The sequence below is a fragment of the Maniola jurtina genome, chromosome 15 (assembly GCF_905333055.1).
Source record: "Maniola jurtina chromosome 15, ilManJurt1.1, whole genome shotgun sequence".
Taxonomy (NCBI): domain Eukaryota; kingdom Metazoa; phylum Arthropoda; class Insecta; order Lepidoptera; family Nymphalidae; genus Maniola; species Maniola jurtina.
Window position 1 is genome coordinate 13,371,233 of NC_060043.1, and position 576,716 is coordinate 13,947,948.

Genomic DNA, 576,716 nt, shown 5'->3' on the forward strand with positions numbered 1-576,716 from the left:
TGCGTAGACAGGTGCATTGGGGTCAATGCCGCGTCGCAGGCGAGCCATTGACATCGAGTTTTGTACGCTGTACATTGCGGGTTTGAAAAATAATAAATCACTAAAACTATAAGGCAAATTGGTTATTGGTATTGAATTGTTTTGGGCAGATGATAATAATAGTAGTTTTTGCTAGCGTTCTGATTATACCCTGTATATTCTGGTTTATTATATATTCTTGCTTATTATATGGTCTTGGTTATATGCAGGATTTGCTGTTCTAGTTTCTCAGTAGTATGGAATCTCCTTACGTTCCTAGATGTATCGCCAAAGTATTAGGTAACAGTTGTGATACCAAAGTATTGTATATTTGTAATTTGTATTTATGTGTACTTATTTAAGCAAGTGTGAATATGCAAGAGCCGTTTTCTTTAGGCTCTCTACATCATACCAATCTTAAATTGAATGAAATGTATGGAATGGCTATTTTGAAGAAAAATCTATGAAGTTGTCAAAATGACACTGGACGCGGAGTTGTAAGTAAAACAAAAAATTGCAAAAGAAAAATAAAATCGACTTCAATAACCACAACCACTAAAAAGTAAAACAAAAACAAGGTTTCAGACGAATTGAGAACCTCCTCCTTTTTTGAAGTGAAGTCGGTTAATGAGTTGCAGCCCGCAGGATTTTTTGTTCGGAATAACCCGTCTAGTGCGTAAGTACTACTTGGAGGTCGTTGTATTAAAAAACTGATCAAGTGCGAGTCGGAATCGCAAACGAAGGGTTCCGTACCATCGTAAAAAAAAAAAGACTTTTTTGTGATGTAACCAAAAAATAACATTTGTCCGATAGGTTTTGATTAACTTAACGGGTCTTGACAGACACGACAGACAAACAAGCGTTCAACTAAGTGATCGTATTTTGTCTGGAAATACGGAACCCCAAAAAGACGCGCTGCGCCTTAGTTCCGCTTAAAGGCCGGCGCACATATGGGGGAGCGCAGCGCAGAGCATTTTTCACAGTCAAAGTATTATCGACATTGTCCTCATTGAAATAATATCTAAAATCAATTCTGCATCCGTGCGGATACTCGCGCAGTCCCGCGCCTACTCGCGCATTCTCTGGTAGAAATTCGCGTAATGTGTCACGCGATTAGAATACTTCGCGGGCATGCTCTGCTCTGCGCTCCGCCATATGTGCGCCGGCCCTTACTCTGTAAGTGAGCATAATCCATATGACTTGAGACTGCATGTTATAGAAGAAGTGCTTAAATTATGAAAGTATATTTAGGTACTTATTTAATAAAAGAAAGAATGTATTTAAATCACTTGCAACATATTAATATAGTTATCTCATAGTATGTTTTCTGCCGACCGGTGTGTATTAACCATTATAAAGATCACGGGTAATCTTGCAGATAAGGTACAAGGAAAAATAATTATTTTACCTCTATAAAACATACATACCTTTAAAAAATGACATTTTTTGTTTAACTTTAAGCTAAGTGTTACTAGTGATATTTGTAGATGTAATGCTACAAGAAATAGCAAAAGTTATTGTCCAATAAAAACCTTCCAAAAATTGACTTCCTATAAGAGTTTATACAGTTCTGCCAGTTTCATTGCAAGGGCACGTGTCATTTGATACAATTAATAAAATAAATCTTATATTTCACACTTTTTTAGGGTTCCGTGCCTAAAAAGGAAAAAAGTAGCCCTTTTAGGATCACTTCGTTGTTCGTCTGTCTGTCTCAAGACCTTAATTCTTAGGAATGCGTGGAGGTAAAAAATGAGTTCTCTCGTGCCATTTAAAATTTATTTGTCAAATATCATATCGAAAAATACGATTTTAGTCCTGATTTTCAAGGTAACCCGTACTTTTGAAATGACAGTTGAGCCAAAGAGTTGAGCAGTTGGAAATAATTTAAGCAATAAAATAATTAAATACGTATTCTTCCAAGGCGCGAGCGGAACCCTCGGTGCGCGAGTCTGACTCACACTTGGCCGGTTTTTTATTTATTAGGTATGATTGACGTATGTTTTATTAAATATGTAAGTACGTATTATATTTCACACTTTTTATTATATTTTGGCGTAAGTGAGGTTTTTAAAAATGTGTACGTATTGTTTAGGCTAGGCTGTGAGATTTTTTGTGTGTATTTTATGATTATGTTAGAAATCGTGCTTATAAAGTGCGTAATAAAAAATATACGAATAATACAATTAGGTATAAGTGTCCTTCAAGTTCTTTTTACTTCGTCACTCCCATAATAAAACGGCCGTTCCCATAACAGGTAAAATGTACTGTAACTACGCATACACATCGCTACTAAAGACAATGAAGTAAACTAAAGTACCTACCTAATAATGGCGTAAGATGTGTTTTAAATTTTCACAAAATTTGAAGGTAAATATATCCAAATATTCAGCCGTTAGATTGAAATTAATAGAAGTTTAATCTGCATTCGAAAAAAAAAAAACATAAAATTGTGTGGATATTACCTTTTGAATTTACTTTGCACAACTCAGCATGAAAATCTTATAATTAAATACAGTAATAATTAAGTACAGTGTATAATATCTTGAATTTTGTCAATCTATGGTTGATTTTTTTTTTACATAGATACGAGTCATTGTTACACAAAAATCCTTGCTAGTAAAGTGGACTAAAAAACTGCAAAAACGCACTGGTGCGATAAATTTAACTTTAAAGCCACGTTTACTGTCTTTGTAAGTGCATTTTTCGAAAGCCTGTACTAAAAGCCTGTACTAATAAGCCTCGATAGCTCAACGGTTGAGGAGAGGACTGAATTCCGAAAGGTCGCTGGTTCAAACCCCACCCGTTGCACTATTGTTGTACCCACTCCTGGCACAAGCTTTACGCTTAATTGGAGGGGAAAGATTAGTCATGATTAGCAATGGCTAATATTCTTTTTTTTTTAATCTATTTTTCCTTGACTTAAAAGGTAGAAAAGTAGCTTCTCGCAAAAACGCGTACGCGATGCAATTGCACAGTTTACGACATTTAGGGAACTTTTAACAAAACGTCGAGCCTTCGACGTCCCTGGTAGGCGTCAATTGACGCTACATTGAGGCTACATTTGACGCTAGGTTGCCTTTGAATCGCATATTTTTCTTTGATTTCACGTCACCCACAGCCTATAATTTGACATATCGTCGATTGAGGATCAAACCGAGAGTTCTTTTTTTCTTTGCTTAGAGTTCTCAGTGAAATTGATGTATTATACAATTTTTTAAGAAGAATGCGATGTACTATGTACTTATTTTTCAACAGTATCTATTTATAATTAGTAAATAGAATTAAGTACACAATTCATTGAAAGCACGTATTATAATAATGTTATTGGTATAATAAAATAAAATGCTTTTAAATGTATTTCGCATTATTATTTTGATTCTCCTGTAGGTATAAAACTTCAATAGGACGAGTTAAGTAGTATGAGAACACGTGATACGTAAATATTTACAGTTTTGCGTTTTTCGGTAAAGGAAAATGTCATCAGAAAATTCACTTCCCTTAACAGAGCTCTCTCCGTCACTTACTCCATACAATCGTAGTTCCCATTTCATTTGAATATAAAGCAACCAAAGTCCATGAAATTTTGCAGACATAGTCTAGAAACTAATATCTGTGTCTGTGGTGTTTTAGATTTTTCAAAAAATATGTAGTTTTAAAATTACAGGGGCTCAAAGATTTGTATTTTTCTTTAAAAAAAGGCCCAACTTTGTGCTCGTTTTTCTAGACAACGAAGCAATTTAATGAAATTTGGAAAAACCACAGACCTAGAAAATTTAATGAATATTATGTAGTAAAAAAATTATCGTTATATATTTTATATTGTTATAATTATGTGGGAACTACGAAAACCAGAAATTACACCCAGAAATCTTGAAAATTTCGTGCTGTCTCGATTTGTGCAAGCGGGGTGGTGAAGTGCGGGGGACGACACGTGAAACTGACAGAAACTGACAGTCTAAACACACGGGCCACATTTAGACTGCACCCAACTCCAAACTTGTCGATAGGTCTAACTAAATACACTGGTACATTTCAACTTGCGTTAGACGTATGCGTTACCTACCGTTATGCGTAGACGTTGCCTGTAGATAAAAATATGTCTCATGTTTGCTGGCAATAGCGCATGCATCAAACCCTGCAAGTTGCAACTCTCTTCCAACCTATTCCTCACGCAATACGCACAGCTTTAATATTATAATTTTTGACAATGTATACTATATGTAATGCCATATCACAGGTCACTCTCTGATTTATTGCTAACAATTTACTTCCAAATGCAAAGAAATCTAAGTGTGTTGAATTCACACTGCCCAATACCAGGACCTTAAATGACATAAATTCATTGATAAATAATCATATGTTGAAAATAAAGGAGAACCCCGTGTTTCTCGGTATAATGTTAGATGCAAAGCTTCTATGGAACACCATCTATCAACACTTGATGGTAAACTCAGCTCTGCTGCTTACACTGTTAGAAAAATTCGACAGGTACTGACGTGGAAACTGCAAAAATTGTATATTTTGCTTATTTTCACTGTATTATGTCTTACGGACTCTTGCTATGAGATAAAGCGGTAGATATTGAGAAAAAAATGTATTACAGAAAAGGACAGGACGTGCAATTTATAATTTAAAACCGCGCGCTGCCATACAATAAAAATATAAGGAAATAAGTACCTTATCTATTATCTTATAGTAGCTTCTAAATATATTTACAACTAGCTAATGCCCACAGCTTCGCTCGCGTGGATTTAGGTTTTTAAAAATCCCGATCCTTTCATTTCCCAGAACAAAAGTTGCCTCTCCGTAATAGCCCGTCCCCGGGATGCAACTTGTTTCTGTATCACGTAAGAATATTTAAACGGATGATCCTTTTCAAATCCCGAGGGATCACCAGGATTTAGGAATGCAATTTCTTACAGCATCAGGGTTGAGGTCAACGACAAAGTGTTTACTTGGTATAGATACCTTCAATATCAATTAATAATTGACACTTTTTAAATCCCATTAGCTTTAGTAGTCAGGTCCCCTGCAACATCAGGGTTGAGGAGTTGGAATCCAAATTTTTTATTGAACAATGTCGCAAACTTTCTTTATCGATTAAAAAAACTAGCCAAAATTACGCAGTTAGGTTACCTGCCAAATTTCATGGTTTTGAGTCAACGGGAAGTACCCTAGAGGTTTTCTTGACACACACGACAGACAGAGAGATAGACAACAAAGTGATCCTATAAGAGTTCCGTTTTTCATTTTGAGGTACGAAACCCTAGAAAACGTAGGATCGGCATTCCGAACCAGTGGTAAATTTTTCTGACCATCCAAAAACACTTTGAAGTTTACCTAAAAGTTTACAGGAATAAAAATTTATCATTGTATTCCATTCCATTTCATTCTATTCCATTCTGTTCAAAGATAAATAGATAGTAAAAATATTTGTCACCGAAACAATAATTTACGATACATCGACCAATATCAATTTTACTGATGACAATCTGACTATTACCAAAGTGAACGACTACTATAATATCTATTATATACGACTAACATAATATGTATTATAAATTGTGTGCCGTTTGCATTCTCACTAGGTTCTCATTAAGTTTGTTTTATTTGGTTAAACTTTCTGGCATTTATATTGTTATGACGTTTAATTGGCAAACAGTGTGTTTATTGGCTGAAACTCAAAAATTCAGCCAATCACAACAAAGAAAATATTGTAATAATTATTGATGCAGCTTTCTGTAATTGAAAACAAAATATTTGACATTAACTTGAATGTGACAGTGTTTTCCGAATAGGGTTGCCAGAGGCCCCGTATTTTACTGGTTACCCCGTATTTCAGGATACAGAAACCTGTAATTATGAAAATAAAATACGGGGCTAAGAAAACTAAATATTTTTAGGGTTCCGTAACTCAAAAGCAAAAAAGAACTCTTATAGGATCACTTCGTTGTCTGTCAGTCTATCAGTCTTTCCGTCTGTCCGTCTGTCCATCTGTCCTTCTATCCGTCTGTCATGTGTTCATGAACAAATATTAGTATTTTCAATTTTCAAAGTAAGATAACTACATATATCAAGTGGGTTATCATATGAAAGGGCTTTACCTGTTCATTCTAAAACAGATTTTTATTTATTTTTATGCATATTTTTTTAATAACAGTTTTTGATTTCTCGAGTAAAATGTCGGAAAAAATACCCGAATACGGAACCCTCGGTGCGTGGGTCTGACTCGCACTTGGCCGGTTTTTTACAAATTCAGCAGGAGCTGGCTGGCGAAATCAAACACTGACGTTATGTCCAGTAGAAAGAATATTTTCCTTTTGCGGCAATGCGTAGCCGAAACCCACTCGATATTGATCATGGTCGTAGCCAAGGCGGCGGGGCTTGGTTTGAGGATGTAAGCCTTTTTTTATACAAGTTAGCCCGTGACTTTAATCTTTTCTAGTGGTAAGTGATGATGCAGTCTAATTTCTTGGCCGTTAGGGCCATACTAACCATATAACTAGCCATGACCGAAGCCTCCCACCAGACCAGAAATTTCGAAATGGCGACTGCGCCTGGGAAGCCGTCAAAAACCAAAGCCTAAAATAATACTTACACTATTTCTTGCATTTGCTTACCAATTTTTTTTTGGAAATATATCAAACATTTCGCGCTCACTTCACTCGCGCTTTGAATTTCTATTACTTGGTGTAAACCCCGCAATTTCGTTTGCATGAATTTAGATTTTTAAAAATTCCGTGGGGGATTTTCCGGGCTAAAAAGCCGCCTAAAAAAAATGTCTGGGATGCAAGTTACCTCTGAATAGTAAGTACCAAAATTTTGGTAAAGAAGATGGGCCGTGAAAGGTTAACAAATAGATAGGCAAATAGATATACTGTCGTATTCGTAATATTAGTATGGATAGGAAGCTTTAAAAATAAAATCTTGCTATGGCTACACTCGTTTCCCTTTCATTTTAATTTTTTCTGTATTGAACCAAAAACACTTACGCTCACTGCGCTCGCGCTTTTTTATTGTTGTATTTTATCTCACTGTCAAATTGAAAGGCGAAATTCCACTAACCAGGTAATTAACCCATAAAGTTGAGCGAATGTTTTTTTCCTCATGACAGGATTCAGTTCCGGCCCCAATAAAACCTCTCCCGCAATCGATTCCTGGCTACGGCCATAGTATTGATACTGTGAAGGTGGAATTACAAATTAAATGTAATTTTAAGTTGAAATGAGAAGATTGTATGCATGAAATGTATAACATTTTGCTTTACAACACTAAGAGTTTTTAAAAGCTATTTAAATAAATAAATCTTTTATTTAAAACCACATTGCAAACACAGTTCACCAATCAAGATACGGCAACATACAGAGAAAAAATACAAAACTTATAAATAAACTGAAATATCTAAATAGGCTTTCCATGCATTTCAGAGAGAAACACCGCCTATATATATATATTCTTCAAATACTTCAAAATTTCAAATTTCTTCAAATCTAAACCCCGTATTTTTGATGGTGGTCGCCTGTAAATCAAAAAGAGCCAGGTGGCAACCCTACTTCGACCTAGACAGAATGAAAAATTGTTTTCATTACTCGGTATGCCTACTGCCATAGTGTGACAGAAAGTGTGACGGTAGTTGTGACCTCTGATTGGCCGACTCTCTTTCACTATTTGCTAAAATTGATGATTGCAACAACAATTTTTTCTTTTTTGTAATCGAAAACAGAACACGGACGTCAAACAGGTTGACTAATTGCAATCATTTCTGACCGGCTAACATTGTTCCGCTAGTGGCTCAAACTCACTGTCGCAGCAAGAACATGGTAAATTCAGCCAATCACAGCAATTTGAAATTTGGTTATCACAAATGTACCGATCTAGGAACCGAGAATGCACGAACCAGGGCAGATAGAGATAAGAACAATAATATCATACGTAGGAAATCGACGGGGGATCGTTGGCAAGGATAGCCTTAAGACTGTATGACGCCGGAACATGCGGCAATGCGACATGCTAGATCAGAACATTGGCAGTTATTTTATGCCGAGACAATATCGTATCTCTTGCTACATTTGAATCATTGAACCATGCAGCCCATGCCACAATGTCGCACTATATTGCTCTGGCATAAATGAACCTTTAGCACACTGATGCGTACTCTAATTACCATGTACTGCACTCCGCGTGCGATTGCGTTGTGTACTAAAGGCTAAAATTATCAAGAATACATTTTTAACTCACTTAAGATGTACGGATGTAGATACAAATTAGTTCGCTCGCCCCAAATATAATCTACATGGTTGAACTTGTCCAAAGGCATCACCAAATCACTCACAATATTAGTCAGTCTCCCTCTCAATATTTCTACATCTTTTAATGTCGATAGTCTGTCATTTTTCGCCGATATTAAAGCTATACGCATTTTCACTTTTCCCAAGTCATAAAGAGGAGGTTTTGTAGAGTTGTAAAGTAAGAAATTTTTTGAAAATCCGTAATCATATTTTGCGAATTTTCTTCTGTTATAAACTTGTGCAAGATGCAGTAAATTCTTCAAAGAACTGCTTGAAGGGAAGTGGGAGATCAGTATGGGTAGAAAATCTGGTCCCAGTTCCTCTCTATTGAATCCAGTTAAAGGAAAAAGTAGTGTCTCAACACATATGATGTAGCCGTAAACTGGATTTGCACAGATTTTTTCTAGCAACTGCTTGATTAAACCGGGTCCGAATACTTTGTCGACGTAGTTCTGCTTTCTTAACTCTTTAAAAAATGGTGCTAAATCCAAAATATTCTTCACGGGGGATGGAACGTTATGTAAATAGCATATAGGTGATAATGCTATAAGTAAATTAAGTTTTTCGTTGTACTCTGGTACCGTGGATCCTAGAACGTAGAAGATTGTGTTTCCCAAGGAATGGCCGATTGCATTGAGCTTTTTTGCTCCAGTTTCCTTCAGTACTTTGTCAATTACAGCTCTCAAATCGTAGATGGCTAGTTCGTGGAATGTAAAGTTCCAGAATTTTCTTGAATTTGGGCTTATGTGGATATGTTTTCTGGAATATGTATTCCCTCGACAGTTGCCTATCCAAACGTCATAGCCAGAGTTTGCGAGGGTTATAGGCAAAGATGTGTTGCCCCTAAGTATCCAAGAGTCAGCTGTGCTAAACAGTCCATGCATTAGTAAAACTGGAAGCTTGCTTTTACCAGGCAAACGATAAAGCGTAAGTATGTATCCATCTTCTGTGGTGACATCGTATTTTTCTGCTGGATGCCCGTATTTAGATGACAGATCCGTAAAAAATAATTTCGCGTCTTCTAAAAGAGTTAAAGTCTGAATAATTTGACTTAATATGATGATAGCAATACTGGAATAATTGAATAACATTTTATAAATAAAAACACAGCTAATTTTCGTTTAAAATTGCGACCTTTGCATTGAGCATGGCGAATATTTTTACATTTTTTATCACTACCGGTTACGGTTGACTTTATTCAACTGACTTGCGTATAAAGATCTGCTAGTAACTAAATAAAATGATATGAGTCTGAAAGGGCCAAAACACACAACCAATCTGTTCCAATCAATCAATCAGCCTATATGAGTCCACTGGATATAGGACATAGGCCTTCCCGAGGACAAAAACAAAATACACTTCTGAATGTAAGTAACATCATCAGCATCATCAGCCTGTGGAGGTCCACTGTTGGACATAACCCTTCCCTTAAGAGCGCCACCACACCCGGTCCTTAGCCTTCCCGCCAGCCGCTTTATATCGTCAGTCCATCGTGCTAGAGGGCGTTCCACACTACGCTTGCTTATACAGAGTCTCCACTCAAGGACTTTCCGGCTCCAACGGCCATCGCCTCTACGACAGGTATGGCCTGTCCACTGCCACTTCAGCTTGCTAATAGTTTGGGCTATGTCAGTGACCTTGGTTCTCCTGCGGATCTCCTCATTTCGGATCTCATCCCTCAGGGAGACCCCTAACATAGCCCTTTCCATAGCTCGCTGAGCGACTTTGAATTTGTGGACAAGACATACACACATCTTTGAGAACACTATGAAAAACTGTCAGGTAAGGATATGCAGTATCATAATATGTGTGTTTTCGCCCTTAATTTGCGGAAATATAGGTATCTGATTATAGGGAGGTAATATATAAAATGCCTAAGTATTTATTTATGTACACAGTCGACACAGAGCAAGGGAATAAATAGACAGTCCTTGAAATTAACCAGTTATTGCAACATGCAGGAACCTATACTAATGTTATTAAGTATAATTCATTCATGAGGTGGAAATATTTACTTTATCTAGTTATTAGGGTTCCGTACCTGAAAAGGATACTAATGTTATTAAGTATAATTCATTCATGAGGTGGAAATATTTACTTTATCTAGTTATTAGGGTTCCGTACCTGAAAAGGAAAAAAGTTACTCTTATAGGATCACTTCGTTGTCTGTCTGTGTCTGTCTGTCAAGAAACCTATAGGGTACTTCCTGTTGACCTAGAATCATGAAATTTGGCAGGCAGGGTACCTAGATCTTATAGCACAAGTACAGGAAGAAATCTGAAAACCGCGAATTTATGGTTACACCATTAAAAAAAATTAAAACGTGTTTCAATTTTCAAAGTAAGAAAAAACCACATCTAGGTACTACCTATTCCAACTATCTAGATTTATTGTTTTATTCGTAAACGATTTTTTTAATGTGGAAAATTACAAAAAGTAAATGTTTCGTTTTGTAGCATGTCGTATTGTCGCATGTTGTTGCTCTGGCGTGAAGTATCGCTGCCAATAATAGCGCGCGTCCGTCCGCTATGCTTGTTGCCTGCGCGCCATGATACGAATAATTGATTGATTGATACGAAAAATTGATTTGCGAATAGTGATTCGCGCGAACAAATTGCAGTGTTTATTTATTGCTTAACTGTTTAAGCTTCTATAACTGCATCTGAACGTGAATTTTGTAGTTCCGTACCTCAAAAGGAAAAACGGAACCCTTATAGGATCATTTTGCTGTCTGTCCGACTGTCGTGTCTGTCAAAAAAACCTATAGGATACTTCCCGGTGATCGGGAATCATGAAATTTGGCAGTTAGGTGGCTCTTTATAGCTCAGGTAAAGGAATGAATCCGAAAGCAGAGAATTTGTGGTTACAACACAAAAAAAAATTAAAATGTGTTCACGAAAAAATTAATTTACTACATCACATATAAATGGCGCAGTTGTCATTAACTTGCCGTGTTGCATATAAAAATATTAAAATATCTTGTACGATGGTACGGAACTATAGATATGTACGTGTAACGCACTGAGCACTAAGTAACCTTATGACTGGCGGGTAGGTAGGTACGTCAAGGTACGTGCGACAACTACAGTGAAACACTTATTAAGGTAAATCACGTTTATTCAACACACAACAATATTTCTAATTACACTTAATACTTTACTAATTCACTACACTTAATTTCACTTAAGAGTCCACTGTTCAGTTCTCAGCACTTTTCACTGTTAAGAGTATACACACACACACTGTCCCGTCGCCGAAAACGTCCGCTTATATAGTATTCCGAGGCTCCGTCTGTCCTTTGCTTTCGTATAAGCCTATCTCTTTCTCCGACTTTTCTGGACACCTCGAGTGGGTCATAAAAACCCGCAGACAATAGATGTTTACGTTTCTGGAGTGATTTCGACTCTGGCCTATTGTTCTTTTCGGCGTAAACAGACAGTCCTTTGTTTTGACGCACTTATTTTGAACGTGTATTTTCTCGAAGTAAATTAATAGAGAATCATCGCGAACAATCTCCCCGCGGTGCCAAAGCACCTTCTCACGTTTAAAGCGATGATTCTGTAGGAACCACCACGATGACTCGACGGCTAGGACGTCTTGGCATTCCTCCGGTAGTTTGCGCGTCTGTAATTCGCGTTCTTCCTTGTTTCTATTATTGTTCGTCCTTTCTTCCTCTGGGTTTGAGTTTGGTTTCCATTTCTCTTCCTTCTGCTTGGCGGCGTTGACGGTATTATTCTTCCTTTGTCTTGTCGCCTTCTTTCTTTCTTTTCTAGATTTTCATTTGCTTTTTTAAATCTTCTCACAGGCCATTCATCTTCGTTTTTGCGCAAGAAAGAAGGGCCTTGGAACCATCTTGCTGCTTGGTTGAAGTCATTTGGCGTCCCTCTCGTCGCATCGTCGGCTGGATTTTCTTTAGTAGGCACCCACCGCCATTCTCCAACGTTTGTCAATTCCTCGATTTCAGCCAGCCGGTGAGCTACGAAGGTTTTAAATTTTTGAGGATCAGATTTAATCCATTGCAACACTGTACTTGAGTCGGTCCAATATGCTTTCTTTAGCACACGTAGATCCATTTCGCGTTCTATTGTCGCTGCTAACCTTGTCCCTAGTAAGGCGGCCTGCAGTTCTAGCCTTGGAATCGAAATGGGTTTCGTCGGTGCGACCCTTGCTTTCCCTGCAATTAGCGTAACGTGTATCTTCCCATCAGATCCTATAGTCCGCCAATACACGGCTGCGGCATAAGCTTCTTCGCTTGCGTCTGTAAAGGTATGTAATTCTCCTTCTTGTGAGTACGGTGAGATACATCTTGCGATTTTTAATTCTCTTAGAGTGGATACTTCTTCCAAATACTTCAACCATAACTTCACTTGATCTTCGTGAATTTTTTCATCCCAGTCAATTTTCGTTCTCCAAATATCTTGAATTAATTTCTTCCCCTGAATTAATACAGGTGTCGCAAATCCCAAAGGGTCAAATGTTGACATGACAACGCTCATTACTTCTCGTTTGGTGGGAATTTTCCTCCCATTCATGAGTTCTTCCGAGGTATTTCGTAAACCAACATTAAAAGCCAATGCATCTTCTTTTACCAACCATCTTAAACCAAGAGTTTTTTCTTCTTTCGTGAGTTCTAAAGAATCATTCTGTATGTTTTCTCTGAATTCCTCAATTACTCTCGCATCGTTGCTAGCCCAGCCTTTCAAGTGAAAACTTGCCTTTTCATGAATTTCTTTCACTTTTGCTGCCGTTTGCTTTGCTTCTTCAGTGGTCCTGAAACTTTGCAGGTAATCGTCCATATAATGGTTCTTTTCAATTGCTTTCACTGCTTCAGGGAAAGATTTTCCGTATTCCTTAGCGTTTTTATTCATGACGTATATGGCGGTCGCTGGAGATGATGCAGCTCCAAAGATTACCGAAGTCATCCGATATTCTTCAGGTTTCTTTTTTCTATCTTCTCCACGCCATAAGAATCTAAGGCTGTCTCTATCCGCTTCTCTTATCTTTATCCTGAGAAACATTTCTTGAACATCGGCCACCACTGCTACTGGACCCTCTCTGAATCGTAACAATACTCCAAACAGAGATTGAAGTAAATCCGGTCCTGCTAGTAGCGCATCATTAAGGCTTTTACCTTCAAATTTTGCCGCCGCATCGAACACTATTCTTGGCTTCTTCTTGATTGGATGAACGACTGCAAAATGAGGAAGATAAAAGGTTCTTCCGCTAGTGGTATTTTCTGGGGCCTTTTCTGCGTAACCCTTTTCCAACAACTTCTCTATTTGCGTTGTATAAGATTCTTTTAATGCATCATCTCGGCCTAGTTTCTTTTCAATATTCATAAGTCGTCGAAGAGCTTGATGGTAATTGTTCGGTAGAGTTTCATCTTCTTTTTTCCATAAGAGTCCTGTTTCGTATTGATCACTTGGTAGTTTCTTCGTGGTACTCTCTAGAACTTCTAAGGCTCTTCGGTCACTGTCATTACTCGGCAAATTAGGTTGTGTTCCCAAAGACTCCAGTTTGAAGTGTTCTCTGACGATTTCTTCTATGTCATCTTCCTTAGTTCGGCAATGGTTAACGAAGTTAACTACGGCATTAGCACTTGTATCAAATCCATGCAGAACCCATCCTAGTCTTGTAAGTGATGCCACTGGTTTGGTGGCCTTTCCTTTTAATAGTTTCCTTGTGACAATCAATTCCCAATAGTCCTGTCCTATAAGAAGCTGAGGCTTTTCACCGGTGTAAACGAGTTCTTTTCTGATTTTTACTAAATGAGGACAATTGTTTATTACGTCTGTATCAACTTCTTGTTCTGACAACTTCAAATCGTCCATTGTCCTGGCTTCCATTGTCATTATTTCTCTACTGTTGACGCCTTTTATTTTCAATTTGACCTTCAAAGAGTTATTCTTCTTCAATTCTTTTCCACCAACCGTTTCTATTGTCAATGGTTCTCTCTTTCCTTCAACTCCAATCTTCTCTGCAATCGAGGAATCTACCAGTGTAATTGTAGATCCTTCATCTAACAATGCTAATACTCGGACTTTTCCTTTTGGGCCATATAGGTTCACTGGCACCATCTTCAGATACACCTTTCCTTTAGTCACTGTGGTATTGATGGATACAATTTTCTCTTCTGGTTCATTATCAGAATAGTAATCATCTTCATCGTGATATGTTTCATCTTCGTAGTCGACATTGTTGCACGACTCGTTCTTCTGCTGGACTGCAGCTGGTGCGGGTCTTTCAGAATGAAGAGCTACATGGTGGTATCTCCTGCATCTCCTACAGGGTGGAGCCTTGCAGTCCAGTCTCTGGTGTCTGTAACGAAGGCACTTGAAACATATCTTAGCTTTCTTCGCAATTTCCCATCGTTCATCTACGCTTGCTTCTCTGAATTTCTTGCATTCTAATAGGCCATGATTCTCATCACATAAGTTACATGCACTCTTAACTGTGCGAATGGCTATTTCTTGACTCGTCGACGGTGATTCTTGTTTTCTCTCTTCTGGCTCTAACATAGCGTGAACTGTCCTTCCCATGTTTGCATATTGCGGCTTTATGGTGTCAATAATTTCAGGTGGAGCGAAAACTCCATAGTTCTGTACTTCTTCGGTAAGGAATAAATCAATTATTTCTAGGTCGGCTATTTCTGTATCTCTGTATCGGCTATAAAAGGCAACGTATCTATCGAACATGTTCACTGACATTTTTTCCCTTATGCACTTGGAAGTTTCTGGTGAGTGAAGATACTGTGGTTTCTTCAAGGTTTTGATGACAGAAATAGAGGCCTTTACCTGGCTGGCCAATAATTTCGCTCGAGCCAGCTTTTCAAGAGCTTTAGCGGATTCATACTCCCTCTGCGCTAACTCCTTTTCAATTTCCGACCTCTTTTTCCTCGGCAACGAGTGCGCGTTATCCGCACGCGTAGACTTATAAGGGTTCAAAGAAGTCCTTCGTACGTCCAACGCTTGTTGACGTGATTCCTTAATTTTGTCTTTTATACTGAATGATCCAGAAGGCTCAACATTCGGTGAAACGTCGATAGTACCAGAAGTGAATACCGGAATGCCCCCCTCTGTGGGGGCAGGGTCTGTATTCCCCCTGATTACGTCCCCGACCTGTTGCACCGGGGACCCCACTGCTCTGACGTTCACACAGGGCGGAGGCGTCCTTAGCGTAGATTGACTGGTAGTGGACGTGTCTGTAGACTCGACTGGTATACTTACAGTCACATCTCTCGCCATGGTTTCCGCCATAATCCTTGAGCGTGATTCTGATCTTGTCGTCGGCATCCTCACCTGATTTACCTACTACAGTAACCCGATCCGGCTCTTCGAAGGACCAATTGTAACGCACTGAGCACTAAGTAACCTTATGACTGGCGGGTAGGTAGGTACGTCAAGGTACGTGCGACAACTACAGTGAAACACTTATTAAGGTAAATCACGTTTATTCAACACACAACAATATTTCTAATTACACTTAATACTTTACTAATTCACTACACTTAATTTCACTTAAGAGTCCACTGTTCAGTTCTCAGCACTTTTCACTGTTAAGAGTATACACACACACACTGTCCCGTCGCCGAAAACGTCCGCTTATATAGTATTCCGAGGCTCCGTCTGTCCTTTGCTTTCGTATAAGCCTATCTCTTTCTCCGACTTTTCTGGACACCTCGAGTGGGTCATAAAAACCCGCAGACAATAGATGTTTACGTTTCTGGAGTGATTTCGACTCTGGCCTATTGTTCTTTTCGGCGTAAACAGACAGTCCTTTGTTTTGACGCACTTATTTTGAACGTGTATTTTCTCGAAGTAAATTAATAGAGAATCATCGCGAACAGTACGGAACCCTTCGTATTCGAGTCCGACTCGCTCTTGACCAGTTTTTAGGGTTCCGTACCTCAAAAGGAAAAATGGAACCCATATAGGATCACTTTGTTGTCTGTCTGTCTGTCTGTCCGTCCGTCGGTCTGTCCGTCCGTCCGCCCATCCGTTCGTCCGTCCGTCGTCTCTGTCAAGAAACCTATAGGGTACTTCCCGTTGACCTAGAATCATGAAATTTGGCAGGTAGGTAGGTGGGTTTTTATTCCAATAAGTTTGCAGTCGAAATGCAGTATGGAGTCTATGGATCCGTAGATGTAGCAAGATAAATTATAATTTTTATTAGTTAGCCGTTAGGAGCTTGGAACAAGAGGAACCTAGGAATAGAGTTCTTTATCGTTGTCATTTACCAGGGAGATAGCAAAATGGTCTTAGGAAAATTTGTGAGCGAATAAAAAGGAATATTTCGTATTATAGACTACAAGTAGGTATATACCTATAACAGGTAAGTAGGTAGGTATAGTAACAGGTAAGTATCTTAAATTATTTATTAATCGTCACTTATAATAACAATATTACATTAAAGCTAGGACTCACTATATTGTTCCAATATTTTAAAAATAAAGGGGTATAAATAAACGTCCATATGCGCTCCCCAAATATCGTCCAAGTGATTGAACTCCTCGCGCGGAGACACCTCGTAGCTCACCACATTCGGCAGCTTCCTCCTCAAAGTTTCAACGTCCTCTACCTCAGATAATTTGTCATTTCTTCCCACAGTAATAGCAACGGGCATAGTCACCTTCTTCAAATCATATTCAGGTGGTACAGAAGAATTATACACTCTTCTATTCCTCAGGAATCCATAATCATACTGAGCGAATACTTTTCTATTATGCAATTGTGCCAAATGGAGGACATTCTTCAAGGAACAACTCGAAGGAAAATGAGGATACGCAATTCTTGCAAATTCTGGGGAGATCTCTTCGGGATCACGCCCGATAAATGTGAATAAAACTTCTTCGACACATAGCTTGTATCCTACAACTGGTAAAGTACAAAATTGCTCCACGATACTCCTTGTTGGTTCGTCAAACAATTCGTGCACGTTTAACTTGTTCAAAATTTCTCCTAATACGGGAACGAATTTTGCAATCGTGCTTGAAAGTGGTTGAATATGGTTCAAGTAGCAAATAGGTGCTAGTGCAATGAAGACGTTTATTCTCGCATTGTACTCCGGCCTGATGGAACCTAGGACGTAGAATAAAGTGGTGCCGAGGGAATGGCCTATCGTATTGAGCTGTTTTACACCAGTTTTTTGGATAACTGTATCAATGGTTGCTGATAAGTCGTAAACTCCCATTTCGTGGAAGGAAAAGTTCCAAAAAGCTGGGTCGTGGTCAGGATCGAGGTAGACATGACGTCTAGAATATCTGTTCCCTCGGCTATTGCCTACCCAAACGTCGTATCCAGAATTTGCTAAAACTATCGGTAGGGAGATATTCCCTCTAAGCATCCATATATCCGAGGTCCCGAACACTCCATGCATGAGCAATACTGGAACCTCTTTACTGCCTGGTAGATGGTACAAGGCGAGTATATAACCATCTTCAGTAATAACTTCATATTTCTGGGCAGGGTGTCCGTATTTGACGGCCAATTCTTCAAAATACAATTGGGCATCTTCGGACTCAATTTCTGGTGAAGAAGTTGATACTACCTGACTGAAAATCACTGCACAAGCACTTAGTAAATTAATAAACTTCATTTTTTGAGGAAAAAAATTTCGAGCACAAGTGTTATTTTCCTGAAAATCACTACAACTAACCAATAAATAGATTTTAACGATAGTTCGAATCCATGTGCGAAGGTTTTTGCGTTTAAACTTTAACCACAATAAAACTGACATTCAGGATGTTCCGCACACTATTTTTAAGATGGTAAGATCTTCGGAGATACGCTTTACACAGTTTCTTGTGTAACAAAACTCTGAACTAAAATATTTTGATCAAGTCTCTAGAGAAAACTTTTTTAATGTCAACATTGGATTTAGCAACCACTTATAACTCTCTAAGACAAAATAAGGGTTCTAAACGCGCCCTGGCCTGAGAAGGAGCGTACAACAAACTCAGCCAGTAAATTCAATCTACAGATAAGTAGTACCTTATTTGGGCGGTTCTTATAATGGATAACTTATTTTATGGAACCCTAAAAATCTTTGAAGGGAACATCTTGTATTTAGGTGATAAACTGCTAATTTGATTAATTAGGTAGGTACCTACGCTAATATTATATAAGAGAAGTTTTCCTAGCGCGCTCACCAGCGCTTCATACAAACGTCGTTTGGTTCTCATTTGAACCAACGTAACTGAATAAAATTTTGTAGACACATCCTAGAAATATAGTCCTTAATCTAAGCTAAAAACTGCATCATTCGTCAAATTCTTGAAAAGCCGGGAACGCATATATGCGGTTGCTCTGGCGCCGCAGATGTCCATGGGTGGCGCTAATCACTTAACATCAGGTGATCCACCTACTCGTTTATTATTTATTTTAAATTTTTTTTAAACTAGGAAATATCTAAACGCTTAGACTTTACCTAGGTGCCAATTTCAAAATAGGCATTTCTGGATTGTGATGTTCTTTTAGAAAAATAATAAGTTGCTAATTTTTACTGTCCACACACAGCCTATGCTAATCAACCTTGGTGCAATGCTGTGTTGAATTTGATACTATTGAGTATCGATTACAGTGGCGCAGCGATCTGAGCACCTATACTCGCCTTAATCTCGAAGTATAATAGGTTCGTTTTTCGCGTGGATCAATTTCATTTTTTCTAGCGCAGTTGCTGTCGTTCTTCATCATCATCGTCATCGCCAACCTATAGACGGATAAAGTTAGGTTATTTGTCCGCCTCAGAGCCACTCTGCTGGCGAGAGCTATGTTTGGAGTCCTCTACGTGATCAAATCCGAAATGAGGAGATCCTACCTAAGTATATTGAATTAACATGAAGGCTACATTTTATCCCGGAAAATTCAAAAGTTCCCGCAGAAATAACTATAGCCGAATCCCACGTGGATAAACTAAATGTACCTTCTTAGGAAGCTACAATAATAACGAAGATGTACGAATATGCTAGGTACTTTTGATACCGCAAAATCAAATTATTCTCGCGAGATTTCAAAAAAATCTGTAATCGCTTGGTGACGTATGTTGCGGTTACCGGTAGGTTTGTAACTGGTAACTAGTCACCATATATTATATTATATTGAGTATTCAGATTTATATCCAGGTAGTTTAGGTGCAAAAAATAAAAAAAATAACTCTAATTAAAGTATTATTTATTTTTAAATTATTCATTTTAATCACAGTTCGTCAATACTTACAACTAATAAATTTAATTTAATTTCATCTTTACATTAACAGTTTTTTCATTAAATATAGGATGATATCATAAAGCCCGACGCAAACGGGCTACTCACATACACGTGGCTGGAGGCGACTAGTGTGGTTAGCAAGCGATTTTTTAACTCACCAATTCTGGTAGAATTCGAACGTCAAAAAACCTCAGGGTTAAATTGACCATAAAGATTAATAATTTAAAGTCAAAAATTCAGTACCTCTGATTTCAATTTCACAAGCTTTCTGCTCAGAGCTTTATCACAACACTGTTATGGTCCATTTTACTATGATGCTTAAGTGTTTCAGCGCTCGAATTCTATCAACATTGGTCCTTACCTAGGGGTCACTGCTTTGCAAAATTAGATTGATTTGACCGACGTTAACCGCGCACTCCCAGTTTTTTATTAAATAATAATGCCGGCTATTGTCGTGCGCATCATGCAATAATAACATTCAGAAAAGCATAAAAAAATTACAGAGTTACGTTTCAGAACAGTCGGATAGGATCTGTTTCAATATTCAGGCGCATTTTTGTGGACGAATTTAATAATGGAATATTATATATCTATATTTTTACAACATAGTGGTTTCTGTATATTTAGTAGTCAGGTCCTGTGCCAACTAGCACAAGGTCTTGGTGAAACCCTCTTGTTTCATATTATAGATACTTACTTAAATTATTATTCTAATGGACGGACGCTTAGATTTTTTTTTGAAATTGTAATCGCATACATCCTATATTTGTTTGTCAGACAAATCACAAAATTCAGCATAAAGCAGTCGACATCTTATAAAATCTATCTCAAATAAAAGTCAGTTGTCTGCGTGAACTCTAAGTATAAGAAAAAAGTAGCGTCAATAAATGTTTTAAGTTAAAATATACAAAATGAACCTATAAATATTATGAAATAATATACCTACTTACATATAAATTAAATAATGTCTTAAATTATTAATTACCTTCTAATGTATCTACTTTTGCTAGTTTTTCTCACTCTGTAACCTATACCTACTGGTCGCTGATAAAGTCACATATAAGTAAATATTTATTTATTTTTGTATACTTATATCTAGCTATATAGTTAATTTAAATTTTTTCAATCAACAGTTATTAAGGTATTTTGGTTATATGTAAATCAAAATCATATTTATAGACTACCTGCGTCTTTTCTATTAAAATTTTATTTTTTTATTACCTACTAGAAAAGAGCCTGTGAGGTCCGGACTCCAGACCTTCTTTATTTTACAGTAGTGTATGTGTTAGCATTCAAGTTGTATTTTCTTTGACGAAAGATTTTACACACCTTTTGTCTTGATTCCTAACTTAAGTCTGAACTAAGTCAAAGTGGGCTCTGTAGATTTCAGCCTAGTCTGTACTAGCGATGGACAATTCATTCAAATAACAAATGCACAATCGAAAAACAATCGGTTATTTTCGATGGCTCGACTTTTTCCTAGCGCGCGGGCCTGGAACGAATGTATCGAAAATAGAATACGATTGCGCAATTGATTGACTGAATTGATTTATTCGTTCCAGACTGTGCACCCCGCATTATGAATCGAACAATTGAACAATCGATTGTTTTTGTCGAAACGAGTAAATCGACAGTCGATTGTTCAATTATTCGGTTCATTCGATTGTTTTATTCGCAACAATCGCCCATCGCTAGTCCGTACACGTCCTAAAACGATCGGCTCGATGCCTTCAGTTCCGCGTATTACAGTTGACATTTTCAGCCTCAGAGCTGAGTGAATTGCTTTTCGTTCTCGATCTTCCCGTTGGCCTTCATCGCGAGGTTGGCTTCGTTGCGCCGCAGAGAACTGTTCCAGATGCCGTACGTGAAGTATATCGTGTAACCTGGTGAAAGAAAACATACATTTTTTTTAAAAAGAATATTATCCATGCTAATTATGACTAATACTCCCCTTTCCCCTTCAATTAGGTAAGCGTAAAGATTGTGCCAGGAGTGGGCACGACAATAGTGCAACGGGTGGGGTTTGAACCGCCGACCTTTTGGAATTCAGTCCGCTCCTCAATCGTTGAGCTATCGAGGCTCTAAAGGCTACATTACATACAGCGTGGTTGATAAATCATAATGTAATATGACAAATGAGTTACAGTACTACTACTTTTATAACACTGGAATTTATAGTCAAGATAGAGGCCGGGCATGAATCATGCCCCTGTCATGGACGGGAACATGTTCTAACCTAATCTAACCTAGATTTTGGCAAATAAAGTATTGATATATGTATTAATAGTGCGCAATTGAAGGACTTAGTTCCATGCATCGCCTTGAATGCAACGTCTTGAACACGTGTTTGGAAGAATAGTTTGCGTTGCAAACCCGTGGGCGATTGGAGGACGCGTGCCTTAAATTGAACACGGGTTTGGAAAAGGAGTTAGCAAAACAAACCCGGGCGTGTTTTAAGGCCGTTTTACATTTTTGTGTACAGAAGGAGGCAGCTTCTTCTGTACACAAAAATGTAAATACGCTACCGGGATGTTACGCTTACGAACATTATCTGATCAGGTTAAAGAGCCTGTGGTCGGACGAGTATCAAGGAGGCGGTGCTCAGATGCACTCACCAATAGCGAGCCACAAGATGAACCGTATCCAAGTCTGTTGGTCGAGCTGCACCATGAGGTACACGTTCATACACACGCTGAGGTAAGGAACCAGCGGGACCAGGGGCACCTGCGGAACACAGTGATAATTAATATTAGTACCATTAGAATACAATAGAACGGAAAAATTAAATTCAACTTCAACTGCCGGTGTGCGGTGTGCCTAAGGAGATACTGACCTTGAAGCTAAGGTTGGCGACGCTCGCTCGGGGCTGGCGGTACAGCACCAGCAGGAGGACCAGCAGTATGCCGCCCAGCACGCCCACGCCCACGCCCAGCGATGAGTTATCCGCGTCCCACCGCAGCAATGCGCACGTTATTAGCGCCGCTACGACTAGAAATATATAAAATACTTAATGACCGTGATTTCGTCCAAGTGGATTGAGGTTTTCTAAAAATCCTTATGCCTAAAGTACTTACCTAAAGGTATAAATTAGCCTTCATGTGCGAAATTATTTTCCCGGGATAACTTAGTAATTAGGACGTCCGCCTCCATTTCGGGAGGTTGGGAGTTCGATTCCGAGCATGCACCTCTAACTTATCGGAGTTGTGTGCGTTTTAAGAAATTAAATATCACTGGCTTTAACGATGAAATACATGCAGGCTTGTCACCGCTCATTTCAAAGGTGGCGATGAGTTGCAATCAAATATCACTTGCTTGGTGAAGGAAAACATTGTGAGGAAACCTGCATTATACCTGAGATTTTCCATATTCTTCTCAAAGGTGTTTCAAATTTACCAATCCACACTTGGCCAGCGTGCTGGACTAGGGGCTTAGGCCTTAGCTTAAGCCCCTCTCAGTCTGAGAGGAGACTCGTAATGGGCTGGTGATGGGAATAAAGGAAACAAATATAACTTACAGAATATGCATATGGTGCATTTGGCGATGGTGGAGGACAGCGTTGTGGGGTGCTTGAGACCCAGCAGGTTGAAGGTCTGCCTCGCCACGCTGTAGGGGGTCTCCGGGACCGCCTTGCTGTTTAGCATCACTTGACTCTCTTCCTCATACCTGAGGGAAATCAGCAAAACAGATGAACTTAGGTACACATAGATAGATAAATAGATAAATAGAAAACTATATTGCACACAAAACAATAAAAAATACAAAGAAACTATTGTTAGAAAGGAACGTCTTCTCTATTCCCTTCATTGTCCCTCTCTCGTCGGCTCGCCGTGTTTCGATAATAATCGGTTAGGACTTAGGTAAGATCAGTGAAATACAGATACTCCATAGTAAACTTTTAGTAGTCTAATCTCTTTACATTAGGCCTCTACTAACACAATTAGGTACTTAGTTACTACTGCTCATTATTATAATTATTATTCGACATTCGTCTTCCGACAAAACCCTTGTTAAATTCGACTCGCTCCCTTTTATTCCCGTTCCCGTCTGACGTCACGCTCTATCCGTCAGTCGTTTTTTGACACCCCGATGACATGCATTTCAGGGTTGCTAACAGTCGGCCTCCTGCTGGTCTCCAGGGATGTCCTCATTCCTGGGCTCGGCCTTCCAGCTGAGGGTAATGGACCCCATACCCGCAAAATCACAAGCAAAATAAAGTCATAATCCTAAATTATGGATACTATGATTATCATAATAACTTCTCTAACAGATCAAGGCCAAGCTGTGTTATTAGACTATTTTAATTATAACTATAATTGACTTATAAAATAATTATTCCGATTAGACTAACAATATTGACATCAAATAATAATATATACTGTATATAGGATTAAAGTTGATTAAAGTAGGTACATATTAAACATAATTTTGAAGTTATTAATGTTGAATGAATTGTAATAATAATAATTAGAATATTATTATTTATAATGGTATAACAAGATTGTATTCATGACTATGTTATTGTATTATTGCATACCGAAAGGTAGAATTTGGAGCACCTAACAATAATAGTTTTAAGATCTGTAAACTAACCCGAATTCGCAATAAAGATTATTGAATTGAAAATTGAATTGAATTAGTACTATCCACACAACAAATGACCGTGAAATTTATACAATAATAATTGAGCGATTGAGATCAACATGCTCAAACTTATTTACATAAAAGCTTGATATCATAATCGTATTTACATACTCCACTTTTGTTTTTGATTAATAAGTATTATCTAATTAAATTATTATTATTATATTATATAATTATTAAATTCTAATCATTGTTTAAACCTGAGTAATATGCGGTCGCACTATTAAATTATTCCTAATGTATGCGAAGGAGAGAGCTGGTTTTCCTTAATACAGATTGTCAAAATCTAGCAAGGGCAACCACTTTTGATTTTGAATGTTCAAAAAGTACTGAATGTCATTTTACATTAAATTAACTAATTATAAGAATTGTCAGGTATAATCAACCACAACCTAAACTCTTTGTCTATACGACTAAGTATATAATAAGTCCTCTAATAGATCAGAGTTGTGCTATGCAGTTGCGTTGTGTTATGCACAAAACCAAATGGCAATGAGACCTACACAACATCAGTAACAATGATTTGAAATTGAGATCAACATAGTTAAGTCTAATTCATATGAATATGAAATAAGTTACATTGTGAAGTTATGATCAGCGCCTAAATAATATTAGTCATTCCAAATTCCACACAAAAAAAAACAAAGAGAATAGCAGAAAGGGAAAATTAACTTTTAAACATTTTAAAACAACAACTCAGTTTGATTGGTACATACTCTACGAATTTATATACTATGCTCAAGGTTGGCGTCCAAAGTCACGAGGTTTAACAGATTTGAGTAAAAGTACGTTTATCTATCCTATCCTTAATACACTAGTTAGAAAAGGGATGCTAATCTTATTTCTTGGTTGGTTATCATTAAAATTAACAGGTAAATCAGAATGATCCTCAGGACATTAATGATACCTATCTTCATTATATGTTTACTTATTTGTTTTAACTTTAATATCTGATCTGATTAGTTTTATTTTTTGTTAAAATCTAGATCAATTTGTATCCAAATGTATCTAATAATAAATTAATGCATGTCATATAAACTGCATACAAATCTACATAAAATCATTTATGAAATAATGATTATATCACTTCATTTATAATTAACATTCAAAATATTTGCACGCCGCTACGGTTATACTTATACGCTGCGGTACATAGTTCAAACACATTAGTATTTGAACTATGTAATAATTACCAACATCTTGTAACACACAATATGCAAATAAAAGGATTATTATTATTATTATTATTACTATGTTGCCGAAATTCAAATAAGCTTAGTTAGAATTTAACTGATATTAAGTACTGAACTCAAAACGAGTCACAATAAAATCAATGACGCTGATAATCCTATCGCTTGAAAGACACTGATCTAATTGTTAATACTACTACACACAATCGGATTACTAAGATCAACAAGGTTTTGATAATGTTATCTTTTGAAATAATAGAAGTGACTCTAATATTATTAATAAAACTGTACACATCATTCTAAATCACAATAGTCTTAGGAAAGACATTATGTAACAATATAGTTATAACTTATAACCATTATAAAGGCGCGCTTTCATGGGCAATTCTCAAAACTGTTGTTCAGCAAGACATTTGGGTCAATGTGGCATGAGGAATTTCATTTGCCCGTGTAAGCGTATCTTTAGTGATAGTACACATAAAGATATTACTATTTTGTCAGGCATCCGACCCGAAGATCCGACATCGATTTATCGTACGATATGTACCATACAATTAAGCCAAAATAGCAACGCAATGCATTAATGTCTACGCTTTTGTAGGTAATTATTTTTTTATTTTTTATTTTTGCGCGTGGGACGAATGATGCCAAAGCCTAGTTCATCACTCCTTCCTCATCTTGGTATAGATCGTCGCAAAGCGATAAGGCTGCCAATTGCACTTGAACATGATGAGTAAGGACAAACAGCGCCCAATGCTGTTCCAAGTTGGCGCCTCCAATCCAGTGCCGTGCCACGCCGTGGGTTGCCGCCTCGTTCTCGTGGGACTCGTGTCAATATGAGGACAAATTAGTGGCACAGATGTAGGAAATTATTTAGTAAATACATTAAGTATACCCTGATATGCTTTAATGACGGGTAAGCGTTACTTGATAGTATTATGTCACATCATTATTTAAACTCTGATATAAAGCCGCAGTACAGAGAGCCATAGAGAAGAAAATTTAAACTCTATTCTTCATTCCCAACATAGTATCTACATGTCACAGAGGGTTGACTAGGGAAATGTACCTACCCTCTAATAACGGTAGGCACTCATTTACTATTTTAGATATTCAGTCAGAATGAAAAGCTTAAGTTTGTCTACAATGCAATAATATGGCTCACCCACACCCTCGAGTGGGAGCCGGGAGAAATCTCTGTTTAGAGATAAGCATTTCCAAAGTTACTTAATTTATTATTACTTTGTAACTACAATAAATTTTGGTACCTACATGAAAAATAAAAATATAATAACATAAAATAATATTCTGCTTTGCGTTTAAAATAATAATATTCATTTTTCCTTATGTCAGTATGTATGTATGTATACATAACATATTTTTTTTATTATTTTTTTATTAGGTCTTGTGCTGACATTGAATCAGTACGGTCCGGCAAAACAAGAACATGTATATTACTCGAAAGCGATATTATTATCATTCATAATCAAAATATCTATTAAATCTCTTTTTTTTCTTTAAAGGATACATCAACTTCGACCACTATACTCGTATGCCAACTTCAGCCTTTTTGTCCATGACGTTCAACCAATCGTCGCTATTCTTCAAGAAGTCCGAATTATTGTTCAGACATCATAGGTTGTCACCGCCATGGCACCGAAATTGTCCAGTAAGGTTTTACCAGACTATTATTGTTCGTCATTTTCCAGCCGCTCTGTCAGCCGTTTTCCAGTTCGTTTGCTGGTTCCAATCATATTCTAGATTCCTCATTCTTAGGTTTTTATTTTAATCACCGCGCTGCCCTCGTTTGTCACACTTGGGACAAAGTCAAAAATTTACACTTGCCGTATGTCACACTTGGGACATAATCAAAATTTCCATCTGCCGTATGTCACACTTGGGACATAATCAAAATTTCCATCCGCCGCATGTCACACTTGGGACATACTCAAAATTACCATCTGCCGTATGTCACACTAGGGACACAGGTCAAAATCCTACCGCGTCACACCTGGGACATTTAAAATAAACTATCTTTGACACACTTGGGACAAAGTATATTCAATCAAATATTCTTAGCAACCACTGCTTGTCACACTTGGGACAAGTCCATACATAAGCCAGTACTCTTCTCTCTCAGTTGTCAGTTGTCACACCTGGGACATTATTTGTTTGAATTTATATTATTCTTTGCACGACATCTACTAGGCACCTCATCATTACATCGCTAATCTTGTCACAACTGCTACTTCTGTTTCGTCACTACTTCTACCACTGCAACTGGTATAATCTTTCACAGTTGAAAGATAAATCTAACGTGACCCCGTGTTTACACCAATCAGCAAGATATGATAATATAATATCTTTTCGGAACAACTATGAAGAACAGCTCACGAAACTTCCATAGCCGTAACTTGGCCTCAATGCAGACTTTCTACTTTTTATCAAGTGTTCTATTCAGTTGCTTCGGTTTGTTTAAAGAGTCTAAAAATAATAATTGCATGAATTATACCATACACATAAACCATAAACATTATACCATAACAATATTAAAATGTTATAACATTTTCCCAAAATTCGCTTTACACACCCGCCGGAAGCGATCACATGAAATAGATAAAGGTGTCAACGATTATGCCATAATGTATCCCATTGATCAAGTAGTACTCACTTCAGTCTCCTATTTATTATGCTTAAGCCTTTTATTCCAGTAGGTATTCCAGCAATAAAACTACGAATAATAAATAGTTGTAATAAGTCAACATTTATTTTTCATTATGATCTGCCAGGAACTAAGTTTATACCTTAATGCTTATCCTGGCTTTAAACCCTATGCACGCCACTGCATACGTTTATACAAAACTTGCTACGTGTTTGCTCTCTTGTACTTTATTTGATTAATGAACTGAAGAACCTAGTTATCAAGCCCTTTTATCGTCACTAGCCTTAATACTCAACTATTTGTGGAGTACCTACAGCAATAATCATCTTTAGTGCACGGTGTCATGTCTGATAATTTTTAAAAATTTATTGAGCAACTTGTTCCAACTTTTGACATAACAAAAAGGAACACACCCTTCTTGTAAAACCTCTTTCCCAGGGTCGATCATTAGTATATGTATTTACCCTCTACATAACAATATCGTATGCTTGATAAGGTAAACTGCTTCTAGCGGGTAAATTAATTAAAGATCTTCAATATGTAACAGTTAAACAATTTAAATAAATGAAATGAAATTAGCTAGTCAACGACAGGGCAGTACAGGGAGAGAATATGTCTCCTTATTGCTTACATGGTGGATCTCGCAGGTTTAATATTTCCACTTGTTATTCATACTCTATATGCTGATAATAATTTTATCAGTTGTCATTCCAGATCTAAACCTAAGTCAGATATCGATTTATTCGTTTATTACTTATATCCGAGGACAGGGATATAATAAAATTAAGTTTGAGTGTCTATTCTGAAAATTATGATTTCCCGGAAATCTCTATTCTAGAGCAACCTCGTGTGTTGATAAGCAATATAAGAAAATAATAAAATACAACATCGCAGACCCAGTAATACAATTGGCACAGTTACTTTATTTTAAGAAAAGATATCTTCGTCTTTTTTTTTTTTGTTAGATATTGCTTAGTCCTGCATCCCTTAGCCCTTTGACAGCCAAGGGACCCATTTTCCCCTCCTTTATTTGTGTATAAACATATATTTTTGTAAATTCAGGAAACCCAAAAAAAAGGTGCACGGCGTCCCTCGTAGTAGGGACGTAGGGTTCATGTACTATCAACCGTGTGGAATCGCACGTTGTCTAGACTGTTTTATTTGTAAACTTTGATTCTCTATTCTCTATGAACTATTCTCATGAGCAATCACACGATACTAAAGAGAACACCACTACCATCTCCTTTTCCTTCTTGTTTTTTTTTAATCCGTTTATTAGAGCCTTTTGCTCAAACATATCAGACTGAGACATAATCAATAGGATATTTGATCAGTTACTAGATATCACTTGTATAAAATGTAATAATTTGTAATAATGCTCACATTTTATATCCCAATTACATGATAAAAGCAAGATAAGAACTACAGAACCCAAAGAACCCATACTCTGCAGAAGCTTAACAAGTGAAACTTCTGTTTTAAGCAAACTATCAAAATTGAAGATTGATATTATTAAATAATTTTATACCTAAATTACACAGAGGTTTGATTAGGTATTATTATATTTTCGCACAAACTCTGACTACTGCCTTTTATGCTGTAATAATCATTTAAATGATTGTAATAATTTGCTCTATTATTTCTTAAAGTTATTTATTCTATAAGTTGTGTAACTTTCAACCATTTTCATTGTATGTAATAAGTACCTATGTATTGGGTAAATATATAGTATGGTTATTTTCTCAGACATTCAATAGATCACATAGATGATTCCTTATGTAGATAAAGTTCTCTCTAATTTTCAGCTCAGCTAACTTTTACTTAAGTAGGTATAGAAAACAGTATCAACTATTAAATTTATATTGGTACCAGTAATAGCTACAGTAAATATTATGATGTACATACTTGGCAGTTCAGTGAGTATGTTTTACAAAGCCTAAAGACTGTGATTTTTATTTTATATATTATTTATTTATTTTTCCTCTAAATTCTAATAATCACAAATGTACATAATCTAATAAATAAATCTAGTAAAATGTAATAATTAGTGGAAGGGGGTTTCAGTTACTTAGACTTCATTGTGATTTGATAGTAATAATTCAGAGTTTAAAAGAACACTCTTGGACCCAAAATGTGATATTCAACACCTACATTCTTTTTACAATTTATTTATTATATTCTTGCAGCCAACATCCTCACTGTCTAAATAAGGTAAAACATTTGTGAGTGCCACCATTGCCTGATAAACAAATATCTAATTCAATTCTATTTGATATTTTGAGTTGATGTAATCAGTTTTTGTTTTAGTTCAATATAGGTAATCATGATTCAACTCCTTTACTTTCATAATGCACCTCAAAGCTTGGTCGTAGCAATTTTAATTTATAATCTACCCAAAGATAACTTACAAGATAAAATACAAGAATCTACATACCTATGTGCTTCTGCGAACATGTGTGTTTTATGTCTTTCTGTTCCTGGTTTGTACATACCTAGTCAGATATGAAACCTGTAATGTTTTCATCCCCTATACCTACTAGGTATTCAAAGCAAATTAATAATTCTAGTTTGGTAGGTACTTCCAGATTCAGAACGGGTTCAATGTTGCGCCAGCATAATCTTGATTTGCCTAGTGAACCTAGAGTGGACCAGTTGATCTGCCCCAGGTGAAATTTTTAAAACCTCTCCTTTGTGTCCAGTATCAATCCAGTAGAGAACTCATCAAATATCTGTAAGGCCATGTCTGCCACGGGCTCGAACCCAAAATTTGATGTGAGGTGGTGGGTAATGATACACACCCACACATATCTCATCACATGAAGTTTCTACAATCTCTTCTTTATACTGAAAGCTTGAAACTGAAACATTATTGTGTGTACTGTGTAGATATGTAATCAATAACCATACATATTTTGAGGTATATTTACCTCCAAATATTGGAATTATTTAATTCAAAGTTAGAAACCTTGATTACATCTACTAGATAAAATAAATTTGTATCAATTAACCTTAAAAAAAAAAGAAATTGTCACATTCAAATGTAATACTGAATGATTAAGTATGAATATTCTATTGTATTTTATAGATAGCATAGAGGACCATATCCCAACTCTTCCTACTCTAAGATGGAACCTGTGCTCAGCCATTAGCCTTGACAGGTTGATAATGCTGATTGAATTTCCCAAAGATACATCATACTCTAGACAAGCCAAGCTCATACATTCTGTATTTTCGCAAAAATTACGTTAACTAACATTTGAAGAAAGTAGGAAGTTTATAAGTATGTTATTATATAAAACAACCATAGCAAGACTGTATATTCTTGTACTTTATAGATACTCATGCAGTGCCTGTGCAGGACTACATCTTAGCAATCTGCCAGCCCTCTATATGTCACTAGTATTTCCATCTTAGCTGTATGTTACAATGTGACTGCCATCGATACATCCTTAGAAGTTGCATAAAATTCGAAAGCTCGGTACAGCTTAAACAATTGTTATAATTTTACTAACACCCTAATCTCTACTTAAACTATGTTTCAATCAAGGGTTCCACCACTTGTAGTCAATGCACACTTTTAGACACACAAATAGACTTTATGTCTTTTATTTCTATTTCTGCACTATTTTTCTCAAATTAAGAGTAGAATAACTAGTAAATCTTACTGAAATAACTGACAATATGTCTACACAATACTCACACATAGAAATTACAACTTACTTTGCCCATATTTCTCCTATTCGAAATGAAAAGTTTGTGTAGGTAGGTACTGGACAACATTTGTGACTGTCTGTAGGAAGTTAGGAACTAATCTCCACTCTGTACCTTCCTTCACTGATGAGTAGGTACATTTACAGCTTCAATATCTCAGTGCTATCAACTACAAACTAGGTATAGTAACTATTATGTAGTTGTATTCGCAGGCAAAGCTAGTGGCTAGTCAATAAATGGAAATAGGTAGCTTTTGCCACACATTTGGTGTAACTATAGATACCGACCTTGGTACAATCCAACCAACTAATTTAAAACATTACATACCAGCTGTGGGCTGAGGGTTTTCCTTCATCTCTTATCCCACTTCTGATGTTAGAAAGGAACGTCTTCTCTATTCCCTTCATTGTCCCTCTCTCGTCGGCTCGCCGTGTTTCGATAATAATCGGTTAGGACTTAGGTAAGATCAGTGAAATACAGATACTCCATAGTAAACTTTTAGTAGTCTAATCTCTTTACATTAGGCCTCTACTAACACAATTAGGTACTTAGTTACTACTGCTCATTATTATAATTATTATTCGACATTCGTCTTCCGACAAAACCCTTGTTAAATTCGACTCGCTCCCTTTTATTCCCGTTCCCGTCTGACGTCACGCTCTATCCGTCAGTCGTTTTTTGACACCCCGATGACATGCATTTCAGGGTTGCTAACACTATAAACTAAAATTAATTGTAGGCAGAGCCGGTTTTATTGCTTTTTTTACTCAAGTACAAGTTAGCCCTTAAGTGCAATCTCACCTGGTGGTAAGTGATGATGCAGTTTAAGATGGAAGCGGGTTAACCTATAGCAGTTTGGTTTCTACATGGCATCGTACCGGAACGCTTAATCGCTTGGTGGCACGGCTTTGCCGGTAGGGTGGTAATTAGCCACGACTGAAGCCTCCGACCAGACCAGGCAAGAAATTTAGAAATAATAGAATCCCATATCCCAGCCGGGATTAAATGGAAACCCCTCACTAATAATATGTGTGTAAAATACTTATTATTATTTTACCTCAATATAAGCACGCTTGTCGCTACAATGGTGTAAGCCAGGAGCGTTCCTATGGACATCATGTCGATCAGCTGGTTCAGGTTGAAGATGGCTGCCATTACCGCTGGAATAAAACACATTTCACTTCATTTGGTGAAAGGGGTTTGGAGGATACGGGAGCTTTTGCGAATGGCGAAAGGCCAGTGGACCCAAAGAAACTTCTTTGCGACAAGACCAACGAGTTTTGGGCAGCCAAAAGCCCGAAGGTGGGATAATAAAAGTTAAAACTCACCGAAGAAAAATTAAAAAAAAAACCTCCACCTCCTGGTGGAAGTTTTCTGCCTAGTTTTGATGGCTGCTGGAGAGCAAAACAAGAGTTCTTTTAAGTCCATGTCATACAACACTGGACATAATGAATATGAGCCGAGAAGATCTTTACTCACCAGAAAGACATCCGTTCACAACGGTGGCCAGCAGTATAGTCTTCGTTCTGAAACCGATGGCTTCCAGAAAGCGGAAAGCGCACCATCTGCAGCCTTCATGTACAGTACCTACCACTAGCAGAGCAACATGCAAGAATGAATTGAATGAATGAATGAATCTACTTAACCTAGAACAGCTTGTTAACCTTAGCCAAGAGTAGAGCCTTTGTCTTGCATTAATGTCTGCAGGTAGCGAAATAGTATTCCATCTGAACATATTGCATACAGCACTAGGCGGAAGAAACATGTGAGGAGATCTCTACTCACCAGAGAGGAGCCCACTAATGACTGTAGCCAGGAGTGGAGTCTTCGTCTTGATGTTGATGGCCGCTAGAGAACGGAACAGCACACCATCTGAGCCCATGGCATACAGCACCCTGGGTAGAGGGAACATGGCACCAAGCAGGCTGGTGCAGAGCGCGAATATTGCTCCAACAGTCACTATCCACTTGATTACCGGCATGCCTGATTGCTCGAACACGTGAGGAAACGGTGCATCTGCGTCCTGAAATAAACCAGCTGTCTCGAGTCATCTCAGATATCTTTTTTGGATGGGTAAGGAACAGATCAAATCCCAATTTCTGCGATGGAGACAATATAGGAAGATAATAGAGGAGTTAGATAAAAGTGATGACATTATGAACACCACAGAAAAATGATTTTCAGGGGGACCCCGAAAACAGTTGAAGAAAATTAGCTGGACGAAAAATAAAAAAAATTAACACCTTAAAATAAGGACATATAATTATGTTGCAGAGGAAAATTGTAGAGGAGAATAAAATATACAGTGTTGTAATTTATGCCTAAGTAGGTAAGTAGTGCCAAAAATAAAATATAGGTTAGGTATGTCTCACAAAGTGGACTACACATTTTCGGAGGTACACATTCAAACCCACTCAGATTTGAATTGTCAAACCAAATCTAGTAAGTTATAATAATCTGGTAAGTAATATTCTGATACCTACGTATTTCCAGTTTGCACGTGGATCGTTCATCATTACTACTTACTTGTAAATTTTTATTGATTCAAGTGTTCATTATATAATTTTCCGTGTAAATTAAATTCTTTAGGTACTGAATTATAATATTGTCAAATTAATATTTCTATTATTACGTCATCAGTTATGTAGTGCGCAAATATAAAATTTAAAAATGTTTTTAAAATGCCATAATAGACTAGTTCTCGAATTTACGAATCTTTATTGTAAATATGCAAAAATATGGCGCTCGCTGCGTTCGCACTTTTCTATTGCATAAGTTGATACCTGGAAGTTCGTTCGCATTGATTTGGATTTTTAAAATCCAAATCAATGCGAACGAACTTCGCTTCGGTAATCGGGTAAAAAGAATACAAACCTGCAAATAATAAGGCCACATCATCGTCAAGACAGTCGCGATGGTAAAGTACGACACGAATATGACGACCAGCGACATAACGATTGACAATGGTATATCCCTCTTTGGATTCTTGGCCTCCTCTCCAGTAGTGGCCACGCAGTCGAAGCCCACGAAGCCGAAGAAGCATTTAGCAGCCCCTGCCATGACGCCAGCCACCCCCCACGGCATGAAACCTCCTTCGCCAGCTTTGGAACGGTATTCTTCTGGTATGTCTTCAACTTTGATCCTCCAATTTGCGGGATCACCTGCAATAGTACATAATGGTTATAAGTATTATGTACTCAGTCTCTGAAAACACTTAGTCAAGCAACTCCTGTCAAAAACGGAGGAAGTTCTTAATCCCTTTCTATAATAATATCTCAGTATAATAACGGTGGTGGCATCGAAGTAAATTAATTTTATCAGTACCTACCTTTAGAGTTAAAGCTGCTGTACTTATTTCAAACAAAAACGTATAACATGAAGCTGCCTAACACGACATGACTGTGGATTTTTTTGAATTTTAATGTTGTAATTTGTAATGGAAAAAAATTAACTCTAAGCAGATGAGTCAGCTCAACGATTCACTTATACCTACTTATCTTTTTTGAATCAAGTGGATTGCTATAAGTTGTCGAAGGTTAGAGGCATTTGCTTCTTTTTTTGAATACAGTAGGTAAAAAAGATTTGTTCTAACTGACTGACTGATCTATCAACGCACAGCATTAATGACAAGGGGGTTAGAAACTTGGTATTTTGACAATATGACGTAGGCTGTCACTAAGAAATCCGAAATCCTACCCTAAGGGGGTTAAATTGGGGATGAATGTGCGTTATTCATTAAGTTATATCACTGATAATTAGTATTTCGACTTTTGGTTAAAAATGAAGAAATACGTTTTGCGGGATTTTGAAAATCTCAGAGAATTTGGTAGTGAATATTACAAACTATTTAAAGCTGTAATAATAGTTCATCCAGAACTTACTTTTGATAGCACCCGCAACGACAACTATAATCACCGTGGCCATATTGAGAGCAGTAAAAACATTGTTCAGTTTCGTTGACTCGCTCACACCGATGCCAAGTAGAACTGCAAAGAGAGGGAGAGGATTAATGAAGATCAAACAAAGGTGTCCCAAGAGTAGTATTATGACTTATGAGGCGTCTCTCATGAGGCCCTTTGTACTGTAGGTACAAAATGCATCTAGATACTTATTAACAGCTTAAACTACATTGGGTCTAGAAACTTAAGATTTAGTATAAATGAGTACCTAAATTTCCGTTAAAACGTAGAATCCCACTAAGAAATAATTTATTTATGGAAATTCCACCCTTAAGACCTTAATTTGAAAAATACAAAATCTTGTACTTACTCGCTATAAGTAGCACTAGACCAAATGCGAAGAAATCCGGGTAATCAGCCATAAAAGGTATCTTTATTGGCGCAATATCGGCCATAGTTTTGGCCATGGTGTTATTGCACAGGCTGTCTATGTAGTTGGCCATGCCCTTGGCCACGCTGGCAGTGCCAATGACGTATTCGAGGATGAGGTTCCAACCGATGGTGAAGGCTATGAACTCTCCGACGCTGACGTAGCTGTAGACATATGCGGAACCCGCTTTAGGGACTCGGGATGCGAACTCTGCGTAGCATAGCCCTGAAAAAAGTAAGTTTTTCACTTAGAATTTAATTTATAGACTAGCGCTTGGCTGCAATCAGACCTGCTGGCAAGAGATGATGCAGCCTAAGATGGAGTGTGCTTACCTATAAGATGCCTATTTACTCATGGCTTAAAGGTATTTATATGTGTGGAGTGGGAAACTGATGCCGGAATGGCGTTCCATATTATAGTTAGAAACGAGGAAGTAAATCGCTTCGTGCCGTGTTGAAGAGTGACATTTAAAAAAAAATTAAGTGAAAATCAAAGAGTTCCCACGGGATTTTTAAACCCTAAACCCTCTCAGACAAAGTCCCGCATCATCCGTACTAATATTATAAACGCGAAAATGTATCTGTCTGTCTGTCTATCTGCTAGCTTTTCACGACCCAACAGTTTAACCGTTTTTGAGGTACAGAGCTCACATCCCGGGGAAGGACATAGGCTACTATTTATCCCGGAAAATCAAAGAGTTCGCACGGGATTTAAAAAAACCTAAATCCACGCAGACGGAGTCGCGAGCATCATCTAGTTAGTCCAGTATAATAATGGCATTTTCTATAATAGATTACACAATATAGCAATATTAAGTAGGTATTCAACAGGCAGAACAAGTGTATTAACCTAAGTGGTTTGTCAATGACCAACTGGCACACTTTATGAGGTAAAATATTAGTATGATCTTAGCAAACTACCTACCTGTACACAGACACTCATCCGTTTAAATTGTGTTATTTTCGAAAGAAATCCTTTCATATGATATCCCACTTGGTGTATTAATCTTACTTTGAAATTTGAAAACTGTTTATTTATGATCACATTTTAATTTTATTGAGGTAAATATGTGTCACCCTGAGAAATTCGTTTTCACATAAGTTAAAATATAATTTAATTTAAGTTTAACTAAAAACCTTAAAAATATAATATAATGCATAATATAATACATAATATAATATAATACATTTTAATTAAATAAAGAGGCAAATGTGAGCGCGGATGTTACTACCTAGCTAAATTTAATATTTTTTTACTTATTTCACACAGGTTTATTAAAAATATCTATTTGTACCTATTTGGTTGCCTTCACTAATAATAGATACATATTTTTAGTGCTTAATACGAGTATTTATTCGTCCAAGTGCCTGTACATTCTAAAACAGATTTTTATTTATTTTTATACATAATAGTTTTTAATTTATCGTTCAAAATGTCGGAAAAAATACCCGAGTAAAGAACCCTCGGTTCACAAGTCTGACTCACACTTGGCCGGTTTTGTTTGCCAACTCCTTAACTTATTTCTTACCAGCAAACGCCGAAGCAATAGCAGCAACTAGAAAGCTGAGGGTCACGGCGGGTCCAGCCACGTCCTTCGCGACCGCTCCAGCGAGCACGTAGACCCCAAGCCCGAGGGTGCTTCCGACCCCCAGAGCTGTGAGGTCCAGGAGACCCAGACATCGTGCGAGCTGGGTGGAGTTGTCGCCGTCATCTAGTTGCTTACAACGGCGCAGGACGTTGAAGATCCTGATACAGCTCATCTTGAAAAAAAAAAAATATTTATTATTAACTAGGTGATGCACGTAACTTCGTCCGCGTGGATTTGGGTTTTTGAAAAATCCCATCGGGACTCTTTAATTTTCCGGGATAAAAGTTGCCTATGCCAATTTCAAGGACGCAAGCTACCTTTGTACCCGTACAAATTAGTTAACCGGATGGGAACTGGATGGATGAGGGGATGCTCATTTTTTCAAGTTAGGTGCAAATGAATTTTTTTCTTATTACTACTTAGATAAGGATGGTACTACCTATAGCTTAATTAATACCTAGTACTTAAAAATATTCAATTATTTTTCTAGCGTCAATCGTAGTTATTAAGTATTGGTACGAAACAAAGGATCGTAAACTGGGAATTACCGCTCTATTGATGATAACTATTGATAACACTACGTTTAGCTATACGGCAATTTCGTGCAGCCTATTTTAATTTCAAAAATATGACATTAACTCATTAGATAACACTAGTTGACCCGCCCCGGCTTCGCGCGCGGAAAATAAGGGCATGAAATATGTGTTATACTTACCTAATAGAATCTACCTAGGTAGGTACTTATAAACATTCCACGTGAAATGTTCTAAATACAACGAAACCCGTATTTAGTTGCACTGACAAATGGTACGGAACCCTAATAAAAAGGTAAGTATTTACAACTTGACATTAGAGTGTTAGGTAGGTATTACCTACCCCTGATTAGGGAAATGTCTGTTATCTTTGGGTATGACATAATCTATGTGAAGGGCAGTAGGGCCACCAGTGTGAAACCAGGTGCATGAGCTAGTTTCTCCTAACAGCCTTAAACCAGTCATGGTTATCAACTCAATGATGATCATTAGTATGCAACATTGGAACAAGCTACTGTCACTCATGTAGGGTTACCACACGGCTGGAGTTTTCTAAATATGTCAGGACTATATTTTTGATTCCTCAACTGTACTTCAAACTGTTTTTAGAAGTTCCTATAGGAGACCTAGATGCCCAGCTGTGGACATCTGTCGGTTGATAATGATGGTGATGATGATATTTTTTGTTATTTATATTAAAAGTCAAAAGAGTTTGTTTTGGTGACGTCGTGCTGGAACGAATAAGTTGATTAATCCAAGTCGGTATCTGGATGGGTGACTAATTTTAGAGCATGTGCCTTTGAGTTCAGTCTAGTTATTATCATTTATCATCTTTAATTTTAGTACTTCAGTAATGCTGGAAAGCAGCAAGCTGAGATCTATGGAGATCATTTTGACTTTGTTCAGACTTAAGACACTGTTAAACCGAGACAGCATTATACCGCTGGCATAAATCTGTCTCATTTCAATTGAAACTTAAGTCTAAGCACAGGTTAAATCAGATAGATACACAAGTAGATTTCAACCTAAAAGAGGTTCTTGATAAATGATGATTAATTGATGTCATCATAAGTGGGATAAAAATCTGTTGTCAGGAATGGTCAAGCTATTTGTATCTAGTTAATGGTTACCCTACACTCAGCTGTCTCTTAAGGTTAACAGTGAAGTAAGCGTTACTAGAGTTAGCTAGCGTTACGGTCAAGGTTGTGTGACGTCAGTCGTCACGACTCACGACTCTTTTGTGACTATCACGGTCACGCTTGACTACTATCTCATCTGCCTCAGTCATTTTTAGGGTTCCGTACCTCAAAAGGAAAAACGGAACCCTTAAGGATCAGTTTGTTGTCTGTCTGTTTGCCCGTCTGTCGTGTTTGTCAAGAAAGACTGAAGGCACTTTCCGTTGACCCAGAAAAATGAAATTCGGCAGGTATGTAGATCTTATATAGCACAAATAAAGAAAAAAAAACGGAAAACTGCGAATTTGTGGTTACAATACAAAACAAAAAAAATTAAAATACGGGTTTTATTTATCTTTCTTTCCTTAAAACACACTGAAGTTGCCCACGCACTTGAACTGAACTGCAGCTGAACCGCGCCGCGCGGCAGTGACGTACGCGCGTCGCGGCTGGAGAGAATATCGTGCGGGGCGCTGACGCGACGCGCAGTTCCGCTGCAGTTCAGTTCGAGTGCGTGGGCACCTTGAGTGTGATTATAGCAAATCGCACCTAAATGGGACTCCTTCACGGCAAGCCTTCCGAAGGTTTCGCACGTTCGAAAGGCTGCCTGCCTACTACATTCTGGTTACCCTACACTCAGCTGACTCTTGTTACGGTCAAGGTAGCGGTAGTTACCTCCAAAATCACAAATCCCTTTGTAATCACCATTGTCACGTTTGACTACGATATTTGCCTCAGTCATTTGTATTACAAGCGGCACTCACAGTCCACACCAGTGACCATACCTTGTGAAGGTCCTGTCTGCCGGTTACCCTACACTCAGCTGACTTTTGTTGCGGTCAAGGCAGTGTGACGTCACCAAAGTCATGACTCGCTTTGTCCACCACCGTCATGCTTGACTACGTTCCCATCTGCCTCAGTCATTTGTAATACTTATATTCTGTTACAATCTGCATGTCCATACAAGACCATAAATTATGCCCCTGAGTGGATATCGGTTTTTTATTTCCTTGAGAACTTTCTAATTTTCCAGGTTAAAAAGTAGCCTATGTCAGTCAGTGGGATGCAAGCTATCTGTGTGCCAAATTTCGTCAAAATAGGTTAAATGGATAGGCCTTTGAATACCACAGGAACAAGAAGTGGTAGCCTATATCTCCGAAAGTTATTTTTGTCAAAATCGGTTAAGTATACGGATGGGCCGTGAAAAACTAGCAAACAGACAGATAGACACACTTTCGCATTTATAATAATCCGTGGTTTGACAGTTTTGTAGTCAAATCAGTATCTTTTTATCAAACGTCAAGCTGATGAGGGTAGGTACAAGAGTACCTAATCCATGGGTGGGATTTCAACGTAATTTGTAGATATTTCAGTCGACTCTTAAACCGCTGAGGTGTCTATATTAAAACCGGTTTGTTTGTGCACAGTAAAAATATCAGTTTCAATAAACAATGAGTTGAGAATGTCATTAATTGTTTAAACAAACATTGAAGCAGAACAATACGCGAATAATATACCTAATCCGTCATACATAATCCGATTGAGATAACTACACTACTAGCTACTAGTACACTACTACTAACTCAAACAACCGTGTTCATAGTTCATACCTACTTCATACCCAGTACAATTATTCCTTCTAAGGTACAACGCTTACCGACGGAGCCTTCTTTATTCACTTTGACATAGTGTTGAAATTGATGCTCTTGTTGCCGTTATGCCAAATTAAATAAATCTGCGTTTGAATTGTTATAAAACCGGCCAAGTGCGAGTCGGACTCACACACACACACACGAAGGTTTCCGTACCATCACACTAATATTATAAAGGCGAAAGTTTGTATGTGTGTGTGTGTGTGTGTGTGTGTGTGTATGTTTGTTACTCCTTCACGCAAAAACTACTAGACGGATTTGGCTGAAATTGAGAATGGAGTTAGATAATATCCTGGATTAGCACATAGGCTACTTTTTATCCCGGAAAATCGAAGAGTTCCCGCGGGATTTCAAAAAACCTAAATCCACGCGGGCGAAGTCGCGGGCATCGGCTAGTTTTACAATATTTTGTGTAGGTTACTTTAGTTTACATGGCAGCCATTTTGAAATTTTCATTGAGTAAGTTATAGGTATTTGTTGTAGCGGCATTAGAAAAACATATTCCTACACTCAGCTCTCTACATACTACGGTTCACGAGATGCAGCCCACTGACAGATAGACAGGTGGACGGATGAGCAGAGGCTTAGTAATTCGGGTACAGAACCCTAAAAATGCTTAATTTTTTTAATGCTAATCGCACATACCTATTATTTATAATAAGGTAGTTGAATACTTGAACAACTGAATGGTATTCAAGATATACCTATATTAGATACTTATTAAGAGGGGTCTCTCCGTCACTTGTTCCATACAACATAGTTCCAATTTCTTTGAATATTAAGCAACCAAATTCCATGAAATTTTGCAGATATATTCTAGAAATTAATATCTATCCCTGTGGTGTTTTAGATTTTTCTAAAAATATGTAGTTTTAAAATTACAGGGGCTCAAAGATTGTATGCAAAGTTTTAACTTTGAAACCGAATATTTTAACAGAAATCTGGAAAACCGCAGGCATTAATATTAGTTTCTTGAATACGTCTGCAGAATTTATGGACTTTGGTTGCTTAATATTCAAATGAAATTGGAACTACGGTTGTATGGTGTAAGTGACGGAGAGAGCCCTGAGTCATCGAACTTATGTCGAGAATCGTGTCGAATTTATTCATACTCATATAATAATACATAATTATAATATTTAGGTATGTGTACACGCTAATCAAGCGTGACAACCACCTTTAAATATCTACCTGCTTGATCATTGGGTTAAGTTTTACTCAACGGTAGGATCGTAGCCAGGTATTTGGGGGTACAAACAAGGGCCACAGAGTGACTCTTTGGGAATTCATAATTTTTTCGCCCCATTGAGTCACACTGTTAGTTGCAACGTATTTATCCACGTTCAGAAAGCAAAATCTACTGAAATCAATATGCAAAAACTAAATTATAATTTTGGGATCCATATAAGACACATAGAAGATAAAATTGATTAGTTATTACTCACAGTCAAAAACTCCAGCCACAATATTAAACAATAATAATTAAGTATAAAAGAGAAAAACAAAACAATATACTTAATTAAAAATTAAAAATCACGTCGTGACAAATAACCAAACAGTGACAAGAAACTAAACAGTGACAAAGGTAAACGGAAAGTGACTTGGCAGAGCATCTGTTTGATCTGATTATGTGTTATACACCCGCAATAAGCTCGACAAACATAGACATTATCATGTCGGCAAAGCCTGTGCTAAAGCTATGGATACATGAGATGCCTACCACAGACGGACGGACATACAGACAGACGACAAAGTGATCCTATAAGGGTTCCGTTTTTCCTTTTGAGATACGAAACCCTAAAAATACACAAAAATACAAAGGCCAAAAGATACTTCGATCCGGAAGCAAAAGTAGATTATAATAAAATCTGTGGCCGGGAAGAAACTCGCCAGTCACTTTTTAGGGTTCCGTAGTCCGTACCCCACAGAGAAAAACGGAGCCTTATTAAAAAAAGAAATTAGTAAAATGAAACAAAGATGAATAGCCTAAAATTCGAAAATTTCGCGGGGAAAGTAATTTTATATGCTTTTCATTAATTATTATCTACGCATGAAATGATTAATTAATTTTATTATTAAGAATGACAAGTATCACTGCCATAAAAGATTTCTGGCTGGTGTGATAGCTAGATAACCGGCGACATACATGGCTCTATCCAGAAAGATTTACTCTATAAAACATCGGAGTTTGTTATCGAATCATAATTACATAGGTATTTGTAACATAGACTAGGTTGCATTATTCAATCAAAGCCAAATTAAGAAAAAGTACAAAAAACTGGTCACAGAGTATAGTTTATGTAACAGTTATTACAACTAATATTATTAATTAAGATATTACATCAGACTTTCTAACTAATTGACGTAAAACAAATACATCACGTTTTGTTTGACACACAAAATGGAAATTAGTCCATGCGCCAAAAAAACAACATACAGTTCAAAACTAAAACCTGACTTGATATTACGCTATCACACTATCACACTAATATTATAAAGCCGAAAGTTTGTATGTGTATGTGTGTGTGTGTGTGTGTGTGTGTGTGTGTGTGTGTGTGTATGTTTGTTACTCCTTCACGCAAAAAGTACTGAACGGATTTGGTTGAAATTCAGAATGGAGATAGATAATATCCTGGATTAGCACATAGGCTACTTTTTATCCCGGAAAATCAAAGAGTTCCCACGGGATTTCGAAAAAACTAAATCCACGCAGACGAAGTCGCGGGCGTCAGCTAGTAATATAGTAAAATTGTTTTTCTGTCACTGGTATTTTACATTGTTCTATATTATTTATCTTTATGAACTCAGAATTTCTCCTCTAACATTCCATTCGATTAAGAACGAAAAAGTTTTCAGACATCTCCACTTTTTTGGGTGCAACGTCCGTCATATCGATTTTGTTCGTATAAAATGTAGCCTGTATCGCCCGAACTATAATAACTAATCGATTGACACTTCATTCATCAAAATTGGCTCAGAAGTTAAGGCGTTACGATGGAACACATTATTGAATACTTTGCACATACTCGTACATACATAAATTGCTTGATGCCCTTCTTTTTGGCTTTGTCATAATCTGGTAAAAAAGTATAAAATGAGCACAAGGCTTAACTTTCGCTCATAAAAAATATACTTTGTCTCACAATCGTCTCATTTCATTATTGTATTTATTTGCATTCCGCATGCTATCTTGTGAAAGGAGAAAATTTATAAGCAAATAAAATTTTTCAGAACATGCTGTGAGAACATGGAAATAGAAATCTTCACCATTAATCCTTTAAATAGTTAAATTGTAAGTCAGTTTTTACGTTCATAACGCATTAACCCACTAATCACACTAACTTCATCATTTCAAGCCGTCACCGGCCCACTACTGAAAATGGGTCTCCTCATGTAAATAATATACATGTACCATATTCGAGCAAAATAAATGATTATGATTATGAGAAACTAGGGGATGCCCGCGGCTTCGCCCGCGTGGATTTCAATTTTTTTTAATCCCGTAGGAACTCTTTGATTTTCCGGGATAAAAAGTAGCCTATGTCCTTCCCCGGGATGTATCCCAAGTCTGTACCAAATTTCATTAAAATCGGTTCAGTGGTTGGGCCGTGAAAACGTAGCAGACAGACAGACAGACACACTTTCGCATTTCTAATATTAGTAAGTATGGATGTTTAGAGTGAGAAATGTTTAGAACACCACACTGGCCAAGTGCAAACCTTGTGCTATAAGACCTACCTATCTGCCTTTCATGACTCTAGGTCAACGGGAAGTACCCTATAGGGTTTTTTGGCAGACACAACAAACGGACAGACAGACAACAAAGTGAACCTATAGGGCCTCCGTTTTTCCTTTTAAGATAGGGAACCCTAAAAATGACTTCTCACGCGCCATTTTAACTTTCTGTGTCAAATATCGTGTCAAAAATCATTTTAGTCCTTATTTTAAAGGTGGATTGAACTTTAACATGACAGTTGGCCCATAGTTTTTTTTTTAAAGAATATTAGCCATGCTAATCATGACTAATACTCCCCTTTCCCCTCCAATTAAGCGTAAAGCTTGTGCTAGGAGTGGGTACGACAATAATACAACGGGTGGGGTTTGAACCGCCGACCTTTCAAAATTCAGTCCGCTCCTCAACCGTTGAGCTATCGAGGCTCTATTTTGTACGGAGTATACCTATTTATAGAAGGCTGTAGATGAATAAACACAGACTATGATTATTGTGTTTGCAAGGCTGTAATGAAAGGCTCTTCGGGTAGATACCTACTTGATAGTGGCAATGACCGAATTTGACATTCAATGTTTCCTGCTCAACAGTTATCTCTAGAACTTGCTCGCCATTCGTTCACTCGGCTCTACTTGATATAATCGATTGCCCAAAATAAGGAGTGTAATGTTTTCAAGGTTCATGTATGTGTGTATGTGAGTTTCTTCATACCACCGTAACTTCGCATCACCGGTCAACTATCACAAAAAAATTAAAAGTGTTTTTTCTTTTACGATGATACGGAACCTTTCGCGAGCAAGTTCGACTCGCACTTGACTGGGTTTTTGGAAAACCCGTTAAAATACTTTGATTTTCCTGGATGACTATGTCCGTCTCCGGAATGCAAGCTGTCTCTGACAAAATCAAAAGGATGGAGCGTCAAAAAGTAACAGACTGACAGACACACTTTCACATATAAAATAACTAGACTTACGCCCGCGACTTCGAAACTTCTGTTTTATCCCCGGGGTTAAATTAGGAAACATTTCTTATTGGATGTCTATACGTCATAACTCATAATACTTAGCTATCTGCATTCTGCATGCCAAATAGCGCGATCCCTCCAGTGAATTGAGCTGTGCGTCAATAGATCAGTCAGTCAGTCAGTCAGTCACCTTTTCCTTTTATTCTCGTTATTTATTTCTTTTCCTTTTATATATTAGTATGTAAGTAGTCCACCTACTCACCGGACCTTCGGTAAATTCAAATTGCAAGTAGGTAGATAATAAAATGCAGTGGCAGCATGCTATTATGTAGGTAAACGCTGATGCAGCATTAATACTTAACACAATCGAAGCGACGAACGTTCTAATTTACTAGAATCATCATCATGATCAACTCCTCGCCGGCTTTACTGGGTAGAGGTCTCCTCTCAAAATGAGCACAATTTGGCCATAGCCCACCACGCTGCGCTGCCCAAGTAATAAGTATTTTATTTTTGCTGCACAGCTAATCAAAAATTCTACCTCAAGGGGGTTTACAAAAATCCATCATGGGGAAAAATTCGATGAACTCCCAACGAGTCACACTGTGACACGAGTCACACTGTGACACGAGTCACACTGTGACAGGTGAAAATTGGTATTTCGGGCAAAAATTTGGGAATTCCACCCCTCACCAATGTTTTTAAATTCCACTCGAGCAAAACCGGGTGGATCAACTATTAAAGCTATCACGGAGGTCACCTTAGTAAAATAAAATAACACAAGGTAAAAAGAAATAAAAAGAGTAAAAAACAGAGTTATAATTCATTGAAACTCATAAATAAAAAGCTTAAAAGGAAAAAAATGTTGGTTAATCTTTACAAGAACAACCATTATAAGGTCAAAGTGATAAAGATGGCAATAAATGTTATTTTTGGTGAAGGACCGGATCTGCTCAACACTGAAACACCCAAGATGGCGATGGCATTGCCACATTCGCGAAATCGATTATTTTTTATTACATAATATTGATGTAAACAAACCAAAAGGAATATCTTTATGATATAAAGTAAGAAGTGCTCATGGCAGAGGCGAATATAGTGGAGTGGAGTCGAGTTGAATCGAGTCTTTGTCGAATACCCTGACAGTGACAAGAAAACTAAAAAATTGTACTTATTTGAAAAACGCACAGCAAGCAGCAGGCAGCTAAATTTTTAACGGATTGATATAATTATAAGAAATCTAACGATACCCAATACATCTAAATCTGTTCAGACATAATTAAAAGTTATAGTGGAATAAAAAATACATAAAATACATAGGTACTTGAACCCTGAAAACAATGCACTCCTATTATTGGCCAACAAAAAAAGGCGCTGCGACTCCGCTCCACTCCACTCTGCAGGTGTGCGTTCCACCTTAGGACCACTGATTTAACGTCTTAGGTATTAAGATTTTCTCCGACAGAACATGTTTATTGCACAGGCCGAACAAATTTTAAAGTAAGTATAAATCATTGCCTTTGGATCGATTATATACTTACATCCATTCAGACTTTCACTTCAGAGTTCAGACACGTCTAGAATATCTGCGAATAGCTACTGTTATTCCGGTCTTGGGCCTTTTGATTTTTACTTCTATTTTGGGAACCAGTTAAATTTCGTATCTTAGAAGCAGGCATTATTTTGCGGACGTCCATAAAAAAACCATAAGCATCATCATGATTAACCTATCACCAGCTCACTACTGAGCACATCTCATCTCAAAATGAGAAGGAGTTTTGGCCATAGTCTATCACGCTGGCCAAGTTCGCAAACTTGACACACCAGAACATTAGCGAACTCTCAGGCATGCAGGTTTCCGTTCCGTTCACATAGTTTTCCTACACCGGTTATGCAAGTGATATTTAATGAGATACCTAATATAATTTGATCCTCTAAAATACTAATTGGTAATAAATGAGTACTTTTAGGGTCCTGTACTTCAAAAGGAAGAACGGAACCCTGATCACTTTGTTGTCTGTCCGTCCGTCTGTCCGTCTGTTGTGTATGTCAAGAAAACCTATAGGGTACTTCCCGTTGACCTAGAATCATGAAATTTGGTTATCTAAGTTAAATTAAAACTAAAAACAATATTAAGTTAAATCTAAAATCTCATCGAGATCATCGCAGTGAGGCATTGTACCCAAGATGCTGGCAGCGTTACCCCTTTGGATGGCCAAACTATAATTTTTTGCCCAAGGTAGCTTTTGGGTCCACGATTAACTCCATTTTGGAAATTTCCTCAAAAAGTAATTTCTTCTCAATGAATTCGGATTGATATCCTCCACTTTCCAGGTTTTCTCATAGGTAATCGTAGGTCACTAACGTTAGATATACTTTATTAGTCATGTGTAAGACGATATCGGTGTTATCATGGTAATTGTCAGTCTGTTAGTCTGTTGAGGATGTTATGGTCAGATGGGATTGCAGATGGGAAGTGGGACAATTTCCTCTCGACAGGAATAGCTCGGCGGGCGTTGGCCAGAGGGAAGCGTATTTTCCTATTAACACCTAGGTAGGTACTGTCAAGACAATACCTAGTTCAAAAACTAAAATACCAACACACGCTTCTTATTCTTTAGGGTTCCGTAATAGAAGTGTGCCAACAGGACCTACAAGGTTTTTACTTTTACTATTCAAAAGACTGACGATATGGACGCGACCAAAAGTCATCGCTGATTTTTGGAACTTCGTGATTCTCCCATTTCCTTATGTCACGCTCAAATTGTCAGATTATTGAATTGTACACTTTTCTGCATGTAATTAACTTACCTTGCCTCTAACGCTCTCGAGTAAGCCCCAAAATTCCTGCTTGGGCTCCCCTGGTATATTCTAAGTATAATTGTCAAATGCGAGAATTATATCGCTTATAGAATTATTTCAAGAGTCTCAATAATTGAATAATGATCATTAAGTTTCAATGCTTACATGATACCTACACGTGGTATTTAATGTTGGCAGCAATTAACAACTAGTTAACTAGATTATATTAAGAATCTAGTTAGAATACTTTAATAGACAGTATGCCACATATTAAATTCATCGTATGGAACCCTCTCCACGCGAGATCAACTCGTACATGTCCGGTTTTTTCTCTAGCCAATTGAACCTTATATTTTTAATTGAACACGTGAAGTTACATGAGATAAATTGTTTAAATAGTATACGTTTCATAAAACTGGTTCACCTTCCCTTCCTAGGTACCTAGGTACTTAGTTGCTATCGCGATACAATTTATGTACGAATACCTACACCTATATAGTTTACAAGGTTTGTTTATATGTCACAAGAAATAGGCAAGTAAATAATATCAATATGTACTACTAATTCATACGCATTTTTCCCAACGTAGGTTAGCTATTTTCTGGACATTGCACTATCGCAGGCTGTTAGTAGCTTTTTTCTACTAGTTCTTTCAGTTTATCTAGTCTTCATAAATCTGTTCATGAAAAAAATAATTGCTAAATCTAGATATTTAGACGCAGTTCTAGACTTTAGTCCATGCCTACTACACGAAACAATAGACAATAATATTTTCTGTGATTGTAAAATTGACGAAAAATTCCCACGAATCTAAGATCCGTTCACTGTAATGTATAAACAAATGATGTCTGTTAAAAATAAATTACAAAAGTAATCAAGTAGGTACCTACTGGCCAGTTTCCACTAAAAAAATATGGCGGTTTTAAACACACAAAATGTCTTAACTGCTTTACCTACACTTGACTTTACCACAGTTTAATTTTTTATTTAAGTATACTACAAGGCTCTTGATTGCGTTCTCACTTGGTGGTAAGTGATGATGCAGACTAAGATGGAAGCGGGTTAACCTGGAAGAGATGTGGCAGTTTTACCCATAGTTTCTACATAGTACAGGACGGGTGGTAACTAGCCACAGTAGAAGCTTCGCAAAGACCAGATCATAGAAAGTTTTTTTTTATTTTTTTTTATTAAATACCTAATGTTTTTATGTAGGTCACAACAACAAAGTGAACTGTAAGCATATACAATTAGTAAGATAACTTAGTTTTTATTAATACAATTTTGAGTGTTGCAAGATCAAGGACTGGCTATCCTAGCTAGATTTTTTATATCTGTGTTAAGGATAGCCAGCCAAAGAAAGTTTAGAAATTAAAAACTCCCCAATTGCTCAAGAATTGAATTGGGGAGCTCCCACCTTGCTCGCCTTTCCGCGCCAGCGAGTTTCTAGTAATATGTAAACTCTCAGGTTTAAAACGGTCAGTCATGACTCATATCCTAAACGAGCAAAATATATCCTGAGACCAAGTTTACTGGCAGATAGAAAGTTGTTATGCTAAGCAGTCCTAGGAAAAGTAACACACTTTATTTGCTAATGTTTGATTTCCTTGCGCTAATTATTGCTGTTGGTATTTTGTTTTATTGAAAAGGTATACAAAATAGCCAACAGGTTGCAACTATGAAGTCTTAATATGCTATAAAGTCGCATATAGGTTCATACTATAAAGTATACATAATTTATACTGCCAGTTCCTAGTATACAAAATTTTTATACCTGTAGTATATTTAATATACTACAGGTCGCTACCTACTTGTAAAAAAGTATTATTTCCTATACGGTGGTACGGAACCCTGTGTGCGACTCCGGCTCGCACTTGCCTATCTAGCTATTAAAAACTTTAATAGATAGATAGGCAACGTTATGCAGTGGTACCTATTTACTTCTAGTTATAAATTACTTAACTATGTTGCGACATTTTTGTTATCCAAGGCGAGCAAGTTTAATAAGCAAAATAATGCACTTGATATCTGTATTAATATTATAAGGAGGTAAAGATTTCTAAGTTTCTTTGTAGGAAGTTTAATCTCTGGGCCTACTGAATCGATTTTGTAAATTCTTTTACCGGTAGAAATCTACATTAATTCCCGAGTGACATGGGCTATATTTAATTTTCAAAAATATTAGAGATCCCTGCTTTTTTAATAAGCTCCCCGTGCGGAGCCGGGGCGGGTCACTAGTTAAATAAGTTCGTTTTTGTCGCTTTTAAAAATATAATTATTTTTATGGGAAGGTGTCTAAGGTTAACCCCTTCTTAGAGATAAAGTTATAATCTGTTTAAGACCTACAGATACTGTTGGTCTAGCTAGCATAAAAACTTGACAGCTACAGTGTGGCAATCACCTTTGATTTGTACACTCTTTCACTTTTGGTTAGACTAGAATGCATAGGTAGTTTCAGCTTTCCCTGCCAAATTCAGGAAAAAACTCGCGCTCAATTCGCTAGCGGAATTCAGCGTCCGGTTACCTACTAGTTTCCTGGTCGCTTTATGCTTTATGTGACAATTACATGATGTACCCGACTTCGTCTGCGTGGATTTAGGTTTTTAAAAATCACGTGGGAACTCTTTCATTTTTCGGGACAAAAAGTAGCCAATTTCCGTCCCCGGGATGTAAGCAACTCTGAATCAGTTAAACTGTTGGGCCGTAAAATGCTAGCAGACAGACAGACACACTTTCGCATTTATAATATTAGTTTGGAAATACAAAAGAAAGCGGGAACTTCATTCAGTGATACCGCCTCGTGCTTCTGACATTATTCGAATCTTAGTCCTTGGGTTAAAACATGATTTTCACGATTTTTTAAAACACAAACATACATACACGAAATCTCACTACACAGCAGTATTGTAAAAGTGCACGAGTCACAAACAACCGGTTCGAGAAATCTTGTTTTGAAAACATCCTGTAATGAACAAAAACCGTTTTTTACTACATCTCGCTGAAGCGGTAGTTTTTAATGCCCAGTTTCCTTATTTGGGTAATTTTCAGGGTTCCGTAACCGAAGAGTGCTAACGGCACTCTATTACTAAGCCTCCGTCAATCCTTCCGTCCGTCTGTCTGCCAGCGGGCTGTACCTATCTCATGAACCATAATAAGTAGAGAGCTGAAATTCTCACAGAATGTGTATACTTATACATACATACACATTCTGTAATCAACTTTCGAGATACATCCCTCTGACAGACAGACGAACGGACAGCGGAGTTTAGTAATAGATGGTAATATTGGCACCTTTGGGGTATGGAGCCCTAAAAAGAAAGATAGGTAATTTCCAGAATATTCGAACATTTCTTAGAAGATTGGTAATAGATGGTAATATCGGCACCTTTGGGGTATGGGACCCTAAAGAGAATGATAGGTAATTTCCAGAATATTCGAACATTTCTTAGAAGATTGATTACGTTGATTCAAGAAACGATAGATAGATAGTTTGTCTTAAATCAATGTTGTTATCTTGATTGTTGTGGATTTGTTCAGGACAGTTTTTAGTCCCTGAAAGATAAAACAACAGGCTCTCGAGTCTTGACCGGCTATCATGTAGCTACAAAGTTGTGTTTATCTAACTATTCAATACCTAACTACCTGCTGTGTGTTAAATAGGTACATGCAATTTACGAGTAAGTAGGTATATCTATATAATGTTTATTACCCACTCTTATCAAACCTGACTACTACCTAAATGCTACAGTCATTAAAGCATTTCAAAGGGTTAAGTTCATATTAAACGACTAACTTGTTATACTTAGCTCCTTAGGTACCGAACTACTTAGGGCTCCATCTATCTACTAAATACTTGTATTTAATTTATTATTACTAGGTAGGTACTTAATTACTAATTACTATTACCTAGTAATTAATAATTCCTAGGTAAGGTAGGTAAGGTACATAAATATTTTATAACAATTAAATAGATATTTACATACTATTATCCAAAAATTCACAATTTTCATTTCTGAAGAAAAACAGACTTATCTATACAAAAGGATACCTATAAAAAAATCGTTCAGAATTTGAATTCCGTAACATTTTTCAAAAGTCCACTACGTAATTATTTATCTACGTAACTACTACGATGACGAAAATTAAAAAAAAAAAAAAATACCTACCTATATCTAAACAGGACCTAAGAAGCTTTCTACTGAATCCAGCGTTCTCATTTTTGCTCAAAGGATCAGCTTAGCTGTCCAGCACGGAAATGCAGCCAGTGTTCTTGGCATCATTCCACGCGGGCATGTTTTGTAAGTAATTTGATTAGGCTATATTCCGAATATGAAAATAAATTTAGAGCCTCGATAGCTCAACGGTTGAGGAGCGGACTGAATTCCGAAAGGTCGGTGGTTCAAGCCCCACCCGTTGCACTATTTGTCGTACCTACCCATTCCTGTAGTCATGATTAGTATGGCTAATATTCTAAAAAAAAAAAACATGTTATTGTGCCTTTTGGGGTGGAATAGGTTCGTGGGGCGAGGATGCTAGATCCTTTTTAAAGACCTGTCATCCTGTCCCACGGAGTCCAGGTTGACCGGAGGACTGGGAGTTAGTTTGGCATTAGTCTGGCCATTCCACAATAACGCAGCCAACGTTCTGGGCACCTTGCCTCATTAAAGTGGTTTAGATGATATCTTTGATAGTAAGTAGGTTTAAGTAATTTTCAATTCAAATTGATCTGAAATAAAAAACTTAAAGAATTCATAAAACTTACTTTTCTTTTCGGTAAAAATCCACACACAATTTTAATCCACAAACACACAAATTCCTTTGTCAAACTTAAACTTAAATAAAAAATGGAAATTCGATTTTCAAATCGGTTACACGCGTGCGGCCATCTTTGTCTTGATCGAACCGCGACCGGCGCGCGCGCATGCAAGTAAGTTACTAACAGGTAGGTATAGGTACTACGAAACCAATTTTCTGTACCAACCTGCCAAAGACTGAATTTTGGTTTTTCATTACCTACTGGATGTGCTTGCGACTTCGTCCGTGTGGTTTAAGGTTTTCTTTGAAAATGCTGTGGAAACTCTTTGATTTTCCGGGATAAAAAGTAGGCTATAATCATATCCGGGATGCGAGTTATTCAGTATCAAACAGATAATGCCCGCGACTTCATTGACGTGGATATAGATTTTAAATCCCGTGAGAACTATTTGATTTTCCGGGACAAAAAGTAGCTTACGTCCGTCCCAGGGATGTAAGCTAACTCTATATACATAAATTAAAGTAATATTCAAACACCAGTTACAGGTTAAATGTATAAGACGTCTCATCAGACATTATTTCAACATATTGTACCTACATTTTATTGAATAAATCATTATTTCATTCATTCATATAGTCTTTAACTTTATCATTTAGTCCAAATCAGTTGAACGGTTGGGCCGTGAAAAGCTAGCAAACAGACAGACACACTTCTAGATTTGTAAGAAGTACTATTACTAGTAGGTAAGTACATCGATGTACTGAATCTTATCGATTGATGTTGAAACTTGAAGGCTAGAAAGGTTGATTGGCGTAGCTAGATAATAAACTGCATTGAAAATTGTTTGACGGATTTATTTACGATTTTTTTTATTTCCTATCCTTTCCCTATACCGGAGCCTTAAAAATCTTTGAATGCAATTTTTCAGTACGCCCGCCCGTTTCAGATCATAAATATCTACATCTAGTAGATATCCAGATTATTATACTAACAGGTAGGTACCTACTTGGAAGGTAGTTACTATCAAGTATTTCGTGGTGCAAATTAAAGGTTACCTACATAAAGTACCTAGTGAATCTAGGCATCGATCACTGAAAAAAAATATCCAATATAAGTGCATAAGGAAAACGGAAAACCCATTTCGAAATGAGAAGTACGTAGGTAGGTACCTAACTTTACCAAAAACAAAATATAAAAGCAGGTTATTTCCAGTCTAGGTTATTCCCAATAAGAGAACGTAGTAATAATATCCTTTCCACCGACAGATATTATAGTTCACAAGTATGTGCGCAAACAAATTACAAAGGTACACTATCACTTCAATGATCAATCTCATATTCTAATGGGACGGAAATCCGACACGACCGGAGAGAGATTAGGCGCAGGACCGACGGCTTTACGTGCTCTCAGAGGTATGGGGGTGAAACGCCGTCAACTTCGGGCTAGTACTGAGAATTTTTTAACAGACAAACCCACTACCTATTGTTGAGTTACTTTGCCGCTGGGTGTGCGGAGGTGTTCCAGGGCGCTGGAAATGATACTAATAGATGATATGATTTTTGGCCCGCCCGGGAATCTAACCTAGAACCTCGTCATCCATAGACCACTTGACCAACGACGAAGTACAGTGACTAGCTGATCAGAACTGGCTTCACGCGAGTGGGATTTTGAATATTGACGAAGGCTATCGTTGTCAACGATCCCCCGTCGATTTCCTACGTATGATATTATTGTTCTTATCTCTATCTGCCCTGGTTCGTGCATTCTCGGTTCCTAGATCGGTACATTTGTGATAACCAAATTTCAAATTGCTGTGATTGGCTGAATTTACCATGTTCTTGCTGCGACAGTGAGTTTGAGCCACTAGCGGAACAATGTTAGCCGGTCAGAAATGATTGCAATTAGTCAACCTGTTTGACGTCCGTGTTCTGTTTTCGATTACAAAAAAGAAAAAATTGTTGTTGCAATCATCAATTTTAGCAAATAGTGAAAGAGAGTCGGCCAATCAGAGGTCACAACTACCGTCACACTTTCTGTCACACTATGGCAGTAGGCATACCGAGTAATGAAAACAATTTTTCATTCTGTCTAGGTCGAAGTAGGGTTGCCACCTGGCTCTTTTTGATTTACAGGCTACCACCATCAAAAATACGGGGTTTAGATTTGAAGAAATTTGAAAATTTGAAGTATTTGAAGAAATAGGCGGTGGTTCTCTCTGAAATGCATGGAAAGCCTATTCAGATATTTCAGTTTATTTGTAAGTTTTGTATTTTTTCTCTGTATGTTGCCGTGTCTTGATTGGTGAACTGTGTTTGCAATGTGGTTTTAAATAAAAGATTTATTTATTTAAATAGCTTTTAAAAACTCTTAGTGTTGTAAAGCAAAATGTTATACATTTCATGCATACAATATTTTCATTTCAACTTAAAATTACATTTAATTTGTAATTCCACCTTCACAGTATCAATACTATGGCCGTAGCCAGGAATCGATTGCGGGAGAGGTTTTATTAGGGCCAGAACTGAATCCTGTCATGAGGAAAAAAACATTCGCTCAACTTTATGGGCTAATTACCTGGTTAGTGGAATTTCGCCTTTCAATTTGACAGTGAGATAAAATACAACAATAAAAAAGCGCGAGCGCAGTGATCGTAAGTGTTTTTGGTTCAATACAGAAAAAATTAAAGTGAAAGGGAAAAGAGTGTAGCCATAGCAAGATTTTATTTTTAAAGCTTCCTATCCATACTAATATTACGAATACGACAGTATATCTATTTGCCTATCTATTTGTTACCCTTTCACGGCCCATCTTCTTTACCAAAATTTTGGTACTTACTATTCAGAGGTAACTTGCATCCCAGACATTTTTTTTAGGCAGCTTTTTAGCCCGGAAAATCCCCCACGGAATTTTTAAAAATCTAAATTCATGCAAACGAAATTGCGGGGTTTACACCAAGTAATAGAAATTCAAAGCGCGAGTGAAGTGAGCGCGAAATGTTTGATATATTTCCAAAAAAAAATTGGTAAGCAAATGCAAGAAATAATGTAAGTATTATTTTAGGCTTAGGTTTTTGACGGCTTCTCAGGCGCAGTCGCCATTTCAAAATTTCTGGTCTGGTGGGAGGCTTCGGTCATGGCTAGTTATATGGTTAGTATGGCCCTAACGGCCAAGAAGACTGCATCATCACTTACCACTAGAAAAGATTAAAGTCACGGGCTAACTTGTATAAAAAAAGGCTTACATCCTCAAACCAAGCCCCGCCGCCTTGGCTACGACCATGATCAATATCGAGTGGGTTTCGGCTACGCATTGCCGCAAAAGGAAAATATTCTTTCTACTGGACATAACGTCAGTGTTTTATTTCGCCAGCCAGCTCCTGCTGAATTTGTAAAAAACCGGCCAAGTGCGAGTCAGACCCACGCACCGAGGGTTCCGTATTCGGGTATTTTTTCCGACATTTTACTCGAGAAATCAAAAACTGTTATGCATTAAAAAAATATGCATAAAAATAAATAAAAATCTGTTTTAGAATGAACAGGTAAAGCCCTTTCATATGATAACCCACTTGATATATGTAGTTATCTTACTTTGAAAATTGAAAATACTAATATTTGTTCATGAACACATGACAGACGGATAGAAGGATAGATGGACAGACGGACAGACGGAAAGACTGACAGAATGACAGACAACGAAGTGATCCTATAAGAGTTCTTTTTTGCTTTTGAGTTACGGAACCCTAAAAATATTTAGTTTTATTTGCCCCGTATTTTATTTTCATAATTACAGGTTTCTGTATCCTGAAATACGGGGTAACCAGTAAAATACGGGGCCTCTGGCAACCCTATTCGGAAAACACTGTCACATTCAAGTTAATGTCAAATATTTTGTTTTCAATTACAGAAAGCTGCATCAATCATTATTACAATATTTTCTTTGTTGTGATTGGCTGAATTTTTGAGTTTCAGCCAATAAACAGACTGTTTGCCAATTAAACGTCATAACAATATAAATGCCAGAAAGTTTAACCAAATAAAACAAACTTAATGAGAACCTAGTGAGAATGCAAACGGCACACAATTTATAATACATATTATGTTAGTCGTATATAATAGATATTATAGTAGTCGTTCACTTTGGTAATAGTCAGATTGTCATCAGTAAAATTGATATTGGTTGATGTATCGTAAATTATTGTTTCGGTGACAAATATTTTTAATATCTATTTATCTTTGAACAGAATGGAATAGAATGAAATGGAATGGAATACAATGATAAATTTTTATTCCTGTAAACTTTTAGGTAAACTTCAAAGTGTTTTTGGATGGTCAGAAAAATTTACCACTGGTTCGGAATGCCGTTCCTACGTTTTCTAGGGTTTCGTACCTCAAAATGAAAAACGGAACTCTTATAGGATCACTTTGCTGTCTATCTCTCTGTCTGTCGTGTGTGTCAAGAAAACCTCTAGGGTACTTCCCGTTGACTCAAAACCATGAAATTTGGCAGGTAACCTAACTGCGTAATTTTGGGTAGTTTTTTTAATCGATAAAGAAAGTTTGCGACATTGTTCAATAAAAAATTTGGATTCCAACTCCTCAATCCTGATGTTGCAGGGGACCTGACTACTAAAGCTAATGGGATTTAAAAAGTGTCGATTATTAATTGATATTGAAGGTATCTATACCAAGTAAACACTTTGTCGTTGACCTCAACCCTGACGCTGTAAGAAATTGCATTCCTAAATCCTGGTGATCCCTCGGGATTTGAAAAGGATCATCCGTTTAAATATTCTTACGTGATACAGAAACAAGTTGCATCCCGGGGACGGGCTATTACGGAGAGACAACTTTTGTTCTGGGAAATGAAAGGATCGGGATTTTTAAAAACCTAAATCCACGCGAGCGAAGTTGCGGGCATTAACTAGTTGTAAATATATTTAGAAGCTACTATAAGATAATAGATAAGGTACTTATTTCCTTATATTTTTATTGTATGGCAGCGCGCGGTTTCAAAATTATAAATTGCACGTCTTGTCCTTTTCTGTAATACATTTTTTTCTCAATATCTACCGCTTTATCTCATAGCAAGAGTCCGTAAGACATAATACTGTGAAAATAGGCAAAATATACAATTTTTGCAGTTTCCACGTCAGTACCTGTCGAATTTTTCTAACAGTGTAAGCAGCAGAGCTGAGTTTACCATCTAGTGTTGATATGTGGGTGTTCCATAGAAGCTTTGCATCTAACATTATACCGAGAAACACGGGGTTCTCCTTTATTTTCAACATATGATTATTTATCAATGAATTTATGTCATTTAAGGTCCTGGTATTGGGCAGTGTGAATTCAACACACTTAGATTTCTTTGCATTTGGAAGTAAATTGTTAGCAATAAATCAGAGAGTGACCTGTGATATGGCATTACATATAGTATACATTGTCAAAAATTATAATATTAAAGCTGTGCGTATTGCGTGAGGAATAGGTTGCAAGAGAGTTGCAACTTGCAGGGTTTGATGCATGCGCTATTGCCAGCAAACATGAGACATATTTTTATCTACAGGCAACGTCTGAGTAGGTAACGCATACGTCTAACGCAAGTTGAAATGTACCAGTGTATTTAGTTAGACCTATCGACAAGTTTGGAGTTGGGTGCAGTCTAAATGTGGTCCGTGTGTTTAGACTGTCAGTTTCTGTCAGTTTCACGTGTCGTCCCCCGCACTTCACCACCCCGCTTGCACAAATCGAGACAGCACGAAATTTTCAAGATTTCTGGGTGTAATTTCTGGTTTTCGTAGTTCCCACATAATTATAACAATATAAAATATATAACGATAATTTTTTTACTACATAATATTCATTAAATTTTCTAGGTCTGTGGTTTTTCCAAATTTCATTAAATTGCTTCGTTGTCTAGAAAAACGAGCACAAAGTTGGGCCTTTTTTTAAAGAAAAATACAAATCTTTGAGCCCCTGTAATTTTAAAACTACATATTTTTAGAAAAATCTAAAACACCACAGACACAGATATTAGTTTCTAGACTATGTCTGCAAAATTTCATGGACTTTGGTTGCTTAATATTCAAATGAAATGGGAACTACGATTGTATGGAGTAAGTGACGGAGAGAGCCCTGAAGGATTTTCCAAAAATCTTAAATCTACGGAATACCTATACGTATCAGTGATCTATTATCTGCATCTGCATAAGATATAAAATTCAAACCCCTGACTGACTGACTTACATACGGGTATCAACGCACAGCCTAAACCGCTGGCCCGAGAGACATGGGAGGGTGCATTCTTTGAAAAGCGTTGGTATCCACTAAGAAAAGATTTTACGAAATTCCACCTCTAAAGTGAGTTAAATGGGGGTTTGAAATTTATGTAGCTCATGCGGACGAAGTCGGGAGCATAAGCTACTGTAATAAAAGATCTCTGTATACTGAAACGAAGTTGTAGTTATTTAATAATAATCTCATACATAGACAGTCGATATTCTTTATAAACAATGTTTCTATTCTATTATGTTCTCATTGCGTCACCATTCGCTATAGAATGTAACCAGAGTTAGCAACTATAAGTACTAATAGCTATTATAATATTAAAGTAATTACCTGATAGGTACTTACTTCCGACATTTGGAGGTCGTCTTCATGGTTGGTTAAGCCTTGAACAAACAGAAAATGTGCTGTGGCAGCGACTCCCAGAAAATCAAAAACCGGCCAAGTGCGAGTCAGACTTGTGCACTGAGGGTCCCGTACTCGGGTATTTTTTTAAATTAAAAAAAACTATCGGTGGAAGCTTACATTTTTTTTTAGTTTTATCATTCTCTTATTATACAACGCCGCAACAACATTAATTACAAGGAACGAAAAGACATTCTTAATCTTTCGGTCGAACGCACTATTGAGCTGTCCTGTGTTGAGCTGGAGCGATATATTATAGTTTGCGCATACCGACCTCCTTCAGGTGACTTTTCTCTGTTTGAGGACGTCATGGAGGAGGCACTGAGGCGGATATGTAGGTCATCAAAAAAATTATTGATTTGTGGAGACTTTAATATTGATATTTTACTTCACACCTCCTTTACAGATAGATTACTTAACTTATTTAAAAGTTTTAATTTAGAAAACATTTTTGTTGAGCCCACACGTGTAACTGCAACTTCAGCTACTTGTATTGATAACATTTTTGGTGATTGTAAAATTATTAAAAAATCCATTATCACCAATCTTAGATCCGACCACTGTGGACAAATGATATCTGTTCCCAGCTGTCAACTAAATACAATAAAAGTAGTAAAGTATAGGCCAGTCACTACTAAAAAAGTAAAGCAATTCAAACATAATATTTTATTCACCTTACCTTCACTTGACCTTACACAGGGTGGTCCGGATGAACTGTATAATGCTTTTTTTAACTTAATAAATTCCCAATTTAATTCTATTTTTAAAATCATAGAAAAAAGATTGTTTAAAAATCTTAAATTTAGTGAGTGGGCTACTGTTGGCATTTATAAAAGTAGGAATAAGCTGTTTGACTTGTATGCAGAAAAGCAATATAATTTTACTCCAGCCTTTGTTCAATATGTAAGAAATTATTCAAAATTATTTAGAAATGTTTGCATACAAGCTAAGTCAATTCACATAAAACGAAAAATTATTAATTCAGATAATAAAATAAAAGCAGCTTGGGAAATCATCACAGATGAAACTGGGAAACATAAAATGGAAAATAATAATAAATTGGAACTTAAAATTAACAATCACATTACTGACTCTGACATAGAAATTGCAAAGACATTTGAGGACTTTTTCCGAAACATCCCAGTTACCACTACTAGTTCCCTTAACTCGTCGCCAACAGAAGCCTATAATCTTCTTAGGGGCAATGTTTCTGAGTGCAGTGTACTATTTAAGTTTGAACAAATTACCCCACATGATATTATTAAGGTATTCAAATCTTTACAGTACAAAAAAACAGGAGACTTATGGGGGATATCAGTAAAAGTAATCAGCAATATTATTGATATTGTTGCTCCATATCTTGCTCTAATTTTTAATAAGTCCGTAGAGTCAGGATCCTTTCCAGATCTTATGAAATACAGTAAATTGATTCCTCTTTTCAAATCGGGCAGTAAAAGTGACCCAAATAATTACAGGCCAATTTCGATTTTGCCGACTTTTAGCAAGATATTTGAAAAAATTATGCTCAACCAACTGCTCTTGCACTTTAACTTGAATAAATTACTTCACTCGGAGCAGTATGGTTTTACTAAAGGACGATCAACAATCGATGCGGGCGCAATGCTTTTAAAGCATATATTCGATGCGTGGGAGAACTCACAGAATGCCGTTGGAATTTTCTGTGATTTGTCTAAAGCATTCGACTGCGTTGAGCACGAGACTCTCTTAGCTAAATTGAGCTATTATGGAGTCAAAGACACTGCGCTTAGTCTTATTGCGTCTTATCTCAGTGATCGTATACAAACAGTATGTGTAAATGATGTGAAGTCATCCGGATCAGCCTCATTAATGGGTGTTCCTCAAGGCTCTATCCTAGGTCCCTTCATGTTCTTGGTATATATAAACGATCTACCATATTTTGTCCAAAATACTTGCGATATTGTACTATTTGCTGATGATACGTCTTTGATTTTTAAATTAGATAGAAATGAGAATAATTATGACGATGTAAATAGAGCCATATCGCAGGTCACTCACTGGTTTACTGTTAACAATTTGCTTTTAAATGCAAAGAAAACCAAGTGTGTCGAATTCGCACTGCCCAATACCAAGACGACAAATAACATAAAATTAATGATAAATAATGATATGTTGAAAGTAGAGGAGACCACCGTGTTCCTGGGGATAACTTTAGATGCAAAGCTTCAATGGAACGCCCATATATCAACACTTGCTGGCAAACTCAGCTCTGCTGCTTACGCTGTTAGAAAGATTCGACAGATAACTGACGTGGAAACTGCAAAAATTGTATATTTTGCCTATTTTCACAGTATTATGTCTTACGGAATCTTGCTATGGGGTAAAGCGGCAGATATTGGAAAAATTTTCGTTTTACAAAAAAGGGCAATACGCGCAATTTATAATTTAAAACCGCGCGATTCCCTACGAGAGAAATTTAAGGAAATAGGTATTCTTACAGTAGCTTCTCAATACATTTACAATAATATAATTTTTGTACGACAAAACATCCTCAGCTACAAAAAAATCGGTGATTTCCATGACAGGCCAACTAGAAATCGTAATAAGCTCGCAACTCCTACGCTCCGCCTCAGAAAAGTGGGAAAGTCATTTGTGGGAATGAGTGTAATATTTTATAATAAAATTCCACAGTCAATATTAGACTTGCCTTTACCAAAGTTTAAAAAATCCATTAAAAGTATGCTCCTGGCAAAAGCATATTACACAATCGAAGATTATGTAAATGATAAAAAAGCATGGATTTGACTCGCTCCAGCAATGCGCGGGTCTGCAATTGCTTGTATAGTATAGAATATTATTGTAAATTGCACAATTGAAAAGAGCAACCGCCGAGTTTCTTGCTGGTTCTTCTCGGTAGGAACGGCATTCCGAACCAGTGGTAAATTATTTGACGATTCAAAAGCACTTGTAAAAGTTTATTTGAATAAAAATCTATTCTATTCTATTCTATTCTATACACATTTTACCACATTGGTACCACTTACCAGAAACCAGAAACTTAGTAACCGATAAAAAATTATCGCAGCAATAGCTGTAAATGATGGACAGCGATATCTTGATTTATTTTATTTTTATTTGATTTACTGTATGATGTATTTTGTAAGCTTTTGTAAACTTGATGTGATTTAGTAAACTAATTATTTGGTTGTGAACACTAATTTTTAGTTTTTGTGACAACCACAAGTTCACGGTTTTCGAATTTTTTTCTTTAGGTACTTGTTCTATAAGATATTGCTACCTGCTAAACTGCTAAACATGATTCTAGGTCAGCGTCCAAAGGGAAGTACCCTTTATGTTTATATTCCTCCAAAAAACGTTTCAATTCTAAGCAAGCGCTTAGAACCTAAACCAAACTAACCAAAACCTCGCCAAAAACGCCTGTCAAATTTTAATAATAAATTTTCTTGCTCCTAAAATTGCTTTTATTCCGTTACAACTTACAAGTAAGCCCTTGACTGCCGATCTCACCTTGTGGTAAGTGATGGAAGGAGTATGACAGTTTTATAAAATCCATACCTACCCTTTTTTTTCGGTTTCTACGCGGCATCGTACTGGAACGCTAAATCGCTTAGCGGCACGGCTTTGTTGTTTAGGTGGTAACAAGTCACAGCTGAAGCCTTAACTGCTGTTACCTGCCTGAATTCCTCCTAAACTAATGTCCGTCGCGTACGTCGGTTGTGCATAGACACTAATGCATGTTGGGAATCCTTAAGACCGATGTCAGCGTGCGGGGATAAGAGATTTCAAATCGTCACAGGTATTATAATAAATAGTACCTACCTACCTACCTAGGTAGGTATAATCCCTGGCATCACCTCTAGCTTTTCGGAGCTAGTGTCCGTTTTAAGCAATAAATATCACTTGCTTTAGCGGTGAAGGAAAATATCGTAAAGAAACCTGCATGTCTGCAAAATTCCTAATTTTCTCAAAGGTAGGTAAGTATATGAAATCTGCTAATCTGTACTGTCAGACTTTAACCTAAACCCTTCACATTCTGACAGGAAGCCCGTGGTCAGTAGTGGGCCGGTAATGGGTTGAGATTGGAATATTCAAAGACTTTATTCAAATAAACTTTTACAAGATGGTGATAATGATTCGTGTCCAAAGAAACTTTGTTTTTAAATAAAACAGTAGTAAAAATACACGTGGACACCTATCTTTAATAGATCGGGCCCTAAGCCAGGTAGTGCTTAGGTATAATACCTAAATACTAATTATTCTCGTTACTAATAGATATTAAAGCTATGATAAACGCAAAACACACACTTAGGGCCGCTTCACATTGTAACAACTCCTTATAAGACATCATTTTGGATTCGTTTGACTTGTTTTTGTGAGTTCTTTAACAACATAATTATGTAAAGATGAGAGTAAACGCGGTTTTCAAAAACAGATTCGAAATTAAATTCATTTCATATAGCTGACAATTATTATATTAGGTAGGTACCTATAGTGGCTCTTATGGTACGTCTGGGACTCTATCACTCTACCACCGTTTCCGAAAGCAGAATCTACTGAGAAAAGCCAGCTAGAAACTCGGCACACTACAAACGAACTACTCTTTTCAAATCGTAAAAAGTTGCAATAATTATTATCAATGTAACAATTTATAAAACTATCTTTTAAATATTTTGTTTTACTTTGTAGCGTTACCAGTTTTTTAAAACTAACATTTATTAAAATGGCAAAGAAGAGGTGTCTGGTAATAAGTTGTCATGCTGTGAACGAGCCCTAAGTAATCGAGTATCTTTCATATCTGATAACAGCATTCCACGCTTGTACATAGTCGCGTCGAGACAATCTTGAGTTTGTTAGTTTAGTCATACAAATATCTCCAAAAGTGCATGGATCCTGCGCTAAAAAGCGTCAAAAGTGCATGAATCCAGTGCTTAAATCTGATAACAAGTGTTAATTTGAATGAATCGGAGTATAAAACGTTAAAATTGTAAATGATTTTATGAATCGGTGGGTTAAAAGCGATTGTGTGTGAAAATGAATTTTTATCGTGGAAAAGACTTAGGAAACTTCACTTAGGTAATGACTAATGAGTAATCTACTTTATTAACTGACTGAAGTAGGCGTTATGATTAGGTAAAGTCCAAAACCGAGACTCAATTGTACCGATTCGGCTTTGGACTAAGTAATCCAGTATTATGTATATCTAGACTATATGGATAAAAATGGATTTTTGTATTTTGTGTGCTGCCTGCTACATTTCATGGTTCTTGGGTTTAGGTCTACGGGAAGTATCCTATAGGTTCTGATCACCTTGACTGGTCTTGACAGACACAATACACAGACAGACAGCTAAGCAGTCACACAAACAACAAAGTGATCTTCGGACCCAAAAAATGGAATCTCGCGTGCATATGTACCTACCTAATAATTATTTTACTTTCCCGCGCGTAGAGTTCACACGCAAATTTTTCATTAAAAATCCAAATTCTAATACATAATTATTACTATATGATCCTGCCATAGATGTAGGAATCCAGGTTTTGATTATCTGTATTAAGGACTGTTGAACTTCCAAATTGAGTTTCGGTTTTGGACTAAGAATTTAGGAACTCCGCGAATGGACCCTTAGGTCCAGACATCCCCGGGCTGAGTCCGTTTGGTTTTGGACTAAGCGGTCTCTATATTTCCTGAGCACGCACGATGTATGATTCGGTTTTGGCCCATATACCTAACGCTTAGATAAAACTTGTCAAGTAAGTATATAAACCTAGATTGTTATCAACAAGACAACAGACCCTGGTCAAATACCGAGTAAACGTTAAGCCGAAGACACACAAAATTGTATAAACATCGCCTGAATGTAGGCATGTAGTAGGTATCTCATGAAACAACTAAAATGATCTTCCGATTACAGTTTTTTTATCTTATCACGGGTGCGCTTATCAGTTAGTTTCTCGGTTACTACCAAAGTGATACGTGCTGGGATCGGGATATCGAGTAAAATAATTAAGGAACAATGGCCGACATGAGGTTGGTATGATAGTGAATCTAGTGATAAAATATGACAATAGTGTTTCATAGAAAACGTAAACGACTGCCCACTTCAAAGTTTAGAACATCGGCGCAAAGTCTATTCTTGCCTGTCGGTATTCTACAGGAAATATTTAACAAAAGTGTGCCCAAAAACTGTTTGACCTGGTTCCTCCTTTAGCCTTCTACCATCGTACTGCAAGGCACCCGTCAAGGTATACTTCCGTACGTGGTTGAAATTCCTCAGACAAGTATACGAAGCGATTTGCTTCCTCGTTTCTAGTACGAAACGTTAAGATATGGAATGCCCGTCCAGCATCAGTTTTCCCTTTAGTACTATTAATATGGGAACCTTTAAGTCAAGAGTGAATAGGCATCTCCAAAGCAAGCGCGCTCTATCTTAGGCTGTATCATAACTTGCCAGCAGGTCTCATTCCAGCCTAGCGCTAATCTATAAATTAAAAAAAGGAGTAATGTTTTCAGGGTTCATGTAGTATGTAGGTATGCGAGTTTCTTTGTGCCAAAATATTTTTTTATTCAAATAAATCTGCCTCTTAGTTGAAGCCCTTCCTACTGAAGAAGAACTAGCAAGAAACTCGACGGTTGCTCTTTCAAAAGCTTTTATTTAAGTACAATATTATATTAAACCATGTACCTGGACAGGTACCTACATAATTGCAGTTCCACGCATTGCTGGAGCGAAACGAATCCATGTTCTTTTATAATTAAGTAACATAATCTTCGATTGTATACCTACTACTTAAATGCTTTATTTTATTTTTATTGAATCCATACTAAGTAATTATAATAGTGGCAGATTTATAAACTTTATGCTATTTATCTACCTAACTGTACGTGTATCTTACGTATATTCTAACCTTCCACATTTGTCGATATAATTTTGTATATCGAATAGAAAACTTCTCAGTATAAAATTAATGCAGGTTTCGTCATGATAATTTCCTTATTTAATTGCTTAAAACACACATACTTATTCAGAACATCACTTCCGAGCCCACTCTTGGGGGAGCCCACTCTTGGGGGAGCCCACTCTTGGGGGAGCCCACTCTTGGGGGAGCCCACTCTTCGGGAGCTCACTTTTGCCGCACTTGGTCCGTGCTCGAAATCGTATGCCGGACCTCTTGAGTATGTCGAAGTCTTTAACCACTAGGCTATTAACGTTTAGTTGTCTTGTTACTGTGAAGTACAAACTTTTCCTTACAGCTTTTTCAGAAAGTTATCTTTAATCTTTATAGCCTTTATCAAATCTCAGAAGATTGTCAACTTTGGCATTTGCCTCCGTCTAGTAAATATGGAGAGGAATTTTTATTTCGTCCTTATCTCTTATTGATTTGCCGGTAATTCTCGCGTTTATATAGGCTTGTAAATAACTAAGTTATCAGATCAAGCGATTTGAAATTACACTAGATGAAGTGGCTGCAGAGGTCAGTTTCAATACTTGCAATCTGGGTTTGTTATCCAGTTTATCTCAACGATGTTAGTTTTATCAGTTGGTTAAAATTTAAAAAAATAAGTGTTATTGATGGTACGGAACCTTACGGAACCCTTGGTGTGCGAGATCGACTCACACTTGACCGATTTTATTATTTATAATGTTTTCATCCGCTAGGCGGTGCTAGCAGTCCAGATGCAGAATCCGGGGCCGCCAGGTGGGGGACGCTGACTGGGGAGCCATGGGTGGCACGTGGCGCTCGCTGTGCCAGGTGCTGCAGCGGAGGCGCGTGTACCAGCCTGAACAGCTGGACCAGGGGAACTTGAGGAGGTATGTCAATCCAAGATGGTAAAGCTTGTTCTTCTTTCTGGGTTTCTCTTTTCCACGTTGACTCCGTTGTATGTGAGAAACCAAGTGCAGCACCCTACTGGATCGTCCCAGCCAGCCAGGACTTCGGGAAGTGTTGCTGGGGAGCCAATGTAGGCTTCTCGTATGGTATGATTTATAAATTGTTTCTGGTTTGGTCTGGGAGGCTTCGGCCGTGGCTCTTTATCACCCTACTGGCAAGCCGTGCCGCAAAGCGATTTAGCGTTCCAGCACGATGCCGCAAAGAAACCGACCCTTCCAAGTTAGCCTGCTTCTATCTGCATCATTACTTACCACCAGGCGAAATCACAGTCAAGGGCTAACTCGTATTTGAATAAAAAAAGCTTAATTAAAAGTTTATCCAATGTTTTTCAGATGTCTGTCAATATGGGACCTCACCGCACTGGGCGTGGGCAGCTCGCTGGGCGTGGGCGTGTACGTGCTGATCGGCTCCGTGGCGCTGCACCTCGCCGGACCCTCGATAGTGCTGTCGTTCCTCATTGCAGCTGTGGCAGCCATATTTGCAGGTGAATTTTTCATTCCAGGTAAGCTTGGTGGAAGAAACAGGGTGTCGTGGATGAGCTGGGAGGTAAGTTTGTGTGAGGTAAATGCTGGAGGAGAAAAGGAAATGGACGATAATCCAGAAATATATGCGAGCTATAATTAAAAGGAAGGACAAGGAGGAAAAAGAAGGAAGATGTGTCAGACCGCGCGGTAGTAATGTTAAGCCAGCAAGGCGGGAACATTATTGCTTGGAGGAGGATTTTTAGCCAGGAGAATTTTCTCCTCGTCCACGAAAACAGTCAGCTTGGCGGGGCTAAAGTAGCCGTATCGGCACAAAAAATAACTGTAGGCAAGTAATTTTGTATGGAACACCGCTTCCAGCGTATTTGTAACTGCTATATCCATTTCAGTATAAAAGACTGTATCCATAACACCTGTAGATAAATAATAAAACACATAATTATCAGATATCGGCTACCGTGGTACTGTGACATAATTACAAAACAATTTTATCTTTACACATATCGAACATTTCTGCATGTTTATGCTTCCTAAGATTAATATCGACCCAAGATGGGACGTTCTTTCTGTGGACCACTCTAGTGTACACTAGAGTGGTCCATTTTACAGTAGCATGTGAAAAATGCAATTTTTGAAAGCAAAATCTCACAAAGACTATGAAAGTGTTTTCTGTTTCTGTGATTGTACTGTGTATTCTCCAACATCCGGGTACATTTTTCTTGCCTAAAAATCTTTCATTTTTCCAGGCATGTGCTACGCGGAGTTCGGGTCGCGCGTGCCGAAGGCTGGGTCTGCGTACGTCTACACGTACGTGACCGTGGGCGAGTTCGTGGCCTTCGTCATCGGCTGGAACATGATCCTTGAGGCGGTATTTGGTAAACCTTCGTTATAACCTCTGCTTCCCTATAGTTCGGGTCACGTGTGCCGAAGGCTGGATCTGCATACGTCTACACGTACGTGACCGTGGGCGAGTTCGTGGCCTTCGTCATTGGTTGAGACATGATCCTTGAAGCGGTATTTGGTAAATCTTCTGTTATAACAGCTTTTTACCTATAGCTCAGGTCGTTCGTTGATAATACATATACTAACAGTAGTACTCTATCCCACATATTTTGTTTCTCAGCAAATCAGTTACGTCTGATGGTCCTCTGAGATTTTGTTCTATTCATATTTATCAATCTACGGAATAGTTTTAAGACTACCCGAGCAAAGCCGGAGCAAGTCAACTAAAGTTACCTATTATACTAGTTTTATCTTTCAGGTACGGCCAGCGTGGCCCGCGGTCTCAGCATGTACGTGGACTCCATGACGAACAGCTCCATGTCGTCATGGTTCACGTCGGTCGCGCCCATCGCCTCCGCGCACTTCTCCCCGCACTTCGACTTCTTCTCCTTCTTCGTTGTCATGTTCATAGGGGGTATGTAAGTTATGCTTGTTTTATTACCTACCTTTTTACATGACTACCCAAAAATGGAATGTAATATTTTCAGGGTGTGAGTTTCTTTATTACATGATGATTCTTTATAAATGCTTGAACAGATTTGGATGTATGAATTAACATAACAGTTGTGACATAATCCCGAGTGACACTGACTATAAATATTTTTGAAAAGAATTCAATATTCCACTCTCTACATTCCTCCAGCTCTGCGTGGGAAAGCTGTGCATTTCTTTTGTAGCACTTATACTGTCATCCGCATAGCAATGGATTTTGTTGTCATGTAACATGTTGTCATTGATATATAGAATGAACAGTGTGGGTGATAATAATGAGCTCTGTGGAACGCCAGTATTGATGGGCTTGAGTTCCGTGCAAAAACTGTCGACAGTGACTTTGATGCTACGACCATCAAGAAAGCTGGCAACCCAATTACACACCACTGGTAGTCCATAGGATGGTAGCCATGCCAAACCCTATCAAAGGCTTTTGCAATATCAAGACTGTCGTTTAATTAACACCTGACCTGACGCAGGCAAACCGTAATCGGGTTTTGTGAAAACTTTTTAGATTATGTACTTACCTACTTGTTATGTATTGTAACGTAAATAGGAACTTTGTTTGTAACGTTGTTCACTTGTCCAGTGCTGCTAGCGTGCGGAGTGCGCGAGTCGTCAATGGTGAACAACGTGTTCACCGGCGTCAACCTACTGGTCATCGCGTTCGTCATCCTCGCGGGCGCGTTCAAAGGTGCGTCATCATCAACAATCCATCGCCGGCTCAATACTGAGCACGGGTCTCCTCTTAGAATGAGAAGGGTTTGACCATACTACGGTGGTAAGGTGCAGATTGGCTTCACACAGAGAGAAGAGTATGGAGAATTCTCAGGCATGCAGGTTCACTCACGATGTTTTCCTTTGTCATTAAAGCCAGTGACATTTACCTATTCAATTGCTTAAAACTATGTTCCATGCTTAAAATGCACGTAGCTCCGAAAAGTTAGAGATGCGTGCCAGGGATCGAACTCCCAACGTATTTGTAGGTAGGTACTTTAAAATAAACACAATCAAAAAATTACCTATAAATTATTATACCTACTCTTTCTAAAAACCTGTTTATGATGTCAGTTCATACGACAATTTTTTTAACAACCTACCCGCAGTTTTTATTGTCAACGACTTGATATTTTTACTAATTCTTGCGGTTCTTTGTCTGTGAAACTAACGATCTGTTTGAGCAAAATTAAAATCATTTAAAATTGCAATCAATACTTTTAATTACTAATACCGTCATCCACACAAAATCAAAACCATCATCTTCAAACAGTTAAAGGTACTTAATTAGGTAATTTAAAAAATGAAAAAATATTTATTTAATTATTTTAACCAATTTTTTTTATCCCTTTCAGCTGATCTCAGCAACTGGAGTATACCAGAGGCAGACGTTCCTGAAAACCGTGGAAAGGGAGGTTTCTTTCCTTACGGCATCTGGGGAATGCTGAAGGGGGCTGCGGTCTGCTTCTATGGATTTGTGGGCTTCGACAGCATCAGTTCTACAGGCGAAGAGGTAAGCTGTACCAGAGGTTGATGTGTCAGAGAGATACGAGAAAAAATGAAAGGTTCTACCCTTACTGTGTCTAGGGCATTCCGAAGAGCGTTGCGATCTGCTTTTACGGGTTTGAGGGGTTCAACAGCATTAGTTCTACTGGCGAAGGGCTTTGTGACCAAGAGGACCAGATGTGCCAGTGAAGAAATGATAGGAATGTTCTTCCTTTACGACATTGTGGTGGATGCTTAGGTCTACTTCCACGCGTTTGTTGGCTTCGATAGCACTAGTTTTACTGGTAAAGAGGTATGTTAGCAGAGACAAGAGTGCCAGAGAATAGAGGAGTGGAAAGTTTTTTTCTTTACTGAATATGGGGTATGCTGAAGGGCGCCACGATCTGTTCCTAGTGGTTTTTAGACTTAAACAGCAGCAGTTTTATTGACGGTATGTTATCAGTAGCATAAACGCCAGAGTGAGAGAGGAGTGGGATACTCTTCCTTTACGACATAATATGGTGGCTGGGATACTGAATGGCTTCGACAGCATCAGATTTGCTGGCAGGCTTAGCAATTAAAACTTAATAAAATTAACTATGACCATTTCTCGAAATTTAAGAAATTGTCTAATCTGATCTGGATGAAATTATCCATCTCCAAATAAGTAAATAGTTTATTGATTCCTTTGACAATTTTGCTTAGTGTTTCCATCGAGACAATTTTTTCGTGCTGAATTCAAAGCAACAGTTTGATAATGGTTACATTTTTTCATACTTAATTTCAAAGCAGCTGTTTCGGGATGGTTTCAGGTGCACGATCCACGGCGAGCCATACCGATTTCTATAATGGGCACGCAAGTTATAGTGTTTGTGACCTACGCTGGCGTGGCTACCGTCGTCACTATGATGATGCCGTACTACCTGCAGGTAAAACACTCGCTACTTTAATCATCGCTTCATTTGCTATAATCCGCTAAACCAGAAAAATCTGTATGGTGCAACATGCAGGTAAAGGAAAACGTGCGTCGAGAGGTTTCGGGATTTGTGTGGTACTGCGTGGTGGTGCTGCGTATTGCTTGCTTGTTGTATAAGGGTTCCATTTTACCTTTTGAGGTACGGAACCCTAAGGCGGTTGTTACAACTTCCAGGAGAACGTAGCGTCAGTGGCGACGGCGTTCAGTTTCGTGGGCTGGGAGTGGGCGCGCTGGCTGGTCACCGTGGGCGCCATCCTGGGCATCACTGCCAGGTAACTCTTGGTAACATTAAATGACAAAGATGTATATGTCGCAGCGAAATGGCATAAGCCGGGAGTTAGCTAGCTCCCTTAGTGATATGACTAACGCCCGGGAGATGTTAAAACGACTGCGGCCGGGCACATGAATATTTATATTCTAATCTAACCTTATTTTAACCTTATTTTAGACTTTGGTACTCAGATTTCGTTCTGAACCACATTCGATGTAATCGTAAAAGCCCAGAGGAAGAAGAAGGGCGCCATAAACTAAAGTTTGGTTAGGTTAGGTTTTTTTTTCGGAAGGTTCCTCCGATGGAGACTTTGTGGAACTTATAGGGTTCTCCTGGAATTTAATTTAAGACAAAATGGTCAAAACATAGGTCGACCATTTCACTGGTGTAAGTTACTCGTAGAATATATATTATTAGAATAGGCATCCGGTCTTTATGGCCGACCTATATGCTTTGTTCGTTTTATTGCAGACTGTGCAAGTCTTTGATCCAACTTGCTGGTGATTAGCGACGTCAAGTTGTCGATTGATACTTGTTTCGCAGTATTAGATTAGGTTAGAACATAATCATTCACTCCCGGCTTGTGACATTTCTATCTTGTTTCACTGTTCCAGTTTGTACGGTGGTTTGTTTCCGCTGACTCGTCTCCTGTACTCGATGGCATCTGACGGTCTTCTGCTCCACTGGCTCGCAAGGGTTACCGTCAAACGCAAGTCGCCTACCATCGCAACCATCCTGTCAGCTATTGTTATAGGTATTGTAAAAAAATATTTATATAGTGGGAGGCTTCGGCCGTGGCTAGTTACCGCCCTGCCGGCAAAGCCGTGCCGCCGAGCGATTTGACGTTCCGGTACGATACCGCGTAGAAACCGATCAGGATAGGTATGGATTTAATAAAACTGCCAAATCCCTGCCAAGTCAGCCCGCCTTCATCTTAGACTGCATCATCACTTATCAGTAGGTGAGATCGCTGCTAAGCGGAATTTACATTGCGAAATTAGTGGCACGAAATTAGTTTCACGACATTAATTTAATTTCAATTGCACGTGTAAGCGACAAAATAAGACGTTTACACGTGCAATTGCTGATGAAATTAATGACGTGCCACTAATTCCATACCTAATGTAAAAAATAAAAAGCGATGAAAGTGATGATGATGAAAATGTTTTTATAGCTGAATATTAAAATTTTCAGGTCTCCTGGCAGCCATCTTGGAGCTAAATGAGTTGGTACTCATGATGTGTGTCGGGACTTTGGTGTCTTACACCATTGTTGCATCCTGCGTCCTAATTCTAAGGTTATTTTATTTATTTATTATTTACATTTAAAATATACAGAGACTTTTTATTACAGTCAGCGCCACAAAAACCACAGTTGGTTTTACCGGGCACTGAGTTTATTAATTATAGCTATACAATAAAAATAAAATTATAGAAACCAGCATAATGACAAATTGGTAATGTAGGTAATGGATCAAACGTTTTAACAATATACCTACTTCATAAGTTTTAAAACCACTCATAATGTAGGATTACCTACTAAAAATATAGTACATACTAAATTTGACTGCCCCATTGGTCTAGTGGTTAGCATGTTCGACTGCGGATGATGAGGCCCTGAGTTCGATTCCTGGGTTGGGCCAAAAATATTCATTGGATTTTTGTGTTAAAAAATTCCCAGTGGGAACCAGGAGTTGGGAAATTGGAAATTTCACCCACGTGTCGGTCTCTCCTCACTTCTCACTCTTTCCGGTCGTGTCGGATTTCCGTCCCATTGAGTGTAAGTGAGGGAATAGAAAGTGCACCTGTGTTATCTAAACTCCATCATGTGTTTTCAGGTATCGCTCGGAGGCGCCCCCTCCCGGTATATCGCTCGCGAAGCAAATCTTCGGCCTCGGCGAGCGATCGGCGAATAGGAACACTTCTTGCATTATCAATATCTCGCTTGTAATATTCGGTAAGTTGATATATTCCTTATGCTGAAGATGATTGGTAGATTTATTCAATATCGTAAATTTACCGTCACCAGTGTTGCTGAGAAAAAAAGGTCTTGACAGACTACTTCAGAGTGAATGGTTCCGTACCACAATCGTACCTACAAAAAATAACAATTTTTATTTTATTTTTGCGATATCAACAAAACAGTTTTCGGATAGTGGATTGCTATAAGACCTGATTAAGATTAAGCCAAACATGATTCTAGGTCAACGGGAAGTAGCCTTCTTGACGACAGAGAGACAACAAAGTGATCCAGTAAGGGTTTCTTTTTCTTTTTGAGATACGGAACCGTAAAAAGACTGCGTTTCTGCACTCTTCTCTTTTTCACCTCAATATTATTGTCTCCCCAGTATGCACATGCTTCACGGCGGGAATAGTGACCCACCACGCCATGGAGCCTGTGGTGTACGTGTCAGTTCTCCACGCGGTGGCCCTCGGCCTGCTGGCCGTCATGACGCTGCAGCCTCAAGTGAAGGAGGAGTTGAGTTTCAAGGTACAGTCAAAGGCATAAATCGTTTAGCACCTTACTGATCATATTCGCGTGGCACGGTTATGCACATGCGTTAGTGTGTGGCGTGTTTATAGAAAAGTCAAGTGCGTCAGGTTTTTGATGCAATAGTTTTGCGGAATTGCTACTCGAATTTTGAGACCGATCGTACAGGACTTCCACTCTATTGCTTCCATGATACTTCCAAACATACAACGTTCACACATACATAAGTTTATACAATGGGGATGATGCCTAGGTCAAAAATAAATTATTTCTTAGTAATTATTAAATAAAGAGTCTTCCAAAATTCATAAAATCCACATTCGCTGCTAGTTTTAAGATTGCTAAATTTCTTAGTTCCGTTTTTCAGCGGCCATGTCACGTATTAAAAAAAAATAACCGTAAGATTTTTTTTCAGACTCCCCTGGTTCCAATCATCCCATGCCTGAGTATATACGTCAATATTAATTTGATGGTCCTCATCAAATTGGAGACTTGGATACGAGTTTTCATATGGATTGCTATTGGTAAGAATTTATTAATTTTAGAAACACTTCTGATAAAGTTCATAAACTCTAGTTTGAATTTTATTATATTTCTTTTGCAGGTATACCAGTGTACATAGTCTGTGTATGCTGCTACAAACAGAGAAACGAAGAAAATTTGGAAGATAGCATAAATGCTTCGAAAGCAATTGTCAATGGAAAGGTGCCAGTACAAATATATGTTGTATCGCCGACCCCTCCTGGTACTATCAAGCGTAATACTCAAGGGGACCCAGCATTACAAGATCATAAGATATTAGAACTTCATTCACAAGAAGATATAATAAAAGAACAACCAATCGTAGTCGAGCAGAAAATAGTGCAACACGCGTACATAGAGGACAACGAAGAAAAAGAAGCCAAAATCATAGATCTACTTGATCAAGTGTTACAAGCTGAAGAAGATTCGTACGGAGAAATTATTAGTTTAAAAGAACAAAAGGAAGACGAAACCGAAGAACAAGAAAACGATACTCACAGAAAATCTTTAAGTGAATTATCTGACGCTGGATCGGAAGCATCTATGGGTATTCAAGTATTATCTAAGTATGATGTTATAGTTCAAGTACATAGAGAAGATTTACCGAAACTGAACGAGGAAGAGGAGAAAATCGATAAAGAAGAAGCCGAATTTAAAGAAGGCAACGTTAATATGGACGAGGAAGTAACTGCGTTTAATGACAGCGATTCACGAACGGATGAGTCTGGTTACTCAGACACTATAGACAAAACAGCACTCAATGAGTCTATGGAAGATTTTAAGGAGGATGCAGATATTCCAAACATACCGACACCTCCACCTTTAGATGAAAGTTACTTTGCGAGTCCTGGTTTCAAAAAATCCTACACAATGTCAGCAATTCCATTAAAAAACAAAATTATTGAACCAGAAAAAGGGAACAAGAGAGAAAGCGTTATGTCGAACAATTCTTACGATGACGGTCCAATGGTGTTTGGGAGTGATAAGCAAATGAATTTCATGTCGAAATTAGAAAACTTATTTCAAACTAAAATGGCAGGCAACGACGAAGAACCTATAAAAAGATCAAATTCAGTTGGCAATGTAGTGGAAAATACAGACGATGATAAAATCCCAGAACGACCTGCGATATGGCTAGATTTAAAAAAAGAAATCATGCTAGGCGTAGCTGCGCATAATCTGCGCCATGTACATATGGAAGACAATAATAATAAGGCGCCTATAGATGATACAGACGAAGAAGAACCAAGTTTAAGTAGGGAAGATTTGAAATCGAAATTAGAGTCAATTTTCTCTACAGGGGGTCCAAAACCAATGAAAGCTAGATTAATGAAATCAAACCCACCTACGCCCGAGGAAGCTTACCAAACCGATACTTCTAGTACTGAGAGTATTGCTAAACTTCCAAAAATGGAGAAAAATGATACATTGAAAAGACAAAAAACGAAATTTGGGGAAGTTTTGAATTCATTCCGCTTGACTTTAAACAAAGATGATGAAGTGTGATTATTACAGATTAGGGTATAGTTTGTGTCAAATAATATAATGTGGGTAAAGACTTGTGTAATGGTAGGCGCTGTGTTTTAAAACTTGAAAGCATGTTTTGTGCTCATATAAATAATTATTTACTACTTTGTTCAGACTCGTGAAGATGGGAGGTAAAGGTTTTAGAATCGTTACCAGTTGAATGAACCTAGTCTTATGTTGTAAGTGCCTTATTTAAAGAAAATATTGTTTTGTTGTATGTTTTATACTTTTAGAGTGGATTTTTCGATCGCTGGATAAACTTTAACTCATGTATTATTTTTACGTGTTGACAGATTTCCTATACAATAACTGTCAATTCCCTAGATAAAAGTTATTTGACAATTGAAAAATCGGCCCTTAGTAAACATAATAAAAATCATTAGATTAGCGATTAATAATATACAGATGTGTCATTAAAATGCCTAAAGGCGGAGCGGTGGCAACAAAAAAACATGAGAACTCCTGAAAGCCTAATTTTTTTGAAAAGGTAGTGACGAAGAAGAAAAGCTGTGAGTGAGTGATTCACAATCAAAGCCCTTCATGTCGGCGTTTGTTTCACTTTCTTAGCTTACGACCTGATCAAAATTCAGCTCCTTTGAGTAGCGATAACTCTTATTTCTGTTTCACTTAGATTTTTTCACTATCATCATGATTCATGATGATAATGAAAAAATCAGATTTTCAAAAAATTTCAGCCTTTCTGGAATTCTCAAATTTTTTCGACTGCCGCTTGGACTGCTTTATCATTCCTCTGAAAGACTGAAGTCACATGCCCAAATATGAGATGCATTTTAAACAAATAACCATAGCATCTTGCTAGATATACTATCACTATGTGTAATTTATGTCTTGTGTTAAAATAAAACTATGTTTGAAACAATTGAGAATTTTATTGAAATTAATTCAAGAATACTGTAAGTCCACAAAAAAGTTAAAATAAGCTCTACAAAAATTAACAAGTCTCGTTCTTGTACATTTGTTTCACAATGTGCTGCAGCTCCATTTCTTTGGCACACTTCAAAAGTAGTTCGTCTATTATTTTCTCCGATACACTGCAAACAAAATTATTGTATCAATCAAATGTTTTTTAACATCTTTGAGTTTTTTCCTTTTGGAACGTGTCACTCCGTAAGGCATCTATATTCATTAATTTACCTACTTTCGTAAGATATTATACAACTGAAACAGAGCCAGGTTGGGATAGGGCGCCGTTATAGCCTCCAATCTGACGAAGCATGGGAAATCGTCTAAAAACCTCCCATCTCTCCGCCTAGTTACAGACTCATTCCACCAAAAAGTGGTGTACGTCCTCAGGTAAATATTTATGTTCTACCCACTTATTGTGGTCGACATCCAATCCACTCAAACGAAGCGTTTTCGCTCAACGTTGCTGATACAAGCCACTAAGGTGTGGAATGCTTCCAGCGCAAGAATGAATAGGCATCTTCTAGGCAAGCGCGCTTCAACCTAGACTTCATCATTGCTTCTGCCACAATCACACCTGATGGAAAGTGATAATGTGGCCTAAGATGGTATACGTTGACCTAGAAGATGCCTATTCAATCCTGTTTTAAATTATAGGTATGATTGGCAAGCAAGCTGATGGAGGAAGAAAAAAGGGTTGCCAACTGTGAATGGATGCTGATGAATGGATTCCAGGGTTGTCGCTCACCTGCCAATCGTCTCCCAGGGTTTGCCAATAGCGCTATTGGCATACATCGGGCTGGTTAGCATGTGCTGAACAAATTTGGTCCGGTACTGGAACAGAGCGTCTGTTACTTGTTCCGGAATGTTGAAGTTCATGCGGTACTTCTCAGCGTCCTTTACTGCCATCTTTTGCTTCGGGAATAGGGTTTTTGGCGTCTTCTTTTGGATGGTTTCTTCCAATATCTGGGTAATAAAGAAATATTTAGTTGATAGAGTCAGGTGGTACGGCCCCATATTCAATAGAAGATTTTGCTCTATTTAGAAACATCCGTTTTTGAAATTTCCCATGTTTTTTGGCGATAACTTGTCAAAAATTACTTTTAGCAGTTATTTGCTTTTTAGAAAAAGGTCCGCAGACGTATTTACTTACCAAAAGACAGTTTATGATGCTTTGTGAAAATATTAAGAATTTTTAATTTTACAAAGACTGCTCGGAATATCTCGAACAGATCAAAGATTTATCAAGTTAACCTTTAAGAAAAAATCAACAGTATTTTACCCGCAATAACTGAGGAGTGCTGGGTTGTCTGGGGCTGCCTCCGTTAACGCACAGCAGTTGAGCATTCTTAGCTCCAACCACACGCTCGTTTCTAAGCCTGCATTTGGATAAAAAGTTAAGTTAAAACAAAATCTTAATAGGTCTCCACACTGTTTCCAGCAAATTCGAAAGTGGATACAACGTTGAACATTACTTTGCTTTGTATGAAACTTACAAATTATAATGATATCTACTTCTAGTGCTTAAGAGTTAGGGCTCCTATTCCTATAAAATACCGGTGTCCACACTTTTTTAAATTGTTTGTGTGTTTTTAGAAGCATTTAAAAATCACTTGTTTTATGGGTGAAAGGAAACATCGCGAGTAAACTTGCATACGTGAGAGTTCTCAATAATGTTCGCTAAGGTGTGTGAAGTCGGCTAATTCGCAGTTGACTAGCATGGTGCGAAGAGACCCGTACTCTGTAGTGGGCCGACGCTGGCCTGGGATGATGATGATAATGATACGAAGCTTGCCCGTGTCGAAAGGTACGAATATGCGACAAACACGTCAATTAGTTAATTTAAATAACAAAGGCTCTCTAAAGAATAGTAGAAGATAATTCAATTCTATCATAATTAGTTAATTATTCAATCAACAAATTAAAAATATATATATTGTCATGGTCACTAGGGAGACGGGACATGGGAAGGACAAACTCAGAAGGGCGTGCAGTCTAGACCGGGACGTCGAAAGACATGAAAAACACATTTGTCATGGGGGTGGCGGAGCGACATTTTATGATAAAAACTTGCCAATAAAATATTACACCCTAGGGAAAATGTCGACGGTTCTATGTCGAAACTGTATTTAAATAAATTGACAGAATTTAAACCATTGCTATCTCTTTCTACTAACTACAATTTTAAGGGCATGTTATACTTGTGTAAGCGACATGGAGAGAGCTATGCACATAGTTTGAAGAACCGTTAGACAATGAGGTCCCAAGTAAGGGGTCCGAATGGCACCGGAAAACCCATCGTCGTTAGGATTCCCTCCTGCTGTCAGTAAACGACGACGAAGCCAAGAAGATAGTTATTTATATGAATATAGTTATTTATTTATAGTTATTTATATATAGAACTCTGCATACATAGGTACCTACTGAAAATAAAATAAATCGGTCAAGTGCGAATTGGGGTCGTACTGAAAAGTTCCGTCAAACTTTAATAAAATTAAAATATTTAATTTAATTTATTTATTAAATAATAAATTAATTTAATTTTATTTTATTAAAATATCATGGTGGCCACTTAGAAATTTTTATTATTTGTTGTTATAGCGGTAATGAAAAACACATTCTGTGAAAATTTTAGCTCTCTACCTGTCATGAGATACAGTTCGCTGACAGACTGACGGACTGACGGCTTAGTAATAGAGTTCTGTTGGCATCCTTCGGGTACGGAATCCTAACAAGTAAATCTAGGTACGTAATAAGCAATAGGAAACGCTGATTTGTGCAATGTGTTTTAGATTGAGGCGACCTCGCGTCGCGTTGATGTCATGTGCAAACGTTCAGCTGAAGCGACGGCTTTATTGCACTCATCCCAAACGAGATTACTGTTTGATAACGCGGAAAAAACCTAAAGATCGAACGTTTTCTGAGAACGGTACTACTCGTAAAAAGTGTGATTGCTGTGAAAATTCTGCAAGGGTCTGCGTCCGTCTGGCCTGGTCTGGATTTGCTTCCTCTTTCCTTATTCGAACCGCTAGGATATGGAACGCCCTTCCGGCGTCAGTTTTCCCTTCTACCTATAGTATGGGTACCTTCAAGTCAAGAGTGAATAGGCAACTTCTAGGCAAGCGCGCTCCATCTTAGGCTGCATCATCACTTGCTAGCAGGTCTGATTGCAGCCAAGCGCTAGTCTATATAATTAAAAAAAAAAAAAAACACATCAAGTTTACCGTCAAGTTTGCAGGGGACTTGAAGCGCCGTCCAGTAAACTTGTCGGTGTATGGCTACCAGTGTGCATAATACGTCGACTTTTCATGTGTATAGCCATATTCTACACCGTCAAAACTAGACTTTATTCGTTTGATTGAGATTCAAGAAAAGATGATTGGACCGTAGAGCATGACCTCATAGTCATCAAAAAGCCTTAAACCATCCATTAAACATTTATCACGTACAAACAATACCATTAAATCACCCCCTAAAACCTCCCTAGCAAGCATTTATAGATTCCAGACGCGCTATCCACCCTGGCGTCCTCGACCTTGGCGCGCTAACACGAAACACGAACACGGATATACATGCAGATAAACAGTGAGGGATGGTACGCGGTAGCACCATTGGGGTAACCGTATATTTTTTTGTTTTGTATTCTAGTTGGTTTTTGCTTGTAGTTTGTTTGCGCACCCATCCGTTTTGTCTTTTCCTTTCACCAAAGATTGGCTGGGAGAGATGGCCATAAGAGATTGCCTAGTTTTATTTGTGTGCAATAAGATTTAAAACAATCAACAAACATAATACGTAGGTTCGTATAGGCCGATAGGTAACAGACCGATCGTCCAGAGCCCCCGACAGGGCGGCAGGCGGCGATCTTACCCCATATCGCCTGCGTCTCGTCCTTCGCCTTCATCTACTGTGCCCTCTGCTAGTAAAAGGGACAAGCGGAGAAACCTCCCCCTTTGCCAGGTCATTAGCCATCGCCAACAATAGATTCCTGAAGAGAAATTGTTAGCCATGTTACCGGGGTGCACCGGCCCGAATACCGCTCTTCCCCTCGGATGACTCCAAAAGGAATCAGCAGCACCCAGGTACACTGGGAGGTTACCTGGCTGGCACCCCAGTCCAGGTAGCCTGTGATTATCTTTCCTTCAAAACAAATAGAGTCAGATAGTACCAAAAAACTCCGTTTATTATTGTAGCAGAACTTGATAACAATTCTAGGAATCCGCGTCAGTCCCTTTATCTGTATTATTTGGAAAATATCGCGACGTGGAAAAACACTTGAGAGTTATCTATTAATTGTTCTACTCATCGGACATGACCTGATAAAATATGATAGGGCAGTTTAACCACTGAACGTAGGGATTCACTCGCAGAAGAAAGAAAACCGGTCAACCGATCTCCTCAGTAGAATTGTCTTGGCATAATCATAGTGGCACAATTTTTAAGTCGGAGTCGGATTCTCACTCGAGAGGTTCCGTATCTTTTAATTTTAACGCCTTTTAATTTTATTTAAATAGCGGCCATTTTGAAATTTGTTTTATTTGTTGTAATAGCGGCAATAGAAATACACATTCTGTGAAAATTTCAATTCTCTACCTATTACGGTTCACGAGATAAGTACAACCCGCTGACAGACGGACGGACGAACAGCGGAGGTTAAGTAATAGGGTTCCGTTGACACCCTTTGGGTACGGAACCCTAAATAGCAGTGATAAGGTCTAGGTTGCCTATTCGCTCTTGCCTTGAAGGTATTCAGGTTGTACGGAGTTTCTAGTTACAGTGTTCTTAGCACTGCGCACCGCCCTAAAGTCCAGTGATAAATTATAATAATCAATAAATTATTTGTTATTTATCAATCACGTTATCACTTTGGATTGCCAAACACAAATATTTGGAAATGCCTGAGTATAAATATACAAGTTACTAGCTTATGCCCGCCACTTCATCGACGTGGACTAAAAAAATTTCAACCCCCTATTTTATCCCCTTAGGGGTTGAATTATCAAAAATCCTTTCTTAGAGAAGGTCTACGTCAAATTTCTCCGCCAAATTTTCGATCTGTCTAGTAGTTTGAGCTAGGCATTGATAGATCAGCAAGTCAGTCAGTCGGTCACCAGTTCTTTTTATACATTCTTTTTGGCTTCCTGATTCATGCCACGTAGATATTATAATGTACAAGTACCTTCAAGGCAAGAGTGAGAAGGCCTTTATAATGGAGAGGTCTCTGAAAAACTGTTCGACCTCATTCCCCCCTCCTTTTTCTACAACCGCACCGCACGCCACCGCAACCAATTTCACCCTCACTACCTGGGTGCCTGGTGCATTTCGTTTGCTCACAATTTTTTATTTAAAAAAAGAACTAGACCTCATCATTGCATTACATAAAAGGCCTACTCTATCAAGGCCGACGAATCTAATAAAATATTTTTGTGAATCAAAGTAAAAAAAGTATGACGTCATGATATTATTAATCGCAGAACCACGTGGGTCGAATATGAATGTAACCAGCCGTTCGTTTTGACCAGCGCGAGACCATATTTGACCATACCCCCGTACCAGACACCATCGGGTAATTAGTCAGCGAAATACGCCGTTATGGTGTTAATCATGTGGGTGTGATGTTCCTACTTAATTAATGGGATGAGAACAATTTTGGTGTTTGACAAATTATTTAGAACTTATTCGACATCCCTAGAACAGTAGAAGAACCAGAGTAACCGACACAACTCAACGGGTTGCAAAGCTGAAGTGGCAATGGGCAAGGCATATAGTTCGAAAAACCAAGAGACGTTAGGAACTGGTTTCTGGTTTAAGACTTTTATTAGTTCCATAAAGGAATTTCCACTTAAATGAAACTTACAGGCTATGTTACAGAGTTCAAAATTACATTTTAGAGCGCACAATAATTATAGATATGTTAGTAGACAATTAAGATATGTTATTTCGATTTTTAACTTCTAATACATACATAATATTATAATATTACACTAGTGGGTAGATTTATACTTTAATTCTTAAAGTACCATCGCAACAAAAAACATACGAACGCGCGAGGTCCAATAGTCAGCGCGAGCCACGGCTGAGCTGACTGAGCTGACTCACTATATAGATTACATAGATTCATAAACGAACTAGATGTGACATGAAAAAACATTATTTATATTTGACAAGTTATTACTTATTTTTGTTACGTTATTTTTATAGTTTAAGGCTTATTCATAAAATGGGTTTTTAGTAGTTTTTTAAAAGTGTGTATACTTTTGCACTCTTTAATATTTTTGGGAAGTTTATTATACAATTGAGCACTTTCAAATGTAATATTTCGTTTACCATAGTTAGTTCGTGGTGCGCGTAAGATTATGTTGTTGGCACTTCTTAGTCGTTGTAATTGAGGATATTTATTTTTAATTGTAAAGGTTATGTTTGAGTGTATTTCTTTTGTTAATAATTTTCGGATTAGGATGCAAGTGTAATATTTGTAGGTATTACTTATGTTCATTAATTTAGTTTCTTTATATACTTTTTCTGTTGAGGTTAAAAAATCATAGTTAAATAATACTTTAATCAATTTATTTTGTGCCGTTTGTAGTACTTTAAGATTAGTATTAGCTGCTGATCCCCAAACTTGGATTAGGTAGTCTAAGTGTGGCTTTATAAGTGAGTTGTAGATTAAATAACGAACTTTATGGGGTAAGCAACGTACAATACTGCGAATGGCTCCAGTAAGAGATACTAATTTTGTTTTAATATTTTTAATATGTGGTTTCCATGTAAGCTTATTATCTAAAGTTAATCCCAAATATTTTTCACAATCTGATCTACTAATAGTAATATTATTTATTTTAAGTGGTTCAAAGTCGTTAATTTTTTTGTTTTTAGCTGCAAATATTACATAGTGAGTTTTTTTTACATTAAGGGTAAGCAAATTACATTGAAACCAGATATTAAGTATGTTAAGGTCATTTTGGGCATCCTTAATTATGTCTTCTATTTTATTTCCATAATAAAACAAGGTGGTATCATCGGCGACCCAAGGTACCCAAGGAACCCAAGGTAAATTAGGGGTAAAGAGCTTTGCTTCAAAACCCACCCTGAAACATTGTCGCCCTGGTATATAGTATATCTCTTCACAGCTCGTTGGGTATACTTATCGAGCCTTTGAAAATCAGCAACAAAACTCACCCTGAGATATTGTCGCCCCCGCATAGCTGTCGCACCAGTCTAGTCACTTCACAACGCGTTGGGTCTATGTCTCCAGCCTATGAAAATTAGAAACAAAAATATTGAAAGGAACCATAGACGAAATACTCGTAGATTACAAGTAAAATTAAATTAAAAATTTTAAAACCCCTGATACAAAACCTCTAATAACTTTCGAGCGGCTGAACCGATTTCCTTGGATTATAGCTAAGAACACTCTCGATCAAGCCACCTTTCAAACAAAAAAAACTAAATTAAAATCGGTTCATTTGTTTAGAAGCTACGGTGCCACATACATATACACAGATACATACGCCAAACTTATAACACCCCTCTTTTTGGGTCGGGGGTTAAAAAGTAGCATCAAAGAGAAAACATAAGTAGTGCAGTTAGCGATTAGTACTAGCCGTGGTACTAGGTAATAAATTAAATACTTAATTATTAACAATGCAAAAGTGTGTTTGTTTGTTGGTTTATTGCTTTGTTCTTCAATCACGTCACAACGGAGCTACTTTTTGTCTTTGAAAATCAAAGAATTCCACCGCGAATTTGAAAAATCTAAATCACACCGAAGAAATTTCAGGTATCATACCTATTTGAAGAAATACATACATACATATCCGAAGACGGACATAGGCTACTTTTTATTCCGGAAAATTGAAGAGTTCCCTTGTTATTGTTTATAAAACCTAAATCCACGCGAACGAAGTCGCGGGCATCAGCTAGTACTTTATAAAGGGCTCGGGAATCCTAAATAAGTTCGAAGGACAGAAGTTTTATCCAATCCGTGCAATTCCTTATAAATGCACCGGTTACGTCATGCAAGATAAGAAGTTTAATTTAATACATTTTCGCCCTAACAGTGGTGGCCTTACTGATTCTATCGATTGATTTTATCGACAACTTATTGATCATCTCTTTCTTTTTACTAATATACCCTATGCCTGTATAGCTCTACGTAGTGAATAGTGATGTACGTATATTTATTATTGAGCGAATCTATCGCAAAATGTATCGATGAAAGTTTTCAGTGCCATTTATCCATCTTATTGTGGGTACGTACAGGTTATGCGGGTATCAGATTATGGGCACCCTATAGGTAACACACATAATATATTTGAAGTGTTCCTCTTATCAACAATTTGCTGGCAATGATATAGATAAAGTTACAAGTAGGTATATTATTATCTCTAAGATGACGTCATGATTGAATTTGGAATCGGTTAGTAATCTGATAAATACTAAAATAAAGTTTGTAAGAATAGGTATAAAATCGCATGATGGTCATCAATAAAATATGTACATCAAGTAAGCTAAACAACAAAACCATTAACATTAAGTGTCTATTCAGACGGACCACACCAAGGCGGATAAGTCGCTAGGAGTCGGAACTGACTGAAATTGCGATGCCACATTCATAAATTACTAAGAATGATTCGATGGTCGCAGATATTTTATTAATGTGGTCTTGGGTGTATGGACCATAGCAGACATGTTGTTTTTAGGATCAGCGATCAGTGATTTTGCGTTTGCATCGATGCTGCATCGCGTTTTGACTTTTGGCGTATTCAATCACTGTATTTAAAACGCGCAATGTAACGATTATTTCTATGCTGCATGCGTTTTGATGACTTTCTGCGTTCTAACGCGGCCAATTTCTTGCCGCTGTGGTCTGACTACCGTTGTGGCATATCTTACAGGACCCTAAGTTGCGCGACTGATGACATAGCATAGCGAATTTAATAAGGCAGCAAATTCGCTAGTTCCAGATGTAGGAATAATACTGAAACTCTTAGATTCAGTTAATGCAGATCATTAATTCAATTATCCAATTTACTATAAATGCATGGGTTACATCATACAAGATAATCGACTTGTAACTTTTATCCTTGGCTAGTGATGTTCTTTCTTTAGCGAGAATTTTAAATAAGTATTAGGTACTAGATGATGTCCATGACTTTATCCGTAGTAAAACTATTTCCAATTAATAACATTCCAAGTATTCTGATTACTATCTGCAAGATAAAGAGCGTTCACGTAGTAATCGATCACGTTAGCCTTGTTATGGTACGGCTCCAATATCGGAATTCGGCAAATGATTTGTGTTATTACGAACTGTGTGGCCGACGGCAATCATATCGTTCCACACATTTGCTCTAATCCGAATGGATGACGTTAATATACATAGGTTTTCAATTCCGCGGGAACTCATTGTATTTTCGGGATATATCTAATACACCACAGGTAGTACTGTTCGCTGTCAAAGAATTTCGTGTCTGCCAGTCCGTTGATTTACCAAACTTATTTAAAATTTAGCCAAACACAAAACATCCACCGTATCACGAACAGTTTGGCCAGTTAATTTGCCGAATGCCAAACTACTGTCAAACTAGCTGATGCCCACGATTTCATTCGTATATATAGAGGTACCTAGGTATTTTAAAAATTTTGGCAACTCTTTGATTTTCCGGGATAAAAGTAGCCTATCCATGTGTTAATCCAGGGTATAACACACACACACGCACACCTACACACACGCAAACTTTCGCCTTTACAATATTAGTATGATGTGATATTTTGTCTGAACTCGCATCACTCCATGTAAGCCGGGATTCCATGTAAGCTTATGTAACCAATTAATTATTATTGTTGATCAATAAGTATTCATTCATTCATTCATTTGCCGAATTCCGATATTGGAGCCGTACCATTACTGGAACTAGCTTTATCGATACAATTGACTGCTCAGCACAGATAACATCACTAAAAGCGCGCGCTCGGACCACCAGTCCACTTCGTGGTTACATTGTGAGTGTTCGTGTGTTACGTCGAATTAGTAAACTAAATACGACATTATGGTGAGTGTCTACACTGCTATTGAACTTAAACCAGCTTTTTTGTTAAATAAAACAAATTAAACTTATTTTCCAAGTAAAATAAATTATTTTTTTATAAAAATACGTTGGATTTAATTTAAGATTTTATCGGGTTGGAATTGTTGTGATTTTAAAAAGCCGGCTTAGATTAGGAACTTCTACCTACAATCTACATACTTCATACATAGTACTATTATTTTTATTATATTAATACTAGCTTTTCCCCACTATTTCTGCGTGATGTAATTTATAGCTTTTAGCACTCGGGCGATAATGCTCTATCTATCAGTGAAAGAATTTTTAAAATATCGGGAAGGTAAAATATTTTTTATCCAGTCCATCGGATTATTAACTCTGGAACCTACATCCAAACTTACAAACTCTACCTCTTCATAATATAAGTGTAGATAGGTAGGTAGTGAAAATAATTTCGAAAATGAATGAATTTACGTTGGTTATTTAAAGATTAGCTGAATAGTTGGCATCGTTTAGGAGAATTTTTCGTTATTTTATTTTTCGTTTGTATTTACACCACTGAATACAAACAAATAGACCAACATTCGACGTGTGACCCATGCAAGTATACCTATAAGCACTAGGCTTGTAGGTATTTTTTTTAATTAGTAAGGAGCTAAGGACCAAGACAAATTAGTCAATTCTTCAATCCATACACACTCCATACTAATATTATTTAAAATGTAGTGTGTCTATCTGTCTGTTATCCTTAAACGGTTGAACCGCTGAATCTATCTTATTAACAAACAAAGACAGCTAACAGCATCTCGAAGAATCAAAAAGTTTTGAGATAACACAAATAAATCTATGCGGACGAAGTCACGGCTATCAGCTAGTCAATTATTTATTAAATGATATTAGCAATGCTTATCATGACTAATACCTATTCTCTTACACCTCCAACTAAGAAGCTTGTGCTGGAAGTAGGTTTTATTCAGATACAAGTTAACCCTTGTCTGCAATCTCAACTCGTGGTAAGTGATGATGCAGTTCAAGATGGAAGCGGGCTAACCTGGAAGGGGTATGGCATTTTTCATTAAACCCATACTCCTTTGGTTTCTACACGGCATCGTACCTACCTACCGGAATGCTAAAGCGCTTGGCGGCCGGCTTTGCCGGTAGGGTGGTACCTTAGCCGCGGTCGAAGCCTTCCATCAGACCAGACCAGTTTAGAAATTACAATAAAATTCCAAACCCCTGCCGGGAATCGAACCCGGTACCTCCCACTAATAAGACCACATCGCTTACCACTGCACCAGGGAGACCGTCAAAATCGACTGGTGAGGTTTGAACCGCGGACCTTTCGGATTTGAGTCCGCTCCTTTAAGCGTTGAGCTATTGAGGTCCCATATAATCATTAGGTATTTCTATTACTGTTTTCTAACATCTTAATTATGAGATGATTAACAACATTCAACACGGTAGATTTATTTACATGATGAAATCATATCAATTAAAACATGAGAAATGTCGCAAATTGGCCGACGCGATAGCGCGCGGCAAGGAAACACAAACAATAATAATATAATGCCTATTTATAGAGCTTTGTTTACGAGCCCCGACAGAAGCGTCCGAGTCCTTGCTAACTACAAATAGAAATCCGTGAATTTTACACTGAAATCTACGAGTTTATAACTTTACTCTATCATCATTATTTAGATGACGTCCCTGACACAGTGGAAAACGGTGTAGTTTTAATACCGGGACTCGGGAGGTCCCGGGTTTGATTCTCGGCAGGGATTTGGAATTCTATAATTTCTAAATCTCTGGTCTAGTCTGTTGGGAGGCTTCGGCCATGGCTAGTGACCACCCTACTGGAAAAACCGTGCCGCCAAGCGATTAAGTGTTATCCGGTACGATACCGTGTAGAAACCAAAGGAGTATGGGTTTCATGAAAACTGCCATATTATGGTTAGCTTATAGCTCGCTTTCATCTTAGACTGTATCATCACTTACCATCAGGTGAGATTCATCATCGTACCGGATCACTAAATCGCTTGGCGACACGGCTTTGCCAGTAAAGATTAGGGTGAACTAGCCACGGGTGAAGCCTCCCACCATACCAGACCAGATATTCAGAAATTATAAAATTTCAAACCCCTCCCGGGAATCGAAACCGGGACCTTCCACTAATAAGACCACAAGACCACAGTGCTTACCGCTTTGTTGTCAATACGGATTTCACTTGACGTTTTTATGATCTAAATTAATTTGTGGAAAGATATAACTGAACCAAACAAATATAGGATGTTATATAGGTACCCAGGCTATCCGGAATGATTCAACCGTTATTTCAGTACCTAGTGTTAGTAACTACACAGAACTAGCTAGTGTCTAACGCGGGAATTATCTGAAAATACTAAATTATTTACATCCTCACATCCATCTCGTCTTTTATTAGCTGTTCTGAAGATGTTGGCCTCTTGTTCTGAATGCGCGTATTCTAGTTTTATACAGCTGCTCGATTGCGGGAAAACTGAATCAATCATTATTACAATCGCAATCGTTGTGACTGGCTGAATTTATGGTATTCTTGTTGCAACAATACATTGTAACCAATAGTGAGCGAGCGTCAACCAATCAGAGATGATTGCGGTCGTGACATTGTAGCTGTCATTCAACTGCAATCGAGCCGCAGTTTAACCACAGTATGCCATGATAGAGATTTCTAGGAGTAGGTAATATTTGTTGAATTGTTAGGTATAGTGGCAACCTAGAATTTGTACTGTATAGTGCGTAAAAACCGGCCAAGTGCGGGTCAGACTAGCGCACCGAGGGTTCCATAATGTAGTCGTACTTTTTCGACATTTTGCACAATAAATCAAAAACTATGATGATATGATTTTAATTCAACGGTTACCCTACCCTATAGGTATACCCTATAGGTTTTTTCGTCAGACACGACAGACGGACAGATTCGCACCTGGCCGGTTTTTGTGTTTTATATATATTAGGAGGATAGGATATCGGCAAAAAAAATTGTAGCTTACCAAATAGCTACTTTTAAACAAGAGTTGTTAAGAGAAGTAAATTCTATAAGTAATCACTGCGATTGTTATTTTACTATTTTTACCATACGGGTCGTCAAAAACTTGTGGATTCATTGACTTTTCACTAATACTTGGCTGGGTGCCAGAAAGTATTTTTTACATCATATTTCATGTTTCTGTCTGGTCATGGCCACATCAGAAATATAAGGGACGATCGGAAAAAATTGTTCTTAATATTATTTCAGAATTTTGTAACTAATAGTAGGATTTATGTGTTTGAACTTTGAAACGTATATATTTTAAAGTTATAAATCTTGTTCATCAATCATAAATATATACTAAGACTAGCTTATGCTCGCGACTTCGTCCGCCCCCTTTACCCCCTTAGGGGTTGAATTTTCAAAAATCCTTTCTTGTCTGATGTCTACGTCATAATAGTTATCTGCATGCCTAATTTCAACCCGATCCGTCCAGTAGTTTGAGCTGTGTGTTGACAGATAAGTCAGTCAATCAGTCAGTCAGTCAGCTTTTCCTTTTATATACTTACTTTCTTACTTACAATAGGTTCTTCAAAGTAAATCATTATAATCTCAACCCATCGCCGGTCAACTACTGAGAAAGCTTTAGGCCATAGGCCAACACGTTGGCCAAGTTGGCTCACACACCTTTGAGAACATTGCGGAGCACGGTTCAGGCATGCAGGTTGCCTCACGCTGTTGTCAAAGTATCTAGATACTCAGATATTTTTCACCGCGCTCTAAAGAACGAAATCTTTTGCAGCCGAGTGGAGAGTCCACCCACAGGCAAAACAAGATAAATCTATTATAGTTAATGTACGAGCATAAAAAATCTATTTCTACGCGTGGCGGACACCGACTGGATTACAATTATAAATATCCACACACCTCACCATTTCACACGGTCCGCGGGATCTCTTATTGTTGGGCATGCGTAAGCTGACCATTTATTTTTTGACTCAAAACGGGACGTCGGTTTATTTACATCAATAATTTGGGAAAAAGAAAACTTTAGATGTCGCTATAATTAAGCTTAAAAGTTTCCTTTACGAACACCGGCCTAGGCTCTCGGTGAAGAATTTTAATAACTTTTAAATTTTAATTTATTTACCAAAAAGAAAATAGGTAGGTGGTACCTATTTTCGTACCTTATCAAAATTTAAAAAGTTGGGAGAACGGGTCAATTTTGCGTCGCAAGGTTTTTTCCGGGGACACCGGGACGGAGAACAGAAAAAAGGGACGGAGAACAGGAAAAAGGGACGGAGAACAGAAAAAAGGGACGGTCCCGTTCGAAACGGGACGTATGGTCACGTTAGGCATGCGGGACAGGTGCCTGCCAAAATAGCTGGCATGCATGCTGGAATGGTGACTAACTAGATTGGTAACGAGTGCGCTGAAAATGTTTGAAGTCCCGGTAGAATTCGCACGGCAGCCGAATTCCTAGTGAAAAATTGTACCTATTCTATGTATTCACATAAGATAAATATGGATTGCTGAAATTGTTGGGATTGAGTCGCACTGCTGAAGGTACCAGGTTAGGTAAACCCCAGAAGGATGAGTTCCAAAGTCGGCTTAGCTAAAACCCAGTAAATTGTCAGCAAAAATAATTAATAGGTAGGTATATCATGGAATTTCAGGATAAATGTTTAGATTAAGGTACCTAGCTGATTCCGACGCAAAGCCAAAGACCAAAACGATTATCACTTACATCCAAAACGTTCTATGTAATGTTAGAAGAATGGCTAGAAGAATACATGCCAGATGCCTGTGGCTAGAAGAATACATGCCAGCAAAATCTAAATTGTAATACGTCCAACATATACCTATCTGTCTTGTTTTTGACAAAATATCCATTGAAAAGGGTATTTACGTACATCGTAAAACTGTGGTATTACTATTGTCAAAGTTAATTATAATAATGGCGTCACAGCGTAATTAGCAAGCGATGACACTAGACAGCGCAAATCCCAAAAATGTTTGGAAAGTGTGCAAAAAACGCAGATTCATTATATGCTAATTTACCCCAACGCCTAAACTATTAATACTATAGTAGTATAGAAGTTCTGATCACAATGCTTCCCACGCGAAGAGTATTTCCGTAAGGGCATTGGAGGTCTCGTACTAGATTAGAGTGGAGTAAAATCCAAGAATCATGATTATTACGGCTGACGAAATATTTAGGTTGAAGCCATCACACATTGTACGATTGATATAAATCAAACAGTAAAAATAAGCGTTTTTATGTCACTCTGCTTGTTTCACTAAAAAAATTTTTCGCAGGAGAATATTTTGGTGACCGAATTTTTAACGCCGCTTTCTCCGTCAGTCACTCCATACAAACGTAGTTTTGTTTACATTTGAATATTTAACCAATCAAACTCTACTGAAGATTCAAAAGGCAACTACATTAATATTTTTAGTGGAGTTAGATCCAAGAATGATGATTATTACAACTGCCGAGATATTTAGATTGAAGCCATCACACATTGTACAATTGATATAAATCAAACAGTAAAAATAAGCGACTATATGCCACTCTGCTTGTTTCACTGAAAATTTTTCGCAGGAGAATATTTTGCTGACCGAATTTTTAACGCCGCTTTCTGTGTCAGTCGCTCCCTACAAAAGTACCTATTTATTTATTTATTTAGAATTCTTTATTTCACACACAAACATTTACAGAACAAACAGAATAAATTATAAGTACATGAGAGTGCAAAGGCGGCATTAAATATTATAAATTATTTTGCTTTCTTCTTTCTTTCTTCTATTTTACAATGGTACGGAACCCTTCCTGCGTGAGTCCGACTCGCACTTGGCCAGTTGTTACAGATCAATCTTCAGACTCAAAATCCAGACCAGTGTTTAATTATTTTTAAACTAGCGACCCGCCCCGGCTTCGCACGGGTGGACATTTATTTTTTCTATTTTCCGGGATAAAATATAGCCTATACGGATTCGGAAGAATCCCTCTAAGTAATGGTAAAAGAAATTTTGAAATCGGTCCAGTAGTTTTTGAGCCTATTCAATACAAACATACAAAAATACAAAGGTTTCCTCTTTATAATATTAGTATAGATTACGACTCGTTTCAACATATCAAAACACAGGTGTAAATTAAAAATTTATAACACCTCCGAAAAGTGAAGGTTACAGTAACTAGAAAAGAGCTGATAACTTTCAAACAGCTGAACCGATTTTCTTGGATTATAGCTAAGAACACTCTCGTTCAAGCCACCTTTCAAACAAAAAAAAAACTAAATTAAAATCGGTTTATTAGTTTAGGAGCTACCATGCCACAAACAGATACACAGATACACACGTCAAACTTATAACACCCCTCTTTTTGGGTCGGGGGTTAATAAACAGTAGGTAGATAAGTACCTACCAATGCTGTACATGTCATGTTTTTCACTCAGTATTTTTAATTAACCATTACAATAGAAATTGCCTTATCACACGAAGATCTTACAGTTTATAAGGATAATATGCGCAATAGTAGTACCTACGTTGTTTTACATACAAACCAACACACAACTAATGAAGACATTAATAGTACCTATTTATTCAAGACATTGTCTCGCAAACAAATAAATGACCATAAAGTGGTTTTTGAATTGACATAAGGACAATAACATAGCTACTGCAATGGGTAGACATAGACACTGCTAATATATTATGCTACCTAATGTCATGTAATTTCCATGCAAAGATATATATGAGTAAGGAACGTTTTATACATACAACTTGTTGGGAGAAAATATAATAGGTAACCACCAATTTTTTTTATATCTTTATGTCACTGGTCAAGTGCGAGTCGAACTCGCACGCGCGAAGGGTTCCGCATCATCATACATCATTATCATCTTTATGTGATTTAGTAAATGATTTTTTCGTGAACACATTTTTTTTTAATGTAAATGGATGTAACCACAAATTCTCGGTTTTCGGATTTTTTCGTTTACTTACTTGTGCTAATAAGACCTACCTAATTGCCAAATTTCAAGATTCTAGGTCAACTGGAAGTACCCTATAGGTTTTCTTGACAGACAGACAGACAACGAATTGATCCTATTATATTAGAGTTTCGTTTTTCCTACTGAAGTATGGAACCCAAAAAAAAATTAAAACCATCGGACCGGATGTATGCCATAAAAATATAGATATGTAACTTGAAAGATAAATGATAATCCTTTTACAGTGTTCTTTATTTCGAAACACAAAACGAAATCGGTTTACATGTACACCTACTGCCGATAACTTTCAATAATCCAAATGACTCATTTTCAGGAAAATATCATAAAAAAATATACTTAGCTAGTAGGTATGTAGATACGTGACTGAAAATCAAGGAAAATTAAATAATTGATTCGATCAGCATTATTCATAACATTTTGTAAAATACACTTGCTTAGACTTAAAAGACGGCTATTAAAAGGATTTCAATTTTAGAAATAGACGCTGACGTATCTAGTTATTTTTTTATAAAATTTAATTGCTTCGGACTAGTTTTCCTTAATAAAACTTTTGCAATCTTGTGAGTCCTAAACTACAGAAACAAAATGTAGGTACAGAATTGCCAACTTTAAATTGCTTGTGCAGTAGTAGAGTCTATTACTTAGAGCTATTATATCGATACCATAGATAAGTAGGTACCTACCAGTGGCGGGTCTGAACTTTGAATCCAGGGTAGGCATTTTATCATCATCATGATCAACCCATCGCTGGCTCACTACAGAGCACGGGTCTCCTCTCAGAGTGAGAAGGGTCTTGGCCATAGTCTACCACGCTGGCCAAGTGAGGATTGATAAACTTCACACACCTTTGAAAATATTATGGAGAACTCTCAGGCGTGCAGGTTTCCACACAATGTTTTCCTTCACCGTTAAAGCAGATGTTTAATTACTTTAAACACACATAAATCCGAAAAATTAGATGTGCGTGTCCGGGATCGAACCCCCGACCTGCGATTAGTACCTCCAGGTAGGCTTTAGGTAGAAACTTATTTACTGGAGTCATATTCCTCATCGCTGGAGGTCGTGACTCCTTTTCTTTAATCACATAATGGTAAAATAATCTTGGAATAATAATACGGTGGGTTCCTCATCATCTACTAGCAGGCCAATGAAAAATAGCAATTACAAATTTAAGCAGTGCTCTTATGCTTCTATGAGCTGCACGCCAATGGTACCACCTAAGTACATATATTCACCCGGGACTTGCCAATGGTTGCTTGACATGGAAGCTATTGACATAGTATTGAGTTAGCGATAGATACATACTCATATGTGCATACGATGACCTACTTTGATGTCTTTAATTGCTTTATAATTACTGACAATTGGGTACACGCCTCTTGACTGGTTAACGAAGATGACAGATGTTAATTTAGTTTTGCACTAAATGTACGTAGTATCTTTAGTTTTCAGTATCAGGTCACTTCGAGTTGACATGATGGGGGTGACCTCAGGGACATAGTGTGACATCAAAGAAAGCGCTATTAATTATGGAGGCACGCGTCGACCGTGACACTGACGGTTTTGGAGACGACTGCTAAGGGACAATATGCGATGTTTCGAGTTGGCATGATGGGCGTGACCTCAGGGACATAGCGTGACATCCAAGAAAGCGCTATTAACAGTGAAGTCACTAACGGTTTCGGAGACGACTGCTAAGAGACAATGGCCTTAACACTGCCATATCTTTGCCATTGACAGTTGTTCCAATAGATTGAGTGAAAATTTCAAATATCCACAGTCGCTAAATCTATAAATCGCTTTGGCTATAATGTACTGTCATCGTGTATTAGGTCTACTAAGATACACAATAGGCCTGTTGATGGTCTAAGACCCAAGTTCAAATGATAGCCCGTGACCTCAGGGACCTCAAAGAAAGCTCTAATAATTATGCAGTCACGCGTCGACCGTGACCCTGTCCGGTTTTGGACACGACTGCTAAGGGACAATATGCGATGTTTCGAGTTGGCATGATGGGCGTGACCTCAGGGACATAGCGTGACATCAAAGAAAGCGCTATTAACACATTCGTGGACAGTACTGCCTGTGGGCGTCAATCGCGTCAAAAGTAATACGACAGTACGCCTGTTGACGTCGAAATTTTTACTCACATAAAAACAGTACGCTTGTAGACGTATTATTTTAGAGGCTTTCACAGGGAAGGGCAACATGTACTGTCACCGCAGACATTCTTTGGACTTTGTACTGTCACCACACAATATTTAAAAAAATGTTCAAAGAAGGTACCTACACACACACATTCCCATTTTTTTGGTTCCCTTCTTACACACACTACGCCCATAGCCGCCGTGTTTTCATACAAACTGTCCAGTACTGCGCAGTTGCGGGGCGCCGACAGGTCGCTATGTGTTTTCGCGCGCAATCATTATTGCAAAAGTAAGTATTGCTTGATTTCACCGTAATTTTGTTATTTTATAAATACTAAATACTATTATTAGTGTAGTTACATATCTAAATTATTTATTTATGAGGCTAAAGTATGTTTATAACGTGTTTTAGTTGAGCTAAACTCGAAACAAATAATTTTCAGATGGCATTTCGCGATTCATACGAAAAAGAGCAAAAGCGGCTCCAGGATCTATTTGATGCAGTGTCTTCTCCTGAATCATGTGAAGACCCCTTTGCTGATGATGGAGGCTTTGGATCTGACGTAGACTATGAACCATCGGGTGAAGGATGTTCGAGTTCCGAGGACGAAGCTCAGGCTTCACAAATTAGACAAGTAAGACGTAACAGAGCAAGAGTGTCCTCTGGTGACTCTAATTCCACCTCCTCTAGTGATACAGATGACTCTGAAGAACGTAACCAAAGGGATATAGTAACTTCTGACATCCGCGTAAGTCATGAACATACTCAACTATTACCATCTGATGTGCATGTAAATGAGAGTACTAATTTACCAAACCCTGATACTGCTACTTATAGTCAAAGGTCCTCCGATATAACTGAACCTCTTACAGAAGAATCGTGGTCTTCCACTATTGCTGATATACCAGATTTCAATTTTGATAGCTCTCAGTGTGGTATTACCGTAAATATTGATGGCATTAGCCAAGTTCTTGATTTTTTTCACCTTGTTTTTCCATCAAGCTATATAGAATACCTGGTAAACTGTACTAACAATTATGGAAAAACTTTATGCAACAGTAATAGGCCTCATACTAGACACAGCCGCAAAATTACGTATCGTGAAGTTACACCTGAAGAAATGTTGAAATTTCTCGGACTTACACTCCTCAAAGGTCTCATAAAATGTCCTAAACAACGACACGTATTTTCATTATCTGATCCACTTTATTATCATCCCATATTTAGCTTCGTGATGTCAGGACGGAGATATGAGCAAATTTTACGCTGTATTTACGTATCAGAATTGGATGCAAAGGGCGAAAATAAAATTGTAAAATTTATTGATATGATGACACTAAACTTTCGACAAGTATATAATGCTGATAAAGAACTTTCATTGGATGAATCGCTCCTTTTGTTTCGGGGTCGCTTGCACTTTCGTCAATATATCAAGTCTAAAAAAGCCCGCTATGGCATCAAGTTTTACGAACTGACCACTCACGATGGCTATGTGCTAAATATAAAAATGTACTCTGGTAAAGAAGCAATAGAAGAAAACACGAGTGAAACTGAATCTAAGACTGAAAAACTAGTTTTGAGATTAATGCGCCCCTATTTGCTACGTGGTCATCATATTTTTATGGATAATTTCTATAATTCAGTAAATTTATCAAGGAAATTACTCGATCTGAAAACCCATTCCACTGGAACCTTGCGTACAAATCGGAAAGGAAATCCTGCATATATTGTAAAGAAAAAGCTAAAGAAAGGTGAGCATGTATGGGCCAGGAAGGATAAAATTTACGTTTCAAATTGGAAAGATAAACGTCCAGTAGTGATGATTACCACGGCCCAACACCCTTTGATTGTTGAAGTAAGAAATAGATTTGGCAAGACAAGACCAAAACCTGCAGAAGTGGAGCTTTATAATAGAAATATGTCAGGTATAGACAGGTCCGATCAAATGATCTCATATTATTCGTGCCCTCGAAAAACCATCAGATGGTATAAAAAGGTATTCTTCCATATCCTGGATATTGCGGTGTGGAATGCTTACTTTCTTTTCAAAAAATATAGAAAAAACAATGCCCCCACATACAATTATATAAACTACCGAGAAGAATTGATTAAAGTGATGATTGGGATCAGTGGAAGAAATATTAAGCCAAAAGACATGATCAGTCAAAGGAGTATACATGATAACAGACGATTTCGCCCAAGTACGAGTACATTATCTACTCCGTCAGCCAATATTCCTGTTGCTGAAAATGTTACAACTGGCCATTGGCCTGAACAAATGTTATCTCGGCCTGGTACCTCGAAAAAGTTTGCCTTCCTTAAATGCAAAGTTTGCTCAAAAAATAACATTAGAAAGGAAACGAGCTATCGTTGTAAGGGATGTCCAGATAAGCCCCCACTGTGTCCATCATGTTTTGAGGCTTACCATGGTCATAATTAATATTGTACCCAATTAAAATATAAAGTTGATTATGATAAATGTAAATTTATCAGACTGATTATTAATTTTCTAATTACAATAATTATAAGACTGATTGTTATATTTTAATTGAGTTGATTTTTGAGAAGATTTAATTTAGTTTATAAATATCGTTTGTTTTTGTAATCAATACAGAAAAATAAATGTAACTGTGATTTTTCTTTGTATTTTTGAATAAAAATACCTGAAATTTACCGACAAACATTTTGTTTTATTAAATTACCTTCACACAAACATAGACGTCGAAAGGCGTATGTGTCACTATGCTTATTGTCCACGGCATAAAATATGACACTACGGATATTGGCGTTTACGCCTCAAGACGTACTGCCAACTATATACTGTATAAATATTAACTATGTGACAGTACGCCTTATGACGTTTACGTCTATATCCGTACTGTCATATCGTATGATAAAAAAAAGTTCAGTTATGACACTACGCCTATGGGCAATGTATGAAAAATAGTACTGTCTTAGTACCCACATCTTAAAGGAAAGTACTGTCCATGAACGTGTTAACTATGGAGGCACGCGTCGACCGTGACACTGACGGTTTTGGAGATGACTGCTAAGGGACAATGGGCTTAACGCTACGCATACAAATATCTTTAATCGATGACATAAATTATAACGCTATTTTTATAGTTTTGTTTGTCATGCTTAGTGACCTAATAATTCTATTTATAGCTATGGGTTTTGACTTTTGTTAGTGTTTCGTCATCATTATGATCAACCTATCTAGTCTAATGAGAGGCTCATAGCTGTTACTTACCACCCTACCGGAAAAGTTTCCACCAAGCGATTTAGGGTTCCCTTGCAATACCGCGTCGATCGAAATATTATTATTGTATGATGCCCGCAGCTTCGCCAGCGTGGATTGGTCAGATCCCCTGCAGCATCAGGATTGAGGAGTTGGAATCCTTTATGAAACAATGTCGCAAAGTTCCTCTATCGATTAAAAAAGAAATGACGCAAATCGGTTCAGAAATCACGGAGATTTCGGTGTACATAGGTAGAAAAACACAACTCCCTTCTTGAAAGTCGGTTAAAAAAGTAGCCTATGTTACACCCTGGTCAATCCTCTACTTGTATGTGAAAATCCCGCTAAAATCGGTTCAGCCGTTCCGAAGATTAGCTTTTTCAAACATACAGACAGACAGACAGACAGACAGACAAAAATTTTAAAAACGTGTGATTCAGTCATGGTATCGTATCATCAATTCATCACCAACCACCAAGTGAGATGGCAGTCAAGGGCTATAGCAGAATAAAAAATAATAATAATGGTTTTCTTTTGTTTCAGTCCACAAAAGATGGAGGACCGGTCATCTGCAACAGCTGCAATGCAGCAATCAGCGGCAGAGTAAGTTTATAAGATCACACATCGATGATCACTGCTTTACGGGATTAGGTTCCAAAATATTGTAAGCTCACTGAAGTCCGCGACTTCGTCCGCGTGGATTTAGTTCTTTTAAATCCCGTGGAAATTTCCGGGGCGGGATAATAAGTAGTCTATGAAACTCTCCAGGTCTTTAACACCAATGCAAAAAATCACACCGATCCGTTGCTCCGTTGCAGCGTGATTGAAGTACAAACCACTAAATACACGATATACACTTTTACATAATATTAGTACCTACTAAGTGATGTGATATTGATACAATAGGTAAACAATGCAACAAAGTCCCATAATCTGACCGTTCCGGTTGTCGCGTCATTGTAATCTCTGATAAGTGATAGCCGATACATCTATCACGGATTGATTAATCGCAATTTGTCAGCTTGCTTGCGACTTCTATTACGTAGGCACTTGATTTAGTCAACCTACAGATCACCTTCAGATAAAGTTGCATTGAATTGAGCTCTTGTGTACCACAAACACCTCTTACAAAGTCGGGTAAAAGTAGGCATTTTTAGGGTTCCGTACCTCAAAAGGAAATAATGTGAATATAGAAATAATTTTGGGAAAATAAACAAGTGAACGAAGTAGCGAGGAGCAACTAAAACCACCAGGTGTTCCGTCTACAAAATAAAAAATTTTCAAAAGAAAAATAAAACCGACTTCAAAAATTATTTTGTACTTTTTAGTGTTTGTGGTTTTTGAAGTCGGTTTTATTTTTCTTTTGAAAATTTTTTATTTCACACTTTTTAGTGGCCCCACTGTACTATAATATGCTATGCCCAGTTAAAACCCTACTGTTTACTATAAGCTATTACACTGATCGCGAGCAATTTGCTCTTATCCATTGAGGAGTTCTGTTCTCCATCTCCGAAGATATTCATCAGATCTTCACCAAATTTATATGGGACTCCTGCACAGTATACCCTTTCAAACAAAAAAAAAATTTCCAAATCGGTCCAGGGGTCTTTGAGTAATCGGGGAACATACATAAAAAAAAAAAAAAAAAGATTCCGACGAATTGAGAACCTCCTCCTTTTTTGGAAGTCGGTTAATAAACACTAAGATATAAAATTTGTAAAAAAAAAAACAACAAACCAATTACGTTGTCACACTCACTCCGTTATGGTCTAATGGACTGTATGTTATTATACGGGACATACCGAAGAGTTAACCCCCGTTTCGAGGGGAGGCGCTATACGCAATGCTTCCTAGGCGAATTAATGACCAATTGGTCTACAAAATCCATACTAACACTATAAGTGCAAAAGTATGTCCGTTTGTAATTCTGTATATGTATTATGTTTTCATGTCCCATTCGTTTAACCGATTTTGATATTTGGCACGGAGATAGTTTATTACAGCCCAAGTAAGTACTAAAAATTTTGCCAAATAATTAAAGAGTTCCCACGGGTAACTCGTTTGATGGGGTACCTAGGGAGGGAATCTTCCAACGCTGCGCTTTCTGGTCCGAAGTCGCGATTCTAGCACTATGAAACGGTTTTGCGAACTACGTGTGTTGCCCATTGCCACTTTAGCTTCTCAACCGTTGATCTATGTCGATTACTCTCGTTCCCCTACGGATCTGCTCATTTCTGATTTAAACACGTACGGGTATCAGTCTTAATAAAATCTTAATAAGTTTCTAGCCTACTCTAGGTAGAGACGTGAACTCTAAGGCTGATATCTATAGAGCGCACTTTGATTTTGCTCAGACTTCAATTTCAGTGAAAACAAGACAGATTTATCTAAACGATTTAACAGAGCTCTCTCCGTCACTTACTCCATACAATCGTAGTTCCCATTTCATTTGAATATTAAGCAACCAAAGTCCATGAAATTTTGCAGACATAGTCTAGAAACTAATATCTGTGTCTGTGGTGTTTTAGATTTTTCTAAAAATATGTAGTTTTAAAATTACAGGGGCTCAAAGATTTGTATTTTTCTTTAAAAAAAGGCCCAACTTTGTGCTCGTTTTTCTAGACAACGAAGCAATTTAATGAAATTTGGAAAAACCACAGACCTAGAAAATTTAATGAATATTATGTAGTAAAAAAATTATCGTTATATATTTTATATTGTTATAATTATGTGGGAACTACGAAAACCAGAAATTACACCCAGAAATCTTGAAAATTTCGTGCTGTCTCGATTTGTGCAAGCGGGGTGGTGAAGTGCGGGGGACGACACGTGAAACTGACAGAAACGGACAGTCTAAACACACGGGCCACATTTAGACTGCACCCGACTCCAAACTTGTCGATAGGTCTAACTAAATACATTTCAACTTGCGTTAGACGTATGCGTTACCTACTCAGACGTTGCCTGTAGATAAAAATATGTCTCATGTTTGCTGGCAATAGCGTATGCATCAAACCCTGCAAGTTGCAACTCTCTTGCAACCTATTCCTCACGCAATACGCACAGCTTTAATATTATAATTTTTGACAATGTATACTATGTGTTATGCCATATCACAGGTCACTCTCTGATTTATTGCTAACAATTTACTTCCAAATGCAAAGAAATCTAAGTGTGTTGAATTCACACTGCCCAATACCAGGACCTTAAATGACATAAATTCATTGATAAATAATCATATGTTGAAAATAAAGGAGAACCCCGTGTTTCTCGGTATAATGTTAGATGCAAAGCTTCTATGGAACACCCACATATCAACACTTGATGGTAAACTCAGCTCTGCTGCTTACACTGTTAGAAAAATTCGACAGGTACTGACGTGGAAACTGCAAAAATTGTATATTTTGCTTATTTTCACTGTATTATGTCTTACGGACTCTTGCTATGAGATAAAGCGGTAGATATTGAGAAAAAAATGTATTACAGAAAAGGACAGGACGTGCAATTTATAATTTAAAACCGCGCGCTGCCATACAATAAAAATATAAGGAAATAAGTACCTTATCTATTATCTTATAGTAGCTTCTAAATATATTTACAACTAGCTAATGCCCGCAGCTTCGCTCGCGTGGATTTAGGTTTTTAAAAATCCCGATCCTTTCATTTCCCAGAACAAAAGTTGCCTCTCCGTAATAGCCCGTCCCCGGGATGCAACTTGTTTCTGTATCACGTAAGAATATTTAAACGGATTATCCTTTTCAAATCCCGAGGGATCACCAGGATTTAGGAATGCAATTTCTTACAGCATCAGGGTTGAGGTCAACGACAAAGTGTTTACTTGGTATAGATACCTTCAATATCAATTAATAATCGACACTTTTTAAATCCCATTAGCTTTAGTAGTCAGGTCCCCTGCAACATCAGGATTGAGGAGTTGGAATTCAAATTTTTTATTGAACAATGTCGCAAACTTTCTTTATCGATTAAAAAAACTACCCAAAATTACGCAGTTAGGTTACCTGCCAAATTTCATGGTTTTGAGTCAACGGGAAGTACCCTAGAGGTTTTCTTGACACACACGACAGACAGAGAGATAGACAACAAAGTGATCCTATAAGAGTTCCGTTTTTCATTTTGAGGTACGAAACCCTAGAAAACGTAGGAACGGCATTCCGAACCAGTGGTAAATTTTTCTGACCATCCAAAAACACTTTGAAGTTTACCTAAGAGTTTACAGGAATAAAAATTTATCATTGTATTCCATTCCATTTCATTCTATTCCATTCTGTTCAAAGATAAATAGATAATAAAAATATTTGTCACCGAAACAATAATTTACGATACATCGACCAATATCAATTTTACTGATGACAATCTGACTATTACCAAAGTGAACGACTACTATAATATCTATTATATACGACTAACATAATATGTATTATAAATTGTGTGCCGTTTGCATTCTCACTAGGTTCTCATTAAGTTTGTTTTATTTGGTTAAACTTTCTGGCATTTATATTGTTATGACGTTTAATTGGCAAACAGTCTGTTTATTGGCTGAAACTCAAAAATTCAGCCAATCACAACAAAGAAAATATTGTAATAATGATTGATGCAGCTTTCTGTAATTGAAAACAAAATATTTGACATTAACTTGAATGTGACAGTGTTTTCCGAATAGGGTTGCCAGAGGCCCCGTATTTTACTGGTTACCCCGTATGTCAGGATAGAGAAACCGGTAATTATGAAAATAAAATACGGGGCAAATAAAACTAAATATTTTTAGGGTTCCGTAACTCAAAAGCAAAAAGAACTCTTATAGGATCACTTCGTTGTCTATCAGTCTGTCTGTCTTTCCGTCTGTCCGTCTGTCCATCTGTCCTTCTATCCGTCTGTCATGTGTTCATGAACAAATATTAGTATTTTCAATTTTCAAAGTAAGATAACTACATATATCAAGTGGGTTATCATATGAAAGGGCTTTACCTGTTCATTCTAAAACAGATTTTTATTTATTTTTATGCATATTTTTTTTAATGCATAACAGTTTTTGATTTCTCGTGTAAAATGTCGAAAAAAATACCCGAATCGGAACCCTCGGTGCGTGAGTCTGACTCGCACTTGGCTGGCGAAACCGAACACTGACGTTATGTCCAGTAGAAAGAATATTTTCCTTTTGCGGCAATGCGTAGCCGAAACCCACTCGATATTGATCATGGTCGTAGCCAAGGCGGCGGGGCTTGGTTTGAGGATGTTAGCCTTTTTTTATACAAGTTAGCCCGTGACTTTAATCTTTTCTAGTGGTAAGTGATGATGCAGTCTAATTTCTTGGCCGTTAGGGCCATACTAACCATATAACTAGCCATGACCGAAGCCTCCCACCAGACCAGAAATTTAGAAATGGCGACTGCGCCTGGGAAGCCGTCAAAAACCTAAGCCTAAAATAATACTTACACTATTTCTTGCATTTGCTTACCAATTTTTTTTTTGGAAATATATCAAACATTTCGCGCTCACTTCACTCGCGCTTTGAATTTGTATTACTTGGTGTAAGCCCCGCAATTTCGTTTGCATGAATTTAGAGTTTTAAAAATTCCGTGGGGGATTTTCCGGGCTAAAAAGTTTATGTCTGGGATGCAAGTTACCTCTGAATAGTAAGTACCAAAATTGTGGTAAAGAAGATGGGCCGTGAAAGGGTAACAAATAGATAGGCAAATAGACATACTGTCGTATTTGTAATATTAGTATGGATAGGGAGCTTTAAAAATAAAATCTTGCTATGGCTAAACTCGTTTCCCTTTCACTTTAATTCTTTCTGTAATTGAACCAAAAACACTTACGCTCACTGCACTCGCGCTTTTTTATTGTTGTATTTTATCTCACTGTCAAATTGAAAGGCGAAATTCCACTAACCAGGTAATTAGCCCATAAAGTTGAGCGAATGTTATTTTCCTCATGACAGGATTCAGTTCCGGCCCTGATAAAACCTCTCCCGAAATCGATTCCTGGCTACGGCCATAGTATTGATACTGTGAAGGTGGAATTACAAGTTAAATGTAAATTTAAGTTAAAATGCAAAGATTGTATGCATGAAATGTATAACATTTTGCTTTACAAAACTAGAGTTTTTAAAAGCTATTTAAATAAATAAATCTTTTATTTAAAATCACATTGCAAACACAGTTCACCAATCAAGACACGGCAACATACAGAGAAAAAATACAAAACTTACAAATAAACTGAAATATCTAAATAGGCTTTCCATGCATTTCAGAGAGAACCACCGCCTATTTCTTCAAATACTTCAAATTTTTAAATTTCTTCAAATCTAAACCCCGTATTTTTGATGGTGGTAGCCTGTAAATCAAAAAGAGGCAGGTGGCAACCCTACTTGCCACATGACATTACAGAATGAAAAATTGTTTTCATTACTCGGTAAGCCTACTGCCATAGTTTCACAGAAAGTGTGACGGTAGTTGTGACCTCTGATTGGTCGACTCTCTTTCACTATTTGCTAAAATTGATGATTGCAACAACAATTTTTTCTTTTTTGTAATCAAAAACAGAACACGGACGTCATACAGGTTGACTAATTGCAATCATTTCTGACCGGCTAACATTGTTCCGCTAGTGGCTCAAACTCACTGTCGCAGCAAGAACATGGTAAATTCAGCCAATCACAGCAATTAGAATTGGTTATCACAAATGCACCGATCTAGGAACCGAGAATACACGAACCAGGGCAGATAGAGATGAGAACAATAATATCATACGTAGGAAATCGACGGGGGATCGTTGACAATGATCCTCTTAACGTTGTCTTGTTTGAACAGTAGGTACCTTTAAGTCTGAGCAAAGTGTGAGTTTGCTCTATAGATCACAGCCTCAGTCCACTCCTAGGCGTGTTACTCGATTGTTCATACATATTAATAGCAAAACTGCACCATATTTGGTGCACAGTGCTAATCCAATCTGGCGCTAAGCGAGACCAAAGTCGTTTGTGTCAGTAAAGCTTACTAATTAAGTTGAAATGGAAAGACCGGCTGAAATATGGGCGTTTGGAATTCGTTTAGACAAATCAGATGGTAAATAGGACATTTCAAAGAGACAACACGATTATAGGTTATGTTTTTTGATTTGCAAGATACCGAAACATAAGTAATTTTATACCAAAGTTTTTTTACAATTCCAGTAAAATAGGAACAACGATACGTCGTTACATAAAACACCCAAAAATTATCAAACGACCCTAAATTACGTTCACAATATAGAAGAAAGTTTTAGATTAGGTATATAGAACAAATGCCACGGACATAGGGGACGACGTGAGATAGATATACTTAGCCCAGAACTCAGAATAGATGTCATATTCCCCCCTGTGGGGGCAAAAGAAAGTCTTGGCAGATTTCACGAGGATGTTGACGATAACTTGAAACTAGGTCAAGGGCTCAGAACTGCTCAGAATGGCGATGGTAGATTACCTCCATACCCATGCGCTCCATCTTAGGCTGCAGCATCACTTGCCAGCAGGTCTGATTCCAGCCAAGTTCTAGTCTATAAAGACAGAACACATATTAATCAAGTTGTTGTCTGTCCACAGATAGTAACAGCGTTGAACAAGAAGTGGCACCCCGAGCACTTCACGTGCAGCACGTGCCGGAAGCCGATCGACGGAGCCAAGTTCCACCAGCACGACGGCGGAGTCCACTGCGTGCCGTGCTACACGCAGCACCACAGCCCGCGCTGCCACGGCTGCGGCGACCCCATCACTGACGTGAGTAATCTCTACTACGGAACCCTAAGTTCCGTACCTCAAAAGGAAAAACCCTTACAGGATCACTTTGTTGTATGTCTGTCCGTCTGTCGTGTCTGTCACGAAAACCTATAGAGTACTTCCGGTCGACCTAGAATCATGAACTTTGGCAGGTAGGTAGGTCTTATAGCATAAGTAAAGAAAAAAATCCGAAAACCGTGAATTTGTGGTTACATCACATTAAAAAAAAATTAAATGAGTTTCAATTTTCGAAGTAAAATAACTATACCAAGTGGGGTATCATATGGAAGGGCAATGTACATTTAAAACAGTTTTGTATTCATTTGTATGCATAATAGTTTTTTATTAGTGAAGTTGATAGTGAAATCGCATCTGGTTCCCGTCCTGAGATCTGATCTTTGATGCTGTGCATTCCTATGTGGCCTTTGGGCATGTAGGCATAGTGATTAAACATCTCAACAAAGTAACTCAATCAGGTGCTTCAAATCAACAATAATAGTCACTCTACAGGATGCAACCAGAACGCTAGCAAAAACATAGCGTACTACCTAAACACAATGCCAATGACCTTAATAAATAAATTACCTTATCTTGTAGTTTTAGTGATGTAGTATTTTTCAAACCCGCAATGCAAACCCGCGTGCAAAACTCGGGTGAATGCCCCACCTACGGCGCAGCATTGACCCCGAGCGGCCTATTTACGCAACGTTCGTTGACCTCTAGCGTCAGTCAGATGTTTTATTTGCAATATATTGTGAACTTTTAAAAAATACGGGATTTTTAAACTTATTTTTTCACGTTTTTTTGGTGGTATCTTATTACTATCACCTGTCTTCGTTTTTACTAGCGTTCTGGTTACACGCTGTATATGGCACACCTCTTCCAGCGTACTTGTATATGTCCATTTCAGTGCAGTTCGTAGATAAATACGTAGGTAGGTATACTTCAAATGTTATTGCGTTTGCGACTCTCATCACGTAAACAGCATTACCTTGCCTCATTTCACTGAATGCACTCCATGGATGCAGAATGCAAAATGAGTGGGATATTTCCTCGACTTCCATATTTGAACCAAACAATAGTTGTTTGTGTTTAACCATAAAATGGGTACTTATCAGTTAGTTAACAACTATTGTATGCGTATTTACACCTATGTTATACCTAATGTTCAAAACAACAAGCTAAATCTAGCTTACATGGGGTTGTTCATGTAAATTTCTGAAAGGCCGGCAACGCATTGGCGGTCACCGGCCGGTGGTAATCACTTAACATTAGGTGACCGGCCTGCTCGTGTGCTCGCTATTTTTTTTAATATGAAAGACATACCTAATAATATTATATTCCCTTTAGGTCAAGTCTTAAAGCCTTATTGTTCTCCAAAAGTAGTAGTGTTTACGCTTCCTATTTGTCTAACATCGAGTTTTGTGAAGTACAGTTACAAGAAAAAATCCTAAAAAAAATCTTCACCATTATCATCATCATGATCAACACATACCCGGCTCACTACTGAGCACAGGTCTCCTCCCAAAATGAAAACGGGTTAGACCGTACTCCACCATACTGGCCCAGTGCAGATTGGCAGACTTACATGAGTATAGCCGTTACATTCTATACTAAAGGCTCGACGACACTGGGCTAATTTACGAGCTGCTAGTCGGCGAGTTTAAAAGCTAGCGAGTGAGCGAGTAAGCGAGTGTCGATGACACACAAAACATTCCACTCGCTCAGTAGCCAACTAGCTAGCGTGTTGGAACTTTAGCTTTAACTGCCAAAACGCAGATGCTCGCAACTACATAGTTTACTAGCAGTGATGATGACACGTGGCTAGTTAACTAGCTTACAGGCCAACACGCCAGCGAATGGCGAGTAAATTAGCCCGGCTTTCTATTTTTCAAGCAGCGTTTTTACAATCTGATAATCAAAAGCAGATTGTGAAAAAGCTCGATGACACGTGGCGAGTTTACAAGTTACAAGGCAGCGAGTTCGCTAGCAGCTTGTAAACTCGCCCCGTGTCATCGAGGCTTTAGAATGATATTCAAATTCAAATTCAAAATTCAAATTCGAATTTTGAAAATTAGAATGATATAGCTTTAGTCAGTCGGTTAGTTTATCCTTTTATATGTACACTACAGACTTGTTTTGAACAACACCTGCGCCAACAAAATACGAATTTGTGACTAATTGGACAATTTTCGTGGAAAATGATGCGAAAATCATTGTCATTAGATGACGCCACGATGACCAAATATAGCGGGGTCCTATTCCACGGTAAACTGTCTTACCTCCTCCCACGCGCGTTTGTCAAAATTGCTTAATAAGACAACTTGTTAATGGCAACTCATGTTGTTTTTTTGCTGACTTGTAATGATGGGTAATTAATTAATTTGGACAGTTGAATAGACTTGAGTATTGTTTTACGTTTTTTTTTAATTTTTTGCTGGGCTACTTCGTATGCGGAGATGAGTTATTGTATGGCCTAGCAGTGTACCATTCTATTCTAATCAATCCATACTAATATTATTAATGCGAAAGTGTGTGTCTATCTGTATGTTTCGTGAAAGGCTCGCACCCCAGAGCCCTAGGGAGTCTAGGGACATAGGCTACCTTTTATGCCATAAAATCAGAGTTCCTACGGGGTTTATAAAAACCTAAACTCTCGTGGACGAAGTCGCGGGCATCATTTAGTCTAATAATATAAAAATGCGAAAGTAAGTCTGTCTGCTGGCAACCTTTTCACAGCTAAAGGTAGGTACAGAGATAACTTGCTTCCTGGGTAGACAAAGACAACTTTAAATTTTGATAAATCAAAAAGTTCTCAAGGGATTTCTGAAAAACTGTACCTATGCTATCTTTTTACCGAATATCGTCAAAATCGGTTAAACGGATGGGCTACAAAAGTGTGACAAACAGACACTTTCGCATTTATAACTATGGAGTATGGATTATATTATTAATTTGTTTTTAAATTAAAACGTTTTTTTTTCGTAATGATAAACATTTTTTAAAATAACAATTCATTATAAACGTTACACATCCATTAAGCAATTACAAGTAAACATAAAAAGTGTTAATTATGTATGTTTTATACGTATCTACTTGACCTTGCATCCTCGGTGAGACTTTGAGACTCGAGATAATATGATATGTACATACAGACGTACCAATTTGTCGACTGGAGTCTGGACGCGACAAACATGGGACCAACCAACAACGTCAGTGAATATATGTCACTTCCAGTCATCCTGTATATCATGGTTGGGCCAATCAATTAAAATAAACACGCAGTAATTTAAAAAATATAGCTATTGGGGATGATGTAAGAATTTAAGGGATACCCCACACATCCAAATCTGTTCAGAAGTTATGGTAGAACAAGTAAAGTTACACACTTTCATACATCATCCCTGAAAAAAATTAGATACATTTCTTTTTTGGGCAGGCGTGTAAAAAAAAGGGGCGGCGGAAAGTGGCTAGGACTATATAGATGAAGGCGTCTGAAAAACGCGTGTAATTGCAGTCACTAGGCAAGGCTTATGTCCAACAGTGGACCTCCATAGGGGCATATAACATTAATGAATGTTGGTGGAACATTTATCGGCGTCAGAAGTCAACTTGTGGGCAGGTTGGAACGTGTTGGCAGCCGACAAGTTGGACCGTGTATAGATACCTACAGCGGGGAGGAACAATCGTATGCGTGAGTCAGATGAGTCAGATAACCGCAGCGTGAGGTGTCAACTAATGAATGGCACACATAAAAACTTCATGTATATCGATTTATGTTTCCGATCGATTAGTTTTTGTTTGTATGATGTAATCAACACATTATTATTAAAAAGGCTTCCTAGACTGCGATCAACATATTTTTTTATTGGTTGAAGTTACGATAGCTATATTTTCCACTTAAGGATAAATATATCTTCAAAGCAAGAGTGAACAAGTTCCTTTAAAGCACGCGGTTCCACCTTAGGCTGAAACATTTTTAGGGGTCCATACCCAAAGGATTCCAACGGCATGGAGAAGCTAGCATCCTGGGGAGACCATAGTTTAAGTTTTTTCACGGAAAAAAAACTAAATCCACGCGGATGAAGTCGCGAACATCAGCTAGTACCTATTATGATAAATCTTAAAGCGTGTCTGTCTGTGTTCTAGCCTTTCCCGACCCTTTTAACCGATTTTGACGAAGTTTGGTACAGAGATAAGTAGCTTGCATCCCACTCGAAAAACATAGCTTGAAGACTCTACAGGTCTTTAGCCTATATCCATGCAAAAACTAACGTCGATCCGTACTCCGTTGTTGCGCATTTTCGCATAATTAATATGTATAATACTAGATGATATTCGCGACTTCGTCCGCGTAGATTTAGTTTTTTAAAAATCCCATGGGAGCTCTTTTATTTTCCGGAATAAAAAGTTGTCTATGTAAATTTCCGGGATGCAAGCTAACTAAACGAAATTTCATCAAAATCGGTTAAACTGTTGGGCCGTGAAAGGCTAGTAGACAGACAAACACACTTTCGCATTTATAATATTAGTACAGATATGGGTAGTTGCCGCTGCGCGTTGTCTGACCAGGGTATATGAACATGCGTATAAAACTGAAGGCGTAGCACATACTTTCGTCGGCGAATAAGGCGCGTTCGGGCCTTGAGTCAAATCTTTACGCACTGCAGAGTGAATCATTTGCACCCACGATACGGTACGACGATTGATATATTGGTGTTCCTTTTATCTACTGACAACTATGTCGTCTACGTAGGTATAAGCAGGTTATTACTCAAAATAGTGAGCAAATGAGCAGGCGGGTCACCTAATGTTAAGTGATCACCGCCGCCCATGAACATTTACAGCATCAGAGGAACCACCAAAACATTGCCGGCTTTTCAAGAGTTTGTTGATCCGCCCCTTGAATAACTGTTAAAACTAGTGGGAACACCGCCGAACTATCTACTACATTCCGCTATAGAAATAGAGAAAGATTTTTTTATCACACTAATATTATAAAGACGAAAGTTTGTGTGTATCTTTGTTACTCTTTCACGCAAAAACTACTGAACGGATTTGGCTTAAATTCAGAATGGGGATAGATTATACCCTGGATTAACACATAGGCTACTTTTTATCCCGGAAAATCAAAGAGTTCCTACGGGATTTTGAAAAACCTAAATCCACGCGGACGAAGTCGCGAGCGTCAGCTAGGTTCGAAATAAAGTTTTACAAGTGCTTTTGAACCGTCAAAAGTAACTACAGCAAGTAGGGTGTATTTCTATATATACTGTGTTACAAATCGACTTGCCCGTATCTATATAGGCACCTACCTACAGGCTATAGGAATACTGAGCTGATTTTTCACAAACAGGCGTGATGTCATTGCGGAGACAATGGCGCTATTTGTGGAACGAATGCTCTTAGCATTAACGACACTGAGCCGAGGATCCACCTCCACCGGGACTGGAATTCAATTAAAATTCAACGAATAAAAACTTTTAAAAAACCGCACAAAAAGTTTTAATGCTGGTGATCTGGGAATCACACATAATTTTGTTAGGCATTTGTAGAAAGTAAATTAAAATAAGCAAATTATTTATTACTGGCACACAGTTTCTAAAAAAACACGTTGTACCTATGTTGGTATTAGCTTATTCCCTGATGTGGTATTTGGATTTGTAAAGAGGTACATTTCTATTTCTCTCAGAAAAAAATGTATGGTGAACCTCACATGGCACACCCTAGGGAGGAACAACCATGATTGTAACCATATTATAACTATCCTAGGGGCTAGGATAGCGTAAAGTATATTCATTTTGGTTTCGCATTTCAGAAATCCATATAAACCCAACTATATAAATCTACCTATCTTCCAATTGAAAGTTCTGCTATTTGCTACCAATAATCTTTTTTCCCCCATAGTAAACAATCAATTCTAGTGTAATAATAATAAAAATAATAATTACTAGCTGACGCCCGCGACTTCATCCGCGTGGATTTAGGTTTATCGAAATCCCGTGGGAACTCTTTGATTTTCCGGGATAAAAGTAACCTATGTGCTAATCCAGGATATTATCTTTCGCCATTTTGTATTTCAGCCAAATCCGTCAAATGGTTTTTGCGTGAAGGAGTAACAAACATACACCACATACACATAAACTTTCACCTTTATAATATTACTAAAGTGTGATAATCACGGCCTAGATGTAGTGATGCTAACGTTATCGACTGATTAAAATGATAATATTTTTTTTATTTTTATTTATTGCAGCGCGTGATCCAAGCTCTGGGCGCGTCGTGGCACGCGCACCACTTCGTGTGTGGTGGATGCAGGAAGGAGCTCGGCGGAGGTGGTTTTATGGAACAGGTAACTAAGATTTCATAACATTTTTTAGGGTTCCGTACCTCAAAAGGAAAAACAGAGCCCTTAGACAGACAGAGAGACAGACAACAAAGTGATCCTATAAGGGTTCCGTTTTTCCTTTTGAGGTACGGAACCCTAAAAAATATTAAAATGTGTTCATAAGCAAATAATTAGTATTTTCCATTGTCAAAGTAAGATAACTGTACCCTACCAAGTGGGTCATCACATGAAAGGGCTTTACCTATCTATACTAATATTATAAAGAGGAAACCTTTGTATTTTTGTATGTTTGTATTGAATAGTCTCAAAAACTACTGTACCGATTTCAAAATTTCTTTTACCATTACTTAAAGGGATTCTTCCGAATCCGTATAGGCTATATTTTATCCCGGAAAATAGAAAAAATAAATGTCCACCCGTGCGAAGCCGGGGCGGGTCGCTAGTACATTATAAAACAGATTTTTATGCATTACTATTTTTGATTTATCGCGTAAAATGTCGGAAAAATATACGAGTACCTACGGAACCCACGGTGCGCGTGTCTGACTCGCACTTGGCCGTTTTTTTCACATGTCAACTTTTTTAATAATTCTTTATCAATAATTTCAGGCCGGTCGCCCGTACTGTTCGTCGTGCTACGCGGACAAGTTCGCCTCGCGCTGTGCCGGCTGCGGCACTCCCATCGTAGACAAAGCCATTATCGCGCTCGATGCCAAGTGGCACCGCGAATGCTTCACTTGCACTGTAAGTACCGCAAGCACATCATTTCAACCCATCACCGGCCCGCCCGCTCCTGGGTATGGGGCAGCTACTACTAGATCAGAATGTATAAGAAGAATTTAGCTTGTGATCTAAAGTCTTGTGTGTGGCGGAAGAGGAGGGAGGTTATAAAGTTGTGATTTTAATCGCAATCGACCAGCAGGGGGTGAGATGACAGAAGTAGATGAAGAAGTGTGACGATCGCAATTATTTCTGATTCTCTGAATTGACCATCCGAGCACAACGCTGATAATAACACAGACACCGCTCCCGTACAATACGATTCAATGAGGCAAAAATAGTTTAGTATATTAAGAGGAATGTGCAACATCCAAATAAACTCAAGAGAGTTTCAGGATGCGAAGTAATAAATGTAAAACTAGTTTTTGTAAAATAAAATACATACTCGTACCTAGTTCTATTAGAACGATGTCTAATCTAAATTAATATAAATAATTATAAATGCACTTTATTGTGAAAACTTTACTGTATTGTAATTATACATTTTACATAATTTTAACCTTAGTCTATATGCCTGAGGTTAAAATTATGTAAAATATATAACTGTTTGTTTTCCAAATAAAAATAAAAATAAATTAGCTACTATACTGTCCCAAGACTGTCAAACGCCAATTCTGTGCCTCTACGGGCCACCTAACTGTAAATGTATCTAGTTCACCCTGCCTTGGCAGCCTCGGCTTGCCACGGAATCATCCCCAAGAATGACTCCCCAATTATAACCCCAGGCTGATTCTCGGGAGTCCAGAAAAAAAGATATTTATTAACAGTTACAAGAAATTAACTATCATTTTCCATTCCAGAAATGCAGAAAACCAGTCACGGATTCCACATTCTCGGTGTTGGATAACAAACCGCTGTGCGGAAAATGCGCATAAACACACACACACACTCACACAAACACACTTTACTATATAGTGTACTATTTATTATCACACACACAAATGGACCCATCGACAGAATCCAAAGTGCACTTATTACACTGCCCGTTTCGAATGTGAATTCAATTACAGTACTACCACTTTAATAAGTTACGCCGATGTACCTGCGCAGAAACCTTGGTGAAATGAATTTCGAACTGTTCTTTAGCATAGTTTTAGGCCGTTTTGTTTAGAAATGGATCGTCTTCCTTGGAAATGAGTTCAAATTTGTTTTCAGAGGGCCAAAAACATGCAGATTAAAGAAAAAAGTATGATTATACCATTATGAATATACCGAAAATAAACGACGGATGACGTGCGCTTGACATTATCAAGCCTCACTTCTATGCCACAGTAAATAAAGCTTAATTAGAGTTGTTATCAAGAAAGATGCTGCGCCTCGGTTCTGCTGGTGTGCTTTGCGTCTTACACTGGCATTTATAGTCAAGATAGGGGTTTCTTTAGGGGACCATTCAGACGTCATGCATTAAGGTTGAATATGGCACATCTCATCTGAATGGTCCCCTTAAAAAGCACCTATCTTGACTACTAGAGAGTCTGTATAGGCAAGCGTAATATATTAGTAGCGTACTTTGATATTTTGATATCAGTGCTAAAAGAGCACTTTTACTGACAAATGTATTGAAAACAATATTTTAAGGATATTTAAAACTATTTAAAATGAAGCTTGGCTTAAATTGTATACACAAAGACATTTTCGTTGTAAATAATTTTAGTTGTTAATGATAATTAATTATTATTACTAAGTTATTTATAGGCTTGGGCTTAAAACTTGGTAAAAGCATTATTATGTTACAAAGTTACAAAAGTTTATACGCTTTCGGCGACCTTTTTTTTTCAATAAATCACTTGTTTTTTTAATCATGGCCTTGTTATTTAGCAATAGTCGATCCATATTAATATTACAACTGCGAAAGTGTATCTGTCTGTCTCGGCCCAACAGTTTAACCGATTTTGATAAAAGGCACAGAGTTAGCTTACAATTTACATCCATAACTTCTTTTTATCCCGGAAGAGAAAAGAGTCCCCACAGGATTTTTATAATAACTTAAATCCACGTCGACGAAATGGCGTACTTAATGTTTATAAATGCGAAAATGTGTCTGTATGTTGCCTTTTCACGTTTCATCTGCTTAACCGATTTCGAGAGAGAGAGGGATGCAAGAGTTTTTAACTTTAGAAGATAGAAAGTGAGGCGTTTGTTTATCTTTAGAACTGAATGTGCGAGCTGAAATGCACTTTATTGCGTCGTAACAAGAGTTGCTTTTAAAGGTATTTTCGAATTGAGCCTACTGTACTTGTAACATACTATTCCGGTATTCGGTGGTATAAGCGGCTAATAAATTATGGAATTCACATACCCTATTCCTCTCTCTTTCACTCCTTCTAGCTTCTTCATTCCGTCTCAAATTATCTTCAGTTCTCTGCGGACTGTTCACCGGACATTTGTCTCCTCCTCTCACTTGTATTTTGATATCTTCCATCTCATTTCTATTTGGCACAAGAACTTTACAGTTGACGTTATCTAAAAAAAAAAGAAAACCCGGCTGCTAAAGTGTATCTGCCTGTCTATTACTTACCTTTGGCACAAAGGAGCTTGCGTCCCTAGGTTTCTTTTCATTTCGGAAAATTTAAAGGGTTCTACGGGATTTATAAACGGATTCAAAGTCGCGGACATTATATATCCAAATATTATACTTACCCTGCACATTTCTTGGCGTTTCGAACTTTTCAGTAACCCTCGAGTTATTCTGTTTCTTGCTTGGGCTATCAGCAATAGTCTTGCTCCTTGCTGTTATGTTATTAGTCTTGTTTCTCGGAGTGGGGATGGGTGTTTTAGAAGATTCCTTGTTTCTTGCAGTTCGCGGTGTAGTTTCCTTGCTTTTGTGTTGTGGGGCTGTGTTCTTCCTTTTTGGGCTTCGGGTTAAGCTCGGTTCGCGGCTTATGTGGCTTGAAGCGCACTGTAAGTAAATATAATGAATTAATAAATTATGTTTGGAATTAGCTGAAGTGGTAATGAGCAAACCTGTGTCTGTGAAACGATTTCCTCTACATACAAAATTATGGCAGATTTGTGTGTAGAAGGAAAGAAAGAAGGAAGAAAACCTGAGTGTGGAAATGCTTAGTCCAGTTGCAATTCATCCGTTCAAGGGTAGGATTAAGCAAGGATAACGATCTTTAGCAGTAAATGAATAGCTGTAGGGAGAGAGAGTTAAATGCGGCCTTATAACTACGAGTGATTTCTTTTAGGGAAAGTAATTATATTTTGTATGAAAAAAGAAGATATAAACGTGAATACTAACTGGAGCGACGTTTTCAACGAGTGTGTGTACGTCTTGCTCTTTAGGCACGACGCGTCGCGGATGCGTGCGCTGTGGGGCGCGCATTAGCGGACGGCGACTCCTGCGCAAGTACAATCCATATCTATATTGCCCTTCTGACAACATCAAACCAATCGCAGATAGCTGCTGGATGGTGACATAAGATCGTAGTTTGTGGAAGTCCCTACAAGAAAGATATGTCCAGCAGTGGACAACTGTCGGTTGATAATGATGATGATGGTTCTTCTGAATGAATTTCAGCATTTACAGCTACGGCAGTCAATTAGTGTGCAACTGGGTGTTGGGTGTGCAAACACAGGCGCACTCTATTCCCAACTTTTATAGTCTGGTGGGGCCGGTAATCCGACACGACCAGAGAGAGATCAAGCGCAAGATCAATGGTCTTACGTGGTCTCCGAGGCACGTAACATCGTAAACATGCCAATTTCGGGTTGCTGCTGTTTTTAAGTTTAGCCTAGCCCTTGGCAGCAATCAGACCTGCTGGCGAGTGATGATGCAGCCCAAGATGGAGCGCGCTTGCCTAGAAGATGCTTATTCACTGTTGAGTTGAACATACCTATACTAAAAGTGGATAGGAAAACTGATGCCTCCAAAAAATCCATCCCAAAACTCATCCAAAATCAGAAATTTTTCACGGCCCATTCGCTCAAACAATTTCGAAGCGAAAAATGAAAAAAGCTATAATCATCAATAAAATAAAAAATAAATAAATAAAAATAAATAAATGTTCGTCTTCAGATGAACATGACTATTTTATTCCAGAAAATCCAAGTTCCTACGGGATTTTAATACCTACCCCATAATCCATGCGCATGAAGTCCAGGGCATAATCTAGTTCAAAATATATTTAAGTACCTCGGCGACTTTTTTGGACTTTTCATTTTGTCTTCTTTGTGACCTTGTTTGCCAGTTCCTCCGCGAATATTTGCGCGCATTTTGGATGTGCCGCTAAAAATTTAAAATTGAATGTGATAAGTCACAAGTCTTAATTTTAAAAAAATATCCAAAACGACTAGATACCTACCCAGCCAAAAACAAATCTTTTTCCTAAATTGAAAATGGCGCCATAGTGCCGCCATATTGTTTTTTTTTTTTTCATAAAATTTATAGCCAGTGTCATTAGAGATGATGTAAGATTTTCTCACAATGTTTATCTTTACCGTTAAAGCATGTAATATTTAATTGCTTTTACTAGTTTATTATATCGCAGCTTTTTTAAGGGAAGTTAACAAATTATGGTTACCTGCTAGACTGATTGTCCTTAGAGCTGGTGGATCTGGCATTCACGCCGAGAGAATACATCGAAAGCCGCGCCCCCGTGTCGGCAACTGCACATGTATAATACGACACGTCACAACACCACGCAACATCGCACTACATACGACAACACAACACACACAACACTCGACAAAACCAACGCATGCAGATAGCTATTATGATGTAAACATCCGCCAAGAAAGGATTTTTGAAAATTCAACCACTAAGGGGGCAAAATAGGGATATGAAATTTGAGTATTTGTTCGAGCGAAGTCGTGGGCATAAGCTAGTTAAATATATTTTGAAAATTTTAATCAAAAAAGAGTTTTTTTAATCGAAAAACAGATTTTTTTAAATTTTTTGTCTGTCTGTCTATGCACCCTTCACTCCCGGGCGAAGCCAGTAGGGCAGTTTAATTAGTTTTTTACTGGTTCTAAATAAAAACTTACTACATGTAGTTCCAGATTTAGACCAAGTTCCAATAGATCTTTTACGTCCTTTCAGTTTGCTGGACCTCCTCGAACAAGGTATGCTCTGTTGAAATTTTCCAAAATAGGATTTTACACCATATTTTTAAAAATACAATGTGAAAGAGTTTGTACACTCATCTACCTATGTTTAATAGGTGGGTGATTTAAAAGAAATATTGTTTCCTACCGTGTTTTCAGTGCTGTGCAAATAGTCCGACATCTTTAGAACGTATTTATTGGCGGTCTCTTCTAATTTCTCGCACGTTGATTGGACGCTCTAAAACAGTTCAAAAAACAATTTTTAAACGTACCTAATATACGCAACAGATCGACATGGCAATCGGGGTGGGGACACCCCAATTGCCATGTCGACCTGCCTGCCTTACTAAAAGTGTTTGCAGTCAGTGTATTCATATTAAAAAAACATGTAATATAACGATCCAAAACTTACAGAGTTCGTTGTAACAAGAGTTGCTGTTTATTTGAAGACCAGTTACCACCCTACTGGCAAAGCCGTGCCGCCAAGCGATATAGCGTTCCGGTACGACGCCGTGTAGAAACCAAAGAGGTATGGGTTTAATAAAATCTGCCATACCCCTTCCAAGTCAGCCCGCTTCCATCTTAGGCTGCATCATCACTTACCATCAGATGAGATTGCAGTCAAGGGCTAACTTGTATCTGAATTAAAAAAAGCCCTTTGCACAATGAGCCTTCAGTATCATCATCATCATTGTCAACAGATAAACGTCCACTGCTGGACATATGTCTCTTGTAGAGACGTCCACACGCCACAGACTTGTACCGCCGCCATCCAGCCCCTTAAATTATTATCTAAGAAAAACGTATTCATCGTGATCGTAATATTACTTCAAATATGGAGAGGTCTTACATCATCAAAGAGGTCCTGCGCCGCGGCGAGTGTGTGTGGGCGCGCGTCGCCACACACGCGCGTCGCCTCGCCTACCAGACCCACAACAAGGCGCAGCATATCACCACTTTCCTTTATGCACGCCGTTTGAGCCAGCGATTTATGGAATATCTATAAAAAATATGCCATTCAGGCGCTTCTTCTGAGGTCTTTTGACTTCTAGGTTAGCCCGCTTCCATCTTAGACTGCATAATCACTTACCAGGTGGGATTGCAATCAAGGGCTAACTTGTATCTGTATTCAAAAAATGACTTTAATGCTCCAAGTATTAGAGGTTTATTACTATTTAGTTATACCTATTGATAATTTATGATGGTTAACAAACTCAAAACTAACAGTGGCCGTGGATTTACCGAATTTTGCAAGACTTGTAAATTTGCTACCTGCCAAATTTTCATGATTCTAGGTCTATGAGAAGTACTCTATAGGTTTTGATTCCCCCGGATTGACTGTGTGTCGTGTCTGTCAATTTCAAGGGTTCCTTTTTTTCCTTTTGAGACACGGAACCTTAAAAACAAACAAATCAACAAACGAACCCAATTTCTCATTTATAATATGGGTAGTGATAAGACAGATTAACATAAAAAGAACTGTTAGTTTAATAAAGCACACAACACACCTGTAGAGCGTGCAGCAGGTTCTGGTGGAGCGAGCTAATGCGCACGAGTTGCGCTTGGAAGTGCGTGCGTTGCGCGAACGGCAGCGCATTGCTCGAGTTGCGCTCTATGTCCGCCATCTGCGTACAATACGATCAGTTAGAGGAATTGAATGAATCTTTACTTTTATATACCATGGATTAACACATAGGCTCCTTTTTATCCCGGAAAATCAAAGAGTTCCTATATCCAGGCGAACCAAGTCGCGGGCATCAGCTAGTATAAAATGTCGTTAAACTACAAAATAAGCTTAAAACCATTAGCTTGGGTAATGGGTATATCAGCCGGGTCCATGTTTACTTACTTGCCGCTGTAGCTGGTACATGTGCACTCGGTTGAATCTCGCGCAGAATTCCACGGAGCGCTTCATCAGCTTGGGTATATCCGCCGGGTCCATGTTTATTATATCTTGCCTTTCTAGGAAACCACTGGAAAAAGCCAATATGGTGCTTTTTAGGGTACCATATCTCCAGAAACAAGAGACTCTTATAGAATCACTTCTTTATGTGCCTGTCTGTCGTGTCTGTCAAGACGATACCGCCGCTGATACCGACGATATACCCGCTGACAGATAGATGGACAGACGGATGAACAGCGAAGGCTTAGTATTAGGGTAAGAGGTCCCATGGAGAGAAGTTAGGATAGGGCTCTTACTGATACGTATTCCTATACAAATGACAAAGAAAAAAAACTCAGAGGGTGTTAATTACTGTTGCCCTAGTTTCGTTTGTGATTGGTTGTTGGGCCAAATGGGATTACGTAACAGACAGAGCCCTATACTAACTTCATATAGTTATGACTGTTAAGGAATTGTGAGTAGTATGCACTCACATCATATTAAGCAGTTCCTCGTTGATCTTCATCCGAAGCTCTTTAACTTTGGCGCAGTAGATGCTGCCTTCAATCATGTTCGTCACATTCTCGCCTGATGATTTACCTACCAAGTAAGGAAATACTAAGTTTTACCAAAATAGAATACATACAGTCAAAGTATGTCAGTCTGTGTGTCTATAACCTTTTGGCATCTTTTCACTGCTGGGTACGGAGCCCTAAAAATGTACTAGGTACTAAAAAATTGCGCGCCATTGCATGGCAGATTGTAATTGGACTTTTATACTTTTAAGACCCATTGTACATACAATTTTGCAATTAATAAAATATAATCTAACCTAATGCAAGTATTTTATTACTCACTGGATGCTTTATCAGGGCTCTCATTTTCTGGAGTCTGTGGTCTGTTTTCAGATTTCTCTCGGACAGTGCAGGGCGGACTAGTGATGGAGTCATTCAGGCCTTCTTCATCTGGACCTGCAGGATTAACTCTAATTAAATAGTTGGTATAGGCCTGGTCGGGTTTTATTTATTCCTAAAGAAATATGACCAAGTTTTTTTACGGTTCTGTACTTCAAAACGAAAAAAAAAATCAAAAAAAAAAAAATGGACTTATGTATTACTGAATCATATATTATGCATACTAATGTTGTTCTATATTAAGATTTATTTGAGTTACCTGAGTTATCATCGTCTTTGTCATCGTCAAATATAGTGCACATGTTGCATTCTTGTCTGTCCGTCTGCTCGGAAAGTGTGAGCACATGCTGGTTGTCCAGCTCCTCCACCATGCTGGTGGTGGTGTGGATGTGGGGTTCAGTGTGCTCTTCAATCTAATCCAAATGAAAAAATAATGGGTGTATTTTTTTTTTGGTGTGGTTGAAGTAAAACTACTGTCATGGCAGATATGATTAAATTCATACTAATATTGTAAATGTGAATTCTGTCTCTCTCAACTGTTTTTCAACTTTTCACAAACCGTTTGATTAACCAATTTTGATGTTGGTACAGACAGACACACTTCCGCATTTTTAATATAACTAAATGATGCTTATAACTTCAGTGGAATGTTTACATTATTAAGTACATGAAGATGCCTGCAACTTCATTTCCATGGAGATAGTTTTTTTAAGCATTTTCTGGGATAAAAAGTAGCCTACATCTGTCCCCAGATGTAAGTTGACTCTGTTTGTGATTGGTGCATATAGGAAACTTTTCATCTGTTTGTAAATCAAATAAAAAATTCCAAGAAATTAAAAAAATCAGAGAACAGCACAAGCATCAGCCAGTTCAACTAATAAGTCTTACTATTTCATCTTCATTCTTTTCATCTCTCATTTTCTGCAGCTCTAAATCAAGAAGTTCTTTGATACACTCCTGTGGCAGCTCATTCAAAAACTGGTAGGGATCCTCTGAAAAATACAATTTTTTAATTAAAAACCCAGACTGGGTTCTATACAATAATTATGTAAGTCTGTACATACAATTTCGAGAGATTTATAATGTTATATTAAGATCATATATACTTCTTATAGTTTTTTTAATATATGTATCAAAATTCAACTTAATCGGTGCAGTAGATTTGGAGCCAACTCGCTCTGACAGACAAACAAACACATGAGTGATCCTATAAGGGTTCCGTTTTTCATTTGGGTGTATGGCACCCAAAAAATAATTAATACCTTCTTCTACTAAGATACTTGTTCCTAGGGGATTTCGGGTTTTCCAGGATATTATGTACCCAATGCCAATTTCCAGGCTATATCTGTGCCTTTCATTAAGATGTTGAGCAATGAAAGGGTAACAGACAGATTTACTTTCGCATTTATTATATTAGTATTGATTTTTTCATCTATATGGCTAGCAATTTTACTGTGATTACCAGTCTGCGATCATTTCTCAACCAACCTTTGCTGATATTGTGGACAATGTCCTGCTCGTTCACAAACTCCTCCCATATCTTTTGCTCTTGCTGCTTCAACCGTTCCCTCCGTGCCGTCCTCCATGTACGTTCCAAGGCATCACTTTCCACATACTGTAAAAGAATTTTTCCGCTGCTGCAAAACTGCACGAATTCGCGGTTTTCAGATTTATTCCTGTACCTACTTGAGCTATAAGACCTACCTACCTGCCAAGTTTTATGATTCTAGGTCAACGGGAAGTACCCTATAGGTTTCTTCACAGACAGACAGACAACAAATTGATCCTATAAGGGTTCCGGTTTTCCTTTTGAGGTACGGAACCCTAAAAAATATAAAGTAAAATATACAGAAAGGAGAATACAGAAGATTACATACTTTCAAATCCTCGACTTTAGTTTCTGGCATAAAAGAAAATCCTCTCACACACGTCTCCATAGTTATTTGGTCACAATAGTAACTTAAAACTTACGTGAAAATTATATATTTTTTCGTAAAACTGAAAATATTATCGACAAAGCTTTTCCAATCATTTCCAATCAAAACAAAATTTAAAATTGACAGCCGGAAGTGCTACCACGTTCGGATACTTATAGCATATTAAAACGTGTTAACGTAAAGCGTACTTTAGATTTTTAGCAAAATAAATAGATTTAACAAAACAACGAAATAACGCAATAGTTTGACGGTGCCAAAACAAGATTTATGCTGATGTAAATAAAGGTTTCCGCAATTTCTTTGAACTAATACTAAGAAGAACTATGAAATCATGTTCCAAAGTTAAACAGTAGGTACATCTATCCGAACGCACTAACATTTCCGCTGGTTGCTACGCAACGGCACAGTAAATTATCAACAAAAACTTTGTAAACATTTCAAAGTTTTTCTGAATACACAATTCTATGACGAAAGTTTGTACAAAAATAATTAGAATTAAATTGAATACATATCTACCTATGTATTTATAGTGTTGTTTTGTGATTTCCCATAACTAGTAAATTATAGCCCATTCGATTAAAATGGTTGCACTCTAAATCTAATTATTAGGTTTTGTTGTGTGCATGTAGATTGTGGGCGGTTTACATTACGCACAGCTGGGTATTCATTATGCTGTACAGTACGAAAGCGGCATTCGGCATGGGTGCGCCGTCCTTGCCAACCTTTAAACCGGTTTCTCGACACTTTCCTCAATGGAGTCGCACAGCTATTTTAACAATCACGAGTGACGCCGAAGGAAATGAGGTGGACTATTCATTATAAAAAAATAATTTAGTTTTATCGCTTCATTTTTTTATTTCTTACTTACTTACCAACTTACATGTATTTTATGACATCTTATGCATGATCGTAATTTCGTATTTTACAATTGCCGAACCGTTTCTGATGCGGTTTGTGGTTCAGATTTCATCCACAAAATTGCTTAGGTACCTAAGTATAACTGATATTTTAAAATGGTCGATGGCTGGTTAAGTAATACCTAGGTATCTTTCATAACATGGGCTTAGGAAACCAGATCTTTAGCACCAAGGCCTGGTGAAAGGCTTTGGACTGGCTTAGACTGACTAGTAGGAACGTAATCAAGCGCAAACCTATCGAATTAAGACCACCCAGACAAAGACAGCTGACAATTTACTACTAGACACGTTTGGTAGCGTACCAGGAAAATGTACCTACTTCCAAATAAGTACTCGTTATTATGTTAAGCTGCTTAATGGCAATAAAGCAAGGCTATGTCCTTTGATATAGGTCTATGGATATAGGTACTAATGTGACAACCTAGGTTACTGGTTAAAGGTCTGGGAACAGGTTATAATACCTACTCACATAATAAAACTTATTCGCCTTAGTTATTCACTGAGAATTCATGCGTCGTAGATTGACGATGTACCATTGGAGTTGGACATACTCGTACCTACTTCTTCTCCATACAAATATTTTAACGTCGATTATTCTGATATGCCGCTATGGGAGAATAGCTACCTAACAAGTTTTCAGGAGGAAAGAAAAACCCTAAGAAACCCTAGAAAAGCCCTATTTCTATCATGAAATCGAAATATGTGAGGAAAAAGTACGGTTCCGCACACCCTAAAATTAAAAAGATTGGGAAAAGAAGGGGGAGGCCTTTGTCCAGCTGTGGGATTCTACATAAAAATAAAATAAACTTACCATATCAAACAAAACTATCCACAGGCTTAATAATAAATAGATATTATAGTATGTAACACATAAGGCTTCGTAGTCAAGTGCTGCCTAAAGTTACGAAAGTTGAAACTGGACATACTTTTTCAGCTTTAATAAGTAGCGTTCAATATAAACGTTTCGTTAAAATTGTAAAAATATCACACAGTTACCATACTGTACAATGCAAATCAGCTAATCTCATCGATTTTCATATTTTTTCCACGTGCGAGTAAATAGTCGAAACATGGAAACTCAATTTTCCAAACAACAGCTCCTAATATAGATTTATCGTTGCCATTAACGAAATTACACTGTAAATAGGAACTGCAATTAAAACTATGGCAGTCTGTTGTTCTAGTCCGATTTAGATGTTATCGTTTTCGTGCTATTTACCTACTTAGGTACATATAAGTACCTACATGTTTTATTTAGACGATTGTTCAGTTACCTACCGTGAGTTTGTACTGACGAAACATTTACATAAAAACACTTTGAAAACTATTTTTTAGGGTTCCGTATCCATATAGGATCACTTTGTTGTCTGTCTATCTGTCTGTCTGTCTGTTCGTCCGTCCGTTTCGTGGTCCGCAATAATTCCACCAATGTCATTTCAGAGGAGAAAACAACGCGGTGGTTGTTCGGTGGTTTGTTGAAGAGGAAGTTTTTTGCCTTCAAATATTATGTCAAAGAATAATTTACCCAATTTTCTGCAGTGCGAACGTAAATTCAACTAAACGAGTTATACCTAAGCTCCGTCACCTTCCTATAAAACATTCACAGGTTAAATGTTTTTTGTCTAACTAGGTATAGGTACTTAACTTTAAAATTATGTAACTAGGTACCTGATAATTTTCCAAAACTAATCGCCGGCAATTATCTTCTTGTCAACATTTCACTTTTCGTTCGATTGTTTCGGCCATCATTGTTTCACACCAAATAAAAAGACAACGACCTATGAGAAATGAACTTTAAATGGGTTCAATTACTCTCGGTTGAGTTAGTTTGGGAAATTGTATTTTCTTATGTCTTGGTCTGTTCAATTCAGGAGGCTTCGGTAAAGGTTACAGACAATCTCTACCTAGGATTGGACTTCTGGCTTCATATTCCGAAAAACCCCATGTAATTTCCCTTTTAGATTGTGTAAGTTAGGTATATAGGTAGATACTTACTCACTTAGTTATTACTGAGTGAGTGAGGGACTGACGCTCATAATGTAAAGAGAACCCTCAAATAAAGACAGATTAAAAAGATTTACCTGTTACGGCAGGTTACAACGTTTAAGTGGATACAAAGACCAAAATGAATCTTTAAAATGGTTCTCCCGAATATGTTTGCCAGTATTCCAGACAGACAGGGTTAATGTAAACAAGGACACTGACAATAGCGAAGATCTGGGTTGAAGGACCAGATTTGAAATTCAAAGGACTCTTTTATATTACCTATGCATAATTAAATGGAAAGTCGGGGTGCAAAATGTTAAACAGGTTTTATATCACAATATTTCGTAAAAGCTTTCAAATGTAACGATGAATCACCTCACACATTGAAATAATATTTTCATTAGGTAAGAAGATAGGTACCTACCACTACGTATATTATAGTTGCATTAACTAATGGATTACAAAATTATAGCGCTTCCATTTGTTTGCTTTGTTCACAATTAAATAAGTAAAGATAGGCAAATAAATTATAGAAAGCTAAGAGATTTGTATAGGTAATTTCAATGGTAATTTCATTGATTGCGTATTTACCTACCTACTTATTAAATTTTTCAAAGGCCCCATCAACTTTTTAAATAAAATTACCTTCATTCTTATTCCTTTCAAACAATGAGTAGAAAGAATACAACATATCACCTATATCATAGATTTTATAATAAAAATATTTGTTAAAAATTCGAGCCTATATAGAGTTCAGAAGTAGGATATTACAGCGAGCTATATCGAGCAACAACAGGCTCTTAAATCAAACAAGCACCATCGAGATGCGACAGTGGAAACGAAGGTGTAATCCCTCGATGACATGCTGTAGCCTGTAGTGTGGCACATCAATGCGTTGGCACGGCGCCACAGTCGGACGGAATCCCGTGAGTCAGCGATACGCGAGTGGAGAGGTGCGCGAGCCGCGATCGATACTGCACACCCCCCTCGCGGCTGCCCTGCACCTGTCGCGGCCGTCGTACGGGCAAAAACCACCCAAAAATGAACTAAAACCACCCAAAAACGAGTGCTTTCCTCAGTCAATTCCCCACTAACACTAGTCCAAGGTCACCGGTCGTAGACCTCAGAGTCCTCAAAGTCCTCAAAGAAACTATCAATTGTATCGCAACTACCTCAAAACACGGCTCCGAGTATTAACAGTGTTTATTTGTGTGGATTTTATTTTTAATTATTACGCGTAGTGGGCAAGGTCGTCGTTTATTTTGCCGTGCACAAATGTCGGATCTTTTCCATTGCAAGCGCGCGCGTGCCCCGAGGTAGAGTGGAACAAAGGTCAGAGCCTGTCAGCGAAACCTCTGTGACAGAGCAGCCATGGCTTCCAAGGTGCTGGTACCCAGTGCGCCGTTCGCTAAACTGCAGGTGAATATTTTGTATCTCTAACCTACCTACTCGTATATGAGAGCAATAACATCAGACTTATCATTTACGTCCCAAGTTTTTAATCACATGTTTTGTCTATTTGTTTTAAAATGTGTACCTATCTAATAAGAGCTTAGGAATACTCAAATATGTATAATATTTAAGAAAACAATTTTTTTTATCATGTTAAACAGTTAAAGTGCCTTTGTTAAGTCAATAAACTCTCAAGTCAAGACTTCACCATGTAGGCAGCTATTCAGCATTTGCATATTTAGTCCGAACTCAGAATGTTATGGTATCCAACGCAATTGTTGAAACGTAAATAAATACATAGCAAGAATGATAACAGATGGAGCACAAAGAACTTGAGAGGTCAATGACTTTATGGGAAATCTATAGTTAGTTGGGTTTCCCATTGTTTTTGATAAATACGCAGAATGAAAACAAAGAAAGAATTGGCAAACTGTATTATGACTGCGAACTTTATAGAAGAAATAACTGCATACTTCGCCTCTATATAAATTATAGGCATTCCGTCGCGTCTGCCTGTTTTAATATCAATAAGTGCTTAACAGATTTAACTAGAGTTTTTATCAATAGATAGACTGTCCTTTAGAAAAGATTTCTGCTGAGTCAGCTGAGGAATTATTAATGTACAACATGCTGAAAAATAGATCATCAATCAATAAGACTGTTTACGTCCACTGCTGGGCATAGGCCTATCTAATTGCGTGCCACTCCATACTGCCCTCTACCTTCCCCATTCCATCAACTTCCCGCTGAAAAACGAAAAATTTCCGCAAAAACCTCGTAGATAGGTTACTGAATAATAACTCAAAATTTAAAACTTCCGACACAAAAACTTCTATAAGAAAACTAGAAAAGAGCTGATAACTTTCAAACTGCTGAACCGATTTTCTTCGATTATAGCTAATAAGAACACTCTCGATCAAGCCACCTTACAAACAAACAAAAAAACTAAATTAAAATCGGTTCATACGTTTAGGAGCTACGATGCCACTGACAGATACACACAAACACACGTCAAACTTTTAACACCCCTCTTTTTGGGTCGGGGGTTAAAAATAGGAGTAGTAGAGTGCAGTAGCTGAAGTGGTTTAGGTTTCAAGCATACACTTCAGTAGCAAAGAACAAAGACTGAAAAGTGAGTCAGAGTTAGCTATGCAATTAGCTTAGCTAACAGTTTAATTCAAGTTGACTAGAAACTGCACACACTGATGCTAGTTCAAATATATCGCGTTACGTCTGTTTTACTTTATGTATGTTCTTAGTTAACTGATCTCATTAATTTTAAACTGCTCTTACTTTTAATTAACGAAAGCGTGTTTTACTATCATTAAATTTTTAAAGACGATCTCTTGTTAATGTTGATTTTGCAATGTTGATAATGAAACCTACTTTTTCTCGTATTATAATCACTTTTTAACCTCCGACCCAAAAAGAGGGGTGTAATAAGTTTGACGTGTGTATCTGTGTATCTGTCTGTGGCATCGGAGCTCCTAGAAACTTGAACTTTTTTGTTTGAAAGGTGGCTTGATCGAGAGTGTTCTTAGCAAGAAAATCGGTTTAGCCGTTTGAAAGTTATCAGCTCTTTTCTAGTTACTGTAACTTCACTCGTCGGCGGTGTTATAAATTTTTAATTTGCACTTGTATCCATTGTTGTAGGTTTGCATGAAAAATTGCAAGCAGTTAAATAAAAGGTTTATCTAAATCGTAAATTATTTTCATGCAACTTTTTTTTAAATTAAGACATATTATTCAAAGTTTTGTTTCGTAATTATCATCTTTATTTACAACATCTATTCCGCAAACTAGGATATAAAATTGTATTAACAATTACATTCATTAAAGAGTGTGCAATTTCAGGTGAAGAAATCACCGCCGGAGTCGAGTGGGCCGGGTTTCATAATCGGTGGTGACGCGGTGGCTAGGGTGGCACACTTGGAACACAGCGTGAGGTTCCTGCAAGAGCAACATCGACTGATGCTGAGTGGGCTTCATGCTGAGATTGAGGCCCTGAGAGAGAGAAATAGAGGTAAGCGAGGGATTGGCGTATTGGGAAGAAATAGAACCTTATTGGTAAGGAGGCGGTGGTTGGAGTGGCACACTTGGAACACAGCGTGAGGTTCCTGCAAGAGCAACATCGACTGATGCTAAGCGGGCTTCATGCTGAGGCTCTGAGAGAGAAATAGAGGTAAGCGAGTGATTGGCGTGTTGGGAAGAAATAGAACCTTATTGGTAAAGAGGCGGTGGTTGGAGTGGCACACTTGGAACACAGCGTGAGGTTCCTGCAAGAGCAACATCGACTGATGCTGAGCGGGCTTCATGCTGAGATTGAGGCTCTGAGAGAGAGAAATAGAAGTAAGCGAGTGATTGGCGTGTTGGGAAGAAATAGAACCTTATTGGTAAAGAGGCGGTGGTTGGAGTGGCACACTTGGAACACAGCGTGAGGTTCCTGCAAGAGCAACATCGACTGATGCTAAGCGGGCTTCATGCTGAGGCTCTGAGAGAGAAATAGAGGTAAGCGAGTGATTGGCGTGTTGGGAAGAAATAGAACCTTATTGGTAAAGAGGCGGTGGTTGGAGTGGCACACTTGGAACACAGCGTGAGGTTCCTGCAAGAGCAACATCGACTGATGCTAAGCGGGCTTCATGCTGAGGCTCTGAGAGAGAAATAGAGGTAAGCGAGTGATTGGCGTGTTGGGAAGAAATAGAACCTTATTGGTAAAGAGGCGGTGGTTGGAGTGGCACACTTGGAACACAGCGTGAGGTTCCTGCAAGAGCAACATCGACTGATGCTAAGCGGGCTTCATGCTGAGGCTCTGAGAGAGAAATAGAGGTAAGCGAGTGATTGGCGTATTGGGAAGAAATAGAACCTTATTGGTAAGGAGGCGGTGGTTGGAGTGGCACACTTGGAACACAGCGTGAGGTTCCTGCAAGAGCAACATCGGCTGATGCTGAGCGGGCTTCATGCTGAGATTGAGGCTCTGAGAGAGAGAAATAGAGGTAAGCGAGTGATTGGCGTATTGGGAAGAAAAACATTATTGGTAAAGAGGCGGTGGTTGGAGTGACACACTTGGAACACAGCGAAAGATTCCTTGTAAGAGCAATATTGGCTGAAATTGAGATAGAGAAATAGAAGAATAGGACATGTTGGTAAGGAATTTCCATTAGATTGAAGTAGAGTGATGTTGGTTACCTTATTGCTGGTAACGAGGCTCTTTGAAAGAAAAATGGAGTGTGGTTCTTGATATTAATGAAGATGAGAGGAGAAATAGGGCGATTTTACTATTGTCAATGAAGTTTCCGTACGATACATTTTAAATGTTCGTAAACTACTCTCCATACTAGTAAACCTTGTCATTTCCAAGGCCTAGGTATAATAGTATCATAAACAAGTAAAGAACCACTTTCGAGGTAACTGATACTAACATAAAAACTTGATAATCTATATTCTGGTTAGAATTATCACGATTTTAATCAAAACTAATATACCTAATATTTCTAAGGTCTAAGATCAACACGTTCGAGCGAAAAAGCGAAAAAACTAAGGATTACTTTAACGATGATTTATAATTTTGTTTCCAGACTTACAATTCCAGTTGATATTCAACAAAGAGTCATCTGTGAAGGCGGCTCCACCGGCGACGGATGACACAGTTGAGAGCAATGAGGTAATACACCATCTTGATATTATTGAACTTGACTCACTGATGTAAAATGAAAAGATCGACCAGTGCAATGTGATGGTTGATTGTGGTGATTTTTACCCGACTACAGCAAAACCAAAAGGAAAGGTTATAATTTTAGCAGTTCATGTATGTAGGTTTGTATTTATGTGTGTTCCACCGTAGCGCCTTAACTACTGAGCCGATTTTGATAATGAGGCGTCTATCGATTCGTTATTATGGTCCGGGTGACATAGGCTATATTTTATACGAAAATTATCGACCTGACGGATGTTAGTTACATACAAAAAAGTGGGAGATCCTCAAAAAATTTTTTTTGCTATTGTATCGAGTTGAATATCAAATGAAAGTGGAAAATTTTTTGAGTTCATATTAATATAGTATAATGTTAAAATATACCCAGCGACAAAAACTATTTTTAACCCCCGACCCAAAAAGAGGGATGTTATAAGTTTGACGTGTGTATCTGTGTAATTGTCTGTGGCATCGTATCTCCTAAACGAATGAACCGATTTTAATTTAGTTTTTTTTTGTTTGAAAGGTAGCTTGATCGAAAGTGTTTTTAGCTATAATCGAAGAAAATCGGTTCAGCCGTTTGAAAGTTATCAGCTCTTTTCTAGTTACTGTAACCTTCACCTGTCGGGGGTGTTATAAATTTTTAATTTACACTTGTATATACTATTTCTTTCTCTATCTATCGGCAGTTCGCGGGTAGTAGTCTGGTTTTATTATTGTTTAACTTCATCTTGTTAGTTTTAGCTGCAATCATTCCATTGTTTGAGCTATTGAGTGGTAACTCAAAGATACTTAGTTGATTTCATTTTATGCCTTTATGCACGGTAATATTACTTTATGCCTCTGTACAAATACGAAGAACCATACCCTAAAAAGTTTACTAGTATATAATAATATAGGCTTAAGTATCTTTACCATGCCATTCACCGACATGGCTACACGTTTATAAACAAAATTGAAGTATAACCGAGTAGGCAAACAAAGCATCAAGTGATAATACGTGTAACATACATGGCATGGAAAATAAATAAGTTGGTATTTAAACAACTAACAAGACCAAACGATGGGAATGAATCATAACAAATGCACCCGCATTAGAAACCTAGGTCACCAACTTTCCACTTATGTTGTTTTCTACTTGCCTTGACAAATTACATTATGTACCTAACACATTGTTACCAATAATTTAAGGCCGATTCATACCAATTGCGTACACGTGACACGTGCGTAGTGACGCGCGTATACCCCTAACACACCGGGTTACATACAGTTCCATACATTATAATGCAATGTTACGCGCTACGTCTACGCTTACGCAGCCTGTGTGAACGAGCTATTAATATGCCATCAATATGTTTTTATGTACGATTTTATCAATGCTAATACTATATACAATCCAATATTGTTACCTAGTTACCACTGGGATACCATCGAGGTTTTGTGCTATTAGGTATTATAGTCTCGTAATACGTCAACTCAGTACAATAGGGAACTTATATAAGTAACTAAGTACGAAGTTGGTGTTATTTTCAACTTAGTACCTAGTTAGTTACCCATTGTTCAATACAAAAGAAAAGTAATCATTTCAGAAGACGTGCTTCTGTATTATCTTATATTTCTAGCGTTTCAAAATTGCTTTGAATTTAATTTTCTCCGATAACTACCACAAAGTTATAATATAACATAACATTATTATAGTATAACATAACATTAGCGAATCAAAGGAAATATTACGTAGGTAGGTAGTAAAACAAACTCGTATTCCTTGTTTTCATTTTATTTTTCAAAAAGTTGCACCTTCATTTCGGGAGTGAATAGTACTTCGTTGTTCGATATTTTAAAAATTCGCGCGTAAAATAACGTCATTTAACAGTTATAGGTAAGTAAGTAATTCATGTGTTTGTCTAGCATGAAACAATTTTTAACCCCCGACCCAAAAAGAGGGATGTTATAAGTTTGACGTGTGTATCTGTGTATCTGTCTGTGGCATCGTAGCTCCTAAACTAATGAAGCGATTTAGTTTTTTTCGTTTGAAATGTGGCTTGATCGAGAGTTTTCTTGGTATTTCGTCACATCTTGATTTTAATATGCAGCGTAATGGCAGTGCATCGAACTTTGAAATTGTTTATTTACCTATTACTTAATTATTTCAAAAATTACCAATCGTAATTTTCAAGTGGTACAGTACTTAGGTAATTTATAAGTAGTACATTTTAATTTTTAACAGATTGATGAAATTGACTTTCCTATTCAACTATTCTATTTGTATCACTGAACTCTACCAATACACGCTGGACCTGCGTTTGCCGACCTGTTTTTGAAACAAACTTGATTCTCGCCATTTTGGTGCTGATAGCATTGAGCGTAGGTACTTGAAACTAAACACAATAAACGTTCTCAGTATAGTTATTTTTTAATCGATTTATATTAGCTTCACTTATTATAACTTTAAACATTTACTTATTTGACATAGATTTATATTAATGACTAGGACACTTTGATAATGTAATTCTTAGAATAATGAACTGGTGTACCTACCCAATTGTAACATGGTACTGTCATGGGTCGCGTGGTCATTTCAATCTCAATTTATATTCTTATTTTTTGTGGGTTATTTATTGTATTTAATTATAGTTTAACTATATATTTTGCACGCCATACATAAATGGCAAAATGTGAAGGACTAAGGACCTGTCAATATACCATCATTGTTACTCACATTTCGCAAAATAAAGAAATCATTTCATTTCATTTAAATTTTATTGACCATTTGACACGGAGTGCTAATTTTAATTCCCGATACGCTTGGTGGGGCGCTTCGAATTGGCAAAAAAAATAACTGTCATTGTGTATGGCACACCTCTTCCAGCGTAGTGATATTCAGTGATATTCAGCTAGATTTCTGTTTATAGGAGAAGTTACGCAAAGAAGTCGAGCGCTTAGAGAAGGAGGCGGCGGCGGCGCGCGGCGAGGCGCGGGCGGCCGAGGCGCGCGCGCTGCAGCTGCAGAGGCTGCTCGATGCGCAGGCAGAGTGAGTAGCGTACAGCTAGTTGAATAAAAACCGGCAAGTGCGAGTCAGACTCGCGCGCCGAGGGTTCCGTACTCGGGTAATTTTCCGACATTTTGCACGATAAATCAAAAACTATTATGCATAGTAAAAATCTGTTTTAGAATGTAAGTAGGTACAGGTAAAGCCCTTTCATACGATACCCCACTTGGTAGAGTTATCTTACTTTGAAAATAAGTACAAATTGATGTAATTACAAACTCACGGTTTTCGGATTTTTTCCTTTACTTGTGCTATAAGACCTACCTATCTGCCAAATTTCATGATTCTAGGTCAACGGGAAGTACCCTATAGATTTTCTTGACAGACACGACGGACGGACAGACGGACTGACGGACAGATAGACAGACAACAAAGTGATCCTATAAGGATTCCGTTTTTCCTTTTGAAGTACGGAAAGGGTTCCGTACTTAGGGAAAAATTCCGTTTTTAGGGAAAAATGTTTATATACTTAATTATTATATACCTACCTTAGTAATAATGCCTAGGTAGGTGCCTACTGCCTGCCATTGGCCTTCAAAGTCAATCACGAATTACTTGTTTCCATAGTTAACAATCAAATTAACGCAACAGTTTGGAATTGCGTGTGTGCTATCTAATTATTTACCTACCAACCCCAACAGTATTAAGAAAGTGAAAACCTTGAAGAGCTAATATTTTCTTTTACATAATTCATTTTCATTAACTAACATCCATCCGCTTTACTCAGTAGTGATGGAAGCGAAAACACATAAATTAATAACGCTCAAAATAACGGTTTGATAAATAACGTTTAGTATTTACTTATAACGTTATTTAAGTTTAACGTTACGTTTCTGCCGTGTAAAGAAAACTTCGCGCTAACAAGGTATTATTTATTTAGTGGCATTAATAAATAATGCCAACAAGGCATCTAGTGTCCACAGTACCTAGTGCCCGCAATGATAAGTTCCCGGGTTTGAAGCCCGAGTTTGATCAAAACAGGTCTAGGGGTTTTCTGTCGATACATTCTTAGTTGTAGCTGTCTGTAGTTAGGATGTTGGCGGTATTAAAAAAACTAATTTTTTTATTATTTTTTATTAATTTAATTGTAATCAACAGCGTTCACAAAATTTATTATTAGGTACTAGCCGATGCCCGCGACTTCGCCCGCGTGGATTTAAGTTTTTTGAAATCCCGTGGGAACTCTTTGATTTTCCGGGATAAAAAGTAGCCTATGTGCTAATCCAGGATATTATCTATCTTCGTTCCTTTCAGCCAAATCCGTCCAGTAGTTTTTGCGTGAAGGAGTAACAAACATACACACACACACACACACACACACACATACAAACTTTCGCCTTTATAATATTAGTGTGAAGTGTGATTAGTGTGATTATAATCTTAACCTAGGTTTTACATAAGGCCACAAGAGATTACCTACTTAAAATTATAATGAAAAATATTTAAACAGAATATAGACTAGAAAATAATTATGTACAATAAAATACAATAATTACAACAGTGTGTATGTGTGTGGATGTTAGCTATTATTTTGCGATGATGGTTAATAATTTCCTTTTTTAATTTATTGTTTGATTATGTGCTGTGTAGGAAGCTGCGCGAGCTGGAGCTGCGCGGGCCCGCGGAGGGCGGCGGCGCGGGCGGCGGGGGCGGTGGGGCGGGCGGCGGCGAGGACGGCAGCCCGGAGAGCCGCGCGGAGCTGCGGCTGCGGCTGGCGGAGGCGGAGCGGCTGGTGCGGCGCCTGCGCGCGGACGCGGAGCGCCAGCGACGTGAGGTACTCGGGGGCGCGGGCGTCACCAACCTACTGTTCGACGGCGCGGCCGCACGCCACGCGCACGTACGTGCCTCCACCTCCCGACCTCCCGACCTGACCGACCGGCAACCGACCGCCACCGCTGACCGCTGCTATACGCTCTGGACTGGACTTTACAACTACACCTAAATACTAAACAAGTATAACGCCAAACACGCAAAATGACATTTTTTTTTAAATTCATACAAGTTAGACCACAGTTTGACTGCAAGCTCATCTGGTAGTAAATGATGATGCAGTCCAAGGTGGAAGCAGGCTAACCTGGAGTATGGCAGTTTTTATTAAACCCATACCCCTTTGATTTCTACACGGCATCGTACTGGAACGCAAAATCGCTTGGCGGCACGGCTTCGCTGGTAGGGTGGTAACTAGCCACGCCTAAAACCTCCCACCAGACTAGACTAGAAATTTAGAAATTATAAAATTCCAAACTCCTGCTGGGAATCGAACCCGGGCGGGACCTCCCATTAATGAGACTATAGTGCTTACCACTGCGCCAGGGAGGTAATTCAGAAATATTATTCTTGAATTTTGGGTTTTTAAATTTTGAGGCTCTAGCATTTTAGCATTTTTGCGTATGGGTAGCATTACACGAATTTGGCATATCGCATAGGTAGTCCTTTGACATTTTGCGTTTTTGGCGTATTGCGTGAAAAGTTTGCAAACGCATGTTTTTTATTTCGGTTTTTTAATTTTTTAAGTAGGTAAATAATTTTTCGAATCATTCAAAATTTCCAGTCCATCCCATTTCATTAGGATATTTATCACTTAAAAATTAAAATGATTTGCTAAAATTGAAGATGTACTTCAATGAAAACTATTCTAGAATTCCACAAAGCCAGTTCAGCGTGTATAACAGAAGTCAGCACCGCAACATAACCCCGGCTGTGCGCAGTGCGCTCAGCAGGTACCGAAATACATAATATAACGATCACAAAATTATCAAACCTAAAAATATATGACTGAGACAAGATAAAATATTATTTTCACTTTGATATATCTAATATATTATAATCACTTTGATATAATATCTAAAGGAAAAGAATAGAATATGGAAATATATCGAATATTATTCAATATTATCTATTCATTAGAGCGTACCTGTGCGCAGTCTGACAAAGAAGCCGCAGTGATCTGCCGGCGCGGACGGACTATCGTTTCGTTCGATGAGATCTATTTAATATATCAGATAATTTCAGTGCCTCCAGTAAAAAAGGGAATGTTTCAGAAGCGTCAAAAACCCCTTTTTAAGAATTTCTACAATTTCGCATTTGAAACATACTTCTTCTGCGAATCATATTTTTTTTCACACAAGTTACTGTGAAATACTATAAATTATTAAAAAGTTATGTTTTTGCTATCCTGAATGTGTCGAATTTGAGTTGTTCCCTTTTTACTGGAGACACTAATTTAGAAGTTGCGTTGTCGCGAAGTGTGCGGGTTGCCTAAATTTTTAGTTTTGTTTCCTACCGTCCTGTTTCTAAAAAACGGTTACCAGTAAAAAACTGTTTTAAGTTATCGACAAAAAACGTGCGAATTTTCAAAAATTTATATTACTAAAAAATAGTGCTTTGCAGGACCAAGATTTTTAGTTAGTTTTCAGTAGCATTTTTTTTTTTTGAAAAATCAGTTTTTGAAAATTCGGTTCTTTTCAGCGATGACTCAAAATCTACATTTTGCAGTAACCGTTTTTTTTAGAAATAGAAGGTAGTTTTTCCAACTCTGTTCCGTTTCCGCGCCGTCGTACTTGCTTCCTAGCTTTACTTCTTCGCATGGTTTTGTTGGTTTTTCATGAGATTACCTAACTTTAAACTAGTGCATAGTAATCTGGTCGAATATCACTAACCTACCTACTTAGTTGCCTATTTTATCAATTAACAAATTAATTTTAAAATCATAATGAACCGTAGAGTCCCTGTAACGTAGATTAATCCTTTTATATTTTCACCAAACAAAAAGTTACAATTTAGATACGTATTTAAAAATGTATTTATTGGCTTATCTACCTATTTATAAGTAGAAGCTATAAAATTTGGATGGAACCCATTTGTTATTTCAAAATAAGTAAGTAATAGAAATGCAAGACTTTTTGTAAGATAATAATTGAGAATTCATTCATTATGTGATGCATTCATTGTGTGATTATGAGATCCGATTTCATAGCGTCTCAAATTCGTCACGTCAAAAACAGAATCGCATAATATGGGTAGTGATGTAACGATACTAATATCGCGATAAATACCGGTGACTTCCTTAACTATGTATCAATATTTCAATTCAGTCACATGGATTGTGGTACGTAGTAACGTATCGATGACATACATTATGGATTTAGGAGTACCTATATTTTTTGCTACAATCTTAATAATTATGCTTAAGTATTATTGTATAAGTGACTGCATAGGCTGAAGTTCAGCTAAACAGTTGCAGTGCATGAAGAACTCGCTGCACGCGTCGCTGCGCGCGAGCGGGCTGGACTACGGCTACCAGAACCACTACCACTTCCCGCCCGTGCACACCGCGGACTTCTGGCGCGAACCACTTAGAGAGTAAGCTTTTCATTATCATCATCATTATCAACGGATAGACGTCCACTGGATATTGGTCTTTTATAGGGGTTTTCTTGTGCCGCCGCCAGCTCCCTGCGATTGCTTGTTGTCGTCTGTCCACAGTCCAACTAGTGGTGGGATCTTCCAATAATGCGCTTTCGTAGCTCGTGATTTATTACAAGGTCATCAATTATGGTGAAAGATGGAACGCATTGACCTAAAATATGTCTACTCGGTTTGTGTTTCGGTTAAAGATGCCTGTTTGATTAGATTCAATCAAACACTGAGTTTTAAAAGCTGTTCCTAAAAATATACTTACAGTGTAAACTCTTTTTAAATTGAAAGAGTCGGGTATTTTATTGCATTTTAAAGAGTAACAATTTAAACCAAACGAACCCTAACGATTTCGACATTTTGAGGAGTTTTTCGTTAAATAAGTAGGAGTTCGCAATATAGAGTTTACACTGTATTTTGTTACAAACTGCGAGTATGATATGGTAGTAAGTGTGATATGGTTTTTCCTCAGAGAATACAGTATGGGATCACGAAATCGAAACAACAGAAGACCACTTACACTGCCAGAGCTTACAGCTGTCGGACAACCGCTTCGCTCTACCGTGTATGCTAATAGTAAGCATTATTTTTAAACGCTTTGAAAATAACGATTTATCATTAAACGTTTGTATAGCATATTAGTATAATAAATGCTTTATTGAAAACATTTATTTTAAAACGGTAAAAAAGTAACGATACGATACTAACGAGACTCGAATATTTTTAATGTTAATTTACTTACCGTTATTTTTCCAAAAATTATAACTGATATTGTTTTGAGAAGCTCACATTTCTGGGGACGAAATTTCTTTTTGGTTTATTAAATTCTAACTTATTTGATACTATATTGTTATAGATCATACGCGGGCACGAGGATACGGTTACGATAAAAATAAAAAGAGTCAATCCACAAATGGTGAAACAACTAGTGGAAAAAGTCCAGAAGAACCATCAGGTAAAATAACTTTTAATCAACAATTATTGTATTGAGATACGATTCTATTACTTTGTTGTCTGCACAGCTTTTAATAATATTATGTATTTAAAGCGAAATAAATCGTTATTTTTGACACGCTATTTTTTTCTGCACGTTTCAAAATTGAGAAAGAAGTTTCTTTTGTTATTTTTTGTTGAATTTCAGAAGATCCGCGATTAAAACCGCTATGCCTTGATAACGATAGGTTATCGAAACCGGTTACCCCTGGAAAATCGAACGAGAGTCCCTTTTCCACGTATCCCGAGTTGAAAATAGTGGTTACTAAAATTATACCCCACGGAAACGGTGAGGACAATGTGATTATTTTGCTAAAAATGAAACGTGGAACTCACCATACTAACATTGATACTACTAATAAAAATAACTTATTGTAATATTTTAACTGGAGAAATAACTACCTAATAATCTACCTACCGTTTTTTTTTTTTTTTTTTATTATTATTCAATTATAATCAACAGCGTTATACAACATAATTATTATAATAAATCTAAGTTAAACTTAAGGCCACATGAGATTACCTACTTAAAATTAATTGACAAGTATTTTAACAGAGTATACAATAATATAAAGAAAAACAATAAAAATAAAGAGATGTACAAAAATTAAAACTGTGTGTGTGTGTGTGTGTGCGTGTGTGTGTGTGTGTGCGTGTGTGTGGTGTATATGATTGTGCATGAATGTGTGCATGTTTAGATGTTAACTATATTTTTTTTTATCCTAATAATAATTTTTTGGACAATTTAACGTTACTTAAACAAATACACTTATTGTTATTTATACACACTAAGTACCTAGCGAAATTATACCTATCTAATATGCTTTTGATTGCATGCCGTAACTTGATTTGACTATGCATTATATTTTGAGAAATACTTTTGAAATGAAATCAAAAACTTACTAAAGAAATCTATGTTATATATCAGCTCTCGGCATAACAATAAACTTATTCGTAAAACGATAGTTTTACTAAGCGCAAGCGTAGTTAATGCGATTTTTTTACAACATATAGCCTATTCAAATGCTTACAGGCACCGACTATGGCATGACACATACTGCTAGCTTTACTCACAAAAATATAATAATGTACGTAAAATACGAGTGTAAAATTATGAGTGAAGTTTGTAAGAAGCACAAAAGCTGTTGGCGCCTATTAACGGAATAATTATATTAATGATATATTTTGGTTGGATAAAAGTTCTTCTCGAATCTCGAATTTGAAGAATAATATAATTTATGCTCAATATGAGTGTCTGTCTTGTTTATTTGCAGTGAGTTCGCCGGGTGGCGACGCGAGAGCGCGGGCGCGGCGCTCGCAGCGCAAGCACAGCGACCACGCATAACTACACCGTGGACTACGATACTCTCACAAATATAGCCTTACTCACCTAATATTACTAATACCATACCAGTTACAGCTACAACGTATTACTGTTATAATAAACTCTTTTATAAGTAGGTAGTACATCACTAACCGGCGTGACTTTGACTATTGTTTTAACTTTCATAAAATGACTACACTGGTATTATTCCAGTACCTTATACTGCAACTTCTAACTGTTTACAATAAACTCCTTTATAAGTAGTTAAATCATCACTAGCCGGCGTGACTTTGACTATTGTTTTATCTTTCATAAATGATTATACCAGTATTTTCCCACTTATACCGGTATTATACCGGTTTTACCGTTACTTGACCAATATGTCGATTGGTATAATATACAGGTATACCGATAATATTATCGGTGGGAAATAGAACACGTGAACTGAATTAGAACTAGATTTTCAACAATTACCTCATGTCGTAAAAAATTAACGATAAAGTAGAACTGAGAAACTTGACTGTAGACGATTAAAGTTAAATGAATTTTACTTACTTATTTAATTTTTAAATATATCCATTTAAAATCATCGTTTTTTAAGACATTTTATCTTCAGAACTATTTCACATAATTCCATTAAATTAGGTAGATATATTTCAGACCGATTTAAATAAACCCCTATCATTTTTTTGAAAATATTTTAAGTGCCTAGATTGCAACGTATATCTGCCACCAAAGTTACATCAGTGTCGCTGATGTAACTTTGGTGGCAGATTGGGAAACTAATGTGACAGTTAAGAAATATTCAAAATGGCGGATAATAATTCGTATGAAATAGTAAACGCAGAAGCAATATTATCGTGTAAGCGTTACTAAAACATACTTAGACTATTCAACGTTTAATTCAACACAGTATACTAACAGATTTTAACAAACGCGTCACGGAAGTTGGCATAAACGTGTCATTTGTAAGGCTGAATTACGCGTAAATATGGAACGTAATTAATATGAAATGGTTTAAACCGCTGGATCTGAAAACTAGATTTTGCATGTAGGTTTTCCCTGTAAAGAAGACCCCATTAAAAAAGGATTTTCAGAATTCCCAACCGAGCGTAGCCAAGGCGGTTCAACTAATTTAGCCATACAAATTGTCATATTTATGCCAATTTAAGTCATGCATTAAGTTAGCTAGAAAAATCTTACGAAATTCTGCGTGCATAGAAAAAATGTTTGCGGATTTTTTCTTGACCATCGCGTTTACGCAGGACTACCATACCTAATTTGCTACGTGGATATCTATGCGCGCGGAATTCCGCTATGAAAACTTATTCTCAAACCCGTCGGTGAGGCAAATATAAAATCTTCATTATTCATTGAAATATTTAATTAATAATAATAACAAAAACTAATTGCCTATTATTGGTTAAATAGTTACATACTTGAATTATCATTAGAATTTATTATATAACGATTGATACAAAAACTTGAATTTATTGTAAGAAAAGATATAAAAATGTGCTCAAGTTGTAGAACTTGATATGAGTTAGTGATGTTTCATTCCAAAACGTTTATTTTTAAAGTTAACTGCCAATTGTTTCGACTAACGTTCACACTGAAGTCGGATAACAGTACAACACTAGGCGAAACCGGTTTTATTAAGGTATATTCACGGTATATCGGTATATTTACTCGTGCCTTAAAAAATGACGGCGTTTATCATTCTCTCTCATTTACACATTTACGCACTAATATCTGCGCGAATGAGAAACAATGATTAGATTAATTTCACTATTGGCACGAGTTGTCTATGGCTAAGCTACAGACTAAAGCTAAAGTGTAGAGAAAATTAACCAGCCAAAACCGCATCTCATCCGGTGAAGCCGATTTAAAAGGAATCTTATTACCCTATCGACTTTTGAAATACAAAAGCAGCTGGCTGCACTAGCTTCTTGAAGACACTAGTGAAGCCAACTATAAAACGTGAAAATGCCTTCCTAATATTTTTATTAGCGACCCACAAAGTCTTTTTCCTTTGTTCTAAGAGCTAAGTTTTAAATAATTAATATTTCACATTCCGAATTTTCTTATTTTTAGTTATAACTGATTAAAAAATCAATAGCAGCATTTACTTAATAGGTATCCGTCTTCAATGTGAACGAGTCCTTAGTCACTCTACATTTGTGAGAGCGTTTGTAAACCTTATGCTAAAACTGTAGCCTTATCCAATATTATCTAATTATTGAAATATATTATGAATAATTATTGATATAATAATATATTTATTGCAAATAGACTTGCTTGTTTTATTGCTTAAATAAGATAATTTTGACCTTATTAAATCCTATACTGGCCTCCTATAATAGTCCTATAGATATATAGTATAGAATATAATATATTATATCCTATACTATATATCTTGGAATCTTGGGAAATCCATTAGTAACTACTTACTGTACTATTAAAATACATAATAAGAAAAAAATAATAAGATTTATTAACATTAACTTAACAACTTCACAATTAGACCATCATCATTACAATACTTATGGAGGTTACCTAGCAACCAAAACAAAGAATTATTTATTACAGAATTATTTCGACTTAGTACACTTTTGAATCCATCACAAACATTATTATTGAGACAATAATTCAAAGTTAACCCATACATTTTATCACTGTTAGCTAGTACTCTAACTATATACAATAACTTGTAATGTACTTTTGTCTGTCTGTTATATTCTTCTATGGCGCTAGGGAGGTCTTTTAGAAGTTTTTCTAGTAGTTGTTCACTCATGTTTTCGGTGAAATGATCATGACAAGATAGTATGAAGAGCAAATGCAATAGATTTGTTGTGAGTTCCAGTTTTGGTAACATTTGAAGGATTTTTTGAAGATGTTCTGGTCTGAAACAAAATTTGTTTTACATTATAAAAATAACTAGGTACACCACTTTGTCAGCTTAGGATTAGTTATCCATACTTAATATTATTATAAATGCGAAAGTGTGTCCGTCTGTCTGTCTGCTAGCTTTTCACAGCCAACAGTTTAACCGATTTTGATGAGATTTGGTATAGAGGTAGCTTACATCCCGCAAACTGACATATAGACAACTTTTTAGCCCAGAAAATCAGTTCCCAATTTTAAGGATTTAAAAAAAATCTAAATCCACGCGGACGAAGTCGCGGGCATCATCTAGTCTATAATATATACCTGGATTGCTTACTTTTAACACCTTCTTTGGTAGGGTTGGATTCCCGGCATTCGTTTAAAAAAAAATCTGAATTTCTGGTCTGGTGGGAGGTTATGGCTGTGACTAGTTACCACCCTACCGGCAAAGCTGTGCCGTCAAACGATTTAGCGTTTCGGTACGATGACGTGTAGAAACCAATAAGTTATGGATTTAATAAAAACTGCCATATCCCTTCTAGGTTAATCTGCTTCCACTTTAGATTGCATCATCACTTACCACCTGGTGAGATTGCAGCCAAGGGTAACTTGTATATCTGAATAAAAAAAAAATACTTACTTTAGTTGATCCTTCATCTGTGATGTAAAGTGTAGCAATGCATACAAAGCTGCATCTTGCAGGTCTTCATTGGTGTGGACGTCACTCAGTTTGGACAACGCACCTTGAGCTGCGAGGATGCTGCACACTTTGTTGCCCGAACCTGCCAAGTTACCCAGTGTCCATGCACATGTTACCTGAAATTTAAAATTAATAACTTATTGCCAAATTAAAACCATAACTATCATAGCTAATATTATTGAAAGTATTTGTTGGTTGGTCTTCACAACAGAGCAAATGGATTGATGTTATTTATAAATTTCTGGTCTGGGCTGGTAGAAGGCTTCGGCCGTGGCTAGTTACCACCCTCCCGGCAAGTCCCTGCCACCAAGCGATTTAGCGTTTTGCCATGCGCGTACGATGCCATGTAGAAACCCTTGGGTATAATAAAAACTGCCCTCCCCTTTCCAGGTTAGCCCGCTTCCATCTTAGACTGCATCATCACTTACCACCAAGTGAGATTGCAGTCAAGGGCTAACTTGTATATATATCTGAAAAAAAAGTGACATAGGCAATTTTCCTACCCAGAAAATCAAATAGTTTCCACAGGATTTTTGAAAACCTAAATCAGCCAGTATAGTAAAATTGTCAGACTGAAAATATAATTCTCTTGAAGTACCTAGTGATCTAGTTATTTTTATAATATCTACAAGCTATACTTACTGCCAAGTCAACAGTTAGGTTGTCTAAAGCAGCCACCAAGTATGAACCAGCCGCCTTGGCAACCGTGGAACAAGCTTTGACATCTCCTAATGCCAAGTTACAGCAACACCCAGCCGCCAAGCACTGTTTGTCTACATTTAAACCTGGAAATGGGTTGATAAAAAATATCAATATTAAAAAACTGGCCAAGTGCATTTTGGATTGCACACAAAATTTTTTACCATCATACAAAAAATAACTCTTTAATTTTTTTGTCACAAATTCAGTTTTCTGATTTTCGCTTTACTTGTGCTATAAAACATTGCTACCTGGAAAACATGATTCTTAGTCAACGGGAATCACCCTACAGGTATTGATTCTCTTGACCAGTCTTGATGACACAACAGACAGACAACTTATATATTATCATAGATAAATAATATAGTTATCCTAATAAGGATTCCTTTTTTCTCTAGAGATTCATAAAACACGAGAACATAAAAATGAGCAAATTATATTACCTGTCAATTCCCTAACCAGGCCTCTCAAAGCACCGTGTTCATTCAGGAACACTTCGATATGTTTGGTGTCACTCATTAGACCATTCTTCAAAGTTCTCAGATCTGTTACTGTGATGGCAGATTTTGTTTTTAGTTTACTGGCTATACTGGCTATATCTTCTGATGTTATACTGAAAGTCAATCAATAATTCATCACTGCTGACAAGACTGCGCTCAAATACCAACCACATTCTGAACATGTTTGGCAGTATGATGGACTCACCAATGCTTGAACACACTGTTCAATTGTAAATGTCAAATTTTTGAACTGTCTTTCAAAAAGTTACTAACATTGGCTTTAAGAATTTAAGTTGTATTTCTGGTAATAATAAACTGAGCTCTAGTTGCTCCTGATAAAGATTATTTATTTTATTATTGAATGTGGTTACGTATCCTTAATAGTTCAACATTTTATCTGATAAAGTGAGCAATATTATCACCATGATCAACCCATCTCTAACACACTATAATTGATCATGGCTCTCCCTTGGCTCTCCTCTGTTAATAAGGCCTCATTCGCAAGAGAGCTTTTTTAACATCCGTTAAAAAAGCGTTTCAAATAGAACATTTAAGTATGTGTTCACATGTCAACGCTTTTTTAACGCGCACTTTGTATGTTCAGCGCAACGCCGGGTTTTAACGCAACGCTTTTTTAACGCTCGTGCGAATAGAGTTTGGCTATACACTGGCCTAATGAGGGTTGGCAGACTCACACATCTTTGAGAAACTTTTTATGCTGTAATAGCTAAGGCCGGCGAAGTCTTCTGGCGAAAACTTGACCATTCGTTTCTTGTCGGCTCTTCTCAATAGACTCTGCATCCCAAACTATTAAAGAGTCTTGTGACCTATGATAGGTAGAGTAAGCCTAAATTAAATTGAGTTTGAGTTATACCTACCTTGTTTCTTTTAGAGAACGTCTCGAATCACTTTCCTCATCCCTGTGCATGCGTCGGCTAAGTTTTATTAGATTACGAGTGCTCTCTCTTATAAAACTCACTGGCTCCACTTCCATTTTAATTTTACCTGCAATATTTTAAGATTGCTAACAAAAATAAATGATTTCATTATTATTTAATTTCATGTTTTGAGGTTATTTTCTTTGTTTTCAAAACAAAACTGACATATTACGAAGTTTTTTTTTTCCTTCTGGCTTTACACAGATCAGCTATTATGAAGTTTGACGTTTCAAAAAATAGTGATGTGAATGCAAAATTTACTCGACTAGAATATTATAAAAATTAGATTTCACAAAATATTACTGTAGTAAAAATAATTAGTTTGCCACGAAATAAAATAATCATAATAAGAAGAATAATAATTATTTTATTAATAATATTATAAGATGCTGTTTATCATTTCATGAGAAAAATAAGTGTGACAGTGACTAACTACTAACGAGTAATCAGGAGTAATTGATTCATTACTATTGGGGAATAAATACTTCTATTCATTTTTAAGGGGAAATCCAATTTAGAGACGAGTCAGGTTGATCGTATTGGATTGTAGTGTCCGATCTTGATAATTAACACGGAACGCCAGAAGGGTGTGAGACTTAAGATGGATCACTGCAATAACATTGATCTCGGTCTATCGGCCTCTTTCACGGGGCTGCCTCCCTGTCATTAATTGAGTAATCGTTGCTTGTTAACCGTGTTAAGGAGAGTACACACTGTCATTCACTTTATAGCTTTTGTTTAGAAATTAATGTTTGTTGGACTTTATACAATAGTATCCAATGAATCAATTGCTCGTTAGTAGTCTGTCACACATATTTTTCTCATGAATTTTTATTTTATTTTTCTTATTTTATAAAGTAAATAAGTATGTTTGTAAATCTTCAAAGTTAGATAACTAAACCATGTGGGGTATCATATGAAAGGACTTTACCTGGACATTCTAAAACAGATATTTATTTGTTTTTATGCGTAATGGTTTTTGATTTATCGTGCAAAATGTCTAAAAAACGCTCGAGTATGGAACCCTCGGTGCAGGAGTCTGACTCGCACGTGGCTGGCTTATTAACTAGAAGATGCCCGCGACTTCGTCCGCATAGAAGTATGTTTTGGAGATCCCGTGGGAACTGTTTGGTTTTCCGGGATAAAAAGTTGTCTACGTCAACAATATGAACGCGGATGGGTATTTAGAAATCCCGTGGGAACTCTTTGATTTTCCGGGATAAAAGTAGCCTATGTCCATCCCCGGGATATAAGCCTGTACCAAACGTCAGAATCGGTTAAACTGTTGGGCCGTGAAAAGATACCAGACAGACAGACAGAGAGACAGACAGACAGACACACTTTCGCATTTATAATATTAGTATGGATGATAATAATAATAATTGTAAGTTTCCTGTAAGAATTGATGTTTGATTGCATTATGTTTTTATAATTAATATTCAAATCGAGCCGATAAATCCATTCTATAAATTATCTTACCTACGTGTGATTCATGTTGGTCTTTTTTCTACTTAAATAAAAAATATAGGTATGTACCTACTAACTTTAAAGCGGTCCACAATAATTGGTAGTGTAAACTAGGCCTTTACCAACAAATTAAGAGGTAAATGGGTTGCTCCCCCAAATTCATTAATCAAGTTAGTGAGCTCTGCTTTGGTATCTGTATAACTTACTTATCTCGTAATGTTTTATTTTTTGCGACGAATTTAACAACTTGTAACTCTAAATTTGTAAGATGGGTTGATAATGATGGTTGAATTTAGCCCCGAAGTGAGTGTTTTGCTACACTTCAAGGCTAAATTCAACCATCATTATCAACCCATCGCTGACTCACAACTGAAAAATAGTCTTAGAATGAAAAGGCTTTAGCCATAGTCTACCACGTTGCCAGAGTACGGATTGGTAGACTTTATGGACAACTCTCAGGTATGCAGCAGGTTTCCTCACAATGTTTTAAAATGTATATTATGATGTATTAATTATACTTAATTTACTTAAGCATTGCTTATTGCACATAACTCCGAAAAGTTGCGTGTCCAAGATCGAACCTCTAACTTCTCGAATTGAAGGCCGACGTCTTAATCACTAGGCTACCACCACTATTCAGTTCATACTAAAAACTGCAAAACCAGTAGGATTCGAATCTGCATCTCTCCGGTGTCTCCTTGTCCTGGTGCCTTGACCGATAGGCAATGGTCTTTAAGTTTACCTACCGATCGATGATATTATAAAATTCTAATTTTTACGTGTTTTGTTTGTATCAGGCTTTATAATGTCGTCCTATGACAGGCTTTTGCACTGCAGCTTGGTGATATTAATAAGAGGTACCTATTAATTATTTAAAGAAAATCATGTTTACTTTCTTTCCTCTTTTTAATCCTTGATCTGTTTTAAAAAGGTTAAACTTACTCAGATATGTGTGTTAAAATTTGACGATATCTACTGGATAATTTAATGAAAGAGAATGCAACATCAAACCCGTTTATTCACATACATTACTCACTTACATATATTACCATGATATTATATTATTAACTGGTAAATATACAAGGCGTGCAAAAGACGAGAGAAAACCAGGATAGATTCTTAGCCTAGATTATAATATTTACAATGTAGTATAACATTTATGAGAAAGTTCTACCCTATCCATTACGCAACGTTATAAAAGATTTTAGTTATATATTTTAGTAGATCGTTCATCATACTATTATTGATAATAATTTAGTTTTATATTTACAAAATCAAACATTTTATAATCATCAGGCCAAATTTTCATCAACTGAAAATAATATTTTTAGATGGAAATAAAAAGAAATTTAACACAAAAAAATTCAAAATAAGTAAAGCACAACATTCTGTAAATTGGCAGCGTAAAATAAGTGTAGGTTTTGCAGAATCTTTGCAATGGAATAAGACTTAAGGATCTGTTGTGGTACCTATGCTAGAATTGTGAGTATTGTGACTTAGTAAGATAAAAATATTTTAATATTATTTACTTGCAAATTTCTGGTTAAAATTAGCCTATCATAATAGTCAATAAATAAATAGTTCACATTAAGAAATTTTTAGTGTAGATAGGTACTGTGCTTATTTAAAATTGTTATTGTATGTAAAAATACTTAAAAATCTTACTGATTACTGTTACCTATTAGAAAATATCTGGTCCGAAATAACAGTTATAAAATATTGAAATATTTTTGTGTTTATTATAGAATGTAATAACGTTGAATAGTTTTTGAACATATACTTTTTTAAGTCAAGTAATAATATTGAGTCTTAAAAGGCTATAGCGTATGTGTTAGGTCATAGGTGTAATGTAAAGTGAATAATTATAACGAGTATCACATTGATTTGAGTAATTTTCAATCTATGTATTTAAATTTGTGATAGTATTATTATGATAGAGAGTTACACTATAAAAAAAAATTAATTCTTATAGGTACCAAACACCTACTAACTATATTTGAACTAGCTTAAACTGTAAGAAATAACAAAAACTTGGTGATAGTGCATAGGCGCGATCACCAAATGTCCGACTCAGATGTCATGTAAATCGAAAATAAATATGATAACCAATGATACCACACAGAAAATTTGAGGAAGAACTAAAATAACAAGTAACTTGGAAGAAAATAGATTTGATATGTTTTATGTAACAACGTTTATTTATAATGATAAATATTTTATATCCTTATTCTATTCTAAAGCGCATATCAATTTTATCCATTTAATAATTTTACTTATTAGAATGTGAGAGAAGGAAATAATATCACATACATGTTCTTCACCGTAGTTCCTCTCGCCCTGGCTCAAATGCTGCGCCTTGTATATTATTTATTTTTTATTATTTACTAAATATTATACAATATGATGAATTATACATTATACATATAATATAAACATTCGATACTCACGTTATATACAATGTCACTATGTGTCTTTTGCTTTATATGTACAATTATATCCTTAATTATGTACAAAAGACCTTACCTTAATACTAAATTATATGTCTGATACTCACAAAATTCGTTAAAACCTTATTTTTAGTTCGTCATATTCGCATTCGTTGGCGTAAGACTGAAAATATTGATTTTATATAAATAGGTAATATATTTTATTATTACGAGATCCGTCAGTGATCATTGATCAGCTTCATTTAGGCTCCATAGATATGTTGTTAGTATAAAAACTAAAACAAATACTAAATTACTTAGTTACCTACTTATATGACTTGGTAACTATAAAAAAATAGTGCATCACGGTACATGCGTATGACTTAAGCAGTCCAATGCTGCATGGCGTGAGCTAGCGACTGAGCGAAGCGAGCGCGCTTTACGCCGTGAAATAACAAACTTATGCTGAGATCTATTGAGTGTATTTTGACTTTGCTCAGACTTAAGGCAGAGTTAGAACGAGACGGATTTATATAAGGGATATACACTTGCCTCGTTTCAGCTTTAAGTAAAGCCTGCATAAAGTTAAAATATGCTCTAAAGATATCTCAAAACACGAGTATAATAGTAAATATATATTATTTTATAACTCGTGTCCTCGCAGCACTTTTTCGTGACTTAAGTAGTCCATTTTCACGGTGTAAAGGTGGATAATTATTAAGTCACGAATGAAAATAACGAGATCACACAGTGCTAAAAATATGATATGACTAGAACAGAAAATGTAAACATAACATTTTTATGTACTTTAAAATAGTGATATGATAGGTAATTTCAAAATATTTTCTATGACCAGAATCATAGCATAGTAGCGCCCGATGATTGAATTTTTAATTAAGGTCCAAACACATTACTGAGTTGTAGTGTCTCGCAGTGAAAGAAGGCAATTATAAATTTTATATAACGACATGATTACTGATGTGTTATTCTCGATCGAATTTTGGCCACGGTTGCTGGTCAACGGAGAGAGACTAGCCAACTACGTACTTATATTTTATAGTGCACAAGGTGTGCACAAACAAAGTTGCGCTCTATTCTCTCACTCTCATAGTCCGATGGGACGGCAATCCGGCACGACCGGAAAGAGGTCAGACACAGAACCAATGGTTTCACGTACCTATGATTCAAGGCACGGAGGTGTAACACGCAACTTATGAACTCGGACTCAAAAGAGTTCAATACCTAAATAATATTATACTTACCTACCATAATTTTTTTTCCGGACTACTATCGAGAATTTCTTAACGGAATAACTTTTTTCGACTTGATCCGGGATTCGAACCCAGGAACTCGTGATTCGCAATCCGAATAAGCTAGCCATTAGAACCGGGATACTTGCAACACTATAGTTACAACACACTACAACAAAGTAATGTATTTGCACCTTTAGTCAAAACGTGTTTAGTTGCATTAGAAAGTTTTAAAAACTGGAACTTTCAAATTGCCTTTTCAGACTACAATGGGCTTTCGTTCCTTTAGTTTGCAAGAGCAGCTTTTCTTTTTAAAGCAATTATTGTTTCTAGTGACGACCACGTCGGTTAGCGACTTGGAGGCCTCTCGTTGCTATAAGCCCTCCCGCTTCTCGTTCATTGGACGCGTCCTCTTGTCCTCGCGATTTATCTTCACGCTGTTGCACTTTGCACCTTGAAATAATAAGAAAAAGCTTTAAAAAACTATGCTTTGCCAAAATCAACAACACATCCGATTATTCTATCGATATAAATATAAATCGATAATTTCCTAAGTTCCAAAATTAATACTATCGATAGTATTGGCACAAATTACGCCATTGATATTCGATAATACTATTGATTACGAGTAAGGTTAATTTGGTATGAAGTCTATCAATTAGTCGATAGTCGATTTTTCATAGTAATATTTTGTCCTAAGTCGATTTTTCTACAACACTAGTGTGCCGTAATCGCAATGCAAATTGCATTGCCCGCTGATTCGTTCGTTACTCCTAGGTTACTCCTTACTATTTGTGGCTTACTCGGTATCTAACACTGAATGATAGTTCAGAATATGAGCCATTGAAGGTACTGCACATCCCTGCTGTGCCTACACATGGGATTCAAATCTTTTTTTCCCTCTCTAGACGTCTCAATTTTATTTCTACCTACCCACTAACATCTACTATACCTACCTACCTACCTTACCTACCTACTATAAGATAAATACTATTCTATTCAATTGTCAAAGCGGTCAATGAATATGCACTATGGTCCGAATGAATAATTAAGGGGGACAATTATTGCATAATAGGATACCTTCACTATCCTTTTTTTCGTTTTTATCTTTAACTTTTTCGATGTTATCCTTTTTCTCATCCTTTTTGTTATCTCCGTCTTTCGCTAGGACGGTTTGACCGTTCGTGAGTCGGTTGAACTCCGCTGGGTCAGTTTGAGTTTCTTTATCGGCACACGGTGGTTCTGGAAACAGGTTCATGAAATTAGTTTAATATTTCTTCTGTCAGACGGAGGGACGAAAGTAATTTAATCGAATTTAAGTTCTCTTTTAGAAATCGAGCCCTGAAAACCATCGTAAAAAGGGTTGAAGGGCATTGAAGGGACAATTATTTATTAGTAATGTTATGTAGGTATAGTTCGCCGAAGTTTGAAGTGGCAGTGGGCAGGCCATGCCTGTCGTAAATTTGGTGGTCATTGGAGCCGGAAAGTCTTTTAGTGGAGACCGCAAGCATAGTGTGGACGCCCTCCAGCACGATGGACCGACGATATAAAGCGGCTGGCGGGAAGTGGCTGGATGAGGAAAGCTGAGGAGCTGTGGTGGCAGTCTTTAGCGAAAGCCTATGTCCACAGGCTGATAATGATGATGATGAATGCTATGCATCAACAACTTACTCTTGTTGGTAGCAGGGGGCGGCAGTGCGAGGGAGGCGGGCGGTTTCCGGCTGTAGCGCACGGGCATGATGCTCTGTCGCACGTTACGCTCCGGCCGGATCAGGATTATGTACAGCTGACAACAACAACACGTATTTAAAAAATCGACTGCTTTTTCAAAAAAAAGAAAAAAAAAACGTTTAAAAATGGCACCATACAGCAGCTATATTGAATTTTTAAAAACAAAATATTCAATATAGCTTTTCAAAGAATTCTTACGATACTCCAGACGTCCAAGTCAGGGGGGGGGGGGGGAGGGTAGTCGTTACTATGGGGGGGTGTATGATGCTACCTCAACTACTAGAGGGTTGGGATATTTAATGGCTCTCTCAAAATAGCTTTTGGAAAGCTGTTTGAATTAGTAAGCTATAGTTGGGAGTTGGAGGTCTCTATAGAGGTCCACATTGTGGACGTACCACGGGGAGCCCGTGGCAATGCGCATTAAATTGTCATGCAAGTGCAAAGCGTAAGTACCTTAGGTGAGAAGAGGCAGACAAGTGTAACGCTGGCGCTGAGCGAGATGGTGACGGCCATGCTGGTGATGCGCAGCGGCACGTGGCTCGCCGTGCCGAAGTACAGCGGCACGAAGGCGAGCCAGATCACGCACGTCGTGTACATTGTGAAACCTGCACAGAGGATGACAGTTTTTTATATCTAGAACTCCTTCCAAAGTCTTGAAGATTCTACATTTTTATTTTTTACTACATGATGTCCGCGACTTCATCCGCGTAGTTTTAAGATTTTTAAAAATCTCGTGGGAACTTTAATTTTCCGGGATAAAAAGTTGCCTATGTCAATACTGGACGCAAGCTACCTCTGAACCAAATTTTATATAAATCGGTTAAACGGATGGACTATTACAATCCCGTGGGAACTCTTTCATTTTCCGGGGTAAAAAGTTACCGCCCTACCGGCAAAGCCGTGCGCCAAGCGATTTGGCGTTCCGGTATGATGCCGCGTAGAAACCAAAGGAGTATGGGTTTAATGGAAACTGCCATACCCCTTCCAGGTTAACTCGCTTCCATCTTAGACTGCATCATCACTTACCACCAGGTTAGATTGTAGTCAAAGGCTAACTTGTATCTGAATAGAATAAAAATGATTGTATAATAGTTCATCCACCTGTGTATCTACCAATACTGCGCTTTTACCGTCGTGAGCTCACCATTCCAGTACCCAATGCTTATTAGTTCTTCGAGCCTTCTTTTAAAGATTACGTTGAGCCATATCTTTGAATTCATCACCATCATCATCTGCATCATAAAACTGCATCCATTGTCCGACATGGGTCTCTTGTAGGCACTTCCACACGCCTCGGTCTTAAGTGACCTGAATCCAGCGACTGCCTGCCACTCGTTTGATGTCGCCTGACCACCAAGTCCTTCCAAGGTCTTCCTCAAATCTTTGAAATAGCTCTGTCAAATTCCAGCTCTACAATTTTCAAAGTCCAAGTTAGGTTCTTTCTCCCTGGAATAAGCCTGGGATCCCAGACGAGCTAAAGAAGTGTCTCTCATAGAATAGGTATATCTAAGGTTCCCCCCATCAATCTTTGCTGAGGCCATAAAAACTTCCAATTGTTTTTGCATAATGTTGTACCCATTAATTCAGGAACCAGCGTCCATTTCTGACAAACTTAGGCGATTAAAAATTTAGCATAAATTTGGAGAACGCTCCAGAAAGTTTACGAGCGAAAGCCTATATTACAATACAATGACTCCCGAGGCGTTCATTTTGGACAAGTTTGTTTTGATATATTAGAGAACTTGTGAGGAATGGCACATCGATGTGATAAGACAATATTAATGATATAACGTTGTTACCTTTAGGTAAAAGCTGTCATAGGCATTTCAGGGGGCTTTGAGTTATGTGCAATTAAATTTTACTTGAGGGCCAAGTGGTCTAGTTGTGACAACGCATATTATCACTCGATAACGTTGACCCAAGTCGGGAACTGGACCGACTTCAGAGGTCCGAATTTGGCCTTTTCGTTTCTTCCGTTCTTCGGAAGCCGTAGGTCCAGGTTATTATCGCTAACATTTGATTGACTGTAAATTAACCTAAGAGTCGAAATCTCGTTCTCTTAGCCGAGTTGTATGCATGTATCACAAGATAACTCCTGCCATTATAGAATTAATGGAAAGGGTCACGGCTCTCAGTAATGTGGAATACGACTAAAGAGAGAGAAAAATATTACTTGCTTTTAATGGCAAGAAAACCGGCATACCAAAGAGTTCTCCACAATGTTCTCAAAAGTGGATGATGTCTGCTATTTCGCAACTGGCCAAGGTGAAGGATTATAGGCTAAATCGAAAAGGAAAAGTCCTTTTCATTCTGAAAGAACATCCGTGCTCAGTAGGGGGACGCCGATAGATTGAGATGATGTATATGTGCTAGGTCTAGCACTTGCAAGTAGATAATATCCCACCAAAAACATTTCATGTAAAAAGGTAGCCAAGACTCACAAGTTCATAATGTTTTCACTGTTAAAAAGTTATGAGATCTCTAGTAGAGCCAAGCCCCTAGCTGAGCTTAGATTTGTGCTGGCCATGGGAGCTATCCCAAGTCCAAAGTAATATAGCTCTTAAATGTTCTTGACTGTATCAAATTTATAACAATAAATAACAAATCACTCTACTTACAAGCTCTGATTCTACAAACCCTATATCTTGGTAAAAAAAGTACGGCTTGGCCGTTTACAGTTCGTGGATTTTTTATCTGAAATGACATCTAAGCCCGGAATAGCTTCTGCGACCATCACAAAGTACAATACAAATTAGTAATTGTCGAACAAACTATTCCTTAAGGCCTTAAAATATGTTATGTCATGTAATAGTTTTACGAACATTAAATTTCATTTCTTTTTGGCAGGTGCCCTAGATTTTTTTGGATCTATTTTTTTGTAGGTACATCATTTTCATGGCCCACTCTCTATCGTTACCTCTTTTTTTAAAAGCTTTTATTCAACTTGGAATGTACTCGTATGTAAATATGTTTCTTCGGGTGGAATCTTGCGACTCAATTTTGAAGCAGATATACCAAATTTCAGTCGTTTAGGACTTCAGGAAACACAGATACTTGGTACGTTTGATAAATCTGCCACGGACATCATATCCTGAAAACTTTAGAATTCGAGCAACAGATTTTACAGATATGCATCTCATATACGAGGGGATGAAGGGGGACCCGATTTCTTAATTTATCTGTTGTTCATAATTGTTGAAATTCCTACTTAATGTCAAATTTCAGTCTTCTAGAACTTCAGAAAGTACCCTAGAATTTGTGACTAGAGGTTTTGAATGTCGATAAATCTGAAACTATAAAAGCTAGACAATTGATACTCAGTGCGTTTGATGAATCTGCCAAGGACATCATATCCTGAAAATATCAGCATTCTAGCGATAGAATTTACAGATTTGCTTCCCCCATACAGAGGCGTAGAGGGGTGAAATTTCCAATTTCTTAATTTTCCTGTAGTTTGTATGCAATTTCTAGTCTACATACCAAATTTCAGTCTTCTAGGACTTCGGGAAATACCCTAGAATTAGAGACTAGAAGTTTTGACTGTCAATAAATCTGAAACTATAAAAGCTAGACAATTGATACTCAATGCGTTTAATAAATCTGCCAAGGACATCTTATCCTGAAAATATCAGCATTCTAGCGACAGAATTTACAGATTTGCTTTTCTCATAAGAGGCGTAGAGGGGGGAAATTTCCAAAGTATTAATTTTCCTGTAGTTTGTATGCAATTTGTAGTCTACATACCAAATTTCAGTCTTCTAGGACTTCGGGAAGTGCCCTAGAATTACAGACTAGAAGTTTGACTGTCAATAAATCTGAAACTATAAAAGCTAGACAATTGATACTCAGTGCGTTTAATAAGTCTGCCAAGGACATCTTATCCTGAAAATATCAGCATTCTAGCAACAGAATTTACAGATTTGCTTTTCTCATAAGAGGCGTAGAGGGGGGGGAATTTCCAAAGTCTTAATTTTCCTGTAGTTTGTATGCAATTTCTAGTCTACATACCAAATTTCAGTCTTCTAGATCTTCGGGAAGTGCCCTAGAATTACAGACTAGAAGTTTGACTGTCAATAAATCTGAAACTATAAAAGCTAGACAATTGATACTCAGTGCGTTTAATAAGTCTGCCAAGGACATCTTATCCTGAAAATATCAGCATTCTAGCGACAGAATTTACAGATTTACTTTTCTCATAAGAGGCGTAGAGGGGGGGAATTTCCGAAGTCTTAATTTTCCTGTAGTTTGTATGCAATTTCTAGTCTACATACCAAATTTCAGTCTTCTAGAACTTCGGGAAGTACCTTAGAGGTTTTGATGATCATCAGTGAGGGACGAAATCGGCGTATTTTAGGTATCAATAAATCTGTAACCATAAAAGCTAGATATTTGATATTTGGTATATTTGGTAAATTTGCTGAGGACACCTTATACTGAAAATTTCAGCTTTCTAGCGTCATCCAGACCGAAGTTATGACGGGTCGAAAATACGGCGAAACACTTCGAGAAAAAGGTACGTAGCGCCCCGGCCGCCGTGTTTGGCTCGTCTTGGCGGGGGCACTGCCGTGCCCCCTGATAGGTAATATTCGTTAGAAATTCTACAAATAACTTGAGCAAAGCTGAAAACTTGTAATAAGATAGTTTTAAAATATAATCGAAAAATGGCCAGATAAAGTACCCGGATAACTTTTATTAAAAGTTGAAATGAGACAACGCAAAAAATTCCAGCGCAGTTGCAAAGTAAGTTGGAATCGAGTTGGATTTATTGGAAGCGTCATATTTTTCCATCGTTTTCAATTCATCTGCAGACCCAATTAACGTTCCATTATTACTGTAGGTTTTCATTTAAATCAGAAGATATTTTTTTGAACTCTAGCTTTTATATTTTAAGTTTTTTCCTACTTATTCTTTTATTTAGAAACCTATATGTCTGAGAGTTCCCCATGATGCTCTCAAAGATGCTCTGAAGACCCATCATGCTCAAATATAGCGGGTCGGAGATGGGTTGGGATAGTTGTAGAAATTACGAAATCCCAAAATGTCTCTGTTTAGAATCGAATCCTGGAGCTTCCATTCCTCAAACCGTACCTCAAACATGTACAATGTACCTATATCCTAAAACAAATTTTCATTTATTTTTAATAAATTAAATATAATATATATAATATAATTTGCATAATAGTTTTTGATTTATCGTGCAAAATGTCGAAAAAATACCCGTGTACGGAACCTTCGGTGCGCGAGTCTGACTCGCACTTAGCCGGTTTTTTAATAAAATCTGAGCGCTCATCACCTTGCCAGGGAGGTTGTCGAAAATAATATTGACTGTTTCGCCCATTTAGTTTAATTAAACTACTTAGTATTCCAATACGTTTGCTCCACCTTGTTAAAGGTAGTAGTGGTGTTCAACTGAATAATTGGAATGTTCCAACTACAAGTATGCTGTTGATTACTGCCACGTACATAATAACGTAAGGTATTCGAACATGATCTAGGTAAGTAAGTTGATAGTTTACAGTGGAATGTGAACAATGGAATATAGCACAATGTAAGTAGGCGATTATTCGAAACTGGAGTTTGTAATGAGTCGATATGCACGGACTTTGGGTTGTTATCACACTATGTGTGTGTGTGTGTGTGTATGTTTGTTACTCCTTCACGCAAAAACTACTGGACGGATTTGGCTGAAATTTGGAATGGAGATAGATACTATCCTGGATTAGCACATAGGCTACTTTTTATCCCGGAAAATCAAAGAGTTCCCACGGGATTTTGAAAAACCTAAATCCACGCGGGCGAAGTCGCGGGCATCGGCTAGTGTTTACTAAGTACGGGTAGAAAATGAATGCTCAATCATCATCATTATTATCAACCGATAGACGTCCACGGCTGGACATAGGTGTCTAGGGCCACACGGCACCTGACTCCGGCGGCTTCCTGCGACTCGTTTAATTTCGTCTGTCTACCTAGTGGGGGTCTTTACGGTTTACTTTGCGAGGTCGCCATTCAAGCACCTTTGGACTTCAACGTCTATAGTTTTTCGAACTAGGTGCCCTGCCCATTGCCACTTCAGCTTCACAGCCCGTGTGCTCAATACCTGTTTTGTACCTGTGTACACCTCAAAATTAGTACAGAGAATAACACAGAAGTACGAAGCAAAAATAATATAATATAGGCAGGCAGGTACAATTTGGGGGCCTTATCGGTACTTACGAGTATAGCGATCTCTTCCAGGCAACCAAAGTGGTGCTAAGTGACTAAGTACTTAGCAACTCAAAATGTTGATAATTCAAAATCATCGTATTTATCATGGTAAGTAACATCTATTTACATTATATTATGTCGTTCAATCACACAAATATTATAAAGGAGAAAGTTTGTATGTGTGTGTGTGTGTGTGTGTGTATGTTTGTAACTCCTTCACGCAAAAACTACTGGACGGATTGGGCTGTTTAGAATGGAGATAGATTATACCCTGGATTAGCACATAGGCTACTTTTTATCCCAGAAAATCAAAGAGTTCCCACGAGAGTTTTAAAAAAACCTACATCCACGCGAACGAAGTCGCGGGCATTAGCTAGTCAGGAAATAAGCCTAAAATCTTCAGTAAGTACCAAACAAATATTTACCTCGAAAGGCTTACAAAATGAGCATTTGCAAAATAGACATTTTCAGTCATTTCTGATTTCCTGGCCTCTAATGGCCCGATCAAAGGCTACCTTTGTGCACCACAGGTCCCTAAGGTCAACAAATCCTGTTTCCAAAGCATATTGATTATCGTCAAACACAATGCATCGCTGGACCCGTAATATACTGTTCTATACAATGGCTCGCAGACAATAGCCTCCTGGAGTGTACTGTGGATATTGATCATCGTTACTATCCTATGCATGAAATACTGGTAAGAGGTAATGAATATTGGTAAGAGGTTTGGCGTATTCCATACAATACAATTTGATGACCTGCCTTCTTCAACGATTCTTTTAACTGGTGATTGTGAGCTCAGAATCTCCGGTTGTGTTTTCTACTTTATTTTTGTTTTAACCGGATTTCGACCAGAACAATATCTGACAGCAATTCGATAGGACCGGAGAGAGCAGCAAAGCATTGTAGCCAATAATGAGCGAGCGTCAACCAATCAGAGGTGATTGCGGTCGTGATATTGTAGCTGTATTTCTACCGAAGTCCATCTGCTGATATCTAGAGTAGTTAATCCCACTTTGGTAGATCTTAGCATCAGATGATTTCATTCCATTGGCTCTCGAAGAACTGTTTGCAATATCTATATTTTTTTAGGCGAGGTCCAGGACCTGTTTTTCCGCAGCAGAATATGCTAGCCATTAAAAAAAAATTCATACTTAATTCAAAATATTTTTATTCAATTAGACTTTTACAAGTTCTTTTGGATCGTCAAAAGCATCGACAACTGGTTCGGAATGCCTTTCCTATCGAAAAGAATCAGCAAGAAACTCGGCGGTTGCTCTTTTCAAAGATTTAGAAAGAAAGATTTGATATACAATATTATGCCATGTATAAAAGCAATTGAAGTCCCGAGCATTGCTGGAGCGAATTGCAGGTCAAATCCATGCTCTTTTATCATTTACATAATCTTCGATTGTATTAAGCTTTTCTCAGGAGCATATTTTTTTTGAACTTGTGTAAAGATAAGTCCAAATTAGAGTCCAGATCGAAGAGGTAGTCAACGAAGATGGAGAAAATTTGACACATCTGTATGCTTGCTCTCATTGAAGACTTCAATTATTTTCCTGGTGTGTACACCGTAGGTAGAATCTACTTTTCGGCATAGATTTTAGTCTAATCTAGACTTTTTGACTCTCAAATTTGCGCTTGCTACGTCTTACCGATATTTTTCTGCGTACAATGCGCCCATTTATCTGCTGATTGGGGTGGCCAGGAAGTTACATAAGCTGTAGTGTTCATTTTTCACGGGCGGACAGCGTCTAGGACAGAAAAAACTTTACCTATATGCTACAAGCTTGTCAGCTTACCTATATGCTTGCTCTCGTTGAAGGCCTCAGGTATCTTCCTGGTGAGGATGGCATAGACCGTGCACACCACGATGAGCACGATGGGGTAGAAGAACGCGATCATGTACGACGCGTCCACGTAAGAGTCGCACACCAACATGTTATCTTCACGCGTGGGGTGGTGGAACATCGCCCGGGCAGGCGCCACGATCATCCACACCACCACTATTAGCACCTGAGGACAATCATATATCAATCATTATTAGAACTAGGTCTTGTTTGCTAAATACATCCGCATACTGAGTACGGGACCATCAGAACGACAAAAATTGGACCCTCGGAATTGAAACTCCCCCCTTTTTTCATGACCAACCCATTACCGGCCCACTACTGAGCACGGGTCTCTTCTCGGAGTGACAATGGTTTAGGCAATAGTCTGCCACGCAGGCCCAATGCGGATTGGCAGACTTCACACACCTTTAAGTACATGGAGAATTCTCAGGCATGCTGGTTTCCTCACCATGTTTTCAGCACTAAAGCAAGTGCTATTTAATTGCTTAAAATGCACGTAATTGAATAGTTAGAGGTGCGTGCCCGGGATCGAACCCCCGTCTTCCGATTGGTAGCCGGACGTTCTAACCAATAAGCAGCTTTTTTATGCTTAGCTTCTAACATGAAATGAATTGATGAATGAATTACATGAAATAATTGAAGAAGTTAGCTGCCGACTTTATCTAGGTTTTCCAAGACCTAAAGCACTTACCATTTATTTTATTAGCATTATCATAAATAACTTTGAAATCTTCCTGTCCCACGCGTCTAACTTTAAAATCCTTCGCGAAGTTTCCATATTTTCACAACTTCTATGTAAGTATATTTTACTTTTCATGCATGGTTATTTCACATTTTCCAAGAAAATTTCATTATGTCTTGTTTAAATTTTAATATAAAACATCGCTGGAAATGGTTGAATGAGGTTAGTTGCGATACTGGGGGCAAAACGAGTCAACTTTGCGACTCGGAGGAAACTTTCGTTTGTTATAAAATTTTGAAGTTCGTTTTCGTGACTTTTTGGAGTATGAAAGAACTTCAAGTAACCTACTCTACTCTTATTCTCAGACATTGCACTCAGTCTTATTATCCATACTTCCATACTATATATCATTATAAACTAGCTGGAGCCCGCGACTTCGTCCCCGTGGATTGTTTTTAAAAATCTCGTGGGAACTCTTTGATTTTCCGGGATAAAAAGGAGCCTATGTTACTCTCCAGTTCTTTAACCATACCCGCGCAAAAATCACTTCGAACCCATGCTCTGTTCCAATGTGATTGAAGGACAAACCAACAAACCAATAAATCAACAAACATACATATCCTTTCGCATTTATAATATGGGTTGTGTTGTGAAAGTGTGTCTGTCTGTCTGCTTGCTTTTCACAGCCTATCCGTATAACCGATTTAGACGGAAAGTACAGAGATACTTCGTAACCCGGGAAAGGACATAAAAGCATACTTTTGATCCCGCGAAATCAATGAGTTGCCACGGGATTTTTAAAAACCCATCCATTCAATTAATTTATACTTTTTATCTATCTAGGATCACCGCTTTATTTAATATTGCTTTAATTGCTTAAATAGCTCCGTTAAAGATAATTTTAAGAGCCATGGTACATACAAATTTGCAATTAATAAATAATCTAGTAAATTAAAAAAAAGGAAGTAGAGCGTGACCGATATCGAACCCCAGACCCCCGAATAAGGAGGTCAAAGTCTTAAACATTAGGCTATCCCATTTATCATTGACTAGAGGATGCCCGCGGCGTCGCCCGCGTGGATTTCAGCTTTTTTTAAATCCCGTAGGAACTTTTTGATTTTTCGGGATAAAAAGTAGCCTATGTCCTTCCCCGGGATGTATCCCAAGTCTGTACTAAATTTCATTAAAATCGGTTCACCGGTTGGGCCGTGAAAACGTAGCAGACAGACAGACAGACATACTTTCGCATTTATAATATTAAGTATGGATTAATGGTTTTCAATATAAAACACACCTAAGCGAAATGCCTCGTATTCAATCATCCCCTTTAATCTAATATAATATTTTAATCGGGATAAAAAAGCGTAGGTGTTGGAGGAGATTCATTATTATTAATGACGTGAAGGTTACATTTCATTAATATCTGGAGCGACCATGCGGAAAGATTAATGGCGTTCCGAAAACCTACTCATAAGTATGATGTGATAGGGGTTTGTCAGCTTGTACCTACGCCTATCATCTCCTATATTAGCTCGAAAGTTGTGATTATCACTGCGAAATATAATAAACTAGTGATGCTGCCCGTGACTTCGTCCGCGTGGATATGATATGTTTAAAAATCCCTCGAGGACCGTGGTTTTTTACGGGATAAAAAGTTGCCTATGTGTTAGTCCAAGATTATTGTAGTGTCTTTAATAATATAGTCAATTTTCATTCCTTTTAGCAAATCTGCCCAGTATTTTTGCGTGAAAGAGCAACAAACAGGCTGACTAGACACCGTAATAGGCTTGCGACTCCTACGCTCCGCCTCAGGAAGGTCCAAAAGTCATTTGTGGGAATAGGTATAATCTTTTATAATAAAATTCCTCAGCCAATTTTGGACTTGCCTTTACACAGGTTCAAAAAATCTATTAAAAATATGCTCCTGAGAAAAGCATATTATACTATCGAAGATTATGTAAATGATAAAAAAGCGTGGATTTGACCTGCAATTCGCTCCAGCAATGAGCAGGACTTCAATTGCTTTTATACATGGCATAATATTGTATATCAAATCTTTGAAAAGAGCAACCGCCGAGTTTCTTGCTGGTTCTTCTCGGTAGGAAAGGCATTCCGAACCAGTGGTAGATGCTTTTGACGATTCAAAAGAACTTGTAAAAGTCTAATTGAATAAAAATATTTTGAATTTGAATTTGAATTTGAAAACAAACATACATACAGACACATAAAAAAATTCACGAGATTTTTTTAGTCCACGCGGACGAAGACGCGGGAATTTTCTGAAATCCCCACGAAAGAAAAGCCGCAGGTGGTCACTAATTTAAATACTGACTGACGTACTGGCTGGATCTGTCAATACACAGCTACGTATCGGGCTGAAATTTGTTTTCCACGCGGACGAAGTCGCGGGAATAAGCTAGTAACACAACAAAGTGAAACCAACATCACGTAAAACATCAGAGTTACAAAGGTTCAAAAGAAAAGTATAAAGAAAGACAGAAATTTAATCTCCCCGCGACTGTCGTGCGAGCAGCGGGGATGCATAAAACATACCCTTCACTACAACTGGTCACTGAGGACTACTATTCAATTTATATGTTTCTTCCCTTACAATTTTGTTAAGGAAAAATTTTCACGACATTCCTAGCTCCTACGTTAATAACTGAATAAAAAATCTCGAAGTAAAAATTTTCATAAATATTTCCCTAAAAATATTTAAATAGAAAATTTCTGACTATTATTATTATCTTTGCTGTTTACTATATTTTTAACCCCCCACCCAAAAAGAGGGGTGTTATAGGTTTGAGGTGTGTATCTGTGTATCTGTCTGTGGCATCGCAGCTCCTAAACTAATGAACCGATTTTAATTCAAGTAGTTTTTTTTTTGTTTGAAAGGTGGTTTGATCGAAAATGTTCTTAGCTATAATCCAAGAAAATCGGTTGAGCCGTTTGAAAGTTATCAGCTCTTTTCTAGTTACTGTAACCTTCACTTGTCGGGGCTATTAAATTTTTAATTTACACTTGTTGCTGTTTAGATATATTCCTTTGTCATTCATGTAATTAATACAATTATTGTAAACCTATTGCACACCATTACAATAGCACACAATGTGACCTAAAACTTTTGTACCACCTAATAAATTGTGAAACGTGTATTTGCAATGAATAAATTATAACTATAATTACTATTAACTTACTATTAACAAAAAATAACTATTAAAAATTAAAAAGTGTTATTTCTTGTACAGAACCCTTCGTGTGCGAGTCCGACTCGCACTTGGCCGGTTTTTTTCCAGATTTACTGTGATTGATGGGGTTTGGTGTATGTTCTTAGTAACGGTAAAAAAAAGCTTTCTTTAAAGCTTAATAATTTACAGCCTTACCTTACGTAATTTGCAAAATAATATTATGTAGTAAGTTAGTAAGAATCATGATCAACCCATTTCCGCCCCACTACAGCTGAGTACGGGTCTCCTCCGAGAATGAGAAGGGTTTAGGCCATAGTCTGCCACGCTGGCCCAATGCGGATTGGCAGACTTCACACACCTTTGAGAACATGGAGAACTCTCAGGCATGCAGGTTTCCTCACGATATTTTCCTTCACCGTTAAAGCAAAATTGCTTAAAACCCACATAACTGAAAAGTTAGTGGTGCGTGCCCGGAATCGAACCCCCGACCTTCGATAAGAAGGCGGACGTTCTAACCACTAGGCTATCACAGCTTGTTGTAAGTTAGTAAGAATACCACCAATAAAAATACAGTGAAAAATAAACAGAAAACTCACCCTGCGGCGACACTGTTATATTTTACGTGCGATTGAAGATTCCGCTCAGAACATGTTTTATGCATTCCCAACTCTTTGCCTTACAATTTGCGACCTCGAGCGCTTTGCAAAGTGCAACCCCTAAGGGCCAGAGCATAATATTACGGTTACTGTTAAAGTTTGATCACCAAAATAAAAGCAAAAAGAGTTGCAGTCAGTCAAATTTTGGATCAGAATTTTCTTTCATATGATACCCCACTTGGTATAGTTATCTCACTTTGAAAATCAGAAATACTAATTATTTGTTCATGAACACATTTTAATTTTTTTAAATCATGAAACCACAAATTCCCGGTTTTCAGATTTTTCCCTTTACTTGTGCTATAACACCTACCTTACCTGCCAAATTTCTATTCTAGGGCAACAGGAAGTACCATATAGGTTTTCTTGACAAACACGACAGACGGACAGACAGACAACAAAGTGATCCGTTATAAAGGTTCTGTTTTTCCTTTTGAGGTACGAAAAAGATTAATGGAAAGAGGACATGCCATACAACAATGAGAAATACCATACAGAGGGACTGAGGACTTATTAAAGTAAACCTTAGTATCTACAGAGACTTCCTTCAGTTTAACTTGTAAGTTGTTAACACAATAGACCGTTAACACACCGTGGTAACATTAAGCTGATTAAGTTACAAGTGTTAAGTGTACATCCGATTTACGAGTTCGTCGTAAACTTAACACTTAACAACTTAACGACCGCACTGTCGTTATAACTGGAGATTAGATGGCTTAAGTTAACTTTGCCTTTGAGATCAGAATAGGAATAGTAATTATATAGATCCCATGGAAACTGTTCGATCTTCCGGGATAAAAAGTTGCCTATTTCGATTACAGGGACGCAAGCTACTTCGGTACCAAATTTCATACAAATCGGTTAAGTGGATGGGTCTTTAGGAATCCCGCGGGAACTCTTTGATTTTCCGGGACAAAAAGTAGCCTATGTCCGTCCCCGGGATATAAGCTAACCCTCTACCAAATTTCGTCAGAATCGGTTACACTGTTGGGCCGTGAAAAGGTAGCAGACAGACAGACAGATAGACAGACACACTTTCGCATTTATAATATTAAGTATGGATTAAGTTTAACTCTATATTTCGATAGCACTATGAATATTACTTCTAAGGGCAAATCGTTATGCCCCGGAAAAACAACCACTAAAATTTCAGCGTGTATGCGTGTGTGTGTGTGTGCGTGCGTGTATTAATGCACTGTCGTAACTAGGCCACATTCCCTCAATTATTTATTTTCCTCACGAATCCTCATTGGTACATATAGCCTGTAATGGACATTTAATTAGCCCATGAGTGCAGCGATTCCAAGCCGTTGCATTAACTGCATTATTGTTTGTCGAACCGTAAGCCAGGGATTAAATTAAACTCAATATTGATACAGCAATAATTATTTACTTTTCGCAATTAAATATCACTGTGCAAATTAATCTGGATACAGCGTCTTTTATTTGAACAATTTAAGTGGGTATTTAAATCCACTTAACCTTAATGTAACCACCTTGTTCAAAGGCGTAGATTACATAAAAAATATAAATTAAGTTTTTTGAAAATGTTTTTAACATTTAATGAGAGAATTAATAAAATTTCAAGTGGTGCATCGACGTGCCGCAAAGCAATTTAGCATTTCGGTATAATGCCACGTAAAAGCCTAATAGAGTTATGGCCATCATTATTATGCCACAAAGTAGTTACAGGGACGCAAGCTACTTCGGTACCAAACATACAAATCGGTAAGTGGATGGGTCTTTAGGAATCCCGCGGGAACTCTTTGATTTTCCGGGATAAAAACTAGCGTATGTTCGTCCCCGGGATATAAGCTAACACTGCACCCAATTTCGTCAGAATCTGTTATGTTACACTGTTTGCCCGTGAAAAGGTAGCAGACAGACAGACAGACAGACGGACAGACAGACAGATACACTTTCGCATTTATAATATTATAAGTATATAAGTATGGATGGCGAACCAAAGAGTGAACTAACCTGTATAGATACCAGAGCGGAGCAGATCGCAAGCTGAGAGCTGGGCGAGATGAGGATGGGTCGCTTGGCGGAGTGCTTGCTCGCATTGAAGATGCGAGAGATCCTGTTGGTTTTCGTCAAGAGAGCTGCGTAGACCACCGTAAAGCAAAATCCGGTGCCGAACCTGCCGAAAGAAATTAGGTAAAAGTATCCATACAATCCATTTTTCCATCATCATTATCCTACAGTAGGCAAACTCCAAAGGCAAACAAGTTTTAGCAGAAACGAGTAAGTGATTAGAACTTTACCAAGGTTATCAATAAATTGATCAAGTTTATAGCGCAAGCCATTAGCAAGCTGGAGTGGCAGTGACCAGATGTTTCGTAGAACAGCCTTTGAAGGTCCCAAAGCACTTAGGACTTGGAGAGTCTTAAGGCGGAGACCAGTAGATACGAGTAAGTATAATGGTGAACGCACTCTGTTCTGGTAAGATGAACCGATGCCACAGAGGCTGGATGAGAAATGCTGAGGACGTTCATTAGAAACGGTAACATCCAAAAGACTGATAATGATGAAAGATAACCCCAGTTTTACGCTACTAAAAGTCAAAAAGTAAAAGGAGAAGAATATACCTTTGTATAGAACACAAGATATCAGTCGGCCTGAACACCAGTGCGAAGGTAACGAGGTAGCACATTAGGATGCCAGCAAGCAGGACGTAGGATAGCTCCCTCCCACTCGCACGTACTACCGGCGTCGAGCTGTGGCGGACCCATACTCCGCAGACAAACCTATACAAACAAATACAATATCAGGTTTAATATACCCATCATCATCATTATCAACCGACAGATTTCCATTGCTGGACATAGGTCTCTTGTGAGGAGTTTCACATGGCATGGTCTTGCGCCGGCGCCATTCAGTATACCACTCTGTGACTCGTTTGATGTCGTCTGATACTCTATCAGTTTTTCGTGGACTTTTTTTAACTGAGTGCCAACAGTAATAATATTGAATCTGAATTTCAGGTTCTGTATACTTTTGAATGAATGGTGGATGAGGAAGGTGGAGGACCGTGTTTGGTGTAGCGCTCTTGGAAAGGCCTATGTTCAGCAGTGGACGCATAAAGGAATGGAATGGAAAATATTTTTCAAACTTAAACCGATGTATTATGAAATACAAGCTGGTTTTACTTGCTTTTACTTTAGGCTTGCTTTAAAATTAAAGCAACGATAGCGTAGAGTGCTTAATGGGTTTTAATTTTAAACGAGCGTTTCATATCGATAACCCTGCTTTATTTTATAAATCGGTTTAAACCAGGGCACGGAGCCAGGGCCCCTGCTTATTTTATAAATCGGCTTAATTCCAGGCACGGAGCCAGCGGTCGCAGGTAATTAAATGTTGTGCTCAAGCAAGCAATTAATATCGTAAAAGTGAGTCATCGAGACGCTATGTTGAGTGACATTGGGGCAAAAATGTCCCGGTATAACAGTATTATGGGGTTATTCAAGGAGCGGACTAACAAATTTTCTGAAACACCGGCACCACTTCGGCGGTACCTCTGGTGCTGCAAAAGTTCATGCTCAATGTTCAATGAAAAGTGCCCACGGACAAACTTGACACGCTGTCTCTAGTTACTATTAAGAAGAGAAGATAACTTAGCCATACTTACGCGGTAATCAATATGCCAACAGAAGAGAAGGACATAGCACCGATCGCCCACGCCGAGTCGGGCCTCAGATAGGCCTCCGGGATGGGTCTGCAGCGAGTCTTGGTGACGTCTGGCAAAGTGCCCCACGGACAAACTTGACACGCTGTCTCTAGTTCTGGAGAGCGAATCTGTTGGCAAGAGAATAATTAAAATAAAATATAAATAATTAAAATAATAATTTATTACTGTTCTATGATATCTACTATGCACAAAATTCTATAAATACAAATAATACTGTTTAATAAATTATGTTCTTGTCATTAAGTCAACTTATCAGAGGACAAAGTTGCAGCCATTTGTTAGTAGATTAAATTTTAGGGGTTTGAGGTTCAGTAATCTAATAGTACCTATTGCATCGAGTATAACACAACGCAAACCAATCCCGGGAAATCAAATAAACCTCAGTTAATTATGATTAAGGGCGAGTTAGGGTCGATTTATCTTGCCCTTCGGCCACATCCGTTTCCCAACTCCTACACCCACAAGTTCCTATTTGATAAGTTTTGCGTACGTTTGTTAACAATAAATAACAGTAGTCTTAGCATAGGGTTTTACATCTCACCAGCTTTGACAGAAATCGAACGTTGAAATACTTTAGCGTAAAAGTAAAGTGGATCTTAACTTCTTCTACTTCGTTGTAATACTCGTAGTTTATCCAGAACGGTCTTGGTCATCACAAAGCGACGTCTTTGAAGGCAGATGTTACTGACCTTATGATCATCCACCATTTCTTCATGCTGCCTGACACTTTGATACACTCGTATAAGGGACCCATAGTAGGCTTAATTTGGTTGTTTTATCGCATAGGTGACCTTCCTCGCTTTCAGATGCATGTAAAACAAGGCGCTCGAAGGAAACGAAAATTTCGTTGACGTTGAGTTTCGAATCTCGAATTCTTTAAACCTTGGTGAAATGTAAAACTCTTACTAACCATAATGTAAAATGTATTTAGTTTATTATTTATGATGATTATTTAGCTAGCTTAGTTCACACATGCGTCTCCAATCTCGTCTTACAACCGCGCAGAGAGATTCTTCGAGATACGTCGATGCAGCGGGCATGTCATATACCTAACTGCTAACGTAACATTGAACAATGTACGAGTATATAGGCAGTGACGGATTAAGACTACTTGGTGCCCTAAGCAATCCATGCCTACGGGCCCCCATATCCGTATGTCAACTAGAATCGGTCTTTAAACCTTTACCGCCTAAAAACATTAGTTTTTTGTAAAATAAGATGATGAGATGTAACGTACTTTAGAAGTGGAGTAGTTAGGTGCGACAACAATAAAAACCAAAGCATAATTTATTTATTGAAATGCGCCTTGCGGCTTTCGGGGGCATTCGAATTGTCGAATGCACAAGCGGGCAGCGAGTGGGCAAGCGGGAGTGGGGTTATGACTCTAGATCGGACTCTATGTCAACTAAAAACGCGCGAATTTTCAAATTAGTCCTAGAAACTCTTTTTGGTGTGGTTCTTGGTGACGTGAGTGAGACGTGATGCCCTAAGGGCGGATTTTTTTTGTGCTTCTTCTGGTGCCCTCTCAGACGTGATGCCCTAGGCAATTGCTTAATTTGATTAAGGGTTAATCCGTCACTGTATATAGGTCACCTCATACTGCGTGCAGTTGAAGCAGTGCCAGCAGCAGCTCTCCCCCTCCACGTACTGCTTGGCCTGACCCAGCTCGCACTCCGCGCTGCAAACAGATTCCGGTGGACGCCGCTCTCCCCACTTGAATTGTATGGCTGTCAGGCAAAGAGAACGTTATTAGGCTAACAGATGAGACAATTTGATTGGTGACAGGAGCTTCTAGATCCCAGCATGGCAGTTCGGTGAAAAACAGGAGGGCACCTGCATGCCTGATAGTTCTCCATAATGTTCTCAAAGGTGTATGAAGTATATCAATTCGTACTTGGCCAGCGTGGTGGGCTATGGCCAGATCCTTTTGCTTCTGATAGAAGGATCTCCTCTCAGAAGGATAAGGGTCAGTATTGGTCATACTGGTGATGGATTAATCATCATCATTAGGTAACCATTAACTGATAAACGTCGGACTAGATGTCTTGTAGGGACTTTCACACGCCACGGTCTTGCACCCCATGAATCCTCATTGGATGTCGTCAGATGACCGTGTGGGGCAATCTAGGTAAGCGATGGGTTGGTGATGATGGAATAAAAAATAATTAGATTTTTACTTCCTAAAATAAAATTACTCCACGCCACACAATCATCTCAAATGATCAAAACATCCGCGAGAAATTTAAATGAGGCATTAAAATTCGGGGGACGGTTAGGGCAACTTAATTCCGCAATTAGGCGGTCAAATAGGATCCGCTGATCAGACGACATGCAAATCATGTTCTCGCCCCAGGCACCCTGTTTATTTTTGGAATTTAATTTGACGAGCTTAGTTAGCGATATTTTTGTAAATTAAGGAAAATTCTTAATGATACGGTTTATATTATTGGAAAGGTTCTCTCTCTGTAAACATCGAGGTTTTTTTAATTCAGATGTAAATTAGCCCTTGACTACAATCTCACTTGCTGGTAAGTGATGATGCAGACTAAGATGGAAGCGGGCTAACCAGGAAGGGGTGTGGCAGTTTATATTAAACCCATACTCCTTTGGTTTCTATGGCATCGTAGTGAAACACTAAGTCACTTCACGGCACGGCTTTGCTGGTAGGGCGGTAACTAGCCACAGACAAAACCTCCCACCAGACCAGACCAGAAATTTGAAATTATAAAATTATAAATCGAACCCAGGACCACTAGTAAGACCATAGTGCTTGCCACTGTGCCAGGGAGGTAATCTAGCTCCCCGAAAATATTTAGTGCGAAGACTTAAAAGGATTAAGCTTTTTGAGCTAGTGTAGTATATACGTTAAGCTTAAAGACTGAAAACGCTCACTGAGCGAAAAAACAGCTCACAACGCGTTGTGGTCACTGTAAAATATTCACATCCCGAAATTCGTGTTATAGCTCTTATGAAAGCTTACGACACATTGTGGCAATTATAAAGCGAATATCGTCTGACATAGTAAGAATTCTCGAATCTGGGGATCTGAAAATCCTTATCCTTGTAAATAAATAATTCACCGGTAGCTCTATATAACTTTAGGTTAGAGACAGATCAGAAAATTAATCTGATCTTTCAACTAAGAGCATAAGTCCTCTTGGGGATTGCTTTAGATGTAAGATATTCTACTGCACTGGCGTCACATAAGCTAGACGATAACTGAATACTCCTGAATTATAAATCCTGAATTCCTGAATTATAAATTAGAGTCGCATTTTCACAATAATTTCAAATGTATTATGGAGCAATTTGTATTATCAGTTTAAAAACCGGCCAAGTCTGGCTTCGGTACTCGGGTATTTTTTCCAACATTTTGCACGATAAATCAAAAACTATTATGAATAAAAATAAATAAACATCTGTTTTAGAATGTACAAGTAAAATCCTTGGTACCCCACTTGGTATAGTTATCTTACTTTGAAAATTGAAACATATTTTAATTTTTTTTAAATGATATGACCACAAATTCGCGGTTTTCAGATTTATTCCTGTTGTGCTATAAGACTTACCTACCTGCCAAGTTTCATGATTCTAGGTCAACGGGAAGTACCCTATAGATTTCTTGCCATACACGACGGACGGACGGACAGACAGACAGACAGACAACAAAGTGATCCTATAAGGGTTCCGTTTTTCCTTTTGAGGTACGGAACCCTAAAAATAATAATATGTATATGGATTTGATGAACTCTCATCATTATCATCATCTTCAATTTATCGCTGGCTTACTACTGAGCACGGATTTCTTCTTAAATGAGAAAGAGACAGACATAGCCATAGTCCACCACGCTGGCCAAGTGAGGATGGGCAGACTTCCGCACACCTTTGAAAAAATTGTGGAGAATTCTCGTGCGGGTTCCCTCACGATGTTTTCTTTCACCGCTAAAGTGATACTTTACTGCTTAAAACGCCAAACTGGAATCCGGACTAGGAGATCAGCTCTTAACATTAGGATATCGCAGCTTCTATAACCTCTATGATAACCTCTGCATCATATTATATTATCTTAAGGGACTTAGAATTGTTCTTTTTCATTTTCAGGACGTCAAAATACCAGGCAAAATTGATAAACAAACGTAGCATAGTAAGTAGATCCCAATTCAAAATCAAATACAAGCTAGGAAAGAGCTGAAGAAGAATTCAGAGGCTTACCATCCAACTGAAGTTGCAGTTCAGTATCCAGGTACTGCCCAACCTTCACCCAGTGGTAGACTCCTCGGGACACCTGCTTGAAGTGGAGTATGTTGTAGCGCGCTGGACCGTCGCCAACGGCGTCGAAGCGGAACTCGTCGCCGCTTAGACCTGGATCACGAGATTATATTTTTAAACTACAGTAAAATTAAACACAATGTACATTACTATGCAAACTTTCACCGAATATTGGTTTGAACGAGATCTAGTAAGTAGTTTTTTTAATAAAACTTAATAAAAAAAATACACTATTATTAAAACATCGATCAAAGTTACAACGAACTATAAGAGCTTTTATACTTGCTGCTACGGAACCCTTCATGGGCGAGTCCGACTCGCACTTGGCCGCTTTTTTACTATGCTTATCATTAAATTACACTCCTCAGTGAAACTAAAATATCTTTTGCACTTTAAGCCAACTACTTGTTCACATAAAATGATTTTGCGCTAAACTTTAAAACTTTATTAAGTGTAAGGATGACTCCACTCAAGGTTTGCAAAATTACTGAGCTTTAGAGTTTAAGTGCACCAACTAACTACAAACTTGTACAGTTATTGCAAGAAGGAATCAGTGCAGGTTTTAAAGTTAACTCGTTCAAGTGCTCTTTCTTTTCCTTTTACTCTTTAATTTTTGTTCGGAGAGAACGGAAACTTTACCGAAAAACATTTTCTTATTGCTCAGAATGTAGTTTAGCCAAGCCAAAAGTAAAACGTTCAGTTCTAAGTACTACGGTATTGCTAAATAGACGAAACTTGCAGAGACGAAAGTTAGGCATGATTGGCAAATACCCAAAGAGAATCTTGGCCTCATACCATGTCCAGCTTGCATCAAGAACTTTTTGAAAAAATAAAGTTAATTTGACTACAAAAAGTAGAATATGTCGGTCCCTGGGATGCACCCTCTGTACCAAATTTCGTTAAAATCGTGGCCGTAGATAGATAGACATACTTCCACATTTAGGAATATGTAATACCCCGCCATCGCACGGGTAGCTTATTACAATTTTCGAAGGGATTCTTAATTTTTGGAAAAATATACCACTCAGAATAATGTAGGTTTCTACTGATGAAAGAATTTTTAAAATCGGGTCAGTAGTTCCAGAGATTACCTGCCCCCAACAAACAAACTTGCAAACTTTATCTCTTTGTAATATTTGTATTAGATTAATATGCTAAGAGCTATTTGAACTAATATGCTAGATTATTTGCTAAAAGAAAACCTTGAGATTCTCTTTAAACGTAGATGATCTAGATTCTAGACCGTGTGTTGTGGGATCAGTTTTCGTAAAAATAAGGGCGCCACTGAGTTCTAAGTTCACTTTTATTAGATGTAAGTAGTTTATTTACGTCACAGTCAAATCCTTTCATGTTTGTAGAGATCAGCAGTTGCATAAACAGAACTAAGACCATACGACAATTCACGTCTTACACTTCAGTCCAACTGTGGTAAATCCCATGTGGGATGCCGAAAGCGAGTCACCGATTGTATCAACGAACTTTGTATGGACGTATTTGCATTAGCGAGGGTAGTTCCGAATTCCCCATGGAGCACCTATCGCTGAAGTTCCGCAGAACATACTTTGGATCGGGCTTTGCTAACAGAAATATCCCTTGCGAGTTATAAGGTCACTCCACTTATCAATAAAGTCCCCTGACTCCGCATACCTACTCTATGCATGACTCTGTGGAAACTTGAGGAGTTCAGTAAGTAGTCCAGTAAGTCCAATTATCGGTAAAGTTGACTTTGCGCAAGTACGGCAACAGATCAGCGCTGCTGGCGGGCCGCATCGCCTCGAAGAGCCTGCCCCTGTGCATATCCTGGGAATCCTTGCGAATGAATCGATGTTAGCGAGATGTTTAACATTGGTCCACTTACCGGTAAAGTTGACTTTGCGCAAGTACGAACAGATCAGCGACGCTACTGGCGGGCCGCATCGCCTCGTAGAGCCTGCCCCTGTGCATACCCTGGGAAACCTTGCGAATGAATTGATGTTGGGCTTAGCAAGTTACTTAACATTGGTCCACTTACCGGTAAAGTTGACTATGCGCAAGTACGAACAGATCAGCGACGCTACTGGCGGGCCGCATCGCCTCGTAGAGCCTGCCCCTGTGCATACCCTGGGGAACCTTGTGAATGAATTGTTGTTGGGCTTAGCAAGTTACTTAACATTGGTCCACTTACCGGTAAAGTTGACTATGCGCAAGTACGAACAGATCAGCGCCGCTGCTGGCGGGCCACATCGCCTCGTAGAGCCTGCCCCTGTGCATATCCTGGGAAACCTTGCGAATGAATCGATGTTAGCGAGTTATTTAACATTGGTCCACTTACCGCTAAAGTTGACTTTGCGCAAGTACGAACAGATCAGCGACGCTGCTGGCGGGCCGCATCGCCTCGTAGAGCCGGCCCCTGTGCATGCCCTGGGAAACCTTACGAATGAATTGATTTTATGCTTAGCAAGTTACTTAACATTGGTCCACTTACCGGTAAAGTTGACTTTGCGTAAATACCGCAATAGATCAGCGCCGCTGGTGGATCGCATCGCCTCGTAGAGCCTGCCCCTGTGCATGCCCCCGGGGAACCTTGCGAGTAAACTGAGGGTAGATTTAACAAGTTACTTAGCAGTTAGTCCACTTACCGGTAAAGTTGACTTTGCGTAAATACCGCAATAGATCAGCGCCGCTGGTGGATCGCATCGCCTCGTAGAGCCTGCCCCTGTGCATGCCCCTGGGGAACCTTGCGAGTAAACTGAGGGTAGATTTAACAAGTTACTTAGCAGTTAGTCCACTTACCGGTAAAGTTGACTTTGCGTAAATACCGCAATAGATCAGCGCCGCTGGTGGATCGCATCGCCTCGTAGAGCCTGCCCCTGTGCATGCCCCTGGGGAACCTTGCGAGTAAACTGAGGGTAGATTTAACAAGTTACTTAGCAGTTAGTCCACTTACCGTTAAAGTTGACTTTGCGTAAATACCGCAATAGATCAGCGCCGCTGGTGGATCGCATCGCCTCGTAGAGCCTGCCCCTGTGCATGCCCCTGGGGAACCTTGCGAGTAAACTGAGGGTAGATTTAACAAGTTACTTAGCAGTTAGTCCACTTACCGGTAAAGTTGACTTTGCGTAAATACCGCAATAGATCAGCGCCGCTGGTGGATCGCATCGCCTCGTAGAGCCTGCCCCTGTGCATGCCCCTGGGGAACCTTGCGAGTAAACTGAGGGTAGATTTAACAAGTTACTTAGCAGTTAGTCCACTTACCGGTAAAGTTGACTTTGCGTAAATACCGCAATAGATCAGCGCCGCTGGTGGATCGCATCGCCTCGTAGAGCCTGCCCCTGTGCATGCCCCTGGGGAACCTTGCGAGTAAACTGAGGGTAGATTTAACAAGTTACTTAGCAGTTAGTCCACTTACCGGTAAAGTTGACTTTGCGTAAATACCGCAATAGATCAGCGCCGCTGGTGGATCGCATCGCCTCGTAGAGCCTGCCCCTGTGCATGCCCCTGGGGAACCTTGCGAGTAAACTGAGGGTAGATTTAACAAGTTACTTAGCAGTTAGTCCACTTACCGGTAAAGTTGACTTTGCGTAAATACCGCAATAGATCAGCGCCGCTGGTGGATCGCATCGCCTCGTAGAGCCTGCCCCTGTGCATGCCCCTGGGGAACCTTGCGAGTAAACTGAGGGTAGATTTAACAAGTTACTTAGCAGTTAGTCCACTTACCGGTAAAGTTAACTTTGCGTAAGTACCGCAACAGATCAGCGCCGCTGGTGGATCGCATCGCCTCGTAGAGCCTGCCCCTGTGCATGCCCCTGGGGAACCTTGCGAGTAAACTGAGGGTAGATTTAACAAGTTACTTAGCAGTTAGTCCACTTACCGGTAAAGTTAACTTTGCGTAAGTACCACAACAGATCAGCGCCGCTGGTGGATCGCATCGCCTCGTAGAGCCTGCCCCTGTGCATGCCCTTGGGGAACCTTGCGAGTAAACTGAGGGTAGATTTAACAAGTTACTTAGCAGTTAGTCCACTTACCGGTAAAGTTAACTTTGCGTAAGTACCGCAACAGATCAGCGCCGCTGGTGGATCGCATCGCCTCGTAGAGCCTGCCCCTGTGCATGCCCCTGGGGAACCTTGCGAGTAAACTGAGGGTAGATTTAACAAGTTACTTAGCAGTTAGTCCACTTACCGGTAAAGTTAACTTTGCGTAAGTACCGCAACAGATCAGCGCCGCTGGTGGATCGCATCGCCTCGTAGAGCCTGCCCCTGTGCATGCCCCTGGGGGACCTTGCGAGTAAACTGAGGGCAGATTTAACAAGTTACTTAGCAGTTAGTCCACTTACCGGTAAAGTTAACTTTGCGTAAGTACCGCAACAGATCAGCGCCGCTGGTGGATCGCATCGCCTCGTAGAGCCTGCCCCTGTGCATGCCCCTGGGGAACCTTGCGAGTAAACTGAGGGTAGATTTAACAAGTTACTTAGCAGTTAGTCCACTTACCGGTAAAGTTAACTTTGCGTAAGTACCGCAACAGATCAGCGCCGCTGGTGGGTCGCATCGCCTCGTAGAGCCTGCCCCTGTGCATGCCCCTGGGGAACCTTGCGAGTAAACTGAGGGTAGATTTAACAAGTTACTTAGCAGTTAGTCCACTTACCGGTAAAGTTGACTTTGCGTAAGTACCGCAATAGATCAGCGCCGCTGGCGGGCCGCATCGCCTCGTAGAGCCTGCCCCTGTGCATGCCCCTGGGGGACCTTGCGAGTAAACTGAGGGCAGATTTAACAAGTTACTTAGCAGTTAGTCCACTTACCGGTAAAGTTAACTTTGCGTAAGTACCGCAACAGATCAGCGCCGCTGGTGGATCGCATCGCCTCGTAGAGCCTGCCCCTGTGCATGCCCCTGGGGAACCTTGCGAGTAAACTGAGGGTAGATTTAACAAGTTACTTAGCAGTTAGTCCACTTACCGGTAAAGTTAACTTTGCGTAAGTACCGCAACAGATCAGCGCCGCTGGTGGATCGCATCGCCTCGTAGAGCCTGCCCCTGTGCATGCCCCTGGGGAACCTTGCGAGTAAACTGAGGGTAGATTTAACAAGTTACTTAGCAGTTAGTCCACTTACCGGTAAAGTTGACTTTGCGTAAGTACCGCAATAGATCAGCGCCGCTGGCGGGCCGCATCGCCTCGTAGAGCCTGCCCCTGTGCATGCCCCTGGGGGACCTTGCGAGTAAACTGAGGGCAGATTTAACAAGTTACTTAGCAGTTAGTCCACTTACCGGTAAAGTTAACTTTGCGTAAGTACCGCAACAGATCAGCGCCGCTGGCGGGCCGCATCGCCTCGCAAAGCCCTCCCCTTCCTCCGCACACCTCCCTGTGCATGTCTCTGGGGACAACAAGAGTGAGTATGACTAATAATAAACAAATGTTGCACATTTCTAGGAGTTCGTACCCGAAGCGTGCCGATGAGACCCTATTACTTGGCTGTCCGGCAATGGAGAAACCGTCAATGCGTTGTCAGCCTATGAATTTGTTGATCCGCCCCTTGAATACCCCTATATTGAAATCTAGTGGGAACACCGCCAAAGGGAGTTGGTTCCACAGTTTACATGTGCGTTGAAAAAAGATCTGGCATAACGAGCGCCGCATGCCTAAAAGTTCTCCATAATGCTCTCAAAGTAAGTCTGGCGATCCGCATTTGGATAACGTGGGGACTATATCCAAACCCTTCTCATACTGAGAGGAGATCCGTGCTCAGTAGTGAGCCAGCGACGAGCCGATGATGATGATGATGCTATAAACACTAGACGTATGTAAATCGTGTCTACCCTTCGTCTATACGCATCTTGATTAAACCCCTTAATCTGCACATTGTATGCTTGAGGGAATCAATTTGGATAATAAATTGAGTACATAGTACATACCAATTCAATTCTATCATATAGGATAGGATATTATACAGGGTGTACCGTGTAATAAGAACGCTAGCAAAAACGAAGACAGGTGATAGTACTGATGATTACTGATAATAATATACGATAACAAAAGTACGATTTTTTTTTTAATCCTGTATTTTTTAAAAGTTCACAATATACTGCAAATAAAACATCTGACTGACGCTAGAGGTCACCAAATGTTTCATAAATAGGTCACTCGAAGTCAATACCCCGTCTTAGATGGGGCATTGACTAGTCCCCTAGTTTTTTACCCTAGTAAGGACCCTAGTTTTAAAAGCAATACCTACATTGCGCGTTTTAAAAATACCAAATAATGAAGCAAATGATTATTGGCATTGGATTGTGTTAATGTAGTATAATAATAGCGTTAAGTTTTTGCTAACTTTCTAGTTACACTCTGTATAGGATAGGAAGTTTTATTATTCTACCTTAGATTGTCATTTATTTTAAGGGTTGGACATAATATACGATTCGTGGCTGTGGCGGAAACGATTTCAGTGGGGCTTCGGGAGCTTTGTTATACCTAAGTACCTACAATAATTCATACAATTTCTATCACACTTTCTGTGTATCGGACAAGTGCGAATCAGACTCGCGCACCGAAGGTTCCGTACTACGGTCGTATTTTTCGACATTTTGCACGATAAAAAATATTGTGCATAAAAATAAATAAAAACCTGTTTTTAAAAGGTACACGTAAAGCCCTTTCATAACGATATCCCACTTGGTATAGTAATCTTACTTTGAAACTTTAAAATACTAATTACATTTGTTCATTAACACATTCTTTTTAGTGTGATATAACCATAAATTTACGGTTTTCGGATTTTTCCCTTTACGTGTCCAATAAGGCCTACCTACCTGCCAAATTTGATGATTCTAGGTCAATGTGAAGTATCCTATAGGTTTCTTGACAGACAGACATGAGACAACACAATGCGTTCCTTTTTCCTTTTGAGGTACGGAACCCTAAAAATAAACCCTTAACTACTGCTAAAGAGTGCATAGAGGGTATAGAGCCTTATAACTAGTTCCATACAACAGTCACTTTGAAAGAAACTGAAAAAAGTCTAGTTGCAATACAGAAGTAGGGCAGCTTTTCAGTGTGAATGGCTACACTGAAGCACATGCTACTACCGCACCGCATTGTGGCCCCAATTCAAGACTCTCTACGGAAAATTGAATGTAAACACTAAATACCTGGAAGCTTTTTGATTTTTACCAGATAAAGGTTAAAATTAAAAACTTGAATCATAAAATTTGGTCTGGTAGATCACATAGCACAAGTAAAGGAAAAAATCCGAAAACCGTGAATTTGTGGTTACATCACAAAAAAATATTAAAATGTCTTCATGAACAAATAATTAGTATTTTCAGACGACAGACGGACAGATGGACAGACGGACAGACAGACAGATAACAAAGTGATCCTGTAAGAGTTCCGTTTTTTCTTTTGAGGCACAGAACGCTTATTGTTACCCGGAAAACAAGAGATCGTGCCCGTGCGAAGCCAGGGTGGGGTGCTTGTTTTGAATAAATGAACGGATTTGATAAACGGTATAAAAACTAAAGTCATGAACCAAAAAGGGTCGCGATGGCTTTAAAATGGATTCAAGCCAATTAATTAAGAGGGTCGTGGCTTAGCGAGCGTACGGACTGTTGGCGTTGTAAGGGTGCGATTTATTGAGGGTAGCTTAATCTTAGCTTTAAGGTGATATTTTACAGGGTGTGTAATGTACCTAAGACTCTGAAAAAAACCTTCTATCATAACCCATCACCCCTACTAAAGCTATCTTCTCTTACAATGATACGGGTTTGGCCATGCTCTACCACGCTGGTCAAGTGGTAAGGTAGTGGTGTGGTGGGAGGCCTCGGCCGTGGCTAGTTACCACCCTACTGGCCGTCTACGCGGATGAAGTCGCGGGCATAAGTTATTAATAAAAATAAAATGTACTTAATTGTATAGTTGCATTGCGACTCCCCATCTTCAGTTCTATAAGTTCTTAAGTATGGGTTGCCTGGAAGAGATCACTAAGGTCGCCCACTGTTTTTAAGTATATATCCTGTATTTTATTCTTTGTCATAGTATTGAGCAATGAAGATATTCAAATAAATAAATAAAAATGAAAGTGAAATCTGTAAATGCACATTTTGCTAGGCTAAAACATGAACAGTGAAGCAAATTGCGTAACCACTATTTGGTCGACTCGACAGGCCATGGCAGCAATCGCCATAAAACCTAAATCTGAAATACCGCGTGTGACGTCACGTACGTATTATAAATCCGCGCATTCCGTCTGTACGTGTGTAGTGTGTACGCCAAACCCACGTTTAATAAGAGAACAATTTGTTTTACCCTAGTTCTGTCCGGAATGCCACAAATAGTTTGCAGGGCCCTTAATTACAGTTTGAATTTCACGCGACACTGAAACGGGTTAAGGTGTTTATAACTACACTTAGAGCTAAATGGTACCTTCTAACAAACTATAATACGTAAATAATAGTTTTCCATCTTTATGTCGTTGACATGATCTATCCATATCTATCGATCTACCTCGCACAAAACGTTTTGCGTCATCATTCCCCATACGCATGGCTAAGGTTTGGAATACTCTTCCGCGATCTGTGTTTCCTACCAATTACAATTCGGGTACAATTAAAACAAGTGTGAATAGGCATCTTTTAGGTAAACGCGTCCCATCTTACGCCACATCATCACTTTCCATCAAGTGTGATTGTGGTCAAGCGTTTGCCTATCTATTCTAATATTACAAAGAGGGAAAATTTGTAAGTTTGCTTGTAGGAAGTAATCTCTGGGACTACTGAACCGATTTTGAAAATTCTGTAAAAAGCAACATTATTCCTAAGTGTTATAGGTCTTATTTTCAAAAACTTAGAGATCCCTACGAAAATTATAATGAGCTACTCGTTCGAAGCCGAGGCAGTAGCTAGTATTAAAATATTTCAATAAACCTACTTTTTTGAATGATGCTTAAAATTCCTAAAAAACTCCATCATATTACAGATTACTCACAGAAAACACACAGATTTGCAATTACTCTTAGATTACCCAGCGTATTACCAACTAACAGCTCAAAGTGCTTGGAGCTACAAATTACAAAGCCAAGCAATGTTAGTTGCGGTGTATCCAGCAAGCGGCTTGCGTATGCCGTCAATCAGCGAGCGACCATCCGAGAGATCTCATTAGCTCAGCGTCGCTCGCACTGAGAGCTGCTGAGGGTTATAAGTCAGAAGCTTGGCTCCGTCACTCCTTCATTCAGCTCACCTACTCGACCTTCGTTTTACCCCTCAACTTACCCCCACCCAGGATCAAACCCTCGACCTCCTGAATCAGACGTCTTAACAACTAGACTATCACATCTAAGTACCTAATAAGTATACTAGTCACCTAATAGAATGAAACTAAAAAATACAATCACAGTTTACGATTCATTCAATAGTAATTTATTCCTTGCTGTCATTTAGCCGCATTGCTTTGTATGCTTTATTCTATAGTAAATAGGGTTTATAATTGTATTAACTGCATGTTTAAACACGTTTAAAAGCTCAATCAAAAAGATAGGTCTGGTACATCAGTGCATACAAACGGTAACAATATTACAATAATGCAATGATGTCAAACCGTAGAACGACCGATAACGAAACTAGCGCGCGCAATCGAGACTAGTTTCATCGTCCCATTCACGATTGAGTCATTTTTATGATGAACCAGGAGCCACCATGATTGATTGAACCAAACGAACCACAGACCAATCAAATGAGTGAACGATCGAAAATATTCCAACCACTAACCAATACTTTGAACGATTGAATCGTAGAGAATGAACGATTGACACAGGACTAAAGTATAAGTACTATTATAATATTAGAATTATAGCGATAGTGCTTCACTAGCGCGGTGTAGGGCTTAAATGAGCTTAGACGTAAGGCTCGAACTGAGGCGTGGTTACCTAGCTTTAATCCCTGTCTAAACGTACACCGCGTACATGACAGCTTCTAATCCTCATCTTGTGAAGAGATCAATGCTATCCGAGGCGTCTTGATAACATTGATCTCGTCACAGTAGGCTTAGACGAAAGGTGAGACATACTCATTAAAATAGGTATCGAGTGTTTGAAGTACGCGTTCACACAAAATACTCCTACTTGTTCCAAAACCTAATGTATCCTTTATGATGTATACCAACATCAACAGTAGGTAGGTATCTATCTAACACTAAGCTGAGTTTAGGTAATTGAGGTGATGCGGCCTTACCCAGAGTACATACAATTTTATTATATAAACAAAAGAAAGCAAATTTTACAAAATTTAATTTTAAAATCTAAATTGACACTATAAAACCGAATTAGTACTAGGTATTTGTGCATTTAGCGCTGTGGTCAAGCTAACCAACAGGTGTTGGCAACAGCTGTATATTTCACCTGCAATGGCGAACATTCTGCTAATGACCGTGTGAATTTCACACCGGAAGCCCACAAGGAGTCTTGCTGGTAATCTATTACTAACCAGTAACGTTAGTATGAGACTAGGTTCTACCATTGCAAACCAAACACAATTTCAGTGGAAACTCTTTTGCCATTATTGCAATCACTACCCATACCTATTACCTTATCCATACCATATCCATACTTATACAACAGTTTAACCGATTCTGACGTTTGGTACAGGGTTAGCTTATATCCCTGGGGCGGACATAGGCTACTTTTTATCCCGAAAAATCAAAGAGTTCGCATGAGATTCCTAAAGACTCATCCTGATTTGTATGAAAGGTACCGAAGTAGCTCGCCCCCCTGTAATTGACGTAGGCAACTTTTTATCCCGGAATATCAAACAGTCCTACGAGATCTTTGAAAATCTAAATCCACGCAGACGAAGTCGCGGGCATTCTCTAGTATTATAATATAATATCTACATTAAAGGGACCTTATTCGAGCCTTACACTAAACACGTCATACTTGTTGAATTTATAAACCTTTCTAATTCGCATATTTGTCAGAGTGCAGGAGTGAACTTGACTGAGGGAACTCTCGGTTTCATCCTGAATCGACAATATGTCAAATATTAGACTAATAAAGGAAAAAAACCGGTCAAGTGCGAGTCGGACTCGCGCACCGAGGGTTCCGTACTCGGGTATTTTTTTCGACATTTTGCACGATGATTTAAAAACTGTGCATAAAAATAAATAAAAAATTGTTATCGAATGCACAGGTTCGGAACCCTCGGTGCGCGAGTCTGACTCGCACTTGGCCGGTTTTTTCTCAAAGTCTTCCTCTCTTCTCTTTTTTCCTTGTGTCAGCCCTAGCAACTTTTGTGAATGGACCTATCATTTCTGATGTATGAATGAGCGCTCACCCAAAGCTTATTCTGTTAACATGGCGTACTCAATGTATCTTTTTATTTTAAAATTCACATTTTTCATGCATGAAATTTCCGCAGCCCTGATTTCATGATTTTACGTTTGTTTTTGTAATTATAGCCCACTGGATACCGTTATTAAAATGTCTATTCCAAAAATTTATATTCCGTGAATTTCCATGAAATAGGTATTTCTCGAATTAATTGGGTGTTTCGCTAGACGATGGAAGGGTAAAATTACAATGTGTTCCATAAATTTACATACTTAATATTACATAATATTATAATGATAGCTGAGTATAGGTATAGATTTTTTCTATCTAGTAAAACTCTTTCAGGGAGAATTCTACTAAAATCTAATTAGTTTTTTTTTTGAATGTAAAAGCAAGTAGGTAAATATAAAAGAAAATTGATATAATTTCACGTGTTTTACTGAAATCTTATATTTGATCCGAGCTCAATTTGTTTAGAATGTCAAATTAAATGTTATATGTATATTTTAAATCAATGCAAATTAATTTTAATTCAGCGTCTTAAAAAAGATTGCATGTTACAGGTAATATAATAATGTATCTATCTGTTAGGTACTTTTTCATAGCTCAGCAACTAATAGACATTGAATTTTGAACCGATATAAATATACTTAGGTCATAACGGAAACCAAATTCACTGTCGCGTACTAAGTAGAATTTTTTCATTCGATTAAACAAAAATCTAAGATTGAAGCGCTAACCGAGTTGACCAATGGCTGACAAGAACGGAGAATGAAAACAATTCTGATTCTAGATCGTAAGTGGATCGTTGGATAAACGCCTAAGGATATTTTGAATTTGACTTTACATTCATGGCAATTCACCAGCCATATCATTTTCGCGCCCTAACGAGTGTTGTAAATTGCCGCGGTCGCGTAGCACGAATACGTAATTGGCACTGTCAGATTCACTGCTTTCGAAGGATATTCAAGTATTCCTGGCAGGCATGAGTCTAATTAATTATTTATTGCTAAACAACGAAGCCTCGAATTTTCGTTTCATGACATGCCGTAAGGTGGACTTTTGCAGAACACTAACATTTAGGATTAAGTTTTAAGATCTGTAAATTAACCCTTTGCAATCATTGTCAAAAGTTCGTTGTTAACAATTATTTAAATAATACTTGCTTTTCATGGGTGACGCACTTGTATATAATCGTGCCGTCGAATATCGAGAATTAAGAATCATCCATACTAATCTGTCTGTCTGCCTGTCTGTCTGTCTGTCGGTCTGTCTGCTACCTTTTCACGGTCCAACAGTTTAACCGATTCTGACGAAATTTGGTACACAGTTAGCTTATATCCCGGAGATGGACATAGGCTACTTTTATCACTGAAAATCAAAGAGTTCCCTCGGGATTCCCAAAAACAACCCATCCGCTTAAGCGATTTGTATGTTTGGTACCGAGGTAGCTTGCGTCCTTAGTATAGTATTATTTGGATTTCTGTGCTTGCGTCCCTGTAATTGACATAGGCAACTTTTTGACCCGGAAAAACAAACAGTTCCCACGGGATCTTTAAAAACCTAAATCCATGCGGATGAAGTCGCGGGCATAATCTAGTAATAATATAAAGGACCGAGGAGGATAAACCGGATTTGACCCACGTCCCGGGTACAACGTCGAGATAGGGGCTTAAAGATCGCCCATTACGAGATATTGCCCGATAGACCTTCGTCTTGTGCCAACTACAATATTTCTCAACTAAACTCATGTTTATGTGACCGACACAAATACACCCAATCGATATTTTTTATTTCTTAGGGTTCTGTTCCTCAAAAGGGAAAAAGAAACCCTTTCACTTTGTTGTCTGTCTGTTTGTTTGACTGTAATCAGCTTACAAAACCGGCCAAGTGCGAACTCGTGTAACATATTAGTGTGATGTGTGATGTGATACTTTGATCTGATGTTTTTCCCCAAACTAAATTTAGAGAAGGTTTGATCTGCATCTTTTTTTTTTTTAATGTTGGTAAAAAAAGGACGGAAATGAATTTTATAAAAGGCTCTAAATTTTAGTGCACTCCATAAAAAACAATTATAGGATTACGACTAGCATCTGAAGTCACGAGGTTTGACAGTTCTAAATTAAATTATGGTTGTCTATCCTTTTCTTATTATATTGGTTAGAAAAAGATGCGAATACCAACTCTAAAATTCAGTTGCGATTAGAATCAGTATCATGAGGTTTAAGAATAAGACGGGCACTAAATCGGCCGATGAAAGTAAAAGATTAATGGCTAAAAAGTCTTTCGAAAAGGGTCGATAAGCCGCTAAAGCCAAACTTTGCAATTTCCGCATTCACTAAGTGATGCGATAGGAAAGTTGCTTTTAATAATACAGCAAATTACTTTTACTTTTAAAAGTTAATTCATAAACATTATCTGATCTGGTATTATGTATGTATGTATGTATGTATATAATATACTTTATTGCACCACAAAACACAAATGACAGGTTACAAAAAAGAAAACTTAAATTGTGCAAAGTTACTCAGACTTATTTATAACATACTAAAAGATGCCCACGACTTCGTCAGCGTGGATGTAGGTTTTTGAAGATCCCGTGGGAACTGTTTGGTTTTCGGGGCAAAAAGTTGTCTATGTCAATAACATGGACGCAAGCTACCTCGGTACTAAACATACAAATCGGTTGAGCGAATGGGTCTTTAGGAATCCCGAGGGAACTCTTTGATTTTCCGGGATAAAAAGTAGCCTATGTCCGTCCCCGGGATATAAGCTAACTCTGTACCTTTCGTCAGAATCGGTTAAACTGTTGGGCCGTGACAAGGTAGCAGACAGACAGACAGACAGAGAGACATACACATTTTCGCTTTTATAATATAAGTACGGAAGTATGGATTGTTTGAATCTGCAAAGGAATAGTTATGAATTTGCGTAATAAGTCAATTGCACTGATACACTAATATCAACATAATAATAAAAGCTAAACGTCTCATGAATACAACACCATTCCATCACCACATCAGTCATTCCATTTGATATTCGGATTGCAATTAGAATATAAAAATTAAATTAAAAATTTAAAAACCCCCGACACATAAACCTCTAAAAAGTAAAAAAATAATAGGTAAATATGTATGGGCCCTTTAAGAATAGTATAAATAGTAAAGTTTTTATCCAAGCGTTCGTTGCGCCAGGGGACCGCTACCTATGATAAACTATGAAAGTCATCTGTTGTAGAAAGAATAGTCTTTAGCGGTCCCCCGACGCAACGAACGCTTGGATAAAAACTTTACTATTTATACTATTCTTAAAGGGCCCATACATATTTACCTATTATTTTTTTACTTTTTAGAGGTTTATGTGTCGGGGGTTTTTAAATTTTTAATTTAATTTTTATTTCACGCTTTTTAAACTTTATTCATAAATTACCGTTTATTTGTGCCATTCTAAAACCCAATTTCTATAATAATATAAATCCAATAAGGCAGCTAATATCTCTTCAAAAGTAACATCAACGTTATGTTAATTATACGTTCCATGAAATATTTTTGACCGAACATCACTAAATCAAGAATTATCTGACGGCCCGTTCACACATGGGAGTCCGTTTTACTGGTACGTTTTTAACGGATACGTTATAAATTTATGCTCTGTTCACACATAGGCACCGTATAACGTTCAACGGATCCGTCATTACTGGATGCGACGTGTGAACACAAAACTCGCAGTATACCGCCGCTATACTACAAAGATGGATCTATCCGTTAAAATTCTACGTATCCGTATATTTTTACTGTTCCGTCGTCCAGTATTCGATGACAAAACGGAATGTCATTTTTTTACGGAACGATATTGTTTACTGTATACAGAATACTGTGCCATGTGTGAAGTCGCTCATACAACTACATACGCCATCGACGAAAAAAAAACGTACACGATAAAACGGAACAGTAAAACGGAGACATGTGTGAACCGGCCGTGAATGATCACATATTTTAACACGACCAAAACGAAATATCTGTTTCTAACATGTCGTTGCTTTAAAAATGTACCCATTTTACGTAGTCGTATAATAGTTCGCTTTTCAAGATATACCTACGATTAAATTGAAATCGACTTTCACCCCATGAAATAAGGAATAAAGTGGCTTGTATTTCATTTTGTTTGTTATTGCATGTCAAATTTTTATTTGACATAACTTTCAAAAACCGGTCAAGTGCGAGTCTGCCTCACACATGAAGAGTTCCGTACAAGTTTTTTTTTATGTAATGACAATTCAGTTGTCGTATTTTTCTCTTTACTTGGGCCACAGGAGTAGAGTGCTTGGGCTATAAGATATTGCTACCTGCCTTTCATGATTCTACGTAAACGGGAAGTACCCAATTTATAAGTTTTGATTCTCTTGAAAGATGACACACAGACAGACAACGAAGTGGTGAAGGAAAACACCGTCAGGAAACCTGCATGCTTGAGAGTTGGCCATAATGCTCCCTCAAAGGTGCGTGAGGTGGGCCAATACGTGCTTGGCCAGTGTGGTAGCTTCTCATTCTGAGAAGAGACTTGTGCTCAGTAGTGAGCCGGCGATGGGTTGATCCTGATGATGATGAATTTTAAACGTATTTTGTCAAAGTAAATAAGCTGATGACGTATGGAGCAGAAACGTGGACACTGACAGTTGGCCTCGTCCACAAACTAAAAGTCGCTCAGCGCGCTATGGAGCGAGCTATGTTGGGTATTACTCTCAGGGATAAAATCCGGAACGAGGAAATTCGCAGGAGAACAAAAGCGACCGACATAGCTCAAAGGATTAGCAAGCTGAAGTGGCAATGGGCAGGTCATGTCTGTCGCAGAACCGACGGCCGTTGGGGCAGACGTGTTCTGGAGTGGAGACCGCGTACCGGTAAGCGCAGTGTGGGACGACCTCCAGCCCGCTGGATCGATGACCTGAAGAAGGTGGTGGGGAGCGGGTGGATGAGGAAGGCGGAGGACCGTGTTTGGTGGCGCGCTCTTGGAAAGGCCTATGTCCAGCAGTGGACGCTTACAGGCTGATGGATGGATGGATGGATGGATGAAATAAGCTGAGTTCAAGCAGATAAAATAAAAAGAAGGTGCGCCTAATGCATCATCCAAACCTGCGCGACAAAGCGACTACGATGCGGGAACCTCAACCGCGCGGAGGGTCATCGCTTCCTACGATATTTAATGGTGCCATGCACACCTACGCGACTACAACAGTCGAGGCTACATCTTTTTTTTTCTACAGATACCTACTGAACCCTAAAAATAGTTTGACTATGGTTTGGGTTTGGGTTGATTGTTCGTGGCCTTTGGTTGACTGTTGGATATTATAATTGAATTGATGTTTTCTCGTTTAACTGTGATTATAATATTTTATAAATTAGAAACTCCGCGCCTACGATCCAAAGTATCGGAGTTTTCCAAAACATTATTTTCAAATAAATAATTATGTATCTAGGCAACGTTCATCTTGACAACTAGACATTTGCCAATTGACATAATATTATGAACCTCTGTTACAATAGTGAAAGATCCCAGGGCCACCAGCCGTCACGTATTTTCTGACGAACGAAATGTGGACGATTGAGTAGTGTTACTATGTACTAAGAACGCATGCCTACAGACCTGCTAGCTTGCTTAGATGGCCAATTTTCAGGTATCAGGTAATCAAGGTACATAAAAACATTACTTACCTCACGTAAATTCTCCAATTTTTTTAATTTTTAGCAGATTTTTTTTAATATTAATAATTAATTGACATAAGTAAACTATAAGAGAGTGAGAGAGAAGTCAATATATCCTAATACTCAGTCTCATGCGCGTAGATAATGATGCCCTCGCGCTCAAACCCACAGAGGCATTAAAATTGAATTTAGGGGATGATTGGCCCTCTGGATCGGTCTGTCTTCTTGTAAAAGGTTTTAAAATAGTTGTCTGGTGGACATATATAAAAATGGAGCATCAGAATTTACGTGCAGTTAAGTAATTACTTATTTTGGGAGCTTTAAAGCGTCTGCAAAGCAATACGGCCGACGCGGGAAGTGTCTGGGAGTATTGGCGACATATTTTTAAGGATATTCCCTAAAATATACGTAAAAATCAGTTTGGAGAATTTACGTGAGGTAAGTAATGTTTTTATGTACCTTGATTATCAGATACCTGAAAATTGGCCGTCTAAGCAAGCTAGCACGTAGGCTAGGCATGCTTTCTTAGTACTTACTAACACTACTCAATCGTACATATTTCCTGTGTCAGAAAATACGTAACCTCTGGTGGTCCTGGGATAAAAGTAATAAGAAAACCAGAAAAGAGCTGATAACTTCCAAACGGCTGAACCAATTTTTTTGGATTATAGCTAAGAACACTCTCGATCAAGCCACCTTTCAAACAAAAAAAACTAAATTAAAATCGGTTCATTCGTTTAGGCGCTACGAGGCCACAGACAGATACACAGATACACAGATACACAGATACACAGATACACAGATACACAGATACACAGATACACAGATACACAGATACACAGATACACAGATACACACGTCAAACTTATAACACCCCTCTTTTTGGGTCGGGGGTTAATAAATAGAATATTCTAGAGTCGCTAACGAGGACGTGTGCGATTAAATATCTTGTAAAACCGGTCAAGTACGAATCAGACTCACTAGCGAAGGGTAGGGTATAACCGTACAAGAAATTACACATTTAATATTTTTTGTACTGTAGCCACAAATTCACAGTTCATGGATTTTTCCCTTTACTTACTTGTGCTAAAAGTCATTGCAGCCTTTCACGATCCTAGGTCAACGGGAAGTACCCTATAGCTTTTCATTCTCTTGACGGATCTTGACAGACACGACAGGCAGACAGACAGACAATAATTCTATGAGGGTTCCTTTTTCTCTGGAGATACAGAGCCCTAATAAAATCACTACCCAAATTATAAATGCGAAAAGTGTTCGTTTGTTGGTTTATTATTCATCATACCGCAATGGAGCAAGGAATCCACGTGATTTTTTGCATGAATATAGGTGAAAACCTGGAGAGTGACATTGGCTACTTTTATCTCATGGAATTTGTAAAAAAACAAAATCCACTCATATCCACGTTAAGAGCTCATAAACTGATACTCGATGTCTATAAGTACCTATTCTTTATCTACAGGCCAAATTAAGTAATAATTAATCTGTTATCTGTCGATATATTGCTTAGCAATGACGTTATTTGTCAAAAAAGGCAAAACCGTTTTTACAAATAACAACTTATTGACAGATTAAAGATAACTATATGGATGGAATGTCGGTCGCTAGGAAATTATACTTCAAAGGTTTCAAGAATTACTATTATAAGTAATAGTACTTACTTACTATAAGTAATATCTAGAATTATTAAGGCTTTTTAAAAGACTTTTAAAATATATAAGTGTTGTCATTAAAATATTGTGTTTCAAGCGTGACATGTTCATAGATGCGTGAAAATATTTTTCTAAATTGATGTGACATTGGTCTCACGTGCTTATAATGTTATGTTGCATCTATTCTGGAAAAAGAAATATCACTATTAAAATAACATTATTTCCTCCTCATATCCTTCCTTCCTTTAATTTGATTACCAAAATTACATTAGGATATTTCCAGAGTAGCTAATGAGAATGTATACAATTCAAGCCTAAGTACCTTGAAATAAATAAATAAAAATATTTTTATTTAATTAAACTTTTACAAGTAATACTTTTACTAGTAAAATATTTTTTATTCAATTAAACTTTTACAAGTACTTTTGAATCATCAGAAGCATCTAAGATAAATTAATATCTCTAATGAGCTAAGTGTACAATTAGTGTCTTTGAATTTTTTATTTATTTACCTTTGATTTTTTTTTATTATATGTTTTTATAGCACTTATATCACTCTGTGAAAAGTATCGTAATTATGAGATACCATGAGATTACCTAACAGCTTACTGAAAGACAAATAGATGAACAGACTTTTGAGGCTCAGTAATAAAGTTCCGTTGGCTCCCTTCGGGGTCGGAAATTAGGAAAGCATGGTCACCGTACTTTTCACATTTCTAAAAAGGTATTTAATAGTAAGACGGGTTATAAATGAGAAATAGCTATTGAGGTTATTTAGAGAGTGCCATTTAATAAAGCTTAGTGGAAAATACCTAGCCCAGTTGAATCTACTGAGACGTGGATTATTTTAATGAAAATAGAAAACTTGAGATCGCTTAAATGAAAATAAAATCGTTCCTTATTCTATTTTATCATAACTTTAAAAATTCCACTTTAGTCTAAAATACAATAAAGGTGACTGACTGACTGACTGACCTATCAACGCACAGCTCAAACTACTGGACGTATTGGACTAAAATTTGGCATGTAGATAGCTATTACGAGTTATGAAGTAGACATCCGCTAAGAAAGGATTTTTGAAAATTCAACCCCTAAGGAGATAAAAGAGCGGTTTGAAATTTGTGTAGTCCACGCGGACGAAGTCGCGGGCATAGGCTGGTTAAATATAAAGAGGTAAGTATATCTAACAGTGGCCTATAGAAATCAGAGATTATAAGTTAGCAGGGTCTCTTTACGATATTAATTTGGAGATTTCGTTTTGATGTCACATCGATTCAGAAAAATCTTTTCACGCATCCATGAACCAATATTACTCGTGTGCCAATATCGTACTTTCTGAGGATTGATCACACTAATTTTATAAAGGGGAAAGTTTGTGTGTGTGTGTGTGTGTGTGTGTGTGTGTGTGTGTGTGTGTGTGTGTGTGCGTGCGTGCGTGCGTGTGTGTGCGTGCGTGTGTGCGTGCGTGCGTGCAGGCGTGCGTGCGTGCGTGCGTGCGTGCGTGCGTGCGTGCGTGCGTGTGTGTGTGTGTGTGTGTATGTGTTTGTGTGTGTTCTTTACTCTTTCACGCAAAAACTACTGGACGGATTTGGCTGGGAATGGAGAGAGCTTTCTTGACATTATATGTTATAATTTTATACCGGAAAATCAAAGAATCCCCGTGGAATTAAAAACCTAGTAACGCAGACGAAGTCGCTGGCATCATCTAGTAGCTAGAGATTTTTCCTACAATTCTTGACTAAGTATTATTTCTAACAAATTAATTACGAGACGATCTAGAGCGAATGAATGCGGACTTCTATCAAACAGATTAAAGTAAGTCTTTCATTCAGAGATACGCAATTAGTGAGGACATGCACTAAATGTTGCCGACCTCATTAATGTGGAGAGACGCTGAGGTTGCACGTTGCAAGAAATACGCAGCTGTGGTTGACATATTAAAACATGGAGGGCTCTTCAAAAGTTATTTTTTTAGAGATCCGTACCTCAAAAGGAAAAACGGAACCCTTATAGGATCACTTTGTTGCCTGTCTGTCTATAGCCCTATACATTTTCTTGACAGATAGAGAGACAGACAACAAAGTGATCCTATAAGGGTTCCGTTTTTCCTTTTGAGCTACGGAACCCTAAAAATGACCCTACAATTTTTGACAAAAACAACGTTGCCAAGTAACTTATCGACAGATTACAGTTAGATTGGTTAGTTAATTTCGGGTACAATCACTTACTGATTTTTAACCCCCGACCCAAAAAGAGGGGTGTTATAAGTTTGACGTGTGTATCTGTGTATCTGTGTATCTGTGTGTCTGTGTATCTGTGTATCTGTGTATCTGTGTATCTGTGTATCTGTCTGTGGCATCGTAGCGCCTAAACGAATGAACCGATTTTAATTTAGTTTTTTTTGTTTGAAAGGTGGCTTGATCGAGAGTGTTCTTAGCTATAATCTAAAAAAATTGGTTCAGCCATTTAAGAGTTATCAGCTCTTTTCTAGTTTTCTTGTAGAAAAGAAGGTTAGATAACCGTTAGGTTCATAATATTATGTCAATAGACAAATGTCAAGCTGGACGTTGGCTAAATACATAATTATTTATTTGAAAATGATGTTTTGGAAAACTCAAATACTTTGGATCGTCGGGGGTGTTATAAATTTTTAATTTACACTTGTAGTTTGACTTAGATTGAAGTAACTTATTGAATCTAGCTACGTACTTTGAAGTACTCTACTTATTGAAAATAATTCTCCATGTAATTTATTTATTCTCTAGACTAAGTAGATGATGCCGAGAAAGAATCTCGTGGGAACTTTTTGATTTTCCGAGATAAATCCTATGCCCTTCCCCGGGATGTAAGCTAACTCTGTACCTTTCATCAAAATTGAAACTTTTGGGACGTGAAAGCTAGCGGACAGACAGACACACTTTTGCATTTATAATATTATTATTATGGATAGTATGAATATGGATATCTATGTAATTTATGTAAGTATATAAAATGTTATTTATTTCTCCAAGCCGTTTTACTAGAACTAATTTAATTAGTTACGAACCACTTGCGTGATCCTATATTGCATTTTCTTACCTCATATGAAAATGGTTAGAATTGTTACTAAAAAGTAATTTGTTAATAAATCGCCTCATGCAAATTGTAACAAATAAATTCCACGTTTTTAATGCAATTTCCGTGACTTTTATACATATTTCTTATGAAATATACTTTCTGATTTCGTATATGACTGAAATTTATATGGTTTTCCTTCGCTCGGCAAAGGCATGTGAGTTTAGTTTTAAGTTGCAATGCAATTAGTTTTTTACTCGACTGTAAAATGAAAAGGAGTGGTTTTGTGTTCATGATTCTTTGATTGTACTGGACAGAGAGACTATACCGTAGAGTAGACCGATTTTAATGATTCTTGCACCAACAGGGTTGTCTAAATTTTCCGTTTGCTACTTATTATATATTAAGCTATGAGAAAATAACATGGTGCACAGTAAACGACGTACTGGAACAAACAAAAAATAAAAGTCGAAGGAATATGTTGTGGTAAGTAGGGTTCAATACTTGAATAGGTCTTTCAAAATCACAGTTAGGGTTCCTTACCATTTTTCCGTTGAAGTGAACATTTAGGACTTTAAGGTTTTAAACTTTTGTTTTTTTAGATAAAGTATGCCACAGTGACTTTTTCTCGTTTTCGTCTCTTGTCTTGGTTTTTAAGGGCCCCGTAGGAATTCCTCAAAATCCTTAATCTTAGTGAGAGGTCTAACTTATTGAGCGGCTTCTCTCAAAATGTGAAGGGATTAGGCCACTATGCTGGTCAAGTGCGGATTGGCAGATTTCACATACGTTCGAGAACATTATGGAGAAGCATGTAAGTGTCCTCGTAATATAATTGCTTAAAATGCACAATGCACATAGAAAGTTAAGGGCGCGTACCCAGAAGCACAAAAGCTAATCCATACTAACCATATTAATATTATACAAGTGTAAATTAAAAATATAATACACAGACACACAGATACACAGATACACACGTCAAACTTATAACACCCCTCTTTTTGGGTCGGGGGTTAAAAAACGAAAGTGTATCTGTTGTCTGTCTGCTAGCTTTTCACGGCCCAACAGTTTTTGATGTAGAGAGTTAGCTTACATCCCAATCCCGGAAAATCAAAGAGTTCCCACGGGATTTTTAAAAACCTGAATCCACGCGGACGAAGTCGCGGGCATCATCTAGTAATATAATTCGTATAGTCTTTGCTCCATCGTGGATGTAAAGAATGCTAACAAAAGCAAGATTAATTAATCATTAATCTATTTCTACAGTAAATAGGTACACATTTTATCTCCGTATTGAAATTAAATTGTTGATACAAAATGGCAGCTCACACAATGGCAGCTGTCATAATCTGGAAGATTAGTTGGCAGAGATGACTCGGCAACCCTTTTCAAGATGAAATTCGGTGATTTGTCGTCACACTTCCCGCGAGTACCTTTTGGGATGAAGGTTGACCTTTCAACCCCTTAAGCTCTGTTCAACACGGCTATCAACATACTTTATTATATTATACTATTTTTTCTCTTATACAGATTATTTTCAAAAGTTTCGTCGCTATCCGAAATCAAGACCCATATTATAAATGTGGAAGTGTGTTTGTTCGTTGGTTGGTCCGTCAATGACGTCGCAATCTATCGATGTGATTTTTTGCATGGTTATAGAAAGATCTGGCTAATTTTTATTCCGGAAAATTAAAGAGTTCCCACGGGATTTTTAAAAACCTAAACCTAATATTATGGTGATTTGCAAGGAACCAAAAGCTGTATGGTGATGAGATTTCTTTGGTTTGGTGGATTATAGCAAATTAAGCTTTTGGATCCTTGTATATCATGGACTTCCGCAAAATAACGCCCGCTTCTATACCTACTATATTATGGTGATTGCTGTAATCATGTTGTTACTATATTTTTGATACTCTAAACATCTGCATGTAAACAGTAGGTACCTAATCAGTAATCAGCAAAGATGTGAAGTATAATAATTAAGAATCATGAAGAAGAATGTTTTTTTTTTCCGTTACTTTAGTTTTTTGTTGTTTATGTTATTTTATTTCTCTTTTGTTTCTGTTATTTATTGATCTTGTTGTTGATGTTATTTTATTTTTTGTTGTTTCTGTTATTTTTTCTGTGTTTCTGTTATTTTTTCTATGTTTCTGTTATTTTTTCTGTGTTTCTGTTATTTTTTCTGTTGTTTCTGTTATTTTTTCTGTGTTTCTGTTATTTTTTCTGTTGTTTCTGTTATTTTTTCTGTGTTTCTGTTATTTTTTCTGTTGTTTTTGTTATTTTATTATTTGTTGTTTAAAAATAGGATAAAATGGGAAAAATAAATAAATGAGAGAAGAATCAAACAAGAGTGAATAGGCACCTTCTAGGTAAACGCGTCCCATCTTAGACCACATCATCACTTTCCATCAGGTGTGATTGTGGTCAAGCGCTTACCTATAGTGAATAAAAAAAAACTTTCCTTGTGATGTTTGATATCAAATTAAGTATACGAAAAATTAATAGAACAGAAAATTAAAATAACAGTATATTGTTGAGCTAAAATAACTTTCTATTATTTCTGTCTCGAAAAGAAATCACACTTTTTTACACAAAGACGAAATTGCTCCAAGCAAAAGTGATAACAATCATAAAAAATGGAATTGATTGTGATCATGGAAAACCAAGAAGCCTTCGCAAGTGTAATTTCTCATTTACGGCAACAGCCTATAAATTTTCCATTACATAGCCCTCTGTTATACTAACGAAAGTATTTTGCTTATCGTGCTGATTCATTGCTATTCCGTTCCCTGAAATTATGTTATTTATGTATATAGGAACGAATTTACATCATAAACGACTTTGTGATTAATTAAACAACTTTTATTTACGACTATCAACGATAGCTTAGAGGAATTTGCACGCGCAGCGAGCGACGTTTTAATTTTGAATAACCAAAGAGTTCTCATGGGATTTACAAAAATCCTAAATCTATGCGGACGAAGACTGATAAACACATTCGAGACTCAAAATAAACAAATAAATTGCGTGTGGCAAACAAATAAATTATTATTCCCAAAATTAAATAAAAAAGTAATAAATAAAAACTGACCGTTCCAAAACATTTGCAATAAAAGTGACTATAATACTTTTTTAGTGCCATTTTTGGGATTTAATATCACCCCTTTTACGTTTCCGCCATTTACAGAGATTTATTATTCAATAAAGGTTAGACTAGTAGATGGATGATTTCAATATGTACATTCCAAATACTATGCTGAAAATAAAAGTTTCCTATTTTGATTTTTTCAATTTCAAATCCTTATTTACAAAAATAAATAAATCATGGAACAACTAATAAATAAAATCCACGCTAAGTAATTATTACGTAGATTATATATACGGAAGTGTGTTTGTTGGTTGATTGGTTTGTTCTTCAATTACGTTGCAAGGGAGCAACGTGAGATCTAAAGAGTGACATAGGCTACTTAGAATCGCAGACGAAGTAGCGGGCATCAGCTAGTATTAAAAAAATTCCGACGAACATTTTTTTTTTATTTGTCTGTATTTTCATTGTAAGCAGCTATAAAATATATTTGCATTGAGATCAAACCTTTGTGGTTATTACAATATTCTTCTATAAAAAATACAGCATTAAAACGAGCTCTAATGAAAACTTTTACCAAATTTTCCTCTGGCGAGTTTTTTCATGGAAAATACCTACTGTATGTAAAAATACGAAAAATACTTCAATATCTCTTTCAGACTTCAAAGAAAAGATTCGTTCATCAAAATAAAATATTTATTAAAATTATTAAAATAGCTGATAACTCTTTTTTAACCCCCGACCCAAAAAGAGGGGTGTTATAAGTTTGACGTGTGTATCTGTGTGTCTGTGTATCTGTGTATCTGTGTGTCTGTGTATCTGTGTATCTGTGTATCTGTGTATCTGTCTGTGGCATCATAGCGCCTAAACGAATGAACCGATTTTAATTTACTTTTTTTTTGTTTGAAAGGTGGCTTGATCGAGAGTGTTCTTGGCTATAATCCAAAAAAATTGGTTCAGCCGTTTAAAAGTTATCAGCTATTTTCTAGTTTTCTTGTAGAAAAGAAGGTTAGATAACCGTTAGGTTCATAATATTAAAGTATCAATTGTAAAATGTCAAGCTGTCAAGATGGACGTTGCCTAGATATACATAATTATTTATTTGAAAATGATTTGTCGGGGGTGTTGAAAATTTTTAATTTACACTTGTTATTACTTTGGTTGTTTGGTTGTTAAGATTTATCGTAGACTACTGAAAACCTGTAACGCAGATTCCTCTAAAGACGCTTTTTAAATAGAAATAAGTATGCACGCCATGCTTGGCAGGATATGTGATTGCCTAATGACAAACCCATACTAATATTATAAATGCGAAAGTGTGTCTGTCTGTCTGTCTGCTACGTTTTCACGGCCCAACCGCTGAACCGATTTTAATGAAGTTTGGTACAGAGTTTGGGTACATTCCGGGGAAGGACATAGGCTACTTTTTATCCCGGAAAATCAAAGAGTTCCTACGGGATTAAAAAAATCGAAAACCACGCGGGCGAAGCCGCGGGCATCCCCTAGTTGTAAATAATGCATAGAATAACAAGTGTAAATTACACCCCCGACAAGTGAAGTTTATAGTAACTAGAAAAGAGCTGATAACTTTCAAACGGCTAAACCGATTTTCTTGGATGATAGCTAAGAACACTCTCGACCAAGCCACCTTTCAAACAAAAAAACTAAATTAAAATCGGTTCATTAGTTTAGGAGCTACGATGCCACAGACAGATACGCAGATACACACGTCAAACTTATAACACCCCTCTTTTTGGGTCGGAGGTTAAAAATCGCGGGGAAATTCACTAAAGTCACCATGCCTGTTAAAATTTATATTCTAGAACTATTGATGTCGGAGGAATATACTCCGTAATCTTTCGGAGTATTACTAATCTAACTTTACCGTAAGCTATGTAGGCTCACACTCGGGTATTATTTTAACAATTAAGTAAGTGTTATGAAAAGTCTTTGAATAAATACTACGCACCGAATTTCCCAACAGCAGAAATTTACATGAAAATACATATTCGTATCTTGCAAAGCTAATAAACGTCCCAAAAAGTCCTTTATGCGAGCAAAACTGATTCTATCACAAAACGATAGGAGAGTAGGTAATTGGTCCTAAGCCACGGATCGTATAATAAATTGCCGTATTTTGGTATTTAAATTGCGTCCCAAAAGGTATTAGGGCCTTAACACATTCAAAGTACGACGGCAGCGGCGCGCGATAAATATAACTTTTGTATTACATAACTGGTTCCCGCTCTGACTACTTCTGGGTTGAAAAATTATGTATACATATACCTTGTTTATGTTCATCAGGAATAACCTTTGAAATGTTGAAAAAAAAAAATTCAAATAGGTGCAGTGGTTCCAGTGATTGCCCTGCATATTATACACACAAACTAACAAAGTTCGCATTCTTTCGTTATAATGTAAGTATAGATATGCGTACTCCTGAAAGGCCGGCAGTAATCACTTAACATCAAGTGGCCCGCTTACTCGTTTGCTCACTATTTTTTTTATTATAAAAAAAAGGTTTGCACTGGATGACAATCAAGACTTTTAAAAACACGGATAAGGTGTGGGTTGGAGCATGCTCGGCGCTTGTATATTCACTCTTGGCATGAAGGTATTTATTTAAGTTGTACGTCGTAACTGGAAACATGGACACTGTCAGAAGAAAGGAGCATTCGTTGAACAAAACGCTTGATATAAAAATGCGTATAATTTTTAATAGAGCTGAAATATAAATAAACACATCTGGATTACATTTTTTGATAATGAGTCTGCAAAATGGTTTTTATCATCATCTAGAAAGTAAAATAATAGCATTTTTACGAGTTTCAGTATGACGTCCCGCCGGTCGTTCAGTTTCCGTCCCGCGTCGAGGTAATTCCGCTTTCTGTGTGTCAAGTCCTTAGGTCATTACCTAGGGGAGATGAAAAAGAATGGAACCGTACGAAATAAGATCTGATATTGGCTTTTATATTAGCTGATATTGGCTGAACAATCGAAACCTTATTAGAATTTCGTGTGTATCAGATTTCTTTGTAACTTCCAATAGAGATTCTAGATAAAATTATTGGTATATTGTAATAATAAAGTTTCCTTGTACTTACATATTTTTAAGGTTTCATATCTCCAGAGAAAAAAGGTACCCTTATAATATCACTTTATTGTCGGTCTGTCTGTCTGTCTGTTTGTCTGTCTGCCTGTCGTGTCTGTCAAGGCCAAGGAATCAAAACCTATAGAGAAAGAATTATGAGATCTGGAAGGTGGCATTGTCCTGTAGCACAAGTCAAGGGGAAAATCCGAAAACTGTGAATTTGTGGTTACATCACAAAAAAATTGTAGGGTGGCACACTAAGCAACAAAGTAAGGTTTGCACCCGCCCATAATCGCTTGTACAGGCGGGTGCAAACCTAGTTTTGTTGCTGACTGTACGGAACCCTTCGTGTGCCCTACGAGTTGGACTCGTAGCTAACCAATTTTTTTTATTATGATTTTTACCCGAGAAAGACAAAGTCCATAACTTTTCAACTTATATCTACTAAAATTGATATTTAGGCTTTCCAATACCTATATTTCAGGATATTTGAAAATTCCATCCAGTCATCGGTTTTCAAAATTTCCACTCGAGTGAAGTCGAGGTGGGTTAGCTAGTCCTCTTGATTTCTCTAGATTTGTAGAGGCTGTCTTCCACTTGACGCGCATTGTATGCAGATCATTTTGCGATGTTTTGTATTAATTTGACGGACAGATGGCCTGTCCTTAGTAATTAGTATAAAACAAAGCCGAAATTCGTCTTTGTCTGCTTACAACTTATCTAAGCAGACATAAATTGCAATGAGTACAATTCACGAAGAAGATTTGTTTAACACATTTACTTCTTGTATTAGGTAAGACGTTTAGTAATTTCCTGTAAGTATATAATATCTAGAAGAACCTTTTGAAAGACATTTAAAAAAATTGTCTCCAAAGCTCCACTTACCTGATAGCGTAAGCGAAGGCCATGACAGCATCAGAAACGAACTGCAGTTGTCGCTCGAACTCGGTGTTGTTGTCGGTGAGGCGCTCCAGACCTGAGCAAGCTCTGTGGTACTGGCCGTTGTAGGGGGTCCGGGCACTGCCGGGGTATCGGCATTGGAAGTGGTCCTCCCAGAACTCTGAAGAAAATGGGTTTGTTAACTACGGCCCATGTGTGTTCCATACTACGACCTGTGACCTATTTACGGAACGTTCGTTAACCTCTTGCGTCAGTCGGGTGTTTTATTTGCAATATATTGTGAACTTTTAATAAAAACAAGTTTAAAAAAAATATTTTCGTAGTTTTATTATGGTATCTTATCAGTGATCCTCTTATCAGTACTATCACTTGTCTTCTGTTTGTTAGCGTTCTGGTTTCAGCCTGTATTTACTTAAATAAAAACTTTAAGTTTTATGATTCTCAAACGTTCAAATAGGTATTTTTTTATAAAAGCAAGTAGGTATCTACGCGTATCTACTAAAATGTAAGTCTCAAATATTGTTGATTTTTCGTAAATCGCCGGTAGAGTCACTACAAAGCACATCAAATCAATAGAATCGTAAATTTTACACCCACACTTACCAACAAACCAAGGGTTCCTCTTATTATTCTTTACATTCAAGCTCAGGAAGTACTCCTTGAACCCCTTCACATCGTTCGCCTGGGGCTGGACACTGATGGTGCCCTCCACCGCCCTCTCGTTGCCGTCCGACACCAGAGCCCTGGCGCTCCAGCCGTCGGAGCCCACCCAGCTGAACGCCCCGGTCGCGTTCAGCCGTTCCACAGCGCGCATTACACCCGCTACCTCTTGATCCGAACCGAAGATTATGGCCCCTGAGAACAAAATAAATCTATGGTGATCATCGATGTATGTAATACTGTTTCAGTATTTTACAATATTAATTCGACATCATCGTACTGTAAGGCATCGTCAAGGCCTGCATTCGTACGTCCCTTCCGGCATCAGTTTTTCCTTGCACTTTTAATATGGGTACCTGCAAGTCAAGAGTGAATAGGCAACTTCTAGGCAAGCTCGCTCCTTCTTTAGCTGCATCATCACTTACTAGCAGGTCTGATTGCTGCCAAGCGCTAGTCTATAAATTAAAAAAAAAACATCGTCTCGACTCATCTCAGAATAAGAAGGGTTTAGTTTAGGCAACAGTTTAGGCCATAGTCCACGCTGGTCAAATGGGAATTGCAGATTTCATACACCTTTGGGGTTTCCTTCACCATTATATTTAATAAATACAAATATACCTAAAAGTTAGAGATGCAGTATACCCGAGGTCTAACCGTGGACTTTCCGAGTCCCGAATAGTAGACCAAAGTCTTAGATGAGTATGAAAAAGTAGAATAGGACAGTAATATTAATTTTTCTTTAAATAAACTTTTACATAAGTGCTTCTGAATCGTCACAAGAACTTCCCGCTTATTCGGAATGCCATACCTACCGAGAAGAAACAGCAAGAAACTTGGCAGACCTTTTGCATGATATCTAAGGCCTTCTGTTCACAATGATTATATAAATTATATTGATGAATCTAGAAATATAACTTGTGTTGCATAAGTACATAATATACTGTTGGAATTTTTGTATCAAACGGAGGAAAAAAGCCAGATCGTTTCATGAAATAAAATATCAACTCAATTCGACATAAAATGAATTATGGTGATCCTGCGAACGACATTATTCCCGCGAGGTGAAATATGATTGAGAGGAACGGAGGGCCCGAGAGGGCTGGTAGCACCTGAGGGTATTAAGTGATCGAGTTTTGAAGTTTCGCCTACCTGCCGACAGGGGGGCGTGATTGGTGGATCAATTTTTATTGCCTACATTTTGATCAGTGACTCAGCGATGCTTCTTGTAATTATTAGAATGAAGAATTAATGGATACTATTGAAGTAAAAGTAGTAGGGTTACCCTACAGTACATTTATTTTTTTGGACGAAAGCTGTAACGCGTAATTAATAATGGCCGCCAAACAAAACCGCTGTTTGAATGCCGTGTATTTTTATCAGTGTTAGTATCATAGATTAAAAGCTCCAGTAATACAAGTATGATACAGTGTCACGAAAACAACTTGAGCATGACGCGATTGGCTGGTGTATGGCGAGTGCACGCGATTGGTTGATCAGTCGGCGCGGGTGCACGCGATTGGTTGACTTTCACTTCCCGGATTCGCCAACTTTCTCCCACTACACTTCTATAGCTCGAAGTTGTTTGCCGGCCACTGTATTATATTATGATATGATATGAAAAATACCGCGCACTTTTGAAAATATGGTTCACCGCGCGAATAGGTTACACGCACTTATTTTTTGATGCAATTGAAAGGATTTTTTGCATACTTATAATCTCGATTTCTACGAACTTTTTAAAGAGCTGAATGTGAACAAAATCTTTAAACTGACTGGATGCGGTTGAAAGAGCTTTATGGGTTGTTATGATTAAAAGGCGTATATTGTGATGATTAAACTTTAAACTCAATCATTTAGTTTGAAAGTTTCTTTCACCTTCAAATAGGGGTCTGTGAGATTGGTGGGCCAATATTCGCTTTTTATTATCCCCATTAATTGTGAGTTCAGTGACTCAGCGATCCTTCTTGTAATTGTTAGAACCTAAAATTAATGACCGTGGCTGAAATTACTGAGTAACGGCAGGGAATAATGGCGTCGATTCTGATATCTTTCTCTAAACTAAATTTAGAGTAACGGCATCTTTTCTTTTTAATGTTGCTAAAAAAGGAGAGAAAATAAAATTTAAAATCACAATTTAAAATTTTAGTTCCACTATACAAAAAGCGCTATCCTCAAGACTAGCACCTGAGGTTGAGATTTGACAGTTTTAAATTAAAATTACTTTGTAATCTCCCTTTCTTATTACATTGGTAAGATAAAGATGCCAAGAATACATAAAGGACTATGTTTTAGTTGCCATCAGAATCAGTACCGACGTCTGCCAAATTGTATGATCGAGTGTTATTATGAGAAAAATAAGTATTTTTAAAACTTAGTATGAAGGTAATTCATGAAAATCGTGAGTTTTTATGTTTAAATAAAAATCAAGCAAATTTTTGTTTATGAGGTTGACTACTAAGTAAGGATAGTACGTATGGTATTCTCTTCATACTGTGGTATGGTAGAGTTTTCCACCATCGTCAATTGTGTTCTAGTGTGGTTATCTTTTGCGGGCAGCTGTGAGACAATTTGCCGCTAAAGTGGTCGCGCAGATTGGATCGGCGTGTCGCGTAGTCAATAGGCGTGATTGCCGTTTAGCGAACAGCGTGTGCCTATCCGCCGCCACAGCGACCTTGCCGCTTATAGGCAGATCGTAAAACTGTGGCTACAGGCTGCTGTGTTTTATTGCGAAATTGGCTTGATGATTTAGTTAGGTGTCCCGAAGAGGCACGGAATACCCTGTTACACCCTGCGACCTTGCTGCCTGGGCTGCTACTCGTATAATTACAGAATAATATGGTCATGGAATATATTTCAGTCATCAAGTGTGTTCACGTGTGGTTATCCACCTCGGGCAGCTGCGACAAGACAATTTGCCGCTAAAATAGTCGCGCAGATTGGTTCGGTGTCTCGTTTGACTCGGTCTCAGTTGGCCCTATGAGGCACGGAATACCCTGTGAAAGCCTGCCGCTTTGCCGCTTATAGGCAACTAGCCGATGCCCGCGACTTCGCCCGCGTGGATTTAGGTTTTTCGAAATCCCGTGGGAACTCTTTGATTTTCCGGGATAAAAAGTAGCCTATGTGCTAATCCAGGATATTATCTATCTCCATTCCAAATTTCAGCCAAATCCGTCTAGTAGTTTTTGGTGTAACAAACACACACACACACACACATACACACAAACTTTCGCCTTTATAATATTAGTGTGATAGGCTGTTGTGTTATGTACATGAGGGTCATATAGTAGTAACATAGCGAGTAGGTCATGCTATAATGTGACTGGGTCAGTCATATTGTATGACAATAATTTGTGGACAAAATCGGCTTTTTTGCGAAATTGGCGTGATGATTTAACTTCAGTTAGGTGGCCCTATGAGGCAAGGAATACCCTGTCACACCCTGCGACCTTGGAGCTTATAGACAATGGGCTGGAACCATGACAGAATAATAAGGTCATGTAATATTTTTCAGTTCAACTGTGTTCTCGTGTGGTTATCTACCGCGAGCAGCTGGGAGACAATTTACCGCTAAAGTGGTTACACAGATTGGCAATAAGCGTGATTGCCACTTAGCAAAGGCCATGGGCTGCTGTGTAATCCATACTTGTCCCGGGAAATTGAAGAATTCCCTCATTTTTTATTAAAAAACTAAATCCACCTGTACAAAGTCGCTGGCATCACCTATTTGGTACAGAGATAGCTTGCATCCTGGAGTTTCGATTCCCGGCAGGGGTTTCGAATTTTATAATTTCTCTAGTCTGGACTAGTAGAAGGCTTAGCGTAACCGTGGCTAGGGTAACTACCCTGCCCTACCGACAAAGGCGTGCCGCCAAGCGATTTAGCGTTCCGGTACGACGTCATGTAAAAACCAAAGGGGTACCTATGGGTTTAATGAAAACTGCCATACCCCTTCCAGGTTAGCCCGATTCCATCTTAGACTGCATCATCACTTACCACTAGGTGAGAATGCAGTCAAGGGCTAACTTGTATCTGCGTGAAAAAAAGACGACGCTACATTTTATCTTAGAAAATGGTGCTTTTTGGAAAGTTAACAAAAAATTTAGCAACAATGTGTGGCCTTTTAGCCCACAAAAAGCCATTAATCAGGATTTTTTTCTTTACTTATGCTATAAGACCTACATACCTGGCGAATTTCATGATTCTAGGTCAACGGGAAGTACCCTATAGGTTTTCTTGACAGACACGACAGACGGACAGACAGACAGCAAAGTGATCCTATCAGAATTCCGTTTTTCCTGTTGAGGTACTAAACCCTAAAAACTTGATACATTTCTACAGATTCTCGCCCAGCTACATCCCTGTGATATAAAAGCTAAATAGAGAGTATTTTCCATCGTAACTTCTGGCAAATTTCAGTGCGGGAGCGTAAGCGATCCGACTCTCCATCATTCCCATCGATATGAAACTTCATACAATCGCGGAGAGGTCGGGCGTTTCAATTATTCCCGGCTCTACTCTTTGTTGTGCTGAGTTGTGCAAGGCTTCTGTTTCCAATTTGCGCTTTCATGCTCTCTACGAGCTTCCAAAATTGCTCACGTTTTTGTAATTTATCTCTTGTAACTGCACTATACTATGGCAATTGGTTCACAAAACTGACTACAATTTACGCGTACCTACTGATTTAAAGCCGATTCACACCAAGCACGTACACGTGACACTTGCTTGTGACGCGCGTGAATCCGTAGACATAACTGCACGCATTACGTCTACGCGAACTTTTACGCTACGTAAGCGGTATGCCTCATAAAGCTCCATACAATATTACAACGCAATGGTACGCGCTACGTCCACGCTTACGCGACGCATACGCGGCCTGTGTGGCCGGCTCTTCAATTAAACACGTGCATAGGATTACATTTTTTGAAAACGAGTCAGCAAAAAGTTTTTTTAACGTATTATTAACATGTAGTAAGAAAAAAATATTATTACTTATAGTGTTGTAGAGTGTTTATTAATCTCGTACTACTTCCATAAAAGATGACGACCTCAAAACAGATGATTCTGTTTTCTGTGAAAGTGACGTATAAATTGTAACTATCGTCCGAAAAAAGATCTGAGTTACTAGCAAGAAAACTCTTTAGTCGTGTCTAAAGAAGTTTTAGCTTTTACCATTTGACTGTTTGTGTGAGTGCACACATACACATTGTTATAGTGTGTGTGCCGCTCGATCTTGACCAAGGCGTGGTTAAGTTACGCACACAAATGCGCTAACGCTTATCGGTACACTCACTCCTACAATCACGGCTGAGTGGCCATCGTGAAATAGAACATCTATAACGTAATTAAAAAAAAAATCATCTTTCAATGAACTAAACGTAACAATCAATTTGCATTTATAGAGAGCAATGTAATATGAATAAAGAGAGCTTCGCCAAATGAAATATGCTTTTCCATCATTTCCGTCGATATGGAACTTAATACCCGAGCTTTTGCAATAACGGGCCGCGGGCGATCAGTTCTTCACTCACTGAAAAAAATTGGTTGTCTGTAAAGTCGGTTTACTGACGATAGTTGAACGTGACAACAAAGGCCGATTGTGCTTCTTTGTCGCTCGTTCCGCGCTCTCGCTTGCACTTCAAGCCTTACATGGAACGCCTCAGAGCGAGGTAACGCCGCATGAGTCATGTTTTTTCGTGCGTGCAGCCGGCTCTATCGAATTATAAGACGTTGTCACGTCAAAAACTTTTTTTTAAATTTATAGCGCTTAGCTGCAATCAGACCTGCTGGCAAGTTATGATGCAGCTTAATATGGAGCCTGAAAAATGTTAAAATGATAGATTCATTCAATGTAGACAAAGAGATGGCAACAAAAAATGTTGACTGATATGGAAAAAAACAAGTTACAGCGTTTTATAAATAAACTATGTTAATAAACAGAACACAATTAGTTATAGTTAGAAATTTTAATCATCCATAGCTAAGTACAGAAAAAATTATTACTATTTCCGATTAAAAAACCAAAAAAATTGGCTATTGGGAGCAGTATTCGGAATTTTTTTCTATCGAGAAAATTATGAGTATCCAATCGTGTTTCTATTTCATCAGGAATTTAGATTAAATACCCAAAATGTGCACATTGAAACATTTCAAAGTTATTGTATGTTATAGTTTTATGTACAAGTGTGAATTAAAAAATTTTAACACCCCCGACAAGTGAAGGTTACAGTAACTAGAAAAGAGCTGATAACTTTCAAATCGGCTGAACCGATTTTCTTCGATTATAGCTGAGAACACTCTCGATCAAGCCACCTTTCAAATAAATAAAAACTAAATTAAAATTAGTTCATTAGTTACGATGCCACAGACAGATACACAGATACACACGTCAAACTTATAACACCCCTCTTTTTTGGTCGGGGGTTAAAAATAAAATAAAAGGCTTCGAAAAGACGCAAATTTTGCATATAGGCCGTAATAGACTGTGGCTTAAGGGTCTTATACGCTAAACATGCTCACGAATTACCTTTGTTTAACGTAATAAACAGAAATATTTTGAGAAACAAAAAATAGTGTAGCAAGTTTAAAAGGTTGATCTTCTTTGAGAGCCTTTCGGATTTGACGAAAATACCATATTTATCCAAAGAAAAAATGAAACACATTGCTAAAATCACGAAAAATCAACCAAAACGCCTTGTAAAGTTGCCGTAAATATGATTTGTCTACTGCAGTAAACACGAAACAAAAATCCTTTTTACAAATGAAAGAAATCGAAGTAGAATTGGCCTATCTTATTTTAGACTTTTGTGCTGTCATTATTTAATGAAAAACATTCAAGCGTTCCAAGAATTTCAACAAAAATTCCCCATACAAAATCGTATGGGGATTTGCGATACAAAATCTCACTGTTATAACAGGAAGCGCACGGGCCGAAATTTCACTCTGCCGACGGCCTTCGAAGGGAGACTACGCTTCTCGCCGCCAGTTCTACTTTTACGCGGGAATCGTGAACTTCAAATCGTACACGCAAAAACAATAAGTAAAAAATAGCAAGTTTAAAAAAGTAGATTTAAGTCGATTAAATGAACTATTTGCTGTAAATAAATTTTGGCATTTAGTTATCGGTCGGTTTTTAGAATTCCGTCAAAAAACGGTTTCGTTATCAGTAAAATTTGCTATAATTTTAAAAACCCAAAATGGCCGCCGCTTCAATTTGTCATTTTCACACTATGGGTGTCGTTTTCAATTTTTTAGGGGTGACAAAGAACGAATATCATATTATTTTTGAAATCCGAAATGGCCGCCGCAAAATTTTTAAATTATGGGCCTCATATTCAAGGTTTCGGGGGTGTCTTAAAACGGATATGATATTATTCTTTAAATCCAAGATGGGCGGATATAATATTATTCTTTAAATCCAAGATGGTTCTTTAAATCCAACATGGCTATTGCACTAATTTGTCACTTTCAAAGTCAAAGTCAAAATCATTTATTCAAAGTAGGTACAATTTTACTCCTTTTGATGGTCGAAATTATTAAATTTGTACGATATAGTGGTGATAATTAATTACGTAACTTAAAACTAAAGCTACGAGGGTTCCAAACGCGCCCAAGTCTGAGAAGACCCCACAACAAACTCAGCCTTTCGCATTATAGGTTTCATTTCAAGGTTATCGAGGTGGTCGAGAACGAATATGGTATTATTCTTGAAATCCAAGATGGCCGCTGGGTCAATGTGACATTTTCATACTATGGGTGTAGTTTAATACAAATACAAATGATTAATTGCAGGATTGCAGGTACAATGATAGTGTTACAGAGTTATTAAGTACAACAACATCTACAATCCGCCATACAATGGGCATTGGAAAATTTATTTTTCTCAAGTTTAACTGTTAGGTATTAGAATTTGTCATGAATGTTATCACAATATTAAACACACACAACTATTAAATTAACATTAAATTATTAATTTCAAAACAAAATTGAGTTTTATTACAAAATCATCAGCAATATAAAAAACAGAGTGCAATTTACAACAGCACTCGGAGTTCCATGTCGTGAGTCGTGACGATAAAGGTCGTACTATTTTGCTGCCACTTTTTTCTATATATCTTACGTCTGGATCCTCAGCTTGTAGCCAAGGATCCGGGAGCGTTTGCGGTAGTAATATGTGCAACCTAAAACCTAGATCAACATCAAAATATGGCCCAAAAACAAATCCAGCAAGAAAGGTCACTAACCTGTTGTCTCTGCAACTCTTCCTGGCTCCGGAATCTGCTCCAGGGATGCTGTGGCGGTTTCGGGTTGTATGCGGCCAGAAAATTGGCGTGCGCGCGCGTATGGAATTTATGTCCTTACAGGAGCTCGTCGCAATGACTTCTCGCGTTCAAATATGGCGTCGCGTCGATGGTTATGCGCGGCAGTGCGCAGGCGCGGATTTTAGCCTAAGCTTAACCCCTAGCGTCATCTATGAATCCAGGAAGGAATTAGCTCAGACGAAGGAAGGCGACCGTTCCTGTAGATATAGTTTTTAAACCATATTTTGCGTTTACTACTAGGTTTCCGTTGCACAACCATACTCCCCGCGTTGACGAAGTCCAACTTACTAGTACTTAATAAATATTATTATACGAATTTGCGCGAGTAATAAATAATACTAAGTTTAATAATAAAAAATATGATAGCGTGTATAAAAATTATATTTAAATCCGTTAAGCGTGTTAAAATTAACGTATAGTTATTTATTCTACAATTAAAATTACTTAAATAAATTATAATGCGGTTATTGCGTTGGAAGTGGGTAAAGTTTCACAACAGGTCGTTTGAATTCGCCAGATTCAGTTTTAACAAGAGCAACGCGAACCACATTATCAGCCCCTGGATAAACCTTTGTAATTATTCCTAGCGGCCATTGTAAAGGCGGTAAATCATCATGCCCAATTAAAACCACCGTACCTATCTTAACAGGGTTAGAAGGCGTACACCACTTTTGTCTAACTTGTAAAGTGTGTAAGTATTCTAAGCGCCATTTCTTCCAATAGGACTGAACTAAACTGTCGAGTAGTCTTTTTCTCTTAATTAGGTTAGGGCTTTCGCTAGGTAAAGGAGCAGCCGGAAAATATTGTAGCGGAGTAGACATCAAAAAATGGGCCGGAGTTAGAATTTCCGGATGTGGATCGGACGACATTAAACAAAGCGGGCGAGAGTTTAATATGCTTTCAATTTGCGTTAGCACTGTTATTAACTCTTCGTATGTAAGAAGTTGATTACCGATGACTCGATACAAATGCGTTTTAAAACATTTTATATTACTCTCCCACATATTTCCAAAATGGGGGGCCCGGGGAGGGATATTCTTCCATTCAATCCGATTAATTTGTAATTCTAGGTTTAATTTACCTTTATAATCTGAACTATTCAGAAGTGAATACACTTCGTCCAACTGCGATTTGGCTTTAAGGAAGGTTCCAGAATTATCGCTGTAAAAACAGGAGATTGGACCTTTGCGACTTAAAAATCTTTTTACAGCCATGAGAAAGCAGTCAGCTGTTAAATCTGACGAAAGTTCAATATGAACGGCTTTCGTCACGAGGCATACGAATAAGCATATGTAAGCTTTCTGCGACTGATAACCGCGGCGACGCGTTGGCGTTATACGGAGTGGACCTGCGTGGTCCACACCTGTGTGCATAAAGGCTTTCGCTTCTTGCAAACGATGAGAAGGAATATCAGCCATTAATGGTGTAGGATGCACAGGCTTTACTCGAAAACATGTATTACATTTGTGTACTCTAGACCTAATGATTGTCCTAGCGTCTAGTATCCAAAATCGTTGACGAATAAGGGACATTAATAAAGAAGGCCCAGTGTGACAATTGCGCGTATGATAGTGATCAATGATCAAGTTAACCGCGTGATCATGTTTTGGAAGAAGTGCGGGATGTTTAGCCTCGTATGGTAAATCCGATTTAGAAAGCCGACCTCCAATGCGTAAAATGCCGTCATTATCAATAAAAACAGCTAGCCTTTGTAATTTCTTCGAAGGTAATTTTTTATTTTTTAATCGCGTGATTTCATCACTAAAGTGAACCCTTTGGATGTCCTTTATTATTGCGTTTTCAACAAAATTAAGTTTATCGACTTCTCCAGTAGATGGCAGAAGTCGCGCGAAGCGTAATACATAAGAAGCGGAGCGAATAAGTTTATTCCATGAGGAAAAGCGTTGCGATAAAATATATAATACCGGTTGTTCGCATTGAACATCTGTTGTTAATAACGCGGTGGATTTGAATTCAGGTAACTCGTTATCAGTGGTAGGCGAAAAACTATTTATCGGCCATTCCGAAGGCGAGTCGCGGAGCCATTGTGGGCCATTCCACCAAAGTGGGTGCGAGATTAATTGTGATGGCAAAACACCACGTGATAAACAGTCACTTGGATTCTCGATTCCCGCAACATGATAAAAATGCTGTGGGTTAAGATTTTCTTGACACTGTGCGACGCGGTTGCTAACGAAAGTATTCCACCTATGAGGTGACGATTTTATCCATGACAGCGCTACTGTGGAATCGGAGAACGCATAAATTCCTTCAATAGGAATGCGGGAAGAATAGGTATCTCTTACGACTTTAACTAACTTTGACATTAAAAGCGCGGCGCATAACTCCAATCTAGCGAGGGTCGTTACTTTGGTAGGCGAAACTTTCGATTTTGAGCACAACAAGTTAACGCGTATATTACCGAGAGCATCAGTAACATGTATATAAATCACACAACCATAGCCATTTAAACTAGCATCACTGAAGGCGACTATATTTATTTTGCATCCTTCAGTAATACCCGTATGACGTGGTATTTTTAAACTTGGAAGAATTGAAAAATCGTGGACCAAATCAGAGTATCTTTTGATTATATCTTCAGAAGGAATTTCATCCCAATCGATCCGTTGGAGCCAGAGTTCTTTGATCAACAGTTTAGCATAAAGAATAACTGGCGCGACTAATCCTAAAACATCGAACAATCTAGCAACGAGAGATAAAATTGTGCGTTTCGTGCATTTGTTGTCGATCTTAGAAATGGTCATGCGAAAGACATCTTCACTGGGATCCCAAGACAGACCTAAAACCTTAGTGGTATTGTTACTATCGGTAAAGTTCACCGAAGCGCGATGCGTGTCTGGCAGACTACATAAAAGAGTTGACGAGTTACTTGACCATTTGATCAACTCAAATGAACCCGATTTGAACAAATTAATCAATTCTTGCGACAAGATTTTAGCGGTTTGATCGTTAGTAGCCGAATGCACAAGGTCATCCATGTATAATTGAGACTCAGCTATTTTTGCTGCCTCCGTGAAACGATTACCTTCGTCCTGGCATAGTTGTCGCACCGAACGCATGGCTAAATACGGACTGGACTTTAGTCCAAACGGGACGCGGTTAAACTGAAAGGTGCGTATTTCTTCATTTTCGTCAAATCTAAAAAGGATCTTTAAGTATTTACGATCTCGCGGCAAAATCTCAATTTGCAAGTACATCTGCTTTATATCGGCAGTCATGGCGACTGGAAATAATCGGAAATTTAACAAAAGTAAAAACAAATCCGCCTGTAAATTAGGTCCAGTATGGAGTACATCATTTAACGATAGGTTCCTATCTGCGGTTTTCGCGGAGGCATCCGTGACGATTCGAACGCGACTCGAACTTTTTTCGGGGCGAATAACAGCGTGGTGCGGAATATAATAGCCCTCATCGGCATTGTTATTGTCCGAGACCTCAGATAAATAACCTCGTTGAATGTATTCCATGATGATTTGATTATAATCATGACGTAACGAAGGGTCAGTCTTAAACTTACGCTCTAGAGCAAGCAAGCGGCGGTGAGCGACGCAACGCGAGTTGCCTAGTTCGGATGCGTTTTGAGAAAAAGGTAAACCGACCGAATATCGGCCACTCTCATCCCGAGAAACTGAAGCGCGGTATAAGTTCTCGCATTCAGTCTCGGCGGGGCTGAGGTGCGTTTTTTCATTAATTTGTTCCAGTTCCCAAAATTTTTGGAGATTTTGATCTAAATCTTCCAATGCGAGTGCGGTGAATGAATATTCATTAGATTCGCGATCACGAGGCGTATAATCACCCATTAAAACGTATCCTAAAGTCGTTAATAAAGCAGCCGGTGCGGTACTGTTGGATACAATTTTATCACCTAAGTAGATGTGCGGAAATAATTGAGCGCCTAAAATGACGTCAATGTCACCAGGTATATTCCATTTCAAGTCTGCGAGAGGTAAGTCTTTAATATGATTTGTATCACAATTTTCAATAAAGTGCGATGGCAAATTATCGGTAAGACAATCTAAAACTAAAGCCTTGATATAATATTTATTAGCAGGGTACACGCGCGATTCGATGTTCAAATAAACATAGCCATGTATTGGTTGCGATTTTAAACCTATACCTTTAATACATGAGTTAAAAACGGGAGTAATAGGTAAATTAAGCAATTTACAACATTTATAACTGATAATGTTGTTTTGTGAGCCCGTATCCAATAAACAGCGTATCATAAGTTTTTTGTTACTGTTATAATGCTTCGCGTATACTTGTGCAGTGGATAATAAAGCGCTTGAAGCATGCGTAGGTAAAGACGTAGTGAGCGACTGTACACTAGTCAGCGGCGCGGGCGCTGGCGCGGACGCGGGCGTTGCGTCCACGGCTACAGCGGGCGAAACGCTCGTGAACGTGCGGTCGGACGATGATTTTTTATTTATTGTGTCATTATTAATTCTACACAAGCTGGAATGGTGTTTCTTCTTAGCTGGAAGACACCTGACACAAGATGATCGAGATTTACACTTACTTAGAGTATGAAATAGCGACAAGCAATTTACGCACGCGTTCTTAGCTTTAATAAAGTCGAATCTTGCTTGCGGCGACTCCATCTCCATAAACTTATTGCACTGATATAGATGTTTGTGGGTCTTACTCCTACACAATACACATTCGCTGCGCGCAGAAGCGGTAGGCTCGTTTGTATCACATGCAATGAATGACTTGTAGGTACCTCGAGATTTGTCCGATCTATTATTAAAATTGGTAGGTTTATTTGAGCGTTCGAGTACTTTAACTTGAAGTTGAATAAACTCAATGAGTTGCGTGTACGACGGGATCTTAGAATCGTTTGATTGCAATGACATTTCGAAATTTTGTATTGTTTGCGTGTCTATTTTTTTTAAGGCGAAATATAAAAATATAAAATCCGTAAGGTCTGGAATCTCTAACTGCTTTAAAGCAGCGATAGATGCGGAGAATTTCTCAATGAATGTATTCAAACTATTAGCGGTATTTGAACAGTTTTTTAATTCAAAAATGTTATTTAGGTAGTGCGTGCCTAATGCTCTTTTATCTTGGAATTTTTTGACTAGACTATCCCATATAATATGATAAGTTTCTCCTGTAGGTACAATACCTGCCGTGAAATATAACGCACCGTGTGACAGTTTACTAATTAAATATTGAACTCGCTGCGAATCCGTCAAATTACTATTATTATGAATATTAGCCTTAAACGACTCATAAAATAAGGGCCAGTTTTCATTTTTTCCGTCAAAACTGGGAATATTTATAGGCGGTAACTTTATTTGTGGCTGTAATTGGCTATCATTGTTACTTGTAGATGTGGAATTATTGCAATTTGACAAGATTTTATTACGAATTCTCTTAACAGGTGCATATAAATCTTCAAAAGCATCAAGAGGCTGATAATTAGGCTGCATTGGTGGGTCTAATTGTAGCGAAATAGTATTTATTTCATCTAATATTGACTCGAACTTTGTTCGTAGGTCATCAACTGTTTCTGACTCACTCATAAACCTTTCATTTTTTCGCGTTTCAAAAGTTGTAATACTTTTAGACATATCGTACAATCTATTCATTCTTTGAAAGATGTTTTCTTTTTTGGAAGTAAGAATATTTAATTTAGACGTTAATTTCTCCATTTTAACGGCACAAAATAACAAAAATAGTTAACAATTAAACTGTTAGCGAGTATCTTAAACCAAGATGGCGGCGTACAAAGAACAGAAAATAACGCGTGTCGAGTAACTTACGATGGCAATTTTACGAGTAATTTACGTAAATTGAGTAAATATTAAGATATATTATCGAAATATGTATTAAATGCGTTAATTTTAAATATATTATGAACTTGTGAATAACTTACACAACGCGTTGTCGATTATCTTACGACTACAATTTTACGAGTAAATTACGTAAAATCGCGATAAATATGCGTACTAGAACAATATCCTAGGTTCGAATGGACCATAAAATGGATCCTCAGCTTGTAGCCAAGGATCCGGGAGCGTTTGCGGTAGTAATATGTGCAACCTAAAACCTAGATCAACATCAAAATATGGCCCAAAAACAAATCCAGCAAGAAAGGTCACTAACCTGTTGTCTCTGCAACTCTTCCTGGCTCCGGAATCTGCTCCAGGGATGCTGTGGCGGTTTCGGGTTGTATGCGGCCAGAAAATTGGCGTGCGCGCGCGTATGGAATTTATGTCCTTACAGGAGCTCGTCGCAATGACTTCTCGCGTTCAAATATGGCGTCGCGTCGATGGTTATGCGCGGCAGTGCGCAGGCGCGGATTTTAGCCTAAGCTTAACCCCTAGCGTCATCTATGAATCCAGGAAGGAATTAGCTCAGACGAAGGAAGGCGACCGTTCCTGTAGATATAGTTTTTAAACCATATTTTGCGTTTACTACTAGGTTTCCGTTGCACAACCAACGTCTTTGTTATAGTTAGGTAATTATTATCTATGCTTGCTCACTCCTGATTTTTTTACCAAAAAAAATAAATTATTATTATACTTATTACTTGCTAAACCTCAAAATTTCGTCCGCGTGGGTTGTATCCAGTTTGAGTCGGAGTCTCACTGACGCGCGCGCGTCATGACGTAAGCGCGCTAGTGGATGGATACTTGCCTACTTAACTTAGACTAAGATACCTACGATCGACATCGGCCGGCAGCGAATAGCCCCGTTAAAACGATAGGCTAAGGCATCTTTTCCATTACACGGTTGTTCAAACGTACGGTGTGTAAGCCGTACGGTTGAAAAAACGTGCTAGCTTGTACATGATACGGCAAAATCACCGCGCGAGACATTGGTAAGTACTGGCTAGTAGCGCTTTTTACTCGGGCTGTGTAGGACGTGCTGCGTCATGAATTTTCTTACGAAAAAAAAGATTATAGTTGCTTATTACATATATAGGAAAAAGAAAATAGAAAAAAAAAGGGAAGTAAGGTTTTGGATACATCCGATTTTAGAAAAAAGGGAGGAATATGGCGCGTTTCATACACTTGTCAAGAATCAATTGAGAGAAGATGAAGACAAGTGTTACAATTATTTTAGAATGCAGAAAACTACATTCGACAACTTGCTCCAAAAATTATCCCAGGAACTAAAACATCAAGATACTTTTATGCGAGAGAGTATATCGCCCGCAGAAAGATTGGCTGTAACTCTGAGGTAAGTAGGTACAAAATTAAATGACATATTTTAGTTTAAAATTGTTTATTGCACACAAACAAAATTATTACATGTAATTGAATTTTAATAATTATTAAAGTCAGTGTTTAGTTTTCGTCGAAAACAACCGTGTCCTAAACGCAATACTAGCAGCGTAATCTGCTGACGCCGCGTCTTCGACCGCCGCGCGCGGGTCGACTGCGTTCAACATAATGACCCAGTTCCGCGTTTCGACCGCGTCAGGGTTATTATAAAATAATTTAATATTAAATCGCAGCTATACTACCTTTATACTGCAACTATGGGTACAGAAATTAAATTAATCACGGAAACGGAGCATATGCTTTTTAAAGCATTCTCCGAAAAAAAGGCGGAAAATGAGAAACTTCAACTCATGATTACTTCTATGCAAAAGCAAATATTGGAACTCCAAAATCAGATAAAATTTCTGTCAAATCAAAATCCAATGGATACCAGCCAGAATAACACTACCAAGGAAAACTCACCGCAACCTACGGAATACCAGACGGATGAGGAAGAGCTAGCCAGAGAGACAGAATGGATTAGAGCTAAAAGCAGGAAGAAAAGAAAATTGAACACCTCACCTGCACAGTCCACATCTATCAATCAGCATGATGATTCCTCTCAAGAAAGGACAAAGAAAGTTCCACCACCCCCGCCAATAATAGTAGACGACGTAACAAACTATCAGTCATTTTATGACTTATTAACAGAAGGTCCATCTGGAGACTCTTTTCGAATCAAAATGTTAAATGGCAACAATGTTAAAATAAATGCCAACAACGAAGATACATATCGGTCAATCACTAAGATATTGACTGCAGGGAATTTCCTGTGGCATTCTTATGAAAACAAGCAAGAAAGGCCCATTAAAGTCATGGCCAAAAAGCTGCATTTTACTTGCAAGCCAGAAAGAATAATCGAAGACCTACAGAATAAGGGGTTTAAGGTTGAAAATGCCGTCAACAAGCTAAGGTGGAAAAATAAGGAACCACTAAACATGTTCTTGCTTAGCTTTAAAAATGGAGAAGACATCAACAAAATTTATGGAATCACTTCGATTCTTGGATGCAAAGTGGAAATACATCCACTGAGATCATCAAAGCTCATACCACAATGTAAAAGATGTCAAACGTATGGGCACACCCAGAAATACTGTTCTAGAGAGCCAAGATGTGTCAAATGCACTGGAAAACATCTGAGTGTTGAATGCAAAAAACCAGCTGAGCAGAAACCTAAATGTATCCACTGTGGGGAAGCTCATCCAGCTAATTATAGAGGCTGCATTGTAGCCAAGGAGATGCAATCCATTAGGAACAAGAGATACAAAAATCCATCTTCTCAAAACACTCAAGCAACAAGTGATAAAGCAAAACAAACTCCAGTCATCAAGAACCGACTTGCCGAAATCAACAAAGAAATTCCTAATAAGAAGGTAACATATGCACAAGTAGCATCAAATAAAATGTCCAGCAGCAGCAACACGAGCGATTCTACCTCAAATAAACTAGATGAGATCCTAAAACTTATGTCATCATTTGATGAACGCCTGCGAAATCTTGAAAAAAGCAATAACAAAGCTCCCTTTAAAACCAAATAATGGGAAAGGAACTAAAAATATTGGCATGGAATTCTAATGGACTATTCCAACATCAACATGAGCTACAAGTAGTCCTAGATACTGAAAATATCGACATATGTCTGATCTCCGAAACACATTTTACAAAAGAATCCTATATCAAATTTAAAGGATATAAAGTATACCATGCCCTACATCCCAATAATTCAGCCAGAGGAGGTAGTGCTGTTATAATAAAAGAGAATATTTCCCACTACGAAGAAAGTAAACATGAGGAGTTAGAAATCCAAGCAGTGGCAGTAAATATCAAAACAGAACGATACCCAATTACAATAGTAGCCATATACTGCCCACCACGGCATTCTCTAAAAAAATGTGAATACATAAGATTCTTGGGACAATATGGACACAGATTTATAATTGGTGGCGATTTTAACGCCAAAAATATTTTCTGGGGCTCTAGACTAACAACAACAAAAGGAAAAGAATTGTTGAATGCGATTAAAGACCTGAGATGCGACGTGATCAGTACTGGTATGCCGACCTATTGGCCTACTGATCCTCAAAAAATCCCAGATCTGATAGATTTCTTTATATCTAAGAATATCTCACCAAGGTACCTAAATATTGAAGGAAAATATGACATGAATTCGGACCATTCGCCAATATTGTTAATATTGGATAAACATAACATTACATTCAAGGAAACCAAGCTCACTCTAGTGAATAACAATACAGACTGGGAGAGCTTTAAAATAGAGTTAGCCAATATTATAAACCTAAAGGTTCCTTTAAAATGCCCAGACCAGCTCAATGTGGAAGTAGCCAAATTTATTACAGACATACAAAAATCAGCCTGGGACAATACGCCATTCATTAAAAAATGGAGTAAGGGTACCACCTATCCTACGGAGATTATCCATCTCATTAGAATAAAGAGAAAGCAAAGAAAAAAATGGCATGCTTCGAGATCGCCACAAGACAAAACAACACTTAACAAACTCGCGAAAACAATCAAAAAAGCAATCAAAAGTCATAACGAAAATAAGTTAAATGATTACCTACGAAGCTTGACCAATGATCGAGAAACTGACTATTCTCTTTGGAAAGTAACGGGAAATCTAAAAAGACCCATCACACATATACCACCACTTAAAGATTCAAATGGAAAATGGGCTATCAATAACATTCAAAAAGCTAATAGATTCGCTCAGCATCTGGAAAATATATTCCAACCAAATGAGGGCCATCCACTTGATCTTAGTGAGATTAAAGAAAGACTAGATGATCTGCAAAATATCAGACTTGTGACACCAAAAGAAGTATCTGAAGAAATAAAGTTCAATTTAAGCAAAAAAAAATCTCCAGGATACGATCTCATTACTGGAGAAATCTTAAAAAACCTTCCTCGGAAAGCTTTAGTGAAACTTACCAATCTCATAAATGCATCATTCAGACTGAGACATGTACCTGAGTTATGGAAAGTTGCTGAAGTCATTATGATTGCCAAACCGGGGAAACCACCCCATGAAACAACATCATATAGACCAATCTCTTTACTACCAGTTATTTCAAAGTTGTTTGAAAAATTGTTACTTAAGAGACTAAAACCCGTACTAGAAGATAGAAAATTAATACCAGATCATCAGTTTGGATTCCGAGAAAAGCACTCAACGATAGATCAAGTCCACAGAATTACTGATATAATAGAGAAATCATTAGAAAATAAGAAAGTGTGTTCCACAGTTTTCTTAGACGTAGCGCAAGCTTTTGATAAAGTGTGGCACGAAGGGCTTATCTATAAACTCAGAAATATGCTACCAAAGTCATTCGCAGATATCCTTGAATCATACATTACAAACAGATGGTTTAGAGTTCGTCAAGAAGATGCGTATTCTGAACTCAAGGAAATTAAAGCTGGGGTACCACAAGGAAGTGTCTTAGGTCCGGTCCTGTACTTATTATACACCTGTGATATTCCAGCACTAGAAAATAATACCATTGCAACATTCGCTGATGACACTGCGATTATAGGAACTGGTGAAAGTCACGAAGAAGCAGTGGAAAAAGTTCAAGTTGCCATAAATAAAGTTAACGAATGGACTATAAAGTGGCGAATTAAGCTTAACGAATCGAAATCAATGCATATAGATTTTACGAATAAGCGACCGAAATATCACCCGATTTATCTTAATCGGCAACTTATTCCATATGTAAATACAGCAAAGTACTTAGGTATGACGCTAGATGCAAAGCTTCGATGGAAAGCTCATGTTAAAAAGAAACGCGAGGAGCTGGAACTACGTTATAAAAAAATGTATTGGCTGCTTGGAAGGCACTCAACACTCTCAATAGATAATAAACTTATGCTATACAAGCAAATCCTGATGCCTGTATGGACGTATGGTATACAACTCTGGGGGTGTACTAAATCGACCAATGTACAAGTAATACAAAGATTCCAGAACAAAGTACTCCGGGAAATAACAAATGCACCCTGGTATGTAAGAAATCACGATCTCCACAGGGACCTTAAGATAGAGTTCGTATACAAAGTAATTCAAAAGTTCGCAGAGGCTCACCAACATCGACTTCACCATCATGTTAATTTCGAGGCTGTGAAGCTTCTAGATAACTTGGACATAAAAAGAAGACTCAAACGAACCAAGCCGTTCGAACTAGTGTTAAAAAGTGCATAAATGCAGTGATTGTGTAATAGTGTTTGTGCTACTTTATTTTTATCTAGGTCACAATAACATAGTGGACTGTAAGCATATTAGAATAAACTAAGGACAGTTATTGGACTGAAATTAGATTTAGAAATTATTCATAAGTAGAAGTTTAAGCTAGAATAAAATTACTTATTAGCCCATAGGCTAGATTGTAGTAGGAATAAAGCTACCATTATATAATGGAGCTTTATGGTAAGAAAAAAAAAAAAAAAAAAAAAAAAAAAAAAATAATTATTAATTTAAGAACAAGTAAATCAAAAAATACACTACGCTGAAAATGCTACTCAAGTGCGGTACTAAAATCGAATTCGTCTTCAATAGAAACTTGAGAATCTGCCGAGATACTTTCCGCATTTACACTATGTACAGATAATTGTGATTCGGGTCGGTAGTGGATTGGCTCTAAACCAGAACCGTGTCCAAAATCATGAGAAGACGTCTGTGGACGACTTATTCCATAGCTCGATCTAGCAGCTGTAGAATATCCATATGTTGACGATTGCGCATTTGAGGATGCTGTACCACTTAAATATCCTTGATGGCCTTGATCCCATTGGTTTCTTGATGTAGGTATATACTGAGTACACTGTCTTTGTTGAATATTTTTAATTATTGAAATTACTTGAAACTGAAAGTCTATCATATTTTCATCACTGAACTTGTCAACTGTATCAGCGATTCCCATAAAAAAGTTCATACTACGGCTTTTCTTTTTCTCATCTCGTTCTGCTGAATCCATAAACTTCATAAACCTAATGTCAACTTCACTTAGTTCATTTTTTTTCTTTTTTTTTTAGCCCTTTGCGTCTCACTCCGTTCAGTGTATCCCGAGCTTGATTGATTCGGGACTGCACTATCAAAATTTTCATTACTGAGGCTAGAATCATGAACATGTTCAGTCATGTTAGAATCGGTCTTGCGATGCTCAACATTTTTTTTTAGGAACATCATTTCATCATAGAACATATATTTTCTTATTTTTTTTGCTGAAGAACCAGACTTACATTCATTAATTTTTTTGTCATATTTTATCCAGCTATCTTTCATATTGGTCCACTTCTTCATCACCATTTGCCCTGAAAATAAATAAATAATAATTATTAAATTCAAAATTTATGAAAACCCCCGACCTAAACTGAATCGACCCCGACCTAAAATGGGGTTTTAGTATTTGAACCTGAACCGTTTTGTTTTATATTTCAGGTATCTAGCAACAGGAGATACCTTTACTGACCTATACTACAGCTATAGAATTGGAATAAAAACCATAAGTTGCATCGTACGTGAAGTATGCCACTACATTTGGTTAGAACTGTATAAAGAATATATGAAAATGCCATCTAAAGAAGACTGGCTACACATTGCAAGCAAATTTCAAGAATCTTCCAACTTCCCGCTGTGCTTAGGAGCGGTCGATGGAAAACACATCAGACTTATTAAGCCAATTGATAGTGGCTCGATGTTTTTAAATTACAAACATTTTTTTTCTATAGTTTTGATGGCAGTAGTAGATAGCGATTACAACTTTATATTTGTTGACGTTGGCGCCTACGGAAAGGAGTGTGATTCCAGTGTGTTTAAAGAGACCCCATTTTGGAAAAATTTAACAAACAACGGATTAAATCTACCCGATGCAACACGTTTGCCTGGAATTGACTACGATTTGCCATACGAGTATGTGTTCGTTGCGGACGAAGCCTTTGCTTTGCATTATCACTTGCTTCGTCCATTTGGTGGTCATCAGCTTGATCAATTAAAACGTACATTTAACTACAGACTCACAAGAGCGCGAAGATTTGTTGAATGTGCGTTTGGCATTTTATCCAATAAATGGCGAATTTTTCACCGGCCAATGAATGTGTCCATCGATTTGGCAGTTGATATTGTGAAAACATGTTGTGTTTTGCAAAATTTTATACATAAGCAGGAAAACTTTCAGTTTCACAATGCGAGTGAAAATGAGTCCACCCTTGATTCAGAATCGGAACTAATCCAGTTACCTATCACGAATGCAGTTCGCGGAAGTTTGGCGGCTAATGAAGTTCGCAACAGATTTGCACAATATTTTGTATCTAACGAAGGTCGCCTCTCCTATCAAAACAACTATGCATAAGTAAAAAGTTAATAATTAAATATCTGTAACTTACCAAACTTGTTTTTCTCATCACCACTTAAATCTTCAAATGTGGGCTGGAAATGAATAAATATTTCTTTCCAGGAATCATATTTAAGCCGCTTATTTTTATAATCGTCGATGGTCTTATCCCATATTACAGGCCTTTCTTGAATCAACGTAATTAATAATTCTTGATTTATGTTCATTTTATAATAAAATCGCGAAACAGCGTATATAAGCGGTCACGAATCCGTGCGTACGTCCGGCACCGTCGACACACCCCGATAGACTGCCATACAACACTGGTGAAAATCACGCCGTGCGTAGACGCGGCGCGCCGAGGGGCAGTCACGGCGCACGCGGCCGCGGCGCCGTGCCTTGGCGCCACCGTGCATGTCGACAAGCTCATATTATAGTGATCCATACCACACTGACGACCGTGCCTACACGCGGCGAATTAACCGTAGATTTTCACGGCGAGAAACCGTGTAATGGAAAAGAGGCCTTAAACCACCAAGAAGTAAGTGGCTTAACCAAGCTCAGTGACTCGCGCCGGCAAGCATCGCTAACTGATGAGCACGGATTCAATTTTCGTCACCAGTTTAGCGAGAAATCGTCCGCGACGCAGCTGCGTGGACGTGATAAATGATAATAAAAAGAACCGGCCAAGTGCGAGTTAGACTCGCACACTGAGGGTTCCGTAGTCGGGTATTTTTTTCCAACATTTTGCACGATAAATCAAAAACTATATTATTCATAAAAATAAATAAAAATCTGTTTTAGAATGTACCTACAGGTAAAGCCCTTTCATTTTTTTTTAATGATGTAACCACAAATTCACGGGTTTTGGATTTGTTCCTTTACTTTTGCTATAAGACCTACCTACCTGCCAAATTTCATGATTGTAGTCAACGGGAAGCAGGTTTTCACAGATAGACACGACGGACGGACGGACAGACAGACAGACAGACAGACAACAAAGTGATCCTACAAGGGTTCCGTTTTTCCTTCTGAGGTACAGAACCCTAAAAACCGGCCAAGTGCGAGCTTGGCTTCGCTCTTTTAGGTTTCCGTACATGATTATGACCATCACATTTTGGGTTTATAAAAGAACATTGCAATAAACCGTGAAAGAAAACTCAAAAAAGAGGAGGAAATCAATATTAAAAGATTAGCAAAAAACCATAGTTGATTACTCCGTCTTTACGCAAGTGTGTAAACAAAGGAAACCAACACAAAGGGAATGTGAATGTTCAACGCAGATGTTGCCATTAGCGAATATACCACGTCATAATGTAACCGCGTAGTATTATACTGTAAGTATAGCCCATACGTTTTGGTTAAAGCCCTGTAATTAAAGGAAACTGTGAATGATACAACTATTGACTCAAAGATTCAAAATTCTATATTTAAGAGGGCTCTCTCCGTCACTCGTTTCATACAATCGTAGTTCCAATTTCATTTGAATATTAAGCAACCAAAGTCTATGAAATTTTGCAGACATATTCTAGAAACTAATATCTATGTCTGTGGTTTTCCAGATTTCTGTTAAAATATTCGGTTTCAAAGTTACACGGTCTTAAAAAATTTCATACAAATCTTTGAGCCCCTGTAATTTTAAAACTACATATTTTTAGAAAAATATAAAACACCACAGACACAGATATTAGTTTCTAAAATATGTCTGCAAAATTTCATGGACTTTGGTTGCTTAATATTCAAATGAAATTGGTACTACGATTGTATGAAACGAGTGACGGAGAGAGACCTGTTAAAAAAAGAAGCTTAAAGGTATGTTTAATAATATATTAGAACCTTTTACGTTAGCAATGTAAAGGTTACAACTAATTGAGGACTCTCACCCCAATTTACTTCAACCCTAACAAAACTAAATAAGATTTATTTACTTGTGCGACAATTTCCCTCGTTTGATACATGAGTTGTGAATGTTGTTGACGTCACAAATAAACTTCTACCGATAAAAACGACCAGATGTGCTATAATGTCTTGTACGAGGTATTTCATTTCGCAGGGTTCCGTGCGCAAAGGATGCCAAAGGGACCCTATTACTAAGACTCCGCTGTCCGTCCGTCCGTCCGTCCGTCTGTCTGTCAGCGGGTTGTATCTTGTGAACCATAACAGGTAGAGACCTGAAATTTTCACAGAATGTGAATTTCTATTGACGCTGTAACAACAAATACTATTGCAGCCATGAAAATTGAAAAAAAAAAAAAAAATTTGTATGATTTTTTGTAAGTTACTCATCTATAACTTAAATTACAGAATTTAATACTTCCATTTAGAAACGATACACAAGGATCGGTCGGTTTCCAATTAAAACAGGATTAGAGCCGATTTGCTGTAAATCTGCGGCTCTGGACCGAACGAGAGCTTTAATCTTTGATTTGGTACCGATTGTTATTCAAATACTAATTATTGCATAATTCCGATGGGCTTAAAATCTCATTTTATAGTATCTACGAAGCTCTTGGTGGCGATAACTGGGGCTTAGTATGTTTTACATCTCGCCTACGATAACAGTATTCGAGCGTCAAAATGGCTGAGCTTACAGCAACAGCTTTTCATACAAATAACCTACCCCATGTACAAAATTCCACCAAATTTAAAATCAGACTATTGTACAAGATTTTTTGGAAACTCAAAGATTTTCCTCGGAATTTTCCAAAAATCTAAACCGACTCGGGTATCATCTACTATTATCACACTAACCTTTATAATATTAAAGGTGAAAGTTCGTGTGTGTGTATGTTTGTTACTCTTTCACGCAAAAACGACTGAAAGGATTTGGTTGAAATTCAGAATTGACATTGATTATACCCTAGATTAAGACATAGGCTACTTTTTATCCTGAAAAATCAGAGTTCCCACGGGATTGTTAAACCTAACTTCACGTGAACGAAGTCGCGGGCATCAGCTAGTTAGTATTTATTTTTAACATTTGTTAATTATGTAATTGCTGGCACTTACAATCGTAAGCGCGGCCGGTAGTTCCATCATTTCGCGATAACTGTTCCGTTTCGTAAACACAAAATGGAGGACTTATGATCCCGCTTCGCCGCCAGCTCGCCAGATTGCCGCTTTTATTGCGATATTAAAATAAACTGTCCCATTCCGCGCGAGCTATGCCAGCGAGTGTACCGATCATTGTAATTATACACATTGAACAGCGGTCTGATCAATTTATTCTTATTGCACTTGAGTGTATCTCTGATGAAATTGGGATAGCTTTTCGAAAAATATAACTACGAACTTTCAGCTAGGCTGGCTAGTTTTAATTAGCCTATCCAGGAGCTAATGTACAGGCCAGAAGTGTGTGCCAAAATACAGGTTCACTTTTTATCTCCTCATTTTACATATTTTTCTCGCGGAAGTTAACGCCAGCTCAGAGTAAGTACAGCGCGTACGATCGTGAGCTGTTTGCGATTTACGAGTCGGTTAAATACTTTCGTTATATGGTCGAATCAAAACCTTTTTACATACTTACCGATCATAAACCGATAGTCTCTGCATTTAAAAAACCCTTGGATTCGTGTTCTCCGCGGCAATTTCGATATCTTGATTTCATATCGCAGTTTTCTACGGATGTTCGGTATATCGCCGGAGAAGACAACGTAGTCGCGGACGCGCTATCAAGGACGGAGGCTATTGCACCGGTAGATGAACTATTAAACGCGTTAGCTAATTCACAAGCTACAGATTCCGAATTAAGGGAATTATTACGAAACGGTTCGTCTCTTAAATTAGAAAAAGTACATTACGGATCTGTAAAATTATTTTGTGACGTTTCTGGTACTAAGCAACGCCCTTATATAACACCAGAGTTTAGAAAGATAGTTTTTGATAACCTTCATAGGTTAAGCCACCCTAGCGCCAGGACCACTATTAAATTGGTGACTGAGCGATACGTGTGGCCAGGTATTAGGAAAGATTGCCGCAACTGGGCAAGCTCCTGTATCGCCTGTCAAAAATCTAAAGTTTCGCGTCACGTACATGCCCCAGTTAGCGATTTCAAACTTCCGTCTAGCCGTTTTTCTCACGTCCACATAGACTTAGTAGGTCCTCTCCCTGTTTCTGACGGGTACAGGTACTGTTTCACCGCGGTCGATAGATTCACGCGATGGCCTGAAGCAGTACCACTTCATGATATAACAGCGGAGAGTGTTGCTAAAGCCTTATTTCCTCATGGATATCCCGTTACGGGTGTCCATTAAAGGTAACAACGGATAGGGGAAAGCAATTTGAGTCGCATCTCTTCAGCAAATTGTCAGCAAGGATCGGTTCCCAACACCTTAAAACGACTGCGTACCATCCGGCTGCCAATGGTCTTGTGGAACGTTTCCATCGACAATTTAAAGCAGCATTAATGTGTCACGCGAATGATAGTTGGACCGAACAACTTCCACTCGTTCTATTAGGAATTCGCAGTGCATGGAAGGACGATCTTTCAGCGTCCAGTGCCGAGCTTGTTTATGGAGAGCCACTCAGGCTACCCGGCGATCTATTCGAGCCATCTGCTGACAAACAGACTGACTACACCGATTTTCTTGACAGGTTCCGTCTTCATATGAAGAAGTTACAACCTACTCCAATTGCTCGCCATGGTTCGAGCAAAGTTTTCGTTTTTAAAGACTTGTCAACGGTTTCGCATGTCTTTTTACGACAGGATTTTGTCAGAAGATCGTTGCAACCTCCATACGCCGGCCCATTTAGGGTGGTGGAACGGAATGATAAGTTTTTTAAGATCGACGTAGCAGGCAAAATGGTTACCGTTTCGATAGACAGGTTGAAGCCAGCCTATATCCTAACGGATAAACCAGGTAGCGTTACTCCAACAGCTGCTGTTCTACCTGCGAGGGATTCTATCGCGGTCCCTCCTTCAGAGCGACCACCTGCAGATCAAACTACCTCTCGCTCTGGTCGCCGAGTTAGGTTCCCGGATTTTTATCGACCCTAAAGGTCTCCGGGGGGGCTGATGTGGCGACCGACCACTGTAGGTTGGTGGGACCGCGTTTGGTCGTCGCGCAACTGTTTCTTGTTGGACGGCGGTAATTCGCGGTAAGGCAATTCCGAGAATTGCACCTGCAGAGAAACACCTGCGTGAACACACCTGCGCGCGGCCGGTAAGAACCGGTATTTACTGGCTTTGGCGTAAACAAGTTCGGTGGACGGGGTAAGTCTATAAAAGGGCTTTCCCCAGATTCCCAGTGTTCAGTGCGTTTCATCAGTCTACTTTGACACTCGTTGCGTCCCCTTCGTGGACGACTCGCGATAATGAATAGAACGCATTCTGTTCCATGTAAATAATTAGTTAGCATTGTAAATACAACTTTAGTGTAAATTTTCTTATTGTGTATTATATAATGTGGGTAACAATAAACCAGTGTACATAACTTTGGGTGTATCATTTAACACCAGCGGAGTCATATATATATACCCCACAACCCCAACAAGGAAAAGTGGAAAGCCGTACCGCCAAGCGATTAAGCGTTACGGTACGATGCCGCGCACGCGTGGTAGCGTGCCGAGGAGTGGGTTTAATAAAACGTGCCAAACCCCTTCCAGGTAAGCCCGCTTCCATCTTAGACTACATCATCACTTACCACCAGGTGAGATTGCACTCAAGGGCATGACAATTGTATCTGAATAAAATAAAAATGATGTAGACAGAAAGAGACAAAAAGAGACAGAAATAGAGAGTAGCACGTACCTCTAGCTCTGGGTTTAGTGAGGAGCTTCAGCACGATCTCATCATACGCAGCCTCCGTCGCCACGCCGGAGTCCTTCACCAGCTTCTCCTTCACCGCGATGCAGATCCCGTTCCGCGCCAGCAGGGCTTCCAGCTCTTCAAATGCCTGATGACGAAAATCATCATCATTACCATTCGTCGTCATGAAGCCTCAATAGCTCAACGGTTATAGGAGCGGACTGAAATCCGAAAGGTCGGCGGTTCAAACACCACCCGTTGCACTATTGTCGTACCCACTCCTAGCACAAGCTTTACGCTTAGTTGGAGGGGAAAGAGGAATGTTAGTCCTGATTAAAATGGCTAATATTCTTTAAAAAAACAATACCATTCGTCATTAATGGGAGAGCGAGTGTTTTTTTGATTGTGTGTGAGTTTATACCTATGATGAACCTATGATGACCTATGATGTTTTTTGATTGTGTGTGAGTTAAGAGTTTAGACCTATGATGAAAGTTTTATCTTTGAGAGCTTTACTTGTTCATATTTCAAAGAAAATTCAAAACTTTTAGACCGAACTTTTGAATATTTTTCTGTAGAAAAAAATGTATCCAGTCATTTTTTCGTCAAATAATATTCTAGAGGATATAATATATAACTTAATGAAAAATAACATTATATATGTATATTCATTTCAAAATTTTCGATTTACGGGTTACGAACGGGTATATTGTAAATACTTACCCTAAAAAACGGTCGAATGCGAAGGGTTCCATCAACTCTTTCCCTATTACCACCTATTACGGTTTAATGAGATACAGCCCGCTAACAAACAGACAGACGGACGATAATGGAGGTTTAGTAATAGGATTGGCACTTATCGGGTCCGGAATCCTAAGGATGGCACACATCTTGTAGAAATAATTTGATTCAATATGTTTAGGGTTCTTTCATGTCAACTCTTCACATTCAATGTTATGTATACGATGTATGTATAAATAAAAATGTCATAACATATAATAACGCAAAGGGAGGCAATATAAAATATGTCATATACAGTTTTTATGACATGTCATATGTGACGTGACATCGTAAAGGGAGCATCTCGGAATATACTGACAAATGCTGACACGTGATGTGGTGAAAAGTAAGCAAAGTTAGAATTGGTATTTCGAAGTTTAGTAATAGAACTGGATTATGTATTTCACTCTGATTATGGTTCGCAGCAATGATATCTAAATATTATATACAAGTACTTATATAAAAACAGCACTAAAAAAAATTTTCAAAATAAAATAAGACCGACTTCAATAACCACAAACACTAAAAAGTAAAAATAATTTTTGTTTCTACACGTGTAATGTATGTATGAAGTTGAGCGAGCATAATAAAAGAAACTAGAAATCTTAGTGTGAAGAAGGTCGCCCGAATACATAAAAAAATAAAAAAAAGATTGACGAATTGAGAACCTCCTTCTTTTTCAAGTCGGTTAAAAACAGCAAACGTTAGAGGTGCATGCCCAGGATCGAACACACGAACTCTCGAATAGAAGACAAATGTCTTAACCACACTGTTATTGCTTTAAAGGGGCTAGCCAATAACTGAAAAAAAAAAAACTAAACTTGTGCCACGTGCATTGCGTCATATCGTAACAACCTTGACCCAAAAATATTTTTTACCCTTTACATTTTTACCGCTACGAATTGCAGCTTACGTATTTCAAATAAAGACCTCATACAGGAAAACGAGTAGGTACCTCAAATAAAAAATGTGAAGAGCGTATATTTGTATACGAGGTAACAAATATACTGCACGTGGCCAATTCACACGATCTGCCTCAATCCCCAATGAAACATGCTTGTATGAAATAATACATTTCCGCGAGAAAAGGCTGACGGCCTCCTTTTCAACTGATATGCAAAAGGCTGGGGTAATACATGCTCTAAGAGGCGTATCATATTGGCAGCGTGACGGGGCGTTTTTTTACTGAAAATTCGCTCAGTAATCTTGTGCATCTAAAATCCGCACGAAAAGGCTGACGGCCACCTTTTCAAGAGATATATGCAAAAAGATGGTGTAGAGTAATACATGCTCTAGAGTTGTTTCATACTGGGGGCGTGACGAGGCGACTTTTTTCGCGAATATTCGGTCATTATATTATAGTCTAATGAGCCTCTGACGTTGTAAGTAGGTATATACTAACGGAAATTGGAACACTTAACAACCATAACCATTTTGAACATCAGTAATCAATCCTAATCCATATCCATACTTCCATACTAAGTAACATTATAAATGCGAAAGTGTGTCTGTTAGTTTGGTATAAAGAGATCTTGCGATGCGAGGCAATTCACACGATCGGCTTAATTCCCAACCTGTACGAAAAATACTTTCTCTAAGGGTGAGATCTATAGTGCACACTCTGATTTTGCTTAGACTTAGGACAGAGTTAAACGAGACAGACATATTATATCTATCAAATCTGTTTCGTTTTAACTCAATCTTAAGTTTGAGCAAAGTGCGCTCTAATCTCACCCTAGAGTTGTTTCATATTTTTTTTGTTTTGATTAGGAAAGAGAATTATTCATTAGGACGACCAAAAATTGTAACATCAATAAAATTACTTAAATCTATACAAAATTTTGGTAACTTACGGGCCTTTGTTTCACCTCTAGCCTATTTTTCTTGGCCGTCGCGTCCCGTTATCAGTGTGGTTAGACTCTTATTCACATACTCAGAAATGCTGCGTGTTTAAGTCTGAGAATATTCAGGCAAATTTAACTTTCATACCGCTTAAGTTAGAGTTCATAATGCAATAACAGCGATTTGGAACAGCTGTGCCAAAACTAAGAAAGTTGCGGTTTGCGGAGCCACCGTATAATACTTTAGCGTGAATGTGTTAATTTGAACTGTGAAATAGATTTTCCTTTTGGAAATTGGGTAATCCTTTAATATAGAATTAGTGGAAAAAGTAAAAATTTTAAAAAGTTTTAAATCCCAAAACCTCTTGTCTGCCGATCCACACTTGGCCAGCGTGGTGGACTATGCCAAACCCTTCTCATTCTGAGAGGAGACCCGTGCTCAGTAGTGAGCCGACGATAAAGATAAAATATGGCAGCCTTAAAACAGCCGATCTGTTTGGCGGCCATTTCTGACAAAAGTTAAGTACTCTCCGAAACGTATCTGAATTAGGTACTCTGTCTTTGAGTTAGATATCTATAGTACGCGACAGGTTGTCATGGCAATCGGTGTATGAGGCGGAGGGACGCTTCACACATCCGCACGCCATCCGCGCTATTCCGCACCGGGCTGTGCGGGAGTGCGGGACGTCCCCACCACCGTCCGATTGCCATCTTGACCTATCGATATTACCGTGCTATAACTCTCAAGCAATCTCATAAGTCACACCTAAAAAACTGACCGGGCATTCGGGTGTTATTCCGTTTTACTCCTACTTCCGTAAAATTGCCGAAGCGCTATTCATCATGATCAACCCATTTCCGCCCCACTACTGAGTACGGGTCTCCTCTCAGAATGAGAAGGGTTTAGGCCATAGTCTGCCACGCTGGCCCAATGCGGATTGGCAGACTTCACACACCTTTGAGAACATGGAGAACTCTCAGGCATGCAGGTTTCCTCACGATGTTTTCCTTCACCGTTAAAGCAAGGGATATTTAATTGCTTAAAACGCACATAACTAAAAAGTTAGTGGTGCGTGCCCGGGATCGAACCCCCGACCTCAGATTAGTAGGCGGACGTTCTAACCACTAGGCTATCACAGCTTTTATTATTAGCGCTAGCGCTATTATAGCGCTATTGTTATTGCTGAAAACTTTTCATTACTCATAACATAAAGCTTTCATAATAAACATTTGCCCAATAATAACGATCGGACCAAAAAAAACCTCAAAACCGAGCTTTACATAAATATTATGTACTCACGGAATATACTTGTATTTTCAATGGAGAATTTACGAAAGATTGAATCCCTGAACAGTTGTTTTCAATCTCATCTCATCCAAAATTCATCTATAACGCTCATTCAAAAACATTGGCCGGATAAACATCATTCTGAATCTGAATATGGGTTTTGGTATAATCCATTATTCGGAAAATGTTCATGCATCCGAAATCCGAATGCATTTCGATCATGTTGTTTATGCGTCCAAATGCATTCCGAACATGTTTTCGTTAATATTTCAACCCGAGTCTTAATTGCCGAACCACTCACTTGGAATGCCAACGAATATGAATGCTGAAATTCGGTACTTATGCCTACTTCGTATTATTAAGAGGTGAAGAGCTGGTGATATTATTTTTGGATATAGGTACTTTTAATTGGATCTAATGTTTATCTTCACGACCCGTTGCCGGGCCACTACGGAGCTCAACGCAGAATAAAAAAAAGGTATAGACCATAGTCCAGCAACCTGGTCAATTATTGAATGGGCAATATTTATGGAGAACGTTCAGGCGCGCGGGTTTCCTCACTATGTTTTCCTTCACCGTGAAACATAAATTTAAACAAGTATAAGCAAGTAAGTATAATAATATTATATACCTAGTCACCTATCTCTGTGACTAGTATTCAAAAATCTTATCTTTGGAATATAGAGACATTATATAGTTTGTAATTTCATCTATTCGTTAAGAATTCACAGAATAATTCTCGTTATAACTCTTTCATGTAAACTTCATCATCATCATCATCATCATCAGCCTGTGGGCATCCACTGTTGGACATAGGCCTTCCTATAGGGAAGCGCCACCACACCCGGTCCTCAGCCTTCCTCATCCAGCCACTTCCCGCCAGCCGCTTTATATCGTCGGTCCATCGTGCTGGAGGGCGTCCCACACTACGTTTGCTTAAACGCGGTCTCCACTTAAGGACTTTCCGGCTCCAACGGCCATCGCCTCTACGACAGGCATGGCTTGCCCACTGCCACTTCAGCTTGCTAATGGTTTGGGCTATGTCAGTGACCTTGGTTCTCCTGCGAGGAGATCCGCATCTCCTCATTTCGGATCTTATCCCTCAGGGAAACTCCTAACATAGCCCTCTCCATAGCTCGCTGAGCAACTTTGAATTTGTGAACAAGGCCATTTGTCAGTGTCCTCGTTTCAGCACCATAGGTGAGGACGGGAAGGACACACTGGTTGAAGACTTTTGTTTCCAGGCATTGAGGAATTCCTCATGTAAACTTGTACCTATATAATTTTTTGTAACATTGTAAATAATGTGTTCTCTTAACATTAAAAGAATAAAAATATGTAATAAGTGGCAATAACCTATTAACATATTTATTGCTTGTGCTTCTTGTACAGTATAATTTTATGATTAATAAATATTCTTCTTTTATTCTTTATCTAATCTATCTATCTCCGATAGCGTCAGGTAAGGCAGCAGCGCACGCGCACTGTAAGCGAGTGTTAGAGCAGGTGTTTGAGCGCAGTTTACTACTTTTCCATGCCTATGCAATTTTACATTCACTCCAAACTAATATGCAAATATGCACTACTAGAGGATGCCCGCGACTTCATCCACGTTGATTTAGGTTATTAAAGATCCCGTGGGAACTGTTTGATTTTCCGGGATAAAAAGTTGATTATGTCAATTACAGGGACGCAAGATACTTCGGTATCAAATTTCCGGCAGACAGGCTCTGGGCGGCCGGTAAATACGCCCCTACGTTACGCGTCACGAACGTAGATTGGCTACGTAGCTACAGCGTCTTGTTAACCCCCGACCCAAAAAGAGGGGTGTTATAAGTTTGACGTGTGCATTTGTGTATCTGTGTATCTATCTGTGGCATCATAGCGCCTAAACGAATGAACCGATTTTAATTTAATTTTTTTTTGTTTGAAAGGCTTGATCCAGAGTGTTCTTAGCTATAATCCAAGAAAATCGGTTTAGCCGTTTGAAAGTTATCAGCTCTTTTCTAGTTACTGTAACCTTCACTTGTCAGGGGTGTTATAAATTTTTAATTTACACTTGTTTTCCAAAATTAGATTGGTAGGTGTCGGCCCTGTACGGAATTCAATCATATTGGATAACGTTTGTAAATCGTGCAAACATTTCGCAGTTGATAATGATTTAGGTGTTCACTGAAACTGTATATTCAATGTTTGGTGCGAGGTACAGTTTACAGAGTAAACAAACTGAATTGAATCAGTTAAAATGCCCCGTACGTATGTATTTACAGATTTATTTGATCGGTTTTAGTATTTATGCGTTTGGAATACATAATATTGTTAGTGGACTATGTATTATTATTGATTGGATTGGTTTTAAATTGGATGATTTAGCCTATATTGAACGGGTATTAAAATTGAATGGATGCACATTTTGTGATTTTAATTTTGTTAAATTAACGAGTAGGTATAAGTCCTAACTAATAATCATATTATGAACAATCTGTGAGGAATCTATCAATAGTGCGCGACAGGTCCAGATGGCAATCGGGGTGGCGACGTCCCGCACACCCGCACAGCACCCGCGCTAACCTGGTGCGGAGGAGCCCGGGTGACCTACGGGTGTGCGGGGTGTCCCCCTGCCTAGTTCAACGGGAAGTACCCTAATAGGTTTTCTTGACAAACACGACAGACGGAAAGACAGACACGCAGACAGACAACAAAGTGATCCTATAAGGGTTCCGTTTTTCCTTTTGAGGTACGGAATCCTAAAAAATGCACTAACCTTTATCCCGTAGCTGGATTCTTCGTAAATAATAGACACGTAACTCCAGCCCAGCTTTGTCACGATCTTGACCATTGCCCGCACCTGTATAAACATTAATAAATGTAGACTAGCGACTCGTCCCGGCTTCGCACGGGTAGCTTATTACAATTTTCATAGGAACTCTATTTTAAATAAAATAAAATAGTGACTTATGTTTCTCAAGAATAATGTAGCTTTCTACTGGTGAAAGAATTTCCAAAATCGGTTCAGTAGTTTCAGAGATTACTTGCCACGAACAAACTTACAAACTTTACCCCTTTTTTTATTCCTTTATTTATATGCTTTTACACTTTTCCTCTTTATCTAACTCAGTGTCTAACACTGAATGACAGCCACCGAGTTCATATTTTGCCATTGGTTGGCTCTACATTACTGTTACACTGAGCGATATTTTCGTAGAAATTCTTCAATGGATTAAATACACTCTCCTTTAGACTGCGCTACAGTTGGGTAAAAAAGGAATACCTGGTGCATATCCGAAGGTATTGTCCTTGTGAAGTACTCGAACCGGGCCTTGTTGGACAGTTCCGGAGAAGTGGAGAAGAAAGAGACCTGGTGACAAAAAAAAAACTGTCATTTTTTTACGACTTTCCTGACTCAATGGAGCTCGCGTGGAGTAGGGACTTTGGAAATTTCATCTCAACGCATCGCCGAGACGGCCCACTATTGAGCAAGGATTTCCTCTTATAATGAGAAGGGTTTGGCAAAAAAACCACAACTCATATTAAAGGTAGGTACTTAAATGCGAAAGTGTTTTGTTTGATGGTTGGTTCTTCAATCACGCAGCAACTGAATAACGAACTGACGTGATTTTTCATGGATATAGTTAGAAACTGACACAAGCTACATTTTATCTCGTAAAATCAAACAGTTTCCATAGGATTAAGAAAACTAAATCCACGTGGATGAATTTGCGGGTATGAGCTATTAATAATTGAATCCGACAATATACAGGCTTAAGTAAAAGCTGTTCCTGGTGTTATATCGGGAAATACCAGAACAAAGTGGAAATCTCCGCTATTTCTATTAAGTTAATCTAAATTGAATTCTTAAACTAATATTTTCTTTGCGAGCTCTTCAGATTGAATTAACAGATTCTGGCAAGCAGTGCGAAAAATTTGCGGTTCCAATATAACGCACAGACGTAAGAAAATAGATAGACAGAGCTCTTGCGAACAAACCTATTGATAAAAGTGAAGCATTTAACACCTTTCGAATCGTTTTCAGATTTTGGCATTCATCATAATAATTGTTCATTTTTCTGTCTATAATTTTATATTTGCCCAATAAATGCAAATTAAAGTCGCATGTGATAGACTTTTATTAATTGTTTAGATTTAACATCTTATAACATATGATGCAAATAAAGAATATAATTATTGAATTGAATCAAATATTACAAAAACACTTAACACCAGGTGACCAGCCACCTCATTTGCTCGTTTTTTATTTAAAAAAAACATTAACTATAAAAGTATAAAAATCTATTGTTTGCGCTTCATAATTTAATATTTAGAATATAGAACAATCGGTTTCCATATTTTAATAATTTTCTCCGAAATTGTTTTATGTTTTGGTTACACATAGTCCTTGATTTCGGAGCCCGTTTCCTATTTGTCTTTCTCCATTAGTCTGTGGCTTAAGAATACAAAAGTTTTAATTAAAGCCGCTCCAAACCGCAGGGATTTTGGAATCTAATTTCCTGTATGGTCTTGATGAAGGCTACTGATATGTTTTTACAGAACTGAGATTATAGGCTGTACTTTTGATATAACAGTCAGATTATAAACACACACACATATTGTGATGTAAGCACAAATTCACTGTTTTCGGATTTTTTTCCTTTACTTGTGCTATAAGACCCTTTCATGATTCTAGGTCAACGGGAAGTACCCTATAGTTTTCTTGACAGACACGATCGACAGACAGACAGACAACAAAGTGATCCTATAAGGGTTCCTTTATTCATTTTACGGGTACGGAATCTAAAAAAAAATAACCGAGAAAATTTCAATTTAAAAAAAATGGCAGTCAGTAGGGACTGCCGACAAAAGAAAAAACAGGGGTTTTTTTTTGGATTTTTAAATTCATTGTAGCTAGTAGTTTCCACCCTTAGTAGTTTCAGTCACGAAGCTATCTCTGTGGAGCGTAGGTAGTAGTATAGAGCTAAATGAATTGGAATTTAGCACGATTCGGATCTGTTTCCAGGGTTCCGTACTCAAAAGGTAAAAACGGAGCATTATTAATGTCACTCTGCTGTTTGTATATCTGTCTGATTCTCTACCTGTCTGTCTTTTCGCGTGTCACGGGTCTCTAGCTCGTAGACGAAATGAATTACAGGCCTGAAATGTTGGTATTTGGTGTTAACGTTGACCCGAAACCGGATATTGAATTAGAAATACAATAAAATTTTATTTTTCAGAGGGGCTCCCATTGTATGAAAAAGGCCGGCTTTTTTTCTCACCTAAGCAAACTTGGGACCCCGCCATAACCTTCGTCTATCTCAAAAACTAGACACGTATTTATAACTTCGGTATATTATGTACTATACATAATAATACATATTATGCTGTATTTAAACAACAAAACAACTATTCATGAAGTAGTTTGTAAGCTTGTAAGCTTTGACTAAAACATTTTTAACCGACTTCCAAAAAAGGAGGAGGTTCTCAATTCGTCGGAATCTTTTTTTTTTTTTTTTATTATTTATGTATGTTCCCCGATTACTCAAAGACCCCTGGACCGATTTGGAAATTATTTTTTTTTTGAAAGAGTATACTGTGCAGGTGGTCCCATATAAATTTGGTGAAGATCTGATAATAATCTTCGGAGATGGAGAACAGAACTCCTCAATTGATAAGAGCAAATTGCTCGCGATCAGTGTAATAGCTTAGTAAACAGTAGGGTTTTAACTGGGCATAGCATATTATAGTACAGTGGGGCCACTAAAAAGTGTGAAATAAAAAATTTTCAAAAGAAAAATAAAACCGACTTCAAAAACCACAAACACTAAAAAGTACAAAATAATTTTTGTTTAGCTACACGTGTAATGTACCTAGGTATGAAGTCGGGCGAGCTTCACTCTTGGATTTCTAATTTTGTTTTAATATGCTCGCTAAAAAAGCGAGGTCCCACTCGCACTTGGCCGGTTTTTTCCTTTGTTGTTTCGGATTGTTAACGGAATTAATTTATGTTTCTTGCATGTAAATTGTAATGAGACTCGAAGTTAATTTACGTTTCTTACAAGAAACGAGCCCTGTATTTCTACTAAGCAGCCATGTTGTTACAGCACATTTACATTTATTTTGCATTAATTAGACTTGATTTAACAAGTTCTGTTTCCATTAATGTTTTAGAAGCAGAACTTGTTGCTCATTGGTTTAAATCCTTTTAAGATACTTTAATTTAATACTATGTACTTAGGTAAACTTAAAACTTTAACGCTACGAAGCTTCCAAAGGCGCCCAGATCTGAGGAGAGCCCACAACAAAGTCAAACGGTTTCTTTTTAAAATCAATTCACAAAATCACTCAAAACTTATTAGAACTATCAATCAAACCTATTAAGCAACTTATTTCCAAGATTTCTTATCACTTACGTACTCCTATAGGTACATAGTACGAGTAAGTAAGATTTTTCAATAAGTTTACGTTTTATGAAAACTTTAAACTTCTTGAGAGACATTTAATTATTATTGAATCTAGTTTTTTTTTAATTCAGTATAGGCAAGCGCTTGACCACAATCACACCTGATGGAAAGTGATGATGTGGCCTAAGATGGGACGCGTTTAGCTAGAAGATGCCTGATTCACTCTTGTTTTAGAGTGTTAGTTTGTTAGATACCCGGATTGTAATTGGTAGGAAACACAGATCGTGGAAGAATTCCAAACCTTAGCCATACGAAATGATGTTGCAAAACGTTTCGTGCGTGTAGATGGAATGTCGATGACATAAGGATGGAAATTCGCCTGACGTCTTGCGGTTTGGTGGTAGATGTATGTATATGTTTGTACCTGTGGGATCTTGAAGAGTCGGAGTAGGTTGGCGACTTGTACCGAGGTGACGCTGGAGGCAGCTCCCACCACGCCAGAGATCACCTTCCTGACGGCTGTGGCGTTGCATGCGTACTCCGCGTCATCTATGTATGTACCTATGTATGTACCTGTGGGATCTTGAAGAGTCGGAGTAGGTTGGCGACTTGTACCGAGGTGACGCTGGAGGCAGCTCCCACCACGCCAGAGATCACCTTCCTGACGGCTGTGGCGTTGCATGCGTACTCCGCGTCATCTATGTATGTACCTATGTATGTACCTGTGGGATCTTGAAGAGTCGGAGTAGGTTGGCGACTTGTACCGAGGTGACGCTGGAGGCAGCTCCCACCACGCCAGAGATCACCTTCCTGACGGCTGTGGCGTTGCATGCGTACTCCGCGTCATCTATGTATGTACCTATGTATGTACCTGTGGGATCTTGAAGAGTCGGAGTAGGTTGGCGACTTGTACCGAGGTGACGCTGGAGGCAGCTCCCACCACGCCAGAGATCACCTTCCTGACGGCTGTGGCGTTGCATGCGTACTCCGCGTCATCTATGTTGCTGATGGACCCTGTCAACACACAGACAAACTCAATTTTAAGGTTCCGTAGTGAAATAAGAAATCCTGAGAGGTTCAAACGGCATCAACAACGCACTTTTTAGGGAGAGCTTAGCTACCCGGAGAGCGCCAACGGGACACTATTTCTAACCCTTTGCTGTCCATTCGTCCGTCTGTCCGTCAGTGGGCTGTATCTCATGAACCGTAGTAGGTAGAGATTTGAGTTTGTGCGCGAGTCCGACTCACACTTGACCGATATTTTCGCAAGGTAAAACTTACCTTTCTGAATACATAGTCACAAAGTTGTAAGTTTACATTGACGAAACATTTTCATAATAAAGCAAATGATTAAGAAAAAAATTAAAAAGTGCGCTATCATATTATTTTTTTTTTCAAAGAATTGAAATTGAAAGAGTTTGAAAGTTATGGTGGAATAAAGTAAGCCATATATACATACATGAACCTTGAAAACATTAAACTTCTTTTTTAGGCAGTGTTGAAAAATTTATTTTGAAAGCCTCAGAAATTTTATTCAGGACCTTTTTTGGAGCGAAAAATAGAGTCAAAAAGGTATTGAGAGAGCAAACAGAATTTCAAATAAGTGTCGATAAGCCGGAGGATAAGCTTTTTACTACATCACGTAATCCCTGTCTTGCACTAATGTAAAATAAATACACCGTGGATATTCGCGATACAAAAATATACCTACATTATTTTTGAAGATGAATAAAATAATAAACCTATTTTTTTCTGTCCTTACCATGTCTTTCCCCGTTGAAGCAAGGCACACAGCTCCAGAAAGTAAGAGGTCCGGAATTAAACCCAAGATACCCCAAACACTCCTAACAGGAGGTCAAAGCCTTAACCACGAAGCCGGGTTCTGTACCCCTAGGGTAGCAAGTAACGGGACCCTCCGCTATTTGTCCATCTATCCGTCCTTCTGTCTGTCAGCGAGCTATATCTCATGAAAAGCAATACGAGTATGTAGAGATTTGAAGTTTTCACAGAGTGTGTAATTTCTGTTGTACTATGACAAAAAGTAATAAAAATTTCAAAATGCCGCCGCGCCGTGCAAATTAGAAATAAATTAAAATTACATAGTGTTATATGGTTTTTCAACTTATTCTATAGGTATATAAATTATGTGATAATCTCAGAAAGTGGTCGACGAAACATAGGATTGGTAAGTAATTGTATTAATAAAAATATTTACCTTTAATAAAGTCGACAGCCATTTCCAACCCATAAGTGTCCCGATCACAATCATCAAGGATATGAGCACCAATCTTGACACCGGGTATCAATTTCAGTTTATTGTTTATAATATCTAACGTATACAGCATAGTCTCCAAAGCCTGGACTCCACCTTGCGGCATGACCGGACCACAGGTCATATTATCCGACCTTTCATGCACCATCATTAAGCCACCAAGAACTAAATCTCCTTCAATAACTGCTTCTCTTTTTATAGGCCAATGCTGATACTTCTTCTCTTTTAACTCTGCAAAATCTTTGGACGTGTTAAACCAATCATTCTGTCTTTCCTCCAGCGCTACCATATCATAGCTTACTAGATTCCTATCAAACAATGTCTTTTCTCTATAGCTGTCTATAGGAACATTAAATCTATCGAACATATGTTCTAATACAGGTTCTCTATCAGGTTTAAAAGTAGCTTCACTTTCCTTATGCTTGTGTCTATGATGATGCCTTATACTTGGGTTTAGCTGGAGTTCTTCTAAATGGTTGCCGTGTTTCATTTCCGAGTGGTGTAGCAAAAGAAGCAGCATAGCAGTCCCCAACCAGGTCTGGCCCAACGGCATGTTAGTATTTGTCTCATGCCATGATTAGCGAATTCGGTTTCCATGTTATCAACTTGTGTTCATTCATTTTAATCTGAAACAAAAAAAAGATAAAGTTAAAAAAAAATTACACAGAAAAGCCCGATAGAAGCGAGTCTTCTTAGAATTTAATTATTTAACTGATGGATTATATTTTTTTGGGTTGTTAATGGATTGTAAAATTAGAATAAGAAGTTATTTTGCATGCCACACTATGGCAGATTGTAGTTACTGTACCCATAAGCGTAACATCCATTGTACCTCAATCAATCTATGCAAATAAATGAATAAACGGAATTTTTCGGTCTGGTCTGGTCTGGTTCGGTTCGGTCCGTTAATCAATCAGGAATCTACGTAATATTTCAGCTCTCTAGGTTCAAGGGCTTGGACTGGGCGTTGATAGTTAATCAGTGAGGCAGGACTTTGTTCTTAGTAGGTACATTATGAAGATAACTTTGTTTCGCTTGAAGAAATTACAATAGCTAGCAAGAAGTAAACTTTCTATTAATCGATTTTGATCAAAGCTGAACTTACAATAAGTAATTAAAATGGATTTTAATTGATCGGGCAATGTTTACATTTTATTATTTTATTACACAAAAAAGGTTATCAATCGGACAAACTATTACAACTTGATAATTATATGCGTAAGCGAAGTGTTGATAGGTAATGTTTTCATTTAATTACATAACATTGCAATAATTTTAAATTAAGTAACTCATTAATTTTCAAATTACCCATACGTTGTTAGCTTTTACGCAATGAATGTTTAATTTAAATAGTTTAATAGTTCTAAAACAGATAGAGCCTTGTTAGGTTAATGTAGGTTATTTAGAGGATGGTTAATTTGAAAGCGTAGAGTCGATATTATCAGAGATAATAATTATAATCAAGTAATATAGTTTGCTTAGCATCGACTTTATGGGCCACTCGGTATACAGAACAAGGTAATTGGGTAATCTAATATTAATATTAATTTATTTTATTGGAAGCCCTCGTAGAATTTATTAGAACCGATTGAAAATTTACGATTAATTAGGTATATAGGATTAGGACGACTTGCTTCAATGAAACGCAATTGTTTATTATTCATCACAGTTTATTATCAATCTTTAATCATCTTTAGAATAGAACAGAAATACTTTTATCCAAACAAACCTTTACAAGTACTTTTGAATCATCAAATGAATGTACCACTGGTTCGGAATGTCTTTCTTACCGAGACGAACCAGTAAGAAACTCAGCGGTTGCTCTTTTCAAAGATTTGATTCACAATAAGATTCAATTTACAATATTTTAACCAAAAATACAATTAACTGTCAAACTAAAACGAATAAACTAAACAATTGGAGAAATTCATTGTGCTATAGCACTTTGATTGTCGACAACAGAATGACGCTCCGCTGCACAGCCAGTTCTCAAAGTGCATGCTCCTTGATTCCTTTAACAGCTGTAACGGCATAATTCAAACAAGGGACCCAAACTGCCAATTTATCCTGACAGGTGGCGCATAAGCGACGCAGCCGCCCAACCGGCCATAGACGTAGTAACCATATTATCATCTGTGAAGCCAGCTATAATGAACTGTCAAACACCATAATTTTAATTTGAATGAGGTTCAAAGTATCATACATCTTTAAAGAATTCATGAAATTATCGTATGTTGTACAATTATATACGTAACAAAATTTGTACAAATAAAACAAACAATGACACAACTCATTCGTATATCCTTTTCTTACTAATGTAATATGAAAAGGACAGATACAGTTTGACAGTTTTAAACCTAAATTAAAGCTGTCAACCTTCGTGGCTTTAGCTGTAATTAGCCTATTGTTTAAATTACTAGCGTGCACTAAAATTTAGAGTTAGAGAGTTTAGAGTTAAAATTTAGAGACTTGAAATTGAATTTAGAAAATGTGAAACTCATGTTCCATCCTTTTCTAGCAATGTTAAAAAGATGCAGATACTCTAAATTTGGTTTAGAGAAAGACAACCATTTGTTGATTTTGACATTGACATTGGCTGGACCTCTTGTGGCCTTTAAGATCAGTTTTGCCTGTGGACCCCATAGAGATATCATTGGTCCATGGTGGACCCCCCATTGTTGTCTAGTTACACTCGATTAAGACAGGAAAGTCATGAATTATATCAGGTCATAGCTTATATATTATTACCCCCTTTTGTTTCTCATAAAGTATTATGGAGGCAAACAATACAACACTCTCACAATGGAATAATGAAAGCGTTTTGGTCGGATAAGCGAACGCTTTCCACTTATGTGCGTGTTCACACCAAACTCTCCAGGCTCAGGTCGATTTCGGTCGAAAAAAAAAAATTTATTTGTTCAGATACAAGTTAGCCCTTGACTGCAATCTCACCTGGTGGTAAGTGATGATGCAGTCTAAGATGGAAGCAGGCTAACTTAAAAGGGGTATGGCAGTTGTTATTAAACCCATGCCCTTTTGGTTTTTACACGACATCGTACCGGAAAAATCGTTCGGCGGCACGGCTTTTCACTTTTCCTTTTTGTCGGTGTGGTGGTAACCAGCCACGGCCGAAGCCTCCCACCAGATAACCAGGCAGGTTCAATTTAATTTTCATGGCGTCCATTTTGAAATTTTTATTATTAATTGTTATTATAGTGGGAATAGAAATACACATCCCGTGAAAATTCCAACTCTCTACGTATTACTGTTTATGAGATACAGTCCGGATGGACAGCGGAGACTTAGTAATAGGGTTCCGTGGGTACAGGTAGGGGTACGGAACCCTAAGAATACGCGCTCACGTTTTTCCCATACCTATCCCAATCACGCACTGAAAAACGGTCGTAACATCTTCTATACATCAAATCTTTCATAAAATATATCAAATACCTTTGTATCATTTATCTTAGCAGGGAAACAAAGAAATGAAAAATGAGATCAATTATGTAACAAGGTTCATGAATCATGACCTACCTGGGGGTTTTTTTTACAAGAAATAGAAATTGTAACTACGAGTATATAAAGCTGGAGATTGACTTGTAACATTTTGGTGTAATGTTTACCGTTGGTAAGTACCGTTTTGGTGTGATGGTAGGTTTTTTACCGACTTCAAAAGGGAGGAGGTTCTCAATTCGTCGGAATCTTTTATTGTTTTATTTTTCACTAGCTGATGCCCGCAGCTTCGCCCGCGTGGATTGGTCAGATCCCCTGCAGCATCAGGATTGAGAAGTTGGACCCCAAATTTTTTACGAAACAATGTCGCAAAGTTCCTCTATCGATTAAAAAAGAAATGACACAAATCGGTTCAGAAATCTCGGAGATTTCGGTGTACATAGGTAGAAAAACACAACTCCCTCTTTGAAAGTCGGATAAAAAAGTAGCCTACGTTACTCCCTGGTCAACTCTCTACTTGTCTGTGAAAATCCCGTCAAAATCGGTTCAGCCGTTCCCAAGATTAGCCTTTTCAAACAGACAGACAGACAGACAGACAGACAGACAGACAGACAGACAGACAGACAAAAATTTTAAAAACGTGTGATTCAGTTATAGTATCGTTCAAATAACCATATGACCTTAATATGCGGTAGTTATTTCGAAATTACAGACAGACACTCCAATTTTATTTATTAGTATAGACTAGCTGATGCCCGCGACTTCGTTCGCGTGGATGTAGTTTTTTAAAAATCCCGTGGGAACTCTTTGATTTTCCGGGATAAAAAGTAGCCTATGTGCTAATCCAGAGTATAATCTATTTCCATTCTAAATTTCAGCCCAATCCGTCCAGTAGTTTTTGCGTGAAGGAGTAACAAACATACACACACACACACACACACACACACACACACTCATACAAACTTTCGCCTTTATAATATTAGTGTGATGTTCCCCGATTACTGAAAGGCGCCCGGACTGATTTGGATCATTTTTTTTGTTTGAAATGGTGTACTTTGCAGGTGGTCCCGTATAAACTGATGATCTGATGAATATCTTTGGAAATGGATAACAGATTACTCGCGGTCAGTGTAATAGCTTAGTAAATAGTAGGTTTTTAACCAGGCATAGCATATCAGCGGGGCCACTAAAAATTGTGAAATAAAAAATTTCCAAAAGAAAATTAAACCGACTTCAATAACCACAAACACTAAAAAGTACTTAAAAAATATTTTTGTTTCTACGCGGGTAATGTACCTAGGTATGAAGTCGGGCGAGGTTCACACTTGGATTTGGTTTTCAACGCTGGCCATACTACTGAGTACTAAGTCATAGAAAAGCACAACTTTTTTGGTCTTAAAAACCCTAAAAAGCTCTTTTTTCTAATACTTCAGAAATTACAATAATATTCTTTACCTTATTTTATTTTCTACCTTGTTTATGCTCCATCTAATTTGAATAAAGGCTCTACATTATTTTAATGCTAAGATAGTAAAAAATGTTATTTTCTGGGACCACTGAAATATTACCCTCATTTTTTTCTCAAAATGAGGTAAATAAGGTTCTACCTTATTACAAACAAAAGAAAGAAAAAGAAAACTTTTAATTTAGTTTTATGGAATAATTTATGGCGAGATAAATCGATAACCGGTAGTTATAGATCTACAACAGAGGTTCCCAGACTTTTTTCTCATAGACCACTTTCAAAATTTAGCTGGTTTCGGTGGACCCCTTGCGGCTACATTTCTAGCATATTCCCAAAACTGGACAAAAAATGTGAAGATCAATTAGGTAATCAATTAGATCTAACTATGAAATTTTTTCGAAAAAAAAAGTGAAAAATGGGTAGTTAATTAATTAATTCATTGTGCTGTGAGTGAATGTCAGAAAAGTAAAGTTGGCCAATCAAAAAAGTGATTTCATCCAACTTTACTTTTTTTGACACCTCACAGCACAAGGAACCAATCAGTTCGCACTTATTTCATTTAGAAACATTGATAGATGAAGCCAACATTTTAGTGCTTCACTATCGAAAGCAGATAAATCGTGGACCCCCGATTGCAAATTTGCAAAATGAAGAAGTCATAGACACTACACAAATGCTAACATTACTGAACAAGTATTGGCAAGAAAATAGAAATGTGAGTTTCCAAGAAGTACAAGAAAATAATATCTTTTGTTTTACTTTGTACCGAGACGCTTCGGATCAAATAGCGATATAATATTTGCAATAGGAAATTGCTAGTTTACTGTCTGAACGATAATGTAGAAGCATCGATGTTGTAGAACGCGTTTGCAGATGCGACTGTCTAACTAAAGATCGGAAGTCTTACGAATGTCGTATGCATACTACATAATACATACGTATCACACTTCACACTATCACACTCATCACACTAATATTATAAAGGCGAAAGTTTGTATGTGTGTGTGTGTGTGTGTGTGTGTGTGTGTGTGTGTGTGTGTGTGTGTGTGTGTATGTTTGTTACTCCTTCACGCAAAAACCACTACTACTATACAGTAAATACTTACCAGCTGATCGCTGGAACTACTGAACCGATTTCGAAAATTCTTTCACCAGTAGAAAGTTACATTATTCCTGAGTATATCACTTAGATATATTTTATTTACGAAAAACCGGCCAAGTGCCAGCTAGACTCGCGCACTGAGGGTTCCGCACTCGGGTATTTTTTCCGACATTTTGCACGATAGCTCAAAAACTATTATGCATAAAAATAAATAAAAAACTGTTTTAGAATGTACAGGTAAAGCCCTTTCATATGATATCCAATTTCGTATAGTTTTCTTACTTTGAAAATTTAAACCCTTTTTTAATTTTCTTTTTAATGATGTAACCAGAAATTTTACGGTTTTCGGAATTATTCCTTTACTTGTGCTATAAGACCTACCTACCTGCCAAATTTCATAATTCTCCGTCAACGGAAAGTACTCTATAGGTTTTCTTGACAGACACGACGGACGGACGGACGGACGGACAGACAGACAGACAGACAGACAAGAAAGAGGTACGGAACCCTAAAAAAAATAGAGAATATTGTAATAAGCTACCCATGCGAAGCCGCGGTGGATCGCTAGTTTTTTATTATCCGCTGAAACAGACAAATCTGTTTGGTGCAACATGCAGTATGCGATATGCACCGCCATCCCTGTCCCGCTAAACGGTGGTTTAATGGTGAAGGAAAACATCGTGAGGAAATCTACATGCCTGAGAGTTCTCCAAAATGTTCTCAATGGTGTGTGAAGTCGGCCAATCCGCAATTGGCCAGCGTGGTGGAAGAATGTTGCTCAGTAGTGAGCCAACGATGACTATTTTTTTTTTCTTTAAATCTGGCTTTACTCTGATTAGCCAATGTCAAGTTTGTGATATTTTCAAGTTATTGAATTTATACAAGTACCTATAGACTCCGTCTGCGCTGGCGCCCACCGACATACGCGCGGCGCCCCTTTAGAGCGCTTGCCTGTCAGTTCCACCACCAAAAACACCAACTAACACAAAAACCAGCCACTCTTAACAAAAAAAAACACTCCAAACAAGCACAGCACGCGCGCCAGCAAACGCCATCACAGACGAAGTCCACCAACGATGACTATGATAATGAAACTGACTGACATATCAACCTACAGATCAAAACTCTGGGTCTTTCCTCTACAACCTTGAGATTTTGCATGGAAGTTCTCTATATTGTATTTTGTACTCTGTAGAGTTAAGAAAGGATTTTCAGTAATTCTTCCCGGGCAAAGCCGGGGCATGTCAAATAGTCTTTAGCATTAAATGTTCTCTTAAAACACGTACCTGTTGACCTCAATAAAAATAAACTCTAAGAAGAATACAATTTTCCCCAAAGTAATACAATTTATCAGTAGAAAAACGGATAAGGCGCGGTTCACACCGAGCGCGTGGGAAGCGACGAGTGACGGAAACTGCATGGCAAGACGTAAGATTGAATTGGCGTGTACACGAGTACGATCACACTAATTAATTATTATTAAGGCGAAAGTTTGCATGTGTGTGTATGTTTGCTACTCTTAAAACTAAAAAAATCCTATAATTATAAAATGCTGGATGGATTTGCCTGGAATTCGAATTAAAATGTACTAGATATAGTAGACTAGATTAAATTTTACCTTGGATTGATACATAGTCTCCCTTTTGACCCCTAAAAATGCATTGTCCCTACAGGACTTTTTATTAAAATAAAGTCGCTTTATTCTGTGCATCTGTAACTTCACAAGCGGTGATAGTGATAGCCTAGTGATTAGGACGGGTACGCACCTCAACGAGGTTATGTGGTTTAAAGCAATTATGTGTCAGGGAAAACAGTCTCCATAATGTTCTCAAAGTTGTGTGAAGTCTGCCAATCCGTACTTGGCCAGCGTGGTGGACCTAAACTCTTTTCATTCTAACAGGAGACCCGTGCACAATAATAATTGTTGATGGCATGTTACACTATAGAACGCGACGACGACATATTTGTGGTGACAAAGTTTTTTGTATAACGGCTTCAAAAAGCCGCGTGGGAATCGTTGCCGCTACGCGCCCTATGTAACCAAGCCCTTAGAGGCCCCAAACAACTCAAGGAAACAATAACTCACCTGGAAGCGTGAGTAAGTAGCCACGGGAAGACTGCGAGCGAAATAATCTTGGATTTATTACCTGACCAAACAATTTGTGACCCAATTTCGTGCGTGATAAAGTTTGTATTAGTTTGACGAATCTTTTGTGTTACGGCTTTGCGTAGCGTGGTATTAAGTTACAGTTAAAGAGTACTTTTTTGGTTCCGTACGTTATAAAATGTTATAATTGAAAAACTCGCCAAGTGCGAGTCTGACTCACCCACCGAAGGCTCCGTAGTTTAGAAATAAACATAAATAGCTGATTATTTATTAACTAAGCTTATGATTTTAAAACAAATCCCCTTTATTTGGGACCGCAAAACTAAGTTTGTAAAGGTTTTTTTATTTATAGTGAACACATTTAATTTTTTTGATGTGATTTTTTTCATAGATTCACGGTTTTTGGATTTTTCCTTTACTTGTGCCTGCCACATTTCATGATTCTAGGTCAACGGGCACCCTATAGGTTTTCTGGGCAGACACGACAGACGGACAGACAGAGAGATCAACAACAAAATGACCTTAAAAGGGTTCCTTTTTTTATTTTGAGGTTCGGAGTCCTAAAAATACATCCTCTAATTTCGTTCTCCTTGATGCCAAATGTGGGGTATCACATAAAAGTGAATTAAAGAGGTAGTAAACTCAAAATTCATGGCAACGCGCATAAAGAGAGCTCACACCGCGTAAACAGGACGTCCGTTCATGAATATTTGAGCTGGAGCCGCTTCAGGGCATTATGTTTTGAAACCAACTTTACATTTTACAAGATGCAGGGCGACTGACATGGTTTAAAGGTACAGTCAGCAACACAGTTAGGTTTGCACCCGTCCATAGTCGCTTGTAACCTCTGTTCATAGTGTGAATGTGTGTCAACTTGTGTTTAGTATTTATATTTGTATTTTATTACAATTACCATAAGGATAACAATATAGTAAGCATTCTATTTTATTCTTAGAAAATAAAACATTTACGTAACAAACACACATAATATATTAAGGAAAATAATAAGGGTGTAGCGCCACTATGTTAGTGAACAGACTATACTCGTGGGTGGAAACTGGAAACCTAACTTTGTTGCTGACTGTACAAGTAACTTTCTCTAAGTACAAGTATAGGACGTATTTGCACACTTGTATAGATTTTCGGTACGCTTTGTGGCTAAAATATACTAAGTAAATTGGAACTACAGATTGCTAAAAATAGATTGGTCCTTTATCTCCAGAGATCGAGTAATTTTTTGATAAAATCATTAATTTTGATACTATAAGAACGATTTTCCTTCACCTCTTCCACGCAGAATTAACGATTTAGGGTCAAGTTTAGGTACATTTTTCTCAGTTTACGTACGGATTTTATTCTTCTAATAAATATTTTCCGTTAGCACATAATGTGCACCTCAAAATATAGGATTATTATATTAATAATAGTATAAAAATAAATAAAAACATCGTGTATAAATTTTTCACGTATTTTGCTTCAACCGCAAACCTTAATACAGTGCACTAAGGGTTATTTTGATATTGGGCAGGCAATGGTATGATTTCAAAATTATATCAGTCAGCGGCCAGCCGCCTTCGTGGGTGGTCTCTGCGTCGGTTGCTATAATTTTTTGATGTGGAAAAGATCGCTGTACGAACACAAAATAGTTCGACAAAACCCTAACTGATATTTATAGGTACTTATTCCGTGATTGTGCTGATATTTTGGCAAGGTAAGATAATAATGATAATATTATGTACCTATTATCACATTTTATCGTTAGCTGGATTTTTTTCTTGAGCATGATAGTGATCTGATAGTGAACTTCGAAGGCTGCGACAGGAACTTGAAGACTAGAAGAACTAGATGTGTCCAGTTTGGGCTCGTTTTCTTAGTCATGACGAGATCTTACCTCCGGATTTGTGGAGTGACCTGATGGTATACCTCGAAAGTCACTATTGGAACTCGGAGACGAATAGAGCTAGGTGTTTCGAGTTTGGGCTCATTTTCTTAGTCATGATGAGATCTTACCTCCGGATTTGTGGAGTGACCTGATGGTATACCTCGAAAGTCACTATTGGAACTCGGAGACGAATAGAGCTAGGTGTTTCGAGTTTGGGCTCATTTTCTTAGTCATGATGAGATCTTGCCTCCGGATTTGTGGAGTGACCTGATGGTATACCTCGGAAGTCACTATTGGAACTCGGAGACGAATAGAGCTAGGTGTTTCGAGTTTGGGCTCATTTTCTTAGTAATGATGAGATCTTACCTCCGGATTTGTGGAGTGACCTGATGGTATACCTCGGAAGTCACTATTGGAACTCGGAGACGAATAGAGCTAGGTGTTTCGAGTTTGGGCTCATTTTCTTAGTCATGATGAGATCTTACCTCCGGATTTGTGGAGTGACCTGATGGTATACCTCGGAAGTCACTATTGGAACTCGGAGACGAATAGAGCTAGGTGTTTCGAGTTTGGGCTCATTTTCTTAGTAATGATGAGATCTTACCTCCGGATTTGTGGAGTGACCTGATGGTATACCTCGGAAGTCACTATTGGAACTCGGAGACGAATAGAGCTAGGTGTTTCGAGTTTGGGCTCATTTTCTTAGTCATGATGAGATCTTACCTCCGGATTTGTGGAGTGACCTGATGGTATACCTCGGAAGTCACAATTGGAACTCGGAGACGAATAGAGCTAGGTGTTTCGAGTTTGGGCTCATTTTCTTAGACATGATGAGATCTTACCTCCGGATTTGTGGAGTGACCTGATGGTATACCTCGGAAGTCACTATTAGAACTCGGAGACGAATAGAGCTAGGTGTTTCAAGTTTGGGCTCATTTTCTTAGTCATGATGAGATCTTACCTCCGGATTTGTGGAGTGACCTGATGGTATACCTCGGAAGTCACTATTGGAACTCGGAGACGAATAGAGCTAGGTGTTTCGAGTTTGGGCTCATTTTCTTAGTCATGATGAGATCTTACCTCCGGATTTGTGGAGTGACCTGATGGTATACCTCGGAAGTCACTATTGGAACTCGGAGACGAATAGAGCTAGGTGTTTCGAGTTTGGGCTCATTTTCTTAGACATGATGAGATCTTACCTCCGGATTTGTGGAGTGACCTGATGGTATACCTCGGAAGTCACTATTGGAACTCGGAGACGTATAGAGCTAGGTGTTTCGAGTTTGGGCTCATTTTCTTAGTCATGATGAGATCTTACCTCCGGATTTGTGGAGTGACCTGATGGTATACCTCGGAAGTCACTATTGGAACTCGGAGACGAATAGAGCTAGGTGTTTCGAGTTTGAGCTCATTTTCTTAGACATGATGAGATCTTACCTCCGGATTTGTGGAGTGACCTGATGGTATACCTCGGAAGTCACTATTGCAACTCGGAGACGAATAGAGCTAGGTGTTTCGAGTTTGGGCTCATTTTCTTAGTCATGATGAGATCTTACCTCCGGATTTGTGGAGTGACCTGATGGTATACCTCGGAAGTCACTATTGGAACTCGGAGACGAATAGAGCTAGGTGTTTCGAGTTTGGGCTCATTTTCTTAGTCATGATGAGATCTTACCTCCGGATTTGTGGAGTGACCTGATGGTATACCTCGGAAGTCACTATTGGACCTCGGAGACGAATAGAGCTAGGTGTTTCGAGTTTGGGCTCATTTTCTTAGTCATGATGAGATCTTACCTCCGGATTTGTGGAGTGACCTGATGGTATACCTCGGAAGTCACTATTGGAACTCGGAGACGAATAGAGCTAGGTGTTTCGAGTTTGGGCTCATTTTCTTAGTCATGATGAGATCTTACCTCCGGATTTGTGGAGTGACCTGATGGTATACCTCGGAAGTCACTATTGGAACTTGGAGACGAATAGAGCTAGGTGTTTCAAGTTTGGGCTCATTTTCTTAGTCATGATGAGATCTTACCTCCGGATTTGTGGAGTGACCTGATGGTATACCTCGGAAGCCACTATTGGAACTCGGAGATGAATAGAGCTAGGTTTTTCGAGTTTGAGCTCATTTTCTTAGTCATGATGAGATCTTACCTCCGGATTTGTGGAGTGACCTGATAGTATACCTCGGAAGCCACTATTGGAACTCGGAGATGAATAGAGCTAGGTTTTTCGAGTTTGAGCTCATTTTCTTAGTCATGATGAGATCTTACCTCCGGATTTGTGGAGTGACCTGATGGTATACCTCGGAAGTCACTATTGGAACTCGGAGACGAATAGAGCTAGGTGTTTCGAGCTTGGGCTCATTTTCTTAGTCATGATGAGATCTTACCTCCGGATTTGTGGAGTGACCTGATGGTATACCTCGGAAGTCACTATTGGAACTCGGAGACGAATAGAGCTAGGTGTTTCAAGTTTGGGCTCATTTTCTTAGTCATGATGAGATCTTACCTCCGGATTTGTGGAGTGACCTGATAGTATACCTCGGAAGCCACTATTGGAACTCGGAGATGAATAGAGCTAGGTTTTTCGAGTTTGAGCTCATTTTCTTAGTCATGATGAGATCTTACCTCCGGATTTGTGGAGTGACCTGATGGTATACCTCGGAAGTCACTATTGGAACTCGGAGACGAATAGAGCTAGGTGTTTCGAGTTTGGGCTCATTTTCTTAGTCATGATGAGATGTTACCTCCGGATTCGTGAAGTGACCTGATGGTATACCTCGGATGTCACTATTGGAACTCGGAGACGAATAAAGCTAGCTGTTTCGAGTTCGGGCTCATTTTCTTAGTCATGATGAGATCTTACCTCCGGATTTGTGGAGTGACCTGATGGTATACCTCGGAAGTCACTATTGGAACTTACAAAACGAGCTCAAACTCATAACATCTAACTCTACTCGACTCGAAAGTCCAAAAGTGGCTTTTGAAGTATACCTTCAGAGCACTCCAACAAGTTTCAAGGTATAATCTCGTCATAACTAACAAAACGAGCCCAAACTCGAAACACCTAGCTCTATTCGTCTCCGAGTTCCAATAGTGACTTCCGAGGTATACCATCAGGTCACTCCACAAATCCGGAGGTAAGATCTCATCATGACTAAGAAAATGAGCTCAAACTCGAAAAACCTAGCTCTATTCGTCTCCGAGTTCCAATAGTGGCTTCCGAGGTATACCATCAGGTCACTCCACAAATCCGGAGGTAAGATCTCATCATGACTAAGAAAATGAGCCCAAACTCGAAACACCTAGCTCTATTCGTCTCCGAGTTCCAATAGTGACTTCCGAGGTATACCATCAGGTCACTCCACAAATCCGGAGGTAAGATCTCATCATGACTAAGAAAATGAGCCCAAACTCGAAACACCTAGCTCTATTCGTCTCCGAGTTCCAATAGTGACTTCCGAGGTATACCATCAGGTCACTCCACAAATCCGGAGGTAAGATCTCATCATTACTAAGAAAATGAGCCCAAACTCGAAACACCTAGCTCTATTCGTCTCCGAGTTCCAATAGTGACTTCCGAGGTATACCATCAGGTCACTCCACAAATCCGGAGGTAAGATCTCATCATGACTAAGAAAATGAGCCCAAACTCGAAACACCTAGCTCTATTCGTCTCCGAGTTCCAATAGTGACTTCCGAGGTATACCATCAGGTCACTCCACAAATCCGGAGGCAAGATCTCATCATGACTAAGAAAATGAGCCCAAACTCGAAACACCTAGCTCTATTCGTCTCCGAGTTCCAATAGTGACTTTCGAGGTATACCATCAGGTCACTCCACAAATCCGGAGGTAAGATCTCATCATGACTAAGAAAATGAGCCCAAACTCGAAACACCTAGCTCTATTCGTCTCCGAGTTCCAATAGTGACTTCCGAGGTATACCATCAGGTCACTCCACAAATCCGGAGGTAAGATCTCATCATGACTAAGAAAATGAGCCCTAACTCGAAACACCTAGCTCTATTCGTCTCCGAGTTCCAATAGTGACTTCCGAGGTATACCATCAGGTCACTCCACAAATCCGGAGGTAAGATCTCTTCATGACTAAGAAAATGAGCCCAAACTCGAAACACCTAGCTCTATTCGTCTCCGAGTTCCAATAGTGACTTCCGATGATACCATCAGGTCACTCCACAAATCCGGAGGTAAGATCTCATCATGACTAAGAAAATGAGTCCAAACTCGAAACACCTAGCTCTATTCGTCTTCGAGTTCCAATAGTGACTTCCAAAGTATACCATCAGGTCACTCCACAAATCCGGAGGTAAGATCTCATCATGACTAAGAAAATGAGCCCAAACTCGAAACACCTAGCTCTATTCGTCTCCGAGTTCCAATAGTGACTTCCGAGGTATACCATCAGGTCACTCCACAAATCCGGAGGTAAGATCTCATCATGACTAAGAAAATGAGCCCAAACTCGAAACACCTAGCTCTATTCATCTCCGAGTTCCAATAGTGACTTCCGAGGTGTACCATCAGGTCACTCCACAAATCCGGAGGTAAGATCTCTTCATGACTAAGAAAATGAGCCCAAACTCGAAACACCTAGCTCTATTCGTCTCCGAGTTCCAATAGTGACTTCCGAGGATACCATCAGGTCACTCCACAAATCCGGAGGTAAGATCTCATCATGACTAAGAAAATGAGTCCAAACTCGAAACACCTAGCTCTATTCGTCTCCGAGTTCCAATAGTGACTTCCAAAGTATACCATCAGGTCACTCCACAAATCCGGAGGTAAGATCTCATCATGACTAAGAAAATGAGCCCAAACTCGAAACACCTAGCTCTATTCGTCTCCGAGTTCCAATAGTGACTTCCGAGGTATACCATCAGGTCACTCCACAAATCCGGAGGTAAGATCTCATCATGACTAAGAAAATGAGCCCAAACTCGAAACACCTAGCTCTATTCGTCTCCGAGTTCCAATAGTGACTTCCGATGATACCATCAGGTCACTCCACAAATCCGGAGGTAAGATCTCATCATGACTAAGAAAATGAGCCCAAACTCGAAACACCTAGCTCTATTCGTCTCCGAGTTCCAATAGTGACTTCCGAGGTATACCATCAGGTCACTCCACAAATCCGGAGGTAAGATCTCATCATGACTAAGAAAATGAGCCCGAACTCGAAACACCTAGCTCTATTCGTCTCCGAGTTCCAATAGTGACTTCCGAGGTATACCATCAGGTCACTCCACAAATCCGGAGGTAAGATCTCATCATGACTAAGAAAATGAGCCCAAACTCGAAACACCTAGCTCTATTTGTCTCTGAGTTCCAGTAGTAGGTTCCAAAGTATGCAATTTCATCAAGTCGGGAGGTAATGTAATGCTATCCTTCTCAGATTATTTTAGTCATAGTAGGAGCTCATAATTTCATAAGCATGGAAATGTTGTTCATTGCCAAGAAGTCATGGTGAAATATTTCATCATCAGACCCTTAGTCTGTAGGCACTGTTCTACTTACTGTATTATTGTCAAGATACATATTTAAAAAAAAAACTGTAAAAAAAAAATAGATGACCAAATATAAAATAAAATAAAAATATCAAAGTATCAAAATCAAGTCGATTCACTCATTTTGACGCAGCTGTGTGCGTGTGGGCAGTGTACTTATGTAGTAGTGCAATTTTGATACCTATTCATTTTGCAAAGACGTCCTTAATACTTGACTGCGGCAAAGGCCAAAAGGAGGGTTCTGTGGGTACTGGGTACATTAAATAAAAAAAAGTAAAATTATGTGTGATATAATAATAATGTATAGATTTGACGAAAAAGGATTGCATATTTAACTACTAAACCCTGAAAAAAGGAAACACTCAAACAAAACAGAATATATCGTGGAAGAGTAAAAAGTAAAAACAACTCCTTTGAATATTTTATTGAGTGAAAAAAGCTGCGAAGGCAGGCGAATTTTCCCACAAGGCCCAAAAATCCATCAGCGGTATAATCGGCCATACATCACAGCACTCACCCGATCGCCACCTTACTATCTAAACTCAAAATCAATTGAGGGTGCGAACTTAATATATTGCCACCAATATTATTTGATAGAGCTCTGGATATATTTTTGAAAATTCAAACTTCCATGTAGCAATGTAGTTTAGAGGGGTCTCTCCGTCACTCGCTTCATACAAACGTAGTTCCAATTTCATTTGAATATTAAGCAACCAAAGTCCATGAAATTTTGCAGACATATTCTAGCCCTGTTAAATAACAAGTTACTAAAACTAAGCGAAGTTCCATATTTTCATCTTTAGCCCAGTAAAAAAAATGTGCGTTTTGATGGTCAGACGAACGGACTGGACTAAAAAATAAGGGTTCCTAGTTTTAGTATTTAATGTAAAGAGTAAAAACTAAAAACAACTCCTTTAAATATTTTTTTAAGAGAAACCTGAAATTTTTTTCCCACAAGGCCCAAAAAATCCATCAAACGTCCTTTCCATTGTTCGTATTTCCTATCACGTACTTTGACCTTCAAAGCAAAAGTGCCCTCATCATTACTTTCTTAAACTAGCGCAAATCTATCACGCAATACAAACTGGCCAAGTGCGAGTCAGACTCGCGCACCGAGGGTTCCGTACTGGGGTAATTTTTCCGACATTTTGCACGATAAATCAAAAACTATTATGCATAAAAATAAATAAAAATCTGTTTTAGTATACGGACGGACTGACAGACAGATAGACAGACAGACAACGAAGTGATCCTATAAGGGTTGCGTTTTTCTTTTTGAGGTACGGAACTCTAGAAATGAAAAAATCAACGGTAGGTATAATAAGTCATACAACACAACACTCACCGGATAAACTCCTCGCTATCTAAACTCAGAATCGATTGAGGGTGCGAACAAAATAAATTACCACCGCTTCCAGCCTACATGCCGATACATTAATTTTCGTTTTATCTTGTGTTTTGTGCTTTGAGTTGTAAAATTGCTTTTTGTGTCAACTTATGTAATTTATTTGATATGTTGGCCCGTACTTGTTGGCCTGGGTGAAATAGATCAAATCAGAAATGAGGAGACCAGACTTTGTAGTGCGTTTCATCGAATAGCACCTATGGCGTTATGTTGGCTCCCCTGTCTGTCCAAGTCATTGGCACGATATTTGCATAAGAAGACGCAGATTTTGTCTATTTTCATTTGATTTTCCTGAATGAATAAAATGAAAATCAAATCAAAAAAATCAAAATCAAATAATAGGAAAATCAAATAGGAGAGAATGACGAGACTCAAAGTATTCAAAATAAGGTGTTGCCAGTGATGAGACAATGGATCCATGATATATCCAAGACTTGGTGGCTAACTTTGGGTCTCTTGGGCCTAGGCCCGGTATTCACATAAGCGGAGAGGAGAGCTCACAGTTGTGGAAGAATGCCTTTCATCGAAATAAAATTAAAGTTGCAATTCACAGATAATAAAAACTTTAGCCGCTGGATCACGTATTCATGAAAATAGTCGGTATAAAACTAAAGAGGCTATGTTCCGGCCAGCCTCTGGTTCTATGTGCGGAATATCTATTGGATGGTTATTGGATTGGATCAGCAATTGTGCGCCAACTTTATGGCCTACTTGCTAAGATTTGCGGTGATATTATATTAAAAATATTTAAAATCTATTTAAATGTTTTAGGGCCCCGTCTTGTTGAAATTTCTTTTATGACCAGATGATGCGTTTTTTTGCGCTTGATTTCATCTGCGTGGATAGATATTTTTTTTAATCGAAACATTTGATTATTTGACGACCTCTTTGGCGCAGTGGTGAGAGCTGTAGTCTTATAAGTGGTAGGTCACAGGTTCAATTCCCGGCTGAGGTAATTTGGAGATTTATAATTTCTAAATTGTCTCTGGTCTAGTCTGGTGGGAGGCTACGGCCGTGGCTAGTTACCACCCTATCGCCAAAGTTGTTCTGTCAAGTGCTTTAGCGTTCCGGTGCGATGCCCTGTGGAAACCGATAAGCTATGGGTTTAATAAAGACTACCATTACTCCTTCCAAGCTAGGCCGCTACGAGCGAGCGAGATGGCTGTAAAGGAATGATTGCAATGGAATAGAAAAAACATTGATTTGAATAGGAAAAAAACTGCCGTAAAATATGAGCCAATCTTCGTTTTATCGAGAAATCATTGCGGTTACATCAATCATGTATCTATGAGAAGACAGTGATCGAGTAATAGGCTTGAAACTTGTAAGCCTCGGATCATAATGTAGACTAGCTGATGCCCGCAGCTTCGCCCGCGTGGATTAGTCAGATCCCCTGCAGCATCATGATTGAGGAGTTGGAATCCAAATTTTTTATGAAATAATGTAGCAAAGTTCCTCTATCGATCAAAAAATAAATGACGGAAATCGGTTCAGAAATCTCGGAGATTTTGGTGTACATAGGTAAAAAACACAACTCCCTTCTTAAAAGTCGGTTAAAAAAGTAGCCTATGTTACACCCTGGTCAATCCTCTACTTGTATGTGAAAATCCCGTTAAAATCGGTTCAGCCGTTCCGAAGATTAGCCTTTTCACACAGACAGACAGACAGACAGACAGACAGACAGACAAAAATTTTAAAAACGTGTGATTCAGTTATGGTATCGTTCAAATAACCATATGACCTTAATATGTGATAGTTATTTCGAAATTACAGACAGACACTCCAATTTTATTTATTAGTATAGATAGATTCTGTTAAAAATATTATATTCAATCTCGTGATTAATGGGAACATTTTATTGGTATCATAATAATTTTGAATCTGATAGATTTTCGTGTTCAAAAAGTGAAAAATTTGCGTAATTACCTACTGGGCAGAAAGAATTTCGACGAAGATAACAGAAAAATACGGCTCGGCTTTGCAGCATTTGGTAAAATCTATATCTCAATGCAAATAAATCTTACAGCAAATAATTAATGATCGTTGTATTGTGTTGTATTAGTATTAATTGTAATGCTTGAGAATTTTGTAAATAATTTTTAAATATTATTATAATACTAGCTGATGCCCGCGACTTCGTTCGCGTGGATGTGGGTTTTTAAAATTCCCGTGGGAACTCTTTGATTTTCCGGGATAAAAAGTAGCCTATGTGCTAATCCAGGGTATAATCTATCTCCATTCTAAATTTCAGCCCAATCCGTCCAGTAGTTTTTGCGTGAAGGAGTAACAAACATACACACACACACACACACACACACACACACACACACTGATTCACAATTAGTAAAGGAAGTACCTACTCTATATTGGTTTTGATTCCCTTGACGGGTCTCAGACACCACAGACAGACAGGTAACGAATTGATCCTACATTTTTCCTTTTGAGGTACGGAACCCTGAAAAATAGGAATCGGCAGGGATTTAAAACTTACGTCTCTCTAGGTACTACGCCCAGACTTCCTCTTTATCCTATTCCTTTTTTGAAGTCGGTAAAAACCATTGCATATTTGCATTTAAATATCAGATACAAAGGTAAGGAAATGAAACCCTTCAGAAGTTGCCTTCTGTTTTGAAGATTTCTTGAAAACACTTCTAGAATGAAATGCAGCTGTTCATAGTCGGTAATGAGCACTTTTGTGCACCGTCTTAAAAGGGAACAGGAATTCTGAGACTCTTGCTCAAGGCTACATTTTTAGGGTTCCGTACCTCAAAAGGAAAAACGGAAGCCTTAAAGGATCACTTTTTTTGTTAAAAGAATATTAGCCATGCTAACCATGACTAATACCTACTGCCCTTTCCCCTCCAATTAAGCGTAAAGCTTGTGCCAGGAGTGGGTACGACAATAGTGCAACGGGTAGGATTTGAACCGCCGACCTCTCGGAATTCAATCCGCTCCTTAACAGTTGAGCTATCGAGGCTTTAACTTTCTTGTCTGTCCGTCTGTCTGTCCGTCTGTCCGTCTGTTGTGTCTGCCAAGAAAACCTATAGGGTACCTACTTCCCGATATAGAATCATGAAATTTGGTAGGTGGCCTACCAAACTTTTTTTCTTAAAACTCTTATAGCACAAGTAAAGGAAAAATCCGAAAACCGTGAATTTGTTGTCACAACCCGCAGACCCGTCGCATCCAACTTAATATGAGGTTATTATTTCAAAGTTATAGACTTTATTTAAGTATTAGTATAGATTTACTATTTACCTGGCTATATCTACTTATAAGGTATTTTCATTTGTCGCTTTATCGCGTAAGCCGATCAAAAGTCTATAAATAACACTAAATCTTGGAACACAAAGCATGAAGTAAATATTACAATCGGTGGAGTGTGAGTAGGACTCGTACAAAAAGAGTTCCGTACCATCGTCCAAGGAATAACACTTTTAATTTTTTTATAGCCCTTGCAATAGCGGCAATAGAAGTGCACATTCTTTAAAAAGTTCAACTCTCCCTATTACAGTTCACAAGATACAGCCCGCTGACAGACAGACAGACGGACGGACGGGCAGATGGACGGACAGCGGAGTCCAGTTACGGAACCTTAAAAATGAACACAATCATTTATTTGAACACAAAGGAAAGGAAATGAAACAAGCTTTCTTACATCTTTGTATGAATTCATCACGGAGTACTGTAGGTATAATACCTACTACAGTCGGCCATGATTAAACGATACAATTTCGAGATAAAGAAATACCTGTTTTGGACAAAAGTACGTAATGAAAAACCGTACAAGTGTAGTACGCGACAGGTTGAGATGGCAATTGGGGTATGAGGCGGGGGGAGGGGGGGGGACGCCTCGCACACCCGTAGGTCACCCGCGCTCATCCGCAGCGTGTTAGCGCGGGTGCGCAGGGCGTTCCCATCCCGGATTGCCATCTCAACCCGTCGCGCCCTATAGGCATATTATTTTTAGCGTTTTCCCAGGCAGGGCAGTTTTTACTAGGCAACCACGTTTCAGGGGAAACAATAAATAGTGGACAAGTGTAAATTAAAAATTTATAACACCCCCGACAATTGAAGGTTATATACAGTAACTAGAAAAGAGCTGATAACTTTCAAACGGCTGAACCGATTTTCTTGGATTACAGCTAAGAACACTCTCGATCAAGCAGCCACCTTTCAAACAAAAAAAACTAAGTAAATTAAAATCGGTTCATTAGTTTAGGAGCTACGATACCACAGACAGATCCACACGTCAAACTTATAACACCCCTCTTTTTGGGTTGGGGGTTAAAAATGATGAAGGATGTATGTAAGTTATCAAGGAAATAGAAAAAACCTAAAAATATCTATATAATAAGAACCTAATTTGAATGAAAAAAATTCTGCTTCGGAGTCTTTCAGTTACTGGCTTAAAAATAGATACGGTTCAGTTATTCGGACTTTGTGTTGCAATGGAAAAATCACGGTGTTAACCATAATAGATCGGTCAAGTGCGAGTCGGACTTGCTAACGAAGGGTTCCGTACCACCGTAGATACAAGAAATAGCACTTTTTTTAATTTTGCTGGTAAACGGATGGACGCACGGACCAGCGGAGGCTCGGTAATAGACTCCCGTTGGCACCTTTCTGGCACTGAACCCTAAAAATAAACGTATATAACCCCTGCAGTAGGTATTAAGTCGGGACATAGGTGAACTGTTTCAGCGGAACGTGGACGGATTTCAAAGGCTTAGTTGGGATTTGACACAGATTTGATTGCGTGACCGCGCGCTCACAACCGCGGGTTTAAAGTCATAGCACACTTCACACATTCCGCAGTCAATATTAGACTTGCCTTTACAAAAGTTTAAAAAATCCATTAAAAGTATGCTCCTGGCAAAAGCATATTACACAATCGAAGATTATGTAAATGATAAAAAAGCATGGATTTGACTCGCTCAAACAATGCGCGGGGCTGCAATTGCTTGTATAGTATATAGAATATTATTGTAAATTGAACAATTGAAAAGAGCAACAGCCGAGTTTCTTGCTTGTTTCGGTAGGAACGGCATTCCGAACCAGTGGTAAATTATTTGACGATTCAAAAGCACTTGTAAAAGTTTATTTGAATAAAATCTATTCTATTCTATTCTTATCAACTCGTAAATGCTCTGGCTACATTTACGGGAAACGCCGTTGATATCTACCGTAGGTAGCCACCGTACCGTAGGTACCGTAGGTAGATGGAACCGTAGGTATCTACCTAATTCGTATAAGTAACGTCAATTCTGTTACAGCTTCCAGCAGATAGACCGCGTGAGGGGTTAGAAGGGCAATACGGTGACGATCCTTTCCAAGTTGATTTAAGTATCTGAGCTATGACCTTTAAGGTGTAATGCTAATCAAAGCTTCATGCTATTTGCCACAATCCAGCAGAACAATACAATTGTAAAACAGCAGCGGGGACGGTTACCGTTAGTAACATTTTAACGTTAAAACTACCAAAATATTTCGTTACGTAACGTTAATAGAGATGCGTGCCCGGAATCGAACCCCCGGGCCACGTCGCTCCGAATAAGAGGTAGACGTCTTTGCCTAACCCTAACTAGGCTAACATCCCTTGCTCCTAAGTCCTAGCATAAGTTGGGGTAATTCTGTCATTTTGTTGTTTTCAAGTTAGGTCAAACTTCAAAGTTTTCAACAAAAGACGTGAGAAAATGTAGTTTGCGCGTAGTTATAAATTTAATATCAGGGTCTTGCTCTATCTAAAAGTTTGAGTCAAAGGTCTTTCTTACTTAGGTACTTTAAAGAATTTCCGTCATAAAGTTTATAATAATTAGAATATGAATATAATATTATTATGTCGTCTACTTCCAGCGTAAAAAGGAAATATGGCGTTATTATTTTAATCAAACTATGTTTTCATCGATTTCTTATTACTTATTAATTTTCCGAGAATTTTCTCTAGACAGTTTCTTCATTCCATTAATAATCAACATCCGTTGTCAATTTGCAAAGTCGTGATTAAGAATTTTATCGAAGAAAAGACGATGGTCGCGCGTCCGCGTTCTTTAGGTAAACTAGCTACCGCGACGACTTCGCACGCGTTGTTTATTACAATTTTATTAGACTAACACTTTTACAATTTTAGTATAGGTACTTTGCTACAATTTTATTAATTATAGACCTTTAATAGACTACGGTAAAGCCAAAAGGTAGGGTTATTTTAGGGTGATTTTAGCAGTCTATGTATGTATAAGTATATACATATGTATGTATGTATGTATGTATGTATAAAGATTCTGTGTGTTCCACCGTAGCGCTTTGACGTAATTTGACGTACTTTTTTAATTAAATCGATAATTTAAAATTGTCAGCAAACTCAATACTGTTTTGAATGTGGATTTTACGAATTTTGAAAGACCTTCTATTTAATAATTACTAAGAAATAATTTTTGACCTAGGCATCATCCCCACTGCAGGATAAACTAGGGATAAGAAATAAAAACACTTTTGCATTTAGGTATAATATGGGTTGTACCAAGTTATTATTTTTAACCCCCGACCCAAAAAGAGGGGTGTTATAAGTTTGACGTGTGTATCTGTGTGTCGCTTCGTAGCTCCTAAAGTAATGAACCGATTTCAATTTAGTTTTTTTAATTGAAAGGTGGCTTGATCGAGAGTGTTCTTAGCTATAATCCAAGAAAATCGGTTCAGCCGTTTGAAAGTTATCAGCTCTTTTCTAGTTTCTGTAACCTTCACTTGTCGGGGGTGTTATAAATTTTTAATTTATACTTGTAGTATTTATATATACACGGTCGCCATTTTTCACGGGCGCGTGGCTCTGTCAGCTATTAAACGCCTACACGGGTTAGAGGCATTATTCAAACTCATCCCGCCGCCTAACGAGCTCGCCCGTCAGCGAGGGCATCTTACTTATAAATTATTGTGTATCGATTATCGATAAAATATATTAAAAAGTGACGACCGCTGTGGCTTTACTCGGCGGAAATATAAATCCTCTTTATTCCCTATCAAAATTTCGAAAAAATCGGTTTTAATTCTTGTCTATATTATGTAAGGACTCTCAAAATTTCAGTTTTTCAAATCCTAAGGTTTGCGCTGTGTTAGTAAGTGAATCAGGTCTGGCTTCGAGAAGTCTGGCTACGGAACCTTATGCGATTTCTGAATGAATGAATGAATATGCTTTTAGTGAACACCACAAAGTTAGTACAAAAAACACATACAGAGCAAAACAAAAATATAGGGAGGTACAATTTGGCGGCCTAGCGATCTCTTCCAGGCAACCAAAGTGGTGCAAAGAATACAGCTTTAGAATATAAGAGGTAGGTGGGTGGTGCACGTTTAAATACATGTGTGTTCTGACATGTCTGTGTTTGGCCAGTTAATTAAATTCAGTTTTTGAAAATGAATGATTTTGTGTAAACAATCTTAATTATTCTAACAAGTGTAAATTAAAAATTTATAACACCCGGGGACAAGTGAAGGTTACAGTAACTAGAAAAGAGCTGACAACTTTCAAACGGCTGAACCGATTTTCTTGGATTATACCTAAGAAGAACACTCTCGATCAAGCCACCTTTCAAAGAAAAAAAAACTCAATTAAAATCGGTTTATTACTTTAGGAGCTACGATGCCCCAGACAGATACACAGATACACACGTCAAACTTATAACACCCCTCTTTTTGGGTCGGGGGTCAAAAACAAAGTCGCATGCTAGGACGAAATCGCAAAACAATTATAGATACGATAGTAAATACCTAAACAATGAAATTATAGCATTGTAGCCTAATTAATTCAGACCCTTACAAAGGTCTATTACAAAGAAACTGTAGTGAAGGCAAACGAGGCTGCGGGTGAAATTAACTAAATTAAATTAATGAACAATAAATTCACCCTGGGATTAACTTTAATTAGTTATAATACTTTAAACGGCTTCCTCTAACCCGGAGACGGTATTTAACAACTTTCTTTACTCTAAATGAGATTAGATTACATCTTGAAGATTCGCGAGGAATTAGGTTTTTAAAAACTTGAATTTAATTTTCCGGGCCAAAAAGAAACCTGTATCTATTCCCTGAATGAAAGCTATATTTGTACTAATAAAATTATATGATTCCAGCGGTTTAGTTTTTTTTTAAATCCCGAGCGAAATTTTTGTTTTTCCGGGGCTAAAGCCTGTGTTACCCTTCTCGGAATGCAAGCTACTGAATTTCGTCAAAATCGGGCCGTGAAAAGCTAGCAGACAAACAAACACACTTCATTTTTAATATTAGTAGGTTCGACTATGTATAACCCCAGTCAAGGATATATTGGTTGAAATCCGTAGGTATAACGTGGTACAATGGTTATAATACCACTGCTATTAATGTTTCAAGTTTAAATTGAAACGTTTAGTCTCGAATACAACCGCAGGTTGTTAGTTAGAGTGATTATTAATTATACAATAAACGTAATAACAATGTCGTGTGAAAATGTAAATTCAAGGTTGAAGAATTTCACGCCTAAAGTTACTTAGAAAGTAAAATAATATCAATTTCTGGGTTCCGTACCCGAATGGCGCCCAATAGTACCTTATTACTAAACCTCCGCTGTCCGTTTATGTCTGTCTGTCAGCCAGCTGAATCTCACGAACCGTAGTAGTTAGAGAATTAAAATTTCACAGAGCGCGTATTTATTGCCGCTATACCAACAAATGTTCTAGTGTTATAGTTTGTGCGATTGGTCGTGTGACTGGTTTTTCCCAGTGCTCAAGTTATGTGCAAGAATCAGGAAAAAAACTGGGACACGTAATGTAATTTCTGCTACGGCTCCCGGTCTTGATGCTGTCTCCCTGACATGACACGGGGCCAATGTGTCAACGCACGTTGCGTCCCACATTAGGACGCTTTCCCACTCTACAGGGTCATGACTTGTATATTTGAATGGCGGTGTTATAATATAAAACGTTCCGACTAACTGTCAACCACGACTTTTTAAGGTTTCATACCTCAAAAGGAAAAACGGAACCCTTATAGGATCACTTTGCTGTCTGTCTGTCCGTTCATCGATCTGCCCGTCCATACGTCAGTCTGTCCATCTGTCTGTCCGTCCGTCAGTCCCGATCCAATTCCCAGTTTAGTTTGATTGGCAAATATTCAAATAAATACGTTTGTATGGATCGAGTGACGTAGAGGCCGCCGTTAAAATATTATATTTGAGCAACCAGCGATAATAACAAGAACATTAAGTTTAGTTAAAGCAGAGTACATTGGCAACGTAATTATACACAAAGGCAACTAAACGTCACTTGAGCGCTCTGAAATTGCTATTTTAATTAACGTTGGGCGCAAGAATTCAACCTTGAATTTCATTTTCGCACGACATTATTACGGTTTAGTGTATGAACTAGCGTACGCGCTTACTTCTCTACCTTATAGGTTTTGATTCCCTTTCGCACATGCCTGCAGAAAACTATGCTTAAGTGCTTGTGCTTAGGTTTTTAAATGCAGTCAGTATTCGTGGCACCATTCCAAGCGGGCATGATTTGTATAGATAAGGCTAGCTTCAAGTTAAATTGTAATATTTTCAATTAAAAAAAAGTTACGTATGTTAATTACCCAATAGAACCTAAGAACCAGGCCTGCGGCTGGGCACATGAATATTTATGTTCTAACCTAACCTAGATTTTGACATATATATATTCAATTTTTAACCCCCGACCCAAAAAGAGGGGTGTTATAAGTTTGACGTGTGTATCTGTGTATCTGTGTGTCTGTGTGTCTGTGTATCTGTGTATCTGTGTATCTGTGTATCTGTGTATCTGTCTGTGGCATCGTAGCGCCTAAACGAATGAACCGATTTTAATTTAGTTTTTTTTGTTTGAAAGGTGGCTTGATCGAGAGTGTTCTTAGCTATAATCCAAAAAAATTGGTGCAGCCGTTTAAGAGTTATCAGCTCTTTTCTAGTTTTCTTGTAGAAAAGAAGGTTACATAACCGTTAGGTTCATAATATTATGTCAATTGACAAATGTCAAGCTGTCAAGATGGACGTTGCCTTGATACATAATTATTTATTTGAAAATGATGTTTTGGAAAACTCTGATACTTTGGATCGTAGGCGCGGAATAGTCCAAGAAAATCGTTTCAGCCGTTTGAAAGTTATCAGGTCTTTTCGGTCTTTTCTAGTTACTGCAACTTCACTTGTCGGGGGTGTTATAAATTTTTAATTTACACTTGTATTATTACAGCGCAAATGGAGGTCTGAAGTTCCATGCATCAACTTGAATGCATCGTCCTGAACACGTGTTTGGAAGAACAGTCTGCGGAACATACCCGGGCGTGTTTCAAGGCAGTACCTCCGTGTACAGAGCCTAGCTACTGTACACGGAAACGTAAATACGCTGACGGGTCTAGACAGACGGACAATTCAGTGACATTATAAAGGTCGTAGCTCACTTACACCGTACACGACACAGCTCCCGCACGGTAAAACAATAAACAATCAATTATGGGCTTAAAGTCCTACTTTGTACATACATTTTAGTGACAACATACAATTGCCGAAATGTAACCACTCGGTGGTTGACGTCTCGCTTACCACGCGCTTTAAGCGAGCGGCCCACGCGTCTACAGCCTGCATGCCACTCGAGCAAGTTATACGTGTGCAGTAGGGAGACGCCGCGCCGTACTGGACAGCGAGCTTGCTGCTAGCTGTCGACGCGTGGACAACTAGCGGCCACTTCGATTTGAGGCGGCGCCGCGCGTGTGTTGTCTGGGAATGATGCCGTGTGAGTGAGCTACGACCTTTAGGGTTTCTTTTTTCTGGAGATACAGAACCCTAAAAATTAAATAAGTATACGAGTACAGTGATAGCTATCACATTGTCATCAGAAATCGTTTTGGCAACGAACAGTGTTTACACCAACTCGCTCCAAGTACATTAATCATCATGAAACGGTCTTTCATTTTTCATACCCAGATGGCCAATGGTGGGTTTAATTTTTTTTAAAGAAAAGAATGATTAAAATATTCTCTCTCTTCTAACTTTTCTGAGCTATGTGCGTTTTAAATGATTAAATTCAGTGGACCCCCGGTAATCCGATAAAAGTTTTGCAGGGCATTGTCGAACTATCGAATTTGTCGGATTATAGAATACTGCCTAAGACCACCTATAGTCCGGTTTTTTTTTTACAAAAGAGTACCTTGTAATCCGACAAATTACAGATCTAATGATAAGACTCTATAAGTTATGCATTCTCTGAAGTACAAATCATACTACACTTTGTATGTCTTTAGTAAATTCAATAATAATAGAGATGTCGGATTACAGGGGGTGCCGGATTAGACAGGGACCGGATTACCGGGGGTCCACAGGATATATTACTAGCTTCAGGTGAAGGAAAATGTAGTAAAGAAACCTGCATGCCTGAGAGTTTACCATAATGTTCGCAAAGGTATGTGAAGTCTACCAACCAGCCACCGTGGTAGAGCATTTAAGCTATTCTCATTCTCTTTTCTCATTCTCTCATTCAGCATTCTCATTCTGAGAGGAGACCTGTGCTCAGTAGTGAGCCAGTGAGGATTTATGATGATGATGATGACACTTGTTGTTCCTTGTTTGTTATTCTGTAGGTATGTAGCTTCTCTCTACGCCGTAGACCCTTCTACGAAAAGATTTTCAGAAATCCATGTGAGTGAAGACCTAAGTTGCAAGTGATAACATAATAATTAGCTAAAGCCGATGTTTCTTGCTGGTTCTTCTCGATAGGAATCAGTCCTAACCAGTGGTCAATTATCTTACATTAATAATTATCGCACTAATCGCACTTCGCGCTTCGCACTAATATTATAAAGGCGAAAGTTTGTGTGCATGTGTGTGTGTGTGTGTGTTTGTTACTCCTTCACGCAAAAACCACTGAACGGATTTGGCTGAAATTCGAAATGGAGATAGATAATATCCTAGATTAGCACATTGGCTACATTAAGTTTCTACGGGATTTTGAAAAACCTAAATCCACGCGGACGAAGTCGCGGGCGTTAGCTAGTCTTACATACATTGACAAATAAAAAGTGCACAATGATACGTACCTATTTTTAACCCCCGACCCAAAAAGAGGGGTGTTATAAGTTTGACGTGTGTATCTGTGTGTCTGTGTATCTGTGTATCTGTGTATCTGTGTATCTGTCTGTGGCATCGTAGCGCCTAAACGAATGAACCGATTTTAATTTAGTTTTTTTTGTTTGAAAGGTGGCTTAATCGAGAGTGTTCTTAGCTATAATCTAAAAAAATTGATTCAGCCGTTTAAGAGTTATCAGCTCTTTTCTAGTTTTCTTGTAAAAAAGAAGGTTAGATAACCGTTAGGTTCATAATATCATGCCAATAGACAAATGTCAAGCTGTCAAGATAGACGTTGCCTAAATACATAATTATTTATTTGAAAATGATGTTTTGGAAAACTCAAATACTTTGGATCGTCGGGGGTGTTATAAATTTTTAATTTACACTTGTGAATTAATGACTTTAACTTTGACTTAATCCATACTTCCATGCTAATGCGAACGTGTCGTGCAAGAGACAAGCGAAACACACATAACTTCAAACAGTTAATAGGCGTGTGCCCGGAATCAAACCCCACACCCCCGACTAAAAGACCGACGCCGACCAGGTGATGAAATCTTAGTTAAAATTAAACCCGAGTCCCCAAATTCAATTAAAAATCTGAATGAAGGAGATTATTCCAAAGTCTTTCAACTAGTTTCGCAATCTGAATTCACTAAAACTGCGGTAGGAGCGCAAAGCGTACAATTTGCATGTTCCCTTAAAAAGTTGGGCGTGATAACCATCCATTGATATAATTTGCAAACCCTAAATATTTTTTTTCAAATAATACTTATATTATAAAACTAGCCGATGCCCGCGACTTCGCCCGCGTGGATTTAGGTTTTTTGAAATCCCGTGGGAACTCTTTGATTTTCCGGGATAAAAAGTAGCCTATGTGCTAATCCAGGATATTATCTATCTCCATTCTAAATTTCAGCCAAATCCGTCCAGTAGTTTTTGCGTGAAGGAGTAACAAACATACACACACACACACACACACACACACACATACAAACTTTCGCCTTTATAATATTAGTGTGAAGTGTGATGTGATGTGATGCGGACGTGTGTTTGTTTGTTGGTTTCAAAATCACGCCGCGGTATGATTTTTTGCATGGATATAAGTATAAAAGAGTTAAGGACCTGACCAATAAGTTCCCACGGGATTTTAAGACATCCACGCGGACGAAATCGCTGATTTATTATAAATGCGAAAGTGTGTCCGTCTATCTGTCTGTCTGTTTGTTTGCTAGTTTTTCACGGCCCATCCGTTTTACCGATTTTGACGAAATTGGGTACAAAGATAGCCTGCATCCCGGGATTGGACATAAGCTACGTTTTACTTTATTACTGGATGGATTTGGCTGAAATTTGTAGTGGAGATAAATTATACCCTGGATTAGCAATAGGCTACTTTTATCCTGGAAATACCTAAATCCACGGGGACAAAGTCACGGGTATATGCAATGTAACTATTACACTAACTTGTGGACTGCTGAATTCAAAATTTGCTCAACTCAAAATTTAAAAACCCCCAACACAAAACCTCTATAAGAAAACTAGAAAAGAGCTGAAAAACTTTCAAATGGCTGAACTGATTTTCTTTGATTGTAGGTAGCTAAGAACACTCTCGATCAAGTCACTTTTCAAACAAAAAAACTAAATTAAAATCGGTTCCTTAGTTTTGGAGCTACGATGGATATGTATATGTATACCTACCTAAGTATGACTGTAATGTGTAAGGTATTTTGAGCATATTCAATGTACATTTAAACTATTTAGTGTAGTTTACATTGCTTATGTAAAATATTTGCACGCCATTACATGGCAAGTGTAGTGACACTAAAATAAATTGTAAAATCTATGCTAACCTACATTTGAGCAAATAAATGATTATGATTATGATTATGATGCCACAGACAGATACACAGACATACAGGTCAAACTTATAGCACCCCTCTTTTTGGGTCGGGGGTTAAAAACATCCGAGAGAACCCGGTACGGGTTCGCTAGCTATAGTATAATATGTGCCCTCGAGCTCTGGCAAAGAGGGCGTCAAAATGGAGGTCGTTTACGCAGAACCAATAACCGCTGCATGGATTTATTGAAAGACGCTCGACCGCGCTCAATTCCTGGAGAATATTTCCCTTTCTCAAGTTTTATGACTTGCATTTACTTCGGCAGATTGATATAATAATTCATATGTTTATTTTAGACGTTAAGCTAGATTATTCAAGAAGTGGGCAACTGGGATTCGAGGAACCAAGGAACATAATCTTAACCGTGATTGAATTCGTGGGAGTGATCAAAATGAAAAATGGAACCCTAAAAATACAATTAAACTAAACTAAAAACTAGAAATACAAATAACAACATAATGATAAATAATGATAATAGTGGTTTGTTATCAGTAATCATACAAGTTATTCTCAACACTCGCCACCCGTTAACTCGATAAGCAAGCTCCCGACTCATAAATTTGTTAAGAAATTCTTCGAGATTAAAATACCATTGGAACTTTAGATATTACTTTACCAGTTGTTCAGTTTCGGGCGCTGACTGAATATTTAATAGGCTTTCGAGCTTGTTTGAGTAGAGAAATTAACATTGTTTTTACACGACTGCGGCGAAGCAAGGAGGAGTTGTGTGTTTGACCTGTTTTCTTATGTCCGCTTGTAAATACTCAACGGCTCAACCGATTTTGATAAATGATACATCGTAATATTCGTTTTGATGTTGCAAGTGTCACTGGGTACATGTAATTCTTAAAAAATCAAAATGGCGAATTTTATAGGTACATAATGCAAGTTTTGTATTCCACCGTAACTTCTAAATGCCAGAACAGATTTAGATAATACAAGAAATATTGTTACATCGTCCCGAATGGCATTGGCTATTAAGTTATTAACCTGGTCCTTTTATTTTTATTTTAGTCTGTTTATGACAATAGTAACTAAGTAATACAAACCATAAAAAACTAGTCCCCAAAAAAAAAGTACTTATGTATAGATGCAGTAATAATATGGACGTGCCACCTTAGAACTATAAACAATAAACTAAAATGTTAGAAAACGGAACTAAACATTTGCCAGAAAAGTTGCAAAAAAAATTGAAACACATACATTATATTTTTATTAACCCCCGACCCAAAAAGAGGGGTGTTATAAGTTTGACGTGTGTATCTGTGTATCTGTGTATCTGTCTGTGGCATCGTAGCGCCTAAACGAAAGAACCGATTTTAATTTACTTTTTTTTGTTTGAAAGGTGGCTTGATCGAGAGTGTTCTTAGCTATAATCCAAAAAAATTGGTTCAGCCGTTTAAAAGTTATCAGCTATTTTCTAGTTTTCTTGTAGAAAAGAAGGTTAGATAACCCTTAGGTTCATAATATTCAAGTGTCAATTGACACATGTCAAGCTGTCAAGATGGACGTTGCCTAGATATACATAATTATTTATTTGAAAATGATTTGTCGGGGGTGTTGAAAATTTTTAATTTACACTTGTGATCCGAGTTGTTTAGGTATGGTCAAACCAAGTCAAACCTCGCTCTCTAAGAAGGATGACACTTACCTATCCAGATAACCTCAGAAAGTAAAACTTTTTTTTTTTTTTTGTAAAGTTAGTTATGTTATAGATAGAGTCCGCATTTTTACTTGAAATCTGAAAATTGACATGGTAGGCGTGTCATTTTCAGGAAGTAATTAATTTGAGTGATTTTTTTAACTTAACTTTTAACGGCTTTTAATAGTTACGTCTAGTTAACCTAATTTTTGTAAGGCTTTTTTGAGTTCTGAGTGTTAACATTTTCAGATTACATTTTTAAATTATAGCGACATTAATTAACGGGCAGAAACATTTTTATGCTCGTTTGACGAGTTGCCATCATCCTAATTTCGAATCTTTCCAATGAGTGCGTGTCGTTACCGTTGGGCCACGACCTTGTTCGGGTTCCGTACCCGAAGGGTGCCAACGGGACCCTATTACTAAGACATCGCTGTCTATCCGTCAGTCTGTCAGCGGGCTGTTTCTCGTGAACCGTAATAGGCAGTTGAAATTTTCACAAAATGTGTAATGTGTATTTATTTCTATTGCCGCTATAACAACAAACAATAAAAATTTCAAAATAGCCGACAATTTAAAAAAGTCCAAAACGATACGATGGTACGGAAACTTGCGTGTGCAAGTCTTACTCGCACTTTACTAATTTTTTACGTTTATACTGGATGATGCCCGCTCCTTCCAAGCAGATTCATGTTTTTAGAAATTGGGAACTCTTTGATTTTCCGAGATAAAAAGTAGTCTTTATCATTTTACAGGCATTTAACTATATTCATGCAAAAAATCATGTCTGTACATTGCTCCATTGCAGCGTGATTGAAGGAAAAACCAACAAACAAACACGCGTTGACATTTACGCAGCACCGCCACAGACGCCCCGCTATCGCTTGAGCTACAAAGTCATGGCCCTTCGGTTAGCCATTACAGTGGCCGCGCTGTAATCATAAAAGGTCCTATAAACGCGGAAAACTCAATTAGGCTCGACGATTAGTCTCATGAAAGCAGGTTTTAGTACAAGTTGGCACGTTTCGACAACGTTGACATAATTCGAGTATCGAGATACAATAAGGTTCAAATTCGTCATCATCATAACATCTAAAAACGAAAATTCGTTGTCCTGAAAAGCAATTTTACGCATTTCTCGCTGAAATTATAGTAGGTATTTCAATATCAAAGTAAAATGGACCGAAATCTGATTGTTTTTCAGGTAGTGCTGGAAAAATAATCTAAGTACATCACTGGGGCACTAAGTCACCCTGCGGGGCACCTGAGTAAGGACTGGAGGCCATGCCTCGAGGCCCATATAGCTTGTCAAAGCTGAAATGACGCACCCAGCTACATAATTTTGTTGATTTAGATGTGTAAATTGCGGTAGTGAGCCGCGTCATTTCAAAATAGACAAGCTATATTCCTATTAATAGCTATATATTGGCCTGTGACCAAATGGAGACAGTCTATTCTAGTAAACCGTTTTAAAAATAATTTTAAAATATTTTACTCTGACTTTATAGAGTTTAAATGTTCGATGACCTAAAACGAAATGTGAAAAGTCGTACTAAGGTTCAGGTATGTTTCAAAATCAAATGGCTACCTCTCGCTTTGATCAGACGAAACGGCACTAAATCCTCGACCCTTCGGCGTTTCAACTCAAAAATAACGTCCCTTCATTACCTACACCTATCTCATTAGGAGTTGATTGATGGATTAAAAATATACCCCTCTGCTTTTGAAAGAAGAAAGAAAAGAGTAATTGTGGATTCAGCTCTCTTTGGTATGGCATATTATTGTAAATTGAATACTTGAAAAGAGCAACCGCCGAGTTTCTTGCTGGTTCTTCTCGGTAGGAACGGCATTCCGAACCAGTGGTAGATTATTTTGACGATTCAAAATCACTTGTAAAAGTTTAATTGAGTAAAAATATTTTGAATTTGAATTTGGTGTATCATGTATCAAAGTCTTATAATAACACAACCTTATGCCTGCGACTTCGTCCGCATGGACTACACAAATTTTAGACCTCTGCCCGGCTAGCATGGGCAGTAGATAAAAATTATATCCCCGATTATATCCACTGATTTCTATGACATCAGTGGATATAATTGGGGGATATAATTTTTAGCTCGGCTAGCATGGGCAGTAGGCCCATGCTAGCCGAGCTGTAGTGGTTAAATTTTCAAAAATCCGTTCTAATCGGACGCCGAGTAATAATAGCCTAAATTTCAGCCTAATCCTTTCAGTGATTTGAGATGGGCGTTGATAGATCAATCAGTCAGTCAGTCAGTCAGTCAGCATTTCCTTTTATACATATCTAAGATTAAAAAAAATTGGTGCGTGTTACAATTTTCATGCGCGGTCGGAGTTAAACTAAACATAACTAAAGTAAAACCTTATTCGAGAATGAGATGGCATAACCACTCCTTTGCATTGCCAGTCGAGAAAGAATTTTTTTTTATCATGTCTAGTAGTTAGAAAAAATGGAGCTTTATTCTGGCGCTAACTACTTTGTTTAAAAAATAGGTTAAAAAAATCCTTGATAAAAGATGGCGGTCTCCAAATGGCCGTTCTGTTTGGCGGCCATTTTCAGTGGAACTAACGTAATTATGAACACTGACATGGATTCACATTTATATCGATGCGCATGAATGTTATATTATGTACTGCCATCCGAAAAAAGATATGCGTATTATGAAGCGAATTTTTAAATGCAAAAATTATACAAAAGATAAACGAAAAAAATAATGAAGTTTAGTCTCAAGAAGATGAAATGCTCAATTATTCCAGTAATAAGAGGGTAAAGTTTGCCAATCATTTATTTTCCCTACCTCGCCATATTTCGAGCACTCTTGTACCTCCACCGTGATTCTGAAATTTGCTCACCCCAAAATTCATTTTTTAAGATTTAGGCCTTAATTTGTGGAGTGCTATAAAACTGCCACAAACTCTTTGTAAGATGGAAAGTAAGTATCCCTGAGAAGATTTTACTTAGAGATAAAAATGTTTTCAATCTTTGGTCGTTTTTGGGGTTCTCTAAATCATCTTTGCACCCTGTCCCGTGGGAATTTCTAAAAGTTTTAGTCTATGTCTAAAGAGAACCTCTGTGCAAAATTCGAGCTTTCTAGGTCCATAGGGTTGGGCTGGGCGTGGACGAGTCAGTCAGTGAGTTATGACTTTTGTTTTTAGACAAGTATCTACTTATGTTTTCATACTTCATAGCCACTGGACGTGATAGAGATGGAGAGAGCTTTGCTTGAAATTTCTCTACGGGATCAAATCAGAAATAAGGAGATCCGTAGGAGAATCATAGTAAGCGACAAAGGTCAGCGGTTGCTAAGCTGAACTGGTAATGGGCAGAGCAATCGTTCGAAAAAGCAATAGATGTTAGGATCTCAAGGTGTTAAAATAGCGAACGCACACTCACGAAAGCGCAGTGTTGGAAGATTACTAGGTGGACAGATCAATCAAATGACTCATAGGGAACTGATGGATGGCCGAAGACCGTGGCGTGTAGAGGTCCCTGCAAAGGACCTATGTCCAGTAGTGAACATCTATCGGTTGCTAATGATGATGATCATGATGATAGCCACACAGACCCACTACAAAAGCGCGTTTGCTTTGTTACTCAATTTCATACACGCCCCCCTTATTCAGTCAGTCCCTTGTCTTCTCGCAATGAAAACGAATGGAAAATAGGAACAAAAGAATGGTCAGGGTGTCCCTTTAATGGACAAGGGTCCCAAGAATCTCCGGAAGTAAAGTTAATAAAGCTTCCAAATTCAGTGTGATTATTTTCAGTAGATTTTTGTTATTATCTTTTTTAGAGTTCCGTACTCGAAGGGTCTCAACCGTCAACGGGACCCTATTTCCATAGAGTAAGGATGGAATCTTACTAAACCTCCACTGCCCTTCCGTCCGTCCGTCCAATCTGTCTGTCAGCGGCGGGCTGTATCTCATGAACTGTAACCTCAAGCACGTAACTTCTAACTTTTCAGAGTTATGTAGGTATATGTTTTTTAAGCAATTAAAATATCACCTACTTAAACGGTGAAGTAAAACATCGTGAGGAAACCTGCATGCATGAGATATCTCCATAATGTTCTCAAAGGTGTGTGAAGTCTGCCAATCCGCATTAGGCCAGCCAGCGTGGCAGACTATGGCCTAAACCCATTTCTGCATTGCTCTGCAGGTGTCCGTGAATCGGTTAAACTGTTAGGCCGTGAAAAGGTAGCAGACAGATAAACAGACAGACAGACACATTTTCGCATTTATAATTATTAAGTATGGATAAACCCCTGCCGGTAATCGAGCCTAGGACCTCCTGTAAGACCACAACGCTTACCATTATGCCAGGAAGGTCGTCAAAATGAAAACTGTTTAAAATGAACAATTGTATGATATTAATTACCTACAGGGACAATTCCAAGGGATAATCTTCGCGATCTATCCGGGCCAGACAATTTGTCACCCCGGGACGCTAATTAATTGAACAGATGTTTTGTTTGAATTTTAGAACAGGTCCAGATGTTGCGCTCGTTTTGAGAGCGAAACAAGTAATTTCATTAATCGCTTTAATTATTTAGGACAGAGGCTGTATGGGGGCGGCTGAAACGTGGTTATTCTAGGTCAATAATGTTTCCATTCCGTTCCATCAGCATATATGCAGCTAAGACGTTTCCAATAACGTTTAAATTAGGTAATCTCTACCGGGTAACTCATATCATTACCCATATTACAAAGTGATTTTTTCCCCTTCAACCAAGCCGTGATTTTTGACATAGGCTACTTTTTATCCCGGAAAATAAATGAGTTTCCGGGGGATTTTTATTAAAAATCTAAACCTACGATCTACGCAGACAAAGTCATTTATGAATCATCATATTATTGTTTATAGATAATTGTTTTGAAATTCCCTATCTTGATTCTACTTTTTTAAATCCAAATCTTTCTAGTTAGATATTCAATTATGAAATTCATCTCCCATAAAAAAAATCTTTTACTGATAGATAAAGCAACATTATCTCCGAGCGCTATAGTTATAGTATAATATCACGCAGGCGAAGTTGCGGGTAAAACCTAGTTAAAAATAAATAAGGCTAACCTGTAAGTACAAAAAAAAGTGAAAGTCGCCAACTCTCAACTCAATTAGTCTTTCGTATCCTTTTTGCAAAGGTTTGAAATGCAAATGGAATCCTTTACTCCTCTTTGATCACTAAACTTCATTAAAAGCTACTCGTAGTCCCGAAGCGCAAGTTCAAAATGATTTACACAGGTCCGAGTCCCTTTTTCAAAAAGTTCTGCGATATCCTACAAATGCTCATATTATAAACGCGAAAGTTTGTATGTATGGGTGGATGTATGTTTGTTACTCTTTCACGCAAAAACTACTGAACGGATTTGGTGGCTGATCCTGGATTAACACATATGCTACTTTTAACCCCGGAAAATTAAAGTACGGGATGTACCTACCTCATATAAATCGGTTAAACAGATGGGCCTTTAAGAATCCCGTGGGAACTTTTTGATTTTCCGGGATAAAAAGTAGCCCATGTCCTTCTCTAGGATGTAAGCTAACGCTGTATCTTTATTCTAAATCTTGTGCTGTGCAGTTGGGCTGTGAAAAGCTAGCATACAGACAGACACACTTTCGCATTTACAATATGAGCATGCAGTATGGATATGGATTAATTTAAGCAACAAAGTAATTACACGTATCCTTCCCCAAGATAAGAAACCCTCGGTTTCAGGTCCAACACGGATTAAGCTGTTTTTTTGTTTTTTTTTAAGATTAAGCGACGGTTTCAGCCGTAAATTTGTCACCAGCCGTAATACTGTCAACGTTTTGTATGTATGTAAATGAGGCAATAAATAATTCTGCCACGACGTTTATATTTCAAGAAGGATCCCGTTTACATCCTTATTTGTTTAAGGGAATGACTGATTACGTCTTTGATTTATGTTTTAGCTGTGCTGAGTGTAAATCTTGGAGTATTTGCAGCTGGAAACCATTTTAAGCGCGGTTAATGTGCGAAATGTACCTACTTGCTTTATAGTGAATTTTGTTTGCACATTTGAGACATATTCAGTAGGCTTAGAAAGCATCATCCAAATTTGTGCGACCAAAACAACTATGAAACAGGAACGACTTTCGCGTGGTGGTCGCCTCCCACGGTATTTGATGGCACCATTTACGCTCATTCCCACTAGTTCAACTTATTAGTTCAACCGTTGAACTAGTGGGAATAAAAATTCAGTTCAGCTGCTTATCGTCATCGGACGGGTCACATTCTTCTACTATATTATCTGCATCATATTGTGTTTTTTGTGTTCTTTTTTTGTTGTCATGTGTTGTCTTGAGACTTATTGACTGAAATAAAATTTATTTATTTATTTTATTTTATCGAAATAATATGTAACCGATACACCTAACTCACCCAGTTGAGTTACCGGCCGCAGCTAGTTATAACCAGCTAAAACTAGGTCTGGTAACATTTAGCCGTATTTTTTTATATATAATTACTATGTTGATTTCATTTGCAGCAGCGCTGTTGAAGAGCATATTTTGTGGAACGACGCACATGCTCAAAGTTACCCAACGCCAAAATTTCACTTTTGTAAAATTGATAAGCCTTTGCACTATTAATTGTCGTACCCACTCCTGGCACAATACGCTTAATTGGAGGGGAAAGGGGAGTATTAGTCATGATTGGCACGGCTAATATTCTTAAAAAAACCATCATATTGCAAAAATTTTTAAGTTTTGTTTCTTCACAAAAAGTTGACAAGCACGAAACACTAAATTAAACCGATACAGATTCATTCCAGGCTATCTACGGTATTATTCTCGGAACAATAGGGAAATCTTTTCCTTTGTTTTGTAGCACCAGTGTCGCCTCAAAGATTTTAACGACGGGAATTGAGTTAAAAAGAGACGAGGTTTTGTTACACGGTAGACCAGTAAGGGCCTCAACACAAAGACCGCGTGACTGCATCATGGTAGCAGCTACACGTCTAAAGTTGCAACCCCCACCGCGCTACAGGCACACCAACAAACAACTTGTCATACTAGTTCTCAGAAATCGAAATCACGGTCGTTTGAGCAGGTACTGAATAAGAATACATATATAATAGAGCCTCGATAGCTCAACGGTTGAGGAGCGGAAAGAATTCCGAAAGGTCGGTGGTTCAAACCCCATTCGTTGCAATATTGTCGTACCCACTCCTGGCACAAGTTTGACACTTAATTAGAGGGGAAAGGGGAATATTAGTCATGATTAGCATGGCTAATATTCCTCATAAAAAAAATGTACGGCGTCTCTAAGTAGGTAAAATAGGGGTTAGAAATTTGTGTAGTCCACGCAGACCAAGTCGCGGACATAAGCTAGTTTTTAAACAAAAAGATTCCAAAAAACATTTTTCACATTGGCCGTTAAAATTGAAATTTTAAAAACGCTTTCTGTTTGCCCACGTCTTTAGACGGAAACCGAGCTAAAAAAGAGACAGGGTTTTATTACACGATGGACTACGTAAAACCCTGACTGGGCTTCATTTCTTTTATGAGAAAACCATTAGTCCTCTCTGTCGGAGGAAAATACGTTACGCGAAATGAAAGTTGGCTGAAAAAGTCCAATTTATTGTGTTTTAATCTTTAGTAAGGATTTCAAAGCCTTTTTAGTTTGATACAACGATTTCTATCATAGTTCACGATAGTCAGGGAACTTGTAACAAAAACATCGAGGCTTCTACGTCATCAAATGACCAAAGTCAAAGTCAAAATCATTTATTCAAAGTAGGTACAATTGATGGTACGACCTTTTGATGGTCGAAATTGTTTTTGTACGATATAGTGGTGATAATTAATTACGTAACTTAAAACTAAAGCTACGAGGGTTCCAAACGCGCCCAAGTCTGAGAAGAGCCCACAACAAACTCAGTTTGTTCCTACATTTCACGCTAGGTAGCCTATGAATCACGTATTTTTCTTTGATTTCACGTCACCCATAATAACCCAATGACATATCGTCGAATTAGGATCAAACCTCACTCTAGTTCACTCTGTCTCTATGTAAAACGCACTACAAGGGTCATTCTGGACATGCTATCTGAGCGTTGGTGTGCAAGTCATAGAGGCATAGAAGCACTGCTTACCCTTTTAGACATAGCTCAATATTATATTCTGTGAGTGAATGGATACTACCTAACTACCCAATTAATTTAGCCTGGATTATTTGCCATACGTTTTAAAGACTCGTATCTATTATTGCGATAGACTAGAAAATAAAAGTTGCCAAAAACTACTAAATACTAAAGTTTTTTTCGGTGTTGAATATTGCAGGAGCCAAAAACACAGAGCATTTATCAAACTGACTGCGCTAGGTATATCTGTGGCGTAATAAATCCCACTGCTGACAACTTGATACAATGTACATACCTACTATGAGTCTTTTACTATGTCGGTCGTACGTTTAATTTTGTTGGAGTCCCAAATACGTTTAAGTTGAAAAAATGTAATTAAAATGAGACAACTAAGTTAAAAGCACACCAAAGATTTAAATCATTTATTACATACTAGATGATGGACTTCGTCCGCGTGAATTTAGGTTTTTAAAACTCCCGTGGGATTTCTTTGATTTTCCGGGATAAAAATATGTTTATGTCCTCCCCGGGATATAAGATAACTCTATACCTACCAAATTTCATCAAAATCTCTTAAACTATTGGGCCGTGAAAAGCTAGCAGACAGACAGACAAACAGACAGACCAACTTTCGCATTCATGATAAAAACTAGAGGATGCCCGCGACTTCGTCCGCGTGGTTTTGAGTTTTTAAAGATCCCGTGGGAACTGTTTGATTGTCCGGGATAAAAAGTTGCCTATATCCATTACAGGGACGCAAGCTACCTTGGTACCATATTTCATACAAATCGCTTAAGCGGGTGGGTTTTTGGGAATCACGTGGGAATTCTTAGATTTTCCGGGATTTCCGGCGTCAGAATTGGTTAAACTGTAGGGCCGTGAAAAGGTAGCAGACAGACAGACAGACACACTTTCGCATTTATAATATTAGTATGGATTATTAAGTACTAGCTGACGCCCGCGACTTCGTCCAAGTGGATTTAGGTTTTTCGAAATCCCGGGAGAATTCTTTGGTTTTCCGGGATAAAAAGTAGCCTATGTGCTAATCCAGGATATTATCTATCTCCATTCCGAATTTCAGCCAAATCCGTCCAGTGGTTTTTGCGTGAAAGAGTAACAAACATACACACACACATACACACAAACTTTCGCCTTTATAATATTAGTGTGATATGGATTTTGTGATATAAAGGTACCTATAGTTTTCAATCTTATGTTATCTATCGCTAAACTTTGTTTTATAGCGCAATCTGAAATTGCTTGGAAAGTGGGGTTTTTGTGATCGGGCCAGCGAAAGGTCACCGCGTAAAAAGGAAAAGGGAGGTTCCTTTTTGCGGCAGTTTCCTGCGGATTTACGATATCCTGTTTTGTGTAATTTAATACTAACAAGGGTCCCCTTATTATTTCGGTGTGTTTTGACAATAATTTTATGAAAATGTTTTGGGAGTTGTTATTCATCATCATCATCATCATCAACTCTCACTTGACTCACTGCTGAGCTCGGGTGTCCACTCAGAATGACAAGGATTCGGCCATAGTCTACCACGCTGGCCAAAGCGGATTGGCAACTTCATACCCCTCTGAAAATATCTAGGAAAACTCTGGGGTATTCAGGTTTCTTCACGATGTTTGCGTTCACCATTAGAACATGTGATAATTATATATTTAATAGGCTATCGCCCTTCATAAGTTTTTTTTTTTTTTCATTTTTATGGTTCCGTATATATATGTAGAAAAAAGGAATCCTAGGATCCATTCGTTTTCTGTCTCTCTGTCTCTTGTCTATGTGTCTGTCTGTCTCTCTGTCTCTGCATGTTTGTCTGTTTGTCTAACTGTCAAACCTTGGGGTATACCTACTTGGGTGTACCGGGTGGCTCTCTGCTAAAATCAATGGGTGTACCTATACCTATCACATGACACTTATCTTATAAAGGCGAAAGTTTTGAAGTGTGTGTGTGTGTGTGTATGTTTGTTACTATTTCATGCAAAAACTATTGAATGGACGGCTGAAATTTGAAATGGAGATAGATTTTATAGGTATACCCTGGATTAACACATAGGCTTCTAATTATTATCCCATAAAATCCATAGTTCCCGCGAATCTTTAAAAAGGTGAATTCATGTGGATAAAGTCGCGGGTATCAGCTAGTTAACAGATAAAGTAAAATGAATGTTGTAAAAGAAAAAAGGGAAATCCTGCAAAGTGGCGGCCGGCCTGGACAGTACGTAACATCTTATGCCACTTTCAACCTACAAATACTCGAGAATTATTTGCGCAATTCGGTCGAAGCACCTCGGGGGTCCATAAAAACTCAACATTGAAATTAGTATCAGAAATTTATTTTACGAGCTCTTGGGCTAAGAAAACATTTTTATACCTTTCAATATTTTTAGGGGTTGAATAATTTTAGACGATATTTTAGATCATAATATTATTATAAAAATATATGTTAGGAATATTTTGCAGATCTAAATCTTTTTATTTGATTTAGGCTTTAAAAAATCTCTTGCTTATAGAGGTGAAGGAAAACATCGTGAGGAAACCTGCATGCTTGAGGTTTCTTCACAATGTTCTCAAATGGTGTGTGAAGTCGGTCAATTCCGTCAATTCATATTGGGCCAGCGTAATGGACTATGGCCAAACCTTTTTAATTCTGAGAAGAGACCCGGGCTTAGTAGTGATCTGGCGATAGATTAATTATGATGATGATGATGATGATGAGCGCTTGTTTCTATTTTTTTTAATTAATTTATAGACTAGCACTTGGCTGCAAACAAATCTGCTGGTAAGTAATGATGCAGCCTAAAATTCCTAGAAGATGCCTATTTACTCATTATTTGAAGGTTTTTCCGATATAAATTTTTTTTTTTTAAACGGAATTTCGACTAGGTACATACTACGAGTGCAGACCTTGGCGGTACGATATAAGAAAGGTGAAGGAGGAACCAGCTCAATGAGTTCTTGAACACACTCTCCAAAATATATCCTGTACAACACCCATAGATAGGCCACTATTCAACATTTGAGACTGCATTAAAAAAAAGAATACCTGGCTGAGTTTGTTGTGGGCTCTTCTCAGACTTGGGCGCGTTTGGAACCCTCGTAGGTTTAGTTTTAAGTTACGCAATTAATTTTCACCACTATATCGTACTTTAACAATTTCGACCAACAAAAGAAGTACAAATGTATCTACTTTGAATAAATGATTTTGACTTTGACATAACCACCTTCCATCGGGTGAGATCACAATAAGAAAGCGGAAACTTAAATCAGTAAAACACTCTATTTCTCGGCCCGATATGTCCGGATTGTCTCTCAATGAGACGGTGCAGTCTTTTTCCACTAATTCGCTCGGGTTCACAGAGCACCACAAATAAAGTGATTTCCCGCAAATGGAACAAAGCAGTACGTTTGCCAGGCCCTGTATTACGGAACTTGTATTGCACATTGCGATTGTGACAATTGTTATAACAGTCATAACGCATATCCAGATTGAAGTAGAGTGAGGGAACTCTCGGTTTAATTCTACAGCTCGATTCTATAAAACCTTCATCAGTCATAATTACAATCGCAATTGTTGTTATTGGCTGAATTTATGCTATTCTTGTTGCAACAATGCATTGTAGCCAATAGTGAGCGAGCGACAACCAATCAGAGGTGATTGCTTTCGTGATATTGTAGCTGTCATTCTACCGCAATCGAGCTAATTACAATTAGGCATTGTAAGGTCTACATCTCCTGAGGATGCTCCGATGTCGGGGCGAAACGTGCGTCGAGTGGTTTTGGGATTTGTGTGGTGCTGCGTGTGGCTTGCTTGGTGGCTGGCTTTTCCTGCATGTTTATTAGTGGGAGGGCGGCCGGTACATGTTGCATGCTGCATGTTGCGCCATATAGATAGATTTATTTGGTTTAGGCGGATTATACCAAATTAAGCTTTTGGTTCCTTGTACCTACCTGCCAAATTTCATGATGCTAGGTTAATGAGAAGAACCCTTTAGGTTTCTTGGCGATACGACAGACAGACATACAGACAGATAACAAAGTGATCCTATAATAAGGTTTTTTTTGCCTTTTGAGGATGGAACCCTGAAAATATTATTAAGTATAGGAAAGTTAGCCTATTGAAAAAATTGCGGTTTTCACCTTGTTTGCGACAAGGTTTCGTAATACAATATAGATGCAAGTCTCAAATAAATTCCATTAAATCCTACCAGCAGTGTCTCAAGGCATCCGACCATTTTATATTATGTAGTAATTCGACAACTGATATGTTAGTCTATTTTCTTACAGTTATTTAGACGTTATGTCTCGGTAGATTATTATAATTGGAATAGTAGGTATTATAGTTACGGTCGGCAGGAAACTAGCTTGATGATGTATGAAACGCGATAGCTCAGCGGTTAAGGATTAAGATGTCGGGGTTTGGGGGCTTAGGGTTCGATCCCAGGCACAAATCTTTAACTTCGCGCTATTGGAATAATGCTTCACAATAATGTTAACAGCGCCATCATTAAACATTATTGTGAAGTTACGTTAAAAATACTGATAGGTACTTACCCATTACCCATTAAAAATGAAATAGTTTCGTTTCTTTATACTTAATATTTATGTAGGTAATTTTAGTGTTTTTTGTTCAAGTACAGAAAAAAACTGAAATTATACACAAGATTCAGTTTATAACATACGTAGCCGTTTTTAACATATTTTTAGTGCCGAATTCGATCTCCACTTTTAATTATGAGAACCCCCCCTGAAAGAAAGATTTTTATGTTTTTAATGCAATATTTGGCTGAAGGCCATCAGTTTACATATAGTTCTTATATTATAAGGCTCTGACATACGGATGGACGGACTAGTGCAATTTTACGAAAGTAGACTTAGGTACCTCAGTCAATAAACCAAGTTAAGCAAATATACGTTGATATAGCTGGTAAAGCCTCAGACTAATCGCCCTGTGGCCCGACAAAGCACTGCTAACCACTAAGAATCAATTTGCAACCGACAGTAATTTCATCGCTGACTAGCACCTCCAATTTGTAGGCAGGTCTATAGGTAGTACACTAAACTATTATAGAGAGAGCCAGCGCGTGGCAGACCTTCGTTATTTTATAAAAGCTGAGAGTTTCTCTGCGTATTGTCCCCAACACAGGGAGGAACAAGCTCTATGAAGTTTGGATCATGGTGGCTTTGAGAGATAACAGATAATAAAGGTGTAAAAAATCTTACGTCAAAGTGTAAAGTGCATTTTTTTATATTTTCGTCGGAATTATATTAGAAATAACGTCATGCATTGCTAAACACTTAGGACTGATTCGCACGAGAGCTTTTTTAACGTCCGTTAAAAAAGCGTTAAAATAGAACAAATGCATAATATATAACAAATGCATATGCCTAAAACTGTCTATGTTCTATTTCATTGTAAAACCCTTTATTCTAATACTAGAGGATGCCCGCGACTTCGTCCGCGTGGATTTAGGTTTTTAAAGATCCCGTGGGAACTGTATGATTTTCCGGGATAAAATGCCTATGTCAATAACAGGGACGCAAGCTACTTCGGTACCAAATTTCATACAGATCGGTTAAGCGGATGGGTTTTTAGGAATCCCGTGGGAACTCCTTGATTTTCCGGTATAAAGTAGCCTATGTCCGTTCCCGGAATATAAGCTAACCCTGTACCAAATTTTGTAAGAATCGGTTAAACTGTTGGGCCGTGAAAAGGTAGCAGACAGACAGACAGACGCACTTTCACATTTATAGTATTAGTATGGATTAGTATGGATTGAAATCTCCATTTTTGTTTCTTAAGCGATTTCACATTTGGGCAGGATTTATAAGGTCATAAAAATCCAATATCCTCCCTTAATATAAGGCTCGGTCAGCTGACTCTTTGCTCCGTCGATGTAGGAGGGAATTTCGCCAACAAATTCCAAATTGAAAATTGAATTAGGCTCCTAGCGTAGACAGTTGTTGAGAATAACTACTACCTAACTCATGATTCAACTGTAATTGGGTAGTAAAAAAGTATTTTTTCGTAAATGTACCTATAAGATAGGTAATAAGAACTTGGCTAATAGGCTTTTGTACGCTTGGCTACCTAAATAAACGTGTCTTTATCGTAACTTATTTTTGTTTTTATTAACCCCCGACCCAAAAAGAGGGGTGTTATAAGTTTGACGTGTATATCTGTCTATCTGTCTGTGGCATCGTAGCTCCTAAAGTAATGAACCGATTTTAATTTAGTTTTTTTTGTTTGAAAGGTGGCTTGATCGAGAGTGTTCTTAGCTATAATTCAAAAAAATCGGTTCAGCCGTTTGGAAGTTATCAGCTCTTTTCTACTTACTGTAACCTTCACTAGTCGGGGGTGTTGTAAATTTTTAATTTACACTTGTGCATAAATAGTTTTTGATTCATCGCGCGAGTAAGCGATAAATACCCGAGTACGGAACCCTCGGTGCGCGAGTATGACTCGCACTTAGTCAGTTTTCTTTTTCAATTAACAAAGCAAGTAACGTTAGTTAGTACGCTTGTGAGTGACATGTGAGTTATTAGTATGACCTGAATCCGAGTCAATATCTCATCGCTAGTGACTGGCGCGGGGAACGGGAATTAATTCCGATCTGACAGACAATTACGACTGCGTTCGGTGTGTAAAGTCTGTCCAATCCGCACTATGCCAGCGTGGTGGACTGAGGCCTAAACCTCTTTCTGAGAGAGGATCCGTGCTCAGTAGTGGGCTGGAAGTGGGTTTAGGTGGTTATAATGACGATAAATGTACGTAGATACATTTTTATCAGAAAAAAGGAGAGAATGACTATACCTAGCTCAAACTAAAAGGTCTAGCACTAACGTTACGTAGCAAGTAACGCTTGTTAGCAAGCTCGTGAGTGACATGTCATTAGTATGTCCTGAATCCGAGTCAATATCTCAGCGCTAGTGACTGGAGTGGGGAGCGGGAATCAATTCCGATGTGACGAGACAATTACGACTCTGTTGCAGCTCCGAGCGAGTGCGGACGGGGCTAATGATGTGGTCCCGAAGTGAAATTACTCGAATGACTGACATTTTATCAGGGTAGGTGAAACCACTGGATCCAGAAACCTGAGATAATTATGTTCCCCATCTCCAACCCTCCGCACTAGACCCCCATAATATGGATTTCTACCCAAGAAAGATGTATTTGCATGATTAAATGCATCCGCCATCTAGTCAAACAACGACCTGCACATAATATACTTACTTAAATAAATATCCTAAGTAATAAGGTAGCTATCTACTGACAAAAGAATTTTCAAAATTGATTCAGTATTTTCAGAGATTACCTTGTAAAAACAAACTTACAACTTTACCTCTTTACGACATTAGTATAGATAACAATGTACGTGTAACAAGTGTAAATTAAAAATTTATAACACCCCCGACAAGTGAAGGTTACAGTAACTAGAAAAGAGCTGATAACTTTCAAACGGCTGAACCGATTTTCTTGAATTATAGCTAAGAACACTCTCGATCAAGCCACCTTTCAAACAAAAAAAAAACTAAATAAAATCGCTTCATTAGTTTAGGAGCTACGATGCTACAGACAGATACACACGTCAAACTTATAAAACCCCTCTTTTTGGGTCGGGGGTTAATAACATAGGTGGTAAAACAGGCTACCAAGACCAAGCCATCACTACTTTTTTAGGGATCCGCACCCAAAGGGCAATACTAAAACTAACAGGCTATAATATAAACTTATCTAGTACCTAAGCCGTTATTCTCATCGAGTTGGAAATCGCCTCTTCAGCCATGAAATCACCACTCAGGCCATCAAGTCAACAATACGTACTCATACGAACGAGTATCTACGTAAGTCGAAAAGCAATGACAATAAAAATTTACCGTTCCGTTTCACCGAGCGCCTGTGTTCAGCTCAGCAACTTTGGATACCGTAACTGTTAGAGTCCCTATACACTAGCTTTTCTGCAGTGTAGGCGTTTGTTGCATGTATGATGCCACGATTACGCAACGCTGCCTAGGCTGATCGCTTCGATATCGTGAGGAAACCTGCATGCCTGAGAGTTCTCCATAATGATCCCAAAGGTGTGCGAAGTTTGTGAGGTTCAATCCCAGCTATGCACCTTAAACTTTTCAGAGTTAAATGACGTGTTTTACTCAATTGGACTGTCTCTTCAAATGTTCACGATTGCACGTGACGATACACTACCTATGCAACGCTAGATTCATGCGTCGAAGATTATGTAAATGACAAAAAAGCTTGGACTTGACTCGCATCGTCGACAGTAGTATGGCATATTATTGTAAATTGAATACTTGAAAAGAGCAACTGCCGAGTTTCTTACTGGTTCTTCTCGGTAGGAACGGCATTCCGAACCAGTGGTAGATTATTTTGACGATCCAAAAGCACTTGTAAAAGTTTAATTGAATAAAAATATTTTGATTTTTTTTTACCGTAGCGTTCAGGTTTTAAAGCGGCGTGTACGTCGCGTTGTCGCGTGGTCTACGCTGGAACGTGTTTGGCAAACGCCTACGCTGCAGAAACGCTAGTGTGTAGGGGCTCTTAGTGCGGGATGCTGTAACATTCCGAAATCCAACTTTGTGAGATGACACGGGGGATTTGCTGTTACGTGTATATTACAGGAGTTTACTTACACTTGCAAAGACGATATGATAGAGATACACTAGGGAGAAGACTTGTGTGCTGTGGCCGACCCACGAACTTGTGGCAACTAAACGATACGACAAATATAATGATCAAAATAGTAACAACTTAATTACCTATACTTGAACCATCCATACTCCCATACGGATATGGTTTATTATAAACCATAATCTATTAAACTGACCTGTTACTGATTTTGATGTACAGAGATGGCTTGCGGCCTGGCAAAGGATATAGGCTACTTTTTGTTCCAGAAAATAAAGGCGGGATTTTTAAAAAAAACCTTAATCCACGAAGATCCCAGTAATTAATAAGACAAACATTTAATTTCTTTTTAACTTTAACCTCTAGGTACCTACCAGCCTCGAGGCAGCCTCTTCCAAAATAAATGGAAAATCCTTTATTAAAAAAACAAAACACAATCAATTTATCAATAACAACAAGTTCTATTCCAGCTATCTAATGAGCATACAACAATCCCAAGCTTGTTAGATCTATTTCTCAAATAGCCAGCTATTTCGCCGGTTATTTCCTGAAGTGATGCAGGCTCCGCGCATTGGACTCGATATTTCAATTAGGTACATTCAATTGCTAGTCGGCGCACCGCCCGCGGCCAACCGTCCGATTTATTTGCCTTTTATCTGATTATTTGCATTTTTTATTGAAATAAAATCTGTTCAGACTTTCACAAATATAGGTTTATTTGTTTGGAGATATAACAGTACGAAATGTAATTTTGTACATACGAGTATTTTATGATTTATTTGTAAGTACCTATATTGTTTCAAAAGAGCGAGAGTATTTCTTTTAATACTTATTGTTTCTGTAGTATAAATTTTATTATTATACCTCAATCAAGCCATATAGCCTACACGCTACCCGAAATCGAGCCACCAGGCTCTTTTGACATAATTATTAACATTTAATCCAGTAAAGGTTTTTTATGAAAAAATTTTTTTAATGCCACTCAGTGAAGCAGCAATGTAGAACCAATGAAATATTTAGTGTTGATTTCACTGAGTGAATTACCCCGCTTATGGGCCCTTCTCAGACCTGGGCGCGTTTGGAACCCTCATAGCTAGTTTAAGTTTACGTGATTTATTATTACATCAAAAGGAGTACAATGGTACTTACTTAGAACAAATGAGTTGAGTTTTAGTTTAAGCATTTTAGCTGAGGATGAATGAATGTACACAAACTGACACAATGAGTCAATATAAACTTTAATATCCCCTTAAAGTTTAAAAAAAATTCCCCTTTAAAAAATTTAAAGTTGTCAATAAGCGATTTTTATGGCAAATAAAAAATAATGAGTTTGTTAGTAAGCCTTTACAACGTCGCGCCCCTACATCTGTCCCCGAGATCGGAGTTTTATGTGTGTTTTATTGCCGATCCCTCATCCCGCACACGATTCATATAATCGAGGATTTTGGCACGTTTTATTTGTTATCTGTCGCGTTATATTCTATTTTGGGGTCGCTTGCTAGTACGGTCAAAAAAATTCAAAATTCAAAATATTTTTATTCAATTAAACTTTTACAAACCTAAATCCACGCGGATGAAGTGGTTAGCATCAGCTAGTTGTATGTAAAGGAAATACATGACTGACTTAGAAAAGTATTACTGACTGACGTGGAAGTCAGGTGGAATAAAGCTCAGGAAAAAGTAAGTTCGATATAAAAATAATGAGTTCTAGTAAGCCCCTATCAGTCCCTATATCTGTCTCAGAGATTGGAGTTTTATGTGTGTTTTATTGCTCGATCCCTCATCCCGCAAACTATTCGTATAATCGCGGATTATGGCCCGTTTTATGTGTTATTTGTCGCATTTTATTCTATTTTGTGGTCGCTATTCCATTTAGTGGTGACTGATTGTCGTTTGATCATCTTAGTTTAGTAGCTTTATTTGGTGGAGCTCATAAGGAAAAATCTACATCTGTTATGGAAAAATCTACGTAACTATGTCGATATTTTGCTTTTTAACCTTTATTTGAAGCAGAAAGTTTCTGAAAACAAGCTTATCCATACAACAAGTCGTAAATAAAACTCAAAATTTAAAAAACCCCCCCACACAAAAACCTCTACAAGAAAACTAGAAAAGAACTGATAACTTTCAACTCTCGATCAAGCCACCTTTCAAACAAAAAAAACTAAATTAAAATCGGTTCATTCGTTTAATAGCTACGATGCCACAGACAGATACACCGATACACATGTCAAACTTATCTACTTAATAAAGAAATAAAAATTTTCACATTTAAAAATGGCGCCCACACAGCCGCCAGAATATCGATTTTTTTTTTAATTTATAGGAAGTATCTATTTCTCTTAACATTCGGTACATTATGTACCATACATATTTAAACAACAAATACTATGAACAACGATTAAACATAAAATAGTTGGTAAGCTCAAAATAAACGATCATTTTTTGGGGTTTTCTTTCACGGTTTACACTCTCTCTATTGTTCTGACTCGGAAAAGAAAATATTTCATAGGTACGTACACCCAAAATACGATACGTACGGAACCCTAAAAGAGCGAGTTCCGACTCGCACTTGACCAGTTTTTGAATTGGGCCGTAAAAGTTTTAAAACGTCTTCTATTAAGTACTTAACCCTAATATAATCTTAATCAAGTCAACCTTCATTATAAAGCACTAAAATCTTGTGCCTACATTAAAACCTAATTAAGTTTTACTTTTAATTTTGCCGAGCCCCTGCAGGGGACAGTTAACTGGGTAACGGATGTTAATTAAACACTAAGTCAAAAGGCGGCTTACCGTTAAACTTTTACTGGACGTTTCAGGACCACTTTGAACTCCGTAACGAGAAGGTTTCAGTTACTGGAGCTTTAAACTGTTTTTTTTTGAAGTGGAACTCTTTTACCCGCGTGGAAAGTGCAAAAATCGAGAATTTGGATAGAGTTAACCTGACTATGACTGTAATAGTCTATTGGTTAAAACGTCCACCTAGGCAGGACGAAAGTTTAATCCCGGGCACGCAACTCAAGCAATTAGTTGTCTGGTGGGAGGCTTTGGCCGTGGCTAGCTACCATCCTACTGGCAAAGCCGTGCCGCCAAGCAATTTAGCGTTCCAGTACGATGCCGTGTAGAAACCAATGGGATATGGGTTTGATAAAACTGGCATACCCCTTCCAGGTTAGCCCGCTTCCATCTTAGACTACATAATCCCTTACCACCTCGTTACATTGCAGTCAAGGGCTAACTTGTATCTAAATAAATAAATAAAAATGAGTATCACTTGCTTTAAAGTAAAGGAAAACATCGTGAGGAACCCTGCATGTTTGAGAGTTCTCCATACTGCTCTCAAAGGTGTATGCATTCTACCAATTCGCACTTAACCAGCATGGCGTTCTATGGCCTACACCGTTCTCATTCTGAGTGGAGACCTTTGCTCAGTATCGGGGCCGACGATAATGATGAATGTATGATGATGATGATGATGATGATGGACTAGAATTTAAGACTTGTCTTATCCCGGGTCTCCTCTCAAAATGAGAAGTGTTTGGCCTTTGTACTATGCTGGCCAAGTAGGTACCTAAAGTAAAAAATGTGAAAGTTTTTTTTAATGAATCAAATTAGGTAAGTATAATTAGTAATTGGCAATTCTATATTATAATCGTACTTAAGATGCTGGTAGCAAACCCTTTGCATGGTCAAACTAATTCTTTGCCTAAGGTAGCTGCCAACTCTCGTGTCCCTGGTTGTCTCCAAAACTCTTTTCGAAACTTCCTCAAACTTTAATTACGACGGTTTTATTAAAAAAACAGGTATTATATTATTCTAGTAATATTTTTCAGTGCAACTTGTTTTTAAAATAGTTTCGCTTGTTACAAATAAATACACTTATTTAAGCATCCCCTAGTGTGTACACAAACGGAGCATTTTAATGCCGCGGGCAATTTGCTAAAGTGGTCTGTAATCCGTACGGTGGAAACATTCCCTTTACAATGCAATCAGACGTTACCATGCTGAGCCTCTAGTATTGCAGTTTTAGCCTACGGACATATTTAGAGGAATCGCGCGAGCGAAAACGCTCTCGAAAATATTCTCCGTCGTTGAACAGAATAGAATAGAAAAATGATTATTCATCAGTATATAAGTACAGTCGGCCTCAGAATTTGAGTAGTAATTCCACAAAACTATTGCTTAACAAAATCTGTCGCACTTATGACCTTTTTGTGTAAACACGCCACACAAACCTAACGTATGTGCATAATCGTGCCACGCCAATATGATCATTAAAGTCCTAAGCGACTTATAGCCTTTCACTGTACATGGTGTGAGCAATATTGTCTTGTATAGAGACATCGAGTCCCTCAGACACAAACCTCGATGGCGAATATGTCAGTTACCAGATGCCCCAACGCTGATTTCTTTTACAGTTTTTATAAAAGTATACTTAATATTTTTCAGTTCAACCTGTTTTTAAAACAGGTGGTGCTTGTTACAGAAGCATCCACAAGTGTGTACAGAAACGGAACGTTTTAATGTCGGGGGCAATTTTCTAAAGTGGTCTCCAATATACGGTGGAAACATTGCCTTTACAATGCAATCAGACGTTACCTTGCTGAGCCTCTGTCTAGAGTATTGCAGTCTTAGCCTAGGGACACATCTAGCGAAATTGTGCGAGCGGATAAATGCGCGCGGATAAGTTCTTCGTCGTCTTGACGATGACGCAGTATACACTTTACACAGCCAGAATGGATTGGACTGGAATCTTTCAAATCAATATTTTTTTTATATCTTTTAAATACAATTACAAATATTTTTATTTTGTGCACAAGCGATGATTTTTACGATCAAACCATCGCGCATTTCGCTCTTGACTATGCCCTTTTTGATTATGTTTTGATTTATTTTTATTGAAAAGGCACACGAAACAGAATTCGCAAAATGAAAGCTTAAATTTTACAATAATTTTACCATAATTTTTAATTATAAAGTGGTTTACACGGTTTTAAATATTTAAATGATAGACAAATAAGTATTATTATGTAAATGTTGATTAAAATAGCATGCTCCCACGCACGACTCACAGTAAATAATATACTGAAGAGAGGGGTCCTAGTCGCGTTCCGAACTGTGAATACCTTCATACCTACTATAAACTATTCCAATTAAATAGGTACAACTTCTAGGAACCGCGAAGAACGCGCTGCGATCTCTCCTTGTATGTGTCCACACCTCAGGGTGTCGATCTTTGTATAGGCCTTCATAACAACTGTAGTCAATGTTTCCTCGAGCTGGCAGCTATTATCTGTTGCTTTTCTTTTATTCGCATTTCACCTGGGAAACGTTCAGCCCACTCAAAACAATTTTCAGTACTTACTGACTTTTTTATTTTATTTAAATTTAAAGTCAAACCAGACCTGCAATCACACCTGCTAGCAAGTGATGATGCAGCCTAAGATGGAGCACACTTGCCTAGAAGTGACTTTATCGATTTGTAGATATTATAATTTTCCAAAATAACTAAACCGAGAATCGTACCCAGTACCTACCCGAGACTTTTTATAAGCCTCAGTTACAGGTCACTTTAGGATCGTCAAACTAAAAATCAAAAATAGTTTGTTATTAAAAATTTTGAGCGATGTGATCTTATAAATGGGAGGTCCCGGGTTCAAATCCCGGCATGGACATTTTGGGAAAGGTCTGGTGGAAAGCTTCAGCCGTGCTTACTTGACTGAAACCAATTGAAATACAGGTTTTATTAAACTGCCATACCATTTTCAAGTTAGCACGCTTCCATATAATGGTTTAATGTAACTTGCCAAATTGTTACCTGGAGAGATAGCAAACCAAGGTCTTGTACTTGAAAAATTCAAGTAAATAGTCACCACAATCTAAATCTTTGCACAACGAAACACATTGTTATTCGAACAGTTGGAATGTTTTCTCCATACTTTTACGATAACCGAAGCGACTGGGCTGAATGCGGGCAATCGCTGGAAACGGAACGTAAAATTTTTATTGTCGAGAGAACCGCTCTTGTGGAGATTATTGACTATTATTCTTGAATGGATACGTGGAATATATTTCCTTACTAGCTGATGCCCGCGACTTCGTTCGCGTGGATATAGGTTTTTGAAAAGTCCCACTAGAACTCACTGATTTTCCGGGATAAAAAGAAGCGTATATGTCAATCCAAGGTATAATCTATCTCCATTCCAAATTTCAGCCAAATCCGTCTAGTAGTTTTTGCGTGAAAGAGTAGCAAACCTACACAAACTTTTGCCTTTATAATGTTAGTGTGACTAGCAACCCGCCCCGGCTTCGCATGTAGATACTAATTTGGTGTTCCCCACCCCTCTACATAGAAATCTCTACAAGAGACCTATGTCCAGCTGTGGACGTCTATCGGTTGACGAAATAAAATTTATAACACCCCCGACAAGTCAAGGTTACAGTAACCAGAAAAGAGCTAATAATAACTATCAAACGGCTGAAGCGATTTTCTTGGATTATAGCTAAGATTACTCTCGATGAAGCCATCTTTCAAACAAAAAAGTTAACTTGAAATCGGTTCATTAGTTTAGGAGCTATGATGCCACAGACAGATACACACACACGTCAAACTTATAACACCCTTCTTTTTGGGTCGGGGGTTTAAAAAAAAATGTTTATTTCAAATAACTTAGGTTTACAGTATCTCTAAGAGTTTGGAGCCTTCTTTTAGGAGTTGGAGAACTACTTTTCGTCGAACGTACTATACGTCAGAAGACATCGCTCTGCCATAACAATATGGATGATGATGATGATGATGATAAAGCTTGTCATAGATTCCTGCAAAGTGGCGTAACTTTACTTCTACTCAACATTCTCAGAATAGAATGACTCGCTTCATTTTAGAGGGAATTTCACAAACGAATTTGAAGTGAAAAATAGAATTAAGCCGTCCGTCCTCCGACAGGAGCGGGGATGTGGCGGGGAGGCATGAGGGCAATTCGGGGAAATCTGTTTCAGTGGCATTTCCAATCCTGAGGCAGCTTTTTAGAAAAATTCGGTTTCGTTTTAGGTGACTGAATTTTCGCGAAAAGTAGTAGAATGTCAAACAGAATAAAGCTTAGGAAGAAAGTTTGGTAAAAGCTGATTGGTTTATTATTATTTTTAACACTATTTGACCACTATTATTTCATTTTTACATTTCATTTCATACCCTTGTTCTTACCTTATAAATTTTCCTTTGCCTTTCCGAACTATATTGCAGTTTAGTTTCTTAACCTAACCTAATTAATGTTAGTATATATAACATGATATAGTTATTTTATCATAATATATGTCATGGCATTACCTATAATGAAATATAGTATTCCTCTTGAGAATCAAACAGTTCCCACAGGGGTTTTCAAAAACCTAAATCCGGATGGGTAAAATCATACCTACCTACCACCTATAGTGTCATTCTCCAGATTTTAACAGGGCTCTCTCTACGTCACTCGTTTCATACAATCGTAGTTCCAATTTCATTTGAATATTAAGCAACCAAAGTCCATGAAATTTTGTAGACATATTCTAGAAACTAATATCTGTGTCTGTGGTGTTTTAGATTTTTCTAAAAATATGTAGTTTTAAAATTACAGTGGCTCAAAGATTTGAATGAAAATTTTAAAGACTGCGTAACTTTGAAACCGAATATTTTAATAGAAATCTGGAAAACCACAGACATAGATATTAGTTTCTAGAATATGTCTGCAAAATGAAATTGGAACTACGATTGTATGAAACGAGTGACGGAGAGAGCCCTCTTAAGCCATATCCACTCAAAAACCCCGTCAAAGCGAACCTTCTGTTGCGGCGTGAAGACAAAGCAACAAATAAATACACTTTCGCATTTATAATATAGTGAAAGTTAAAGTCATTCATTGAAAATACCATTGCTCTTTATTAACCCCCGACCCAAAAAAGAGGGGTGTTATAAGTTTGACGTGTGTATCTGTGTATCTATGTATCTGTCTGTAGCATCGTAGTTCCTAAACTAATGAACCGATTTTAATTTAGTTTTTTTTATTTGAAAGGTGGCTTGATCGAGAGTGTTCTTAGCTATAATCCAAGAAAATCGGTTCAGCCGTTTGAAAGTTATCAGCTCTTTTCTAGTTACTTTAACCTTCTCTTGTCGGGGGTGTTATAAAAGTTTAATTTAGACTTGTTCTTTATTGATCAAAACATACCTGGAGAGATATTACAGTTGCCTAATTGATCTCCCCAGGCTACAAAACAAAAACAAAAAATTAATTTAACAGCACATAATAAAGACATAATTTACAAAGTAATACATACACTATTTACACACACTGCACTATTTGATTGTGAATTGTTGAATTTGTAAGATAATTGTAGTAATAATATGGATTTGAAAAAGCCATAATATGCACGCAAAGCCAAACAATTGAGTATGCAGTTCACACGAGATATATTACTACCGCGCGCCCGCAACCGTCTATAATATGCAGAGCATTCAATATCTAACGTCCATTCCCGAATAATGCGCTATCATACAATTTGTGTTCCGCGCACGTGCTCCGCGTACAGACACTGTGGATTTAAGCTCTAGTTACATACAACGTGCAACATACAGTAAACTAGAAGTTACAAAGTATCTACTTTGTCTTCTCGGTAGAAAAGGCTTTCCGAACCAGTAGATGCTTTTGACATTTCAAAGTACTTGTACAAGTTTAATTGAATAATATTTTTTTAAAGGTTAGTACTTATTTAACTGATACAAGCAACTTCATCCGCGTGGATTTAGGTTTTTGAAATCCCGTAAGAACCTGTACTTTTTTTGTGGAGACGTGTTCAGGATGTAATCCTTGTACCAAATAGAGGATGCTCCGTATTCAAGACTTCATCCACGTGGAAAGGGTTTGACTATAGTCCTCTGGCTAAGTGCGGAGAGGCATAATTCATACACTTTTGCAAACATTACATATGGCATTATGGAGAGCTCTCCTTCTTTCCTTACAATGTTTTCCTTCATCTTTAAGGCAATAATCCATACTAATATTATAAATGCGAAAGTGTGTCTGTGTGAAAACGCACAAAGTCCAAAAGAGGTGAGAGCCTCTGATCGAAGCCTGGACCTCCAACTAAGATGCCGGTTAGAGCCACTAAACTATCACGGCTTTTTGTAAGCCATACCTATGGCAAAATATCACACATAGGTTTGCAATTACTACCTATGCAGAAATATTTTGAGACGTAAAACCTGTTGGCGTATAGACCGAGGAGGCTAGTCCCACGTTGTGTGCTGAGGCTTTAAAGAGCAAGCATTTTAGAATGGATTTATAGTGCCAAATGGTTTGCCACTTTAACTGTATGTGGAATGCCAATTGTGAGTCAAGTTTGCATGCAAAAGTTGAGAACACGAGCCGCGTGGGTAATGTACAGGGAAGAGATTTTGGCACGGCTTTGTGGAGAGGAAACTGACTAGGATTTATATTCCGATGGATGTATTACGGTTTATTTAACCACACAAAAAGACGTGATAATATTTAAACAAGTGTAAATTTAACATTTATAACACCCCCGACAAGTGAAGGTTACAGTAACTAGAAAAGAGCTGATAACTTTCAAACAGCTGAACTGATTTTCTTGGATTATAAGAACACTCAATCGAGATCAAGCCACCTTTCAAACAAAAAAAACTAAACTATTTAGGAGCTACGACGCCACAGACAGACACACAGATACACACGTCAACCTTATAACACCACTCTTTTTGGGTCGGGGGTTAAAAACGGACAAGTGCTGCAATAGGGATCCGTACATAATTACAATACACCATAATATTTTGGATGCATGAAATATTTTTTCTCTAGAAATATCGCAATGGTTCATTTGGTCACAGCTTGCTAACTATTTTACAAATCGTTGTTTTCAATATTTGACGTTTAAATACAGTATATGGTGCATAAAATACTAGTTTAGTTTTTGAGATAGCCCCCGTCACAAAAATGGTCTAAAACTGACAAAACATCTATCGGTTGATAATGATGGTGATGATGAATTATCGAGACGATCCCATGGACCGTGTTTTAACCATGGACCTAGTTTTAACATAGAATGACATAAAAGTCATCCATTAGTTGTTGAACAAACATTCCTGACTTTCTGAAACATTACTTGATGTGTCTACTGTCTGCACAACCCAAAATGTGACTTTTTGAACTCCCAACGGCAAGACATGTAACCTCCAGCGTACAAATTGGTAGGACATATATTTTCGTCTGCCCGATCCTGCCATTTCCGCAGAAAATTTTCATTGGACCTATTTTCGCTTGATTAAATTTCTTTCTGCGACATTGATGGATTGTACTTAAACCTTGTTCTACGGTTCCTTTTATTTTGAACTCTATGTCGTGGTAATAAGGTTCTCTTTTGTTTGGATTAGATAGAGGTTTTTTGGTGATGGAGTGCATTTAATAAATAATAAAACATTGGTAGGTCTGTATGTAATTCAAAAGGTTAATGCTTAAATTGAATTCATTTTCCGTGAAAAGCAAACGATTGTTTTGTAAATATAAAATATAAATATAAAATAAATTAAATTAAATCTAGTTAAATTATTAACTAGATTTAATTTAATTTATTTTAGCTTTTGATTTAATATTCTTTTTTTTAGGTTAAATTTAGATTTAAGTTATTTTTATAGAATTGTCAATTATTACTAAATAAAATAAAATGTTTAAGTAACTACTTAGATGTTTTTCCTTTCTACATGCAGCGGTGCGAGTGTTCTGGCTCGCCCGCTCTATAGCGTCTTAGCTCGAGTCAATGACCATGCGCACGTGAAGTTTAAACAATAAAGCGGGATTAAAACTTTCAAACTTTGTGAGATTTTCTTCGTGGTTTTTCAAATGTTACTTCATTAACTAGGGTAACAAGTTTTACATAGCTTCCATTTTAGACTGCATCATCACTTACTACCAGGTGAAATCGCAGTCAAGGGCTGACTTGTGTCTGAATAAAAAATAAATAAAGGCCTAGTAGGGATCGGCAGAGTTTCAATATACATATTTTATTTTCATCGAAACAAAGCCGTACAAATCCTCAAGATCGCGAAGCTACATGAGCGCACTCTTTGAAATAAATCGTGTAGAAAACCGATAAATAAGCTGCCGTGCTCGGTACTTAGAATTTATGTATCTATGTGTATTGCCTACACGCACATATCGTTGTTTACAACGCAGATAATAACACTTTATCATCTTTAAAATATATTCTTAAAATATATTCTTCCTCTTTAATATAAATAAAATATAAGAGCCTCAATAGCTCAACCGGTAAAGGAGTGGACTGAAAACCGAAAGGTCGACGGTTCAAACCCCGCCCGTTGCACTATTGTCGTACCTACTCCTAGCACAAGCCTGATGCTTAGTTGGAGAGGAAAGGGGAATATTAGTCATTTAACATGGGTAATATTATTTAAAAAAAAAATCCTTACATTGCTAGAGATTTAACTTTGTAGAGTTTCGTACCTGAAGTGTGTCAACGGAACCCTATTAATATGATAGTGAAAATTATAGCCAGCTGAGTCTGTTGTGAGCTCTTCTCAGGCTTAGGTGCGTTTGGAACCCTCGTAGATTTAATTTAGTTTACGTAATTAATTAACACCACTATATTATTATATTTTACGAATCTAGCAATTCTGACCATCAAAAAGAGTAGGTAAAATAGTACCTACTTTGAATAAATTAATTGAGTTTGGATTTTTGAGTTTGATCCACTGTCCGTTCATCTATCTGTCTGCTGTATCTCATAAACCGTGATAAGTAGAGGGTTGAAATTTCCACACAGTAAAGAAGAAAGTCGGTCAATGCGGTCTGTCATTACATTTCATAAAGTATGTTCAGTATTTTATGATACCACTAGATTGGTTTAGTGAAATGCACTAATTGAATTGTTTTTTTAACATTTCCCGGAAGCTAGCCATGTCCGTAAGGGATATGGCTAACTCCCGGTTTATGCCATTTCGCTTAGACATATAGGTACATACACTCAAAAACATTTGACTCCTTTTTTTAGGTCCTTGTAGAAAAATAAGGTCTGTTTGTTGACCCCAGAAAACAAATAACCCAAAATTGTATGTTTGTACACTGAGCGATCTTATTTATTTGCATTTCGACCCAATTATAAGACTGATGGCCAGACCGTTATACAATTTTCTGGAAAGGGAGAGCAGTTAATGGCCACGCGTGGTCGCTTAACGATGGCCTTCCTGCCGTTAAGTGGGCCACTGACTGCCACGGGACCACTTTGGGGCTCCTGGTTATTTAATAGGTGGAATTTTTGGATTTTATGCATGTTTTCTCCCTAGCGTTAAGGTTGTCTGGAAGAGATCGCTATGTAGCGATAAGACTGCCTTTTTAAACCTACATTTCAAGTTTTCTTTTTGTAACCTGTCATCTGTGTTTTGTGGTATAATAAAGTATATACATACATTACATTATATCAGGTACTTGGTTATATCAGGCTTTGCTTGAGTGTAATTCTTACGGTTCCTTACTCAATGTATTCCAACTGGATCCTATTACTAAGCCTCCACTGTCCGTCCATCTGTTTGTCTGTCAGCGGCCTGTGTCTTATCTCATGAACCGTGATAGGTAGAAAAATGAAATTTTACAAAATAGGTATGTAGTACAGGTAAAATAGGTAGTGTGTCAATATGAATCTACCCTAAGCTAACGAAATGCTGACAACAGCTTCTAGTGAAGTTTGTTCCAATAAATTCGATCAAAATTGCTTATCAATTCACTTTGCAAGTTGTTCAAAGTAAACGCCCACGCTGCAAGTCTGCGGGAATAACCGAATAACTCCATTTAAATACAACTTTTCCAAGAAATTCGCAGGTTTAGACGTTAAGCACCTATTGAATCTTGTTTATGTTCCACAAATTGCGATTTAGGTTAAACTAGAAAGTCATACATCGACGCAATGTTGGTTGCGAATTGATAAAACTTCCACCTAAGTATAATATGGGTACCTTCAAGTCAAGAGTGAATAGGCAACTTCTAGGCAAGCGCGCTCCATCTTAGGCTGCATCATCATTGCTAGCAGGTCTGACTGCAGCCAAGCGCTAGTCTATATAATTCAAAAAAAAAAAGCAATCGCACGGTTTAGAATTAGTAAGATGAGCTTCAATTACACCACTGTTATAGAAAATACTTGGACACAATATTGTTAATATGTGCTCTTGATGACAATGCTAATAGGATGCTAATAAACAACAAAGCAAGTTTGAGGCATGTTTGCCTGTACATATAGACGATGCTTATTCATTCTTGCTTTGAAGGTATTTAAGTTATACCTACTAGGCAGGAAACACGGACGCCATTCCACACTTTACTTCTACTTATCATACACATCACTTATATACTCATTAGAACTATCAAAGCTGTTTGGCAACTCATTCCCAAGCTTTCTTATCATTTTTAAATAATCCTTTAAATTGGAATTATTCAATAAGTGTACGTTTTATGAAAACTTTGAACTTATTAACAGACATCTGCAATATGTATTCTGGGAGCTTATTATAAAAACTATTACTAACAAATGAATTGCTAGCTTTACTTAGCCTAGAGGCGGGCATTACAACTTTATTTTTAACCCCCGACCCAAAAAGAGGTGTTATAAGTTTGACGTGTGTATCTGTGTATCTATCTGTGGCATCGTAGCTCCTAAACTATTGAACAAATTTTAATATAGTTCATTTTTGTTAGAAAGGTGGCTTGATCAAAAGTGTTCTTACCTATAATCCAAGAAAATCGGTTCAGCCGTTTGAAAGTTATCAGCTCTTTTCTAGTTACTGTAACCTTCACTTGTCGGGGGTGTTATAATATACTAGTTTTAGTAGTTTAGGTTTTAGTGTCTACTAGCTGAGCCGGCTTTGCTCGAGTGGTGTTTCATTCTATTTGCCACCAACCATTCTAACTACCGGGAGAAAAACTCGCTCGCGACTTTGTTCCTGTAATACAATTCTTTACTCTTGCTTAAAATATAATAAGATTTTTTTTTTTCAATTCATCCGTCAATATTCTTTGTGGTTTTGATTCCGAAATATTCCAAAAAAAGCTGCCATTTTGTGAAACGATATTAGGCCTCAGTCCCAGGTGGCGCGGGTGGCTTGGAGGCGAACACAAAAATCCCTTTGATACGCACCCGATAATACTCCCTCCGAATATTTCAGCACAACATTTGACGCACCTGGCTCATGATAATATTACCGGAAGGAAAATATATTATGTACACACAATTTACCTTCTGTGTAAATTCTCTATATTATTTTGTGCACGTACATTGTATATTTTTGGAGTATATTTTATAGTATAGATTCTGATAAACAATAATATTATTAGCATCATAAAGTCTATTATGATTTTCGGAATAATTAGTTCATCATCATCATAATCATCCCATCGAAGTTTACTGGAACACGGGTCTCAGAATGAGAGAAGCTTAGGCCATAGAGCGCCATTGCTGGCTAATCCGCAATAGCGCATTGCCAGCAATGGCGCGTCGCGAGCGGAGGCCCATTAAATAAAAACCGGTCAGGTTCGAGTCGGGCCTGGCTCTTCTAGGGTTCCGTAGATAATAACTACGAAAATTATTTTTCAGGGTGGACCCAAAATACATCATATTGTGGACCCAAAATATGATGTATTTTGGGTCCACCCTGAAAAATAATTTTCGAATTGAATATTTGGTTTTGGGTCAACGTTCTATACGAAATACCAAAATTTCAGGTTTGTAATTCATTTAATCTACGAGCTAGATACCTCTGACACGCGGACAAACAGACAGACAGACAGACGGACAGCAGAGTGACCTTAATAGGGCTCCATTTTTACCCTTTGGGTACGAAATCTTAAAAAGGGCAACCTTATCACTACAGTGATCTCTTCCGGCACCTTTCACATTTGAGAACAATAAGGACAACTCTCAATCAAGCAGGTTTCCTTACGATGTTTTCCTCTATAGAGCAAGTGATATTAAATTGCTTTATCTAATACATTTAAACTGATCCCCCAACTAGTTATCTTGCTCAGCAGATCGGGTCCCATTAGATCTGACTCCAAATTGCCCCCAAGTTCTGAGACCAAAGTTTGCGATAGGAATCGATAGTCTAAAATTACGGTCGGGACATTCAAAGGGTTTGATTCCATTAGATGTCAGCACCCTGTGACGTCAAAGGGTTTGATTCCATTACCATGTGACGTCACAATCTGCGTGAACATCAAGTACATTTTAGGTGAGTGGAATCCCGTGCTCTTGTCAGGTAAACTATTAAATCCCATTGTTTTGGAATAATTTAGCGACCTTATCCCGTTTGAAGTGCTTACTGCAAAATCGATATCTCATCAGCCATTACTTTTTGATAGTTGAACTGCCTCGTTGTCTAGTTATCCTAAGCAGCATGTTTGACTGCAGGATATTGAAGATTTTTGAATGGGTAATTGTATACATTTATTGTATAGTTAACATTAAGATGTAAATACATCAATTACATTGAATTCATTTTGAAACCTTCAGTCAGCGTAGTAAAATTCGAAAAAAAGAGATTAAAAACGTCAACTCACGATCAAATTATCCAGATTTGCTCGAAAACCACTGCGCTACCTAGAACATAAGAAAATGATTATTTGACAAACAAAATCGTAGACAAAAAAGACGTAGGTATATAATAATAAGTTGTTAATATTTTGTCATGTCAATAGATTTGTTTAGGGAAATGATCATGTTCAGTTGTTATAACACCTTCCAAGAATTGAGCAAATCTTTTCTAGAGTCTGCGACACACGAGAAGAACCTTAATTGGTGAATTTGAAACGAGAAACGTAATTACGGGAAATAGCCTCATGTTTCACAATACGCCGATATTTAGAAGGAAATTGTTTCACTTGTTTACGATTGTTTTTAGGGTTCCGTACCTCAAAAGGAAAAACGGAACCCTTATAGGATCACTTTCTGATCTGAAAACCGCGAGGTTGTGGTACATCATTAAAAAAAATTAAAATGTGTTTCAATTTTCAAAGTAAGATAACTATACCATGTGGGGTTATCATATGAAAGGGCTCTACGTATACATTCTATAACAGGTTTTTATTTATTTTTATGTATGATAGTTTTTGATTTATCGTGCAAAATGTTGAGAAAGAACCCTCAGTGCGAGTGTCTGACTCGCACTTGCTTTTTTTTGAATTGGATATAGTTGTATAGCGACAAATTGCATGGTTACCAACTTATTGAACTTCGCCTAGAAATTGTTGTAATTTATACCAAAATTAATAATAATTACTGAACGTGTTATTTTACTTAACGTCTATGAATATCTGCTGTAACTAGGGTTTAACTTAATAAACTCATTCTCTCTTCGGTTCTGATCTTCCACTGAGCAAACGTGTTTTTTTATTTCGTAGGTCATGGGCCCAGTTTAAGACCTAATCTCTCTTAAATTGTAAGATTTTTCTCAGTTAGTCCTGTTCTATTTTTGTAATTTATGACTAGAGAAAAATGATGAGGCTAACTTAAACTTTAATATCTTTTGGGTGTCTGGTAGAGGTTTGCACGACACTAAGTGTCTGGCGATGCATGACGTGATTTCTAATACTATTTCGAAGAAAATATAAAAAATTACACTTTATACTTTGACGAAAGATTTTATACGTCTTTGTTAGCTGATCTGCTAAAGCCACCATGAGCCAAACTTCATAGTCACAGATCGCTTCTCCATGTGTTGAGAACAATGCGCAGAGAAACTTTCAGCTTTTATAAAATAACGACGGTCTGGCCCTAACAGGTTCCAAGTCTATGAATGGATTATCTCATATCCCCTATTACGGAGTGGGTATACTTTACTCAAATTATAGAGTTAAGACTTTGAATCATGATTCATGAATAACAAAGAACGAATATTGTAGTAAGTTTATGCATGTAGTTCAGTTTGAATAGAATGAAGTAAACAATCTTGGATCTGGGAACACAACTCAGTTATGCAGATTCCGAGTTTATAGTTTAAGAGTCGGACATCACTGTTCGTATAGAGCGAATACCTACATAATATAATTATTAAATTAAATAATAAAATTATAGCCGGTCAAGTGCGAGCTGGACTCGGACACGAAGGGTTCCGCACCATGATACAAGAAATCTTAAACCAGCATAAAAATTTGCAAGTTAATGTCGGACAGCGCAATCTTGATGGGATTTAGTAAGCTAATTCATGGTAGGGAACACAAAACTTTAGTTTTTTTTTGTGTTGTGAATTTGTGAATTTTTTCCTTTACTTGTGCTATAATGCGACTTGCCAAACATGATTCTAGGTCAACGGGAAGTACCCTACAGGTTTTGATTCCCTGAATTGACAGACACGACAGACAGACAGACAACGAAGTGATCCTATAAGGGTTCCTTTTTTTTTTGAGCTACGGAACCGAGACGGAATCGCGAGCACCGTCTAGTTTAAATCAATCAATCAATCAGCCTGTTTGCGTCCACTGCTGGCCATAGGCCTTCCCAAGAGCGCACCACCACACACAGTCCTCCGCCTTTTGTCATCTACCCACTTCTCACTACCGTTCTCACACCGGTCCATCGTCCAGGTTATCGGTCCAGCGGGCTGGAGGTCGTTGAACACTGCGCTTACCCGTACGGTTTTTTCCTTTAGAATCTATAGGTTTTAGTTAGGTACACGACAGCCAGACAGACAACGAAGTGATCATATTATAAGCGTTCCGTTTTCTTTATTAGCTACGGAACCGAGACGAAATCGCGGGCACCATCTAGTTTAAGATAAAGCCGCGCTCTCTTCGCCTATGCGTATAAGATGACGAGATCCTTCTCTGGCGCTGCGGTGGCTGGCATTTGATTTACAATTTAATTTGTCAACTTCAAGCGACAAGCGTAGTAAGTGGAAACCTGGTTATTAGTTGTGACATTCTAGTTTCCCAGGAGGAGACGTGTGGCCTAGATGTGACAACGCATATCAATCGGTTGCGATTGTTAAGCAACGTTGACCCAAGTCGCTAACTGGATAGGTGACCGACTTTGGAGGTCCGTATTTGGTCTTTTTGTTTCCTCCGTGCCTCAGAAAGCACGTTAAGCCGTCGGTCCCTGTTATTCTCACTAACATCAGAATATAATAACCATAAAATCCTAAGAATCAAAATTTCGTTCTCTTAGTGAGTTGTATGCAGAAGGATTTAGAAACCCACCACATTATTATCCCAAGACGACTCCTGCCATTATGTGATTAATGGGAAAGAGTCACAACCCTCAGCAATGAAGGAATACGATTATAAAGAGGTAGTTTCCCAATAGACGACTTGCCTGGCACAGTGGTGAACGCTGTGTCTTATAAATGAAAGGTCACAGGTTAGACTTCTGGCAGGGCTATAACTTGAGTACTTTTAAAGCTAGAGTGAATAGGCTTTTCTAGGCAAACTCACTGCAACCCAGATTACCTTCCATCATTGTAGTCAAGTCAAACCTATCGTGTAATAAATAAGGGGTAATTGTATAACTTTAATTCTAGTGAGAGGCTTCGGCCGTGGCTAATTACCACCCTACTGGCAAAGCTGTGCCGCCAAGCGATTTAGTGTTCCAGTACGATGCCCTGTATAAACCGAACCGTTAATAAAAACTGCCATATCCCTTCCATCTTAAACTATATCATCACTTACCACCAGGTGAGATTGCAGTAAAGGGTTAACTTTTTTAATTTTTTATTCTAATTTAGAGAACTGGCAAGGGGCTAACTTGTATTTTAATTTAAATAAAACGTCTAATTGAATAAATTAATCATTCATTCCAAAGATAATAAGCAACGATCTCTTGCAGGCAAGTGGCAACCAATGGCACCCAATGGTTTATTAATTGTAATGAACTAATGATGGATGTGAAATTAGTGATTACGAACAGACATGCGTACAACTAGACCCTTTCCCGAGAAACTCGGCAAGGATAGCAAAAGTATATTAATTAAATTCCCAAATTACTGCGTGAGGAACTCTTTGAATACGAATCGGTTCCAATTTCGGGTGACAATTTATTCCGCCCCATCCTTTTCCTCATCTTAACTGAATTCTTCCACTCCACTGCAACTACAGCTGTTTCAGATTCGATTTCCTGTTCGATGAAGACTTAAATTAGAATCATGCCTATTGTATTCTGTTCCAGTTTGAAATTTAATTCTGTGTGTAATAGGGCATGTTGGTGATGTTATTTACTCTGGTGTGTGGAAGCCCCTACAAGAGTCCTATGTCCAGCTGTGGATGCCAATCGGTTGATGATGATGACGATGATGGTGGTGACCCTTGGTCAAAAAGGGAGTTATGATTAAAATCGTAGGTAGGTCAAAAGTGAATTGGAATCTTCTAGACAAGCGCGCTTCATCTTATACAACATCATTACTTGCAGATTTGATTGCAGCCAAGCGCTAGTCTATAAATTAAAAAAAAAAAGGAGAAAATTATTATCGCTACTGTAAAACCTTCAACTACGGTACTGTCTAAGATTTTCCAGGATTTCATCATGAAAGAAAGACAGAAAGAAAGAAGAAAGAAAATAAATTATTATCGGCACTATTCATCTGTCACCAGCCCACTACTGAACACGGGTCTCTATCAGAATGTATAAGGTTTTAGTCCAAACTCGCTGGCCAAGTGCGAATTGGCATATTTCACATACTTCCAATAACATTATGGAAAATTCTCGAGCAAGTGAGTTCACGGTTAACGAAAACATCATAAACCTTACTAAGGATGGTTTTCCTTCACCGTTAAACCAAGTGATATTTAACTATTAAAGCCCACATGACTACGGAAAGTTAGAGATTTGCCCACCCTGAATAGGAAACCTAATTCTTTAAAAAATATACCACTAAGCTATCACGATTATAAAACTTTTTAGGGTTCCGTACCTCAAAAAGAAAAACGGAACCCTTATAGGATCACTTTGTTGTCTGTCTGTCTGTCAAGAAACCTATAGGGTACTTCTCGTTGATCTAGAATCATGAAATTTGGCAGGTAGGTAGGTCTTACAAATAGCACAAGTACAGGAATAAATCTGAAAACCGCGAATTTGTGTTCACATCATTAAAAAAAAAAACTTTCAATTTTCAAAGTAAGATAACTATACCAAATACCAACTATATCATATGAAAGGGCTTTACCTGTACATTCTAAAACAGATTTTTATTTATTTTTATGCATAATAGTTTTTGATTTATCATGCAAAATGTTGGAAAAAATACCCGAGTACGGAACCCTCAGTGCGCGAGTCTGACCCGCACTTGGCCGCTTTTTTTTACTATATTGGCTTGCGTTTGACTTCAATCACATCGAATAGGAGATGATACACCCTAAGGTGGAGCGTGTCTGCCCAGAAGGTGCCTATTTTCTCTCTTTTTGAAAGTACCAATAGGTATATTGGCAACAGGTTCGTTTTATTCTGCATACGTTCGAAATAAATTGTATCCCATTTACTAGGTACTACTATGAGACGTTTGCACGCTTCTAAACAATTTGAGATATTTAGTCTCCCGTAGATTTAAAAGCGTATCCCAGTAGTAGGAAATCGCGGGGAAAACTGCATTTATTTTCAAAGTGCAGCGCCGCTCTGGTGCAGAGTGATATAAATTATTTCGTTCTGCAGACTTGAGGTTTGAGAGAGTTAAAAACCAGTCAAGTGTGAGTTGGCCTCACACATTAAGAGTTCCGCACCATCGTAGTACAGGAAATCTCAAACCAGTATAATAGGTTTTGTAAGTTAACGACGGACACCATCTTTTTGACGTCTGATTTTTCAATAGTCAAATAACTTTTATCCGAGGGATAAAGAGATTTTGACTTTCTTCTATAGAAAATCTGTCAAAACCTCAGATTTATTCCTCAGATAAAAGTTATTTGAGGATTGAAAAATGGGCCCTTATAGTAGGTACCTACACTTATTTGATCGGAAAAACAAATCTTTAGTTTTTTGTGATGTAACCACAAATCCACGGTTTTCGAATTTTTCCCTAATATTTCCTACTAGGTCAACCCTATAGGTTTTGATTGCCACGAAACTGACAGACACAGACAGACAGACAGACAGCGAAGTGATCCTATAAGGGTTTCGTTTTGTCTTGAGGTACGGAACCCTAAAAATCGTTACAAACGTCTCTGGCGGGGAATAAAACAAAAGTTATGCCTCTCTAGGGAATAGCTGTGATTTATTGACGTCATTTGCCCGTAAGTGTGGTGGAATTACATTTGGTGGATCACTCGCATTTGTTATTAGCTGACCTGGCTTTGCTCGAATGGAATTGCTCAAAATCCTTTCTTATCGCTGGACCTTTCGGATTTCCTTTACAGTTGGAAAAGTGGTAGCTACCTATCTACCTATCTACAAGTCTCAAGATCTTTAACAAGTTAGGAGAGGTATAGCTCAAACTCGAGTTCTTAGTTCAAAGTGAACCATATTATTAAGAAAATGGGATGTAAAAAAGCATAATAAAGAATCTTGCGCCCTATGGGTTGTTTAGAAAGTATTTTTCCGCATTCAAGCTCTTTCTTTACCATTGACCGATTAAGAAAACCTATTGTTTGTATCAACACATAGGACATTAAACCTAATGGCTTTCGTAATAAACGCTAACGTTATTCCCCAGTATAAGGATGAACAAAACATTCTTATCATTATAGCCCCTATAGCGCTTGTAATAAGAGCTACTTAAAGCAACGAGAGAACAAAGATTAAGACAGTGACAAAGGAACCTTGATGATTAGGTTTAAGGGAAATGGAGATAAGATTCTTATATAATAGAATGTGAGGATTGAGTACTCCGTGAGGAAACATTTTTCCGCTTTTTCCTGCTTTTTACTTTACGGGAATGTTACGAGTTAAAGGAAATATAACATAAATAATGTAGGATGACTTTACGCCAACACTCTACCATGGGTTCGGAAAAAATTTCTACTGAGAAGAGCCGCAAGAAACTCGGCAGTTGCTCTTTGTTAACGCGTGGGCCGCTTGCTCCATGCAATTTTGCTATTAAAAATTTAATGTGTATCCTATTACCTATCTATGCAGCATATAAAGTTTGTACTTTTATGCTTATTTATTTTTACTTCTAAGTTCTTATCATTCTAAGTTATTATAATCTTTCAACAAAGATTGCCTGTAAGAGATTACTTTATAAATAAGGTCGCCCTTGCACCCTTTGTATAGTTCTTCTGTATCTTGTATTATTTTCTTGTAACGTGTGTATGCAATACCTAAAGATTCTAAATAAGTAAATGAAATAAGAATTTCGTGAGTAAAATTTTAAGGAAGGTTATTATCAAAACAGATGTCTAACCCCTTTAGGTATAATTAGTGAGTCAGGTAAAATCTTTTTATTACATACTAGCTTATGCCCGCGACTTTGTCCGCGTGGACTACACAAATTTCAAATCCCTGTTCTACCCTCAGTATAAATATAGGGGGGCGCTTCTAAAATCAATGGTTTTACCAATTTAGATATTGATTTTTTAAAAATCCTTTCTTAGCGGATGTCTTCGCCATAATAGTGATCTGCAAATTTGAGCTTGGTCAGTCCAGTAGTTTTGGCTATGCCTTGATAGATCAGTCAGTCAGTCAGTTTTTCCTTTTATTTATATAGCAGATAGTATGAGCCGTTCGTCTGTAGGTATTTTTCATAGTAGTCGGGTCTGTTTCTAAACTATTTTAACTACGAGAATTCCCATGAAGGTAAATAATGATGCAGTTAAGAGTGTTTGCACAAATCCGTGCAGGAGATGTGAAGTGTACTTTGCTTGGAGAACCACTGTTTACTACTGTATAGTTGGAGAGCCGGTGGGAAATTTCGAAGTGGTGCTTGATGAAAGTTTTTTCAGGTTAGCTGAGCAGGTTTAATTAAATAACCGGCCAAATACGAGTCAGGCCCAGTTGCATCAAAGGCGGTTAAAATAACGTTACGGTTACTATCAAGTTTTGAGCGTCAATAAAAGCTAAATGGTTGCACAAGTCAGGGTTTGTTAACTTTGGACCAAAACTTTTATCTCCTGGCTTGTATAAATCACTGCTTTTTAGGGTTTCGTATCCGATGGGTGCCAACGGGACCATATCATTACTAGGCCTCCGTCCGTCCGTCTGTTGCTACATGTCATGAACCGTAATAGGTAGAGAGTTGAAATTTTCACAAAGTATTTCTACTGTCGCTATAACACCAAATAATAATAAAATAGTCGGGCTCGCGCACCGGGCCGGTTTTCTTTCAGTTGGTAAATTTTTTTATTTGACCGCCGAAAAAAAGAAAAGATATCAAACCATTCGAAATTTCGATTAGATAGAGAGTAGAGACCCATACTCTGTAGTGAGCCGGCGACGGATTGATCATGATTTTTTTTAAAATCATAAAGTGCTGACAGCAGTAAGTACTTTACTAACATTACAATCTAGGCTAGAATATTATATAAAATTAATTATATCTAAGAACCGGTCCATTGACTTATCTTAGTTTATAGTTAGTTTAATCAAAGTATCATGATGAGATACTGAAATATGTAGCTGTAACTATTCCTAGATGACAGATCGCACCATGCCACCCTTTTATACGGAACCCTAAAATCAAGGTCATAAACCTAATCACAGTCACATTAAATACAAAAAGAACATATTTTTGTTATAAGTAGACAGTGATTGTAAAAGTTTATCAAGATGAATGCTGGTAGAGTCCCTTGAGGCTGAAGGACTTAGACAGATCAATTGGATAATTCCTCTCCTTATAAATTAGATACCTCAATAATAGGTAGGTACTTTTTCTTTGAAGTGGTATTGTGGTAGCCAATAAAGCTGTAACTAGTAAATTGGTTTGAAATTGGTTATTATCGGTTTAGTTATTGGACGTTGTTGTTCAAGATCAAAGATATTTGTTTTTGGTAGAGACCCTTTTTTAGGGTTCCGTACCTCAAAGTAAAAACGGAACCCTTATAGGATCACCTTGTTGTCAACAACCTTACCTGTCTGTCTGTCCGTCTGTCTGTTGTGTCTGTCAATACAACCTATAGGTATAGCATGCAAAATTCGGGTCATGCCCCACCTACGACGTGGCAATGACCCCAAGTGGCCTATTTACGAAACGTTCGTTGACCTCAAACGTCAGTCAGATGTTTAATTTGCAATATATTGTAAACTTTTAAAAAAAGAATTTTGCTAACGTTCTAGTTTTACCCTGTATATCCTGTAGAATATCGATAGACAGGCTTTGTCCCTCTTAAAATAGCCCGTCCTTAACCGGTGTCAAAGATGATTGAGGTTTTATTAAGCCGTAACGTGATATTGCCTTACTAAAGATAAACAAGATGGAAGACCGAAGACACCCCGTGTCGATTTCAAAGATAACATCGTACTTCATCCCTTTCCAAATCAAATCAGAATTGGACCGAAAATATTTTGAAACTTTACAAGGCTTACAAGATTTATAAAAGCTGATTGAATTACAATGAAGAGTCTTCTTTCAGTGATTTAATCTGTTTGTTACTATGGGAATTTAGAATTTGATTACACTTTTAAATTACTGAGAAAATTGTTTAATAATACAAGTTTAAATTAAAAATTTATAACACCCCCGACAAGTGAAGGTTAAAATAACTAGAAAAGAGCTGATAACTTTCAAACGGCCTGGACCGATTTTCTTGGATTATAGCTAAGAACACTCTCGATCAAGCCACCTTTCAAACAAAAACAAACTAAGTAAATTAAAATCGGTTCATTAGTTTAGGAGCTACGATGCCACAGACAGATACACAGATACATACGTCAAACTTATAACACAACTCTTTTTGGGTCGGGGGTTAAAAATATAGAATGGTAATATGGAAATTGGAAGGAGTGGATAAAATTTCCACGAAAATATTATAATTTGGCTAACTTCATTTTTAGAGTTCCGTCCCCAAAGGGAGCCCTATTGATATCACTCTGCTGTCTGTCAGTTTGTTTGTCAGTCCACGTGTCACAAGTCTCTAGCTTACAAACCTGAAATTTTGGTAATTGGTGTAGAACGTTAACCCAAAACCAAATATTGAATTAAAAATTCAATGGAATTATTTTTCAGCCTATCATGTGGGGTATCATTGTTTAGAGCTAATTAAGTAGAATAGGTACGAATATTCGTATGCAAGTCCAACTCGCATTTGACCGGTTTTTTCTGCGGAGATACGGAACCCTGAAAATGTTTTTACGGCATAACCTATAAAAGCAGACGTCACTGGCAAAATAATAATTATAATAATAGGTAAACAAATGGGATCTGGCAGGACTTAGGGAGAAAATAAGTTGTTACTGTGAAAAACTGTCAAGGAATTCAATCATTTCAACTTAGTAATTATGACAAAGATGGATTCCAAACTGAAATCTCGTCTAATTGGAACATGAAATTAAACTGTGTTCCACTGAATATGAGCTTAGTGGCAGTCTGAGTCTAACACTTAAGTAGTAAGAACTAACTAATAAAGCTGGAAATTTGGTTGAATTTTATTATTATTTCATTGCCAATTTACTTAGCACTTGTTCATTTTACATATTTCCAAATCCGAAGGAACCCTAAAGCCTCCGCTGTCCGTCCGTAAAATATTCCGTCCGTCTGTCTGTCAGCGGGCTGTCCGCTTGTCCGACATTTTGCACGATAACTCAAAAACTGTTATAGATAAAAATAAATACAAATCTGTTTCAAAATGAACAGGTAAAGCTCTTTCATATAATACCCCATTTGGTATAGTTATTTTACTTTGAAAATTGAAAATATTATTTTTTCATAAAACATTTTAATAATTTTTTTTCACAAATTTACGGTTTTCGGCATTTTCGATTCTTGGTCAACGGGAAGTACCCTATAGGTTTTCTTGACAGATACGACAGACGGACAGGCGGACAGAGAGAAAGACAATAAAATGATCCCAAAAAGGGTTCCGTTTTTTCTTTTGAGGTATGCAGCACTAATAATAATTAATATTAGAGGTGCGTACCCAGAATCGAACTCCGAAACATCCGAATAGGACTAACACTGGTTTTGTTCTAGGTATAACTATAGTAACTAGGAAAGTTTGAGTGTGATATTGGACCTAGGTATCTACATATTTGAAATACCTAGTAAACACAGGCACTGGTCTGCGTGTAATAAATAATCCTCCCACGTGATTGAAGTCCACGTTATTGATCGGTAATCCTAGTACAAGTAGCTATAACGTCTCGAAAACTTTGGTGGTTTTCCTTAGTTTCAGCTCGTGAAGTTCCCAGTTGCCCACAATTGTTCTGTTACATATTATTGTAACTTTTACGATTTAAAAAAGCAACTGCTGAGTTTCTTACCGGCTCTTCTCTGTAGAATTTTCATTTCGAACCGGTAGTAGAGTCACAGACGTAGCGCAAGAGTCAATAGTTGTACTACATGAAGTCAATAGGTTTTTGACGTGACAACGTCTTATAATTCGATAGAGCCGGCTGCACGCACGAAAAAACATGACTCATGCGGCGTTACCTCGCTCTGAGGCGTTCCATGTAAGGCTTGAAGTGCAAGCGAGAGCGCGGAACGAGCGACAAAGAAGCATAATCGGCCTTTGTTGTCACGTTCAACTATCGTCAGTAAACCGACTTTACAGACAACCAATTTTTATTATGTTTTTTCGATTTTGAAGTTAAATGCGAAAATAAGAATAGAATAAACGGCTTATACAGTGGTGGAAACAATCTTCATTTTGCAGTATTTGCTATAGATTAACTTTAGATATAGTATACAGCAATTCATCTAATTTCATTTCAAAAACTGTAAATACGCACGTACAGATTAGCTGATGTAGACTGGACTTGGACATCGAATATCTATTTCGAAAACTGAGTATAAAACTCATACTAAAGCTGAGGTGCGGAACAAGTTTGTGGAAAGTTGGGTAAGTCGTGCTATAGTTTGTGGATGTATATATTACAGATTAATCCACGAGCTTTGAAAGTAGGGAAGCAGTCCTTTGAAGCGTCTTTGAACTCAAACTGAAATCAAGTTTATTAAGGTCTTTTGATTAAAAAATCTGTTCATTGGTTATTAATTCTCGAGGTTAATTAAGGTTTTAATTAGATATTTTACCAATATTTTGATAGAGTAAGTAGTTAAAAGATTAGTGGAGTACAATGAAAAAGTAAAGTGAAGGAAAACATCGTGAAGACTTCTATACTACACTACATCTATCTACTTCTAGACTACATGCTTAAGAGTTTCCACTTTTGTTTGCACTTTGCCGATCCACTTTTGGCCAGCGTGGTGGAATATGGCTTGAACCCTTCTCACTCTGAGAGGAGACCCGTGCCAGTAGTGTGTTTGTGATGATGATGAAAAAATCTAAATTAATTTTTTTGGTTCATTTTTACTTTTTTTCGTTAACATTTCACGGGTCAACTACTAAACCAATTCTGACGTGGTACAGAGATAAGTAGCTTATGAAAAATAAAATACTCAGTAATCACACTGATTTTACTAAAAGACGAAAGTTTGTATGTATGTTTGTTACTCTTTTACACTAAAATTACTGGACGGATTTGGCTGAGATTTTGAATGGAGATAGAGGAGATACACAGGTTACTTTTATTATGAAAAATCAGAGTTCCAACGGGAATTTCAAAAAACCTAAATCCACGCGAACGTAGTCACGGGCTCCATCTAGTATTTTTTATATCGGAAAAAAATCGCTTTTTACGCGGGTAAAGCTGCGGGCTGCTAGTAGTTTTAGCAATACAGCGAGATACAACATTAAATTCCCATTAACACCCCTATCAAAATCTATTACTTAGTAGTTATCTTGTATAGTGTATTGGATAATGCAGGGTATAAGTAATTACTTTAATCAAACTGATATAGGTAAGCCCGCGGGTAATTTATTGTAATTGCTGCTAACGAAATGTCCCACTTAATCCACTAGCGCTTCGACTCAAATTACGTTTGTTTTGCCCTTGACAGGCTATCTCTAGGCTTTAGTTATTTAACCCCCGACCCAAAAAGAGGGGTGTTATAAGTTTGACGTGTATATCTGTCTGTGGCATTGTAGCTCTTAAACTAATGAACCGATTTTAATTTTTTTTTTGTTTGAAAGGTGGCTTGATCGAGAGTGTTCTTAGCTATAATCCAAGAAAATCGGTTCAGCCGTTTGAAAGTTATCAGCTCTTTTCTAGTTACTGTAACCTTCACTTGTCGGGGGTGTTATAAATTTTTAATTTACACTTGTTTATTCAGATACAACCCATACGTGAAATAAATACTACCTTCAGACTCATAGTACCTACAGGGCATCCAGCAAACATGAAAACTTTTGCTAGGGAACTATATAAATGAGAAAAGTCGAGTCTCTAGAGCATGTGCTAAGACACGAGCAACTCTATCAATTTGATATGATGAGAAAAGTTATAGGTACCTACACACATAACTCCCAGGAAAAGGCAATCTTTTCAACCTGACATTGAACCTGGGTTTTATTTCTTGTAGACTAGTAGTGTTTGTGTTTATAGGACCTCCCTGACGCACTGGTTTTATAAGTGAGAGGTCCCGGGTTCGATTCCAAGTGATATTTATTAAAAACTAGCCGATGCCCGCGACTTCGCCCGCGTGGATTTAGGTTTTTCGAAATCCCGTGGGAACTCTTTGATTTTCCGGGATAAAAAGTAGCCTATGTGCTAATCCAGGATATTATCTATCTCCATTCCAAATTTCAGCCAAATCCGTCCAGTAGTTTTTGCGTGAAAGAGTAACAAACATACACACACACACACACACACACACACACACACACACACACACACACACACACATACAAACTTTCGCTTTTATAATAATATTAGTGTGAAGTGTGATACTTAACTCCAAATCTTACTAATATTATTTTAAACGCGAGAGTTTAAAGAGAAACTGTATAATATGTATGTATGGGTGGATGTTTGTTACTCTTTCTCGCAAAAACTAATGGCCGGTTTTGGCTGTGGAATGGAGATAGATTATACCCTGGATTAACATACAGGCTACTTTTAATTTCAGAAAATCAATGAGTCCCTACGGGATTTTTAAAAACCTATATCTACGGAAACGAATTCGCGGGCATCAGCTAGTATTTAATGATTACAACATACAATATAACTCCTCATTATAAACATAAATATTTTTTATTCAATTAAACTTTTACAAGTGTTTTTGGATCGTCAAATTTATCTACCATTGGTTCGGAATACCTTTCCTACCGAGAAGAACCAGCAAGAAACTCGTCGGTTGCTCTTTTCAAAGATTTGTCAGAAGTGCGTGCCTGGTAACAAACCTTAGACCCTCTGAATAAGAGGCTGACGATTTGAACTTGATATACTTACTACATAATACAACAATAAGTCTCAAGGACCTCTGCATAATTTCATGAAAATGGAATCGGTAGGGGTTAGCGTAAATTAGGTAGGGGTTCCAAATGTACCTACATACTCGAGTACAATCCACGCGCGGGGTGCTCCATCAAATCTGCGTAATTCACCCTTCAGATGCTGTGAAAATACCGGGATATTTGATCCGCGTATTCATCATTTTCATATTATGTTCTGTATTTTTATGTTATAGGTATGTATTTTGTAAAATTAGTTTATCTGTATTTTAGTGTTTTATTTCTGAATCATTGGTATGTAAAATAAATATTTGGATAGAATACAAATAATATTTGGATAAAATACGAAAGACAGATAGATAGATATACAGATAGACAAACAGACAGACAGACAAGGAAGTGATCCTATAAGGGTTCCTATTTTCCTTTTGAGGCACGGAACCCTAAAAAATGATCATGGCTCGCTACGTTAGAATCTAAAAATCACAGGAAATCTAGACTAAAATACCATACATTATATTCATGGTCCTTATAAATACCATTTTAAAAATTCTTACAATTCCCAAAATATTTCAGGCCTTCAACACCCAAAAGATATAAGTAAGCTTCAAGACCCCTAGTGGCTATATACTCATCCCTTCAGTTTTTAACCCTCACAAGCTTTCATAAGCCCTAATTTAATATTTATAGGGGATTTTAGGCACCTAAATGTGCCTAGCCCTATTTTATATTCATAGCATGTACCCACTTATAAATATAAATGGGAGGTATTGGGACATGTCCAACTGGGGATCTGACTATTTTTGGAAAGAACTATAGAAACATTTAACTTCTACGTGTGTAACATTTAACTTCCGTACCTCAAAAGGGAAAAAGGAACCCTTATAGTATCACTTAGTTGTCTGTCTGTCTATCTGTCCATCTATCTGTTGTGTCTGTCAAGGAAACCTATAGGATACTTCCCGTTGAACTGGAATCATGTTTGGCAGGTAGGTAGGTCTTATAGCGCAAGTAAAGGAAAAAATCTGAAAACCATGAATTTTTGGTGGCAGACAACGAAGTGATCCTATTAGGGTCCTTGTATTACTTTTGAGGTACGGAACTCTAATAAAATTGACAAATGATTGCACAAACAATATTTTTTTCTTCACACTGCAGCTGACATTATGCGTGACAACACCAATGCCAACGATTCAAAGTTATGAAAACCTATTGGGTCCATTTGGTCCCATAAATTCAAAACCATTCCGAACAGCGGTCCCTTATTGGGTCGCGATGGGTCCTCGCTCGCACTCACTCCTATATCAAAATATTATATTGCCGATATTGCCCAACTGTCGAGATTTTTTTCAATCTTGCCAAAGGTTTATTGAATTTTCGTATTTGGTACTTTCAGAAGAGTTACAAATTTTCTTTTCAGAGTTTCTTCAGTTGTGTTATCCATACTTCCATCCATACTAATATTATAAATGCGAAAGTGTGTCTGTCTGTCTGTCTGTCTGTCCATCTGTCTGTCTGTCTGTCTGTCTGCTACCTTTTCACGGCCCAATAGTTTAACCGATTCTGACGAAATTTAGTACAGGGTTAGCTTATATCCCGGGAAAGGACATAGGCTACTTTTTATCCCGGAAAATCAAAGAGTTCCCACGGGATTTGCAAAAACCCATCTGCTTAACCAATTTGTATGAAATTTGGTATCGAGGTAGCTTGCGTCCCTGTAATTGACATAGGCAACTTTTTATCCCGGAAAATCCAACACTTCTTACTGGATCTTTAAAAACCTAAATCCACGCAGACGAAGTCGCGGGCATCCTCTAGTATTATATAAGTAGGGGTTGTATTATACAAGTATTATTGTAGTGGGGGGCTGTGCGGAGGTGCGGGGCGTCCCCCAGCCTGATTGCCATCTCGGCCTGTCGCTTTATATAGTAGTTCCAGTGTAAATAGGTCAAACTGAGCTAGTATAGGAGTTAGCTACGCAAACACCACCCTTGTCAAAACAAACAATGCATTTAGAATATAAACACAACAATAGAATTTCAGTACCATGAACATTGTTGTTACAGCATTTGGGGCAGATTTCAATCTGTACTTATACAAATTCATTCTATAGCGATTTTCGAGACGTTTCCTTAATAATAGTCAGAAAGCAAGTGGGCGTTACGTTAAAAATAAGAGTTCAATTGAATAAAAAAAATTTTTTTTTTCCAAATAGAATTCGTCCTATGGCAGCTCCTCAAACGATTGTTAAATAATATTCCCTCTTTGATAACTAACTATATTTCTATTTCTCGAAACTACTTGACGTTCGATTTCTAAGAACTTATTTCTACGAAAATACTTGATGTTTTGATGGTCTAGAAACAATATTTTGCTAGAGATAATTTAACTTTAAATAAAAGGTTTACTTTAGTTTAAGTACTTCAATAAGTTGTTTGAATAGTTGATAGACATGTTTCATTGTCACTGGGTACCTTTAGTACTCGTCAGTTGGAAATCGGGATGGGTGGGAATGCTCCGTACACCCACACATGCCCCGGAATGCCCCGTACACCCACACAGCCCCCGAGTTAACCCGATGCGGGAAAGCGCGGGTGACGTGCGGGTGCGCGGGGCTTTCCCCCACCTCATACCTCAATTGCCATCTCGACCTGTCGCGTACTATAGATAAAATTCAAAATGGTGAATTTCATGGGCTGACGGGCAGTGCAAACCGCAGTCCAGGTTATTTTTGAAAACTTTTTAAATTACTTGTCCCTATGTGTAAAGCCTGAAGCCCAAAACTATTTGTAAAGAGGTCAGAGGGCATTATAGCGGCAATACAACGCAGTCGCCAGTTAATGTCCAGCGAGATTTATTAGAGAATGCTCTTACGTACCGCGCTGTATGTAAATCATAATATTATGATTTCTCTGCATGCCATACCTACTGACTACGGAAACTCTATGATATATTATTATTCGAGATGTATCATGGAGTAGGATGCACAATTGGAACAAGACAAATGAAATGGATTACCGACAGCTTTACTTGCGTTTAATTTGTTTAAGCAATTTAGAATCAAAGTGTATTTTGTCATAGTATAATAGGTATCTGTGGCATATTATTGTAAATTGAATTCTTGAAAAGAGCAACCGCCGAATTTCTTGCTGGTTCTTCTCGGCAGGAACGGCATTGCGAACCAGTGGTAGATTATTTTGACGATTCAAAAGCACTTGTAAAAGTTTAATTGAATAAAATATTTAGAATTTTGAATTTTGATTTTTTTTGAATATAATTCAATATAATTGAATATAATTATAATACGTAACTAATGAATGTAAGCACAGCCTCAAACAAATGACTTGCCCTTTATTTTAAGGTACTAGAAGCGATGGCTGAATACGTAATTTATCCAGCCCAGAATCGATCTCAAATCGTAACTTTTTTTTCGATTTTGTCCCATAATTCGATATTTTATATCGCAGTCAAGTTAAACTACTAGGTATTTCAAATATAACAAGGTTGCTCGAAATATATCTTGATGCTTTTAACTGAGTATTAGATTTGATTTATTGAATGCTGTTGGCGGTTGCATGTGGCAAATCAAAGTTTATTTGCAGTCACGCAAATCTATCTCAGATTGACAGTGGTGCCTAGTCGTGATAGCGTACCTAGGTATTAATCGATTGTAAAAGCCTGAAGCTTGCGCGGGGACATAATATTTAAAGGAAGATTGCTTTCATGCATTTTTAACATTGAGAAAATCGATTGAATACAACGACGTCTAGTTGGTTCACTCTGCTAGTGTTACCACCGCAGAAGATGGTTGTTTCGAATTAAAAAAAAAATTATAACACCCCCGACAAGTGAAGGTTACAGTAACTAGAAAAGAGCTGATAACTTTCAAACGGCTGAACGGATTTTTTTGGATTATAGCTAAGAACACTCTCGATCAAGCTACCTTTCAAACAAAAAAACTAAATTAAAATCGGTTCATTAGTTCAGGAGCTACGATACCACAGATAGATACACAGATACACACTACAAATTTATAACACCCCTCTTTTTTGTCGGGGGTTAAAAATGTGTCAATCTACTACTAATGTGTCAATGAACTAGTTGGTACAGTCAGCAACAAAGTCAAAAAATTAGAGATCCAGCAAATTATAATAAGCTACCCGTGCGATGCCGGGGCGGGTTGCTAGTAAAATACACTGCAGTGCGTTTGATGTGAATCTTTCCCTAAATTATACTTAAGTAAGACCCAATTCTCCTTAGTTAAAGAGTAGTTAAATATCTCACCCCTTTAAAACTCAATGGAAGCAATTAACTTACAGCGCGATACTGCAATCATTGGGTAATTTCTTGAAAAGGGCCTGAAGTTCCCGGAAGGCTTTCAACAAGTTTTGAAATCTCCCCGGATTTCAGCCACGGGTTGTGAAAGGATTTTGTTAATGTGTAAAGCATCTTTGTAACTCAAAAAGTAAGTTTGATGTGCGATTTGCGAAATTGGATGGCGGTTGCACTGACAGAAATATCACGTACCTAAAGAAACTTCAAGCGTTCTTTCTATAAACAGCTGAATTTTATTTAAAACTAGAGGATGCCCGCGACTTCGTCCACGTGGATGTAGGTTTTGAAGGATCCCGTAGGAACTGTTTAATATTCCGGGATAAAAAGTTGCCTATGTCAATTATAGGGACGCAAGCAACCTCGGTACCTTTCATACAAATCGGATAAGCGGGTGGATCTTTAGGAATCCCGTGGGAACTCTTTGATTTTCTGGGATAAAAAGTAGCCTATGCGCATGCCAGGAATATAAGCTAACTCTGTACCAAATTTCGTCACAATCGGTAAAACCGCTGGACCGTGAAAAGGTAGCAGACAGACACACTGACAGACAGACAGACACACTTTCGCATTTATAATATTAGTATATAAGTAGGTATATTAGTATGGATGGATGTTATTATTCAGATACTAGTTAGTCCTTGACTGCAATCTCACCTGGTGGTAAGTGACGCAGTCTAAGATAGAAGCGGGCTAACTTGGAAGGGGTATGGCAGTTTTCCATTAAACCCATACTAACTCCTTTGGTTTCTACACGGCATCGTACCGGAACGCTAAATCGCTTGGTGGCACGACTTTGCCGGTAGGGTGGTGACTAGCCACGGCCAAAATGTAAAAAGGAAGTGTCTATGATTTTTTTGTCACACGGTCGAATTGTATTGGAATATTATTTATAAAAAAAGTGCAGATCAATTTGCGGAAACAAATCCTGTTAACGATACAAAACCATCAAAAAAAAAATATTGGGCACTGATTAAAAATTTTCCCTGTTTAGCAAGACCACCCATCTGTAATGTATGTGCAATTGTTTGAGTAAAACAGCCTCAAAACAGTAACTTTAGCCATTAGCGTAAAATATCAATTACTTCGGCTTCGCTAAAAGCTTTTTGCTTATAAATGGCTGAACCTAACTCTGAATTATAGCTCTCTGTACTTATAAAAAGAAGATATAATGTAGTCAGCTCTCTGTATAAAAAAAAAGATATTAAGTATGTAGTTTTCGGTAACTGTAATTTTGTTGTTTATGTTTGTATATTATGTTATTTTATTTTAAAACAGATTCTTGCAATGTTTACAGCTCGATGCCAAAGCGCATTGCGAGTTAGACCACTAGTCATATTAACAGATACTTTTATAAGTTATCCATAATATGTTATCCATACTACACTAGTGGTTTGCCCAGAACTAAAACCTCGCGGTATCCCATGATTCCCATAAGATACTTTTAATTTTATAATATTTAATAGTTATCTTTAAAATAAGATGCAATAAAAAAAAATTGGAGACCCTCACTTTTTTGATGTAACATCCGTCAGGCCTATTTTTTTCTATAAAATATTGCCTATGTCACCCGGACCTTTACAACGAATCAATTGACACCTCATTCATCAAAATCGACCCAGTAGTTTAGGCGCTACGGTGGAACACACAGAATCTGGATACAAACACATACATACATACTTACCTGTTGAGCTATGTCGGTTACTTTAGTTCTTCTATGGATCTCTTCAATTCTAATGTGATCATAATGACCCAACCATGTAGGTACTTTTGATAAGTATAAAAAATTACCTACCCTCAAATTTAAAAAAAAAATGGAGAGATGTTAAAATTTAATACTTGATCATCAAAGACGAGTAAGCTTTTGAAATCAAAATCTCTTTGAATCTGATTACAACATGAACATAATTAAAATAGCTAAATTAAGAAAATACCTATCTGATAACGAGCGAGCTTATACCTATGTGATCAAAATACTATACAAAATGATACCCGTCGTCGCTTCGTCCGGCTGAATTTAGGTTTTTGAAAATCCCGTGGGCACTCTTTGATTTTCCGGGATAAAAAAGTAGTCTATGTCCTTTCCCGGGACAAGTTATCTCTGTGCCAAATAGATGATGCCTACAACTTTGTCCACGTGGATTAAGATTTTTAAAAATCCTTTGGGAGTATTAAAAATTACCCTGTGTCCTTCCCTGGGATGCATGTGCGTTTCATCAAAATCGGTTGAACTAATAAGCCGTAAAAAGCTAGCAGGCAGACAGACAGGCACTTTCGCATTTATAATATTAGTATGGACGTATGGATATGGATTATATACAAGTGATGCCCGCCACTTCGTCTGAATATAGGTTTTTAAAACTCTTGGACTCTTGATTTATCGGGATAAAAAGTTGCCTTTATCCGTCGTCTCCGGGATGTATGTTTGTACCTAATCGTTCAAATGGATGCCACTTGCAAAGGTGATCAAGCAGACAAACAAACAGTTCCGTATTGATAATATTAGTATGGATTATTTTATATTATATTAGTATGGATATAGATTAATTTAATGACGTTCGAGCAAATTTTGAGCGTCCATTAACACGTTTTAGGAGACCTTTTTAATTTTTGATGACCTTTTATAAACTTAGGTAAAATTCAACGAAATTACACTGTGCCTTTGAAAGGCCCATGAGCTAATTTTATTTAACGCAATTATCATTTTTTGGGGCTGTACCTGTAATTAGTCGATTGTGTTGGTTAACCAACGCTGACCCAAGTCGAGAATTGGATGGGCGACCAACTCTGGTTTTGGCTACATTTCCTCCGTCTCTCTGAGAGACTGGTTAGTAATTATTATCACTATTTACAATCGATAACTTCAAGTCATTTTTGGAGGATTTGAATCCTTTCAGAATAAAGAGGGTTTAGGCCATAATCTACCACGTTGGTCAAGTAAGTACAGTTTATCAGGCTACTCACTCTTTGAGAACATCAATTATGGAGAACTTTCAAGCACTTAGGTTTCCTCACATGTTTTTCTTTCACTGTTACAGCAATTAATATTAATTAAGTGTATAAATAATCTAAAATCAATAGTAAATTAGGTCTTCTGGTTTATTTGATTTGAGATTAAATTCTTTGATGTTCGTGTAAAAAAGTTTCAATAAAACTTGAAATGATTTTATTCCGTTAACTAAGTTTTCGCTATAGATGATTGGATCTTTGATTTGTCACGTTGTAGTTTTATCAGAAAATACATTTCTTGTTTATTTTACAAAATTGAAATGAAAATTAAATTTTCCAATATATTTATCAAATTAAATATTCTACTCTACTTTATTGGTTTAATCAGACTGGTAGGTAGCAATGTCTTTAGTTTTAGGGGGAATATTATGATTATAATAATAAAATCTATCAATAAATTTTCAAAATTATTAAAATCTCGTATTACTTGGCCTATAACTACTCAACGGGATTGTGACATTTTACTTCTGCTGTAAAAACAAAACATAACTTCATATTGTTGCCAATAAACTGGATAATATAAAAGTTAACATAAAGCGCTCCGTACAAAGCGTCAGAATTAATTTTAACATTCATCCAACACGCTACTGTGGATATAACACTTTGAGACGTTGTACTTTAAACAAACTTCCAACCCTTATTAGAGCTCAGGATAAAAGTTGCTTCCTTGTTATTTTATGAGTGATATTTTAATGAACGCACATGTACTAAATTATTACAAAGTTAAAGTATAATTCCGGGCATACCCTATAGAAAATAGAATGGAGAATAATTTCATAACATTTTATGTAGGTACATTTCCTAGTATCAATACTTAACATAAAGTGCTCCGTTCAAAGCGTCAGAATTAATTTTAACATTCATCCCGCAGCGCTCCTGTGGATATAACACTTTGAGACGTTGTTCTTCAAACAAACTTCCGACACACCCTTATTAGAGCTCGAGAAAAAGTTCCTTCCTTGTTATTTTATACGATATTGTAATGAACACACATTTTCTAACTTGTTACAAAGTTAAAGATAATAATTCAGTTTGATATCCAACCATACCTAATTGAAAATACAGTGAATTAATGCTGGTTTAGAAATAATACAAGATAAAAGGCAAATAATAAAAATGTGGTTACACTGAACGATATACTTAGAACAGAAGTTCCAAGATTTGCACTTAAATTGAATTAAGTAACTAAATCACACTAATATTATAAAGGAGAAAGTTTGTATGTGTGTGTGTGTGTGTGTGTGTGTGTGTGTGTGTGTATGTTTGTTACTCCTTCACGAAAAAACTACTGGACGGATTGGGCTGAAATTTAGAATCGAGATAGATTATACCCAGGATTAGCACATAGGCTACTTTTTATCCCGGAAAATCAAAGAGTTCCCACGGGAATTTTAAAAAACCTACATCCACGCGAACGAAGTCGCGGGTATCAGCTAGTAGGTAAATAAAAATATTTTTTATTGAATTAAACTCTTATAAGCACCTACTTTTGAATCGTCAAAGCAATCTACCACTGGTTCAGAATGTCTTTCCTACCGAGAAGAACCAGCAAGAAACTCGGAAAGGAATTCATAATAAGTACTTAGATAGATAGATAGATATATAGAACACTTTATTGCACACAAAAACACATGTAAAGGATCACAACACAGAAAGAAGAAAACAGAAAAAAACAATTGTGTGCAAAGGCGGCCTTATTGCTTGGAGCAATCTCTACCAGGTACTTAGGTACTCTGTAGGTACTACCGTTTATTATTCCAAGTCTCTCGGTGCTTTCGGTAGCAAGATAAAGGCTGGTGTACACTAATCTCAGGCGTTAGCGCCAAATCTCCGGAAAACCACCGTTTTAAGCGTTTTGGGTAGAATTTTGCTTAATACACTTTGCTTTACAAGTTTCGTTGATTGACGGCGTCAAGGATTATATTATAATACATATCTATGATTATAATGCTTGCAGGAAGTAATCTGCCGTGAAAAGTAGCTCAATAAAATTAGCGTTTTTTTTAGCGTTATAAACATTAATTTTCTATATAAATAAAAAAAAATGTCCTAACTGTCTGACTGATCTATTAATGAAGAGCCTAAAACATTGGGGTTTAATACCTATGTGTTTCAGAATTTTTGTAAACACCTCCACACCGATTTTCAAAAATTCCACTCGAGCAAAGCTGTGGCAGGTCAGCTAATATTCAAGGCCACTGTGCCCGACAAATCCTCCACCCAGTCATCCCTCTGAGGGACAAAATACGGTTCAGCGACCGCCGCGATATTGATTGACCACTGCGCCATGCTCTGGAGGAGCAAGTCCTGAGCTCTGGCACAGTGGTTGATATTCGCTTGGAGGAGGCGGAGATGTGGGCCCATTATTAAGTTTCCATACTCTCTCCCTCCTGAGCCCGGGATTGTGAAGGGTTAACCCCAGGTTTGTCTTTGCCTTTCTGTTTGGGCGCGGTACAGGTTTTTGTGCCTACCCGGTGATTCGCCGGCTTGTCTGCCGCCGCACACAACATGCAATGCGGCGTGGCCTCGCATGACCCTGCCTTGTGCCCTGGCTTGCCACAGCGGTAACAAAGGTTACTGCGGTCTATCTCCGAGGAACATTGGGCCCCGACATGCCCCTCCACGAGACATCGGTAGCACCTCATGGTCCTGGGCTGCAAGATCTTGACCTGTGCCAACACCCAGCCCACTAGGAGTCGGCCACCCTCAGCGAGTTTCTTGGCTGCCGCTACTGGACAGCTGACGACTGCTGTTCCCAGTCCATTGAAGCCCGACGAAATTGGACTTGACTTCACTTGGGCCGGAGAACAGTCTCCTACCCTGGCGATGGTAGCCTCCAACTCCTCAGTGCTTACTGAGTCATCTAGGCCCAAAATGCGTAATTCGGCGTTTTTGGTGGGCCTAGACACCTTGACTCCCATAGGCTCCAAAGACGCCTTCAACTTTTCAGCGAGAGCGTCGGCCTGTGGACCGCTGCTGGCACCCGCAACTTCCAGCATGCGGGCACCAGTCACAGTGGTTTTACACCGGACACCCGCAATGCCAAGCTCACCGAGTTCGATCTCTGCCTTCGCCTTAGCAAGGACCGTAGCGTACGTGAGGCCCTTCTCCTTGACGTCGGGCCGCAGCGTTAACACGACAGCCGCAGACCTAGGGGTGCGGAGCCGTGCCTGCTGCTTGGCGGTTTTTTGGGCCGCCTGTTTTGCCGCCTTGTTGGCCTTTGTTTTGGCCTTTTTGGCCTCCTTTTTGGCTCCCGCGGTCTGCCATTGACCACCGTTAGGCGGTGTGTTTTGCGGACTACCATTGAATCTCCGTCCTTTGAAAGTGTCGTTCGGGATCGGGGCTTCGTAGTGGCGAAGATAGGTGGATTTGTGGTCGCAGGAGTATACTTTTCACCCAACAGCACTCTCGCCAACTTTGAGGACTTACTTGGGAATTTGGGCGTCGTCGTTGGTCGAAGCCGTCCTAGTCCTGTGCTTGTTCTTGGAGACTTCAATGCCAAATCTGCGGCTTGGGGCTCCTCAACGACAAATGCGCGGGGAAGAGTACTAGAGGAGTGGGCTGTTGAGCAAGGCCTGCTTCTCCTGAACCGAGGTTCTGCTCACACGTGCGTGAGACAGCGGGGCGGGTCTATAGTGGATATTTCGTTTGCTAGCCCTGCTGTAGCAAGTCGTGTGCAGGGTTGGCGTGTCATGGAGGAGGTGGAGACACTATCGGACCATAGATACATTCGATTCGATATCTCCCCTTCGGCTTTGGACGTTCATGTACGCACCGCCTCGGGAGGGGGCGGCCCGCGTTGGGCATTGAAACGCCTAAATAAAGAGGTACTCCTGGAAGCCTCTATCGTACAGGCATGGGTCTCTGCACCAGTTAGGCCAGTCAGTGTTGACGAGGAGGCAGAGTGGTTCCGAGAGGCGCTGTCACAGATTTGCGATGCGGCGATGCCGCGTATCAAGCACATTCCTGCCAGACGTCAGGTATACTGGTGGTCGCAAGATATCGCGAACTTGCGTGCCGCATGCGTTGAAGCAAGGCGCCGGTACCAAAGGCACCGCAGGAGGCGTCGCCAAACTCAGCTTGGGCCGGCTATAGAGGCGGAGCTATATGAAGCATATAAAATGGCAAAACGGGCCCTTCAGGCAGCTATTAAATCAGCCAAAATCAAGGCCCGTGAGGAGATGCTGGAGACTCTGGACACTGATCCATGGGGGCGCCCTTACCTCATGGTAAGAGGCAAACTTCGCCCTTCGGCGCCTCCGCTGACCCAGAGTCTTGATCCGCAGCTCCTGGAGGACGTGGTCTGCTCCCTGTTTCCATCTAGAGAGGAACACAACCCGCCACCGATGGCTCCGCCTTTTGCATTGCCTGACGCGGGCAACGACGATGACGTGCACGAAGTGACCCCGGAAGAATTGAGAGCAGTGTTGCGGAGACTTCAGGCCAAAAACACCGCCCCAGGACTCGATGGCATACCTGGCCGTGCCCTGGTCCTGGCCTCAAAGGCTCTTGAGCCTCGATTGTTAAGTCTCTTTAGCGCGTGCTTGGAGCGGGGCCAGTTTCCACTTAGTTGGAAGGTCGGAAAGCTGGTCTTGCTGAAGAAAAAGGGGCGCCCGGCAGATACTCCGTCTGCATATCGGCCCATTGTGCTGTTGAACGAGATGGCAAAACTCTTCGAGAGAATTGTAGCGGATCGCCTCGTCCAGCACTTGGCGAGTGTGGGGCCGGACCTGGCGGACAATCAGTTTGGTTTTCGCCGGGGGCGCTCCACAGTGGACGCAATCATGCGCGTGAGAACCTTGGCGGAGGAAGCAGTTTTCCGGGGCGAGGTGGTGTTGGCGGTTTCTCTCGACATCGCGAACGCCTTCAACACCTTACCCTGGAGCTGTATCAGGGAGGCGCTTGTTTACCATCGCGTACCAAACAACCTCCGTCTTGTGGTTGGGGCTTATCTGGCGGATAGGGCGGTCATGTACCCGGGTCGGAATGGCTGGGGTCGGCGAGAGTGCTTGTGCGGTGTTCCGCAGGGGTCTGTCTTGGGACCACTCCTGTGGAACATTGGTTACGACTGGGTGCTGCGCGGGGCACTCCTGCCCGGCGTCGGTGTCACTTGCTACGCTGACGACACGCTGGTTACGGCGTGTGGCGAGACACACCGGCAGGCGACATTGTTGGCAACCGCTGGGGTTGCACAGGTCGTAGGGAGGATCCGGCGCCTGGGTCTCGAGGTGGCGCTTAACAAGTCGGAGGCGATGTTCTTTCATGGCCCTCGACGCGCGCCACCTTCGGGATCCCACATCATCGTGGGTGGCGTTCGCATCGACGTCGAGTCAACAATGAAGTATCTGGGACTCATCCTCGACGGCCGGTGGAATTTTGGGCCACATTTCAGGCACCTTCTACCCAAATTGATGGGAGCTGCGGGAGCGCTTGCTCGGTTGCTGCCCAATCTCGGTGGTCCAGACGCCTCCTGTCGGAAGCTCTACACTGGGATCGTGCGTTCAATGGCCCTTTATGGGGCTCCTGTGTGGGCGGAAGCTCTGACGGACCGCAACGTCGCAATATTGCGGAGACCGCAAAGATCGATGGCCGTCAGGGTAATAAGGGGGTACCGCACGATCTCCTTCGAGGCGGCGAGCCTCCTTGCCGGATGTCCACCCTGGGATCTTGAGGCAAAATCTCTCGCCTCCTTGTACCAGTGGAATAAGGAGGTGCGCGGGCGGGGTGAGTTACCGATGCCCCAAGAATATGCGCGGCATCGCTCCCAGCTCCGAGGGGTCTTATTAGTGGAATGGAGGGAGCGGTTGGATAATCCCAGCGCAGGGCATGCCACGATAGCGGCGGTAAGGCCTGTCATGGAGGATTGGCTGGGGCGCCAACATGGCGTCCTAACCTTCCGGCTGACGCAGATACTTACCGGACATGGTTGTTTCGGTAGGTATCTGCATCGCATAGGTCGGGAGCAATCGCCCGATTGCCACCACTGTGAGGACCGCCTTGAGGACACGGCGCAGCACACCCTGGAGGAGTGCCAAGCTTGGGCAGAACAGCGCCGTACACTCGATGCGGCAGTTGGTGTTGGTGGTCTCTCGCTCCCAAACATCGTGCAAGCGATGGTTCGGAGTGAAACAGCGTGGAGTGCCGCTGCCTCCTTTTGCGAGGAGGTGATGTCTGCAAAAGAGGCGGCGGAACGTGAGAGGGAAATTTTGATTGTGGATCCCTCTCGCAGGAGACGCAGCGGGCGCCGAAGGGCGAATGATGACCTCCGGCCTCCATGAGTTGCCGACCTGCGGTTGACGGGCGTAAGGGGCGTTCGTCAGCCGATACATAATCCAGGTCAGGAGGTAGCGCGCCGTGTTCCGGGTGCGCTTCTGAGACGGAGCTGGTAGCAGCCAGCCTAGCGAAGGGACCCGTCCGCTTGGCGGCGGGTCAAGTCCTGGCGGGAGTGCGGTGAATACTACATTAGTGATACCCGCGCAACCGCCAGTCCGTTGAGGAACAAACACAGGTTTTAGTGGGTGCAAGCCCCACATAACCCCTCCGTTTCCCCTGACGGAAGGGTATGCGTTAGGCATTTCCTGTGTATAAAAAAAAAAAAAAAAAAAAAAAAAAAAAAAAAAAAAAAAAAAAAAAAAAAAAAAAAAGGTCAGCTAATATTATCCTAAAGATAAATATTATTACTTTCTGACATTGACCTATTATATTTTCAGATTTCTCAAGGTTTTCCAGTGAAATTAATTTTTCCTTGTACCAACAAGTTTCATTAAAGTCTGTAAAGTTTTGTGGACTATTATATAATTTTTCGCAAGTCCATTATTGCTGGTGGAAACTTTGGAGAACTTTTATTACCTATAAGAATTCTGAGAATGGCTCAGTTGTTCGCTTGTTTAGGTATTTACATACTTGCGTTATAGACGTAGCTTTAATTAGTTCTGAGTTTCTTGTTAGAATTTTCCAGGGCGTGTGCTATATTATGTACTTAAGTCCACACAGTACTTAAACTTTGAGTTATACTTAAAACTTTTTGCCTTTGTTGGGTTCCGTACCCAATGGGTGCCAACGGAACCCTATTACTAAGTCACCGCTGTCCGTCCATCCGTTCGTCAGTCCGTCTGTCAGCGGGCTTTATCTCGTGAACCATAATAGGTAAAGATCTGAAATTTCTACAGAATGTGTATTTCCATTGACGCTATATACAACAAGAAATACTAAAAATTCAAAATTAAAAAGAAAATGAAAATTAAAAAAATTAAAAAGTGTTATTACGGAACCTTTCCTGTGGCAGTCCGAATCGCATTTGAGAACTATATAAAATCTAAATCCGCGTGGATTTAGATTTAAGACATTAAAAATCTCATGGGAACTCAGGTGATATAAGGTAAGGTAAGAACAATGTGCATAGTTCAATGCATTAGTATTGTCCAGAATGCAAACCGCAGCTATAATTTGTTTCTGCCTGTTTTCATTCACCGTTGAAACAAGTGATATTTAGTTATTTTGAAACGCAACTCCGAAAAAAATTATTTAGTAACTTCGAAAAGTTTGAAGTGCATGCCCGGGATCGAACCCCAGAACCTCAGAGCAGGAGGCCAACATCTTGACCTCTACGCTATCATTCGCTTAAATATACCAACTTAAACTTCCTCATTGTTATCACACTATCACACTTCACAATTCACACTAATCACACTATTATAAAGGCAAAAATTTGTGTATATGTATGTGTGTATGTATGTGTGTATGTTTGTTACTCCTTCACGCAAAAACTGCTAGACAGATTTGGCTGAAATTTGGGATGAAGGTACATAATATACTAGATTTCTACTTTATATTTGGCTACTTTTCATCCCGGAAAATCAAAGAGTTCCCACGGGATTAGGAAAAACCTAAATCCTCGCGGACGAAGTCGCAGGCAACAGCTAGTTCTCAATAAATAACTAACACGTGAAGGGTCGCAAGAAGAACAAGTTCAAAGTGCGTGTAATAGAAAGTGCTGTACCAAATGTTCACCCACATTGTTATTCAGCCGATGTCGAAACTTTTGGCATCCCATTCGATCCTACTCAGTTAGAAACCGCCAACTAATTTTAATTCGGCATTGTTGTAACTAATTTTGCACTCAATAAATCCTTTATTTGTGCTATAAGACCTACCTACCCGCCAAACATGATTCTAGGTCAACGTGAAGAACCCTATAGGTTTTCTTGACACACACTACAGAGGACAGATAGACAGACAGACAGACAGCAAAGTGATCCTATAAGGGTTCCGTTTTCCCCTTTGAGGTACGGATCCCTAAAAAGGCCAGAAACCATTGAGTTTATTATGTACACCACATAGTTACTCAGTCGATGTCGAAACTTTTGGCATCCCATTTGATCCTACTCAGTTAGAAACCGCAAACTATTTTTAATTCGGCATTGCTTTAACTAATTTCGCACTCGATAAAAGTTAGTTATATTTTATGAGCAAAAACGAGTCGAGTATGTTACTGCTATATTCACGTATATAGTCGATATAAGCCTAGTCTGCGTCGAGTGTGTTCTGGTGGATTTGTGTGGTGTTGCATGGTGGTATTTGGGGTTTGCTTAGGGTCTAGATTTTCCTGCATGCTTAGCAGTGGGAGGGCGCGCGGTGCATGTTGCATGCTGCAGGTTATACAGATTTGTCTTTTTCAGCGGATTATAGCAAATTAAAGCTGTAATTCCTTGTAAATATGAGGTTTAATATTACTTAGATGTAGAGCGTTAGGGAGAGCGCTAGGGTATAGGTAGATAGGTATCTTTAAGGATCCTTCCTTTTAGCTTTGACGCATTCGGGTAAAAATAGATTGTACAGGGTTCCTTTTTAATATGTAATACTTTAGATCACTTGAAGTGGAGAGAGCCAGATATTTAGCAACAAAAAGACTTTATCCTGATAAAAATCGTTGACATTCCATCTACACGCACGAAACGTTTTGCGTCTTCATTCCTCATACGCATGGCTAAGGTTTGGAATACTCTTCCTCGATCTGTGTTTCCTACCAATTACAATCCGGGTATCTTTAAAACAAGAGTGAATAGGCACCTTCTAGGTAAACGCGTCCCATCTTAGACCACATCATCACTTTCCATCAGGTGTGATTGTGGTCAAGCGCTTACCTATAGTGAATAAAAATAAAAAAAAACGTCGTCTTGTGTGAAGAGAAGTCTAATTAAAGTACGAAGCCAATACAAGTACTAGTAGATACTGGATACTACAGACTATAATGTAATTCGAGTCACGTCTGGAAACTTGGGGAATCCCATTCGGTGCGGAACTTTGTTTCCAACTGTGGTGGAACTGGGATTCGACAATTGCCAATGAGTTGGCCAATACTACCCTCGATGTTATAATCCGAGGGTGGTTTTAAATTAAGATCTGCACCCCTACACAGTTAAATTCCTATCCGGCTTCGGTTTTCCTGTTAGCTATATTGGTACTTTTAAAGGAAGAGTGAATAGGCACCTTCTGTGCCATAGAGTCTTTACCCAATCCTATAGGCGTGACAAGCAAGGGTTTGCATACATTGCAACGCCTGTTAAAAAAATTGCATTAAAATAACAAGCATTGCAATTTTCATGCAATTTTTAATTTTATTATTTGTTGTTAAAGCGGCAATAAAAGTACACACTCTGTGAAAATTTCAACTCGGAAAATACCTATTACGGTTCACGAGATACATCCCACTGACGGACGGACGGACGAACAGGAAAGGCTAAGTAACAGGGGCCCGGGCACCCTTTGGGTACGTAAGGGAGTAATTTTTTTTATTAACTAGATTAAATGAAATATTTTTGAGATTTTACCTAGGTAACAATAAGCCCTATATAAACAAAAAAATAAGCTAATAAACTTTAAGTACACGTATTTGAAATCCCAGATCCTTACGAAATACTTCTATCTTTATGTCTACAACAGATCCAGCTTAGAAATCAAAACCTTTTCCTGCCTCCCGGCATTATTTTGCAGGAAGTCGCCCGGGCGATTGTCGTCGATTTTGGCGGGAAATGGCTCAATTTGGCGGCAAACGATCACCTGAAGAGAATGGGTTGGGTATAAAGCCGTCTAGTTGGCAAAGATTTCGCACTTGAATTTGGAATGAGCATTTTAGGTATTTTCAACCGACTTAAAGAAAGGAGAGTGTTCTCAATTTGACTTAATTATGCCGTGTATACATTTTATATTATAGCCCACGAAGTGTAATGTTTTCAGGGGTCATGTATGTGAGTTTCTTTATTCCACTATAACTTCTAAATACCTGAACAGATTTGGATGTATGAGGAATTATTGAAAACTAGATGATGCATATTGCCCACGACTCGTTCGCGTGGATTTAGGTTTTTCGAAATCCCGTGGGAACTCTTTGATTTTCCGGGATAAAAAATAGCCTATGTGCTATTCCTGGATATTATCTATCTGCATTCCAAATTTCAGCCAAATCCGTCCAGTACTTTTTGCGTGAAAGAGTAAAAAAAACACACACACACACACAAACTTTCGCCTTTATAATATTAGTGTGAAGTGTGATGGCATCATAGAGTCACCATATTGAATATTAAAAAATTAAAAAAAAACTAAGTATGGCCAGTATTACTCGAGACGAAATAATAAATCTAACGATACTGTTCAGGTATTCAGAAAGTTATTGTGGAATTAAGAAACTCACATACACACATACATGAATCCTTAAAACGTTACACTCCTTTTTTTAGGCAGTCGTGTAAAAAGGGGTTACGACCTTCAAAAATGAGGAGCACAGAGCAGAAAGAAAGAAGATGGTAGAGGAAAATTCCATGACTCAACTTTTCCCGAGATCCAGTTTATGATAAGGACTTTTTTCCTACCTTCCATAAGAACAATCTATTTAATCCATTCATAAATCCATCAAGATTCAAGATAACATCTACCTCATTCAGTCATTTTTTCAAGCTATTCATAAAACTTTGAAAAAAGTCTGTAATTTTTCAATCCTTTGAGCGTAAAAGTAAATCTCTCAGAAACGTCTACAAATATCGCATTCTCCCATCAGTTATGCCACAGTTTAGTAATCATACAGTGGGACATGAATATATCTCACTACTTATGTGGGGCAATGATCAGTGCATGGCATGAGATATTTTTTTTAAACCCGACTCAAAAAGAGGGGTGTTATAAGTTTGACGTGTGTCAAACTGTCTATCTGTGGCATCGTAACTCCTAAACGAATGGACCGATTTTAATTTAGTTTATTTTGTTTGAAAGGTGGCTTGATCGAAAGTGTTCTTTGCTATAATCGAAGAAAATCGGTTCAGCCGTTTGAAATTTATCAGCTCTTTTCCAGTTTTCTTATAGAGGTTTTTGTGTCAGGGGTTTTTTAAATTTTAAGTTATGGCTTAGTTTGTCAAGCCTGGAATAACATTATGTAATATGCGAATATCTTTCTTGTTCGTTCTCTTTTATGAATGCACCATAATTTTTTTCTAAAATTTGTTTATTATTCTAAGCCAATTTGATGGCCTCACAGTGTTAAGAAGTAGATAGATATACAGTGTTATTATAACCCAAACAGTTGCTATGTACCATTTAGGCCAATTTCTCAACATGCGCAATATGGGTAGGTACCTACGTGGTAGCAGATTTTATTTTATTCTATTACAAATTGCCCGTGCCGGAAACCGAACCCAGGACCATCTACTTATAAAACCACAGCGCTCACCACTGCACCAGAGAGGTTTTCAAAGGCATGCCTACCATAACAATGCAAGAATTAAACTTCTTTTCAAAATTAAATGGCTACCAAACTGTACGTTTGCTAAACTGCGGTCACACAAAACGCTACTGGAGTGATAGATAAGGCTGGAAAAGGTCGGGAAGGGATGCGTAGATGGAAACAGATTCATATAAATTTGTTCTTGGTGGAAATTTTACCGACTTTTCTCCTTGATGAAATCAATTGAACCACGGATTCTATTTTTACATACAAAGAACAAAACTTTCCTTTTCTGTATAAAGTACAAATTGGTAAAATATATGGCTGCTCTTGGAGAAAAAGAAAATCATTTTAAAATCACTACTAATACTAAAATATTGTGTGTTTGTTTGTTGGTTTATTCTTTGTTGGATTATCCTCCAATCATGCTACAACAGAGCAACGGACAGACGTGATTTTTTTGTAAAGTGACATAGACTACTTTTATCCCGGAAAATCAAAGAATTCTGGTCTGGTAGGAGGCTTCGGTCGTGGCTAGTTCCCATCCTAATGGCAAAATCGTGCCACCAAGCGATTGAGTGTTCTGATACGATGTCGTGTAGAAACCAAAGGGGCATAGGTTTAATAAAATCTACCATACCCCTTCCAGGTTAGCTTCCTTCCATCTTGGACTACATTATCACTTACCATCAGGTGAGATTACAGTCAAAGGTTAACTTGTATCCAAATAAAAAACCTAACACAAAGCGGGACAGGCGAAGGTTAGGCTACAAAAAAGTTGTTTAGACTAAAATCTTTTTACCTGCTAAAAATTCCCTAGATCGCCATGAATCTTTAGCTCTTAAAAGGTGGAATTTTCAATTAAATCATCCTCCACTAAACGCTTACTCATCTAGAAAATCCAAAACCTTTACCCAATGATACACTAAAATCTAAGAATATGCGCCGCATGGATAACGTAACGAAAAAAATAGTGTATCATAAACTATTAATTTCGAAAAATCGGGTCTTATTCCTTGTCTTCATTATAAAGGAAACCTTTGTCTATTTTAGCGTTTTAGGTTCAAGAGTTTGGGCTGGGTTTTAGCAGGTCAAAGAGTGAGTCAATAGGTACTTTTCGTTTTATACATATTAGACATGTATTCAAAATTTAAAATAAAAAAACACGCCTTTCACAACCGATATTAAGACGTTAGTGACAAAAAGGCATTTTTCAAATATCCAATAAATATGGGCATATTTCAAATAAATATGGGCAGCACCCAAAAGTTATTTAACATTTCTATGTTGCACTAGCACAATCACTGTGCCAATTGCCATGTAAATTCATGAGGCTTTTGCGAAGCTTTGTCGATAAGCCATGAGAAAGCGTTGTCATTGCTGCAAAAGCTGCTGGCTTTAGTAATATTTGGGGAGTCACGATGGAAAATGAATTTACATAATGTGGCTAATTTTGTAATAGGTACACAATAACTTAACTGAATATTAAGATTTAGATCTGTCAATTTAGTTTAGTTTAGCGATTAGCACTAACATCTTTATAAAGGGTACTTATATCGTTAACTCTTTCATTTAAATCGGATGTTAGTATTTTAGTTGGGATTATATTTTTAGAGGCTGTAATGTTGCGGGTACGTTAAGGATAACGTCAATGCCCATTAACGCCATAATTATCGCGATAATCAACGCGTTAAACTGAGTGGCCACATTTGAACGTCTAATGCCAATTGAATTTGGGTTATTTGGGTTAAAATCGTGTAACGACAAACGGGACTGTGAATGCCGTTATACATTGATCGTGGCAACATCTACGTTTAACGGGAAACGCCGTTGAACATCGCGTTGTTGGCTGTTAATGTGGCCGGGACAATACAATTGCAGTAAGTATCTTTGGTCATTTTATATCAACGGGATGACCCAATCTCGCAAATCCTGGATGGACTAGGGTGCCTAACGACAATGTTCAGGATCAACCTAAGGTCTAACTAGGTCACAGGCGGTGAACACTTGCCCTTTTGATGTCTAAAGGGATAAGGCCTAGATTATTGGTAGGGATAAGGGTCGATTGTAAATTGATAGCGATACATTTCACTGTGTCACGTATGGACACAAAAACAGTTTGTTTTAGCTGTGGTAACTGTAGTTGAGTTTGATGTACATTTGGTATGTATTTGTGTCACTGTTGTTTTAATTTTTAATTTTCTGGATCAAAAAGAAATCTTAGTAGGTATATCTGTCTCCAGAGCACTTACCGTTGACCTAGAATCATATAACTTGGCAGGTAGGTAGGTCTTATAGCACAAGTAAAGGAATAAATCCGAAAACCTGAATTAGTGGTTTCATCACCAAAAAAAAATTAAAATGTGTTTCAATTTTCAAAGTAAGATATCTATACCAAGTGGGGTATCATATTGTGAAAGGGTTTTACCTTTATACTCTAAAACAGATTTCTATTTATTTTTAAGCATAATAGTTTTTGAATTATCGTGCAAAATGTAGAAAAAAAAACCGACTACGGAACCCTCGCAAGTCTGACTCGCACTTGGCCGGTTTTTGTATTGTTTAATCGATTTCGACCATGGTCTAAAAAGTACTTTCATAATGCGTTTATAATACAAAACATGACCCCGTTTTAGTTTTATTGCAAACCGGATGAAGAAGTTTATATCCCTACGACGATACGAGAATGATTCTCGTGTGTTTATATCCGTAGCAATATAATAACATCGTAGCATAGCACCCTTAGCACGACTGTATGTTATTATCTCGATGACGTTGGTAGAGCGATCGTATCGAGTATCGAATATCAAAACATTATAAAGTTAGAATAAAATGGACCCAACAGTTTATTGTAGCCTCGCTAGTGAAATATTGCCCACAAGATGGTGTAGTGTTACTGTAACTTTTTATGATTTGAAAAGAGCAACTGCTGAGTTTTTGTCGGCTCTTTTCAGTAGAATCTGCTTTCCACACCAGTGGTAGAATTACAGACGTGGCGCTAGTGAATTTTTTTTAATGTTGTATTGTAAAAGGTCCCGGTAAAACCAACTGTGGTTCTTGTGGCGCTGAACTTAACAAAAACTCTCTGTACATTTTTAAGTTTAGTAAATATAAAAAAAAACTATTTTTACCTTTTAGTGATATTTCAGAGAAAAGTTTTAATATTTATTAATTTTATTGTGCGGACTCGTACTAACCCCACAGTTCATATTACGTGACATGTGTGTCGTCGATCCCAAGCGTGCAGTAACGTGCAAATTGCTAGCACTAACTATAAAGCTACCGTTTGCAGTATGGACCGAAAGATAAAATTTTTAACTTTATCACTACGCATAATTAAGTGTTTTTGTTTGTTGGTTTGTTCTTGCAATCACCGCCTTCAAATGCCGCAACGGAGCAACGAATCAAGGTGATTTTTTGCATGAATAGGTATAGTTAAAGACCTGGCGTGACATACAACTTTTATCTCTGAAAATAATCAAAGAGTTCCCATGGAATTTTTAAAACCTAGATCTACGCGGACAAAGTGTTCCAATACTCGATATCTATCAATATTGTCTGGATGTGTGGGGCCGTTTAACTCCACAGTTAATATTACGTGACATAATACGAGTAGGTGTCATCGATCCCAAGCGTGCAATAACGTGCAAATTACTAGCACTAACTATAAAACTAAGTACTGACTGAAAGTTACTTTTTAATTTTATTAAGTGTAAGATAATATAGTATGTATGATCGGCCTCAGAATTCGAGTGGCGATTCGGCGAAACTATTGCATTAAAAACCTGTCGCACTCATAACCTTTTTGTATAAACACGCCACACACATCTAACGCATGTGCATAACCGTGCCACGCGAATATGATCATTAATAATTTGCTAAACGACTTACGCCCTTTGACTGTAGGTACCTACTTATAACATGTTGTACTCAAAAACCAAAAAGCGAAAAATATCGTTATGGTCACCATGAATCATCCACGTTGCAAAATTCGTGTTGTGGCTCTTATGAAAAGACTCACGACGGATTGTGACAATCACAGAAAAGCCAGATAATGAAATTCATGTAGTGGCTATCATGTTATACGAACTTGTGGTGTGGCAAGAAAAACCATGAGACCTGAGTCTTGTCTGTTCTAGCCCTAGTGTTTTTGTGAAGCGCGAAGCCAGAAGCTCGTAAAGGAGGTCCTGAAGGAAGCCAGCCTACGAGGATAAGTGGAGCGATGAGGGAAGGTGGTGAACGAAGTGAGCTGGCCACCTCCGACAAAGCGAAAGAGCGACGGAGCGAGCTTTTCAAAATAAGTACTTAATTTTGGAGATGTTTCGTTTATGAATCAGAATGCTTCGAGTTTTCCAAATGTATGTCCAACATTAAAAAAAATTGGTTATCTGTAAAGTCGGTTTACTGACAATAGTTGAACGTGACAACAAAGGCCGATTGTGCTTCTTTGTCGCTCGTTCCGCGCTCTCGCTTGCACTTCAAGCCTTACATGGAACGCCTCAGAGCGAGGTAACGCCGCATGAGTCATATTTTTTCGTGCGTGCAGCCGGCTCTATCGAATTATAAGACGTTGCCACGTCAAAAAATATGTTTGAACATTTATGCACCTATCTATTTTAAACATTTTGTTTTTCATAAAAATTCTTAAAAAAAATACAGCGTAGATGAGCGCAGAGGATTCGTGTAAAAAGATATGTTTTTATCAAGGTGTGTCGGAATTTGAGCCCGTTCCGCCTCGCTGCCTTAATTACACTTATCTTTTTCACGTAGTTAATGTTTTACAAACATGTTGGAGGAACGCTTCATAAGTAAACATTTTTTCTGTTTGTGAAAACGTACTTTTTTCAAGAGATTTTCATAATAATAAATTATGTAGAACTTTGTTTTTTTTTTAAGTTCCATATCTCAAAAAGAAAAAAGGGAAACCTTATAAGATCACTTCATAATTTGTCAAAGACTGATCTACATTACGAGCGTAGGGCGAAGTGCGAGTCAGCCTCGCGCACCGAGGGTTTCGTACTCGAGTATTTTTTTCGACATTTTGCACATAAATCAAAAACTACTATGCATAAAAATAAAAAAATCTGTTCAATAATGTACAGGTAAAACCCTTTCATATGATACCCCCACTTGGTATAGTTATCTTAGTTTGAAAATTGAAACACATTTTTTTTGTGTTAAGTTTTTGTTTTCGGATTTTTTCCTTTACTTGTGCTATATCTACTTACCTGTCAAACTTCATGTTTGTAGGTCAACGGGAAGTAATCTATAGGGGTTGTCTGACGGACAGACTGACAGACAGACAGACAACAAAGTGATCATATAAGGATTCCGTTTTTACTTTTGAAACCTAAAAATAACAAGAAGATCCCTCGACGCTGGTGATGATCATGGGTAGGTACTTCTGACAATAGTTTTAAGGGTTTTGCAAGCTTGCTTTTCCGTTTTACGCGCCCTCCTAAAAAGCTACTTTACGATATTATATTTTTCTGCTGAGTGTTATCTAACGTGGAACATCCCGATATAATCAACACATTGGCACGTACGCGATAAATTGGGGGAACTTTTTGAAACTAGGCCGAACGAACAATTCGTATTTTGTACAGGTTTTTTGGAGCTTTTCTAGCTGACTCCGGGAGAGTCACGCGTCCGATAGAAAACTGCCCGAAAATAAACTCGTGCGAGTTAAATTCGCACGAGTGAGTTTACCTGTTTAAAAGTCTAAATATGTGAATGTTTTTCAAGCTTTATAGTTTGACTAGCTTACGTCTCTGACGGCCTCCCTGGCGCAACGGTAAACGCTGTGGTCTTATTAGTGAGAGGTCCCGGATTCAATTTCCTGCAGGGGTTCGGAAATTTCTCTGGTCTGGTGTGGTGGGAGGCTTCGGCTGGCAAAGCCGTGCCGCCGAGTAATTTAGCGTTCCGAAAACAATGTATGGGTTTAACGAAAACAGCCATTCCCTTTCCAGGTTAGCCCGCTTCCATCTTAGACTGCATCATCACTTACAACCAGGTGAGATTGCAGTCAAGGGCTAACTTATATCTGAGTAAAAAAAAATAGTAAGTATTGTTTATAGCGGAACCCATGGCTGCTAGGGCAGACGTGTTCTGGAGAACGCGTACCACCAAGCGCAGTGTGGGTTGACCTCCAACCCGCTCTGATGATCTGAAGGTAGTGGGAAGTGGGTGGATGAGGAAGGCGGAGGACTGTGTGTGGTGGCTTGTTCTCAGGAAGGCCTATGTCCAGCTGTGGACGCAAACAGAATGATTGTTGGTCCAAATTGGCAAACTTTGAGAACTCTGGAGAGAATTATGGAGAGTTCTCAGAAGTACGCGTTTCCTCACGATGTTTTCCTTCACCGTTAAAGAAAGTGATATTTAATTGCTTAAAACGCACAAAACTCCGAACAGTAACAGCTGTGTGGCCGGGAATGAACCCTGGCCCCCCGAAAAGGAGGCCGACATCTTACCCACTAAGCTGTAACAGCTTTTAAATTTTTCAAGAATTCATGGCTCGCTAGTTTATTCAGAGATAGATGTATACCCGAGCGAAAATCTGAAATATCTTGTAATGTGATTTTTATTTGCATACAAAATCTGCTATATTCAAGTGAATCTGTCGCCAGCAGAATATTTTTTGAAAATGCAAATGTTTATTTACAAATTTGGTTGCAGTTTGGTATTTTTGACAAGTTCAAATAGTTTTTAGTTTGGTTATTTTTTGGATGTAACATCTGTCAGGTCGAGTTTTTGCGTATAAAATGTAGCTTATGTTACTCGGACTATAATAAGAAATCGATTGACACCTCATTTATCAAAATCGACTCTGTAGTTCAGGAGCTACGGTGGAACACACATAAATACAAACCTACATACATACACACAAATGCATACATACATACATAGACTGCTAAAATCATAACCCTTCCTTTTTGCTTTGCCGTAGTCGGGTAAAAAACAGCCAAAGCATGGGCAAAGCAAATTAATTTGCGTAATGAAAACTGTCGGAGAATTCACAGACAATCTCAAAGAAAGGGATCAGAAAAAAAACCGGCCAAGTGCGAGTCGGACTCGCGCACTGAGGGTTCCGCACTCAGGTATTTTTTCCAACATTTTGCACGATAAATCAAAAAATTAATAAAAATAAACAAAAATCTGTCTTAGAATGTACAAATAAAGCCCTTTCATATGATAGTACCCCACTTGGTATAGTTATCTTACTTTGAAAATTTAAACACATATTAATTTATTTTTAAAGACGTAACCACAAATTCATGGTTTTCAGATTTATTCCTGTATTAGTTCTATAATACCTACCTACCTGCCAAACATGATTCTACATCAACGGGAAGTACCCTATAGGTTTCTTGACAGACACGACGGACGGACAGACAACAAAGTGATCCTATAAGGGTTCTGTTTTTCCTTTTGAGGTACGGAACCCTAAAATTAACAGTGCGCGCTCAGCTTTACACTCGAATTCTACTCTCACGATTACATTTTCAATATATTAAGGTCTCTGTTCGCTAAGAGTGATGTTTTAGCACTTTGTTACATTAAAGAATTGGTGCGGGCGCTCTTGTGAAAAACAGAACAATGTACCGTCGGGAGAAAAGGGAAAACGTTTTCACGCCAGCTTTCCGATAATAGATGTTTTTCGCCGAATTTCGGAACATAAAATGTGTATTTATAAATATAAGATATTGTTTTACCTACGCTTTAAGAAAATTTCTTAAAAAAATTCAAATACATTACATAATATCGAACCAGCGAAACCGGCAGGGTTTCAGCCCTTGTACCTACTATGTAATTTTTGATTATATCATGTATTTAAAAATTATTTACAAAATGTGTGCTTATAATATTGTCGTTCTGTTTAATGGACACGTTGATGTCATATAGGAGCTCTTGTAGTGATTTTCACACTCAGCGCTGATTTGGATAAGGATATGCTGTGTGTCTGTCTGTCTGCTAGCTCTTCATGGCCCATCCCTTCAACCGATTATGACGAAAAGCATACAGATAGCTTACACCCCGGGGACAGAGGACCGCTACTTTTGCCAAAAAAGCAAAAATCAAAAAATTTGCAGAAAATCAAAAATTCCCACGGGATTTCTACCTAAATCCACAGACAAGACAAAACAAAACAACCTAAAGAACATCCCAAAGCATTGAGATAAACCTAAACCTTATTGAAATAAGAGTTGTAAAGCTAGTCACCCATCCAGTTGTCGATTTGAGTTAAAGTTGTTCGGCGATCCATTGATATAGGCTCTCACATCCAATCCATGCCTCACTGCAAATATATGGGCTGAGTATAAATTATTGTTCGCGCTATCAGAAAACTCGTAAAGTTGAACAAAGTGCCATGTTTCGGCGATATTTCGCGATTAAGGTTTATTGAGTGTGAATCTGCGATAACGTATATCTATGCTGTTTTACTAGAATATGTTTAAATCTTATATTTAAAGAAGTATAGACAAAGAATTTAATCGGCTAAAATGGCAAATCTGTATGGTGTGACATGCAACATGCGACATGCACCACCGCAACCAAAGTCAAAGTGTTATCTATAGATTTCAACCTTAGTCCACATGATATAATGTCACAAAAATAAATATGTCTCTCCCTCTAAATTTCATTTAGGGCTTTTATTTCGTTTACTCAAAGAAAACGTTTCGGAGCTAAAATAAACAAGAATACAATAAACAAAATGATCCTAATGAAATCCAATCCGCACACATTTCTGCTAGAAATACCTAGTCGTCTCTTTAAACATTGTTTTCAAGCATATTAATAAATATTTACCAAGGATTTTATTAAAAAATATAATATGAGAATCACTTTGATGTAAGCCGGCTTCTACGCTAAGTAAACTTTTTATAATAAGCTCACAGAAGACATATTGGAGATCTCTCTCAACAAGTTCAAAGTTTTCATAAAACGTAAACTTATAGAATAATCCTTTTACAATGTAAAGGTCATAGCTCATTAGACCCAACCGGCACCCGACCAGCACAGCCTCGCCTGGAGTGGTTAGTATTCTTTGTATGGAAAAGAATAGGTATACTCTTACTATAACAATTCAACAATATTTTCAACAATATTTTAGGCATCAGTGGTTTAACCTAATTCTTGGTTGTAATTTTATGGTGAAACAATAAAAGATTTATTTATTATTTATTTATTTATTCATGAGCACGATTTCTATTTCGGTTTCTAACGGTCCGATACAGTTAGAAACCGAAATAGATTTAATAAAATTGCGAAACCCCTTCCAAGTTAGCCCGCTTCCGTATTGAACTGCATCATCACTAACCACGAGGTGAGATCGCAGTCAAGAGCTAAATCGTAACAGAATGGAGAAAAAGTGGCTGTCTTTATAAACGAGGCCTTATATTTCAAACTCGCATTAGACAGAGAGTGAAAGTTGAAAATACTTTAATCCGCAGTAAACAGGGCATTTTATCAACGTTGGATTAAGTCAATCCGGGGGAAGATCGATGGCGAGGCTATTGATCGGTTTACTTGAAGCCATCAAGGCTGGGTTTCGCGCGTTAATGGTGATTTGTTGGCGAACTTCATAATTATGTTTATGTTACAACGATGACTTAATAGGTCTTTAATACTTTTTGCCGGAGTTTTGGTTAGCATATTTTAATCGAGAGGTTCTGGGTCTAATGCCGGCTTAGCATTTTTAGGGGTTCGTAGGAAAACAAGGAAAACCTTGTAACATAGTTGCGTCCAATCTGTTTGTCCATCTGTCTGCCTTTGTTTCACAGCCATTTTAAAAATCACTACCTCATTTGGGTACCTAGTGATGATATGGGTATATCATCAATACCCATTTTATAAACTAGCCGATGCCCGCGACTTCGCCCGCGTGGATTTAGGTTTGTCGAATTCCGTGGGAACTCTTTGATTTTCCGGGATAAAAAGTAGCTTATGTCACTCGCCACGAAAACTATTAGAGACGAACCTAAAGATCGTGGTAAAACGCGCGCGGACTACAAGTGTAAATTAAAAATTTATAACACCCCCGACAAGTGAAGGTTGTAACAGTAACTAGAAAAGAGCTGATAACTTTCAAACGGCTGAACCGATTTTCTTGAATTATAGCTAAGAACACTCTCGATCAAGCCACCTTTCAAACAAAAAAACTAAATTAAAATCGGTTCATTAGTTTAGGAGCTACGATGCCACAGACAGATACATACGTCAAACTTATAACACCCCTTTTTGGGTCGGGGGTTAGAAACGAGTTTATACGCGAAAAATACATCAATCGGAAAACGCTTTTTGTTTCCGCCTATACAAATTCACTTGCCCTTTAATCTTTTTAACCCCCAACCCAAAAAGAGGGGTGTTATAAGTCTGACGTGTGTATCTGTGTATCTGTCTGTGGCGTCGTAGCGCCTAAACGAATGAACCGATTTTAATTTAGGTTTTTTTGTTTTAGCCTTTCAAGCTCATAGTGTCAAATGGTCACAAATGTCACATGATAAATTGGACAGGTCCTCCCCCTGTTCGCGCGAACGTGTCACAAACTCAACAGTGTGAGTCGGATCGCGTCCCTGAACTAGGCCTACGTGACATTAATATTTAGTCGCTATAAACTTGCGTATGGCACGTGCGTAATTGCCTCAAATATATTCTGTAGCCTATCCATTGGGAGTATCTGTATGTGTACATGTACGGGGTACATGTACGGGACCCGCATGTGGGTCGCTCTTCAATTACTTCTGAGGCTCTGGTTAAGTTTTCAAGTAAACAAACGTGGCTTTGGAATTCACATAAATCTACTCGTATTATTTTAACATACTAAATGGATAGCATTATCATCATTTAGCGATCGCCGCCTTACTATTGAGAAAGGTCCTCTCAGAATGAGGAGGGATAAAGCCATAGTCCACCACGCTGGCTAAGTGCGGATTGCCAGACTTCACGCACCTTTGAGAAGAAAAACGAGCTTATATGTGCAAAAAAAAAGTTAATCTGAAACCACTTTTACACAATCATTTGCCCTTTAGTCTTTCTGTTTTAGCCTTTCTAGTAAACGTACGTACTAAGCCTACGTGATATTAATAGGTATATTTAGTCGCTATAAACTTGCGTATGGCACGTGCGTAATTGCCTCAAATATATTCTGTAGCCTATCCATTGGGAGTATCTGTATTTGTACATATGCGGACCCCGCATGTGGGACGCTCTTCAATTACTTCTGAGGCTCTGGTTAAGTTTTCCAGTAAACAAACGTGGCTTTGGAATTCACATAAATGTACTCATATTATTTTAACAGTTTATATGGATAGTATGCAAGTATTTTGTTATTTCCAGTGCAATACTTGCATAGTACTAAATTTGATCAATAAAAATAAATAAATGTGGACATTTAAGCCGAAAGAAATCACATCACACTTCACACTATAATATTATAAAGGCGAAAGTTTGTGTGTATGTGTGTGTGTATGTTTGCTACTCCTACACGCAAAAATTACTAGACGGATTTGGCTGTTTAAAAAGGAAATAGATTATACCCTGAATTAACACAAAGCCTACTTTTTATCCCGGAAAATTAAAGAGTTCTTTCGGGATTTTTAAGAAACCTATATCCACGCGAATGAAGTCGCGGGCATCAGCTAGTTTTTTTATTAACTAGCTAATGCCCGCGACTTTGCCCGCGTGGATTTAGGTTTTTCGAAATCCCGGGGGAACTTTTTGATTTTCCCGGATAAAAGTTGCCTAAGAGCTAATCTAGGATATTATCTATCTCCATTCCAAATTGTAGCCAAATCCGTCTAGTAGTTTTTGCGTGAAGGAGTAACAAACATATATTATACACACACACACACATACACAAACTTTCGCCTTTATAATATTAGTGTAATGTAATGTAATATAATAGTGCAAAGTGTAATGTAATGTAATAGTGTAATTCCCAAAATTCTATGGAAAGAATAATCATATACTTATGTAATCAAGTAGACAGACGACATCAACCGAGTCGCAGGAAGCCATGGATGGCGGGGGCGCAACACCGTATCATGTCATAATGCCATAATGATCAATGGGATCCACTCAATGACGGGTGGATATCGTTGGTTCAGGAGTTACTGAAGTACGCGGAGAGCATTGAATGAACAGGATCATTCAATGCTCTCAGCGTAGATACATTCAAAATTTAAACTTATTTATTGTGTCATTTGTTTTATCTTTACGTATTTTGTCTCTTTTGTGTTTGTATAATAACTCATCATTAATCATCTAGTTATTGTAAGTGGCATTGCCGTTCCAATTAGATGTAAAATAAATGAGTGTAAATTAAGAATTTATAACACCCCTGACAAGTGAAGGTTATAGTAACTAGAAAAGAGCTGATAACTTTCAAACGGCTTAACCGATTTTCTTGGATTATAGCTGAGAACACTTTCGATCAAGCCACCTTTCAAACAAAAAAAACTAAATTAAAATCGGTTCATTAGTTTAGGAGCTACGATGCTACATAGAGATACACAGATACACACGTCAAACTAATAACACCCCTCTTTTTGGGTCGGGGGTTAATAAAATTAAAATTAAAATTTGGAACCAAGTCCCTACAAGAGATCTATGTCCAGGGGTGGACGTCTATCAAAGTCAAAAGTCAAAGTCAAAGTCATTTATTCAAATTGGGTACTATTGTACATCTGATTGTCAAACAATGATGTCGTGGTGATAATAAAGCTACGAGGGTTCCAAATCGGCTGAGAATGACCATGATGATTAAGTCTTATGTAATAAATTAGAAAAGTTAATTATAGCCTTAGATTATGTAAATTCAAATTCAAAATATTTTTATTCAATTAGACTTTTACAAGTTCTTTTGAATCGTCAAAAGCATCTACCACTGGTTCGGAATGCCTTTCCTGCCGAGAAGAACCAGCAAGAAACTCGGCGGTTGCTCTTTTCAAAGATTTGATATACAATATTATGCCATGTATAAAAGCAATTGAAGTCCTGCGCATTGCTGGAGCGATGTGCAGGTCAAATCCACGCTTTTTTATCATTTACATAATCTTCGATAGTATAAAAAAGATATTAAGCCAAAATCGATCAAGTGCTTAAGTATCGGAAAGTTTAATTTTATTGGGATAACGCGGCTTTACTTTCAGACAAGGCATAGCAAGGTTCGGGTGTTCGGAGAGATTAGGCGGAGCTTATTGTCACGATAGATTGGTAATTGGGTCCAAAAGATTGGCTCCAGGATTTACATTATTCATGGTATCTTCTACGGGATAAGAGCAACAGGCTTGATTAGCATTTTTTATTAATCGACAAGTTAGCGACGATTGCATCACTACACGTATTTTAAGTGCTCGTTTTTAGGGTTCCGTAACTCAAAAAGAAAAACGGAACCCTTATAGGATCACTTTGTTGTCTGCCTGTCTGTATGTCCGTCGTGTCTGTCAAGAAACCTATAGGGTACTTCCTGTTGACCTAGAATCATGTTCGGCAGGTAGGTAGGTCTTATAGTACGAATATAGGAATTAATCTGAAAACCGTGAATTTGTGGTGACATCATTTAAAAAATAATCAAAATATGATAACTATACCAAGGCGTGGGGTATCATATGAAAGCGCTTTACCTACATCTTAAAACAGATTTTTATTTATATAGTTTTTGATTTATCGTGTTGTGACGATGAGTCACAAACAGCCTACATGCCGGCCGGCGTAGAAGCATCGAGAATCTTCCACGACAGCAACGCGTGATCGACTCAGCAACCCGACCGGCCAATCAGCAAGCTCCGCGACTGCCGCGCGTTGATCACGCCACCGGTTAGGCTCCGCCCATTCCCCAGTGTATAAATACGGCAGCAGCCGACAGATCAGGGGAGTCGCTCGGCTTCTTCGCCCCGCATAGGTCGGTGTGATCTTTAACATCGCTGCTCGATCTGGGGGAAGGAGTCCAACGACACAGGTAGCGTTGAAAGCAACCAGGCCCTCTGCTTGGTGGCACAACAATACCGCACGTCCCGCCCGCGCGTTCACCCCTCCTCCGGTCTCCGTCCATGAAGCGATCCTCGTTACGTACCGACATAGGCCACCCGTGCAACCCCGTCTATAGTCCGACCCGAATTGCCCGCGTCGTTGTGAAACCCTCCGCGAAGGGTAGAAGTATCTTGTGTTGTCAATAACGGCGGTCAATAAAACTCCATGTACAGTAGATATAAGATTTAGATGTAAATAAATAGATAACGGTTTGTGTGTGATCATTGTTTTTCTTAGCTGACAAGTCAGGCAGGGTTCCCTATCCTTTATGTACGTAGTAAGGACGTTGCACACCCCAGCCTCCTTGCTACGTTACATTGGCGCCCAACGAAAAAACCCATTTACCAGTCCGTATAAAACCCGCGCCGCGTAAAGAAACTCGCGCCGCGTCCGTAAAATATAAAAATCCGTACCGAAGCATAGGGAACTTGACAAATTTGTTACACCCGCATATTTTACGAAATAAAACAGATACAAACCCTCACATGTCGGTGTGATCTCCATCGCTGCTCGAATTGTGAGAGTGAATATCTGACCCGTGTGTAGCTTACACAAGTACAAAATCGAAAATCTTGAAATAAAACGGATATAAACCCTCACATGTCGGTGTGATCTCCATCGCTGCTCGAACTGTGAGAGTGAATATCCGATCCGCGTACAAAAGCACCACACCACATATAAAAACCACACATAAAACCAACGCGAAATAGATGTTAATCCTTAGCCACCAAGCCAAAGGAGAAACATCTCATCGTCGGAATACAAAATAACTAACACACTAGAAAACACAGAAAATAACCAATAATTAACCGTATGAAATAAACGAGAGGGGAACGCATAAGAACCGAACTTAAAAGACATCCGTATCCACCGTAAACAATTTTACCGTACCTACCGAAATAAATTTTATCGCCTATCTAAAGAAGGAACATTAGACGCGGCGATCCGATTCCGATCCGACACCGATACGACACGTTCGTTCCGACATCGATCCGATATTAGTCGCAATCCTACATCAATTCGTTTTGAACTAGGAATCGTAAACGCGACAATCCGTTAAATAAACTAATCATCCGCGGAAACAAAACCTAAATAAATCAACCGAACACGGCAATGCCCACGGCTTGGATTTATACACTAAATAAACAAGAACTAAGCGCCGAATTAGAAAAGAGAAGTATACAAATCGCGGCCACAAGTACGGTCGACGAATTACGCAAACAACTAGCCCAAATAATCAAAGAGGAAGACAAAATAATACAAAACAATACAATGTCGAACGAAAACGAAACGAAGGAATTCGACAAGGCCATTTCTCGATGGAAGATACAGTTCGATACAACAGGCGACGCCGTAGAATTCCTAGAGCGAATAGAAGAACTAGCCGAAACATTAGGCGTCAACAAAGACAAAATAATACATGTGATTCCGAGATGTCTAACGGAAAAAGCCTCATTATGGTATAGAAATAATAACCAAGGATGGAAAACTTGGGAGGACTTTACAGATAACTTCAAATTATTCTACTATCCAAGAAACTATGAGAAAAATCTTCTAGAAACAATTATAAACAGGAGGCAACAATTCCGAGAAAATTTCATACAGTATCTAACCGACATGCAAACTTTATTGAGAAGATATGGGAAATTAACCCCAGAACAACAGTTAGAAAGAATCTACGATAATATGAAACCAAACTATCAATACTATATAAAAAGAAAAGATTTTAGTACAACTGCAGAACTAATACAGCTAGCAGGCGACTACGAAAAAATAAATACAGACCGGTTCAGAGAAACAACAAGAAAACCAATGTACCAACGGAAAGAAAACACGCCAAATCCCATAGAAAAACCCACCGGAACCCTAAAACCCGAAGACCACAAGACAGAAAGAAAACAAATACACGCAAATTATGATCCACAATCTTGTTGTTGGAAGTGCGGCAAGAGAAACCACACAACACGGGAATGCAAAAACCAACAAGTAATTTTCTGTAGCAGATGCGGGTTGATGGGGAAACTGACACGGGACTGCTGTAAGAAAACAGGCGAGGCCAACTACAGAAGGAAACCACAAGCATACACGGCAGTCGCCCAGAATAAGGGAGATAACAGAGTGTTTATAGAAGTCAAGATATACGGGAAAAGGTTCAGGGCATTGGTGGACACAGGGTCAACAAATACCTATATAAACAAAGAGATCATGGATCAAATTCAGGATAATATTAAAGGAATTACAGAAAAGCAGAACACGATAAAATTAGCCGACGGATCTCGGATAAAAACAAATAAAGTAATCAATATTAACATAGAAGCAAATGGGAAGAAATTAACACACCAAGTCATATATTTACCAGCAACTACAGTAATGATCATGGGAATGGATTTGCTAACAAGAATAGGGCTATCCATAGGGTGGAAAGAAACAACATGTGAACAAATCAGCACAGAAAAACCAGAAAAAGAATCCAGTAGTACAAATACCTTAACAGCCGAACAAGAAAAACAGCTGCAAACCTTCCTCAACGAAGAGTTCGAAAAGTCTGATAAAAGTCCGAAAGGAAATACAGGGGTGGAACACATTAGAAAATTAAAACATAAAGAACTCATCAAACAAAACGTAATTGCAGACGAACTGTCGATAAACCCCGTATATACCACAACAACTGAAGAAAGAGAGTGGTACACAAAGAAATTGGAGATAACAAGCAAAAATCCGGAGTCGGACCCCGATTATTGTATAAAAGACGGAAAACTGTATAAAAAAGTGATCAATCCGAAATATGGAGGAAAACTCGACCCCACTACAGAGTGGAAACTATGCGTGAGAACCTCGGAAAAAGAAACTATTATCAAACAAAACCACGACGAACCGGACGCAGGCCATTTGGGAACGTCAAAAACGTTCAACAAGGTAGCCCAACGCTATTATTGGCCAGGCATATTCAGAGACGTAGCGAAATACGTAAATAAATGCGAAGTCTGTCAAAAACACAAGCCGTCACAAGAGAAAAAACCAGGACTCATGCATATAAAAAAACGCCGAACAACCATGGGAGGTAGTAACAACGGACCTCATAGGCCCACTACCTCGTTCGTCAAAGGGATACCAGTGGATAATCGTATTTCACGACAAGTTCACCAAATGGTGTGAAATAAAACCCTTACGAACGGCAACCGCCAACACGGTCGCAAGTGCACTCAAAGAATGCATATTAAATAGATATGGCGGAATTAAAACACTTCTCAGCGACAACGCGAGAATATTCACCAGTAAAGTCTTTAAGGACACATTAACAAAGTATAAAATACAACAGAAATTTACCGCACCGTACTCCCCACAGTGCAATCCAACCGAACGAGTAAATAGAACACTAGAAACTATGATATCCGCATATATAGAAAAAAGCCATAAAAAATGGGACGAGTATCTAGGCGAGTTCAACTTGGCGTTGAACACATCGGTACACGAAACGACTAAATACACCCCGGCGTTCCTACTATTTGGAAGAGAACTACGAAATTTCCGGGACGGCAACCAATTTCCCACCCCGGCGCTCAGAGAAAACCAAAAACTCGAAGAAATTTATGAGATAGTACGAAATAATCAAAATTTAGCATCAGCCCAACAGAAAAAGTATTATGATAAATCAAGACGAAACTGGAAACCACAAATAAACGAACTCGTACTAAAAAGGGAATACACGCTATCAAACGCAAACAAACAGTTTTGTGCAAAACTAGCTCCTAAGTACTCCGGCCCACATAAAATAATCGAACAAAAATCACCAGTAATATACCTACTACAAGCGGTAAAAGGTGGCAAAGTGTGCACCGCACACATAAAAGACTTAAAAGTATTTCATTACTAGACAATCGGAGTGAACAAAAATACCTACGATAGCAACCGGATCGCGACACCGAGCCAGGACAATGATATCCATTAACCATAGATACGACATCGCCCGATACCTAAATAAGAAAAAGAAACCAAGTTCAAGATGGAAAACGCACATTAAGAGAAGAGTGTAACTAATCCCCGAGTAAAGCAAAAAGGAGTAAAACCCAAATCGACAATGAATAGATGTGTATATGTAACAATGAAAAAGAAAAGACCACAGAGAAGAAGAAGAAAAATCAGTAAATGTTTCCTGTTAACCCAGTGATTTTTTTCCTTACAGAAAAAAATCTTCAAACGGAGGAGGGGAGTGTGACGATGAGTCACAAACAGCCTACATGCCGGCCGGCGTAGAAGCATCGAGAATCTTCCACGACAGCAACGCGTGATCGACTCAGCAACCCGACCGGCCAATCAGCAAGCTCCGCGACTGCCGCGCGTTGATCACGCCACCGGTTAGGCTCCGCCCATTCCCCAGTGTATAAATACGGCAGCAGCCGACAGATCAGGGGAGTCGCTCGGCTTCTTCGCCCCGCATAGGTCGGTGTGATCTTTAACATCGCTGCTCGATCTGGGGGAAGGAGTCCAACGACACAGGTAGCGTTGAAAGCAACCAGGCCCTCTGCTTGGTGGCACAACAATACCGCACGTCCCGCCCGCGCGTTCACCCCTCCTCCGGTCTCCGTCCATGAAGCGATCCTCGTTACGTACCGACATAGGCCACCCGTGCAACCCCGTCTATAGTCCGACCCGAATTGCCCGCGTCGTTGTGAAACCCTCCGCGAAGGGTAGAAGTATCTTGTGTTGTCAATAACGGCGGTCAATAAAACTCCATGTACAGTAGATATAAGATTTAGATGTAAATAAATAGATAACGGTTTGTGTGTGATCATTGTTTTTCTTAGCTGACAAGTCAGGCAGGGTTCCCTATCCTTTATGTACGTAGTAAGGACGTTGCACACCCCAGCCTCCTTGCTACGTTACAGTGTAAAATGTTGGAAAAAATACCTGAGTGCGGAACCCTCAGTGCGCGAGTCTGACTCGCACTTGGGCGGTTTTTCTTGGTTTGTCCTTCAATGTCTTCATGCCCCAACAGAGCAACGATTCTATGTGATTTTATGCACGGATAAATGTAAATATCGATGCTAAAGCTTGGTCCTGGGCGCGCACCTCTAACTTTTCAGAGTTGTACGTGTTTTAAGGAATGATATCACTTGCTTAGTGGTGAAGGAAAACGTCGTGAGAAAACCTGCATAGCTAAATGTTCTCCATAATGTTTCCTTAAGTATTGATGGTGGATGGCCAAATTCTTTGCATTTTGAGAGGATCTCGTGCTCTGTAGTGAACCGGTGATGGTTAATCATGATGAATGATAGTGATGTTTGATAAGTCTGCCAAGGACATCTTATCTTGAAAATTACAGCTTTCTAGCGTCATCCAAATTAAAGCTATGGCAGTTAGAAAATACGACGAAACGCTCCCAGAAAAGGAAGGTAGTGCCCCGTCATTTGTTTCGCTCGTCTTGGAAGGAGCATCACCGAGCCTCCTGGTAGGGGTATTCTCTGCAATTATGTTTATCTTTCCAATTACTAGAACAAACTGATAAGTGACGCGTCGAGAACGGCGCAGCCATTAGTGCTAATGATATCAAATGTATGCTCCCTACAAATTATAAATGGCAGCCATTAATCAACGCAGAATGGCTGCGACTGGGCCGTTAGCGAGCTGTGGAAATACTCAACTACCTATTTTCGTATTTGTATATTTTTGTGCTTAGCACGCAATTTGAATGTCGGAACAAGGGCGTGAATAAGCTTCTAAAAAGCGAAGTCTCCTCAGTGCTTTTCAGACAAAGGTAGTTTGGTTTTTAGTGTTTCATACCAAAGAATGCCAACGAAACTCCATTAATAAGCCTCCTGTCCATCCGTCTGTCTGTCTGTCTGTCAGCGGGCTGTATCTTATGAATCGTAATAGATAGAAAGTTGAAATTTAACCAGAATGGTGTATGTACTTATTTATATTACCGCTAGGTACCTATGTCATTTTACCATAATCGCACACTGGAACGAAAATACTTAGTCCAATTTTTAATTGAAAAAAAAAATGTGTTCCTGGGGATTCTAATTCTACGCTGATAAAGTTACAGGCATCATCTAGTCAATTAATGGATCATCTTACATTAATATTATGGATGCGCTATAGTTTATCAAAATCATGCAGCCATCTCATAAATAAATAAAATTTCAAAACCAAACCCGGTCATAAAAGAGTGGTTCAATTTCGCCGCCATTTTGTAAGAATTTCCAAGAAAATAAATATAATATGTATACAATGAGTAAATAGCTACGGGTATTGGTTCCGGCATATAACTCACATCCGATGGGTATCCGTATATAATAATATATGTTATATTATGTAAGTTACGAGCGCCGCTCACGGAAACTCGACTTATGAAACGCTTTTCCCTTCCCGTAAGATTATCCAACTTTCTTTTCTTATTTTCAAGGAAGCTATTTCTTATTTTATTGCCTACTGAGTGACCCGCCCTTGCTTCGCTTGAGTGAAGTTTCTAAAAATCATTTCTTACTGGAGATCAACGTTATAAAGAGCTATTTTTAACCCCCGATTCAAAAAGAGGGGTGTTATAAGTTTGACGTGTGTATCTGTGTATCTGTCTGTGGTAACGAATGAACCGATTTTAATTTTGTTTTTTTTTTTGTTTGAAGGGTGGCTTGATTTCTAGTTTTCTTTAGAGGTTTTTGTGTCGGGGGTTTTTATATTTTGAGTTATATACTAAACTAGATGATGCCCGCGGCTTGGTCCGCGTTGATTAAGGGTTTTTAAAATTCAATGGGAACTCTTTTATTTTCCGGGATAAAAAGTAGTCTATGTCCTCCTACCAGCGAGATGCAAGCTATCTCTGTACCAAACGTCAAAATCGGTGAACAGACGAGCCGTGAAAATCTAGCAGACAGACAGACAGACGCACTTTCGCATTTATAATATTAGTAAATAGTAGGTATAGATCGCTTTTCCCTTCCCGTAAGATTTTAACCACCTTTCTCTTCTTATTTTCAAGGAAGATATATTGTCTTCTTTTATTGCCTACTGACTGACCCGCCTTTGTTTCACTTGGGTGAATTTTTTGTAACCCACTTCTTAGTGGAGAAAGAACCAATTTTATATTACTAAAACTGCCTTATTCACGCGGTTTAGTGTCGCATTTTATGCTAAATGATGCATTTTCAAAGTTCAATGAAACAAACATTCGGATTTTTTTAGTAGCAATGCAGAATTAGCTCTTTAATCATGTGCATAAATATTTTTTTTATTCAATTAAACTTTTACAAGTAATTTTGTAATCGTCAAATACTGCCACTGGTTCGGAATGCCTTTCCTACCCAGTAGAAGCAGCAAGAAACTCGGCGGTTGCTCTTTCCAGCTTTAATTTTGAGCATTTGTACAAGCACCGGGTATAACGATTAACGTAAAATATTGGCCAGAACTTAATACATTACGGAAAGAAACCGGTAATCTACGGCCAGTATTTACTAACGGCTGAATTACCTGAATGTAGTGAGAAAATATCGAATAATAGAAAAACGCTAAAGCACTTAAAATCCAATTTAGACCATCCTGCGATGAAAGCCATTCACACTGGACGCCACAATGGATCGCAAATTGTTTCCACTACAAATAGACCTTTATCGTTTTATTTCCTACATTATTTTTATAATAATTCGAATTTTAGACTCTATTGAGCTTTTTTAATGTCAATAATTGTGTTTTGGTAATACATCGCTCATTTGTTTATTAGATGATGAACGCGATTCATCCGTGTCTTTTTTTACCCGACTGTGGCAAAGCCAAAAGGAAGGGTTATGATTTTAGCAGTCTATGTGATTAGTAGCAGAATAACAGTATTTTATATATTTTTTTCTGTGTTCCACCGTAGCGCCTAAACTAATAAATTAATAATTCACAATAGCCAAAAATGTGATTAAATAATACAACTGAAAATCTGTTAAAAGCGTCCCAAACGCACTTTGTTCTGAGAAAGAGCCCACAACAAACAAACCCACTGGTTCTGAAATAAAAGCAGATTCTATTCCAAATAACTCAGCATGAAACTCAATAAAACTACTCTTTCATATTTTACTCTACCGTTTTTTCCGTAACTAAAGCTAAGTAACTTTGTTTCGGGAAAGAGATGTCATTTATGTAACATAGTAGAAGGGCACAAAGCTAAGCAGCGTTCACTAATGGTACTTTTCAAACACACCCGATATAACAAGTTTAGTTTGAGATTTTCTTTCAGTGACCAAAAGTTTTTTTACACAATTACATAAGAAAAAGTTGATTTTGGGTCCGTAAAGTTTTTGACCGTTTAGTAAGACCCCCAGTTAGTAAGATAACCCAACTTGAACTGAAGGCTTTAGAATAGAAGAGAATAAATATCGTGAGTTCAATTAACTCAAATAACAAATGTATTTAAGAATAAAAGCCACGCTAATCATATTCCCCTTTCCCCTCCAACTAAGCGTAAAGCTTGTGCCAGGAGTGGGTACGATAATAGTGCAATGAGTGGTATTTGAACCGTCAACCTTTCGAAATTCCGCTCCTCAACCGTTGAGCTATCGAGGCTCAAAGGATTGAATTAAAAGTTCGCCAAAGTGAGAGATAAACTAGTGGATGCCTAAACATCGGCATAGTATGAAACGCGACAATAATTAGATGATGTCGATTATCAAACAAATCCACAGCTGTTGCACGTAATTGAATTGCTGCTTCGTGTTTAGTTGCCAATGCAAGTTTCCAGCGTTTGTTGAGTTGCGAGTTGCCACTTTATGTAGCTTCCTATTAGCATCTAATTTTTAACCGACTTCCAAAAAAGGTGGAGGTTCCCAATTCGTCGGAATCTTTTTTAATGCAACGTAGTTTAAGGTGTAGGTACCTGGACTGGAGGTTTATTTTTGTTGGAAAAGTCTCTAAGGACTCTACGGACATCAAAAATATCTGTGAATATAATAATATCAGCTCCACCACGAACGGGGTATTTATTTGTAATTTAGGTAATTTATACTTTAAGGATATCTGAATAAGGGAAGTTTTACAATGCAATGTTTGAACACTTATGGACTTATTAATTCGTTGGTTCTGCTGTATACGCTGTATACAAATAAAGTCGAAGCTACATTTTTTCAGTTGGATTTTGTTTACTAAAACGTAACACACCTGTAAAACTGAAAAAGATGTTTCTTTTATTAAGAAAATATTACCATAAAACTTAAAGCTAGAGTTATCTAATTATTACCATACAAATCATGCCCACGTGGAATGGTGCCAAGTATACTGGCTGCATTTCCACGCTAGACAGCCAGGCTGATCCGTTGCGCAAAAATGAGCCAGCTGCCCTTCTGTCACCCGGTGAGGCTATTACAAGTTTAAGTTGGGTTATACTTACTTAACTATTACAAGTATCTAAGCAAGCATAAAAATTATGATTTTATTAGAAATCCCGTTGGGTTTCCGAGTTGCAAAAAGTTGTATAACTAGATAAATCAAGTAAGTAAGCTTTCAAAAGGATGACAAATCCAATAAGGGCGGACCGGATGGACGACCTAATTAAGTAGGGTAGGCCTCCAAGAAGGAAGTATTCGTCAAAAAAGTTAGACCTTAGCTAGAACTTAACCGAAGTTCCTACGAATCAGCCGTTTCCCAGATTAGCTTTTCGAAGTTTGGATAACTTTATGTAATTTACTTAGTAAGTTCGTATTAAATATGAAAATGGTAAAGTGTGTTTAGAATATCTCTACGTGGTCAAATCAAAGATTGGGAAATCTGCTAATTTAACCGGCATAGCTCAACGGCTTGCGAGGCTGAAGTGACAGGGGGCAGGGCAGACAGTTCGAAGGGTCCCAACTCGATCTTTAGCTTGGAAATAGGTTATCTATGATATTACGTGAGCGGGTACGATAGGTATTAGGTAATTTTAATAACTAAACTGCAAAATATGCGATAAGAACTGCAAGAATAGTAAGACGCGTTCGCGGCGATCAATCATTTTCATCATCGTTATCATCATTGTCGTTTTTTTTTAAAGAATATTAGCCATGGTAATCATGACTAATACTCCCCTTTCCCCTCCAATTAAGCGTAAAGTTGTGCCAAGAGTGGGTACGACAATAGTGCAACGGATGGGGTTTGAACCGCCGACCTTTCGGAATTCAGTCCGCTCCTCAACCGTTGAGCTATCGAGGCTCTATAATGATGATGAAAGTGTGTTGTATTATCGAATTATTATCCGTCTGGAAATGCCACTGAATATTTGTCAATGAGGTAAAATTCGTTAGACGTAAGATGGCTTAGTTTGATCTTGGTCCATTAGAAAACTGAAAAATAAAGCAGACATAGTGAGAAAATTGTAGCAAATAAATCATCATCGGCCCACTACTGAACACGGGTTTCCTATTAGAAAAGTTTAGGCCATAGTCTAACAAGCTGATCCAGTGCAGATTGGCAGACTTTTGGGAACATTATGGAGATCTTTTAGTCATGCATGTTTTCTCACGATGTTTTCCTTCGCCGTTAAAGCAAGTGATATACCTACCAACCTATTGCTTAAAATGCATATAACTCAGAAAAGTTAGAGGTCCCAGAATTGAACCCTCGACACCCTGAATGGAAACCCTACTAAGCACTGGGATATCACCGCTTAGAAAGGATTAGTAACCAATGCAAACTTTAAACAACTAACACTAAGGTTTATAAATTCCAAAACACAATATTTTCTAAGTATCGGATGAACGTGCTTACTTCACTATCGATGTGCTTAAACGCACTGAGTGGAATTAGTAGCTATAGAATCTGTATTTAACGCTGTATTGGAAACTTGACCTAATTTTTATCATGGACTAGAGAGTTTTCTACAATATGCAAAATTTCAAGTCTCTAGACTCAGCGGTTTGAACTATACATCGATAGATGTAGGTCTCGGTAGGAAAGGCACTTCGAACCAGAGTGGTTGATGCATTTGACAATTCAAAAGTGCATGTAAAAAATTTTTTTAAATAAAAAATATTCTGTAGGTACACTTCAGCTGCAAAGAAGGAAGAAAGAAAGAAAACCGGCCAAGTGCGAGTCAGACTCGCGCACTGAGGGTTCCGTACTCGGGTATTTTTTCCAACATTTTGGAGACAGACAGAGAACAAAGTGATCCTATAAGGGTTCCGTTTTTTCCTTTTGAGGTACGGAACCCTAAAAATCATTCAAGTACCTTTTATCTAAAAGCGATACTAGCTCATAAGCTTCCGACTTCCTCGTTATTTCATAAAATATTAGTTTACACCAACTTAATTTAACTTTACCGACAAGTTGAAATTGCCATGAAGTAGAGTAATGAAAATGTGATGTAATATTATTAGAACAATTCTGTTGTACATCATCTCTAAGCTAAAACTAGACTAGACAGTTCTAGATATCTGATTCTTTTCACAATGCTCCCTGTGGATAGCAGGAAGGATAACATTAGTTTTAGAACTGTCAGTTTAGTTTAAAGAGTTTGTAGAACAGAATCAGCCACAATAAAATACATATATTGTTTAGTTTTCCTTAGTTTGCTGAGATAAACGAATCACAGAAACTTTCCCGGAGTAATGCGTTATGATTTAGGTTCTTCACTCGTGGGGTGCCAGCCAGGTAACTTCCCAATGTGCCTGGGTGCTGCTAGTCCGTTTTGGATGCGTTTAAGACGCAGAGCAGTATTCGGGCCGGTGTGCTCCGGTAACATGGCTAATCTTCGGAGATATTGTTGGTTAGGCTAAAGACCTGACAGGGGGAGGTTTCTCCGCGTGTCCCTCTGACTAGTAGAGGGCAGTGCGAGGGATCTCCGTCTGCCGCCCTGGCGGGAGCTTCGGGCGGTCGGTCTGTAGTTACCACCGTTGGGTCCCCGGGTCGGGGGCGCACTGCGTTGGTGCGTCTTGGACCTGCGGTGGAGGAGAGTCCCAAATAGCCTCCCTGGCTGGTTGGCTGGCTGGCTGGCTGGCTGGCTGGCTGGTTGGCTGGCTGCCAAGTAATTTAGCAAGTTCCAACACGATACCGCTATACGCCTTTCAGATTAGCCTGAAATCGTTTCTTATCACCAAGTCAGATCGCAGCCTCTAAAGAAAGTCTAACTTGGCATTATTCAGTATATTATTCCGAAATTCTTCTCACACAATATTAGGTTTCTCCTTGAATTCCCTGACAAAATACATATAATGTAAAGTATGTTACACGTTCAAATACAAAATATTATAATATTGGAGGGCATGAAAATATAAAAGGGATACCTGTAAAAATAAGCAATATTAACTTACGAACGTCGACACGACTACATTTGTATTCCGGTATGAAACGGCACAAAGTTATAATGCTGCGACATTTCTCAGGGTAAGCCCGCACTGCAAAATTTCTCCGTGCGATTTTCATAGAATTCTGATATGTAAATTGTAAGAAACCGCACGGAATCATCAAAAAACCGGTCAAGTGTGAGTTTCGTACCTAGTAGAGAAGAAACTAGAGTAAGAAATAACATTTTTTAATTTTTATGTGATGTAACCACGTAGCTATGGTTTCCGGTTTTTGCCCTTTACTTGTGCTATAAGCATTGATATAGAATCATACTGCTGGCTATAAATTTCATGTTTTTAGGTCAACGGAAAGTATCCTATAGATTATGATTCGCTTGACGGGTCTTGACAGACGCGACAAACAGCTAGACAGACAACGAAATGATACTTTAAAGGTTTCGTTTTTCTCTGGCAATCCGGAACCCTATACGAATGTGTGAGTGATGTAGTGCCTTAGTAGTTATAACAGGTCCTCCTGGCCATAGTAAATTATCGAATGTTTTTACATACCTACCCAAAAAACGTTTTACTATTATTTTGGAAATTGAAAGTAGATACTAAATTTATTTACCGTGCGCGTTAGGTAAGATTCAGTAGGTAGTAAGATGCAGATTAGCGGATTGTAAGCCGCCAGAAAAAATCTAGCTAATACACTCGTATTTCGCAGTGCGGTCTTACCCTCTCTTATTTATGCTTGACACGCCTTAACATTATTGAAGTGTATATACTGACAGAAATATTGCGATATAAAAATGAGAGATTATTTTTTATTAAAAAGAAATGAAAGAAGAAACAAAAAAAAATCGGCCAAGTGCGAGTCGAACTGGCGCACCAAGGGTTCCACACTCGGGAATTTTTTCACCATTTTGCACGATAAATCAAAAACTATTATGCATAAGAATAAATAAAATCTGTTGGATGTACAGGTAAATAATAATTTCATAATATGATACCCCACTTGGTATAGTTATTTTATTTGATAATAATTTAAACAGGTTTTAATTTTTTTTTATTATGTAACCACAAGGTTTTCGGATTCATTCCTTTACTTGTGCTATATTACCTACCTACCTAATTTCACGATTCCAGATCAACGGGAAGTACCCTATAGGTTTTTTTGACAGACACGACGGACGGGCGGACAGACAGACAACAAATTGATCCTATAAGGGTTCCGTTATTCCTTATAAGGTACGGAACCCTAAAAAAGTTACAAATATTATTACAGGTTTCTTACAATGCAAATTAATCTATAAACCACAAATTATGACGCCCTGGTCAGAGAAGAAGCCCACAACCAACTACACCGGTTATTCTGTTCTTATATAACATATTTATGATCTTTCTATGATATGATATGACCATTAGGTATTTCTACGTTTTTTCATCCAATTGAGTTAAAACGTTACATATTTGCATGAAATAAGTAATTGGCAAATCTTTGCATTGGCTAATTGTAAATATTATAATGCATAGAAAAAGTTTACGTTCATACACAGTTTGCAGATAATTCTATTACAATGAAGCAATTACTTGAGTCACAAGTAAGCACAACTACAGGCGTACCGAGTTAGCAGCCCTTTAATCAAGTTAGCAGTACGGATGCATTTGGTGAATGCGATGCACTGCCTACTTTACTCATGTCTGTACAATTATAGGTACTGGCTTTTATCGTGACTTTGTTCACGTACATGACTGAAGCTATGGAATTAGCTATTTCGATATCCATCTGTCTTTATGTATAATGTATATGCATTTAATATTAGGAAACAATTACTTATATTACAAGAAAGTGGGTGTACCGAGTTAGCAGAGCGCTAATCTAGTTAGCAGTACGGACGCATTTGCTGAATGCGATGCGCTGCCAACTTTACTCATGTCTGTATAAGTACTGGCTTTTACCGTGACTTTGTTCACGTCAATGACTTTCTAAGCAAGGACATCGCACTGGCGCGCATAACAAGGGACCAAGTAAGTGTGCTTATACGCGGTGTAAGCACACTTTCTTCATTAGTCGCATGTTGACTGCAAAGCTGTCAAGACGCCTAAATGCGCGATCAAAAAGTGCCGAAATAATACGTTAACGACGCAGAAAAGAGATGGTGTGACTTACCACCGGTAAGTTAATTTTATTTACGTAAGATAACATGCGAAAAAGTGTAAAATACTTAGTAAAACCATTGAAAACACTAGAAATATCTAAAATTATTTACAATGTTCCCATTCCTTTCTCTCACGCACATCGGAAAGAGACAGATGGAAGGGCGCGTCACGAATGTCGGAAAAACAAAACTGTGGAGTAGCTTTTTTTTGTTCAATGTAAAATCTATTGGCCATTATTGTATCACATTTATTTTATTACTAGCTGTGCCCGCGACTTCGTTCGTGTGGAATAGCTCTCAGCGCGCTTTATATAGCCACGGACGCTCAGGCGCGAGGCGTGTATCTGTACGTTAAAAATGTTCGCCGTGATTCTTTAAATTGACATAACTTTTTTATTTATGAACCGATTGACATGAAATAAACACTAAATGTTAAGTGAAGCTTACTACAATATATTAGTGACAACCGTATCTAAATCGAATAAGCCGTTTCTGATATTAGCGTGCACAAACACACAGACAAACAGACAAACAGACAAAAAAAAAATTAATTACAATTTCGGGTTCGGCATCGATATAATAACAAACCCTGCTACTTTTTTTTTATATATTTCCATTGTACAGACACCACTTTTCTACAATTTTATTATATGTATAGATCTTTTGACGACCTCCGGTGCGCAGTGGTAGCGCGGTGGATTTGTATGACGAGGGTCCCGGGTTCGATTCCCGGCTGGGCCGATTGAGATTTTCTTAATTGGTTTAGGTCGGCTGGTGGGAGGCCTTTGGCCATCTTGATTTAAGGCCCATCTTGAATCCACCATTTTGGTTTTGTTTTTCAGCTCCCTGTCAATTGGATGAAGTTCTGAGTGACATTTGTTCGAGCACCCCCCACCTATCTTCAATACCCTGGCCGTGCTCCTCACCGAAATCCTCAATCATCAGCTCTATCCATATTTTTACTCCGAATCATTTTTTGTCCTCTATACGAAACCATCGGTAAAAAAAAAACATACAAAATTTTACAGAAGAGGTGATCAAATGAGTCAGTCAGTCAGTCAGTCAGTCAGTCAGTCAGTGAATCAGCACGAGCAGAATAGTATAATAGTTATATAGTATAGATATAGTATAATAGTTTCATATTTACAAAAACGAAAAATCTCTCAAAGAAATAACAAAAATTAATAGTGCTACACTACTCCATTCCATTTTTTGTTCAAGTTTGCTTCTAAAATCACCTTATTCAGCTTCGAGTGCAATAAACGATTTACATTGCGGCTTAATCACTGAGGTTAGTTTACAGGACTTGAATGTTAGCGGGAATGTATAAATGGAGCAGTTGAAGCTACATAGGGTGAATTTAGAAACGTGTGCCATGTTTGGGCTCTTGTGTTGTATGCCACGATGTGTCCATGCTTAAAAAGTCATTGGTTCACGTACATGATTGAAGCTATGGAATTAGCTATTTTGATACCACATATGTCAGTATATAGCTATGATGTATATGCATTTAATATTAGGAAACAATTACTTAAATTACAAGAAAGTGGGCGTACTGAGTTAGCAGAACACTAATCTAGTTGGCAGTACGGACGCATTTGCTGAATGCGATGCGCTGCCAACTTTACTCATATCTGTACAATCATAGCTCTTGCTTTATTCACGTACAGTTAATTGAGGTTATGGAATTTTTCTGTTTTGATATCATTATTTACATGGTATCAAACAAGTTATGGTAAAGATAAACTTACATTCAAAATATTTAGCTAGTTACATAGGCAACCGCCAGAAGGATTTTTAAAGGGAACGAAGATAAATTTTGACTAAATTTATTCTAATATTTTTAACCTAACCTAGCGTCTGCATCAATGTTAGATGCAGACTTTTATATTATGACTAGCTAAAGCTAATCTAATCTAGCCTAACTAAGAAACTGCATCGAGGTGTGACGACAGAATGCACCGCTTCACATCTCTTACTATAGATTATCTTTTTTTAATTGAAAATATTACAATAAAACTTAAAGCTAGCCTTATCTAATTACTATACAAATCATGCCCGCGTGGAATGGTGCCAAGAATACTGGCTGCATTTCCGCGTTGGACAGCCAGGCTGATCCGTTGCGCAAAAAATGAGCCAGCCCTTCTGTCACCTGATGAGGCTATTAAACGCGGTGAAATGTCTCGTAAAAATTTCTTTGCACTAAGACTCCATGGCCCCAGGGTCTCCACGGCAAACGGAACAAAAATGTAACTCTCAATAAGAGAGGCATACTTGCGCCGCTTGCCGTTTTCAGCCATTTCTGCTGCGGCTCCCGGTCTTGATACTGTCTCTCTTACTTAGTTTTTATACGTTAATTAATATTAAAACGTAGATCAGTCCCCTTTAGTAGAAGTCACATGTGACGACGAGGTGATACGAGTATCTTGCTGACGGTGCGCTGGACACATGACCTAGGGCATAGCGTGGCATAGTCTTCGATGCTGGTTTGTGTGATTTCACCTATGTCTTCCTTAGGATAAGTAACAAGCTTCTATACCCAGCAGTAAATAGGTACGAGTATATATCGCACCGTCAAGAAAAGATCTAATAAGTGGAAGTTGGTTTTATTTTTGTTTAAATTATCACACAAAGCTCCTTGTTTTGTGCAAAATAAGATCCAATTCCTCACTGTCATTTGATAGTTAAGCTTCTTAAATTATTCTCAGACAAGCGAAAGCCTACATTTTGTAAATACGCTTTATCTGACTTTTGCTTAGCAACCACTCTTATATATCTTGCTGAAGTAAAGAAAAGAAAGTAGTCGAAGTATTATGAGATTTTCAAGACTTTGAATGACTATTGAAGAAAAGTTATATTCCATTCTTGGTAAGTTTCCGACAATGAAATTGGTTCAATCATTTTTAGTGTTCAAAATACCAAAAGGGTGCCCACGGGACCGTAATACTAAGCCTTCGCAGTCCTTCCGTCTGTCCGTCTGTCTGTCAGCGGGCTATATCTCATGAACCATAATAGGTAGAGAGATGACATTTTCACAGAGTATGCCTTTCGCTAATTCGCCATCTTGGTTGGCATTAGGCCAACCAAGATGGCGAATTTTGAAAATGGATGCCATGGAAATAAAAAAATCATAGTGCTATAATTTGTACAATGGTACGGAGTCCTGCGTGTGCGAGTTCGACTCACACTTGACCGGTTTTTAAGTGATCCGAATTAAACAGTAGAAAATGGGCTCATCATAACTAATTTATCCTAACCGAGGCGTGTGCAGCGACGCACTTCGGAATTATGTCCGTTTCAAGTAATTAAATAAAGGGTGTAAATAGAACGCAAGCAAAAACGAAGACATCCTAATTGAAGACATCTGACTGAAACTAGAGGTCAACGAATGTTGCGTAAATAAGTGCTGCGAGGTCAAATACATTACGGGTTTGAAAAATTTTAAATCACTAAAACTACATGTAATAAGGCAAATGTTTATTATTGGTATTGGATTTAGGTGTTTAGGTGGTATAATAATAGCTCCTGTGTATTATGCTTTAACGGTAAAGGTGATCATCGTGGGAAAACCTGAATGCCTGAGAGGTCTTCTAATCACTTCTCACTCATTCATTCACTGAGTCCCCAGCGTGGATAAGTAGGGCAATAGTGTACCTATTCGGTCTGTGAGGCGGTAATTGTGTAGTTCGTTAGGCGTGTTAGCTTTGGCGTGCTCCTAGGACATAATATTATAGACGGACTGGACGTTTATAATTGGACCCAATTGCTTAGTTAATCATTCATTCATTCATTCACAAAGTCCCTAGCGAGCGATAAGTAGAGCAATAGTATTTAGTCTGTGGGACGGCAATTGTGTAGTTCGTTAGCCGTGTTATCTTTGGCGTGCTCCTAGGACATATAGATAGATCAACCGTTTAAAATTGGAACCAATCGCGTGATTAATCATTCATTCATTCATTCATTAAGTCCCCAGCGAGCGATAAGTAGAGCAATAGTACCTATTCGGTCTGTGAGGCGGTAATTGTGTAGTTCGTTAGCCGTGTTAGCTTTGGCGTGCTCCTAGGACATATAGACAGACCGGACGTTTACAAATTGGACATGTAAATTAACATTAACTATTCCGTTTAGGCTGTTAGAGCTGTGATGGCCTAGTAGTTTAGACGTCCGCCTCCTATTCCGTAGGTTGGGGGTACCTGGGTACAGAACTCTAACTTTTCAGAATTATGTGCTTTTTGGTAACTATAAAATATATCACTTGCTTTAACGGTGAAGGAAAGCATCGTAAGGAAACCTGCATACCTGAGAGTTTTCCATATTGTACTCAAAGATGTGTGAAGCCTGCCATTTGTGACCAGTGTGGTGGACTTTGGCTCATTTGAAAGGATACCCAGCTCTGTTGACTTTTTCTGTTGATCGTTTACCTGCTTATATAGCTATAGCATTAAAAAAAGAAGTATGGCCAAAACCGTGTGAGGTATATTTAGGTTCCGATAGTAAAATCTTTTATAAGTATATGAGAGAAACTAGAGGCAATGTTTAGCTTTGATAAAGCTTTATTATAGCGATAGTATATAGCGTAGTATTATTTTGAGTTCGTTTCAGTAAAACTGGTCGTTTCTATGCAAATTGTCAATAACGGAAGAAGTGGTAACGCAAATGAAAGGCTTAAATTAGACACCCTAATTCGTGGCGCGTGCTCGCTTTGCTAATGCTTGAATTACACTATCTATCCTCCAAACCACCCCGCCGTGGTCGAGTGACGGAAATACGGGTACAAATTACCTCTAAACGGATTTACTCGCTTTCCGTTATTAATTAGCCTTTAACAAACAATAAAGCCGAGTTTCTTGCTGGTTCTTCTCGGCATGAAAGACATTCCGAACCAGTGGTAGATGCTTTTGACGTTTCAAAAGTACTTGTAAAAGTTTAATTGATTAATTAAAATATTTTGAATTTTGAATTTTTGAATAAACCCCACTTAAAAAATTACAAATGATCTTAGGCATTCATTGTAAAAGTCGGCACTCCTGCCTACATAATCCAAATTCATAGACTCGTATGAAGCGATACGCTTCCTCATTAATTAGGTATAATAGCTTCTTCCGCAGATATTATATTGATACTTTCAAAAGAAGAGTGGTTCAGGTTTGGTGTGATTGCAGTCAAACACAAGCCAATTGATTAAAAATGTATGAAGTCTACGCTACATTGGGCTAACCTACGGCGATCACCAATATTAGGTATATATATCTTGACAAAAGTATCTACAATTTTTCAATTTTTGTGCATTTGGAGAAAATAAAATAAGCATTCATAAAAATGTCGGTATCATATAAAATTAGATAATACTATTTTTAGACTACATTTATTTTGACACCATAAAATGGAATAAACTGGACATCGATATAGCTAACAGCCGTTGACAGTTTTCGCGTATAATCAGCTAATGTTATGATATTTTAAAGTTTTAAATAAAAATAGTTTTCCGAAATTCAGCTAACTAAAATAGCCACACAAAAATCGCGTGGCTTGCAATCAACGAGCCTCGAGCTTCGCGCAAAGTGGATACGTTGTGTTTTAGTGCTTTTGTACGATGCTTCGGGCAGGTGGTTACATATTGGCTTCAGCTTTGCCAAAAATGTTAAGCCACCACACCATTTTGGATCCCGTTCATATACATGATTACTTTTTTATCACCATCAAAATATTGCATACTAGCGACCCGCCCCGGCTTCGCACGGGTGGACATTTATTTTTTCTATTTTCCGGGATAAAATATAGCCCATACGGATTCGGAAGAATCCCTCTAAGTAATGGTAGAAGAAATTTTGAAATCGGTCCAGTAGTTTTTGAGCCTATTCAATACAAACATACAAAAATACAAAAATACAAAGGTTTCCTTTTTATAATATTAGTATAGATAGCAGAAGCTTACTTTGCAGAAGTCCATGATATCCGCTGAAACATACAAATCTGTATATGGTGCAACATGCAGCATGTGATATGCAGCTTTCGCCCTTCCACTGCAACATGCGGGTAAAGCTAGCCACCAAGCAAGTCCCAAGTACCACCACGCAACACCACACAAATCCCAAAACATACCTACTCGACGCACGTTTCGCTCCGAAACCGAAGCATCCTCAGGAGATGTAGACCTTACAATGTACAATGCTTTGTAAGGTCATTGTAAGGTCATGCAATGCATATATAATGCACGATGCAAAGTGTACTTATGGAAGGCGGTGCATGTTGCATGCTGCAATCGTACCTTACAGATTTGCCTTTTTTCAGCAAATTAAGCTCAAGCTGGACATTAAGCTGGACAAGTATACCTACCTAATTAACCCCCGACCCAAAAAGAGGGGTGTTATAAGTTTGATGTGTGTATCTGTGTATCTGTCTGTGGCATCGTAGCTCCTAAACTAATGAACCGATTTTTATTTAGTTTTTGTTTTGTATGAAAGGTGGCTTTATCTAGAGTGTTTTTAGCTATAATCCAAGAAAATCGGTTCAGCCGTTTGAAAGTTATCAGCTCTTTTCTAGTTACTGTAACTTTCACTTGTCGGGGGTGTTATAAATTTTCAATTTACACTATGAATGACGAAATGGCATGACGATTGCATTTCATTTTCATTTATTTGGCCTTCACTATATTTTAACCGATTATTCCTATTTTAACTACATAAAATATTTGTATCGAATTGTGACTAAACTGATTTTTTATAGTAGACAAGAGTAAGTGGACCGATTACTTATAATTAAAATAATAAGCAATCACTTTAAGCTATTTCATAAAGAACTCGATATATTTTCTCCACACGTCCATGTGTATAAAAAAAATGTAAATGAAATGCAAATTTTACTGTTTTATTTTCTGTATCTGCGGCCGGTTGAAAAACATAATTATTATGTAAATTTTTCTCCAAAGAATTTACCTACCGGCCCGAGTAAACCTTCCTTTATACTTTTGAGAGTTTTATTTATTCTTGCAAACCAATAAAAATATACTGTCATAAAGGAAAAGAAAATGAGTTGAAAATTAAAAAAAAACTTTTTTTAAAGCTTTTTCAGTGTATTAAAAGTCCAAACACGTCTATCCTACCATATGTCATTAGGAAATATGTATGAACGTCCGTAATTTTTAAGTTATAAACATGAAATTTTGATTAACAAGTGTAAATTAAAAATTTATAACACCCCCGACCAGTGAAGGTTACATTAACTAGAAAAAAGCTGATAACTTTCAAACGGCTGAACCGATTTTCTTGGATTTTAGCTAAGAACACTCTCGATCAAGCCACCTTTCAAACAAAAAAAAAACTAAATTAAAATCGGTTCATTAGTTTAGGAGCTACGATGCCACAGACAGATACACAGATACACACGTCAAATTTATAACACCCCTCTTTTTGGGACGGGGGTTAAAATAAAGAAAGACGTCTACCTATCAGGATTTTCAAATTCCACCCCGTCGTCGATCTTGAAAATTCGACTCAATCTAAGCTTTTTTAAGGCTCAGTTAGTATTACATATTATATAGATTAACTAGCTTATGCTCGCGACTTCGTCTACACAAATTTCAACCCCCTATTTTACTCTCTTAGGGGTTGAATTTTCAAAAACCCTTTCTTAGTGCATATCTACATCATAACAGCTATCCGTTGCCCAGCCTGATCCGTCCAGTGGTATGAGTTGTGCATTGATAGATCAATCAGTCAGTCAGTCAACTTTTCCTATTATATATTAAGATATATAGTCAGGGTGGTTTATATTTAGGCAAGGGCAAGATTTATGATACATACGGTTGGAGGGTTGAAGCTAAAAGGGAGCTAAACATCAAACAGTTAATGGTGAGGGCGCGGCCCTTGATGTCTGAAAAAACTTCCATGATACATACATACGAGTACATACATGATGTAGACTCCTTAATCTCTACAGATTATAGAATCTACATAATCTCTACAGATTATAGAGTCTACTTAATCTCTTAAGATTATAGAGTCATTATAAAGATAGATACTTACTTAACTTTCGTCCAAAATACAAGCCAGCCTCTAGGTAAATACATTCAGAGATTTCGTGAATTTTCTTGAGTTAACACTGAATTCTGGAAGAAGTTTAATACCCTTATTGGCTTCACTTATAAATCTGAATTATTATTTTTGAATGAGGATAATAAAATTCTCTGATGCTCTTATTTTTTAGAGATGATTAGGTAATTCAATAATTCGGTAAACCCGTTTTTAATTAATCAGACTAAGAAATCTTTCTGGTATAGAATTAGGTTAATACTTGAGTGAAAAATGTAAATATATATATGTATATATACATAAAGTAAAATTTTTGGGAAAAGTTTGATTTCAGAATTTGTATTTTCTTTAAAGTTTTAAAGTAATGATGATAGTTAAATTAAATATAGCTACTCTTCTTCCTTTTAATCTCCTTTTATCAAGAGTTACTAATGAAGATCTCTTAAATAAAATAATAAATTCTTCCCTGTCCATTTTTATCTTTTTCTTTTTACTGTTAATTATTTTACATTACCAAACAGATAAGTATAATAGTATAGATAAGTATGGCGTTGTTATTTGAACAAAAACATTTATAAACCTTTTTATATAATATTTCTAAAAACTCACCGTCACAACTCAGCAAAAGATCCTTGTTATAAAAAATCCAATAACCGAAAAATAATCACTATACGTTAATATCAACTCAAGTGGAATAAGTAAACTATATCGATAATATTACGAAAGTTTATTCGTTCCGCGCGCTACAACCTGTGAAGGCTTCTTCACCACCCAACGGCCGGTGGCATACTAAAGCCTGAAAGCTGGAGCTTGTAAGCTCCGAGGTTTCAGGAAAGTTCCGCTGCGTAGCACACCCCTACATCTAGGGCAGTCTTGTAACATTTATTGTTAGCTTATGGCCGCGACTTCGTCCGCGTGGACTACACTTTCGTACCCCTATTTTAGCCCCTTAGGGGTCGAATTTTCAAAAATCCTTCTAATCTAGGAATCTAGGAAGATGATGTCTACGTCAAAATAGCTACTTATCTGCATACCGAATTTTAGTCCAGCCAGTAATTTGAGCTGTGCGTTGATAGATGCGTGACAGCCTCCCTATAGGCGCTGTGGTCTTATTTGTGGGAGGTCTCGGGTTCGATTCTCGGCAAGGGTTTGGAATTTTATGATTTCTAAAATTTCTGGTCTGGTCTGGTGGGTGGCTTCGGCCATGGCTAGTTACCACCCTACTGGCAAAACTGTGCCGCCAAGCAATTAAGCATTCCAGTACGATACCGTGTAGAAACCAAAAGGGTTTAATGAACACTACCGTACCCCTTCCAGGTTAGCCCGCTTCCATCTTATACTGCTGCATCTTCACTTACCACCAGGTGAGATTGCAGTAAAGGGCTAACTTGTGTCTGAATAAAAAATTGGTTGTCTGTAAAGTCGGTTTACTGACGATAGTTGAACGTGACAACAAATGCCGATTGTGCTTCTTTGTCGCTCGTTCCGCGCTCTCGCTTGCACTTCAAGCCTTACATGGAACGCCTCAGAGCGAGGTAACGCCGCATGAGTCATGTTTTTTCGTGCGTGCAGCCGGCTCTATCGAATTATAAGACGTTGTCACGTCAAAAAAAGAATCTCAATAAGCTGTATCAGAACTCAGAACTTGAGAAAATTGAAAAGATTACACACAGTAATGGTGCAATGTGCAACATCCTTTTCCAGTGTTTGTATTGTTGAAATTCTCCTGGAAACTATTTTTCTTGGAGCTGGATACAACTAAAGTAATTCAGGTGAGTGAAGTAAAATAAACTTAATGCTTCCCAACAAGCGGTCTCTACTTGAAAAGGGAGTTGCTTTATGATTATGAATGAATAACCTCCTGGGTTCGCAATTTGAAACGCATTTTTTCATTCATTTTGTGCCAGAATTTATTGCTTAAAAGTTTTGTTTCAATTTGAATAAAAATCAAGAAAGTTTTATAGACATGTTCAACAAATTAAAATGATGTGTAATTAGTAATATGACGAAGTATGTTAGATTTCTGCAAAAACAATTCTGCAAAAAAAAAAAATTCGTCGCTACGCATGCAAAATCCGCTATGTAATTTTTCAGAACTTTCGTTTTTTTATGTCGTTTTGTTTAGGAAAAGGCGCGTGTGTACGCAGGCCCGTTCTTTATCATATTGTGTGTCAAGAGATACCTAACCTCATTAGCTAAAAGCAATTTTTTTCAAAAGATTCAAGTTCAATTGAGTGATCTTGAAGACTTGTGATTTTCTACATAACGAAATTTACATGCGCAGCGATCTTATTAATGTCGATTCTTTCAATTTTTGACCTTATCTATCTTTCAAACTACATATTTTTACGAAAATCGATCGAACTGCAGATAGTTAAAATTTTTAGAGCATGCCTACAAAATTTTATTGACCTAACCTCACCAATCAAGGTGAGGTTAGGTCAATGTGCGCCAGGCTCTTAAGGCAATGTCTTCTCCTACGCGAGTTGTTCGTAGCAATAGACGGAGAAGTAACAATATTTATTTACACGAAGGCAGCTGGTAATATGTGGTTTGCGACGAACATAAAGCCCGTCACACAAGTAGCTATAATATTTTTGTAGAAATTATAGCAAAGTATATTAAGATAAATTCCTAGCATTGAAATATTTACTTTAGATCTATATTAGTTTTCCTTACTCTGCTTAACAGGCTAACAAGTAGCTTTTCGTTGAAATGTGAAAGAAGTGCTCTACAGCGACCCTTATTATGACCTCTGACAATGAATAATACCTCAGAAGGTCTAAAGCGCCGGGCAAATTGTGTTGCTTACGCGTTTTTCCGAGAAGGTTTCTGCGATTAGTTTATCATTTACTTGCGAGCCGCCCCGGCTTTTCGAACAATTATCGTCATATTAAAAATAATATTAAAATATACGTATTTAAACCTTCCTCTAGAATCGCTCTATCTATTGGTGAAAACCGCATTAAAATCTGGTGCGTAGTTCAAAAAATTTAAGCGTGCATACAGACAACGGGAAGCGACTTTATTTTCTACTACTTATTATGTAGAGAAAAAAACCAAGGGAAACTAAAGGATACGTACCTACAATATGAAAAGACATTATTTAATTGAGTTTAATTGCTTAAAATATACAGGTCCGAAAAGTTAGAGGTGCATGCTCGGGATTAAACCCAGGACTCCCAAATAGGAAGCTAACTTTTGAACCACTAGGCTATCACCACTTTTTAATATAGGATAAATTATTTTAATTTAAGCGCTAAATGCGTCCGTCCAGCTCGTAACTTGGCCACAATAATCCAATTAAAAGGCAACAAAACGTCCGCGCCATTTGTTTTAAGTTGCGGAAAGTAACGCGTTTTTAATAGGAATATATTACTGGTGCACTAACGACCTCTGTTAGTCTAGCGGTTATTTGACACTGTGCTTAAATTAAAAGTAAAAAACTATAAAACTTGTATCATAAAGGATATCATTATAAGGATTGATGCCTGTCGTAGAGGCGATGGCCGTTGGAGCCGCGAAGTCCTTGAGTGGAGACCGCGTATAAGCAAGCGTAGAGTGGGACGCCCTCGACCACGATGGACCGATGATGTAAAGCAGCTGGCGGGACGTGGAAGGATGAGGCAGGCTTAAGACCAGGTGTAGTGGCGCACTTTAGGGAAGGCCTACGTCCAGCAATGGACGTCCACAGGCTGATGATGATAATGATTATAAGAATTAAAAGATAGGGATTAGAAAAGAAAAACCTGTAGGGTAGGTATTTCTCGTTAATCTGCCTTCATAGAAATGAAATAAAAACCTAGGAATAAGGCAGAGTATTTTATATAAAAATAAAATGTAAGTTATTCTAATGAAATAAGACGGAGGCGGTATTTCAAAAGACACCTTTTCCCAGACATTTTCGGTTGGCTCATGACAATGTCCTGATTCGGGAATGGAATTAGGATACAGTGTCGACTCTATCAAATTATAGGTTGGCAGGAGAATGTTAATGTAAGGTATGAACTACGTTTTTTGTGTGAAAATCACCTTTTTAGGGCTCCGTACCTAAAAAGGAAAAACGGAACCTTTATAGGATCACTTTGTTGTCCGTCGTCCGTCGTGTCTGTTAAGAAAACCTATAGAGTACTTCCCGTTGACCTAGAATCATGAAATTTGGCAGTTAGCGAGGTATTAAAGCACAAGTAAAGGAATACATCCGAAAACCGTGAATTTGAGGTTACATTATTTAAAAAAAAATTAACATGTGTTTCAATTTTTAAAGTAAAATAACTATACCAAGTGGGGTATCATAATATGAAAGGGTTTTACCTGTACATTCTAAAACAGATTTTTATTTATGGTTATGCATAATAGTTTTTGATTTCTCGTGCAAAATGTCGAAAAATTACTCGAGTACGGAACCCTCGGTGCGCGAGTCTGACTCGCACTTGGCCAGTTTTTTAAGGTTCCGTACCCGAAAAAAAAAACGTGCCAACGGGACCCTTTTACTAAACCTCCACCGTTCGTCCGTCCATCCATCCATCTGTATGTCAGCTATAGATATATCATGAACCATCATAGGTAAAGAGTTGACATTTTATCTTCGAAAGGTTATACAGACAAACAGACGAGCGGACAAGTGGACGGACAGACGGATGGACAGGAAATGCTTATAGGGTCCCGTTGACGTCCCTCCGAACCCTAAAAATTTTCACTAAATTGAGAACCTCCTCCACGTTTGGAAATTGGCTAAAAATAGAGTAGATATCAAATTAGGAGTCGACCCTCCTTAGACAGATAGTGAAGGAAAATTGGCTCAATTTTTCAGCTGAATTCTTTATTTGATTCATTTATCCATCATCCATCATCTAGCAATCCAGATTACTAAGAACATAAAAAGTCCGTCGTTTGAGATTTGAAGTTCTTAAGAAGAAATCGTGCTTACTTATGAAATTTTTATTACGACAATCTTCAGAAAAGACCTCATAATAATCCATACTTACTATAATATTATAAATGCGCAAGTGCGTCTGTCTGTCTGCTACCTTTTCACGGCCCAACAGTTTAACCGATTCGGACGAAAGGTACAGGATTAGCTTATATCCCGGGGACGGACATAGGCTACTTTTATCCCGGAAAATCAAAGAGTTCCCATGGGATTTTTAAAAACCTAAATCCACGCGGACGAAGTCGCGGCCATCCTCTAGTTTATTATATTATGTAGCAAGCGATTGTATGAAAACGAGAAGTGAGAACATTAAGCGCAACGCACACTGGTAGAATGGAGTGGAACCGAGGCGCGGGGTCATTCTTGATAACATCTCAAACTGATCTTTATTTAATTTGGACGAAAGGCGACAGTACGAGGCTGACTCAGTCTCTTTCTGTTTTGACTTAATTTTACCAATTGAGGAACTGGTGAACACAATGAGGCAAAAATTGAATGAAAACTATTGAAACTACTGTAATTGTACCTACCGTTTTATTGAAATTACAAACTTTGGAATTAAATTTTAGCAGTTATTGGCCATTTTACTTGGAAATTAGTTTAGATTTGTGCCAAATACGTCCAAATTAAATCAAAAAATATTTAGATTAGAAGTGTAACTACACCGTTTTATTTGGCAGCTTCTTAATTTCAACCGTATGTCAATGCCGATTTTAAGTTGTTATCTACCGGCTCTACTCTGACTGTATGCGCTGACCCTTAGACAGCACATACGTACTAACTAATGCAGTAAAATGTATACGTATGCACAGTATTATACAGTACACACTTGCGCCATGAATAAATTTAAATAAGAGACGAATGTACAATTTCACAGCGGATTCACACAACTTAGTGAAATGGCTCGTCAATTCGCGCAGTGCCGATGCGAGGTTCTTGCTATAGTGTGTGCACACCTAAGACAAATTAGTGTTTGAAATATTTGAAGAAAATTGTGTATTCCTGGCTTCTTACAGCAAAATCTATGTGAACGGTGGTAGAGTCTGCCTAGAGAAAGCTGAGAGTGATTATGTAACGTGATTAGCAACTGGCAATACTGCGGTTGTTGTTTTTATTGATAGGTATTCAATTTATTGAATATTGAACTATGTACTCAATAAAATTCTGCAGGATTTATATTCATTAGGCTAGAGCTATCAATATAATATTGGTTTAATGATTGCTCAAAAACACTTATAATTCGGATAATACAATCGAAGATTATGTAAAAAGTATGGATTTGACTCACTCCAGCAATGGCTGCAATTGCTTGTACAGTATGGCCTAACATTATTGAAAATTGAACACTTGGAAAGAGCAACTGCCGAGTTTCTTTCTGGTTCTTCTCGATAGGAACGGCATTCCGAACCAATACAATACAAATAAATTATTTTGACGATTCAAAAGCAGTTGTAAAAGTGTATTTGAATAAAAATATATTCTATTCTATTCTATTTAAAAGTTAGAAGTGCGTGCCCGGGATCGAACCCCTAACCTGCCAAATAGGAGGCGGATGTCTTAACCACACTTAAGCTATCACAACTTCATTAATTTAGCCAACGTAATACTTTTGCACACACCTGTGCACATACCACACACATCTCACACTTTGTGCAATGTGGGATGACCTCCAGCTCGCTGGTCTGATGACATGAAGATGGTGGCGGGAAGCGGATGGACGAGGAAAGCGGAGGATTGTGTTTGCTGGCGTGCTCTTGGAAAGGCCTATGTCCAGCAGTAGATACATACAGTTTGATGGAATGGAATACTTTTGAATTTAGATTTTTTAAACTTCGTACTGACTTTAGTGTGCACACTGTATATGTTCTATATGTTATATGCGACAACAAATGCGCGCACCCACTAGCGCACCGCGAGCTATTAACTAAATTACAAGCTGGAACCAGAATGTACGCAATACAGCGTAGGCGTGAATTTTACATTACTTCCCGCCATCAAATTAGATTCGTGAAAGTTTAACTGCTCTGATCTAAATTCATGATTTTGCGTCATAATATTACTAACGTTATAAAGTGTTTTGCATAAATTAACTTAATTTAGATAAATATACAGGCTGTAATAAAATGCTAGCAAAAACGAAGGAAGGTGATAGTACTGACGATCACTAATAAGAACCAACAAAAAAATCGCGCAATAATCTGTATTTTTTAAAGTGCGCAGTGTATTGCAAATAAACTACTACTAACTCTAGAGGTCAACGAACGAGGTTGGTTTGTCCTTCAATCACTCCGCAAGGGAGCAACAGATTTACGTGATAATTTCATTCATCTCTAGCATATCAGTCTTAGTAAGGTAAAGACTAAGTATACGGAAAGTATATTATGGACATAATATGATATTATCAGAGCATTGACTTTCCGTGAACCATGAAAAAGTAAACTTTCTTGTGAAGAAAAATCGACAAGAAAAATAATTCCCAAGCTGAATTTTTGTTTAAGTAATAAGCCTAAATAAATAGAGGCTGGAAATTCCCGAAATTGCCGCAAGCGTAAAGAAGGCAAAAAGGAAGCGGTAAAAGGAAATAATGTAAACACTGTAATATGATAATGTTTATCGTTATCAGGTCTAAGGAACTTTGCCATGAAGCGGTGCCTTTGATCTATATTTTTAATATATATTTTGGAAGAAGATGATGCTTTTTAATAAGACTGGGAAAATAAAGCCCGTATCTTATAGGAAGAAAAGGAAAAGTTTTCATACATTATGTACGTTCTTATGAGAGTCGACCATAGACGTAAGTATATATCGCGGCCAAGGGTAAAGAGCCGATTTCACTGGTTAAACTATGTTGACACAAGTGACTAATGGGATGGGTGACCATCTTTAGCTTTTCTTCTTGACTGAAGCCAAAACTTCGAAACCTGTTTTTATTCAAATCACCCAAGTTGACGTTTCCGCCAATTGAATAATACTTTAATGTAATTTTTTATTAATACTTATATCAATTTTAAAATTTTAATCAAATCGAAGCAATTATCACACACCACATCGCAAATTAATCTAATAATCCATACTTACTAATATTATAAATGCGATAGTGTGTCTGTCTGTCTGCTACCTTTTCACGGCCCAACAGTTTAACCGATTCTGATGAAATTTGGTACAGAGGTAGCTTATATCCCGGGGACGGACATAGGCTACTTTTTATCCTGGAAAATCAAAGAGTTCTCACGGGATTCCTAAAGACCCATCCGCTCAACCGGTTTGTATGAGGCACGGAGATAGCTTGCGTCCATGTTATTAACATAGACAACTTTTTAATCTCGATAAACCAAACAGTTCCCACGGGATCTTTAAAAACCTACATCCACGTGGACGAAGTCGCGGGCATCCTTTAGTGAGGTAATAATATGAAAATCAAAACAAAGTTGCAACTGGCTAGCATAGCTTTAGAATAGAAAACTGTGGTAAAATAGCGGAAAATTGCGCGCAAGAAGACAAAGGTCCAACTTTTAACAATGTTTTACTTAAACCCAAAGTAAAGCAACTGAGTTTGCAGAAAACAAAACACACGTTCTCAAAGAATGTTTCCTTTACCCGAGGGTCAACAAACGTTACTGCGTTTAACTTTTACCCATTCTGATTTCATTGTTGAACTCTTAGAAAAAAAGACCTGTGCTCTGGACGCAATGTACCTAGAAGGAAAACTCAAAAATAATACATACTTTATTTTAAATGCAAAGTGTGTGTTTTTGCAGCTCATCCATTTAACCAACGCGCTTGCATTGTTTGAAGAGTAGAACACTTTAGATTTTAGTTTTTAATTTTGTCTTATTAACCTTTCGATTAATCTACCCATTCTGTTACGGTTTTCTCAAAATTTTCTAAACTAGGGGTATGGATTAAAAATAAGTTTTTCAAAATTAACTATGATTGAAGCCACACGACGCGTTGCGTAAGCGGTGCGGCGCCTGAGCGGTGCCGCTGCGTCATCCTACATACACACCGTACCATGTCACACGTCGCGTTACGACGTCGTGCGGCGCCGCACCGCACGCGCAACGGACTTGGGACCAGAAAGACGAGGCGGGGAGGGGCGGTGCGTTGCAACGCAATACTTTTTACGGATGCAGCAACGCAGTGTCCGTGTGGCACCCAACACTCAATACCACAGCGGTGCGGCACTGCAACGCACTGGAAAAGCATCGAGTGGTCTCATTCTAAGTAAACTAGCATAGATATGGAATAATAATAGTATAACTCGGTCGCGCTAAGTTTGCACCTCGCTGGAATGCGGCGCCTTTCCCACTTCCCCGCTCAGCTCCCCGCGGTCATCTTGTCGCGTCAGTACGGTTCGCATACCGTACCTAAACGTCAGTGTGACGTAATGACGCTAGGTGCAAATTTAGCTTGACGGAGTAGTAACTAGATTTCATTTTGAGATTTGATGGAAATTGAAAACTGAAGAGCTCCTTTAAATAGCAGATGGCGAGAATGCAAATGGGTGCGATATTAAACTTATTGCGACGTAGTAATTCTTCTACAAGTTTTTCTACTTGTTTTATTTTTAACACTGTTTTATTAACTCGCTTTCTTCTCGATCTGTTTAGTAACAAGTGTAAATTAAAAATTTATAACACCCCCGACAAGTGAAGGTTACAGTAACTAGAAAAGAGCTGATAACTTTCAATTGGCTGAACCGATTTTCTTGAATTATAGCTAAGAACACTCTCGATCAAGCCACCTTTCAAACAAAAAAAAAACTAAATTAAAATCGGTTCATTAGTTTAGGAGCTGCGATGCCACAGACAGATACACAGATACACAGATACACCGATACACAGATACACACGTCAAACTTATAACACCCCTTTTTTTGGGTCGGGGGTTAAAAAATGTTTAGTTTAAAATCGATTTCAAAATTTGTACCAACCCACGGTACAAATTTTTAAATCTGTCTTCCCGATAAGTATTGCTTTATAAATCCTACAAGTATTCCCTTATCTATGATTATTATTATTTAATACTTTTAAGAGCGTTTTAAAAACGTGGTTTTTTATTATTTACTTATAGTTTACTAAATATTGAACGAGGTATAGTGATTAAATTAAAGTATAAGACGTTTTTAAACACTGCTGTGTAGGTTTACAGAGGGTGCGACAACAAAAAAAATCTCACCTTTTGCTGCCCTAGGCTCGGGCCTACTCAGCCTATAGGAAAATCCACCCCTGCAAATCTTCCTGACAGGAGGCCGTTTTAACTATTGTTAATACACACTTTTTCGTTAGACATAGATATGTTTATAAAGATATTATTATAATAAGATAAATAACGCGTTATTCAAGGCACGAATGTAAGACTCAATTCGATTTATCCTTTGGTTGATTTATTGTTGGATCCTCATATACAAGAATTTCCACTTCGGTGAAGATGAATGGTTTGATGTATCGAGATTACAAGAAGAAATAAGAAATCACAGTTACGATTAATAAAATCGGTCAAGTGCGAGTCAGGCCTCGCTCTTTTCGCGTTCCGTACATAATTATTAACATCATATTTTGGGTGTATGAAGTATTTTTTTTCCGAGCTAGAAAGAAAACCCCAAAAAATGTTAGTTCGTTTTGATCACAGCTTACAGACTATTTAATAAATCGTTGTTTTCAGTATTCAGTATTTGTTTAAATAATATATTAGGTAATATAATAGGTATATGATATATTATATACCGATACCCCTGCCCCCGACCCCCAAGGTTTTACGTACGGTTTTTTTTTCAGGAGCATACAGACAGATTTTTGAATGTCTGTAAAAGCAAGTCTAAAATTGATTCTGGAATGTTAGTATATAAAAGATTACACACATTCTCAAAAAGGGATTCCTTGAATTGCAAAATGTCCATCAACAAAAGATGTCGAGTCGATCTATTCGATGCAGGGGTCTCTTCAGGACCACGATCTTCAGTTTAATGAAGGAACGACGGAGAGAAAAATATAAGATAAAATATAATATAGGTTGTAGGCGGTAAAGAAATACAAAATGAAACCTTGAAACTGGGTAGGAATACAGACGACATTGTTTAGCGTACAAGACATAAATATTTTACGTTCGGGAGATAACGTGACGAGATTCACAAGGAGATTACGGAACCTGAGCTGATTTCTTGGCGTTTTCTTTATTTCTACTTCTCTGTGGGCAGAACACTTTTTTTTTAATTCACTATAGGTAACACTTAAAAAATTGTAATTTTTTTATACCTAATTTTTGTCCGCCTTTAGTAGGTATTTATTTTTCGTTAAAGAATATGGTATAATTTAGATTATAGTATGGCATCTTATTGAAAATTGAACACTTGAAAAGAGCAACCTTGAAAAGTGTTATATACCTGTACATTCTAAAACAAATTTTTATTTGATTTTTGATTGATTTATCTAGCGAAATGTCGAAAAAATACGACTGTAGTACGGAACCCTCAGTGCACGAGTCTGACTCGCACTTTTATTATGCCAGTTATTAATCCATTGAAGGCGTTCTACGAAAAAACATTTAATACCACCCAGGGAATCAGAGTTTCATATCACCCCCGCAAAATATTTGCAGGCTGATATGAAACGCTGATAGGAGAATTGATTCCAATTTCAAGTGTCATACTAATTTTGACAGCTGCTTAGACCACAATTTTTAATTTAATTAGCTCTTCTACAGGTATTTATTTAGGTACTCCAATGTTCAAACTTCAAAGGTAAATCGAATTGTTACTTGTAAAAATAATAGGAAAAATTGAACATTTATTTTATATTTAATAAAGTATTGTCTTTGGAATAAAATACAAAAAAATTTTGATTGTATGATCGCTCCAGGCAATCTTACGATCCAACGAATCGTGTTATATAATATTTTTTGGCCCTAAAAAGGTGATTCCAGCAATGTGTTTTATTTTATTTAGTTTGGATCTTAAACAGACAAAGTAAGTAGGTAAATTATTTGGTTTACGTTTGACTGTCTGGCTTGAATGTGTATCGGTTCTTCAAGCTGTGTGCCTAGTGCCTACCTATTTGCACTTTAGAACCCATTATGTAAGTTTTTTTAAGTTCTTCTACGAGTACTTTGATTCGATCAAGTAGAGAAACTGTTTTAGTAACTCTGAGCTTTCTAATGAAGTCTATAGATAGTTAGCAACCATGTCTCGGATCCATAATATATTACTAGCTGATGCCCGCGACTTTGTCCGCGTGGATTTAGGTTTTTCAAAATCCCGTGGGAACTCTTTGATTTTCCGGGATGAAAAGTAGCCTATGTGCTAATCTAGGATATTATCTATCTTCATAAATCCATTCAGCAGTTTTTGCGTGAAAGAGTAATAAACATACTCACACCCATACACACAAACTTTCGCCTTTATAATATTAGTGTGATTATCACTTGCAAACACTTTTGTCGAAGACTTTGGTCTTAAAGCAATGATGGATTTTTTATGAGAAGAGATCTCGAAGCTTCTGCCCAGTTGAGTTGAACTCGGCGGCTTTAAACTTTTTATTGAAATCGGACTACGTAGTTGGATCTGTGAGTATCTGCGTCTTCTAATCTCAGAGTCCTAGCACGTAACAATACAATTATTATTCTATTTCCCAGAAACACATCGTAAGGTTAGATTGCATTAAGCACATCACATTAATTATGGCGAGATGATTTAATACGTTCTTCGTCCTTATATTCCTTCTATATCTTACGAGCTTTCAGAATATGTCTGATGTCCGTCTCCCTAACATGAGAGAATACTTGCTTGGTGATATAAACTGGGGTGGTAGCCTAGTTGTTAAGTCAGCGTCGTATTCGGGAGATTGTGGATTCCATTGCAAATATACACCTGTAACCTAATAATTTTAAGCTTATTTTGTGGTTTAACTACATTTTATATTGTAGATAACGTAACGGGTAAATACTACAATTAATTTGGTGTTTTAACTGCCGATTTATCGACTCAGTTGCATGAGTCGTGGTCTCAAAAGTTTTTCTGTCTCGTAAAAGTTTATTTGAATAAAAAGTCTAGATTTTCGAGAAAGACTAGTCTCTCATAGGTCGCGTCTCTGGAGCCAGTTATCTAGGTCACGTAGATCAAACCCAGCCTCCCGATTTTGTAAGATTACCTCCGTGTCGAGAAGAAATGAGATGTTTCTCAAAATATCCACTTTTCTTGGAAATGAAAATGTGCTAAAAATTTCATATTTTCCTTGTATCACGCGTTTGATATTCCTGAAATTGTGTAAATAAGTCGCATGGCTGAATCTGAGTAGAATTCGCCGAAGGGCGATGTATTTTATAAAGAACTGAGATCATATTACCCAACTACGGCAAAGCCAAAAGGAAGGGTTATGATTTTAGCAGTCTATGTATGAAAGTTTGGATGTAGGTCTTTGTATTTATGTGTGTTCCACCGTAGCGCCTGAACTACTGAGCCGATTTTGATGAACGAGGTGTTAATCGATTCATTGTTATGGTGCGGGTGGCATAGGCTACATTTTATACGAAATAATCGACCTGACGGATGATAAATCCAAGAAAGTAAGGTTCCTGTAAAGAATTTTTTTGTGCTATTATATCGAGTGGGGTATCAAATAAAAGAGGAACAAATTTTGAGTTCAGAAATATAAATATATTACATGTTAAAATACACCCAGCGACAGAATTACTGTTTTTAACCCCCGACCAAAAAAAAGAGGTGTTATAAGTTTGGCGTGTGTATCTGTGTATCTGTCTGTGGCATCGTAGCTCCTAAACTTATGAACCAATTTTAATTTAGTTTTTTTTTGTTTGAAAGGTGGCTTGATCGAGAGTGTTCTTAGCTATAATCCAAGAAAATCGGTTCAGCCATTTGAAAGTTATTAGCTCTTATCTAGTTACTGTAACCTTCACTTGTCGGGGGTGTTATAATTTTTTTAAATTTACACTTGTGGTATTATATCACTATCTATCGGCAGTTCGTGGCATAGAATTCACAATTGCTATTGTAAAGTTTTAGTACGGGGCTACCCCTAGTATTATAAAGTTTTGTCTTGTCTGACGAACTCAGGAATATCTTAATACCTAAACGTGGAACCGCACCTCTAATGATCATTACTGAGTGGCATACTATTATCCTCAAATGGGAACTACGCTCGTAATTACAGCTAATTATTACTGCGACTTGCAGGTTTATTAGCAAAGGAGCAATTCTCCTGCGGAATTGGTCTGAGGAAACTATTCCAAGTGGGAGTGCCATTTTGAATACAAATAGACGTAGCTTTGTGTAAGGTTATTTTTAAAAATTGATTTGAGTTGTCAAAAATAATATAAAATTATTAATTTATCTAATGCAGGTAGATTGATAAAATCGATATTTGGCTCATTCGATGTCATACAATCTGTTGCTAGGAGGCCAACAAGATTGAACTTGCATAAATACGGGTGTTTCGAAGGTTGTAGTTTAGTCTCCTTCTGAGATTCGGAGCGATATCGCATATTTTCGGTATTTGGATTGTGAACTGAATAATAATTCAGAAGCGGGACGTGTCTCACGTTGTCTTAATTTCGCTTTGGTATCTTTTTGTAAACAACCCACATTTGATTAAAATTTTTATTGAGTTTGATTTGGTGATTAAATTTTTTAGTTTTTTTTAAATAATTTAGTCTTTTGTGAATTGGAAAGTAATTTGCAATGAGTGGTTCAGATTTTGTATACATCGAATGAGAAGTTAGTCGTTTGGATTTATTGTTGACTTGATATTAAAACTGAGAGTTCGGCAGTTCAGGGGTAGGTTTTAATGATTTGACGGAGGGCAGGATAGCCCATGATTTGGATTTGACTTAGGGCAAGGAAGCCCGCGACTGACATGACAAGATTGATTAGAAACACGAGGACGTGTTAAATTCAGGACGGCCGAACTGTAAGGTTATTTTTAAAAATTGATTTGAGTTGTCAAAAATAACATAAAATTATTAATTTATCTAATGCAGGTAGATTGATAAAATCGATATTTGGCTCATTCGATGTCATACAATCTGTTGCTAGGAGGCCAACAAGATTGAACTTGCATAAATACGGGTGTTTCGAAGGTTGTAGTTTAGTCTCCTTCTGAGATTCGGAGCGATATCGCATATTTTCGGTATTTGGATTGTGAACTGAATAATTAGATGTTGTGATAGCAATCACGCTCTAATTAAATTATTTATTTTGGCATTAGTTTGTTTAGATTAAAACTCTCGGATAACCTTACACATTAAACTTGTGTTTTTTTTGTGTTGGTTTTGGAGAGGACATTCCAATAATTCGATAAAAATATTTAAATAATACCTGCTTTTCTGAGTGACTCCAATAATTGTAAGGACAAATACCATTTTCTAGTTGGTACCAGATTTTTTTTTCTTTTTTCAGACACATGGGTTTCCTGAGATATTATGTTCAAATAAACCGGTCAAGTGTGAGTCGACCTCTAACACTATATAGAACAAATACAATTTAATGACGGACACCGCCACATACTTAGTTTAGTAAAATGTTATTTCGTGAACTTTTTATTTTGTGATAACTTGACTTTGACTTCTGGACAGACACGACAGAAAGATAGACAACAACGTGATCCTATAAGTGTCAATTTTCTCTTTGAGATACGGAAACCCTTCAAAAAACAATGGAAATCGATAAATTGTGACGTTTAAAATCATTTATCATCCGCACAAACTCAATTAATCATAAACTAATCTCTGATCAGAGATTAGTTTAACTGAGATCTTCTGTGATGTGTGTTTTATGCTAATTAATTAATATTACATTCAACTAAGCCTGACGGTAATATTCATCATTTGATTAGGCAGTGATGTAATCAATTCACCCTGAAGTTAAATAGGTATTTAATAATCGTCTGAGTCTCGAATCCATCGATCAATGGCCTCCCTCGGCGCAGTGGTACGCGTTGTGGTCTTTACAATAGCAGGTCCGAGTTTCAGTTCCCGGTAGGGACGATTTGGGAATTTACAGTTGTAAAAAACAGACAGACCTAAGTGCCCAAGGTATAAACCTTAGAATAAGAACCGCGCAAACCTAAGTTTATCGCTGGCTGTTTGTCATACCTGTCAAGAAAAGAAAATCAAAACCTATGTCTCTGGGGTAATTCCCGTGATCTAGAATCATGAAATTTTGCAGGTAGGTAGGTCTTATAGCAAAAGTAAAGGGAAAATTCCGAAAACCGTAATTTATGGTTACATCACAAAAAAATTGGGTTCGTTAACAAATAAATTAGTATTTTCAATTTTCAAAGTAAGATAACTATACCAAATGGGCTATAATATTATAAAAGGGCACATTTTACAACAGCTTTTTATTTATTTTATCCATTAATAGTAGTTTTTGATTTATCGTGCAAAATGTCGAAAAAAATACCCGAGGAATCCTCAGTGCGCGAGTCTGACTCGCACTTGGCCGGTTTTTTTCCTTTTGAGATACGGAATCTTAAAAATCTAATAAATAACTTCAATTAATCCCAAGTGCTAAACGAAGTTTCATCCGACTTGCGCTGTTTGATTTGGGAAAGTGATTACTTCACTAAATAAACATTTAATTAAGCTAAGCGATTTCGCAACCAGACTTGTTTGCGTGCGGGAAACGACAAATAATGGACCTACCGACTGACTGAGCGTGATGTGGGGAAACAGTACGTCTATATCCATACAATTTTATTTCTCAAACTCAAACTCAAAGCATTTATTCAAAACAGGTATGATTACACAGTTTTTGGTTGTGAATTGTTGAATTTGTAAGATAACGATGTAATGGTGATAATTAATTAGTGTACCTACGTAACTTAAAACTAAACGCTCCAATCGTTCCCAGGTCTGAGAAGAGCGCAAAACAAATGCTATCTTTATTTTTTATTATTTGTTGTTATAGCGACAGTGGCTCTATCAGGTTCTGTGGAAATTCCAACTCTCTCCCTATCACGGTTCATGAGATACAGCCCGCTGACCGACAAACGGACGGACAGACGAACGGACGGTGTAACCTTAGTAATACCCCGTTGGAACAGTTCGGGTGCGGAACCGTATAAAAGACCTACCTATCTACTGGGTAAGATAGTTTATGTTTTCCAAAAAGTTGCCGTGAGCTATGTCCCTAAATGTTCAAAATAATTTATTAAATTAGTTAAGATTTAGAAGTAAGGTAGGTAAGAATTTTTAAATCTCTTGCATGCGTGAGTAGATCTAGATTGTAGAATGAATTATATTAAAAGAAAACTCAAACTGTAGGAGTAACTGTTAACAAGGGAGCCACTTCCCAGAAGACCTGACTCAAATACGTAATGAAAACGGAAAATTGTAACGCTGGAATAAAAACGTTTTTCTTCAAAAGTAGGTCTCAAAAATTTACCACGTAGACTGACTGATGTCTCCACTGACTGGTTTAAAGTGATATTGTCAGGGTTCCGTACCTCAAGGGTGCCAATGGGACCTTTAAGCCTCCGCTGTCCATCCGTCTGTCTGTCTGCCAACAGACTGTATCTCATAAACCGTAATAGGTAGAGAGTTGACATTTTCACAGAGTGTGTATTTCTATTGCCGTTGTAAAAACAAAATATAAAAAAGATTACCACCAAGCAAATTAAAAAAAATATATAAAGTATATATCGTTATATCTTATACGATAGTACGGAATCCTTCATGAACGAGTTCGACTCGCACTTGGCTGTTTTTTCTGCTCTACAGATTTTTTAATAGAGAATGCATCTGTTTTTACGCTTGTGCACTATGATATTAATGCCTCGATAGCTCAACGGTTGAGGAGCGGACTGAGTTCCGAAAGGTCGGCGGTTCAAATCCCACCCGTTGCACTAATGTCGTACCCACTCCTGGCACAAGCTTTACGCTTAATTGGAGGGAAAAGGGGAGTAGTAGTCATGATTAGCATGGCTAATATTCTTTTAAAAATATGATGAATGCTAATAGCCTAGTGGGTAAGACGGTGACCTCCTATTAGGGCGTCTGGGTTCAGATGCCAGACGCGCCCCTCGAACTTTATAAGCTACTAGCTGGTGCCCGCGACTTTGTTCCCGTGGATATAGGTTTTTCGAAATCCCTTGGGAACTCATTGATTTTTCGGGATAAAAAATAGTTGAACCAGGGTATAATCTATCTCCATTCCACAGCCATATCCGTTTAGTAGTTTTTGCGTGAAAGATTAACAAACATCCATACATATCCATCCATACAAACATATATACAAACTTTCGTATTTGTATTAGTAGGATGTGAGTTTGAAGCAATTAAATATCACTTGCTGTAACGGTGAAGGAAAACATCGTGAGGAAACCTGCATACCCGGGAGTTCTCCATAATGTTGTCCAAGGTGTGTGAAGTCTGCTAATTCGCACTTGGCCAGCGTGGTGGACTACGGTCTAAACCTTCTCTTTCTGAGAGGAGACCTGTGCTTAGTAGTGGACCGGCGATGGCTTGATCATGATCATGATAATGACGATGGTTCGTCTCCGTTTGGGATTCCGAAATTTGGCCTTAACCGAAATTAAAGAGAGATAAAGTACGTAATATTTTATTATTTCAATTATACCACATGATCCATTGACGGGATTAGATGTACAATACGATGATTGATTAGTTGGCAAACCTGATTAGTTATTGATATTCCTAAATTACATTATAATCTGTTTGAAATGCCCTAAATAATATTAACATACTTAATTTTGACCGCTAAACCAATTTTGCAAATTGACGCATCGCGCTTCAATAAGATGAAACTTTACATATAACCAACATTTTACCTACTAATAGATATCTTCGCGCAAAGTAGTTGTTGAAACTTTGATAGTCATTATTTCTCAAAAGGTAGTTTTTTTAAAAACTGCTTCACATTTATAATAGGTACCTACTTATAGTAAGTATTTAACAAAATATTATTTCAGTGGATAAACCTAGATTTTATTGTCTCGGGCTGTTTCAGAAGTATCTACCAAATATATATATTTTTTTTAATATTTAACTATAACTCTGTATAGCTGCAAAAGCTAATAAATTTCTATAACCGTAAATCGAAATACACAGCATACAGTAGGTACATACCTAGTCGAAATCATACGGAGTCATTCGAAGCGGATTGCTTCCTCGTTTCTAATACGCAAACGCGCTACTGAATCACTAAGAGCAAAATACATGTTGTCTTTTTAAGAGTTTTCCGTAACAAAATCGGATTAGTCATTATACCGGTGAGGGACCACTCTGTGTGTCCTTTGTCGCGGAAGGAAAAACTCGAATACCTATTTCTGAGAATAAAAAGGATGCGTAGGTTCTGTACTTTATTCGCTAGTTTTAGTGACTGTGTGGTTTTAGCGGGAAACGTTTTTTCTCGTTATTGAAACTAAAATATAAAGGCAGAGAAAGTCTTACACTTTGTATTTATAACTACCTAAAACTCGCGACTTCGTCAGTGTGGCTTTGCGTACAGGTTTTGGAAAATCTTTTGGAAATGATTATCCAGGATAAGTCACATTGATATAGTAATTTTTTGCAAGGGTCTAGTTTACAACTTAGAGAGTGACCTACCTATACCATTTACCTACCCCGTAAGGATTTTGAAAAACCTAAATCCACGCGGACAAAGTCGCGGGCATCACCTAAGTAGTTCTCAACGAATTAGTATTAATATCATGAATTCGGATGGTTTCCACAAGGATATACTTACACTAAAATTAGGTATCACAACAATTCAAAATTGATCACTGAACTCTAAAAAGTTTATACAAGCTTTTAATCAAGCAAAGTTGGTTCACAGTTGGACTGAACTTAAAAAAGTCATCCATCTTTTGACGAAATAAGTGTCGGAAGATGAATTTGGGACGTTTGTCACGGGAAATGAAATGGAAAGGGCAATCAAGTGTTTCTTCTTCGACCTTGCAATTACTGAAAGTACCTACTTCATCGCCCCATTAATATCCTACTGTTATGCAAAGCAATTGGCTTGGTGAAGGAAAACATCGTCCAAAATACTTAGTACTTTTTATCCCGGAAAATCAAAGAGTTCAAAGGGGCATAAGACGCGTCTGCCTGCGAAATTCAAATTTAATTTGGTTTTTCGCAATGTGTAAACTAATACGACAACGTAGGCTTATGGCATTTTAATTGCGCCAATAGCAGGCAGTATCATCTTCACAGGTTTATATAAAAATCTTTACTTAAAAGGGTCCAATTTAAGAAATTAGCTCTAGTATCGACTAATTTGTGAGTCGATACTAGAGCTAATTTCTTAAACTGGACCCTTTCAAGTAAAGATTTTTAGGATTCTAGGATCGATATAGGTTACTTTAATCTCAGAAAATCAAAGAGTTCTTACAGGATTTTCAAAAACCAGAATACACGCGGATGAAGTCTATCTATCTATTATTCACAAAAACAATGTTCTAAGAAGAACACCACAGCTGAAATTTTCGAGGAAACAAAACTTTTTCACAAACCACAATATCTGGTGTAAATTTCCAAGAAAAAACATGAGGGTAACCTTAACGTGCGGTTTAATTAAAACTTATGTGATGTTGTGGCAGATAATACTTTTTAATTAAAAACAATGAATTTCTGATCAACAAATTCCTGAAAGGCCGGTAACGTATCGGCGGTCCCTCTGGTGCTGCAAATGTTCATGGGCGGCGGTAATCATTTGTCATCAGGTGACCCGCCTGCTCGTTTGTTCGCTATTATTTAAAAAATCATTATTTTCACGATCAACCCATCGCCGGCCCATTACTGAGCGCAGGTCTCAGAATGAGAAAGGTTTAGGCCACAGTTCGTCACGGCGCTGATCCATTGATTGATTATTGTGTATTGTATATCTTTTTGGCAGATTATTTTGCATGCTATTTTTACTTTTTCTCTTATTTATTTTCCATAATTTCCAAACCACGAAGTAATATTAAATTTTCACTTGTACACATTTTAAATTACGTTTTAAATCAACTGTTAGAGGTCGCCGGTGAAACTATAATTTCACATTACAAACTCATTCCTTCCCGCAAGTTAAAATTAATGGCCGAAACGTGGTTATTATAGTGTTGAGAAATTACTGCGTAACGATAAAACTACGACTATTGTACTATAAGTATTACATGGATTTTCTAATATAGTTACTTATTAGGTACTAGATGATATCCTCAGCTTTGCTCGCGTGGATTTAGGTATTTAAAAATCCCGTGGGAACTCTTTGCTTTTCCGGGATAAAAATAGTCCATGTCCTTTCCCGGGATGTAAGCTAACTCTGTACCAAAAATCATCGAAATCGGTCAAATTGTTGGGCCGTGAAAAACTAGCAGACAGACACACTTTCGCATTTATACTAGTATAAATCATGAAATCAGCATTTTTGTTCAAGGGTCAAAAGAAAACTTTCATGATATATCTTCCTCTATCTTCTTTGACAGTTTCCTACAACTTAATTATGTCACAAGCTTCGCCTTCAAAAAAACTTGCGAAGTGTTAACGTGTGATATTTTCGTAGAAGAAGATATTTTGATAACTTTTTATAACGTGGGCCAAGTTTATGATAAGCGATATTTCTGTCGGTGTTTTTCTATGTAACTGCTTTTTATGATTTCCTACCCGACGGGAGCCTATTACTAAGCCACTACTATCCATTCGTCCGTCCGCCTGTCCGTCCGTTCATACATCCGTCCGTCCGTCCGTCATCCGTTTGTCAGTGGGCAGTAGCTTGTGAACCGTAATAGGTAGAAAATAGAAATTTTCATAGAATTTTTATTTCTGTTGCCGCTATAACAACAAATGATACAAGTTTAAAATAATTGACAGACATGAATATTTAAAAAAAACAATATCATATCCATTCTCTACCTAATTACGGTTCATGAGATAAGTCCCGCTAACAAACAGATAGATGGACGGATAGACATCGGCGGTTCAGTGATAGGGTCCCTTTGGTTCTCTTTGGATACGGAATCCTGAGAAGTTGCTCGCTTATTATAAAGAGCGAATATTCAAATCGTACAAGATAATATAAAGTCATATTTTGCAAGGATCTCAATATTATCTGTATAGTAACTTATGTCACAAAGTATTCCTTATTCCAAGTCGTCCCGCAAAGTAAACGTACCGGAATGATTTACGTAGCACTTTCGTAGCAATTCGTAGCACTCTCGTAGCGGTATGCGTAGTCACGTAGCCAATTGCACTTTAGAAGAATGCTATGCTGTGAGGTGACGGTTCAAAAGTGGATATTTTTAGACCTATCACCCTTTTGATTTCAAGAAAGTGATAAGAAATGTTGTGTGTCACTGAAGGAGTTATTTGATATTATCATCAAATAAGTTGCTAGGAGCCAACTGATACAAGCGGCATAGTGGATTACGGAAATCCCTATAATATTGCTGGACTTTTGCAGGATCATAACCAGCAGCGGACGTACATCGGTTGAAACAACGATGACGCTGTTTATTACAGGACTGCCCAAGCAAAGGATGTAAATATAGGATTTGGATGTAACTAGGAAAGTAAGTGGAAATCTAAAACAATAGTGTGAATTAAAAATTTATAACACCCCCGACAAGTGAAGGTTATAGTAACTAGAAAAGAGCTGATAACTTTCAAACGGCTGAACCGATTTTCTTGGATTATAGCTAAGAACACTTTCGATCGATCCACTTTTCAAATAAAAATAAAAAATTAAAATCGGTTTATTAGTTTAGGAGCTACGATGCCACAGACAGATACACAGATACACACGTCAAACTTATAACACCCCAATTTTTTTTTGGGTCGGGGTTTAATAAAAAGATATACAGAGGAACTTCATTGGAAACATTAAATTTTGTTTTTTTAATAATTTTGGTACAATTTTGATAAAGCGTGAGTTGCCCATATGAATAAACAAAACTGGTAATTTTTTTTAAAACGCTGATCGATTCAATTTCATGTAAGGATGAGTTCATTGTATCGGGAGAAATAAATTTAAATTAATACATTTTTTTCCCACTGTGGGTCGCTACTCGTAGGCTCTTTGGTAGTGACTAGTCACTACCAAAAGTAATAAATCAAGCATTTCAAAATTTATAAATCAACGCCTTTTATTTTATTGTATAAAACTCATGAATATTAATTAATTAGTTCAGTTTCGATCGTTAAGTAGGTAAATACAATTATTGTTATCGCTTTTCCATTTGTCACGCAAATAATGTAAATTATTCACGCGGGACTGCAATTTCCACTGATGAAAAATTATTACTTTTTATCTGATTATACGTTTAAATATATAGAGGTGCAAAAATGTGGTAGTTTATAGATTTAAGGTATGATCAATGTTTTAAGATTTTTGCACATCGTGGTTGAAAGCTTCGGCCGTGGCTAGTTATCACCCTACCAGCTAAGCCGTGCCACCTAGCGATTAAGAGTTCCGGTACAACGCCGTGTCATGTCATCATCATGAACAAGCCCTTTCGCCGACTCAACACTGAGCACAGGTCTCCTCTAAAAACGAGAAGTACTTAGGCCATAGTCTGCCATGCTGGCCCAGTACGGGTTTGCAGACTTCATACACCCTCGAAAACGTTATGGACAATTCTCAGGCATGCAGGTTTTCTCAGTATATTATCCTTCACCGTTAAAATAAGTGATATTTTAGATCTTAAAACGCACATAGGAACTCCGAAAAGTTAGCTTATCATTGATATGTATTTTCAAGGAAGTTATTTTTGTCTTTTTATATTATTTAAAAAGACAACAAAACGTATTTTTTTTCAAAGGAAAGGTAAGCATAATATTTTCGATGTTTCAGAAACGACTTTAGGTACAATCACCCAGAAGTCTTGTTCACCAATGCACAAAACAAACAACGAAATGAGATCAAAGAAAAAATAATTAAGACAACAAAGCAAATAAAGGGACGAAGCTTGCAAAGATTTTCAAGTAAAACCATTTCCTTTTTCTTTGCATTTTTTTTTAATAATAAAGAAATATTGGTGAAAAATATTTTTTCTCCACTAAATAATAACAATATTGTCTTTTTTAGTCCATTTTAGTTCCCTTCTCTACTAAATAATCCGAGACTCTTTGTAGATTTTAGGATTGAATAAGATTTTTCAATAAAATATTATTTCTATTCACTGTAACTCTATCATTATTCAGGATATTTTTAACTTTCTTCCTGTAATGCTGCTGTTATAATTTCTTATTAAAAATGTAGTTCACACAGAAAATAAATCTTTAATTATTAGTAAGCATAGAACTTTTCTAAGTTTCTTTTCCACCTACACATATACACGCTTGAGGAAAAATAGGCCACTAGCTGATGCCTGCGACTTTGTCCGCGTGAATTTATGTTTTAAAAATCCCGTGGGAACGCTTTGATTTATCTGGATAAAATATGTCTATCACTTTCCAAGTCTTTAACAATATCCGTGCAAAAAACCAGGTAAATTAATAGCTGTATTGAAGCATGATTGACGAACCATCCAATCCGGACAGGCGACATCAAACAATCGCAAGGAGCTTGGGTGGCGGCGGAGCAAGACCGTGGCCTGTGGAAGTCCCTGAAGGAGACCTATGCCCAGCAGTGGACGACGATTGACGACTATTTACAATACAACAAAATTGTGATATGTAACTATTTTTAATTCAAAAAAACCGGCCAAGTGCGAGTCAGACTCGTGCACTGAGGGTTCCGTACTCGGGTATTTTTTCCAATATTTTGCACGATAAATCAAAAACTATTATACATAAAATAAATAAAAATCTGTTTTAGGGTGTACAGGTAAAGCTCTTTCATATTATGATACCCCACTTGGGATAGTTATCTTATTTTGAAAATTGAAATACATTTTAATTTTTTTTTAATGATGTAACCACAAATTCACGGTTTTCAAATTTATTCCTGTACTTGTGGTATAAAACCTACCTACCTACCAAATTTCATGATTCTAGGTCAATGGGAAGTACCCTATAGGTTTCTTGACAGACACGACGGACTGACGTACGGACGGACGGACAGACAGACAACAAAGTGATCCTATAAGGTTTCCGTTTTTCCTTTAGATGTACGGAACCCTAAAAACGAGTTACTTTAATCTTACAATTACATTTCTCTACTGTACAAAGTATGTTTTAAACATTAATCCATATTTAGTATTTAAGATGTTTACAGTTATATTTTGTACCAAGTGATAAAGGCTTAGGTAATAAGAGTTTACGTTTTGGAGTCGTTCGCAGATATTTTTTACTTTAACCGAGCTTTTCGTGGGAATGAAATATCGGTGTTTCCTTTGCCAAATACCTAAAGCCAAGTGGTTCTGAAGCTCTAACGCGATAATCTGTTCGTGTAACTTATGGCCGTAGGTACTTTTTTCTTTCCGAATGTGTACTTATTAAGTACTGGATTTAGGAACTTTGGGAACTGGAATGAATGAATGGATACAGAAGACACTCCAAATAGCGATTGTTTGTACTTATTTTTTATTCATACACAAGTTAGCCCTGGACTGCAAACCCACTTGGTGGTAAGTGATGATGCAGTCTAAAATGAAGGCGGGCTAACCTAGAAGATCAATCCATGTACATATAATAAACAATTGAAGGCTAAGTTGGAACCCGAGGATTGTTAACTAAGTGCTACACATCATTATATAAAAATGGTAAAGGAAATAAAAATTATTGCTCAATTATATTTATAAATATTTAAAAAAAACTTAGTGCTGACAATTATTAAAGCAATCGTTCTTTTTTTTCAAGAATTTCACAATTCAGTGCCTTCAGAATACAAAAGCGGGGATAGCTTATTTATCTTAATTAATTGAGTCGGGGATTCTGTCCCGAGCACACACTTTTGATTCACTTGCTTTAACGGTGAAGGAAGTCATTGTGAAGAAATTTTGACATTCTCAAATGTATGTGAAGTCTGCCGATTTACACTTGTGTATGTTGGTCAGTGTGGTGGACTATATGCCTAAAGCTCTTCTCATTCCGATAAGAAGGCTGTGCTTAGTGTAGTGCCAATGAGTTTATGTGATGTAATTATGGTGATGATATTGACTTGTTTCCTATGATAAATATAATTAATTAATGCATTCATTTTTAACCCCCGATCCAAAAAGAGGGGTGCTATAAGTTTGACGTGTGTATCTATATTTCTATGTATCTGTGTATCTGTCTGTGGCATCGTAGCTCCTAAACTAATGAACTGATTTTAATTTAGTTTTTCGTTTGAAAGGTGGCTTGATCGAGAGTGTTCTTAGCTATAATCCAAGAAAATCGATTATGCTGTTTGAAAGTTATCAGCTATTTTCTAGTTACTGTAACCTTCACTTGTCGAGGGTGTTATAAATTTTTAATTTTCACTTGTTACTCGTATTATATTACTGAACACTGCCAGAAACAAAAATCTTTCAACACGCCAAAACAAAGACAGTTACTTGCAAAATAAACTCATACGTTTACAGCTATATAACTAGGGCATCTTTTTTCACAGACTCGCCTCGTATCGTCGTATCTATAATAATGTTCTAAACGATATTCTGCCGGCGCAGCGCACTCATGTCTAATTAAATGAGCTGCAACCGAGCAGAGACAAGACTTTTACATTCTACGAGACAATTAAAACAAAAAAACTGAGTTATGTGACATTATTATCCTAATAAATTCTTCAATAGATCAACGGTTAAGGAGCGGACTGAATTCCGAAAGGTCGGCGGTTCAAATCCCCCCCGTTGCACTATTGTCGTACCCACTCCTAGCCAAGCTTTATGCTTAGTTGGAGGTGAAAGGGGAATAGTACTCATGATTAACATAGCTAATATTCTTTTTAAAAAAACACGCCCATCTTTTCTTAATCAATCAATAAAAGTTTGCCTAGCGCGCTCCCCAGTGCTCTACATACAAACGTAGTTTGGTCCTCATTTGAATATCAACCAATCAAACGCAATGAAATTTTGTAGATATGTTCTAGAAACTAATACCTGTCTATGAATTGCCACTTCCTCAAAATCATCTAGTTCAAAGATACACGGGTAAAGATTTGTATGTAAATATTTGGGCCCGTGTACCTTTAAACTACTTTTAAACTAAACATTGTAGCCAAAATCTGGCAAATTAATATGGGCACAGATACCTACTAGTTCCTAAAATGTATCGGCAACATTTTATTGAATTTGGTTGGTTATTATTGAAATGAGAGCACGCTTGACGCTATGTATAGGTACAGCATCATTGTTGCCTCAAAAAAAGTCTTCATCAATCAGGCTCGTCTTATTTTAATTAATTAATTACCATCTATAACAAACCATTATGTATCTATTATGTAAAACAAAAGCAAAAAATGTTCTTTGCACCCTTCAATAATTTCGTTGAATACAGTTTCGGAAGAGGAAGCATGAAAAGAGGCTTGAAAAGGGGTTGAAAATGTTAATTAAGTAAACAAAAGAATGCAATATGGACTCGCGTTATTTATTTCGACACTGGGTGCAAAATGAAAGTCATTATTTCAGGGGTACTTCTATAGAAAGATTAAAACTGATCATCGATTTTCTTGGATGGTGTACTCAGTTCAGGCTTCACGACCCAATATTTTTAATGATTGTGAAAATTTATTTTCAATACGTTGATTATATTTTATTTTTTAATTTATACACTAGTGCATGATTGCAATGAAACCTGCTGACAAGTGATGATGCAACCTAAGGTGGAGTGCGCTTGCTTAATCAAACTTGATTTTAAGGTACCTTTGTATTATTCTGTAGTAAATTGAGGAAGAAAACAAGCGCTAAGGCATTCCATATTGAATAGAATAGAAAAGAATATATTTTTATTTAATAAACTTTTACAAGGGCTTTTGAATCATCAAAATTTACCACCGAATACGTATACGTATTCCGAAAATACGGTTCGTATTCGGTTTGGATTTTAGCGGTTCGTATTAGAAACGAGGAGGTAAATCTATTTTCACCTACGTGTCCGTGGTATTTCGACTAAGTACGGGTGCAGATCTTTGAGATGCATTGCTGTATATCATCAACCCATCACCGGCCTACTACTGAGAACGGGTTTCTCCTCAGGATGAGGCAAGTTTAGGCCATAGTCTACCACGCCGTTGTTCCTCACGATGCCCGATCAAATGGAAGGTTAGGTTAGTTCGTTCTGCGGTGCTCCACCCAAAAGGAGTGGTCCAACTTATGACTTATAGAGAAATAGCCTATAAAAGTAGTCGATAAAATCATTTTACCATATCGTACGTACTACGTATCGAGTAGTTATCATGTCGCATGGTGTAAATGTATTGCTATGTAAAAATTATGCTAAGTAGTTAACGTGAGCTAAGTAGCTAAAGAATTGCAGTTCTTATACTGTATAAAGAACAGGATTTTAATATATTTTGTTTTATAGACAGACCAATGATAATAATTCGCTTATACGAAATTTATTTATTTAAATCAAGAGTGAGTTGAACTCGCCCATGAAAGGTTCCGCACCATCGTACTTGTAAATATAATACTATGTATTTTTATTTAGAGCGGCAATAGAAATACTCTCTGGAAAATTCAACTCTCTACCAATTACGGTCCATGAGACGGACGGACAGACGAACAGAAGGATAGAGGAAGCTGTACTCAGCTTCCTCTATCTATAAGGATAGAGGAAGCTGTACTCAGCTTCCTCTATCCTTCCCGTCTAGGGTCCCGTTCGCAACCTTTGGGTACGGAACCCTAAAAAAGGAGGTTCTCGATTCCAGGCGTATTTAAAAAACTCGAATATTTACGATAAGCAAAAGGATCCTCACACGGCATTGTTAGTTTTCGTAGATAAAATAAAGAATTTCTTATTAAAATGGCAAAATAAATGATGTTGGTTGAGCAAACTACAAAATATCTTACGTATTGTATCACTAGGGATGGAAAATTTCACAGGTAAGAAAAGCGTTCCATATCATGCATCTGCTACCGTTCTTCAGATAGCCTGTTAAAATCATATGGTAATATCTCAGTTCATCGCCATAATTATTATCAAATGATAGACACGTTGTTTGTCCACTATGACACACTGTCCACTGCTGGACATAAGTGTCTTATAGCCACTTCCACGCGCTAAGGTCTTGTGCCGCCTGAATCAAGCGGCTCCCCGTACCTCGTTTGATGTCTTCTATCCACTACAGGGACCCTCAAGGCTGCGCTTTCTGGCGTGAGGTTGCTATTATAGCATCTTGAGACCCCAACGTCTACCGATTTTGCAGATTATGTGCCATCACTATCTCCACATTTTTTAAATTTATTTATTCAAATACAAGTTAGCCCTTAACTGCAATTAACTGCAGTTAACTGCAATTAACTGCAGTTAACTGCAATCTCATCAAGTGGTAAGTGATGATGCAGTCTAAGATGGAAGCCACTTCAGCACCAGCCTTTTTTAAACAGTAGTAACGGTAGCATATTCAATGGTTATTTGAAATCATTGCATTCACTTTTTAAACAAATCATTGGAAAGCAATTTCATGATATTATGAAAATGATAAAAAAATAGCAATAATTTCCATCCCTTATCACAATCTGAGGCCCTACAAATAACACTTATTATCAGTGAAATCCTGTGAACTTTGACCTGTGAATTTACTGTGAAACTGATTTCATTAAATGAAAATAATTTAACAGTAGCAGTCGTTTCCATCCCTTATCCCTTACAAATAACATTTATCAGGCTCTGGGAGGTTTACACTAGGCTCACGCCGCGGTATTTATTCCACATCTTTAATTACACCGCTTTAGTTTACTGACAGTATAATATAAAGTATACCTTGTGGCAATATATTATATTACCATATACTTTGTTTAGGCCTTCCTGAAAAAGCAATATTTTAGTCTGGCTTGACTATTTATGAGCCAAAAGTTGCCTAGGTTCATTAAATAACGGTAAGTAGGTAAACTGTAGCCGTTATGGTGAATTCCAACAATGACGTCTCATGGATTGTATTTGTAATATTAATATTAGAAAATGTTATTTACCAATCCGTGTGACCATGGCCGTAGCTGGGGGGGGGGGCAGCCATCCTAAACAAAGAGAAATTGTTTTTAAAATACACACCTAATAGACTAGTTCTAGAATGTACCAATCTTTTTTGTAGATATGTCAAAAAATTTGCGCTCGCTTCGCTCGCACTTTTATATTGTATCAGTTGATGCCCGAAACTTCGTTCGCATTGATTTAGGTTTTAAAAAATCTGGCGTGGACTATTTCGGAATAAAATACCTATGAAATGCAAGCTAACTCTGAATAGCACCAAATTGTGGTATGGCTCTTGTACGCCACATTATATTACACTCAAACTTAGAGTGTCTTTTGGCTTTTCTCTATTCCTAATTTCCAAAATAATACCCAAATATTGTAGAGGTGCGTCGGCTGTTTCCTCAAAAGAATCGTATTTCCTGAAATTACGTTTCCTCTTGAATTATTTCCTTCTCATTTACAGTCTATTGTAAAATGGAAATAATCATCGCAAGAAAATATATTCGCCACGCGCTCTGAATTTAATCATATCGAACAAGAGGGACCTAAATGAAAAAAAAATCTGTCCTTGAATGATGCCTCGACAAAAGTCTATTTTCCTCGCTGTTCCTTTTTGTTTTGTTGTTTTGATTAAGAAAGTAAATTGAAGTTCATATATAGACTAAGTTTGTCTCCAAGATACAAAATATCTCTATACCAAATGGGCAATGCCTGCGATTTTATCCATGTGGATTTAGGTTTTTAAGGATCTCGTGGGATATCTTTAATTTTCCATTATATTATTTGACATTCCCGGGATACTAGGTATCTGTATTTGATTTGGTTACAATCGGTTTAACGGATGGGCTGTGAAGGGCTAATAGACAGACAGTCTGTCCTTCAATCACGTCACAACAGAGCAAAAGATTTACCTTTTCATCAGCTCTGTATCAGCTAGCTTATAGTATGTGTAATTACTGTGGATAAGGAGATTAGAGATCAGTTAAAATGGTCGTTTATTATCCTTACTAGCTGATGCCCGCAACTTCGTCAGCGTGGATTAAGGTTTCTCAAGGTTCCCGTGGAAACTCTTTGATTTTCCGGGATAAAACGTTTCTTATGTCAATTTCCAGGATGCAAGCCACCTCTGTATAAATCGGTTAAATGTTGGATTTTCCGGGATAAAAAATTACCCCATGTCCTTACCCGAGATGTAAGCTAACTCTGTACCTTTCATCAAAATCGGTTAAAGATCAGGCCGTGAAAAGCTTGCAGACAGACAGTCACACTTTCGTATTTATAATGTTAAGTATGGATTTTCAAATCAATAAGCAAACGAAAAAAGCTACCTTTAAAACAACAAGCTACTTAGGTATCGTTAATGTAAGTATCTCTTGGAGTATTCTGAATTGAGGGAGGGATTGTTCATTGTTCTTCATTGTTCCAGATCCCATTGTTGAGAGGTACCTACCAAGCTCTGTAACAGATATTATGCAACTTCGCAATCGGCATATTTCCCATGGATATTAATTTGAAGTCAAAGACAAACAACTTGAAAGTTTGTCAGTATGTTTTTAATTGTTTGTTACTTCTTTACGCCTCAACTGTTTACACTTACTCTTTAAAAACAAAAATATCGGCCAAGTGCGAGTCAGACTCGTGCACTGAGGGTTCCGTAGTCGGGTATTTTTTCCAACATTTTGCACGATAAATCAAAAACTAATATGCAAAAAAATAAATAAAAATCTGTTTTAGAATGTACAGGTAAAGCCCTTTCATATGATACCATCTTACTTTGAAAATTGAAACACATTTTAATTTTTTTTTTAATGGTGTAACCAAAACATTGCAGTTTTTAGATTCATTCCTGTATTTCTGTTATAAGACCTACCTACGGCAGGTAGGTATTTCATGATTCTAGGACAACGGGAAGTACCCTATAGGTTCTGTGACAATAAGCTTTAGCCAGTAGAAGGTTTAATTGAATTGAAACGAACTCCAGCTTAGCCTGGATCCCGTCCTGTTCCGGGACAAACATCCGGGCTAAGATTATACCTAAGATAAGCCAACTTGTTACTACAATCCGGTTTCTTCCTATTAACTTTAAACGGCTGAATAAAGTTAAGAATTATGTCGGTCTTATTTTAATTATTTGCTGCAATTATTGAGGACTAGAGGATGCCCGCGACTTCGTCCGCGTGGATTTAGATTTCTATAGATCCCGTGGGAACTGTTTGATTTTCCGGGATAAAAAGTTGCCTATTTCGATTACAGGGACGCAAGATACTTCGGTACCAAATTTCATACAAATCGGTTAAGTGGATGAGTCTTTAGGAATCCCGCGGGAACTATTTGATTTTCCGGGATAAAAAGTAGCCTATGTCCGTCCCCGGGATGTAAGCTAACTCTGTACCAAATTTCATTAAAATCGGTTCAGCGATTGAGCCGTGAAAACGTAGCAGACAGACAGACAGACAGACAGACAGACACACTTTCGTATTTATAATATTAGTATGGAAGTATGGATAATTGATTAGTTATAGGAAGTGTATAGTACGCGAAGTGTTCTGCAAAATACTCTCAAAAGAGTGAACTCTGCTAAGCCACACTTGATCTGCGTGATGGACTTAGCCCTTCTCATTCTGAGATGTGATACGTACTCAGTAGTGAGCTGGTAATGGGTTGTGGTGATGATAACGATGAAACGATGCAGACAGCAAACAAAGCAGTTCATTAAATTAATAACCAATATAAATGAAGGAGGACTTCGTCTGTGATGGCGTTTGCTGGCGCGCGTGCTGTGCTTGTTTGGAGTGTTTTATTTGTTAAGAGTGGCTGGTTTTTGTGTTAGTTGGTGTTTTTTGGTGGTGGAACTGACTGGGAGGCGCTCTTGAGGGGCGCCGCGCGTATGTCGGCGGGCGCCGGCGCAGACGGAGTCCATACTTGTATAAATTCAATAACTTGAAAATATCACAAACTTGACATTGGCTAATCAGAATAAAGCCAGATTTAAAGAAAAAAAAATGAAGGAAAACATCGTGAGGAAACCTACATGCTTGAAAGTTGTACGCGATGTTTGCGACTCATTTTGAGAGAAGAATCGTGCTCAGTAGTGGCGATGGTTGCTAATGATGATGATTATTCTGTTTTCGCTAAATTCAAAAGTATCTATAAAAATACAAAGCAACCGCTCGGTTCTCTTTCGGAAACTAATTTAGAAAGTTTGAAAATCCTTAAAATTGAATTTAAATGTATCAAGATCCCGGCGCGCGCTTCTATATAGTTCTATAGATCACAGAGTATGCGGAAAAAAACGTACGGATATTTACCGTTCGCGCTAGCTCTTAGGAGATTAAAATTAATTGAACCGAACGCCAGCTGTGAAGGCATCTCTCCCACCGCTTTGCAACCTCATAAGCGGGTCACGATTGCTCGAGTTATTCGTTATCGCTTAAGCCTCTTAAGATAAGTGGTTGATCATGAATGTAAACGGAAATTAGGTATTAGGGAGCAGCTCATAGAGGCATAAAAGCACTGCTTGCATTGGAAATGGTACCATAGTAAAATATCTCAATGCTCATTATTCTTTATGACTCACCAGTAAATAGGTATTACCTATCTTACCCACGCTTACCCTGGCTTTGAACCTTATGCACGCCACTGACCACACCACATCGCAGAGATAACCCCGACTACGATCGTCTTAATAAACGCTGAAATATTTAATAGTGAAAAATGTTTGACTGTCGCTTGGTAAATTTTAATGTTGTAGTACATCTCCTCTTTCATATTTTGACATCCCACTCGATACAATAGCAGACAAAAATTTTTGGAGATCCCCACTTTTTTGATAATACTAGTAGGATTTTAAGAATCTGCATTTGGCTTGCAATTTCTATTACCATACTGGCTGTGACTTTGAATTACCTTGAAGTATTTAATATTAAATCTGGTATGCGGCGGCAAGCAAGCTGAGTGCCAGGTTGACCGCCCGAAACTTGCGACTGCATGAATTTGTGATCACCTCTCTGCGGACGGTCTGGCCACTGCATTATGTCTCATAATATATATCTCAGATATAAATCTTGTAGAAAATAAATTACAGTGCCCGCAAGAAATATTGTAAAGAGTTTCGGTTAAGTAGAGCGAGTCTCTGTCACTCAATACCTATGTGATGTTTATACACACTATTAGAATACAGAATGCCCTTCCGGCTTCCGTTTTCCCCGTCAATGACAATATTGGGAGTTTCAAAATAAAAGGGAATAAGCACCTTCTAGCGCATTCCATCTTAGGCTGCATCATCACCTTTTTTGATGTGGGTGTGTTTTTTTATTTAACCACTAATTCCTTTTACTTGTGCTATAAAACATTGCTACCTGCCTTTCACAATTTTAAATCAACGAGAGGTTTTGATTCTCTTTATGGGTCTTCACGGACGGACAGACAGACAGACAGACAACCTAGTGATCCTGGGTAGGTAACTTTTTTCTTTGGAAGTATGGTACCCTAAAAAGATTAATGGCTAGGATTTTTTGTAAAGTGGTGATAAAAAAAAATGAATAAGTACCCGGCTGAGTTTGTTGTGGGCTCTTCTTAGACTTGGGCACGTTTGGAACCCTCGTAGATCATTGTTTGACAATCATATACTGTACAATGGTAGTCAATTTGAATAAATGGCTTTGACTTTGATTACGAGGTAAACTTTTAGTCAGATGAACTGTGTGAGCTAAATAAGATTTCAAATGTAGTAAGGCAATAAGAGTAAATAGGTTAGCAAAACAAAGTTTTGAGAGCAGTAGGTATTTGCTTATAGTTATGTACTCACGCTCACATCTAATTATGCTAAATGAAGGCTAAATGAAGCGCGGCATATGAACAAAAAGACTTTTATAATATGCGGGAAATCTCTAAATTTTACAAAACGATATTATAATAATTATATGTACCTACCTAATAATTTTTTTTTGTGATGCAACCACAAACTCACGGTTTCGGATTTTTCCTTTACTTATGGTACCTATAGAACCTACCTACTTGTCAAATTTCATGATTCTAGGTCAATGGAAAGTATACTATAGGTTTTCTTGACACACACGACAGACGGACAGACGGACAGACCGACACTCAACAGACTGACAGATAGGTAACTAAGTGATCTTAAAAAGGTTCCTTTTGAGGTACGGAACCCTAAGAAATAATAAAGAAGAAGTTAACCTAATTTATTTAACGATAATTCTTCTTTTTAATCTTAGTAAATCCCCTATAAAAATAACACAAGAGTGATTTATAAAGCGTTTAAGATTTTAATTATGCCCACAAGCGTGCTCTGGAAAGAAAATTGCAATTGACAATATTTATACCTTACGATACTGACGATTTCTCTATTGAACATCAGCTTATAGTTCAAGGTAGAGTATAAATAAATAGGACACCAGCACACACCGTAGATCACTCATTTGATAGACAGATCAAGCGAGGGCTACGATGGACGTGCCCTTACATGAGTAATTTACTTTTATACGCAATTACTTTTATTCCGGACAGTCCAGAAACAGACAAACGACAGACAAACAGAAGAATTTCCAAGATATATTAAAAATCTCAATCCACGCGAACAAACATGCGGGGATCATAATGATTATAGTTTTTGTAAATAAAAAGCATAACCATCCTTTAATCAGATTAAAATTTATTAGTACCTATGTTATAAAACAGGTATAGGTTTTATTTTATAGAAGCAAAATTTCAATCCAGGACTTAACTGTATCACCATTACATTATGTATAATATGTAAGAAGACGTAGGTACCTGATTGTATCACCTGAGATGCGATGCGTGAGATGAAACAAGTAGATATTTTAAATCCAAATGCACTCCAAAATTGCTTAGAAACCATGGAGTTTGACAACTTTAGTGGTATATGCTCCGTCGTGTTATACGATTCTGCCTATCCAAACTAATTGGCCAGCGTGTCTCATTCTGAGAGGAGTAACATAGTCACTAGTGAGTCACTGATGCATTGATGATGATTATACGATTTATCGTTACCTATAAATATCGTATCTTATAAATGTCACTTAAAATATGAATTAGGGTAAGTAGGTGCTTAGAGTAAGCTAGTATGGCCCGTTGTTGCAGTTCACGTAAAGATAAACAGAAAATAATGTATTGGGCAGCAAGCTCTTTAAACTTAGACCTTTTGTTTTAAAATAATAGGCTAATTAAGTGCATTATACATACAAACATATTTATTTAAAGATCGAAGTCTAAACTGTTGGGCCGTGAAAAGCCAGCAGACAGACAGACATACTTTTGCATATTTATAATATTAGTAAGGAAAGTAAGTAATAAGTATAATAATGTCCTTCCGACTGAAAGGCTATGGCGGCCCGTCTCCATTAGTCAACTAAAAAGTAAAATGACTCCTAGACCACGAGGCAATTGAATGAACATGTAAAAGCGATTATATTATGCTGGAAGTGCTTGATTTATGTGCAAATCTTCTCATGGGACCGAAGCTCCAGGCTCAAACGTGTTTCGAAAAATTGAGTTCAAATCCCTGAGGTTGAACTTAACATTGGCGATACTGAACCAACTTTGAATGGAGTTTCATATCATCATCTATCCATCGATTTCTATATGGTACTAATTTTTTTTTTATTGAAAATATTACCTACAATAAAATTTAAAGCTGAGCTTATCTAATTACTAAACAAATAATACCCGCGTGAAATGGTGCCAAGAATACTGGCTGCATTTGCACGCCGGACAGCCTGACTAAGAAATGTATAAAAACAAGTCGTAGTTCAAATAATTAAACTTTTGACTATCCCGTCGAATAAAACGAAATATAAAAAGTAACATTTTGCATATTATTTGACCTCATCCGATCAAACTATCACCGCTGTCGAACATGCTAACCATTAAGGTCGTAGCTCATTTACACGACACCGTTCCCACACAACACACGCACGGTTCCACCTCAAATCGAAGTGGCCGCTAGTTGTCCACGTGCCGGCAGCTAGCAGCAAGCTCGCTGTTCACGCGATGGCAGCTAGCAGTACGTCGTCTCTCTACTGCGCACGTACAACTTGCTCGAGTGGTCCGCACGCTGTAGACGCGTGGTCGCTCGCTTGAAGCGCGTGGTAAGCGAGACGTCAACCATCGAGTGGCAAGCTTGCGGCAAACTCACATGCTGAGCGTTGTTTGCAATTGTATATTGTCACTGTAAAATGTATGTATAGAGTACGACTTTCAGAGATTGGAAAGAACACTTCGACAAAATTCCTGTAGAAAAAGTAATATGGCATCAAACATTTCAATGTGAGCCTCCTCATATACCTTGGAGCAGTTATATACGAATGAAATGCAAATATGCAGTCTACAGTCTTAGATCAGGGCTCATTCCAGCCAACAAATTCGGAGTTTGTAAATAACAGAATTTAAAACAAATCCATATTGGAATGTTTATTGTTTTGCCTTGCGGGAGCTGTCGTGTAAGTGAGCTGCGACCTCTAGACCTACATACATTACCGCTAACAGGTACACACGAAGTTGTTTTATTTGATAACATGTGCTAGCAAATTGAGTTCGCGCCCCGCGAGACCGAAACTCAATATTATAATTCAAACACACGGAAATACTCTGGCGTGCAATTCCGCGCACACTATTCAAATATGTATATTATTTGCGAAAATCAAAAATTACCCACTTGATTCCCGTAACTTCGTCCGCGTGGATTTCATCACCATTATGACGGCCTTTCTAGCAAGTAACCTGTGGTCTTATTAGTAGGAGGATTCCCGGCTATTTGGAATTTTATAATTTCACTGGTCTAGTCTGGTGGGAGGCTTCGGCCGTGGCTAGCTACCACCTTACTGGCAAAGCTGTGCCGCAAAGCGATTGAGTGTTTCGGTACGATGCCGTGTAGAAATTAAATGAATCGTGTCAATAGGTAATAGGAATACCTATGGGTTTAATAAAAACTGCCATACCCCTTCCAGGTTAAGAAGGAAAATCATAGGAAAATTTTACCTCTCATGAACACCCCTAACCCCGTTTTGTAACAAACATAATATTTATATTTTTAGCCCTCTTATCTCATAAACCTCTTACTGATGTTACAGCGTCGTCTACAAAGAGGCTATACAAAACTGTCACGTGCGAGGCAGACATTATTTCCGAACAAAGTAAAAGGAAAAATTTGGGAAAAATCCACCAACACAACGGGAGAATCATGCAAAAGGAGACGTTAATGCCTACGTGTCTTTTGACGCAGCTCGCGTTTTTAGGGTTCCGTAAACAATTCAAGGACCAAAGTCTTCGAACAGTGCTTGCTAGTGATGGCATACGGATCCGAGACATGGTCGCTAACTATAGGTTCAGAGTCACTCAGTGAGGATGGAGAGAGCTAAAAACTTCAAGTTTCTCTACGCAACCAAATCAGAAGTGAGGCGATCTGAGGAATCTGAATAACCGACATAGCTCAATGAGTTGGGAGCTAAAGTGGCAAAGCCCTCGTGGATTTAGATTTCAAAAAATCTTGTTAAACGTTTTTGATTTTCTGACATAAAAGGTCGTATTCTTTCAAATCAAATCAAATCATCATTTATTTGCTCAAATGTAGGTAGCATAGATTTTACAATTTATTTTAGTGTCACTACACTTGCCATGTAATGGCGTGCAAATATTTTACATAAGCAATGTAAACTACACTAAATAGTTTAAATGTACATTGAATATGCTCAAAATACCTTACACCTTACAGTCATACTTAGGTAGGTATACATATACATAGTCATAAAAAGGTCTGATTTCACAACACCATCATTACTGTTAAATAAAATATAATTTAGAGCTCTTAAAATTAAAATTAAAATGTAAATAATTTAATAAATCATGTATTATCTATGTGAAATGTCAACAAAAAAGTCACAAGAGTATACAATTAACATACTTAATAATTGATTAATAGACTAGTTCCTCATAATAAATCATTTAGTGTTGAAGAATTCATTTAAACTGTAGAAACACTCATTTAAATTAATTAAAGGAATTATGAGTTTATTTGGATACCTTGTGTTGAAAACCTTCTGGCTTTTTTTTGTGTAGAAATCAGACTTATTTTTTTGAACAAATAGGCTTATCTCATAAATGTATTATCATAATTATCCTAGTCATAACAATTTCTTTTTTGCATGGAGTTACAATATCATAATCATAAATCAATAATAATAAAAAATCATAAATCAATCAGTAACAATAAAAAATCATAAATCATAAATCAATAATAATAATATGTCAGATCTTACAGCTATCTAAAAAATCTTTAACGCTATAAAAACATTGGTCAATTAAATAATCAAATAACTTTATCCTAAACTTCGACATTGGTAAATTTTTTATGTTATCAGATAACTTATTATATAGGGTGACAGCCATACAATATGAATTACGAGAGCATATCGCTAGTCTTTGTCGTGGTATTTCCAATTTAAATTTTTGTCGCCGGCTTTCGTTGTCAGGCTTCCTATCAAATAGATGCTCGTGTTTCTTTACGAATAGACATGTCTCAAATATATATAGACATGGCAAAGGTAATATCTTTTTCTTTTTAAATAAAGGCCGACATGGAGCTATTATATCCGCACCACACAGTGATCTGATACATTTTTTTTGTACTCTGAAAGCATTTATAATATCGACAGAGTTACCCCATAGTATTAGTCCGTAACGCAGTATAGATGCAACATAGCCATGGTATGCAGTTGTGGCTGCTTCTTCAGAGATTGTATTTCGTAGACGATATAGTGCAAATACGAACCTATTAAGTTTTTTACACGTAATATGTATATGTTCTTTCCAGTTACAATATTTATCTATTGTAATCCCCAGAAAAGTTGCCGACGGCACGACATTTATTTTTTCATTATTATAGTTGATGCTAAGGTTAAGGGATGAGCTATTATAGGTCTGGAATTCCACTACTTTTGTTTTATTTAAGTTAACGCAAAGGTTATTCATGTCAAGCCATTGAATAATTTTGTTTAGTGCAATATTGATGTCTTGTTCAAGTTCATTTTTTATTTTACTTTCAACTATTAAGGTAATATCGTCAGCAAAAAGGATTGTATCATTATTAACCGTGTCTGGTAAGTCATTGATATAGAGCAAAAACAGCAGCAGTTTCGACATTTTGTACGATAAATAAAAAAATATTATGAATAAAATTTAATAAAAATTAGTTTGGAATGTACAGGTAAAGCCTTTTCATGTGATACCCCACTTGGTATAGTAATCTTACTTTGAAAGTTGAAAACACTAAATATTTGTTCATGAACAATTTTAATTTTTTTCGTGATTGAACCACAAATTCACGGCTTTCAGATTTTTTCCTTTACTTGTGCTATAAGACTTGCCAAATTTCATGATCCTAGGTCAACGAGACTACAGGTTTTCTTGCCAGACACGACAGACAGACAGACAGACAACAAAGTGATCCTTTAAGTGTTCCGTTTTTCCTTTTGAGGCACGAAACCCAAAAAAAAAACCATTTTATTTGAGGCCCATTGTTATGAACCATCGATGTTATGAACCCTACAGTTACTGAGTATCTAACTTTCTATGAAATTATCTGTTTTCAAATTCCTACAGAACCCTTACATTATGCGTGTCTCAAAACATACTTGACATTTTTGGTTTAGGTATTTTTGTTCAGTATGTTGGTTGTGTTGTTTTTCATATCTCACAAGTCCGGGGTATTATCCGGAAACGGAGCTAACGATGTTACAGAGACTTTCATTTCCGGTGGCATTATGCTTCAGTTTTTGCCGATCTGAGTGACACAGAAATACAAAAGAAAGGACTCGATTAAACCAATTATCTCTACCATTGTCTCTGCTGTCTTTCTACTATCATAAAATTGGAAGAGCTATAATATAATGTGGCTAATTCTCTTGAAGATAGTCTCTAAACTAATCTTAATTGAGCTCTAACTCTAACATTTATAGTCAAGATAGGAGCTTTTTTAGGGGGAAAGTGTGTCGGTTTGTCTGCCAGTCTGTCTGCATATCTGTCTGTTCGTCTGTTAGCTTTTTACGGTCCATAAACTGATTCTGGCGAATTTGATACAGAAATAGCTTCTATCCCGGAAAGAACATGGTTACTTTTGGTTTGTTAAAATTGAGGAGTTCCTCCTGTCCTCCTGAAATCCTGAAAGTTAAGCGGACGAAATCGCGGAAGTATCATCTAGTTTTAAAATAAGACTTGATAATACTTTTTTATAGACTAGTTAGGTATAGGAAGTTGGGCAAGAGTCAAGTTTTATCTCCCAGAAGACAAAACTTGCAGCCGCCCTAAAAACCGGTCAAACTTTGTGAGTTATAGACTTTGAAACCATCCAACCGATGTGCCCCAAACTGATTTAATTAGAAAGGCAATAATGCGAAGATGGTTTTAGACTACTAAAGAAATCCATTAGGCACATTCTTTTTTTAGCGTATTAGTACACGCCGGGTATCCCCTAAAGTCAAAGTTATTTATCGAAATTGGGCACTAGTGTACACTTCTTGATTGTCAAAATGATGTAGGGGTACAATTAATTCCGCTAACTTAAAACTAAAGGTACGAGGGTTCCAAGCGCACCCAGGTCTGAGAAGAGCCCACAACAAACTCAGCCGGATATTCTACCTAGAAATACTCAATAATTATTATCACCACATTGGATACGACATAGAAAATGATTTAATTTATAGTACCCACTGCCGTCCACCGCACCTAAAGGTACAACTACGCGTATTTACAGAAGAAAAAGTTCGGTTAAAGTTTTATCGTGTTTTATTCCACCGCTTGTTTTTTATAACTTCGCCTTAAAGCTGGCTTCGATACAATCTCCAAAGCACCCACACAATACAGATTTGAGCATTGGATAACGCTGTGTAACCGCCGCCTGAAATCTTTTAATCCTAACGGCTGAAGGCATTTTACTTTCACTTCGTGGGATTTTTGAATGCGAATACACGAAATTATGGTGGAATTTCCTTTCAACAAGATCATTTCGTAAAAATCGGTTTTTATAAATATGTATTAGCAAAATCGGAATTATTTTTATACTCGCCAACAATAATTGAATTTTAGTCCCGCTCATCTTTGCCTACGTGCTATTTGAAATTTAGGTATACGATTGTCTCAAGTGGCATTTTACTAGTACTTTATAGAAGCTTTCATTAAGTTTATAGACAGACGTGAACCCAGAAGACGCAGGTTCGATTACTGTCAGATTCGCAATTTTTGATAGGTAGATATATATTTAACAAGTGTAAATTAAAAATTTTCAACACCCCCGACAAATCATTTTCAAAATAATAATTATGTATATCTAGGCAACGTCCATCTTGACAGCTTGACATTTGTCAATTGACACTTGAATATTATGAACCTAAGGGTTATCTAACCTTCTTTTCTACAAGAAAACTAGAAAATAGCTGATAACTTTTAAACGGCTGAACCAATTTTTTTGGATTATAGCTAAGAACACTCTCGATCAAGCCACCTTTCAAACAAAAAAAACTAAATTAAAATCGGTTCATTCGTTTAGGCGCTACGATGCCACAGACAGATACACAGATACACAGATACACAGATACACAGACACACAGATACACAGATACACACGTCAAACTTATAACACCCCTCTTTTTGGGTCGGGGGTTAAAAATTGTTTTTCGTGTTTCGATATGATCGATCGAATTATAATATTATGTACCCTGCGAAATGCGGTTCACCTACGAATCTGCTCATTTCTGATTTGATCACGTAGAGAAACCAGCATAAACCACTATACCCAACTATATTGCTCATTTCACTTCCATATTTCACTGTCTTTATTTCAGTCTAGCATACTTTAGGAACGCTTACGTACTTTTAACACTAAGTGCATTCACAATCTCACTAGTTCGTGTCAATAAAATGTCTGCTCTTTTTGAAGTCAGATAACAGTTTGTGGCGTAATTTGGCGTTTCAGAGCGCGGAGTAAAACACTTTACGTTTATTCACTCTATTTTCACTATGCACTTCTCAAAGGAGGGTAATGTTGAGTCTTGTTAGTATAATACGAATGTTTTTATGCTGAACGACACGGGAAAGATACGACTATTCGGTGAGAAGTGACAGGCTTCAGACATGGATAAAGAATTTACTCCTGACGATCACTTTATTGCAATGCTTTGAGCGTTAGTATCCTTTTGTGGTCTTGTACTTTCATGCACGAATCGCTTTTGCTCAACGTTTCTGATACAAACCGGTAAGGTGGAAAATGCCACATAATTAATTTCAAGGCAAGAGTGAATAGGCATGTTTTAGGCAAGTGCACTTTAATCTAGATTCTAGACCTTATCACTGCTTTCCATATCTTCCAATAATTGCGTTGTCTTTCTTTACATACATAATTTTTATGAGCACTTTGATCTAAGATGCATGGCCTATGCAGTTATGTCGGTTACTCTGGTTCCCCTAAGGATCTCTTCATTTCTAATTTGATCACGTAAACTCCAGGCATTGCTCTCTCTCTCACCAGTTATTATGAAAATAAAATGAAAATTATATGCTAAAAAATTGCATAATTTCATAAAATGTTTCGAATTTTATGTCGAATAACATAAATGGAAAGTTGTAAAGTCTAGCATGAAAATGAGCCACCGTATATTAAAATTGTTGAAGAGAAAATTTGAGGTGTAAATTAACATTCATCAAAAAGATAAAAAATATTCACTCTTATGATGAATAGCTTTTGTGAATATGAATAAATGCTTCTGTGATAAGGGTTTAAGTAATTACAAAAATTCTATTATAGTACGCAAGCTATTCATAGTTAGCTAAACTGCTGTTGGCTGATCATTCATCGCTGGCAACATGCACCCTGTTCAAAGATTGTCGATTTGAGCTACTGTTGAATAATTATAAAAAGCCATAGTCAAAGTCAAAATCATTTATTCAAAGTAGGTACAATTGTACTCCTTTTGACGGTCGAAATTGTTAAATTAGTCACCACGCTGGTCAAATACGGATTTGGTACACCTTTGAGAATAAGAAAGCGCACAAGATTCTTCATGATGTTTTCTTCACCGTCAAGAGAGGTTTTTCATAGAGTGCTCCAAAGAAACGTAATTTGGCTCTCAGTTGAATATTAAGGTGCCTTCTGCCGCAGACGGCCGCGCTGTGGCCACGCGTCACTTTCCTGATGTTTTGCAAATCGCGCTCCCGGGAAAGCCAGCCAGAAAAGGCAGGAGACTTTAGTCCGATGTCACTGGGAGCGTCCTGGTAAAGTCAGGCATGTCAACGCGTTGCTGATGTCCATGCCGATTTCCTCCTACCTAGTGGAACAAAACGCACATAAGTACCTACTTTGAAAAGTTAGACCGTAGTATCTAAGGATTCGAACCTTGGTCCGGTCGGCAGCTAAAGTTTTAATCACTAAGCTATCACCGTTTATATTCGAACATTAGCCCTTATGAAAGGGATTAAATCAATATGCATTTAGATCCTGATAGAACATTCCATACGGTCTACCTACTCATCACAACACAGATGTGGGAGGCTGGAGACAATTAATTAAGCGCAAATGTTCGACACGGACGCAGCTGCCTCGTGTCATTGTATAGTGGGCGCCTACAATAATACATATGCAATTTCCATGAACAATATTATGTGTATGCCTCATTTACAATGTAATTACAGTATATTTTGTACCGTGAAAACAAGCCGGCCAAGTGTGAGTCAGACTCGCGTATCGAGGGTTCCGTACTCGGGTATTTTTTCGACATTTTGCTCGATAAATCAAAAACTATAAATAAATAAAATAAATAAAAATCTGCTTTAGCTGTACCTACAGGTAAAGTCCTTTCATATTATGATATCCCGCTTGGTATAGTTAGTTATCTTACTGTGAAAATTGAAAAATATTTTTGATGTAACCATAAACCACAAATTCACGGTTTTCGGAAAGACCTACCTTTTGCCAAATTTAATAATTCTAGGTCAACGGAATGTACCTACCCTACAGGTTTTCTTGACAGACACGACAGACAGACATACAGCAAAGTGATCCTATAAGGGTTCCGTTTATCCTTTTGAGGTACGGAACCCTAAAAACATAACAAACAAAATCTGTTGATGGTCAAATCAAACTATAACGGTAACCATCTGTGATCAACTCACCCTGGACCTTAAACATAAACATTGATTTCAACTTAAATTTTATTAAAATACCGAGAAAACAATGGCACAGTTTTCGTCAGCCCTTTATGCTATGCAATTGTGCACGCTCGCCGAAACGTTTCGTTTTACAAAGACAAAGGCCTTTAAAACTCTTTAGTCTTTGTGCACTGGCAGCAGTCGTAGTCACAGAATTCAAAATTCACTAATAGAAATGGTACTTAACAGCTGTTATTAACCTCGGTAGGTACACAATGACTAGATGGTAATGGCTAGTGCTCGCTGTTTTCGAATTGCGCTGTCATCTACTCGTATATCATCATCGATCCATTACTGGCCCACTACTGAATATGGGTCTCTTCTCAGAATGAGAAGGGTTTAGGCCATAGTACAGCCCTGGCCAAAAGTGGATTGAAAGAAAAAAAAAACTTTATTTTGTAAGATGAGCCCACACATCTCATGTTATACCGCTTAAGGGTTGGTTATCCCTACACATAACACACCTTTGAAAATATTATGGAGAACTTCAGGCATGCAGGTTTCCTCACGATGTTTCCTACATCGTTAAAGGAAGTGTACAACTTCGAAAAACTAGAGATCGAATTTAGAACTCTCTAAATAGGATACCGCGGCGTCTTACCCATTACCGCTATTGTACCTATGCGCCGATGTCTATATGAAAACCGCCAGTGACAGTGTATCTCCAACTTATACAAAACAAAATGAAAAGGCATCCAGTTTATAGTAAATGACACTACAATGCTGTGAAACTAGATTTTTCTAGATTTTTTTATCGATTACGTTAGCCTTTGACTGCAATCTCACCTGGTGGTGAGTGATGATACAGTCTAATTCGGACGTGGGCTAACTTAGAAGGGGCAAAGCAGTATTATTAAACCTATACCCATTATCAGTCTCTACATGGTATCAATAAAATCGGCTGAAATCGCTTGGCAGTACGACTTTGCCGATAGGGTGGTAAGTAGCCACGGCCAAAGCCTCCCACCAGACCACAGTATATTTGTTTTTGTACCTAATATCTATAAAATATAATGTACCTAATAAATGAAAATGCAATGATGTTTCACTACACATCTGGACAGCAAACCACGCTTGATTATCACTTCTCTACGTATTCTGAATTCTGTGATCGCAGTAATCCGGGATGAAAGCGAGTGCACAAACGCCATCCACCTCCACAATGCTAGACAATGGCTGCATATTAATATTCCAGTGTTTAAATAAAGAGTTAAGTACGACGTAATGTATCATTGTATTCTTTCGGCTGTGCAAACTAAAAACATAGCAATGGACTTAAACAAAATTACACAGGCGAGCAAAAAAAAACTAGCCCTCCTCTTTAATAGCGTGCCTTAATTATCTATGCCCATATTATTACGAATGCGGTGTGCCATGTTTCATACAGTTCCATACATTACAACTCTACAGTACACGCTACGTCTACGCTTACGCAACGATTACGCAGCCTGTGTGAACGAGCTATTAGTTCCCCGCCACTTACAGTATTGGGACCTCAAAAAGAGAGTAAAAAGATACATTCTAGGCAAACGCGCTCCACTTTAAGCTGCATCATGCCCTGCTTTAGTGCGATAGCAGTCAAGTGCATGCCTATAAAAAGAAAAAAATCAATGGTTATACTTACTCAAAAAGATTTATTTCTCTAGAATTTTTAGCACTAGATACAATCAATCAGCAATGAGTTCGGCCTCAAAGGTCGCATAGTTTTTTGTATTTATTACGTACAGCACGGGCCACGGCAGAGGCCTATAGTTTGTTACCCTTTGAACAGTAACGACTAACGAGGAAACACCTGTACAGAGAAAAATACAAGGTTCTTTGTAACGAGACAGTTCCATTGTGTAGATCGTTATTCATGTCTTTGTCGTTAATTTTATTTCTGGGTAAAATCGCCTTAACTATGTCTAAAATATAGAATTCAAATAAAACTATTGTAAGACGTTATGTTTTACAGTACCTGCTGATTTTTGTTGGCTCCTCTCAGTAGACGCTGCTTTCCGACACTGTAGTAGAGTAATTTCTGAGCTATAATTACGTATTTATTCGACGTAAGCCTGACTAGTTTCGAAGCCATCCGGGATCCTTTTTCGGGGTTCTGTAATCTGTACCTCATAAAGAAAAACGGAACCCTTATAGGATCACTTTTTTGTCTGTCTGTCAGTCTGTCTGTCCAAAAATTAAAATGTGTTCATGAACGAATAATAGTATTTTCAATTTTCAAAGCAAGATAACTATACCAAATGAAAGGGGTTTACGAGTACTTGTAAATTTTAAAACAGATTTATTATTTTTGATGCATAATAGATTTCCATTTATCATGCAAAATGTCGAAAAAAATACCCTAGTATGGAACCCTTGGTGCGCAAGTCTGACTCGCACTTGGCCGGTTTATTATTATTATACAACTGAGTAGCTTAGTAGAATAGACTATCAAAGGATCGTAAGAAACTGCCATAAAAGTGTAATCTGACGCCTGCCAAGTGGGCCCTATCGTCGAATTACTGAACTGAGCTTAACACCTGGGGCACACCGAGGTAATGTTCTAACTACATAATTTTTATTTTTATACTATCATCATCATCATTAATCCAGCGCTGGCGCAGTACTGAACATGAGTCTCCTCTCAGAATAATAAGAAGGCTATGGTCCACCACGCTGGTCAAGTGCGGATTGGCAGACGTCACACACCTTTGTGACCACGATTACTCATACAATCATGAATCGATTTTGGTGATTTTTTTTTGGTAAGTCATATTTCAGAGGTGGTCCCATTAAAATTTGGTGAAGATCTAATTAATATCATTGGAGATGGAGAATGGAATTCCTCAATGGTTAAGAGTAAATTGCTCGCAATCAGTGTAATGTTAGAGCTGCTTAGTAAACAGTAGGTTTTTAACTAGGCATAGCATATAATACATGAACACTAAAAATTATGAAATAAAAAACAATATAAAAACCAACTTTAATAACTACAAACACTAGAAATATAAAATAAAAAAAAATTATTTCCGAATATTATGTATACAATAGTTAATGTGGTTGTATAATAAAGTAAAAAGAATGAACGTTTTTATCATACACCAACAAGCATAACTATGACTCAGTGTGCCACCGGCTCACATGCCAAAGGGAAATGAAGGGTACGTTATCAGAGCTCTTATCTCGTGGCCCTGATCCAGTTTGGTCGATGTTTACATTTTAGCGTCCAAGATATACTCCTTATGTATCTCTAAAATATTATGATTTCTATTATATCAAATGCCTGAGTTGCGTTGTAATGTCCCTTTCAACTTATTTGTTCCATTCCATTCCATCAGCCTGTATGCGTCCACTGCTGGACATAGGCCTTTCCAAGAGCGCACCACCAAACACGGTCCTCTGCCTTCCTCATCCACCCGCTCCCTGCCACCTTCTTCAGGTCATCGGTCCAGCGGGCTGGAGATCGTCCCACACTGTGCTTACCGGTACGCGGTCTCCACTCCAGAACAATTAGTGTATAACTCCAAAAAATTAGAGACCCGTAATCGAATCCCCAATTTCCCGACATCCTGAACGGGAGGTTGAAATCTTCAGAGCAGCGAGCGATAGCTTAGCAGTTATTGAGATCAGTTCAGTAAAATCGTAATGAAAAACCGCAAAACAACTATCGGTAATAATTTCATTTTTTTGATTCACCATAAGCAAGCGCTAGACCACAATCACACCTGATGGAATGTGATGATATGGCCTAAGATGGGAGCGTTTACCTAGAAGGTGCCTATTCACTCTTTTACTAATTACTGAGATTCGAACTCTTGGCTGTAGTCGAGTTTAACAACAACACCATTTAGATGTATAATTCAGTTCCAATTAACTGAACAATATGGCTCCGCCCAGAATACAAAACATCTTATTTACCGAAGAAAAAAAGTCCCAATAATGATCTTTCTCATTTCGAGTTCATATGGGATGATAAGTTATGTACATAATCAGCGGCTAGTGCGTTGTGGCGGATAATATTCCACGCTCATACATTTTGTATTAAGTTTGTGGCGCCCGAGATTACGGGATTTGTACGAATATTGGAATTAATACCGCATTTCACAACATAAAAAAACCGGCCAAGTGTGAGTCGGATTCGCACGTGAAGGGTTCCGTACCATCGTACAAGACATACCTTAACACCTTTATGTAGGACTCTGCAAGTTAATAACGGTCTGCGCCATCTATACCTATGTGATTTAGTAAATTAAATTTTTCGTGAATTAATTTTTGTGTTGTGTGATATATCCACAAATTCACATTTTTTGAATTTTTTCCTTTACTTATGCTATAAGACTGTCTATCTGTCTATCTGTCAGTCTGTCTGTCCGTCCGTCCGTCCGTCCGTTGTGTCTATCAAGAAAACCTATAGGGTACTTACCTTAAATCTTATAGCACAAGTAAAGGAATAAATCTGAAAACCGTGAAATTGTGGTTACATCATTAAGAAATAAATTAAAATGGATTTAAATTTTCAAAGTAAGATAACTATAGTACCAAGTGGGGTATCATATGAAAGGGCTTTACTTGTATATTCTAAAACAGATTTTTTTTATACATTATAGTTTTTGATTTTTCGTGCAAAATGTTGAAAAAATACCCGAGCACGGAACCCTCAGTGCGCGAGTCTGACTCACACTTGGCCGGTTTTATATCTTTATACACTAAGGTTGTCTATTGGATTGCTTATAGAAGAGGTCACTATTTAAGCAATAAGGCCGCCTATTGTACACAGATCAATTTTGTTATATTTTTATGTGGTAATATTTTACTTTACTTTTACTTCTACTTATTATTCCTTGTGTATCCTGGACTTCAGGAAAGTAACGCGTGCTTCTATCCAACAATAATAAACTTTGTGCGGAAGTAGACCTACCTAAGGACTGGACCAAATGTTTGTAAATACCTAAGTACTCTGAAGGTTTCGGGTAACTTCGATTCGATGTAATTAGCAAAGTTCACGGCCGGGTTTGAATTCCAAATAATTTCCACGCTAATTAATTTTTGGTTGATGAAAAGTTATTTCGAAATTTTGTACACTCCATATTATGAAAGTTTAATTAAATATAATATTATCATAATAAATAACCTAAAATTAATTAATAAGGACAATTAACAATATCACTAGCTACCTTATTATAAATGCGAAAAGGTGTTTGTTCGTTGTTTTGTCCTTCAATCAAGCTGCAAAGGAGCAATAGACGTGAATTTTTGCATGAATATTAAAAGTAGGTAGTTTAAATATCTTTATATATCAGAAAAACAAAGAGTTCTCCATAAATTTTATTTAAGTTTTCTAGAAAATTTTGTACCCGTAAGAAAAATTATTTAAAGTATAATATTTTGTCAATTTTAAAATGATAGCTAAGAAAAATCTTTAAAAAACTACCGGCTAAACATTTTAACCAATGCCTTTAAAAAATATAACATGTTTTAAACTCGTGGTAAAGATAAATAACTTTTATGGAAATAATTTATTGAGTGTTATAAAAAACTTAATTTGCGAACGGGAATCTAAAGTGAAAAATTGAAGCGCATTCTTACTGCAAAGTTTACAAATATTTTATTTTAACACCTGGGGGTTTTCAACCCAGTATAAAGTAAAGCTTTAAAAGTGTTTAATTACTAAAATAACTAACATTCTCTTTTATATACATGATGCTATACGATAGAAAATAAACTGGTTTTTCCTGTGTTAACATTTTGCACACAAAATACAAATAAAAAGACGTGTTTAAAATAAAGAAAAACTACATTGTAAACACTTGTTATGTCTCCTTTACTTTGCTTATTTTATGATCTTACTTTTCATTCTACTTTATATAGCTTTCTTTTTTCCTGACTTTCTTACTCACCTACTTAGCAAAGTAGTAACACTATAGTTTTATTTAGAAAGCCCTTTTGCGCTACATTTTCATTGTTATTAAGAAACAACGCAGACAACTGATTTTATTGTTTGAAATGATTTATTTGACAACAGTTAATTTTAGGTGGTGATAGTTCTGTCCGATCTTATGCCAACTTAATACCGTATATTTTAAAAATAAAAGTGTTTTCTTTCTTTCTTATTTTTTAGGATCTGATCACATAGAAATCGCAGACAATAGAGCAAATGATTATGTTTAAAATTGAGTAAGTATTAGAATATTGCATCAATTATTTACTCATTTCAAAATAGGCGCACAGTACATTTTAGTTTGATTTTACAATAACTCAAAATTTAATGAACCCCCGACACAAAAACCTCTATAAGAAAACTAGAAAAGAGCTGATAACTTTCAAAAGGCTGAATGGATTTTCTTCGATTACAGCTAAGAACACTTTCGATCAAGCCACCTTTCAAGTAAAAAAAACTAAATTAAATCGGTTCATTAATTTAGGAGCTACGTTGCCACAGATAGATACACAGATACACACGTCAAACGTATAACACCCCCCTTTTTGGGTCGGGGGTTAAAAATAGAATTTATGGAAGTGATCTATTGAATGGCGAAAATTATAAATATTTACGTCGTTGTAAAACTAAAGCAAGGACAGTTTCAAACGGGCCCTAGCCTGAGAAGAGTCCGTATCAACTCAGCTGGTTATTTTTTTTTTTGCTAATACATATAATTTCAGAGTTCCACCAGATCCATTCATTGGAACCAGTCATTGAAAATTCTTCTTACATAGTTCAATTCTATAGGACGATTTTTAGTAGAGTAGCAAGTATTTTTTTTTATTATTTGATTAGATTAGATCGTCTATTATAATATATCAGCAGTCGGCGGTAGACTTTAGAAAGATAAAAACTGAGCAAATAAAAAGTAAGTGAAAGACGTGTTCTACTTAATACAGCGTTATCAAAACGTCAGACAGAACAGGGCAAAGTTCAACAACTACAATTGTAAATTAAAAATTTATAACACCCCCGACAAGTGAAGGTTACAGTAACTAGAAAAGAGCTCACAACTTTCAAACGGCTGAACCGTTTTTCTTGGATTATAGCTAAGAACACTCTCGATCAAGCCACCTTTCAAACAAAAAAAATTAAATTAAAACCGGTTCATTAGTTTAGGAGCTACGATGCCACAGACAGATACACAAATACACACGTCAAACTTATTATACGCCTTTTTTTGGGTCGGGGGTTAAAAACCTCACTACTTTTGAAAATACTGCCACGGACTATGGGTTCATATTCATAACGTCAATAAATATGTATCCTACCTAAATAATATACATATTTGGCCTGCGAGTTAAACGTGCGACCAGTTGTAAAATATGTATTTTATCCACCAGTCCTTAACAGCTTGCAATGTTTGTACAAAAATTGCAAAAACCAAAAAACTTCGAATGCTGTTATAAAATTTGCAGCTGCGTAAAACGCAGTCTTGTAAAATACTGAACGCGACACCCCGCCGTATTTGCCTTAACTACTAACATGGGGGCTCTACCTGCCTGAAGTCATCACCACGAGTTTTTTTTTATTCCGGTACAAAATAATAAGTCCTTGACTGCGATATCACTTGGTGGTAAGTGATGATGCAGGCTTAAATGGAAGTAGACTAACAGGGAAGAGGTATGGCAATTTCATTAAGCCCATACTCCTGAACAGTTTCTACGAGGTTCTACAGAACGCTAAATCTCTTTGCGGCACAAATTTGCCAGTAGTCTAACTACAGTCGAAGCTATACAATTCATTTAGCAACTTAACATTATGGTGTGATGCTGCGTAGAAACTGGTAAGAAGATGAGTTTAATGAAACTGCCATCTTCTGTCCACGTTTGGTCTCTTCCATCCCAGACTGCAGAATAATCAAATAGCAGTTTCTATATACTGATACAAGATGGCGTCACAGGTACCTATTTTCAATCATTCAGTATAGACCTGAATCGTGCAAAAGAGTTCCAACATACAAAGGTCAGACCAGCGGGATACCAGTCCGAAAGAAAATCTTTTACTGCTACAGTCGAGCCCCCATCAGCTGTTTCCACTCAAAATATATTACCATACATAAATATTTACGCATATTCAAAATGATCACTTGATCAATGTACCAAGCAGAATCGGTGGTTAGAGTAGCTGGGCCGGCCCAATTTCTATAGAACGATTGCATCAGTCTAAGCCAATCTGCGGTTTAGTTTTAAACAAAGTTGGTAAAATTTATTCCTGTGCTAACCGGAAACGAAGTGAAACAAACTTTCAAACGAAAATATTTTGCAGTTTCACATAGTTTTAACGGAAAGTTAAACACATTAAAACTGCGGCACGGGTTAAATGTTTTTAACTTTTCTGTTTAGTGTTTATGTTACTGTCACTAAACGTTTAACGAGCTAACGACATTATAAATGTGCAAAGTGGAAAAACATATACTTACTTATAATACTCTGTATTTTATTTATGCTATTAGAAATGGGAAATGAAGTTGGTAAGTTTGAAAAGGTTAAAAAGGGGAAAGGTAAGGTAGTTTTATTTTTGTGTGTTAACCCCAAATGCGTTGCTTCCGGGTGGAATGCGTAAAAGCATTTCCCAGTGGAAAAAAAGGATACTAGGACATGTGCTATCAGCCAGGTAACCTCCTCGTGTACCTGATCAGGATAACAGCAGCGTTTGGGCCGATGTACATGGGTTAACAATTTAACTCTTTACGGGATATTGTTAGCGATTACTGCCGCCCATGAACAGTACCGGAGGAACCGCCAATGCGTTGCCGGCCTTTCAGGAATTTGTTGGTCCACCCCTTGAATAACCCCATAATAAAAAAAAAGTATTTTAATCGGCGAGATATTTTAGTAGAAAAGTCTCTACCAGTGTTAGTAAAAGGAACAAATGCAATAAGATTTCTTCTTGATGGCTGAGCTCGGTTTCTATAATCGTAGTTTCACTGAATTCTAGTAGCTTTTCCTTTTTTTAAACCTTTTCAAACTGGGATTTTTCGCGGAAACACTTGGGGAACGTGAATCGGCTCAGTACCCTCAGTATAAGAATTTACTTCTCACAACGTTGATAGTAAATGATCATTAACTGCCTTGTTTTAATGCTCAAGTTTGTTATTTTACAGCCAGCGCTTCAAACGGAAACGTTGCGAAATTAATATCAATGACGAACTGAATTTTTGACGTTAAATCAAGACTATTTAGGTTCATTTTGCTTTGACATTATTTTCGACTCTCGAATACTATCAAAATGGGTGAGAAATAAAATCTTATACTGAGGGTAAAGGATTTTGTTTAGGTATATTCGAACACCGGTAGAGCGATTTCAACGCATCGCTTACCCTTTTGCTGCGGTGAATGTCGATATGTTTTTATTTTTTATTTCTATTATTTTAAAACAATACGCGAGTGCATGCTTTTGTGGTGGTCTTTTTTGGTGAAAATCTGCATAGGTGCAGCGGCTGTTTTACGAGGGTTTATTTTGTTACGAAAAGTGTTGAAATCGAGGCCGAGATCCATATTTCATGAGTTTACTAACAGTTTTGAAAACTAATTTTTAGAGTTCCGCACCTCAGAAGGAATAACGGAACGCTTAAAGGTTCACTTTGCTGTCTGTCTGTCTGTCTGTCTTCCTATCTTTTCGCTTTTCGTCGGCTATAAGACCTACCTACCTGATTTTCATGATTCTACGTAAACGGGAAGTACCAGGTTTCTTGACAGACAGACAGACAACAAAGTGACCCTATAAGGCTTCCTTTTTTCCTTTTGAGGTACGGAACCCTAAAAATGTTACTTGTACTTGCAAATAGTTAATGTATTGATTCGCATTGTTCACACATCACGCATATCGCTCCTGAATGTTCCGCCCGTAGGTACTCGTAAATGTAGATTGCAATGACACGCTCGACTCGGAATATAATCCTACTCTATGCTCGGAACTAACAAAGAGCGCACAGGTTATCAGTTCTAGATTTAACAAGAAGAAAAAGACTAACTTCAGGTTAATATTCACAACAAACTTCGCATAAATGTACAAGGTACCCATTGTGTACATTAACTTATAAAGTGAAGTAAGGCGAGCGTACCTACAATTAAAGTTTTAATAGAGTACAGTGGAGTTAGTGTAGTGTTTGAGTTGGAATACTCGTATAATCCCAGGGGAGCACGTGTCGCCACTTCACTGCGATAGAATAGTTCAACTTTTTTTTTCTTAAAAAAAACCGGCCAAGTGCGAGTCAGACTCGCGCACTGAGGGTTCCGTACTCGGGTATTTTTTCCAACATTTTGCACGATAAAGCAAAAACTATTATACGTAAAAATAAATAAAAATCTGTTTTAGAATGTACAAGTAAAGCACTTTCATATGATACCCCCCTCGGTATAGTTATCCTACTTTGAAAATTGAAACACATTTTAATTTTTTTTTACATTATATAACTACAAATTCGCACTTTTCAGATTTACTCCTGTATTTGTACTATAAAACCTACCTACCTGCCAAATATCATGATTCTAGGTCAACGGGAAGTACCCTATAGGTTTCTTGACAGACACAACGGACAGACAGACAGACAACAAAGTGATCCTACTAGTCTAGTGACTAGACGTTGAACTATTTTTCAGCTCTGGAGTCCGGGTTTGATGCCCAGCGTTTTAAGTTCTTTCCAATATCGACTAAAGAAATGATTTTTTGTGTAGTTTGGCCACGTGATCGCAAACGACTGTGATTGGCCGAATGGTTGATGACGTCAACTGTTTGTAAACTCGTAGTCTCAACAATCGTCGACGACCAAAGTTTATGGGCAGGTGACGTCACGATGACATATGAGACGCCGTATTGTTAGGAAAGCGTTTTCGCGGGATATTGAAATGATATTTTTTGTTTTCGTTTGTCTTGCATTATAATATGTAATGGAACGTAAAGTACATATACATTTTCTGTAGAGTCCTTAGACGTACTACAGTTTTCAAAAACCTGTCAAATATCCTAATGCACAGCGGTTTGGGCGCCACAAAGCACCGGAAACGCATCATGTGCCCTCAGTCTTACCTAAAGCATGTTATCACATCACATCACACTTCACACTATCACACTAATATTATAAAGGCGAAAGTTTGTATGTGTGTGTGTGTGTGTGTGTATGTTTGTTACTCCTTCACGCAAAAACCACTGGACGGATTTGGCTGAAATTCAGAATGGAGATAGATAATATCCTGGATTAGCACATAGGCTACTTTTTATCCCGGAAAATCAAAGAGTTCCCACGGGATTTCAAAAAACTTAAATTCACGCGGGCGAAGTCGCGGGCATCGGCTAGTAATATTATAAAGGAGAAAGTTTGTATGTGTGTGTGTGTGTGTGTGTGTGTGTGTGTGTGTGTGTGTGTGTGTGTGTGTGTGTGTGTGTGTGTGTGTGTGTGTGTGTGTGTGTGTGTGTGTGTGTGTGTATGTTTGTTACTCCTTCACGCAAAAACCACTGGACGGATTGGGCTGAAATTTAGAATGGAGATAGATTATACCCTGGATTAGCACATAGGCTACATTTTATCCCGGAAAATCAAAGAGTTCCCACGGGAATTTTAAAAAACCTACATCCACGCGAACGAAGTCGCGGGCATCAGCTAGTAAAGCTATAAAATAAAAAAGCTCTATAAGTGCAATAAAGTAGCAGCTAACTTAGCATATTATTATCGCGCTGCAGCTTGGGCGAGGCGGCGTAATAGCTTGAGAGGAGCATTCAAGGGGGAACGCAGCTGCTTTTGCTTTATAATGTACAAAGTGTCTATTGCCATTTACGTCTTCAAAATATACTTGTTATGTCTTCTTTTGCTAGAGTTACTCCAATTTAAAGTTGTCTGTGATGCTCTGCAATTTTATATAATACTGGCGACCCACCCCGGCTTTGCACGTGTAGCTTATTACAATTTTCGTAGGGATCTCTAATTTTTATTTAAAAAGAAAATATAATTTAGCCTATGGCAATCAATCGATCAGCCTGTTTGACATAGGCCTTCCCAAAAGCGTGCCACCACACACAATCCTCGGCCTTCCTCATCTAATCTTCTTAAGATCATCAGTCCAGCTCAACTCTACTCCAGAACACGCCTGCCCCAGCGGCCTGTGGTTTAGGCTGTGTGTTGATAGATCAGTTAGTCAGTCAGAACAGATGCTTTTGCCTTTAGATTTTATTCCAAATTCCAAGCCAATTTGTCCTCTACTTTCCGTGTAGAAAATATTATATAAATGCACAACAAAATACTTAAATAAATGAAAACAGTTGTGTAGGTCTAAATTACATTTAAAAGTTTATTATAACTTTGGTTTCAAGCCTACGTCATCCGCGTTAAAGTTTCCGGCGTGGGGTACGATTTACAATTAAGACTGCAATTAATTAACCCATTTAAACTCGCTGAAATGTTGGGGTTTTCATTTAGAAACTTTGCTTGCGCACGCAATATATTTAAGAAACATTAAAGTTGCTAAACACCTCTTTTGACGACCTACCTTCAGCACTGTGGTATTATTAGTATACACAACTAGAGGATGCCCGCGACTTCCTCCGCGTGGATTTAGATTTTTATAGATCCCGTGGGAACTGTTTGATTTTCCGGGATAAAAAGTTGCCCATTTCGATCACAGGGACGCAAGCTACTTCGGTACCAAATTTCGGTCAAAAGCGGTAGGATTTTGCAAAAATCTTGAAACTTGAACGTATTTCTGTACTGCCTTGGTTGGCTGTAAGGCCACGATTACACCTGTAAGTTTTACTCACATAAGTAAGTAGCTTACGTAATTAATTGACAACAAAACTAAGGTAAATGCACTTAAAAGAGTGTTTACATTAGTTGTCGTACTTATGTGTATGAAACTTACAGGTGTATAATGTATTAAGCCGCGGCCGGCCTAATCGAATAAATTAACTTGTACTTAAAAAGGTTTGCGCATGTACCATCGTTAGCCAAAACACGTGTTACCAACAAATTGGAAATTCCGTACTTTCAAATAAAAATGAAGCAAAAAAGTGTGAAACGCTTTTGTCTCTTTGAAGCTGTTTTAATTGTTGATTGATTGACGGTGCGCGGGCGGTGGCATTCCACTTGCATTTCACCTGTGTCATGAAATTAATGTTTAGGGTTCCGTACACTTTTTTATGGGTTCCGCAACAAAACGAAAGCCGGAGGGCATTCCATATCCTAGCAGTGCGTATTAGAAACAAGGAAGCGAATCATTACACACGCATAGCTTCGCATTTCCTGATCGTTCCTGTCAAGTAGAATTTCTGAAATCCTTTCTCGCGTTTCTAAGATTAGTTTAAAATCATGCAAAACGTTAAACTATGAACTTCAGAATTTACGGTTGTTGCGAGCTTTCACCAAAGAAAAACAAAATGCATTTTTCTTCCACGGACACTTTAAGCCCAAAACTTTTAACATAGTACTTAACTTGGCGTTAAGTAGATACATTATTCTGACTGTACACCCATTAACTATTTAACTAACGAAGTAACAAACTAAAGGGTATTTTACCAAGTTTAACTCAGTTGCCTTAACTAAAAAGAGAGGGCTTGGCTACAAGATCAATTCCCCGGTAATCAACATTGATATAAGAAATAAAAGATGCGCAAAGAGCTCTAAAAGAGCTTCTATTAATTAATAGTACCTTGGAATCGATGCAGTACACATACCTATTGGTAATACAGCATAGTATATTAAATATTTGGTAATAGTGTACCTAGTAAGTAGTTAATATTAAAATATAGTACGGTAAATGGTATAGGTTATGACTTCCAGCAAATGAACCGTATAGTGCCTATAGTACCTATAATATTATGTGGTTTCAGCTGGAGTCAACAGTTTCATATTAAAAAAAATTGATTTGAACAGTAAAAAAGGTCGCAGGTACTTAAAAAATTGAGTTCTAATTCATTATTATCATTATCATGTCATGGTGCATGAAAATTCGCTTTGTGGAAAATCATATAAGTTTTCTGGAGACTCTTTTCAACTTGATTTTTTAGAAAAACATTGCTTTAGGTACTTTCATCGTGTCTTGAATCCGTATGTTATCACTGGCAACACGCACTGCTCGAACACTTGTTGTCTTCAATAGCTCTGGGTTTGTATATCAATTCCATTCCATCAGCCTGTATGCGTCCACAGCTGGACATAGACCTATCCAAGAGCGCGCCACCAAACACGATCCTCCGTCTTCCTCATCCAACCGCTCCCGCCACCCTCTTCAGGTCATCGGTCCAGCGGGCCTGTAGGTTTGTATATCAATGGTTCGTAATCACAAAAGTTAGTTCAACATAGGACTTCGTTAGGAAAAGACACGGGGCGTGGAAAATAATGGAGATCGCTCCCAAGTTTGCGACATCTCTTTTTCATGTGCAAGGACGGCGATCTCCTTGCCGCAGCTTTCTATCAGCCTTTTGCTCTGTAAAATTTAATTCCATGCAACTATACCGCTTTGCTCGCTCAATTATTGTGAACGAAATCCACGAGAAACAATAATGGTCTCTATTGTTACTACATTAACAATCTTTAGTAGTCAAACGAAAGGAATACACATGCAAACTGGCCAATTAGCTGCGGCCGATGCCATGACCGATAACGGTAATTGGTCCACGCGCCTGCTTCCGTGTCAAATGTTTGTAATGCGTGGACGATATTATGCGTATAAGTGTTAGTAACCTAAGCCTAATGCGGCATCACACTTAATATTATAAAGGCGAAAGTTTGTCTGTGTGTGTGTGTGTGTGAGTGTATGTTTGTTACTCCTTCACGCAAAAACTACTGGACGGATTTGGCTGAAATTTGGAATGGAGATAGATAATATCCTGGATTAGCACATAGGCTACTTTTTATCCCGCAAAATCAAAGAGTTCCCACGGGATTTCAAAAAACCTAAATCCACGCGGGCGAAGTCGCGGGAATCGGCTAGTGAACTATAAATCGGTCGCGCAGTTTGCACCTCGCTGGAATACGGCGCCTCTCCCACTTCCCCGCTCACCTCCCCGCGGTTGTCTTGTCGCGTCAGTACGGTTCGCATACGTACCTAAGCGTCAGTGTGACGTAACCGACGCTAGGTGCAAACTTAGCTTGACCGAGTAGTATGCTAAGAGAGCTATGTTTGGAGTTTCTCTTCGTCATTAAATCAGAAATGAGGAGATCCGTTGGAGAACGAGAGTAATCGACATAACTCAACGGGTTGCAAAGCTAAAGTGGCAATGGGCAAAGCACATAGATAAAACGATAGAGATTGAAGTCTTAAGATACCATAATGGCGACCTTGCTTTGGAAGGCTTGGCGGTGGAAAACTAACTAGGTGGACGGACGAACATCAAACGAATCGCAAGGAACCACTTGATTCAGGGCGCAAAACTGTGGCATGTGGAAGCCCCTTAGACCTATGTTCCGCAGTGGATATCTATTACTTGATAATGATGATGGTGATGAATAAAAATCACTGATGTATCACTGACTTACATCCTGGGGACGGGCATAGAATACTTTTGTCCCAGAAAAAAAATTGTTTCGACGGGAATTTTTAAAATCTCAAAAACCACGTGGATGAAATCGCAAGCACCATCTAAGTTTATTCTGCAAAAAAAGATTTTTGCTCAATGTTATCAACTTATGGTTTTGTATCTCTTATAAATATGTATACAAGGATTTATGTAACAACTAGTTCTATCTCTTATGGCTTTATGCAAAAACTAGATTTATATATATATGTTACAGTCATAGTGATTAAATAGCTATTATACATAATGACTGGTCATTATGTATAATATCAAAATTGACTAGACAATGTAATAAATTAATCACTTTATCCGGATATTATTCATAATAGCGGTTCAAAGTTAGCCAAAGTAATAAATACGGTCTAACTTTGAACCTAACCTAACCTAACCTAACCTAACCTAACCTAACCTAACCTAACCTAACCTAACCTATGTACCCGTTATAATACATAATTATGTCATTAAACCACGAAATAAGTCTCAAAACAGTATAATATTGCTACACATATAGTTAGGTATGCATAAGGCAAATTGAAATATAATTTTATAATATTTACCTGTAAGTACCTACTTGTTTTATTACATCATCCAAGTCTTCGAAGAAATTATATAAAATTGCTAGTTAATGTGATTAATTCTGTGTCAATTATCAGTTTATCTAAATTGGGTAGACATTATAAATAATGACTAGATAATATATATAATATCAGGATTTATTACTTTGGCTGTGACATATATACTGTAAAGTTGCTGTTATGAAATGGCTACGAATAAATAAACCAGATTATTCAATTTTTTAAATATTCGATGCGCTAGGGAAAAGTCAATAGGTTCGTATTTTGCGTCATTCAAAATCTTATTAGAAAATAAATTGATTACACAGGTACTTTCTGATAACACTATATTTCTATATTAGCTTTTGCCCGTGACTATGTACTACACTTTCGAACCCCTGTTTTATTCTCTTAGGGGTTGAATCTTTAAATACCCTTTCGTAGCGGATGTCAACGTTATAATAGCTATCTGCATGCCAAACAGCCCGGTCCATGGTAGTAGTTTTAGCTGTGCGTACATTTAAAATCAGTTAGTGACTAAGTAAAAAGAAGATGCCTATTCACTCTTGACTAACTGTTAGTCAAGACTGAATAGGCATCTTCTAGGTAAGCACGCTCCATCTTAGGCTCCATCATTCAAAATTCATGCAAAAAAATCAAAATCAAAAATCAAAATATAATATTCAAAGTAGGTACTATTGTACACCTTTTGTTTGTCAAATTTGTTAGATTTGAAAGATGATATAGTGATGATAATTAATTGTGTAAACTTAAAACTAAAGCTACGAGGGTTCCAAACGAGCCCAACTCTGAGAAGAGCGCACAACAAACTCAGCCGAGTGTTCTTTTTTTCCTTAAATGTCTGTCATTCAGTTAGTTTCAGTCACCTTACACTTGTATATATTAGATAAATTGATTACACAGTTATTTTCTGATATTACTATATGTCTATATAAAAGCATTATATCAGTTATAATATCTAGCTCAGAAAGTCAACAGCTTAGAGTTCAATCCACTTCATACTATATACCGGGCTTGTTGAAAAAGATGATGTTTTTGAAAATTTTGTATTTATATATTTTGATATCGACAGTGGAAGACCTTAGGGTATGGACGTTAGACGACGAATCGTTAGTGAATAGCTTTAACACGTGGGGGTTCACCGACGAATACGAGAGTGCTTTCGATCAACAACTTTATGAAAGAGTTATTGATGAACAAAAATGTAATGAACAGTTAGAATTTTTGTGGAACAATTCAGCGGTTGGTTTGCAATGTAAGTGTTATTGTTGTGAAGATTCCAATGGACCCAGTTATGCCACAATAAATTGTCAACTCGTGTGCCAGTTCAAGGGTTCCGTACCATGGTACAAGAACATAGTGCGTCAAGTTCCGTCAAGGAAATCACAAGTGTAAATTAAACATTTATAACACACCCGACAAGTGAAGGTTACAGAAACTAGAAAAGAGCTAATAACTTTCAAACGTGTGAACCGATTTTCTTGGATTATAGCTAAGAACACTCTCGATCAAGCCACCTTTCAAACAAAAAATACTAAATTAAAATCGGTTCATTAGTTTAGGACCTACGATGCCACAGACAGAGATACACAGATACACGCGTCAAACTTATAACTCTCCTCTTTTTGGGTCGGAGATTAAAAACCTATAAGTAGGATACGTTCTGTTGATTAGATGAAATTAGGCAGGTAAGAATAAGAAGTCTTTATTTGCTAGAACATGGAATATGCTAGCAATTTCTATCGTCGTTTGCGAGTCCGAGTCGCACTAGACCGATTTTTTATGACAACTAATAGCTCGTTCACACAGGGCTGGGGAGTTGGGAAACTCCTCCTTTTTCCGAAGTCGGTTAAAAGTGGAGGTCTCCAAAAAGTTTTTTTGCTATTGTATGGGTATGAGTGCGATGTCAAATGAAAGAGGGAGAAAATTCTGAGTTTATAAATATAAATGTACAATAACTTAATATATATGTATTAGTATTAATGGTATATTTTAATATAAATGTATTAAAATATACCAAGTGATAGAAAAATAATTTTGACCTAATGTTTCAGCGTTCATTAAGACGATCGTAGTCGGGTTTTAGTTTTCAACTTTTAAAAATACGAGCTTTTATATTTTCGTGGCGGCTATTTTGACTTTTTATTGTTGTTCTATTGACAAGAGAAATACACATTCTGTGAAAATTTCGACTCTTTACCTATTATGGTTCACGAGATAGGCCCCGCTGACAGACGGACAGACGAAGGGATAACGGAACGGAAGCTTAGTAACAGGGTTAACTAAAGGCAGCTTTCAGATACCCAAAAAAGATCAAGAATACCTACAAGATTTAAAGATTTCACTGAATAACCAATAACGTACATTGAAATTTTTACATGCAATTATTGTTCACAGTTCAGGATGCAAGTGGCAAAATTCCAACTGGAATCTTATCTGGAAATCTAGTAGATTTGGGAGACTATCATGCGTGTCTTGCTATAAAACACGTCGAAGAAAATGTGGATATTGAAGGTAAATACTGTATGATGCAGTATCCATCACAGTTGAACCAACACAATACTGTACTGACAGTACCACTAAATATGGGCTTGACAAATATAACCAATGTTTTTTCAAGTATTGCTGATGTTTTTCCAAACATTACTAAAGTTTTTCCGAATATTACTGTTTATCCGAATATAACTGAAATTTTTCCGAATATTATTGATGTTTTTCCGAATATTAATGATCTTTTTCCGAACATTACTGATGTTTTTCCAAATATTACTGATATTTTTCCACTGCGTAGTAATATATCTCATCAAACTCTTGAAGATATTATCTACAGGATGAGGCAAAAATATGCTCAGATAACATCCGATGCAAGTCAGCTACTTGTAAGGTAAGAAGATTACTTCATATTATAGAAAGGTACAGTTAGCAATAAAGCTAGGTTTGCACCTGTACATAGTTGCTTGTACTGGCGGGTGCAATCCTGTCTTTGTTGCTGATTGTACCAAGTTTACATTGAATTGTGATAAGCACAAATCTAAATTAAAACTACATTACATTTAATTAAATTAATTCATTTTCTTCATGATGTTTTCCTTCGTCGTTAAAGAAATTGATATTTAATAGCTTAAAACGCACATAGCTCCGTAAAGTTAGAAGTGCATACCCGAGATCGTACCCCTGACCTCCGGAATAGAAACAGGGCTGTAGCTAGAGTCGAATTTGAGGTAGGGCAGCATTGGTTTCAGGTAGAGCGGAAGTAAAATCATAATTGATCTATTTCCGAAACACGGGCTCCTCAATCAATCACCATGTACATCATTGACCTCTCGGTCAGTGATGTACGTACATGCAATTGCTACCTATTCGTAGACAAATAATATCTGTGACAGAGCATGAGCTGAGAATTAGATCCATTAATTCTAAGAACTATTAAATCCTCAATGATATAGAGCAAGCGAACAAAATGGTTGAACTTCCAGATTTGGATGTAGTGATCCACGCCTGAGAGAGAGTGCGAAATAATTAATTTTTGGAAGGGTAGTAATTTATCTTAGTTTTTGGTATTTTTAAGGTAGGGCATTTTGATTTCAAGGTAGTGCATTGCTCCACAATGCCCCCCCTAGCTACGGCCGTGAATAGAAAGCTGATATCTTAACCAGTAGGATAACCAGTAGATTGCCAGACTTCACACACCCCTACCTACTAATTACCACATCTCATACTTATTTCAGAGAAATGCCGGCCAAGCATTCATTATTTCTAAACATGGCAATAGGGACTTGCATACCCAAAGTATGCCGACCAAAGCAAGCTATTCAGTTTTTCCAACAACGGTTACTTTCAAGCGCTGGCCTGGGACTAGAAGACACCAACATAACATACAATGAATCCTACTGTCGCTTGCCAAACGACAAACCGTTAAGCATAGCGGACTATTTGGCTTTGTAAGTATATTTATTTGGGTTCCATACCTGAAAAGGCAAAACGTAACCCTCATAGGATCACTTTGTTGTCTGTCTCTCCGTCTGCGTGTCTGTCAAGAAAACCTATAAGGGACTACCCGTTGACCTAGACTCATGAAAATTGGCAGGCAGGTACGTCTTATAGCATAAGTAAACCGAAAACTCAGCTGGTAGCTTCCACGGAATTTTATCATTTACTAGAGAATGCCCGCGGCTTCACCCGCGTGGATTTCGGTTTTTAAAATCCACTAGGAACTCTTCGATTTTCTAGGATAAAAGTACTCTACGTCCTTCCCCGGGATGTATCCCAAGTCTATAGGTACCAAATTTCATTAAAATCGGTTGGGTGGTTGGGCCGTGAAAACTTAGCAGACAGAGAGACAGACACATTTTCGCATTTATATGATATGTATGCAGTATGGATAAGTTTTCAGGAGAAACTACTAATTTTACTACTATTTAGGGTTCCGTACCTAAAAGGTACGTAAAAGGAAAAACGGAAACCTTATATGATCACTTTGTTGTCTGTCTGTCTGCGTGTCTGTCTGTCTGTCTGTCCGTCCATCCGTCGTGTCTGTCAAGAAAACCTATTTATTTATTGATTTTATTATTTGAAACAATTGTTATTTTTCAGTTTTCCAGTTTTCTCAGTACGATACTTTTTTGGTTTTATTTATTGATTTTATTATTTGACACAATTGTTATTTTTCAGTTTTTCAGTTTTCTCAGTACGATACGTTTTTGGTTTTATTTATTGATATTATAATTTGACACATTTGTTATTTTTCAGTGTGATTTTCAGCTTCATCGGTTTTGTCACCATAATGAGCACTGCATACGATTTATATGAAATATTTGTTTTAAAGAAAAGTGAGTATTCAGAAACATTCTATATTTTTATAGATAACTACATAATGCCCGCGACTTCGTCCGCATGTATTTAGGTTTTTCGGAAACCCGTGGGAACTCTTTGATTTTCCGGGATAAAAAGTAGCCTATAAGCTAATCCTGGATATATTATCTATCTCCATTGAAAATTTCAGCCAAAGCTGTCCAGTGGTTTTTGCGTAAATCAGTAACAAACATACACACATTGACGATTCAAAAGTACCTGCCTACTTGTAAATTTTAATGGAATAAAAAACATTTTGATTGATCGATTGTAAGAAAAACCCTTCTCATTCTGAGAGATTACCCGTACTCAGTAGTGTAGCAGTGCAGTGGCTGGCCGTGTAGTAGCTAACGATGCGTTGATGATGATTTTATCATATTATTAGCTGATGACCACGTTTTCGTCAAAATCTCGTGGAAACTACTTGTGTTTCTGTCTCAGTTTTTCTTTTAAGGGTTCCGTACCTCAAAAAAAAACTGAATCCTTATATGATCACTTTGTTGGCTGTATATATGTCTGTCTGTCTGTCCATCTGCCCATCTGTCTGTCTATCTGTCTGTCCGTCTGTCGTGTCTGTCAAGAAAATCTATAGGGTTCTTCCCGCTGACCTAGAATCCTGAAAGGCAGGTAGGTAGATCTTATAGCACAAGTAAAGGAATAAATCTGAAAACCGTGAATTTGTGGTTATATCATAGAAAAAAACTTTAGATGTGTTTCAATTTTCAAAGTAAGGTAACTAAACTATACTAAGTGGAATATCATGTGAAAGAGCTTTACCTGTACATTCTAAAACAGTTATATTTATTTACATTATTATCTTATCAATAACTAGAGGATGCCCGCGACTTCGTCCGTGTGGATCTAGATTTTTATAGATCCCGTGGGAACTGTTTGATTTTCCGGGATAAAAAGTTGCCTCTTTCGATTACATGGACGCAACATACATCGGTACCAAATTTCGTCAGAATCGGTTAAACTGTTGGGCCGTGAAAAGGTAGCAGACAGACAGACAGACAGAAAACTTTCGCATTTATAATATTATATTAAATATTAATATTAATAATATTATATTATGTTAAAGTATGGATGGATTATGATTTTATTCCCAGAAAAATCGGAGATAAACCCTCTATACAGATGCTGTTCGGTATACACGAACACTCAAAGGTTTCTGACATTCAACAAGGTCCCCGGCGCTTTGGAGTGCGTGGACGGCGTGAGGGCCATCTCTATGTTGTGGGTTGTCGTGGGTCACACCTACACCTTGTCTATGATGCTTATTGTACAAAACATAAAAGCGAGTAAGGAAGTAAGTTCCACTATTTATTTATTAATCAAATAACAAAAGACATTTTTAGGGTTCCGCACCTCAAAAGGAAAAACGGAAACCTTAAAGGATCACTTTGTCTGTCCGTCTGTTTGAAATGCTCTTTCGCGATCTGTGTTTCCTATCAATTGCAATCCCGGTATCTTTAAAATAAGAATGAATAGGTATTTTCTAGGTAGACGCGTCGCATCTTAGGCACATAATCAGTCATCACTTCCCATTAGGTGTGATTGTGGTCAAGCGCTGGCCTATAATGAATCCAAAGTTTTGTTTCAGTGGGTAACTTCCTTCAGCAGCACGTGGGTGATCGCGGGTCCCATAGCCGTGGACACTTTTTTTCTTCTCAGTGGGATTCTATGCGTCTATTCTATCATTGGGAAAGTTAGTCAACGTGAGTACATCTAAATATAAAATATACAAACGGAAAATGTGGCGACTGACTGACCGGTTGATCTATCGACGCACAACTCAAACTACTGGATGGATCGGGCTACAAGGCAAGCGCAGATAGCTATTATGACGCATACATCCGCTAACAAAGGATTTTTGACAATTCAACCCATAAGGAGGTAATTTGCCATTGCATGGCAATTATGGCGATACTTTAGACCTAATTCACACGAGCGTCAAACAGCATTGCGTTGAAACACGGCGTTGCGCTGGAAATACAACAGTGCGCGATAAAAAAGCGTTGACGTGTGAACAGATACTTGGCAATGCATTTGTTCTATTTTAACGCTTTTTTAATGAACGTTAAAACAGCTCTCGTACGAATGAGACCTTATGAATAACTAGAAGATGCCTGCGACTTCGCCCGCGTGGATTTATATTTTTAAAGATCCCGTGGGAACTGTTTGTTTTCTGGGATAAAAAGATGCCTACGTCAATAACAGGGACGTAAGCTGCCTCCGTACCCATACAAATCGGTTAAGCGGATGGGTCTTTAGAAATCCCGTGGGAATTTTTTGATTTTCCGGGATAAAAAGTAGCCTATGTCTGTCCCCGGGATATAAGCTGACTCTGTACCTCGTCAGAATCGGTTAAACTGTTCGGCCGTGAAAAGGTAGCAGACAGACAGACGCACTTTCGAATTTATAATATTAAGTATGGATAATTGTAATACCATTGTTAACCTTCATTTAGAGCAAAAATAAATGATTGATTGATTGATATAGTGGCTTAAAGTTTGTGCGGTCCACGCGGATGAATTCGCGGGTAGAAATCTATTAAAATTTAAGCTCCTGAAAAAAGCATACAGTATTACACAGTCGAAGATTGTGTAACCGATGCGATAACAAAGCGTGGATTTGACAAATACCAGCATTGGTCTGCAATTTACATTCACTCACACGGCTCATTATTATTGTGCCGAATCTTTGAAAAGAGCAACTGTCAAGATTTCTGTTTGCTCTTCCTGGAAATGTATTCCGAATCAGGGTTTTCTGAACCGATGCATGCAGCATTTGACGATTCAAAAACATTTTTGTAAAAGTATTTTTTGTTAAAATAAAAAAATACTTATTTCTGTTTCTATTATTGCTTTTTAGGGTTCCGTACCTCAAAATAAAAGAAGGAACCCTTATAGGATCACTTTGTTATCTGTCTGTCTGTCTGTCCGTCTGTCGTGTCTATCACGAAAACCTTTAGGGTACTTGCCGTTGGCCTAGAATTATGTTGGCCTAGTCATATAGCACAAGTAAAGAAAAAAAATCCAAAAACCTTGAATTTGTGTTTATGTCGCACAAAAAAAAATGTGCTCACGAAAAATTTAATTTAATAAATCCACATATAGATGGCGCAGTCCGTTATTAACTTGCAGTGTTTTACATAAGAGTGGCAGGGTAGACCTTGTATGATTCAAAAGCACTTGTAAAGGTTTAATTAAATTAAAATATTTTGAATTTTGAACTCAAAAAAATGGATGATGGAACGGAACCCTTCGTGTGCGAGTCCGACTCGCACCTGACCGGTTTGACCTTTTTATTTACTTGCCTAAAATACCTTGCTTAGGAAATTATTAATTTTATTTCAGGGCGATTTATCGCATCTTTACATCTCTTCTACCTGCATCGAATCCTCCGAATACTGCCATTACTGTCAGCTATGATACTCCTCCAAGCATCCGTGTTCCACCGGCTGTCAGATGGGCCGCTGTGGTCCAACATGGCCCACTTCACTGTCATGTGCCGAAAACGATGGTGGTCCGCGCTGTTGCATGTGCAGAATTATATTAAGCCTGTTGGATTTGTAAGTAATTTTTTACCTCAAAAAGAAAAACGGAACCCTTATAGGATCACTTTGTTGTCTGTCTGTCTGTCTGTCCGTCTGTCGTGTCTGTCAAAAAACCTATAGGGTACTTCCCGTTAGATAAAATTTGGCAGGTAGGTAGGTCTTATAGCACAAGTAGAGGAAAAATTCGAAAATCGTGAATTTGTGGTTATATCACAGAAAAAAAAATTAAAATGTGTTTCAATTTTCTAAGTACGATACTATACCAAATGAGGTATCATATGAAAGGGCTTTACCTGCATATTCTAAAACAGATTTTTATTTATTTTTATGCATAACTAATAGTTTCTAATTTATCGTGCAAAATGAAGGCAAAAATACCCGAGTACGGAACCCTCGGTGCGCGAGTTCGAGTCGCACTTGGCCGGATATTTTTAAGTTCTCGCCACTATTTTCTCATTTCAGTGCCTCTACCAAAGTTGGTACATGTCAGTGGATCTACAGCTGTACATGTTCAGCCCTGTGATACTGTTCTGGCTGTTGGGCGGTCAGAGGGTGGCGTGGTGCGCGCTCTCCGCAATCATCTTAGTTTCCTTCGCGCTAACCACTACTGTCAGTTTCCTGAATAACTATACTGCTTCTTTATTGAATTTGGTGTAAGTCTTAGCATTTAAAACATTCAAAATCATTTGGACCCGCTTTGCGAAAAGTTGCGGACCGGAACCAAAATAGTTTTATAACAATATTGAAACCTTTCTGTACGTGTGTTCGTACTTCAGGCTGTAGTTAGGCGTTGGTTTGTTCTCAAAGCTTCTGGTTTTAAGTGGTGTGGTCGATCCTATCCTGAGTGGAAGATTCCTGAGTAGTTCCTTTTTTTTTAACTTATATTTTTTCCGCTAGCGAATTTTTTATCAGGTCAAAATGTATGTATAAACGGAAAATGTTCTGTCTGCTGTTTTTAACCGACTTCGAAAAAAAGGAGGAGGTTCTCAATTCGACGGTTTTTTTTTGTATGAACCGATTTTGGTACATTTTTTTATTTGGTAGGCGATACTTTCGAGGTGGTTCCATTTCAGTTTGGTGAAGATCTGATGATTAGCTTCGTAGATAGAGAACTGAACTCCTCAACGGATAAGAGTAAATTGCTCGCGATAGGTGCAATGGCTTAGTAAACAGTAAGGTTTTAACCAGTTAGAGCATATTTTAGAAGTGGGGCCACTATAATATTATGTCGTGAAATAAAAAAATAAAAACCGACTTAAATAACCACAAACACTAAAAATATTTTTTGTTTCTAAACTATGTATGAAGTCGGGCGAGCTTCATGCTTTGATTTATTATTTATTTTATTATACTTACCTACTCGCATGACTTCATACATACATACACGCTTAGAAATAAAATTATTTTTTACTTTTTACTGTTTGTGGTTATTGAAGTTGGTTTTTTTTTTTTCAATTTTTTTTTAAATATCTAATTCTGATGAAAAGTACAGAGATAGTTTCCATCCGGGGAATTTATATTTTAGCCTTAAAACCGGTCAAGTGCGAGTCGGAAGGATACCATCATACAAGACACTTTTATGTAGAACACTGCAAGTTGATGACGGACTGCGCCATCTACACGTGATTTATTAAACTAAGATCAAAAATTTAAGATTTTTTTTCTGTGATGTAATAATATTCCACAAATTCACGACTTTTTTTTAGACTTTTTCCTTTACTTGTGCTAAATTTCACCTGCCAAATTTCATTTTTCTAGGTCAACTGAAAGTACTCTATAGGTTTTTTGACAGACACTACAGACGGACAGACAGACAACAAAGTGAGCCTATAGGTCGCTTTTTCCTTTATCAAAATTGCGGTTGCTTTTATTTTTTAATTAAACATTTATTGAAAATTTATTTTTACGATCTTATCACTTTTAAGTTTACGAGTAACTTACGAAGTCATCGATTAACTTAGAAATACGGAACCCTAAAAATCAAATATTTCTCATGGGATTGTACGAAAATCAGCATACAAAGTAGCTTCAAAATTAAAATAAAGGCATCATTTTCATTTTTTTAGACGCGTAACCGAATTTAATCGTTATTTCATCAATTACTACATAAACCCGCTGACCCGAGCGTCGCCTTTCTTCATTGGAATGATGTACGGCTACCTATTGGTCCAGTGTAAAGGAAAGAAGATTCGTATTGCAAAGGTTTCTAGTACTATTTTTTAATATTTTTATTTATAGACTACACGCACAACAGACGGAAACGTTTAAGTGCGGAAACCAGCCCAGAGAGAAGAAGAAGAATTTATAGACTAGCGCTTGGTTGCAATCAAACCTGCCCGCAAGTGATGATGCAGGCTTAGATGGACCGCGCTTGCTTAGAAGGTGCCTATTCACTCTTGAATTGAAGACCTTATTATTATTGTCTTTTTCCAAATAATAACAATAAGTATGTTCTTTGTTAAAACTAGGATCTATGTCCGCGCGGATTTGGGTTTTTAAAAATCCCTGGGAAGTGGGAACTCTCTGCTTTTCCGGGATAAAAAGTTACCTATGTAAATTTCCGGAACGCAAATTTGTACCTTTCATACAAATTGGTTTATTGTATGGGCGTTTAAGAATCCCGTGGAAATTCTTTGATTTTCCGGGATATAAGGTAGTCGGTGAAAATCGGTGAAACCGTTGGGCCATGAGACATTTTTGCATCACACTAATATTATAAAGGCGAAACTTTGCATGTGTGTGTGTGTGTGTGTGTGTGTGTGTGTGTGTGTGTGTGTGTATGTTTGTTACTCCTTCACGCAAAAACTACTGAACGAATTTGGCTGAAAATTGGAATGGAGATAGATAATATCCAGGATTAGCACATAGGCTACTTTTTATCCCGGAAAATCAAAGAGTTCCCACGGGATTTCAAAAAACCTAAATCCACGCGGACGAAGTCGCGGGCATCATCTAGTTTATAATAATACTAGCCGATGCCCACGTCTAGGTTTAGGTTTTTCGAAATCCCGTGGGAACTCTTTGATTTCCGGGATAAAAAGTAGCCTATGTGCTAATCCAGGATATTATCTGTCTCCAATCCAAATTTCAGCCAAATCCGTCTAGTAGTTTTTCCGTGAAGGAGTAACAAGCATACACACACACACACATACACACAAACTTTCGCCTTTATAATATTAGTATGAAGTACTAAAATATGGATGGATAACTGTTCTTACAGATTCTAGTATGTATAATGTGGATTCTGGCGTTCGCTATGATGGCGTTCTGCATACTCAGCATGTTCGTGGTCATCCAGGAAGACCACGACTCCCAGATGTTCGACAACTTCCTCAACTCTTACATGAGGGGGATCTGGGCGCTCGCTGTGGGCTGGATGATATTCGCTTGTGTGCACGGATACGGAGGTACTTCACTAAATGTCACAAGTCAAACAGACAAGACAAAGTTAAGAGGAGTCTCTCCGTCACTCGCTTCATACAAACGTAGTTTCAATTTCATTTGAATATTAAGCAACCAATTTCCATGAAATTTTGCAGACATATTCTAGAAACTAATATCTATGTCTGTGGTTTTCCAGATTTCTGTTGAATATTTCGGTTTCAAAGTTACGCGGTCTTAAAAATTCACATACAAATCTTTGAGCCCCTGTAATTTTAAAACTACATATTTTTAGAAAAATCTAAAACACCACAGACACAGATATTAGTTTCTAGAATATATCTGCGAAATTTCATGGACTTTGGTTGCTTAATATTCAAATGAAATTGGAACTACGATTGTATGAAGCGAGTGACGGAGAGAGCCCTGTTAAACAAGATAAAGTTGAAAACTAAAACCCGCTACGGTGGAATACACAGAATCTGGAAACAAACAAACATACATACATACATAGACTGCTAAAATCATTCCTCTTGGCTTTGCCGCAGTCGTGTAAGAAAGTCCTTGAGTGGAGACCGCGTTCAAGCAAACGTAGTGTGGGACGCCTTCCAGCACGATGGACCGACGATATAAAGCAGCTGGCGGGAAGTGGCTGGATGAGGAAGGCTGAGGACCGGGTATGGTGGCGCTCTTTAGAGAAGGCATATGTCCAACAGTGGATGTCCATAGGATAACGATGATGATGATAAATTAAAAAAAAAAAAAAACAAAAATACCCCATATGCAATTAGCACTGCATTTGGGTTTACCCAAACATTAAGCTCATACGCCCCGCTATTTTGTTTTATAACAATTTTTATGTACCCAGTGACACTCACGCTATCAAGACGAATCTAATGATGTCTCATTTATCAAAATCAGTAAAATGAGTAGTTACGATTTAGTGGCAAATTATTTTGACGATTCAAAAGCACTTGTAAATGTTTATTTGAATAAAAATCTATTCTATTCTATTCTTTTCTTTACGAGCGGACATATGACGGACATAGCAGGGGAGTCCAGAGTTACATTTAGAGAAGGACCTGAAGGTTAAAAATAAATCTATGAAAGGTATTTTACGGCAAAGCCAAAAGGATGGTTATGATTTTTGCAATCTCTGTATGTGTGTATGTATGTATGTTTGCATCCAATTTCTGTGTGTTTGACCAAGCCCCTCAACTACTGAACAGGTTTTGATGAATGATCTAAGATGAGATGAGTCAACTAATGCGTTGTAAAGGTCCGAGTGGCATAGGCTACATTTTATACGAAAAAAATTCACCTAACGGATGTTACATCAAAAAAAGTTGGGGTCCCCAAAATTTGTTTTTGCTATTGTATCGAGTGGGATGTCAAATGAAAGAAGATAATTTTGAGTTCATGAATATAAATGTACAACGACATTAAAATATACCAAGAGAAAGACAATTTTACTATAATATTTCAGCGTTTATTAAAACGATCGCGGTCGGGTTTTAGTTTTCAACTTTATTTTGTTAAACTATGGTTACACTGCTCAGAATATTAAAACGCGAAGGAAATCGTTTTCTAACTTAAAACTTGTACCACAGGACCAATAAACTGGTTTCTCTCTCTACAAATGTGGAAGCTACCGGCGCGTCTCTCCTACGCTATGTATTTAACACACTACTCTCTCATCTTACTCGTCAACGGCAGCATGGTCACCCCTTTTTACTTCAACGATGGGAATACAGTAAGCCAATTTCTTAATTATTTTGACAATAAAGCTACAGTTGACGACAGTTATGAAACTTGTAGTATAGAAGCAGGAGTTATTTTGCGGAATTCCATGATATACAAGGAACCAAAATCTTAATTTGCTATAATCCGCTAAACCAAACAAATCTGTATGGTGCAACATGCAGCATGCGACATGCACCGCCAGCCCTCCCACTGATAAACATGCAGGAAAAGCCAGCCACCAAGCAAGCAATATGCACCACCACCACGCACACCACACAAATCCCAAAACCACTCGACGCACGTTTCGCCCCGGCATCGGAGCATCCTCAGGAGATGTAGACCTTACAATGCCTAGTTGCAAAGTCATGCAATCAGACATTGTAGAGTTATGAAACTAGTAACAAAACCACGAAGCTTCATCTACACTGACAGTGCCGTATAATATTTTACTTCTCACCAATTTTGATAGTATTCGAGAATCGAAACTAAAAAACGTCAAAGTAAAGTGGACCTAACGATTCTTGATTTAAAGCCAAAAATTCAGCACCATTAATTTTAATTTCGCAACGTTTGGAGCGCTGGGTCTAACCTGATGATGTGGCCTACAATGGGACGCGTTTACCTAGAACCCTTGTTTTAAAGATACACGGATTGTAATTGGTAGGAAACACAGATCGCAGCAAATTATTCTAAACCTTAGCCATGTGTTATTTGAGGCGTGATGATGCAAAACGTTTTGTGCGTGTAAATAGTTTATAAGCCGATTCACTATTTGTTTTACAGATGTATCGAGCCGTAGCAAATACCGCGCTCACAACAATACTGGCTTTTGTGTTATCAGTCACTATAGATGCGCCGTGTTCTAGTCTTCAGAAGTTACTTCTAGGCGGAGGTTTGTCTTTTACATCATCAATCATCTTCAATAGCCTACAGACAAAGTTAGCTTACATCCCGGGGAAGGATAAAGACAACTTTTATCCCAGAAAATCAAAGAGTTCTCACAAGATTCTTGCAGGCAAATCCGTTTAAACGATTAACCAGTATATGTTTTCTACAGAGATAGCTTGCGTCTCGGAAATTGTTATAGCAATTTTTTTTCCCGGAAAATTAAAGAGTTCCCACGGGATTTTTTAATAAATTCAAACCACGCGGACGAAGTCGAAGTTTAACTAACTTACGCCCGTCGAAAAATATGCACTCAAGTTTACTAAATTTAATCTTTCCGTTTTCTTAATAATTAAAATCAATGAATTACTTCTGTTTTAGGAGTGAAGAAATCAAAAGCAGAATCTCAAGAAGAAATAATTGCACACGAAAACGATAAAGAGAAAACTGCATTATAATTCACCATAGCATAATGTTATGTCATTATTATGTAGGTAATTAATATTAGTTTTAGTTTAAAGGCACAGACCAACTTGAAGTGCTGTTAATTGTAAAAAAATGGAGAAATAAAATTATATCTTCAAATTTGTAATAAAAGACTGAATAGTTAAGAGTTTTTCTCGTTCTTTGCTAAAATATTCAAGTCATATTTCCAGTCACAATAACGTCTAACGAAGGTCGTTTTTCTGTACCTACCAACAAATTACTTCAGCAAAATTGTTTATGTTTTTAGGGTTCCGTACCTCAAAAGGAAAAAGGAACCCTTAAAAATCACTTTGTTGTCTGTCTGTCCGTCTGTCGTGTCTGTCAAGAAAACCTATAGGGTACTTTCCGTTGACTTGGAATCATGAAATTTGGCAGGTAGGTAGGTCTTGTCTGCATCTTTCAGGATGAGCCCACTGGGCGTTGCGCAGAGGGAGGCACCGGCGCACGTTCGTAAGAGTTCCCGGAGCCTCTTAATATGCGCTGAGGATGGCCATCGAGGGGGTAGTGGGTACAAATCCCACATAACCCGATCTCTCCTCAAAGAGGTAGGGTATCTTGTGACGATTTCCCCCCCGTCAACAAAAAAAAAAAAAAGGTAGGTCTTATAGTACAAGTAGAGGAAAAATCCAAAAACAGAATTTGTGTTTATATCACAACAAAAAAAAATTAAATATGTTCACAAAAAATTTAATTTACGAAATCACATATAGATGTCTCAGTCCGTTGTTAACTTGCAGAGTTCTACATAAAGGTTTTAGGTACCTGTATTATCTTGTAAGACATGGTACGGAACCCTTCGCACGCGAGTCCGACTTGCACTTGCCAAGTTTTTGGTAATGGCAAGAATTTTATACAATCCTATTTCTTTAGTTAAACCATGCATCATTCCTAAATGGAGCATGTGAGATAATTCTGGTGTGACAATAGACTTTGTTTAGTCAAAACTTTTGATATTCTATTTAGGTTGAGAAAATGTAGAACTTTTCTATCTGAAAGTTAAATACCAACGAAATTGTTATAGTTCCATTGTTATTCTAACCACTTAAACTCGTTATACTCCAATCAACACTGTAAGGCCTAGCACAGACGAGCGATTTTTGTGTGAGACCGTCTTGACTCGATGACTTTAAAGGTACAGTATTGAATGCTCTGGTCTCATAATGCGATTTCCGGTAGGGGCGATTTGGGTATAATACTTATGTGATTTCTATATAGGCTCTGGTCTGGATGGTAGATGGCTGAGGCTATTCAAGGATTAAATCAACAGCTTCCTAAAAAGCTGGAACCTGATTGGCAAAATTTCAACCAAACGGGTCTTCCTATTACGGTTCATTAAATACAGCCCGCTGACAGACACAAGGCATTCCGAAACAGTGGAACCTTTAACGATTCAAAATTATTTTGAATTTTGATATTATATCACTTTGATGTCTGTCTGTCTGTCTGTCAGTCTGTCGGTCAGTCAGTCAGTCAGTCAGTTAGTCAGACAGTCAAATAGTCAATCAGTCAGTCAGTCAGACAGTCAGTCAGACAGTCACTCAGTCAATCTAAATAAAAGGGATAGTGATAGTCATAGGGGGGATAGTCATAATCATAGGGGAATAGCGGGAGGGACCGACAATTTTATCAGTCATGTGCGAGAGGCCTATTCGCTAGTGCAAAACGACTTCGTTTAAAATCAACGGACAGAATCGTCACTCCGAGGGGTTTATGCATTCCCGTTACTCGTTAGCAATCAAGACTGCATTGTTACGGAGCGGAAAAATGCGGGATACCACACGGACAGTGCCTAGAGCTATTAACTTCTACTTCTATCACAAACTGTCTATTCATAGGATTGTCAGTCCATATTATGTAGCAAGCGCAAAACACGTAGGCCAATCTGAATACGAAGTGTTTCATACTAATCCCGCTGAGATCTATTTTTGTGTTGTATCAACTTCCAAAAAAAAAACCGGCCAAGTGCGAGTCAGACTCGCGCACCGAGGGTTCCGTACTCGGGTATTTTTCCGACATTTTGCACGATAAATCAAAAATTATAAAATAAATAAATATCTATTTTGGAATGTAGAAGTAAAGCACTTTCATATGGTACCCTATTTGGTATATAGTTATCTTACTTTGAAAATTGAAAATTCTAATTATTTGTTCATGAACGCATTTTAATTTTTTTTAAATTTTATTTTAAATTTTCACGGTTTTCGGATTTTCCCCTGAAGATGCTATACCTACCTGCCAATTTTCATGATTCTAGGTTAACGGGATACGGGACCCTATAGGTTTTTCGATAGACAGACAGACAGACAGGAATTAAAGTGATCTTATAAGGGTTTGATCCTATGACATTAATAGGGCGACGTTTTTATTCCAAAGGATAAAAACCCAAAGGTACAGAACCGTAAAAAAATCAAAACGGCAGTTTCACGTGAGTAGAAAGTTTCCTGAGTTTTGCGAAACCAGTTATTACCGGAACCATAATCCTGCATGATTGACACAATCACACCTTCCTTACGTCACTACATCCTCAGTTTCAATATCAGATCTATTTCAATCGTCTTATCAAAACTTTCCTTCCTATTTATCAGCTATAGCAAACTCCGGTATTAATGTTAAGCTGTATTTATGCTATTCGAATCTATGTACAAATAGTGGAGCTATTATTAAGTTGTGTCAGGTCACGATAGGTACAAGTAACAACTACAGGTATCTATTTAAAGACTTGGAGCCTGTGAGGGCCAGAGCTTCGTTATTTTACAAAAGCCGAAAGTTTCCCCAACGCAGGGAGCAAAGATCAGCAACTATGAAGTTTGAATCATGGTGACTTTGGCAGGTAACAAAGACTTATAAAATCTTTCGTCAAAGCATAAAATTTAAATTTTTATTTTCTTCGGAATACTATTTGAAATCACGTTATGCATTGGCAGACTCTTACACTGGAATTCATAGTTAAAATATTCACCATACTCTGTTTGTTAAATTAACATCCTGTCAAGTGGTTTAACAGACCGTTAATGGAAATGAGTGTTCCACCACGTACTAACAAGATAAACGTCCGTTAACTTTGCAAGTAAGAAGTACCAATATTTTCTTATTGAACAGAAACTTTTTAATCTTTTATCTGAAAGAGGATGAATTAAACCTCGAACAATTCCGAAGACTAAGCAGAAGTTGCTACGCCGTCAATTCCATGAATAGAATAGATTAAGCATTGTCTGCGAGCCATTCGGAACGATTGTATTATATGAATTTTTCCTGAATACAGCATTCCTAAAGCAAAGTACACATGTATTTTTCCAGTAACTTTAGAGTTCCTTACCGAATAGTAACAAAGGTTATTTAATGAAAAAACCCTGTTACGTTTATGTATCTAATAGCCGTATTGTTCATCCATATTCATGCTAATATAAATACGAAAGTAGGTATGTCTGTCTGTCGATCTTTTAATGGCCCATCTTTTAACCGATTTTAGCGTTTGGTAAATAAATAGTTTGCATCATAGAGACGAAAATAGGGTAATTTTTATTCCGAAAAATCAAGGAATTCCCTCGGATTCTCAATAAACTTAACCTATTTGGACATAATCTCTACTAAATAACTATTAAAGCTGAATTTAGACAAGTTTCCAAAAAAATGATGAAGTTAGTAAATTGAATTGTACGAGTATCATTGAAAAGTTCCACTCCAAACTCTGAACATAGCTTAAACTATTCACTGAGTCGCAATAAAATGTAAAGTGATTTTATTATTCTTTCATTTCTTTTCCACCCCCATTTGCATTTTAATATGAATAGAGTAATTTAGTATTTTAATATGTTCAATTAATTTATTACATTTTTTTTCGTATTCGAGTTTTCGCCTCCGATTTTAATATGGGTACCTTCAAGTTAAGAGTGAATAAAGATCTTCTAGACAAGCGGGCCCCATCTTCTCACTTGCCAGCAAGTCTGATTGCAGCCAAGCACTAAGGTTAGAAGTTGGGTAGGTTCTTCTGTGAAAATTATCCAGTTTTTTTTTTAATTTAGATGTACAAATTAACCCTTGCCTGCAATCTCACCTGGTGGTAAGTGATGATACAGACTAAGATGGAAGCGGGCTAACCTGGAAGTGGTATGGCAGTTCCTAATCCATACCCATTTGGTTTCAACACTGCATCATACTGGAACGCTAAATCGCTCGGCAACACGGCTTTTCCAGTAGGGTAGTATATAATAAAATATCAAACCTCTACCGAGAATTGAACCCGGGACCTCCCACTAATAAGACGCAGCGCATACCACTGCGCCGGGGAGGTCGTCAAAACCTCCCTGGAGGGAGGGAGGGATAGAGTTAAATAGCTCTTGACAGTTCAATCTGCTTTCAAATGACTTTCTTACTTTTTTGAAAAGACGGAGCGTAGAAATCGTGCATCTACTTTTCATAATAGAGAGTGTTTTGTCGTACAAAAATTATGTTATTGTTGTAAATATACTGAGAGTCCTCGGTAAAAATACATTAACAATCCCTTAACAATTTCCTTTAATTTCACACCAAGGGAATCGCGTAGTTTTAAATTCGCGCTTTGCTCTTTTTATCCGACTGTGGCAAGGCCAAAAGGAAGGGTTATGATTTTATTAAAGTTGTGTTGGTTACTCTGGTCCTACTACGGATTTCCAAATGTTCGATAATTTTCAAGTTACCAAACACAAGGTGACGAGTATTTAGTTATTAATTACGTAAACTTGAACTATAGTTATAAATATCATGGTAGTTGCTCAATATATGAGAGTTTAATGCTTAAGCAAATCTAAGTGTTTGTACTTATATTTATATTGAGATAACGTTTATATGGTGTGGTTACCGCATTACGTCAAAGGCACAATACATGAGAAAATAATTTAGAAATATATACTTTATGTGATAAATGATAAAGTTTAAATTCAAATAACTTTTACTTATGATTTATTTATTTATTTACTTTCGAAATGTGATTTTATTTCTTCTTTGGTATTCACAATTCATTCGATCAAAGGCTGCAGTGACTTCTAGGTATAAAAAATATACTTAATAAAAAAATAAATGGTAACAAGAAAAATCATAGCAATAATTCAAAATGAAAAGTTGCGAGGGCGGATCTGAAAAACGTAAGTTACTGTTATTTAAAAAAATTAGCACACATTATTATTATGAAAAATACTATTATTTTTTCAAAAATTCTCTATTCTTTTCTCAAAAACGTTTCATTGTTGCTTCTATTTATTTTTGACGCTGATGTTTGGAACTTCGACTGAGTGGAATTTGTTTTTTTTTTTAAAGTTTTTTCGTGAGACTACTTTTCTTGTAACTTTTAAAAAGTGGTTAAGAAATTCAAATTCAAATTCAAATTCAAATGTTTTATTCAAAGTAGGTACAAATGTACACTTTTTGAACGTCATAAATGAAATAAAATAATTCAATCAGATAACATAAAATAAAAATTAATTGTACAATTTTAAGCTAGGTAAAAATAGTAAAAATAATAATTTTAAACAATAATTCATGAATTTCAGTACGAATACAAACGACACGAAAGCGTGTCTGTGTGTATATTTTATCTGTCTATTTAACCAATTAAAGTTAAATGTTAGGTACAGAGATAGACTATAGGTTGGGATGGACATAGGCTATGCTTCCTGGAAATTCAAAGAGTCCCCAGGGGTTTTTTAAACCTCTATCCTTATACGCATACGAATTCTCATACGAAAACAGTGTTTCCTACCAATTAGCCGGGTATCTTTTAAACAAGTGTGAATTGAATATATTATGTATATCTACTAGGCAAACGTATTCTATCTTAGGCCACATCATCACTTCCTCAGGTGTGATCATGGTAAAGCGTCAGCTTATACCTAATAATTTAAATGCGAAACTGTCTATCTGCTAGCTTTTCACGGCCCAACAGTTAAACCGATTTTGATGAAATTTGGTACAGAGTTAGCTTACATCCTGGAAAATCAAAGAGTTCCCACGGGATTTTTGAGATAGCTTAATCCACGGATGAAGTCGCAGGCATCAGTTAATAAAAGATGAAAAAAAAAAAACACGCAGATGCAGATACAATATGTACACTATCTGGTGTTATTATATGCCATGACGGAAGCCTCTAGAGTTTGCCTTGTTTCCAGGATATGGCCTCGGCGTCCGTCATATCCAGATGGCTTGCATGTGCTTGACGATGACCGTGCTGTTCATAGCTCGGAGCAGCTTGGGTGTAGCAGTGCTAGCTATGACGGATATGCGACGCCGGAACGATTCTAGTGTCACTGTGAGTAGAAAAGTTTTTTAGCGTTTAAATATTGTATACAAGCAGGTGTTACTTTGCTGAAGTCCATGATATACAAAGAATCAAAGCTTAATTTGCTATAATCCGACAAAAAAGGCAAATTTGTATTACATGCAACATACGACACGCACCGCCCGCCCTCCCTTTGCCAAGCATGTAGGAAAAGTCAGACACCACGCAAGACCACAAAAATCCACCAGAACACATTCTACGCACGTTTCGCACCGACTCCGGAGCATCCTCAAGAGATGTAGATCTTGCATGCACTTGTGGTATTTTAGCGCTTAATCAAACTATCATCAACCTAATTAAACCCGAATTAAAAACGAGGAGGCAAAATCAATTATAGCAGTTTAAAGATTGTCATACATAATTGTTTATTTTTGTCATCAGGTCTACGAGTGGGATAAAAAGACCCAAGGCATGATTCTCTCATCGTTCTTCTGGGGCTACTTGATCATGCAGATTCCGGCTGGTTTGCTTGCTAAGAGATACGGCGGGAAACCCATCCTCCTTTTCTCTCTCCTGGCAAATGCTATCATCTGTGCTCTTCTACCAACGCTTGTAGATTTTGTAAGTTCATATTACTAACTTTCTGGGGCTATCTGATTATGCCAATCTCAGCTGGTATACTTGCTAAGAGATACGAAGAAAACCCCACTGTCCTGTTCTTTCTCCTGACAAATACTATCATCTGTGCTCATCTACCAATATATTTTATCCAATAAGTATCACTGTTCTTCTGGGACTATCTGATGCTAATCCCAGCTGGCATGATTGCTACGAGACATGAAGAGAAACCCGCTGTCCTATTCTTTCTACTAGCAAATAATATTATATAATACTATCACCTGTGGTCTTCTATCAGCGCTTGTATAAATTGTAGTATCACTGTTCTTCTGGGGCTATCTGATTATGCCAATCTCTGCTGACCTCCTTGCTGAGAAATACGAATACTTTAATTCAAAAAATATATTATGATTTTGTTTGTTCAGGGTGGATGGCCCATAGTCTGCGCATGCCGCGTCATCATGGGTCTGACCCAGGCGTGCCTGTTCCCCGGCTTCCACACTCTGCTGGGTCAGTGGCTACCAGAACACGAGCTGACTTCCTACTCCGGAATCGTGTATGGAGGTAAGCAGTGCCTGTTTAGCTATATGAGTAACTAGCTTATTCCCGCAACTTCGTCCGCGTGGCTTGGTGAAAAGGGTTTTTTTAGGAAAAATCTCTGTTTTAGAAAGAAAGATGAAACTAATTGACTGACATAGTATCAGTATACTCAACTCACTGAGTCTCAATACTTGAGATCATAGATAACACACTAATGCCGGCTTCTTGAGACTTTACAATGTACGACAAGCATATTGAACTACTAGCTGATGCCCGCGACTTCATCGATTTAGGTTTTTCAAAATCTTAAAAAAATTGCCTTATATGTTAATCCAGGGTTTAATCTATTTCTATTCTAAATTTCTGCCAAATCAGTCCGGTAGTTTTTGCGTGAAAGAGTAACAAACACACATATACACATAAATGTTGCCTTATAATATAACTTCTATAAGAAGATTGCAAAATTGTAACGAATTATTTTAAAAACTAACTTTGCAAAAAAAGGCAAGCCAAAAATATTTCATAAAATATAAATATGAAATAAACCAAACACTTAAAAATAAGCTATAGCAGAGAAAATTATAAGATTAATGACATAAATAATATTATCAAGTTGAATTTAGGATGGCATGAATAAGTTCCAGACATGTTTCAGATAAGACATTATTTTACAAAACGGTCAAGTGCGAGTAGGGCTTGCTCCCTGAGAAGATTCCGTATGATTGATTATATTTCTGCGTCTTGTGACAGTAATAGGTACAAGCAAAAAATCAACACTTTACAGGAGAAAAAGAAGATTCACAAAATTCTAGTTCGCGATCTAAGTGGGCGAGTTAAACTTGAGTAGGTACCTTCCGTCTGTCTGTCTGGCTGTCCGTCCGTCCGTCCGTCCGTCGTGTCTGTCAAGAAACCTATAGGGTTAGACCTATAGGGTTCTAGGTCGACGGGAAGTACCCTATAGGTTTCTTGACAGACACGACGGACGGACGGACGGACGGACAGACAGACAGACAGACAGACAGACAAACAAACAGATAGACAGACAACGAAAGTGATCCTTTAAGGGTTCCGTTTTTCCTTTTGAGGTACGGAACCCTAAAAATATCACTTTGTTACTTTGCATTTTGAGATACGGAACCCTAAAAACGACATTATTCGTAGCATTTCACAGACTAAGTTGGCTGGAAATTTCACTTGATGAATGAGCTTAAAGTCTTCAAGTTCAAGTTAGCAGTTTTTAATCTTACATCGTGTAAAAGATTTGCTTGAAAACTTTGTATGTACAAAGTAATAATCCAACCACTTCCAACATGAATTTTGTAATACACTTTATCTTGTTTTATATTATGGTAATAAAAACTACTAAAATGCATAGACTTATATATTAATATTGATGTTAAAATGTCAATTTTTTGTGAAAGTTTATTTGTTCATAATATTTTCTAAAAAAATAGTGTATGTTTGGAATAATAGTTTAAATTCATAAAAATATACAAAATTATTAATGTTAATATAATATTATTAGATATGCCTACCCGTCAGGTATACCTTTTCACATATATTAATATCCAAGATAGACAAATATGCAAATGAAATTGCTTGCATCCAGAAGACAGACATAGGGTGTACTTTTTATAAGGGGAAAACCATGGGGAAAACAAAATCTGAGCACGGGATTTCTAAAAACATAAATCGACACGGACGAAGTCACGGGTAGAAGTTACTTCACTGTATTAAAGTAGTCTCAAAGTACAATGTCTACTAAGTAGTTATACTGTAGGAAAACTAATATTATTATTTCTGAGTTTAACAAAATGGTGGTCCACACCAGTGTTCAGAGTTTTGATTGTTTATTGAGAAGTTGCGGCAACAGGATAGCATAGCGGAAACGAGAATGTAACTTTTTTAATTTGGCCCTACTTAGGGTTACCAGGTATAAAATTTTATTGGAAGGTCCTGACAAAAAGCCTGATTTCTCCTCAAAAAATTTGAAGCTATTTGCCCTATGAATTGCCAGAAGGGCAGGCTTCTGTTACCGGATGAAGCAATTTCCGGCAGTGAAATATTATTATTATTCTCACCATTTCGCTTTCATGTACATACTCATAGGTTAAAAATAATAATTGAACGAATAAAAAATTTAAAAAAATCTTTATTAACTTTACAAAAACAGTGTTTACAAACTTTAGTGTCGTACAAACAAAATATGTCGTAGATTTTTTAACACCAACACTCCATGGACCCAAGATCTCCGCGGTGAATAAAACAGAGGCATACTTGCCAAATAAATTAGAAATGACCTTGAAGGTAAAAATACTATCATAAAAATTGTAAATAGGCATACTTGCGTTGTTTACGGGTTTCAGGCATTTCAGCTGCGGCTCCCAGACTTTATTTTTATTTAATACAGAACTTTGTTATTATGCACAAAATATCTACAATATATCTCTCGCCAAATAGTCTTGATGCGGTCTCCTTGGTATGACACGGAGCCAAATGGGACATTCAAATAAATTTTTCAAAAAAAGTCAGGTTGGAATACTGAAAAATCACAAATCATTAAACAAAATAATAAGAAGAAGAAGAACTTTAAACTCTGAATTTGTTGGTAAAGACTTGTCCTATTACGTTCGAACGTCTGGTGACCGTAGCCCTTCCTGAAGCCTGCCTGCCGCGCAACTTCCTGGCTGTGAGTTGCATTAATTGTTTCGGACGCTTTTTATTACTTGCTGCTACAAAGAAAAGCCAAGAATACTGGAAAATTTAGACATTTAAACTTCTTCAGTGGTAAAGAAACAGTGGGTAACTTTTGAATCCATTGAAGCTTAAACTTAAAAGAAAATCTTACTTGAGAGGCTTTGACCGTGGCTAGTTACCACCAAGCAATTAAGCGTTCTAGTATAATGCCGCGTAGAAACCAAAAGGGTTGTGGGTGTAATAAAATCTACCATAGCCTTTCCGAGTAATCCCACTTCCTTCTTAAACTGCATCATCACTTAACACCGGGTGAGATTGCAGTCAAGCGCTAACTTGTATCTGAATAAAAAAAAAGGTAAACTGGGGGAGGAGACGAGTGCTGGAAGAACAAACGAGAAGCTCTGGACAGTAATTATTGTAGTTCACTGCAAGCTGACTATACCTAGACTGTATCTAATCCAATCTATCAGCCTGTATGACCACCAAACACGGTCGTCCGCCTTCCTCTTCCACCCATCCACCCCCCCCCCCCACACCTTTCTTCAGGTTATTGTATCAGCATCTGAGGGTAATCCTACACTGCGCTTACCGGTATGGGGCTCCACTCCATAAAATAATAACAAAAGAATCAAAATGCAATAACAAGGTTACACATGAATTAACACACCTACCAATGCGCACAAAATGATATCCGGACAATGATTATCCGGCCCCGTGCCACGCGTTTGACATCCGAGAACTATCCATCTGTGTCAGGATAGATACCGAGAACGGTTGAGTCGCAGTCAAGTGTCAAAAAAGGGTCTGAATAGCCTTAGAGGGATTCATTTTTCCTGTTACCTTCGTCCATTTTTAACTCTCGCCGAAAAAATATGGGAGTTTTTGACTTATCTACCGAAGGGATTATAAAGATTCTTTGGTTTATATTGTTGTTGCTGCCATAGCTCATGTAGGTTACAATCAAATTAAATCATTTATTTATTAAATATTATGTAATAATTATTTCAATCGCATGTATGTTATAATCTACAGCTAAACGTGAATTTATTCACAGATTGTAACCAGTTTCATCAAATCATTACTCCATACTGAATAATTATAAAAGCAAAAATGTGTTTGTCTTTTTCTCTGCTAGCTTTTCATAGGCCATCTTTAACAGATTTTGATGAAATTCGGTACAGAGATAGTTTGAATCCCAGGAAATAACAATAACATAAACTAGGTAATTTTTACCCCAGAAAATTATAGAGTTCGCGTAGAATTTTAGAAAACATAAATCCACGTGGACAAAGTTGTGGGCACCATCTCGATACAGAAAAAGCTTGCATCCTGAAGACGAATATAGACTACTTTTTAACTGGAAGAGAAGAGCTCGCACGGGATTTTAAAAAACCTAAGAAAACACGAGAATCATTTAGTAAATTAACCCCCGACCCAAAAAGAGGGGTGTTATAAGTTTGACGTGTGTCTGTGTATCTGTCTGTGGCATTGTAGCTCCTAAACTAATGAACCGATTTTAATTTAGTTTTTTTTTGTTTGAAAGGTGACTTGATCGAAAGTGTTCTAGCTACAATCCAAGAAAATTGGTTCAGCCGTTTGAAAGTCATCAGCTCTTTTCTAATTACTGTAACCTTCACTTGTCGAGGGTGTAATATTTTTTTAATTTACACTTGTTCTTTTTTTTTAGGCTCCCCAATAGGCACAATCATAGCCATGCCTGTGTCAGGTCTCCTGGCTGAAACGGCAATGGGTTGGAAGCTGATCTTCTACGCGGTGTCTGGCATCATGTTCGTTCAGTCCGTGATATGGATCTTCTTCGCAGCCAGCTCACCGAGGGACCATCGCCTGATGACGGAGGAAGAGAGGGAGTACATCGAGAGGGGGCTGAACACTGGTGGTAACAAGGTACGATTCAACTGGATTGCCAATCAGAAAGTAGTTTTGATTGTACTGAATCGTAGTACTGATCACCGTCGGCTCACTCACAAAAATCGATGGACGTTGGGGTCCCAAGGTGCTAAATTGGCAGCCTCGCACCGGACAGGCGCAGCGTTGGAAGACCTCCTCCACTAGGTGGACAAACGATATCAAACGAATTTCAGGGAGCCGCTGAATTCAGATGACGCATGGCGCGTGTAAAAGTCGCTACAAGAGACCTATGTCCAGCAGTGGACTTTACCGGTTGATAATGATGATGTAGAGTCTTTAAGACTCTTTCCCGTAGAGAATATAGTTTTACTCCTATTTGAGTTTCATCTTAATTGGTTTAAACCTAAAAGAGTTGTAGAATTTGCAATGTAGAGGCCAAGACTGCAGACCTGGTTTAAAAAATCTGCTTCAGATTAATTGAGGGATTACCTAGAGGTTCTTTCTTGGTAGAAATTTCAGAGATTTTTTTTACAGAGCTATCGCACTCCATGGAGGTATATCTTGCGCACGAAGGCTCTATGGGGCCTGGTGGTGACGCACATCGGCTGCGCGATCAACTTTGTGCTGTTCTTTGCTGACATGCCAACGTATTTGGAAAGGGGCTTGGAGATTTCTTTGAAAGACGTAAGTACGTATTACCTATAATTATTCGCTTGAAATGGTGATAGCAGTTAAAACGTGGACCCTGACAGTTGGTCTTGTCCACAAGTTCAAAGTCGCTCAACTTGCTACGGAGCGGGTTATGTTGGGTGCTCTTTGAGGGACAAAGTACACGAGAAATGTTCCAACTGTCCTGTCCGCAAATGTTGATTGCAACAGCATACTCTCATGCTCAACTTAGAGCGGCCTTGGAGAGTACTCTTAAGCCTTGTACAATACTTTCAGAGCGCATCACTGTCGGCGTTACCCTACATCGGAATGTTCTTGGGGCAACTCGCTTCTACGACTGTTTCGCAGAAGATTTACAACAAGGGATATTTATCTCTGTTGACCTGCAGGAAACTCTTCAATTCTTTAGGTGAGTCTGAAGAGGAGTATATACATAGTGAACTCCAAACAAATGTAGTTTGGCACTCAATGTATATTAACTGTTAGTACCGTCCGAACCGTGAAGTTCTTTGGGCACATTATGAGGAAGAGGTACCATCGAACACCTCGTGGTACAAGGTTGAGAGGAGGGTACACGTCCACGTGGTCGTTCCCCAATATGGTGGATGAACTCGGTCCAGCAAAAAACACGCCTGTTCATGTTTGTGCACCTACAGAAGTCACAGGAGATCGCACGAGCTACAGTGCGAAAAAATTCATAGCCAAAAAAAATCATTCAGAGTGGTTGAGAAAAATAGAAGTTACATCTGGATAATATGTCCATTTCCAGGGTTCTTAGGCGGAGCTGTCAGCTTGGTCGCTCTGTCCTTCATCGGTCCGGAACACAAGAGCCTGGCCATCGTCACTCTCATCATAGCTCTCACTGTTACCGGGTTCTTCGGGGCTGGATTTATGGTAAGTTTAGAGTATGTTTATAGTAGTGCATTACTACCGAATCACAAGACGTCGGATGAGTTTCCATTCTTATGTTGTCGACATTCCATCTACACGCACGCAACGTTTTGCATAATCATTTCTCATACGCATGGCTAAGATTTCAAATACTCTTCCATGAACCCTACCAATTACAATCTGAGCGGTCTTCGTGAATCTTTTTTTTTTAATTTTTAGGCTAGCGCTTGAATGCAATCAAGCCTGCTAGCAAGGGGATGCAGCCTAAGATGGAACGCGCTTGCCTAGAAGTTGCCTATTCACTCTTGACTTGAAGGTACCCATATTAAAAGTGGAATGGAAAACTGATGCTGTAAGGGCGTTCCATATTCTAGTGGTTCGGATTTGAAACGAGGAATCGCTTCGTAGGTGTCCGAGGAATTTCAACTACGTACCTTGAGCGTGCCTTGGTTGTTTTGTAATATAAATAAGTTGAATTTATTTTCAGATGTCGTACCTGGACCTGTCGCCGAACTACGCCGGCGTGATGCTCTCTATAACCAACTTCGCGGCCAACTTCGGCAGCGTGCTCACCCCCATCGCTACTAGTCTTATACTTAGAAACGATCCAGTATGTCTAACTACACATTTTCATAAGCTATTAGATTGATTTTGATGCAGTTTTTTGTATTACAAAAGTGTCACCTCAAAGGGAGTTTTTAAATCATTGGTTTAAGGCTACCCAGAAGGTCCTAAGATTTTTTATCTTTTTAAACGATCAAGTTAAATCCAGTTGTTTTTTCAGACGGACATAAGTCGATGGCGCATCGTGTTCCTGAGCTGCGCAGGCGTTTGCGTGATAGCCAACACCAGCTTCATGTTCTTCGCCAGCGTGAAGCGGCAGGAGTGGGACGACCCTGACTTCTTGGACAAGATCAAAGCTGATCCAGGTTGGTAGCTCTTATTAACATTAATAAAAAGTTCAAAGTTCCAATTCTATGCCTTTCAAATACTATGCCATCATCATCGTCATCATTATCAACCAATCACCGGCTTACTGGTCTGGCTGAGCACGGCTCTCTTCTCAGCAAGAGAAGAGTTCGGTCACAATCGACCACGCTGGCCAAGTGTGGACTAACAAGAGTTCACAAGTTCATTGTACCAACGGGCTGTGTATAGGGTTGACACCGAATAGTTTTCAGCAAATTCTTTAAGACCTCGTATCTCCCACGGGTATCACGCTATGAGGCTCATTGTATGTTTCCGTGCATATAAACAACAGCCATAACCTCTGACTGCTGGCATGCTAAGGACCTTATGGCACCTTCCAGCTTGCATATCTAATATGAAAGTCTTAGGCATTTATTACACAGCATCTTTATTAATCACCTTATTTCTATTACAGAGGAAGTGAAACCTGCCTTAACGAAAACCAAAGCAGAAGAAGCCATGCAATAGCATCTAGATTATTATTAGTTTAGGATACTCAACTATTATTATTAGTTAGGTTTAAATAAATAAATAAATTATTACAGTTGGTCGTTTTATTTTGGTACTTGCCTTTAAGCGTGTTAACTGTACTAAAAAACCGGCCAAGTGCGAGTCAGACTCGCGCACTGAGGGTTACGTACTGGGGTATTTTAGCCGAGATTTTGCACGATAAATAAAAACTGTTGTGCATAAAAATAAATGAAATATGTTTTAGAATGTAAGAGTAAAGCCCTTTCATGATACCCCACTTGGTATAGTTATCTTACTTTGAAAATTAAGAATTGGACGTACGGACGGACAGACAGACAGACAACAAATACCTTATAAAGGTTCCGTTTTTCCTTTTGAGGTACGGAGCCTCAAGCGGAACCCTAAAAACTGAACTTATGTTAATGTTTTGATGAATCTAATTTACATATTATGAAATTTAATTTTCTTATACTATAATTAATTTGAAAATCAAGAAAAATCACTGCTAGTCTTCACTTCTGTGTCGACAGACCACCCACTGACTGTTATTTTTAGGGTTTCGTACCCAAAGGATAAAAACGGAGCCCTATTAATGTCAATCTTCTGTCAGTGTGTCCGTCTTTCGGTCCGTCTATCTGTCTGTCCACGTGGCACAGGTCTCTAGCTCGTAGACTAAGTGAGTTACAAAGAAGCCAAAAAAAGTTATTTTTTTACCCTTGCATGTTAGTATCATTGTTTAGAGCTCATTATACGAATATGAGATAAGAAAATGGGGGCCGCCAAAAGTCCGTCAAGTTTTAGACTATTTTTGTGACGGAGGCTATCTCAAAAACTAAAGGTGTTAGAAATATGAAATTTTGGTATATTATGTACCATATACTGTATATAAACAACAAATACTGAAAACAACGATTTATAAAACAGTTTGTAAGCTGTCACAAAAACAAACAAACATTTTTTGGAATTTTCCTTTCACAGTTCATTGCAATATTCTAAATGGGAAGCGAATTAATATTCATACACCCAAAATATGATGTTCATAATTATGTACGAATTCCGTACTACGGAACCCTGAAAGGGCGAGGCGCGACTCGCACTTACTTGATCGGTTTTTTCCTTTTCGTGGAGCCACTATTTCAACTTTTATGAGGTGTGCTATCATAAAATTTCCTCCAAATGTAAATAAATGAACACAATACTATTATCGCACGTTGATTCAGGCATGACGTCTGTTATTTTGTCTGTAACTAGCAATTGTCCGCGACTTTGTCCGCGTACAATTTCTAATGTCCCATGAGATTGAGAAATCCTGATCTTACGCACTCAGTTTCACCATAAGAGCTACTTTTCTTACCACTATTACCGAATTCCATACAGCTTCCATTGATTCGACTTTCATACAAACTTTCGATTTAATTGATGCTTAAGTATACATTGATGTCCTTAAGCTGTAGAAAAAACCTACCTACCTGCATAGCCATAAACAGCAGATGGCTATGCCTTAGAAAGAACCTACCTTCCATAGCTCTCTCCAACCAGCTCTACCTTTTTGTTATTCTGTCACGGTAACAACAAACAGACAGACTTTCCCATTTGTAATATTAGTTTAAACGTCAGATGCGTCTTTGTTGACTGTACTTCAAAACTCTTCTCAAGATTACAATAACTATAGTAGTTGTTCATGACATTGGAAACTTAAAACGCAAGCCGTCTTTCTATTAACCTAGAGTTCAACATCGCTACAAAAAAGATAAATTCTCAGAATAATATCATATTTATTCAGTAATTATGTATAATGTACTCAAGCGTGAGCAAATAATATACTGAAATTGTATGACTATGATAGCGTTAATTAAATTCATTAGATGTTTTGTCTAAAGACGCCATTTTTGGTTTCTGCACAATCTCAGAACAAAAGATTTGTTTGAAAATAAATAATTGATACAATAAGAAAGAAAAAGTTTTGATATAAAATGAAGGTACATTTTTTAACGGCAAAATGGACGTGGAATTTATAAGACATAAGTTTGAGGACAGTTACGATGGAGTACTCACAAAAACAAGTAAGTTTTGAAAATTTAACCTTGTAAAGCGTGTCTGTCTGTTGCATAGATAACCTTATAAGCTCCATCCGTTTAAATGATTTTGACAATTTGGTACCTGTAGAGATAGCTTAAATCCAACGGATTTAGGGAGACAAATTACTACAAGACTGGCAATTTTTTGGCAAAAATTTAATATGACGACTGTGTTTTTAGGGTTCCGTACTCAAAGGGCAAAAACAGAGCCCTATTAATGTCACATTGTTATCTGTCTGTCTGTATATTTGTCTGCCTTTCTATCTGTCTGTTTGTTTGCCTTTCTATCTGTCTGTTTGTCCGCGTATCACTGGTCTCTACTTCGTAGACTAAATGAATTACAAACCTGAAATTTTGGTATTTGGTGTAGAACGTTGACCCGAAACCATAATATTGAATTAGGGATTCATTTAATTTATTTTTACTTATTTTTATTTTTATTTATTCTTAATTTTTTCGAGTCCTTAACCTAAGTACTTGAAACTTGTGGACCGGTTTTTTACTTATTTTCGCAGAGTTCAAGCTGGGGGTGCGGCACTTGCAAATGCTGTACATGTTTGTCTGCTCCCTAGTGCTGGGGATGCTGAGAGGCAGCAATGGCATCGGTGTGCTGGCGATCGCTGATTACACACGCAAAAATGACACTTACGTACCGGTAACAAAGCACTAAATACTGTAAGCTTCATTACGGAAAGCGAATATCCTTTTTCGAAAATTCACTCTCCGTAAAAAACCACCCGTGAAATATTAGCGCTATTGACCTTGATAAATTAAAGTAGCAAACTTGCTTCGGAGATATTTAAGTTATAGGTACTTGGTAGGAACCACGGCCGAAGATAATCGTCTAGTTGTAATCATTCGAAAAGCGATAACGTTTGTCTCCCCGTAAATGAAATCCAATTTTCATAATTTTTTGAAATGTTGCAGATATAATGAAGCACTATGCTCGTACAGTTTAATTTTAAAGAAAATATTGCTTATGTTTAAAGTAAGTAGCGTCTAAATATCCTTATTTTTGAACAGTTTTTTATTTTTTAAATTTAACGTAACTAAAATACTAAAGAAATAAATCGTACGAGCCTAGATTAAGGTGTGCAACTCTATCGCACGATACGGAGAAGGCAGCGAAGCGAAACAGACTAGGTATAGCATTTTTGAAAATACCTGTTCTCGTCCCGTTTTGTTGACCTTTCCAGACCTTAACGGTTTCTAACAGAAACGTAGAGCATAAACGTTGCCACAGAATACGATATAATAGGTACCTACGTTCGCGTTGGTTAGATTGGATGTCGACCAAATTAAGGTGCACGTTCACGATTTCTCGCAGTTCTGTGTAACAATGTAGGTACATTTAGCTTTAGATTACTAAGTAGACCCGGTTAAAAATTTGGAACATTTAACACCTAAACCTCTTTTCAGACGGCTCGTTTCAGATAACACAAATCTCGTGTCTAGACATCTGATACCAAACAAACAATTGATGGCATTTTGTTTCGCATAAAATAAGTTTATTCGACAAACACAAACAAAGAGTAGACCGCTATTGTTGTGATTTTAGGCTGAAATTTCAATTTTCGTCAGCAATGTTTAAGATTTTTTTACAAACTTAAGATATAGCGGACTAGATGAAGCCCGCGACTTTGTCTATATGGATTAATGGATTAAAACTTTTGAATATCCCGTAGGAACTCTTTGATTTCCCAGAATAAAAAGTAGGTAGTCTATGTCCCCAGAATGCAAGCTGTAACGTACCTTTCATCGGTCCAACTGATTTGTTGTGAAAAGCTAGCAGGCAGTCAAACAGACAGACAGGAACACTTTCGCATTTAAAATATTAGTATACGTGGTACCAAAGTTGCAAACTGATACTTCAATTAAAAGTAGGTACCTACGGCAAAAGTAAGTTGTTAGGTTAGATTCTCTAACATACAGACAGATAGACAGTCAGACAGGATGGACGGACGGAAACCTGCATGCCAGAATGTTCTCTCTAATGTTTTCTAAGTTGTATGAAGTGTGCTTCCATCCACGCTTAACTAGCGTGGCGAACTATGCCCTAATAAACCTTTTTCATTCTGAGAGGAGACCTATCCTCAGTAGTGGGCTGGCAATAGGCTGATAATGATTATTATTAATTTAATAATTAATTTTCTGAGTCATTAATTTTCTTATCTTAAAAGTAAAATAGTAAAACAGTGAAGTCTGTCTACGTTTGCATTATTACATAATTAATGGACAGGACCAGCGACAAAGCACTAAAAATGCAACAAATCAAAAATGTAGATGCACTTAACACGTCCTTCGCGGGAAAAAACAAATTTAATCGCGCAAAATTAAATTATAAAATTCCGCCACCGCTAAACAAAAATATATGTTGCCAATAGGAAAGTGTATCTCAAACTAAATTCGCTAACATTTTTTTTTCTAAAAAGGCAACGGGTGAGCGATTTTCGGTTTAGACGAATATCATATTCATGCGCGTTAATTTTAATGGCACATAATATACATATATACCTAACTAATTTGAATAAGGACCGCTAAGAGGATATAATGCTTAACTTTTATGTCTAATTTGAATAATTTGATGATTTGTTATTGTATTATTATATTTCTAGATCCATAATTGGGACATGAGGATCCAAGGCACAGTTCTATCCTCATTCCTATTTGGCTACGCCTTGATCCTGGTTCCAGCGGAACTGTACTTGAAGCAGGTGGTCGACAAGTTGATATTGACGGCTGTTCTTCTGATCAATGGGGGTGTAGCTGCTGCTATGCCTACCATCGTCAATAAGGTAACGAACAAGTTATTTTAACACGACTGCCCAAGAAATTGATGTTTTCAGATTTGAATGAAAGAAAAAAAAAATTTGAAAGCTGTTCCACACATTACCAGTTATACTTACGGGTTAGGTTATCCCGGTGCCTCTAATACTTGAGCACTAAAGTCAGAAGACCTCAAGCAGAAGAAGCGCCAGAATAAACTGTGTCATGTGTGTGTGGATTTCATATAAGTACGTAAGTATGTGAATTTCTTTAGTCCGCCATAACTTCCAAATGCATGAGCAGATTTGGATGTATTGGGTATCGTTAGAGTTCTTACATCAACCCAAGTGACACTGGCTGTTTTGAAAAAAAATATGAAAATGGTGGCTACACCAACATCCAAATACATGGCGCTGTTTTCAAATCTGTTTTTTTTACGTTGTTTTGAGGTAGGACAGCTGTTGTGTTCTTTAATTTTCAGGGTTCCGTTTCTCAACAGAAAAAGGAACCTTTATAGGATCACTAATTCGTAGTATGTTTGTCTGTCGTGTCTATCAAGACAATGGGAATCAAAACCTATGGGTTACTTCTTCTCGTTGACCTAGAATCATGAAATTTGGTAGATAGCAATGTCCTAGAGCACAAGTAAAGGAAAAAACTGTGAATTTATGGTTATATCACAAAAAAAAAGTGTTATTTCTGTGCGAGTATGGATAAAACCGGTCAAGTGTGATTCCCACTCGCACTTGACCGTTTTATTTACGACTTGTTTCTGGCTGTTATTTTCTAAGGTTTTGTTTTCATTAATGTGCTGAGAATTTTCATGTGAGGTTATGTTCAGGGTGGATGGGTGGCCGTGTGCAACGCGCAGTTCCTGATGGGCATGACTCAAGCTTGCCTGACTCCTGTCAATCTAAAGCTGATCTCAAACTGGCTGCCACCCGGCGAAAGGGAGATCTTCGGTTTTATTATCCAAGGAGGTAATAACTTGCTAATATAAAAAGGCTTATAAAAATAAATAAAACGAGCCAAGTGCGAGTCGGGACTAGCTCTTTTAGTGTTCCGTACATTATTATGAAAATCTTGGATGTAGGAAATATTTATTTTCCGAGATAAATAGCAATAAACCGTGAAAGAAAACCCCAGAAAACGTTCGTTTGTTTTAGTCACTACTTACAAACTATTTTATAAATCGTTGTTGTTAATATATGATTTTTAAATACAGTACATTATGGGGCATAATATGCTAATTTTTTTTTATTCTCAACTAGTTTAGTTTTTAAGATAACCCCCGTCACATAAAAGGTCTAAAACTGACAACTTTGATGCCCTTCCAATTCCTTATATTTACGGTAAAAAAAAATTAAAAAATACATTCGCATTCAACTCAATGAGTTCTTAACAATGATACCCCACATGCTAGGAATCGAACCCGGGACCTCTTACTAATTAGACCACAGTGCTCACTACTGCGCCAGGCAGGTCGTCTAAACATAAAGTGATATTTTTAACCCCCGACCCAAAAAGAGGGGTGTTATAAGTTTGACGTGTGTATCTGTGTATCTGTCTGTGCATCGTAGCTCCTGAACTAATGAACCGATTGTAATCTAGTTTTTTTTTTTTTGTTTGAAAGGTGGTTTGATCGAGAGTGTTCTTACCTATAATCCAAGAAAATTGGTTCAGCCGTTTGAAAGTTATCAGCTCTTTTCTAGTTACTGTAAACTTCTCTTGTCGGGGGTGGTAAAATTTTTTGATTTACACTTGTCCTTCCAGCAATACTCCTGGGCACAATCATATCCTTGCCGATATCAGGACTCCTCACAGAATCTCGTTTGTCCTGGGAACTGGTGTTCTACTCTCAAGCCATGATGACTCTCTCCATGGCAGTGATATGGGGCCTCCTCACGGCCAGCTCTCCAGAACGTCACCAGGCTATAGGGGATACTGAGAAAGAGTTCATAAGAGAATCTTTAGCAGGGTATAGACAAGTAAGGATTTTTAAAGATTTTGTATTATGTTTTGTCTCTTTTTCGGCGTCGTATTCCTTATTGAGGGTCGTTACCCCTTGACACATAATCAAATAAGTGGATTTTCTAGATATAATAATGCCATGGGGTCCCGGATCCTTCCAACAACGCCCGAAAAGAGAACGAGATTCCGATTCTTAGATTTTACAGTTATTATTATACGAAGGTTTTATAGTACGAAGGTTTTTTTTTAATATTTCGTAGAAACTCTTTAATTTTCCAGGATAAAAATGTTAATACAGGGTATAATCTATCTCCGTTCGAAACAGCCAAAGCCGTCCTGTAGTTTTTCGTGAAAGAGTAACACACATACACACAAACTTTCGCCTTCATACTATAAGTGTGATAACACCAATTTTTCCAAGGTTGCAGGACTTATTTGCTTGATTTTATTTAACTCGATAGATGTTCACAATAACGTCTTATATTTCTAATCTTGATTAGATAGAGTTAAAAAGCAAAAGAGCCAGTATAAGTGTCGGTTACGGCTTCACGTATTCAGTCGATTAGGCCGATTTTAATCTATAATTAGCATCGACTAAATAGTAGGTACGTGAGTATAGCCGTAACAATCTATACTTATAATGGAAATCAATCACGGTAGTTTAAACATTCAAAGATCCAGTATAATGAAATTTAACTTTAATTGCAGAAAAAGCTTCAAAGGCCGTGGCAAAGAATTCTGCAGACGAAGCAATTTTGGGCGCTCGCCGTCGCACACTCCGCCGCCAACGTGCTGTTCGTGTTCTTCTTATTTGAAATACCAGCCTTCTTGCAATCTCTGCAATTATCAATTAGAATTGTAAGTTTCTATTTGGTTTTGCAATTCGTCGGCATCCCAAAACCACACGAAAATAATTGACGTTTGCCGCTGAAAGTGGATTGTGACACTTGCCCTTTTGCACAAGTTCAAAGTAGCATTGGGCTTTGTAGGGTGTCTTTCTGAGGAACAAAATCCGTAACGAGGAAATCAAATAAGAGTTCCGAAGTAAGACAATATCTCTACGAATTAGCAAGCTGAAGAGGGTCATGTTTGTTTCCATAATAATGAGATGATCCAGGTTACGCAACAGCGCGGTGAAATCCCCTCCAAGATCAACAGTGGACAGTAATCATATTTGTTGTCAATGACATAGCTATTATATGCACCTATAAATAAGTTCGTACGCTCACCTAGAAAATGCCTATTCATAGTAACGGTCACGGTTAAAGTTTAACCATTCATAGTAAAGGCAAAATGGGTTGTAACTTGCACATGTCCTTGTTAACTTTTGACCAAAGGAGGTAAGTAATAAAATAATACCTACAACCCTCAGTTAGTGCACCGTCAAATCTCTTTGTGTTTTATTGGCGATTGCAAGGTTTAACCGTGACCACTGTCCACTACTGTCATTTGAATGAACGTTTCTTTTTTTTTAGTGCAGCTGGCAAGCAGCGTTACCTTTTGCTGCGATGTGGATGGTGCACGCGATGACAGCGCCCGCCGTCGAACTGATCTACAGATTTGGTTACATTAACTATTTGTTTGACGTCAAATACTTTAGGAAAATTATTAATGGTTTAGGTACGTAATAACAGCTTTGTATTTTGATCTATTAAACCGGGTTAAGTACGACTCAGTTGAATTTGCATGGCAGCCATTTTGATTTTTTTATTATTTAGGTACTAGCTGATGCCCGCGACTTCGTCCGCGTGGACTACGCAAATTCCAAACCCCTATTTTACTACCTTAGGCGTTGAAATTTCAAAAATCATTTCTTAGCGGACAACACCAAACAACCCGATCCGTCCAGTAGTTTAAGCTGTGCGTTGATAAATCAGTCAGTCAGTCAGTCAGTCAACCATTTCCTTTTATATATTTGGATTACCTAGTAGAGATAAGTGCGAATTTAGAAATTAAACATTTAAGCTTTCCCATGCGAAATAGATAATTACTTATATATATATTTTTAATCTAAGTTGATTAATTAATTTCGATTACCAATTAGAAAGAAGAGGTTTTTATTGAATAAATCCTTAATTTAATTGGAAAACATTTTGATGGAGGAATGTTAGTATTAATTGAATTTGTTGTAATTTCAGGAAGTTGCGGGATAATAATAGGATTAACGATTTTGCCCAGTTTAGTTTCCAACTGGAATCACTTGGGGGTTATCGTTTTAATTGGAACCCTGGGTCTGGTCGGATTACAATTTTCTGGATTCCTTGTAAGTAAATTAAAATTAATCAATTTTTAAGCCGTCTTTACACCACTAACCAATTTGCTTTGTTTTGTAATATAAATCGATAAAATGCGAGTCGGACTCGTAAGTATTTACTACTTAACACTGTTCATGAGATATAACCCGCTGACAGACAGACTGACGGACTGCGGAGGCGTATTAGTAAATAAATAATTTGGCATCCTTGGCCCGGTGACACTCATCGGGTACGGAACCTTAAAATAGTAGATGATTGTGTTAAAGTACAAATTTTTAATCGAAGATGGCCGACGTGTTTTCTAATTTAATGCGGGTAACATTTTTTATGATACACACAGACAGACAGACTAGTCTTGGATTTAACGAGTTTTTGCGTTCCAAATTCATCTACCTACCAACTATTTCATTGCTTAATCAGTTATTTATGCAATTACAGGAAAATCATAAAGACATGACACAAAACTACCCTGGTACCCTGATGGTGATGACCAGCGCGGTCGCTAGTGTGACAGGGGCCTTAGTTCCGTTGGTGTCTGGTTTGGTCATAGGAGACGACGTTGTGAGTACATAATACAGGGTGTAACCAGAACGCTAGCAAAAACGAAGACAGGTGACAGCAATAATGATTACTGATAAGATACCACGCAAAAACTACGAAAAAAACCTTTTTTTTTTTTTTTTTTTTTTTAAGTTCACAATAAAACATCTGACTGACGCTAAAGGTCAACGAACATTGCGTAAGTAGGCCACAAGGAGTCAATGCCGCGTCCTAGGTGGGACCTAGACTCGAGTTTTGCACGCAAACTAAACTAAAACTACAAAATAAGGCAATTTACTTATTAAGGTTATTGGCATTGGATTGTGTTAAGGTAGTAATATAATAACGCTAAGTTTTTGCTAGCGATCGGGTTACACCCTGTATATTAAGTTTACTAGCTGATGCCCGCGACTTCGTCCGCGTGGTTTTACCTAGGCTTTTTTAAAATTCCTGTTGGAACTCGTTGATTTCACAAATGAAAAGTATCCTAGTAAGTGTATTTACAACAATATAATTTTTATGACAATATATTCTTAGTTACAAGAAAATTGGTCATCTACATAACAGGTAAACCAAAAACTGTATTGTGAGTCCTGCGCTCCGCCTCAAGAAAGTCTGAAAGTCGTCTAAAAAAATATTCCTATTTTTATTTCTATTCAGGATGCAAGCTATCTCAATGCCAAACGTCAAGATTATTTCAGTGGGCGGTAGAGCCGCGAAAAGATAACAAACACAAACTTAATAATTCCCGAGAAATTCTACAAATTTATTTACAATAGCTACAATACGCTTAGATATGGTAATTCTGTCACCGACCAAATAAATTTTAACTAACAACTTCGTAAATTAGTTCAAAATTACAGTTTCATTAGAAAACAAGCAACTAAGACATTGTTTAAGAGGGCTCTCTCCGTCACTCGTTTCCACTTGTTTCATACAATCGTAGTTCCAATTTCATTTGAATATTAAGCAACCTAAGTCCATGAAATTTTGCAGACATATTCTAGAAACTAATATCTATGTCTGTGGTTTTCCAGATTTCTGTTAAAATATTCGGTTTCAAAGTTACGCGGTCTTAAAATTTTCATACAAATCTTGGAGCCCCTGTAATTTTAAAACTGCATATTTTTAGAAAAATCCAAAACACCACAGACACAGATATTAGTTTCTAGAATATGTCTGCAAAATTTCATGGACTTTGCTTGCTTAATATTCAAATGAAATTGGAACTACGATTGTATGAAACGAGTGGAAACGAGTGACGGAGAGAGCCCTGTTAACGTCTAAATAATACTTTTTAAAGGCCTTGAAACCGTTACTTAATTATATTGGCCTTTCTTTGCCCATAATGACTGGTTCACACTATTCCAGTATAGTCGCTTGATTCAAGTTTATTCTAGCATTGAATTATCCAGTTACTGGTCTGGATAACTTTCTTAAATAAAAAGTTCTAAAATCTAGGTATATTAAATATTTTAACAATAATAATTTCACAGAGTTTTCCTATAAAAATAATTAAATAATTATTTAGATAAATTTCATTACAGAGTTACAGTACAGTAGAGAAAGTCTTATTACAGAGAGAACTAGAAATGATTCACCTAGCATGGGAACTGGGCATTTACATCAGATACAAATCTCACTCTCAGAGATTCTCACCCACATTGTATGTATTTGAGCGTTAACACAATAACGTTGCGGTAAAATGAACCAAAAAGATCTATTTTCACTGAAACATTTAGTACTTATTACCAATCTTAACTTCGCTAAATTCCGCTTGGAGTGCTGACTGTAGATATATTCGTGTTTACTGCCCTATCTTGAGTTATACATACAATACAGTTATACAAGGTGATTATGTCCGTTTTACTTAAACGTTTAAGTATATCAACACTCGGATTTCATCAAAGTATTGACAACGTTAGTGAGATGTAATCTTTGACTAAGTTAGTGTGAACTAGAATGAGGGAACTCTCTGTTTAATCTTAAATCGACTAAATGTCAAATATTAGGCTATGGTGACGTAAAATCAAAGAAAAATAGGGCTTCTTTATGGCTACCTGCGCCAAAAATACTAACGTTTGACGCCTGCCAGTGCCTCGACGTCACAGTCTGTGTAAGAAGTTCCCTAACTGTTGTGAACTTTGAATAAGATTGAGTGTGCTTTGACTTTCCTCAGACTTAGGTTTCAGTTAAAACCAAACAGATTTATGACAGCGATATAACACTGTCTCGTTTTAATAGTGTCTTAGAGCAGAGTCAAAGTGCACTCTATAGATTTCAACCTAAGTCTACTGGAGTAATGTAAAACGGCCGTGAAACTTACCTATAATACTTTTAAACAACTAAGTAATAATCTAAAATTTTCACAGCCTCCATTACAAATGGAGCCTCTAAGTATTAATTAAGAGCACATTAAGAGGTATTTTTAATGTATAAAGTTTACTTTTCACTTGACAGAACGAGCTTTTTATGATAGCGAAGTAAATTTTTTAAGACTCTATCATAAAAATTAAAATGAATACTTGATTAACAGTTTTTGAATTCCTTATTTTGATCATCAAGTGTAGTAGGTACTATAAGTATTTAATAGCTCTTTTTAATTTGGGAAAAGTATTTTGGCTAATACATAGATAGATTTAGGTTTTTAAAAACCTCTTGGAACTAAATAGTTTTCTTTAGTTTATTTTTTTGATTTTGGGGATAAAACTAGTCTATTTCATGAAGTAGGTACTTAAAATATCTATGCAAAAAATTGCGTCTATTCGTTGCTCCGTTGTGATGTGATTGAAGGACAAACCAACAAACAAATTCATTTGGTATTTAAAGTTTAGCTAACTCAGTATCTAACAATGAATGATAGCCACCGAGTTCATTTTTTAATCCATTGAAGGTTATCTACGAAACAATATTTTGATATCACCCAGTGAATCAGCAATATAAAACCAACCAACACTGAGACACTGAGTTAGTGAATCGCCTAGCTGGACGCGTTAATTGGAACCCTCGTAGCTGCGTTTAGTTTAGTACATAATTAATTATCACCACTATAATATTATCATCTTACAAATCTAAAAATTCTGACCATCTAAAGCAGTAAAATAGTACCTACTTTGAAAAATGCTTTGAGTTTCAGTTTGAGTTTACCAGCTATTGGTTAAATAATGACTATTTTCCTACTTGTAGACAAATCTAAGCCGATGGCGCGTGGTGTTCATGTCGTTGGCGGGATTCTGTGTAGTCTGCTGCGTCGTGTACTCCATGTTTGCGAGTAGCAGCCGCCAACCATGGGATGGGACTATCAAGCAGAAGTTTGGATATAGCAATGGTATTTAAATTTAAATCTAAAATCTATTTCATTTTTATATTTTATATATATTTCTCTGGTCTGGTATGGTTGGAGGCTTCGGTCGTGGCTAGTTACCACCCTACCGGCTAAGCCGTGCCAGTAAGCGATTTAGCGTTCCAGTACGATGCCGTGTAGAAACCAAAAGGGTATGGTTTGCCATACTCCTTCAAAGTTAGCCCACTTCCATCTTAGACCACATTACCACCAGGTGAGATTGCAGTCAAGGACTAACTTGTATCTGTACATTGGGACCTTTATTATGCACCTAGGTCAAACGATCTTCGATATAGATATTTTTACAATCATTTTGTCTGTACAGATGCCACTAACTTGGAACTCGAAGAATTAAGTGAAACCAAGATAAAGAATCGATGTTTTGAAGCAGATACTGTTGTGTAAATAATTTACTTTAGCATTAGTTAAGTTTTCTGTTAGTGTTAAGTTGTATTCTAAAATTAAATGTATATAATAATGTATGGTTTATTATTTATTTACTTATTTTCCTATCCTATCTCTCTAGATTTTCGGAATTATGTGTTTGGGTAGCAATTACATATCATTTTGGTTTAAGAATGAAGGAAACACTTCAGGAAAGCCTGAAAGTTCTTCATGATGTTCTCAAATGATTATGATTATGAAAGGTGTGTGAAGTCTGCAAACCCGGAGTTGACCAGCGTGGCGAACTTAGTATAGCCTAAAACCTTCTCTTCTGAGTGGAGACTTGTACGTGCTTGTACTCAGTAGTGTGCTGGAGATGAATTATCTCTATTATGAAAATTCTATTATGAAAATATCTTATATTATGAAAAAATATTAGTGTGATTGTGTGATGACTGATCCATTAAAACAACTGGCCCAGTGTGAGTCAGACTCGTGTACCGAGGGTTCCGTACTGGGGTATTTTTTGAAATTCTGTGAACGGGGCCTACTCATGAATCATGATTAACGAATTCAAATCCTAGATACTCTTAAATTTGTAAACGGTATTTTGGTCCATTGTTTCCAACAAAACAACCAAATGAAAACGTCTCAGTTACAATTTCAAGTAAATTGGCATCTTTCTCCGAGCCAAGGTCCCTGAACTTATTACATAGAATAATTGGGAGTGAAACCTAATATTTTATGAGTATAGATAAGTATATATTAAGTACCTATCCGTTTCAAGTTTTAAGACCGCAACTACGTCTTATGTGGGGGTTCCGTATTCAAGATGTATCTAATAATACTTATCTAAACTATCTAATAATTATATCCATGGATAAGGCCAATAAATAATGGCAGGGCAAATATAATTGGTATAGTGCACTAGAGTGTACGTTAACACAGGTAAGTACACTTTTTGTTCCCTCACTCTCATATCAGGATATTTCCGTCCCATCAGGCTGGGACGGAAATCTGACACGACCAGAGGGAGATCAGCCGTAGAAGCGATTGCTTTACGTGCTCAACGAGCCACAGGGGTCACATCACCAACTACCTTACTCCGGGGTACTACTGAGCATTATAAATTTCAAGATCCTGATCCATCGTCAGACTTCTGAAAATCATTTCAATTTCAGCAAATAGGTTTTGTAAAAGCCCCATCTTAACAAACATATTAGACGGGGGTTTGTATGAATAAAATTACATGGCAGACGTCCATAGCTGTATATAGGTCTCTTGTAGGGTCTTCCATCCGAGTCACCTGATGTTAAGTGATTGCCGCCGCCCTTGAACATTTGCAGCGCTAGTGGTACTACGCCAATGCGTTCAGGAATTTGTTGGTCCGCCCCTTGAATAACCCAATGTTATTGATTCCGTTTTCCATTTTGATGTACGATACCCTAAAAATAAATTATCAAGTCGAAAACAACGGTATCCCCTAAGAGCTAGTAATAAATTCTAATCCAAGATTTTGGTATTGTTATTTTACTAAGGCTGGGGAATCTAAACCTAATCTGGTGCTTAGTTAGGGCTTTTAAGTATATGACAGGAGGTTATTTATTTGCGCCGAGCTCTCAACGAACTCAGAGGTCAATGTATTGAGAGGCCCTTGAGATTGGTACAGTTCATACATTCAGTAAAGGGTCGTAGGATTTTGTTAGAAATACTAGGATACCTCACAATAAAAAGCAAAGTCCTGACTTTACTCATTGTCGCAAAATCTATTTAATGTGGTTCTGCTGAATGGTAATTCTGATGTCTTCGATCTCTAAAACTATAATTTGATAGTATTTTTTTTATAATAATTCTCCCGTATGACTGTGAATTTCTCTTCGCGGAAAAGGACAGTACTAGTTTAAGACCCGTCAGTGTAGATTAACAGCTCGTTCACACAGGCTGCGTAAGCGTAGACGTAGCGCGTTCCATTGCTTGTAACTTGTAATGTATGGAACTGTATGAAACATGGCACACCGCTTGCGTAAAGCGTGGACGTATACGTAACCTGGTGTGTTAGGGGTTTACGGGCGTCACTACGCACGTGTCACGTGTACGTGCTTGGTGTGAATCGGCCTTAAATTTGTGTTCAACAGAATTAGCCACAATATCGCATTAATTTGTATTTTAAATAGGTACCAAATGTTATTAGAATAATGATATCAAAATTCATGTGTTATTACGAAACCGCCACGATTCAGTGATTGGTCAGCATTATACAGCGCCGCGCCAATCAGGGAGCAATCGCAGTTTAGTTATCATACAGTGAGGCATGATACTTCACAGTAGCTTCCACGTACATAAGACTAATAATATAATAAGTAGTGACTCTTGTTACGACGCATTAAAGTACAATTTAGCTGAACAACTGCCTCTCTTTCTATCGCGTACTCTTATATCTCTTACGAAAGACAGTTGAAAGATAAATATCATGCTAGAGCCGTCCTAGAGGCGTGCGTAGGTATATTTCTTGGCTCGCATGACCAAGCTAGGTCTGAATATTGGGTAGCGATACTGAGTACCGATTCCTCTCAGAATGAAAAAGGTTTAGGCCATAATGCCACTAGCCAAGTGTGCATTATCAGAATTCACACACCTTTAAAAATATCATGGAGGATTCTCAGGTAGGTCATTCAAATGCAGGTTTCCTCACGATATTTACCGTCCCTAATAAAGCAAGTGATATTCAATTGCGTAAATCTTTAGTATACACAGTTCATTTGTTGCCTAACTGTATGATAGCTACACTTTGTTTACTGAAAGCAGCTCGCATACATAGTTCGTTATTCCAACGTTGCATATTCCTGTGAATTAGTGTCCATCAAATCAACGGGTTTCAGGAAATGACCTAATGGAAACTGCTGCCGAGCTCTGAGTTATGTCGCGAGCTGAATAGGACGCCTGGTGTTTGGTTCCGTGAGCTACGGTCCTAGCTTGTAATTATATGATAGCAACGCTGCAGTACCTAAACAAAAACCTGCCAAGTGCGAGGGTTCCGTACCTTGGAAATATAAGTGTAAATCGAAATATCTAAAAGGAAAAGCTGACTGACTGATCTACTAACGCACAGTTCAAATTACTGAACTGGTCGAGCTGAAATTCGGCATGCAGATATGACGTAGAAAGGATTTTTGATTATGTACTTATATAAGTAATTCAGAATAATTCTTTGCGACTTGGTACTATCCAACACTAGCTTCTTTCAGCAAAGGTTGCCTGGTAGAGATTTGCTCTAAGCAATAAGGCCGCCTTTGCGCACAATTGTTTTTTCTATTTTCTTACTTCTGTGTTGTTCGTTTACATGTTTTTGCAATAAAGACTTCTATCTATCTATCTAACCCCTAAGGGTTACGCCCTTAGGGGTTGAATTTTCCAAAAATACGGGTTTGAAGTTTGTGTAGTCCACGCGGACGACATCGCGGCAATAAGCTAGTATTTAAATGTACGAACAATCTCAATCTTCAATATTATTTCAAATTGCCCCACTTCATTTCATTTTTACACGCGCCATAAAATGTGTTTATTTTGCTCCCAGAATTTATTAAGATTGAGAAAGATCGCGCCATTAAACCGTAGTATGTTGTGACGTGAAGGGGATGGCTATAAAGGGGGTGTAACACAAAAAACCATTTACGGGAAATCAGCCCGTGCTATCTCCCGTTTATGACGACCAATTTGAAGAAATACGAATGTGATACGACGCTTACGTGAATAACGGTAATAACGTAGATCTGACTGTAAAATAATTCGTTTTATCAAAAAGAGGGGTGTTATAAGTTCGACGTGTGTATCTGTGTATCTGTTTGGGACATCGTAGCTCCTAAACTAATGAACCGATTTTAATTTAGTTTTTTTTTTGTTTGAAAGGTGGCTTGATCGAGAGTGTTCTTAGCTATAATCCAAGAAAATCAGTTCAGTCGAATTTACCGAAGCTCTTCTCATTCTAAGAGGAGACCCGTACTCAGTATTTTTTAAAGGTTCACAATATATTGCAAATAAAACATCTGATTGACGCTAGAGGTCAACGAACGTTCCGTAAATAGGTCACTCGAAGTCAATGCCACGTTATAGGTGGGAAATTGAAATTTAGTATTTTTCATACTAAATCACTAAAACTACAAGATAAGGCAAATGGTTATTGGCATTGGATTGTGTTAAGGTAGTAACGCCAAGTTTTGCTAACGTTCTGGTTACACCCTGTATATACAAGCTTTATATATTCTCCTGTATATACAAGCTATATATTTAAGTCAGCACTGTCTCGTCATAGCTTTATATTTCCCTGTATGTACAAGTTATTATTTGAGACAGTCTCCTCGGCAATGCGGTCTCGGCGGCGTATTTAACTCGATCAAAATTTCACACATTGCATAAGAGGATTTCGTGTGCACCAGCAGATATTGTTGGGCTTTTGTGACTGTGACAGCGATGTGTGGTTCCCTTTTGTATTCATGTACAGCTTATTGTACCTATAGAGTGGATAATTAGTGTCTTTCACGTCTTTAATAATAATAATAGCTAGGAATAATCCTACTGATATTATTATTATAAAACGCGAAAGTTTGTAAGCATGTATGGATTGATGTTTGTTACTCTTTCACGCAAAAACTACTGGACGGATTTGACTGAAAGAATGGAGATAGATTGTATCCTGGATTAATACATAAACTACTATTTATCCTGGACAATCAATGAGTTCCCACGGGAACGAAGTCGCGGGCATCAGCAAGTATAATTATAATAAAGGCATCCACGACAATATGCTTATAGATTATAAGCATATTAATAATTTTTAAAAGCATTATAAAGCATATTAAATGTAATAATATTATAACAAATCTATCTGTTCTGAAATGTAGTTCCAAGACTACCCAAATAAGGGGTATATTTTGGTCTGAATTCATGTATGAATAATCTATGTATACATTATAATAATCTAGTTATAATTTATTCAACCTTTATGTTTATAATCACTATGAACATCAAAAACGTGAAAAAATTGCTAATCGAAGTAAGGTGACATAAGTACTAACTTCATTAACAGTTACTTAAACATAATTATTTCAGTTTTAAGTAGTTGTCTGAACAATCGGTGTTGCAAAGCTAACAAATTCAACTTGCCCCTCCAAACAACAAGAAACTAATTTGGGGACAAAGCACTGAGCTTGGTTTACGGACTACCTTCGAATGCCTTCAGTTTGTGTTACTGAAATTCTGAAATTCAATTGTTATCTCACTTAATGATATTATTACATCTTACGTCATTATACCTATTATCTTCTTCGGTGATAATAAACAAATATGTGAATGAGTTTTTTTTGGGCTTCTTCTCAGTCCAGGGCGCATTTGAAACCTTCACGCCTAGTTTAAGTTCATCTAATTATTATCACTTAGTTTTAATTTCATTTCATTCATTTATTTGCATTTGATACGTCAAATTCATTTGTCTACAATAATTGACAATCAAAAGTCTACAATGGTTATTTTAAAGGTTCCGTTCATCAAAAGGAACCCTTATAGGATCACTTCGTTGTCTGTCTGTCTCTCTGTATGTCTGTCGTGTCCGTCAAGAAACCTATAGGATACTTCCCGTTGACCTAGAATCATGAAATTTGGCGGGTAGGTTGGTCTTATAGCACACATTAGGGGCAAAATTGTAACCACAAATTTGAGTTTGTGGTTACAACACAAAAAATAATATGGTCATGAACAAATAATGGGTATTTTCAACTTCAAAGTAAGATTACTATACCAAGTGGGTAGGATTATTATAAAAGGGTTTTACCTGTAAATTCCAAAAAAGATTTTTATTCATTTTTATGCATAATATTTACTGTGCGAGTGTGCGGGGCGTTCCCCCGCCTCATACCCCGATTGCCGTCTCGACCTGTCGCAAACTATACCTAACTTTACGTAGGAATGACTAGTACCAAAGTTCTAAACATGAAATTCAAAGTCTTCCATTAAGACAATACAAATTCCACACCGCAAAGGTAATCCTTAGTTACGTAGCTACTTGCGCAGCGGAGTTAGTTACGTCACAGAGTTAGTTCCTCGCTCCAGCCAAGTTGGCGACTTGGCGGTTTGACTGACTCTCGACGTACGATGGAGTGGATCGCTTAATTTGACTAAATTAATAGTTACAGAGTGCAGCTGTTGATTGGCTTAGTTATATGTTCGATGGTTTGAAGCGAAGCTAAGCTTCTTAACGAGTGATTGGGATTATTATTAATTTATAACATAGGGATATTATGTCCTTTAAAATAATAATCAAATTATTGAAAAAACCCGCCAATTGCGAGTCAGACTCGCGTACCGAGGGTTCCGCACTACAGTCGTATTTTTTCGACATTTTGCCCGATAAATCAAAATCTATTCTGCATAAAAATAAATAAAATCTATTTTAGAATGTATAGCTAAAGTCCTTTCATATGATAACAAACTTGGTATACCTAGTTATCAGATTACTTTACTTTGAAAATTGAAAATAAGTAGATACTAAGACTAACTAATTTTATTATTTATTGTTGGATTTTTCACCTAACGTATGCTATAAGACTTACCTACCTACCAAATTGTATGAGTCTAGGTCAACGGGAAATACCCTATAGGTTTCTTGACAGACACGACAGACAGACAGACAGACAACGAAGTGATCCTTTAAGGGCTTCTTTTTACCTTTTGAGGTTGTAACGTAGCAAGGAGAAGGACTCATCGTCACAAGGTATGAAACCCTAAAAAGAATAAAAAACCTCTTCAATGTACAGTTGGCCTCAGAATTCGAGTAGCAATTCTGCGAAACTATTGCAACCAAAAACCTGTCGCGCTTAGTATGACCTTTTTCTATGAACACGCCAAGCACACCTGCTAACGCATGTGCATAACCATGTCACATATTATGATCATTACGGTGCTAAACGACTTACGGCCTGTGACTGTACCTATCTACATGTTATTATGCTATGCCTGTAGTAGCAAGAACCACCGTGGATAATGCAATTGTATTGAATTCCCAGGAGACGTACAGTGTGTACCTCAGTATGTAAACATGGTCCAGACTAAACGGCAATCCAATTAGTTGATCACAGAAGATGGTACAGCTTAGAGCGTAAGCCGGAATAAAGAGGACTAAGATATTGTCTAGGCTAGTCTTGTAAGCTGTACAAACAAAAAGTTAATATTATATTCAAGGCCAACCTATACTTAGGTTTCTTGACAGACACGACAAACGGACAGACAGACAGACAGCAAAGTGATCCTATAATGGTTCCATTTTTCCTTTTAAGGTACGGAACCCTAATAATAATATTATAAAAGGTAACGTTATTTCTGCGGAAACTTTTGAATTTCTAGAAATAAAATGTAGCCTAAGAATAAAATCTAAGTTTAAGTGGCTTAAGTCACATTCCTACATCTGATGTAGGAATGTTAATTCAGGGTATAATAATAGGTTAGCTACCTACGCGTAGCTCTATTTCATAATTTTTACATTGAAAACAGTTCATCTAAACTCAAGAAACGGATTAGTTTGTTAGATTAGCGTGTTAGGAAATCCAATGTCATGCAACCAAGAGCAATAAATTTCCTCATGTAGTATATTCAAAGCCACTTCAAGTGAATATGAAATGCCCGACATAGCACCGCAGCTGCCCTGAGATATTCTCTCCAGAGGAAAATATTTATACTTCATTTAAATTCTTGAGCTAAGCATACGTGCAATATTTCTCCTGACTATTTTCTCAATAGGAATAATAAACTATGGAGGATCACTCAGCGTGCGACTACTTGGGATTTCTCTACTTGATCAAATGAGGAGATCTGTAGGAGAACCAGAGTAACCGAAAGCTCAACGGAACAATTCACATACAACGTGTAACCAGAATACTAGCAAAAACGAAAACAGGTCATAGTCCTGATCATTACTGACAAGGTGCCTAAAAAAAAACGTGAAAAAAAATTATAAAAAATCCTGCATTTATTAAAAGTTTACAATATATTGTGAAATATTCCAAAAAAACATCTGACTGACTCTAGAGGTCAACGAACGTTACCTAAATATGTCACTCGGAGTCAATGCCGCGTCGCAAGCTGGGCATTGACTTGAGCTTGCACGATATACATTGCGAGTTTGAAAAATACTAAATCACTAAAACTACAGGATAAGGCAAATGTTTAGTGTCATTGAATTGTGCTTAGGTAGCATAATAATGACCCTAAGTTTTTGGTAGCGTTCTGGTTAGACCTTGTACACACAACAATAGGTTACGAAGCTGAAGTGGCAATGGGCAAGGCACATAATTCGGAAAACCGATAGACGATGCGGTCCCGAGGCCCAAGAATGGCGACCTCGCACCGCAAAGCGCAGCGGTGGAAGACTTCCTACTAGGTGGACAGACGGAATGAAACGAGACGCAGGAAGGAAACCGCTGGATTTAAGCGGTGCTAGACCGTGGCATGTCATTGTGGAGTAAGTTCCCACAATAGACCTAAGTCCAGCGGTGGACGATAGTGCTTTATAATGATGATGGTGATGATAGGTGAACGATATAATTAAACTGCAAGCTGAAGTGGCGAGCCATGTTTGTCGTAGAGGCGATGGCCGTTGGAGCCCTTCTCATTGTGAGGACAGTCGAGAAGGGACCCGTGCTCAGTAATGAGCCGGCGATTGATTGGTGATGATGATCTGATATACTTAATCAAATATGTACGGTCAAAGGCCGTAAGTCGTTTAGCACATTAATAATACTCATTATCATAATCGCGTGGCACAGCTATGAGCTGTCAATGTGTGTGTGGCGTTTTTACAGAAAAAGTCAGCGATTGGTTTTTGATGCAATAGTTACGCGGAATTGCTACTCGAATTCTGAGGCCGACCGTATAATGGTGCCCAATATCAATAAAAGGCCTTTGACTTTGGTCCCATGGCTAATGATGGCATCGTAAAGGGCTGAAAAATAACGCTGTTAACTTATGTAGTATTAAAATTGCCGACGTAATATAGCACATAAATCATTTCCAAAGATTATTCTACATACGTCTTTGGTTTTATCTTATTTGTATTTTAACTGTAGATTGTAAGTAATTATTATCAAAATACGCAGAACAGTAGCAAATGAGATAAAGATAACAGCGCGATAAAGATGATAGATAAGATAAGATAGACACATTTGATTTAAGTCAACTCAAAAACTATTTCCCAATATTTAGGTTATGATAAAATTTATTAGCTTTTAGATGGTAGCAGCTTTACATTCCTTTTTAATGTATTGAATTGATACCTATAGTTTGCGGCTGGTTGAGATGGCTATCGGGGTGGGGACGCCCCGCACATCCACACAGCCCCTGCACTAACCCGGTGCGGAAAATTGCGAGTGACGTGCGGTTGTGCGGGGTGTCCCCCAGCCTCATACCCCGATTGCCATATCGACCTGTCGCGTACTATAGTTAATTTATAGCAAAGGAGATTTAAAGGATACAAATTAAATATCACATTAGGGGTGAAGGAAAACATCGTGAGGAAATCTGCATGCCTGAGAGTTCTCCATATTGTTCTCAAAGGTGAAGTCTGCAAAGCGCTAGGCCAGCGTGGCGGACAATGGCCTAGACTTCGGCTTCCGTCTGTCTGTTTGTCAGTCTGTTTATCGCGTTAACAAACGCATTACTCACGCCAAGTATTCTATTGTTCTAAATCTATATTTTATTGTTCTAGATCTATAACATAGAATTTACAAATAGAAATCATTGCTTTACTAAAGAAATAGGTAATTAAATAATTAAGTCTTGTGATGAAAACAATAAAACAACTTAAAAAGTTAAGGTTTCTGAAGGAGACAGCGATTTTAAAGGTAATTTAATCGTTTCTCAATACAATAAAAAAGTTTTGTATTGTGTAGCCAACCAAGGTAACAGCCGCCATGTTACGAAGCATGTCCATAGGTGCCGTTGACACCTTTGAGTACGTAAACACCACGCTGCAGTATTTACTTTGTAGTATGTACCTACTCCTACGCTTCGCTGGGTAGTGACATCGATCTGTACATAATAGTTAGAACAATTGAGGCTCGCCTTTTTAGGGTTCCGTACACAAAGGGAGCCCTATTAATGACACTCTGCTGTCTGTCTGTCTGTCCGCGTGCTATAGGTCTCTGGCTCGTAGACTAAATTCAAATTCATATTCAAAATATTTTTATTTAATAATTATTATTATTAAATTTTTACAAGTGCTTTTGAATCGTCAAAATAATCTACCATTGGTTCGGAATGCCGGACCATTTTTGTGACGGGGACTATCTCAAAAACTAAACTAGTTAAGAATATTAAATTTCGGTTAGTATATTTCTAATTTATATAGTATAGTAATCGGTGTTCTCTACATTTAAACAACAAATACAGAAAACAACGATTTATAAAGTAGTTTGTTAGTTGTGACTAATAAAAACGAACATTTTTAACCCCCGACCCAAAAAGAGGGGTGTTATAAGTTTGACGTGTGTATCTGTGTGTCTGTGTGTCTGTGTATCTGTGTATCTGTGTATCTGTGTATCTGTCTGTGGCATCGTAGCGCCTAAACGACTGAACCGATTTTAATTTAGTTTTTTTTGTTTGAAAGGTGGCTTGATCGAGAGTGTTCTTAGCTATAATCCAAAAAAATTGGTTCAGCCGTTTAAAAGTTATCAGCTATTTTCTAGTTTTCTTGTAGAAAAGAAGGTTAGATAACCCTTAGGTTTATAATATTCAAGTGTCAATTGACAAATGTCAAGCTGTCAAGATGGACGTTGCCTAGATATACATAGTTATTTATTTGAAAATGATTTGTCGGGGGTGTTGAAAATTTTTAATTTACACTTGTTATTATTTGGTTTTTCTTTCGTGGCGATGTTTTAGTTTGGAAAATTGATATTTCATACGCCCAAAATATTATGTTGTACATACTTTTGTACAGAATTCTAAAAGAACGAGGTCTGACTCGCACAGGGTCGCTTTTTTCCTTTTTAGGTACGGAACCCTGAGAATGAACCGTCTGATATCACCCACTGTTACTTGTTTCAGACACAGGTCTATTGGAGATAAATACCTGCGGAACCAGTTTTTCAGTTTAGAGATAACTGTTTCAAGTTTTCACTTTTAAAAACGTGTTTTTAGGGTTCCACACTCGAAATTTGCCACGGTGTCCCTCTTAGCGCCTTAACTCTTGACGTGCTATTACTAAGCTTCCGATGTCCATCCATCTGCCTGCCAGCGGGTTGTATCTCATGAACCGTGAAATAGCGGAGGAAATTTTCACAAAGTGTGTATTTCTATTGCCGCTAAAACATCAATAAAGTATTAATAATCAAAACTTCAAAATGGCTGCCAAGCAAAAAAAATAATTAAAAAGTGTTATTTTCTTGTACAATGGAACGGAACCCGTCGTGTGCGCGTCCAACGCACTTGACCGGTTTTTTAGGGTTCAGTACCTCAAAAGGAAAAAAATTGAACCCTTATAGGATCACCTTGTTGTCTATCTGTCTGTCTGTCCATATGTCGTGTCTGTCAAGAAAACCTACAAGGTTATGACATGATTCTAGGTCCCGTTGACCTAGAATCATTAAATTTGACAGGTAGGTAGATCGTATAGCAAAAGTAAAGGGAAAACCCCGAAAACCATGACTTTGTTGGTTACAGCACGAAAAAAATGTGTCCATGAACAAATAATTATTTTTTCAATTTTCAAAGTAAGATAACTTTACCAATTAGGGTATCATAATATTATAAAAGCTTTACCTGTACATATTAAAACAGATTTTTATTTATTTTATGCATAATAGCTTTTAGATGCTATTGACGATTCAAAAGTACTTGTAAAAGTCTAATTGAATAAAAATATTTTTGAATTTGAATTTAAATTAAGTACTGTGAAATATCGGAAAAAAAACCCGCGTACGGAACCCTCGGTGCGCGAGTCTGACTCGCACTTGGCCGGTTTTTTATCTTTTTCGATAATTCTATGCCCAATTCCTAAGCGTAATATTAAAATAATAAGTATTAGAAGTGTTGCTCGAACAGGATGGTCCGTGTTAATGGCGTCTAACCAACTTCGCAGCGCAGGAGGTATTGTAGTGTATTGTAGTGCGCTAACACACCTGCCTTTGTTAGCCATGATAACCTAGTGGTTATGGTGGCTGCTTTCTATTCGGGAACTCAGGGGTTCAATCCCGGGCACGCACTTTTCGGAGGTGTACGTGCGATTAAATATCACTTGCTTTAACAGTGAAGGGAAATATCGTAAGGAAACCTACACGCCTGACAGTTCCCTATAATGTTCCCAAAGGTGTGCGAAGTCTGTCAATCGTCACTTGACCAACTTGGCGGACTATTAGCTAAAGTCTTCTAGTTCTGAGAGGAAACTGCTCATGATGTATGTATGTATGTATGTACTTTATTACACCACAAAATACTAAATTATGTCAGGTTACAAAAAAGAAAAGTCAAAAAAACATATTACCTACTTATTACCCGTAGTCACTATTCACCTTTTTTCTTTTTCTTTATTAATTATGACTAATTAGTATTTTTATTTTATTTTAAGACATTTTTGTACATTGTAAACTTTTTATTGTTTAATAATTATTATTTTTAAATTCTTTTGGCACAAGTTGTGGCACCTAATTAATAAGTTATGTATCTAATAATGTGTGTGTGTGTATTTATAGATTTAAGAATGTATCGATATTATAATTTTCTGGTGTCCTAATAAATAAATAAATAAATAAATAAAAAAATGTAGTTAGAAAAAGGCGGTCTTATCGCTAAATAGCGATCTCTTCCCTACGACCTTCACGCTAGGGAGAAATTGATAATCATAATACATACCTACTTTAATTTTGACGTTATTTACCTTATGATAGTTTAAAACAAATAATTATACAAGATAGCGCTCACCTGATTTCAATAGATGCTGCGGCATTAGATCAAGTTGGTGATAATGATCAACAGCTCCAGGAGATCATTGGAGCCAATCAAGAACTTGGTGTGATTAAAAGAAACTGACGATGAATGTGAATGGGACAGAAAATGGGAAGACGACGTTGCATGTTGTTCTGGAAGATTTTGAGACGTCTAAAGGTAACTTAAGTAATAATATGTTGCTAACATACATACTTAATATTTTTTTGGGTTCCCTACCTCGAAAGGAAAAAAGGAACCCTTATAGGATTTGCTTTTCGGATGTTGGTGTCCGTCTATCTGTCTTTATGGGCGAATTTGTGCATATATCACAAAAAAAACCAGTCAAGTGCGAGTCAGACACACGCATCGAGGGATCCGTACGTACTACAGTCGTGTTTTTCGACATTTTGCACGGTAAATCAAAAACTATTAGGCATATAAATAAATGAAAATCTGTTTTAGAATGTGCAGGTAAAGCCCTTTCGTATATAAGTCTTATTTTGAAAGTTAAAAACAGAACAAAGTGCTCCTAAAGGGTTCATTTTTTCTAGGGTTCAAAAATTGATATTTTTTTGAACAATTACGGAAACCTTCGTGTGTGAGTCCGATCGGAATTGACCTATATTTTTTGTTATTCATCTTTGTCGGATCGAACCGAGGATTGTTTAAGAATTGATGAAGGCAGGCGAAGATCCTTAGGATCTGCTTCGATTACTAGGCGATCTTCAGACGTGTTAAGAACAATACTTCCGTTTACTGCATGTCACAACTACCAGCGTAACTAGGTAAACCTAACCTAACCTACCTAGACCGGCTCCTCCACCCCTTACACCGGTCCCAAACCAACCATCTAACCTAACCACCACAATAACAACTCGTTTAACCAACAGTACCACTTTAGGTAACCACTACTCTAAAACCTACAGTACGACAGACTATTCCTACTGAGAAGTGTCCTCGGCAACAACCGGACGAATAATGCCTCGCTACGCACAGCGTGTCTGATTTTATAGTCCAACGACGACAGTGGGGAGATGACGTAATGCTCAGTGAGCAAAGTATTGACAGCTAAAAGTCGGTACCGCCGACACGGCCATTCTGACCTGCGTACGTCCTCGTACGCTAAATGTCACAAAGCATGTGAGGACAAAACCATAACCACAAAATCACTATACCGCTCGTCTATCCTGACTAGCAGTTAACTGTCAATGAACATCTTTCTCATTCTAAACCTGGACATCAATGTCCCCTCAACCACTCAACACTAGTGGACCGGACATCAGCGTCCCCTCAGTCAGTAAACCTCCGTAAACCAGAAACATTACAATAATTAACGTACAATGCTATTGGTTATGATTCTGACCATCACGGCTTTTTCTAGGGCTCTTTGGCTTGACTAATTCATCACATCTCAACACTTAGGAAGTTGACACAACCAACCTAGGTTAAGAAATCACTTTCAACTGATCATCTGTCTAAAAAATAGGCTAACACTGCGAGAAGAACCAAAACCTATTACAAGAACCTATCTACTGACATGTCGCGACGGGAAATTTAGTTGAAACGATTCTAAACTACAGTTCATATGATTAGAGCGCAATTGCTATTGCAACTCTTAATCAATCATGATCCAAACATTATTCAAAACTAATTTACCACTGGTTCGGAATGCCACAACCTAGCGAGAAGAACCAGCAAGAAACTCGGTGGCGTCTATCTGAGTCGTTAATTTCATCTTCACGAGAAAAGATCTCCTTAAAGAATCATTGCATTGATACTCACATCTAAATAGATCACATTATTGACTTCTCTTTACTTCAAATGTCGCAATAGCTCACCTTCTCCACTCTTTGCGAATTACAATACTAAAAGCCATAGTATCGTGCGCTACGGCGCCTTGAACACTATCCATAAAAGTATGCAATCGCCACACCACCGCGTATCCCAATCAAGGAATCGCCAGTAAGTGCCCGGTTTCCGAATGCAAGCTATTCGATTTCATGGGGAAACTCATTGTCCCAATTTATTTTAACTCTGCACTAGAGTCATCAATGATTCTTTACCAAACGGATTACTTGATTCCAAAACTGGTTTATAACGTCATAACGATTATCACAAAAAGAGAACCAGAAAACAAAAGAACTATTCACGAGACTTGGCATGTAACTGAACTTAAAAACAATTTTTTTTTTTGTTGTTGTTAAGGATATGTGGTTAACTGTAACTGTGCGGTGTCTATGACAGTAAAACTCGTTTAACATCGTCGCGTCACGGCCATTCTGACGCGCGACCGTCCTCGGGAGCTAGTACGGATCAAGCGCAAACAATCCCTAACCAATACTGTACACCGCAGTTGAAGACAAAAAGAAACAAGGTATTCGCACATGGGTTTAATGTGGGTAGGTACCAGAAAATCCGATTATTGGTTCCATTTAGCTCAAACACATCCAGTGCTATCGAAGGATAACCCCATCCAAGCACACGATATGTCCCGCCAGTATGTGTAACAATGCGTGCCACAGCACTGCCAGAGAGTAGCCCTAGCCACGTACATACAATACGCACTATTACACATAATCTAAACCATAACACATTATCAGAGAGTTGCCCTGACTTAATGTGCAGCGTCACGACACACGTAACCAAATAATCGTAAAAATAATCTAATGTGGGTAATCCACTTCTGATTTCGCCGCTTCTAATGATTATTAAGATTGAAGCATGATCTAACCACTAGTAAACCTGGATAATAACTAAGCGGATACGTCAGGATAGCAACCTTTAGATTAACTGAGCCTTCGTGGGCGTACTAACGATATTCTTGGACTATCAAGTGATATAGTGTGATTGTAACGGTTTCAGTAAATACTTTGAGAGTGTCTTTGCCAAACCAGCAAACTCTTACGACGCGATGAGTGACTCTAACTGCACTGTGAGTCAATCTGCAAAATCACCATTGACGAGAATAATGTACTCAAGCTTCTCAAAACTCTGAAAACTAACAAGGGAGCCGGTAGTGATGGTATTCCACCTATTTTCCTGAGCAAGTGTGCTTCAAATCTGGCGAAACCTCTCACGATCATCTTTAACCACTCCATAAACGTCTACGGTAGTTTCCCAGACATCTGGAAAGAAGCGCTGATAGTCCCCATCCACAGAAGCGGATCTAAAACTCAAATAGAGAATTACCGACCTATCTCTACCCTCAACGTAATGAGCAAGTTGTTCGAGTCAGTTATTTACTCTTACATATCTCCAATCATTTCGAGATCTATCCCCTACGAGCAGCATGGATTTATGAAAAACCGTTCCACTGTCACCAACTTAGCGGTCTTCACGGACTATGTCTTGCGGAGTATGGATGAGAGACACCAGGTGGATGTGATCTATACGGATTTCGAAAAAGCTTTCGACCGTGTGGATCACGTGATTCTGCTTCACAAGCTAAGCATTCTAGGAATAAATGGCAACTTACTCCGATGGCTAACTTCATATATAAAAACCCGTATGCAGGCTGTAGTAACAGGCAGCGCTAGAAGCAACTTTATAACCATTCCATCAGGGGTCTATCCTAGGTCCCCTCCTATATAATGCCTATCTATATGATATTGGTAGCTGTTTTAGCCATGGACAATATTTAATGTTTGCTGACGATAAGAAAATTTTCCTTAAAATACGTTCCCTTGAGGATTGTTATCGGCTACAAGAAGACTTAAACGCCCTGAGTGATTATTATGTCAGGAATAGAATTATCGTTAACGTTAAAAAATGTCACCACATAACTCTTTCTCGTAAAACTAGCTCTATATCCTTCGACTATCATATAAACGATGTAAACATAGCTAAAGTCAAAACCGTCCGAGACCTGGGTATTAAAATTGACGCTAAACTATCGATGAATGAGCATGTCGAAGTCGTAGCGGATAGAGCTTACAAACAACTAGGTTTCATTAAACGCGTTACACGTACTTTCAGTAATATTGAATGTATAAAAACCCTGTATTTTGCATATGCTCGTAGTATTCTCGAATATGGGTGCAACATTTGGTCACCGTATTACATTATACCTACTCAAAGATTAGAATCAATACAAAAACAATTTCTTAAGTACCTGGCGTTTAAAGAATTCAAAAATTTAGCAGTTATATAGAAGCCTGTTCGCATTACAAAATTGACTCACTGGAACTTAGAAGAAACCAAAGTGACATGATGTTGCTACAAGCTATTTTGACTGGACAAATTGACTGTCCTAGCCTGCTGTCAGCTTTCTCACTCAACGCTCGCTCCTTTAGGCCTCGTAAACCTCAGCTACTTTGCGTACCGAAATCCAATACAAACTACGCCCAAAACTCCGTACTTCTACGCCTGGCGCGAACTTACAATAAAACTTACTCAGATTTTGACCTTTTCCATCAATCAGGCGTGAACCGTGTCACAATCAAGAGGTGTTGTCGGAACGAGCGCCTCGACAATAGTGCGCGTGGCTTTGCAACGCACTGTTTTATAATGCTGGCGACCGGACCGTCCCTACCGTCCATGATTCATGGATTGTCCGATATTGTTCGTGCTCGCCTTCGTTGATCAGCGCCGACATGGCCATTCTGACCACAGGTCGCCCTCGACCTGCCAAAGAGAAAAAAAAGAACACAGTACCGTTGTACGAAACAGATTACGCACGGAAGCCCTCATCCTCGTTGGACACGACTAATAGTGAAAGTAAGGAGGCCCCTGTCCTCAACTTACGTCACAAAACACAAAAGTAAGGAGGCCCCTGTCCTCAACTTACGTCACAAAACACAAAAGTAAGGAGGCCCCTGTCCTCAACTTACGACACAAAACACAAAAGTAAGGAGGCCCCTGTCCTCAACTTACAAAACACAGAAGTAAGGAGGCCCCTGTCCTCAACTTACAAAACACAGAAGTAAGGAGGCCCCTGTCCTCAACTTACGTCACACACACAAACGTCACAAAACACAGAAGTAAGGAGGCCCCTGTCCTCAACTTACGTCACACACACAAACGTCACAAAACACAGAAGTAAGGAGGCCCCTGTCCTCAACTTACAAAACACAGAAGTAAGGAGGCCCCTGTCCTCAACTTACGTCACACACACAAAGCGGCAATATTAAGATTTTGAAAAAGTGCAGATTACCTGTAGCTTTCACCTCCTGGACTTGAATCAGATGTCCTTGTCTTTGTCACCATTAACCACTCGTTTCCAGATATTCCAAGCTTTGGTAATTGATTCACGTATCTCCAAGAGTTTTGGCTCGACCTTGCAACAAGCCAGCTATTTTCTTCGATGTGGTTAGGTGGAGCTGAAGAGGCTCCACGGTTCATCCCGCTTCTGATGTCGGATCGAACCGAGGATTGTTTAAGAATTGATGAAGGCAGGCGAAGATCCTTAGGATCTGCTTCGATTACTAGGCGATCTTCAGACGTGTTAAGAACAATACTTCCGTTTACTGCATGTCACAACTACCAGCGTAACTAGGTAAACCTAACCTAACCTACCTAGACCGGCTCCTCCACCCCTTACACCGGTCCCAAACCAACCATCTAACCTAACCACCACAATAACAACTCGTTTAACCAACAGTACCACTTTAGGTAACCACTACTCTAAAACCTACAGTACGACAGACTATTCCTACTGAGAAGTGTCCTCGGCAACAACCGGACGAATAATGCCTCGCTACGCACAGCGTGTCTGATTTTATAGTCCAACGACGACAGTGGGGAGATGACGTAATGCTCAGTGAGCAAAGTATTGACAGCTAAAAGTCGGTACCGCCGACATCTTGTCAAAAACTTAATTATTAAATCAGTTTCAGGCTGGGGACGCAGGCATCAACAATGCCTCATCCTTTTCTGTTGTCTGACCACCGCATTAAGCATGCGCGCGTGTATGGGAGTAGCTTTAGTAGCAATGGTGGAACATACGGCCAATACTACACAAGTAGAATATAATGCTACTGACGTAACAGTAGTACACAATGTAAATGGAAGTTACGTGAAGGTGCCAATTACTGAAGTTCGCACGAACATGAGCAGTATGGAAACCTTTTTACATGCACTTCTTTTAATACCACCTGTGAGTATACAGTTTATCATATGGTTTAAAATAGTAAGATTATGGTTTTTTTTTTTTAATAAAAATAAATAGGTACCTCCCGACTTCAGTAGCCACAAACACTAAAAATTAAAAAATAATTTATACAAGGACTATTTTTTTTTTGAAGAATATTAGCCATGCTCATCTTGACTACTACTAGCCTTTCCCCTCCAATTAAGTGTAAAGCTTGTACCAGGAGTGGGTACGACAATAGTGCAACGGGTGAGGTTTGAACCGCCGACCTTTCGTAAGTTAGTCCGCTCCTCAACCGTTGAGCTATCGAGACTCTATGGCCAAACCTTTCTCATTTTGAACGGAGATCCGTCCTTAGTAGTGAGCCGGTGATGGGTTGATCATGATGAACCTTTTTTTTCAGTACCCCAAGTTCCAATGGCCCAAAAAGACACAAGACATAATTTCGTCGTCTTTCTTCTGGGGCTATATGTTGCTGCAGATACCGGGCGGGCAGCTGGCGCATCAGTTCGGTGCTCGATACCTACTGACTGGAGCTCTCTTGATTAACTGTGTGCTGTGCTTTAGTTTACCGTGGGCGGCATTGTATGTGAGTGCTACCCATTTTTGTATGACTATAGAACCTTGAAACAACAACAACCGGCAGATTATAGTCGAGATTTTTAGAGCGTTCTTTGACTTTTCTCAGACTTAAGGTTAAGTTAAAACAAGACGGTTTTATGTCACCAGTATAGCGCTGTCTCGTTTTAACAGTGTCCTAAGTCAAAGTACGTCCGATCCGAATTCGTGAAAATACGTTCCGAAGTAGTCATAGAACTATTTGTATGATAGCTTACGCACTAGCTCCGACTTCATCATCATCTGAGTCTTCTCCGACATCCGACATCCGAAAATATCTCGGATGTGCCCCGGATTAAAATCGGACATGTGCCGTAGATATGTCAAGGATGTCCACTGAAGAGCTAAGATTTTGATCAGAGATCGGATTAGTGCGTAAGTAATATTCGAGTTCGTTCCGAGTTTTTATATCAGTATTTTCACAAACTCAGATTGCATGGCTGCGTAACCACTCTTATGCGGGTTTTAAGCAATTAAATAAGGAAAACATCATGAGCAAACCTGCATGCATAACTTCGAAAAGTCGGAAGTGCATGTCCGGATTTGAACCCGCAATACGCGGCGGAAATCTTAACTATTACCCTATCACCGTACCGCACCGCATTTCCTCGTACCGTAATGAGATTCTAAATAACTTGGTGTAACAGCTTCCTCAGTAGGACAGACATAAAGGGAGTTGGAAAGTACTAGAGATGAACCATTTCACTGTGAAAAATCACGTGAAACAAACACAAAAAGCCTTTTCATAATAATTCAGACTTTTTTTTTTTAAATAAAAAATAGCGAGCAAACGAGCAAGCGGGTAACCTAATGTTAATTGATTACCGCCATCCATGAACATTTGCAGCTTGTGAAATATTACAAAATTCTTACAAAGAAAGAAAATCATTAAATAAATAAATAAAAGTTTATTCAGCTCAACAAAATCACAAAAAAAAGAACAAAAACAAAATTACAATTCATACAAATTACATTTAATCTCGCTTGATTTTTTGGATTTCGTGTGCAAATTATGTTCTTCAGCCGAGCTAAGATGCTAAAGAGTGCAGGGTCGAGAGCACTTGCATCATTACGGTGATTACGTGCTAGAAGAATGTCCTATTTACGTAACGTTCGTTGACCTCTAGCGTCAGTCAGATGTTTTATTTGCAATATATTGTGAACTTTAAAAAAATCGTTGTTTTTTTATGGTATCTTATCAGTAATCATCAGTACTATCACCTGTCTTCGTTTTTGCTAGCGTTTTGGTGACATCCTGTATAATGTAGCAAGCGATTGAAAGTGCAAAAGTTAAAAATTCACTTTAAAATCAACTGTAAAATCACTGTGAAATATTTTCACCATATGAAGGTGATTTAAAAGTAGCAATAATGAATGCTCTAGGAAGTCCATTAACTTGAGAAATTAAGATTTGATTTACTGCCCATTACACTGTAAATGGTAATTCAGAAAGATGATTTGTTTACGTAATGTGCTGACGTTTGTACACAAATTGTTTTAATGGCCACGGCACAGATGTTGAAATGGTTTACTTTAGACCAATACTTACACGCCTAGTATAACAGGTCTAAATAAAACATCCCTTCTTCAAAATTATTTCTATACAGGTTTTTAAAAATCCGTGGAAACACCTTAATTTCCCGAGACAAAAGAAGCCTATTTCCGTCTCGTACGAGTATGTCCACGCCGATTTTTTCGAGGAGACAAACAGACAAAAGACTTCGCTTTCCACTCCAACTTCGCCCGGATTATACATACATTATAATATCTATATACGAAATCATTTTTACGAGTATCTCGATCAATGTACCTTTCAAATGGTGAAAGATTTTTTCTAATAAAATATTATGTAGTATAAGTACCTACAGTGTGGTTCCGGAAATTACAATTAAGTATTATATAGGTACAAACTCACAAAATTCACATTCTTTATTTAAAAAAAAAGTAAGTATCTAAGTATAGATCTATACTTAGATACTTACTTTTACTAATCTATTAGTCCGAGTTGGTATGGATATATCATATTTTCGGAAATTCACCGGGACCGCTATGATTTTTGCACGGGATTCACCTCATAAAATATTTACTCCTATTTTTCCTAATAATTGTGGTTAGCATAATTTTTTTTTTAATTTTTAGGGAACTATTTTCCGCAATATTTTACAGGAAACGTTTGTTTTTCTAGGGAGGTTGGATACTGATGGCGATATTCAGAATCGTGCAAGGTCTGACTCAAGCATGCTTGCTGCCAGGAGTGCATACCATATTAGGAAAGTGGACACCCTTAGAAGAGAGAGGGAGGTTAGCTGGCTGGGCTTATGGGGGTAAGTTAAAACTTGTTAAGCAATTTGAATTTAAGTAGCTCAAGAAACTGACCGATGACCTAAAGAAGATAGCGGAAAACGGGTGGATGAGGATGGTGGAAGACTGTGTTTGGTGGCGCGCTTTTGAAAAGGCCTATATCCAGCCGTGGACGCGTAGATTGAATTGGATTGAATTCTAGAAAAATGAGAACTCTAGGTTCAAAATTAAATCCGACTCCTCGAGGCTAAAATATTCTAAAGTAGTTTTTCTGTCTCTTGGTATATTTTAATTATAATTAAATTTAATATTGTACTATTAATAACTTTATGAACACATTTTTTCCCCATTACATATTTGGTTATAAAGATTGTACTATCAAGTTAATAACAGGTTCGATTTCGCTTCGTGAAAATTTGTTAGTGCAATTCAATACGGGTTTCCTTATCATTCGGAACATTTCATGACAAATGTTTAAATATGATATCTAATGTAAATAATTCTAAATAGGTATATACCTACCTACCAAAAATTGCGGATTCTGCCAGTTCCGCAATTTTTGATAAATGTATTTATAATAGAATTTTTAGAAAACTTCAAGTAAATTTTATAATTAAACTAACCGTTGCCCGCGACTTCATCCGCATCTCATTCCGTGGCTTTTCCAAAAAATCTTTCTGAAAAACCTTGTCCTAACAATTACAAACACAACAAAAAAAGAATTATGCAATATGGTCCAGTCGTTCTCAATTTATGGCGTGACCAAGGGAAATAGGGATTTAATTTTAAATAGGTATAATATAATAGTTTGCTATATAATATTACGTAACTACCTTCAAAAATCATGTGACATTCTAGTACGCCCTCACCACCACGGAAAACCAATATTTGATATGTAAACAATAATTATATCTATGCCAGAAATGAGTTCTTGATTATTTTCTCAAGCTCTAAAGATTTCTTACACATTATAAGAACTTCTTACGTAGCGGGTACATTAAGGTTAACGTCAACGCCTAACAACGCCATACTTATCGCGATAATCAACGCCTTAAACTGAGTGGCCACATTTGAACGGCCAAAGCCCAATGCCAATTGAATTGGGGTTAAAATCGTCAAACGCCAAACGGCATTGTGAATGCCGTTGTACGTTGATCGTGGCTACATCTACGTTTAACGGGTTACGACGTTAAGCATCGCGTTGTTGGCCGTCATTTTGGCTGGGACATTACACACTACAATCAGCACATAAAATTATATTATAAATGTGAAGGTGTGTCTGTCTGTCTGAATGCTAGTTTTTACGACCTATCAGTTTTACGATTTTAATGACATAGGCTACTGTTTGTCCTGGAAAATCGAAGAATGTCCACGAGATTTAAAAAATCTGTATCCCCTGGACGAAGTTGTGGACGTATCATTATATTTGGTACAGAGATAGCTTACCAGTAAGCTATCTAAGACTGGAGGAGAAAGGCTAATTTTGATCCCGGAAAATAAAAGAGCTCCCACGGGATTTTTAAAACCTCGAATCTACGCAGGCAAATTCGTGGAAATCATCTAGTCTAAATATGTGAAAGGAAAAGATGACTTACTCGTACTAACTGACTGATCAAGCCATTGCGACGTTGGCATCTGCCAAGAAAACATTTTTAAAATTGTATTCTCCAAAGGGTTTAAAATTTGAGTAATCCACGCGGACAAAGTCCGGGCATTTAGCAAGTTTGTGTGGAATTGTATCGTAATTTACGAGTATGCTGTCTAAGTTGTGATTTTAAACAAAATAATGTCTTGTAAGAAGGTCTTATAATGTGAAGGAGCTCTTAGGTGCCACACTTCTCAGCAGTTGATGTATTTTTTCCGATTTTATTAAGAAAATAACGTCGTCTTCATTTCGACATTTAATTAAGTCCCCAAAATAAATATGTTTCATTTTCTGATTTCCCTTTTTGTTCATAATCTTTTAATATTGGCACAGCTTTCACAAATAATTCCTAGTAAATAAGACGAGTTTATTAAATATTGGATTACGAAACTCGAAAGACATTCGGATATCGGATTAGCACCAAGGACTAAGATTTGGATGTATGAAATTATATAAAATTATTTCTTGGCAGATGATTGTTTCTTTTACTCTTATCCGATTTTTTTTTTCAACATATTACTGACCAATCCCGAATGGTATCTTGGCAGAATTTTCTAAAATCCTGAAACTTTTGTATATTTTTCACAACATGCTGAGATATGTCGGTTTCTCTGGTTCACCTACGGGTATCCCCATTTCTGCTTCGATTATATTATAATATGTGTAGAGTGAACACTAGTTTCATTTATACAACCACTTGCTGATTCCCGCGACTTCGTTCGCGTGGATATAGGTTTTTTTTAAATCCTGTGTTAACTCATTGATTTTCCTAGATAAAAAGTAGCCTGTGTTAATCCAGTGTATAATCTATCTCCATTCTAAATTTCAGTTAAATCGATCCAGTAGTTTTTGGGTGAAAGAGTAACAAACATACACACACACACATACACATACACAAACATACACACACACACACACACACACATACATACGCACATACATACACACTTTATGCACACAAACTTTCGCGTTTATTTGTGTGATAGTGTGATATACTTAGTAGTTTTCGGATCCTTAAAATATGTAGTGTTGTTTTTTGCAGGTTCAATCTTCGGGACAGTGTTAGGTCTCACCGTAACTGGCTTCATCGCGTCCTCGCCCGCCGGCTGGCCCGGGATATTCCGGTTCTACGGAATCCTTTCAGGGATCGTCGGCAGTGGGATGTGGATCTTCGGGGCCGATACTCCTGCGCAGCATAAAACTATAAGTGTAGCAGAGAGACGGTATATTGAGGAGAGGTTAGGTGTTGGAAAGGTATGTGCATATTACTTGCAATTTTCTTAAATCATACATCCATACTAATATTAACATCGATGTAATATTAACGTATAAAGTAATGTTCGAGGCTATTATACACTAGCTGATACCCGCGACTTCGTTCGCGTTTATAGGTTTTCCAAATCCAATGGGAATTCTTTGATTTTCCAGGATAAAAAGTAGCCTTTGTGTTTTAATCCGAGCTATAATCTATCTCTTTTTCAAAGTTCAGCCAAATACGTCCAGTAGTTTTTGCATGAAAGAGTAACAAACATACACGCATATACACATATACAAAAACTTTCAGCTTTATAACTAATTTTAGTGTGATGTGATAGTGCGAAGTGTGATGTGATATAATTGATGAATACCGTAGTGACAAAGTTGCGTGGAAGCAACCACCTGAGTTCCCTGTTGCCCACAAGATGGTATAATTATATAGTTACATATAGCAACTGTTTATGATTTGAGAAGAGCAACTGCTGAGTTTCTTGCCGGCTCTTCTCAATAGATCTTCCTAATGATACCTTCCTCCTAATGGTACTTGCAGAAAAAACATCCAGTCCCTTGGGGTAAAATCCTCCGCTGTCGTGGCATGTGGGCCATCATGTCGGCTCACATCGGCCAGGCCTGGGGCCAGCTCACCTTCTACACTGAGGTGCCAGCGTTTATGGATAAGGTCATGGGAGTCAACATCAGAGCTGTAAGAAAGTTTTTTTTTTAATTTGTACTTAGACTAATGCTTGACTACATCATAACTTGCTAGCAGGTCTGATGCAGTCAAGCAACTAAGATGCATCTAGTCTAGAAATTGCCTATTCACTCTGAAGGTACCCATATTAAAAGTGAATGGGAAAACTGATGCCGGAAGGGTATTTTTCCCTAATCAAACCATCTTCAACATCTTAACCCATCACTAACTCTCTAATAATCACGAGTCTTCTTTGATATGACCTGGGTTTGGACTAGACCATAGTTGACTAAATGCAGGTTGGCAGACTTCACACTTTACACAGATATACTCATAATTTAGTTTGCAATGATCGGGCTGGAATTATAGGTATAAAATCTCCTAATCAAAATTAAAAAAAAAACATAATTTTACAGAATGGAGTACTTACAGCGCTACCCTACCTCATCATGTGGTTCGCGAACTTCTTCTACACTTGGTTCAGTGACATGCTGATTGTGAAGAAGATACTCAATGTCGCCAACACTAGGAAATTGGCCAACTCAATAGGTATACTTTCACTTTTTAACCGACCCAAAAGAGGGGTGTTATAAGTTTGACGTGTGTATCTGTGTATCCGTCTTAGGCATCGTAGCTCCTAAACTAACGAACCGATTTTGATTTAGTTTTTTTAGTTTTAAAGTTGGCTTGATCGAGAATGTTCATAGATATAATCCAAGAACATCAATTCAGCCGTTTGAAAATTATCAGCTCTTTTCTAGTTACTGTAACCTTCACTTGTCGGGGGTGTTATAAATTTTTAATTTACACTTGTCAAAACAATAAGACAGCATTTTCAATGAAAGCTCTCAGCCAACTTAATTTCTTTCATCTTGAATGCGAATAAACCTTCCTCTTGAATAACTCTATCTATTGATGAAAAACGCATTAAAATCCGTTGCGTAGTTTAAAAGATCCAAATGTACAGATGGTGGGAAGAGACTTTGTTTGATAGTGTCTAGAGATTTTATGAAATTGTATGTTTTATTATATTTTCAGGTAGCGTTCTCCCGGCCATTGGGTTCGTGGTGCTGGCGTATGTTCCCAAGAGCAACATCTACGTGGTGGAAACTGTGCTAATCGCCATTTGTATCTTCAAAATTGCTTCGAACGTTGGATATCATGTAATTTGATTTTATTTCATTCAGAAATACACAAAAACCACTAGTTCACTGCCCATACTATAAATGAGAAACTGTGTTTGTTTGTCGGTTTATTGGTTTGTCTTTCAATCACTTCGTAACGGAATTATGGTTTTTTAGGGTTCCGTACCTCAAAAGGAAAAACGGAATCCTTGTAGGATCACTTTGTTGTCTGTCTGTCCGTCCGTCCGTCCGTATCCAAGTTGGGTATCATATGAATGGGCTTTACCTGTACATTCTAAAACAGATTTTCATTTATTTCTATGTATAACAGTTTTTGATTTATCGTGCCAAATGTTGGAAAAAATACCCGAGTACGGAACCCTCAGTGCGCCAGTCTGACTCGCACTTGGCTGGTTTTATTGCATTCGGTTTTATAGTTAAAGACCAGTACAAATCATACAATTTGGAAATCTTTAGCTTTCAAATGAGCTAGAGACTTGAAAACAAATCTACGTACGAAGCAATCTCGTTTCTAACTCGAATCACAACAGGATATGGAATGCCCTTCCGAATTCAATTTTCCGATTCACTTTTCCGCTAGTTCCAGGATCCATCTTAGGTTGTTTCATCACTTGCTAGCATAAAATTTGATTGCAACTGAGTTCTACAGATTAAAAAAAAAACTGAACAATGACAATGACTGTAGTATTTGCGTCTCTTTCTTGTTCACATTTTACATTTATTCAATCGTTAAGAAACTGGGTCAAGGTGTTTTCAGAAAGTTGTTTTTTTAATGATTACTTTTAAGGTTCAAAATCAAAATAGGTATATAACAAAGTAGGTACAAGTCATTCAAAGTCAAAGTTAAATTATTTATTCAAAGTATACTTTGTACACTTTCTGATAGCAATTTGTTGAATTTGATAATTATGTAATGGTGATAAATAATTACGTAAACTTAAAGATACGAGAGCCCATGTCTGAAAAGAACCCACAATTAACTCAGCCGGGTATTTTTTTATTATCACCACTTCACTTCACTTAAACTTATTATCAGAACTATCAAAGCTGTTAAGCAACTCATTCCCAAGCTTTCCTTGTATTTAAATAATCCTTCTTCGATATGTCTTCTGGGAGCTCAACATAATGTAAACGTTGACTCCATTTACCATTCTAGATAAACCATATCGACATCACGAACAACTACTCGGGGACCTTGATAAGCCTGAGCAACTTCGCTTCCAACTTGTTCGGCTCGCAAGCTCCTATAGTGGCTGGCTTCATTCTTACTGATGTGGTGAGTAGCATATTATAAAGGTATAGTGCATAACTGCATAGGCCCCTGCCACTCTTACGGTAGTAGAGAAGGTACTTACACTAAGCTTTCTTAGCTAGCTAAGGGGTGTTATAAGTTTGACGTGTGTATCTGTGTATCTGTCTGTGTCATCGTAGCTCCTAAACTAATGAACCAATTTTAATTTTGTTTTTCTGTTTGAAAGGTGGCTTGATCGAGAGTATTCTTAGCTATAATCCAAGAAAATCGATTCAGCCGTTTGAAAATTATCAGCTCTTTTCTAGTTACTGTAACCTTTACTTGTCGGGGGTGTTATAAATTTTAAATTTACACTTGTGACTCATTGACTGGCTCAGCAACGACTAACTCGAACCCTTGGACTAGAAAACTGAAATTTTCACGAGAACGAAGCCGTAAGCGTTTGCTAGTGTAGCTCGCAAGTCTCCAATTGGCCTTTGTGGCCGAAATTCGGTCAGGAGCTGATTGTGCAAAAAAAACTATTGAATCTTTCATCTCTTAACTTATATTTTCAGACCAGCGAATATCAATGGCGGAAGGTTTTCTACGTGGCTGCAAGTTTCTACTTCTTCACCAACCTGTTTTATGTGGTGTTCGGCGAGGGGGAGAAGGCTGAGTGGGACAACCCCCCGGAAGATCAGGACGACAAGAAACAGGACCCCAGTGAGATGGAACCAATGATAAAGGAAGATACTACTAAAAAGCAGTAATTGAAATAGCACAATGGATTTTTAGTATTTAAGTAACATTAGATCTAAGATCTGCACTTTGACTTTTCTCAGGCCTAAGTTTCAGTTAAAACGAGACAGATTTATGTCACCTAAGTAGGTATATAACGCTGTCTCATTTTCGTACAGTGTCAAAGTGTATGTGTCCTCTATAGATTTCAGCCTGAAGGTTCCAACGTTCGACGTGACGCTACAAATAATATTATAGTTTAAGTAGTTATATATGTATAGTTTATTGTATGAGTTTGTATGGAGCAAAATAAATGGAATAAAATGTGTTTGAATGGGTAGAGAGTAATTTTCCCACCTCATATACGATCTGTACGCTCAGAACCTATAGGTAAGTATCTAGAAAACATTTTATGGTTTTCAAAGATAGAAGAACTGTAACATCAGAGAGTAAATAAAACCTAAAGCTTGTTTTTTTTTTAATTCAATTTATTCAGTACCACAGATTATTATTATACAAAGTTTCCATTTAAACTTTAAAACAAAAGAGTTTAACTCAATTTTATTCTATATTATGAGTTATGAAAACTTATATTACATAAGCCAACCTACTTGTATAATGATATCAAATCGTGTAGGAAACTTTAAAGTGAAGTTGGTCTTGCAATCCTCAAAATCATAATATTATGTAGATTATTGTTATATCAATTCCTATTATTATATTATGTACTTTTTAATTAAACCTTAGGAAAGAATAGTAATAAGCAACAATACGAGTATGATAAGGAATCAAAGAACGGATAAGTGGTTGACAGAATAAAGAATTTAATTATTTTGATGTTTAATCTATTTTACTGTTTTATTTATTAAATTACTAGTTATAAAATTACTGTTTTATTTGTTAAATTACTAAATTACTAATAATAAACCTAGAACCTACTGAGAGAGTACGATATCTTTTCTATATTTACGTAAAAAAAAAAATCTAGTAAAGCAAGTAGAAAAATCAATCAATTCCACGAAAACCTTATTCACCGGCCGTAGGTAGATCGACATCTTTAAAATTGGATTTTGGAAAAAATCCATTACAGAGTTTGATATATATTGACTGTAATCTAAACTTGGAGGAATTGCAAAATAAAATATACGAAACTGGTAGGTAAGTTATCAGTTAACCCGAGAAGGTTCCAGAGTGAAAAGTATATAACTACTAATAACTACAGTGTTAAAAAAAAAAAATTCCAATTAATAATATTGTACAATGTACTATAATATCACATAGTAAGATCAGGATGGTATGTCCCATATGTCACCATATGTTTATACCGCGCAAAAACATCGTATATCTAGTCATAAATACTTAAAAAAACGCTCTTATCAAAATGATAAAGTCAAAATCAAAGTCAAAGGCTTATCGGTACATACGATTGATTGTCAGTAATAATTATTGAGTTTCACAAATAAATTGATAATTAATTTCATAAACTTGTAATGACGGAATGAATGAAACAAATTAAACCTAGAATGAACTGAGATAATTATTTCCAGTCACCATTAAAAAGTTCCTAAACTGAATTTAAAACAAAAAGTAAAATGGTTCCGTTAGCGCAGGTATCTACGCAGAATATTTTATTGCAGCCAAAAGTTTTTATGAAGAGCTCAAAAAATTTCAAATTAAAAAACTTTCGCAAATCAAATAATTACCTCGGAGCCTCTCTTGAGTGGTTTACTCTGTTTAGGTGAGAGTAAAGTGTCAAGGTTAAAGATCATAGTACACAATCATGAGGTGATGTGAACGTCACTCAGTAAGTATTTGGACGAGGTAAAACCTATGATGGAGGGACGCGTGGCCTAGTTGTGACAACGCATATCAATCGATTGTGATTGTTAAGCAACGTTGTCCCAAGTCGGTAACTGGATGGGTGACCGACTTCAAAGGTCTGAATTTGGCCTTTTAGTTTTCTACGTGCCTCGGTGAGCACTTTAAGCTGTCGGTCCCGGTTATTATCACTAACATCTGGCAATAACTGTAAATTAACCTATGAGTCGAAATTTCGTTCTCTTAGTCGAGTTGTATGAGGAAGGATCACCACCACATTATTATCCCTCCTCCTAAAAAACTCCTACCATTATGGCATTAATGGAAAGGGGTCTCGACCCTCAGTAATGAGGAATACGACTATAGACAGAGAAAGCTACGATATGCACAAATATGCGTTCAACTTTAACCAACGCTAGTCAAGCGTCAAAAATAAAGGCGGTGTAAAAAGGTCAGCAAAATATACTGGAAACCATAAATTGCTTCAGACCCCGGAATTTCATTAAAGGGTTAAAGATAAGCGTAAAATTTTGCGGCTGTTAGACAGGCTTGTGTTTTTGGGAGGAATTCTACAGTCTTTTGTATACTGATAATATTACGTACAATGGCGATATGGTCAAAGACGAGCCAAGGTTTAAAGTGTCTTAGGCTGAAATCTATAAAGCGCACTTTGATTTTGCTCTTACTTAAGATTGAGTTAAAACGAGACAGATTTATGTGAGAGATATAGCTCTGTCTCGTTTTAACTCTGTCTTAAATCTAAGCAAAGGCAGAGCGCGCTCTATAGATCTCACCCTTAGATAAAGTTCAATTAAAATAAGCGTAGAGTCAGAGATTATAACAATTCTGACCATCAAAAGGAGTACAGTAGTGCCTACTTTGAATAAATGATTTTGACTTTGACTTTGATTTATAAGAAAAGAGTAGGTAAAGCTCTTGTCAATGGAATCTTGAACCTTGGCGCTGGTAGAGTTGTAAATGAAAAGTAGTAGTAAACTACATGAAATCACTACTAATACCTATTATAAAAAGCGGTAAAGACGTCAATCTCTGCCCCGCGTGACCGGCTTTAACGGTGAAGGAAAATATCGTGAGGAAACCTCCGTGCCTTAGAGTTCTCCATAATGTTCTCAGGTGTGCGAAGGCTGCTAAGCCCTTGGAGTTCTCAGTAGTGCGGCGGCGCGGCGCGGCGTGGCGATGAGTTAGTGATGAATGCGAAAATGTGTTTATTTGTTTGTTCTTCAATCATGCCGCAAACGACCTTTGATTTTTTTCTAAAAAGACCTGGTGAGTCATAATAGACTACCTTTCATAAGTTCTGTCCCGAAAAATCAAAGATTTCCTTCGGGATTTTTAAAACCCAAATACACGCGGACAAAGTCAGCCTTCAGCTAGTTTGATATAAATAAAAGCTAGGGTAAATAGATCATTTTTAGACCAGAATTTAACGGTGGGCATTGTGTTTGTTTAGGATCAGGTAAACTTGAAGGATCAAAGTGTCTATTTGTAGACATCCAGCCTCACAGACCTCTCGTGTTTATTACCCGTCTTGAAACTAACTGACTCGTTCTCATGGAAAGTTTTACAAGAGGCATTGGAATTTAAAAAAAACCACCCAAGTGATATTTTCTTGAATAGCGCCTGTATAAAAATAATAGGTTTTTTTTTATAAAATACATTTTAATTCTACTTTACTTTTGCAATTGGAAAATTTCAGGTTTCAATTTTACTTGCTTTATTATCATGGGATACTATATGTTTCATCATCTAATATAGAAGAAGAAATTGATTAACTGACATGTACCTATAGTTCGAATCGGATAGTCTAGAAAATTTTAATTTTGCATCTAGATTTTCTCTATATCGTAGACCTCTACCTGCTTCTCCTAGGAAAACTAATAAACGCGGTCAAAGTCGCAAGAAACAACTAGCTTCAAATAACAAGGAAACGGGGGTTTCCTCAGAGGTAAACATTTCAAAAAATTTCACGAGGAAAATTGTTGGAATAATATTGTGTACTTACCTACAAGAACTACTTATTACAGGTCATGCAAATTTAGTTTTTTGAATTGGTAAGTTGCACCTGGGCAAAACCAGAATAAATATTAAGTGTTTAGGATATGCCTAAGTAAGTAGATCCTTACCACTATACTACTCTCACCACTCACCACTATATCGTACAAATTACCGTCGACCATCAAAAAAAGTACAATCGTACCTACTTTGAATAAATGATTTTGACTTTGACTTTGACTTAGCAACGGTGTTTTAGGGTTCCGAAAAGGAAAAACGGAACCTTTATAGGATCACTTTGGTATTTGTCTGTCTGTCTCTCCGTCCGTCGTGTCTGTCAAGAAAACCTATAGGGTACTTCCATACATTAAAAAGTCGCATGGAGCCGCTGGATTCAGGCGGCACAAGACTATGGCGAGTGTTGCGTCCCTACAAAATACCTATGTCCAGCAGTGGACACCTATCAGTAGACGATGATAATGATGATGAAGCAGGTACTTACTCGTAAGTACATGCTATATTAGAAATGGTTTAAGCAGCATTTATCACACTACAAAGTAAACCAAGGTAGATAGTAGATACAACGAACGTGTTCAATCCCACAATAATCCAATTTTCAATACCCCATTGTAGTTGATTACCGGTCAAGTGTAAGTCGGACTCACACACGAAGTGTTCCGCACCAACGTGCAAGATATAACATTTTAATGTCCAACACTGCAAGTTAATGACGGACAGCGCCATCTACATGTGATTTAGTTAAGTAATTATCGCGAACACATTTTAATAAAAATAATTGGGTTCGTAAAGTAACCACTAATTCGCAGTTTTCGGATTTTCTCATTGCTTGAGCTATACCTACCAGCCAAATTCTAGGTAAATGGGAAGTATCCTATAGGTTATAATCCCCTTTTCTTGACAGACAGACAACGAAGTGATCCTACAAGGGTTCCCTTTTTCCTTTTGAGGTATGGGACCCTAAAAAGCGGAGGTCCGGGGTTCATTCGTTCAATTAAAATATGACTTGCTTTTACGGTGAAGGAAAACATGGTGAGGAAACCTGCATGCCTGAGAGTTCTCCGTAATGTTTTCGAAGGCATTTGAAGTATGCCGATCCACACTAATTGGTCAGCGTGGCGGACTTTGGCCTACACTTCTCATTCTGAAGACAGGGGTCAGTAATGGGTTGATGTTAATGATGATGATGATAGTGAAACCAGGGCGTGTCAGCTAATCTTTGATACAACAATAAGTACTTTAGTTTTATAGATCTATGATAAAATCAATCACAGAATTGGATCAAACGCGGATAAATGATAACTCTCACTGCGAACTACAATGATTGATAAGGAAAACTCAATGAATACCTAAAGTTGCACCTACTTTGTGTAATGAGGTTTCGTTGTTCGGAAAATACAGATCCCACATTTGCAAAAAAATATATTCAAGGTCAAGGTTCACAAAAATTTCTAAAAGAAGGAAAACTTTTAGAATCGCGATATCTCAGGAATGGTGATTCTTATGAAAAAAAATGCAAGACTATTTTTGTATGATCTACAACTTTGTCTAACCTATTGTATGATAAAATATACCGTTTCGCTGCAAAATGCAAAACATCCATTCTTGTGAACTTTGGACCTTGAATACAATTTTTTTTGACAAATGTGGGATCGATGAAGACTTTTGACAATTCATTTATTGGTGTAATTTATATCCCATAGTGAAAGCTTTAGAACTTTAAATTATTATAAATACATTTGGATATTTGAATATATTATATCTATGAATTCTCTATATCAGCTCACTTCACTTCACTCCAGTGGACACGCACCCTAAGCCTCTAAACGAGGAAGGCAGTCATTGTTATCTAGTGCATTTGAATGTATGGCCGATTGTTTCCATGCAACTCTGTCATCAATAGAATTCAAGCTGAAATATGTGCAGTTTGCAACAGCCTTCTGCAATAAATCCTAGGATTTATTGCTTACCACGAACGAATAATGAGATTTTGATATTACCCACACTACATAGATTTACCTACACAAAGATATTGAACAGAAACATGTGTCGCTTTGCGGAATTCCATGATATGCCTACAAGGAATTACTGTAATTCGCCAAAACTGACGACCCTGTATGTGTACCACATGCGGCATGCAATATGCATTGCCCGCCCTCCTACTTTTAAAGAAGCAGGAAAAGCAAGCAATATACAGCACCGACACACACCACATAACTAGCCGTACCTACTTAAAAAAAACACGACAGCCCTACCAAAACAAAAAAAAATACATTTGAAAATGGCGCCATAGAGCTGCTGACCCCCCACATAGAATTTTTTCAAAAAAATTAAAGCCAGGATCATCATTCGGGAATCGGGATGTTGTAAGGATTCCCCATACATATCCAGATTTTGGATGTATATCAATTCAGACATTTAGAATTTTTTGTGGAATAAAATATAATCCATACTAATATTATGTAAGATGTAGGTTTGAAAAAGTAAATAAATAAAATTATAAATGCGAAAGTAATATGTCTGTCTGTCTGCTACCTTTTCACGGGCCAACAGTTTAACCGATTCTGACGAAAGGTACAGGTTTAGCTTATATTCCGGGGACTGACATAGGCTACTTTTTAACCCGGAAAATCAAAAAGTTCCCACGGGATTCCTAAAAACCCATCCGCTTAACCGATTTGTATGAAATTTGGTACCGAGGTAGCTTGCGTCCCTGTAATTGACATAGGCATTTTATCCCGGAAAATAAAACGGTTCCCACGGGATCTTTAAAAACCTAAATCCACGCGGTCGAAGTCGCGGGCATCCTCTAGTAATTTATAAGTAGGTATGCGTAATTTGGGTGGGTCTTTATATTATGGGTAATTTGGTCTGTCTACGTATTTATTTAGTCAGAGGTATCAAAATGATCCACGTGCCATTTGCACATAGAATTAATTAGTTTGTCTCAGCCTTCTGCAATAAACTGTAAGATTGTATCACTTATAGCGCGTAGAGTTTCCTTCAGTACCACAGCTCATCACGCCATGACGGGTAATTTGCTTCCTCGCTTCTAAAACATTCAATGCCAATGTTGTTCACCGTTTCCATTGCTTGCACCGATACGTCAATGAACAAAACACAGGTAACTAGTTTATGCCCGTGACTTGTGCTGTGCACAAATTTCAAACACATATTATATTAACTATATTACAGTAACTCTACTTAGGAGTTAAATTTTCAAAAATCCTTTGTAAGGGGATGTCTACATCCCGTCAGTCCGTCAGTTAGCTTTTCATCCATACTAATATTATAAATGCGAAAGTGTGTCTGTCTGTCTGCTACGTTTATACGACACAACCGCTGAACCGATTTTAATGAAATTTGGTACAGACTTGGTATACATCCTGGGGAAGGATATAAGCTACTTTTTATCCCGGAAAATCAAAGAGTTCCCACGGGATTTCAATAAACCTAAATCCACGCGGACAAAGTCGCGGGTGTCACTAGTTTTATATATTTAGACTACGTTACTAATTAGATTCTTTATGGGTATTAATCCGTGCCAAAGTCACAAAGTTGTTCACAGATCTGTAAATAAATTGTTTAGAAGTGAGAATTTAGATTCTCGGTTGGAGGCTCAAGGAGTATGTACTTTTGAATTATATTTGTATAAATGGTTAAATATTGCGGAAATGCGGTATCATTTATATTTACTTATGCCGGTGTTAATATAAATACGAGTAAAAAATCAATATAACTGGTAAAAATATTTTAAACATACCTACTTACTCTATCTTCTTATACAACAAAAAGGTTGATCACTGACTGACTGACTCATTAACGTCTAGACCAAATCCTTGAACCTAAGACGCTAAAAATCACAGTTTTTCTTTGTTATGTAGACAAGGAATAAGGTGGTATTTTTTGAAATTCCCACGATAGCATAGCCGTGGGTGATAATAATATAATTATCTAGTCAGTTCATTAATTTCATAATAATTTAATATGAGATAATAAAAATGAGTTTTAAATAGCGGTGCAGCTCATTACTTTTGTCGTCAAAGATTTTTCCAAATATTAATGTTATTTTAATATGAACAATTTAGGTCAAAGACAGTGGCTCGGATTCACTGTGTTACGTTTTAAGATCTGATAAGTTTTATGAAAATGCGTTAAAAAGTCAGCTGTAATGTTTTACATTAAAAAACCGGCCAAGTGCGAGTCAGACTCGCTCACCGAGGGTTCCGTACTAGGGATTTCTAGCATTTTTACGATAAATCAAATACTATTATGCTTGAAAATAAATAAAAATCTGTTTTAGAATGTACTAGTAAAGCCCTTTCATATGATACCCCACTTGGTATAGTTATCTTACATTGAAAATTAAAACACATTTTTTTTTTCTGTGATGTAACCACAAATTCGTGGTTTTCGGATTTATTCCTTTATTTGTGCTATAAGAGCCTACCTACCTACCAAATTTCATGATTCTAGGTCAACGAGAAGTACCCTATAGGTTTTCTTGACAGACACGACGGACGGACGGACGGACGGACGGACAGACAGACAGATAGACGGATAACAAAGTGATCCTACAAGGGTTCCGTTTTTTGTTACGGTACGGACCCCTAAAAACGAACATAACTCAAAAAAGTTAGATGTGTGTGCCCAGAATCGCACCCCTGATCTCCCGAAAAGGAGCTGGACTTCTTAACCACTAGCCTATTTTTTTCTATCATCGCTTTTTATTTTAATTTAATTTTAATGAATGTTAAAAATATGTCTGTATCTAAAAATGTAACCCTTGACCACGGTAATTAATATTACCGTGCCTTGACTGACAAGATAATGTTAAATAACGGCATATAATGGAAACAAAGCCTGATTGTGAAAAAACTATCAATAACATCGAGTGCTGTGTTAACAAGAGTGCAGGGCGCACGCGCAGCGGTTGCGAAAAAATATCGATCAAGTTCAATCGATCGATTAACTTTCAAAAATATAAACTAGTTTTAGTATTTGGTTAGTGATTTTTTGAACTGAAAATGGTAGTTGACGAGGTTGTGATCAAAAAACCGAGTGAGTTTTTTTTTAACAATATTATTAGTAGCTTCTTGGTGACCTAACATACAATAGTGACTTCCTTTTAGAACTCGTTGAAAAGGCTTTTTTTATTCGATTAAGTAAATATATTATGGGATTTTTACTACTTTGGTGTGATTGCAGTCAAGCACATCCTTACAATATTATTTTAGTTTTAAAAAAAATTGCGCTTGAATGGAATCATAGGTAATAGTATGCGATGATGCAGCCTATGGTAGAGCGCGTCTGCCTAGAAAGAGCCTACTCACTCTTTTTTTGAAAAAACCAGCCAAGTGCGAGTCAGACTCGCGCACTGAGGGTTCCGTACTCGGGTATTTTTTCCGACATTTCGCATGATAAATCCATTTTGGTACCACACACCACGCATCTCATTATATTTCGATTTTATACCTATAGGTAAGCTATAGTATGTTATCTTATTTTTGTGGCACCAAATAAACAGTTTCTTTATTTCTTTCGACTTTTTGAGGACTCCACGAAACGCATGTACCTACTTAAATTAGATAAATAAATAAATAAATAAATTTTTAAATAAAATTTTCAATTTTTTTTTTATGAACCTGCATAGCCCCAAAGCAGGAGAGGAAGAAGTGTTTAAGGAATAGAGGGTTACTACAACCAAGTGACTGATAGATACTATCACAATTTGCAATTAAGCGCGAATTTGCAATACTTTTTTTAATTTGTCCCTTGATAACCTTGTCGGCGAATAAAATACAAAGCCACCAAAACGAGTTACATTTTGATAGCTTTTTAAATTTTATTTAATTAAAATGCCACTCTAGTTACAGAAATAAAACGTTCATTTAAATATACCACATTATAGTACCAACATTTTTATAGTAAAAAAAAATCTTGAATTAAAATCATATACCATTAGAAATTTGCATGATGATATTTTAATGAAATATATGACGTAATGAAGATATACTTTTGATGTGAAGGACTTTTGCGCAGAAAATATTCAAGGTTAATTAAATTCAGGTGTAATAGATTTAGTTATTATACAATAGGTTTAAAAACCCGGCCAAGTGCGAGTCAGACTCGCGCACTGAGGGTTCCGTACTCGGGTATTTTTCCAATATTTTGCACGATAAAATTATACATAAAAATAAATAAAAATCTGTTTTAGAATGTACAGATAAAGCCCTTTCGTATGATAACCCATGGGATTTTTAAGACCCAAACTCAGCTATCAGCTAGTTCACAATATTTTGAGTTTTGTAGAGTAAATTATTATAAATTGTGATTACTGTGAGTAGCGTCTAGTTTACGTCATATGCATTGGTAGAGTAAGTGCCTACCTAATGTTATTGTAACAGCTGTAGGTATGTGACGTCACGCATACCTAGCAACAATCAATTAGTTGCAAGACGATTGCTCTGTTATCGGTCCTTTGCCCAATACCGCAGAAGCAATCAACCTGGAGGGAATGCGTCTATAATGGCTCTTAGCTGTGTAACTATTACAATTATGTAGTTCGAATGGATACCTAATTGAAGTCTATACTGAAACAACTCACACTTGACCAGGTTTTAGATAAAAACCGGCCAAGTGCGAGTCAGACTCGCGCACCGAGGGTTCAGTGCTCAAGTATTTTTCGTAACATTTTGCACGATAAGTAAATCAAAAACTATTGTGCATAAAAATAAATAAAAATCTGTTTTAGAATGTACATACAGGTAAAGGCCCTAGTTTCACATGATACTCCACTCGGTATAGTTATCTTACTTTGAAAATTGAAAAACTAATTATATTATTTGGATTATTTTTTGTTCATGAACATTTAATTTTTTTGTGATGTAACCACAAATTCACCGTTTTCGGTTTTTTTCCTTTACTTGTGCTATAAGACGTACCTACCTGTCAAATTTCATGCTTCTAGATCAGCGGGAAGTATGTAGTACCTCCCCATAGTTTTTCTTGACAGACAGACAGACAACAAAGTGATCGTATGAAAGTTCCGTTTTTTCCTTTTGAGGTACGGAACCCTAAAAACTATCTACTACCAGTCTCCAGGATGCAAGCTATCTCTGTACTAAATAGGTGATGCCTGCGACTTCATACACGTGAATTAAGATTTTTTTGCGTAATTCAGCGAGAATTGCTGCAAAAACTACGGTAAAACCAAAATCGTTAGTGGAATAACCCACAGGTTGGGCTTTAGGTACGGTGTTGATAATATTAATAAAATTATTGTCATTTTCTATGTATACTAGTATTAGAACGCTAAAAAAACGAAGACAGGTGATAAAAAAACGCAAAAAAAATTCAAAACCGTGTATTTTTATAAGTTCGCAATGTATCGGAAATAAAACATGTGACTGACACTTAAAGTCAATGAACCTTGCGTAGAAAGGTCATACGGGGTCAATGCTATGTCGTAGGCGGGGCGTTGACCCCGAGTATTACACGCTATACATTAAACAATTGCGGGTTTGAAATATACTAAAACATTAAAACTACACGTTTAAGCAAAATGCTTATTGGTATTGGATTATGTTAATCTAATACTAGCAGCCCGCCCCGGCTATGCATGGGTGCTTGAAAACAAAATAGAGCCTATATTACTCAAGAAAAATGTAGCTTTCTATTGGAGAAAGAATTTTCAAAATCGGTTCAGCAGTTCTAGAGATCACTTCTAACAAACTTACAAACTCTACCTCTTAGATTTTTATTGAAAATATTAGAATAAAACTTAAAGCCAGCCTTATCTAATTACTATACAAATCATGCCCGTGTAGAATGGTGTTTAACTTTTTGTAATAGATAGATAGATAGAATAGAACACTTTATTGCTCACAAAAACACATGTAAAGAATCACAACACAGAAAGAAGAAAACAGAAAAAAACAATTGTGTGCAAAGGCAGCCTTATTGCTTGGATCAATCTCTACCAGGCAACCTTTGCTGAGAGGAGAAGTGCTAGTATTGGATAGTACCAAGTTGCAAGGAATTTTTAAAAATACTTATAATAATATTAGTGTAGGTAGATAATAATAGCGCTGTTTTTGCTAGCATTCTAATAACAACCTGTATAATAACGTTTTTCAGGCTCGGTGCTGGGGGTGCGTCATGTGCAGGTGTTCATGCTGTTCCTCGCGCTGGTGCTGGCGTTCGCGATGCGAGTCAACATGAGCATGGCGATCGTCGCTATGACGGACAGGGCCCAGGACGATGTACGTACAGTTGAGCCATTATGAACGTGCGAATTGCGTCACAATCATTAGGATCATACTTTTGTGAGAATGCTTTAGAAGTCGTTATCGATAAAGATAGCTGGGGCTAGCAGTAGTTATCGACAAATTCTTTTTTTTTTTACTGTTACACACATTTATGACACTGATGTGTGTAATCACCAATCAGGTTTCAGTATAGGCCTGTAAGTGCGAGCGAGAGGTCCGGTAAAAATGATTAATAACTCGGTTTGCACGTTCATAATGGCTGAACTACAGATTTATTCGCTAATGCTCATTGAACTTTCGTTGTTTGAAATTGCGGAGAGGTAGACAGACGCATAGACAAACATACAAGAGGATAATATAGAGGTTTGAAATTCGTGTAGTCCACGCGGACCTTTGGGCTTAAGAGGGCTCCCTCCGTCACTCGTTTCATACAATCGTAGTTTCAATTTCATTTGAATATTAAGCAACCAAAGTCCATGAAATTTTGCAGACATATTCTAGAAACTAATATCTATGTGTGGTTTTTCAGATTTCTGTTAAAATATTCGGTTTCAAAGTTACGCGGTCTTAGAAATTTTCATACAAATCTTTGAACCCCTGTAATTTTAAAACTACATATTTTTAGAAAAATCTAGAACACCACAGACACAGATATTAGTTTCTAGAATATGTCTGCAAAATTTCATGGACTTTGGTTGCTTAATATTCAAATGAAATTGGAACTACGATTGTATGAAACGAGTGACGGAGAGAGCCCTCTTAATTTGACATCACTACTCATCTATATAATACTCATCTACACTTCTACACTGTCATAATTATATTGTTGTATTGTAAAGAGGTAAAGTTAGTAAGTATGTTTGTAGGGGTAATCTCTGGAACTACTGAACCGATTTTGAAAATTCTTTCACCAGTAAAAAGCTACATTATTCCTGAGTAACAAAAGACATGTTTTATTTTCAAATAATCTACCCGTGCGAAGCCGGAGTGGAACGCTAATAGTAGGTATTATTATAAAATCGAAAATATGTGTTTGGTGTTTGCTACTTCAATCAAGCAGCATCGGAGTGACGATATTTGCATAGATATTCATAAAGACACCGAAAATCAAAGACCTCCCACGGGATTTTTAAAAATCCTGTGAAGTCGCAGGCATCGTGTAGTTAAACAACAAAACAAATAAAATAAACCTTTGAGCGTTTCGGCAATGAAAGTGTATGAATTTGCTAGTGATTCTCTCAAATTGTTGTAGTTTTAGGTATATACCTAGTTTAATTTTAATTTAGATTGTACCGATGGGGCTGGCATATAGGACACCTATAAAAAGCCCCTTAAAAATATTAGAATAAAAAAAGTTAAAAAAAAATTCAGGTATTCTTCCGTTAATCTGGTTTAGGGTTAAGTAATATGTAATTATCTTCATTAAACAATTTTAGTCTAAAACTTATACCTATTTTATGAATTTCAAGAATTACAGAAAAGAAAAATTGATATTGAACGAGTTTTATTTCACAAGTTTTCTCTTTTAGAGTTGCATTGTCCAGAGTGACAGAAGGTTTAAAAGTATTTTATTGGAAAAGTTAAAATTGACATTTTTGAACCTCCTACCGAGCTACTGTTCCCCAATTCGAGACATTATGACCTTATTATATCGGAAAGGGTTTTTATTCTAAGACCGGAAAGTGTTTCAGTCATTCAAGTACCTATATGAGTGGATGCAAATAAAGTGAACTAGAGTGAGAGAATTCTCGAATTGATCCTGAATCGACCGTATGTCAAATATTACGCTATGCTGACGTAAAATCATTGAAAAAAACCGGCCAAGTGCGAGTCAGACTCGCGCGCCGAGGGTTCCGTACTTGGGTATTTTTCCGACATTTTGCACGATATATCAAAAACTGCAATTTATAAAAATAAATAAAAATCTGTTTTGAAATGTGCAGGTTATGCCCTTTTATATGATACTCTACTTGGTATAGTTATCTTACTTTGAAAATTGAAACATTTTAATTTTTTTCCACAAATTCACGATTTTCAGATTTATTCCTATACTTGTGCTATAAGACCTACCTGCCTACCAAAATTCATGATTCTAGGTCAACGGGAAGTACCCTATAGGTTTTCTTGACAGACACGACGGACGGGGACGGACGGACGGACAGACAGACAAACAGACGGACAACAGAGTGATCCTATAAGGGTTCCGTTTTTCCTTTTGAAGTACGGAACCCTAAAAGGGCTATAATAAGGTTATAAATAAATAAATAAAGTCTTTTTATTACTCATATTCCTTAATTAGTTACATAGTAGATTAGTTTTGTTAGTTATTATATTTCCCTTATTTTCCTAAGTTAGTTTGGTTAGTAAGTGAACAATTTTTGCTATGGAACATGAGCCCCTTCGCGGGTAAAGGCCTCCCCCAACCTCTTCCGCTTCTCCCTGTCCTTGCCCAGATACAGCCAGCTCTTCATTCAACATTTGACCACCATTTGGCACTTACCAACGACGTTGTCGCCTCGATGTTTCTTACTTCTCTTGAGAACTCCCAGGTCCTTCTTTTTATCTAGATGTTAGTGTAAATAAACGAAATCCACGAATTCAAGTCCTTTAGAGGCTCGGAGAAAAGAGCTTTATTTACGGTATGCACGATTACATTGAGATTTCAATATTGCTTTTTAATCAAAATTGCAATTGTAAAGTATTCATACATCCATGTTGTAAAGCAATTGTTTTTTTATTGCGAAAATTTAAAATCTTCAAAGGCTAATCAGATTAACAATGTCAAATGCTATGTCACTTGTTATCTACAAAACATTGTCTTTATCTGCTCTTAAGATTATTATTATTATTTTAAGTGGATCTAACACAATAGATACATACTATCTTAACGTAGATAGGTATCACGAAATATCTCACTCACCCCACTTGATGCCGCGGGACGCATAAATCGCAGTATTCATAACAAATCATGGGCAAATTAATCATGTGACAATGTGTGACATTAATTATAGCCCATTCATACTGAATACAACTAGGGCGATAAAACTTTCTTGTGGCTTTTACAGCGCTTCTTGGGCGCAAAGCAAAAGCGATAAAAGCATTGTGACGTACTTTTCAGTTACTTCCAGCGAAACACCAGGGTAAATACAATGTTTTGTGCTCGTCCTGAACATTTAGCGCAATTTTTAAGCCAAATTTTGTCTTCTTGCTGGTTCTTCTCGGTAGGAAAGGCATTTCGAACCAGTGGTAGATGCATTTGACGATTCAAAAGTACTTGTAAAAGTTTAATTGAATAAAAATATTTCTATTCTATTCTATCGTAGGGCTTCTCCGACCTGCTTAGAGGATCGATAGACAAGCTGTGACAAAATTTACTTTTTCTATTCGCAGTCCTTCGATTGGAACATGCAGACCCAGAGTGTGATCCTGTCATCCTTCTTCTGGGGCTACATCATCCTGCAGATCCCTGGCGGCGAGCTGGCAGCCAAATTCGGAGGCATGGTGCTGGTCACCATCTGCATCGGCGTCAACTCTGCGGTGTCGCTGCTTATACCCATCGGCTCGTATTACGTAAGCTATAAGGACTATATGAGCCTACAGATCACTGGTGATCAGGATTAGTAGCTTGGTGCTGAGCATCATCTGCATTAGTTCTTATTACTATTGTTCTTATTTATTATATTATTAGTTTATGCAATAGTCCACTAGCTAAATGCGAATTGGCAGACTTCACACACCTTCAAAAATATCATGGAGAACTCTTAGATATGCAGGTTTCCTCGCGATATTTTTCTTCATCGTAAAAGCAAGTCATAGTTAATTGCTTAAACTGAACTAACTCCTGGCTTAATCCAGTTATTGAGCGTGGAGTAGGGTGCGTAGGCTAGCTGAAAATGACTGAATCAGGAAGATCAAAGACCTCCGACCCTCATTAAGGAAGGCTTTATCCAATTGTGGATATTCACACTCCACAGTCTGATGACGATGGTAATAAATTTAAAATGGCCACATTTCAGGGTGGATGGCAACTGGTGTGTGCATGTCGCGTGCTGCAAGGGCTGTCGCAGGGGTTCCTGTTCCCCTCTATGCATAACCTCATTGGCAAGTGGGTGCCCCTGGAAGAGAAGAGTCGCTTGAGCACTTTGATCTACGCAGGTAAGACAAATCTAGTGTCGCATGCTGCAAGGGCTATCGCAAGGTTCCTGTTAATAACTCAACAAAATAACTCAAGTATTTTATTAACTATTGTCCACCAGGTGCTCAACTAGGAACTGCTTTGCAGCTGATGGTCTCAGGCTTCATCGCAGCTGCATGGGGCTGGCCGGCCATCTTCTACGCCAACGGAACCCTCGGCGTGATCTGGGTCGTAGCCTACGTGTTCCTCGGATCTGACTCCCCGCGAACCTCCCGGATGATAGGGGAAGATGAGAAGATGTACATTCAGAACTCTTTGGGGCATGTCGGGACTCAACATAAGGTAAGAATTTTTCTCGAGCAATAAGGAATTATAAATCAAGGGATGATAGCCTATTAAGAACTTGTAAAAGTTTAATTGAATAAAAATATTTTGAATTTTGAATTAGGGAGGGGGAGAGGTCAGGGGTTTGACTGACAGGAGACCCATGCTCATTAGTGGGTTGTTGATGGATATATAATGATGATGAAAGAATTATGTTTTTCTCAACCAAATATTTCGCCTGTAATCTTCAAGTCACAAATAATATTGCTTGCATTCACACAGAAACTCCCAACACCCTGGAAGGCGATCTTCACGTCTCTACCGTTCATCTCGCTGATCGTAACCCACTGCGGGCAGAACTGGGGCTTCTGGACCCTCATGACGGAGATGCCGTCCTACATGAAGCAAGTGCTGGGCGTCGATATCAAAGCGGTGAGCATGGTTACTTGCTTGCATTCACACAGAAACTCCCAATGCCCTGGAAGGCGATCTTCACGTCTCAAGCAGTTTATCGTAGGCTTGACTGTATCAGTAGGAAGATTTTCCTCCAAGTTGGTATCATGCTCAAGACTCAGTTGATCCGACCGTTTTATCTCTAAAGTTGTATAAAAATATAGTCTTCTGGGATTAAAACTTCGTTAGCGTGATTCAGGCTTCATAGTGAGTGATTGGTTTTCAGGCGTTTAATTGCATTGAGTATGTCAAGTTCGTTCCACTCCTCTCTTATTGTATTCCCTTCATTCTCTATGTTGTGTATGAAGTGCGTTTCCGAATTCATGCTTGTGTCATAGAGCTTTTTATAGAATTTAGATGCTGTCTCTAGAATAGCTTTTCGGTTGGTAGAGATTTTTTGTTTCTCTTGCAAGCTAGGTATCCATGTTTTGTAAATTGCAAGTTCCCTATTGGCTCGCTTCATACCACAAGCACAGGTCCGGACAACATACCAAATGAGGCCATCAAATACGCTGCGGACATCTTGATAACCCCTCTAAATAAACTATTTAAATTAATAATAATTCAAGAGTCAGTCCCTCATCAATGGGTAGAATCACACATTACTCTACTATACAAAAAAGGAGATCCTAAAGATGTACAAAATTACCGCCCAATAAGCTTGATGTGCTGTCTTTATAAGCTTTTTTCTTCTTGTCTGCTCAGTAAAATAAGCGACCAGATTGATTTAAACCAACCTAAGGAACAAGCTGGCTTCCGCAAGGGTTTTTCCACAATGGACCACATCCATACGGTAGAGCAAATACTAGAAAAATACAAAGAAAAAAGAGCATCTCTATATGTAGCATTTATTGACTATAAAAAAGCGTTCGATACAATTTTCCATACATGCATATGGGATGCCCTCAAAGACTGCAAAATAAATAGTAATTATATAAATATAATAAAGGATATTTATAAAAGGAGTAAAAGTAGAGTAAAGTTGGAAACAATTGGACCGCCATTTGAAATAAATAGAGGCGTCAAACAAGGAGATCCTCTTTCTCCAAAAATATTTATAGCAGTATTAGAATCAATTTTCAAAACTCTACATTGGGAAAATTTGGGCATAAAAATCAAAGGTTCCTCTCTAACATACTTAAGATTTGCAGATGATCTAGTGATTTTCGCCGAAAATAGTAGAGACATGCAATACATGGTAAAGACTCTACATGAAGCCAGCCTAAGATTCGGCTTGGAAATGAACGAAGGGAAAACAAAAGTTATGACAAACGCAAACCAATTTCCCATTTATGTGGGCGAAAACATCCTAGAGTATGTGGAAAAATACATCTACCTAGGAAAGCAAATATCTTTTAAGCCACATTGTAATGCCGAAGAGGTGGAAAGAAGAATAACAATGGCCTGGAATAAGTACTGGTCGATGAAAGAAATTTTTAAAAATCGATTGCCAGTAACTCTCAAAAAAATTGCCATGGACTCTTGCGTGCTTCCGTGCCTTACCTACGGCGCTCAAACCTGGGTTTTTACCAAAAATATAAGAAACAAAATAAGAGTATGTCAACGAGCTATGGAGCGCAGTCTCTTAAATATTAAAAAAATTCAAAAATTTAAGGCATCAGATATAAGAGAAGAAACAAATATGATAGATTTCCTAAAACATGCTCTCTCATTAAAGTGGAAATGGGCCGGCCATATTGCGAGACTGCAGGACGAGAGATGGACTCAAAAAGTCACTACGTGGATCGGACCTCAAGGCAAAAGAAGACGCGGAAGACCTAACTCTAGATGGGAAGATGATATCATATCCGTTGCGGGCAGAGACTGGAAGGAGTTGGCAAAAAATAGGAAAAACTGGTCAGTTTTGGAGGAGGCCTACACCCAAGAGGGTTTCTCATCTTCACACTAACAGATATATATGTATATTAATAAACATGTTAACATAATTAAAAAAAAAAGAAAAAAAAAATCAAGTAGAAAGAGATAGAATAATAGAGCGATAAATTACAGAATAAGAATAATAGTAAAATAAATTAAATTGAAAATCATTTGAAATAAATTCAATAATAAATAATAATTATACTCTCTATTGTACTACTCTATTGTATGTTTAATGTAATTTGACATAGATGAATTGAATTGTTGTAATGTAATTTGACATAACTAGATAAATTGAATTGTTGTTATGTAATTTGACATAGATAAATTTTTGTTTATAAAAAGAATGTAAATTATTGTAAGATTAGTAATCAATTTTAATGTACATATTATGAATAGTAATTACTGAATAGGAATACTTAATAAGACTTAGTAAAATAAATTGAATTATAATAACATCTATAATAACTTTAGGTATACTACTTTATACTATTTTAAAAATGTAATTTAGTTTTTGTAATTTTTTGTTTATCTAAAAATATTAATGAACTGTAAGATTAGTTATAATTGTTTAATATGATGTTGTTCATAACGACTAGTATAAATTATATTGTAAAATAATCAAATGTGAAATGAAGAGAGAAAAATAAAAGGCTTATTATTATTATTATTATAGTGAGTGATTGAAGATGATTGTGGAGCCATCTAGTGACATTGTTGTGAAAAATCCATCCAACGTTCATAATCGTGTCGAGGCCCGTACCCCCGCTTGGCCATTCCGACCAAACGGAGAAGACCCGCACTACTAATCGTGTCAACCTGTGGCGCCACAGCATTATGATCCCAAATAACAGAATATTTATTTATTCATTTACTTTATGTATTTCAGAATGGCGTAATGTCCGCACTGCCGTACTTAGCCATGTACATACTAAGCTTCCCGATCGGCTTCGTGTCAGACTACACCCTGAAGAGGAAGTGGGTCAGCATCACGGCGAGCAGGAAACTCTCCAACTCTCTCGGTAAATAAATCTGTAAAGCACACTTTGACTTAGACTTACATTTCAGTTAAAATGAGACAGATTTATGCCAGCGTTATAGCGCTGTCTCGTTTTATCTGTTAAAACGAGACAGCGATATAAGTCTTAAGTCTGAGCAAAGTAAAGTACGCTATATAGATCTCAGCCTAAGCTTTTTGCACAAAACTGATGCCCCTGACTTTGTTAGTGTGGACTAAGTTTAAAAAAAACCCGAGGAAACCCGTTGGCATTTGAACCAGTCGTAGATGCATTGGACGATTCAAAGGTACTTGTAAAAGTTTAATTGAATAAAAAATATTTTTATTTTATTTTGATTTTCCGGTATAAGAAGTAGCCTATGTCCTTTCCTTTACTCTTGGGACAACGCGTACTAAAATCCGCGGTGTGTGTTTGACGCGCCTTAGAACAACGGTAGTTCTCTTTGTGTAGGACTCCTCCGTACTGTTGTGCAGTCCTGTCTGTCGATATCCTCACTCCTCGGCTACTAGGGGGACTTTTTACGGGGTATTTTAGTCCCTCCTGTGCGTTGTAAGCGATCTATTTTTACGGACAAAAAGGACTCCAAGGACTGTTCCTTATCAGGCTATAATGCTGTGCTCTGATTGCTTTGTAGGTCAGTGGGGCCCAGCGCTGGCCCTCATCGGTCTGTCGTACGTGCCGGCGGGGCACGTGGCGCTGGCAGTCGCGCTCCTGACCGTCGTCGTCGGCCTCAACGCTGGACACTACACTGGATTCATGGTAAGATGATACTGTATGACTCATAAGGCATACAATGATATGCAAACAGTAAAAAAATATTTGCAAAGAACTTCTATGTTACCACATGACCGTTAGTTTGTAAATGGAATAAAATTAAATGTGAAACAATATATCAGATTGATAGGTAGCTATCAATCTGATACTCTCTTCTTTCTTCTTTTAATAAGTGAGCTGGACCGATTTGCAAAATTATTTGTAAAAAGGATTTCAGGTAATTTAACTTTTTCCTAATGTAATTTTTAAGTATGCAATCTAAACTTGTACCAATAACTATGTTACAGCTAGTGCATATTGACATGGCGCCCAACTTTGCCGGCACTCTGATGGGCATCACCAACTGCTTCGCCAACTGCATTTCTATCATCGCGCCCCTTGCGGCCGGCGCTATGCTCCAAGATGAGGTAAATACCCTTAACTTTTACCCGACTATGGCAAAGCCAAAAAGAAGGGTTATGCTTTTAGCAGACAATGTAATTTATCTATGCAGGTTTGTTTTTATGTGTGTTCCACGGTAGCGCGTAAACTACTAAGCCAATTTTGATGAATGAGGTGTCAATTGATTCGTTATTATGGTCCGGGTGACGTAGGCTACATATTATACGAAAAAATTGACCTGACGGATATTACATACAAAAAACTGTACACCTATTAAATATTGTTACTTAGATCTTGTTTTGTGAGCCTTTTCAATAAAATAAAATAAAAATTCCAGACTGACCCACACCAATGGCGGATCGTCTTCTACGTGTCGTCTGCTATTTACTTCTCCTTCAACCTGTTCTTCGTCATCTTCGGCTCCTGCGAGACGCAGACATGGAATGAAGTGCCAGACACCAAAGACGAGGAAAAAAGTGCCAAGTAGTCAAATTTCAAGGAAAATAGTAATAAGTAACTGTAGATAAGGAAATGATAACTGCAATGGTTCAGTTGTACGGTCGGGATTTGGTAAATGATTCGTGATATCATTAACATGACTAATATTTCTCTAGCCCTACCAGCTAAGCGTAAAGCTTGCACACGTAGTAGGTACGATAAACGTACGTTACGGGTTGGGTTTGAACCCCGATCTTTCAGAATTCAGTCTGTTAAGCTATTGAGGCGCTGATCTTTTGTTTTGTTTGAGGAATTCTTTGTTTTTCCGGCATAATATATCTAATAATATACCACAGAGAGGACTATTCGCGTCTACACAATATACGTCTGTTGGCCGGCTGATTTGTCAAACTTATTAATGAAAAATTCGCTATTCACAAGACATTCACCATAAGTATCCCGAACAGAGTCGGAAGGTAATTTGCCAAATGCCAATAGTGAGGCCGTACCATAAAGACAATGGTTTGAACAGTGGTTTTTTATATACAAAAATTCTAAAATATTATTTAAGATTAGTTTAAAATTTAGTCTAATTAAACATGTAAAGGTTATAATATAAATATTCTTGTAAATAGTTAAGACATGATCGAGTCCTAAATTACTATTATTAAAATTGCTATGATGTCTGCGGCTTCGAACTCATAGAATTTAGCTTTTTGATAATCCCGTGAAACAATCTGATTTCCCAAGACAAAAAGTAAGTGTTATGTTTTAAGGATGCAAGCTATATCTTGTACCAGTTTCATCCAAATTGGATGATGGGACGTGAAAAGGTAGCAGACAAACTTTTTGCATTTATAATATTAGTACGGATGTATATTATAAATGTACAGTGATAAAATTAAGTATTGTTCTTGTAATGTAAATATTTAAACTTGTTGATTTAATAAAATGAAAACTAAAAATGTGTGTTGATTTTTATTCATATTTTAATATCCATTAGCTTTATTATGTACCTACCTATCTACATTTTTAAAATTATTTTTACAGCTAACTGTAGAGTCAAGTTTACCTAATTTCTTTCTCTCCTTTTCCTATAATTACCTACTACCTACGTCTTGATAATGTTTGCCAAAATTTGCTAAAATTTTCCAGGCATAGTTTCTAGGACAAAAAGTAGCCCGAACCTTGCGTTCGGGCTACTATTTTCTGTATCAAATTTCGTCAAAATCGGTTAAACGGATCTATAATATTACCTACTTAACAGGGCTCTCTCCGTCACGCGTTTCATGGGTACTTCTCTGATTTGGCGCAAATCGGAGAAAATAAGAGAATTTTTTAAATTGTGAAAATTGCTGAACTAAACTAAAATATAGGTGAAATCAATAAGAATGACCAAGTTATATCAAATTGCACCCATGAATTTCAGAGATATATGCATTTGAAGTTTTCAGTTACTGAAGGTAATGAGTTCTAGTGTGCTGGTAATGATTTTGGTGGAGAAGGCGTTGATGTTTATGCGATGGTAATGAAGCAATATTTCATTTTCAAAAAAGAACGTATTTCCTTATCGCATTAATCAAGTAAATAGAATTAATAACGGAAATATTGCAAACTTTAACAAAAATATTATTCCAGACATATCATCACCTATAATTTTTACTTGAAATGTATAAAATCATTGTGCTGCGAGAGCATATTATCACGAAAACAAATGTTTGGTGATAGAACAGTATGAGCGAAAACATGATTATTTTAATTTGCATAGAAATGGCAGGACCTGCGAAGGGTGTCCGTATATAAACACTTTAGTTGATGATAAAGTTAAACCAATTTTGGACACTGAAGTCAAAAAGAATTTGTAAAACTATATATAGAAAACAATATGTTCGCAGACACATGTCAAGGAATCATTGCAACATCTTGGGAATGTTAAGAAATGCAATGAATATCGCACTATCAGCCTCATGAGTCATGTTCCAAAGATGTTTCTACTTATCAGCTCTCAAGGGATTAGAAATAAATGTGACAACTACTTCAATGAGAGTCAGTTTGGATTTAGATTTGGCGTTGGAACCTGCGAAGCATTATTTGCTATAAACATACTAGTCCAAAAATATAGAGACATGCAAACTGATGTATGAATTTCCTTCATTGATTATGAGAAAGTCTTTGACCGTGTGCAACAAGTGGTACTTATTCGTCGTTTGCAGGATGTTGAATACGTTGGCAAAAAAGGTTCTTTATATAATCACATCTTCGTCGCCACTGAAATATGCAAGAAGTAAATAACCATGGTCATTTCAATACGCCATTTTATTCGAAGACACGTCAAACCGTCGAAACAAAAGCCTAATATAATTATTGGCATACACCATCGACAATATATATTATACAAAGCTAGCCCTTTGGTTTTTCGCAATTTGTATACTAATACGACAACGTAAGCTTATGGTATTTTAATTGTGACAATAGCAGTAACATCCTCACAGGTTTATATAAAAATCTTTACGAAAATAATTCTATTATCGACTATTCTCACTAATTTGTGAGAACAGTCGATACGAGAATTAATTTCTTAAACTGGACCCTTTCAAGTAAAGATTTTTATGTAAACCTGTGAGGATGTTACTGCTACTGTCACAATTAAAATACCATAAGCCTACGTTGTCGTATTAGTTTACAAATTGCGAAAAACCAAATTAAATTTGAATTTCGCGGGCAGTCCCGTCGCTTCCACCTTAAGTCCAAATCAAAATACCTACAAGATACAGTAGTCCTTAAGTAGTCTGCTGATTACCACAAAGAAAACAGTGAAGATGAGGATAAGTTCTACTGTTTCAGAACCGTTTTATTTAGAATACAAACCAATTAACCGGGTGGAGGAGTTCTGTAACCTCAGTAGCATCATTTCTCCTAGCTGCGGTGCCGAGGCTGATGTCGATAACTGGATTATAAAAGCTAAAGCTCTCTCTGTTGAATCGTTTGTAAATTCAGTCTTCTTATACAGGTGTGAAACGTGGATATAACTATATCGCTTATCTACAGAATTCAGGTTTTCCACAATAAGTGTTTCAGTGTTATTCCCCGCATTTTCTGGTCTAAAACGATCAGAAATGAGAACTTGTGGTACAAATGCCAGCAACTCCCATTTAATAAGGAAATAGCTTTGAGGCGATTGCGATTGGTCGGGCATATTTTGCGAAGAGAGGAAGAAAACGCTGCTCAAGCGGCGTTTATTGAAACCTGCCTGCCTGACAGCCTGGCGGTTGAATGAGACCTGGTCGACCAACCAACTCCTAGAGGAGGCCCATTGAAGCAGACCTTAAAAGAGTGGAATTCTCGTGGAACCATGTCAAAGCAGCAATCAAAGGTAGGGAGACATAGAAAACAACTGCTGCAGCCCTAATATCCAAGAAGGAATGAAAGGACTCCCTCATTCTTCTTTACGTTTCGCATATTTTTCTGGATCTTTCTTTAGTTCTTCGTTTTTTGTGTTTTTAGCCTGAGCTAAATTATTTTTCGCGCGTTTTTGACTATTTCTGTTCACTATAGTAGTTTCTAAAATCGATATATGATGGTTATTTTTAATATTGAAATACCACGAGGTGCAACAATTTTGTATAGTTATTTCTAAATTGCTTGGAACATAATGGGCTACTAATTCAACTGATTAGTTAAAGAATTACTGAAGATTAATATTTTGTCAAGTGATTTAATGTCAAAGGATATGAAGAAAATTACACAATTTTGGTATAACATTATTTACTTAAAAAAATCATCACCTCCTTCAATTCAACATCATTACCTTCAATTTTAAAACGGAAGGTAAATTACGGTAATGATAGTAACGGTAGTGGGTTTTGGCAGTTTTAATTTTATAACGTCGTATTTTAAAATGCAATATATATGAACATCAAACTAGATACTTATGTTGTCATTAGTACATGAAAGAAAATAGAATTATTAAGAAAAACTAATTATTTGTCCTAAAATGATGTTGAAGGCAAAGAGTGAAAAGTCGTGCCAAACACCAGTTTTGGCACCAAAAGCGTAAATATATTTTTTTCTACAAGTGCACGGCCACTTTCCGCAACATGCCTAGATAGACTGATTAGGGCTTAGTACGGGTCAGGGGAGAACGGGGGGGCAACATGAATACTAGAAGGATATTTTGGAGGTGCCCTCTCAGTTGCAGGTAATGACTTTTTTTCTGTGCCAAACATTTGTTATTTTTTTATGACGTAATTAAATGATTCGTTCGTGTGAAAATGCATTTTAATTGCTTCTCAGGATGTATATAATAATATGTGAAAAACTCGAGCTCGTTTAAAACCGTCTTCTTTGAAAATCATAGCGATTTTTCCTGAGACTCCTGTTTTACCCGCAGAAGGAGGTGAGTTTTTAATATCAAAAATATTATTTCTGAAGTAACCTTTTGTAAGCTTGGCCCATATTAATTATCTATAAAACATAGTTGGCGCCACTCAAATCATAACATCATATTAGAAGGCGTCATTGATTGGCTGAAGTTGTTCAACATCTGATCGATAAACGTACTGTATATAAAATTCTTATAGTTTTTAGTTGATGAATTGTAGCATAATAAAGGATAATATTTGTAATCAATATATAAGATGAAAACATCTTTATTACTTAGATGATTTGTGAAACGAGCTTGATGATTTGTATATTAGTCACTAAGTTTATTCATTGTACAATTTGGATTGGCCGATAACGATAAGATAAAAAGGGGAGTGGCTAATAAACGTGGAGAGGTTACCTGTAAGAGTGGTTTTAAAACGACGACATTCGAAAATATACTAACGTAAGAGGAACAACATTTATTTGACACAAAATGTAAAAGTTAATAAATTTAAATATGAAATAAAAGTATAATAATTTATCATAACGATTGTGTTTGTGATTTCGTCAGACCTTACCCAAAAGGTCAGAAGAGGGACATCAAGAAAATATAATATTTTCTTGTCACGCTCACGACTCAGAGAAACAAGTGGAAATATACAGAGGAACGAGAAAGAAGTGGAGGTCTAGTAGACCACAGACATTTTGGAGCACAAGGCCAATATTTGGGCCTCAATATATCAAAGTACCTAGTCATGGCATCAAAGGATTTCTGGATAAACGGGTAGGATCTTTCCATGATTTTATTTTTATTGATACCTATTAATGGTAATTTTTTTTTTATTTGTGTGGGTTTTCGTTTTGTTTGTTCTACATTTAGTTATCATTTTGTTAGAAAGCTTTGCTCCGAGTTGGAATGGAAATTATATAACGTTACGATACCTAGAATTACCCACATGTTTATAATTCATCTTGTATATTGGTTATACAAATGCGATCGACCTTCAAATTGTGGTTTAAATAACATTGAGGTATTTAGAAGGCTTATTTTACAATGAAAAATGAAAAATGTTTATTTACAAAATACAGTCTTGTACAATTTTCCTGTGTCTGTGTGGTGGTACCCGCACTAGGTTATCCTGTATCGTGGGTACAATGGAATAGATAGTGAACATAGTGTTAAACAATATAAAAAGTGTGGTTTACTTAATGATGGGCGTTATTGTTACTTTTAAATAGTTTTCAGGATGTATCTACTATGTCCTGCCGGGGTTTTATTTCTCATTAAATGATTTCACAGGTGAATATCTCACGGAACGTGGTATTTCAATCTTCACACTTGTAATCGTGTGCCGAATTAGTTTGGTTAAGAGTTACGATAGGGATTTATTTTCACATAGTGGTTTTGTTTTACGGAAGGTAGGTTCTGGATTTAGGTTCAATCGTTTGCTGCACTCATTGTATAGATAGATGTTTTCCTTTTTCTAGCACACAGTGACGCGATATTATCACACAGCACTCATTGGGCATCTTGAATGTTGTTTTGTGAAATTATTATTTTTTGTAAACCGCTTTGGGATAAGGTAGAAAAAGTTACATGAAATAGCTTTTCGTTTTACGCCTGCCAGTGAAATAATCCGTCTCTACTTGTAATGGTTACTAAGTGATTGGGGATATAAAATGTTAATTGATAAAAATGAAGGTGATCCGTTGTAATAAAGTAATAGTGACCAGGGTTAATAAATTGAGCATTTTGAGAAATATAAATCCTAAAATGGGTGTAAAAGTAGGTTTATCTTATCTGGTTATTCTTTAACTAAATTTAAAATTATGGTAGGTAGGTGGTCAGATAGTTTTAAAATACGGGGTGCATAAATAAGTGTTTTTTTTTTACAAAAGTGAGGAGAAATGTTTTCATTTATCTATTTTTACCACTTGAAACGCGTAATGTTTGAGTTTCAAACATAACTTTGCTGATAACAGCTCACCATGAACAACCCATGGCCGGCCCACTACTGAGCAACAAGTGTCTCCTCACAGAATGAGAAGGGTTTAGGCCGTAGTCTACCACGCTAGATAACAGCTAATTTACTTTTAATACTGGCACAATAATTTGAGTACTACGAGTAGCAGGTAGGTATAGTATATGGGCAGCGGGGTTTTTTTTTTTTGTTTACCTGTATTCACGCAATTAACTGTGTACTGCCGCATTTAAATGCAATATGATTTTGTTTTTATTGGATTAACATCGCTTGGCGGGTTAAATTCCTGGCAAATGTTCTATTAAAATTAGAGTAAGTTTTTTTTTAATGGTAATATACCTACAGTACTGCCCTTAGGGCAGGGCGCGATAATAAGTACCTACTACCAAAATACTATTTTCTTTGTTGTACGAAAGAAATTTTAGGCAAATATCTTTGCACTACGCTCGCGTTTGTGGCATGACATTATCCCAGAAATATATTTAAAAAAATTTTCACGCTCGCTTGACTCGCTTCGCGATAGTTCAGTTTCGATATGCATTTAGTTAACGAAACTCTCAGGAAACCACGTTTGTTGTGCTCTCGAAATTGATCAGTCTGTTTGATAAAATCGAAATGCGGTGCCTTATAAATTTCGCTTAGGAGCGCCGGTAGTATCTCATGATAATATGAATATTGATCATAATTTTTTTTTTAGGCTGATTAAGCATTGAAGGTTTTTCGGCTGGTCTGGCATTTCGCCTGATTTTATGTTTTTGCTTATTTAGCGCGTTCAGGAAAGCTTTGACAACGTTTTATAACATGAGTATATATATATTTTTTTGTTTTAGTTACCGAAACAGAAAAAAAAAGCATTAAAGATGTGGGACCGAGGGATAAATCTAGTGTGATTTTTGGTTGGATTATGAAGTTGTAGTTAGGGTATTTAAAATAGAAAGATTTCAATTGTAGGAAATGATGTAAAACATGTTGAGGATAAGTTGTGTAATAAAGTCGATAATTCACTTGTTGGATGTCACGCGATCTCATTGCGAGGAGGAATCTTTTTCTTGTCTCTGTTTTTATAAATACGGTGTTCTGACGGGTTTTTTATTTACGTCTCGGATTATTGAATACTTTCGGTGTTTGATTGGACGGTTAGAGGTTGCAAAAGCAATCGCCCTCTAATTAAAACATTTATTTAGGCATTAGTTCAATTTGGATTAAATCTCGCGAAAAGCCACGGTGGCTGTCTCTCGCGCGTCTTGGAAAGACATTCCTAATGCCTGTTTTTCTGAGGGAGGGATGCATTATCAAGTGAGATGAGCTGCAATGTTTGCGGCTGACTATTTTGGAAAATTTGCAATCGTGGCAAGTGGAGTAAAGTTTGACTAAGCTATTTAATGAACTAAGTATATAATGGATTTGGTGAATGGTTATATTATATAACATTTTGATAAATGGATGAATTTGAAGAGTGTATGTATGTGGTTGATGCACATTTGTTTCATATTTTTACTTAAGTTATAAAGTATTACATTTGGTGAGTAGTTATTTATATTTGGTAGGGTAGGTTTGATAAACAGGTAGTTATCTTGATTAATAAGTGAGTTATCATTTTATAAATGCGTACTTTAATGTTTGATGAACTGGTATACTTGATAAATGTGCATATTTTCATACTTCAAAGACAAGTTGTACCTATTAGTTTCTTCAAGCTTTTAGTTGCTGATAATTATATTAACATTCTTTAGAGCGCATGTCCTATGGACGAAATCGTTTATACATACTTTCACTGTTTGAAATGTTACAATCATAAAGATATAGTTATGACTAGAGGGGGTCATAGCTTGTTGCCGCTCTTGTACATCCATGTGTCAACTAGGTATTGTTATCTCAGTATATTTCAGGGAACCTCCGTTCGGGTGAAAGCGATAGCTGTTGGATAAATGCTTGTTGGGTTATCAGAAGACCGTGTAGTCTTCGATGAGGTTACTTGTAAATATTATAGCGAAATAGTAAGTTTAAAAATAGAATGAGGCTAAACTAAAAAAATGAGACAAAGATAAAAATAATAACTTAAAGCATTGAAACAGCATAAAGTGAAATAGTAACTTACAAACTATACATACATATTTACGAATTATGTAGATAGATATAGTATTACTGGATTATGTATATCAAATAAGAATACTGTCAGCTCATGTTTTGTTTTCGGCGTGGTAATTTTACGCTTAAAACTCATAAGAGATATCATGAGGTTCGCTTTCTGTAAAAGTTATTAGCTTTAACAGTTAATTGATTTATTACATTATTTATTTATTATACACTCAACAAGTAAAAGTATTTTGTTTTGACAAAATCCAAAGAAGTACCTATTGGATTAATAAGGCAAGGTACGAAGCATTGGGGTGCCAGCCAGGTAACCTCCCAGTGTGCCTGAGTGCTGCTGGTCCCTTTTGGATACGTCCGAGGGGAGGAGCAGTATTTGGGCCGGTGCGCCCCGGTAACATGGCTAATAATTTTCTGTTTGGGATATTGTTAGCTATGGCTAATGACCTGGCAGGGGGGGAGGTCTCTCCACGTGTCCTTCTGACTAGCAGAGGGCACAGTGGACGAGACGTGAGGGTGGATTTGAGGGAGACATCCTCGTGGAGGGAGAGGCGAGTTCAGTGTGCACTTACCCTGCCTCTGAGAAGGCTGTGTGGGAACTAGTCCTGCGCGGCCCTCGCCACAAATCGTAATCCCGTAGGAGCGTCATGGTCATGTCTCACGACCTCATACTGGGACCGAGGGTCTTGGCTTGACCGCCCGGACTGCGAGGAATAAACCTCTATAAAAAATTATCCAAATCTCAAGTTTGGTGCGCGGCGAGGGGATGAATGGCTGATGGATTATGCTTCTATCCTCAGAGGGGGATCAGTTTTTAGCGCACCCCCAGCCAGAGTATTCGTGGACCCTCTGGTTGGGTTACAAATTTACACCTTCTTGGGCAATGACGGCTCTGCCCCTGTTAAGCTGTAATTCCGTCGTACTCGTGGGATTTATTATGGACAAAAACACAAACAAACCTAAGATGAACGAAGTGGAGACGAAGGAGGTGGACATATCTGGGTCTGACTCAGACTCGGCGGCGAGCTTTATGAGCGTAGGTGCGGAAAGCACAATGAGCACGGCAAGAAAAAGGCCGCTTAGCGGAGAAGAGGTGGCGGTGGCACCCAAAGAAGGCCCTGCCAAACGCGGTCGAGGCAGGCCACCTACAAGTGGCAAATATGTAGGTCTGGCACAGGCTAAGAGGAGTTTAGAGGCTGCTAAGCGTGCCGCAGAGCAGGCAGAAATAGAAGCCACCGAAAACAAGGAGGTTGCCGAACTGACGGCAGAAATCTTTTGTGGGCGGGCACGTCAACTGTCGGAAACCTCTTCTGCGGCTTCGGACGGCATGGAGGTCGAGGGCTTGACGGGAATGGAACTGAATAGCAGGGTCCATTCGGCCGTCAATACCATCAAAACAGTGGCAAAAGCCTCCAAGGGCCTGAAAGGCACGAACCAGAAAGCCCTTCAAAATGCGGCAGCAGCGATTGAGGAAGCCGCGGAGGTACTGCTGAGGCGTACCTCAACGGATGAAGTCAAACGTCTGCAGGCTGAGAATGCTAAGCTTACAAAGGAAATGGCGGAGCTTCGGTTCGAACAGGAGAAGTTACGGGCAGACCTACAAAAGATCCGTCAGGGGAAGAGGGAGAAGGAGGGTTCTTCTAAGCCCGCACAAGAGGAGTACCAATCGGAGCAGTTTCACCTGCTCCTAAAAGAAGTATCGAGCCTGTCTGCTCGCTTCTCAGTGATTGAGGGCCGGGTTCTGCGCCCACCATTGGCCGCGGACAGAGGAGTAGCAGGGAATGTGACGTCTTCTTTTGCGGAAATGGTTGCAAAGCCGAGTACGTCGGCTCCACAAAGTCGGAAGGCTGCGCAGAAGTCCTCCAGCCAGCCTAGTCAGAAGACACCCGAGATTACCACTTCACGGAAGGGAAAAGGCAAGGGGAAGGCCTCTGCTGCCACGCCAGCACCTGATGCAGAGCAGCCCTCCACCTCCCATGGAGGATGCAGTGCCCCCTCTGATGCAGAACATCAGAGTCACTCAAACACTCCGCCTAACGGTGGTCAATGGCAGACTGCGGGAGCCAAAAAGGAGGCCAAAAAGGCCAAAACAAAGGCCAACAAGGCGGCAAAACAGGCGGCCCAAAAAACCGCCAAGCAGCAGGCACGGCTCCGCACCCCTAGGTCCGCGGCTGTCGTGTTAACACTGCGGCCCGACGTCAAGGAGAAGGGCCTCACGTACGCTACGGTCCTTGCTAAGGCGAAGGCAGAGATCGAACTCGGTGAGCTTGGCATTGCGGGTGTCCGGTGTAAAACCACTGTGACTGGTGCCCGTATGCTGGAAGTTGCAGGTGCCAGCAGCGGTCCACAGGCCGACGCTCTCGCTGAAAAGTTGAAGGCGTCTTTGGAGCCTATGGGAGTCAAGGTGTCTAGGCCCACCAAAAACGCCGAATTACGCATTTTGGGCCTAGATGACTCAGTAAACACTGAGGAGTTGGAGGCTACCATCGCCAGGGTAGGAGACTGTTCTCCGGCCCAAGTGAAGTCAAGTCCAATTTCGTCGGGCTTCAATGGACTGGGAACAGCAGTCGTCAGCTGTCCAGTAGCAGCGGCCAAGAAACTCGCTGAGGGTGGTCGACTCCTAGTGGGCTGGGTGTTGGCACAGGTCAAGATCTTGCAGCCCAGGACCATGAGGTGCTACCGATGTCTCGTGGAGGGGCATGTCGGGGCCCAATGTTCCTCGGAGATAGACCGCAGTAACCTTTGTTACCGCTGTGGCAAGCCAGGGCACAAGGCAGGTTCATGCGAGGCCACGCCGCATTGCATGTTGTGTGCGGCGGCAGACAAGCCGGCGAATCACCGGGTAGGCACAAAAACCTGTACCGCGCCCAAACAGAAAGGCAAAGACAAACCTGGGGTAAACCCTTCACAATCCCGGGCTCAGGAGGGAGAGAGTATGGAAACTTAATAATGGGCCCACATCTCCGCCTCCTCCAAGCGAATATCAACCACTGTGCCAGAGCTCAGGACTTGCTCCTCCAGAGCATGGCGCAGTGGTCAATCAATATCGCGGCGGTTGCTGAACCGTATTTTGTCCCTCAGAGGGATGACTGGGTGGAGGATTTGTCGGGCACAGTGGCCTTGATTTTGCGGACTACCATTGAATCTCCGTCCTTTGAAAGTGTCGTTCGGGATCGGGGCTTCGTAGTGGCGAAGATAGGTGGAGTTGTGGTCGCAGGAGTATACTTTTCACCCAACAGCACTCTCGCCGACTTTGAGGACTTACTTGGGAATTTGGGCATCGTCGTTGGTCAAAGCCGTCCTAGTCCTGTGCTTGTTCTTGGAGACTTCAATGCCAAATCTGCGGCTTGGGGTTCCTCAACGACAAATGCGCGGGGAAGAGTACTAGAGGAGTGGGCTGTTGAGCAAGGCCTGCTTCTCCTGAACCGAGGTTCTGCTCACACGTGCGTAAGACAGCGGGGCGGGTCTATAGTGGATATTTCGTTTGCTAGCCCTGCTGTAGCAAGTCGTGTGCAGGGTTGGCGTGTCATGGAGGAGGTGGAGACACTATCGGACCATAGATACATTCGATTCGATATCTCCCCTTCGGCTTTGGACGTTCATGTACGCACCGCCTCGGGAGGGGGCGGCCCGCGTTGGGCATTGAAACGCCTAAATAAAGAAGTACTCCTGGAAGCCTCTATCGTACAGGCATGGGTCTCTGCACCAGTTAGGCCAGTCAGCGTTGACGAGGAGGCAGAGTGGTTCCGAGAGGCGCTGTCACAGATTTGCGATGCGGCGATGCCGCGTATCAAGCACATTCCTGCCAGACGTCAGGTATACTGGTGGTCGCAAGATATCGCGAACTTGCGTGCCGCATGCGTTGAAGCAAGGCGCCGGTACCAAAGGCACCGCAGGAGGCGTCGCCAAACTCAGTTTGGGCCGGCTATAGAGGCGGAGCTATATGAAGCATATAAAATGGCAAAACGGGCCCTTCAGGCAGCTATTAAATCAGCCAAAATCAAGGCCCGTGAGGAGATGCTGGAGACTCTGGACACAAATCCATGGGGGCGCCCTTACCTCATGGTAAGAGGCAAACTTCGCCCTTCGGCGCCTCCGCTGACCCAGAGTCTTGATCTGCAGCTCCTGGAGGACGTGGTCTGCTCCCTGTTTCCATCTAGAGAGGAACACAACCCGCCACCGATGGCTCCGCCTTTTGCATTGCCTGACGCGGGCAACGACGATGACGTGCACGAAGTGACCCCGGAAGAATTGAGAGCAGTGTTGCGGAGACTTCAGGCCAAAAACACCGCCCCAGGACTCGATGGCATACCTGGCCGTGCCCTGGTCCTGGCCTCAAAGGATCTTGAGCCCCGATTGTTAAGTCTCTTCAGCGCGTGCTTGGAGCGGGGCCAGTTTCCACTTAGTTGGAAGGTCGGAAAGCTGGTCTTGCTGAAGAAAAAGGGGCGCCCGGCAGATACTCCGTCTGCATATCGGCCCATTGTGCTGTTGAACGAGATGGCAAAACTCTTCGAGAGAATTGTAGCGGATCGCCTCGTCCAGCACTTGGGGAGTGTGGGGCCGGACCTGGCGGACAATCAGTTTGGTTTTCGCCAGGGGCGCTCCACAGTGGACGCAATCATGCGCGTGAGAGCCTTGGCGGAGGAAGCAGTTTTCCGGGGCGAGGTGGTGTTGGCGGTTTCTCTCGACATCGCGAACGCCTTCAACACCTTACCCTGGAGCTGTATCAGGGAGGCGCTTGTTTACCATCGCGTGCCAAACAACCTCCGTCTTGTGGTTGGGGCTTATCTGGCGGATAGGGCGGTCATGTACCCGGGTCGGAATGGCTGGGGTCGGCGAGAGTGCTTGTGCGGTGTTCCGCAGGGGTCTGTCTTGGGACCACTCCTGTGGAACATTGGTTACGACTGGGTGCTGCGCGGAGCACTCCTGCCCGGCGTCGGTGTCACTTGCTACGCTGACGACACGCTGGTTACGGCGTGTGGCGAGACACACCGGCAGGCGACATTGCTGGCAACCGCTGGGGTTGCACAGGTCGTAGGGAGGATCCGGCGCCTGGGTCTCGAGGTGGCGCTTAACAAGTCGGAGGCGATGTTCTTTCATGGCCCTCGACGCGCGCCACCTTCGGGATCCCACATCATCGTGGGTGGCGTTCGCATCGACGTCGAGTCAACAATGAAGTATCTGGGACTCATCCTCGACGGCCGGTGGAATTTTGGGCCACATTTCAGGCACCTTCTACCCAAATTGATGGGAGCTGCGGGAGCGCTTGCTCGGTTGCTGCCCAATCTCGGTGGTCCAGACGCCTCCTGTCGGAAGCTCTACACTGGGATCGTGCGTTCAATGGCCCTTTATGGGGCTCCTGTGTGGGCGGAAGCTCTGACGGACCGCAACGTCGCAATATTGCGGAGACCGCAAAGATCGATGGCCGTCAGGGTAATAAGGGGGTACCGCACGATCTCCTTCGAGGCGGCGAGCCTCCTTGCCGGATGTCCACCCTGGGATCTTGAGGCAAAATCTCTCGCCTCCTTGTACCAGTGGAATAAGGAAGTGCGCGGGCGGGGTGAGTTACCGATGCCCCAAGAATATGCGCGGCATCGCTCCCAGCTCCGAGGGGTCTTATTAGTGGAATGGAGGGAGCGGTTGGATAATCCCAGCGCAGGGCATGCCACGATAGCGGCGGTAAGGCCTGTCATGGAGGATTGGCTGGGGCGCCAACATGGCGTCCTAACCTTCCGGCTGACGCAGATACTTACCGGACATGGTTGTTTCGGTAGGTATCTGCATCGCATAGGTCGGGAGCAATCGCCCGATTGCCACCACTGTGAGGACCGCCTTGAGGACACGGCGCAGCACACCCTGGAGGAGTGCCAAGCTTGGGCAGAACAGCGCCGTACACTCGATGCGGCAGTTGGTGGTGGTGGTCTCTCGCTCCCAAACATCGTGCAAGCGATGGTTCGGAGCGAAACAGCGTGGAGTGCCGCTGCCTCCTTTTGCGAGGAGGTGATGTCTGCAAAAGAGGCGGCGGAACGTGAGAGGGAAATCTCGATGGTGGATCCCTCTCGCAGGAGACGCAGCGGGCGCCGAAGGGCAAATGATGACCTCCGGCCTCCATGAGTTGCCGACCTGCGGTTGACGGGCGTAAGGGGCGTTCGTCAGCCGATACATAACCAGGTCAGGAGGTAGCGCGCCGTGTTCCGGGTGCGCTTCCGAGACGGAGCTGGTAGCAGCCAGCCTAGCGATGGGACCCGTCCGCTTGGCGGTGGGTCAAGTCCTGGCGGGAGTGCGGTGAATACTACACTAGTGATACCCGCGCAACCGCCAGTCCGTTGAGGAACAAACACAGGTTTTAGTGGGTGCAAGCCCCACATAACCCCTCCGTTTCCCCTGACGGAAGGGTATGCGTTAGGCATTTCCTGTGTATAAAAAAAAAAAAAAAAAAAAAAAAAAAAAAAAAAAAAAAAAAGGTACGAAGCATTGGCTGGATTTTACAACATTTAAAGTTTCCTGTTCATTTTTATCATTGAGTTAATTTGAGGCGGAAGGATCCTCTGGAAAATTTTTAAGATTAAGTTATTAGTAAGAAAGTATATTTTGATTAGGTTAGTTTAAAATGTACAGCCGGTAATTTAAAAAAAATATATATATTTAATTTTACATAATAGGTGAAGCTGGTTGATGCACCAAAAATCGAATTATCATAGGAATTTAATTAAGCTAACATTTTTATTTATTATCAACTTCAAATATACAGTAGCAAACTGATTAGTTGGAATACATGCAGTGATTGGAATATTTAAGTTCCGATAGAAGAATCTATATCGTGGCTTGTTCCTTTATGGACAAGAATATTTTTTTTTGACTCGTGGGACCACTTACACAAAATATCAACGTTCGGTTTGGAGGTCTTCCATGGCTATTCCTACAGTTCCATGACGTATTGAAGAGGTTAACACTTTGTCGCTCATCACATCAACCAGCACGGCATTTGGGTATGATGGATGGATGTAGATAGGTACACATTTGATGGGGGGGGGGGGGGTTTAGTGGTTTGTATCAATAGGAACCAGGGGTTGAATGAGGAAGGCTGAGGACAGTACGTGTGGTGCTTACTAGGGAAGGTTTATGTTCAACAGTGACCTTATGATGATGACGATGTAGATGACGATGATGATGATGATGGACGTACGAGGACGAATCTTTTACGAAACGAATAAAGGAAAATCGAACAGATGCGGGTCATTACGGTTAACATATAAAATAATGTATAAGGTACCTACTTTCTTCTAATCTTTATGATCGATCAGCTTGTGATAGAGATCTTGATGTCGTAGAGAATAGAGATGTATCGAACGGAATATTTATTTCATTTTTTTTCCTGCTATTATGTTGATATCGCTTTTCTCTATGAAAAGGAATTAATGATAAACTAATAGGTATCATTCGGCGGCGAGTCGCGACTGTGTCGTTCCCAGGGTCGAATTTGGTAGTTCTGCTTATGTTACTCGAAACGACAAAGTACGCCATATGGTGCATATTATGGCTAAAATAAAATATATAAGTATCATGTGAAATTATAAATCAAAGATTCTTTTTGCATGTAGATATTATATGGTTAAGAGGCACAAGTGACGCAACTACTGTACCCTGGCGTTTGTTTAACATTGTCCATTAGTACTTCAGAATGTGGATTTTGCTAGGAAAAAATAATTGTAAGAAATATGGGAAGCGTAATCTGCATTAAAAGAAAAAGTTTGAATTGGAAGCAACCAGGCATAGGATTTTCATACATCCGTAATCACGTTCCTTTCAACTCTCTAACTATCACGGTTCACGATACGCCGTTCACGGTTCAGGCCGTGACGCACGTGCAGACGGACAGACGGACGGAGAGCAGAGGTTTAGAAAATAGGGTCTCGTAGGCACCCTTCGAGGGGTACGGAACTGGAGAAAACTAAATTATAATAATGATAATAGGTTTTCTAGGTTACCAAGTAAAATTACTTCTCTTAGGTCGGATTGTATTATGATGGATGCTTATGAAACAAAATTAAATGAACGGTCTACTCAAAGTGTTTTATGTTTGCAGGATCCAAGGATGTTGGAAATGAATAAATGAGGAAAAGAAAGACCCAAAACTAGGTATGGGTCAGGGACACAAAGTCCCAAGGAAGGAAAGCCCCGAGGTTACGGGCTATGGACAAAAAGTCCTATAGGAGGAAGGAGGTAGACCCTAGGATAAGGGTCATTAAAAATTTGGATCTGGAGGGAAAGAACCCTAGGATAAGGGTCATTAAAAATTTGGATCTGGAGGGAAATAAGGACAATCACATATGTATCCCGGTAGAAGAGAGACGCGCCAAGGCTCGGAATCCGCGATTTTCCAATAAGAAGGGAAGAAGAAAATATGTGCGTAAAACTATTGCGTTGAAAGTGTATGAAAATGTTTTGTGATTTAAATCGAGAACTGGCGGCGATTAACTTTAAGTTTAGAGAGTTTATTTTATCAAAAGGACAAGAAGTTCACTTACACATATTCATATTAAGAATCGCTCCCGATTCTAAATATAAATATAGAAGAAAACATAATCTTTAAAGGTATGGTGACTATACAATAATATAAAAAGTCAAAACACGTTATATTCGTTAACAAACTATACCTACATCTAGCTAAGATATCTATGGTGTTTGACACTGTTTGATTAAACTTTAAACTTTGTAAAAGATTTTTCCTCCAGTATGAGTTTCGGCAAGTACATTATGTAGTAGAGCTAGGTAGTTTACATACCATAATTAGTCCTAGCTTTATGTAATTGTAGCATAATAGGTATGTTCGTTTTGTGTACCATATTTATGAGATTTAGCTTTAAAGTGATGCGTGTATGTACGGACTTTAATAGTATTTTCCTAACAAATAGACATATTTTGAATTTGTATAATTGACTTATATAATATAGTTCATCAGTTTTCTTATATAATTCTTTAGTGGGAAGGAGAGTCTAGTTGGAACAGAACTTTTAACAATTTATTTTGAGATACTTGAAACCCTTTAAAGTAGTTTTTAGTAATTAGTTTTACATGCTCATCCCCAAATCTCTATTGAGTGTTCCTGTAAAATATTGGCTTGTGAGTTATAATTGATGCTTCGGACTTTATGCATATACCTACCTTCTTTGATTAAATTGAGGCCTCCTTTAGTTGCTACTGGTCTCGCAATTTTTGATATCTTTATGATTTTTGAAAAATTATTTATAAATTTAGAGTGTCTGCATCTTTTTATTTTAATATTAGCGGAAGAGAACAGAAAAATGAATTTTAGATTAAAGGCTAAATTTGAGTGCTACTGTAGACTGGCAGGTAAAGTTGCGAGGGTAAATAGTTTGGAATTGAATTGAGTTTATCTGCTATTTTCTAATTATATCGGATGGAAAGGGTTGCTGCGAGTGCTCTAAAATTAAGTTGCAATCATAATCAATACCAATGTATCAATAAAACTGTATATTCCTTCTAGTTAAGTTAGCAAGAATATTAATTTAATTAATTACTATCTTAATTTTTTTTTTTTTGTTTTGTTGAACTAAGTCTTTGTCATTTTGGTTGTGAAGTTTACATGTTACTTAAGTTTTAATTTTTTTTTAAAAGCGATGAGACTCGCTTAAAACAGGATGGCCGAGCTGTAAGCTTGGCCCATATTAATTATCTATAAAACATAGTTGGCGCCACTCAAATCATAACATCATATTAGAAGGCGTCATTGATTGGCTGAAGTTGTTCAACATCTGATCGATAAACGTACTGTATATAAAATTCTTATAGTTTTTAGTTGATGAATTGTAGCATAATAAAGGATAATATTTGTAATCAATATATAAGATGAAAACATCTTTATTACTTAGATGATTTGTGAAACGAGCTTGATGATTTGTATATTAGTCACTAAGTTTATTCATTGTACAATTTGGATTGGCCGATAACGATAAGATAAAAAGGGGAGTGGCTAATAAACGTGGAGAGGTTACCTGTAAGAGTGGTTTTAAAACGACGACATTCGAAAATATACTAACGTAAGAGGAACAACATTTATTTGACACAAAATGTAAAAGTTAATAAATTTAAATATGAAATAAAAGTATAATAATTTATCATAACGATTGTGTTTGTGATTTCGTCAGACCTTACCCAAAACTTTGTAGTTACAATTTTGAGTTTTGGGGCACCCGTAGCTGAATATACAAGAGTTCTTTTGTAATGCAATTCTCATCTGTAACTTCATTCATTATTTTTTTATTTGACCTGATATGTGATTTGCGCCAAATCTGAGAATCACCGTCATACAATCGTAGTTCCAATTTCATTTGAATATTAAGCAACCAAAGTCCATGAAATTTTGCAGAAATATTCTAGAAACTAATATCTGTGTCTGTAGTGTTTTAGATTTTTCTAAAAATATGTAGTTTTAAAATTACAGGGGCTCAAAGATTTGTATGAAAATTTTTAAGACCGCGTAACTTTGAAACCGAATATTTTAACAGAAATCTGGAAAACCACAGACACAGATATTAGTTTCTAGAATATGTCTGCAAAATTTCATGGACTTTGGTTGCTTAATATTCAAATGAAATTGGAACTACGATTGTATGAAACGAGTGACGGAGAGAGCCCTCTTAATATGTTTTATATGGACAGTATGAATGAAAAAAACTAGCGTGCGAACTAGTGTGACTTGTAAACTTATGCTTGTGCGTTATATATGCAAATATTTTTGACTAGCATTAAAACCAGCTGGCCCATGCAGGTGGACAGAGTCGCTTTTTACAAAAAAAGTTAAATTCCAGCGAAGTGCATGTGCCAGTAATTTGAAAGTGTGGCGTGGTGGAACTACACGATATTCTGCAATTTTTTCTAACCAAAAAAAGTGAAATTTATTTTTATTACAGCTTGCGGTAGCTCTATGCATTTGCGGCACAAAAATCCAGCATGAAAAAAAACCACTTTGAACATTTTAAAACAATTTTTGTAAAAGTGAGGTAAAAATTCTTTATCTCCTACACCAACCAACTATACCTACGAGGGATCCAAATGCACTCTGATCTTCGAAGAACACAGTAGTCGGGTTTTAGATTTTTGCATTTTCTTTTATTTTAGTAGGTACCGCTAGACGAGTATGCAAAATACATACCTGATCATAAAATGAATTTATAGAAAAGTTTAGTGCTACTAAAATTTCCTAGTTTTTTCTAAAACCTCAATGCTATCAAAGTAAGTAAAATTACATAATATTATTATATTGTAGTAAGTAAGTAAATCAGTGATAGCCTAGTGGTTAAAACGTCAGCCTCTAGTCAGGAATCCGGGGTTGAATCCCGGGCACGCACCTCAACTTTTCAAACCTACGTACACAACGCGAGGAAACCTACACGCCTGAGCGTTCTCCATAATGTTCTCAAAGATGTGTAAGTTTGCTTATCTGCACTTGGCCAGCGTCATAGGCTATGCCCAAAATATTCTCATTCTGAGAGGAGATCCATCCATTTTACTTACTTTAAAAATGGCCGTGACAAACAGACAGACGGACTGGACGAAACTATAAGAGTGCCAAATATAGAAATATTACAAAAAAATTAATTACATTTTTGGTCTCTACTCAATGGGCTTTAAACAATGATATCTCACATGCTAGGTAAGGGTTAGAAACAATTTTTCTTCAGCTCCTTTTTCATGTATGGGAGCCCCCTAAAAATAATTGAATTGAATTTTGAATTCAATATTTGGTTTTGGGTTTTACACCGAATACCCGGGTTTGTAACTCATTTAATCTACGAGATAGACAGACCTGTGGCACGCGGATAGACAGACAGACAGCAGAGTGACATTAATAGAGTTCCGTTTTGAGTACGGAACTCTAAGAACACCAAATAAACCTATTGTTATAAAAATCATGATAATATTGTGATTGTACAGATAGAAGGTCTATTTAAAAATGCTGTAAGCGTGCGAATCTCCATCAATTTTAATAAAACAGTGGTTTGCTATGTAAATAATGAAAACAAATAGGGTGACCAGCCCAAGCCAGGTTAGCAAAAATTATACTCAAACAGAGCAAAATTAACACTGAGTATTTATTGATTTTAGTATGGTTTTTTTTTGTTTACCTTAGTACCTTAGTCTCAGTACATACTACATTATATAATTTTAATTAAATGTGACTAATTCTGTTGAACACCTTTACCTTGAAACTAAATTAAAGTAACAGGTTTAAAAATACGGATATCCCTTTTACAATGCTCCCTGCGGAGAAAGATAGTATTAGATTTAGACCTGTCGATTTAGTTTATTTAACATATTATATACATAACTAGTCATAATTATACTAGAATTACTATGTTAAAATATACTAGAATTACTGTAATAGGCCACGTTCAGTTGCCTGTACAAGACTTAATTCATTCATCATCACACTAATATTATAAAGGCGAAAGTTTGTGTGTATGTGTGTGTTTGTGTATGTTTGTTACTCCTTCACGCAAAAATCGCTGGACGGATTTGGCTGAAATTCAGAATGGAGAAAGATAATTTCCTGGATTAGCACATAAGCTACTTTTTATACCGGAAAATCAAAGAATTCCCACGGGATTTTGAAAAACCTAAATCCACGCGGATGAAGTCGCGGGTGTCAGCTAGTAATTCATATTACACTGATGGGAATTTTTTGAGACTGCACATTTTTGAGAACATGGAACTGAACTCTTAGGCATGCCTAAAGGTTTCGGTGTTTTTCCTTTACCGTTAAAGTAAATTATTTAATTACTTGAAACTCACATAATTCCAAAAAAATTAGAGATGCGTGCCTGGGATTGAAATCCCGACCTTTCGATTAGGAGGCAGACATTTTAACCAGGCTGAACTGGGCAAGACGTCCCTTAATGGTTGTTGTAAAACTGCATTGAAATGGACCCGAAATTGGGACTCTTCCTAGAATACGTAAACGCATGGTGAAACTAGACGCATCGGGCGCGTCGAATGAAATATGTTTGAGCTGTGGTTAATATTTGATCAGGCTGTAATACTGTTTGTGTCCAAATAATGAATGAATAGGCCCACTTCATTTTACATATTCAATACGAAATAAGGTATCTTTAGATGGAAACAAATATTTATTGGAAAATGTATTCGTTAAATCCAATATAATCTGCAGCTTTGTTGACAATAGTAATATTTTATTCTTGTATTTCACTGAGTAACTATAATCTCCTAATATTTTGGTTATACTTTGGTACTTATATTATTTTAACTGATTATCCAGTAGGTAGGTAGGTATATAATTTAACATGAACTTTATTATAATTAAATTGGTATAGATGGTGCATTGACTTGCAGTGCTCTACGCAAAAATCTTTAGGTACCTTGTAGGTGATGATACCTACGGAACCTTAGTGTGCGAGTCTGACTCGCACTTGGACGGTTTTTTAAGTTATATCCTTGAAAATTGGTGATTAAACTTTTGGTTAATAATTAAAAAATACGTTTCAGGATTCTTGGAAACTCTACCCGAGCGAAGTCAGTTAGTCAGCTAGTTTATGTAATATTAAGTATAACATTTTGTATAGTTATATTTATAACCTTATAAGAACGACCGCCGATAAGTAATAAAACATCAAAATTGATACAATTATTGATGAATTTAAAATATCTGTATATGAAGAGCAAAAACAATTGACTGGATCAAGACTGGATCTTGTTATAAATGTTTACAATTTTATCTTTTGCTGACATGATAGCTCTTATTACCCAGTGTTAAGGACTTAATTATCTTTATTGGAGCTGAATTGAGAGGAACCCAAACATGTTCATATCTACACTCGTGAATCGTGATAACCTTAGCTCTGCAATGATATCAATATTTTAACCTTTTTTAAAAAAAATAAAAAACATAATACCTACACTTTATGCAAAACAGAGAAATGTATGGAAGAGCTACGTTGTTTTATTAATATTAATATTTGTTTCGGGAGAAAGTTTAACATTTAACAACTACATAGTAGGTATGTACTACACAGTACATAGTCTATTCTTCAATTATTATTTTTGCTTAAAAATTCTATTTTAATACATACAAGTAAAAGGATTAGGTCAGTGACTCTTCTTTAAATATGAAGTCGGTAAGGAATAGGATTTTAGAAAAATACATATTTATTCATTTGTATACTTAACTAGCCGATGCCCGCGACTTCGCCCGCGTGGATTTAGGTTTTCTGAAATCCCGTGGGAACTCTTTGATTTTCCGGGATAAAAAGTAGCCTATGTGCTAATCCAGGATATTATCTATCTCCATTCTAAATTTCAGCCAAATCCGTTCAGTAGTTTTTGCGTGAAGGAGTAACAAACATACACACACACACACACACACACACACACATACACACATACAAACTTTCGGCTTTATAATATTAAGTGTGATTTAAGACTAACATGACATGAGAGGTATAATGAAAGGTGGTCTGTGACCGTACACAAAGGACAATTATTATTTATCTCTCTAGTGGAGAAATTTCTAAGTAGATATTTTAATTTTTAATAGAGTTAGTATTATTTCAAGCACTTTAAAAGTTTGAAGACTGTGTAAATACGATCCGAATTAGTTTTAGATGATGTTCTACTTTACTGACTAACATTGAAAAGTTAATACTAAATGGTACTAGTAGAATATTCAATGTTTTTACCAAGTGTTTTTACTAAAGTTTCAAGTTTTTGTTTTCTTCATAGTTATTCCAAAGTCTCATAGGCACCAGCTAAGGTAGGTCGACAACATAAACGGCTTGAATAATTCATTTACGTTTTATAATTAACAAGAACTTTATTAATTAAATAAAAACTTCAAAATATTTTTGTTGTTATATAGCCACAATTAATTTATGTAAATATTACGTCACACAGTCCATAAAATAAATGCCCAACATCATACTTTAATTTGAGACAAAAGTGACAGCGAAAAATACTGAATTGAATGCCAAGGGAAAAATTAGCTTATTGAAGAATGTATAGGGATCATTATTTGTTGTAAGAGATAGTGGAGTTATTATTCCATCTGAATTCTGCGGTCGTTTTTTTTTGTCTGTGTTTAATTAACAAATACCAAGGATTTTGTTGTTATAATTTCGTGAATATGATTAAAATGAAGCCTTATTTAGTCGATTACCAGTAGAGGTCGATTATAAGAATACCTTAGATAATATTATGGATAATTAGATCTCTCTCTATTAGATCTTTGGTTTATCCATAGGCATTCAATGTTATTTTTAAAATTCAATTCAATTAATTAAAATTGTTAAATTAAATTAAAACCAAATTAAAATTATCATTCAAAATAGTTCCTTAAATAAAAAAAAGTAATTTATTGCAATGAGTGTAAATACTAAGTAGTTTCCTAACTACCAATTAATAATTCTTCGATAATAATGGCAAAAAAATAAACATTTTTTCCAAAAGTTACTTAATTATTATTAATTACTTTTATTTTATTAATAAAAAGGAGAAAAATAAATGGTTAAAAACAAAATCAAAACACGTATGCGCTCCACAGATTTCCGCAATGTTAATGTAAAGAAGTAGGTATTAGCTCCGAGACCGTTAAGTGAGGATTTTAAGCACTCTCAAGTGATCGTCGCGAGACACAGCATCTTTGATCTCACTAAAATGAGCTAGCGAGGAACAATCATATTATTGTCTTAGCTCTTACACCTAGAGCAATATGGGCGTCCCGGTGGACATCGAAAATGTTAGACCTGGTAAGTTCATTTATTTTTATTTGTTTACACAAACCCCAAGACTATAATATTCTATTCGGCTTTATTGTGGCTTTCTGTTGTAACTTGTACGCAATATTTAAACTAAAACCTATTGCTATACTTTTCTGTACTTTTCTGTATTGTAAAAATGATAACATTAGAGTTTAAAATGTTCATACATTGTTCACAACAGTATTGGCCACGTTATTTTAATCAAATTGACAGATCTAATAATAGTCCTATCCTTTTCACAATACTACCTGTAGAAAAGGATAAGGATTAAGGGCAGTCAATTTAGTTTAGTTAAGATATTTTCGCTAATTCTGATGTACACAATCTTCGTGCTATAATATTGACAGAGGAAGTATTATGAAAAGAATTAAGCCTGTCATTTGAGTGCAATTAGGAGTTTGTTTGCAACAGAATTATTTTACGACTTATATGAGACATAAGGAAAAGTGTCTGATAAATTATTAATCAATTTTTTTATGCTTACATATGTTTCGAGGTCAATATACCTCGCTAAACTTAAAAAGGGTATGTTCTCTACCTGTGTGGAATTAAATGAAGCAATCAAATATAGGTACTTAATATAGCTTCTATTGCTTTCCGAAAATCACACTAATATTATTTTTATTATAAAGGCGAAAGTTTGTGTAAGTGTGTGTGTGTGTGTATGTTTGTTACTCTTTCACGCAAAAACTACTGGACGGATTAGGCTGAAATTTGGAATGGAGATAGATAATATCCAGGATTAGCACATAGGCTACTTTTTATCCCGAAAAATCAAAGAGTTCCCACGGGATTTCGAATAACCTACATCCACGCTGACGAAGTCGCGGGCATCTTCTAGTCACCAATAAAACAATTTGTTATTCTGCCATGATCGATAGTGCATAGATGTTTATACTATTTGCAGTGCAATTAAAATTGTTATAAGTAGGTAGGTACTTTATGTGCGCCTCACGTTTTTCGTTTTAAATCTTTCAAGGTATTCTCATAGCTTAAATAATTTTATACTTTTTAGTCCATTTAAACGTAGTACTCGCGTAGGTTTTTTTGTTTTGTTTAAGTATTTCCTTTAATTCTCAGTTGTTTTATATCTGATAATGTGAGGGGGTTCTATAGGTAACTTATACTATATCAGACTGAATTACATAGATGCCAGCCTCATCGTTACAAGCTAAATTAAAATCTAACTACTTATTTAACCATTTGAGAGAATCATTAGCATATTAAATACGTTAATACCGAAATGCTTAAAGGTATGTTACAATTATAATTAATCTTAGATTAGATGCTGCTAGTCAAGTACTTTCATAAGTGAGTGATATTTTTTTCATAAATGAAATGTGTCACTGATTAGATTCCAAAGATATTTTTATTTTTAATATATCTACCTACTTTCTACCTTTGTTCTACCTATTCTACTCCTTTTACGGTTGTAAAACTTGCACTGCCAAATGTCACTGCTCTTGGGCACTGCTGCTGATCTCTTATAGAGATAAAAGCTTTCCTGTCCAATGTTTCTTTCATTTTCTCTTTATTGTTACAACTTCTCGGTACAAATAAAAAAAATATGAATCATTCGTTCGTGGTGGTGTTTTGAGAAAGGTAGTTTTTGAAAAGTAAGTATATACCAGCCATATTGCAGCGAATAAGGTTCTGTTTCTTTACAGATGGTTGGGGAGTTCGGCATACTCAGACCTTTCTACTCTTCATGGCCATGTTTTTGGCATTCACCATGCGAGCCAATATGAGCATGGCCATTGTCGACATGAGCAACGTCATTTCGACCAATGCCAACACAACTACTACTAATTCAACCAACGTCAATACAACCAATGCAGAATATACCAATATGACCAACATGGACATGGCCAGTGACAATATGATTAACACTGACATAGACAATGTCACAATTACTAACATCAAGATCAACAATGGAGTAGTAAGTAAAGCATTGATATTTGGTACTTATATTACTGGATAATGCTCGCAACTTCGTCCGCGTGGATTTGGTTTTTTTTAAATCCCGTGGGAACTCTTTAATTTTCCAGGATAAAAAGTAACTTATGTCCTTTTCCGGGATGTAAGCTAACTTTGTACGAAATTTCATTGAAATCGGTTAAACTGTTCGGCCGTGAAAAGCTAGCAGACTGAAGACAAATAGACACACTTTCGCATTTATAATATTAGATGCATTTATAATATAGATTACAAAAAATAATTTTGTCTGTCTGTCATTACCCATGCATTTACGCATTTTTAATCATTACAAATTATGGCAAGTTTGTATGTAAAGCAAAGGTTAGGTCAGACACTCGATTGGGGTCAATAGTATTATGATAATAATGTATTCGCGATTGTGCTTTAATGACATAAAATTTCCATTCATGGTCCGAGATTGCGCGTTCAACTTTATTCGATGACCCCCTTTAGTCCAGGGGTTTATTACTAAAGAAAGACATAACAGGATCTAATTGCGTCAGACAAAACTCAAAAAACCGGCCAAGTGCGAGTCAGACTCGCGCACTGAGGGTTCCGTACTCATGTATTTTTTCCAACATTTTGCATCATAAATCAAAAACTATTATACATAAAATGAATAATTATACCTATCTGTTTTAGAATGTATACGTAAAGCCCTTTCATATTATGATACCCCACTTGGTATAGTTATCTTACTTTGAAAAAAACACATTTAAATTTTTTTTAAATGATGTAACCACAAATTCACGGTTTTCAGATATAAATCCTGTATTTGTGCTATAAGACCTAACTACCTGCCAAATTTCATGATTCTAGCTCAACGTGAAGTACCCTATAGATTTCTTGACTGACACGACGGACAGACAGACAGACAGACAACAAAGTGATTCTGTAAGGGTTCCGTTTTTCCTTTTGAGGAACTCTAAAAACGATAGACGTTGGGGTCCCAAGGTGCTAGAAGGGTGACTTCGCACCGGAAAGCGGAAGTTGGAAGACCCCCCGCTAGGTGGACAGACGATATCAAACGAGTCGCAGGTAACTGCTGTACCAACGATGTATCAAACGATAGACGTCTATTGCTGGTATACGTTTAATAATGATGATGATGATGAAGCTCCAGTTTTATCCTTTGCAGCACTTCAACTGGAGTCTCCAGCAGCAGTCAATGATCCTCTCCTCCTTCTTCTGGGGCTACGTGGTGCTGCAGATACCTGGCGGCGAGCTGGCCAAGAGATTTGGCGGGAAAATCCTCATCACCATATCCATTGCGGTCAACTCCCTCATATCTCTGCTCTTACCTATTAGTGCTAAAATCGTAAGTGTTTGCTCTGTTTTAGGGTACTGGGCCTAAAAGGTGCCAATGGGACTCTATAAGCACCGTTGTCCGTTCGTCTATCTGACAGCGGGCTGTATCTCATGAACCGTAATAGTTAAGAGTTGAAATTTTCATAGAGTGTTTATTTCTATTGCCGCTATAACAACAAATAAAAAAAAACTAACAACTCTTTGATTTTTCGGAATAAAAAGTAATTTATGTGCTACTCCAGACATAACTTATCTCCGTTGGAAGTTTCAGTCAAATCCGTCCAGTAGTTTTTGCTTAAAAGAGTAACAAACATACACACACATGCAAACTTTCACCTTTATAACATAAGTGTGATAAGATTGTACCAACTGTTTGCAGGGTGATTGGAAGTTCGTGATCTTCTGGCGGGTGCTGCAAGGCCTCACGCAAGCGTTCATGTACCCCTCCATGCACCACCTGGTCAGTCAGTGGATACCGCTGGAGGAGAAGGGCCGACTGAGCACTATCATTTATGCAGGTGATATGTGCACCAATAGGAGTACGCTTCCTTGTACAATAACCGACCAAGTGCGAGTCAGACTCACGCACCGAGGGTCCCGTACTCGGGTATTTTTTCGATATTTCGCACGAGAAATCTACGGACCACAGACGAACAGACATACAGACAGACAGACAACGAAGTGAAGTGAAGAAAAAAGGATCCCCTCTAGTTGCTACATTAATTCCGCGGCAATCACTAACGAGCTTCGAAGGAATTACATAAACGTCATCTTATACACAAACAAATACAGACTACTTAGGTAAAGCTCTTCCGTATTTATGGAACTTGTTATAAAAGTAACGGTAATCCAAAACCAATAAGTTGTGATAACTTTGTTAGTTTAATCCGAAGCTCCTACCGCGAAGCGAACTGAAGCTGCAAACTTTAATTCCTTACAGGATTGTTTCATACAAAATAATTCCCTACGGTAAAATAGCGGAACCACGAGCTTTGGAATTAGCTAAAGTTAGTCCTTAACAAAAACTATGGCTGAAAGCTATAGAGTGTACCTATAAAATGAACGCAAGACGAGTACCTTTTTTTTGAATATTCATTTATAGGCAAGCGCTTGACCACAATCACACCTGATAGAAAGTGATTTAATTAATTCACCTAATTCAATCTGAAGTTGCAATCTGACGGTCTGCGCAGATCATAAACTAATGGACTTAGAGCTAGCGCGTGCCAGACCTGCGTTATTTTATAAAAGCTGAAAGTTTCTCTGCGTATTGTCCCCAACACAGGGAGGAACGATCAGCGACTGTGAAGTTTGGCTTATGAGGGGTTTGGGAGATAACAGGTAATAAAGGTGTAAAAAAACTTACGTCAAATATAAAGTCTATTTTTTATATTTTCTTCGGAATAGTATAAGAAATCAAGGCTAAGCGCTGTAGTCTTATTAGTGGAAGGTCCCGGGTCCGATTCCCGGTAGGGTTTTAAATTTTATATATTCTAAATTTCTGGTCTGGTCTGGTGGGAGGCTTCGGCCGTGGCTATAGTTACCACTCTACCGGCAAGGCCGTGCCGCCAAGCGATTTAGCGTTCTGTTACAATACCGTGTAGAAACCAAAGGATGTATGGGTTTAATTAAAACTGCCATACCAGGTAAGCCCGCTTCCATCTTGAACTGTATCATCATTTACATCACTTACCACCAGGTGAGATTGCAGTCATGGGCTTACTTGTACATCTGATTAAAAAAAAGCTACGACGGTCACTAATTACCAAAAGTTTACTTATTCTAAAAGTAGGCTTTACAAATGCCATTATTTTCCCAGGTGGTCAGCTAGGTATAGCCTCTCAGCTCATAGCCTCGGGGTTCATAGCCAACGCGTGGGGCTGGCAGGCCATCTTCTACACCAACGGAGCCCTAGGCCTCCTCTGGACGGCCGCCTACTTGTTTCTCGGATCACAGTCCCCAGAAAACTCCAAACTGATCTCTAAAGAGGAACTGGCTTACATCCAAACCTCGCTGGGAAGAGTTGGGAAGCAGAAGGTTTTAAACTTTTATATTTAACAAACCTACCTTCTCTATTCTGTACTTTAAGTTATAAAAATTGTTATAATTATACCAGTTTATTTGTCTGTGCGTACATAACATTTTTGTGGTGTTGCACTTATATGACTTACAACTCTGACGCACTTATACCTAACTCTTCTGACTTATAAAACTCCATCTAAAATCCAAATATATCATGGAGAAATGTAGCGAACTGAATCGATGATCCTTATGATCATCGATTCAGTTTATGGATGGCACCTTTGAGTAATCTACAGGTAAACTTAGGCACTTAAGATATACTTATTTGTCATACCCATTGCTCTTTCCGACAGTAATTTTTCCACATTTTTATTTACTCTAAAAATGTATTTGCCTAATGATTTAAACAGGATTCGAGAGTGTTTGAAAATAACTTAAATAATATGTTTGTTTCCAGAAATATCCAACCCCTTTTAAAAAGATTGCCCTATGTTTGCCCTTCTGGGCGGCGGTCGTCGCGCACTGCGGGCAGAACTGGGGTTTCTTCACACTGATGACGGAGATGCCCACCTACATGTCTGACGTCCTCCATTTTAATTTGGCTAAGGTAAAAATAGGCTTCGAGCCGCGATAGCTTAGTGGTTAAGACATCCGCCTCCTATTCGGGAGGTCGGGGGCTCGATCTATAACTTTTCGCACGCACCTCTAACTTTTCGGAGTTATGTACGTTTTAAGCAATTAAATATTGTTCGGTTTAACGGCGAAGGAAAACATCGTGAAGAAACCTGCGTGCCTAAGAGGTCTCCATAGAGTTCCCGAAGGTGTTTCTTCTTCTTCTTCTTTCTTAGCCTTTGTTAATCCATTGTTGGACATAGGCCTCCTCACGTGCACGCCATTCCTCTCGGTGTTGTGCGAGCCTCCTCCAAGTCTTTCCCGCCAGCTTGGTAATGTCGTCTGACCAACGGGAGGGCTGTCTTCCAACGTTCCTCCTTCCGGTGCGTGGCCTCCATTCCAGCAGCAAACGAGTCCAACGAAGGTGTTTAACGTTTGCCAATCCGCACTTGGCCAAGATGGCGGACTAATGGCCTAAGCCCTTCTTATTTTGAGAGAAGATCTGTATAGGCTGGTGATGAGTTGAAGGTGAATATTTATTATGTAAAAAGTAATTTATGTTCGTACATGTCTGAGAGCATAATACAAAATTTATGTGTAATAACTTGGCGTAAACGAGTAAGTAGGTATGTGAAGTAAATTAATCTTATGAGAATATTATGTTTCTTTACATTATTAAAATAAATGGAAACCTTATTATGTTCTACCTAGAATGTGTAATTAGGGGGTAATGAAAGTATGTAAGTGGTTGTATATTTAGTGCTCCTATTAATGACGAAAATCTCTTTAGCCTATAAGAGCAGTTTTGCTCCGTTTTTTCTTATCTTGAGGAAAAACTGGCCAAGTGCGAGTCAGACTCGCACACTGAGGGTTCCGTACTCGGGTATTCAAGGAATTACATTATAATGAAAAATTAATGTTTTCAGAATGGGATGCTGTCGTCTTTGCCGTACTTGGCCATGTTCCTGCTCAGCTTCCCCATGGGATCCATGACAGATCTCATCATCAGGCGGAATTGGCTGAGCGTCTCCAACACCAGGAAACTATTCAATTCCATCGGTATGGTTTGTTACATGACTTCTACTTCGTTCTAACGTGTTCCCGGAACTGTTTATTTTTTGTGTCAGGGGCTATCTCAAAAACTAAACTAGTCAGAAATATAAAATTTCTGTATATTATGTATTACGTACTGTATCTTAACAATAAATACTAAAAACAATGATTTATTAAATAGTTTGTAAGCTGTGACCAAAACAAACAAACATTTTTGGAAAAGAAATATTTCATACACTCAAATTATGATGTTCAAAATTATCTACGGAACCCTGAAAGAGTGAGACCCGACTCGCACTTGACCGGTTTATTTATCATTACAGGTCTGTGGGGCCCAGCGTTGGCGTTGGTCGGCCTGTCGTTGGCACCAGCCAGGATCTACTGGCTGGCGGTGGTGATGCTGGTTATAAGTGTCGGCATCAACGCTGGACAGTATACTGGGTTCATGGTAGGTATTCTATTTTATTCGCCTAGCCTAAAGCAAGCTTTCGGTGGCGCCTGCATGGGTTTCGGCTGTGTGCGAGCAGCTTGTGTGAATGTGGCGAGAGTGATGCGGATGCGCACCACGTCCTGTGGGAGTGCAGCTTGTATGAGGATCTCCAAAGCAAGATGTTGGATGGGATGGTGTATGTATGTATAGGGACCTGGTCTCCTCGAAGGTGAACTTCCGAGGACTATGGGATTTCGCGCACGCGTGGCACAAGAGGAGGAAGAAACGATGATTAAGAGGAGGACGCGTCGAGGAAGAATACGTGGAAATGAGGAGGTGGAGGAATCTACAAGCGCGGAGGAGGGGAGCGAGATACAGATACACAATTGCAGGAGAGGATGTGGGTAACAGGAGATACCACGATCCGACGATACGAATCTCACGTATCTGAAGTGTCTGCCCCAGAAAGGGGAGAGTGAATTGATGGGGACAAAAATAATTTGTAGGGAGTCAAGAAGGCGCCCCGGGAAGGAGCCCGTTTCTGCCCATATAACCACAAGGTTGGAGGAGCCATGGAAGGTGGTAGGTTGTCGTTATCTACCCTAAAGCTGAGATCTGAAGAGTGTACACAGATAGTCTGCAATAAATAAGTCAAAAATTTACCGAATCTTAAGAGGAGTGCTTTATAAGCCTTTCCTATAATAAATCTTGGTAACTAACTGCTAAGACAGTCAACCATAAATTATGAAGCTACCAATAAATTATACCAACCCGTTTACAATGATAAATAAATCAAGTAATTAATTTTGTTACTACGCAATCATTGTTTAAACGTTGATGAATTGGGGGAAATATATTTAAAATTGCCTACAGGCACTGAATTTAATAAATTTATTGAAAAAATTAGTTTTAACGAGTAGCAAAACCGACATTTATGGGTTTTACCATCGGTCTAACGTAATATTTTATTGATAATAATAGTACTAATCCATAGATAGTTATCTATCTATGTACTACTCTATCTCTACATAGTATGAACCCTTAGGCGTCTGTATTTAGATCTTTTAAACTACGCAACGGATTTAAATGCGGTTGTCATCCAAAAATAGAATGATGACGACAATAATTTTTCAAGATGTCAGAAGAAATCAAACTGACTGAGAGCTTTCATCGAAAATGCTAAAATTTTAACTTTTGGTATAGATAGCTTGCTTCCTATAGAATTTTTATTCTCGAAAATAAGAGTTCCTAGTAAATTTTAACAGAAAACTAAATCCACGCACACCAAGTCGTAGACACAAGCTTATATTTTATGAATAGCAAACCGACCTTTTAGGTAAAGCCGTTTCAATAATGGAATAATTTATTAGATAAGTAAGTAAGGTTTCAATTGATATGCCCTGTTGCTCCTACTGATTGGGCGATATAAATATTTGAGTATTGAAGAACCCCTGACTGAATGTTTGGGTACTTGGTATCTCTATTCAATGTTTGGATAGGAAAGTAGTACTGATATAAAAAGGAAAGGAGTCCTAAGGGACGTTGAAATGAGTGAATAAAAGACCATAATATACCTACGAGTTCAAAAGGGGATCTGGGTATGTGAGCTCTAAAATCTAGATGGCTTTCAATGCAAAATCTCAGGTTTCCAAACCTAGTGTTTGAGTTGTATACCTACGTATTTATAATATTACTATAGGATGCCCGCGACGTCGTCTGCGTGGATTTAGGTCGTTAAAGATCCTGTGGGAACTGTTTGATTTTCCGGAATAAAAGTAGCCTATGTCCGTCTAACGTATGCATATCTAAGCTCTCTACCAACAACTAACTAACCTAACCCTGTACCTTTCGTCAGAATCTGTTTAACTGTTGGACCGCCAAAAGGTAGCAGACAGATAGACACACTTTCGCATTTATAATATCAGTATGGATATTAGTATGGATTTTATTTCGTTTTTCAGTTGTCATCCATCGACATGGCGCCCAACTTCAGCTCGAGCCTGATGGGCATCTCCAACTTTGTCGCGAACATCGTATCCATCATCGCGCCCATCGTGTGCGGGTTTATTGTCCATGACAAAGTAATTGTACTTTCTCACTCTCTAACTCAACCAATTAGAACTCAAAATAAGAGTAACTATATTAATATAAGTAAATATGTTAATTTTTGACGTGACAACGTCTTATAATTCGATAGAGCCGGCTGCACGCACGAAAAAACATGACTCATGCGGCGTTACCTCGCTCTGAGGCGTTCCATGTAAGGCTTAAGTGCAAGCGAGAGCGCGGAACGAGCGACAAAGAAGCACAATCGGCCTTTGTTGTCACGTTCAACTATCGTCAGTAAACCGACTTTACAGACAACCAATTTTTTTTTTTGATAATTTAACTTAGTAACATTTTATTGTAAGTACGTTAAGATTTATAAGCTTAGGTATTTTTTATATTCTTTTATCTTTTTATTGTACGACTATTGTTATCGGTGCACGCTGTGACTGCCCATAAATTGAGCTATACGAGAGCTGTAATTTAATTGCGTAGTTCTGTGGGTGGTTCTTTTAACAAATAAAATAAAATAAAGGAGGCAAATCGCTTCGTTATAATCCGTAAAATTTCGACTACGTACGTGTGCAGACCTTGGTTTAGGCGTTCCGTATCCTGCATCATCAGGCTGATAAGTCGTTATCTTATCTGCAGACAAATGCAGCGGAGTGGCACAAGGTGTTCTACTTAGCATCAGGGATATACTTCTTCACGAACCTGTTCTTCATCCTCTTCGCCACATCCACGAGGCAATCCTGGAACGAGCCTGACCTTGATACTGATATTGGTACGTAATCTTCATCAACTCATCACTGACACGCGCCTCCTCACAGAATGAATACGTCTATCCCATAGTCCACCTGCTGGCAAACCATAGATTGGTACACTTCACACACATTCTGGAAAGCTCCTAATTTTCAGTCTCCATAATGTTCCCAAAAGTGTGTGAAGTCTGCCAATCAGTACTTGGGCATCGTGGTAGACATGACTAAGCCTCTCTCATTCTGAGAGAAAGCCGAAAGGCCGGCAACGCATCGGTGGTACCTCTGGTGCTGCAAATGTGCATAGACGGCGTTAATCACTTAACATCAGGTGACCCGCCTGCTTGCTTGTTCGCTATTTTTTATGAAAAATAACCCCCGTACTCAGTAGTGAGCTGGTGATCGATTGATGATGAATGTTTTTTTAAATCTCAAATGTTAAAGCTTGATCAAAAAAGGAATTAATAACCCATTGTTTTTTTGTTTTCAGAAATAAAAGTCCGACAGAAGTCCAACAGCGCACACTGAGTGAAGTTACCGAGCATACGTTTTATTTATTTTTGTACCTGAGACTAAATTTGCATAACTGTAAATAAATACCTATAAATATATAATTTATATTTACAGATCTACCAGAAACTTTTACACTGCCCTAAAATATAAAAAATATACAATTAGCTAAAGGTACGTCGCACGGGGGCCAAATTCTGAAAGTCTTTTTTTATCGAGGGTCTAAATTTATTTATTAGAGGAAATCTATATGCCAAATCTCAAGTTTCAAGACTCAGTAGTTTGTATTAGTCAGCCATTTGTTCGTTTTAAGTATATTTAAGTTATTAGACTTGACTTGACTAACTCAATTTTAGTAGCGAGTAGATTTTTTTTGTAACTAAAACAAAATCTATTTGGAAAACTGAGTTACTTGAAGTTAGGGTTACAAACAAAACAGTTTTACTGCCAAAAGGGACCAAGGTTTTCCTTTCCCATCCTATAAGTCCCTTCAAATACCCTATGGTACTAAAAGTATGTAAATTATGGGGCCCCTTCCGTGTTTAGACTAATACCACAGTCTAAAGAGAAATACTTTACTGTTTGGGTTTCTTTTATAATAACTTATGACTAGGGCGGTCTATGAGAAAATCCTTGTTTAAAAATAAATAAAAATTAGTGTTCATTCAGATGGACCACACTACATTCACATAACAGCGACAAATATGTCACCAAGCAGTGGTCGAGTGCTGTCACGCTGCAGCTGCCTGAAGATGCGTTATCAGCTGTCGCAGATACAAATTGCTAAAAGCAACGTTCTCTGTGCAGTACTGCTCACTAGATTGGTCACTCCGGACAAAAAATCGAGTGCTGCAACTCAATTTTGCTTGCAGCTTGATGTCTAGTGCTGATAGCTTCATAGATACGATTTGTGTTTTGAAATTTACTTTATGTACTAACTAGAGGATGCCCGCGGCTTCGCCCGCGTGGATTTCGATTTTTTAAATTCCATAGGAACTCTTTGATTTTCCGGGATAAAAAGTCTATGTTCCTATAAAAGCCTATGTTTTTCCCCGGAATGTATCCCAAGTCTGTACCAAATTTTATTAAAATCATTTATAATATTAGTATGGATTTAGTACGCGCTGTGGTATAGCGCAATGTACGCAGCAATGGTACAGTAACCATATTTCGCAACTGTCTATTTTATGGGTAACTTCAAGTCAAGAGTGAATAAGCACTTAAGAGCAAGCGCGCTGTATCTTAGGAGGCATCATGACTTGCCACCAGGTGTGATTGCAGCCAAGTGCTAATCTATAAATTAAAAAAAACAGCTATTAAACGGGACTGCATATTATATGATTATAATTTTGTGTCCAGCTTTTTTGTGTGTTGTATTTTTGCCGCTGTATTGTGGTTGTGGCACATCTGTTGGGACCCTTAGAATTAAAATAGACGAAAGCACATATTACTAGCAATCATATAGTTGGGAAATTAATGTATTATGCAAAATAAGTATTGTTCCTTGTACATTGCTATGTCCAGGATTTTCGCAAAGTGATTTCCGCTTCCATCAATTTCTTGAGACAATATACTCGTAAGTAATGGCTCCCATAAACCTCTTTATGACAATCAACGCTTTAACTATGAATATCAAGTAAGTGCACATTCACCCGGTTCATCATTATCATGCAAATGGGAAGGAATTATAGAGATTTAATCAAGGGTCCGAGCGGCTATGTAACAAATTTTATGTTGTTTTGTTATGTTATTGAAATGAGCTGGCTTTCGGTCAGCACCAACGAAATTCTGAGCATGATTGCCACTACGTGAACCACTGCTGCAGATTTCCAGCTAATATAAAATCAAATCATATTTTTTTATCTGAATATATTTAAGTATTTACAGAATTTGTAAGTATAACAGAATAGGTATAATGTTAGACGAAATTAGGAAAAAAAAATTGTATGAATCATTTATTATTTTGAAATAAAGTTCCGAGACCCGTCGGTGGTGTTCGCGCTAGATTTCAACATGGGGTTTCAATGGGCGGGTTAGAAATTCTTGAAGAGCCGGCAACCGCATTGGCGGTTCCTCTGGTGTTGCAAATATTCGGCGACAATCAGTTAACATCAAGTGACCCGCCTGCTCGTTTGCTCGGTTTTTTGTATAACTATAATTCAACTATATTGATATCTAGTTGCCAGCGACGACATCTGACATCGATTGAGGTTTTCTAAATTTCAAAAACTCTTCGATTTTTCGAAATACAAGTCGAGAAAACCCTGAGGAGTGACATAATAAGCTATGCCACTCTTCAGAACTAGATTATGCTGCAAAAAAGATTTTTGCTTACTAAGCTAATTCCCAATAATGGTCTTCCGTAGATACTTACTAGAGAAAATCCACGAAATTTGGAATCAGCTTATAGATTTTGTTCTATGAGAAAAATGAAGCTAAATGGGCCTTATTACTTGAGGTTTATTTACTTCATTGTTTGTCATTTAATCCTATCTGTTACGAATATAACATTTGAAATATCTAGGTAAGTGGGTAATACATAAATTATCGGGAATCAATCAAGGGACCTAGACCATTGTTAGGAGGCTATTAGAGAAAAAGGTTAGAGTGTAAGGTTTACCTTTTCACGAGGGGCTTCCGAACGAATTTGCATAAGGCTTTCAGGGTTATCCTCGACAAAGCCTGGGTAATGCTACGCTTCAACAATAAAAAAGGATTTTTGTGCGAACAGCTTACAGAAAGACGGGCTGAAAATAAAGTTGTTTTTATCGAGGATTGCGCTTGAAAGCGTTCTCGTTTGATGGTAAGTAATGATGCAGTAAAGCAGAACAAAATCTTGAGGATTATTCATAGCAACCATTTCGACACCTCCCACGTAAGTTGTTGTATCCCCAAAACTACAACTTTTCAGTAGAGCGTTTTAAAGATATAAATTGAAATTAAAGCTCCATTTTTCAATATATTTTTGTGAAATTCGGTATTTAGTTATAGTTTACAGTACTTTCACATATTCTGAAAGATAATTTATAGAAATACTTCACATTTCTGAGATTTTGTTCATACAACATTTTACGGCGTGTTTCATTTTTGTAAAATGTTGTATAAGATACTTACAACAAATTACGCTGGAAAAAATGGGTTGAGTGTCATCGTATGTGTTAAATAAAACAGTGTACGTCGTTTAATATTTAAAAAAAATGTAGTATGTGTAGTCCGATTCATCATTTCCAAGCAATGGATGTCCACTACTGGACATAGGTCTCTTGTAGGGACTTCTATATGCCACGGTCTTGCACCACCTGAATCCAGTGGCTCCTTGTGACTCGTTTGATGTCGTCTGTGCACCTAGTGGGAGTCTGTCAACGCTGCGCCTTACAGTGCGAGGTTCCAGCACCTTGGAACCTCAACGTCTATGGGTCCTTCGAATTATGTGCCCCGGCCATTTACACTTCAGCTTCGCAACCCATTTATGCCGGTTACTCTAATTTTTCTACCGATATCCACATTCCAGATTCGATCACGTAGAGAAACTTCAAATATAGCTCTCTAATTACCCGCTTAGTGACTCTGAACTTTCGTATGAATTCCATTATAATATGTGACCATATTATCTCAGATCCATAATATGTCATCACTGGTAACACGCACTGTTCGAAGACTAATTTAGTTTCCGTACGCTGCCGCCGAGTCGGATTCGTTGGCTGACCTGTTTCTTGATATTGCACTTACCTACCTGGTTCCAGGCTTACACACTTTTCTATAATTTCGAGTGCAGAGCCCTCAACGATTACTGGGTGGGCCGAGACATAAGAATTAGACATAATTTTCGTCTTACTCATGTTCATTTTCAGGCCCATCTTTTGTGAAACTTTGCAAAGGTCATTGAGCTGTAAATGTAGAAACTCTGGGAAACCTAATGAGGTTTCCCAGAGTTTCTGCGATAGTGACTATGTCATCGACAAATCGAAGGTGAATTTCTTTTGATGTTAATGTCAAGTTTATTCCAATCCAAGCTTAAAGATAAGGACGTCTTCCAAAGCAGCGGTAAAGAGTTTCAGAGAATTACGTCTCAATGTGCACCCTGTCACAGCAATTGGACTGGCCTAGTCTGGTCCTATATGTCGACTGACATGGTGTTTTTGTACAGGATTCTATTTCAGCATTTGTATGAACAGGCAATTATAATAGCCTTCAGTTATATTATGCATAACATGTCGCAGCTTATGAATGTGACCTATAGTGCTTAAGATTTTTCAGAATCAAGCTTGTTAGAGATGCTGAAAGTCATCGAACTTATTATTGTGACGATTCATAACGACTTACGATAACAACAGCTTATAGACATGGCTTAGCAGCGAGATGAGTCTATGACTCTTCTTGAGTAATGTTTGTAACTTTGTAATTTCGTTATGCAATGAACTAGATTTGAATATAAGACTCACTAACCTTTTGTGCCCACATTGCAACAAATAAACCATTACTTATTATTTATTACGGCATTATCGCCATGACGGGATTGAAAATCCCGTCATGGCGATTGGAAAATCACTGAAAGACCTTAAGTAATTCTACTGTGATTCTGATATCACCGAGCGAATTTTTATCCTTGAGTTGTTTGAGAGCCATACTTATCTCGTATATACTGGCATCTGGGATATCTTGGGTTTAGTGTCCCGTCAATTTAGCTCTGGGATCTTTAGCCAAATCTTCAACAAGTCTTTGTATTGTGGTGTATAACTGTCCATAGAACTTCTCCACTTATTTCAAGAGCTTAAGTTTAGCTGAAATGAGGTGTTGTCAGTTTTTTGTCGTATCAGCAGGCCCTGTTTAGTAGACAGATCTTTCGTGAATACTTTTGAGTTCCTGTTCCGCTCTATGGTATCTTTAAAACGAAATTAAAGATCCATAAGTCACGTGTTTGTACAATAGAGATCTGCCAGTAGGTAGGTGCATTTGCTGAAGACTACAGTATCATTTCTGGCCTTTTTCTGGCCATGAGCTTTAAAATCATAAAAAATATTTGTTATTTTTGGACGATAGGCCGTAAAGAAATTGGACTCCACCACCTGGCAGGTTCTACCAACCTATTTATTGGCAAGGTAGGCTCTGAAATAATATATTGTAATAGTGATTTTTTTGTTAATTATATGGTAACCTAGTGGTATGATGAGCCGATTAATTATTTCATTGACTACCATAGGTTTACGTCGCCATCAAACTAAATTTTAACATAGTTTTATTGTATACAATGTCGTATGTAAGAAAAAAAACAATGTCATAGCAACGTAAAATATAGCATGTAATCATACAACAAAATTTTGAGAAATAAATGCCGAAGTAAAATGTTGTATGTATCACTTAACACAAAATTTATTATAATTCTGCAACGTAAACGGTTGTATGTCATCATACAATACTGTTTTTGGGTGTCCTCAACGACGTAAATTGTTGTATGTAATCTATACAACAGTTTAGCTTGGCATCACTATTAAATTACTAAAATACGATAATGAATTAAAAAAATGCAAACACAACCGTGACATATCAGTGTCTTGAGTTACAAACATTTCATTTGAAGTCCGGCGTGATCTGTTGTATCTGTTACATACGAGGCGCAAACGTACGACTTCACCCCGCATAAAACGTTGTATAGGTCGATATGATATTTTACGTCGTCCTCGTTTGAAAAATACAACATTATACGCTTCATAAGTGCTTTAAAAAACAACATTTTTAGGATTTTTTTTAATTGAACATATAAAATAGATAAAAATAGACATTATTATGTAAAAAACGCAAAATGGCAATTTTGTAGCTTACAACAACTTACGTGGGAGGTGTCGATTTTATGTCATTGACTACCCATATCACTCCATATAAAATGTGAAAGTGGGCTTGTCTATGGGTTTGCTGGTTTGTCCTTGAATCACGTCGCAATGGAGTAACGGATTCACATGATTTTTTGTATGGATATAGTTAAGACCTGCAAAGTGACATAGGCCACTTTTTATCCCGGAAAATCAATGCAATCCACGCGAATGAAGTTGCGGGCATCAGCTAGTGTATTATAAATGCAAAAGTGTATTCGTCTGTTGGTTTGTCCTTCTATAATGCTGCAACGGAAAAACGGATTGAGATGTTTTTTTCAGGATTAAATTTATTCGAGAAAATTGATAGATACATGGGCAAAAACACATATCTAACTGCCAAATCCTACACGAGTTGGATGGGTAAAAACAAAGACTGCAGAATAGTGAGTGGGTATTTAGTCATGCAAATTCTGCAAGTTAAGTAAGTCTACACAAAGGCCTGTTTCAAAGACGTTACCTCAGGTAGGTACTTTAACATTTAGGTCGCTATAGGGGGTCATTAGGATTATTGTGATTTGTGAACTGCAGTCGATTAAGCTTGTCACGTTTAGGACAGACAAGCCATCTTTTCTATTAAGTATACATTATTCATAAATAATACTAACTTTACATACACATAACTTAGGATTGCCTTATATTTTTTCAGTAGCAATAGGGTTTTGAATCTGTGATGCATTCATTCAGATCCATTATCGAAAAAAAAATTCGTAGGCTTCTACTATTTTGAATATAACATCCAACATACTGATTTTGTTCTCATAAATCGGACTATAATAACGAATCGATTGGCACATAATTCATCGAAATTGACTTATTAGTTTAGGAGCTACTGTCGAACATACATAAATACATATAGGTATACATAGACAGCTAAAATCATAACCCTTCCTTTTGGCTTTGGCGTAGTCGGGTACAAATTAGAGTTCCCCTAAAACCACGCAACAATACATCTCAGCCCTTCCCTTTAAAAAAGAAAGAATAAATAAGCCATGTAAGCCCTTTCTCCTCCAACTAAGCGTAAAGCTTGTGCTAGGAGTGCGTACGACAATAGTGCAATGGGTGGGATTTGAACCGTGGACCTTTCAGATTTCAGCCCGCTCCTTAACCTAGCTTTTGAGGCTATTTAAACATACATAGGCTAATAAAATCATAACCCTTCTTTTTTGCTTTG

The 576,716-nt window shown here is 37.9% G+C and overlaps 18 protein-coding genes and 3 long non-coding RNA genes across 35 annotated transcripts; 12 read left to right on the forward strand and 9 right to left on the reverse strand.

The window, feature by feature from the left end:
• Positions 1 to 7,992: 7,992 nt before the first annotated feature.
• Positions 7,993 to 9,532, reverse strand: LOC123872261 (lipase member K-like). The gene has a single exon (XM_045916430.1). The coding sequence runs from the start codon at positions 9,395 to 9,397 to the stop codon at positions 8,234 to 8,236; it is 1,164 nt and encodes a 387-aa protein (XP_045772386.1). The 5' UTR covers positions 9,398 to 9,532; the 3' UTR covers positions 7,993 to 8,233.
• A 2,361-nt stretch (positions 9,533 to 11,893) lies between these two features.
• On the reverse strand, positions 11,894 to 15,550 carry LOC123872620. Its single transcript, XM_045917002.1, has one exon. It carries the CDS (start codon positions 15,548 to 15,550, stop codon positions 11,894 to 11,896), a length of 3,657 nt encoding a protein of 1,218 aa, XP_045772958.1.
• Positions 15,551 to 16,718: 1,168 nt separating this feature from the next.
• LOC123872621 (lipase 1-like) lies at positions 16,719 to 17,900 on the reverse strand. The gene has a single exon (XM_045917003.1). It carries the CDS (start codon positions 17,898 to 17,900, stop codon positions 16,719 to 16,721), a length of 1,182 nt encoding a protein of 393 aa, XP_045772959.1.
• Positions 17,901 to 19,457: 1,557 nt separating this feature from the next.
• Positions 19,458 to 53,408, reverse strand: LOC123872541 (cationic amino acid transporter 3). 2 transcript variants are annotated; one of them, XM_045916865.1, is made up of 11 exons: positions 53,247 to 53,408; positions 37,572 to 37,804; positions 35,984 to 36,268; positions 35,596 to 35,700; positions 34,589 to 34,875; positions 33,500 to 33,737; positions 32,772 to 32,874; positions 23,025 to 23,173; positions 22,344 to 22,498; positions 22,126 to 22,234; positions 19,458 to 21,393 (listed from the first exon to the last, which is right to left on the reverse strand). In XM_045916865.1, the coding sequence occupies exons 2-11, from the start codon at positions 37,801 to 37,803 to the stop codon at positions 21,275 to 21,277; spliced, it is 1,782 nt and encodes a 593-aa protein (XP_045772821.1). In that variant the 5' UTR covers position 37,804; positions 53,247 to 53,408; the 3' UTR covers positions 19,458 to 21,274. The 2 variants fall into 2 exon arrangements, with proteins under 2 accessions (XP_045772821.1, XP_045772820.1); XM_045916864.1 differs by lacking the exon at positions 53,247 to 53,408 and adding an exon at positions 42,437 to 42,559 and having other exon boundaries at positions 37,572 to 37,803.
• Positions 53,409 to 64,738: 11,330 nt separating this feature from the next.
• LOC123872536 (cationic amino acid transporter 3-like) lies at positions 64,739 to 77,334 on the forward strand. 4 transcript variants are annotated; one of them, XM_045916854.1, is made up of 15 exons: positions 64,739 to 64,999; positions 67,584 to 67,736; positions 68,148 to 68,299; positions 69,044 to 69,172; positions 69,559 to 69,714; positions 70,381 to 70,485; positions 71,144 to 71,301; positions 72,086 to 72,202; positions 72,424 to 72,521; positions 73,135 to 73,274; positions 73,715 to 73,817; positions 74,358 to 74,476; positions 74,868 to 75,010; positions 75,426 to 75,534; positions 75,615 to 77,334. In XM_045916854.1, the coding sequence occupies exons 2-15, from the start codon at positions 67,648 to 67,650 to the stop codon at positions 77,036 to 77,038; spliced, it is 3,042 nt and encodes a 1,013-aa protein (XP_045772810.1). In that variant the 5' UTR covers positions 64,739 to 64,999; positions 67,584 to 67,647; the 3' UTR covers positions 77,039 to 77,334. The 4 variants fall into 4 exon arrangements, with proteins under 4 accessions (XP_045772810.1, XP_045772811.1, XP_045772813.1 ...); XM_045916855.1 differs by lacking the exon at positions 64,739 to 64,999 and adding an exon at positions 65,837 to 65,953; XM_045916857.1 differs by lacking the exon at positions 64,739 to 64,999 and adding an exon at positions 67,295 to 67,311.
• Positions 77,335 to 77,935: 601 nt separating this feature from the next.
• Positions 77,936 to 125,241, reverse strand: LOC123872538. The gene is made up of 20 exons (XM_045916858.1): positions 125,064 to 125,241; positions 124,675 to 124,801; positions 124,075 to 124,178; positions 123,446 to 123,599; positions 123,130 to 123,243; positions 122,767 to 122,872; positions 122,240 to 122,363; positions 121,899 to 122,015; positions 121,241 to 121,390; positions 120,539 to 120,628; positions 120,331 to 120,415; positions 119,868 to 119,952; positions 119,480 to 119,572; positions 118,586 to 118,685; positions 117,985 to 118,243; positions 117,644 to 117,807; positions 85,160 to 85,236; positions 79,266 to 79,362; positions 78,732 to 78,949; positions 77,936 to 78,111 (listed from the first exon to the last, which is right to left on the reverse strand). Exons 1-20 carry the CDS (start codon positions 125,121 to 125,123, stop codon positions 78,012 to 78,014), a joined length of 2,424 nt encoding a protein of 807 aa, XP_045772814.1. The 5' UTR covers positions 125,124 to 125,241; the 3' UTR covers positions 77,936 to 78,011.
• On the forward strand, positions 87,912 to 117,143 carry LOC123872550 (transforming growth factor beta-1-induced transcript 1 protein). Its single transcript, XM_045916882.1, has 6 exons — positions 87,912 to 88,035; positions 100,985 to 101,044; positions 108,042 to 108,215; positions 114,472 to 114,567; positions 115,174 to 115,308; positions 116,145 to 117,143. The coding sequence occupies exons 1-6, from the start codon at positions 88,033 to 88,035 to the stop codon at positions 116,217 to 116,219; spliced, it is 543 nt and encodes a 180-aa protein (XP_045772838.1). The 5' UTR covers positions 87,912 to 88,032; the 3' UTR covers positions 116,220 to 117,143.
• Positions 97,114 to 100,206, forward strand: LOC123872539 (piggyBac transposable element-derived protein 4-like). 2 transcript variants are annotated; one of them, XM_045916861.1, is made up of 2 exons: positions 97,114 to 98,038; positions 100,054 to 100,206. In XM_045916861.1, the coding sequence occupies exons 1-2, from the start codon at positions 97,643 to 97,645 to the stop codon at positions 100,138 to 100,140; spliced, it is 483 nt and encodes a 160-aa protein (XP_045772817.1). In that variant the 5' UTR covers positions 97,114 to 97,642; the 3' UTR covers positions 100,141 to 100,206. The 2 variants fall into 2 exon arrangements, with proteins under 2 accessions (XP_045772817.1, XP_045772815.1); XM_045916859.1 differs by lacking the exon at positions 100,054 to 100,206 and having other exon boundaries at positions 97,114 to 97,488; positions 97,643 to 99,644.
• Positions 125,242 to 128,793: 3,552 nt separating the features above from the next.
• On the forward strand, positions 128,794 to 145,244 carry LOC123872547. 4 transcript variants are annotated; one of them, XM_045916876.1, is made up of 10 exons: positions 128,794 to 129,445; positions 131,333 to 131,501; positions 133,054 to 133,139; positions 136,082 to 136,200; positions 137,809 to 138,055; positions 140,456 to 140,580; positions 141,107 to 141,210; positions 141,491 to 141,589; positions 141,779 to 141,916; positions 142,902 to 145,244. In XM_045916876.1, the coding sequence occupies exons 1-10, from the start codon at positions 129,398 to 129,400 to the stop codon at positions 142,970 to 142,972; spliced, it is 1,206 nt and encodes a 401-aa protein (XP_045772832.1). In that variant the 5' UTR covers positions 128,794 to 129,397; the 3' UTR covers positions 142,973 to 145,244. The 4 variants fall into 4 exon arrangements, with proteins under 4 accessions (XP_045772832.1, XP_045772835.1, XP_045772831.1 ...); XM_045916875.1 differs by having other exon boundaries at positions 128,796 to 129,445; positions 141,776 to 141,916; XM_045916877.1 differs by having other exon boundaries at positions 128,798 to 129,445; positions 137,809 to 137,992; positions 141,776 to 141,916.
• Positions 145,245 to 145,422: 178 nt separating this feature from the next.
• LOC123872548 lies at positions 145,423 to 148,853 on the reverse strand. The gene is made up of 5 exons (XM_045916880.1): positions 148,615 to 148,853; positions 147,680 to 147,849; positions 147,180 to 147,322; positions 146,478 to 146,653; positions 145,423 to 145,854 (listed from the first exon to the last, which is right to left on the reverse strand). The coding sequence occupies exons 1-5, from the start codon at positions 148,728 to 148,730 to the stop codon at positions 145,452 to 145,454; spliced, it is 1,008 nt and encodes a 335-aa protein (XP_045772836.1). The 5' UTR covers positions 148,731 to 148,853; the 3' UTR covers positions 145,423 to 145,451.
• A 2,288-nt stretch (positions 148,854 to 151,141) lies between these two features.
• LOC123872540 (metabotropic glutamate receptor 2-like) lies at positions 151,142 to 380,856 on the reverse strand. Of its 2 annotated transcripts, XM_045916863.1 has the most exons (20): positions 380,701 to 380,856; positions 310,785 to 310,824; positions 245,759 to 246,441; positions 244,415 to 244,557; positions 240,420 to 240,506; positions 239,913 to 239,996; positions 233,243 to 233,387; positions 205,480 to 205,731; positions 204,862 to 205,036; positions 181,331 to 181,437; positions 176,038 to 176,187; positions 173,419 to 173,552; positions 171,766 to 171,932; positions 170,726 to 170,884; positions 170,115 to 170,277; positions 163,558 to 163,771; positions 156,002 to 156,153; positions 155,489 to 155,603; positions 154,898 to 155,059; positions 151,142 to 154,270 (listed from the first exon to the last, which is right to left on the reverse strand). In XM_045916863.1, exons 3-20 carry the CDS (start codon positions 246,366 to 246,368, stop codon positions 154,191 to 154,193), a joined length of 3,099 nt encoding a protein of 1,032 aa, XP_045772819.1. In that variant the 5' UTR covers positions 246,369 to 246,441; positions 310,785 to 310,824; positions 380,701 to 380,856; the 3' UTR covers positions 151,142 to 154,190. The 2 variants fall into 2 exon arrangements, with proteins under 2 accessions (XP_045772819.1, XP_045772818.1); XM_045916862.1 differs by lacking the exons at positions 244,415 to 244,557; positions 245,759 to 246,441; positions 310,785 to 310,824; positions 380,701 to 380,856 and adding an exon at positions 243,968 to 244,092.
• LOC123872551 lies at positions 225,632 to 227,913 on the reverse strand. The gene is made up of 2 exons (XM_045916883.1): positions 227,546 to 227,913; positions 225,632 to 226,474 (listed from the first exon to the last, which is right to left on the reverse strand). The coding sequence occupies exons 1-2, from the start codon at positions 227,718 to 227,720 to the stop codon at positions 226,167 to 226,169; spliced, it is 483 nt and encodes a 160-aa protein (XP_045772839.1). The 5' UTR covers positions 227,721 to 227,913; the 3' UTR covers positions 225,632 to 226,166.
• On the forward strand, positions 236,437 to 239,735 carry LOC123872553. The gene is made up of 3 exons (XR_006797497.1): positions 236,437 to 236,450; positions 238,986 to 238,991; positions 239,668 to 239,735. It is a non-coding gene; the product is annotated as an uncharacterized LOC123872553 (long non-coding RNA).
• LOC123872555 lies at positions 367,845 to 387,348 on the forward strand. Its single transcript, XR_006797498.1, has 3 exons — positions 367,845 to 367,855; positions 381,796 to 381,800; positions 387,291 to 387,348. It is a non-coding gene; the product is annotated as an uncharacterized LOC123872555 (long non-coding RNA).
• Positions 387,349 to 439,296: 51,948 nt separating this feature from the next.
• On the reverse strand, positions 439,297 to 457,537 carry LOC123872552. 3 transcript variants are annotated; one of them, XR_006797494.1, is made up of 3 exons: positions 457,527 to 457,537; positions 444,596 to 444,598; positions 439,297 to 439,469 (listed from the first exon to the last, which is right to left on the reverse strand). It is a non-coding gene; the product is annotated as an uncharacterized LOC123872552 (long non-coding RNA). The 3 variants fall into 3 exon arrangements; XR_006797495.1 differs by lacking the exon at positions 444,596 to 444,598 and adding an exon at positions 451,325 to 451,327; XR_006797496.1 differs by lacking the exon at positions 444,596 to 444,598 and adding an exon at positions 451,875 to 451,876.
• Positions 442,270 to 471,259, forward strand: LOC123872534. Its single transcript, XM_045916852.1, has 23 exons — positions 442,270 to 442,565; positions 443,708 to 443,919; positions 444,001 to 444,194; positions 445,039 to 445,251; positions 446,060 to 446,139; positions 447,271 to 447,470; positions 447,765 to 447,879; positions 449,521 to 449,735; positions 450,183 to 450,373; positions 451,787 to 451,922; positions 452,941 to 453,127; positions 454,712 to 454,854; positions 455,628 to 455,736; positions 462,356 to 462,495; positions 462,907 to 463,086; positions 463,509 to 463,647; positions 468,008 to 468,225; positions 468,724 to 468,873; positions 469,135 to 469,267; positions 469,628 to 469,752; positions 470,237 to 470,359; positions 470,534 to 470,678; positions 471,134 to 471,259. The coding sequence occupies exons 1-23, from the start codon at positions 442,337 to 442,339 to the stop codon at positions 471,184 to 471,186; spliced, it is 3,630 nt and encodes a 1,209-aa protein (XP_045772808.1). The 5' UTR covers positions 442,270 to 442,336; the 3' UTR covers positions 471,187 to 471,259.
• A 1,768-nt stretch (positions 471,260 to 473,027) lies between these two features.
• LOC123872544 (putative inorganic phosphate cotransporter) lies at positions 473,028 to 484,621 on the forward strand. Its single transcript, XM_045916871.1, has 11 exons — positions 473,028 to 473,252; positions 473,783 to 473,922; positions 475,883 to 476,062; positions 476,875 to 477,013; positions 477,807 to 478,021; positions 478,713 to 478,862; positions 479,480 to 479,624; positions 480,143 to 480,267; positions 480,698 to 480,820; positions 483,986 to 484,127; positions 484,468 to 484,621. The coding sequence occupies exons 1-11, from the start codon at positions 473,189 to 473,191 to the stop codon at positions 484,545 to 484,547; spliced, it is 1,503 nt and encodes a 500-aa protein (XP_045772827.1). The 5' UTR covers positions 473,028 to 473,188; the 3' UTR covers positions 484,548 to 484,621.
• Positions 484,622 to 497,492: 12,871 nt separating this feature from the next.
• Positions 497,493 to 528,229, forward strand: LOC123872542 (putative inorganic phosphate cotransporter). Of its 2 annotated transcripts, XM_045916867.1 has the most exons (11): positions 497,493 to 497,669; positions 503,321 to 503,586; positions 503,984 to 504,169; positions 506,384 to 506,522; positions 509,187 to 509,398; positions 509,952 to 510,104; positions 510,509 to 510,641; positions 511,131 to 511,255; positions 512,394 to 512,513; positions 513,044 to 513,270; positions 528,219 to 528,229. In XM_045916867.1, the coding sequence occupies exons 1-10, from the start codon at positions 497,597 to 497,599 to the stop codon at positions 513,236 to 513,238; spliced, it is 1,602 nt and encodes a 533-aa protein (XP_045772823.1). In that variant the 5' UTR covers positions 497,493 to 497,596; the 3' UTR covers positions 513,239 to 513,270; positions 528,219 to 528,229. The 2 variants fall into 2 exon arrangements, with proteins under 2 accessions (XP_045772823.1, XP_045772822.1); XM_045916866.1 differs by lacking the exon at positions 528,219 to 528,229 and having other exon boundaries at positions 513,044 to 514,050.
• On the forward strand, positions 502,181 to 535,587 carry LOC123872546 (putative inorganic phosphate cotransporter). 2 transcript variants are annotated; one of them, XM_045916874.1, is made up of 11 exons: positions 502,181 to 502,185; positions 520,051 to 520,088; positions 525,195 to 525,319; positions 528,716 to 528,895; positions 529,342 to 529,480; positions 529,582 to 529,802; positions 530,067 to 530,216; positions 533,005 to 533,137; positions 533,769 to 533,893; positions 534,196 to 534,315; positions 534,627 to 535,587. In XM_045916874.1, the coding sequence occupies exons 2-11, from the start codon at positions 520,082 to 520,084 to the stop codon at positions 534,774 to 534,776; spliced, it is 1,350 nt and encodes a 449-aa protein (XP_045772830.1). In that variant the 5' UTR covers positions 502,181 to 502,185; positions 520,051 to 520,081; the 3' UTR covers positions 534,777 to 535,587. The 2 variants fall into 2 exon arrangements, with proteins under 2 accessions (XP_045772830.1, XP_045772829.1); XM_045916873.1 differs by lacking the exons at positions 502,181 to 502,185; positions 520,051 to 520,088 and adding an exon at positions 521,957 to 522,116.
• An 8,542-nt stretch (positions 535,588 to 544,129) lies between these two features.
• LOC123872622 (M protein, serotype 24-like) lies at positions 544,130 to 545,904 on the forward strand. Its single transcript, XM_045917005.1, has 2 exons — positions 544,130 to 545,774; positions 545,810 to 545,904. The coding sequence occupies exons 1-2, from the start codon at positions 544,130 to 544,132 to the stop codon at positions 545,902 to 545,904; spliced, it is 1,740 nt and encodes a 579-aa protein (XP_045772961.1).
• A 12,882-nt stretch (positions 545,905 to 558,786) lies between these two features.
• On the forward strand, positions 558,787 to 569,776 carry LOC123872543 (putative inorganic phosphate cotransporter). Of its 2 annotated transcripts, none has more exons than XM_045916868.1 (11): positions 558,787 to 558,947; positions 560,627 to 560,898; positions 562,075 to 562,254; positions 562,624 to 562,762; positions 564,064 to 564,281; positions 564,724 to 564,873; positions 565,805 to 565,937; positions 566,255 to 566,379; positions 568,323 to 568,442; positions 569,059 to 569,191; positions 569,656 to 569,776. In XM_045916868.1, the coding sequence occupies exons 1-11, from the start codon at positions 558,911 to 558,913 to the stop codon at positions 569,691 to 569,693; spliced, it is 1,545 nt and encodes a 514-aa protein (XP_045772824.1). In that variant the 5' UTR covers positions 558,787 to 558,910; the 3' UTR covers positions 569,694 to 569,776. The 2 variants fall into 2 exon arrangements, with proteins under 2 accessions (XP_045772824.1, XP_045772826.1); XM_045916870.1 differs by having other exon boundaries at positions 569,665 to 569,776.
• The last annotated feature ends 6,940 nt before the right edge of the window (positions 569,777 to 576,716 follow it).

Excerpts from the sequence above, each read along its gene's own strand:
- LOC123872261 (XM_045916430.1), bottom strand. The coding sequence starts at position 9,397 with ATGTTATTCAATTATTCCAGTATTGCTATCATCATATTAAGTCAAATT.
- LOC123872620 (XM_045917002.1), bottom strand. The coding sequence starts at position 15,550 with ATGGCGAGAGATGTGACTGTAAGTATACCAGTCGAGTCTACAGACACG.
- LOC123872621 (XM_045917003.1), bottom strand. The coding sequence starts at position 17,900 with ATGAAGTTTATTAATTTACTAAGTGCTTGTGCAGTGATTTTCAGTCAG.
- LOC123872541 (XM_045916865.1), bottom strand. The coding sequence starts at position 37,803 with ATGAGCTGTATCAGGATCTTCAACGTCCTGCGCCGTTGTAAGCAACTA. Across the intron at positions 34,876-35,595 it reads CGTTGCGGGTGCTATCAAAA|GTGATCCCGCAAATTGGAGG; the intron begins GTAAGTTCTGGA and ends GTACTATTGCAG. Across the intron at positions 23,174-32,771 it reads ACAAGCGTGCTTATATTGAG|GTATGAGGAAGAGAGTCAAG; the intron begins GTAAAATAATAA and ends GATTTCCCTCAG.
- LOC123872536 (XM_045916854.1), top strand. The coding sequence starts at position 67,648 with ATGGGTGGCACGTGGCGCTCGCTGTGCCAGGTGCTGCAGCGGAGGCGC. Across the intron at positions 69,715-70,380 it reads CGTTGTCATGTTCATAGGGG|TGCTGCTAGCGTGCGGAGTG; the intron begins GTATGTAAGTTA and ends TCACTTGTCCAG. Across the intron at positions 74,477-74,867 it reads TATCTCGCTTGTAATATTCG|TATGCACATGCTTCACGGCG; the intron begins GTAAGTTGATAT and ends TTGTCTCCCCAG.
- LOC123872550 (XM_045916882.1), top strand. Across the intron at positions 108,216-114,471 it reads GCGGCGACCCCATCACTGAC|CGCGTGATCCAAGCTCTGGG; the intron begins GTGAGTAATCTC and ends TATTTATTGCAG. Across the intron at positions 114,568-115,173 it reads GAGGTGGTTTTATGGAACAG|GCCGGTCGCCCGTACTGTTC; the intron begins GTAACTAAGATT and ends CAATAATTTCAG.
- LOC123872539 (XM_045916859.1), top strand. The coding sequence starts at position 97,643 with ATGGCATTTCGCGATTCATACGAAAAAGAGCAAAAGCGGCTCCAGGAT.
- LOC123872538 (XM_045916858.1), bottom strand. The coding sequence starts at position 125,123 with ATGGAGACGTGTGTGAGAGGATTTTCTTTTATGCCAGAAACTAAAGTC. Across the intron at positions 120,629-121,240 it reads CGCAGGACCTCTTTGATGAT|AGCGTCCAATCAACGTGCGA; the intron begins GTAAGACCTCTC and ends GAACTGTTTTAG. Across the intron at positions 119,953-120,330 it reads TAAATCTGGAACTACATGTA|TTGCCGACACGGGGGCGCGG; the intron begins GTAAGTTTTTAT and ends ATACATGTGCAG.
- LOC123872547 (XM_045916875.1), top strand. The coding sequence starts at position 129,398 with ATGGCTTCCAAGGTGCTGGTACCCAGTGCGCCGTTCGCTAAACTGCAG. Across the intron at positions 129,446-131,332 it reads CGCCGTTCGCTAAACTGCAG|GTGAAGAAATCACCGCCGGA; the intron begins GTGAATATTTTG and ends GTGCAATTTCAG. Across the intron at positions 141,590-141,775 it reads AAGTCCAGAAGAACCATCAG|AAGATCCGCGATTAAAACCG; the intron begins GTAAAATAACTT and ends GTTGAATTTCAG.
- LOC123872548 (XM_045916880.1), bottom strand. The coding sequence starts at position 148,730 with ATGGAAGTGGAGCCAGTGAGTTTTATAAGAGAGAGCACTCGTAATCTA. Across the intron at positions 147,850-148,614 it reads CGTTCTCTAAAAGAAACAAG|TATAACATCAGAAGATATAG; the intron begins GTAGGTATAACT and ends ATTGACTTTCAG. Across the intron at positions 146,654-147,179 it reads ACCTAACTGTTGACTTGGCA|GTAACATGTGCATGGACACT; the intron begins GTAAGTATAGCT and ends TTTAAATTTCAG.
- LOC123872551 (XM_045916883.1), bottom strand. The coding sequence starts at position 227,720 with ATGAACATAAATCAAGAATTATTAATTACGTTGATTCAAGAAAGGCCT. Across the intron at positions 226,475-227,545 it reads TGATGAGAAAAACAAGTTTG|GGCAAATGGTGATGAAGAAG; the intron begins GTAAGTTACAGA and ends ATTTATTTTCAG.
- LOC123872540 (XM_045916863.1), bottom strand. The coding sequence starts at position 246,368 with ATGCCGTTGGGCCAGACCTGGTTGGGGACTGCTATGCTGCTTCTTTTG. Across the intron at positions 170,278-170,725 it reads ATCTTGTGTTCTATACAAAG|GTTCGGCACCGGATTTTGCT; the intron begins GTATATTCTTCT and ends TTCTTTCGGCAG. Across the intron at positions 154,271-154,897 it reads CGAAAAAAAGGATAGTGAAG|GTGCAAAGTGCAACAGCGTG; the intron begins GTATCCTATTAT and ends TATTATTTCAAG.
- LOC123872534 (XM_045916852.1), top strand. The coding sequence starts at position 442,337 with ATGATGTTTTTGAAAATTTTGTATTTATATATTTTGATATCGACAGTG. Across the intron at positions 455,737-462,355 it reads GAAGTTACTTCTAGGCGGAG|GATATGGCCTCGGCGTCCGT; the intron begins GTTTGTCTTTTA and ends CCTTGTTTCCAG. Across the intron at positions 469,753-470,236 it reads TCTTCGGGGCTGGATTTATG|ATGTCGTACCTGGACCTGTC; the intron begins GTAAGTTTAGAG and ends ATTTATTTTCAG.
- LOC123872544 (XM_045916871.1), top strand. The coding sequence starts at position 473,189 with ATGGACGTGGAATTTATAAGACATAAGTTTGAGGACAGTTACGATGGA. Across the intron at positions 476,063-476,874 it reads TGCCTACCATCGTCAATAAG|GGTGGATGGGTGGCCGTGTG; the intron begins GTAACGAACAAG and ends GGTTATGTTCAG. Across the intron at positions 479,625-480,142 it reads GAAAATTATTAATGGTTTAG|GAAGTTGCGGGATAATAATA; the intron begins GTACGTAATAAC and ends TTGTAATTTCAG.
- LOC123872542 (XM_045916867.1), top strand. The coding sequence starts at position 497,597 with ATGAATGTGAATGGGACAGAAAATGGGAAGACGACGTTGCATGTTGTT. Across the intron at positions 504,170-506,383 it reads TACCGTGGGCGGCATTGTAT|GGAGGTTGGATACTGATGGC; the intron begins GTGAGTGCTACC and ends TTGTTTTTCTAG. Across the intron at positions 506,523-509,186 it reads AGCTGGCTGGGCTTATGGGG|GTTCAATCTTCGGGACAGTG; the intron begins GTAAGTTAAAAC and ends TGTTTTTTGCAG.
- LOC123872546 (XM_045916873.1), top strand. The coding sequence starts at position 522,083 with ATGGTAGTTGACGAGGTTGTGATCAAAAAACCGA. Across the intron at positions 525,320-528,715 it reads CGGACAGGGCCCAGGACGAT|TCCTTCGATTGGAACATGCA; the intron begins GTACGTACAGTT and ends TTCTATTCGCAG. Across the intron at positions 533,894-534,195 it reads GACACTACACTGGATTCATG|CTAGTGCATATTGACATGGC; the intron begins GTAAGATGATAC and ends ACTATGTTACAG.
- LOC123872622 (XM_045917005.1), top strand. The coding sequence starts at position 544,130 with ATGAACGAAGTGGAGACGAAGGAGGTGGACATATCTGGGTCTGACTCA. Across the intron at positions 545,775-545,809 it reads GGCCAAGAAACTCGCTGAGG|GTCAAGATCTTGCAGCCCAG; the intron begins GTGGTCGACTCC and ends GTGTTGGCACAG.
- LOC123872543 (XM_045916868.1), top strand. The coding sequence starts at position 558,911 with ATGGGCGTCCCGGTGGACATCGAAAATGTTAGACCTG. Across the intron at positions 560,899-562,074 it reads TCAAGATCAACAATGGAGTA|CACTTCAACTGGAGTCTCCA; the intron begins GTAAGTAAAGCA and ends TATCCTTTGCAG. Across the intron at positions 564,874-565,804 it reads TCCATTTTAATTTGGCTAAG|AATGGGATGCTGTCGTCTTT; the intron begins GTAAAAATAGGC and ends TAATGTTTTCAG.